Below are 555,513 nucleotides of genomic sequence, written 5' to 3'. Positions count from 1 at the left end.
AAATGCTAGTACTGACATCTAAGAAGGACTATGAAGCTGGTTCAGAGGAATGTTAACGTCCTTATTTAAGAAATTAAAGATAGTTTTCTATTTTAAAAATTAATTATTAGTATGTGGCAATTACTAGTTTATTACCTTTCAGCTCCAAGTCAACCCATCTTTGCCCTGCTTTGATACTAGAGACACCACAGCCTCCTCTCCTTTGCCAGGGAGCTTGAGGTTAGGCTTCCCAAATGAGGGCACTGGAGAGACACCGCAAGGCCAGAGTGGGAAGAAGGGGCCTTTCTTTCCTCTACTGAGGTGCTTTTTTCCTGGCTGTGTGAGGGCCATCCTCAGTTACCAAAGCACCGCCACAGTTTACTCTTGGCTCACGCCCTTGGGCTTTGCAAACGTAAATATAGCCTTCATGGTTCAGCACCATCCAGCACCCTCTGGCAAGTTTCTTTGCCACAAGTTGGTTGCCTGTTCCTATAGCAGCCAGACCTCTACTCAAAGGTTTAAATCTCAGCCTAGTGGGAAGGCAATTTTTAAGTTTCTAAGTTCCTTCCTTGTTCACTCTCCTTTATCCCTGGGGGTAGTATCTGCTTTCTGAAGTCGCTACTGCATACCCCTTAGAGTCTCCTTTTCTCCCCTTTTAGTAGGTAACTACCATCACTAGTTAGCCATTCTTGTTTTAAATTTTTCCTGTTAGGCTACCTGTGCAATGTAGTTTCTATCTCCTGACCTTGACTAAGTGTATATTAAAAATTTTAAGATAACCAATAAAATAGAGTAACAATAGAAAAATCAACAGAGCTGAAATATAAAACTTCCAAATCAGTAGTGAAGAAGAAAAAAAAAATAAAGAGAAATTCAATACCCCCAAAAAAATAGGAAAGAAAAAAGTAGCATAGAAAAATATGATAAATAGAAAATACAAAAGAAGATAGGCAAAAGACTTCTAAATATATTTGTAATCACAATAAACCCACTATTAAAACCTGCAAGGGGGTCAAATTCCATGAAAATAAAAAGTACAGCTATATGCTATTTACAAGAGGTTCACTTCAAACACATAGAAGTGTTGAAAATAAAAGGATGAAAAAGATATACTCAAGGGTAGTTTAGATTTGTTTATAGTAATGGTAGCAAACATCATATTTAATGGTGAAACATTAAATGCTTTCCTTTTGAAATCTGGAATAAGAAAGGGCTGCTTGCTATCACCACTTCTACTCAGCCCTGTATTGTGGCATATGTAGTTGGGCAAGAAAAAATAGGTATATCTGACCAAAACTGTTGTTATATGCAGATGATATGATCATGAGCATAAAAATCCAAAATAATCTAAAGGTATACTGCTAGAGTTAATCAGAGAGTTTCTAGCAAGATTGCTAACTGCAAAGTTAATATTTAAAAATCAACTGTAGTTCTCTGTTCCTGAAATAGTTGGAAAATGAAATTTTAAAAAGATAATTTATAAATGTATAAAAGATCAAATACTATGAATACATCCAACAATAATCCCTATGGGAAAATTATGAAACTTTATTAGAAATGTTAAAGGGAATCTAACCAGATGGAGAACTATGCTGTATTTGGAGTTTGAAGACCCAACATTACAGATGCTGATTTTCCTCACTGATCCTATCCTTAATGAAAAAAAAATCTCAATATGTAGTGTGTGTGTGTGTGTAACTTGATAATCTGATTCAATACACATGGAAACATAAAGGGTGGGAGGCCATCAACTGGATACCAAAGTTTATTTTAAAGTTAAAATAATGAAAACAGTGGGGTACTAGTGCAGGGAGAGACAACTGGACCAAAAGAATAGAAAAGAGAGTCCAGTAACAGACCCATTCACACACAGATATTCAATTCATGACAGAGGTAGCACTACGAGCAGAGGGGAAATAGATTTTTCAATAAATGGTGCTGAGATAACTGGGTATCTATGATGGAAAATGTAAAAATGGTCCTTTACTTATACCACATTTAAAAAATCAAACAACTGCAGGTATATTAGACTAAGTGTGAAAGGCAAAAGTGTACAGCTATAAGAGAATAACTTTACAACTTGTGACTAGAGAAAGGTTTCATAAGACACTTAGAGCACTAACTATAAATCTCTACATCTTTAACTATACTCTCTATATTAAAATTAAGTTTGTCAGTTCATAAAAAGAAACTAGAGGAAAATGGAAAGAGGACATAGAATGGAAGAAGACATTTGCAACACATATCACTGTCAAATGGCTCATGACCAGAATATATAAATAACTCCTACAAGTCAATAGGAAAAGACCGACTGTCCAATAGAAAAGTGAACCAAAGATACATACAAGCACTTCAAAAATAAATACAAATGGCCAATAAACAAAGGAAAAGATGTTTAACTTCATTAGTAATCAGGAAAATGAACATTAAAACCACACTAAGAGCTCTATACACTATACTGGCAAAAATAAAAAATCTGACTTACCCAAAATTGGTCAAGATATGGAAAAATGGGAACTCTCATACATTAATGGTGGGAGTATAAACTGGTACAACCACTTTGGAAAAGAGTTTGGCATTTTCTTCTAAAGTTGAAATATACATTCTCCATCAAAGTTGCACACTATACAACCCCAGAGGCTCCATTCACATGGTTAGATGTGTTTTACTCTAGGACCCAGCAATTTTATTTCTTGGATATTGCTTCTAGAAAACCTGCACACAAGTGAACAAGGATGCACATACAAGAATGTTCACAGCAGTAGCTCACAACAGCCAAGAACTAGAAACAACCCAAATGCCAATCTCTAGTAGAACAGACAAATGGATTATGGAACATTCATAGGGGAATACTAGACACCAATGAAAACAAATGACCTAGACCTACACACAACAACATAGATGAACAGTACAAACAATGTTGAACAAAAGAAGAATTAAAAAGAACATATACAATATGATTCCATTTTTATAAAGTTCAAAAATAGGCAAAACTAAACTATCTTGGTCTAGGTGTACACACAAAACTGGCAAAACTATTTAAAAAACCAAGTAAGTGATTAACATAAGTCAGGCTAATGGGGGAAGACACATATGGTATGTGGGGGAGGCCTTTGGGAGTGCTGGTGAATGTTCTGTTTCTTGATTGTTGCATGGGTGTGCACTTTATAATCATTCATTATACTTGACATTTATGGTTTTTATCATACTTAGCATATGTGTTATATTTATAACACACAAAACAGATTAGTGAAATAGGACTTCCCTGGTGGCACAGTGGCTAAGAATCCTCCTGCCAATGCAGGGGACACGGGTTTGAGCCCTGGTCTGGGAGGATCCCACATGCCGCAGAGCAACTATACATGTATGTCAACTATACATCAATAAAACTGTAAATAATCAAGAGCTAAACAATGGTTGCAGTACTTATATTTTAAATAATTAAAACTGGATAAAAGTAGACCTGATAGAGAGGGCCTAATGTTCTTCCTACTAGCAGCACTGTCCCTTCTCAGTGGCCCTCCAAAAAAACTCCTAGGCCTCTGAGGAAGAGTTTGAAAACCTCTGTTTTAAACTAAGAGTTAACCACAGGCTCTTAAACTAGCTGACAAAATTTAGATTAACATAATTTTAAAATTATATTTCTTCCATGCAAATCAAAACTATAATGAGGTACCACCTCACACCAGTCAGAATGGCCATCATTAAAAAGTCTACAGGGCTTCCCTGGTGGCGCAGTGGCTGAGAGTCCGCCTGCCGATGCAGGGGACGCGGGTTCGTGCCCCGGTCCAGGAAGATCCCGCATGCCGCGGAGCGGCTGGGCCCGTTAGCCATGGCCACTGAGCCTACGCGTCCGGAGCCTGTGCTCCACAACGGGAGAGGCCACATCAGTGAGAGGCCCACGTACCACAAAAAAAAAAGTCTACAAATAACATGCTGGAGAGGGTGTGGAGAAAAGGGAACCCTCCAACACCGTTGGTGGGAATGTAAATTGGTGCAGCCACTATGAAGAACAGTATGGAGAGTCCTTAAAAAACTAAAATTTTGCCATACGATCCAGCAATCCCACTCCTAGGCATATATACAGAGAAAATGATAATTCTAAAAGATACATGCACCCTAATGTTCATAGCGGCACTATCTACAATAGCCAAGACATGGAAGCAACCTAAACGTCCACTGACAGATGAATGGGTAAAGAAGATGTTACATACACACACACACACACACACACACACACACACACAATGGAATACTACTCAGCCATAAAAAGAATGAAATAATGCCATTTGCAGCAACATGGATAGACTTAGAGATTATCATATTAAGTGAAGTAAGTCAGACAAAGATAAATATGACATCACTTATATGTGGAATCTAAAATATGACACAAATGAACTTATTAATGAACAGACTCATAGACATAGAAAACAAACTTACAGTTACCAGAGGGGAAAGGGGGTAGGGGAGGGATAAGTTAAGAGTTTGAGATTAGCAGATACAGACTACTATATATAAAATAGATAAACAACAAGGTCTTACTGTATAGCACAAGGAACTATATTCAATGTCATATAATAAACCATAATGGAAAAGAATATGAAAAAGAATATGTGTGTGTATATGTGTATATATATATATATACACACACACATATATATCTATAACTGAATCATTTTGCTGTACACCAGAAACTAACAAAACACTGTAAATTAACTATACTTCTATTAACTATACTTGACATTTACCCTCTGCATTCCACTATGCTGCTTCCTGGAAATTCTTTCCAATATTCTACATGGCAATGAACAAGAATAACTGAGAAGTCCCCCAGGCCCGTTACTTATAAAAGTGGGGGGCTTCCCTGGTGGCGCAGTGGTTGAGAGTTCGCCTGCCGATGCAGGGGACACAGGTTCGTGCCCCGGTCCGGGAAGATCCCACATGCCGCGGAGCGGCCGGGCCCGTGAGCCATGGCCACTGAGCCTGCGCGTCCGGAGCCTGTGCTCCGCAATGGGAGAGGCCGCAACAGTGAGAGGCCCGCGTACCGCAAAAAAAAAAAAAAAAAAAGTGGGGGTAGGGGGTGAGGGAGCAGCAGTAACCAAAAGTGGCCCGTACTCACAGATGTGAAGCCAAACACCTGTCCTTTAAGAAAATCAGAATGAATATGGAGAACAGAGGGTAAGTAGAAAGCATCAAGAAAGCTACTCTTACGTAAAACGCAGCAAAGGTGAACCAGGAAGGGTGCCCAAGGAAGGCTCAGCCTAGTAAGAGAATACGACTCATTATCGGTGAGGAATACAAGTAAGTCACTGAGAACATTTACGTTTGGAAATTCATTACAAAAATTTTATTTAAGATTTCATGCCCTTATAAAAAGTACATCACATCAAGATAGCAAAAAGGACACTTTGAGAGACTCACATCCACTCATCTATTTTACCTCATAATTCATTTCCTACCCTAACACGATAAAAACTTTTTTCCTTCTTCCTTTTGTTCCTTCTGCTCTGAAAGGGCAAGTGTCATGAGGGATATCTTAATAGTATGTGCCATTTCCTTGCCAGGAAAGCAACAGCTTCCTGCTGGCTGGACTAAAGAGAGCCACTGGCATTCCTTGTTCCCAGGCCAAAAAACTCTGAACTTAAATGCAACCTTTCTATTACTTGCACTCTCTCCCTGAGTGTCTCTCTTACACGCTGTACTTTAAAACAATCTTACATTTTAAGCACTCAAGAATTGCTTAAGAAATGATTAAAGGATCTAAAGTTAATTTAGTAATTAAACTTAGCAATGTTTTCTATAAAAGAATCTCAAAGTTAATAAAAATTATATGGATGGAGAAGGACCCAACAGAAAGAAGGGGGTGAATTCTGAGAGTATATACATTTTATAACCCTTGTCTCAGAGTAAGATCAATCCTACAAAATATTTAGAATGTTAAGAATGCAATTTACACAGTAAAAATGATTTGTTTTCAGCATGAAAGTATTTTTAATTTCCTTACTGCAGGTACAATGGCATCCAAGTCATCAATTTCTGTAATAGAAAAACAACAATAATAAAAGAATAGCTTTATCCACTGTTAGGCTCAGATGAAATGAGAATCTCTATTCAGAGGCAAACTTCAGACACAAAGGCAACATCACTAGTGCTTTCATGCACATGAAACTTTTCTCCAATAGTGGTGATGAGTGTATCACTGATTCAGACACAGATGCTTCACAGGGCAAAAAAAAGGGTAAAAGCTACCACACACCCACAAAAGCACCCTCTGACTCTGATATTAATCTCATTAGCAGTGTGCTCTTATTAACAGATCCTACTAGCAACATTTATGATATTATGTTACTGCCTCTTTAACTACATGGGTGAGCCTACATGGTGAAATCCCCAGTAGAGGCACTCTCTCTCATGGGCCCCCATCTAAGGACTTCTTCTCTTGGAACATAGTCCTGTCCTAAATCTATGATAAAGATTTCTCATTAGTAGGATGGTTCTTAGGTCTACCTTTTAGGATGAAGCCTATCTACCTAACAAAAGGTGTGAGGTGTCTCAGAGTAAAATCTCAGATGCGATGTATTATAGCGCTTAGCCTGGTCCAGCCTACAAGATAGTTCAGGTTCTTCTCTGCCAGATTCTTTCTGAATTTGACTTCTCTTCCTAAGAATATCTTCTTCCAACCAGCCTAAGTTAGAATTCACCATCTGGAAGCTCCTAGCCACTAAGGAAGGTCCTTCCTCTGATTATGTAGACTCCAGCCCTACTTAAGGTAAGCCCCAGTGGCAGGTTCTCTAAATTCTCACCACTTTTTTCTAGATTATTCTGCTAGTTCACTGTTCATAAACTCACTTCCTTTACATAAAACATGATTCCTTGGATTCCATCTCTTTCCTTCCATGTTTAGCTGGATTTTGATTGTTCTTCCTTTAGCCAAAACACATGACCCATGCTGTTTAAGCTCCTGACTTCAGTCAGAATCCTTATCTGAATCCACTTATCAAAATATAGGAAAGGAAAAAAATATGAGCAAATCTACAGCAGAGAATTTGGTTCACATCTTACATTGTGGTAAGGTACAAAGATCAAGTTATTCCCTGACCCGCATTCTAAAATCACATCTGTTGAACTGAAGCAAATGATCCTACATGAACCATGCTGAGTATCCTATCTGAGGGGAAGTTTCTATAGAAGGATTCTGAAATAAGTGTTGCTAGCACACCTATTAAAATGTTTATTAATGACAAGAAATTCATTGTTTAATTGCTACGCCAAAGCAAGTAAAATCATATCATTGCAGGAAACATGGCTCTTTGAGATACAAGGCAACACATTTATACAATTCCACATCTCAAGTTAAACTTTCAAATTACATTTTCCCAAACAACAACAAAAAAAAACAAAAAAACACTTTCAATTTCAAATGAGCTATATGGGAAAAAAAAGAATTCATTAATAAATAAATCACTTTAAACTTTTTAAAAAGTGGGGTTTTTTTTGACCACGCTGCGCAGCTTGTGGGATTTTAGTTCCCCTGCCAGGGATTGAACTTGCACCCTCGGCAGTGAAAGCCCAGAGTCCTAATGACCACTGGACCGCCAGGGAATTCCCTAAACAGTGTTCTTAACAGTAAGATAAATTATTTTTATAGCCACATATAATCACACTTAAAGAGAACTGGGTCTCTATTTTGCCTATGATTCCTAAGCTAATTACATTTTTTTTTTCCCTTTAAGAGATATTACTACTGACGAATCCCTCAATCTGACCAAGAGTGTAAAATGTAACTCTTCCCTTCAACAGATTTATAAATTTATCTCCTTTCTACAGATGTTTACTTTATATTACTTCTCATCACCTTAGAAGGAAATTTAATTTGTATATCTAAAAAGCACAATAAGTAGGAACTATCTTTAAAAAAAAAAGAGAGAGAAGAAAAAGAAGGAGAAGGAGGAAGAAGAAAAAAAAAGACACCTTCCAAGATCATAAATTCTAAGAACATTTCTCATTAGCCAATGACAGAGTCAAGGTTACACTGGGCCTAGCCAGAGTAATGTCATTTCTCATTTTAAGGTCCTAAAACAAAGGCAGCCCCCACCTCCTTAAAGGATATATGTTTCTCTGTTCTGCAGACTAATCCCAACCAACTTTAACTGCAAGTTAGAAGTTTGTTTCCAGAACTGTTAGTGGTTTCCAGACACTTTCTACAACTCTGGGTAAAAACACTAATACAGTGACTAAGGAGCAACTGTTTCCTCAAACCCACTGACATCTTGAGACTCAAAATTTAACCACCACCAACAAAGATCTTACCTAAGATTTCAAGTAGATCATTAGTAAATGCCTGAAATGCTGGGAAAAATTCCTCATGTTCTTCCAATTTGTTGATAATGCTTTAAAAAAAATGCAGTTTACACTGAATTTCCAACTTGCATCTCACTGGACATAGAACATTTCAAAATGAAAAGAAACTGTCCTGCTAATTTAAATATAAGTTTAATGATCATTTACTGCAATCCATTCTTTTTCAGCTCTTTGTTCATCTAGTAACACTTTTCTAAAAAAAAAGTCTATTATCAGTGTAATCATCTGTTCTAAAGTTAAATCTGTATAACATTCCTAATATAGGAATTTTCTATTTAGCTTGAGGATTCTTAAGAGACCATGCTTTTATAACATTTTCTAAAAAGAATTGGCTTTTATATCCTGTATTCTATTAAACATTAAGAATAAGTATCAGTAATCAGTAAAACTGTGGGAAGGAGAAAAAGACCAATAGTGAGACATACGTTCCTTTTAAAAGCATTAAGTATCAGAAAACTCAAGGGTCAGGTAAGGGTTCTTGGAAAACTTGCAGAACATATGTTGAAGTATAAAATCTGGGGAAGGAGGGAGGAAGAGTATAGCTATAACATTTTGATATTTTAAACAAACATTAGGTTTTATGTCAGAGATGCCTAGCTTTTTAAAAAAATCCTTAACATCTTCCTATCAAATAATACACATACTCTTAGTGATTATTTAGTGATCAGTGATTGATGGTAATGTACTAAAAATTGGACTTATATATTCTGAATTCACATAAAGTTGCTAATAAAGTATGAATTTCTCCATATATAATTTGGAAACAAGCTTATAGCAATAATGCTGGAGTCCTGACCCACCCTATGTAAACCTATAGGCCCTAGAGTCTACTTTTATCTTGAAAATACTTGACATTCTCTCCATCCCTAAGGTGTGACATTATTTTAGATTGTCAAGTTATTTTAAAAAATGCTATTCCAAACAGGAAAGGTAAATAACTTATGAAGTTTTGGAAGTCTTTAATTTTACCACTCCAAACATTCTGGATGGTACTTTGCAACCTTTTCAAAATAAATACCTTTGGAGGTCTTCAGGTCCCAATACCTGCATAACCTGTTCATTCACATCTTCATTAACCAGCCTACACAATTTTCCAACTGTGCTCACCAGCACACACAATGAGGATGAACTATCTGCAAAAGAGAAATAAAAGGATAGGATATTTTAAAAGAGAGTTTTCAAAATCATTAAATCAAACACTTTATGCTTCAGTTAGCCTTGATTTTTTTAACTACTTTTTGTTGATTTATTAAAAATAATTCTTAAATGGGGGGCCAAAAAAACAAAGGGTCATCACCTAGTTCTAAGAGTTCCTGGAGGTTTCTCACAGCATTGTTCACTTCTCCAAGCCTAGTATAAACTTCATTCATTCGGGGATAGACTCCAGTTAAAGAAGGCACATCAAATAATTTTTGGAAGTGAGAAACAATAGCTTGCAAAATTTGAAAGTCTGGCATATTGCTGTCCTGCCCAAAAGAGAGAAAGAAAAAGATAGTTTACATCTTAAAATTATTCCAAATCTTTAATAAAAACTTTCAAAAGAGAAATAGAGTTCTAGTAGAATATCTATATCCATATCATTATTAGTTTCTAAGATAAAGAGTACATTAAAATGTGAACATTTATGTAAGTATTAGGTCGTATTACCTTTTCCTTATTTTCCACTTCTTCTAACATGGTATCTACTATAAACAACAGATCTTCAACTTTGACACCTTCATTTTCATCCTGCTTCTTTAAATTATGCCAAGGCACCAGTTCTGCAGATAGTATTTTCAAGGACTTATACAAATCCTTTATGAAAGAAACAATATGCTATTACTGATTTTTAAAGTTTTCATAATAATGCTAATAAAATATAATTATCCAAGCAGATTTAATATATATATTAACCATCATTATTTTTTAAAAAAAATACCATTATCAGTTTAGAAAAAGTCTGTTAAATTAGTTTTCTCCAGGCCTTACATATATATATATTGATTATCTGGAATCTGGATGTTTAAAGTAATTATATGTTATTTATTAGTAGCATATGTTATTCAAGTAATTATTTTGAAATATTGATGAATAAAAAATAAGCTTGTCCTTAACATTTTGCCCTTGATTTTTTAAATAAGATATACTGAGATGTAATTCACATACCATAAAATTCATCCTCTTTAAATGTGCAATTCAGTAGTTTTGACTTATTTACAGAGATGTGCAATCATCACCATTATCCAACTCTAGAACATTGTCATGACTCCAAAAAGAAACCCTGTATCCATTTACAGTCATTCCCCATTCTCTCCTGCTCTCAGCCCTTGGGTAACTACTAATCTACTTTCTGTTTCTATGGATTTGCCTATTCTGAGCATTTCATTAAAAAAAATGGAATCATACAATAAGCGGCCTTTTGTGACAGGCTTCTTTCACTTAGGATATTTTCAAGATTCATCCATGTTATAGTATGTATCTCCAGGAAAGTTTTTAATTCAAAAGGATGCCTGAAGTAATTCGACTTGATTTTCATGACAGCCTACTTAGTTTTCCTGGCCTAGATATGTTGTCCTAATCTATTTAAAACTGTGCACAAGAGGCCGGGCTCCTGGAATTTTAGAAGTCTAAGACTGGTCAATCTATAAACAAATATTTACTGAGCATCTACTATGTGCACGGCACAGTGCTTGGCCCTTTAGAACAATGCCATCCAGAAGGAATGTAATGTGTGTCACAGTAATATTGTCTAGTAGCCACATTTTAAAAAGTAAAAAGAAGTAGGTGACAATTTTAATAATATATTTAACCCAATATATCCAAAATATTATCATTTAACAGATAATCAATATTTTAACTATTTTCCTCCATAATAACTCTTCTAAATCCAGTGTGTATTTTTATACTTGCAGCACATCTCAGTTGGGACTAGTCACATTTCAAGAGATCAAAAGCTACTTGTGGCTTAGTGGTTATTGTATTAGACAGTGCAACTCTAGAATACAGAAAGAAATACAGGAAATTCTTACTTTTCTCAACTTCTTATTTTAGTCCTCCACTTATTTAACACTCTCCAATTAATACCCAGACCTCACATATTAATATCTTTAATCTTTCATTTGGTAAGAAGGCAGTTATCTATTTTAGCAATTCAAGGCAACACAATTCAGTGCCAAATAAATGTATTAAACAATACGTGCCACCAGAATTTGAAAAAAAGTCAGGAAGTCAGAGCATAACGATACTTTCATTAACCAACATTTTTCATCAGTAAGGTGCAATTATAAAGAAAAAGTCTATAGTAAAAGCACACCAAATATAAAACTTTGCTTGAGAATAAAAGTATATAAAGCCCATGGACTCCTACAGATTTGCAAAGCCTGTAAAGAATATTCAACCCCTTACCTTTAAGGAAGCCAGCTGATCCGCCCACATTTCTATTATAGGAACAAGATGCTCAAATCCACAATCTTGAACAAGATCTTTATTAAAATGTTGGGCTCCTCCTTTGCTCTGTTTATAAATTATTACTGGAGCTCTTGGATTGTGAATAATTGAATTGATGCTCCTTAATACCTTTAAAAAAGACAGTGTTTTTAGTTGAAATGTTTACCACAGTCCTATCAAAGTGATATATGTTAAAGGAGTGCTTTACATATCAATGTAACATCATTACCGAGTTAGAGATTCATTGGACAGGATTCACCAAAACAAGTGTCTTTCAAAGGACTGTACAGAACAAGTGAGTGAAAAATGCTGTGTTATTTTTCTTTTTTTCCCATAGAAAGCTACAGGTCTCCTGAGAATTTGATTTCTGATGCTTATTAACAAGCAGTTTTGTTGTTGCTGTTGTTTGGTTTAGAACATGCATTTCAATGTTTTGCTTCTATTATATTTAAACTCTACTTTGAATTCCATTTTAATGGAAAAAAATAATTAATTCGTCTTCATTAAATTATTAATGAGCACAGGAACATAGTATTTCTTCTCCCTCTGCCTCACACCAAAGATTAAGGAGGCAGCAGAACTCCTAAAAGAAATCAGGGAGCTGATAGTAGCTGAGTGCCAGAGGTCATAGCACAATTCCCTTCCATGAGGGTGGCAGTGAACTAAGGGGGATTACATACATGTCTAGCAGTATGTATCCATACCTCTTAGTAGATTGTTAGCAAAAATTACTGCAATTATTACTCTTCCTTACATCCTCTCCCCTTGGCAGTATGACACTGCAGGTTCTCCCATCAAGAGGTAGAGTATTTCCTGCTCCTTGAATCTGGGGTAATCTTGGGCCTTGCTTTGGCATACAGAAAAGGCATACAGAAAAGCCCAAGACTCAAGGGGCCTTGATTACTTCTGCTCTCTCCCGTTGAGATCTGCTGCCACATGGACCAGCCCAGGCTAGATGGTGAATGATGAAAGACACATAACCCAGTCAACCCAATCACTCTAATACAACTCCAGAGCCACTTAGCTGACTTGTACCAGATTGCAGATGCATGAGGGAGCCCAGCTGCAATCAACAGAACTGCCCAGCTGTCCAAGCACCGTAATATTAAAGGGGTGTTATTTTAAGTCACTAAGTTTTAGAAAGGTTTGTTACACAGCAAAAATAAACTGATACGTATATAAAGTCAAAGATAGAATAGAGCAAGGAGAGGAGGCAGCAACAAGAGAAGTCTGCCCTTTTACTTCTTCTGGTATGGTAAGAATATACCCTGTGACCAAGTGGACACTTTGGAAGACAGTCAAGCTTTGCTTTCATGGAAAAAAAAAAAAAGCTACCTATAGCTGGAGGACCCTAAGGGAGTGTCACTTGAACAAGAGGAAGAGAGGGATTCATAAGAGATCAGCTGGAAAATGCATTGCCCACAGAATGAATGGTACGATGCCAAGGTCCCTAGTTGGTAGGGAGGAAATAACTGCACATACACACACACACACACACACACACACACACACACACATATTCTGTGATAGAGAAAAACAGGCAGTATTTGGTCATTAGCCACACAAAGGGCACCAGTGCTAGATTATACCAGCACCAGTCGAGAAAGATTCTACCCTTTTGCTTTGTGTTCTCACTCAACATTCACCCTCACTGACAACCTGGAAGAAGCTAGATATAGCAGAGGACTAGGAGTGAAGGGGAGCAATGAGAATAAAGAAACAGATCACACCCGCTTGCCACACTGCTTATTTGGAGAAGCATAGGTCAGACATGAGATAAAGTAAGCATAAGGTAGAAGCCTTGAACTGGATGAGAGACTGAAGTTTTGACTGAGATTTGAATGACTTTTTCTCCCAGTTTTTCAACAAGGAAACTTTGAAACATACAGAAAATAAAAAGAATATAAACAATAAATACTATATTATATAGTCAGTGTTCACCAGAAACAGAACCAATAGGATGTGTATGTGTGTGTGCAAATGTCTGTGTATTTATTTATTATAAGGAATTGGCTCACACAATTATAGGAGCTGACAAGTCCTGAGATCTGCAGTCAGCAATGCAGCAATGCTGCAGTTAGCCAATGGCATAGTTCTAGTCTGAATTCCCACAAGCTTGAGACCAAGGAAGAGCCAATGTTTCAGTTCAACATTTGAAAGCTGGAAAAAAAATTGATGTCCCAGCTCAAAGGCAGTCAGGCAGGCAGAAAGTTCCTTCTTCCTCAGCCTTTTTGGTCTACTCAGGCCTTCAGGTGACGTGATGAGACCCAGCCACCACGAGGAGGGCTTTACCCAGTCCACCATTTCAAATGTTACTCTCCTCCAGAAACACCCTCACAGACACACCCAGAACAAGGCTTGACCAAATTATCTGGGCACCCTCTGGCCTAGTCAAGCTGACACATAAAATTAACCATCACAAGTCCACCCCTTGTCAACTTGGCACCCATACACTTTGCCTCAAACCATACTTAATCTCCAAATAAAGACAATAACAAGATCATGGATCACCTAACATGATACAACTGTGCTGTGTACAACCAAAAATGTACTAACCCCTTTGCCAGAAGAGGAGGTAAAGTCCTAAAGTGAGGATTACTCTTCTCCTTGATACGCTGTAACTTAAAAACTATGATATAAAAATAACAATACTCAAATATGATGACATAGTCATTATATGATAAGAGAATAAGAGCAGGAAAAGAACAAAGATATTTGCTATATATATATATATATATGTATTTACAAATATATACATACACCCATGTGAACATATTCATAACCAAATAAGGAGGAAATACACATGACAATTATAATCCTCATTTCTATAAGTCATCATATGGTCACAGCTGGTATTTATCACTACTTTCTTCCATTACCTTTTTTTTATTATGTTTGCCTTCAGCAAGCACCTCAGCTGGTCCTGGTCCTTTACTTGCTGGTGTAATCCAAATCTTCATTCCTGAAGGGTCTGGGCCATTAGTAGTTCTGCCTAGACCAGGTTGTTGGAGTTTTCCATTGACCTTTATCACAAGGCATGGCAATACTAAGAGATGCCCTAAGGGATGGCCTGTATTCTAGACATTCTCTTCCTTTCCTTCCTTGTGGAGTGGTAGTACACTGCTCAAAGTTCTGCCCAGTGGGAGGATTTCCCTTCACTACTTTCCTTCAGGGATGTCCCAGACAGAAGCTGTAGTGTTGCAGTTGTCTACTTTAATGTGGTCCCTACAGATTATGCACAGCCACCTGTAAATCAGGCCTAAGTCTCCCCTTCTTATGTCAATTGATCATAGGGAACTCCCCATGAGGCCACAGGTGCAGGCTGGGGGAGAGAAGGTAGTGCGGCAAGAGTGGGAAACCGCAGGCATTTGGCCACTGCTTCATGTAATTTATTGTGCCTTCAGGGCCTGCTCAGGCCCAATTTCGCATGTACCACCTTCATTTGATGACAGAGTGCTGCTGTGCTCACCCAATTTTATTGGCTTCGTGGGTCAGATGACACCCAGCTCATGACGGGTAATTCAAGTCACATGGTAACTTTGTGGCCCACCCACATGGTAACTTTGTGGCCCACCGTTAAGCCTTTTATTCAGGCCCCGCAGCAGGCCAAGAGTTATTACTTAAAAGGAAAGTAGTTATTTGCAGAGGATGACAGGATCTTTCTCCAAAATCCTAAGAGCCTGACTTATGATTCACCTACAGGGGCCGCCAAAGGCTGCAAGCAGCATCCCTACCTGCCATGAGAGTCTAAGCCCCATCGGATCTGCTGGATCCTGTGGCCTGAATGGCAGAGCAGCTTGCATGGCAGCCTGGACCGATGCAGAGCCTTCTCTTGTTCTGGGCCCCACTCAAAACTAGTGCCTTTTCAGATCACTCAGTAAATGGGTTGGAGTAACACATCACATGAGGAATATGTTACCTCCAAAATCCAAAGAGGCCTACTAGGTGCTGTGCCAGGTTTTTGGCTGTAAGAGGTGCCAGAGCAATAACTTGTCCTTTACCTTAAAGGGAGATCTTGACATGCCCACACCACTTGAGCCCTACAAGTTTCACTGAAGTAGAAGGCCCCTGAATTTTTGTTACATTTCTTTCCCATCCTTTAACATGCAAATGTTTTACCAATAAGTTGCTACTTCTTGCTCCGTAGGTCCAATCAGCATAACGTCATCAATGTAATTGGCCAGTGTGATATCTTATAGCAGGGAAAGGTGATCAAGATCCTTGTCAACTAAGTTATGATATAGGGCTGGAGAGCTGATATACCCCTAAGGCATGACAGTGAAGGTATATTATTGGCTTTGCCAGTTTAAGCAAACCACTAGTGGTGGTCCTTATTGACAGGTATGGAGAAAAAAGATTTTCTCATCTCATTCAGAAACATTCTCAGAAAAACCCAGAAAAATGTTTGACCAAATATCTGGGCACCCTGTAGCCCAGTCAAGTTGATAAATAAAATGAACCATCACAAACACCCATATAATCACTACCTAGATTCAATAATTGTTAACATTTTGCCATATTTGCTCACTCTATCTATATTTTGAGCTGAACCATTTGAAGAAACTGCAGACATGATTAACACTTCACTCTCATACATACTTAAGCATGCATCTCTTAAAAGTAGGCATATTCTTCTACAAAGTCATAATGCCATTATTATAAATAAGAAAATTAACAATAATTTCCCCACACACACACCTACAGTCAGTATTTGACAAAGAAGGCAAAATACACAATGGAGGAAAAAAAGTCTCTTCAGCAAGTGGTGCTGGGAAAGCTGGACAGCTGCATGTAAATCAATGAAGTTAGAACACTCCATCACACCAGAAACAAAAAATAAACTCAAAGTGGCTTAAAGACTTAAATATAAGACAGGACACCATAAGACTCCTAGAAGAGAACATAGGCAAAACATTCTCTGACATAAATTGTATCAATGTTTTCTTAGGTCAGTCTCCCAAGGCAATAGAAATAAAAGCAAAAATAAACAAATGGGACCTAATCAACTTATAAGATTTTGCACAGCAAAAGAAACCATAAACAAAATGGACAACCTATGTACTGAGGGAAAATATTTGCCAATGATGTGACCGACAAGGGCTTAATTTCCAAAATATACAAACAGCTCGTACAACTGAATAACAAAAAAGCAAACAACCCAATCAAAAAATGGGCAGAAGACCTAAATAAACATTTTTCCAAAGAAGACATACAGATAGCCAACAGGCACATGAAAAGGTGCTCAATACTGCTAATTGTTAGAGAAATGCAAATCAAAACTACAATGAGTGCTCGCTTCGGCAGCACATATACTAAAACTGGAACAGCACAGAGAAGATTAGCATGGACCCTGTGCAAGGATGACAAGCAAATTCGTGAAGCGTTCCATATTTTTTTGTTATAAAGCAGAAACTAACACACCATTGTAAAGCAATTATACTCCAATAAAGATGTTAAAAAAAAAAGAACTACAATAAGGTACCACCTCATGCTGGTCAGAATGGCCATCATTAAAATCTACAAATAACAAATGTTGGAGAGGGTATGGAGGAAAGGGAACCTTCCTACACTGTTGGTGGGAATGTAAGGTGGTGCAGCTACTGTGGAAAACAGTATGAAGGTTCCACAGAAAACTAAAAATAGAGTTACCACATGATCCAGCAATCCCACTCTTGGGCATATATCCTGAGAAAACTATAATTCAAAAAGACGCATGCACCCCAATGTTCACAGCAGCACTATTTACAATAGCCAAGACATGGAAACGACCTAAATGTCCATCAACAGGTGAATAGATAAAGAAGACATGGTACATATATATACACAATGGAATACTACTCAGCCATAAAAAAGAATGAAATAATACCATTCGCAGCAACATGGATGGACCTAGAGATTATCATACTAAGTGAAGTAAGTCAGACAGAAAAGACAAATATCATATGATATCACTTACATGTGGAAGATAAAATATGATATAAATAAATGTGTTTACAAAACAGAAACAGACTCACAAACATACAAAACAAACTTATGGTTATCAAAGGGGAAAGTTGGGGGAAGGATAAACAAGGAGTTTCAGATTACCAGATACAAATTACTACATATAAAAAAGATAAACAACAAGGCTGTACCGTATAGTACAGGGTACGGTACTATATTCAATATCTTGTAATAATAACCTATAATAAAAAAGAATATATATGGATATATACATAACTGAATAACTTTGCGGTACAACAGAAACTTAACACATTATAATCAACTATACTTCAAGAAAAAATAATAAAAATAAAATAAAAACCCATTAATTCCCTAACATCATCAGTGCTTGGACTGAAGTTTAAATATACTGACATGTGTAATATGTGACTATAACCCCCTTGCCAAAAGCTATGAGTTCTACTTTATATATTATTCAAGAACGGGAAAGGGAGACTCAAAACAACCACTTTAAAGAGAGAAGAGTTGGGGCTTCCCTGGTGGTGCAGTGGTTGAGAATCTGCCTGCCGATGCAGGGGACACATGGTTCAATCCCTGGTCCGGGAAGATCCCACATGCTGCGGAGCAACTAAGCCCGTACGCTACAACTACTGAGCCGGTGCCCTAGAGCCCATGAGCCACAACTACTGAGCCCGCATGTCACAACTACTGAAGCCCACATGCTTAGAGCCTGTGCTCTGCAACAAAGAGAAGGCACCACAATGAGAAGCCTGCACACCGCAATGAAGAGTAGCCCCCACTCGCCACAACTAAAGAAAGCCCACGTGTAACAACGAAGACCCAACGCAGCCAAAAATAAATTAATAAATTTAAAAAATACTTCAAAAATAAACAGAGAGAAGAGTAAAGCCATTTCCTTTGTTTCCACCATCAAGCCCAGGCTATTTGATAAATAAAAATAATAAAAATAAATAAAAAACGAATAATTCCCTAATATCAGGGAATTATAAAGTATAAAGATAACATACCATTTTCATACTGAATTTTTGTCCCTACTCATACTTCAAGTTACAACTCACAGGTCTCCTGGTAAAATGATTTGAGATGTTTATTTTGGAGCTTTTTTATTATTTATTTATTTATTTAGTTCAACAGAGTGTATTCAACATTTCACTTCTATTTAAACACATTCCAGGGCTTCCCTGGTGGCGCAGTTGTTAAGAAGCCGCCTGCCAATGCAGGGGACACAGGTTTGAGCCCTGGTCCGGGAAGATCCCACATGCCGCAGAGCAACTAAGCCCGTGCGCCACAACTACTGAGCCCGCGCTCTACATTTACTGAAGCCCATGCACCTAGAGCCCATGCTCTGCAACAAGAGAAGCCACCGCAATGAGAAGCCTGTGCACCGCAACAAAGAGTAGCCCCCGCTAGTCACAACTAGAGAAAGCCTGCACACAGCAACAAAGACCCAACACAGCCAAAAAAAAAAGACCCTAAACACATCCCTTTAATGGAAAAATTAATTAATTCCCCTCCACGGAATTATTATTGACAACAGAGTATATTCTTCTTCTTTTATTTTTTTGGGGGGGCAGTGCTGAAGTATTAAAGGATAGCTTTATTACTTTGCCAGGCAATGGGGTCATACTGGACTTCTGCCTCGAAAACCTATGTGTCCTAATCCAGGAGGATTTTTTCTTTTTAATCTTTTTTTATTTTTTTAACACTGTTATTGGAGTATAATTGCTTTACAATGTTGTGTTAGTTTCTGTTGCATAACACAGTGAATCAGCTTTACATATAAATATATCCCCATGTCTCCTCCCTCTTGCATCTCCCTCCCACCCTCCCTATCCCAACCCTCTAGGTGGTCACAAAGCACAAAGCTGATCTCCCTGTGCTATGCAGCTGCTTTCCAGTACCTATCTATTTTACATTTGGTAGTGTATATATGTCAATGCTACTCTCTCACTTAGTCCCAGCTTACCCTTCCCCCTCCCCATGTCCTCAAGTCCATTCTCTACATCTCCATCTTTATTCCTGTCCTGCCCCTAGGTTCATGAGAACCATTCTTTTTTAGATTTCATATATATATGTTAGCATACGGTATTTATTTTTCTCTTTCTGACTTACTTCACTCTGTATAACAGACAGACTCTAGGTCCATCCACATCACTACAAATAACTCAATTTCATTTCTTTTTATGGCTGAATAATATTCCATTGTATATATGTGCCACATCTTCCTTATCCATTCATCTGTCGATGGACACTTAGGTTGCTTACACGTCCTGGCAACTGTAAACAGTGCTTCAATGAATAATGTGATACTTTTTTTTTTTTTTTTTTGCAGTACACGGGCCTCTCACTGTTGTGGCCTCTCCCGTTGCGAAGCGCAGGCTCCGGACGCGCAGGCTCAGCAGCCATGGCTCACAGGCCCAGCCGCTCCACGGCATGTGGGATCTTCCCGGACCGGGGCATGAACCCATGTCCCCCGCATCGGCAGGTGGACTCTCAACCACTGCGCCACCAGGGAAGCCCACATGTCTTTTTGAATTATGGTTTTCTCAGGGAATGTGCCCAGTAGTGGAATTGCTGGGTCATATGGTAGTTCTATTTTTATTTTGAGGAACCTCCATACTGTTCTCCATAGTGGCTGTATCAGTTTACATTCCCACCAACAGTGCAAGAGGGTTCCCTTTTCTCCACACCATCTCCAGCATTTATTGTTTGTAGGCTTTTTGATGATGGCCATTCTGACTGGTGTGAGGTGATAGGTCATTGTGGTTTTGATTTGCTTTTCTCTAATAATTAGTGATGTTGAGTATCCTTTCATTTGTTTGTTGGCAATCTGTGTATCTTCTCTGCAGAAATGTCTATTGAGGTCTTCCGCCCACATTTGGATTGGGCTGTTGTTTTGATACTGAGCTGCATGAGCTGCTTGTATATTTTGGAGATTAATCCTTTGTCAGTTGCTTCATTTGCAAATATTTTCTCCCATTCTGAGGGTTGTCTTTTCGTCTTGTTTATGGTTTCCTTTGCTGTGCAAAAGCTTTAAAGTTTCATTAGGTCCCATTTGTTTATTTTTGTTTTTATTTACATTTCTCTAGGAGGTGGGTCAGAAAGGATCTTGCTGTGATTTATCTCATAGACTGTTCGGCCAATGTTTTCCTCTAAGAGTTTAATAGTGTCTGGCCTTACATTTAGGTGTTTAAACCATTTTGAGTTTATTTTTGTGTATGGTGTTAGGAATTGTTCTAATTTCATTCTTTTACATGTAGCTGTCCAGTTTTCACAGCACCACTTATTGAAGAGGCTGTCTTTTCTCCATTGTATATTCTTGCCTCCTTTATCAAACATAAGCTGACCATATGTGCATAGGTTTATCTCTGGGCTTTCTATCCTGTTCCATTGATCTATCTTTCTGTTTTTGTGCCAGTACCATACTGTCTTGATTACTGTCACTTTGTAGTATAGTCTAAAGTCAGGGAGCCTGATTCCTCCAGCTCCGTTTTTCTTTCTCATGATTGCTTTGGGGGACTTCCCTGGTGACACAGTGGTTAAGAATCGGCCTCCCAATGCAGGGGACATGGGTTTGAGCCCCGGTGTGGGAAGATCCCACATGCTGCAGAGCAACTAAGCCCATGCTCCAAAACTACTGAGCCTGCACTCTAGCACCCACGAACCACAACTACTGAGCCCATGTGCCACAACTACCGAAGCCACATTGCACAACTTCTGAAGCCCGTGCACCTAGAGCCTGTGCTCCGCAACAAGAGAAGCCACAGCAATGAGAAGCCCACGCACCACAACAAAGAGTAGCCCTCGCTCACCACAACTAGAGAAAGCCCACACCCAGCAATGAAGACTCAATACTGCCATAAATAAATAAATTTATAAAGAAGAAGAAAAAGATTGCTTTGGCTACTCAGGGTCTTTTGTGTTTCCAAACAAACTAAAATTTTTTCTTCTAGTTCTGTGAAAAACGCCATTGGTAGTTTGATAGGGATTGCACTGAATCTGCAGATTGCTTTGGGTAGTATAGTCATTTTCACAATATTGATTCTTCTAATCCAAGAACACAGTATATCTCTCCATCTGTTTGTATCATCTTTAGTTTCTTTCATCAGTGTCTTACAGTTTTCTGCATACAGGCCTTTTGTTTCCTTAGGTAGGTTTATTCCTGGGTATTTTATCCTTTTTGTTGCAGTGGTAAATGGGAGTGTTTCCTCATTTTCTCCTTCAGATTTTTCGTCATTAGTTTATAGGAATGCAACAGATTTCTGTGCATTAATTTTGTATCTTGCTACTTTACCAAATTCATTGATAGCTCTAGTAGTTTTCTGGTAGCATCTTTAGGATTCTCTATGTATAGTATGTCATCTGTAAAGAGTGACAGTTTTACTTCTTTTCCGATTTCGATTCCTTTTATTTCTTTTTCTTCTCTGACTGCCATAGCTAAAACTGCCAAAACTATGTTGAATAATAGTGATGAGAGTGGGCAACCTTGTCTTGTTCCTGATCTTAGAGGAAATGGTTTCAGTTTCTCACCACTGAGAACGTTGGCTGTGGGTTTGTCATATATGGCCTTTATTATGTTGAGGTAGGTTCCCTCTATGCCCACTTTCTGGAGAGTTTTTATCATAAATCGGTGCTGAATTTTGTCAAAAGCTTTTTCTGCATCTATTGAGATTATCATATGGTTTTTATCCTTCAATTTGTTAATATGGTGTATCACATTGATTGATTTGCGTATATTGAAGAATCCTTGCATTCCTGGAATAAACCCCACTTGATCATGGTGTATGATCCTTTTAATGTGTTCTTGGATTCTGTTTGCTAGTATTCTGTTGTGGATTTTTGCATCTATGTTCATCAGTGATACTGGCCTGTAGTTTTCTTTCTTTGTGACATCCTTGTCTGGTTTTGGTATCAAGGTGATGGTGGCCTCGTAGAAGGAGTTTGGGAGTGGTCCTCCCTCTGCTATATTTTGGAAGAGTTTGAGAAGGATAGGTGTTAGCTCTTCTCTAAATGTTTGATAGAATTCGCCTGTGAAGCCATCTGGTCCTGGACTTGTTTGTTGGAAGATTTTTAATCACAGTTTCAATTTCAGTGCTTGTGATTGGTCTGTTTATATTTTCTACTTTTTCCTGGTTCAGTCTCGGAAGGTTGTACTTTTCTAAGAATTTGTCCATTTCTTCCAGGTTTTCTATTTTATTGGCATAGAGTTGCTTGTAGTAATTACTCATGATTCTTTTATTTCTGTAATGTCAGTTGTTACTTTTCCTTATTCATTTCAAATTCTGTTGATTTGAGTCTTCTCCCTTTTTTTCTTGATGAGTCTGGCTAATGGTTTGTCAATCTTGTATATCTTCTCAAAGAACCAGCTGTTAATTTTATTGATTTTGCTATTGTTTCCTTCATTTCTTTTTCATTGTTTTCTGATCTGAACTTCATGATTTCTTTCCTTCTGCTAACTCTGGGGTTTTTTTGTTCTTCTTTCTCTAATTGCTTTCAGTGTAAGGTTAGGTTGTTTGAGATTTTTCTTGTTTCTTGAGGTAGGACTGTATTGCTATAAACTTCCCTCTTAGAACTGCTTTCACTGCATCCCACAGGTTTTGGGTCATAGCATTTTCATTGTCATTTGTTTCTATGTATTTTTTTTTTTTTTTTTTTTTTGCGGTATGTGGGCCTCTCACTGTTGTGGCCTCTCCCATTGTGGAGCACAGGCTCTGGATGCGCAGGCTCAGCGGCCATGGCTCATGGGCCCAGCCGCTCCGCGGCATGTGGGATCTTCCCGGACCGGGGCACAAACCCGTGTCCCCTGCATCGGCTGGCGGACTCTCAACTACTGTGCCACCAGGGAAGCCCTGTTTCTATGTATTTTTTGATTTCCTTTTTGATTTATTCAGTGATCTCTTGGTTACTTAGTACTGTTTAGCCTCCATGTGTTTAAACTATTTTTTACAGGTTTTTTTTTCCTGTAATTGATATCTAGTCTCATAGCTTTGTGGTCAGAATAGATACTTGATACTATTTCAATATTCTTAAATTTACCAAGGCTTGATTTGTGACTCAAGATGTGATCTATCCTGGAGAATATTCTATGAGTACTTGAAAAGAAAGTGTATTCTGTTGTTTTTGGATGGAATGTCCTGTAAGTATCAATTAAGTCCATCTGGTCTATTGTGTCATTTAAAGCTTATGTTTCTGTATTAATTTTCTGTCTGGATGATCTGTCCATTGGTGTAAGTGAGGTGTTAAAGTCCCCCACTATGAATGTGTTACTGTTGATGTCCCCTTTTATGGCTGTTAGCACTTGGCTTATGTATTGAGATGCTCCTATGTTGGGTGCATAAATATTTACAATTGTTATATCTTCTTCTTGGATTGATCCCTTGATCATTATGTAGTGTCTTTCTTTGTCTCTTGTAATAATCTTTATTTTAAAGTCTATTTTGTCTCAGTATTGCTACTCCAGCTATTTTTTGATTTCCATTTACATGGAATATCTTTTTCCCTCCTCTCACTTTCAGTCTGTATGTGTCCCTAGGTCTGAAGTGGGTTTCTTGTAGACATCATATATACAGGTCTTGTTTTTGCATCCATTCAGCCAGTCTGTGTCTTTTGGTTGGAACATTTAATCCATTTACATTTAAGGTAATTATCAATATGTATGTTCCTATTACCATTTTCTTAATTGTTTTGGGTTTGTTTTTGTAGGTCTTTTCCTTCTCTTGTGTTTCCTGCCTAGAGAAGTTCCTTTAGCATTTGTTGTAAAGCTGGTTTGGTGGTGCTGAATTCTCTTAACTTTTGCTTGTCTGTAAAGCTTTTAACTTCTCCTTTGAATCTGAATGAGATCCTTGCTGGGTAGAGTAATTTTGGTTGTAGGTTTTTCCCTTTCATCACTTTAAATATGTCCTGCCACTGCCTTCTGGCTTGCAGAGTTCCTGCTGGAAGGTCAGCTGTTAACCTTATGGGGATTCCCTTGTATGTTATTTGTTTTTTATCCCTTGCTGCTTTTAATATTTTTTCTTTGTATTTAATTTTTGATAGTTTGATTAATATGTGTCTTGGAGTGTTTCTCCTTGGATTTATCCTGTATGGGACTCTCTGCCCTTCCTGTACTTGATTGACTATTTCCTTTCCCACGTTAGGGAAGTTTTCGATTATAATCTCTTCAAATATTTTCTTTTCTTTTTTGTTTTTTAAATATCTTTATTGGAGTATAATTGCTTTACAATGTTGTGTTAGTTTCTGCTGTATAACAAAGTGAATCAGCTATAGGTATACATGTATCCCCACATCCCTCCATCTTGCATCTCCCTGGAACCCTCCCTATCTAGGTGGTCACACAGCACCAAGCTGATCTCCCCATGCTATGCAGCTGCTTCCAACTAGCTATCTATTTTACATTCTTCAAATATTTTCTCAGACCCTTTCTTTTTCTCTTCTTCTTCTGGGGCCCCTATAATTCAAATGTTGGTGCATTTAATGTTGTCCTAGAGGTCCCTGAGACTGTCTTCAATTCTTTTCATTCTTTTTTCTTTATTCTGCTCTGTGGCAGTTATTTCCACTATTTTATCTTCCAGGTCAGTTATCCGTTCTTCTGCCTCAGTTATTCTGCTATTGATTCCTTCTAGAGAATTCTTAATTTCTCTATCTTCTCATTTTAACTTACTGTGTTTGGGGTCTCCTTTTCGCAGGCTGCAGGTTCATACAGTTCCTGTTATCTTTGGTGTCTGCCCCCAGTGGGTAAGGTTGGTTCAGTCACTTGTGTAGGCTTCCTGGTAGAGGGAACTGGTGCCTGTGCTCTGGTGGGTGGGGCTGGATCTTGTCCTTCAGGTGGGCAGAGCCACATCTGGTGGAACAACTGTGTATCTTTTTTTCTTTTCCTTTGTGTTTGTCTAGTTTCACTTGAATTGCACCCTGCTCTTCAGATGAGAGTTCCTAGTGTGAAACGGCTGTGCCCATCACCTCAGCTTGGCAGGCCATCTACTGGAGCACTACGCTCCACACCGCAATTGATCTGGGAGGATTTGATCAGGGGGTTTATAACAGTGTTCAAAGGTGGGGTCTCTGACAAGATTAGGGTGTGAGCCGGGCCTGCACTCCTTTAATCTCATCTCAGGTCTCCTAATCTTGATGATCTTCTCTGGCCCCTTCAATCCTGCCTCAGGTGGTTTGTTGGCTACTCCTCTCTTGATTAGCAACTGTTCGAATCTGTCCTTTGGAATTCAGGGAAGGTCATGGATGCTGGAGTCTTGCCTTGGTTTGTAGAAGCCAAACCTCTAGACGGACAGATTAAGGGAGTGAGCATTTTGGGAATATCCAGTCTCAGTCTTCTCACTTGCATATCCACATAAGAAAGACGAAGGATAAATAAAAGGAAGATCATTTAAAATCCAATTTAGTGTGAATTTTGTTTTAATCTTGTGTCTTGAAGAGATGCAAATTCAAAGGAAAAAAAAGATGGAATTCATAGGTAATCCAGGGTATGGAGAGCAGCTCACAATGAGGAATCCAGAGTGATTATTCCATTTGCATGTGAGGTTAGTGGCTGGACTTTTTTTTTTTAATGCTTCTTCTGGCAATTACGGTATTTGATTTCTGGAGCTTTAGTGGAGAGGGCTCTGTGTAGAGAAGCTGGGGGCCGGCTCTGTCCCTCCACGGAGCATGGTCATTCCCAAAAAGTGCCCTTCCGGCTTGGAGCACCTGGGCGATAGCAGGGCCTCTGGAGATGGGTGGCCAGTGGCCGAGAATGGAGAGCTCTCCTTTCCTGCAAAGCAGGATAACTAATCCATCTTGGAGGGTTTTGAAGTGCATGACTCTTCATTGCAAAGGAAAATGCATCTGGACACCAGCACTTCTGGATAGTGGTGCCCCAAAATCACCCAGTTGAGCACTTTCGATAGAGCAAAGCCCCAAGATTTCCTAGAGGTATATGTTCTTCTTTATAACTTAGCCACACTCTGATGATTGGCAGCAAAAGATGTATTAACAATGAATAAATGGCAAAATAAAAAATTCCCAGAGAGACTAGAATTTATGAAAGAAAAGTCACAATACAGGTCTCATCTTATTCAGAAAGGGTTTGCAGGTACTGACAAACTCTTGGTATGGGTAAAAAGAAAAAACATTTTTAAGGGTAATCATTAAAAGAATAGAAAATGATTAAGATGATGATTGTCCTACCTACTTGAAGAGAAAAAAAGAGCAAAGGAATCTCCACCTAGCAAATGTCAGGAAAGAAAAGAATGGAACAAGAAACCATGTAAATAGAAAACAGAAAGTAAGATATCAGGAATAAAAGCAGATATATAAGTTGGTCTCAGTGTCTATGAATGGTTTAATTCCCCTGATAAAAGAACAAATCCTCTCAAAGTAAATCTAAGAAACAAAATGAAATTTAGTTATATAGTGGATACAAGAGAGTTATCTAAAACAAAACAGTTTTCACAAAGGTGCCTGAACATAAAGTCAACACAGAGATGTACAAAGAACCAGCAACAATCAATTAGAAAATGTAATGGAAAAAGGATCCCATTCATAATAGCAATAAAAGTTATAAGATAACTAGATAACCTAGGAAATAAACAGAACAAAAAATATGCAAAAGCTAAATTTAAAAATATATAAAACTTTATTGAAAGCTAGAAAGGAAGACCCAAAGAAAATTAGAGACATATTTCTGAGTGAGATGATTCAAAACTGTAAATGTGGTGACTTCCCTGGTGGTCCAGTGGCTAAGACTCCACGCTCCCAATGCAGGGGGCCCAGGTTCAATCCCTGTTCAGGGAACTAGATCCCACATGCCGCAACTAAGAGTTCTCATGCTGCAATAAAGATCCCACATGCTGCAACTAAAGATCCCGCAGGCCGCAACTAAAGATCCCACATGCTGCAACTAAGACCTGGCACAGCCAAACAAATAAATAAAGTTTTTAAAAAAACTGTAAATGTATTATTTTTCCAAATATTAATCTAAAACATTAACTCAATTTCAGCTCATCTCAATGGGATCTATTTTTGAATTTGACAAATTATTCATACAGGAAAATAAATGTGCTAAAAATATATCCAAGGAAAAAATTTAAAAGAACAATAACAAGACACTTACCTTAAAAGGTATCAAAACCTACTATAAAGCTACAGAAATTAGTATAGAAATGGAAGAGACTAGAGAGTCTAGAAACAAACCTATGCATCTAAGGGCATATGGTATATGATATACGTTTCAATTCAGTAAAGTAGAGAAACAATAGTCAACTAGAAGCTGCAAACTCAAATGCCTATAGAAGCCAGGTAAGAGCATAAATGAGTGAAGCAAGGACGGGGTGGGACTGTGGCTAACTGAAGAGCACATGCCCATATGTGACAGGGGAAAGGCCTAATTCTGTGCTGATAACGACTATGCAAGAATTTGCTGCCAGATTCTTTGGTTTTTTAAGAGAAACTAGAAATAAGGACTTAAATAAAAATCCCTTAATTAAAAAAAATTAGTAATTAATTCAAAGTTTAAAAAAACCTGTATGGGCCCAATAAAATATGAGTGCAGGCCCAGTTCAGTCAGTAAACTACCAGGCTTACTTGCTCATTTATTCAATAATAAATGGTCTATAAATCAAGTAAAGTTAGATCTTTACATCATACCACATAGAAAATTAAATTTCAGATGGACTAAATATCTAAATTAAAAAAAAGCATACAAGGACCTTAAGAAATAGATTTACTTATGTAATAATATCAACAACAGCAAAAACAAAAACAATAAAAAGGGAAATGGCTTAAGTAGGTAGAAAAAAGGATTATAAAATCTGTTAAAATCTTATCAGCTTTTCACTACCCTACTTTGAACAGGCCAAAGTCTCTTTTCAAGGGTAAGACAAATTCTCAGTCAAGTTACCAACTTTTAGCCAAGTAGCATGTCATGGCAAGACAAGACAGGCTAAGCAACACAAATAAAGGATACAAGTATTCCTTACCAATTGATAATTTGTTATACTGTGATTGTAACCAAGGTTCACTATAAACCCCAGTCTTTCTGTCAACTGTTCAATACCTGAAAGTATCTCTGGTCAATTAGGGTCTGCTGCTGGTTATCTTTGCTGGGCTCATCTTTTCCGTCTTTGTCCTCAGCCTTTTTTTGACTGATAAGATCCTGTAATCTAAAGGGGAAAAAACCCAAGATAATACAAAATGCTTTACTAGACACTGGATTAAGATGACAAAAATAAGCCAATGATCCAGCTACCCTCCCAAAAGCTTTGTCATTTTCCATATATATGCGTGTTTATGTGCATGCACATACATGCATATATGCATACATTTTTTTAAAATTTTAAGCCATGTTGTCACTGGAAAACAAGAAGACCCTCTTAACAGACACAATATAGAAGGAATCCCTGCAAACTAAAGGGATCAGACTAATGAAGAAAGTTCTAACCAGTCCCCAGCACTTATAAAAAATAGAATAGGAAAGAACTACAGTAAAGGATGAAAGCAACTTCCAAGGTACTCCAAGCTTGATGCTGTAGGTAAGGGAATCAACAAACAGTGGGTAGGGAAAACAGTTTGGGCACTGCAGCAGCCAAGAGCTAGGCAGTTTGGTCCTTCCTTCTTCATAGTCCTCTGGTGCCGAAGAGAAGACAACAGTGACACCTGCCAGTCAAGAGGGCATGAAAACCCAAGAGACCATTGTCCCAGGTGGCTACCAGAACTCTGGGGGAAAGTCTCTTTGTCCAGAAACCTAAAAACACGAGTGTATCCACGTAGTAGCCCTTCTCCAAATATCTCTGAAGTCAAGGCTGTAGTAAATATTTCTCCCCCACCCACCATGCCTCAGAAAAAAGTCTCTTATTAACCCCACTTCAAATTAACCAGTATGCCTATCAGTTTCCTGTGGAACCCTGACCCATTAAAACTGATTCCATGACTCGTTAGTAAGCTTTACTTGCTGTTTGTAAAATAGAATAGCGACATTCTATCATGTCATTTGCCTACTAAAAAACAGTGGCTTCCCACTACTTTTAGAACTAAATCCAATCTCCTTGGGTTAGGTTTGAACTTCTCCATGCTGGTAGTCCTAACCCAATATTCCTCTGGACTCCTTTCTTACCTCATCTCTTACTACCACCTTACAATTATCTCCTTCACTCACATGTATTCCCCTTGATCTTCACTCAATTGCTTTTCTCTGCTCTCTGGTGAGCATATGCCAGAAACAAAATAAACAGAATTAGCTCTAATAAAAAGTCACCCTCCTTCCTCTACTAGACACAGAGACCTCACAATCTATTTTCCACTTGACTTCCCATCTATTTACCATATTCACATATTTGACAGTTTTGCCTAAAGGCAGTGCCAGGAGCATGCTGTCTAGAATACAAAAGTGACACAGAAAAGCCAACAGCTCTATAGTGGGACTACAAGTCAACTGACATATCTGAATTTAAATGTTAGTTAACCTTTCATTCAGGTGGAAAAGTTTAATTTATCAATGAACTGTTTGCAAGTATGATTAATAAATATTATACTATGGATATATAATATTTTAACTGTCAGTATAGTAACCTGAATATATATATCATTGCATGTACTAGCTTACAGTCACTCTGGGAAATGAAATGTGATTCAATTAATTAGGTGAATAAACAGATACCCTCAATGTAATAACGATAATAACTAACATATATTGGGAGCCTGGTGATGACAATAATTAGTATTTATTGAGAAACTTCTCTATGCAGGAACTCTTCTAAGCACTCACATGTATTAATTTATTTAATCCCATTGTTTTTCTAAATTTACAGGAGGTAAGGATTAGTAAAAGCTAGGGATTCATGGGGAATGGACCTTTGGTTCACCTAGTCTCACAGTAAATATTTGCCACAGCATAATACTCCTGAAAACTTTTGTATTCTGCAAAACCACACGTGAAAATAACAGGGTTCAGGAGAAAAGGAAGTGTTAGTAACCAGACTATTTAAAACTGATGCAGCTTTATAACTAGACAGCTAACAAAAACAATAATTGGTGCCTCAGGAGATAAGTTAGACAGCTCAAGTATGTCTGGAGGTTGCCTCAGGCGATATTACAAATGCACAGCCAACAGAGCAGAAACGTTGGCTTGAGGATGCCAAAACTATGAAGATGGAAGTGGAGCTCCTGGCCAAAGAAGCCGACGTTATAATAGGTGAGGAAAGAAGGGCAACCTGCTCCTGGCCAAAGAAGCTGAGGTTAAAATAGGTGAGGAAAGAAGCGCAACCTGCCTCCAGCCTATAGTCTGTCTAATGCTGAGGGTCAGGGAGGGAGCCCTGGGTGCAGTTTCTCATTTTAAATTTTCTTAAGATAGATCTGAAAGGGCAGGTGCCTATACTAGCAAAGCTTTCCCCTTTCTGAAGTCTATACTATACTGCTATTCTAACTCCTTGTACCTAGGAAAAAAGTGCATGTAAACAATTCAACTTCTATGTTATACTATTAATCATTCCCTTATTTTCCAATTGCATATGACTTAATTGGTGTTTTAGAAACCCGTGTTTGAACAGAATATGCTGTACTCAGAAATATTCCAGGGTTGTTTTATAGTCTCCAGAGTAGTGAGCAGAGCCTGAAGGCCATAAAAGTCTCCTAAAATGGCTAAGGAATTCTTTACATACTTAGCAGACACCCATTCCACATAGCTAGCAGCAACAGCTATGTTTCTTTGTGGAGTCTGGAAATCCAGAAAACTGTACTCCCAACTTAAAAACTATGTTGATAAGTTTCTATGTGCAGACACTTCATAGCTTTTAACTGTGTCTGTTGAAGCCTTTCCATAATCTCATGGTGACTCCTGTTCTGGAGTTCTCTTTGGGGGATGGATGGGGGAGCCTTAACTAAAACACTTTTTCCACTCTGACTCAGTATTTTTCCACTTCCTGCCCTTCCCCTAGGCCCATGAAAAAACAGGAGTCATCTGTGCAGCATGTCATTTATTGACCCTTACCTGATGCCATTCTATGGGGAAAAACGGAACACCAAGGAGCCAGTCCTGTTTTGGCCTCTTTCTTATATTACTGCAGTAAGTCAGTAAAGCCTTGATTGTTAATTTCAGTTTGGCTCATTTTCCTAACTGACCACCTCAACTCCTGTCAGCTCAACACTAGGGTGATGAAATTCTGATTTTATTTTCTTCTAGCAAAATATAAATACCACTGAAAAATTAAATGGAATTAGTGTAGTACCTTTGGTTATCTTGCACTGGCAGACCTATTTGATCACTTCCCAGCAACAGAATTTTATAACCAACTTGTTTGTAATATTAACTCAAACAAGAAGCTTTCCCATGTTAAATTAATTTGATATTTGAAGACTGGTTAGTTGAAAGATAACTACAGACTAAAGAAAAAAATTAATTTTCTCTAGTTATAAAAGGGAAAGAGGGACGTCCCTGGTGGCGCCATGGTAAAGAATCCGCCCGCCAATACAGGGGACACAGGTTCAAGCCCTGGTCCGGAAAGATCCCACATGCTGCGGAGCAACTAAGCCTGTACGCCACAACTACTGAGCCTGCGCTCTAGAGCCCGGATGCCACAACTCCTGAAGCCCACGCGCCTAGCCTAGAGCCTGTGCTCCGCAACAAGAGAAGCCAGTGCAATGAGAAGCCCGCGCACCGCAACGAAGAGTAGCTCCTGCTCGCCGCAGCTAGAAAAAGCCTGTGCACAGCAACGAAGACCCAATGCAGCCATAAATAAATAAATAAATTTCTAAAAATAAGGGTGGGGGGAGAGACTTTCCTCTCCTTTTCTTGTAGCATTTCCTTTGGAAAACCTGTAGTTATAAATCCTAAGAAGTATGTAGATCTTGTTAAAATTTACGTAAGCCTCCTGCCAATTTTATACCTAGCAATGTCTTTCTTGGGAACCTTAGAACCATCTCTTCAAAGGTGGACATCAGGGAAGAGGGTGCCTTGTCTCCTTTTCCCTGTTGGAGCTTAGCCTATGCTCCTGGCTCTAACTTGTAACTTCCTCCTTGTCATGAAGATACAATACGTTTCATTTTTCCTTTGGCTAAAGACAATTCCATGTATGTAATGGACTGCATATCTGCCTGGCTATATTAAAGGGTGAGATTTCTTTCGGTCTTTGAAATCTCTTTAGCAGATTGCCTCTAATGCACACTGCAGTCTGGCTGGATATTTATTCCAACTGTTATATAAAACTGTTTCTTTTTTTTCCTACATATGTGGAGAGGATTCACTGGGTTGACAGGAGATTTTATTTTAATTTTTTGAATAAGTCATACTTTTATTTTTCAGAAGCGAAAAGGACAAGTGGCAACTTGCCTTTGGAAAATACATTAATATCAGAGTAATAAGCTATCTATCTCATAGAGACAGTAGCCTAAGAAAGACTGTATTATCATATAAATCTCAAAGTTCTATTAAATAAATCGCAGAATAATATGTTTTTAACTGATACAACAAAACAAAAACATCAGCAACAAAAAATTAAACAGAATCCATAATGTGGTATGTGAAGACGGAAAAAGGAAAATCTGGAAATCTACACACAGAGAGCTCTCTATTAAAATCAAGGAGGCCCAAATCTGTTTCTTTTAAACAATATTCATGGATATAACTGCATTTTTCTAAATGTCTCATTGGTAATACTCAGTCTCGTAAGTCTGGTTCCATAATAATCTATAATGTAACTATTTCCATCTGAAGGTCCAACAATCTGCATTGAAATAAGAATGAAATCAATTAGGTTCCCAATTCCACAAAATCCTACAGTGTAAAACTTTAACAAACACATTTCGGTAATATATGGACTTGAGAAAACCAATTTCGTTTCCAGTAAAATGTGTTTCATTGCCACCAAAATCCTTACAAGTTATGTTGGGTGCTGGAAAACATGGAACATGAGCGGTGTAGTTTGTACAGTTAACTCGTTCTTGTGTAGCATCATTTATTTTTGGATCTTGATAAATATACTGTCCCACTTTGAGGTCCTCGCACTTAAGTGACTCCTTGCTGCCGCCGGCGGCAGCTCCCCAAGGTCCTATGGTTACTGACACAGCCCACAGGACAGCCAGGAGCCGAGCAGCAGCAGTCTTGGAAGCAACCAGCCCGGAGGGCCAAGCGGCCGCCATGCTGGGGACCAGCGCATCCCCCTGGAGATTTTTATTTTTGATTATTTCCCTAACATCACAGTAGTTCTTTGAAAAAAATATTCTACCTCTGCCCCAGCAGAAAATAAAAATTTGAAAATTTTTTACATTGAAAAAGTTTTTTTCATTGGGTGTTCTGTTTGGTTTTAGTTATCAGTGTGGTGGTTAAGAGTGTGAGCTTGAGAGTCCAAATGCTTGGGTATGGACCTGATTTCTTTCCAAGTTCTTCCACATACCACCTCCTGTGCAATATGGGCAAGTTATCTAACATTCCTAATTCTGTTTCACATCTAGATACTACAAAAGTTCCAAACTTAAAAACAAATTAATGACAGATTTTTTTAAATTCCAAATGTAAATTTCTAAAAAAAAACACAAATCCTTTATTCAAAATGCAAATCATTTCTTCAAAATTCAACAGGAATACATAGCAGGGATTGGTTCTGAATCACAATTTTAAAGTCTAATAGTGAAGTCACTCTAAAAACCAGTTCCCAAATGAATAACAAAAAACATATACACAATCAAATCTCATTATTCATGGTAGTTATACTCTATAAAGTCACCATGTACACTGAATTAGTGAAGACTGAACCACTGCTGCTAGCGGAAATACAGGATCAGGTTCCTGCATGCCTCTGGTCACATTTTCCTCAACTGATCAATATATATAACCTTGTTTTATGTGTGTTAATGTTTATAAAGACATCTTTTTAAATACTGTTGTTTCATTAACATTGGACTCATGGCTAACAGCACTATAACTCATGCCTAAATGAAGTTTCTCTAACACATGTATATTCTCTGCAAGGTACATCACAGCCTTCTTGTGTGTAGAACACTACACAGCACTTCAGTACCATGCTTGGGACCATCTTGGAGAAATCACCAACAAAAAGCAAAAAATGAAAAAATAAAAGTGGCATATGACAGCAAAAAGAATGACTGTTTACATTATGAAAGCTGAAACAAAAGGGCAGAGCATCACGTTGTTCCGCAGCTGAAAATGTGTATACTGGGCACATCCATGAATGATTGTGCAAGTGCCACCACTACTGATTTGGGGATTAAAAACAAATTTTAGCAGATAGGCAAATTCACAAATATGCAATCTGTGAATAATGAGGAAACGACTAGATATCTCTATGAATATATGTGCATGCCTTTGTGTGTGTGAGTATCTTCACTGATACATTTACATTGAAGTCCTAAGATTCCTTTGAAGGGGATCAGGATATGCCACTCCAAAATATGCCACTTTGAGGGATGGCCTAGTGCTTAGGATTCCGGGCTTCACTGCCGTGGCCCAGGTTCAATCCCTGGTTGGGGAACTAAGAGCCCACAATCCCCATGGTGTGGCCAAAAACAAAAACAAACAAAAAACCCAAAATATGCCACTTTGACATAAGAAATGTTTTAAGCTAAAGGAATTTGAGAAATGGCAGCAGCAGGAAGGACTCTGACCTCCCCCTTCTCCCCTGAAGCAGACCATAAGACCCTCATGCAACAGGTGCCCTCCCTGTACCCAGAGGAAAGGAGCATCTTTATCTCTGAAGACAAGGAATCTGAATTTCCCCCAGTTTATTACCCTTAGCTGATACCCTTTTGTACTATCACATTTTCCCACAACTTTCCACTCTTCATCAAACCTAGTAAATGCTCAAGCTTAACAATTTCTTCAAGTCTTCATTTCTTCTCAGGTCAGGTAAAACTTACATTAAATAAATTTACATACTTTTCTCATGTTAATCTGTCTTTGTCAGTTTAATTTTCAGGCCCAGCCAGAGACCCTAAGAAGGCTGAGAAGTTTTCCTCCCTTACACCTTCTCTGACTTTTTATCTCCCTTACATCCTCCTTTTCCCAGCTGCTCCTTGACCAATTTTCCTATCTCAGCTAATGCCCCAACAACTACCTAGTTATTCAGGACTAAAACTTAGTCTTGATTAGTGGATTTTTGGATTTTTTGACTCTTGATTTTTCTCCCCCCGTCAGCTGCCTATATCCCCAATCCATCACCAAGTCCTATCAGTTCTATCTCCACTACTGCCACCTTTGACCATGTCACTACCACTTCTTGTCCAAACTCATACAATAGCAACTCTCACACTATTTCACCTTTAGTACTTATACTATATCTAAATTGTCATTTATTTTTTCATTGCCCTTCCCCCTTCACATAACCTTCATGAGAGCAAGAACCTTTTCTACTTGATTTACCACTGTAATTTCAGTATGCAGAATGCCAAGCATATAGGAAGAGGTACTACAGGTACCTAAAATATCAAGCAATCGTAGGAAGGGAAAAAATATTAATTGAATGAATGAAGGCAACCTTTCCAAACCTTTCAATTCTCTTTTCTTTTTTAGTTTTCCTTCCTTAATTTAACTTAATATGTAATTCCTGGATGGCCAGAATACTATACTTCCCTTTCACTGTGGCATGTGCTGCCATGAGGAGGAAACAGCTGTCACTGAAAATTGAATCAACATATGCTAATACAACTGATTTAATACACCTAATGCATATTTTAACTCATGTCATTTTTAAAATATTTCATCTCAGTGCTCACTGCACTACTTCAAGTCCCATTCCCTTGAATCAAAGAGTACACATAGCTAATCTTCAGAAAATACTATCACTATTTGAAGACCAACTTTTTAAAACTCCTCTGAGTACATGCTTTTCAAAGTCATAAAAGAGAGGTGGTGGATATGAATGACACACTGCATTCATTCTGGGACCTTTAGTTGTTTTTTTTTTTTTGCCGTCGCAGACCTCTCACTGTTGTGGCCTCTCCCGTTGCGGAGCACAGGCTCCGGACGCGCAGGCTCAGCGGCCATTGCTCATGGGCCTAGCCGCTCCACGGCATGTGGGATCTTCCCACACCGGGGCACGACGGAAGGCAGGCAGACGCTCAATCACTGCACCACCAGGGAAGCCCCAACCTTTAGTTTTAAAATACAATGAGGGAGAAGGCGGAAGATGGCGGAAGAGTAAGACGCGGAGATCACCTTCCTCCCCACAGATACACCAGAAATACATCTACACGTGGAACAACTCCTACAGAACACCTACTGAAGGCTGGCAGAAGACCTCAGACCTCCCAAAAGGCAAGAAACTCCCCACGTACCTGGGTAGGGCAAAAGAAAAAACAGAGACAAAAGAATAGGGACGGCACCTGCACCAGTGGGAGGGAGCTGTGAAGGAGGAAAAGTTTCCACACACTAGGAAGCCCCTTCGCGGGCGGAGACTGCGGGAGGCGGAGGGGGGAGCTTCGAAGCTGCGGAGGAGTGCACAGCAACGGGTGCGGAGGGCAAAGCGGGGAGATTCCCGCACAGAGGATCGGTGCCGACCGGCACTCACCAGCCCGAGAGGCTTGTCTGCTCACCCGCCGGGGTGGGCGGGGCTGCGAGCTGAGGCCGGAGCGCAGGGAGAGGACTGGGGTTGGCGGCTTGAACATAGCCTGAAGGGGTTAGTGCACCACAGCTAGCCGGGAGGGAGTCCAGGGAAAAGCCTGCACCTGCCGAAGAGGCAGGAGACTTTTCCTTCCCTCTTTGTTTCCTGGGGCGTGAGGAGAGGGGTTTAAGAACGTTGCTTAAAGGAACTCCAGAGACGGGCGCGAGCCGCGGCTAAAAGCGCGAACCCCAGAGACGGGCGCGAGCCGCGGCTGAAAGCGCGGAATCCAGAGACGCGCGCGAGCCGCGGCTGAAAGCGCGGAATCCAGAGACGGGCGCGAGCCGCGGCTGAAAGCGCGGAATCCAGAGACGGGCGCAAGCCGCGGCTAAAAGCGCAGACCCCAGAGGCGGGCGGGAGACGTTAAGGCTGCTGCTGCCGCCACCGAGGGGCCTGTGTGCGAGCACAGGTCACTCTCCACACCCCTCTTCCGCGGAGCCTGTGCAGCCCGCCACTGCCAGGTTCCCGGGATCCAGGGACAACTTCCCCGGGAGAGCGCACAGCGCGCCTCAGGCTGGTGCAAAGTCACGCCGGCCTTTGCCACCGCAGGCCCGCCCCGCACTCTGTGCCCCTCCGTCCCCGCCGGCCTGAGTGCGCCAGAGCCCCCAATCAGCGGCTCTTTTAACCCCATCCTGTCTGGGCAAAAAACAGACGCCCTCCAGCGATCTACACGCAGTGGCAGGGCCAAATCCAAAGCTTAGCCCTGGGAGCTGTGAGAACAAAGAAGAGAAAGGGAAATCTCTCCCAGCAGCCTCAGAAGCAACGGATTAAAGCTCCACAATCAACTTGATATACCCTGCATCTGTGGAATACCTGAATAGACAACCAATCATCCCAAATTAAGGAAGTGGACTTTAGGAGCAAGATCTACGATTTTTTCCCCTTTCCTCTTTTTGTGAATGTGTATGTGTATGCTTCTGTGTGAGATCTTGTCTGTATAGTCTTGCTTCCACCATTTGTCCTAGGGTTCTATCCGTCCATGTTTTTTTTTAAATTTTTTTTCTTAATAATTAATTTTAATAACGTTATTATACTTTACCTTCATTCTTTCTTTCTTTCTTTCTTTCTTTCTTTCTTTCTTTCTTTCTTTCCGTCCTTCCTTCCCTCCTTTAGACAACAAATCATCCCAAATTGAGGAGGTGGTCTCTGACAGCAAGATTTAGGATTTTTCCCCATTTACCTCTTTTAGTGAGGGTGTATGTGTATGCTTCTATGTAAGATTTTGTCTGTATAGCTTTGCTTCCAACATTTGTCCTAAGGTTCTTTCCGTCCCTTTTTTTTTTTCTAAATAAGAAGTTTTTAATTCAATAACTTTATTATACTTTATTTTATTTTTACTGTATCTTCTTTCTTTCTGTCTTTTTTCCTTCTTTCCCTCCTTCCTTCCTTCCTCCCTCCCTCCCTCCTTTCTTTCCTTCTTGCCTTCTTTCCTTCTTTGCTTCTTTCTTTCTTTCTTCCTTCCTTCCTACCCTCCTTTCCTTCTTTCTTTCCTCATACTTCTACTAATTCAGTCTACTTTTTCTCCCTTTTATCCTGAGCCGTGTGGATGAAAAGCTTTTGGTGCTCCAGCCAGGAGGCAGGGCTCTGCCTCTGAGTAGGAGAGCCAACTTCAGGACACTGATCAACAAGAGACCTCCCAGCTCCACATAATATCAAACGGCGAAAATCTCCCAGAGACCTCCATCTTAACACCAGCACCCAGCTTCACTCAACGACCAGCAAGCCACAGTGCTGGAAAACCTATGCCAAACAACTAGCAAAACAGGAACACAACCCCACCCATTAGCAGAGAGGCTGCCTAAAATCATAATAAGGCCACAGACACCCCCAAACACACCACCAGACGTGAACCTGCTCACTAGAGAGACAAGATCCAGCCTCATCCACCACAACACAGGCACTAGTTCCCTCCACCAGGAAGCCTACACAACCCACTGAACCAACCTTAGCCACTGGAGACAGACATCAAAAACAGGAGGAACTATGAACCTGCAGCCTGCAAAAAGGAGACCCCAAACACAGTAAGATAAGCAAAATGAGAAGACAGAAAAACACACAGCAGATAAAGGAGCAAGATAAAAATGCACCAGACCTAACAAATGAAGAGGAAATAGGCAGTCTACCTGAAAGAGAATTCAGAATAATGATAGTAAGGTTGATCCGAAATCTTGGAGATAGAATGGACAATAGATTGGACAAAATGCAAGAATCAGTTAACAAGGACCTAGAAGAACTAAAGAGGAAACAAGCAACGATGAACAACACAATAAATGAAATTAAAAGTACTCTAGATGGGATCAATAGCAGAATAACTGAGGCAGAAGAACGGATAAGTGACCTGGAAGATAAAATAGTGGAAATAACTACTGCAGAGCAGAATAAAGAAAAAAGAATGAAAAGAACTGAGGACAGTCTCAGAGACCTCTGGGACAACATTAAACGCACCAACATTCGAATTATAGGGGTTCCAGAAGAAGAAGAGAAAAAGAAAGGGACTGAGAAAATATTTGAAGAGATTATAGTTGAAAACTTCCCTAATATGGGAAAGGAAAGAGTTAATCAAGTCCAGGAAGCACAGAGAGTCCCATACAGGATAAATCCAAGGAGAAATACGCCAAGACACATATTAATCAAACTGTCAAAAATTAAATACAAAGAAAGCATATTAAAAGCAGCAAGGGAAAAACAACAAATAACACACAAGGGAATCGCCATAAGGTTAACAGCTGATCTCTCAGCAGAAACCCTACAAGCCAGAAGGGAGTGGCAGGACATACTGAAAGTGATGAAGGAGAAAAACATGCAGCCAAGACTACTCTACCCAGCAAGGATCTCATTCAGATTTGATGGTGAAATTAAAACCTTTACAGACAAGCAAAAGCTGAGAGGGTTCAGCACCACCAAACCAGCTTTACAACAAATGCTAAAGGATCTTCTCTAGGCAAGAAACACAAGAGAAGGAAAAGACCTATAATAACGAACCCAAAACAATTAAGAAAATGGGAATAGGAACATACATATCGATAATTACCTTAAATGTAAATGGATTAAATGCTCCCACCAAAAGACACAGATTAGCTGAATGGATACAAAAACAAGACCCTTATATATGCTGTCTACAAGAGACCCACTTCAGACCTAGAGACACATACAGACTGAAAGTAAGGGGATGGAAAAAGATATTCCATGCAAATGGAAGCCAAAAGAAAGCTGGAGTAGCAATTCTCATATCAGACAAAATAGACTTTAAAATAAGGACTATTAAAAGAGACAAAGAAGGACACTACATAATGATCAAGGGATCGATCCAAGAAGAAGATATAACAATTGTAAATATTTATGCACCCAACATAGGAGCACCTCAATACATAAGGCAAATACTAACAGCCATAAAAGGGGAAATCGACAGTAACACATTCATAGTAGGGGACTTAAACACCCCACTTTCACCCATGGACAGATCATCCAAAATGAAAATAAATAAGGAAACACAAGCTTTAAATGATACATTAAACAAGATGGACTTAATTGATATTTATAGGACACTCCATCCAAAAACAACAGAATACACATTTTTCTCAAGTGCTCATGGAACATTCTCCAGGATAGATCATATCTTGGGGCACAAATCAAGCCTTGGTAAATTTAAGAAAATTGAAATTGTATCAAGTATCTTTTCTGACCACAACGCCATGAGACTAGATATCAATTACAGGAAAAGATCTGTAAAAAATACAAACACATGGAGGCTAAACAATACACTACTTAATAATGAAGAGATCACTGAAGAAATCAAAGAGGAAATCAAAAAATACCTAGAAACAAATGACAATGGAGACACAACGACCCAAAACCTGTGGGATGCAGCAAAAGCAGTTCTAAGGGGGAAGTTTATAGCAATACAAGCCCACCTTAAGAAGCAGGAAACATCTCGAATAAACAACCTAACCTTGCACCTCAAGCAATTAGAGAAAGAAGAACAAAAAAACCCCAAAGCTAGCAGAAGGAAAGAAATCATAAAAATCAGATCAGAAATAAATGAAAAAGAAATGAAGGAAACAATAGCAAAGATCAATAAAACTAAAAGCTGGTTCTTTGAGAAGATAAACAAAATAGATAAACCACTAGCCAGACTCATCAAGAAAAAAAGGGAGAAGACTCAAATCAATAGAATTAGAAATGAAAAAGGAGAGGTAACAACTGACACTGCAGAGATAAAAGAGATCATGACAGATTACTACAAGCAACTCTATGCCAATAAAATGGACAATCTGGAAGAAATGGACAAATTCTTAGAAATGCACAACCTGCCAAGACTGAATCAGGAAGAAATAGAAAATATGAACAGACCAATCACAAGCACTGAAATTGAAACTGTGATTAAAAATCTTCCAACAAAGAAAAGCCCAGGCCCAGATGGCTTCACAGGCGAATTCTATCAAACATTTAGAGAAGAGCTAACACCTATCCTTCTCAAACTCTTCCAAAATATAGCAGAGGGAGGACCACTCCCAAACTCCTTCTACGAGGCCACCATCACCTTGATACCAAAACCAGACAAGGATGTCACAAAGAAAGAAAACTACAGGCCAATATCACTGATGAACATAGATGCAAAAATCCTCAACAAAATACTAGCAAACAGAATCCAACAGCACATTAAAAGGATCATACACCATGATCAAGTGGGGTTTATTCCAGGAATGCAAGGATTCTTCAATATACGCAAATCTATCAATGTGATAAACCATATTAACAAATTGAAGGAGAAAAACCATATGATCATCTCAATAGATGCAGAGAAAGCTTTTGACAAAATTCAACACCCATTTATGATAAAAACCCTGCAGAAAGTAGGCATAGAGGGAACTTTCCTCAACATAATAAAGGCCATATATGACAAGCCCACAGCAAACATCATCCTCAATGGTGAAAAACTGAAAGCATTTCCACTAAGATCAGGAACAAGACAAGGTTGCCCACTCTCACCACTATTATTCAACATTGTTTTGGAAGTTTTAGCCACAGCAATCAGAGAAGAAAAGGAAATAAAAGGAATCCAAATCAGAAAAGAAGAAGTAAAGCTGGCACTGTTTGCAGATGACATCATACTATACATAGAGAATCCTAAAGATGCTACCAGAAAACTACTAGAGCTAATCAATGAATTTGGTAAAGTGGCAGGATACAAAATTAATGCACAGAAATCTCTGGCATTCCTATATACTAATGATGAAAAATCTGAAAGTGAAATCAAGAAAACACTCCCATTTACCATTGCAACAAAAAGAATAAAATATCTAGGAATAAACCTACCTAAGGAGACAAAAGACCTGTATGCAGAAAATTATAAGACACTGATGAAAGAAATTAAAGATGATACAAATAGATGGAGAGATATACCATGTTCTTGGATTGGAAGAATCAACATTGTGAAAATGACTCTACTACCCAAAGCAATCTATAGATTCAATGCAACCCCTATCAAACTACCACTGGCATTTTTCACAGAACTAGAACAAAAAATTTCACAATTTGTATGGAAACACAAAAGACCCCGAATAGCCAAAGCAATCTTGAGAACGAAAGAAGGAACTGGAGGAATCAGGCTCCCTGACTTCAGACTATACTACAAAGCTACAGTTATCAAGACGGTATGGTACTGGCACAAAAACAGAAAGATAGATCAATGGAACAGGATAGAAAGCCCAGAGATAAACCCATGCACATATGGACACCTTATCTTTGATAAAGGTGGCAGTAATGTACAATGGAGAAAGGACAGCCTCTTCAATAAGTAGTGCTGGGAAAACTGGACAGGTACATGTAAAAGTATGAGATTAGATCACTCCCTAACACCGTACACAAAAATAAGCTCAAAATGGATTAAAGACCTAAATGTAAGGCCAGAAACTATCAAACTCTTAGAGGAAAACATAGGCAGAACACTCTATGACATAAATCACAGCAAGATCCTTTCTGACCCACCTCCTAGAGTAATGGAAATAAAAACAAAAATAAACAAATGGGACCTAATGAAACTTCAAAGCTTTTGCACAGCAAAGGAAACCATAAACAAGACCAAAAGACAACCCTCAGGATGGGAGAAAATATTTGCAAATGAAGCAACCGACAAAGGATTAATCTCCAAAATTTACAAGCAGCTCATGCAGCTCAATAACAAGAAAACAAACAACCCAATCCAAAAATGGGCAGAAGACCTAAATAGACATTTCTCCAAAGAAGATATACAGACTGCCAACAAACACATGAAAGAATGCTCAACATCATTAATCATTAGAGAAATGCAAATCAAAACTACACTGAGATATCATCTCACACCAGTCAGAATGGCCATCATCAAAAAATCTAGAAACAATAAATGCTGGAGAGGGTGTGGAGAAAAGGGAACACTCTTGCACTGCTGGTGGGAATGTGAATTGGTTCAGCCACTATGGAGAACAGTATGGAGGTTCCTTAAACAACTACAAATAGAACTACCATATGACCCAGCAATCCCACTACTGGGCATATACCCTGAGAAAACCAAAATTCAAAAAGAGTCATGTACCAAAATGTTCATTGCAGCTCTATTTACAATAGCCCGGAGATGGAAACAACCTAAGTGCCCGTCATCGGATGAATGGATAAAGAAGATGTGGCACATATATACAATGGAATATTACTCAGCCATAAAAAGAAACGAAATTGAGCTATTGGTAATGAGGTGGATAGACCTAGAGTCTGTCATACAGAGTGAAGTAAGTCAGAAAGAAAAAGACAAATACCATATGCTAACACATATATATGGAATTTAAGAAAAAAAATGTCATGAAGAACCTAGGGGTAAAGCAGGAATAAAGACGCAGACCTCCTAGAGAACGGACTTGAGGTTATGGGGAGGGGGAAGGGTGAGCTGTGACAGGGCGAGAGAGAGTCATGGGCATATACACACTAACAAACGTAGTAAGGTAGATAGCTAGTGGGAAGCAGCCGCATGGCACAGGGATATTGGCTCGGTGCTTTGTGACAGCCTGGAGGGGTGGGATAGGGAGGGTGGGAGGGAGGGAGACGCAACAGGGAAGACATATGGGAACATATGTTTATGTATGACTGATTTGCTTTGTTATAAAGCAGAAGCTAACACACCATTGTAAAGCAATTATACCCCAATAAAGATGTTAAAAAAAAAAAATACAATGAGGCTATATATTATTCATGTCATAACTATCACCAACAAAAATTTCGGCCTTGTCACCTCTAATTTCAATGATTCTCTTGCAATTCCTCCATGACTTTCAAAGACAACTTTCTAATTAAAATCTTTGCCTTTTATTATATCAGACAATTACCTTTTCCTTGTTCTTATTTAAGATGCATATACAGCCAAATGCAGAAGTTTTAAAGTAGAAACCTTTAAAACTGTGGAACCAGAAATACCCATTTTTAATGTCATTTCCCCCCATCAGCCTGGTAATTTTGAGCCACGGTCACTATGGAGTAAGCTGACAGATAATAAAAATAAATAATAAGATACAAAATCTTAATAAATTTTTAACTTTGGTAAAATATAATTACTTGATGCTTTTCTTAAGGGCTTTCTCCAGCTTCTTCACCTGTTGTTGATAAAGTCTTAATTCATGCTGTGTGGGCCTGTAGAAGATAAATCATGTTGAACGCACTTATTTTTATTTAATAAAACTATACCGTAAAGATATTTAATAATAAACAATAGTGTATACCCTGTTACTTGTCACAAATATGCTTAAAAATTCTTAAAATATTTCATGATTGCTGGGCTTCCCTGGTGGCACAGTGGTTAAGAATCCGCCTGCCACTGCAGGGGACATGGGTTCCAGCTCTGGTCCAGGAAGATCCCACATGCCACGGAGCAACTAAGCCCGTGCACCACAACTACTGAGTCTGTGCTCTAGAGCCCGCAAGCCACAACTATTGAGCCCGCGTGCCACAACTACTTAAGTCCACATGCAGCAACTAAGACCCAACACAACCAAAATAAATTAATTAGTTAATTAAAAAAAAATTTCATGATTGCTAATGAGGTATTTATTGGCCATTGGGTTTCTTCTTCTGTGTATTCCCTGTTCAAAACTTTCTACCCATTTTTATTGTTATTAATCTATTACTTGTTTTTATAGTAAATTATCTCAAATGTACGGACAAGAATAGAGAATAGTAAGACAAATAGTACTGTGTCCACCCCTCAAGCTTTATCAAAGTGGAACAGTAATTTGTTTCAAATATTTTAACTAAAACATTATACATGTACTTAAAACTCCATGTGTGACCCTGATTACTGTCATTGCTCTCCTTCCCATACCACAGGTGACCCCTATCTGAAATTCATTCTTCATTCTTCCCATGCATGTTTTATAAATTTTTACCTCATATTCAAATAACCATAAATTTACACATCATTATGTGGCAGGCTTTTAAACTTTATAGAAATGGTTTTTACTGTAGGTATCAGTCTCCTCTCCATTAAAGTATAAGATTTACAAGAACAAGGTATTTGTTTTGCTTATTATATATTATCCCAGAACTTAAGGCCATGTCTAACTTACAATAGGTATTCAACAAATATTTGTTGAATAAAAAAGTCTCAGCAGTGTGCATTCCTTATTACTCTCTGTTAACAGGTAGAGTGCCATCCTTTTGTGGTTGTATGATGTACATAAATAAACCTTTCTGTTGTATGCCAGTTAAACTTTTTAATTCCCCCCCTTCCCACAACACAGGCATATGATGAGGTAATAAGACATTCTAAAGTAATTTGGAAAAAACAATTGAAATAAAAAATAAAGTTATTTGGGAAAGGGAAACCTGCTGGCATAAGACTGAATATATTCTGAGTTCCTACCCAGTTTTATCTTCTTCCTATTTTCTCACTTTCCTTGCCTATGTATGTATTTTTGCTCTTTCCATGATATGAGAGACAAATGACTAAAATAAGTATGAGTATGAGGTCCCCAACATTAGTTTTAGAGTAAAGGGGACAGAATGATTTATTTAATATTCAAAATTCCAGTTTATGCTTAAATGGAAGTTAAATAAAAATGACAAGTTTCTCTCACCTGGTTTCCAAATCTTTTTGGAGATTCAGCTTTTCAATTAAAAGTGCATCTATCTTAGATTTCGATTCCTTGAGTTGATTCTGTAATGACTGCAACACATTTCATAAAAATATAGTTAACTTTCCTGGGAGATTATTTAGATTATCATTTTGCTTTATAAAAAAAGTATTTATCAGTCATATAGTCCCCATACCATTAGAAGGCCTTTATAAGTGGGTGAAGCACTCAGACTCCTGTAGTCTTCTTCTGACTGACTTTCATCTTCTTCATATTGCCTATGAAAAGATACATGCAGTATATTTATGAAAAAAAAATCTAGCTAACAAAAATCAAATCAACACAATAAGCGTTTGATAACCTAAACATGAACTAAAATTTAAGCTAAATTTCCTACTTATTCTCACAGAAAATGGTATTAGAACATACTACTTACTACCTAGTGCTATAGTGTATATTTGTTCACTAATGCCTTAATTGGAAGGTAAGATCCATGAAGACCAGAACTTTGTCTTGTTCACCATTGTATCTCACTGCCCAGAAGAATATGGGGCATAAGAGGTGGTGAAAAAACACTTCTTGAATGAATAAACAAAGCATATTGTTTTTCCCTTCTAGTACTTTTAGGTCACAAAAATATCTATATCAAAAAATGCAGGGACTTCCCTGGTGGCACAGTGGTTGAGAATCTGCCTGCCAATGCAGGGGACACGGGTTTGAGCTCTGACCTGGGAAGATCCCACATGCTGCAGAGCAACTAAGCCTGTGTGCCACAACTATTGAGCCTGCGCTCTAGAGCCCACAAGCCAAAACTACTGAGCCCACGAGCCACAACTACTGAGCCCGCGTGCCACAACTACTGAAGCCTGTGCACCTAGAGCCCAAGCTCTACAACAAGAGAAGCCACCGCAATGAGAAGCCCACGCACCGCAATGAAGACTAGCCCCTGCTTGCCGCAACTAGAGAAAGCCCGCGTGCAGCAACTAAGACCCAGCAACGAAGACCCAATGCAGCCAAAAATAAATAAATTTATTTTTTAAAAAAATGCAGAGTATAAGTGGACAAGGCCACAGACTTAGTGTCCCTGATTCAAGTCTTGACATCACCATTAACCAGTTGTGTTATTTGGGTAGGTCAGTCTCTCAAAATTTGTTTTCTCATCTATAAAATAGATAATTTTATCTATTAATTAATTTTATCTATTAATTAATTGATTTTATCTATCAATTAATTAATAATCTGATAATTATCTGATAATTTCTGTCACATCTACCTCACAGAATTGGTGTTAAAAGTTAAAAAGATATCAAAGCATTCTGTGAGCTATAAAGTACTAGAAAATCAGTATTAATGTTTTTTAAAATCCTGATACACTTAACACAGGGCTGTCTGATACAGTAAACACTAGGTACACACGGGCAATGAGCACTTGAAATATAGCTAATGCAACTGAAGAGCTAGACTTTTGATTCTATTTCATTTTTTCTTTTTTAATAAATTTATTTATTTTTGGCTGTGTTGGGTCTTCGTTTCTGTGCGAGGGCTTTCTCTAGTTGCGGTGAGCGGGGGCCACTCTTCATCACGGCGCGCGGGCGTCTCACTGTCGTGGCCTCTCTTGTTGCGAAGCACAGGCTCCAGACACACAGGCTCAGTAGTTGTGGCTCACGGGCCCAGTCGTTCCGCGGCATGTGGGATCTTCCCAGACCAGGGCTCGAATCCGTGTCCCCTGAATTGGCAGGCAGATTCTCAACTACTGCGCCACCAGGGAAGCCCAATTCTATTTCATTTTAATTAAAATTTAAAAACTGAAGCAGTGTAAAATATTCTTCTGTTAAACACAACTTTATTGTTTAGGACTACATACCACTACCATGCATCATGTTAAGGTATTAATGTTGTGGCCTAGCTGTGCACTGGGTGCGTGGGTAGTTTGTAGTACTATATACAAACACACCACCAGTCTAGTCAGTATCAAAGGACTGATTCAGTTAGAATGTTTTTTTTCCATATACCAATATAACATTGTAAGGTGTTTGTTATGATACTATATTTATGGTGATGCCTATATAAATCATAATTGATAATTAATATAGTTATTATTTTAATTATAAGAACTAAACTTTTTTAGTTTAAAAAATAATTATGGGGCTTCCCTGGTGGCGCAGTGGTTGAGAGTCCGCCTGCCGATGCAGGGGACACGGGTTCTTGCCCCGATCCGGGAAGATCCCACATGCCGCGGAGCGGCTGGGCCCGTGAGCCATGGCCGCTGAGCCTGCGCGTCTGGAGCCTGTGCTCCGCAACGGGAGAGGCCACAACAGTGAGAGACCCGCGTACCGCAAAAAAAAAAAAAATAAAAAAATAATTATGGACAGATTTTTAACAGAATCAAGTGGAGATGATAACATCTGAGAGTACAATAATTGGAACAGTAAAGAAAAGAGACTGAAAGAACGTATGCCACAAATTTCCTAATGAATGCTACTATAATTTGCTATAAAGAACTCTTACAATTCAACAATAAAAGACAAAAAAGTCAATTTAAAAATGGGCAAAGGATGTGAGTAGGCATTTCTCCAAAACAGACATGCAAATGGACAATAAGCCTATAAAAAGACACTCATCATTAGTCCTTAGGGGAACACAAATCAAAACCACAATGAGATATCCCTTTAGGATATTCACAAAGTTGTGTCACCATCTCGACAATCAATTTTAGAACATGTTCATCACCCCACTGAGAAATACCATACCCATTATCAATCACTCCCCATATCTCCTCTCTGCCCTGAGTCCCTACTCCACTACAATCCAATTCCTAGGCAACCACTCATCTACTTTCTGTCTTTATGGACTTGCAGATTCTGGACATTCCATGTAAATGGAATTGTATATTTTGTGATGTTGTGTTGCAGCAGAGTAGGGTCTCAGGGCGGGGAGTGATTGCCAATGGGGTTTCTCAATGGGGTGATGAACATGTTCTAAAATTGACTGTGGAGATGATGACACACTCTGTGAATATCCTAAAAATCATTGAATTGTATGCTTTAAAATGGTGAATTTTATGGCATGTGAATTATATCTCAATAAAGCTGTTATTTTAAAAAGTTGTTATATAAAAAATCTTTTAGGATAATAAAGTAGATGACGATAGGACGCATTTTCAGCAAATACATAATGAACATATTAAGAAGTTTCCTTTCAACAGTCAAAAAAGAATTAAAGTCACCGAAACCAAAATTAACCATACAACAAAAACTTTTAAAATAATTTTTTAGCAAAATCTGAGCTTATAATTTTGGCCACCTATAAAACATTTTGAAGTGTTGCACAAAAACAGAAACTGTCCTTACATGAAATAAATTATTTGTTATGGAAATTTTGTTGGAAAATTATGAGAAAACAGAAGTTATTTTTATAAAAAAGTGAAAGATCTTCAATTAAGCCCATGAACAACTGCCTGGAGAATACAAGACCTTTCTTATAACATCAAAGATGAACTGATTTAATTTTAAAAACTGCAAATACGTTTCTTTATCTTTAGATGAATCATATCTCAATTAACACTTTGGGAATGTTCTGTCTCAGAGGACTTCCAGATTTACCAAGAAATGTTGACAATTTGAGGTCTTAAAATAAAAATATCACACTTATGGTGTGTCTTTGAATTTTACATATCTATCAAAGAAGAATTTCAGCTAGATATGAAAAAATCATTTTTTTCCACAATGGAAGGTGCTCTAGCTTTGTAACGTCAAAAATCCAGATTTACTGGAATGTTCAAAAGACTGATGTTTCTCATTGCTTTGTTATACTGTATAATACATATTAGAAATGTGCTCAGTTTTCTGAAGCAGACTATGACAGTGTCATGAATATAGTTGTTAAAATTATACAGCACCTTTGTAAATACTATACCAGTTTGCAGAACCACTGAAACAAAATGACTTTAACAATCTTGTGTTTTTTGCCAATGCTTATTGGTTGAGCCATGGAAGGGTTACAAAGACTAACTGTACTGTTAACCTGGATATTAAATAAAATATATTAAAATGTATTTCATTGGTTTCTTTTTACTTTTCAACTTGGCTACATGAAAATGCGAAATTATATATGTGGCTTGCATTACATTTCTATTCGAGACAGCTGTACTAATATACCCCTCAGACCTTCTTCTAAAACACATGCTAGCCTTGAACAAATGACCATTTTAGGAAAGATGACTAAAATAAGGAAGACTGAGTAGCCTCTATATAACAAGTACTAAAATAGATGTTTTATACAAACTATTTCACATTTAACAGGTGAGGAGTTTGAGTAGTTAGTTAACTTGCTCAAAGTCACGCAAATAGTTAGTAGTAGTAGTGAGATTCAAATTGAAATCTCTCTGGTTCCAAAGCCTATGCACTCACATCATTCCCTATATATACTCTAAAATACCTGCCACTATGGCTATACTTGTTCTCAAGAGCAACCTAATATATGAATATAGTAGAGGAGACCAATTTTAAATGTATGCAGACCTAAAGGGAAATGAGTTTCAGTAAAGAATCCTCACTTTCTTTTCCTGTAGTTCTTTATTTAGCATTGACAGATTTTGTGGTTTTCTTGAAGTAAAAACATAATTCTAAGCATCCACAAACTCTCATTTGGACATGGGATCCCCACAGCCAAATTCCTCCCACCCTTTCTCCAATGGCCTCCAGAAGCCTCAGGAGGGGCCCAGTGTTGAAGATCGTGCTCCTTAGGGGTAGAGAGAAAGAGCAAAACTAGAGAAATCCTGTGTTTTATTCTCTTCCCTAATCCAAACCATGTTCAGTCAGAGGTTAATCTCAAATCCACCTGCCTCCATTTCCCAAGACCAATTTAAAAATTTCTATCTAAAAAGAAGGACGGAATTAGACAAGGGGACTTCACTTTACTAATTCATTATAGAACTATTTTCCTTGGGGTAACTTTCCAAATGTCTCTGACATCTCAGAAGAAATTCAATCTGAGGCCTGTAGGTTTTATTCCTACGTTACTTTCCTTGGCTCTTTAATCTATCTACCAAGCCAGGGAAATACTAATAGAAAAAGCCAGCAATATATTCCATGTAATCTACAGTGATATATTAATCTATATTACCATATAGTGATATAGTAATCTACAGTGATATATATTTCTGGGTAAAGAAAAGTAGGTAGGGGCGTCCCTGGTGGTGCAGTGGTTAAGAATCCACCTGCCAATACAGGGGACAGGGGTTTGAGCCCTGGTCCGGGAAGATCCCACATGCTGCAGAGCAGCTAAGCCCGTGAGCCACAACTATTGAGCCTGCGCTCTAGAGCCCGCAAGCCACAACTACTGAAGCCCACACGCCTAGAGCCTGTGCTCCGCAACAAGAGAAGCCACCACAATGAGAAGTCTGCACACTGCAACGAAGAGTCGCCTCTGCTCGCCACAACTAGAGAAAGCCCACGTGCAGCAATGAAGACCCAATGCAGCCAAAAATAAATTCAATAAATTTTTTTTTAAAAAGTAGGTAAAGTAACAACATAGCTGAGAGCCTATCGTTTTAAAATTTACTTTTCCTCTATTTCAGAGGTTACACCATGTTTGCAGTCTTCTAAGATTTCCAACTGCTTAACACTTGTATTCAAATAATCTGCTGCCTTGATTGCAGCTTCCTTTGCTTTTCCTGAGTTTTCTCATGTATGGAGGCAGAAAGGAATACCAGTCCATAGTATTCAGAAACTGCCTTTCATGAGCTCTCTGGAGGCCTTCTCAAGCCTGCGCCCTAAAATGAGGGTCCAGATGGTGTGCCATAGGTGTGCTGTGCAAAGGGATTACAAAGGTGCCAAGATATTCATCTCTCTCAGCCCTCAGGACAACTGGACAGACCCCAGTGTGGTACACAAACATCACTTTCTGTGTTTCATGATGAGAAAAACTTTGGACAACACTGCCTTTAAAAAGTGGGTGTTTGGGCTTCCCTGGTGTCGCAGTGGTTGAGAGTCCGCCTGCCGATGCAGGGGACACGGGTTCGTCCCCTGGTCTGGGAAGATCCCACATGCCGCAGAGCAGCTGGGCCCGTGAGCCATGGCCGCTGAGCCTGTGCTCCGCAACAGGAGAGGCCACAACAGTGAGAGGCCCACGTACCGGAAAAAAAAAAAAAAAAAAGTGAGTGTTAAACAGAGGGCTTCTACCTCTGCAAGAGGCCCATGTCCCATCTGTCTTCCTCCTTTGGTCTTGCTCCCCTAGCTCTAAAGGTGTATACGTCCTCCTCCTGTGCTTCCTGTTTATCCCACTTAGGCCTCCAAATCACAGCCCATCTTCCTTCATTTTCCCTTCTCTTTCGCCTTCTGTTTTTAGTAATATAATACTTGTCAGTTAATTCTACACCCTCCTTTTAGAGTACTCCTGCTTCTTCAGGTGATACTAATATCCTATTTGCAGATCTCAAAATCCACCTTGAAGTTCCTACAATCTATCAAGTTAGTATTTACTCTTAGAAAAAAGACTGATAAACTTTGTTCAGTCAATGAACTATGAAAAACTCTCCTCAGGGCAGACTCTTCATTACTGCAAAGTATAAGTGACTTCTAATTTTCCACCTGTGAGAACATTATGTATAATGCAGCCCCTATTTTCTTCCTATATCCTTCTCCCTTAATGAGACATTCAGTCCAAGTATCTGACCTGAGCGTAGTTTGCACCGGCCAAAGTATTATATTTCACTTCAGCTAGACCAATGATGATAGGATTGCTAAGCAAAAAAGTAATTCCTTTCCTCCAAGGTCCTCATTCCTCAATCCCAGATTTTCACTACAAATTCATGACAACCAGATTCAACACCACCCCCCACCAATGGCCTCAATCCTTTTATTATTTTTAGTCAGAGAATGCCAGTTTGCACAACTTCAGAGGCAACCTCTCACACCACATTCTACACAAGACATTTCAATGATGGCTATACTAAATCTTCTCTACTCTTACTACAAATCCCAAATGTTCTCTCTTCATCATCTAGATTGGTGGTCAGCAAACTGTTGCCTGTGGGCTACATCTAGCAGGCTTTTTTAAATTAATGTTTTATGGAACACAGCCATGCCAATTCATTTACTTATTGTCTATGGCTCATTTCATGCTACAACAGCAGAGTTGAGCAGTGGTGAGAGACTATACAGACTAAAATGCCTAAATACATACAGTCTGGCCCTTTACAGAAAAAAAGTCAACCAAGTCCTGAATCCAGATTACAATTTATTAAAGATATAGAGCAAAGGTTTCAAATAATATTCAGCCTGGACTGTATAATATGTTGTAGAGCACTGAGTTTTAGTTGCAAACATTAAAAGTCTGATTTCATTTATAAACCTAACATTCTAACTTTTCAAAAAAGCAGATTTAGCTACAGTGGGCTCACATTCCTCACAGAGTGTACAGTTTAACTGCCCCCTTGAGACTGATGGTACACAGCTCTCCAATTTGCCACAGTTCCCACCTAACCTGCTTTACTCATTTTCATTATTTTCCTGATTCTGCAAGCTTAACAGTCTACAACCTCTCAAATGAAATTATTCATTTGCCTTCTCTTTACTCTTACATACTATGACTGTTCATTTTAGGCTAGGCTATGGTACCCTGCTACTTGGTCAAACACCAGTTTAGATATGGCCATAAGGTATTCTTTAGATGTGATATTTAAATCAAGAGACTTTGAATAAAACAGATTACCCTTCATAATGTGGGTGGGCCTTGTGCAATTAGTTAAAGACCTTAAGAGCAGAGACTGAAATCTTCAAGAAGGGAGGTATTCTGCCTTCAGGTTGCCTTCACCCTCAACACTGCAACATCAACTCTTCCCTGGGTCTCTGGCCTGCATGCCAGCCTCACAGATTTCAGACTTGCCAGCTTCACAATCGCATGAACCAACTCCTTTAAAATAAATATCTCTCTGCATATAAATGTACATTCTATTGGTTCTGTTTCTCTCTAGAACCCCACCTAATACACATACCTACAACCTCATCACCAGCTTTTCTGTATCAAAGGAAAAAGCGCCTTCCTTCTTTCCAAGGCAAATGATGTCTTTTTGTTCATTTATAGCTCACTCTTGGTCCTGTATGAAGCCCAGCCAAACTGGCTTATAGTACCATAAAAAAGTCTACTCTCTTACATCTATGAACTTTTGCTCAAAGCATACAAGCAGTGGGGTTTTTTTGCCTTTCTGCTTTCCCAAATTTTACTTATTCTTCAACCTCAAGCACAACCCCCATCTGCTTTGTAATGGCTTTCCTGGTTACTCCATCTAAAACAAATTTGCTCCTGTTATCGACTCCTGTATTACTTACTGTCTGTACAGTTTTTAGTAATTACTCTATTGTGACATTATGCCTTAGTGTCTTTTAAGTCTCATATAATTTTTAACTATTAATGTGTTTACATTTAATTTCCCTTACTAGATTGCAAACTCCTGGAAGCTAAGAATTGTGTTCAAAACGTTGTCCTAGGGACTTCCCTGGTGGTCCAGTGGTAAAGAATCCAATCAGCCTTCCAATGCAGGGGACGCAGGTTCGATCCCTAGTGGGGGAACTAAGATCCCACATGCCGCAGGGCAGCTAAGTCTGCGTGCCTCAACTAGAGAGCCCATGTACTCTGAAGCCCACGCGATACAACTGAAGAGAGAAAAAAACCCAGCACGCCACAACTAAAGAGAAGCCCACGCACCTCAATGAAGAGCCTGTGTGCCGCAAAAAAAAAAAAAAAATCCCGTATGCTGCAAGGAAGCAGGATGCAGCCAAGATAAACAAACAAACAAAACCTTGTCCTGTCTCTAGAATCTATCTAACACCATGCCTACCATCTAAAAGACACAGTTTTGAAAATCAGAAGGTCCCTGAAGTTAATTGGTGTAATACTACTTTCTGAATAGAACAAAGCAAGGAGTTGCTCTATCATTAGTTGTTCTCTTCTCATCTTCCCTTCCTTCCTTTTTCACTTCTTTCTTCCCTTCTTCCCTCCATCCCGCTCTTTTTTAAGAGTCCCCAAGGTGCTAGAAGGAATCAGCAACCAGCACAGCTCTGCCATCAGTCCTACTGAGTTTCTGGAGTCAGTACTCTTGGGGCAAGAATACTAGACAATGTACGCTTAATGAAAGCAGATATGCTTAATGAAAGCAGAGAACTTATCTGCTTTATTCTAGTTTATCTATTTTATCTGTTCAGTAACAAAAACAGAACTTGGCAGAAAGTAGGTGCTCAAATATTTGTTAAAAGAACTGTTCCATTTATAAACAATGAAACAGAATAGCCACTGTTTTAATGACTATATTAAAGCACTTTAGATTATTTGGGCTTAGATATCTTTCAGCTATTTTGGGTTAGTCAAAGACCATTATTTTTAAACTTTACCATTATTTCTTTAATCAGAGGTGACAACTGTGTTTTACTCTATATACTTGATTTTTCACTATGACATTTAATCTTTATCTTATATAAATCTGCATACTAATTAGGCTGTACTTTGGCAGGCAGCTAATCCAACCCTACACACTTTGTGGATATACTCAGTAACTATCTAGTGGTTAGATGACATCAGTAGAACAAATTATAATACTTCAACAAAAGAAAAATACTATTTCTTCTGTGACCGATACTTTGGTGATTATTAAATATACATATTTTAATATAAATGCAACAATATACTTTAACATAAGTGGTAAAGTACAGTCTTGAAAATCTTTATAAAAAAAGGTCAAAAAAAAAAAAAAAGAAATTTGTAGTTAAACATATTAGGTAAATTACACATATATCAGGTAGATTTCCAAAGTATATTTGTTTCAAAAGCCCATAGAAACTTTTGTTGTAATTCATGACTCGATAATAACTTTAAAAATTGTAATACAGGACTAGTCGTACCTTTGTTTATGAAATTTTCTAATTTTAGATTCATAGTAATCAATTAGGCAAAGCAACCTAGAAAACAGATAAGTTGAATTATTTTCAAAATGTGGTATTGGAACATTTACTATTCTCTCTATACAATTTCAAATTACAGTGATAAACATACATCTGCAAATTTATAAAAAATTTAAGTGATTTTTGCCAAAAGCAAGTATCACACTATGCCATATATTTTAATTTTAATGTATATATTTTTAAATAACCACAGACATTAAATCTCAACATATTAAACGCATATTGTCCAAACAGTTCTACCTCTAGCAATCACTCCCACAGAAATATGTGCCTAAGGCTGTAACTCAAGATGAACAAAGTTGCTTGATGCACCATTATTTATGAGTGAAAACTCAGATACAATCTAAATATTTGTCAACAAGGGAAAAGTTAAATAAATAATGGCACATCCATATTATAGAAAATGAAGAGGCATGAGAAGAGACAATGTAAATTTCTACATCCTAATGCGAACTGATAAGGTTTAAAAATGTTGCATAGCAGAATGTATAATATTACTCTATTTTTTTAGGAAAATAGTTATAAATGAATCTGTATATGTATTGAAAATGAACTCTATGGGTTCTTAGCTGAGGGATAATACCACAGCTAGGGGACAGTGTTGGTTGTCACACTGAATAGTTGGGGAGGGGGCGACGATGCTTAAAAGTTCATCAATGAACATGATGAATGCTCATCATGCCCTACACAGTGAAGAATGGTCCCACCCAAAAGCCAACAGCACTATTGCTGTGAAACACTAGGAAGGACAAAAACCAAACCGTTAAAAGTGGTTATCTCTGGGATGTGGAAATTAGGAGGGGTAAGCAGGTCTATAACATTTTACTTTACATACTTTTATATTGTTTGAATTTCTAAAAGCACATATTGCTTTTGTAATTCAAAAAATCCTCAAAGAAAAATAAAATAACACTATACTTTCACATATTATTCTTTTTAAAGCAAGAATGTATAGTATTTCACTCCTATCTTGGGAAACTTTTTTTTTCAGAGCTAATTCAACCAACTGTGCTTTTAATATCATAACTTTCCGGATTATCCTTCCTCTTCAACTTTCCCCATCCCAACACGTACCAGCTTTCATATTATCCTGCAAATGTGCTTTAATTTCCTTTATATACTTCACAAGCCCTCTCACTCCTTCCTTCCCCCATGCTACCATTCCATTTCTACCTTTTTCCTTCATAGCAAACTTCATTCATCCTGAATGACTGTTACCTCTACCTTCAATAAACTTTTAAAGAGGACTTACCAGGAATTCTGAGCAAATAAGACAGTGGGAAGGCAAACACAAACCAATGAGGTGGCATGTAACACTTCTTACCACCCTCTCCTTCTTCAAACACTCTTGTTCCTTGGTTAGCCTGACACCCAAACGTAACTCCTCTTCTGTCTCTTCTTTCTCTCTCTAAATTTTAAAGTTCTCTGGAGTTCAGCCTTTCTAACTGTAGGCCTGATATCTCTCTGTGGCTGACATAAAGTACCTAATGTTCGTAAATGAACCCATTATCCTCCTTCCCCATTCCCCAAACCTAGCTTGAAATCTGGCTATCTTTGACTGCTCTCCTTCTTTCAACATCTACAGTCAGTCAGTCTAGACAATTCCTGTCCATCTCTGCAGTATCTCTCTCCTTTCTTTTTTCTTTATAGACCTCTGTTATCTACCAACTAGACTATTAAAACCGATCACTAATTTTGTCTGTCTCTGGGTTTAATTTCTTTGCTCATAAATCCTGGGCTTTTTTAATCCTGCTACACAGAAAGTAGAACCTAAACTCTTCAGCCTGGAGTTGAAGCCCCTCAAAGTTTCAGCACACCTTTCCTTCCATACTGTCTCCTAAGATACCATCACCTTGTGCACCCTACGCTCCAGACCTCTAGGACTACCTGGACTACTTGCCACTCCCAAATACGTTTTGTTTCCCAGACACCATATTTCTCTAACTAGAATACCCTTTTCCTCATTAACGTCTATTAAAACTCTACAATTCATCTTGGACATGCACTAGAACACAGCAGGGAATGACACAGAGTCTTTGGCTTCATTGAGCTTACAGCATCATGGGGAATACAGATGCCAGAACAAATTAATACAAATGTAATGAGAATTACAAAACACAAAATTCAAACTACCATCAACTGCTCCCTTTAAGGAACATGATATGTCTTCCCGTCTGCAAATAAATTTTAAAGCATTCGTCTAGGACTTCAACACACCTCAGGAGAATTGTTCCTGGGTATTGCATATTTACTGTTATGACTGTGTATGGAATTTTCCTCCCATTACATTTTCTGCTAGGTTATTATTGGTGTAAAACAAAAGCTATTGATTTTTATAGATTTATTTTGTAAACTGGACACCTTATTAAACTCTTTTATTGTGTTTTAAAAAAAATTCTACAGTTCCTAATAATCTAGTTTACAAGTTACCTCCTTCATGAAGTCTTTCTGGTCATCCCCATCTTTCTCAGTGGAAACTAAGCTCTCCTTATGCCACGCCCAGTTAGTATCCTGTCTGCCTTACCATTACAGCACATACCAATGTGCCTTTTATTTTACTTACCTGAGTATGTGTCTATCTACCCAACAAGCTATCAGGTCCATAAATGCAGCAAACTCATGCATTTTTATATAAGGGTTAATTCACAATTTTTAAGTTCTGTGCTCAAACTGAAAATTTGTTTTATTAAAAACCAAATAAAGTGGAGAATCTCTAGGCCATCAGACAAATTCACACCTGAATTAGCTTGACTTCATCTGGTACTTGGTAAGTTTTCTCAATGCTTCTCTCCCTTTTTCTTGCCCTCTCACTCATTCAAAGTGCGTGTTATTTTGTTTTTGTTTTCATTCCTCTTCCTCTATCTCTCTTCTTACCTTATTCTCCCACTGTAATTATCTCTCTCCTTCTTTTTGTTCTTCCTTACTCCTATTTTCCTTTCTTTGCTTTTCTATTTATTCACACCTAGTTCCAACTACATTTTGTTATTTAAATTATTTATTATTTATATTTTTATCCTAGTTCATCCTTCAAAAGGATAAAAATTGTATATATATATTTGTGTACATGTATATGTGTGCATTATCTCTCAAATAATTATTGAAACAATCTATAGTTTCAACTTGTTTTTAACTTATATGTGACTTCATTTATTTTTATAGTATAAAACAGACATACCTAATTAGTAAAAATCCCCAATCCTACTATGTAAACACATAAGACTAGTTAAAATGTAACTAGTTTATACTATTAAGTGAAAAGAACAAGGTGCTATCTTTTATACAAAGAAATATCCATACTGTTTGTATTTGCTAAAAATAACACTAAAAAAATTATCTATAGGGAGAAGTAAGGAATAGGTTAAGGGGACGGGAATGAAAACCAAACCTCTCCAAATATAAATTATTACAGTTTTGACTTTATAATTGTATAAACATCTTACATATTCAAAAGTAAATAAATTTTAAAAGCCAGCCCTAAAAACTGAAAACAAACTGAAACAAGTAAACCTAACTGTATATTAATTTGGTGCCACAAACACACAGAAAAATATTTCAAGATATTTTAGAACACTATATTTTGACTGTACCCATAGTGGAATATATTATTAATGTCGAAGATAATTGCAAAGAAATTTAAATTTCATTCCGTTGGCTTATTGTTAGTAGCAATACTGGTATTATTATTTTGAAACTTTTTCTATATTATAGGATAAAGCAAATAAATAATTGTATTATTCTTAGGAATAAGGATTTTCAGTGTAAAAGAAAACCGTTACAAATGTAAAATCAGAGTTTAAATAAAAACCCAGTAGTGTTAACTTCAGTTAGAAATTTTTCTCAGAAATATATATAGTTCCTGGTACTTGCCACTAAAAAGCCCTAAAATCAATGACAACGTAAGATAAGCAACCTAAACACTCAAACTGTGGTCTCTAAAATCCATTCCTGACTAAAAGGAACAAGAGCTCTTTTGAGAAATGTCTAATTAATTCATTTTAAATGAGTTAATTTTAAATGTTCAGTGTTAGTTTTAACAAATACCTAACTCCATTCCTCAAAAGAGCTCCTAAGGCAAAACAATGTTCAGGATATATCTTCTGCCTAAAAGTAAGAAACCTAACAAAGATTAATGGAGTTGGGCCTAAGGGATATAATACCAACATGATAAAGATCCCACCGGCCAAAGACAAGATAATTCGATCATTAAAAGCCCACGAGTTAATAACAACCTTTGAAAAAAGAGAGATAGGCACAAACAAAAAATCTTATTGCTTATCATTGGAGATCATTAGGGCAACCACTGCTTACTCTAAAAAATTAGAATTAAAATGAAAGAACTGAGCATTGCACTTCCCTGTAACAAACCATATAGGGCAACCAAATAGCCCCTATTCAAAAGGAAAGGTTCTTTTTTTTAATGGAAGACTTCTGGGAAAAAAAGAAAAAGAAAAAAAAGGGATAGCAGAATTGAAAATAAGATCATCAATGGGGGAAACCATTAGATGAAAGGATGATGAGAAATTTTATAGTGGAAGGATCAGATTGTTATTATTTAAACCCCTGAACAATCTCATCATCCCTGAGAGTAGGTCAACTAGACATTATGTGCCTCCTGATATGTTATAATTAGAAGCATAAATTACCACCTATGAAGTATTTCGCCAAAAATACTTGCATCTGAATTTAGCTCTAACTTCCAGTTTAGAGGGAACATAGGAGATAGAAGAATAAATTAAATGACATAGTAAGGAAGCAAACAGACAAATCTATCATGTCCTTCTCTAGGACAACTGACCATTTTCTTCAAAAAGTTAATGACATTTAAAACAAACAAACAGCAGAGAAGAGGGAGAGGAATACTTCACCAGTTTAAAAGAGATATAACCACACCCAAGATGAAATCTGTTTTTAAAAAAGTGATGACTCTAGCTACATATCAATTTACGTAGCAAATATTACTGTCTATCCAAGATGGTATGAGGAACTCTCTTGCAGAGATAGGAGAACACTCTGTTTTGAGTGATGATGCGCTCTTCGTCCTCCTTTGTTAATCTACAGATATCCTTCTGCAAAGAAGCAATAGTCTCTTGTTGCTCCATTCGTTTTTTCTTATAATGCTCACATTTTGCCTGTAAGAAATTTTTCAAAAAATATAATTATGATATATACATCAAGGACATGCTGTCCTAACAATACTGTACACAAAGCTATCCTCACAATTTCTATCAGGCTGCTTCATTCAAGAATTTCAGTACTGAGCCTGTCTTTAAATGGGTGCAAGCTCCAGGAACACTGATATGTCAGAAATGCAAAAACTATAACAAGTAAAATCAGTGTAAAAAGGGGAAAATATAGCTTATAATTGCATGCATTCAAGGTTTCATAATAAGTAAAAGAACTCAATCTCCATAAAACTGATATAATTTTATATATATGTTTAGATGAAAATAATAATCAGAAAGAGACCAATATTAAGGATGTCAAAAAGAACCAAGAATTAAAATTAATATTCTTAAGTGATCAACGATAATTCAGGATTTCAGATGGTTTAATCACCTTAGGCATTCATGTAATGTGGTAGACTGCAAACTCAGAGAAACCAGGAATTTGTTCAGAAATAATATGTACCCCAAGATTTATACAAGGGAATGTAAATCTTGAATACTCTCTTGCCTTCAGTGAAATATCACCAGCCTGGTTTTCCTTTATTCGATAGTTTCCATCCCTCAGTGTCCTTAGAAAGCTCATAATCAACAGTACCATCATTGTTATTATTAATACACTTTTTATAAAGCTCAGTGAGAAACCCTATCCCCATCTGGCCTGCACAATACTAAGACACACCACTTTCAGAAGACAATGCCATATCTAAGCACATGTTCACCTGCCAATAGGGTCAAGTTTGCACAGACTTAAGAGACCCTCAGGGGAAAAAGGAGACTCAGCTCCTGGTACCATACCATCTGTCAGTAACCACCAGCTATACCCAGAACTTATCCTCTGCCTCAGCCCCACCTTGGAAGCCAGGCAGGAGCTCTACAGCCAAGTGACTTGGGTCCCAATTCCATCTCTATAAATTAGCCATGAAACTAGAATGATTGAATTTTTCAAGGTTGCAGGGTGTAAAAGCAAGATACAAGAATCAACTGTATCTCTCCTAAGACATTCTATGAGGTTAGTGTTACCCTAATACCAAAACCAGACAACATACAAAAAAGAGAACCACAAACCAATATCCCTTAAACAATGATGCAAAAACTCAACAAAATACTAGCAAACCAAACTCAGCAGCATATTAAAAGGATGATACACCATGACCAAATGGGATTTATTCCTGGAATGCAAGAAAGGGTTTTTCATACGTTGAACCAATGTAATAGACTACATTAACAGAATAAAAGGAAAAAAACATGATCATCTCAATTGATGGGGTCTGTGTGCTGCAACTACTGAAGCCCATGTGTCTAGAGCCCGTGCTCCACAACAAGAGAAGTCACTGCAATGAGAAGCCATGCACCGCAACGAAGAGTAGCCCCTGCTCGTCACAACTAGAGAAAGTCCAGGCACAGCCACAAAGACCCAACGCAGCTAATAAATAAATAAATAACAAAACGACACAAAAAACAAAAAAAAACAAATTGCCTAAAGGCTTGGGCCTCTGAGATAATACCCAAAGACCCACAGGAATAAAAGATTATCTCTGTTCCACTGATGTTATGTACATAGTTTCCAAAAGACAAAAGTGGGACTATAAATCTGCCACACAGCAGAGTCACTGAACTCCCAGTTCCCTGACAGATACAGATAAAGGCCTGACACACATTCCTAAGTTATTTTTGCAGGAAGCAGACCCCCACCAGAGGAAAACTGCTGACTGCAAGCATGTAGACACCAGACTGGTTGAAACTAGAAGGTTGATGATACTTGAAACTTCACCTTGATGCCAACCAGTGCAAGAATTGAGCACAAGCTTATCAGGCACTGTGCGGCCCCCTCCCTCACCCAGCCTTTAAAACCCTTTCCCTGAAAGTCCTCAAGGAGTCGGCACTCTTTTCCACCTTCTCCCTTGTACTCAAGCTATACTTTCAATAAAAAGCTTTGCTTGCCTAAGAATCTTGAGGAAGCAATATTCATTTCTATGGTATTACTGTCCAAGAATCTGGAGAGGACGCAGTAACAATTTTAACAGCCCATGCCATCCTTCCTATATCTCTTTCCTCCCTACCTAGATATCAGTTACTTATAAGGCAGTCATGTATTAGGAATATCTTGCTGACTTTAATATACATTAGATCTATTTTTTCATTTGGCCCTAAAAAACACTCAATTTCATGGCTCCCTGTGTATTTTAGAAAGCTAAAGTCAATAGAGGAATCCAACACAAAGTAAAAAAAAAAAATTGAAGCTAAAGAACTTGTGGAGAAGTGTAAAAAAGAGCTTGGTGGCTTTACACCAGATAGTTTGGATAATACATAATAATTAGGGCACAGAATATAGAGCTAAATTTTTTTCCTGCTTTTTAAAAGTTTAAATAATAACAGGAAGGAAGTATTTTGTGCTATTTCAACTGTCAGCAGTAAATACATGTATGGAGAGAAAATAAAAATAAATATGGAATTGAAATATACAACAATAATATAAGTTGGAGAATGTCAAAAATTGCTTTATGATTGTTACAATGTCATGGGATAAGGTAAAAAATACAAAGTAAAATTACATTTTGAGAAGTCAAGAGTGCATATTTTAATCTTTGAGGTAACCACTAAAAGAATAGTAAAAATCAGTTTCCTGATCCATATACTCTCTATGAAGAAAGAAGAGGGAGAACTACCTGATACTGTTCACGTTGACTTAAAACTGAAATTATCTGCTTAGATCTTTAGAGAACCCAAACGTTTATCAAACTTTATACACAGAAGCTAAGTACAGAAAAAGGGAAACTGTACTGAAGAACATAGAAACTGCAAATACAATGTTGTCTTTTAGTTTCTGCGTTTCCCGAGAAATCTCTCAACAGCAATCTCTCAAGAGCAATCTTTCAAAATATTATTGTCAAACATCTGTTAATTTCCTAGATGTCTTTGCCACATACACACAAAATCAATGTTTCCTTTCTCTCAACTGCAAAATATGCAGCACTAAACCATTCTAAAATTGTAAACAAGCATATGCCAAAAAAAGAAAAATGTGCCTCAAACTGTGAAATAATTGTTCTCCAGGAGCACTTCCATCTTCCCCAAGAAAGCACAGATTAACTAGTACAGTACAGAATATATGACTAGTCTGTAATAGAACTGGACAATCAGGCAACATTGAGGGGCAGCAGTTCCTTGGGTTTGCCAATTTCTGTTACATTCTATAAAAAGTACCCTTTAGAGGCTTCCCTGATGGCTCAGTGGTTGAGAGTCCGCCTGCCGATGCAGGGGACACGGGTTTGTGCCCCGGTGTGGGAAGATCCCACATGCCGCGGAGTGGCTGGGCCCGTGAGCCATGGCCGCTGAGCCTGTGCATCCGGAGCCTGTGCTCCGCGACGGGAGAGGCCACAGCGGTGAGAGGCCCGCGTACCGCAAAAAAAAAGTACCCTTTAGGTACTTAAAAAACAAACAAGCAAGCAACTAATTTCAGTTGAGCAAAATAGCATAGACACCCTACCCCAACACCAGGTTTTCACACCCCAATCCTAATTCTGTCTGTCCCCCACGGCAGACTGGAACATGAGACCTCCTCTGTACCAATTTATAAGCTACATAACAAATCTCTGGGACCTGAAACAAAAAGTTAATGGCCCATAATTCATCTAAAACAGATGAACTACTTGACAGAAAATACATGCCACTCCAAGTCACTTCTTACCAATGAATCCTCAAGCATCTATTCTTTCAACTGCCTAAAACCCTGGTACATTCATAAGTCTTATATTTTAATAATTTGACTTTGTGATTTTTTATAGATCAACCTCTCTGAAAAAAAAATAGGCATTGTCCTTAAAAAAAAAACAACACTGCTCTCCCCTGCCCTCATCTCCCTCTCTCAGTACCACCTGATGGCTGCTTTCTCACATCAGTAAGTTGATGAGTTAAAGAGCTTCAGGTTTCCGCATGGTCCTATATCTGAGAGCAAGGTCAAAATCAAATGCATACAGAAATATTTCCAAAATCCCCCTCCCTGTAGAGAGAGTTTGAATGTACCGTTGATGAGGAAAGCAACCTAACAAAGCAAACCTAAAAATGTAAAGTTCTGGGCTTCCTTGGTGGAGCAGCGGTTAAGAATCTGCCTGCCAATGCAGGGGACACGGGTTCGAGCCCTGGTCCAGGAAGATCCCACATGCCGCGGAGCAACTAAGCCCGTGCGCCACAACTACTGAGCCTGCACTCTAGAGCCCGTGAGCCACAACTACTGAGCCCAAGTGCCACAACTACTGAAGCCCGCGTGCCTAGGGCCCGTGCTCCACAACAGAAGCCACCACAATGAGAAGCCCATGCACCGCAATGGAGAGTAGCCCCCGTTCGCCGCAACTAGAGAAAGCCCGCGCCCAGCAACAAAGACCCAACACAGCCAAAAATAAATAAATAAAATAAATAAATTTATTAAAAAAAAAAAAAAGTAAAGTTCTAACAGTAAAAGATTTTGTTGACTGATGAATAACAAAAACAGACTTGGCCATCAAAGAATGACAGTGTCTTCTCCAGAACGATGATCAATACCAGCAGGTAGAGTACTGTCCACCCCAAGCTGGCAGCCTAAATGAGGGCAGAACACCAACTGTCTGAGGCCTCATACCAGAACTTCTTAGTATCTCTGGCTGATTCTCTCTGGCTCCTGAAATTTATATTAACTCATCAGATTCTTTCGATGCTGCCAATATAAACTGAGGGGACATCCAGACGCTGCCTTGAGGAGTAGTGGCCCCTTTTAGGCAGCCTGAGCTCTCTGTGTGCAATAGTGTTGTGCCGACAAAAAGCATTTATAATGATATAATGTTTCTAAGTATCTGTAATGTCTCATAAAACTAAATACTGGTTATCACTACAAAAATTTATTTCGTTTAATCATAATAAACACCAGAGATTTGAAATAAGAGGTTTTTTACATTAGGAAGTTAAGTATTCAATGTTATAACATTGTTATTTCAATAAAAAGTAATAAAACAACTTAAAATCACAAAGTATATTCCATATAAATATTATGTAAATTTAACTCAATAATTCAAGTATTTATTGAGCACCTACAACTAATAATAAAGCAGACACTTTCTTAGCCCTAACCAAAATAGACAAAAATATTTGCCCTCATGGAGCTTACATTCTAACACAGAGATATATAAACAAAACAAAGTGTATATAGTATATTAGCATGTTAGATGGTGCTAAGAACTATGGATAAAACAAAGCACAGAAGGCAATATGATATGTGGGGGATAGGACTGCCAACTGTAAGCAAAGTAGTTAAAAAACGAATCCCTGAGAGATTGTGATGTGACACTTGAGTAAGGAGACAGAAAACAAACCATGCAGCTATCCCTAAAAAAGCATGCATGGCAGAGGGAAAAAGAAGAACAAAATGTACAAAATCCCTGAGGTGAGAATGGTCAAGGAAAATTTCAAAGAAAAGCAAGAATGTCATCGTGGCTGGAGGAGAATATGCAAGAGGTATAGTAGATGAAGTCAGAAGGTAACACGGGGCCAGATCATGTAAGGCCATGGTAAGAGTTTTGGATTTTCCTCTTAAAAAACAAAAAGGAAAGTCATTGGAGTGTTTTGAGCTACTATGTTGAGAGCACATTGAAAAAGGCAAGGGTGGGAGTAGGGAAACCAAGAGAGAAGCAGGAAAGAAATGAAGGTGACTTGGACCAGAATGGAGACTAAAAGAAGAAAGTTTGGGAAGGAAATTCAGGAACTCAGTTTTAGACATGTAAAAAAGTTCTAGATGTCTATTAGACATCCAGTAGAGATATCAAGTAGGGTGCAGGATGTGAGTCTGAAATTAAGGGAAGAGGTGTGCGCTATGGATTTAAAAGTGCTGTGAATTGGACTGAGCATCACCAAGGGAGTTAGAATTTATAGGAAAGAGAAAGGTCTGGGGAATCCAACACTAAGAGGTTAGGAAGATGAGAAGAATCAGCAAAGGAGCTGAAAAATAACCAGTGGGGTTGAGGAAAACCAGAAGAGAGGATGTTCTGGAAACGAAACAAATAAAGTATTTCAAGGCAACAACGATAGGTCAAGTAAGATAAGGACCACTGAATTAAGCAACATGAAGTCACCTGTAACCCTGACAAGCTGTCTTAATACCATCGTGTAAGAAAATGTTTAGCTCAGTACCTGTAAAGCTTTATGCTCCTTTTGAAGTTCTTTTATTTTATTCTGTTGCTGGCAAACCCTATTTAGGGATTCATCCTCCATTTCACCAATTTTGGATTTCACACTCTCCATAATTTGTTCCAAGTCATTAGCTCGTTGTTCCTGATCTGCTGCTCGGCTGTGTTGTAGCTGAAGTTCATTTCTAATAACACATACACAATTCCTCCCTTAGTAATAAAAATAAAACATATCAACAAACATATCCATCTAACAACACAATGAGTTTCTAAAATTTCTTTGCATTCTTAAAATTTCTATCCTATAACACAAACCAACTGAAGAAATATAGGATACCATTACATATCTAAGCTAAGCTATTACCAAAAGATTTACCTACTAAAAACATTTTTAATTTAATATTTAATCACAATGGAAAATTAAATTTTAAGATTTTTTTCAAGGGAGTTATTTTTAGAATGCATACCACTTGTACACAAACAATTGAAAAGAGATCCTTTTTTTCCATTTTCTTACTTAAGCTGCTTATTAGTTTCTATGAGCTCCCGGATCATGTTCTGTTGACGTGATGTTTCTTCCATCAAAGTTTTTAAATTCTCCCTCATCCTTTGTGATGACTGTTTGTCAAAAATGATGAGATCTACATTTTTTGAAATGTAATACACATAGTAAAAATAAAGATAAGGAAAAAATTTAACATCAAAAATTTTTTAACAGAAAAAGAACATTTTTATCTTAAGAAGCAAGAATAGGACCTGATTACCTTTCGTATCTGTTCTTTTGTCTAGAGATAAAGGTTTTAAGCCATGCATCAGCAACAACACGTTTATGCTTTCCCATTCTGCTTCTTCCCGCTACAATTACGAGGGAGAAAAGGATCAACTTTAAGATATAAGGTGAAGAAATACCCTTGTATATAATTTCCTTTGTTTCCAAAATAACAGACTTTCTCCAAAAGTTTTAATAGGAATTTTTATACACATATAATGATTAAAATTAAAACAAATTTGTTTCTAACAAAATTAAGAGACTAAAAAGGATGCAAAGAAGCACAGATAATTACATTATATAATTCCAGAATACTCATATATAGGCCTTCATGGATAAATTAAATAAAAATTAAAAACCTTGTAATTTCAGTGAAACAAACAGAATTTAGGTTTTTGGTTTTTTGTTTTTTTTAAGTCTTTATTGAATTTGTTACAATATTGTTTCTGTTTTATGTTTTGGTTTTTTGGCCACGAGGCATGTGGGTTCTTAGCTCCCCAACCAGGGATCGAACCCACACCCCCTGCATTGGAAGGCCAAGTCTTAACCACTGGACCACAAGGGAAGTCCCACCCTTAGGTTTTTTATTTAACTGAACCAGACCAGGCCCCAATCAAAATAAAAAGCTGCAAATTAGGTTATATTAATTGAAGAGTAAAGGAAGGTTGAGTCACTAAGAAACAAGTGTCACTTTAATCCTGACTAGGGTCACAACAAAATCAAAACATATCTGACTTGACAGAGCCAGTAATTTAGATAGAACTTGTCCATCATACAAGGAACTATGAAAAGGAGTCTGCCCATCCAGGTAACTGATTCTAGTAGAATCATTCTGAAAGACACTCAAGTTTTGTATTGCTGATTCTAAATATGTATTTACACCATAAACCTGAGAGGGTAACTCTCACTCTCTAGATTAAAAAAGAATAAAAACTAAAATAAATAAAAACCTAACAATGGGAAGAAAAATAAGAACATAAAATATAGATAAGAACAGAAATGGAGATTTTTAAAAATGACACATTTAAATCCATGATCTTAACAGTTTTATAACAGGCTCTTAATTTAAGTACAATGATCAATTTTGAAATCACTGTGTGAGTACTTTGTGTTCTTTTTAAAAATACCTTAAGTATCTTATTTATTTGTGAAAACATAATTTGAGTGAATTTTCAATCTATTTAAATGCTTGAAAAAATATATTTTATACATTTTCATTAGAGTATGTAAATATCATAATAACTTCAAGATTAATAATTCAGACAACTTCTCCCCTCCCACCCACCTAGACAATTTTTAAAAGTATTCTCCACATCCAAATGCCCCTCAGACATTAAAATATCTACCAAGACAGATAAGCAACAAGGATACACCATATAGCTAGAGAATTATAACCATTATCTTATTATATATATATATATATTTTTTTTTGCGGTACACGGGCCTCTCACTGTTGTGGCCTCTCCCGTTGCGGAGCACAGGCTCCGGACACGCAGGCTCAGCGGCCATGGCTCACGGGCCCAGCCGCTCCGCGGCATGTGGGATCTTCCCAGACCGGGGCACGAACCCGTGTCCCCTGCATCAGCAGGCGGACTCCCAACCACTGTGCCACCAGGGAAGCCCTTATAATATTTTTTAATGGAGTAAAATTTGTAAAAATACTTATTCACTGTGTTGTACTGTGTTGTACACCTGAAGCTAATATAGTACTGTAAATCAACTATACTTCAACTATACTTCAATTTTTAAAAAATCTATCAAGACAAAAAACAAATTATTATGATGACTCTGATAGCACTATGACTCACAGTGCCAAACAAATCTTTCCTTTTGACTGCTGACTTTCTTCCCTTTCTTTATCCTTTCTATAATCCTCCTCCCTCCCACAACCTTTTCCCTTATTTATGTCTTCTGGTCACAAAGATTAATGACACAGAACTAAAATTATGCTGATAAGCCAAAAGCTCTGTGTGGGTATATAAGTGGATGCCTACTATGACTCATGAAAACAAAATGCTCTATAAATAACAATGTCACACATTTTGAATGACCCAATTACACATATCGTTCTTTGATAGCTCTTTTAAGAGAAAGAAAAACATAACTGTTTGCAAATTCTGAAAATAGGTGAGAATGGTATTTTCCAAAGTATGTGCTGCAGAACACCAGTCTAATGAAACATTCATCAGATTAGTGTTAAATAAGTAGGAAATACTGTATACTAAAGCCTCTTTTTGGAGATGGATAGTACAGTAAGTCCCCTACATACAAACGAGTTCTGTTCCGAGAGCGTGTTCATAAGTCCAATTTGTTCTTAAGTCCAACAAAGTTAGCCTAGGTACCCAACTAACACAATCGGCTATACAGCACTGTACTGTAATAAGTTTCTAATACTTTTCACACAAATAATACATAAAAAACAAACACAAAAAATAAACATTTTTAATCTTACAGTACAGTACCTTGAAAAGTACACTAGTACAGTACAACAGCTGGCATACAGGGGCTGGCATCGAGTGAACAGGCAGGAAGAGTTACTGACTGGAGGAGGGAGAGGAGGTGGGAGATGGTAGAGCTGAACAATCAGCAGCAGGAGACGGAGGGCGAGATGCAATTTCACTCACGCCTGACGTTGATGGCACAGGTTCTGGTTCCTTGCTGGCACCAGATGCACGTTCGCATCTTTGAAAGTTCGCAACTTGAAGGTTCGTATGTAGGGGACTTACTGTATTGTGAAGTCTTAGAATAATGGTATCACTTAATAGTCTTTAACTCATCATTTCCCAAAATGATTTTTACTAAAGCAGCCTTTGAAAGTAAGATTTTTCACATTTGTAGATGTGGTATTCTTTGACATATATTTTGACAAACACTGGCTTCAAATATTTTAGGTTTACCTGTTTTTCAGTCATGAGTCCGTCTGATGATTTGCTGGACTCCTGGGCTTTAGGGGCTGCTGTAGATACAATTTTCTTTGTAGAGTCAAAGGAAGTAGAGGTTGGCAATAAAAATTTGTGAGTTGCCTAAATTAAGAAAAAAGTGCAGCAGTTGTTAAAGGAAATTACATCTAAAAGAACCTACTACTCTTAGGCAATTTAAGTATTCCTGTGTCAAAACTTTTATGACCTCTAAGAAAACTGATTTCAAGAATTTTATAATGTTCTCCTCCAGAAATAGAGCATTATGGGATTTTACATACATACACACAAAGAAAACTATTTGTTTTAACTAGATAATATGAAAAGCAAGTGATGCTAATAAATAAATTGATGTTTTTTGGAAGCTGCTTCCCCAAAAAACTAAAAGAACTGTGTCTGACCCAAAGTTACAGGCCAGTCTAACAATTCACTGGACTAATTCGAAGGGTAAATGACGTGCCCCATTCTTAGGTGGTCTTTATTTATTAAGTAGCTAAGAAGCTAGCAACAAAGGATTCTGTATGGCACACACAAAGGTTTATATTAAGTTTACCCTCCCATCACTTGCTCTTGTTGTCTAAGACTGCCACTCTGTAGGAAAATATTTCCTTGGATTTTTTGATATCTAACTGCTCCTTTGCAGAGGCACAATCACACACACACATTCATTAGCATCATGCAATCTCAGAGCTTGAGAGAACCTCAGAAATTGTTTAATCCAAAATCTATAGCTGCCCAGAGCTGGCAAGAGAGAGTGCTGGGAGAATTGTACCAGTATATCAGATGCTAAAACCATCTGAGACCCAGAGAGGTAAAATGATCTTCCCAATATTCCTTAGAAGTAGGTCTCCCCGCTGCTAGTTCAGTATTTCTTGCAAAGCACCATTCTGTCCTTTTATATCTGCTTCAGGTAGTGAAATCCAACTAAACAATTTACTAGCCACCAATAATTCATTTTCAGCTAAACCTAGTAACATGTTACAAATTCTCAAATTCTGCCATTTTTGCTGCTTGACATCACAGAGTACTCTCTCCCCTTTAAATTCTGGTCTCCAACAACTAAGTCACCCACTATGTTACCCCTCCCACCTTTATTTTAAATAAAGATACTTCTCAAAAATATCAGCCAACTTCAACGGCTATCACCTTTCAGCTAGTTTTTAAACTTTTCATTAGAGAAATTTTCAAAAATACATAAAAGTAGAGAAAGAGTACAATGAACCCAAGTATCCATTAATTCAGGTTCAATGATAACCAACATTCTTCCATACTTGTTTCATTTCTTCCTTACCCACTTATATTTCAGTATTCATCTCTAATAAATAGACCCTTTTTAAACATAACTTCAATACCACTGTCATACTCAATTATAGTAATAATTCCTTACTATCACTTAATATCTAGCCCATGTTCAATTCTCCCCCAAATGTCTTAAAAATGTCTTTTGGGGTTTTTATTCAAGGAATGCATATAGCATTCCTAAATTTCTTTTAATCTGTAACAATCTCACTCATCTCCCCCACCCTCTTTTTTTTTAACCTGACATTTATTTGTTGAAGAAATAGGCCATTTGTCTTATAGAATTACTCACATTTCAGATTTGGCTTATTGTATTCTTATCATTTAACATATTTCTTCATCCCCTGTATTTCTTGTAAACTAGTTACATCTAAATTCAGGTTCAGTATTTTTTGGCAAGAATACTTCAGAGGTGATGCTGTGTTCTTCCTACTGCATCACCAACAGGAGTCAGCCAGTTTTAAAGTGGGAAGAATACGTCTGTAGCAGACATAAGGGGAGTAAATATCAATGTAAGAGAATCCCCCAAGAGTGTGGAGCCACATAGTCTAACAATCTCCCTAACAGCCACACCAGACTTCTTTCAGATCTTCAAAGTGTCATCTCCCTCCAGGTTCGAGGCCTAGGCACTCTTATCCTCTTCACTTAGTTAACTCATACTTGACCTCCAGCTCTCGACTCATATTTCCTTCTTCAGGGAAATCTCCCCTGATCCCATGACTAGATCAGGTCCTCTTTTTATATGCTCTTCTAGCACTACAAAGAGTAAAGTATAAAGGTTTAGAGGTTCAGAGTCAGGTGGCCTGAGTGACTAGCAGCTTAACCATTTATTAAACTGTGTAACATGGACAAACTCAACATCTTTGAGCCTTGATTTCTTCATCTGTAAAAGAGAAAACACAGTAATACCTATATCTCATAGGTTGAATTAAGTCAGACAACATATAGAAAGTATGTAGAACCTGAAACACAGAAACTTATAGATAATTGGTGTCATTGCCATATATTAGTATGCTGAATGAAACAGATCTTACCTAATCATACCACTGTATATTATCTTAGACTTTTTCTACAAATTACACAGCTTAATTATCTGTGTAATTTCTTTCTTTTTTTTTTTTTCCCGTACGCGGGCCCCTCACTGCCGTGGCCTCTCCCGTCGCAGAGCACAGGCTCCGGACGCGCAGGCCCAGCGGCCATGGCTCACGGGCCCAGCCGCTCCGCGGCACGTGGGATCTTCCCGGACCGGGGCACGAACCGGCGTCCCCAGCATCGGCAGGCGGACTCTCAACAACTGCGCCACCAGGGAAGCCCTGTGTAATTTGTTTTATATGAACACGTCTACATAAGACTAAATTCCATGAGGTGAGTAGCCTACTTTTTGGTAATAGTACAGCAGAAAACTCTGCCTCCAAAGACAATGAAAAAAGCTGAATAAACTATGTTAAAGAAATGTCTTCTTCTTAAAAGCATTAAAGAACTAATAAGATAATGACGAATTATCAAGGGAAAAATATCAAGAAGATTAAAATTCACTTTTTCCCTGAAGGCATTTGCCAAATCCAAAGAAAAATCTGTGAAAATGAATGCTAAAATCAAAGTCACTCCCCCATTTAAAATTGTTACCTAGATGGGCTATAACTCTCAGAATAAGGGTGAACCAGATGCAAACCACCTCTGAAACCTAGCTTCCTCTCCTCTGGGTCATTCTTATATGTCAAGAAGGTCCCACATTAATAGTGCTTCCATTGATTTACCAATTTTCAAGAAAATGAATTGGTTCCTTATCTTCTGAAGATAATCCTGTTTTAAAAATCTAATATTAGTATGAGGTTGTGAATTTAAACATATTTTATACATTTCAGTTCACTGCAATTATTATTATTAATAATAATATTAAAATGGATTATAGACCTAAATGTAAGACCAGATACCATAAAATTCTTAGAGGAAAACATAGGCATAACACTCTGACATAAATTACAGCAATATCTTTTTCGATCCATCTCCTAGAGTAATGGAAATAAAAATAAAAATAAACAAATGGGACCTAATTAAACTCAAAACCTTTTGCACAGCAAAGGAAGCCACAGACAAAATGAAAAGACAACCCACAGAATGGGAGAAAATATTCACAAACAATGCAACCGACAAGGAATCAGTCTCAAAAATTTACAAACAGCTCATGCGGCTCAACATCCAAAAAACAAACAACCCAGTAAAAAAATAGGCAGAAGACCTAAACAGACATTTCTCCAAAGAAGACATACAGGGACTTCCCTGATGATGCAGTGGTTGAGAGTCCGCCTGCCAACGCACGGGACACGGGTTCAAGCCCGATCTGGGAAGATCCCACATGCCACGGAGCAACTAAGCCCGTGTGCCACCACTACTGAGCCTGCGCGTCACAAATGCTGAGCCAACATGCCACAGCTACTGAAGCCTGCATACCTGAAGCCCGTGCTTCTGCAACAAGAGAGGCCACTGCAATGAGAAGTCCGCACACAGCAACAAAGACTAGCCCCAGCTTGCTGCAACTAGAGAAAGCCCACACGCAGCAACGAAGACCCAACGAAGCCAAAGATAGATAAATTTTTTTTACAAAAAGAAAACATACAGATGGGCAAGAGGTACCTGAAAAGATGTCCACCATTGCTAACTATTAGAGAAATGCAAATCAAAACTACGAGATATCGCCTCACACCAGTCAGAATGGCCATCATCAAAAAATCTACAAACAATAAATGCTGGAGAGGGTGTGGAGAAAAGGGAACCCTCCTACACTGTTGGTGGGAATGTAAATTGATACAGCCACTGTGGAGAACAGTATGGAGGTTCCTTAAAAAACTAAAATATAAAGCTATCATATGATCCAGCATTTCCACTCCTGGGCATATATCTGCAGAAAAACACAGTTCGAAAAGACACATACACCCCAGTGTTCATTGCAGCACTGTTTACAATGGCCAAGACATAGAAGAAAATCTAAATGTCCATCAATAAAGAAGATGTGGTATATATAAAATGGAATATTACTCAGCCATTAAAAAGAATGAAATAATGCCACTTGCAGCAACCTGGATGGACCTGGAAATTATCATACTAAGTGAAGTTAAGTCCAGCAGAGAAAGACAAATATCATATGATAACACTTATATGTGGAATCTAAAAAAAATGATACAAATGAACTTATTTGCAAAACAGAAAGAGACTCACAGACTTAGAGAATGAACTTATGGTTGGGGGAGCAGGGATAGATTGGGAGTTTGGGACTGACATAAACACACTGCTATATACATATATATATATTTCTTTTTTTTTTTTTTTGCGGTACGCGGGCCTCTCGCTGTTGTGGCCTCTCCCGTTGCGGAGCACAGGCTCCGGACGCGCAGTCTCAGCGGCCATGGCTCACAGGCCTAGCCACTCTGCGGCATGTGGGATCTTCCCAGACCGGGGCACGAACCCGTGTCCCCTGCATTGGCAGGCGGATTCTCAACCACTGCGCCACCAGGGAAGCCCCACACTGCTATATTTAAAATAGATAACCAACAAGGACCTACTGTAAAAAAAAATTTTTAATCTCAGTATGAGGTCATTAATTTAAACATATTTTATGGATTTCAGTTCACTATTATTATTATTATTATTGAAGCTTATGTGGTCTCATCTTTGGCTGGGGGAAGGCTATTCAAGCCTATCCTTTTGATATGACTCCACTAGTAGCTTCCTTGTTGTCTGATATCTTGAACCAGTTCTGCTCCAAATCTGAAATCATCCATTTCTTCAAGATCAGGAAGAGATGATTCTGGGAAGATGGCAGCGTAGGAAGCATAAGGAATGAGTCTCCCCAACTAGAAAAAAACTTCACTGGCAGAATCTGTCTCATGTTAACTATTTTGGAACTCTGAGTCTATTGAGGCTTGCAAATTCCACTTAAGTATTAAATGATGATTTGTGGTTAATTTCAGTCTATTTCACCTCTCAGCAGGGTAAAAGTTACCTATTCCCCACCCTCAGCTTTAAGGCAGGCAGCTGTGCACCATGTACCAGGAGCAGGTTATACCCAGTTTGTGTGAGTCAGGGTGGGCAAAAATGACCTTGTCCTCCAAATTCTGGGGTTCTGTGATCTGACTGATTGCTGCTTCTGATCTCAGAGGAGCAGAAAAAGAAGCAGGGGTCTTATTGTACTCCCTCCCATTGTTATAAGCTCCTCTCACGCTGGTTAAAGTGACGTACAGGGGATTTAAAGGACCATTGTCCTTTTCTTCTCTTTTCCCCTTTTGGAAACCGTACATTTAAAAACTAGGACATTTAAAAACAAATGCAGGGACTTCCCTGGTGGCGCAGTGGTTAAGAATCCGCCTGCCAATGCAGGGGACACGGGCTTGATCCCTGGCCTGGGGAGATCCCACATGCCGTGGAGCAACTAAGCCCATGCACCACAACTACTGAGCCTGCACTCTAGAGCCCACGAGCCACAACTACTGAGCCCATGCACCACAACAGAGCCACCACAAATGAGAAGCCTGCGCACCACAACGAAGAGTAGGCCCCACTTGCTGCAACTAGAGAAACCACACGTGCAGCAACAAAGACCCAATGCAGACAAAATTTTAAAAATAATAATTAAAAAAATAAAAGTAAATACACATGTGGGAAATTAGAAAGTCACTGCACATGACCAAGAAAGGTGTAGACTAAAAAAAGACCTTAAGTTTATACCTCAGGCTGATCCTCAGCATAGAGACAGCCATGACAATTTAAAACAAACAAAAACAAAACCCAGAAAACCTTGGTGAAGGAAGAGAATCTTACTTCCAGACATACCCAATTATTAGATTGAAATGTTCAGTTTTCAACAAAAAATAAGGGATACAAAGAATCGGGAAAGTATGGCCCATTCAAAGGAAAAATAACAAATCTACAAAAACTGTCCCTGAAAAAAAAGACCTGATGGCAGAACTACTAGACAAAGATTTTAAAACAACCATCTTAAAAATATTCAAAGAACTGGGCTTCCCTGGTGGCACAGTGGTTGAGAGTCCGCCTGCCGATTCAGGAGATACGGGTTCATGCCACAGTCCAGGAAGATCCCACATGCCGCGGAGCAGCTAGGCCTGTGAGCCATGGCTGCTGAGCCTGCGTGTCCGGAGCCTGTGCTCCGCAATGGGAGAGGCCACAACAGTGAGAGGCCCACGTACTGCAAAAATAAAATCAAAAAAAATTCAAAGAACTAAAGGAAGATGTGGAGAAAAATTAAGAGAAAATATATGAACAAAATGGAAATATCAATAAAGAGATGGGAAACCTGAAAAGAAATCAAAAAAATTCTGGAGTTGAAAAGTACAATAACTGAAATGAAAAATTCACTAGAGGCATTCAAAGGCAATTTGAACAGGCAAAAGAAAGAATGAGTAAAAGTGACAGTAAGACAATATAAAATATCGACTCTAAGGAACAGAAAAAAAAGACTGAATAAAAGTGAACAGTGTGGGACCTCCCTGATGGTCCAATGGCTAAGAATCCATCTTTCAGGGACTTCCCTGGTGGTACAGTGGTTAAGAATCTACCTTCTAATGCAGGGGACACAGGTTCAATCCCTGGTCTGGGAATATCCCATATACTATGGAGCAACTAAGCCTGTACACCACAGCTACTGAGCCCATGTGCTGCAACAACTGCAGCCCGCAAGCCTAGAGCCTGTGCTCTGCAACAAGAGAAGTCACCACAATGAGAAGTCCGTGCACCACAACAAAGAGTAGCCAGCACTTGCCGGAACTAGAGAAAGCCCGCGTGCAGCAACAAAGACCCAATGCAGCCAAAATATAAATAAATTTTTTAATTAAAAAAAAAAAAAAGAACCCATCTTGCAATGCAAGGGATGCTGTTTCTATCACTGGTCAGGGAACTAAGATCCCACATGCCGCAGGGCAACTAAGCCTGTGTGCTGCAACTAGAGAGCCAAAGTGCTGCAACTACAGAGCCCACGGGCTTTGGTGCCCACGCACCACAACTAGAGAGAAGCCCAAATGTCGCAAGCCTGCATACTGCAAAGAAGAGCCCGCACGCTGCAACAAAAGATCCCACATGCCGGGGCTTCCCTGGTGGCGCAGTGGCAGAGAATCTGCCTGCTAATGCAGGGGACACGGGTTCAGAGCCCTGGTCTGGGAGGATCCCACATGCTGCGGAGCAACTAAGCCCGTGAGCCACAACTACTGAGACTGCGCGTCTGGAGCCTGTGCTCTGCAACAAGAGAGGCCGCGATAGTGAGAGGCCTGCGCACCACGATGAAGAGTGGCCCCCGCTTGCCACAACTAGAGAAAGCCCTCGCACAGAAACGAAGACCCAGCACAGCCAAAATAAATTTTAAAATAATGATAATAAAATAAATAAATAAAATAAAAATTTAAAAAAAAAAGATCCCACATGCTGCAACTAAGACCCGACACAGCCAAATAAATAAATATTTCTTTTAAAAAGTGAACAGTGCCTAAAGGACTGTGAGACACCATCAAGCAGGCCAACATACAAACTGTGGGAGTCCTAGAAGGAGAAAAGGGAGAGAGAGTGGCAGAGAGAATATTTAAAGAAATGATGGCTGAAAACTTCCCAAATTTGTTGAAAGATACAAATATATATATTCAAGAAGCTCAACAAACTCCAAGAAATGTAAACTCAGAGAGACCTACACCAGGAAGTACTATAATCAACCTTTTGAAAGACACAAAGAGAGGATCTTGAAAGCAGCAAGGGAGAAGTGACATATCACATACAAGGAATCATCAATAAGATTACCAGCATATTTCTCAACAGAAACTTTGGAGTCCAGAAGGTAGTGAGATGATACATTCAAAGTGCTGAAAGAAAGAAACTGTCAATCAAAAATCCCATATCTGGCAAAACTGTCCTTCAAAAGAGAGAATAAAATTAAGACATTCTCAGATAAACAAAAGCTGAAGGAGTTCGTTACCATTAGACCTGCCCTACAAGAAATGGTAAAGGGAGTCCTGCAGGTTGAAATGAAAGGACACTAGACAGTAAATTGAAGCCATATGAAAAACTAAAGCTCTCAGTAAAAGTAAATGGCATGGTAAATATGGTAAATACATGGGCAATTATAAAAGCTACTATTATTATGACAAAGATGTGTAACTCCACTTTTTGTTTTCTATATGATTTAACACATTACTGACCAGGGGAGTTTTATAGAAACTAACGTCTGTGGCCATCAATTTGTTATGTAAGTGAATACTGAAACACCCGTGTTTGAGTAAATATCAACAACTTTTTTTGCACTTAATGTATTCATTTGAAACTAAAGCATCCTATTATTTCGTTAGAGTGTGACAGGGAGTATAGCAGGCACCTCTGTGCAGGGGAACAGAACATCTATTACAAATACACCATGTTTCACTGCACTTTCCCCTGGAAGAGCAGACTCTACACTATCTGGCAGCATTTTTTTTTTAGTCCTGTGGGGATTATTTCCTCTAGGATATGTTCTTTTATTTTACCTGAGAATTGACAAGGTGGATCTTTGTGTGGGGGCTCTTTTAGAAATGCCACAAAAAGGACCAGGTGCAGGACTACCACTACCTTCACCAGAATGGTGAATGAATGAACTACATTCACCAGTTACCCATTCTCTAGTTACTGCTAACAAAAACTGCTTGTAAGTAATTTTATTCTCTGCCTTACGGCTACAATAAATTTTAAATGCATTGAATAAACTGAAATTACTCAAATAGAAACCCACTTTCTTATACCATTTTCAAGTTTTCCAGAGGATATTGAAGTTTGCCACATATTGATTGGATCAATCAACTCCTTTCATACATTATACTCTAATACACAAGTAGGCTTACTTATCTGATGGCCAGTCCTCCTGTCTTCCCTTCCTGTAGATGCTATGGAGGCATCATGAATAGTTGTCACCATGCGGACTAGCTTATCTTTCCATATAAGAATCACGTCTCCCTTCTGTAAGAATGTCATTTCTCCCCACTGTAGATTTTTAGATTTCTCCTTTAATTCGTTTGGTAGACACGATTCTCTCCTATGGTCCCACAAACTCTGGTTTTATTTTTCAACAATATTTCAGATGTGGACACACTGTTGTAATAATTGTCTTAGTAAATATGGTGCCATAAATCAAGATAAGGTTGTAGGACCCATAATATTGTTTCTTGCAGTTTCTTTCCTTCACCTGTGTAAATCTCAAGGTTGCATAGATATCCGATTTCACTTTCACTAACCATCCTGACCAAAATTTCATATTTTGTAAGTTTTCTGGGATTATAGGTTTTGAATCTGAGCCGTCCTCTCCACTTTATGATTGCCTCATCAAGTGATAGTTCTTGTTTGGGTATTATAGATCGATTGAAATTTTGGTAGAAAATAATCCAAAAGAGGTTTAACTTTTGAAATTCTGTCTGCAGGAAGTGGAGTTTCTGAGTTATCATTAAAGTGAAGAAATGTCATTATTTGTTCAAAGCTTCTCGTCATAATCTTTGGAAAGATAGGTGTTTCAAGTAAGGGATCAACCAACCAATATTCTTTCCAGTGTGACTTTCTTATTTGTCCCACCAAAATTATTAATCCAAGAAACTTCTTCATGTCACTATCAGTTACATCAGTCCATTTTGAAGCCTTATCACACTTCTTATATGATTTTTCATTCTGTTGGTGATACAAGTTTGTCTGAGAAGTGACCAACTCGAAAAAGTAGTTACCAAAAATTAATTCTGTTGTTTCACTAACACTTTGTGGGTTATTACACTCAATAGTTACACCTGACACATCTGTAAGTCTTCTAATTTTCGTGAAATGTTGTCTTCAATCCACTCTTCTGTAGAAGCAAAGGAGCATTCTCCAGCACCATGAGCTTCATTTTCACTTTCTGTATCAGAATCAATCACTAAGGTTTTTTGTCTTTTTGTTGGCCTAATATTCACATCATCTAAATCAGAACTATATTCTGAAGAACTATCATCTTCTGAGACACTAGTATATACGTCACTTGGAAAATCAGAGAAAGTACCTGCATAAATTCATTGAAAAATTCTTCACTCAAAATTTCACAATGTGTCATTTTTGAAAATTTTACCGTAATAAAATTGCATTTATAATATACATAAGATTGGAACAAAAACTTAAAGGAGCAAAATGTGAATGATAATGACAATCATAAGTTGTATAAAGAACCTTTGATCAATTTTAAGTTCTAACAGCTTGGCACAGTGATGTTAATTGTATCACTCTCTAAAAACATATTGATACATCTCCAGTCAATAACATTTGGGTAATAAAAGACACATTAATAAGTCTCCAGTCAATAATGTGTTAAGAAACAGATAATTTTTAAAAAAACAATCACTAGTCTAAAAGCTAATATTATTATAACTTTGGTATGTAATGTCACATCTCATTTTCCACCTAATTTAGGAGACTAGGGTCTTCCCTGGTGGTGCAGCAGTTAAGAATCTGCCTGCCAATGCAGGGGACATGGGTTCGAGCCCTGGTCTGGGAAGATTTCACATGCCGCGGAGCAACTAAGCTTGTGCACCACAAATACTGAGCCTGCGCTCTAGAGCCTGTGAGCCACAACTACTGAAGCCCGCACACCTAGAGCCTGTGCTCCACAAGAGAAGCCACTGCAAGGAGAAGCCTGCACACTGCAATGATGAGTAGACCCTGCTCTTCACAACTAGAGAAAGCCCACGCACAGCAATGAAGATCCAATGCAGCCAAAAATAAAAATAAATAAAAAATAAATAAGAGACTAAATTAATTTAAAATAATTATTAATTTATGTTTTGGGGCATACGTGTATAAAGATGTAATTGTGCAACATTGACAACTAAAAGAGGTGGGGGAGTGTTATAATTTATAATGTTAAATGTAATCTTCATGGTAACTGCAAAGAAAACAGTGATAAAATATATAGAAAAGGAAATGAGAAAAGTGAAGAGAAAAACATTTCACTACAAAAAAATCAACTAAACACCAAAAGACAGTAATACAGGAAATGAGGGGAAAAAAAGGCCATAAGATATTACTAACAATAGCAAAATGAGAGAAATAATCCCTACCTATGAGTAATCACTTTAAATGTAAATGGGTTAAACTCCTGACAGATTGGCAGAATGAATTTAAGAAATCCAACTACATGTATCTAAAACAGGACCCACTTTAGATCCAGCAACACAAAGACGTTGAAAGTGAAAGGATGGTAAAAGATATTCCATGAAAATAATAACCAAGAGAAAGCAAGGGTAGCTATATTAGTATCAGACAAAATAGACTTTAAATCAAAAAAGGTTACTAGAGACAAAGAAGGACATTACATATTAATAAAAGATTCAATACAGCAAGAATATATAACAGTTACAAACACTTATGCACTTAATAACAGATCACCAAAACATATGAAGTAAAAATTGACAGAATTGAAGGAAGAAATAGTTCTACAATAGTAGTTGGAGACTTTAACACCCCATTCTCAATAACAGATATAACAACCAGATAGAAGAAAAGTAATGCAACAGGAAGAAAAGTAATGAAACAGGATGTGACACAGTAAACCAACCAGATCTAACAGATTTATAAAGAACACTCTGGGGAATTCCCTGGTGGTCCAGTGGTTAGGACTCTGAGCTTCCACTGCAGTGAGCACGGGTTTGATCCCTGGTCAGGGAACTAAGATCCCATAAGCTGTGTGGTGTGGCCAAAAAAAAAAAACAACAACAAAAACACTCTACCGAACAACTACAGAATACACAGTCTTCCAAGTGCACATGGAACATTTTCCAGGATAGACTATATGTTAGGCCACAAATTAAGTCACCACAAATGGATGAAGTTAGAAATCAATAACATAAATAAAAAATTCATAAATTTATGGAAATTAAATACAACACATTTGTAAATAACCAATGGATGAAAGAAGAAATCACAAGAGAAATTAGAAAATACTTAAGATATTAATGAAAATGAAAACACAAAACTTACAGGACACAGTGAAAGCAGTGCTAAGGGGGAAATTTATAGCTATAAAAGTTTACATTAAAAAATGTGAAAGGTCTCAAATTAACAACCTAACTTTACAACTTAAGAAACAAGAAAAAGAATAACAAACTAAACCTAAAGCTAGCAAAGGAAAGAAAATAATAAAGATTAATTAGAGCAGAAACAAAGGAAATAGAGAATAGGAAAGCAATAGAGGAAGTCAATGAAAGACAGCTGAAAAGATCAACAAAAACGACAAATGCTTAGCTAGATGAACAGAAAAAAAGAGAAGATTCAAATTATTAAAATCAGAAATGAAAGTGGGGACATTACTATCAATTATACAGAAATATAAACTATAAAACAATACTATGAACAATGGTATGCCAACAAATTAGATAACCAAAATGAAATGGATAAATTCCTAGAAATACAAAACTTACCAAGACTGAATCACAAAGAAACAGAAAATCTCAGTACACCTATAACTAGTAAGGAGATTGAATCAGTAACCAAAAAACTCCAAACAAAGAAAAGCCTTGGACATGGTGGCTTCACTGAGGAATTCTACCAAAACATCTCAAACTTTTCCAAAACATTAAAGAGGAGGGAACACTTCCTAACTCATTCCTGGAGGTTAGCATTACCCTAATATCAAAACCAGACAAAGACAATACAAGAAAAGAAAACTAAAGACTAATATTCCTTATAAGCATCAATGCAAAAATCCTCAACAAAATAACTAGTAAACCAAATTCAGCAGCGTATTAAAAGGATTACACACCACTTCCAAGTGGGAGTTATAGTTGGAATGTAGGAATAGTTCAACATATGAAAAGAAATCAACGTATTACACTACATTAATGGAATGAAGGAAAAAAAATATCATCTCAACTGATGCAGAAAAAGCATTTGACAAAACCCAACACCCTTTCATGATAAAAACACTCAACAAACTAGGAATAGAAGGAAACTAACTCAACAAAAGCCATATATAAAAAAAGCTACAGTAAACATCATACTCAATGGTGAAAGACTGAAAGCTTTCCAAGATGAGGAACAAGGCAAGGATGTCCACATTCACCACTTTTTTTTTTTTTGGAGTATAATTGCTTTACAATGTTGTGTTAGTTTCTGGTGTACAACATAGTGAATCAGCTATATGTATACATATATCCCCTCCCTCTTGGACCTCCCTCCCACTCCACCCCATTCTCACCCATCCAGGTCATCACAGAGCATGGAGCTGAGCTCCCTGGGCTATACAGCAGCTTCCCACTAGCTATTTTACACATGGAAGTGTATTTATGTCAATCCTAATCTTCCAATTCGTCCCACCCTGCCCTTCCCCCCACCATGTCCACATATCCATTCTCTACAACTACATCTCTATTTCTGCCCTGGAAATAGGTTCATTTGTACCATTTTTCTGGATTCCACATATATGAGTTAATATACAATATTTGTTTTTCTCTTTCTGACTTACTTCACTCTGTATGACACACTCTAGGTCCACCCACATCTCCAAAAATGACCCAATTTTGTTCCTTTTTATGGCTGAGTAATATTCCATTGTACATAAGTACTACATCTTCTATATCCATTCATCTGTCATTGGACACTTAGGTTGTTTCCATGTCCTAGCTATTGTAAGTAGTGCTGCAATGAACATTGGGGTACATGTGTCATTTTGAATTATGGTTTTCTCAGGCTATATGCCCAGTAGTGGGATTGCTAGATCATATGGTAGTCCTATATTTAGTTTTTTAAGCCACCTCCATACTGTTCTCCATAGTGGCTGTATCAATTTACATTCCCACCAACAGTGCAAGAGGGTTCCCTTTTCTCCACACCCTCTCCAGCATTTATTGTTTTTAGATTTTTTGATGATGGCCATTCTGACCGGTGTGAAGTGATACCTCATTGTAGTTTTGATTTGCATTTCTCTAATAATTTAGTGACGCTGACCATCTTTTCATGTGCCTCTTGGCCATCTGTATGTCTCCTTTGGAGAAATGTCTATTTAGGTCTTCTGCCCAATTTTTGATTGGGTTGTTTGGTTTTTTGATATTGAGCTCTATGAGCTGTTTGTATATTTCGGAGATTAATCCTTTGTCCGTTGCTTCGTTTGCAAATATTTTTTCCCATTCTGAGGGTTGTCTTTTCATCTTGTTTATGGTTTCCTTTGCTGTGTAAAAGCTTTTTAAGTTTAATTAGGTCACATTTGTTTATTTTTGTTTTTATATTCATTACTCTAGGACGTGGGTCAAAAAAGATCTTGCTGTGGTTTATGCCAGAGTGTTTTTCCTATGTTTTCCTCTAAGAGTTTTATAGTGTCTGGTCTATTTAGGTCTTTAATCCATTTTGAAAACTTTTGTGTATGGCATTAGGTATGGTGTTCTAATTTCATTCTTTTACATGTAGCTGTCCAGTTTTCCCAGCACCACTTATTGAAGAGGCTGTCTTTTCTCCATTGTATATTCTTGCCTCCTCTGTCATAGATTAGGTGACCATAGGTGCATGGGTTTATCTCTGGGCTTTCTATCCTGTACCATTGATCTATAGTTCTGTTTTTGTGCCACTACCATACTGTCTTGATTACTGTAGCTTTGTAGTATAGTCTGAAGTTGGAGAGCCTGATTCCTGCAGCTCTGTTTTTCTTTCTCAAGATTGCTTTGGCTCTTCAGGGTCTTTTTGTGTTTCCATACAAATTGTAAAATTTTTTGACCTAATTCTGTGAAGAAGGTCATTGGTAATGTGATAGGGATTGCACTGAATCTATAGATTGCTTTGGGTAGTACAGTCATTTTCACAATATTGATTATTCCAATCCAAGAACATAGTATATTTCCCCATCTGTCTGTGTCATCTTTCATTTCTTTCATCAGTGTTCTATAGTTTTCCGTGTAAAGGCCTTTTTATTCCATGTAGAATTGGAAGTTCTCACCAAGCAATTAAGCAAGAAATAGAAATAAAAGGCATCCAAATTGGAAAGGAAGAAGTAAAATTACCTCTATGTGCAGATGATATGATTTTATATGCAGAAAACCCTAAAGAATACACACACACACACACACACACACACAACTGTTAGAATAAATGAATTCAGCAAAGTAGCAGGATACAAAAATCAACATATAAAAATCAGTACATTTCTACACACTAACAATGAATAACCCAAAAAGGAAATTAACAACTCCATTTACAACAGCATAAAAATGAATAAAAACGGCAGTAAACTTAACCAAGGAAGTGAAAGCCTTGTACGATGAAAACTACAAAACATTGCTCAAAGAAATTAAACAGACATAAATAAATGGGACTATATCCTATGTTCATGGATCATAAGACTTAATATTAAGACATCAATACTAACTAAAGCAATCTACAGATTCAGTGTAATCCCCATCAAAATCCCAATGACATTTTTTGCAGAAATAGAGAACCCATCCTAAAATACATAGGGAATCTCAAGGGACCCTGAATAGCCAATACAATCTTGAAAAAGAAGAAAGAAGCTGGAGAAGTCACACTTCCTGATTTTAAAACTCACTGCAAAGCTATAAAAATCAAAACATAGTGGTATTGGCATATAGACAAATGGAGGAGAATAAAAAGCCCAGATATAATTCCCCACATTTATTGTCAAATGATTTTCAACAGGAGTGCCAAAAATCCAAAGGGGAATGGTCAGTCTCTTCCTCTTCTGGGAAAACTGTAAAAAGAATGAAGTTGGATCCTTACTTAAGACCATACACAAAAATTAACTCAAAATGGGGCTTCCCTGGTGGTGCAGTGGTTGAGAGTCCGCCTGCCGATGCGGGGGACACGGGTTCGTGCCCCAGTCCGGGAAGATCCCACATGCTGCGGAGCGGCTGGGCCCGTGAGCCATGGCCACTGAGCCTGCGCGTCTGGAGCCTGTGCTCCACAGCGGGAGAGGCCACAACAGTGAGAGGCCCACGCACCACAAAAAAAAAAAAAAAAAAAAAAAAAAATTAACTCAAAATGGATCAAAGATCTAAATGTAAGAGCCAAAACTATCAAACTCTTAGAAGAAAACATAGGGTAAAAGCTTCACAATCCTGGATTTGGCAATGCTTTCATGGATATGACAGGAAAGGCGCAGGCAACAAATGTAAAAACAGACAAATTGGACTTCACAAAAATTTAAAACTTTTGTGCATCAAAACATATTGTCAACAGAGTAAACACGCAATCCATGGAATGGGAGAAAATATTTGCAAATCATTTGTGATAAGGGATTAATACCCAGAATATATAGAGAATTCCTGAAACTCAACAACAAAAATTCTGATTAAAAAATGGGCAAGGAACTTGCACTTATCTAAAGAATATATAAAAATGCCCATAAACACATGAAAAGATTTCAATATCACTACCCATTAGGTAAATGCAAATCAAAACTACAATGAGATACCACCTCATACCCATTAGGATGGCTACTATCAAAAAAACAGATAGTGAGGATGTTGGTGAGCATGTGGAAAAATTGAAACCCTTGTGCACTGTTGGTAGGAATGTCAAATGGTACACCTGCTGTGAAAAATAGCATGGTGGTTCTTCAAAAATCTAAATGTAGAATTGCCCTTACAATTCAGCAATTCTACTTCTGGGTATATTCAAAAGAATTGAAAGCAGGGTCTTGAAGAGATATTTGTACATCCATGTTCACAGCAGCACTATTCACAATAGCTAAAATGTGGAAGCAACCCAAGTTCCATCAAGAGATGAATGGATAAGCAATATATGGTATATCCATACAGTGGAATATTATTCATCCTTAAACAGGAAGGAAATGTTTACATATGCTACAACATGGATGAACTTTAAGGACATTAGCTAATCTCAAAAAAACAAATGCTGTATGATTCCACTTATACAGAAAGTAGAATGGTGGTTGCCAGGGTCTTGGGGGGATGGTGAGTTATTGTTTAACGGGTATAACGTTTCAGCTTTACAAGATGAAAAGAGTTCTGTGTGCGTCTACAGATAGAGCTAGGATACTTATATCTGCCTGTCTACTGAAAGCCCTCAAACAGTGACTGACTCAGTATCCCTAGAATACAGATTATGATCTTGAAATCCTATTTCCTTCTTTAAAAAAACAGAGTTTCTTGAAGAAATGATGATTTCAGATTTGGGACAGAATTGATTTAAGATATCAGACAACAAGGAAGCTATTAAAGACTAGTAGGGTCATATCAAGAGGATAGGCTTGAATAGGCTCCCCCCAGCCAAAGATGAGACCACATGAGCTTTGATAATAATAATTGCAATGAACTGAAACATGTAAAATGTTTAAATTCATGACCTCATACTGATATTAGATTTTTAAAAAGAATTGTCTCAAAAACAAAACAAAAAAGAATTGTCTTCAGAAGATAAAAAATCGATTCACTTTCTCAAAAATTGGTAAATAAATGGAAAGAATCAAACACTTATGCTGCCTTTCCTAAAGGAATTGTACTGCTGCATATTCAAATGATAGATAAAGGACTAATATTCCAACTAATAAGTAAAAAAGCCACGATAGAATACCACTATTTTGCAACCTTCAATGAACAGATATAGGCATCAAGTACAAACAGGTGCTGAAAACACAAAGAGAAACAATGCGACATTCCACACCTCCTATGGTCTTGGCAAACACCACCTAGAGAATTACCAAAGGGATTGAATCTGAGTCTGATCCAGTCTTGGATCCAGCTACTAATATACAGGAATTACCCAGGGCAGAGAAACATAATTAACTGTACATGAGTGTGCAATCTGCAAAATCCAGACTGTAGGGTATACACATCAAATGACCCAAGTTCTTCATCAGATAAATTGTAAGAAAAGAAAGGAATAGGGAGAAAACCTACAGATTAAAAGAGATTTTTTTAAAAATGTAATGACAAGACTACATTATAGTGCTGAAGAATACAGATTTATGAAAAAACTTTTTTTAACACAAGGAAGCAATTACTATAAAAGTCAGGAAAATGGCTACTAATGGGAGTACACAAGTAGTTGTAATTGGGATGGAGCGAAGTTTTAACACAGCTAGCACGGTTCTTCACCCTGACCTAGGTGGTATCGTCTTTTAGTAATTCATTAAGCTACACATTTTTACGTATGTTCTTTTGTTTGACTTCATAATAAAAATTCATTTTTTAATAAAAAGATTTTGTTAAATAACAATAAAAGCAAAAGGAAAGGAAATACTAACTAAAAGAAGGCTGGTATAGCCAGAATGCCTAGGTTCGAATCATGGATTCTGCCACGCAACCAAGAAAGTACTAATCTCTGTGCCTCAATTTCCTTATCATAAAATGAAGATAATAAAAGTACTTAGCTCATAGGTTCTTGTGAAGATTAGGAAAGTTAATATAGAAAGGACAAATAGAACAGTGCCTGGCACACAGAAGTGGTGATCAGAGTTGGTGACCAGCTATCTGTGTTATCTTAAAAAGTTATTTAACCATTCTGGGCTTCAGTTTCCTTAATTGAGTTTAAAAAATCTGATAGGAGGGACTTCCCTGACAGTCCAGTGGTTAAGCCTCTGAACTTCCAATGCAGGGGCATAGGTTCGATCCCTGGTTGGGGAACTAAGATTCCCACATGCTGTGGTGGGGTGTGACCAAAAAAAAAAAAATACAGTATCTGATAGGATTATGAGGAGGTCAAAATATACATATAGTATTCCACAATTAGCAGATCGTTTCCAGTCTCTCAACATCCAGAGAGAGTTATCTGTCACATCAGACATACCTCAGTCATAGCACAGTCCTCTTGCACTTTTCACCTGGTCATTCAAGTTGATCTCAATGAAATGATCACTCAGTGACTCTCATATCTGAAACTGGATCTTCATCTAAGTTTCAAAAAGATAAAGAGACCCAAATCTTAAAAAGTTCATCTCCTAGTAAGAATGGTCATGTGTTATTCCCAGAACAGGCATCTGTCTTACTGGTGGTAACCACTAAACAGAAGCTGGAACAACTGAATTAGCTAATGGACTCCGATGCTCACCACCACATGCCTTCACCATTGTCTTCTTTCCCCTTATCTTTCCTGTCCCCGCTCTGTTGAAACATTTACCTGGGAGTCCAATTCTATCATCATCTAGCATCAATTCTGATTCTGGCTTCAAAGGTAGAATGTGGGAAGCAGTCAGCCTTGAGAGCAAGCTGCAGACATACCATGCATGCCGCCGCTGCTCGAAGGGACTGTGCCTACTTGTTCCCCTCCTTGTTCCATTCTATGGGAGATAAATCACCAAGGCCCAGAGATCAGAAAGAATGTAAAATAAGACAAGCAAAGCTGTCTCCCCCCTGCACGTGCAGGTTATTTTTGATGATTCTGGGTTTATGGGTTTTCTCCCAGGGAAGTTAACCTTGAGCCGAGACAGTCTGTAGATAATGTAAACCACCATCTGGCAACCTTCCTTTTTCTAGTCTATATAATCTGCCACTGTAGCATAATAAAATTTGCCTTGCAACCATCAGTTGTCTTGGTCCTTCTGACCCCATTCGTCGGTGCTACTTCAGTTCCTTACCCCTTCCCTTCTGACCGTGGGTGGTGAAATCCTCTTTCTCTGGCTGGTCTGCGGCAGTAGAATAATTCTCACAGGCAGGCGTACTCTCAGACGATACCACTGAACACAAAAAGCAAAGGCAGGGAGAACAACTTTCACAATTTCACCTGTGACCAAGCCCTCCTTTTCCGAAGTCCATACTGTGAAATTAATGTGCCAATAGTTTGCAGCTGCCTTTACCCCACTACAAGCTGTAACAGGACATAGGTCTGGAACTCTGAGTCAGAAGAGACCCAATGCTTCCCAAAGCCAAAGCAGAAGGTGCAGCTTGCTTTAATCAGTGTCATAACACACCTAAAGTAAGACTGTGAGAATAGGAGTTGCAGGGTTGGAGTTCATTTGTACACAGCATAGAAAGCCAAGTGCATAGAAGCAAAACACATTTCTATCTCCTTGCACTGAGATCTCCCCAGAGTCCTTTGGTAACTTGCCCTTTATAGGTCTGAAGCCCCTGTAACATGCACCATAAATTAAAATGTAATTATTTTTCACTACTTTGGGGGGGGGGAACTGTAAATAAAGCATGGCCAGTAGCTGTTCTTTCTCAAGTGAGTCACATCAAAATGTGCAATTAGCTTTCTCAAAAGTACGTATTTCACTTTACTGCAATAAATGGAACATCCAATGCTTTCAAAGTCTCTATTGTCTATTAAATGCAAAAGCTCTATTCCAAAAATATGCCAACATGCTGTTTAACGTTCCTAAAAAGAACTGAATCTACCGCAAATAAGGAAACGGAATTAGTACTGGATCTCATCTCAACCAAATCATTCTGCCCCGCGAGAGGTTACATAAAGGGTCAGAACACGCCTCCAAGCAGAAGCTGCGGGCAAAACCCTAGTCAGCCACCTCTTCCCCAAAGTGGGGCGGGGAAGGCCCGGGTCTACTTGGCAATACCAAAAGTAAAACAACACAACAAAACAAAACCTCATACTGAGGACTGAAACCAACAGAGGTAATGCGTGCCCAGTGTTTAACATTATCACGGTTAGAAAATAAAGTGGTACAAAAACCTGTTTGGTCTGCGTGTTACGGGTCTCTTAGCCTTGCAATATTTTCACCTCATTGATTTTCTTAATAAAATCAAATTAGGCTCCGCATAAAGAGGCCCCTCCGATTCTGAAATGGTCCTAATAAACCGGAGAAGGAGATACCTACTCTACCCGTCCGCGGAGCCCCCACCTTTTGCTACGGGCCTTCACTAGCCAAGCGACCTTCTCAGACACCTTGACAACTGCAAAGCGGAGCGGCTCGGCCCTAGTGGACGCTTGGGAACGGAGTAACTACAACCTATCCAGAATCCAGGCTGCGCCGGCAATCATTCCACGCTTCACACTCACTGCCTCATCTAACCTTCTCAACCACCATATAAGGCAAGAATTACCAGCTGTGTCCTACAAATGAAGAAACTGAGGCGCCGAGACGTTAAATGGGAAGCCAAAGATCACAAAGGGCGGGAAGCCAGACTTGAACCAGGTTTCTCAGGTCAGCCCGCTCCCCCCGGGCTTTACACTGGGATTTTCATTGCTCCTCTCTGGGAACCCCAGCAAGGGTCAGTCTGACCACTCGCAGGGCGCAGGTGTGGTCAGTTCCCGGGATTCCTCAGGCAGGGGCTCCAGCCGCCGCTTCTGTAAACCCCAAGAGCCGCTCACCTTACTCAGTCGCCGCCGCTCACCAGCAGCGCGCCCAGCCCCGCCGGCTCAGCGGCCTCCGGCCCCGCCTCTGCGACCGTTACCACGCCGTGGGAGGCCGGCCAATCGAGCCCGAGCGCGTCGAGAGGCCTACCTCTGCTCTGGCTTAAACGCCGGAGCGATTTTCTCGGACCGCCCGGGAAGGCTGGGCCTGCCCCGCGCCCTCTGGTTGGCTCCGCTTCTGCGGGTGGGGCCTAACTTTGACTTAGACCTGTGTGTGCCGGGCCGGCTTTGTCGTCTGCGCCTGCGCACTTCCATTGCAGCTGAAAATAGGCTCTGGCTCAAGTTGTCTCTCTCACTTACCTGGATCACACACGCACGCACACGCGCGCGCGCACACACACACGCACACGCGCGCGCGCACGCACACACGCACACACACACACACACACACACACACGCGCGCGTCGTGTCTGCTAGCTCCTGCGGGTCACGTCAGCGTGTTCTCTATGTTCAGGACCTGGCTGAGCGGTGCAGCGCCTGGCATTTGGAGGACGCAAATAAGTGTTTGTTGATGACGTTTTACCCTCCCATTAAACATTTTCCAAATCTCCACGAAGTGTCAGGCCATACATCGAGCTCCAAAAATGCAAAAGTGTCTGGCTGGAGATGTTCAAAATCTAGTTAGGGAGATAGGTATACACCCTGAAATTAAGGTGCAGTGTGATAGGCATGATCAGAGAAAGGTGTCTAGGGCACAGAAGGGAAAGAAAAGGAGGATTTACCTAGGTTCCTGAAGTCTTCCTCGACCAGTGCGTCTCAACCCTGGCTGCACATTAGAATCACCTGGGGAGCTTTGGAAACAATGTTCAGACCCCAAGTTAAGTATATCAGAATCTGCTGGGCAGGACCCAGGCATTGGTAGTTTGTAAAGCTCCCCAGGTGATTCCAATGTGCAGCCAAGGTAGAGAACTACAAACCTAGAGAGATGCATAAGAAGAATGATTCTGAACGGTGAAGAGTTCCCCAGCAATACAGATAGGAAAGGCAGAAATGCGTGGAGGGAGAGGGGGGTCAAGGACCTGCTGTTCTTTATGTCTCAGCACAGAAAGAATTCATTGAGAGGCAAAGTGATAGATCAGAAGTGTTTTATTAGAGTAGGACGCTTGTGAGGCTTACAAGCTGGTGGGCAAGGGAATGCCGCTCCGAGAACTTAGTGGGCTACAGTTTTATAATCAAAGAAAAAGAACACCACCTTCTTCCTCATTCTTGAGTAGATATCAAGCTTCCATCATCAGTTCCACCTCCACATCAGGTGGAGGAGTTTTCTTGTCCCCACATGGTCGAACTGGGACTGTCATGGTGCAATGGAAATGAGCAAAAAGGCAGTGACATATACTAAAATATGATAAATCATCTCAGGTTTCAGTATAATGTCACCTTTTCCTTATATATTTGTTTTTAGTGTGCACAGAGAAGCATGTCCTAGGAATCATTAATTTACTGACCTCACTGGGCAGGATGTGTGTCTCATGCCACCACTGTTTTGTTTTGGGGCAAGTCATGCTTCTGTTGCATGGTTTTGTTGCTAAGCAAGCCTGCTTTCTTGAGTGATCATTAACTTACAGGGTCTCCCATACTTTTTCCTTACAATCCCCTAGTGGAATTAACTATTTAATCACCTACTTTGGCCGTTTACTCTGTCCCTATCAGTATTTAGAGAAAACTTCATGTGCAAATTAAGATAATAACTCCAAAGCACGTTATTATAATGCCTAGCTCACAAGTGCTCAGTAAACCTTATTTTTTTTTCTTTCTGTAATTAAACCTAGACTTCTTTGGTACAGCTCATATCTGCCCTCCCCAAAAACCTAACTCCCAAAGCATTGGCCAATATAATGGGCTTCCTGAGGAAGCTGAGGAGCACGTTGAATCATTGGAGAATCAGAGAAGGAAGGCCTTTAGCAGGTGTGCTAAGGAGCTGGGACTTTGTACTGGAGGCGATGGGGAACCATAGATGAGTTTTCAAAAGGAGTACAAAATGGAAAGGCTTTTGTTTGGGTCTTTTCAAGCCTAACTTCCTTGCATCCTGATATATAAGTAAAAACTGTAAAAAAAAAAAAACAAAAAAAAGGCGGGGGGAGGGCTCCACAGTGTACAAATATGATCAGTGTTCTTTTTCTCCACAAAAGGAAATCATCTCAATCCTCTCTGTATCACCTTAATAAATTCAGAATCTACAAATAGGGCCCCTTCCCACCTTTTTCAAAAACTCATAGCAGGTTAAGCGATCCAAAAATTCCCAAAGGAAAATCTGTGACACACCTGAAGGGAAGGCCTGGTGGCCTTTGTCATTGCATCTTATAGCCACACGATGTCACTGTTCGCAACCTGTACTTTCCAATTGGTCAAATGATGCAAGTCTGTAGCACAGCAGGTCCCACAAAGGCCAACAGGGATCTCCCACGGAGGGCATGGTGTCTCTCACAAGGAGGTCTCAGGGTCACAGCTTTTCGGGTTCAACTTTCAGGCCCATACTCAGCCTTCTTCCAGGCAGCTGAAGCCACTATGAGTTTGATCCCTGTGTCTGTCTGCCCCATGCAAACACGTCCTCACCCCACCGCCACCCCCTGCCCTTTCCATACTTAGCTATTCACACTAGCCTGGTTGGCAGATTTTCATTTTCAACACTTGGAACACAAAGAGTCTCACTGCTTGACTTTTCCAGGGTAATATGGTGACTTACCCACTTTTCTGAGTGTAGCTGCCCTAATTATAGCTAGGAGGCCAAACATCATTGGTCAATTAGGATTATTTGCCTGCAAATAGAATACAAAATCTGATTTAAAAAAAAAATCTGATTCAAACTGTCTTCTTAAGCAATAAGGAAATTGATTATCTCACATAACAGGAAGTCCAGGGGCAAGATAGACTTTGGACTTGTTTGATGCAGTGGTTCAACAAGTTACCAAGACAAGTTATTGGAAAGTACAGGATATCAAGTTTATCAAGTTACCAAGGAAAAGTTTACCCTCTGGGGTGGGTGCTCCTTGAGTCACATGGATTACAAGAAGGAAACATGGCTACTTGGGTAAAATTGGAGTTCTGTAAGGATCAAGAGGAAAATGGACGCTAGACGGATGATCACCAGTATCCTTCACAATCTTCAAAGCAAAAAAGGCTGTTTATTCTCTAATTCCTAACAATAGAACCTCTCTCCCATCACTCCTGGATTTTGTATGTAGCAAGGGGAGGGGAGGAAGCTCTAGAGCACTGTCCTCCAAAGGAATCCCTTCTTCTGAACCCCTAAGGCTTTTCTAGCATCTCTCTGCCAGAAAAGGAAAGGGCCCTGCACACAAGTTCAGCCTTTAGGTCAGCATCCTGCTGCACTGGTCTCAAGAGTCTTCTGTGGAACTCATCTACCCACCAGGATTCTAATGGTTCTAACACTCATTTAACATTCGTTCATTTACAAAAACTTATTAAGCACCTGTTACGTACCACGGATTGAACTAGATACGTTCTACGGTGGTGAGTAAACCCACCCTCATGGAGCTTACAGTATAGTTGGCAAGAGAAATATGGAATACAAATAAGCATATAATTATAATAATTGTTATGAAGGAAGAGAATAGGGTTACATACAGGAGACCTCCCTGAGGAGGTGACATTTAAGCTGAGATCCAAAGCCTATCTTCATTTCGTCGTACTGCTTTCCTCTGTGTTTTGACTTCCCAGTATAATTTTTTTAAGGTTTTATGTATGTATGTATTTAATATGGCTGCATCGGGTCTTAGTTGCAACACGTGGGATCTTTGTTGCCGTGTGCATGATCTTTGTTGCAGCATGAGGGATATTTTAGTTGCGGCTTGTGAACTCTTAGTTGCGGCATGTGGGATCTAGTTCCCTGACCAGGGATCAAACCCGGGCTCCCTGACTGGGAGCGCAGAGTCTTAGCCACTGGACCATCAGGGAAGTCCCCGCAGTGTAATGTATAGCCTACATTAGCAATTAAAATAGATCTATTTTCTAAATTTCTAAACTGATTCTCAAATTTTCTCCTGAGTATAGAACTATCAGGTGCCTCCCCACAGTAAGAAGTATAGCAAATATGAATGGCATTTGGTGAAGAATTCTTGCAGATTCTTCGACTCACAAGTCTTTTAGACTTAGAATCCTTTATTACACTAATACATTTGCTCTGCCTCCCCTGGGGAGGTATGATCCATGGGGACATGGATCATACCTCACTAATCTTTTTCCAGTACCTAGCTTAGTCCCTGGCACATAGTAGGTGCTCAATACAGTGTTGAACTATATTGTTAAATCTGAGTCAGATTTATACAGCAGCATTCACCTTCAGTAGTCATTTTCCAGTATGAAAGACAATAAGCAAACAGCTCGGGTAAATATGTTAATAACAAATGCTTAAGAATCCATACAGCATAACAACAGTTAAATGAATTGAGCCCTTACAATGTGTCAGGCTCTGGGCTAAGCACTTTCATTTTCTAACTTGTTGATGCGTCACAACTTTAATGTAAGTACCGTTATTATCTTTGTTTTACAAATGATCAAATTAGAAAATAGAAGTTTAGAGAAATGACTTGCTAAGGTCACACTGCTAGTATGTGGCTGAGCCAGGATCCAGGATCTGAAACCAGCATTCAGCCTCCATGAACCAATGGGCATCTGCTCTACTGTAAGATTGGTGTAGGCACTTATTCCAACTTGCAATTATTTCACCTGTCTCTGTATTAGTTATCTATTGATGCATAACAAATTACCCCTACTCATAGCAGCTTAAGCCAAACATTTATTAGTTTCTGTGGGTCAGGAATACAGGAGTAGGCTAACAGCATGGTCTGGACAGACTCTTTCGTGATGGTGCACTCAACGGGTTGGCCTGGGGCTAGAGTCATCTCAAGGGTCAAGTGGACTGAAGGATCCATTTCCAAGCTCACTCACGTGGTTGCTGGCTGGCCTTAGTTCATTCCTTGTCAAGTGGACCTCTCCACAGGCTGCCTGAGTGTCCACATACATAGCAGCTTCCCACAGAGGAAGTGATGAAGAGAATGTGTGAGCACCTAAGACAGAAGCTGAAGTATTTTTTATAACCTGATCTTGGATGTGATATAGCATCACTTCTGCTGTATGCTACTGATTGCACAAACCAACCTTGCTAACACTTGGACAAGGGCTATACAAGGATGTGGATACTAGGAAGTAGGGAGTTCTGGGAGCCATCGTGGAGGCAACCTACCTCGTTGCATCCGTTTGCTAATTTTTGTGACTGTCTTCTCCACTAGAATGTAAACTTCACGGGTGGGGAAAAGCCATCAGTGATTCTCGTTGTCATATCCCCTCACACGCTGCCTGCCATATAAGAGATTGTCAATAAATAGTGAATAAATGTGATGATGGTGATACTGTTACTGAATTAAGTTGTATGGACCCTACTCAGGCCATAGCCCGGCCAAGGCTCTCTGCCTTGTCAGGGGAGGGTTCTTTTTCCGTTTGGGTTCGAGTGAATAATGAAACAGAAGCTGAGATGAACACAGCACAGGCTTTATTCAGTGGCCAAAGAATAGAGAAGCGGGGAACTAAGTTCACAGATCATCTTCTCACCCACCTGGCAAGAGGGATTTAATGTTAAAGAGTACTGTAGGGCTTCCCTGGTGGCACAGTGGTTGGGAGTCCGCCTGCCGATGCAGGGGACACGGGTTCGTGCCCCGGTCCGGGAAGATCCCACATGCCACAGAGCGGCTGGGCCCGTGAGCCGTGGTAGCCGCTGAGCCTGCGGGTCCAGAGCCTGTGCTCCGCAGCGGGAGAGGCCAAAAAAAAAAAAAAAAAGTACTGTAAAGACAAAGGGAGGAGGAGTGAGGCTAATGACAGAGAGGCATATGCATAAGTCTACCAGGGAAGGGGCAGGGCTTTTTCCAAAGGAGTGGCATACCACCCGTTTTGATCCTTTTTGTTCTATAATGTCCAGCCATGGTGGCTGGTAGGGTGTATCATTTAATATGCTAAGGTAGTTAAATCAACATATAATGAGACTCAGGGTCTGTTGTAGGTCAGATTCATCACCATCTTGGTCCCAGCTGGTTCCATCTGTTTTTTTGTTTATAGATTCCTTTCTTATCTCTGGACCCTTTAACTTAAAGATTTAGGTAAACTCGTGCTAAAGGTGGGGGGTTGAAGGGTTGTGAGCAGAGACCAGGATCAGCTCTGGCAACAACAGGAATTCCAAAGGGTGGCTTCCTATAATCCCGTCCCGCTCTCACACAAATTCCCAGTTGCCATGCATGGTACCATGTAAATACTTTTATAAGGCAGAACTATATCATGCCCTAAAACATGTACTCATGTATATAATTTCTATATAACTATAGAAGGTGGACTTGGAAGCAAACACACCACATCCATGAGAACGTTGGCCTTTGGGGAGGAGAAGAAAGTAATGGTGCTGTGGGTGAAAGTCAGATAGGGCTTTATCTTCTACTGGGATTTTTTTTATTGAGCCAATATTTAACGATGGTCAATTCTGGGTGGTGGGAATATGGGTATTTTTCTCTGTACCTTTCCATATTTTTAAAATTTCTCAAAATAAACTAGATATAGATTTTTAGTCTTAAGCAATTGGAACATGTGCCTTGGAATGATCCTTAGGCACTTAAAAAGTGCCTTCCTTTGGCTCTTTGCTCTAATTAAGGGTGTATCTACAAACCCCGCTCTCCAGATGGAGACCAAAACCTATTTTTCAGACCAAAACCTATTTCCTCCTGAAATTGTCAAACTTTTCTGGTTTGAAGTTCTACAAAATCACCTTGGTTCACTGCTTCTCCACTTTCTGTGTTTTGTGTAGATAGAGCCAGAGCCTCCATGGGCTGAAGGAGAGAGACCCAAGCAGCAGCAGCAGCCTGGCTGGCAACAGGAGGCTGTGGTTCCTGGCACTGGTGCTGACATACAATCCTCTGAGGCCAGAGTCCTGGACCCCGGGCTCGTTTGAAAAGCACTGGTGCCTCTTCCTTTTACACACAGACAACAGTCACGCTGGACCAACACTGGAAGGGTGCATGGAAAGTTTTAAACCTGTAGGTATCAGATTATGCAACTTTTCCCTTTTTTTGTTTTTGTTTTTTTGTGGTACGCGGGCCTCTCACCGCTGTGGCCTCTCCCGTTGCGGAGCACAGGCTCCGGACGCGCAGGCTCAGCGGCCATGGCTCACGGGCCCAGGTGCTCCGTGGCATGTGGGATCTTCCCAGACCGGGGCACGAACCCGTGTCCCAAACCCGTGTCCCCTGCATTGGCAGGCGGACTCTTAACCACTGCGCCACCAGGGAAGCCCCTACCCTTTTATTTTGATGTCCATTCATGCTGTTTAAGTAGTAAGTTCAGAAAATCAGTCAATCCATTAACAATTTCCTTTTCCAATGGAGGCCCGACGAAAACATGGACTATTGTGAATGAAAGCACTTTTAGCTGCTGTCTTAACATAAATCACTGACGTCCATGGGCACGTTGGTGAGAGGCAGCTTAAGAGGTTAGAGCAACATTTAGGTACTTCTTGGGTAACAAGAAGACACTCTGAGAGTGGAAATAAAGTCAAAAGCAGGATCAGCCAGATGAGTACGTTTCACACTCAGTTCAATACCTTCCACAGTATTTTGTTCAGACTTTATTTCTTTCCATGACAATCCTGTTTGATAACAAGCGACTATTCCTATCTCCAGTGTCCTAGAGCCAGGGAATGAGTAGGTAGAAAATGCAGCCCAAACTGGTGTGTTCCTTAATTCCAGGTATCCCAGAACCTATACCCAAGGAAGAAACAGTGGCACAGAAGAAGCCAGTGGAGAAATCCGACTGCCTCGCCTATTCTGGGGACAGACTTGGGTACACTTCACGAGTGGGCTGACCCCCCACTACATTCTGGGGCCCCTGGGAAGAGGGGCTCCCCAGGCCTCTAAGACAGGACCTATATTTCTGTTCGTGCACAATTAATACTTTTCTAATAACAGGTCTTGTTAATATGAACTTTTCAAATCCCACAGGCCTGGCTCCACAACTTCTGAAGGGCTTTGGGTCTCTCTGCAAAATGGGTGTAAGTATAATCACTGGACTGTTGTGAGAACGACAGGCAATGATACACAAGGCACAAAGCAAGCATTCGATAAATTACACATCATTGGTCTTGTAAAAGATATTCTGATTCCCAAAGTTTTACAAGAAAATATGATTCTTCATTAAAGAATACTTTTGAGCTGCTGCCCAACCAGGGTTTCCTGGTCCTAGCCCAACAACTCACAGCTGTTTCTCAGAAGAACTAAGGATTGGGAGAAAGGAATTAGGGAGGTATCTTCAGCTAGCCTTGTCTCATCTCTGGAAATCACCACTCTGAGGCCTTTTACCTTTGCCCCCTAATTCATTCTTTTAACAATAATTTATTGAAAACTCTCTTTTCAGGACACTAGTGCAGAAAAAAACACAAATATGAAAAGTCTTTGTCTTCAGGGAGCTTTCAATACAGGGTGGCAAACAAGAAATCAGTGCTCTCTGAGATCCAGTCTACTACTCTGCAGACAGGTTGACCTAATCAATAGATGGTTCTTTATTGTTTCTCAACTCCCCTTCTCTCACATACTTGCTCAGCACCCTCACTACCAATCCCAGAGGTGAAACAATCCTTTTTAACGTTAACATCAAGCTGCAGGAAGAAATTACACAATGGGGCCTAGATGTCCCTGTACCTCCAAATCTTCAGAGCCCCAGGACCCCCGGAGAATCCCTTCACATGTCTCTATTTTGTTGCTGGGGCCCACTCTCCACAGGGACCCCTCACTGGTCTTCTCAGATGGCCCACTCACCCACGGTCCTCCTTCCCTGCAGTGATGCTGTCTCTTCCTTAATGTGAAAAAAATCGAGGCCACCTAAAACATTACTCAGGCCTGCTCTTCATTCATTCATTTAACAAATATTTATCAGAGCCTAATACAAGCCTGCACTGTGCAGACGTGGGAGATGCTAGAGTGAGGACCCATCAGCCACCGTCCCGCCTTCTCGGACCTCGGTGTACAATTACACTGCACATTCTGCAAAGATTACAAAGAATACTTGCACACCCTGAATGGAGCTGAGAAGGAGAATTCCTGGTGTTGCAAGCCTTAGGGGCCAGCGTAGTTTTCCTTAAGAAATGATATTTGAAGAACAATCTCAACAGCAAAATGGAGGTTAACTAAGGGAAGAGGCAGGGAGGAGCGTCCAGGCAGAGGGAAGAGCACGTGCAGAGGCCCTGGGTGAGAAGGACTTTGCAACATTTGAGGATCTAAATGAAGCCAGAGGAGGCAGGGGCAACATCAAACACAGGGCCTTGCGCCAACCCTAAGGAGTTTTGATGTTTAAAGAAATAGCCAACAGCCTTACAGGGTTTCAAGGAGCGAATGCCACGATCGGATTTACCTGCCCCGCGGCTACAGAGCAGGTAGGGGGGTTTGGCCCACCTGGTTTTCCCCGGCGTCCGACCAACGCCGGCTATCCGCTGGTTCTTACCGAGGAGCCTAGGGAGGGGGTGAGAACGCAAAGCCGGCGGCGGGAGCAGCGGGCGGGGTCGGATCGCCGCGCGGGGAGGAGGAAGGCGGCCTGCGCGGGGCACCCCTGGGGACCTGAAGCGCGACAGAGAGTCGGCGCGCTCGGGACTTGCGCCTGCCGAGCTCTCGCTTCCGCGGAGGCTGCGCCTGGTTCTCGGCGACGGGACAAGGCCACGCTGCCTAAGTGGCCGAGTCGGCGGAACCCACCGGTCTCTGGGCCCAGAGCCCCGCTGCGGCCCACAGCGCCCAGGTGAGCCCCACACTTCAGGTGGGGAGGCCCGGCCGCCCCGGAAGCCCCTGCCCGCAGCCCCAGGCGACCCCGCCGCGGCGCTGGCGGCCGCCATCTCCGGGCGGCGGCGGCGGGCGCGCCGAGCGGTGGGCGGTGGGCGGTGTCTCCGTGGCCTGGCGACCCTGCGGTGAGGCCCGGGCCCGCACGGGGGGCGGGGAGGGGGCTCCTGGTGTCTCCCGGCGGCCGGGCCGCGGGCGGGGCAGGGACCGGGGTGGGCGGCGGGGCCCCCCTACCCGGCCAGACCCCGCGACCCGCGGCTCCGGCCTCTCCCCGAGTATAAATTCATACTTGTCGCCGTCGGAAAAGTGGAGCAGAAAAGCACAAGCAAGGAAGCGCAGGAGCCGAACCCCCTCTCCCAGGAGACACTCGGGTTAACATTAAGGTGTATTTCCTTCCAGTCCCCTTTTCCCTGCAAGCATGAGCGAGCTGCAGTTTTGCTGAACATGGATCGTAAAGTGCCGCAGCTCGGCTTCTTTGTCTTACTAATACATCCCACGCGTCTGCGCGCGGCTTTCGATGTTTTTCTCCATCCTTTTCATTGGCCGCGCTAGTCTGTGTTGGGGCCAGGTTGACCGCGCCTGGCCGGGGCTTGACGCTCGCTGAGTGACAGGACTGTGATTTACATAATGGATTATCTCTGATCGTGAGCATACAGGTGGTTTTCAGTTCTTAGCTATTACAAAAAGCAATTCGTTGAGCACTGTTCCGTCTGGTTTTTTGAGCACGATTATTTGTGTAGAGAGAATCCCTCGTAAGGCTTGTATACGTTGCAAAAATGCACCTCGGAAAAGTTATTTCCGTTTTTGTGCCTCGCATTTGGGAACACCTGGCTTAGGGAGCTTTCTGACAGACTTTGCTGGAGATCCCAGTGCTTCACAAGGGATCCGCCGGACGGTGTCAACACCTCTTTAAGTTTGACCTGCCTTGTAGCTGGCCTTACCTAGAGCTTTGCTGAAAAGGAACTGTGAGTACCTTAGTAATTTTTAAAACTGACTTAGGTTTAGCTTGGATAAACCATTACAGTCTCCAATACGACTAAACCTAAGTTAAAGCAAAATTCAAGCTGGGGTTAGTTAGATGAACAGTGGAAACTTTATATTTGTCATACTTTCTTATACATGGATGCTGGGTTGCTAGGGGAGGGATTTTAAAGGATTATGCTGATGGGTATGTCACCAGATACTCAGAAAGCTTCCTTTGAAGACATGTAAAGTTTCAAGTGAGTGAGTGACATTGTCCTTATCAGTGAAAATAAATGGAATTTGTTTCTCCATCCTTTTTATTTACATCCTTAAAACTTTGTGTTGAAACACAGGGGATTTTTCTTTGTAATAATCATTTTCCAGTTTGGTCACATGGTCGTGATAATTAAATGTATGTATGGTGGATAAATTTAGAATATGACGTGTTTATTAAGTCCAATTTGTAGCTTAGAGATCTGTGTGAGACAGATCTGTGTGAGACAGATACATGGACAGCTGTGATCATCTCTTGGTGATAGGTGTAATCATATTCCAAGAAACAATACTGGCAGGGCACCTGGGGTTTTTTTTTTTATATAGTAATCTTTTATTTATTTATTTATTTTTATATTTATTTTTGGCTGTGTTGGGCCTTCATTTCTGTGCGAGGGCTTTCTCTAGTTGCGGCAAGCGGGGGCCACTCTTCATCGCGGTGCGCGGGCCTCTTCACTATTGCGGCCTCTCTTGTTGCGAAGCACAGGCTCCAGACGCGCAGGCTCAGTAGTTGTGGCTCACGGGCCTAGTTGCTCCACGGCATGTGGGATCTTCCCAGACCAGGGCTCGAACCCCTGTCCCCTGCATTAGCAGTCAGATTCTCAACCACTGCACCACCTGGGAAGCCCTGGGTGTTTTTTTTTAAAACAGTTTTGTTGAGATATAATTAATATAGCATACAATTCCCCCATTTAAAGGGTATAATTCAACGGGTTTTTTGTGTATTACAGTATTAATTTTTTAAGTTGTGGTAAAATATATATGACATAAAATTTGCCATTTTAAAATGTACAGTTCAGTGGCATAAAGTACATTCATGATGTTGTGTAACCGTCACCACTATTTCCAAAACTTCTTCAACTGATACTGTATAAATAAATGTTGAATGTATAAGTGAATGTTGATAGTTGAGGGAAAAAGTTTTTTTCTGTGATCTTGATTTCTAACCTTTCTAATTTGCTGTGTTGTCTTTTATACTTTATATGAAATATAATTATAATTAATATGGTACGATGCCTTATGTTAGTGTGATAATATTTGAAGTTCCTTATAATGGAAAATTGGGCAGTTCTTTCAAGTTTGCTGAATTACTGAACTTTCTAGAGTCTCTAAAAGTTGTAGAGCAAATTTTGAATGATATCCCAAAATCTACTCTGATTTACAAAGGATGCTTATTTAAGTTTATATTATGCTGTTGGCTTACTCTATTGCTATGTATTCTCTTTGCTTTGATAGTTGCAGGATACCCTCCGCTTTCATAGGAGATATCCTAAGAATTTTTTTTAAAGATTTTTTTTGATGTGGACCATTTTTGAAGTCTTTATTGAATTTGTTACAGTATTGCTTCTGTTTCATGTTTTGGTTTTTTGGCCATGAAGCATGCGGGATCTTAGCTCCCCAATCAAGGATGGATCCCGCACCCCCTGCATTGGAAGGCAAAGCCTTAACCACTGGACCACCAGGGAAGTTCCCCTAAGAAATATTTCTAAGACTAGAAAAATCCACAAATATATAAGGTGCTAAAAAAACGAGGGATTTATTTTGGGTACAGTGTGTTTTGAATCTTTAGCTTTCATTCCAAAATGCTTAGCTTTCCTTTGCCTGCTGGATCGCTTTTATGGATGCTAAGGTCTTTAATATCTTTAAAAATTTTTAATTAATTTATTTATTTATGGCTACGTTGGGTCTTCGTTGCTGCGCGCGGGCTTTCTCTAGTTGCGGGGAGCGGGGGCTACTCTTCGTTGCGGTGCGCAGGCTTCTCATTGTGGTGGTTTCTCTTGTTGCGGAGCACGGGCTCTAGGCGCACGGGCTTCAGTAGTTGCAGCACTTGGGCTCAGTAGTTGTGGCTCACGGGCTCTAGAGCGCAGGCTCAGTAGTTGTGGCATACGGGCTTAGTTGCTCCGCGGCATGTGGGATCTTCCCGGACCAGGGCTCGAACCCGTGTCCCCTGCATCGGCAGGCGGATTCTTAACCACTGCGCCACTAGGGAAGCCCTTAATATCTTTTAAAAAACAATTTGTGGCTTCTGGCTGTTTCCAGACCAAAACGATTGTCAATCTCCCGTTTTTTACAAGGAGTGAGCACCCTTGGACATCTATACAGAAAAGGCTAGACTGGAGTAGATCTTGGGAGCAAAAAATAGTTGAAATTATTTTTCAGTAGGTTTGGCAGGGGTACAACTGTTAATCCCAAATATTCAAATGTGGGGGGTTTCCTATGTGTGTATTATGTGTGCTTCTGATTTTAGCATTACAGCCCAGATACTGTTTAGTTAATTACACAGGAGTTCTGGACTTTAGTTTTGGCTTGGGCTCTTCTAGTGACCTGAGCAAACTACGTAACTTTTATGGATTCATTATTGGCACTAGTAAATTAAGTGGGCTTGAGTAAGTGGGCAAATTACATTTGCTCTTAGAAAGCAAACTGGCATATCCCTGGATGCTTCTTGCAAGCTTAACACATATACCATACATTTCACCCATTTAAAGGGTATAATTCAATGGGCTTTTTATATATTACAGTATTAATTTTTTAAGTTGTGATAAAATATATATGACATAAAATTTGCCATTTTAAAATATACAGTTCAGGGGGCTTCCCTGGCTTCCCTAGTTCAGTGGCATAAACTAGAGTTTATTCTCTGGTTTTAGGAAATAATAAATCCATAACAGGTAAAAATATGATTGGCTAATTTGCGTGATTTAACTTCTTTCCCTGAAAATTAGATATTGCAATTCTATTGTATGTAAAGGCTGTTTCATCAGAAACTGCGTGCAATTTAAGAAATTGATTGCAGGGTTAGAAAAACTCTTTGCAGATGTCATCTTTGTTGCTCTCAGTCTTTCTTTGCTGCAATTCTCCTTTTCTCTTTCCTGGCTGCTAATTGGATTAAAGACTGTTTTGCCAACCATGGCATCTGGAGATGACAGTCCTATCTTTGAAGATGACGAAAGGTAAATGTCTTGCATTGCAATAAAACTAGCTTATGAAAATTTCAAGAAAGTTTTAATCATTCAGGAGAGGTATTTATCCAGGCTACTTTTTAAAGGACACATTTTGTAATATTGCAGAACACATAGTTTTGCTTTTCTGTGATTTCGAGCAAGGGTGGTAAACACCTGGCATGGAGGTAGCAAGCACTAATGTGGCATCCTTTCCCATAGGACCTGGAGGTAAGGTCTCCAAATCCATCTCAGCACAAAATTCTTGGCAGTCACTTCAAAATGATATAAAATCCATTTACTGTCTTTGATTTAGACCCTACAGAGGAGATTAGAGTGAATGAAGAGTAGGATGTAGTCAAGAGACAGACTCTGGAGCCAGAGTCCTAAGTTTACATCCCATCTGCCACTTACTGTCATTGTGACCTTAAACAAGCCCTTGGCCTCTCTGAGCCTCAGTTTCCTCATCTATAAATAGAGATAATGATAGTACCCACCTCATGGTGAGGATTCTTTGAGTTAATATATATAAAGCTCTTAGCGCAGTGATTGACACACAGTAAGTACTAAATAACTGTTAGCTATGATCATTATTGCTGTAATAAATGTTACTTCTCTCAAAGCTAAAGATCTATATCAGTATCAAAATAGTACTTACATGTTACATATTCATTATACATAACAGGTTATTCACATAGGACACACATATAATATATATTTTATATTAAATTGTGCCAGAAACTTGACAAAACAGAATCCTTTATATTTTTAATAAGATTTCCTATAATAATGACAAGATTACTATCTTCCATAACATTTTTATATCTATTATAGAACATTTCTTCCATGACTTCTTTTTTCCTCAGTCTTAGTATTATAAATTAGAACCTTTTTTGTTAAAATTAATCCCTAGTTATTGGTTTAAGTATAAAATGTTTTGAGAATTCTTGCTTTAGAGTGATTGGATCTGAAAAAGTAAAACCAAAATTAAATACTGTGCTTTTTAAGTGACGGGAGGGAGAAGTAGAAACTTTTTACTGACCTTTCCAAGCATTATTCTGTGGCCTAGCTTAGAATACTTTCGTGGATAAACTGACTGATTCTTAATCCTATTATATTAAGGTGACTTTGGAATTATCTGACTATATACCCATATATAGTAATTTCATCTTAAAAGAAGAATGCATAAGAGGGAGAAGATAGTTACATGTACTGTAAGTAGGCTTTCTTAGCTAATATCACTTTAATATTTTATAATTTCAGGGCTTTTTGAAATCTGATATTTTCACCTTGGAAGGATTAATTGGTTATTCTGTTACTGTTTTGGCCTATTATAATTGCTTAATTTTATTCCCTTAGCCCTCCTTACAGCCTGGAAAAAATGACAGATCTCGTAGCTGTTTGGGATATTGCTTTAAGTGATGGAGTCCATAAGATTGAATTCGAACATGGGACCACATCAGGAAAACGAGTGGTATATGTAGATGGGAAGGTAGGAAAAACTGTTACTTCGTAAATATGGTGTACAGGGAAGCTTGATTTTGCTAATGTAGATTCTTCATATGTGAATGCAAGGCTTTTCTCTTACAGTGGTTATCTTTATATATTGGCCTGTATCATTTTGCCATACAAAGTAAACTAATAATAGTTGTGCAATTCATAGACTATAACATCTAATATTTAAACTTAAAATGACTTTATTTTCTAAAACCTTTGTATCATGAAAATATTAAATTTTCTTCCATTTATGTGTTTTCAACTTTTATATTTTATTACTTAGGAAGAGATAAGAAAAGAATGGATGTTCAAATTAGTGGGCAAAGAAACATTCTGTGTTGGAGCTTCAAAGATGAAAGCAGCCATAAATATAGATGCTGTCAGTGGTTTTGCTTATGAATATACTCTGGAAATTAATGGGAAAAGTCTCAAGAAGTATATGGAGAACAGATCAAAAACCACCAATACTTGGTTATTACATTTGGATGGTGAGGACTTTAGAGTTGTGCTGGGTAAGTGAGAGCCGTTTCTGCAGAATTTGTTGGCTTTTTATGGTGGCCATTTAATTAGTTCCTCTAACTGTCCAGACCTTTTATGGCAGCTTTGAATAGGAGAGAATGTTAAGTGCAGTTATATTTCTCACGTGTCCTGTGGAAATGAAGTATTCATTGAATCGACTGATTTATATGGAAAATATGAGAGCCAGATTTTATAGTGATGGATTCGAGGATTATAAACTTGGGTTTAAAAAAAGAAATACTGATGTAGACATTTGTTATTATTTGATATTTCTCTTTAAAACCATGTCTAAAGGCAGTTGGAAATTAAAGATTCATCAGTAAAAAGGGAATTTTTCTCTAGATAGCAATAGGTTTAGGACTGCAGCAGATCAAAATCATCAGTCCAGATAAAGTAGATTAAAAAATAAAAAGTAAGCCATTGCTCTTTGAGCTAAGTTCTGCTATTACAGATTGCCATCTGTGTTCTCAGTTTCTATTGGGCCTACAAAACTTGCAAGACAAATATTTACTACCTTTTCACTCTTCTGGTTACTCTTAGTATTTCCTGCTTCTCATATCACTAAGTTAAGACTATGTAGATCATCTCATTAATTCATTGATTCATTTATTAGGTAATATTGAGAACCTCTTAAAGGGCAGTTTGTGTACCAGGCATTGAGGATCCATAAATGAAGAGACTTTGTCTGTGTCTTTTAAGAGTATATAGTCTAGGGCTTCCCTGGTGGTGCAGTGGTTAAGAATCCACCTGCCAAGGCAGGGGACACGGGTTTGAGCCCTGGTCTGGGAAGATCCCACATGCCACGGAGCAACTAAGCCCGTGAGCCACAACTACTGAGCCCACGTGCCACAACTACTGAAGCCCTTGCACTTAGAGCCCGTGCTCCTCAACAAGAGAAGCCACCGCAATGAGAAGCCCACACACCACAACAAAGAGTAGCCCCTGCTCGCCGCAGCTAGAGAAAGCCTGCATGCAGCAACGAAGACCCAACACGGCCAAAAATAAATACATTTATTAAAAAACATAGTATATAGTCTAGTTGAATGCTAGAAAATACCTTAAAAATTTTTTTTAAGAATGAAAAATGTTTATCAGGTAATAAATGCACATAGTTGGAAAAAAAGGAAACCAAAAAACTCCTGTATGGTTTATTTATTAAAGAAATTGGGTCAATTTTTCTTGAAGAGGATAGGAAACCACCAAATTGTCTTCCAAAATGGCTGTACCATTTTGTGTTCCTCCCAGCAATGAGTGAGAGTTCCTGTTACTACACATCTTTGCCAGCAGTGTTGGCAGTGTTTTGGATTTTGGTCATTCTAATAAGTGTGTAATGATATCTCACTTTTAATTTGCAAGTCCCTAATAATATGTGGTGTTGAGCATCTTTTCATATGCTTATTTGCCATCTGTGTATCTTCTTTGGGGAGCTGTTTCTATAGAGCTTTTGCCCATTTTTCAATTGGGTGGTTTGTTTTCCTACTGTTGAGTTTTAAGAGTTCGTAGTATATTTTAGATAAGGAGTTAAAAAAATTGGAACCATAATCTTTAGTGCATTATGAGATTTACGTATCATGAGAAAAAAGCAGATTAATTTTTTCAACCATTTTGGCTTCAGTTATATTTAAAAGATGATGTCTAGGTTGCCATTTAAATACTTCCTGTCAGTCAATAATTCTAAAAATGTAACAAAGATATTTAGATACACATTCTTTATCGGATATGTTTTGCAGTTATTTTCTTCCAGCCTGTGACTTGTACTGTCATCTTTATTTCTTTTTGATTTAAAAAATTTTCCTCCTCTTCATTTTCTGTTTCTATTAAGGAATTATTTATTGTGTTAGTTTTGTGTTCCTTTTAGTTGAGTCCTCATTTATGAAATTATTTTCATTTCTAATTTTTACTGAGTTCTACACTTCATTTCTCAGAGTTTCTCTAATCATTGTTTAGTCATTCTTTCATATCTTGTATGATTTTCTTAATTTCTTTCAGCTCGTTTTGAAATAGTATTTTACAGCTTTACCTTTCATGTAAGCATGTCTTTCTGATACTTCTATTATCTATAATGATGGTAGTCTGTTCTTTTTTCTTACAATTTTGTGTGGATCTAGAGCTCAGTACCTCTCTTTGATAATTCTTGTATGATCTTAGTTTTTCTGAACTTATAGAAGGGAGTGTGGTTTTATGTAGCTTTTTAAACTTCAGGTTCTTGAGTTCCCTTTTCTGTCGTTTTTGGATGATGTTAAAAATCATTGGGGCACACTTTCTGAGACGGCTGCTGTTTCCTTACCCCGTTTTTTCTAGATTTTCTCTTTTACTCTCGTTTCCCTGGGTGCTCAGTTTGGATTGTCTTCCCACCTTCTCAGTGTGGGGTTTGTACTGGAAGGGAGCTTCAGCGGGTTGGTTTGAGGGTTCCTGGGGCCCAGACTGCTGTAGCCCTTTCAGACCCCTCCCGCTGCTCCCACACCCCGTCCACTGTCAGGATGTAAAACCCCTTATAGTTCAGCTGCTCTTCACACATCCCCACTCCGAACGCTCCAGTTAGAACCGGGACTGCTGTCTGGGGATTCTTAGGTCCACCAGAGGCTCTGCTGCTTCCTCTGCTTCTTTCTGCATGGTTGCCGATACTACAGCTACGGTCTTGGAGTTGCCCGTGGTTCCCCCACCTATTGGTACTGTAGAGTTTGTGGTGTAGATACTGTCCATCGGGTCTTTGATTCTGTTCTGTTGCCCTGTCTGTTTTAGCAGGGGAAATTTGGAGACAGTAAAAAGCTCATGCCTCTGCTACCGCTACCACCATCTTCATCATCAGCTTTCAAATTTACTTCATCCCCTGTTGAGTTAGATGAGGCTGTGAACATATAGTTCCCCCGCCGCTCCTCTCCCACCTTTACCACCTTCAACTTCTGTCTTCTCTACCTTTTCTTTGACATCATCAGAGTAGTTAATATTTGTATTCTGTTCTGTAGCCATAACTGTGTTCTCCTGTGTTTTTTCTATAGGTTGATTCTAAAATTAAAAACCAATAAATAACATTTATATTACTGTGATTTTGTAAATATTTTTGGAGTGGGCCACGGTTACATTCTTTCTCTGTATTATTGTCACACCCCCTGTGCCATTCAAAGGAAGTTGTTTTTAGTGTCAAGGTCAAGTGAGTTTTCTGTTCTATAATCTACCAGTTTCTCAAAATTATACCTCATTTTTTGTTTACTTCACAATTGGACCTTGATTTTTTTTTTTTTTTTTTTTTAGTCATCTGTTTTTCTGGGCTCTTCTGGTGGCTTTTCTCTTTTCTTGTTGGAAATGGAAATATATCTTCTTTGCTCATGTTCCTAATGTCTGTTTGCATTTTTTACTCATATTATCTATTGCTTTGAAAACTTCTCATTCTTAATGACAGTATTCTTGGGCGTCTGTTGACTTCCTGTTCAAAACTAGATAGCTGCTTCCCAGGCCTGCTGCCCAGTGGCTGTCCTGGGCTTGCTTTCATGGAACCCTGGCTTTAGTTCCATCAGTTATTGAATCCCACAGCTGCCAGTTTTACCTTTGTTTACTGGAAAATATCCTTCAGTGATTTCCTAATAAAGGGTGTCTAGGAGCTAAATATTATATGAACCTTATACGAAGTTGATACTTTTGTGGAGTATAGAGTTCTAGCTTTAAAATGTGGAGTTTTTTTCCCCTGAGAAGTTTTGAAAGCCTTGTTCCATGTCTTCTGTTCTCCATTGTTTTGAATGAGAAGTTCTATGCCAGTCTGAATCCCATTAGTTTTTTCTTTCTGGAAGCTTTTGGGGGCTCATCTTTATGTTCCAGAATTTTACAGTGTTGTGTTTAGAAATGTAGTGGCTCACCAGCTACTTTACTTTTAGGTGAAAAATGGTATTTCAGCATGTTTTTTATTTGCCTCTTTCAGAATTGGGTGAGGTTGAGCCTCTTTTCATGTGTTCAAGGTCCTTTTGTGTTTCTTTTCTGATAATGCCTGTACGTGTCCTTTGACCTGTTTTCTCTTGGGTTGTTGGTCTTTTTCTCCTTGATTGCTAGGAGTCCTTCTGTTACTAAAATTAGCTCTTTGTATTGTGAGCTTCAAGTATTTTTCCCAGTCTGTCATTTATTATATGACTTTGCTTATACGTATGCATGTGTTTTTTTAATCATGCAGAAATCTTTTTTACTTTCATGTAGTCAGATTTACTTACCCCTTTTCTTTTATGGCTTCTGGATTAGCAATGTTCTTCAGAGGCATGTTAATAACAGCTGTTATAGAAAATCTGAGTACATGTACACATTCAGTTGGCCCACTAAATAAAATTCCGATTGTCACCACCGTCATGGTTTATTTGAGCACCCTGTGCTCTGATCCAGGTGGCTGAGCTGGGTTTCCCCACAACTGTGGCCGTAGATGCTCCCCACTCAGGCTGCCATTGGGCTTCCCCTCCCGTACCTCCTGGGCCCCTCTGCTCTTCTCTTTCCCTCTAGCCCAGTTCAAAGTCCTTTCTCCACTCTCTAAGTGAGGCTCACATCTCGAGGTGCAGGGAGAAGAGACCGTGTTCCTGGAGTAGACGGCTTGTCAGTGTCAAGGCATCCAGCCTTGACACCCAGGCAGGTTTGTTTTTGTTTTTTTTTTTAATATGAATAGTACTTTTTCTTTTTAAGAAGATGTTGGGGGTAGGAGTTTATTAATTTATTGTTTTTGCTGTGTTGGGTCTTCATTTCTGTGCAAGAGTGTTCTCTAGTTGTGGCAAGCGGGGGCCACTCTTCATGGCGGTGTGCGGGCCTCTCACTATCGCGGCCTCTCTTGTTGCAGAGCACAGGCTCCAGACGCGCAGGCTCAGTAGTTGTGGCTCACGGGCCTAGTTGCTCTGCAGCATGTGGGATCCTCCCAGACCAGGGCTCGAACCCATGTCCCCTGCATTAGGAGTCAGATTCTCAACCACTGCGCCACCAGGGAAGCCCGTGAATAGTACTTTTTAATGATTTGAAATTTAAATGCAAACAATTACCAGAAGAAAGCATGTAATTTTTTTTTGAATTGAATTTTTTAATTTATTTTTTATACAGCAGGTTCTTATTAGTTATCTATTTTATACATATTAGTGTATATGTGTCAATCCCAATCTCCCAATTCATCCCACCACCACCCCTCCTTTCTCCCCTTGGTGGCCGTAAGTTTGTTCTCTACATCTGTGTCTCTATTTCTGCCTTGCAAACCAGTTCATCTGTACCATTTTTCTAGATTCCACATATATGCGTTAAAATACGATACTTGTTTTTCTCTTTCTGACTTACTTCACTCTGTATGACAGTCTCTAGGTTCATCCACGTCTCTTCAAATGACCCAATTTCGTTCCTTTTTATGGCTGAGTAATATTCCATTGTATATATGCACCACATCTTCTTTATCCATTCATCTGTTGATGGGCATTTAGGTTGCTTCCATGACCTGGCAATTGTAAATAGTGCTGCAGCGAACGTTGGGGCCCAGGCAGGTTTTGACCCCTGGGCTCCGTATGCACACACAGGTCCCGCTTCTCTCTAGTCTGCGTTATAACACCCAAAGCTCGTCTTCTGGCTGCTTAATGAGTGCAGTCCTCCCACCTGCCACTCCCTGGGACATTGACATTCACAAGTGGCTCTAGGGAATCCTTCCCCAAAATGCATATGCGTTTGTGACACGCGCACACATGTACACACCTCCCTGGAGTGAGCTGCGGCCGCTTAGCTAATGCCCGAGTGTATCGTGGTAGCATTTTGCTCTATCATGTCAGCACTGTAATCTGAACAGTCTATCAAGTACTATGCCTAAATTTTTTTTTTATGATCCAGTAATTTTCCTCAAAGTGAAACCATAACAAAATGAATAGAGATTACTGTGCTATCCAGTATGAAATTTAAGGCTAAATTGCTATCTATCCTGTATGAACAGCAGGGTAGCCTTTTCTGGCGGTCTCTTTGTGCCATCATCCAGTCGGGTTAGTGAGAGGCAGGAGGAATCATCTAGTCACTGATGTTAGAGGACATTCTAGGAGGGATAAATTAGGAGTCTGGAATTAGCAAATACACACTACTATATATGAAATAGATAAATGACAAGGTCCTACTGTATAGCACAGGGAACTCTACTCGATATTCTGTAATAACCTATAAGGGAAAAGAATCTGAAAAAGTGTGTGTGTGTGTGTGTGTAAATGAGTCACTGAGCTGTACACCTGAAACTAACACAACATTGTAAATCAACTGTACTCCAATAAAAAAAAGAAAAGCAATGCTTGCTATAATCCAAAAAATAAAAATAAAAAAGGGATAAGGTCAAATATTGCATTACTTAAACTACGTATGTTTTTAAAAGGCCAAAAGCACTCTTTATTTTGCTAAAATATATTGGTATCCTAAATGGAAACACATTGTAATCCTGGGAGTGTGTAAACCCTTCTTTGATTCACAATGAGACCTTAAAATTTTATTAAAACATTTCAGATGATATGAAAAAAAGACATTCTGTGTGGAAAGGTCCCTCTTTGCATTCATTTGTCTGCATCCTCCTTTAAAGATTTTCTTTAACAAGTCTTCATTAATTTGTATTGGGATCAAGATTTTTTCTTAGAAGATTGCTTTCAATTTTATTTCGTCTGCGAACAAAAGATAAACACAGTTTCTTCAAATTTGGAAGAATTTCAAAGCCATGAATGGAATTAATGGAGTTTTCAAAATCCAGTGTAACAGACTCTTCTTAAAATAATAAAGTGTTAACTTTAAATCACAGATTATAATTTTTTTTTCATCTGTTACTTTTACAGAAAAAGACACTATGGATGTATGGTGCAATGGTAAAAAAATGGAGACAGCAGTAAGTTGACCTTTTGATTACCCTCACCATGTGCGTGAGTGACCATTGAAATGTTGCTGTGTTTCCTAACTGGAGATTTTATAAGTAATGAAGGTCCTCTTGGTTAAAAACAAAAAAGAGATGAAGTAATACTGACTCCAAAATCTGAAGAACTTTCCTGGGCAGTGCCTGGGGCAGTGAGAGTTTGGTAACAACTTATGTGTGGCACCAAGCTCATACTCTACCTTTCCTCTCCTGGACCAGCCTCTACCCTGAAAAGAGTTCCCACATTTACAAAATCCTCCCCGGCGCGGTGCAGCACAGCGCAACCTGCTGCACGTCGGGACCGGGGTCCGGTGCGGAGAATCCTTCGTCCTGGGACACGGGCGCGCGGCTAGAAAGGTGGCCGCCTCCTCGCCCATCACGCCCGTTTCATGAGGACCCTGGTGCTAAACCATTCGTAGACGATCTCCTTTTGGGTCTGGGTTTCGTACCTAGCAGAGCAGCTCCCTTGCTGCAAACTTATTGAAAGTCAGTCCTCGACACACCTCGACACAAGGGTTTGTAAAAAAAAAAAAAAAGAAAGAAAAAAAGGTCCTCCCCAAAGGTTGAGTCCTCCTGTGTTTATCCAGGTTAAAGGGGTGCTTTATACCATTGCTTCTCAAACTTGCATGCATAGAATCAGTTGGGATCTTGTTAAAGTGCATATTCTAACACGTCCTCAGGTGTTGCCAGAGCTGCTGGTCCACAGGTCACACTCTGAATAGGAAGGCTTTACACCATACACTCAAAAAGCAGATAGTACTTTTCTAAAAGCAAAGATTGTTAAAAAGAAATGATGCACACAAAGGCAGGTAGGAAAGGGCACTGTCACGAACCCCAGAAGACAAGTGGAATTTGTAGAGTAGCAGTGCTAAGAGGCTACCCCACCCATTGAAGCCAAGCACAATGAAATCCCCATCCAAACCCCAGTGTGTTGGGCTTTTGCTGCTTGCACTGTTAGGGCTGTGGTGGGATGAATATAGGAGTGCATCTCAAGTGGGAAGGAAATAATGGTATGTACAGCAGGGGAGGAAGTGAAGCAGGGGAGGTGGTCCTGGACAGCTGGGAGTGTGGAAGCAGGAGCTGAAATCTTTGGGTGGAAATTCCCATGTGTTCTGGGGTCAGCTGGCAAGCAGGCGGTATACCAGCCCTGGTGTCCCCTTTCATGGCTTCAGACGTGAACACCAGGGCTAGAGATCGTGAGAAGGTCTCTTCCCCGGCACAGTTTAGCTAGTCGCAAGTTGTGGTTGCTGCTGTTATCTCCCTTCTCTATTGTAGGTCTGGGAAGGTGAGGAGATGTGCTTGGAGGGAAGGTCTGGGATGAATGTATTCAGCAGACTAGCTGGGTCTTATAGCCAATCTGCTTCTAAGGAAGTGCCCAAGCCAGAAATCAGAGGTTACAAAGATTAATGCTTTTCTCTTTATTAATCCTAGTTTTAATTCTTGAAGGGAAATGTAACCAGGGCTCACTCAAAATTGATCCTCCAGAGTTTGATCCACCCTCTGGGTTAAACCTACCCATCGAGACTTTTATGCAGAGAGGCTTGGAGAGCTCTTCAGTATTTTATGTCTCCTTTTGGACCAGCTTAAGTTTCCATGCCTACTGTGTGCCCGATGCCACATCTACCAGTCCTTCCTATTCTCCCTTTCCTACCCTGGAATTCCCTAGATGGAGTCTGCAGTTTGGGATCACATTCCTTCCACCCTCCAGGAATTCTCCAGTGCAAATGTAAAGAGAGATTTAAGAATGTGGTTGTAAATAAGTAGGGAGTTGAAAATAATGTCCATCCACAATGTCTTTGTTCCTCAGTAATTGACAAGAAACCACAAGTGTTTGGACAATAGCTCTGTCTCACCCAGTTGCCTCCTCATTGTAACTACGACCTAGTTTGCCGGGCAGTCTTCCCCGGCACTATGCACACCTGCTCTTGCTGCCTGTGAGTTACGGCTTATTTTCTCCATTTCCTTTTCATCTCAAAGCACCGTGACCAAGACCATGTATCTGTCAAATTACCAAGAAGCTACTGACAAGGATTGTATTACTCAACCCTTCCTCTGCCCTCTAAATTGATTTTTACAGAAGTATGACCTGAGGGATTTTTTCAAAGCTCAATGTGAAAAGGGGTAAAAAGAACACACTAGACTCCAGGGCCAGCACCCCCAGTCCTTGTGGTCAGTACACCTCCGTGTTGGCCAGATTCTTCCCAGAGCTAAGAAAAAGCTTCCCTCTCTGATGCCTCCTGTGCTTTCTTTGGTTAGATAATGTTAGCTACGGGGCCTTGCTCTGTCTGCTTTGGCTGCCAGGAAGCTCATAGCCAAGTTGTGAGTCTGATGGTGCTTGCTTGCATAATCCACTTTTATCCTCTAAGCCTCCTGTTCTTCATTCCTTCTCTGTACCACTTGGCCCCTATCTTTTTACTCTAGATCAGTGCTGTTCAATAGAAATATGAGCCACAGATATGAGCTTCATATATAACTTTTCTAGTAGCCAGATTTCAGAAGTTTTACAGTGAAGTTCATCTTAATAAAAATTTGATTTAAATCAGTATATCAAAAATATTATCATTTAACATGTAATAAATATAAAAAGTTTCTACTGAGTCATTTTACATTCTTTCTTTCATACTAAGTCTTCCAAATCCAGTGTATATTTTACCCTTAACATAGTATCTCATTTTAGACCCACCTCATTACATGCTCAGTTGCCACATGTGGCCAGTGGCTACTGTACTGGACAGAGCAAGTCTAGACTCAGTAGTGTTTGGTTTTATGTTATTTTTAATGTATTTATTGTAAGCCACCTTATACACTGGGGAATCAGATGTTCAGAGTGGTTAAGAACACTCCATCCCTTACTGACTGGGGCCTTCAGCAAGTAATTTAACTACTCTGTGCCTCAGTTTCCTCACATATCAAATGTGGATAGTAATCGTACTCCAATCAGGTTATTGTGAGGATGCAATAAAATAATGCATGTAAACCATTCTTTGTATAGAATAAATCACTAATAAATGTTTGCTATCAGGTTTATTATTTTTACTTTTGAAAATGGTCTACATTGTCTACATAGTGTATGTTATAGACACATAGCCATTAGGTACACTTTTTTTTTTTCTCTGAAACTTAAGATTCTTAAAGATTGTAGGGGGTACAAATAAGAAACCTTCATAACAGAGACGTAACAGCATCTAAATACAAGCTTCTAACTTTAATCTTGCCAAGTTTAACATTGAACTAATATGTACTTCATTATACCTCCCTTTTTGGGTGATGTTAATGCTCTAGACAAAGACAAATGTTTCTGGAACACTAATTCCTCCTTCTTTTGTTTGCCCAGGGTGAGTTTGTAGATGACGGAACTGAAACTCACTTCAGTATTGGGAACCATGACTGTTACATAAAGGCTGTCAGTAGTGGGAAGCGGAAAGAAGGGATTATTCATACTCTCATTGTGGATAATAGAGAAATCCCAGAGATTCCTGAGTGACTTCATGTTAATGAATTTTAATCTTAAGAAGTAAAGATCAGGACTTTTAAATTACTGTGGTGATTAAATATGTTCAGTATATACTTTTCAGTACATCTAGTCGCCATGTTTTTATTTTTTAGTTACTTGAAACTGTAATAATGTTCCAAAGGTCAGGAAAAAAAATTATGTATCATAAATATTGCAATTTATTTTGTAAATAATGTAAAATGTTTTAACATCAAATGGAAAATAAGATATGGACCAAAAATCACTAGTGTTTTACAAGAGCAACTTTTACTATAATAAATGCTATAAAATAAAATTGGTGCTGCTTGATTTGTGTTTCTTAAAATGGATGTCTTTGTATATTTTTAACCTGTGCAGATAGATTGTCTAGTTTAAAGCAATTGGTATACAATGATATTATTAGTTTAACTGAAATGAGAAACATTTTCTATCTGGAAACAATGTTGAGATGTCAAAGAGTGTCACGTAAGAATTTAATTAAAAATAGGCTTCTGAAAAAAAAAAGTTTTCTGAAAATCCAATTGTTTAATCAGCATGATCAGGACAAAAAAAAAAAGGATGAAGCAAACTTCTTTACACCAGATAGCATCAGTTGCATTGTCAGGCAGTGTTTAGAAAGTCAGAGTTGCACACCTGTGTGGAGGTAGCTAGCACCAGTGTTAGCGCTTTGTGACTGAAGCAGACCCACCCAGGCAGATTCACAGAGATGCCGCCTCAGTACGGGAAGTGGTCCAGATTGTGTCAGTACTCGTTTCTGAAGGTCTTTCAGGGCAGGACCTGGTTTAATAGTAGAGCCTTTTATCGGGGTATTTCATGTCCATTATCACATGGGGATCCTCCATAAGAGGGAGAATTCTCCATTTTCTAGACTTGCTCTGTCCACTAGGGTAGCCATTAGTCATGTAGCTATTTAAGTTAAATTAACTAAAATGAAACAATTAAAAATTCCTCTATCACACCAGCCACATTTCAGGTCCTCAGCAGTCACATGAGGCTAGCAGTCACCACATTGGACAGTGCAGATACAGAACATTTCCATCATCATACCAAGTCTGATTGGACAGCACTGGCCTGGAGACATTGTCTCAAGCTTAGTGAGCTGTTCTGTACTGGAACAGGCAGGATTTAGACCCAGGTTTTTCTGACGCTAAAACCTATGTGCTGTACTACCTTCTCCCTGCCGCTCACGTATTTCTAAGAGATTTGGGGCAGAACAGAGGCACAACCACGCTCTAACATCAGGCACGAGGAACTGAGGGGCAGGACAGCAGCGAGGGAAAGTGGCTCAGACAGGCGGGGCCCCCGCAGGCAACATGCGTGGTGGCAGAGCATATTAAAATTAGCCTGTGAGTTACCTACTCTGACATTTGTTTTATTTGAAGTCTTACGACTGGAAGGTTAGCATACCACATGTATAGAAATCATCCCCCTGCTCTCCCCATGCCACCCCCCCCAGGCTTCCTTCACTGCCACTGGAAGATTAGGACATGAATGAACTAAGAGGGACTCTTCTGAGGCTTAAACTCATTTTGGGGTTTGCTTTCAAGTGTTTGGGTGTGGTCGTTTTCACTTCCCTTGAATAAAGGACGTTATTTATTTATTTTATTTATTTAATGGCTGTGTTGGGTCTTCGTTGCTGTGAGCGGGCTTTCTCTAGTTGCAGCAAACAGGGGCTACTCTTCGTTGCGGTGCGCGGGCTTCTCATTGCAGTGGCTTCTCATTGTGGAGCACAGGCTCTAGGCATGTGGTCTTCAGCAGTTGAGGCATACGGGCTCAGCTGTGGCTCGCGGGCTCTAGAGCACAGGCTCAGTAGTTGTGGCGCATGGGCTTAGTTGCTCCACGGCATGTGGGATCTTCCCGGACCAGGGCTCGAACCCATATCTCCTGCATTGGCAGGCGGATTCTTAACCGCTGCACCACCAGGGAAGCCCCTAAAGGGCGACTTTTAATGGCCATATTTTATCTGGTACAAAAAATGTTTTGTGCCATGTCCAAAAGCAAAGCAATTATTTTTAGGCACTTTGTTTTGAACTCTAGCTATTAGCAGTCAGAACTGTACTTTGCAGTGTGTTATTATGTTCCTCAGCAAACACATGGGGATACAGTTTGATTCAGTCTTTTGGAGACCAAACCTTGAGAATGTAGTTTGCCTTTGACTTGGTGAACCCATGTTTTTTGTTTTGTTAATTTAAAGCAGCTTGGGGGAATTCCCTGGCAGTCCAGTGGTTAAGACTCAGCGCTTTCACTGCCGAGGGCCCGGGTTCAATCCCTGGTCGGGGAATTAAGATCCCACAAGCCTTGCGGTGCAGCCAAACAAACAAACAAAAACCCCAGCAGGGTCACGAGGAAGGTGTACAGCCTGGGTTTGAAGTTCGGCACCAAATGTTAAGTTCTTGAGCCTCTGTTTCTCCGACCTAAAAAATAAGGCTATTTGTTTTGTTGTTTTGCTTAATGAGATATTTTAAATGTAGAAAAAATAGAAAATAATAAAACAAACACTTGTATTATTTAACTGGGTTTACCTATCATCCAGTTTAATAAGTAAAGCATTAAAATACAACCGAAGAGCCATACACCCTTGCTATTCCCATACCCCTCCCTTGCCAAAGTAATCACTATCGTGAACTTGACGTTTACCGTTCCCATGCAAGTCTATATTAACTGTGTAGGTACATATCCCTAAAACAATACAGTATTACTTAAAATTTTAAATGTTATATTCTATGAATCCTTCCTGCAACTTGCTTTTTTTCCATTCAGTATTGATTTTGAGATTGATCTAGGTTGGTACACGTAACTCCAGTTCCTTTTAACTCTTGCATTCAACCATATGAATTTAGCCATCCACTCGCCTCAGTAGTTTTCAGATGATCATTATACCATCAAAGCTCTAATGACCATCTTTGTGTCTCTGTGTGTCCCTTGAGAATATGCTCCAGTTTCTCTAGGGCTTTGCTGTTTAAAGTGTGTCCCTGGACCAGCAGCAATGACATCACCTAGGAGTTTGTTAGAAATTAAGAATCTCAGATCTTTCCAGCCTACCGAATCAGAATCTGGGTTTTAATAAGATCCCATGGTGATTTGTATGTACATCAAGGATTGAGAAGCACTGCTTTAGGTATGCTAAGAAGTAGAATTGCTGAATGAAAGAGTAGTGTAAATCATATTAAAGATTTGCCAAATTGCTCTCAAAGGTGGTTGTACCATTATAAACTTTGACCAGCAGCTTTTTTTTTTTTTTTTTTTTTTTTTTTTGCGGTACGCGGGCCTCTCACTGCTGTGGCCTCTCCCGTTGCCGGACGTGCAGGCTCAGCGGCCATGGCTCACGAGCCCAGCCGCTCCGCGGCATGTGGGATCTTCCCGGACCAGGGCACGAACCCACGTCCCCTGCATCGGCAGGCAGACTCTCAACCACTGCGCCACCAGGGAAGCCCTGACCAGCAGAATTCTTTACCTCGAATCTTCAAAGCTTGATACTGTCAGGATTTCAGAGTTTTGCCAATCCAATCGTTTTTTTAAAAATGGTATGTCATGGGAATTCCCTGGTGGTCCAGTGGTTAGGACTCCACACTTTCACTGCCAAGGGTGCGGGTTCAATCTCCGGTCAGGGAACTAAGATCCTGAAAGCTGTGGGATGCGGCCTAAATAAATAAATAAATAAAATGGTGTATCTTTTGAATTTTCGCTGATTACTAGTTGAGTGTCTTACATGTTTATTGGCCATTCAGGCTTCCTTTTCCAAGAATTACCTTTTCATTTCTTTTACTTATTTTTCTGTTGTCTTCATTCTCTAATAGATATGTAGTCCTTTGACTGTAGTCTTTCCCTCGAAGCAGTACAAAATGTGCAGTAGATCAGCAAGTATCCCAGTCATCCCTTCCATTTCACACAATATATCCTCTAACAAGCTCTGAGGGCAGGGACAGCATACTGCTGTATCCCCCAGGACCTAACACGCCCCTCACAGATGGCGGGCAGTGAGATTTGTATTACTGCAGCTCAGCGGAGAGGTCTGGGATGGAGATACACCTGTGAGCATCATTAACATATACAGGAGATTTCATACAATGGAAATGAATAACATCAACTAGGAAGGTTGTAGAGAGAGAAAAAAAGAAGGGACGGTTAAACCCTGAAGGGCTACAGCATTCAGGCAAGGGAGATCTTCATTAGGTAAGAAAATCCTGAAGCTATCAAACAACCACCTATTTGATTATCTAGAAGTTTAAAAGTTGTATAGTAAAAGATACCATAAGCAAAGTCAATAAACAAACAATAGATATGGGGAAGACACTTATAATGTAGATGACAAGGTCCAACATATATATAAAGAGCTTTTAAACATTGATAAGAAAAGTCAGGCTAATTGTAAAATGGATAAAGGATGTTAATAGCCTATTTACAGAAAACGAAATCCAAATAGCCAACAAATATATCTTTTAAATGCTCAAATTAATTTATAGCTGGGGTATTATTTTAACAATGAAAACAGCAAAAAATATTTAAAAGAGCAATGACATATTACTGACTGAGATATGGAAGAAAGGGTACCCCTTCACACTTTGGTGATGAAAATAAGTAAGTTCTTAGGAAAGCAATTTATTAAATTGAAAGTTCCATTTATATAAAACTCAAAAACAGGCAGAAACTAATATATAGTCTTAGAAGTCCACATAATGCTCACTTTAGGGTGTAGTTAGTAACTAGGAGCACGAGAGAAATTTCTGGGATAAAGGTAATTTTTGTTGTGAATGCCGTTTACAAAGATGTATTCACTTTGTGAAAATTAATGAAGCTATATACCAATATGATTTTTACCTTTCTGTCTGTTATGTTCTGTATGAATGCTTACATTTCAGTAAAGATTTTAAAGCGTACTTATAAAGTTTTTAAAAACACAACTCACACACACACATACACCTCTCACACACCCTTCTCTTTGAGAATCTATCCCATAAAAACAAAGCCTTCAGTATCAGCATAAGGATATTTTTACAAGGATGTTTACTGCAGCATTGTGCATAGTGGGGGGAAAAAACTGGAAATTGTGAATGCTTATCTACAGAGAAATGATTGAATAAATTATTATACACCATTAACTACAATTCAGCCATTTAGAAGAATGAACTGGAGAGCTTTCCTTAAAGTATTTTTGAATAAAAACACAGTAGGGCTTCCCTGGTGGCGCAGTGGTTGAGAGTCCGCCTGCCGATGCAGGGGACGCGGGTTCGTGCCCCGGTCTGGGAGGATCCCGCATGCTGCGGAGCGGCTGGGCCCTTGATCCATGGCCGCTGGGCCTGCGCGTCCGGAGCCTGTGCTCCGCAACGGGAGAGGCCACAGCGGTGAGAGGCCCGCGTACCGCAAAAAAAAAAAAAAAAAAAAAATACAGTAAACCAAAATAAAAGCAAGTTGCAGAAAAGTGGGCATAATATAGTCCAATTGTGTAAAAAAAAAGAAAAAGAAAAATAGACACCTTGTATAATGTGTGTGTGTGTATATATATCTTTTTCTGTATACGATTATACAAGCATGGAGAGAAATATGAAAGGTTAGAAACAGGTGACATGAGCTACCTAACGTGGATAGAGAATGAGGCTGACAGTGGGGTGGGGATAACCAAACAAAATTCAAGAAAAAAAAATAAGATTTCAATTTTAAAAAAGAAAGCATTTATGATCACATTTATGCATTTGTTAAAAAATTTTTGTAAGAAATGTACAAAGGAAAAACAGATTGTATAGAAGAGAAAGTGTTAGAAAAACAGACTGAGGAATGTTTTGAGACAGTGGAAAATCTTAAGGTGTACAAAGTATTACAAAACAGGAATAGTTAACTATGTCAAATTGCTGCTGAGAAGATGAGAAGCATGAGAACTGAAAAGTGTCCATTTGATTTGGCAACATCAAGGATGCTGGTGAAAAAATTAATAAACTCGGTCTCAGTGAAACGAGGAAGAAGCCATATGAAAGTGGATGAAGAGTTAGTAGAGAAAGGAGTAAAGGTGGACAAGGTAATGCTGACAAATCTCTTGCCAACAACTGAAAAATTGGTCAAAATATAAAACATATCTTCTTGAAGGCACCAGAAAGCAAAAGAGGCAGTGATGAATTTCTATGCCAAGGTGCAGGAGGAAACAGAAACCAGAGTAGTAATCCAGGCGTTTGGATTACTAGCAATCCTGGGAATGTTTACTGATTCCGCAACAGGAGGTCAGGCATCTAAACAGCACTTTGGACAGCCTTGCAGGGTTAGGGAGATGAATGTGGGGTCCAGGAATGCCAATGTTGGGGGACTCTAGCAAAACTCCCACATTCTGGGCTGGGACCCAAAAGACCATAACTTAAGAAATAAGAGGAACTTCCCTGGTGGTCCTGTGGTTAAGAATCCACCTTCCAGTGTGGGGGACACGGGTTTGATCCCTGGTCGGGGAACTGAGATCCCACATGCCGTGGGGCAACTAAGCCCATGCGCTGCAACTACTGAGCACACAGGCCACAACTAGATAGCCTGCATGTCACAGCGGAGGATCCTGCATGCTGCAACAAAGATCCTAATGAAGATCCCGCGTGCTGCAACTAAGACCTGATGCAGCCAAAAATAAATAAATAAATAAATATTTTTTAAAAAAGAATGAAGAGTTGATCTGTTCTTGAAAGAAGAGGTACCTTGGATGTGAGTATACAGCATAAATAAATAAATGAGCAAACAAGGCAGGGCAACATGAATGGGCATCAACAGAAATAACCAACAATAGAAAGAGGCCCACAGGGTCTGCAGATTAAGAATTCATTAGATGTAAAGCTTAACATAATTATGTTTAAAATGTTCAGGGTAATGAAAAGACAACTCTGAGAATTTCACAGAGAACAGAAAAATATAAAAAGACACAGCAGAATTTAAAAAGAACCAAATAGAAACTGTACAACTGAAAAACGCAATAATGAAATTAATAACTCAAAATCAGAGAAATAATAAACTGGGAAACAGGTGAAAAGAAAATAGGAGAAAAATACAAAGAGATTATAGAGAAAGGAGTAATTAAAGTATAGACTACATAATTAAAGGTCAAATACATGTAAATGGAGTTCCAAAAGGACAGAGAATTATGCAAAAGCAGATTTGAAGAGAATTTTCCAAATGATGAAAGGTAGCAAGCTATAGATTCAAGATCTGCAGACACCAAGCAGGAAGAATAGAAAGAAAACCAGCCCTCAGTATATCATAGGAAAACTGCTAATAACAAAAGACAAACAAAATCTTTAAAAGTGGCTAGTAGAAAATAAATACACATTAAAATACTGTTAACTTTTTTGTGTGTGAGTGTGGTATGCGGGCCTCTCACTGTTGTGGCCTCTCCCGTTGCGGAGCACAGGCTCCGGACGCGCAGGCTCAACGGCCATGGCTCACGGGCCCAGCCGCTCTGCGGCATGTGGGATTTTCCCGGACCGGGGCACGAACCCGTGTCCCCTGCATCGGCAGGCGGACTCTCAACCACTGCACCACCAGGGAAGCCCAATACTGTTAACTTTATAAAAGAAATGATATAAACAAGAGGACAATGGAAAAATCCCTTCAACGTGCTGAAATAAGCAACTGCCAACCTAAATTTCTGGGCCCAGACAAACAAAAGTTGAAGGAATTAACCAAGAGTAGAACAACTTAAAAAAATATGAAATGGTATTCCTTGGTCTAAGAAACAAATGATCCCAAATGAAAGCTTGAAAATGCAGGAAAAAAGATAAAAAGCAATGATAAAGAGTAAAAATGTATATACATTTGACCCTTGAAAAACATGGATTGGAACTGCACAGGTCCACTTATAATAAACTTTTTTCCCAATAAATACGTACTAAACAATTCACAGTTGACTGAATCCGTGGATATGGAACCACATACAGGGAGGGGTGACTGTAAAGTTATATTCAGATTTCTGACTGTGCAGGAGGTTGGCCCCCTCAACCCCCATGTTGTTCAAGGGTTAACTGTATATTTAATGACAGTGGCTGTATAAAACAATACTTTCTTGTGGGATTTAACACTGATATATCATTAAAATCCAACAACGATAGCATATAGGTTGGGTGAGAAATAAACAGATTTAAAGAGTTCTAAGGTTCTTGCATTGTCTGGGAAGATGATAAAAGTACCAATAAACATTAGACTCAGATAAGTCTAATACGCAAGTTGTCATCCAGTGTAATCAATAAAAGAATGGTAAAAGAGTGTATGATTTCCAAATTAATGGTAAAAGTTATTTCAGCATTCCATTAAAATGGGAAAGAAAATAACTCAAAAAAGAACACAAAGAAAGAAAATCTTGGAAAAATAAAACTACAGAGTAAGGTGGTTCACTTAACCCCAAATACATAGGCAATTACATTAAATATAAATAGACTAAATGTTTCAATTCACAGGTAAAGACTGTCAGAGTGGATTAAAACAAAACAAAACAAAACTACATCCTATTTACAAGAGAGACATTTATAATATAAGGATTCCAAAAGGTTGCAAGAACACACCATGCAAACACTAACCAAATGAAAGCTAATATAACTCTATTGATATCAGTTAAGCAGACATTGAGGCAAAACACATTATCAGAAACGGTTTAACACTTTAAAATAATTTTTTAAAATGGTTCAATTCACCAGGGATATAAATCGTCTCTAAATTTGGATGCACCTAATTATATTGCTTCAAACTCTATAAGATAAAAATTGACATAACTAGAATAAGCAAATCCAAAATCATAGTAGGGTATTTTAACATCGCTTTCATAAATGCTAGGCAAAAATTCAGTAAAAATATATAAATTTAAACAACATAGCAGAATTGAGCTAATGAACATATGTAAAACAGCTGATCAAAAGCTGCAAAATGTGGATTTTTTCATGTGCACACTGAACATTTATAAAACTTGACGATACTGTGAGTCATAAAAAAATAAGTCCCACAAATTTGAAAGAATTTAACTCATAGATAAGTTCTGTGAATGCCATCCAATCTAGAAATCAATTTAAAAAATAAGAAAATCCATCTGTATTGGGAAATTAATAAATACTTTGAAGTAACCAGCACGTCACAAAGAAACCAAAATGATAATCAGAAAATATTTTCTATTGAATGGTTTTGAAAAGACTTCGTATCAAAACTTACGGGATGCAGATAAAGACTGTTATTATAAAAGCTAAAATTGATCAGCTAAGCAACCATTTTATAAAGTTGTAGAAGAGGAATAACAGCAAAATAAACACAAATAAAGTAGAAGGAAGGAAATAATAAAGGTAAAAGCAGAGTAGAAAACAAACATACAACAGAGGATCAAAAAGGCCAAAAGCTTATTTTTGTAAAGACCAATACAATTAAAAAACCTCTAGTGAGACTAAAAAGAGAGAAGGCACTACTAACCAAAACCAAGAATGAAAAGAGGACATCACTATCAATCCTGCAACATTAATGAACTCTTAACACACGGATTACTTTATAAAAATAAATTTGAAAAGGTGTATGAAATGGACACATACCTAGAAAATCACAACTCTTCAGAACAAACACAGTAAGATATAAAAATCTGAATATTCCTCTAGCTATTAAAGAAATTAAATCCATACCTCAAAGAAACATCAGACATAAAGTCACTAGCAAAATTCTATCAAACTTTTAAGTAAGAAATAATGCCAATCTTACCTGGGTTATAAGGTCACCAAAACCTTGATAACAAAATCTGAAACAGACCTTAAAAGAAATTTATGGACCAATCCCACTGATGAAAATAGACATAAAAATCCCAAATGAATTATTGGCGAATCAAATCCAGCAATATATTTTTTAAAATATAATACATCACAATCAAGTTGGACTCATTCAAGGAATGTAAATATTTGGTTAAATATTTGAACATCAATCAACATAACTCACCAAATGAGTAAAACCATATGATCATCTTTGTAAAATGCAGAAAATAACTTGATAAAATTCAGCATCACTTCATGATTTTTGAAACAAATTCAGTGGGAATTGAAACATGCTTCCTTAACCTAGTAAAAGATCCAGATTCCAGAGCAAACACCATACCTAACATGGAAGACTTTCCCTTTGAGATCGGCAAAAGGTAGAATATTGCTTCTATTCAACCTTTTCTTGGAATTCCTAACCAGTGCAGAAGGTCAAGAAAAAGAAATAAAATGTTGAAGGGAATGGAAAGAAAGAAATAAAGCTACTAATCATTTGTAGATGATACAAGCAAAATCAAAATAATTTCTATAAATAGGATTAATTAGAATGTTTCATATGTCTGAGAAATAGAAATATTATTTGTATATCTATTGATTGCTCTGAAACTTTAGTTAAAACTATTAAAATACAGGTTGCTCTATTCCATCTCCCAAGTTTCTGATTTAGCAGGTCTGGGGTGGGGGTCAAGACTTTGCATTCTAATCAGTTCCCAGGTGATGCTAATACTCCTAAGTCAGAGGACCACACTTTGAGAACAATTGCTATATAACAGATCAACAAGGAAACTTAAAATCACTTACCCAGGCAGGACAGGAACAAAGACGCAGATGTAGAGAATGGACTTGAGGACACGGGGATGGGGAAGGGTAAGCTGGGAAGAAGTGAGAGTGGCATGGACATATATACACTACCAAATGTAAAACAGATAGCTAGTGGGAAGCAGCCACATAGCACAGGGAGATCAGCTTGGTGCTTTGTGACCACCTAGAGGGGAGGGAGGGTGGGAGGGAGACACAAGAGGGAGGAGGGGGCTTCCCTGGTGGCGCAGTGCTTGAGAGTTCGCCTACCGATGCAGGCGACACGGGTTCATGCCCCGGTCTGGGAAGATCCCACATGCCGCGAAGCGGTTGGGCCCGTGAGCCATGGCCACTGAGCCTGCGCGTCCGGAGCCTGTGCTCCGCAACGGGAGAGGCCACAATGGTGAGAGGCCCGCGTGTCGTAAAAAAAAAAAAAAAAGGAGGGAGGAGATATGGGGATATATGTTTACGTATAGCTAATTCACTTTGTTATACAGCAGAAACACACCATTGTAAAGCAATTATACTCCAATAAATATGTTAAAAAAAATCACTTACCCAGGAATCTAACAAAATATAGACAAGGCTCTCCATAGAAAACTATAAATCACAGTGGATATAAACTGAAGAGGATCTAAATAAAAGATACTCAACTGTCATGGATTTTAAGAGTCAATATTCTGAAGATGTCAATTTGACTCAACCTAATCTACAAGTTAGTGCAATTCCATTTAAAATTTCCATATTTTGGGCATCTCGACAAGCAGATTCTGAAATGTATATTGAGGCATCATTGATAACTGTGAATAAAGAGCATGGACACTTAAGACAGACTCCCTGAGTTTGAATACTGGCTCCTACGTTGTGGACAAAGTGCCTCCATTTTCTCATTTGCAAAGTGGGAAAGAACAACTGTACCTATCATACAACATTGTTAAAAGGGTTAAATATATATAGTTTAAATGCATGCCTAGCACACAATATGTACTATGCATGAGTTTAATAATTAAGTAAAATAAAATAGGGAGATGAAATCTACTGGATATCTTCTGGAGTCCAGAAGCAGACTCATGCATATATGGACAGATGGTTTATGACCAAGGGGGATATAGAACAGTGGAGAAAGAATGATTATCTTTCCAAATAAAAGATACTAGGAAAAAACACTTCATACTATATATAAAAAGCAATTCCAGGTAGACTACAGATCTAAATGGATTAGGAAAAAAATGAAGCTTTCATAAGGTATTCCAGGAGAATATCCTCATGACCTTGGAATAGGGAAAGATTTCTTAAATACCACATAAGGGATATTAACCACAAAGGAAAATAATAATAAGTTTGACATTAAAATTAAGATCTTGTGTTATTAGAAGATAAGGCTTGTAGACAAAATATATACAGAATTTCACATAACAAAAAACGAAAAAGCAAAATTAAAAAATCCTTCCTTAAAACAAAAAACCAAAATGACAGGTAGCCAAATTAATAAATGGATAAAGGATTTAAGAAGGCATTTCACAAAGCAGAAAATCCAAATGGCCAAAAACAAACATGAAAAAGCAATTCAATGTCATTACTAATCAATCAGGGAAATGCAAATTAGCTCACTATAAACACCAGAACAGCTAAAATTTTTTAAATGTTGGTTAACCGGGTGTTGGCGAGAGTGTGGAGCAACAAGAATTAAGTACCAGGAAAAAATAAATTGGTACAACTACTCATTTTAGCATTACTTGGTAAAAAAAAGATTACATAATTCTATGACCCATCAATTTTAATCTTAAGTATATACACCCAAAGAAATATATACATATGTGAAACAAGAGATAAATTATAATTATCACAGCAGCATCATTTGTAATAGCCTCAAACTAGAATCAACCTGTATGTGTCCCAACAGTAGAAAGGATATGTAAATTATAGGGTATCCATAACATGGAATACTGTACGGTGATGATAAATAATGAACTGGAGATACATGCAACTAAATGGCTGAATCTTAAAAACATGATGTTGAGGGGAAGAATCCTGATGATTGCCATAAAAGAAGAGGTGGTGATTACCTTGGCAGAGAGGGAGTCTTCACCAGGAAGGGGAATTTGTAGGGTTCTGAGGTGTTGTCAATGTTCTTTCTTGACCTGTGTGGTGGTTACCTGGATGTTTGCTCTATAATATGCTAATATTATTTATGTTATTGTTTTATGCACTTTTCTGTATGTGCCTTTTTCCACAATAAAAAAAGGTAGAAGAGAAGAAGGTGGAGAAGATCTAAAAGGCCAGACCTCTAAGTGTTAAAACTGGGCTTTGCTAAAAGTAGAAAGGTATTAAGAGCTCCAAAAATCTATTAGTTATACATTTTCATGTAGGAATAACCCAGAAAGTGTTGTCAGACAGACAGTTTTTCCATCATTGGAAAAGGGGACAAAACTGCTACTGCTACTGAAAGAGGAAGAGGCTCCAGGATGTCATGACTGGTGTTTAAATCCTACCTGGGAAGAGATGCAGCATTCTGATGTGGAGGAAGGGCAAGAGGCAGTAGAAATAAGCACTTGCTGATTCTGTTAATGCCCATGAATCATGCTTTATATATGCTGTACCTTCCTGCCTAATATGCTCTTCCCATTCCCTGTTCACCTATCTCCTATCTGTCCGTGAAGACTCAGCTCAGAGGCCCACTTCAGGAAACCACAGCCCCTGCTTCCTCCCTCCTAAGAGCTGCTTGTCCCCTATAGTAAGGGTCACATGGCATGGTACCTCTCTGCTTTCCACTTCATGGACCAATCTTTCACCTTCTGCAGACAAGTGAATCCTGCATTACAGGCTGCCTGGCTAAGATCTGGTGCTGACAGTCAGGGATATGGGCTGCACAAGGCAGAACTGAAAATGCACTGGAAGACAGGAGACAAGCATAGAGCTCTGGAAGGGGTTTCCCTTCCCTGAGATTCCTCCCTTCAGGAGGGGGAAGCAGGGAAAGAAATGAGATAGCCTCTGAGTTGGGACTCAGCACACATTCCAATCACAGTCTTAAACTAGCCTCTCCCACAGAAGTGAGTAGAGCAGTTATTACCAATCCCACTTTACAAATAGGAAGCTCAGATCCTGAGAAAGAAAGTAAATACCTTACTCCAAGGTCAGAGAGGCAGAGCTGGATTGCAAATACGAGCTTCTGCAGCCCAGGGTCTTGAATATAGACATGAGAAGAATACTCAGGAATTACTTGTTCAACAAAGTCATCCTTTGTCTTCCCAGTCCAGGGTAGACACAGATGCTGTCCTCAAGTATGGAAATATATAGAGCTTCCAAAATCTTGTTTTGGGAAATAACCAAAAGACAGGGAGCCAAGGCATTGGGTAACCAGCCCCCACACAAGGAACTGTTCCTACAGCCCAGACCCCTAATCTGCTCTGTTGGTTGGCTATCCTCTGCCTTCCACCTCCAACTGTCTGGCTCAGGCGGAGCCCCTGAGAATCAGGGACATGCAAGTCAGCAAGTGTGTAGGGAGCACCTGGTAGGAGTGCTCAGCAGCTACTGAGGGCTATCATGCTATCTATGGGGGGGTCTACGGCAGAGGTGGTTAAGAGCCATGCTGGCCTCAGGTCCAGCACTGTCTGGGGAGGTTCGTTTCCCTTTCTTACTCTTAAAGACATTCACATTCACCGATTTAGCATATATTTACCAAGGAACCTATGGGCTGAGGAGACCCCTCTGGAAACAATGGTGCCCACTTCTGCCTGGCAATGCTCACCACTCTTCAAACCCCTGATCCGTAACCTGGTACATGTAATGGTGGACTGCTATCAGACAAAGATCCCTGAACAAACCTGTCCTCCTACAGTCCTATTTCTGCAACTCTCATCAAGTCTAGAGCAGCCCTGGGAATGGTCAGTTCAGAGTTCAATCCCCACCATCAGCTGAGTTATTTCCAAGAAACTGTGCTCTGAGCACCTGCCCAATGGAAGAGAGCTACAAAGTGGCTAGTCTGGCCTTGGGTACCAAGTAACTGAAGGGACGTTCTTCCAGACCTCAGGATACCTTCCAAAGGCATGGAAACTCAGTGAAGACACCCTCTTGCCTCAGGCTCCCAACCAAAGTCCAAAAGCCCTCCCATACTGCTTGATGGGGTTGGGAAACAACGAGAGAAGTCATGGAAGAGACCATGAGCCTTAGCTTACCCTGAGGTTGGTTTGTCTATTGACTTGACCATTTCTTAAAGAGTCCCAGCGCCAAGGTCCTGTGCTGCCCATAAAGAAGAGGCCCACACATCCCAAGAGCAGCCAAAACCAGCTCACCCATTTATTTGACTGAGAACATTAAGGAAGACAACAAAATTAAACAATCTTTAATAAAATTCCTATAGAAAACTCAGTCGCAGGGCAAATACTCAGTTCTCTTTCCCATGTCGTTGAGGATTGAGAGCTCCCAATAGTCTTTGGAGAATAAGCAGTAGTTTTGCTGGATGTTGCCAGTGCTCAGGAAGAGCATCCATTTACACATTCAAACCAGTAGTTCCTATTGCACATATTAACATTTTCTGCCATCTAGCACCCTAAATATATGGTACCTCAACAAATAAATTAAAGAATTCCATGTGGCATGAAACATTTCAATTTGAACTAATATCCTTGAAAAATCACATTATTACAAGTTTTAATAAATACAGTAAGAACAGCTGGCATTTTACTAAAATACTGAATTTTAGGCCTGGAGTTTATTCCATAAATAGTTTCCTTTTCATTTGCTTTCTGTCTTGGATACATTTGCTCAAGTATTATGCTCTATGAAGTGAACTCTTTCATAGATACCATGTAAAAACTGTATTAATATGTGCCTCATTATAGAAGCAGCTGGAAGAACTGGATCACATAGTTAACTAAAAAGTAACTTAGGAAAAAGCTCTGCTTTTGTAAAACTTTAAAACACAGGCTGAAGAAAAGCAAAATAACATCCTTTTTATATAGAACTCCCACTAGAAATTTTATAAATATATATGCAGCATAAATTATATTTGCCTCACCAAGTAGATTTTCATCAAGTCTGGCTGGGATGATGCTATCACAGTAGATAAGTATCAACAAAAGAATTAATGTTTCCACAGGTTTAAAAGATTCTTGAAAAATCATAATTTCAAATTATATTATAATTTGTAGTTTCCACATTTAAAAAGGGAAGAAAGAAAGCTTTCTTTTAAGCCTCATTTGGAAAGTAAGAACAGCTACTAGTCCCCAGGTGTGGATAAGTTGGCTGAGTGATAACACTTGGTCACAATATGAAAAAGAAGTATTTACACCTTTCCAGAAAAGTACCAAATACTTAAAAAAAAAAAAAAAAAAGAAAGACAAAAAATAATCTCTAGTAGCATTCCTTGGCGTGCAAAGTCAGCAGGAAATGATTATCCATAATGTTGACAGTTTGCATGATGAATCTTGGAAGCATTCAAAAGCAGAGGGTGGTCATCAGGGATTGTTCAGATTAGGTTTCTGTGGGATGCCATTGTTTTTAATTTAACTCTGGGTTCCAGGATTTCATTCCCTTTATAACATCTCTGGCAGGGTCATGTTCAATTTAGTGCAAGTGCAAAATGAAAACTAAACGAAACCAACAAATACATTAGGAGCAAAGGCTGATCGTTAAGATCTGTAGTCTTTCCGAACTGTGTGGGCCATCCAGTTCACTTTAGTAGTCCAGCTTTCCCTGAGTGCCTCATCAAATTTTTGCTTAAATTGCTTGAGTGCTTCTTCTTCACTCTTCCCTAAGGCAAGAGAGTCCTGAAAATGAAGGGAAAAAATCTGATTTTATATATTCTCTGTAGTGAGGTGCGAATCTCAAAGTTTGCAGGAGGCCGACTTGGCCACACAGCATACCCCGTGTCCTTATTCAAATACCATTTATGGGAGAGAGAATGAACACCAAGGTATGGTGATAATATGACCTCTGCCAGAGGCTTTTTGAAGATGAAATGAATTTATGATTACTGCAAGACAACTACTGAGCTACTTGTCACTACCACTCCTGGGTAAAACTGTCTCACAGGAAATGACTTTGTTCCATTCCCTTTGAACATCTGAATGAAATAGGTAGGTACGGCTGAGCTCTATGCTCACAAAGTCCAATTTACAAAGAAAAGAGGTTTATACCTTAAGATACTGTATATCCTTGACTGATGTGAGCTCAGGAAGCCCTGCAGTCAACATCAGTGCAAAGAGAGTGATGAAGAGATTCCCATGCCGTCGTAAAATCAGATATGCATCCTCACAACACTGGCGGAACCTTTAGTTGATGCAGCAAATCACAAGAGTATGATGTTAGAACGGAAATAGCAAATTTCATAAAGGAAAATGAGAGATATAGCTAGACTTTCCATAAGAGCTGGAAAATTTCTACTGAACTAAAGGTTCGTTTCTGAGTTTTACCCTTTTGAAAATTGTCCCAGGACTAAAATTTACATAAAATAAATCAAGCTCTCTAAAACCACACATATCTTTTTCAAAAACAAAATTAAATAGAAATTATATGATAAAAGGCAATTTAACACTTAATCTAGGCTTTTTAATTCTATGTCACAAAAATTAATTATAAAAAAGTGGTGATTATAATCCATAAGGATTTCTAACCATAATTCTAGATTCTAGATTTGTGGTCTGACTCCAGAGACTTAATTTCTTTAATGTCCCCCAAACCAGTGTCAATGAATTTGCATTGTACCTTTCTATCATCTTGCCTTCCCTCTCTCTCCTCTTCAAGCTGGTCATTCAAGATGACCACCCAATCCTATCTCCCTAATTTTGCCAAAGAGGAAAATGGATCCAGAGTTACACTCTGCAGAAACCCATGCGGAACTGGAAATACTAGCAATCATTTGGTAAGCATATGGATGAGTTGATCACATCATGTAACATATCTCTCATTATCAAACTATCCCTGAAATATAATTATTTTTGTCCCCATTTAAAATGAAGAAGTAAAGACAAGATGACAAGTAATGTGCTTGGAAACCTACAAACAGCAAGGAATAGATCAGAGATTACTAAGTCTTTCCCTGAACCCTGACTCTCTTACTGCACTTCACATAGAATGACAGCAAAATGCCAGTCCCTCTCAGCATCTCACTATCAAATGTCTTAACAGTTTCAGAGAATTTTCTAATACAGATAAAAGGTGGTACACTATTGGAATAAAACAATAATTTATTTCAAATTTCTAGCTTTTTTTTTTTTTTGCGGTACACGGGCCTCTCACTGTTGTGGCCTCTCCCGTTGCGGAGCACAGGCTCCGGATGCGCAGGCTCGTTGGCCATGGCTCATGGGCCCAGCCGCTCCGCGGCATGTGGGATCTTCCCGAACCAGGGCACGAACCCGTGTCCCCTGCATCGGCAGGCGGACTCTCAACCACTGCGCCACCAGGGAAGCCCTCTAGCATTTTTTTTCTCTTCTTTGAACCAGAACAGGATCTGATAGGCAAGTTCCCCCAAAGCCTCCTGTTAACAGACTGACTATCTCCCCAATCTAAATATACCTCTCAGCTAAATGCTAGTCTAGCTGGTCAGCTGAGAAAACATTAGATGTGTTTACGCTGACACGAGGACAATACTCACCGGCCAAACTTTTCCGTGTTTCCTGTTTTTCCTTGTTGAATCACATGAATGAAATCATAGGTAAGAATAAAAGGCACTCTCTCCCTTTTAATGCCAAATTTAGACTTGAAATTTCCAAGAATATGTCCAAAGTCAATGTGGAAGAGCTGGAAAACAAATGGGATTTAATTTCCCCTTTTTTTCTGGTGGGTTCCAAATAAAAATGCAAGGCCTCAGCAGTCCTAGACGCCCATGCACTACATCAAATGGAGTAGTATTAGAGACACTACACGGCCTCCTGGATCATTTGGGAAAAGAGTGCTCTGACATTCGAAGGTCTTTTATATTCAATAATAACCCTGATATTAAACTGCATATACACAGTGGGAAAGATGAATCTTTAAAAAGAAAAATACATCCAAATAATAAACATGTTTGATTTTAAAAAATCAAATAGTTTTACACACAGAAATAAAACAAAGAGAGAGTACATCCTTGCCCCACCAGTCCCCTCACCATCTTAAGCACTACTACTTAGAGGTAACTTCTCCCCACCCGTCCACGTGTTTTTCCTGATATATGTCTCCATTTTTCTAAATAGTATGTTTATAATTATTTTTTACTTCCTAATTTTGGATTATTATGGAAGGTAAAGATTTAGTACTCCTGTGCTGATGTCATGCCTCATAATGCAACACATTATATCATAATTTCTGGTTAAATCAATATCCAGTGTTTACTGTTTGAAGTACATAAGCCATGTGGTAATAGTATACTATGATTACACTCCCTTTTCTTGCTCATCTTTTTTCTTGACAAAACTATTTTTTGTCTTAGTGTTCTATGATCTGGTCATTAATTCTTCACAAAATCTTAAAAATCATTTCACAACGGTTTTCCACATGGTCAGGTAATCTGTTAGCTCCTGTCTGGGCTGGCTGTTCTCTAAGCCTGCCAAAGAACCATCACCCCGTGCTCAACCTTCACTCTCCTCCCATTTGCAGTCCCTGTTTCCTGGGTTCCACATCATTTCTCTTTTGGTGTAGACCAGGCTTTCTCACTTTTGGCATTACTGACATTTAGGCCCTAAAATTCTTTGTTGTGAGGTTCTATCTTACATACACTATAAGATGTTTGGCAGCACCCCTAGCCTCTACCCACAGATGCCTGTAGAATACCCCCTCCCGCATCCTGGCAACCAAAATTGTCTTCAGGCATTGACAAATGTCCCCCAAGGGCAAAAGCACCCCAGTTGAGACCCTTATTTTCATGGATGCCCTTATTCTGGCATCCTCCTGAAAAAAGATGCAGAAGAGATACAGCTTTTGAAACCTTATGTTTGAAAATGTCTTTGTTCTACATTCATACTGAAAGTCTGGTATAGAATTCTAGGTTAGAAATCATTTTCACTCAAAATCATGAAGGCTAATTCCCACTGTCTTATACAGTTTCCAATGCTGCTATTTTAGAAGTCAAGTCTTTCTAACTCCTGAACCCTGGTAAGTGGCTTGCTGTATCTCTGGGAAGGTTTTAAGACCATCACTTTATGCCTGATGCACTGAAATGTCACGGTGAATGGCCTTAGTAAGGGTTTTTTCATCTACTGTAAGGGAACTTTCGTGCCCTTTTGACTGGATAGTCCCAAACATCAGCTTTGGGAAATGTTTTTGTATTATTTTTGGGTAAGTTCCTTCCCTTCCTCTTATGTGCTACTTCTTTAACTTTTATTAGGCTAGATGGTGAACCTCCCTGGACTGATCCTCTATCATTTCTGGATCCTCTTTCTTCTACTTATCAGATATCTTGGTCCTCTTCAGGATATTAAAGGGCAATACATTGCCTGGTGCCTAAAAAACAGAATCTGGGCCAAACTGCCAGGATTTAATGCTGGTATGTCCACTCTCTGTTGTGTCAACCTTCTCACCTGTAAATGGGGATAACACTACCACTTACTCTGTACGGTTATCATAAGGATTGAAGGAGTTAACGTATATAAAGAACTTAAAGAACTGTGCTTTCCACAAGTTAAAGAGTTCAAGAAATGTTAGTTGATCTTTAGTTTATACTTCTATTTTATTTGTTCCTCTTTTTAATTTCTAGGAATTCCATTTTCTAATTTTTTAAAATAGAATCTTACTACTTCATAGATGCAATATCTTTTCTGTTTTTACTTCTTAAATCATCCTCTGTTTACTGCAGGTACTGTTTTCCCAGAGTTCTTCTTTCCCCCTCCCCCCATTTTGCTTGATTTGGTCTCTTTCATGGTGGAGGCTTTCAACAAATGTCTGATAATCTTTGGCTGACCATTCATATTTAAGAATGAGTCACTAAAAAGATGAATGAAAAATCTACGGACATGGTAGGATTGTTGATCAGTGGGCTTCCTTGCAGAGTATCTGGGGAGAGACCTCAAAAGTCAGCATCTGTAAGCCTTTTCACTGGAACTGATCAGTTTCTCTTGAGAAGAACCATGTAGTCTATTGCGAGAGTGGGAATATATACCTGGTTGCTACTGTTCTTGGAGCAAAGCAAGCAGAAATGGCTGGGAATCATACCATTTATCATGCCAACTTTCACTCCATCCCTATTTTTAATATGGCATCTTACCCTTAGCTTCCATAGAAGCTGTTTGTCCTTGAGTCAGAAGAATTGGTTTCTTCAGAGAATAAATCCTCTAGCCCTTCTTGGAGTTGGGAAGGAGATATAAGCACCTAATTGCTCCATATATAAACTGCCAATCAATCCTGTTTTCAGCCTCTTCCCCTTTCCCCACCTTCAGCAGCACCTAGTGCCCCTGATTCCAGAGCTTTCCTCAGACTGACACACCCTTCCACAAGTAGCCATTTTCTCAGTTATGCCGAGTCACTGCTATTTTTCCATTTTGCTTTTGCTCATCCCCAAATCTGTTGATGTCTTTCACCCACTGTTGGCCTCTTTTTCTATTATTTTTGACTTCTTGGATTTACATATTTCTTATTCCTCAATATATTAGAAGGGCATCCAGAAAGAATGGAGAAAAACCTGTGTTTCAGCTTGATTAACCAGAAGTCAGAGGGAATCCTTTTAAGTGTGAACACAAGGTTCAACTCTCAAAAGCTCAAGCCAGAACTACCCAGATCTCCAAGGAGGTGTAAAACTCTGAGTCCCACCTAGGGCCAGAGTTCACAGAGTGACTCAGAGTCTTTACTCTGGAATGCCCCTAGTGTCAGGGAATTCTAAGGGTGGCTAAACTGAAAAAGTCTCAAATTATTTCATCTGTCTTTGCTTAATATTAAAGAATTTACAAACAAAAGTCACTCTGAAGAATAAGAAAATTTTCACTTCAAAACTAAGAGCTTCTTTATATTATATAACCTGGTCTAGCTCCCTAGCTACCCCAAAATGATATTAGTCATACTCCGTATCGCCTTACTCCCACAGATGATTATATTTGATATTCTAAAAGAAAAAATGCCTCAAGTGGGGTTTGTCTCAACTTTTTCTTTTTTTTAACACTTACCTTCTTTAAAGTTAATACATCCTGCACATTATCTGCTCCTTCTGCTCTTAGGCACATATGCGTCCCAAATACAATTTCTTATATTGAAGGAATAGGTCACTTGTAAATAACCTAAATAATTTTTTAAACATTTAAATAAATGCTTATCACCTAACTTCAAGCAAACAAACCAATATATGAAGCAGATGGCATATGAAACAAGGGGTGGGAAATAAAAGGAAAGACAAAGGCATGACTGAGACTCATAAAGAATCTGAGTTTCACAAGAGATTGTGCTGCACATAAGTACCAGCATCACTGAGGCCCTTGGCACTCTGGGAAGTTGCTTACCTGGCCAGTTTTTTTGACCATGATGTTATCACTATGTCTGTCACCAATCCCAAGGACATAAGAAGCTACACAGTAGCCGGCACAGGACAGGGTAAACTCCTCAATGGCTCGGTCCAGGTCATCCCTGAATAAGAGAAAAAAATAGGAGCAAGGAAGGTTTTCAGCCTCCAAATGTGTGGGACGGAGCCAATCCACACTTCTGTTTCCTTTTTAATGTGAGAACAACTGCAACACAGAGCTGCCAAACCATATAAGGAGAAGATGCTGGATCAGCCAAGAGTGAGGATGATGATCAGAGGAGCAGGGCAGGGAGGAGTCAGCAGGCTTGCTCAAAGACATCAGGTAACTGGACATCAACTATTCAAACTGCTGTGTCCTGGGGCTCACATTTCTGTGGGGGACGGGGGTAGGTTCATATGCATAGTAATGAGAGGAGACCATCAGCTTGGCTGAATGATGCTGGGCTTTGGAACATTTTTGTAGTTTTGACTGAAGACTAGAATTCCATATTTAAGAGTTAAGTATTACAGTGCCGACCATTAAAGTCACTGACTTACATCAGAAGTAACTAATATAGACCCTTTAGGGACAAGGCCCTAAAATCAAAATTTGAAAATTAATTCTCACATACAAGTTCTTGGATTTTATTTATTTATTTATTTACTTTTGGCAGCATTCGGTCTTCACTGCTGCATGCAGGCTCTCTCTAGTTGCGGCAAGCAGGGGCTACTCTTCGTTGCGGTGCACGGGTTTCTCATTGCGGTGGCTTCTCTAATTGTGGAGCACGGGCTCTAGAAGCGTGGGCTTCAGTAGTTGCAGCACACGGGCTTCAGTAGTTGCAGCATGCGAGCTCAGTAGTTGTGGCACACGGGCTTAGTTGCTTCACAGCATGTGGGATCTTCCCAGACCAGGGCTCGAACCCAAGTCCCCTGCATTGGCAGGCAGATTCTTAACAACTGCACCACCAGGGAAGTCCAAGTTCTTGGATTTTGCCAATGATAACATTTAAGTCCGACTTCAAAATCTTCAGCCAAAAATACTTGCAGTGTTTTCCCCTCAATGTGAAATTCCTTAATTTCCTATGTATTAGGGCTTTTCCAACACAATAATTGTAAGTAACACAATTCCTAGCACTGTATTTTTTAGTTTGGAAAGATCAACCTACAAACTCATTTACTTCTATTTTTAAAATCTATTGAAAATTTACTTATGTTCATACATTCACATAATTATGGAAGTTCATGCACTTAAAAAGTTATATGTTATTTGTTAAACACTTAAATTCTTAGATTTTTAAACTACTGCCCAGCTCTGAAATTTGATCTAGATGAAGCAGAATTCAATGCTGATCTTCTGTAAGATTTTAGGAAGGCCTATTTGTCATTTTGATCTAACCTGAAATGAAGCAATAAATAACACTAATATTTCCTCTAGGACACTGATGATTCTAACTGTGAGAACAGTTATTTGTTTGGCAGTTTGTTCAGAAGAATGATAATCAAACAAAATACACTAACCCAGAACACTAACCCAGAATTGTATTCTTTAAGCCAGTTCAGAAGGGCATCTTTGTTGAAGGCTGCTGCTGCAGCCACATTGCTACTGTTCAGCTGAATGTCAGCAATTGTTTCAGAGGTGCTCACAACTTCAATGAGGCCAGAGTGGTCTCCTGTTGCTAAACAGCCATAAGGCAGCATCCTGAAAAGAAAAAAAAGGGGCATAAAGAGTCACATGTGTATGCTATCCATAAAATGAAACACTGACAGAGTATGTTTTTTCTTTGATTTTTAAAAAAGTTTTATTACTATTGATAACCTTGCCATTACTGTATCAGTCATATAGACAAATATTAGTTCCACTTTCTATTAGAGTGTAAATACCTTAGTGAACAGATGGAGTAATTTACTAAACTCCAATGTGCTAGCTAAATGTATAATTTGTTATCTAATTATTCTGGTGAAATATTCTATTTGTTTGTGTAGGTGGACACAAGCACATCAGATAAAGGAAAAGTCTTTCATGTTTACCCTAAATTTTGGGGAAGGGAACCACCCTTTATGTAGCATCTAGTAGATGCCACACAGCAGGCTAAGCACTCTACACGTTACCTTGGTTAACAACAACTCCATCCTTCCAGTTGTTCAAGCCCAAGACCTTGTAATCTTTCACTTTTCCTCTCATGCCTAATATTTACGTACCTTGAAAATGTACAGAGTCTAAGTAGTTCTCTGTCTCCACCCTTTCTTAAGCTACCACCCTAGTCCAGGTCACCATCAACCCCTATTCAAAATTCAAGTTTCCTAATTAGTCTACCTGCTTCCACAGCATAGTCTGTTCTAAATGCAACAGCAACATAATCCATTTAAAATATATTCATATTATGTCATTCCCCTGATTGAAATTTCAGCCATGACTTCCCACCTAAGTGAAAGCCAACCCGCTTGTTGTAGTTCACAAGACCTTCAATCTCGTCCCCCTTCACCTCTCATAGTATCTTCCACTTGATCACTTGTTCTTACTATACTGGCTCCATTGCTATTCCCCAAACATATCAGGTACAGTATTCCCTCATTCCTTTATCTGTGTTATTTTCTCTACTTGGAACATTCTTCCCCAAGACATCTACATGGTTTACTCCCTTACCACTTTGAAATATTTGCTGAAATGTCACCGTCTCAGTAAGGGATTCCTGAATCATCCTATTTAAAATAGCAACACAGTGACATACTAACTGCCATCTCTTCCCTCCTTTATTTTCCTCTATAGCCCTCAACACTATCCAACATCCTGTACATTTTATTTATGTGTTTGTTTATTGTCTGTCTCTACCATTAGGATGTAAATTCCATCAGCCAGGGATAATTTGTTCACTGTGTATCCTCAGTACCTGAGAATGTGTTTGGGCACAAAGCAGGCACTAAATAAGTATTTCTGAATGAATTAAACAAACAATAACAAAATCCCTATAAATAGGTAAATTCCCCATTTTATAAATGAGACATAAAATTAATTTGCAAAAAAGTCATACATTTAACCAAGTGGAAGATCTAAGACTTAAAACTAGGTCTGAGTGGCTCTAAAACTATCTTTTTAACCTAACACAGTCTCCAGAGTCACTGTGTAAGAGGTCTCTCAGGCTGCTTCTTGTGCCAAATAATTTTTGCTAAATCTATAGGTAGGATTTTGCTTTGCTTTGCATTTATATGATCCCTAGTGCAAATAAGCATTTTCTCAGGTCTCTTTTAGCCATTTTATGTAGAATTTCTTTTGTGAATTAGCTAATCACATACTTGGTCTATTTATTAGAGTTTTAAACATTTTCCTTAGAGATTTATATGAGTTCTTCATATATTAATATTATCCTTTTCTCATTTTGGTTGTCAACATTTTCTTCAGTTTTCTAAAAATGCTATTATCACTAGAGCAAATACAAAGTGGAATAAAATACCTCGCAAAGTTCAAATAAAAGTCAGGTGACTACAGAAAATGCAATGGATGCAATTCACGGGTTCTATACATATATGAGTGCAGCTATGTGCCAAGCATTGTGTTAGCTGCTGCTGACACAGAAATGAGCCAAAAATGCAGTCCCTGCTCTCACTGATCAGACAAACCACAAATGCACAATGTGCATGTGATCAATGGATAAATGAGAAGTGCCAGTAGAACGTGTCAACAGTCAAGAAAGATTTCTGGGAGGAGGAAGGACATGAGGGACAGAGGGAAGTACAGGGGGAGCAGGTGAGGGGAAGAAAGTGTCAGTGTTGGAAAGACCATGCAGACCTCTATCTGCCACATAAGGACTTTACCAAAGAGAAAAAATGTGTGAGTGTGAGTGTGTGAGTGTGTGTGTGTGCGTGTGTGTGTGTTGGGGGAATGAGTGTGGTAGTGTGTGTAATAATCAGATAAAAGAGGAGAGTTTCATTTAATAGTTCCTAAATTTCCTTCCAACCAACAATTCAATTTTATGCCTCTTTAAGCACTTCCCTAGTTCTAGCAAAATACGGTTGGAAGCAAAATTGTGAAACTTCATGCTGACAGCCTGATATACCAATAGCCTGCTTTACATATGCATTATTAATTTATTTCTCTTTTTTTAAAGTTTATGCTTCACTAGAAAAGGTAGCTATGGAGCATGAAAGTTTTTAGCAATACCCCTATCCTTATCGTGACACAACACATGTGAAGTAAACACTGTCTGGTTAAAGTGCACTTTGGCTCACTTTCCTACATCTCCTCCTACCCCACTTGCAGTCAAACTGGGCAAAAGTCCAACAATTTCCTCTTCAAAAGCAGACAATGATGAAAGCATTTAGTGTCTTGAGGATGGAATGCTCACAATGGGAAGGAAAAAACATCCCTGTCATAGAGACAGTTTGACAGAAGTCAAGCTGGGGACAAACTCTTGGAGCCCTGACCACCTTACGGGGGCACCCTTTGCACTCAACTTCTTATAAAGGCCATGACAACGCTTAGTAATGTTTATCTTCCTTTCTCAGACTCTCTGACCCAAGGAGCAATTTGTTATCTTTCCATTAAAGCAAGAATTGTAAAATGAGATAAATTCTACAGCAGTGGGGATGGCAGCCCCATCACCCTACTCTGAATGAGTATGTAGAAAGTTTTCTCTGGCCTTGACTCCAAGTCTCAGTGGTACCTTAGCCCATTGCTTCAAAAGGAGGCAAGTATAATTCTTTTACCTAAGGCTTGCATTGCTTCCATCTTCTTCCTTCATCCTTCTACCTACTGAAACCAGTGTCATTAGAACTGCTGTGTAGCTCTCTTAAAAGGGAAGTAAACCCCATTAGTGCAACTCAAATATAAAGTCACAGTGAAGACAACTCTCCAAAATTCAATGTCATCTGTATGGTGGGGGGGGGGGGGAGGCACGAGATGGGACTGTCAAATCTACCAAAAATCCAGGTAGATTTACATGCAACCTATCAGACTTGACAGAAAAGTCTAATTACCTATTTGTTGACCAAAGGTCAGGGTGTTCTAACACATTGATGGCTTACAAATGTTCTAATTTGGCATGGAAGATACCAAAAGAATATTTTGAGACATCAGAGAAAAATGAAAATCAGAAATATGCACTTTCATTCATGCTAACATGGCACTTTTGCAGGTGCTAAAATATTCTGATCAAAATAGTAATTTGTAGAAGGTATCTGAAGATTTGACATTGAACCTAAAAGAGTGTGTGCTACATGAACAGGTTTAACCTAAACAGCTGGCCAAAAGAAAAACACGTACAACAGGAACACTGGGGCATGTATATTTATAGAAACAGTAAAAAATGTTTGGTGGGAAAAAAAAGCTATTGGTTTGAAAATGAACTCAAAAGAATTGAAGTCCTGCATATTTTTTTAAACATGGGGTCAGAGTACAAAAAGTCAGCAAAGATCTCACTGAACAGACAAGTTCCTTTTTCTTGTTAGACACATATTGCTTCCCCTCAGACAGATACCAGGTTTATTTCTAGCACTCCCACATGTGGCTGCCTCCCTTTGCCTGAGGTCACAATGAACTTTATTTGATGCTAAATGTGCTTTACAGTTAAATAGAATGGGTAAAACAAAAAACTAAGAGAAAAGAACTTAGTTGAGGCTTTCAATTAGTCTGACTGAACTGAAGACAAAGTCTTTAGCTCAGCCTTTCATAATTAACAAGACATCATATGGCCAGAATCTGCTCTTAGCAAAGGAGACCACTATGTAGCTTATGTGCTGACCTTGGAAAGAACCAACAAGTTGCGAGCCTATGCTTGAAAAGTTTTCCCCATTTTTTACGGACAAATGAAGTAAAATCATTTTCACTGCGGTTTACTTTATAAGAAGGGTCAATAAACGTTTACTGGACTGAACCAGATAATAAATATTTTAATTTTAGGTGCTATAGACTATAAGGTAACTAACTCAATTTTGCAGTTATAGCATAAAAGCAGCCATAGACAATATCTAAACAAACGGGTTGTGGCTGTGTGCCACTAAAACCAAAAGAAAAAAGAAAAAAGGTAGGCCAGAACCCTCTGGGTTTGTGTTCCCCAGGGAGAGTTTCTTAAAATCAACCATTCTCCTCTTATCTACATAGTATTTCTTATGAGTAAGTGACTGACCAGAAGTTTTGCTACCTATTCAAAACTACCTATTCTATTTTTACACAGCCGTATTAGAAATTACTGCTAATTTAAAAGCAAAGCTCTTTGTCATTTATGGTACTCAAAGGTCCTTTATATATGAACCAAATCTCACTTCTGTATTCCAATACTTCTGTATTCGGTATTCCTACAAGTCCCATTCAAGGAACAAAACCCACAGCAAATTGTTCTTTCTACCTCAATAGCACTAGAAAAGTGTATGTTGGAAAAAAAATCTAAAGACTAAAAACCTCTTAAAAAAAAAATCAACGGACAATTACATATTTGGGCCACCAGAATACTTTGATAAACAAATAGTTACTAGATAGGTCTTACCACAATTTTTCTCACTTACACTACCAAAATAACAGAACTGAAATCAAGTTTAGTGTCTGACAGACCCCAATTTGAATCTAGCTCCACCACTTATTATTTTTGTAAACTTTGACAAACTGTTTAAAGTCCCTTAAGGTTAAATTTCTCATCTGCTAAAAAGGAATAACACAACTTCAAAAAGTTGTAAATTACATGTCATTACACATGTGAAGAACCTAATACAAAACCTGTTTCAGTCAATAAATATCAACTGTTTTAAGTTTTTAAATAAATTAAACTCAAAATGAAATCAAGAAATACTTACAATCTTGCAGGGATAAAGTCAATCACAAGTGTAACTGTTTCCAGCAACCTTGTGGACAAAGTTGCTGTAGATACTAAAACATATTAAAAAATAACAGATAAAGTAAAAAAGTTTTTTAAAAGTTATGATTAATAAAGAAAAAAAGGAGACTTCTATATCTCAGAAATATAGATTATTCATAGTAATGGCTCAGGAAGTTACTGACTTGGTTAACATTTTAATGCCCATGAGAAAAGAGACATGGTCTTGAGTCTGAGAGGCAGGATCTGGACATGGCAGGAGCTGGGGCTCTAAAAGGGCTGTCAAATGTATAAAGGGAACTAGAAAAGGTCTGCTCATTGATGAGACGATATACCATGAAAGTCTGCCATCTAACCTGGGCCCTGGGTGGGCAATAAAAATGGCGGGGGGGGGGGTGTTCATGAAAGTGCAAAAACACCCAAGCCTTCCCATATTCTTATGAGATTCAAATATAATATAAATACTTATGAAGTATGAGAGCCTGAAGGCAAAGAATTAACATAAAAACTGATTGATCGTGCATAAAGAGCTTGGGCAAAAGCACAAACTAGACCAAAATTCATTTTGGGGGGCAAACTTTCACACCCTAGGGAGCAAAGGACCCTTACAGAAAACACAAAACTCACAAATAACGAATTCAAGACCAAATATTATTAACTACACAAGGAAATGAATAAGATTAAGCAGATAAATGAAAAGGTGACACCCTAAGAGATAAAACAGAACAATATGAAAGAGATGCTAAAATGATGAAAGACATGAAGAGGAATAGAAAGCATAAGGAGAGTACAGTATTAAAAAAAGAACAGGTATACAAAACAAAATCAAATACAATTCCTAAATAAAAACAGTCATTGAAATAAACATACTACACTGATACACAAGAGATGAGACAATACTGAAGAGATAATTAGTCAAATGGAAGACAGAATAAAAGAAACTACAAAAAATGCTGCATAAAGAAGGAGAGAAATAAGAAAGAGGTTAAGAGAAATGCAAGGCAGAACAAGGAAAACCAATATACATCTATTAAAGTTGCAGGAGAAGACTGTGAGAGTGAGAGAACTGCAGTGTTGAAGAATATGGATACATTCTGTAGAAACTAAAAGAGGTGATTTTCTTTGATTGAAAAGATACAATAAGAATGAGGAAGTAAAAATAAATAAAAAGAAATCCATACACAGACAAATTACAATAAAACTGCAGAAATGAAAGGCAAAGAGAAATTTTTTTCTGCAGTGTCAGTTTAGACTGACAGCAGGCTTTTAAAAATAACAACAGACGGCTTCCCTGGTGGCGCAGTGGTTGAGAGTCCGCCTGCTGATGCAGGGGACACGGGTTCGTGCCCCGGGCCGGGAAGATCCCACATGCCGCGGAGCGGCTAGGCCCGTGAGCCTTGGCCGCTGAGCCTGCGCCTCCGGAGCCTGTGCTCCACAATCGGAGAGGCCACAACAGTGAGAGGCCCGCGTACCTCAAAAAAAAAAAAAAAAACAGATGTCAGAATACCATGGAATAACATCTTCAAGGTTTCTTTGGAAAGCAGCTGTATAACCAGGTAATGTCAGCAAAAACAGGGGGTTAAGGACATTTGAAAATCCACTCTTCCATAAAAACAACAAAAAGATTGGCAAAAAATTGTCAAGGATCAACTATTTCAGTAATATGGAAATACAAAAATGGGTTGCAACAATCTGGGGAGTGTTTCTTGAAGAAAATGGCTGAATCTCAGTTGAGTTTTACTGTTACTTATTCCAATCTTACCTACTTCCCAGTTCTGCAGTAGACCTGGCAACAAATGGCACATAATCATTGTGACTACAGCAATCTGGTAGCCACTAGAGGGGGCAAAAATGGGGTTGGAGCTCCTTCAAAGCCTCATTTCTACGTAACTGTCATTCTTTGAACTCTCTAGTAGTTTCCAGGAAGATCCCACTCACACTGTTTCTTTGACCTGACTCAGACCTTGCCTACTGTGAACTGCCTTTTAGCTGGAGGTGTTTCTCAAAAATAATCTGAATCATTTAACACTGCAGCTGTCTTAGGGATAAATAGTAGTTGGGGTAAACAATAAGCTAACTAAAAAACTTAAAGAATAAACTGTGGAATGAGATGTTCACAGGGGACACTGAAAGACTACAACATTCCCATAGGAATCTAGAAGCCATGTGCATGGCGATGGTTGTATGCATTCCTGGGGCTGTGCAAATGGACAGGAAAGAAGCTAGAAGGCCCTAGCTCTCACCTCTTGATAACTCTGAGGCTTACACAAGTTAAGGCTAAGGCACAGCTCTGAACTACCTGGCTGACTCCTGACGGAATGCCCCAACATGCACACAGAACCCCTCAGTAAAGACTGAAAGACTTAAGAATTCCAGGCATTTAGGGAAATCTGTGGTCAATCATTAGCTGACCAATAAACTAACCAGGCAGAGAAATCAGTGACAACACATGACAAGAACAAAGCCTTACTAATTAAATGAGAAGTCACAAAACAAACAACAAACAGCAACAACAAAAAATCCTGAACAAGGGAGAGAATCTGATTTGCAGGGTTGTGAAATTTAAAACCCCTATTTTAAGTATGTTCAAAGAAGTAAAAGGAACCATGTCTAAAGAACAAAAGAGAAGTACAAGAATGATGAATTACCAAACAGAGACTATAAATAGATATCATTTAAATGAACCAAATACCATGACATTTTTCACAGAACTAGAACAAATAATCCTAAAATTTATATGGAACCACGGAAGACCCCAAATAGCAAAAGCAATCTTAAGGAAGAAAAGAACAAAGCTGGAGGTATCACACTCCTAGACTTCAGACTACTACAATGCTACAGTAATCAAAACAACATGGTACTGGCACAAAAAAAGACACATAGATCAATGGTGCAGAATAGAGAGCTCAGAAGTAAACCCATGCATGTATGGTCAATGAGCCTACGATAAAGGAAGCAAGAATATATAATGGAGAAAAGACGGTCGCTTCAATAAGTGGTGCTGGGAAAACTGGACGGCTACATATAAAAGAATGAAAACAGAACATTTTCTCACACCATATATGAAAACAAACTTAAAATGGATTAAAGACCTAAATGTAAGACCTGAAACCATAGAACTCCTATAAGAGAATGTAGGCAGACAATTCTCAATTTCAAAACTTACTACAAAGTAATCAAGACTGTGCACAGAGACAGACATGTAGGTCAATGAAACAGAATTTAGACTCCAGGAAAAAACCCTCACATTTACAGTCAATCCATGTTTGACACAAGTGCCAAGATAATTCAATGAAGAAAGAACAGTCTTTTAAACAATGGTGCTGAGACAACTGGATACCAATATAAAAAAAATGAAATTGGACTCCTACCACATACCATATAAAAATTAACTAAAAATGGATTAATGACCTCCTAGATAAGGGCTAAACTAAAATTTTCAGAAGAAAGGATAGGCATAAATCTTCATGACACTGGATTAGACAATGGTTTCTTAGACCTGACACCAAAAACACATGCAGCTAAAGAAAAAAATAGATAAATTGGACTTCATCAAAGTAAAAAATTTTGTATATCAAAGGACACTATCAAGAAAGTGGACAACCCACAGAATGGGATAAAGTATTTGCCAGTAATTTATTTACTAGAAGTCTAGAATTCAAAATATATAAAGAACTCACAACTCAAAAGACAAATAATCCAATTCAAAAATGAGCAAAGAACTTGAATAGATATTTCTCCAAAGAAGATATACAAATGACAAGCACATGAAAAGCTGGCCAACATTATTTGTCATTAGGAAAATACAAATTAAAACCACAATTAGAAAATTAACAAAATTGCAAGCAGAAATTGACAAATGCCACTTATAATGGTTGGTTTTAACATATCTCTGAAGTGACAAACAGGTAAAAGTTTGATGAGAATAAAGACTTGGGCATAATTAACAAATTTGATCTAATGGACCAATTTACAATCTTATGGTTAATAATTACAGCATCTGGAACCTTTTCAATCACAAATGTGACAGAAAAACTAGACATGTGGTAAGGCATAAATAATCTTAAGAAATATGACCCTGATCTTATACAGACCACATAATCTGACAATAGTCAGGTACAATAACAACAGGAACAACAACAAAAAAAGTCCAGTGCAATTTGGGAGTCAAAATAATTTAAACTAGTTCAGGAGTTGAAAAATACAAATGGAAATAAAACATTTAGAACTGAATTCCATATAGTATATTATGAAAATGCATAAATAAGTATATTTTTAAACTTATGGGATGCAGCTAAGGCAGTAGTTAGAGGAAACATGGTTTTAATTTGTATATATGAAAAAAGTGGAAATTAATGTTCTATGTGTTCATCTCAAAAAATCAGAACAACAGAATTAACACAAGTAAAAGGAAGGAAACTATAAAGATGTAATCAATGATAAAACAGAAAATGAAAACATAAAACTAGAAGGCCACTGTTTTAAAATACTAAGATGGAAACCTCTAATACAGCTAATAAGGAAAAAATATTGCATACAAAATAATTTTACAAATGCAAAAGGAGAAAAAAGTTAAACATAGCAGAGGTTTTTAAATTACAAGAGGATGTTATAAAAAAAAGTATGGTAATAAATTCAAAAACAATGATGAACTGGACAATTCTTAGCCTCAAAGTGACTCAAGAGGGAAAACAACCCAAAGAGTCCAATAACCATTAAGGAAAATCAGTAGTCAAAAAAACCTAGATTCCAAAAAATCAATACCAGGACCAAACTTTTGCAGAGACAGAAGAGAAGAAAGCATATCAAGTTTAAAATTTGGAAAATAAAATATAAGACAGCATCTTTAAGATAACTGTACAGGGAAGGATTTTTTAAAAATAATAAAACAAAAAGCATAAACCTTGAAGCAACCTAGGTAACTTATAGCAGAGAGAAAACACAATACTTATAAACATTGAAAAATTACTCAACCAAACAAATGCAAATTAAAATTCTATGAGATACTGTGTTGTATCCATTAGATTTGCAAAAAATTAACAAGTCTGATTGGCAAGGAGATATTTCTGGGTAGTAACGTAACACTGGTACAACCATTCTGGAAGCCAGTTGGGCAATGGTGGTAAGGTTGAAAATATGCATGCCTTATGACCTGGCAATTCCACTTCTGGCTATATAAACTGAAGAACTCTTCCAAACGTAAAAGAAGTGTGTAAACTTTAGGTTTAAAAAATAAATAAAAAACAAAAACAAATGAACACAAATAGCTTCTAATAGGGGAATGGATAAATTTTTGTATTTATTCAAAACATTAATAGAGAAGTGACAACAACAAATTAGAACTTCACATATTAATCTTGATATATCTCAAAAAATGTAATAAAAAAAGTAAACTTCAAAAAGTTACATGTGATACGACAGTATTTACTGGAAGTTCAAAGCATTCAATGGATACATAATATATAATTAAAGCACAAAAACATACATATTACAGTTTAGAATAATGGTAAATCCTGAGTTGTGAGAAAGTAGAAGAGGATAAGAATGCATTGATTTTATCTGAATATTTAATTCCTTTTTTAAAGAAATAAATATGGAAACATGTTAACATCTGTCATTTAATAGCTAAATGTATACTCAAGTCTGGGTTTAAGAACACAAAAAATGTTGTCAATTATCATCTACATTTCATGTTTGAAATATTCCACAATTAAAAAAAGAATTAGGTAAAAGATGAAGTTATTCATTAATAACTAGCATAGAAAAAAATTTTTTAATTGTATGGCCCTGTATTGTAACATGAAATATGCTTAATGTTTTTTCCCCCTTGATTAAAAAAGGAGTACACCATAGAAAACTAGCTAAACAGGTATACCAAAAGGGGGGACAGGGAGGAGAGATTGTATCACCTTTAATCCCACCACCCAGAAGTAATGTCTACTATACATTTTAGTTTCTGTCAACATTTTAGTGTGTCATTTTTCAGGGATTTTTAACTGGTTGAAATCATTCTATAAAAATATTTTTTTGCATCTCACTTATCTCATTTGACATTTGAAGATAGTACTTTCTCTAAATTGTTAGCAATTCTCCATAAACAATACTTTTAAATACCTGAGATGTTTGGTCATATGTGAAAGTTAATCATCTTTTAAACTGTTGTTCTATTGAGCAAATGTTCAAAAGAGTGTCCCAATGGTTTTTTTTACTGTAAATAAGTCAAGGATGAATATCTCTGTGCATAAGTCACTGTTCACATTTCTAATTTTAAATTAAATTCTGGAAATATTGGATATAGGGAATAAATAAACTTGATTCAGAGAGGTTTATATTCATTCAAAATGGTATATGACAATATTTGTGTTTTTGTTACTTCAACCGTGTTCCAGACTACATTTCACTTAACAGAATTTTTGCAAGGAAATCAATGCTATATAATTGTTCTTTTAATTCATACTTCTACATTAGAACTGACAGTCTTCGCATAATTATTATTTTTTATTTTATAACTTGAATGGCCTTTTCATATCTTCTCCCCATATGTTTATTTCTATGAACTCTTTAAATATTTAGAATTATTATCCCCCTGTCCTGTTCATTATGAATATAATGCCCGGAGGCTTGACTTTTGTTTGTTGACATTCAAATCTTATATTTTTATGTGGTCTTGTTTGCAATTATCTTCATCTGCTCTTTATCTTGAAAGATTTTATAATAATTAAACTTTAAAATCCGTTATGTTTCCTCTTTCTTTGTCTCCATAAACCTGTTCTACTCATTGTCTACCCCTAACAATGGTGGCCAGGAAAAAACCCTGAAAGCCCACCTAAACACTTCCCTTTCGGGAAGGTTAGAAGAATCAATGTTACTAAGTTAAGTAAGAAGAGAGGCAGGCCCTTCTCTGTCTTATCACTCCCATGACCACCAGTCATCCTTCCTGAGACCACCTTCAAAAACACAGATTGGGATATGACTCTTGCTGTCACATGTATAGTTTTACACTTGATGAGGTTTCAATAAGATAATGTATTTGAGAGCACACTGTAAACTATAAAGCGTTATATAAATATAATTATGAACGACCAATAATAATAGCAGGAAGAAATCAAAAAATCAGGTTTTTATAATTTTTAAATTCTATTGTAGAAGGACTACAACATGAGATAAAAATAAATTCACTAGAAATCTCACCTAAGATCCAGACCAGCTTCTTTCCAGAGTAAATCCATCAAGCGCAGCATTTGGAGTGTCAACATATCCTGCCGTAAATCTAAGGGGAAAGAACCCTGCTATGTTATAAGTGCTTTCCACTTTATGCTTAATAACATTTATTCAAGATTAGCTAATTCAACCAGAATTAACTGGCTGGGAAGAAACATTGACAAATAACTGCTCTGTTAATTTTTTTCCAGAATTTTAATGCTGCCCATATTCAATATGTTAAATACTAGGTTTGTTGGTTAGCATGCTCCAGTAACTACTTCAGAAATTAAGTTTAAAAATATTTTTAGTTGTTTACCATGTGCAAGCTATTATACTACTTGTACGGGTGCTGTAATACTGCTATAATACAGTAATGCTGTGTTACAGCATCCATACAATCCACATTGCTAACTTTTCTTCTTCTTGTTTGTCTTTTGGGATGCAGAAGAAATTCTTAAGAATCACATAAGTAACTGTATGATGGGTTCACAAAACTGTAATAGTTAATTTTATTTATTATCATGTCCAAGGGTAATTTTTAGGTAAGAGGTGAAAGTACAGACTTCCACATAATGACATTTATACTATCGAGTGGGGTTAAATGTCTACGAAATACTAAAACTTCTTTTAAAAACAGTTGTAAGCAGAGGAATGGATAAAGAAAATGTGGTAATATATACCATGGAATATTACTCAGCCATAAAAAGGGACGAAACAGTGCCATTTGCAGAGATGTGGATGGACCTAGAGATTATTGTACAGAATGAAGTCAGAAAGAGAAAAACAAACATCGTATAATATTGCCTATATGTGGAATCTAGAAAAATGGTACACATGAACTTATTTGCAAAGCAGAAATAGAGTCACAGATGTAGAGAACAAACTTATGGTTACAAAGCGGGGAAGGTGGGGTGGGATGAATTGGGAGACTGGGATTGACATATATACACTACTATGTATAAAACAGAAACTAATGAGAACCTACTGTATACCACAGGGAACTCTAGTCAGTGATGTGTGGTGACCTAACTGGGAAAGAATCTAAAAAAGAATGGATATGTGTATACGTATAACTGATTCACTTTTCTGTATACCAGAAACTAGCACTATAAAGCAACTATATTCAAAAAAAAAAGAGTTGCTAAACACATATACTTATGTTATCTCACTTAATTCCATTTAATAAACCCAACACAGAGATGCTATAATCCTCATGGACAAGAAGATCCTGAAGCTCAATGAATTTTATGTGATTTGTCTGAAATCACAAAACTAACAAGTGGTAGCAGTCATGACTGCCTTCTGGTTGGTGCGATTACTTCACAGGCATTTCCTTTATGAAGTATGGGTAAGATATTTTAATTAAAACACAAAACTATGAAACAGGATGTATGAATATATTATTGAAAATATTCTCTTGCATTTCAGAAGCTTTTTACCGAAGGAGTAAACAGCTTTGTATTTTGTAGGAAAAAAGGAAGGCTTATTAGAACAACGTAAGTAAGTAAGCTGTAGAAATCATTCTCCAAAGCGAAAAAAAAAAAGGGGGACTTATGACATGCCAAATTCAAATTTATGACCACTGATAGCTACCTCTTGGCTGCCATCTGTTTGTTATACATTTACACATCACCTTTCAGATAAAACAAATGGACAGCAAATGAAAAATACTAAGAAATTTGGCACTGTAAAAACCTCCGTACATACCATCACCATTTTTAAAAATCACTCCAACTGAATCCTCACCAAACACCTTGTTGTTGTACACCAGCCACAAAGGCTTCATTTTGGAATCCATGTATTTACACTTTTCAATACTGAAAGAAAGAAAGGGGAAAATTAGCCCACTTCAATTTAAAGATATGGCAAGACTGTAACGTTGCCATGATATACTAGGCTTGGGAAAACCCCTCACCTGTTCCAGGTATACAGAAGTCAGAACGAGAACATTTCCTCTTGGCAGAAAAGCAACCGCAATGCTAGGCTTGGCTGGCATGTAGTGACGCCAGGTGAGCTGGACTGAAAACCCAGATTTGCCCTTCTCATGGCTACATTTAAAATTCCTCCTTTCCTTCCCTTATTCTTCCTTAACTTTATGTTATTATACATAAACAATAAAAATCAGAATGTAACATTGGATTGTAACTCCATTCTTGATTTCTTAAAGAGGGATCAACTTTGCATACTGATATATTGAACATAATTATCACTTTCCCATTATTACTTTTGTAGGAGAAGTAAAAATGAGAAATAATTTTCTAAATTCATTCAAAAATCTCATTTTGAAATAGGAAAGTTTAATTAGTAAATAATCTATGATGGCTGCCAACATTTTGCTTACATAGGATTTTCAACTCTTAGAAACCAGTAATATAGAAAGCAAATTTAATTACATACAATTGAAAGGAAATGAACTTGCATTAACTTTCACTAATCCCACAGGTAAATTTAGCTAGAAGGCGTATGTCCTATTAACACAAGAATAACTTTTGAGAACTTTAACATTTTCCTTTTTTAATTATATTCCACTTACTGAGGCTAACAGCTGTCCCTACTGCTCCCCTAAGGCAGTCACTCAGAAATCCCTTCTGCATTGCTATTTAATGGGAGATTCACTAATCACAGTACAGAAGGTCACTTACTAGAGTTCTGAGAGGATAACACATGGGTTCAGAGGTGATTGCAGGTCAGAGAGGGCTTCCCGATAAGCATTCTGTTTTAAACAAGTGTGCATTGCTTCTTTCCCTTTGGCTCTATTTAGCTTCATTGCATTCAGTTTGATTAAACTATTTAAAGTTTTTAATTTATTGAGTGCTTCAACCTGAAAAATAAGTTTCCCCACCACCAAAATTCATTTATGTTAAAAATAATATCATGTGATAATATTAATCAATACCATTCCCTCACCACCCTCCTCCCCACAATACACAGGCAGGACAACCAGCTAACGTAAAAACAGTGCTTGCTTTATGACAAGAATATTAGATACAACGAAAAAAATTAATTGTTACCTCTTGTTACTTAAAGCAACATTTTTCAAATGTTCTTGAACCTTTTCTTAAATAAAATCTTATAAACTAGAGAAAAGTAAAGAGACATAGATTATAGGTAAGAAGATAAGTATGAAACTTTACTCAGAACTCTGCAACTAACTGAGTAATAGAATTTGAAATACTGTTAATCTGAACCACTGTAATTGGGCAACTCCATAGTACGAAAGGAAAATCTATGTACAAGTAACCCTGGGGTTGACATTCAACCTTACTACCCTTGTCATCACTCTTCTATAACATCTTCTCAGTATATTCTCTTTCCACTAAGAGTATAAAGTAAATTTTTGTACAATAAAATAGATACGAATATAGACAACAGTAGCTATTGTTCAAGTATAAATTAACTGGTTTTTATAATGAGGTAACCCTGGCTATCAAAACTTATGCAAAAAAAAAATCATGCAAGTAGTACAAGGAGAATCAACAATGGCCAACTGAATCAAAACCATGTGTCTGGGGCTTCCCTGGTGGCGCAGTGGTTAAGAATCCGCCTGCCAATGCAGGGGAAACGGGTTCGAGCCCTGGTCCGGGAAGATCCCACATGACGCGGAGCAACTAAGCCCATGCGCCGCAACTACTGAGCCTGGGCTCTAGAGCCCGCAAGCCACAACTACTGAGCCTGTGTGCCACAACTACTGAAGCCCGCGCGCCTAGAGCCCCGTGCTCCACAACAAGAGAAGCTACCGCAATGAGAAGCCTGCGCACCACAACAAAGAGTAGCCCCTGCTCGCCACAGCTACAGAAAGCCCATATGCAGCAACGAAGACCTAGTGTAGCCATAAATAAATAAATAAATAAATAAAACCATGTGTTTAAAAGTCAACTTTACTGGGCTTCCCTAGCGGTGCAGTGGTTAAGAATCTGCCTGCCAACGCAGGGGACACGGGTTCAAGCTCTGGTCTGGGAAGGTCCCACATGCCACGGAGCAACAAAGCTCATGCGCCACAACTACTGAGCCTCCGCTCTAGAGCCTGCGAGTCACAACTACTGAAGCCCACACACCTAGAGCCCATGCTCTGAAACAAGAAGCCACTGCAATGAGAAGCCCGTGCACCGCAACGAAGAGTAGCCCCAGCTTGCTGCAACTAGAGAAAGCCCGCACACAGCAACGAAGACCCGACACAGCCAAATATAATAAATAAAATAAATAAATTTATTTTAAAAAAAACAAGGAAAGAGAAGTCAACTTTATTGTTTAGTAACTCAAGGTCTTTCCATGTAATATTATGTCAAATTCTGTAAGACCCAGCCTCAGCCAGGTATAAAACATAAGAAGGAATATTTTATTTTATCATTATGTCATTAAAACTGGAAACAACGAATGATAAAAACAGAATACATATATCAACATGTGAATTGTGTATAACAAGCATATAAAATATGTAGGCAAAAAAAAATATGTAGGCACAAACATTATGAACACCATGGCTTGCATTTTGATGAACAGGAGATTTATTTTACACCATATTTTCATTTTTGAACTTTGCTTCTATGCAAGGAAACCACTAAGACTCTGTAGGGAGGTGAATTCGGCATGCAGTTTCTACAGACAGGCTGAGGGCTTGCTCACAGGAAACTGGGAAGGTTCTATGTAGCCTGGTGATAAAATTGAGATTGCTGAAGCTTGCCAAGTTAGCCATCTGTCAAAACCACAGACACCCCATTTCTCAACAATTTCAGGAGCTGTACAAACACTGGTGAAAAGGGAACTCGCTGAAAAATGGGCTATGCAAACAAGAATTTTTTTAAGTATTTCAAATCTGAATTTCTTGCATGTTTCTACAGTTGTGAATTTTCAGGGCCTAACCCTAATTATGTTGATATCCATTTCCTGGAACAGCGTTCGGAACACCCACATGGCCATAAGTCAAATACTTTAAGTGTTTCAACACCTAGTCACACTATAGGTTTACAGTGATAACAAGAACTGCCATGTAAAGGGTACAATCTTCCCCTGGCTGTTCATCAGTCAAGAAAAGAGTAAGAATAATGTGATAAGATATATGTCATATGTTTGCTGGTATAAAAGTCAAACTGAGGTTCCCAGAGAACCAAAATACATCCAGTGCTGTCTACTCATATGAATGAGGCCAAAGAAGTAGGGCCCTCATCAAGTGGGGTCTTAATAGACTTTGTTAAAATTTGGATTTTATTCCCTATGCAATGAATATTACTGCAGGGATTTTAAAAAGGGAATACATCTACATTTTAAAAAGATCATTTTATCTGCTGGGTAGAGAATAAAGGTACGTGTGTGTGTGTGTGTGTGTGTGTGTGTGTGTGTGCATGTGCACACATGCGTGCGTGCAGAAGAATGGAAACAAGGGGCACAATTTAGGAGGTTAATGAAGACATCCAGGTAAGAAAGGATAGTGGGTTGGACAAGGATGGTAGGCATGAACACAAGAGAAATTGATAGGTATGAGATATCTTTAAAAGGACTATAAAATTAAGGGGACAAATAGTATCTGACTATAAAATTAACGGGACTAATAGTATCTATCTCATATTCTTGTGAAGAATAAATGGCCCACAATAAGCGGTGAATAAATGTTAGCTATTATTACCATAATTAAAGGGCTTTCCAAAAAGGAGGGATCAGATACAGTTACTTTAACATGAATAAAAAAAGTAAATTTTTTTTTACATCTTTATTGGAGTATAATTGCTTTACAATGGTGTGTTAGTTTCTGCTTTATAACAAAGTGAATCAGTTATACATATACATATGTTCCCATATCTCTTCCCTCTTGCGTCTCCCTCCCTCCCACCCGCCCTATCCCAGCCCTCTAGGTGGTCACAAAGCACTGAGCTGATCTCCCTGTGCTATGCAGCTGATTTCCACTAGCTATCTACCTTACGTTTGGTAGTGTATATACGTCCATGACTCTCTCTCGCTTTGTCACAGCTTACCCTTCCCCTCCCCATATCCTCAAGTCCATGCTCTAGTAGGTCTGTGTCTTTATTCCTGTCTTACCCCTAGGTTCATCATGACATTTTTTTTCTTAAATTCCATATATATGTGTTAGCATACGGTATTTGTCTTTCTCTTTCTGACTTACTTCACTCTGTATGACACACTCTAGGTCCATCCACCTCATTACAAATAGCTCAATTTCGTTTCTTTTTATGGCGGAGTAATATTCCATTGTATATATGTGCCACATCTTCTTTATCCATTCATCCGATGACGGACACTTAGGTTGTTTCCATGTCCTGGGTATTGTAAATAGAACTGCAATGAACATTTTGGTACATGACTCTTTGAATTATGGTTTTCTCAGGGTATATGCCCAGTAGTGGGATTGCTGGGTCATATGGTAGTTCTATTTGTAGTTGTTTAAGGAACCTCCATACTGTTCTCCATAGTGGCTGTATCAATTCATATTCCCACCAACAGTGCAAGAGTGCTCCCTTTTCTCCACACCCTCTCCAGCATTTATTGTTTCTAGATTTTTTGATGATGGCCATTCTGACTGGTGTGAGATGATATCTCATTGTAGTTTTGATTTGCATTTCTCTAATGATTAATGATGCTGAGCATTCTTTCATGTGTTTGTTGGCAGTCTGTATATCTTCTTTGGAGAAATGTCTATTTAGGTCTTCTGCCCATTTTTGGATTGGGTTGTTTGTTTTTTTGTTATTGAGCTGCATGAGCTGCTTATAAATTTTGGAGATTAATCCTTTGTCAGTTGCTTCATTTGCAAATATTTTCTCCCATTCTGAAGGTTGTCTTTTGGTCTTGTTTATGGTTTCCTTTGCTGTGCAAAAGCTTTGAAGTTTCATTAGGTCCCATTTGTTTATTTTTATTTCCATTTCTCTAGGAGGTGGGTCAAAAAGGATCTTGCTGTGATTTATGTCATAGAGTGTTCTGCCTACGTTTTCCTCTAAGAGTTTGATAGTTTCTGGCCTTATATTTAGGTCTTTAATCCATTTTGAGCTTATTTTTGTGTATGGTGTTAGGGAGTGATCTAATTTCATACTTTACATGTACCTGTCCAGTTTTCCCAGCACCACTTATTGAAGAGGCTGTCCTTTCTCCACTGTACATTCCTGCCTCCTTTATCAAAGATAAGGTGACCATATGTACGTGGGTTTATCTCTGGGCTTTCTATCCTGTTCCATTGATCTATCTTTCTATCCTGTTCCATTGATCTATCTGCCAGTACCATACTGTCTTGATTACTGTAGCTTTGTAGTATAATCTGAAGTCAGGGAGCCTGATTCCTCCAGCTCCGTTTTTCATTCTCAAGATTGCTTTGGCTATTCGGGGTCTTTTGTGTTTCCATACAAATTGTGAAATTTTTTTGTTCTAGTTCTGTGAAAAATGCTAGTGCTACTTTGATATGGATTGCATTGAATCTGTAGATTGCTTTGGGTAGTAGAGTCATTTTCACAATGTTGATTCTTCCAATCTAAGAACATGGTATATCTCTCCATCTATTTGTATCATCTTTAATTTCTTTCATCAGTGTCTTATAATTTTCTGTATACAGGTCTTTTGTCTCCTTAGGTAGGTTTATTCCTAGATATTTTATTCTTTTTGTTGCAGTGGTAAATGTGAGTGTTTTCTTGATTTCACTTTCAGATTTTTCATCATTAGTGTATAGGAATGCCAGAGATTTCTGTGCATTAATTTTGTATCCTGCTACTTTACCAGATTCATTGATTAGCTCCAGTAGTTTTCTGGTTGCATCTTTAGATTCACTATGTATAGTATCATGTCATCTGCAAACAGTGACAGCTTTACTTCTTCTTTTCCGATTTGGATTCCTTTTATTTCCTCTTCTCTGATTGCTGTGGCTAAAACTTCCAAAACTATGTTGAATAAGAGTGGTGAGAGTGGGCAACCTTGACTTGTTCCTGATCTTAGTGGAAATGCTTTCAGTTTTTCACCATTGAGGACAATGTTGGCTGTGGGTTTGTCATATATGGCCTTTATTATGTTGAGGAAAGTTCTCTCTATGCCTACTTTCTAGAGGGTTTTTATCATAAATGGGTGTTGAATTCTGTCAAAAGCTTTCTCTGCATCTATTGAGATGATCATATGGTTTTTCTCCTTCAATTTGTTAATATGGTTTATCACATTGATTGATTTGCGTATATTGAAGAATCCTTGCATTCCTGGGATAAACCCCACTTGATCATGGTGTATGATCCTTTTAATGTGTTGTTGGATTCTGTTTGCTAGTATTTTGTTGAGGATTTTTGCATCTATGTTCATCAGTGATACTGGCCTGTACTTTTCTTTCTTTGTGACATCCTTATCTGGTTTTGGTATCAAGGTGATGGTGGCCTCGTAGAATGAGTTGGGGAGTGTTCCTCCCTCTGCTATATTTTGGAAGAGTTTGAGAAGGATAGGTGTTAGCTCTTCTCTAAATGTGTGATAGAATTCGTCTGTGAAGCCATCTGGTCCTGGGCTTTTGTTTGTTGGAAGATTTTTAATCACAGTTTCAATTTCAGTGCTTGTGATTGGTCTGTTCATATTTTCTATTTCTTCCTGATTCAGTCTTGGCAGGTTGTGCATTTCTAAGAATTTGTCCATTTCTTCCAGGTTGTCCATTTTACTGGCATAGAGTTGCTTGTAGTAATCTCTCATGATCTTTTGTATTTCTGCAGTGTCAGTTGTTACTTCTCCCTTTTCATTTCTAATTCTATTGATTTGAGTCTTCTCCCTTTTTTTCTTGATGAGTCTGGCTAATGGTTTATCAATTTTGTTTATCTTCTCAAAGAACCAGCTTTTAGTTTTATTGATCTTTGCTATCGTTTCCTTCATTTCTTTTTCATTTATTTCTGATCTGATCTTTATGATTTCCTTCCTTCTGCTAACTTTGGGGTTTTTTTGTTCTTCTTTCTCTAATTGCTTTAGGTGCAAGGTTAGGTTGTTTATTCGAGATGTTTCCTGTTTCTTAAGGTAGGAGTGTATTGCTATAAACTTTCCTCTTAGAACTGCTTTTGCTGCATCCCGTAGGTTTTGGGTTGTCGTGTCTCCATTGTCATTTGTTTCTAGGTATTTTTTGATTTCCTCTTTGATTTCTTCAGTGATCACTTCGTTATTAAGTAGTGTATTGTTTAGCCTCCATGTGTTTGTATTTTTTACAGATTTCTTCCTGTAATTGATACCTAGCCTCATAGTTTTGTGGTCAGAAAAGATACTTGATACAATTTCAATTTTCTTAAATTTACCAAGGCTTGATCTGTGACCCAAGATATGATATATCCTGGAGAATGTTCCATGAGCACTTGAGAAAAATGTGTATTCTGTTGAAAAACCGTAAATATTAAAATCATCTATGAAAACCTACGGTAGTTCCTCTGGCAATGCAAATGAGTTAAAAAACTGTAGTGGGGGCTTCCCTGGTGGTGCAGTGGTTGAGAGTCCACCTGCCAATGCAGCGGACACAGGTTCGTGCCCTGGTCCAGGAGGATCCCACATGCCGTGGAGCGGCTGGGCTCGTGAACCATGGCCGCTGAGCCTGCGCGTCCAGAGCCTGTGCTCCGCAATGGGAGAGGCCACAACAGTGAGAGGCCCGCGTACTGCAAAAAAAAAAAAAAAAAAAAAAAAAAAAAAAAGGTGTAGTGGAACTGGAAATTATAATACTACAGAGAGCTGATATAAAATTAGGGTGTGATACCACAGAGGCATAGGAATGAACAGCAGGTTAGGAGTGGTGAAACAAATGGCTTTCAAATGAGATAGAGAAGTTAGAAAAGGTAAAAAGGTAGGGGAGTCTTTGCCACAAGGAAAAAACAATGTAGTACCAAAAAGTAAAGTCTGGGAGAGAATATTTAATACTACAGAAAATTTCAGTTAGGTGGACTGAATATACTGATTTCAGTTTATATCAGCTAGATGAAACTACCCTGCTAATACTTACAGCTTACATACTGTAATACTTACAGTCACATACAGCTTATGGTCTACGTTTACACCATGACAATAATAAACACCTCACTTCTCTAACATGTACTCATAGGCTTAGACACACTAAAAAGTTAATAAATCCCCCAATACTTTCATCAACGCTGAATGATGCCTGTGAACTCTCCTATATCAACCAGACTGAAACTGACTTTCCCCTGGCTTCCCCAAAGGGACCCATGGCCTTTTACTATAGCAACTGCTCACTGGGGGAAAGGAAATAATCAGAACTTTCAGGGACTTCTGGACACTGGTTCTGAATTGACACTAATTCAAAGAGATCCAAAACATCAGAGGTCCACCGAAGTAGGGGCTTATGGAGGCCAAGTTAACAATGGAGTTTTAGCACAAATCTGTTCCATGGTGGGCCCAGTGGGTCCCAAGAACATCCTGTGGTTATTTCTCTAGTTCTGGAATGCATAGCTGAAATAGATATACTCAGGAGCTGGCAGAATCCCTATGTTGTTTCCCTGACCCGTGGAGTGAGAGCTATTATGATGGGAAAGGCCAGATGGAAGTTATTACAACTGTCTCTTCCCAAGAAAACAGTAAAAACATTCCTAGAGTAACTGTACATATTAGTATTATCATCAAGGACTTGAAAGATGCAAGGTGGTGATTCCCATCACATCCTCATTCATCTTGCCTATTTGGCCTGTACAAAAGATAGATGACTCTTAGAGAATTACAGTGGATTGTTACAGCATTAACCAAGTGGTATACCAGATGTAGTTTCACTGCATAAACACACCCCCTGATACATGGTATGCAACTACTGATCTGACAAGTGCTTTTTTTCTCCGTATGTGTCAATATGGACCCCCATAATTAATTTGCTTAAGTTAGCAAGGCCAACAATACACTTTCATTGTCCTAACTCAGGGGTACATCAATTCTCCAGCTCTATGTAATAGTTTAGCTTGCCGGAACCTTAATCGACTTTCCTTTCAACAAGATATCATGCTGATCCATTACAGTGATAACAATGTGCTGACTGAACCTAGTAACTAACATGTAGCAACTACTCTAGACTTAAAGAAATTTGTATGTTAGAAGGTGGGAAATAAATCCGACAAAAATTTGAGGCCTTCAGTCTCAGTGCATCTTCTAGGGTTAAAGTGGTATGGAGCATGTCAAGATATCCCTTCTAAGGTGAAGAATAATTTATTTGCTTACAACCAAAAATAAGGCACAACACCTAGTGGGTCTCTTTGGATTCTGGAGGCAACATATTCCTCATGCACTCTGGCCTATTTACTGAGTGACCCAGCACCTCAAAAGGTGCCAGTTTGGTTTTTTTGGTGTTTTGTTTTTTTTTTTGCGGTACGTGGGCCTCTCACTGTTGTGGCCTCTCCCGTTGCGGAGCACAGGCTCCGGACGCGCAGGCTCAGCGGCCATGACTCACGGGCCTAGCCGCTCCGCGGCATGTGGGATCTTCGCAGACCTGGGCATGAACCTGTGTCCCCTGCATCAGCAGGCGGACTCTCAACCACTGCGCCACCAGGGAAGCCCGAGGTGCTGGTTTTGAGTGAGGCCCAGAACAAGAGAATGCTCTGCAGCAGGCCCAAACTGCCATGCAAGTTGTGGCCACATGATCCAGCAGACCTAATGGCGCTAGATCTGTCAGTGACATATAGGGATGCTATTTGGAGCCTTTGGCAGACTCCTATAGGTGAATCACAGCACAGGTCCTTAGGATTTGGGGGAAAAACAAAATCTACCATGCCCTACTGATAACTACTCTCCTTTTGAGAAACAGCTCTTAGCTTGCTTCTGGGTTTCAGTAGAGACAACGCTTAACCACTGGCCATGAAGTAACCATGCAACCTGAGCTGCCTGTCATGAACCAGGTGTTATCTGACCCACCACACATAAAGATGGGCAAGCACAGTGGCACTCCATCATCAAGTGAACGTGGTTATATACGAGACTGGGCCCAATCGGGTCCTGAAGGCACAAGTGACATGAAGAAGTGGCCCAAATGTCCGTGGTTTCTCACTCCTGTTATACTACCTTCTCTATCCTATCCTGCAGCATGGCCTCATGGGGAGTTCCTTATGATCAGCTGACACAGGAAGAGAAGACTTAACCATGGTTTACAGATTATTGGATTACAATAGGTAGGCACCATACAAAAGTGGACAACTGTGGTACTAGAGCCCCCTTCTGGAACATTCCTGAAGGACAGTGGTGAAGGGAAATACTCCCAGTGTGAAGAACTTCAGAAAGTGCACCTGTTTGTTCACTTTGCTTGGAAGGAGAAATGGCCATATGTGCAATTATATACCAATTCACGAGCTGTGACCAACACTGGTCAGAGACTTAGAAGGAACATGATTGGAAAACTAGTGACAAGGAAATTTAAGGAAGAGGTATGTGATAGACCTCTCTGAATGGGCAAAAAAATAAAAGATATTTTTGTCCCACTGTATGCTCACCAAAGTTTAACCTTGGAAGATTTTTATAAAGTGGATAGGATGACCCATTCCATGTATACCAGCCAGCCTTTCCTCAGCCAACCCAGTCACCATCCAATGGAGAACAGTGGCAGGGATGGAGGTTATGTATGTGCTCAGCAACATGAACCTCCATTCACCAAAGCCCACCTGCTACGGCCACTGCTGAGTGCCTCATATGCCAGCACCAGAGACCAACACTGAGCGCCCAGTATGGCACCATTTCCTGGGGGTGATCAGCCAGCTATGGAATGACAGGTTGATAACATGGGACTGCTTCCCTTCTGGAAAGGGCAGTACCTTATTCTTACTGGAACAAACACTCTGGATATGAATTTGCCTACAATGTTTCTGCCAAAACTACCATCCATGGACTTATAAAACACCTTAGCCACCATCATGGCATTCCACATAGCATTGCTTCTGATCAAGGAACTCATTTCACAGCAAATAAAGTACAGCAATGGGCTCGTGCTCATAGAATTCACTAGTCTTACCATGTTCCCTACCATTTAGAAGTAGCTGCCTTGATAAAACAGTGGAATGGCCTTTTGAAGACAATTACAGTGCTGGCTAGATGTGAATACCTTGCAGGGCTGGGGCAAGGTTCTGTAGAAGGCTGTATATGCTCTGAATCAGCATCCAATATATGATGCTGTTTCTCCAACAGCCAGGATTCACAGGTCCATGAAGTGTGAAAATGGAAGTAGTACCCTCTCACTATTACCCCTAATGACCCACTAACAAAATTTTTGCCTCCTGTTCCTGAGATCTTATGCTCTGTTGGCACAGAGGTCTTAGTTACAGAGAGAAGAATGATTCTACTGGGAGACACAACAATTCCATTGAACTGGATGGTAAGACTCCTGCCCAGCCATTTTGGGCTCCTCATGCTTCTGGATCTACTGGGAGACACAACAATTCCATTGAACTGGATGGTAAGACTCCTGCCCAGCCATTTTGGGCTCCTCATGCTTCTGGATCAACAGGCAAAGAAGTACATTATGGTGCTGGCTAGGATGATTGATCCTGACTTCAAAGCAGAAATTAGGGAAGAGTATGTCTAGAATATAGGTGATCTCTTAGTATTACCATGTCCAGTGATTAAGATCAATGGGAAATTACAAGTCAATCCAGGTAGGACTACTAATGGCCTAGACTCTTCAAGAATGAAGCTTTAGGTCATCCCAGCATGTAAAGAACACAACCAACTGAGGTGCTTGCCGAAGACAAAGGGAATACAGGATGGGTTAGAAGATGGTAGTGATAAATACCAGATATAACCACGTGATCAGTTACAGAAATGAGGACTGTCATTAATATCTTATTTTGTTATGAATATGGGTATATGCACACATATATACACACATATAACAAGTATCTTTGTTTCCTTCTCACTCTTATTCCCTTAACATGTAACATAAGATACATTAACTTTATATCATTACTTAAATCTTAATATTTAAGTATTATTAATTTTACAACATACTATTTAATTTACAGGGAATTAAGGAGAAGAACAAACGCCACTCAAGGAGATTATCTCCTCCTCTGAGAAAGAAGTTAATGAGTAATTGGTGGTACTCAGCCTCGTTTTATCATGTTAGGTGGAATTTTGACCTTGTTATTGGCTTTATTTAGAGATTAAGTAAGGGTTTAAGGAGCTACATATGGATGCCAAGTTGACCTGTGATGGCTAATTTTACATATCAACTTGACAGGGCCACGGAGTGTTCAGATACTTGGACCAACATTATTCTAGGTGTTTCTGGATGAGATTAACATTTGAATAGGTAGACTGAATATAGCTGATTGCCCTCACTTATGTGGGTGGGCCTCATCCAAACATTTGAATAGAACAAAAGGCAGACCCTCCTGCAAGAAAGAAGGAATTCCACCTGCCTGACTGCCTAGAGCTGGGACATTGTTCTTTTCCTGCCTTCAGAGTTGAACTGAAACAATGGCTCTTCTTGGGTGTCAAGTCTGTCTGCTTTCAGACTGGTACTCATACTGTTGGCTCTCCAGGTTCTCAGGCCTTCAGACTCAGGCTGGAACTACACCAGCTCTCCTGGATTTCCAGCTTGCTTGACTGCAGATCTTGGGACTTCTTGGCCTCCATTATCACATGAGCCAATTCTTTACAATAAATCTCAATCTCACCCACCTGCCCCCTTCACTCTCTCTATATAGACACAAACACAATTGTCTCTCTGTAGAGCACTGACTACCACACTCTCCAACTAGCTAACCAGATCATCAAAACCCACAACAAGTGTCACCTGCACTGTAACCTCTTGCCTAATGCCCTAAGCTAGAATATGTGCCTCTTTTTTCTGCTACCATACATAATACTCCCATTAATAACACTGCCATCATAATATCACTAATTTGTGTACCTACTCTGTGGAATATAAAATCCTTGATGACAGCAACATAGCTAATATGACTTCACATCACCAACAGCAACACAAACCCTAGCATATAGCAGGTTCTGAGTAAATATATATTAAACCATTTTAAAAAATCTTCTTGAGTTATGTTAGATAATACTCAATTTAGGTAAAACTATTGCTAGAGAACAAGAGCATATCGTTGCTGTCTGTCAATGAAGGATTCCAGCATGAAGAAGCTAATACAGGGCTGCTTTACCTGACGGCAGAAACGCTCTCATCTCATCCTTCAGGGGACCAAGAAGACACCAACAAATCAAGCTTGGGCCAAGGTTATGTTTCTCATTTGCAAGAAAGCTCTTTAAAAACCATTACTATTTGTAATTACTTAGAGGTATAAGTCAGGATTATCTCCAAAATAAAATAAACAAATAACTGGATACTGAGACAACTGTCAACAATAACGCCCGATGAAATTCTGTGTTCAATAAAACAGCATCATGATTCTGTTTAATGGCTTATGTTTTATTTTAGCTTCAAAGATACATTTATACTGATAAAATGAAATTGTTGTCTATTTTGTAAAATGGATCTATCTTTGAGTTTTGATTTAAAAAAGAGAGGTTTTGCTTAAAAGGTTTGAAAACTCCCGGTATAATAAAAAGAGATTTAGTTTTATAGTTGGACAGAGAGCTAAGTCTGAAACTTACTCTTTTACTTAATAGTTGTGGGTTTTTAGGCAAGTTACTTAATCTCTTGGAGAGATTGTTTTTTCACCTTGTCAAATCCAGACAGTAACAGTAAATACTGTGGCACATTATTAGGAGAGTAAAATAGCATACTTTAAACACTTAGTATACTTCCTGGCATACAGTAAGCATTTAATATCTGACCTATTAGTATCACTAATAACTCATCACCTGAAATGATTAGAAAATGAAGGCCTAGGAAGAAAATGAGGGAATGTGGGAGAGCATCACAATTTCAGGCATGTATATATAGTTTGAAAAAGCAGCTTGAGGATTCTGAATTCTAGAAGCTGTAACACCTACAAACTTAGGTGTCAAAATATCTCAGTTTAAAACAAATGGCAGAACGTATGATTCATAAATACTATACTAACTGGAAAGAGTAACTCAGGGGTATGGAAAAACAGCATCTAAAGATTTCATAATCTTTGTTACCATCAAATCCATTGTTAAGCATGTCTAAATAGGTATTTCCTACTAAAATTTAAGGCATGGTGTTAATACTATAAGGAATCCTAATTTTCCGATAGCATTCAATTAATAATATTCTGCTGAATTTGTTGAAACTTCATTTCTTGGCTTACATTTTGATTAAAAAATGTATTAACTGGGTTCAGTTATTGAAACTTCTATGAAATACTGTGATAGGAGAACTAGCATATGACACAATTTATCAAATACCATGTGACAAAGTGAACATGAAGATTAAAATAAGCTGATACCTGCTTGGAAAGCGCTTTCATGTGACCTACACTTCCCCGGCAGTATGCTTCAAGGATGACACCAAATTGTACTGAAACAGCAGGAATGTGCACTTCTGACCTGCATAAAGTTAATATTATGAAGATTTATCAAACACTTCAGGTCACCAAAAAAAAATACTGACTTCTTTATTCTATTATGAAATTAACTTATTATGCTAATCAAAGAAAGGGAGAACACATCATCTTGTACACAATCACAGATGGGATGCTCAACTTTTAATTCTTTAAACACTACAGTTCAAAAAGATATGTGATTTTATCATTAGTTAATTGTTTACTCCAAGAAATCCAAAGTTACCACATCTTATTTGTTTTTTGGAGTGAAATGGTAATACTACCAATTTATAGACAACTCAGATGAAACACAGATCTGACTCAGATCACACAATTGACTAATCCCTCAATTAGCTTCTATGTGATTTTTTTTTCACTTAAAGAATGGTGTACACATTTGAAAAAGGAAGGAATACCTTATTTTGTTATTCCTTGAGGGATTTAAAAATAAGAAGATTGAAATGGATGAGAAAAGAAGACAAGTTAAAAACAAGAAAGGAAAAACTATGGATAATAAAGAAATCAAGATTCAGAAATATAACTCCTAAAATTAACATCAAAATACTATACAGCTTATTTTCCTTAAGAAGCTTAGCCAAAAAGGAGAAAAGTTATTTTTTTCTGTTAATGATTAGCTTCAGTACTCTGAAGTCCAGATGGAAAAAAATCACAAATGTCCAAGTATAGCGTGAGAAATGAGGAATTGACAACCTTCCTAGGCAACAGAAGAACTTTAGTTCTCTTTCCCTATTTTACTCCTATATAAACTTGGTTTAATAAGATTCATGTATTTCTGAAAATGACCTAGTTAATAAAGAAGCTAAAAATAAAGTTGCTGTTGTTATAGGAAAACTTTAAAATCTTTATTTATGCAATAGTAGCAATGATGATACCACTACCCAGTAAGTACGTTTTTAGTCCAAAAATATTAACACAATAAGTAAACTTTACTGGAAAATAGCAATACATTATAATAATAATAATTATTAATTATAATTATCATAATAAAAATTATTAATTTCAGTTATAAATCAAGGAGGCATAAAGGGACACTTATCTCAGTTACTTTGCCAAATCATGAAAATTGAGAGTCTGGGTATCAAGAAATAGGAGTAGATACCAAGAAAGCATAAATGTTATGGATGACTCAGAAACAACTAAAGCAGCTAGACTGTTTTACTACATGCCCTGTATTATGCTGGTTAATATTTACAAAAGCACGTGGTGGATTTGATTTGAAATATAAAAGACTTACCTAAGGTGCCAAAATAAAAACTGCCCTATCCTCCGATTAGCAAGTGCTCTTTCTAGTAGGAATCTAGAGAGGGCACAATCAAGAAAAGGCTCATATTTTAAAACTTGCACCAACTGTAAAAGATATTGAGAGAGTTCTTCATCACTGAAAAAAACAAAAGACACAGTAAGTCACTCAACAATCGGTGCTGGAAAAAGACCCACTCCTATCAAACTTATCAAATACTAACTTACTGAAACACAATGGTTCTTTTGGGTCAAGCTTGGGGCACACTTACATTCACTGTTTCACTGTTACAATAACATAAGAAAAGCTGAGAATTTCTGATGTGCAGAAGAGTGAAAAGGAGCAAAGAACAGATATATGGGGCATTTTTATTAAGTTAACTAGGTTTATACAACTGATGATTGTATTTATAATCAGCCGAGAGTTATAATAAAATTAGGTAATAGTTTTCTGATCATGCTGAAAAAGTTACGTGCTCAGTCAACCAACCAGCTTTTTAAAATACAAATTCCATCAGTACTTCAACTTATTTTCCTTTCATATCATTGGGATTAAGTAATTTTTGCTCCAGAAAATGAATGAACAATTAAAATCTTCAAATAGTTTGAAGGATAAAGAGTGTATTTGTAAGTGGGAATGGATTCATTGAACTGACATACTATTGTAATTAAATGAGCTGAATTAATTAATGTTCGGGCTCTCTATTTTGTATCCATCTCCAAACCATTCACATGTAAACACACTCCCATCAAAGGCAATTCCAGTAGTCAGGTAAGATATGCATCCCAAGTCCTCTACTTGGTGACTATAGTCTTGGACAATAAATGGTTAAGCAGTAGTCTAAAGCAGACCTGGGAATGAAACCTAGGATACTGACCTGGGACTGAAACCTAGGATACTATACACCAGAAAAAACCTCATACCAGAAAATTTAACATAGGAAGACACATTAGAATTACCTATATGGAACATGGGGATCACAGCAATCTCCTCCTAGGGATCAATATATTTAAGAAAAACACTTAGCTCAGTCCAAGGGGGGCCAGGTAGCCCCTCCCCTTCAGATCTCCAATGCAAACAGAGAGACTGAGGAACAACTGGGAGCCTCATTTTTTAAAACTATCTATAAAACCATCTTAAGTTTATTGCAAAATCCATGCCCACTATAAAATCTACAAGTAGTGTAAAAGATAGAAGTATAGAAAAGACGAGGCTTCCTCTTTCCTTACACTTCTTATTTCACTCCCCCAAAATAACCACTGTTAAAGAGTTTGTATAATTTGTTTTGGAGAGCACACAATTTAAAACATAAATGATTTATTTTAAAAAGAAGAAAAGGAAAAAAATGTATCACAGTATCCATAATTTTCTGAGAACTTTTGTTTTTCAAATGACCATATGGTATAACCCCTCATTTTGAGGCTAGTAAGAAAATGGATAAACCTGAAAATGCCCATTGTCTAAGACTGTCTCAATAATGACATTTCATCCAAGAAATCCCATAGATTCTCACACATGTACTACCCTAAAGAGATTGTACAAGCATGTTCACTGTAGCATTGTTTGTTAAGAGGGAAATTTTGAGAAAATTTAAAATGTTCCTCAATAGAGAAATGGAGTAAATACGATACATCTCTATGAAAGAATATTACACAGTAGTGAAAGGAATAAACTACATTTATATGTAACAGGAGAGACTGACCTCAAAAACCTAATGTTGAATAAAGGAAAAAAACTATGTAAAACAATATATATGGCAAGACACAGCTGTGTGATTTTTAAATGTACAATATTATCCCATATCTGTATTTTATAGATATATAAATGTGGTAAAAACAGAAAATTATGGTATAGAAGGATATACACCAAATTCGTGATAACAGTTGCCTCTGGGAAGTGAAAATAATCAGGATTGAGTAAGGAAACTATGAGGACTTTAGCTGTAACGTTAATTGCTTTAAAATACAAACTTAGGGCTTCCCTGGTGGCACAGTGGTTAAGAATCTGTCTGCCAATGTGGGCGACACAGGTTTCAGCCCTGGTCCGGGAAGATTGCACGTGCCGCGGAGCAACTAAGCCCGTGGGCAGCAACTACTGAGCCTGTGCTCTAGAGCCCGTGAGCCACAGCTACTGAGCCTGCATGCCACAACTACTGAAGCCTGCGTGCCTAGAGCCCGTTCTCTGCAACAAGAGAAGCCACCGTAATGAGAAGCCCGCGCACCGCAGTGAAGAGTAGCCCCCGCTTGCTGCAACTAGAGAAAGCCTGCACGCAGCAACGAAGACCCAATGCAGCCAAAGAATTAAAAAAAAAAAAATTTTTAAGTTTAAAAAAATAAATAAAATACAAACTTAAAAAAAGTCAAAAATATTAACATTTAAAAAAAGAAAAAATATTAACATTTCTTAATTGTGGGTAATGGACAGAAAAGAGTTAACAGAGGAGCAAGCCTGACTGCTATCCTTTGATAAAGCATGCTTACAAGGTTAGCCCTTGACCGGCATCTGGGAATGTAGATTTCGGAAGGCTTCCCACCACCTTAACAGATAAGAGTGGCTTACTATGCCTACACTGTTTTTGCAAACAGTATGTTTTATGCTCAACACGCATTTTTGTTCCGGGAGTCTAGAATTTGGGAATATGCTAGGCAGAGGGTGCTCATGTGACTAGCACTGCCCTCCCCGCAAAAAAAACCCTGGCCACCAAGTCTGTAACAAGCTTCCCTGGTAGACAGTATTCAGGTGTGCTGTCACAACGTGTTGCTGGGGGAATTAAGTGTATTCAGTGCGATTCCACTGGGAAAGAACTCTTAGAAGCATCTCCCTGGTTTCCTCCAGACTTTGCCCCATGAATTTTTTTCCTTTCCCAGTACTGCTCTGTATACTTTTTATGTAATAAATCTTAGCCAAGGGTGACTATATGCTGAGTCCTATGAGTCCTCCTAGTAAGTCATGGAACCTGAGGGTGTTCTTGGGGACCACCCCATGCAGTTTTTGCTTGCTTTTTTGTTTTATCATATAGAGTGGGGACTTCCCTGGTGGCCCAGTGGTTAAGACTCCACGCTTCCACTGCAGAGGGCATAGGTTCGATCCCTGGTCAGGAACTAAGATCCTGCATGCGAGGCAGCCACGCCAAAAAAAACAAAAAACAGAGAGAGAGAGAGAGAGAGCGAGAGTCGGGGAGGATCGGAGGAGATGGGGCGGGGTGGGGGGAGAAAACAGGAGAGACTGTGGGAGAGAGTGGGAGGAAGGAGGGAACAGATGCTTTGAACTCGGTCATTCCTATCCTTTTCCTTTCTTACAAGACATTCAAGCAGACATCAACTTCTCTTCCCACCCACAAGTTATTCCTTGACCCAAAAAAGCCTCCTGCAGGAGATACCTCATCTGTTGCAGACAGCCCACAGCATATTCTCGCACGTACTGATCTGGATAGTTGAAATCTAGAAGCTCCAGGGCCTCCCGGGGGGGCAGTTTAGGCCAAATCTGAAGTAGTGCCTGAAGCTGTTTAAAAATTGAAACTGGTTCAGAAATTATAGGAGAGAAAAGTAATCTACTTTTCCTTGGTACACAGGAGCAGAGATGGGTCAAAAGAAAGGAGAAGCATACTTGCAGTTACTAAGGCCTCAAAAATCCACTGTTGTTAATACAGATTAATAAAGATTGTCTCTGTTGAAAGATTCTATCGGTAAGCAAGTGAAAAAGCTATTATGTACTTACCTGGAGGTAGAATGATACACTGAATATATGAATTCTACAATCATTAAATAATTTTTTAAGGGAAAAAAAGATGGGGGCAGAAGGTAGGGGGAAAGGTGAGAGGAAGGGGAGAGGGGAAACAGCAGAGGGAAATAATCAAGAAATACTTAAAGGTCAAATTCAAAGTACAAATATAAGCTGCAAGGCTCAAACTAATGAAAGGCAATTTATATATAAAAAAGTGCATTATAACAACATAAAATTATCTTGAGGAAGTTTACTTTTAGTTCTTAATATTTTTAAGAGTATCACTTTACAAAACTTTATTGACTATAACATGTTTAAATCCATTAAATCACAGTACCTAGTTATTTTATATACACAAGATAAATACAGCCAGTTTCCCACTTACAGATGCCGCTTAGAAATGACCTAGATATAGGATAAAAAAGAATCCCATGGGGGAATGAGCTGGGAGTACTGGTGAAGGGTGGGTTCAGGTGGACATGGCCACATCTTTGGAAACCCTAGTTCCAGAAAACCCAAATCTCTAGAAAGGATTCTTACCTGCCTCCCATCAGAACACAGTGAGACTCATCAGGGTTGATTTTTTTTTAAGGGTCAATTTTGGGAAGAGTCCCTTCCTCCTCATGGTTTTGATATATTTATAGCTTACATTCTTATCAGGGATGTTAAGTGGGAAGAAAAGTGGTTATGGAGGAAAGCAAAACATTTTTTGATAATTACGATTTGTGGCCCTCCAAAGCTCAACCTTCTCGGACAAAATCTTATTCCTTAATATCTGATTTATATTGTTGGGTTTTCTTGGGTATCACTTATGTAGCACTGACATCAAGTCCAAGGAAGAAACACAAAATGTATGCAAGATGAGAGCTACAAGAATACGGCAAATAGATGGCAATGGTTGGAGGCTTTTCTCTCAGTTGCCTGCTCAATCTCAAAGTCATGTTGCAAGAGATGGCTTGCAGTACCTGCTGCCTGCCTTGTCGTTTGTCACTTGAGCATCTGCGAGAGACCTGGGCTTTGAAAATTACATAAAAATAATTTACATTTTATTATTTTAATTCTCCAAATTATTCAACCTCTCATTAACTTGTCAAGTGCTCAAAAGTCAATATCTAAATGAGTATCTAGCAGCTAAGTTAAAAGGTATCTTCTCATATGAAGCAAATTTAGAAGTTAAGTTCTCTAATGATATAATTTTTAAAAAATTAATTTTCAATTATTTTACATTAGCAGAAAAAATAACCCTTTTGAGTAATTTTTAAAAGTTGACTGCATTGCCTTTTTAATATATATTTACATAAATTACTAACATGGATATGAAATGTGATACATTACAATTTACATAATGAATTACATCAGTTATTCAACAAATACAACAAAATGTTAGTTTTTACATTTTAACCTTTACCTTAAATTTTGGTTCAATTATTCTTAAACTTGTACTGAATAAAAAGATTGTCTTATACTTGCTCTTTTAATATACAAAGTACATATATGCATACACTACATAGGCAAACATACACTTATCTGTGGTATCAAAATCCCATGGGGATGGGACTATTGGGGAAAATATGTAAAAAGGGTCCTAAGGAGTGTAATAATTGAACAAAAGTTTGAGCAATACTGCTTTAAAGATATGAAACACCTACATCACCCCACGTTTTATCACTGATGGGGCTCCCTGCCCACTTTCCCCAAGGCCCTAATGGACTAGTATTCCTCCTTATGGATAAAGGGGACTGTTTCTTGAGGGTCTGAAATGATAGCTAAAAAAAACCTCCTAGCATCCCCAGTTAACACGTGGAATATACACTGCTCCACAAAAACAATACTGTAAAGGATAGATAATGTTATGTAATACCAGAGGTTCAACTATGGTATAGGTTAAAAACAGCCCTACTATTGAAAAGTTATAACTTTTGCTAAGGTTATTAAATTATTAAATCAATAATATAAACATAAAATTAAATAAATTACCAAAACTCATCTCTTCAGTTTGGAGAAAGCTATGGAAGCAAACAGGGAAGGGAAATCTGACTCAGCCATATAAATAGTGAAAGCAGTGCTGACTAATTAATTACCTGTCTGCTGCAAGAGACTATTGAAATCCCTTCTGCAGTATGCCAACAGAATATTTTCCTGTGGATTAATGGGAGGCTACCCTTCTATAGAATTTTCACCAGTGGCATATGCCTGCAGAATATGTGCACCAGGTTCTGACTCTCCACTTCTCTTAGGTAGTCAATTCATTGAAAATACAGTTTATATTCTCTTATACCAGTTCAGTGTAACTGGCAATGGGATAGGGCTGGGGGAGAAGCCAAAACACATTACTTTTTATTCCGTTGATTTTCTTTTCTAGACTACTAAAGGGGGGGATTAGGATCGTGAAATTCATACCTTCCTATACTTCCTTACACACATTTAGGTTTTTCTATAAGAATATTAAGTTACACTACAGACTTTCTTCTACCACAATGGAGGAAGTTAAGTTATATCTGAAAACAATGCTTTAGATTTACTCATGGAAATGAGACAAGTATAGTAAACTAAACTCCTCAGTGTAAAAATTTCTGCCCCTGGGGTTCGAATAAAGAAATATTAAGCCTGAATTGTCTCATTCCATTTTCTGACAGTTGACATACAAAACCTCCCTCTCAGATATCTTAAGAGAACAGCAAGAAATTTTTTTCTATTCTAATTATATGCAAAATAATAATACGATGCATTTCTTGGATAGGCACTTAGAAATGAATGCTATTCATTGAGAAGTAGGCAAATGCGCCAGTTAAAAAATGCTTATATTCAACCATTAGGGGGGGTTCATAGAAAACTAACCTTGAATTTAAATAAATAAATGGTTAGAAGACAACTGTGTCAGAACAATTAAAATCTATCTAGATGACAAAAATAGTTCCTTTTCAGAGTAAGTAATTTTCATGTGGTCTGTGTAACCAGTTTAAACAAGGCACATCATATAATTTTGTAACATGATTCCAAAAAAATTGTTAGACCCTAGGAATAAACTCAAAAGAAATACTTTCTAAACTTAATTTACGAAGTAAAACAATAAAATCAAAGATTTAAAAAAAATATACCTGATTAAAAGAAATATACATTTCTTGACTAAATTTTTAAAGTCATTATAGATTTAATAAGACAAGAAAAATTTTTAAAAGATCAATTGAATTCAAGTAAGGTGAATAACATTATTTTAATATGCCAAATGTATTCATTCTGATTAAGAAATAATTTCAAGAATCTTTCTGTAGAGCACTGATAACCAAGTGAATTTAATAATGCCAGTGCTTTTTCACATAGTCTTGAAAATTAAATCAAGTAGCTAAAATTTGGTGGCTTTTTTGGATCAAACATTTGTTCCCCTTTTGCTTTTCTGCTTAAAGACAAATATTCATCAACACTGACCAACTTTAAATAAACAGTAAAATTGATCTGAATGGCTTATGATCTAAAATGTTAACTTTTACAAATACAGGTAATTTTCAAACAATACATATTCATTTTAGGACACTCACTGCAAAAGGTCTTAAGATTAAAACCTTGGAGTTCATTGATGAAACTGTTAGAAGTAGCCCAGAACCTACCACATGCTGGTAGTAATTCCAGATGATTACACCAAGACCTAAGTCTTAATTATCTTTAGTAAAAGACATAGAAAACCTACCCGGAATCTGGGATTTTGAAATCTTAAAACTTTCTGGTTTACCATTTAGACCAGAATATATAAGAGTTGAAAACCTCAAAATTTCTCCTGCAGAAAATTACCCAACCTTTGGAAACATACCTATATAGGAAAGGACAATTTACACGAAATCAACAAAGTAACATATACTGCTGAATGGAGTTACAGAAATGATCTTTTGTTACCTGAGCAACATCCTCAAGTTTATTCCACTTGATTGACAGCAGTAATTTTGGCAATGACTGTGGGAAATTCTCTCTGCAGTCTTGTCGCAAAGTCCAAATAAGATCCATTTCATTCTCACACAGCTGAGACAATGGATCCCTGTCCAAGATTTCTTTCAGTACAGCAAGAAACTTCTTTCCACCTCGACTCTAAGAAAGTAAAATTACTCATTACAGAACAAAACTGTGTAAACATCACGGGCAGACCTTGAACACAGGGGTTAGAGGCACCAACCCCCAAGCAGTAGAAAATCCCTAAATTCATAGATTCAACCAACCACGGTTCACGTAGTACTGCAGTACTTGTTTATTGAAAAAAATCCACTTGTAAGTGGATCTGCACAGTTCAAACCCATGTTGTTCAAGGGTTAACTACACAATGAATTTTTCAACAATTTATGAGCTTTAAAATTTGAGATATTAACAATCTAATTCCGTAAAAAGTTGGATACCCCTTTTAAAGTTTTTACTAAACTGAATATTAAATTAGTAAGCTAAGGATGAAGGAAAAAATTATTCTCAGTTTTTTAAAAGAAAAAAGAATACTGTTAAAAAATCCGTATGCAAACACTAGGTGGCAGAATTGTAATTTGGATTAAAAAGAAGTCATTATTTGAACTGAATTTCTCATCTTCCTTTTTTAATTTCTATAAAGAAAAAAGCAAAATCAAAGATGAACCAAATTTATAGTTTTAAAAAAAGTTAATAGGTGCCTTCTTGGCTCTGAGGCATTAAAGCATTTAGAGTAAGGACTGAAACTTGGCTAAAAGTAAACATAAAAAAAATACAGTTATCCCATTTTCTTTCCCAATCCTTATAAGAATATATTAAAATAAAGAAAATGGACCATACTATATTTTGGATCCAGACTCTGAATTACACTAACATTAAAAGAAAAAGGGGGGCTTCCCTGGTGGTGCAGTGGTGAAGAATCCGTCTAGCAACGCAGGGGACACTGGTTCGAACCCTGGTCTGGGAAGATCCCACATGCCGTGGAGCAACGAACCCGTGTGCCACAACTACTGAGCCTGCACTCTAGAGCCCACAAACCACAACTACTGAGCCTGTGTGCCACAACTACTGAAGCCTGCGTGCCTAGAGCCTGTGCTCCACAACAAGACAAGCCACTGCAATGAGAAGCCAGCGCACCGCAATGAAGAGAAGACCCTGCTTGCTGCAACTAGAGAAAGCCCGCGCGCAGCAATGAAGACCCAATGCAGCCAAAAATAATAAATAAAAGAAATTTATTAAATAAAGAAAAGGAAAAGAAAAAGGTACATTTCCCCATACTTAAAGAAAAACTAAACCATTTAGGCGAAAGCATATCCCTTCCTTATCCCCCATCCTCACAAAAAAATCTCCAGAATTATCTGACAAGATTCTGTAAGGATTTATGTTCCATTAGCATATTATTTTGTACTTGAAATTATTTTAACTGGGATTTCATATAAACATTAAAATAAATAAAAGTCATATCACTAATTTTCTAAAGTAGTGAGATTCAAAATAGTATATGCATATGTAAAAATAATTAGGATGACATGATTGTCTATGTAGAAAATATGAAAGAATCAACAAAACCACCATTGGAACTAATAAGCAATTACAGCAATTGTGGGATACAAGGTCAATATATAAAAGTAAATCCTTTTCTTATGTATTAGCAATAAATAAGCGGAATTTGAAATTAAAAATGCAATAATATTTACATTAGCACCCCAAAATAAGGAAACAGTAAGAAATTAACAACATACATACAAGATTTATATGAGAAAACTACAGAACTCTTATGAAAGTAATCAAGGAATTAAACAAATGGAGATATATTCCATGTTCACGGATAAGAATATTGTCAATATTCTTATCCATGAACTGACAATCACAATATTGTCAGTTCTTCCCAACTTAATATCAACAGATTCAATTTAAACCCAATTTAAATCCCAGTAAGTTATTATGTGGATATCAACAAACTGATTCTAAAATTATATGGAAAGGCAAAAGACCCAAAATAGTCAACACAGTATGGAAGAAGAAAGACCAAGGTTGAGGGACTTCCCTGGTGGCGGTTTCACATTTCCTTATTTTAAAACTTACTACAAGGACTTCCCTGGTGGTGCAGTGGTTAAGAATCCGCCTGCCAATGCAGGGGACATGGGTTCGAGCCCTGGTCCGGGAAGATCTCACATGCCGCGGAGCAAGTAACCCTGTGCGCCACAACTACTGAGCCTGCACCCTGGAGCCCATGAGCCACAACTACTGATGCCCGCACGCCTAGAGCCCATGCTCTGCAACAAGAGAAGCCACCGCAATGAGAAGCCTGCACACTACAAGGATGAGTAGCCCCCACTCGCCACAACTGGAGAAAGCCCGCACGCAGCAAAGAAGACCCAACGCAGCTGAGAGGCCCATGTACCGCAAAAAAAAAATAAATAAAACAAACAACGCTGAAGGACCGACACTACCGGACTTAGATAAAAATAAACGTGAAAAGCAAAACTATAAAACTCCCAGAAGAACACAGGAGAAAATCTAGATGACCTTGGGTTTGGCAATAACTTTTAACCTATAACACCAAATGCATAATCCGTCATTGAAAGAATTGATACCTTGGACTTCATTAAATTTAAAATTATCTGCTCTGCAAAAGACGCTGTCAAGAGAATGAAACAATAAGGCACAGACTGGGAGAAAATATTTGCAAAAAGACATACCTGATAAAGGACTGTTATCCAAAATATACAAAGAACTCTTACAACTCAACAACAAGAAAACAACCAGACAAAAAAATATGGATTAAAGACCTGAACAGACACCTCATCAAATAAGATATACGGTTGGCAAAAATATATATATAAAATGATGCTTAATATCATATGTCAGCAGGGAAATGCAAATTAAAACAAAAATGAAATATGACTGCATACCTATTAGAATGGCCCAAATCCAGAACACTGACAACATCAAATGCTACTAAGGATGTGGAGCAACTCTTATTCATTGCTGGCGGAAATGCAAAATACTACAATCCCTTAGGAAGACAATTTGGCGATTTCTTACAAAACTAAACATACTCTTACAATACAATCCAGTAATCATGCCCCTTGGCTATTTACCAAAAGGAGTTGAAAACTTATGCCCACACAAAAACCTGTAAACGGATGTTTATTTGGCTTTATTCAAAACTGCCAAAACTTGGAAGCAACCAAGATGTCCTTCAGTAGGTGAATGGATAAACTGTAATACAGACAGACAATGGAATATTATTTAGCACTAAAAGAAATGAGCTATCATCCCACAAAAAGACATGTAGGAAACCTTAAATGCATATGACTAAGTGAAAGAAGCCTATCTGAAAAGGCTACAGGTAAAATGATGCTGACTACAACATTCTGGAAAAAGGCAAAACTATGGAGACAATAAAAAGATCAGTGGTTGCCAGGGATAGAAGGTAGGGTGAGGGAATGAATAGGCAGAGCACAGATTTGCAAGGCAGAGAAACTACTTGGTATGATATTATAATGATGGATATATGTCATTATACATGTGCCCAAACCCATAGAATGCACAACAGCAAGAATGAAACCTAAGGTAAACTATGGACATTTGAGTGTTATGATGTATTAATGTAGATTCATCCTTAGTAATACACGTACCATTCTGGTAAGTGATGTTGATAATGAGGGAGGCTATACATGTGCAGGGGCACGGATATATGGCAAATCTTTGCACAGTCCTCCCAATTTTGTTGTGAGTCTAAAATGCTCTTAGCAAAAATAAAGTCTTACACACACACACACACACACACACACACACACACACACTCTCTCTCTCACACACACATACTCTCTCTCTCTATGTATGATTACAGTTTTATATTCAGAGCCTCAATCTAAAAAGGTATGCTTTATTTTACAAAATTGACTGAGTTTCTTTTTTCTTTGCAAAATGATCATAAGAAGTTATCAGAATTTGAAAATGTAACTCCTACACTTACATATAAAAGTGAAACCTGTTACTGCAAACAACAAAAAGTATAAATTGTTCATGCCGGAGAAAGGCAGACTGCTGTTAGGTTAAATAGCGCAAAACCTAGCAGACTACTGTAATTTCATGGATCAAAATTAGATGCTACAGACCTACTGTAAGTAAATATCCTGAAGACCTAGGAATAAATGAAGAGGGAAGAGCAGGGGGTTAGCTGTATAATTGTAGTGTGATTGTTTACTGAGCTATGAAAAGCACAGCACTGGATAAAGCCAAGGTAAACAACTACCAGAAATGTGGCAGTAAGCCAAAAAAACCCACAGAATCTTACATCCTTTTACAAAACTCAAAACAATCAGCAATGAAAAATTACACTGTAGTGTAACTGATGAACTTACACACATGTTAAAATGCTTGCATTAAAATAGTGGTAAAAAGCAATGAAAGTTAACACCTATATTCTCTGCTTTGTTTTTATGTTTAGATTTTTCATAATTATATACACATTATGATATAATAGTGATTACTAACCAAAATAAAACACAACATATATATCTTGCCATAAGCAAATGAAAAAAAAGACTATGGCTCTTTCCCATTCCTTACTGGGGTGGTGGGCCTGGAAAACTCATCTGTCATATTCAGAGGGGCTAGAAACTCAAAACAGCGTGTTAGCCATGTGCTTGTCAAGGATGGAATTAACTATGTGTTGGCCAGACTGACCAACACACAGCTGGGGATGAGACAGCCCATGTAGTCAGGGCTGGTGGGAAAGAGACTGAGAAGATGTTTATATGATTGGGAGATTGATTACAGAGGATTGAGCAAATAAGTAAATATGTTAAGGTTCACAGGAATCCAGACTTCTCACTGTCAGAAAAGGTAATTTAAAATATATTAAGGCAGAGGCTAGAAAAAAATCCTGTGGTGGTGAATCCAAATTGGATTCATAGTTTTTAACAGACAAAGAAATATATCTCTGTGCTTATATATGCTCAAATAGTATGCAGTCACACACATACTACCTAGTTCTGTTTCAGGAAAAGGCCTAGATGCAACTGCATGCCAAGGGTAATAAGCATACCCAGTGCCCAGAACTTGGATTCTAAATACTTTTAACAAGTAAAAGGAATCAGATCTTCTGGGGAAAATGACTGAATCCAAAGCTAGGGTAGAGAAAATACCAGATGAGCCTTGGAACACTTTGTTGTACCAGAAAGAAGGAAACGCTCAAAGAATGATAAAGACATGTCAAAAAGACTCAAGACGGAACATGAATGGGTTGCCACTGGCCAAATCTAGGTAAAATCTGAACATCAAAATTAATGACAGTTACTAATTATAAGTCATTAAATAAAACAGAAATCACAAATCCAATATTTTTTTTAAGTAAGTAAATAAATGGGGGAGAAGAAAAACCTCGACCCTATGGTATGTCAACTAACAAATCCAAAAGGAAAATAAATTTGAAAATCAGCACAGCAAACCACTGTAATAATACTGGTTCAGGCAAGATATATTAATATTAAAACAAGTGGGTGAAAGTTAGATGTGAAACAGTATGTTTACTTAGTCTCAAAATATGCCCACAAACTACTTACTTATTAACTTTACAGTAGAAAAACCTAGTAGACACTATCCTAACCAAGTGATAATAATTAACGTCAATAGTAATAGGACAGGTTGACATTGTTTGCCTTTGAGTGAAATGCAGTAAGAACAAACTACCACTTCAATCTATTTATGCTAAAAATGCGTAGCTGGAATCTGATCATGACAAAACATTAGGCAAATCCAAACTGAGTGACATTCTACAAAGTAACCGGCTGTATTCTTAAAAAACATCAGAGTCGTTAAAGATAAGGAAAGACTGAGGAACTATTCTAGAATGAAGAAAACTAAAGACACACGTTAAAGAAATGCAACAAGTAATCCTGAGTTGGATCCTGGACCTATAAAGGACATTATTGAGACAACTGGCTAAATATGAATGGAATGTGTGAATTAGACAACAGAACTCTATCAATATTATTTTCCTGATTTTAATGAATTGATTCTGGTTAGTTATGAGAATGTCCTTGTTTTTAGGAAATATACACTGAAGAATTAAAGGATAAAATGTCATGATGTATGCCACCTCATCTCAAATGATTCAGAAAGAACTGAATATACACACTCAAAACAATAAAACAAATGTGGTAAAATGTTAACTGTTGCGGAAGCTGGATGAAAGTTGTATGGGAATTCTTTGTACACTTCTCCCAAGTTTTCAGTGAGTTTGAAATTTTTAAAAAAATGTTTGCTCTTTCCTTCCCTAAAATTGAAGGCTGTAAAGACCCCAAATCATTCTACTAAGAAAATATTCTAGGTAGATCCCCAGAACCTCTGAACTAAAGGCTGAGTCATCATCTTCATTAACAAAAGCCAGCCATTAAGATTTGGTTTCTCAGCCCCCATGCTATCTTGTTGTAGGAGGATGGTCCTGTACATGGTAGACAGTTTAGCAGCCCCTGAACTCTACTCACTACGTGCCAGAAACAACCTCCCATGACTTGAGATAACTAAGAAAATTTTGAGACAATGCCAAATGCCCCACTGAAGGCAAAACAGCCTCAGGTTGAGAACCACTGGATAGGAAGATCAAAAGCTGCCAATTCAATAATCATAATTCACAAAGATCACATTTTTTTCTATTCTACAGACCCACGATCCTTGGCAACCACCTGTTTAAAAAAATGCCAACACTGGGACTTCCCTGCTGGTCCAGTGGTAAAGAATCCACCTTACAATGCAGGGGATGCAGGTTCGATCCCTGGTCAGGGAACTAAGATCCAACATGCCATGGGGGCAACTAAGCCCATGAGCCTCAACTAGAGAGACTGCGTGCCGCAAATTACAGAGCCCATGGGCTCTGGAACCCTCACGCCACAACTACAGAGCCCACGTGTCCTGGAGCCTCCATGTCACAACTAGAGAGAAGCCCGTGCACAGCAACAACGATCCCATGTGCTGCAACTAAGACTTGATGCAGACAAAAAAAAAAAAAAAAAAATTGCCAACACCTATTAGGCTTAACACCATCAAAAGAACAGAAGTAGTGGGAAGCATATGGAAAAACTGGAATCCTTTTGCAGTTGGTGGGAATGTAAAATGGTACAGCCACTGTGGAAAACACTGGCAGTTCCTCAAAAAATGAAAAATAGAATTACCATATGATCCAGCAATTCTACTTCTGGATATATATACCCAAAAGAATCGAAAGCAACATCTCAAAAATATATTGTACACTCATGTTCATAGCAGCGTTATTCACAATAGCTAAAACGTGGAAGCGAACCAAGGGTCCATTGATGAATGAATGGATAAACAAAATCTGGTACATACACGCAATGGAATATTATTCAGCCTTAAAAAGGAAGGAAATTTTGACATGCTATAACATGGATGAACCTTAAAGACATTACACTAAGTGAAATAAGCCAGTCACAGGAAGATAAAATAGTGTATGATTACATTTATATCAGGTTTCTAGAATGGTCAAATTCATAGAGACAGAAAGTAGAACAGTGGATGTCACAGTCTGAGGGGAAGGGAAAATGGGGAATTGTTTAGTGGATACAGAGTTTCAATTTTGCAAGATTAAAAAGTTCTGGATATCAATTGCATAACAATGTTTTAAGTATATTGTGAATATACTTAACACTTGTGAACTGTACACTTGAAAATGATTAAGACAGTAAATTTTATGTGTCCTTTCCCACAATTAAAAAAAAATTTTTTAATTCCAAGAGCAGGTTTAAGTTCCTTAGTAAGGTGTTGGTAAATTCAAAAATAAATTGTATGTGTGTACATATTATATGTATACATGTTGTATATATATATATACCTATAAATGTACACACAATTCAACAAGTCAACTTACCATGATCTTATTAAGGAATGTAACATGCTCTTGGCATATACATGAAAGTGGATTAAACAGTGGAATGAGAACTTAGTTCTCTTCATTCCTTTCATTCAAAAGACCATGAAGTGCCTTAAGTATTTAAAAATACTAATCAGTGGGACTTCCCTGGTGGTCCAGTGGTTAAGAATCCACCTTCCAATGCAGGGGACGCGGTTTCGATCTCTGGTTGGGGAACTAAGATCCCACATGCCGTGGGGCAACTAAGCCTGCATGCTGCAACTACTGAGCCCGCACACCACAACTAAAGAGAAGCCCGCACCACAACAAAAGATCTCGCATGTTGCAACGAAGATCCGTGGGCTGCAACTAAGACCTAACGCAGCCAAATAAATAAATAAATATATAAATATAAAAATATAAATCAGTAACAGTTCTAGGATACAAGGGAAAATGCATAACATAGGAATCCTTTAATGAGAGAAAGTAGATAGCATCAGGGATCAGATCTGCTGAGATTCAAGCGGTAGTGAAACACACAGTTCCAGGACGCATTCCGGCTCAGAATCAGAGGATACAAGGGATGAGAGGAGGCCAGGGGGAATCGTCAGGGGAGTTATCACAGGATCTGCATATGGAGCAGCTGCTTTGGTCAGGCATGCCCCTTGCTCTGTTTATGCTGAGCTGAAACAGCAATGGGATCAGCCCTAGACTGAGGTGAGGAGCATGGGTACTGAGTCATAAGGAGCCACCTGATCTCAGAAGGTATGGAAATCTTCATACAGGAGACCCATTTTCAGCACAGTCTACCCTAAGTCTTACAGATATTGAACACAGATTACAGCGAATAAGCAAACAACCAGGGAGTCACAAGTACAAAAGAGCTAAACTAAGAATCACCAAATATTGAGAAAAACCCATATGAAGATAGATAGATGTCAAAAGCAGAAGCAAGACCACTTCAAAAACAAGATTATTTAATTCCTCAGAGAGAACTAAGGTGACATTATAGCCATGAAAAAGGAATTAACAGAAATCTTTTAAAAGATAAATAAAATTTTAAAAAGAAAAAAGAAACAAACTCCAACCTGACTAATAAGAAAAGAATGCAAGTTAAAATAATGTGCCACCATTTTTATGTTCACAGTGTGGGTGTGTTGTAAATTTTAACTCTTTTAGGGTATGCAATTTGGCAGAATTCTTATTAAAAAGGGACATACCTTTCAATCTATAATTTCATTTCTAGGAATCCATCATACAAAATACAGACATGTATATAAAGATGTACAAAGTATTCACTGCAACACAGCTTCAGTGGAAAATAATTAGAAATAAGCAAAACATCCATCAGTAGAGGTATGAATATTTAATAACTAATGGCTACCAATAATTAATGCCATGAAATATAAACAAGGCTTTATAAACAGAGCAGTGGAGCTCTTCATACAGACATGACAAGATCCATAAAATTCGTTACATGAAAAAGGACGAAACTACATATATAAAGATCTCATATATTTTTAAAATATATAGATGTTTACACACAAAGCTAAACTGTTTATATAGTTATCTCTGGGCGAGAAAGGTAAGTGGCAGTTATTTTAAAAACTTTCATTTTTGGTTTCACACGATTTATTAATGTACCCACCAAAAAAAAAAAAAAAAAGTACATCAAACCTGGGCAAGAGGGACTTCCCTGGTGGTCCAGTGGCTAAGACTCCACACTCCCAATGCAGGGGGACTGGGTTTGATCCCTGCTCAGAGAACTAGATCCCACATGCCGCAACTAAGAGTTTGCGTGCCACAACTAAAGATCCCACATGCAGCAACTACAAGATCCCACATGTCACAACTAAAGATCCTGCATGCCGCAGCTAAAAAAGATCCCACATACCACAAAGAAGGTCTTGAACATGGGATTATTTAAAAAAAAAAAAAATCCGGGCAAGAATATTGCATTGTCAGTAAGGAGGGAACTCTCTGATTTAGGTAAGGTAGCAGTAGCACAGCAGAAATAATAAAAATTAATTTACGCTTCTGATGTTCAAGGAGCAATATTAAGACTAATAAAAGGTAACTAAAAATAGGCATGAGAATGAAGATAGGCCTATATAAGTGTTATTTCTTAAACTGTAATTATATGTTTCAGTAATTGCCAGACAAGCTGGTAAGTGTATACTTATAATAAACTTATTTCATTAAAGAGAGCTACGCTTGACCCTTGGACATGGGGATTAGGGATGCAGACCACCTGCACAGTCGAAAACCTATGTATAATTTTACAGTTGATACTCTGTACCCAAGGTTCTGCATCCATGAATTCAATCAAACTGCAGATCATGTGGTACTGTAGTACCTATTTAATGAAAAAAAATCTGTGTTTAAGAGGACCCACACAGTTCAAACCTGTGTTGTTCAAGGGTCAACTGTACTCTTAAAGTATTTGTAGTAGCAGATAATTTGCAATGAAAGGCTACTGAAATTTTTGAGAACTCTAATGGTAAAGCAGAAGACAGCCTGTGGAAAAGCCAAAACAATTCTTGAGAAAGAAGAATGGAACTGGAGCAATCACGCTCCCTGACTTCAGACTATGCTATAAAGCTACAGTAATCAAAACAGCAGGGTACTGGCACAAAAACAGACACATAGATCAATGGAACCGAACAGAAAGCTCAGGAATAAATCCGCACACTTATGGTCAATTAATCTACAACAAAGAAGGCAAGAGTACACAATGGAGATGACAGTCTCTTCAATAAGTTGCACTGGGAAAACTGGACAGCTACATGTAAAAGAATTAAATCAGAACATTCTCTAACACCACATACAAAAATAAACTCAAAATGGTACTATAAAAATCCTAGTGGAAAACATAGGCAAAACACTCTGACATGAATCTGAGCAATATTTTTTTGGATCTGTCTCCTAGAGTAACTGAAACAAAAGCAAAAATAAACAAATGGGACACAGTTAAACTTAAAAGCTTTTCCACAAAGGAAATCATAAACAAAATGAAAAGACAACCTACAGAATGGGAGAAAACATTTTCAAACGATGCAAGCAACAACGGATTAATTTCCAAAATATACAAACAGCTTATACAGCTCAATATCAAAAACAAACAACCAACCCAATAGAAAGATGGGCAGAACACCTAAATAGACATTTCTCCAAAGAAAACGTACAGATGGAAACAGGCACAAGAAAAGATGATCGACATCTCTAATTATTAGAGAAATGCAAATCAAAACAACAATGAGGTACTACCTCACATCAGTCAGAATGGTCATCAACAAAAAGTCTACAATTAATAAATGCTGGAAAGGGTGTAGAGAAAAGGGAACCTTACTACACTATTGGTGGGAATGTAAACTGGTGCAGCCACAATGGAAAACAGTATGGAGTTTCCTTAAAAAACTAAAAATAGAGTGGCCATATGATCCAACCATTCCACTCCTGAGCATATATCCAGAAAAGATGAAAACTCTAATTTGAAAATATCCATGCACACCGATGTTCATAGCAGCACTATTTACAACAGCCGAAACATGGAAGCAAACTAAATGTCCAATGATAGACGAACGGATAAAGATGTGGTATTTGCATGTACACACGCACACACACACACACACACACACACGCCACAATGGAATATTAGTCATAAAAGAATGAAATAATTCCTATTGTATAACACAGGGAACTACATTCAATATCCTGTGATAAACCATAATGGAAAAGAATATGTGTATATATATGTATAACTGAATCAGTTTGCTGTACAGTAGATATTAACCCAACATTGTGAATCAACTATACTTCAATAGATTTTTTAAAAAATGAAATAATGCCATTTGCAGCAACATGGATGAACTTAGAGATTATCATACTAAGTGAACATACAAATGAACTTATCTACAAAATAGAAATAGAAAGAGACATAGGAAACAAACATACAGTTACCAAAGGGGTAAGGTGGAGGGGATAAACTAGGAGTTTGGGATTATAGATACACACTACTATATATAAAATAGATAATCAACTATATTCAAACTATTGACTATAGTTTCCTGTGTATAGCACAGGAAACTATATTCAATATCTTGTAATAATCTATAATGGAATAGAATGTGAAAAAAATATATAAATATACATGAAACCGAATCAGTTTGCTGTACACCTGAAACACTGTAAATTAACTATACTTCAATTAAAAAAGAAAACAAGGGCTTCCCTGGTGGCGCAGTGGTTGAGAGTCTGCCTGCCGAAGCAGGGGACACGGGTTCGTGCCCCGGTCCGGGAGGATCCCACATGCCGCGGAGCGGCTTGGCCCGTGAGCCATGGCCGCTGAGCCTGCGCTGCTTAACGGGAGAGGCCACGACAGTGAGAGGCCCGCGTACCGCAAAAAAAAAAAAGAATAAAAGGGAAGCAAACAAAAAAAGAAGACAGCCTGGGCCAGATGTTTCTCCAACTAACCAACATTAAATAGTGCTTTCATTCTGTGCAAATAACAAAAGGATATACATTATCTCCATTTGCCTCCTGGCTTCTATCTAATTACCGTTCTATATAGAATGGCATTACTAAAGTCACTCGAAAGTTATAAACTGGTGACATGAAAAGAAAAAAACAGATGAAAACTCAGCCAAGTCTTAAAGTGAACGTCAAAAAATTAAATTAAAAAATATAGGTGGTAGAAATATTATATATATTGTAAACTAAATAAACAAAGTAATCTGTTTTGTAGTCTTTGGGCAGAAACTATGGGAATGGTGTATGTAGCAGAGCCTGCTATTTGTCTCTCAATATGCATTCTCCCCTACTTACTTTATTAACTACAATCTCTCACTCTTAGCCAAGCCCAGGACTGCCCAGCTAACGACTACATTTACAAGCCTCACTTATAGTCAGGTATGGCCATATGACTAAGTTATGGCTAATGAGACGTGAGCAGAAAGGAAGCATATTAATGATATCCTCAAAAAGAATGGGTACGGCCTCTAGTCTTGCTTTTCCTGTTCCTGTGGGCTGGAAAGTAGTAATGTAGGAAGCTGAAGCACCAATATTACATGAGACAAAAACTACATATTAACATGAAAGAGCGCCAAGATGCAAGAAACCTGGGTCCCCAGCATTGTGAAACCTGCCTTGAATATACCTGCTCTGTTATATCAGGGAAATAAAGAAAATTACAGCCTCCTCATTCAACTGAATAATATTTAAAAAGATGGTATTGTTAATCTATGAAGTGTCATAGCATCCCTTACAGACTACCTGCTGAACCTGTGCTTGTATCAGAAAAGGGCTTACCACCTGAACACAGACCAACCACAAACAGCTGCCATTTAACAAAATATTAGCATGTTCATACTCACGCACACTCAGACTGTTCTTGCATATGAGTATGGTCTCCTGTATGACATGAAGGTAACTAATAATGAACACAACTTTGTAATAAGGGCTATTTTAAAACCTTGATACTTACTGATACATTAGCACTATCACTGCTTGCAATCTCAGCTGCCTTTTCAATAATCTGTTTAAAAAAATTAAGAAAATTAAAATTTGGCTCTTGTATTCATAAAATTTTAAGTGTAAATTACTACACTTGTACATACACTATAAGGAGCTACATATGATCTGGCATTTCTATGGTTTATAACGTAAGCATGAATTTTAAATGCAAAATGGTATTATGCAGTGATTCCCAGTCTTCAAACTCTTGACAACCAGGAAGCAATGGTATTACTATAAAGGACTGTTAACTCCCAGGGTACACTAGGATTGTCTATAGATAAAATAAGCAGTGGCTTGTATATGTGAACAAAATTTTAATATAGGTAAATATTTTCTGGTTAAGAAAATGCAAAGTTATGTAAGAGTTACAAAACAAAGAATAAGTTTTTGTCATTTGTCATGTTTTCTTCTGAATTAACATATCAAAAGTAGAAGTAATGTCAAGGGAGAACCTAAAAATATTTTTTAAATTCATTAAGTTCAAAAGAGGCTCTGATTCTTGAAAAGATGGGGAACCCACTAGTCTATTGGGAAGACTCAGCAGGTAAAAAAATCTGAAGATCCATGTCCAGTTACTGAGTTGACTAATTCTCCACAAATAATTTAATTGAATCCTTATGTGTAAAATGTACTGGTAATTTCCATCCTATTTCATAAGGTTGTTATGTGATAAAATGAGATTATATTTAATAAAATTAAGCAATAACCATAAAAGTTGATTTGAAAAGCAAAATGTATACAAGTACAGCAAAAAACGTTAAATAAAAATACAAGTAACTTTCACTTTTTATATCTGCATTATATTTTTAATGATCATATATAAAATTGTACAATTAAAAGAAAACCAATAAATATAAATATATTATACATATTTAAAGACTAAAATCTCCATCCCAAGTAGCTCTTCAAAGACAGACTCTCCAAGGGATCAGAAAAGCAAAAGGAAAGTTTAGTGGCCAGTTGTAGACGACTCTGTTGACAACAATGCTGAAACAGAACATTTTAAAGAAACTGGACTTATCTTGAAATATTAAATTAAAAATACTTAAATTTGGCCAAGATGTTATATTTGTAAAAACACTTCAAAAAGCACCTCATTTGATCCAAAAGAAACTATAAATGACTGCTAAACACATACCATAATTGAACACAAAAAAAGTCAGAGCTTGGACTTTTAACTGTATCACAAGTAGCTATAGTTTATGGATAAATTCCTATTCTAAGGAATAAAGCCATAGCAGAAATGTAATGGATGCATCAAAATGTACCTTATTCTACTCTGTGTAACACTAACGTATATGGCTCTTGACATGTGAGATTTCTACTATTGTAATAATCACAAATTTTAATTTTGTTGTATATTACTGATCGGAAGAACATTTTTTAAAAAATGAAATGAAAAATTACTTCTAACGTGGATAAAATTCAACTAAATTGAAAGTAAAGAAACATTTGAGTTACATTAATTTAATTTACATACTATATTTAAAATCTACTCTGTATAGGTCTGATAGTGCTGAATGTTAAATACAATTAAGTGTATAAGTAGATTAGTTGAAATTTTAGTATAATACCAATTTTTAAAGGCAGCTTGGTCTCACATGGATTAAGTAAATCAAATAAAATTCCTGTTTATTATGTGAGAATTTGCTCAAAGATTTCCTCACGAAAATCAGCATCAATCATACCTGAATCAAAGAGGCCAAACCTGAAGGTACAACATATGACAGCTCAGCTCTCTTAACATATAAATGATCACAGCCCAGTTTTCAGCCCCACCAGACACTCTCCATATCCCCAAAACATGCAGCTTGTAGACTAAGGAAATGTGTTGAGAAATAGAAGCCCTTGCTATAGATTCTACAAAAATAACAGCACCTTAGGAAGTCTTATTATATTTTCAACATAAATAATCTGTTCTTTGAATACCAACTCTAACACAGTAGTGATTGTCTTTAATCTGAACCAACATGCTGGGCATGTTTCACATGTTTATTAGAGTTACATATGAATGCATTTATAGCCCCTGTAATTGAAAAGGACCTCAGAGAACAATTATGATTTCCTCATTTTATAAATGAGGAATCTGAACTCCAGAGGGGCCATGTCTCACTTGGTCAGTGATAAAGCCAGTACTAAATACAGTTGGCTTCCTGCTCAGTGGTCTTTCCACTGAACCAAGATGTAAATGTATTTGATGTCTTGAAAGAGAAAGACATATATCGCTTAAATGATAAACATATAGAGCCGAGAACTAATAATCCAATTATTTCATACACAGTGGACCTTTAAATAATTAGCTTACCTTATCAAAGGGAGGATAGTAATAAGGTTGTTTTTTATTCTCTGGGAATCTGATGTGCAAAGCTGTTGCATTTTCAGTATATGGATTTGTTTGAACAGTTCCCATTGGATTCAACATTTCTTCAAGTTCATCTAAAACATGCAAATAATTTTGATTCTTAGGAAATGTTTTTGAAACTAAAACAAAACTTTAATGGATTTCAATCCATTACTTTAAAAGTGTGTCACCTAAGGAAGTTTGGCAGACAGTATCAGTAAGCCTCTAATTTTCTTAATGCTTGGCACAAAATTTGAATATGAGTTTATATACATCTTTAAAATGAAAAAGTTAACAGAAATTAATAGCTATCTCACCTCTTTCTTCAAATGTGTTCAAGTATTCTCAATCTAGAAAAAAAAAAAATTGGAACTGCTCTCGTCCCCTCAAAATTAGGTGGTCCATAGGAATTTTTATTATTTCATCACTATATATCAATTTCTTAATCACATATGTTCTGATTTCCATGGTCATCACAGTACCCAAACTGATATTTTGAGAGTCATTAATAACATTCCTTTTGACAAACCTAATGTTGGTAATGTTCCTCTATGATCTCATAACTGGTGATGTAGTTAAACACCTTCTCTGGTAGTTTCTCAAACATTCCATCCAAGTGGTACTTCTTTAACCTCACCAACTGTAACATTCTTCAAAGCACTCCTTCCTCTTCTCTACCACCCTAAATATGTTCCATTCACAGACTGGGCATGTGAATCAGAATTTCAATGTTATCTTAAACCCTAGAGCTCATATAACTTTCTCATTTCACAGAGAAGTAAACTGTTGAAGAGACATTAAACTCTAAGAAAACAAGAGTTAGCAGTACAACTGAAGTCTCCCCTCTGCAAACTAATTTCTCTTTTCTTATAACTGATTTTTTGCACAGTTGTCCTTTTGTACTTCCTAAGGAAATAAAAGATAAAAGTACATTCTGTCCAGGCCTAATGTCCAGGTAGTACGCACACTGAGAATTATCTCCCAAAGCTAGAAAATCTTTACAAAGTACTGGGTGGTCCAAAAGGTTTGTTCAGTTTTTTCCGTAAGATGGCTCTAATAGCACTTAGTTGTCTTTAACTTCATTCGAAACAATTTTGTTAGACTGTATGTGACAGCTGTCATATCAGCGTGCATTTAAAAAAAGACATCAAAATTGGTGACTTTTTGTGTAGACATTTTAATACTGAAGATGGAAGAAAAAAAGCAACATTTTCAGCATATTATGCTTTATTATTTCAAGAAAGGTAAAAACGCAACTGAAACACAAAAAGATTTGTGCAGTGTATGGAGAAGGTGCTATTGACTGTTCGAATGTGTCAAAAGGGGTTTGCGAACTTTCGTGTCGGAGATTTCTCGCTGGACAATGCTCTGCGGTCGGGTGGAACAGTTGAAGTTGATAGCTATCATATTGAGACATCAATTGAGAACAATCAGCGTTATACCACACGAGAGAGAGACGACATACTCAAAATATCCAAATCAAGTGCTGAAAATCATTTGCACCAGCTTGGTTATGTGAATTGCTCTGAAGTTTGGGTTGCACGTAAGTTAAGCAAAAAAAAAACCTTCTTAACCATATTTCCGCATGCAATTCTCTACTGAAACGTAATGAAAGCATTCCGTTTTTAAAACAAATTGTGACGGGAAATGAAAAGTGGATGCTGTACAACAATGTGGAATGGGAAAAATCGTGGGGCAAGAGAAATGAACCACCACCAACCACACCAAAGGCCAGTCTTCATCCAAAGAAGGTGATGTTGTGCATATGGTGGGACTGGAAGGGAGTCATCCATTATGAGCTCCTTCCGGAAAACAAAACAATTAATTCCAACAAGTACTGCTCTCAATTAGATCAAGTGAAAGCGGCACTCGACAAAAAGCGTCTGGAATTAGTCAACAGACTGATCTAAAACGCATAATCTTCCATTAGGATAATACAAGACTGCATGTTTCTTTGATGACCAGGCAAAAACTGTTATAGCTTGGCTGGAAAGTTCTGATTCATCCAGCTGTATTCGCCAAATATTGCACTTTTGGATTTCCATTGATTTTGGTCTTTACAAAATTCTCTTAATGGAAAAAATTTCAATTCCCCAGAAGACTGTAAAAGGCACCTGGAACAGTTCTTTTCTCAAAAAGATAAAAAGTTTGGGGAAGATGGAATTATGAAGTTGCCTGGAAAATGGTAGAAGGTGGTGGAACAAAAAGGTGAATATGTTGTTCAATAAAGTTCTTGGTGAAAATGAAAAATGTATCTTTTATTTTTACTTAAAAAACCAAAGGCACTTTTTTGACCCGTCCAATATTTACAAGTTTCAGCTCCTTAATCAACCCTTTGCTTATCTTGTTTAATACTCTCACAACTCACAGATTCCATTTTGACCTGGACTGAAGGAATTCTCATAATTTATAACTTCTGAAGCTGATTTCTCAGCAAATTAATATCCTATATTTGTGCTATCTAGTAGCATTATATTTATTAGTCCTATCAAATGCAACCTATCTAAAGTCAAGTGTACCAATTTAGTATTATCTGCCCCAAACATATGGAGAACAGAACACTGCACAGAATATGCTATTTTATTTAAGAACAGGGAGAAAAGTAGAAATTTATATTTGTATTTTCTTCTATATACATGAAGAATTCTGGAAATACAAAAGCAACCAATAAATGTGATTATAAACCTTCTAATGATGACCTAGGTACTCTAGAAATTAGAGTATTTGTAGTTCCTGTGTTTCTGGCTTGCTCGTACTAGGATAAATGTGAATTCTAGAACCAAACATGCAGAACAAACATCTCTAACATTTTGTTAGAGATAAATTCAGGTCCATGATATGCCAAGTTAATTGCAAAAAATTGTCAATTTTTCTAAAAATATCAGTTAAGTTGCTTACTGATTTTGGAGAACATGTGTGAGTCTAAATTAAGATTTTCAAAAAAGTTTACTGCTGAAATGAATAATTTTTACTCTAACTGTGAAACTACAGTTCCTCTTAAGAAGAGCACACTGCTCTCCTATATTTGGGGAATAATGTGATTAGTGAAAATTACTGGAGGTATATGCAGGAAAGGGTAGGAATAAAAGAATATACACAAATAAAATGCTAGGATATGAGCAGTTTATAAATATGTTCATGGATAACTGATTATCCAAAAGCAATTTCTCAGGTAGCAGCTACTAAAATAGAACATTTTTAAATGTCTGTCACCCACAAAATAATTTTTAAATGCAAGTAAGGGCACAATTTTACTATATATATTAACCAACTATGAAGACCAAAAAAAAAACCCTCACTATTATAATGCAAAGATAACACTGAAAATTTCCCACATTTGGGAAAGCAGTAGGAACAATGGAAGGAGTCAGGCAATCTTTTGCACAAATCCTAGGTTTGAAGAACCAATTATGTAAGACTGACTTATGGCTGAACTTCACTTTTCTCATCTATAAAATGGGACAAAGCCATCTACCTCACAGGGATACTCTGAGTAGTATTTGAGAAATATAGGCTTATGAAAGGTGTTCCTCTTAGCTCAAATTTCAAGATAACGCCAACTAAAGAGGAAGTGTCTTTACTATCCTTCCCATGTTAGTTAATGTTCCTTCTAGTGCAGAAGCAGAAATTCAGTACAACTAGGAACCACAGAGATTGTTATAAAGAAGACATTGTTCCTTAGAAGAATGTCCCAAAAACCTGTAACAATAAAATAAAGTGAGAAAACAGTTATCAAAATAAATATATTCAGATACAAATCACTTTTAAGTATATTAAAATAATCTTGGGAAATCTGTTTTAGAATAAACAATAAAAATATGGTTTCTTAACTGGACTGAAAAAAGAGTGAGTCATAAAAAAATGTTAACTAGTCCACATGCCAAAAATTATTCTTTAACACTAAGGATTAGGATGTAAATCTTACCAGGAAATGAAGACCAGCTGTGCAATATTATATCTCCAGATCTCAACTGTCCTTTAAAGTCAAAAACCATCGTATTTACCCAGGCTACAGGATAATCCTGTTGAAAAGATACCATTGCGTAAATATACTAAGAATAAACTTTAAGGTGTGAACACGCACATACCCTTTGCTTCAATAATGTTAGTTCTAGAAGTTTCTAGCTTTCTAGATGATTTCCTCCAAAACCATCCAATATAAAAACAAGATGTACATGGAAAGATGTTCAACATCTTTATAATGGTTAAAAAAAATCCTAAAAGCCAATTAATGTCCCAGAATAAAATACAGTATCCAAAAAGTAGAATATTTATTGTGCAGCCATTGCAAATGGTGAGGAATTTTTAATGATTCAAGAAAATATGTGCGATGTTAGATTATATGTTTTAAGATCTTTCAGTCTATATAAATCTTCATTTAGCAGAAGGCAATGTCTCTAGGTATTGTAGAATTTATTTATATTTCTAAAAAGGAGGCACCAAGCTAATAGGACTTTTATGTAGACACTCAGACTAATTAATCTGGTCACAGTCTATGAAAAAACTATAAATACTTGAACACTCTGAGTAAAATTCTCTATCAGTGGAGGAAAAAAACTAAGGAAATAACTCTTATGTGACTTTTTAGACAATAAAATTCATTTTTTAAAAAACTATATGATAATAACCAGAGGAAAGGCTTATATTCTCATGTTAAGAATAAAAGGATACAAATTCATGTAGATAAATATAGTCACCAGACTTTTTAAAATGCATAAAATTCATGTCTCCATCCTCCAAAAAGAAACATTCCATAAAGAAGAAAATTAAAAAGACTTGAATAAAAATATGAAATGGAAGATGAGAACATAAGAACACGTTCACCATCCTTTATCCACAATTTCAAAGTCCAAGAAACTCTGACAACTAAAGGTTTGTTCATAACTCATTTAACAGTAAAACATGACCAGAAATAACATGAAGCTAAACGACAGCCTTCATTTGTCTCATTTAGTGTGAATATTCATATATTTCACTGCTAGAAACTGATGTGTTTGATTACAGAGTTGTGTCCCAGACCCTACAAGGTGTGTTGAGTGATCTATGATCTTTCTAAAATGCATAAAATTTTGAATTCTCAAACATATCTGGCACCTGAAACTTCAGTTAAAGGACTGTGGACCTGTAATATTTTAAATCTCTTCATTCTTTTTAAACTATTTTCTAAAAAGGATTACATTTATAATAGAACACTTACAGTATGACATATACTAAAATAAAGTTGCCAAAAGAAAAATGACAAGGACATAAAATGGAGACTTACTGTCTTTTTTAGAAATCAGTTCTTAGGGACAAAAGTTACATGACATAATTTCATTTATATTACTCTATTATTTCAAAGTTTTTAAATTATTCCATTATGTTATTATTAGTCCATTATAAAAAATTTTCAGAAGTTAGTATATAATTACCACTTTTCCAGATTTCCTGATGGTCTGATATTTAGAGGGATTAATAGCTTTAGTTGATTTCTTCGTTTTCACTTTATCCAAAACTGCATAAACAGCGAAACATAATCGAGCCATTCGTGGCAGATCACAAGTATTGATATCAAATTCCAGTGGTTCATTCCAAATATGATCGTTTTTCCCTGATATCTCTGAGCTTACGATGGTTTTACACAGGAGTTCGGTACCATGAAAAAGGCCAGCCCTGACATGAACCTGTAATGATGGAGACAAATACAGAATCATGAATACTGCACCACTAAAACACCTTTATTTGGGAGAATGAAGAAATGCATACTGGCAGAAGCAGACAAACTCTAGGAAAGCATATTCGTCCACAGAACCATTAGACTATAATTCATCAGCATATAATTCACCACACTGTTAGTATAACCTATTTTTCACTTACTAAGCAGACCAGCTAAAAAATGCAAAAGGTCTCAATGGTATAAATGGGTCTAAAGAAACCAAGACCATAAATATAAAAACTACTATCGGGCTTCCCTGGTGGCACAGTGGTTGAGAGTCCGCCTGCCGATGCAGGGGACACGGGTTCGTGTCCCGGTCCGAGAAGATCCCACATGCCGCGGAGCGGCTGGGCCCGTGAGCCATGGCCGCTGAGCCTGCGCATCCGGAGCCTGTGCTCCGCAATGGGAGAGGCCACAACAGTGAGAGGTCCGCGTACCGCAAAAAAAAAAAAAAAAGTGTATGTACCATGTGAAAATAGAGAATGGAACTGAATAGATATCTGGGCTGGAAGCAAAGGCTTGAGAACCATAAGCAAAGGTAGGACAGTTTTTTCAATTTTCTTACAAAGAAGGTATTAGTTATTGTTTTCCAAGATCTGAAGAATATGAGCAGGAGGTAAACCACTAAGAGGTATTGAGGTAGGGTCCACATGCCTGAAGCAAACAATCCATCTGACCTCTGAGGACCTTGCCATCAAGATCTCCACAGTACTTTCTCTCACTCCCTGAAGCCACACAATCCACGATCTCACCCTGAATTTGACTTTACCACACCCTAGCACCTCCAAATCAACAATTCCTACATCTTACTCTCTAACTATCTCACCTTCCAACTCACTCCAACACTCCCAAAGGAACACTTCCCTGCCCTGACTAAGGCCTCCATTTCAATAATCAACACCTCCCCATTTCTCCATTAGCTTTGTTTGCCTTCACCCTCACCGAAACCCTCTGCCAGTGCCTGTCTCTCCTTGGCCATACTCATCTGAGGCTCATGTCCTGGATAAACCTGATTACCTGCCTCTCCTCCATGCCAAATATTACTGGGCAGACCAGCACTATGACCGACCAAAGCCAAATGTAAAATTATTCTTTCATCACTACAAGAACTATTTCTTACCTTTCCTTCACTGCTGAGAACTTCCACAGAGTTACTCTCCTCTGAAAGCCCTATTTAAGCTACTTGTTTTGTCTGGTTGTCTATTACTTGAAGATGACATGTTCTGAAGGATATGTCCTATCTGTCAATCTACTCTATTCAGAAGTTATGAAACATTAGGGCAATAAAATACTAAACAACTATTATTTATAAGGAAAACAAGTAATGAGGAACACCAAATTATGTACCGACTATAAAAATCAGAATCCAATACTTACCAACTACAGACAGATCATTGTTACTAAATTCTGAAGTCATGTGGGTGGGGCAGATTGAGGATAGGGTGTATGTTACATGAAGTAGAAGGCTTAAAGTGTATTTTCTTCCTGAAAAATGCAGGTTAATTCATAGACACCTGACACTCCACAGATCTCCATGTAAAGGTGTATGGCTGATGGGATGGGGTTGTCATCTATTCATATGTAAAACCCACGTAGGAAATTCATGTCTATAAGACTACTTTAATTCCACTCTAGGCTTTGATCGTGTATATATATATATATATATATATATATATATATATATATATATATATATATATATATATATATATATATCTGAGCTTAAATGGCCACAACAAAGTCTCTGCTGCCCAATCTTTATCCAAACCCATTTTTGAGTAAAAATACATATATGGAACTTCCAGAAAGTCATGCAATATATTTATTTCTTTGGAAAGTCCAAATATTACCATTCAACTAAATACTCACATGGTTGAGTATAGCACTTAGACTGAATTACACAGAATGACTTTGGTATCACACAGAATGATTTTTTCTGAATTGCACTGTCAATATTACATTTTAAGTCTACCCAGTGAAAGACTGGGTAAGAGACGGATATGTGAAACATTATTTTACCTACTATAATGATGTTGGCAGGGATTTTGGTGCGCACTTTATCACCCACTGTGTCTCCTTCATAAGGAACTGCTAAACATCTCTCCATTTCCAACGTAAGGATGAACTACAACCATATGAATAACTAGATTATTTTTATCTCAAGAGATTCTAAATATTATAACTAATCATGTTTCCTTTGCTTTGGCTACTATCTATATTGCCAGCAGGGAGTGAAATCGGTAGTCCACATCAAGCAGTTATACAGGATCCTATTATATAACTACCTGCTGCAAATCTTGCTCTTGGCTTTTTCAACTAATAAATATCCTCGATTATTTTTTAAAAAGTCACACTTTGTATATTTTTGTGTGTATATATGAGAGACTGGGTGTGCGTGGGGGGGTGGGGGGACACGCAAGCGAGTTTACCTCAAACCATTTGTGAAATGAGATTGGATAAATCATAAATAAAACAAAACATACATAAAACTTTCGTATGATAGGATGGAAGATAGGCATTTCAGAATAAAAATGATATTCAATTCTTACTCTCAGTGACATTAAAGACTTACGAATTTATCACCTTTTGGATACAGAATATATAGTTTATTCAGAAAAATCACAAGTTTAAAAATAAATATTTTTCCATGTTTTTGTGATAAAAACAAGCTACTTAAATTGCTGAGCTTAAAAACATTTGCGTCTCTTGGTTTTTGACAGTTTTTAAGAAATAGAAACAAATGAGCCCACTACATTATAAGTACTCAATAAATGTTTATACTTAAAAACCAAAACAAAAAATGCTGGTTATAGTTCTATCAACCAAATTCTGGCAAAATTCAGATATATGGAACACAGTAAAATTATGAATCGGTTGGATACAAAGCTCAAAACAGAACTCAAGTATAATGACCTAGGAAAATCCTATACTAGCTGTAAACAGCAACAGCCAAGGGTGTGGTGTGGAAAAGAATAACAATAAAGAATGAATCTAACTTGGGTGGGGTAACAATAAACAAAAATGACCCTGCACATTCTGAAGAAAACTGTTGAAATATCATTCTCTAATAGTCAAAGTGTGATATATTTAAGACCAAGTCATCAGGACTATGTCTGATTGCGAAATCTCCTGGTAATTCACTAAAATGACTGAAGTTCATACATGGTTAAAAACAAACAAGAGAAGAAAAAACTATCTACATTTAAAATAAAGTGAAAAAATCTGTGTTTTCTGAGCTTAAAATTTCCTGTAGTAGAAGACATTAAAAAAAGGGTTTTGTTTTCAGAAAAAGCAGTAAGAAAAACCATTCTCTAAATTTATATCATGTGAAATTTTGTCAAAATTGTCACATTTCCTGATGCTTTGTCTCAATCACCTTCAGGCTCTGAAAAGTTGAGAATTTTAAAGGACCATCATGTTTAATTACAGTCACATGTTTCATTGTCCAACTTCAGTAAGCTTCCAAAGACACTTTTTCACAAGTCCCAGAATACTTGGAGATGAGAGAAGGCAGGCTTTGTTATGTAAAGGACGTTCAACTGTGCCACAGCAAGGGTGTGCCAAGCCTGCAGAGACCGCATTCCTGAACTCACCAATTAAAAATGTTATGTTGGCCAAGATGTGAAACTTTTTCCCAACATCAACACCTAATTTCCTTCTTGTTCGACGATATGGCCAAAATCCACTACATTTACCCTTCTGATATTAGACACCCAAAAAAAGATCAGTAACATGAATAGGCTGAAATTCCCAGGGTTTCATGAAGTATATTACAATCAAAAGGCAGGTTTGTTCTGGCTTAGTGGGAGGAGTCCTGTGCTACCTTTAACTAAGGATATAAAGATGTTAGAGACAGTTACATTAAAATGTATTCATTCATTGCACAAATATTTATTGAGTGTTCTAGGTACTGAAATAAGAAGATTAAAAGATTAAGATAGTTTTTTCTTTCCTAGGTTATATCTATTTTAACAGGTTAGGAGTGGCGAGAGCCATATAACTAGGCTTATGAGGTGTTATGATTTTTAACTAGGAAGAGTCAAGTTATGAGTTTTGATACGGAGTATATCTGAGCTTGGAATTCTCTGGGTTTATCACGCTTAGGGTTCGTTGGGCTTCTTAAACATGTTATATTTATGTCTTTTGCCAACTTTGGAAAGCTCCCAGTGATGATTTCTTTAGTTTAGTTTTTCTCAGCTTCATTCCTTCCCTTTTCCTTTTGAGATCCAGATTACACACGAGTTATACCTTCTGATATTGTCATACAGATATCTGAGACTCTGTGAAGTTTTTTCTCCTCCAACCATTTTTCTCTCCATTCAAACTAGAAAATTTTATTGATTAATCTTCAAGTTCACTACTCTTTCCTTTCACACTACTTCCATTATTGAGTCCATTGAGGGTTTGTTTGGGTTTTTTTTTTGCGGTACGCGGGTCTCTCACTGTTGTGGCCTCTCCTGTTGCGGAGCACAGGCGCCGGATGCGCAGGCTCAGCGGCCATGGCTCACGGGCCCAGCCGCTCCGCGGCATGTGGGATCTTCCCGGACCGGGGCACGAACCCGTGTCCCCTGCATCGGCAGGCAGACGCTCAACCACTGCGCCACCAGGGAAGCCCCATTGAGGGTTTTTTTTTTCCCCAGAGTTTTTTAATTAGCTGGCCCTCCTTATCCACAGGTTCTGCAACCACAGATTAAACCAACCACTGATCAAAAATATTTTGGAAAAAAACTTCCAGAAAGTGATAAAAAGAAAAACTTGAATTTGCTGCACTCCAGTAACTATTTACGTAGCATTTACATGGTATTGGGTATTATAAGTAATCTACAGATTATTTAAAGTACAGGATGTGGGGCTTCCCTGGTGGCTCAGTGGTTGGGAATCCACCTGCCAATGCAGGGCACATGGGTTCGAGCCCTGGCCTGGGAGGATCCCACATGCCACAGAGCAACTAAGCCTGTGCGCCACAACTATTGAGCCTGCGCTCTAGAGCCCACAAGCCACAACTACTGAGCCCGTGTGCCACAACTACTGAAGCCCGCACACCTAGAGCCCATGCTCCGCAACGAGAAGCCACCTCAATGAGAAGCACACGCACCGCAATGGAGAGTAGTCCCTGCTTGCCGCAACTAAAGAAAGCCCAAGTGCAGCAACAAAGACCCAATGCAGCAAAAAATAAAGTAAGTTTATTAATTTTAAAAATAATAATAAAGTACAGGATGTGCATAGGTTGTATAAGAATACTATGTCATTTAATATAAGGAACTTACTTGAAATTCTGAGGCTTTTGGTGTCCTCTGGGGGTCCTGGAACCAAACCCCTGCAGATACTGATGGACAACTGTATATGCTGGCTGAGACTTCCTATTTTTCCATTCCTTTTCATTGTTTGTGTTTCGCCCTTAGTTGTTAGAGCATTTTTATAATAACTACTTTAACAGCTTTGTGAATAATTCCAACATCTATGTCATCTCAGCACTGATGGCTGTTGATTCTCATGGTCCATACAACTTGAGATTTTCCTGGTTCTTTATATGCCAATTAATTTTGAAATATATCCTACACATTTTGACTATTATAAGACACTCGGTTTTGTTTATATTCTACAGAGAATGTTGATGTTTGTTTTAGGAGACAATGGTTAGGTTCAGGCTGCAAGTTCCAACAAACCTTCTGTGAGTTGTGGTTCCAATACCAGTTCAGTTTTCAAATCCTTTGCAGGGCTATCTGGATCTGTGCTGTATGTGCACCATACAGTGACTAGTCGGAGACTTGGGTGGTGGTTTAGGCCACAGTTCAGTTCTCAAAGTATACAGGCAGTTATGACTCTGATCCATATATGTACAGCTCAGGAATAAACCTAGAAGTTTCCTGAGCTCGTCCCACTCTGAAATCATCCAAGTATTTTTTGGTTGCCTGGGGCTCCCCCCCTCTTCTTGTCACCTAGCCAGAAAACTGAGGCGTTATTCACCCACATTTCCTACAACTATGCCAAAAAGAGAAGGACAGAAAGGGAAAGGGGGGAGGTCAATCAGGACATGTCCCATTCTCTTAGGGCTACAACTCCTCTAGTCAAAGAGGAAGGCTCAACTCTGCATTTTAGGCCTGTCCCCAATGCTGTTGCTTCTGCCACTGCCGCTCTGCTACTGCTGCCACAGGACTTCTTGGGATACTAGGGCAAATAACAACAGAGAAAAGAACAGAAAACAAAAAAGAGAGGGAAAAAATGGGGAGATCCCCACTCTCTCTGAGAGTTAGAAGAACCCATTCCAACTAGTGCTATAATTAGAGGGCTTTCTGAGTTCTACCTGCACTAATACCATCTTCTAGATTTTGAGCAACACTGATATAAGGCTTCTGCTGAATATTAAGATGCAGACCTGAAAAGGGAAATGCCACGAGGTGGGGAAAAGATCAACCAGGAAGCTGTATACTACAGAATTCTAAGCACTTTAACAGTGAAAGACATTCAAATGCCAGCCAGGCAGAGTAGTGAATCTTCACCGAACACCTAGGGTTTCATTACAGACTCCAGAGAATCATGTGCCCAGTAAGATCTCTGGGACTGCCATTACAATGGATTTCACTACCGTGATTACGTTTTACTATATGACATAGGTTACTTTAAGGAAGGGAGGGATTTCCCTGGCGGTCCAGCGGGTAAGACTGTGCTTCCACTGCAGGGAGCGCCAGTTTGATCCCTGGTCTGGGAACTAAGTTCCCACATGCTGAGCGCCATGGCCAAAACAAAATAAAACAAAGGAAGGGAGATTATCCTTCAAGGGCCTGACCCACTGGTGAGCCCTTAAAAGGGATCCGGATCTTCTGGCAAGAGATTCAAAGCAAGGAAAGGATTTAATGCTTAAGAGAGCCACACAGCTAGGACCTGAAAGGTGCTTCTAGTAACTTAGAGCAATCCCTAGCCAAAAGCCATCAAGCAAAGAAAACCTCAAGCCTACAACTGCAAGGAACTGAATGTGGCCAATAACTTGAATCATCCTGGAAGCAGATTCTTCCCTAGAGCTTCGGGAAGGAATGTAGCCCAACTAACACCTGGATTTCAACCCTGTAAGACCATAAGCAGAAAACCCAGCCACACCATGCTCAGACTTCTGAACAACAGAAATATGAGCTAATAAATAGGTGTTGTTTTAAGCTGCTAGGTTTGTGGTAATTTGTTACACAGCAACATAAAACTAATTTGAGGGGTTATTATGAACTTAATGCCAAAAAATTTATCAACTTAAATTCTTCAAAAGACAAAAATTATCAAAGCTGACACAAAAGAAACAGAAAATATGACTATCTATATATCTATTAAAGAAATTAAATTTCTAATTAAAAACCTTCCCATAAAAAAAACTCCAGGCTCAGGTGGCTTGGAGTAAATCCTACCAAATATTTAAGGAAGAAATAATACCAATCCTACATAAACTTGTTCAGAAAATTGAGGAGGGGAAGGTTTCTCAACTCAATTTATAAGGTCAACATTTTCCTGATTCCAAAACCAGAGGAAGACATTACACAAAAAGAAAAGTGCAGACCAATATTCCCTGTGAGCACAGACATAAAAATTTATAACATAATATTAATAAATCAAATCCAGCAATATATAAAAGGGCTACTACATCTTCAATGTGTAGTACATATTTCAGAAATGCAAGGTTGGTCTTAACTTCTGAAAATCAATCAAATTAACTGACCAAAATATAAAAACTACACAATCACCTCAATAAATACAGAAAAAGCAGTGGACAAAGTGCAACTTTTTCTATCCCTTTCAGGATAAAATCTCTTGGCTAAGTAGAAACAGAAGAGAACTTCTTGAATAAAGGGCACGTACGAAAAACCTACAGGTAATATTATACTTAAAGTTGAAAGACTAAATGCTTTTCTTTAAGAACAAAACAAAAATGTCTACTGTGATGGTTAATTTCATTTGCCTGTGTGACTGGGCCTTGGGGCATTCAGATATTCTGGTTGTTTTTGTCAGAGTGGTTTTTTTTTTCCCTGATAAGATTGACATTTAAATGGTGGCCTGACAAAAGCAGATTACCCTCCTTAGAGTAGGTGGTGGTAATCCAATCAGTGGAAGAAATGAATAGAACAAAAACACTTGTCCTACTTAGAGTAAGAAAGAACTTTTGCCTAACTATCTAACCTCAGCTCTTCCTGGGTCTTGAGCCTACAGAACTTCAACAGGAACTTCATGATAGGTGCCTCCTGGTTCTCAGGCCTTCAGACTCAGACTAAACTATCCGTTCTTCTGGATTTCCAGTTTGCCAACTATTTACATGAGCCAATTCCTTAAATAAATCTGTGTGTGTGTGTGTGTGTGTGTGTGTGTGTGTGTGTGTGTGAACACAAACATGCATGCACACACACACCCTATTATTTCCCCCCCCTTTGGAGAATCCTGACTAATACCATCTACTCTCAGCGGTTCTATTCAACATCATACTGAAAGTCCTAGCCAGTACATTAAGAAAAGGAAAAAGTTTGGAAAGAAAGTTCCCTGCTCCGCATCTACCCCTTGTCTTCTTTTTCCCCCCAGATTTCTCTTCAACTTTGTAAAGGAACTCCTAACCTGTGTAGGAATTAAAAAGAATGAGGTGTACCTACAAGAAAGTCATGCCATAATTGCATTAATTTACTTAAATTCAACTATGTAACCCCACTGGAAAGAGAAAAAGGTGGAGGAGGGGGAACTAGAGAATTAGCTGGAGTGGGGGGGAGGGTACTTTAAACTAAGCCTATTATTCCTATGAATATATGACCACAAACAATAGAATGAATCCAGCTTGAAATAGCTGATGGAAGTTGTTAAAACCTATGAAAATAAAATGTCACTCACAAATAATGTGTCAATGACAAAAATAAAGCATAATGCTCAAGAAAAATAAAGCATGTAGTAAATGCTTATTTGGTCCTCCTTCAGGAAGAAACTAAGTAACAACAAAAGGCTGTAGAGAAATAATAACTACAAAAGCATTAAATAAGTAATAAATACAATAACCTAAAAAATGGGAACAAGTAGGAATTTCCATTTTTAAAATGTAAATTATACATGTATACATACAAACTACTAAACAAAATCATACATATATGTTAAAAAAACACTCCATATGACTTGAGGTATATTTGCCTATACGTGATTTCTGCCTTTAGAAATATAATACCCGAGGGAGGAACCAAGATGGTGGAGTAGAAGGATGTGCTCTCACTCCCTCTTGTGAGAACACCAGAATCACAACTAGCTGCTGGACAATCATCAACAGGAAGACACTAGAACTCACCAAAAAAGATACCCCACATCCAAAGATAAAGGAGAAGCCACAATGAGATGGTAGGAGGGGTACAATCACAGTAAAATCAAATCCCATAACTGCTGGGTGGGTGACTCACAGACTGGAGAACACTTATACCACAGGAGTGCACCCACTGGAGTGAAGGTTCTGAGCCCCACGTCAGGCTTCCCAACCTGGGGGTCTAGCAACGGGAGGAGGAATTCCTAGAGAATCAGACTTTGAAGCCTAGTGGGAATTGACTGCAGGACTTTGACAGGACTGGGAGAAAGAGAGACTCCACTCTTGGAGGGCAGACACAAAGTAGTGTGCCCATCGGGACCCAGGGGAAGGAGCAGTGACCTCAGGGAAGACTGAACCAAAACTACCTGCTAGTGTTGGAGGGTATCCTGCAGAGGCGGGGGGTGGCTGTGGCTCACCGTGGGGACAAAGACACTGACAGAAGAAGTTCTGGGAAGTACTCCTTGGAGTGAACCCTCCCAGAGTCTGTCATTAGCCCCTCCAAAGAGGCCAGGTAGGCTCCAGTGTTGGGTTGCCACAGGCCAAACAACCAACAGGGAGAGAACCCAGCCCCACCCATCAAGAGTCAAGTGGATTAAAGTTTTACTGAGCTCTTCCCACCAGAGCAGCAGTCAGCTCTACCCACCACCAGTCCCTCTCATCAAGCCTCTTGATAGCCTCATCCACCAGAGGGCAGACAGCAGAGCAGAAGCAAGAAGAACTACAATCCTGCAGCCTGTGGAACAAAAACCACATGCACAGAAAGAGAGACAAAATGAAAAGGCAGAGGGCTATGTACCAGATGAAAGAACAAGATAAAACCCCAGAAAAACAACTAAATGAAGTGGAGATAGGCAACCTTCCAGAAAAAGAATTCAGAATAATGATAGTGAAGATGATCCAGGACCTCAGAAAAAGAATGGAGGCAAAGATCGAGAAGATGCAAGAAATGTTTAACAAAGACCTAGAAGCATTAAAGAACAAACAAACAGAGATGAAAAATACAATAACGGAAATGAAAACTACACTAGAAGGAATCAATAGCAGAATAAGTGAGGCAGAAGACAGATAAGTGACCTGGAAGACAGAATGATGGAATTCACTGATGCAGAACAGAATAAGGAAAAAAGAATGAAAAGAAATGAAGACAGCCTAGGAGACCTCTGGGACAACATTAAATGCAACAACATTCACATTATAGGGGTCCCAGAAGGAGAAGAGAGAGAGAGAAAGGACCAGAGAATATATCTGAAGAGATTGTAACTGAAAACTTCCCTAACATGGGAAAGGAAACAGCCACCCAAGTCCAGGAAGTGCAGCGAGTCTCATACAGGATAAACCCAAGGAGAAACACACCAAGACACACAATAATCAAATTGGCAAAAATTAAAGACAAAGAAAAATTATTGAAAGCAACAAGAGAAAAACGACAAATAACATACAAGGTAACTCCCATAAGGTTAACAGCTGATTTCTCAGCAGAAACTCTACAAGCCAGAAGGGAGTGGTGTGATATACTTAAAGTGATGAAAAGGAAGAAACTACAACCAAGATTACTCTACCCAGCAAGGATCTCATTCAGATTCGATAGAGAAATCAAAAGCTTTACAAACAAGCAAAACCTAAGAGAATTCAGCACCACCAAACCAGCCCTACAACAAATGCTAAAGGAACTTCTGTAAGTGGGAAACACAAAAGAAGAAAAGTATCTACAAAAACAAGCCCAAAATGATCAAGAAAATGGTCATAGGAAAATACATATCGATAATTACCTTAAACATGAACGGATTAAATGCTCCAACCAAAAGTCACAGGCTTGCTAAATGGATACAAAAACAAGACCCATATATATGCTGTCTACAAGAGACCCACTTCAGACCTAGCGACACATACAGACTGAAAGTGAGGGGATGGAAAAAGATATTCCATGCAAATGGAAATCAAAAGTAAGCTGGAGTAGCAATACTCATATCAGATAAAATAGACTTTAAAATAAAGAATGTTATAAGAGACAAGGAATGACACTACATAATGATCAAGGGATCAATCCAAGAAGAAGATATAACAATTATAAATATATATGCACCCAACATAGGAGCACCTCAATACATAAGGCAACTGCTAACAGCTATAAAAGAGGAAATCGACAGTAACACAATAATAGTGGGGGACTTTAACAGCTCACTTACACCAATGGACAGATCATACAAAATGAAAATAAATAAGGAAACAGAAGCTTTAAATGACACAATAGACCAGAGATATTTAATTGATATTTATAGGACATTCCATCCAAAAAGAGCAGATTATACTTTCTTCTCAAGTGCACAAGAAACACACTCCAGGATAGATTACATCTTGGATCACAAATCAAGCCTCAGTAAATTTAAGAAAACTGAAATCATATCAAGCACTTTTCTGACCATAATGCTATGAGATTAGAAATGAATTACAGGGGAAAAAAACGTAAAAAAAACAAACACATGGAGGCTAAACAATACGTTACTAAATAACCAAGAGATCACTGAAGAAATCAAAGAGGACATCAAAAAATACCTAGAGACAAATGACAATGAAAACACGACAATCCAAAACATATGGGATGCAGCAAAAGCAGTTCTAAGAGGGAAGTTTATAGCTATACAAGCCTACCTCAAGAAACAAGAAAAATCTCAAGTAAACAATCTAACCTTACACCTAAAGGAACTAGAGAAAGAAGAACAAACAAAACCCAAAATTAGTAGAAGGAAAGAAATCATAACGATCAGAGCAGAAATAAATGAAATAGAAACAAAACAAGAGCAAAGATCAATAAAACTAAAAGCTGGATCTTTGAGAAGATAAACAAAATTGATAAACCATTAGCCAGACTCATCAAGAAAAAGAGGAAGAGGACTCAAATCAATAAAATTAGAAATGAAAAAGGAGAAGTTACAACAGACAACGCAGAAATACAAAGCATCCTAAGAGACTACTACAAGCAACTCTGTGCCAATAAAATGGACAACCTGGAAGAAATGGACAAATTCTTAGAAAGGTATAACCTTCCAAGACTGAACCAGGAAGAAACAGAAAATATGAACAGACCAATCATCAGTAATGAAATTGAAACTGTGATTAAAAATCTTCCAACAAACAAAAGCCCAGGACCAGATGGCTTCACAGGTGAATTCAATCAAACATTTAGAGAAGAGCTAACACCCATCCTTCTAAAACTCTTCCAAAAAACTGCAGAGGAAGGAGCACTCCCAAACTCATTCTATGAGGCCACCATCACCCTCATACCAAAACCACATCGAGATACTACAAAAAAAGAAAATTACAGACCAATATCACTGATGAATATAGACGCAAAAATCCTCAACAAAATACCAGCAAACAGAATCCAACAACACATTAAAAGGATCATACACCAGGATCAAGTGGGATTTATCCCAGGGATGCAAGGATTCTTCAATATACGCAAATCAATTAATGTGATACACCATATTAACAAACTGAACAATAAAAACCATATGATCATCTCAGAAAAAGATGCAGAAAAAGCTTCTGACAAAATTCAACACCTATTTATGATAAAAACTCTCCAGAGAGTGGGCATAGAGGGAAACTACCTCAACATAATAAAGGCCATATATGACAAACCCACAGCAAACATCCTTCTCAATGGTGAAAAACTGAAAGCATTTCCTCTAAGATCAGGAATGAGACAAGGATGTTCACTCTAGCCACTATTATTCAACATAGTTTTGGAAGTCCTAGCCACGGCAATCACAGAAGAAAAAGAATTAAAAGGAATACAAATTGGAAAAGAAGAAGTAAAACTGTCAGTGTTTGCAAATGACATGATACTATACATAGAGAATCCTAAAGATGCCACCAGAAAACTACTAGAGCTAATCAATGAATTTGGTAAAGTTGCAGGATACAAAATTAATGCACAGAAATTTCTTGCATTCCTATACACTAATGATGAAAAATCTGAAAGAGAAATTATGGAAACACTCCCATTTACCACTGCAACAACAACAAAAAAATACCTAGGAATAAACCTACCTAGGGAAACAAAAGACCTGTATGTAGAAAACTATAAGACACTGATGAAAGAAATTAAAGATGATACCAACAGATGGAGAGATATACCATGTTCTTGGATTGTAAGAATCAATATTGTGAAAATGACTATACTACCCAAAGCAATCTGCAGATTCAATGCAATCCCCATCAAATTACCAGTGGCATTTTTTATGGAACTAGAACAAATCAACTTAAAATTTGTATGGAGACACAAAAGACCCCACCCCAAATAGCCAAAGCAGTCTTGAGAGAAAAAAACGGAGCTGGAGGAATCAGACTCCCTGACTTCAGACTATACTACAGAGCTACAGTAATCAAGACAATATGGTTCCGGCACAAAAAGAGAAACGTAGATCAGTGGAACAAGATAGAAAGCCCAGAGATAAACCCACGCACCTATGGTCAACTAATCTATGACAAAGGAGGCAAAGATATACAATGGAGAAAAGACAGTCTCTTCAATAAGTGGTGCTGGGAAAACTGGACAGCTACATGTAAAAGAATGAAATTAGAACACTCCCTAACACCATACACAAAAATAAACTCAAAATGGATTCAAGACCTAAATGTAAGACCAGACACTATAAAACTCTTAGAGGAAAACATAGGAAGAACACTCTTTGACATAAACCACAGCAAGATCTTTTTTGATCCACCTCCTTGAGTAATGGAAATAAAAACAAAAATAAACAAATGGGTCCCAATGAAACTTCAAAGCTTTTGCACAGCAAAGGAAACCATAAACAGACGAAATGACAACCCTCAGAATGGGAGAAAATATTCGCAAACGAATCAACGGACAAAGGATTAATCTCCAAAATATATTAACAGCTCATGCAACTCAATATTAAAGAAACAAACAACCCAATCCAAAAATGGGCAGAAGACCTAAATAGACATTTCTCCAAAGAAGACATACAGATGGCCAAGAAGCACATGAAAAGCTGCTCAACATCACTAATTATTAGAGAAAGCAAATCAAAACTACAATAAGGTATCACCTCACACCAGTTAGAATGGGCATCTTCAGAAAATATACAAACAACAAATGCTGGAGAGGGTGTGGAGAAAAGGGAACCCTCTTGCACTGTTGGTGGGAATGTAAATGGATACAGCCACTGTGGAGAACAGTATGGAGGTTCCTTAAAAAACTAAAGGATATGATCCAGCAATCCCACTACTGGGAATATACCCAGAGAAAACCATAATTCAAAAAGACACATGCACCTCAGTGTTCACTGCAGCACTACTTACAATAACCAGGTCATGGAAGCAACCTAAATGTCCACTGATAGACAAATGGATAAAGAAGTTGTGGTACATATATACGATGGAATATTACTCAGCCATAAAAAGGAACGAAATTGAGTCATTTGTTGAGACGTGGATGGATCTAGAGACTGTCATACAGAGTGAAGTAAGTCAGAAAGAGAAAAACAAATATTGTATATTAACGCATGTATGTGGAACCTAGAAAAATGGTATAGATGAACCAGTTTGCGGGGCAGAAGTTGAGACACAGATGTAGAGAACAAACGTATGGACACCAAGGGGGGAAAACCATGGTGGGGTGGGGATGGCGGTGTGCTGAACTGGACGATTGGGATTGACATGTATACACTGATGTGTATAAAATTGATGACTAATAAGAACCTGCAGTGTAAACAAACAAAAAACAACTAATATTAAACTTTCTTTGGGTTATCTGTATGGAAATATGTTAATATAAATGTTTCAGACATTACATGAAATGTCTAAAAATCTTATATGTTCTGGTATAATGTTATAAGTCGTAATTCTAGTTATTACTTTAAAATATATATCTCAGAAATAACTAAATTCCTTGTCAATTGCATTATTATGAACTTTCATCAAATCTTTAACCGTGGTCATTTTTAAGTCTTTTGTCATTTACAGACAGTTCTGGGTATAGTCTGATGCTTTCACAAAAATGTTCCTATAAAGGGGTTTCATCTTCAAGGAATTCATGGAAAAGACTCTGACAAGTACAGGTTTCGGGTAACTGACTATACTGCTGAACTGAATGAATAAGCATTTTCAGAACTCTAATGGAAAACTGATGAATTAATAAAAGTGCTAACAAAAGATCAAGATGAAAAAAAAATTAATTACATGGGACTGAGTGAACTGATGAGGATGATTATAATTTTTGTGACTTTCTGTTTGAATAATAAAAAAAAAAATCCCACAAGGACTCAGAGGCAAAAAATATACAAATCAATTTTCACTGCAAAGTAAAGGAGCTGTTACAGTGGAGGATTACTGGACTGAATGTCAATATTATGACATTGTATAAGTGTGTTTAGTGTTTGCTAACTGCAATCATTGTTGCTTTTGTGGTCATCCATTTACAATGCTTGGTGTCAGTTTATCTCTTGTAAAAATAAAATACAGTGTGTGTGCATGAAAAAAATAAAATAAAAAGTCAAAAAACCCCAAAAACCATAAAAAAAAAAGAAATATAATTCCCGAGGAACTCTACTAAATATTTAATAATCCAGAGGACCATCCAAGATATAAAGTGAAGAAATCAAATTATAGAATACATATATATAACATCATCCCTTTTCTTTAAGAAACCGACCAATCAACAAAATAAACACAACCATATGTTTATATATATTTGTATAAACCATATGTGTATATATATTTGTATAAACATGGAGGTCACTCAAGGCCTGTTGACCTTGAATCCCATATGATGGTAAAGAGATGGGGAGGAGAGATCAGCAATTTTTTTCTTAAATAATGTTTGGAATTTTTTTGCCTGTTTCAACAATCATGCTATACTTTTGCCACTGGAAAAAATTAATAAAGAAAATTTAAATTAAAGGGAAAAATTAAATTACCACTAAAATAGAAAACAAAGGCTAATTGGCCATAAGCATACTCATTAAGAATTAAAATCTAGCTAAGAATAAAAGTGAAAAAAATCCTTTATTTTAATGACAGCTACCCAAAGAATCTTTAATGTCCATTTATAAAAGCAAGCCACTGGTAATCTTTGGCAAGGTGCTCCTGAATATATCCTCATGCCAGCAAACATCTTAAACTAACTGAATCTCTTTCTTGGATCACAAAACTATTCATTTAATTTCCTGCCAAGCTAAATAGGGGAAAATGTATGCTTTACACTTTCAGACAAAATGCCTTGTTAAGTCTTAACTGTAGGGGTGGTGCAATAAATCCTCATGTGTTAACAAGTTGTGGTCTACAACAGAGTCATGTATTTTATTTCAGGAAAAAATATTACATTTTCTGTGTTTTCAGCAAGTTTAAATGGAAAAAAAAGGGGGAGGGGGTAAGAGAGGCTATTGTGCAGCTCTAAGCAAAGCTGAGAAAGGAGAGTAAGCCTGCCCAGAAATATGTGACCTATAGGTTTGGCTTAAATTTCACTTGCTGAATTCTTGATCTAAACCCATTTCTTTTCCATAATATATACTGGGAAAATGTCAATCTATCCAGTACATCTCAAACTATTCAAAGAATATTTTAAAACAAAAATTCTTAACTGTCCTATATACCATACTCTATCGCCTGTAGTTAACCAATATGGGTAAAATTCGTCTCCAATGTGACTTTCACTGAGCGTATCAGTGACTTATTCAAATAATGGAGCTGAAGATAAATTCAAATCTTAACAAGTACTCACTTTTACAGTTTCTTCTGTATTAAGTTTATTTCCCTTAACCAAGACAATTTGGAAAGGGTTGTTATTTTCCCAAACATGCTGTAAAAAAATGAAATAAACAGAGTATTTTAATGAAAGAAATGAATATTCTATGCTAGCAATGAAATCGTCTTATCAGTTCTCATTTCCATTGGTAAAAGAATGAAAATACACCTCTGAACTAACACCTGAAAATCATATATATTAAAATAACCATCACAACCACTAGCACTTAGTTCTCAAGGCAGAACAGGCAGCATTCCAGTATTGCTAAGAAATTCACTAAACACCATTAAAAAATAGTATTAAAAGTTTTGCATAAATTAAGAATTGACCAATAAATTAATATAAAGATAATAACTTAATCATCAAGGAATGGTTAAACATTCAATTTCTTAAGACTGAAGAACTATTTTAAAACTGTCGTGTTCTGATGAATACAAACTTAAGATTTGCTTTATACAAATATATTACATTCTAGAAAAAAATGATGGCTTTGTTACATTTAAAGTCTAAAAGTATTCAATAAGAAAGAAAGAAGAAAACAGACAAATTATACCAAAACACTATTACAGATAAACTGAAAGAAATGAGATATACCAGAAAATCAACTGTCTCTGCACATCTAACTTTTCTACTAGAATGCTCAACTTGCTCTTTGAAGTCCCATTTAGCTCTAATCTCAACATATCTCAAATTTGAGGGCATTTTTCTTTAGCACCAAAAGATAATCGAAAACATAAATGGCCTGTTTACAATCATATGTAGCCTGAGTAAGGAAAAAGAAGGGTAGCTAAAAAGATAATTACTAATAAATGGTGATGGATCTTTGGCAAATATGCATTAATATTCTGGGGAATATTAATTCATATTAATATTCTGTGGAAAATAGGCTTAAGCATACAACCTAACCAAAAAAATCGCGTGCCTTCTGGGGTTACCAAAGGTTCATACGTGAAACTTACAGAAATAATTCGAGTTTTCTTTGGTGGTAAAGGAAGAGGAAGGTTAGATGAATTTCGATTTATGGCAGCCTCTATGGCAATCATTTCCTGTTCATACAGCTTCTTGATCTTGCAACATTCCACAAGTATAAAATGGGGCAAGGTCCTATTCATTACACAGTTCCGGATATACTACAGTGGCAAGAAAGAATAAGGTAAGGATTTTCAAGCAAAACTTAAATCAACAGAAGAATAAAATTAAGCTGAACAACACTAGAACAAATGCACTGTGAAAGAGTATCTTACATAACAACTCAATGTCAAGAATATGAGAAATAAAAATCACAACATAAAATTGCTACAATTAATTGAACATCTACATACCTGAGAACTGAACTAGATACTTCTTATATGTTAGAGCTAACCTTCATAACTCTAAAAGACAGATTTTCCCCTTTTAATAGACTAAAGAACTGAAAATCAGAAAGCTAAATTACACAGCTAGTATCTTTAACACCTGGATTTAAATCCATTTGTCTGACTTCTTTTCTGTTTGCTAAACTTTGGAGAAATATGTGCCACAGTATAGATGTTTTATTTTCTCTTCTCTGCACTTAAGACCTGACAGTATGACCAACTGGCACACCTTTCCAGGGGCAGGACTTGATCGTCATAGACTGTGATGCCACACTGCCACCTCTGACCAGTAAGTCAGGAAAGGTGAATATGTAGTACACATGTGGCCATTTTTTATAAGTCTTGAGGTGGCCACATTTCCATGGATCCCTGAGGCAGACCTGGTACCTTTTCAGCACAGGGCTCCAGGCACCCATTACTGCCTTTCCATCAAAAACTTACTGGCCATTTGAGTTTGATGCTCTGTTTCATTTCCATGAAACCAGGATGATTCTCCAGAGGCATAAAAGAAGAGGGGTGGTTATTCACATTACCAAAGATTCCTAACATAATGAATAGAAATCCAATGTACTCCTCACTATAATAAATTTCCTATACAGATATAAAGTGTGACTCAGTATATTGTATTCAATTCAGAACCACTGAAAATACACTTCTGGAAAAAAGAAAATTTCCAGAATGGCCTATAAGTGGGAGTTAACATGATACTATGATAAATAAATTCATTCAAAAACTTTTCACTATGAAAGATGTATCATTTCATTTCCTTCAGGTTCCTTCACCTTCATTGTATATTTTCTTTCTCACATGACCTTGTACAAAAAACACACGTCTTTAGTTTTCTTTGTAATAACAAATTCCAGTTTGAGCAAAACAATGTACTTTCTTCCTATTAAGGTTTAAAAAAAGAGTGTTAAATTAAAGAAGCAGTAGGCTACTTAAAAGATGGCAGAGGGCTTCCCTGGTGGCGCAGTGGTTGAGAGTCCGCCTGCCGATGCAGGGGACACGGGTTTGTGCCCCGGTCCGGGAGGATCCCACATGCCGCGGAGCAGCTGGGCCCGTGAGCCATGGCCGCTGAGCCTGCGCGTCTGGAGCCTGTGCTCCGCAACGGGAGTGGCCACAACAGTGAGAGGCCCGCGTACCACAAAAAAAAAAAAAAGATGGCAGAACATGAAGGGAAGAAGTCAGTACTTAGATGTCACCACCAAGCACTTTTCATCTTCCTTCTTCCTCTCATGGGCTAGAGTTCAAGCACTTACTGTCAGAATGTCACAGATCCCAAAGCTGTGCACAGAGGTTATAACTGCTGCTAGACTTTCTACCTACTAAACCAAGGATTAAGGGCTACACTAAAAATCTGAAAAAAAAAAAAAAAAAAAAGAAGGGGAGGACACAAAATCCCCTGTTACCTGGTAATAAATCAGAGCTCCTTCTCAAACAGACATCACTTAATAACTGGCATGCCTGTATCCCTCTTGCTTAAAACAAACAACAAAAATCAGAAATAAGAGTAATCAGAGGTTTCCATGGTGGCACAGTGGTTAAGAATCCGCCTGCCAATGCAGGGGACACAGGTTCAAGCCCTGGTCAGGGAAGATCCCACATGCCGCAGAGCAACTAAGCCCATGCGCCACAACTACTGAAGTCCGGGAGCCTAGAGCCCACGAGCCACAACTACTGAGCCTGCATGCCACAACTACTGAAGCCCATGCGCCTAGAGCCCGTGCTCCACAACAAGAGAAGCCATGGCAATGAGAAGCCCGCACACCGCAACGAAGAGTAGCCCCCACTTGCTGCAACTAGAGAAAGCCTGAGCGCAGCAAGGAAGACCCAATGCAGCCAAAAATAAATTAATTAATTAAATTAATTTTTAAAGAAAGAGTAATCACATATTTTCCTAAAATTCTGTTACTATTTACCTCTAACTTGGCACTTAACCCAGTATTCTTTATGTAACAACCATTTTTTGGTCTCCAAATGTAATTTTAACAAAAATATCCTCAAGTTCCTTGAAGGCAAAGCTTCTTTAAATAGCATACCTTATGCTGGGGGAAGGGGTGTCGCAATGCACATATCTTATTTAAACTCCACTATACTCCAAAAATAACCTGAGGCACATCAATTCCCTGCATAAAACATCTACACAAAGAATTCATGACTAAATGTAAATAAATGGTAAATTGACAGTTAAAACACATACCTGGAACTGAATTAGTGGGTGATCACCAAACACATATTCTACTCTCCCACTGACTTGCAACACATAGTCATAGGGGCTAACTTCATCTTCTTTCCCATGAATAGTCAAACGTTTTTGGATTGCCAATTCATTTATTTTGATAGGATTCATATTAGGAGATACTTGAAAGCTAAACACATCCTAAAAAGGGGGGTAGAAAAAAGAAGCAATTTTGTATTTACACTGGAAAAAAAAATCACTCTTTACATTTGTACTTATTATTAAGTACTACAGTGTACACAACTATACATAATGTTTACACATGTACATCCTTTACATTTAATTTCCAGTAAATTTTCTTTCCCCCTACCAATCCTGGAAAATCATTTTTTAACCTAAATGAATACCTTGTTACAGTTCATCTCATTTTTAGTTTAGTGTTCCCACATGCTGCTTCCCAATGCTGGTTATCAGCAGTGATGGTGAAATGGCCAAATGAGAATTTAAAGAATTTGAAGGGGGGTGGGCGGGGTGATGCATGTATGATGGAGTCGGTTGCCAAACATCCTTTATTTTGAGATTCTGTCATTCCTATTTTTTGATGGTAAAATGTTTATTCACTTATGAAATAGTGCTGGCAATAAATTACGGTATGGGGTTTGGGTTTTTTTTTAAAGCAATAATAGCCTAAATAAAAATCTATAAACTCGGGCTTCCTTGGTGGTGCAGTGGTTAAGAATCCGCCTGCCAATGCAGGGGACACGGGTCCGAGCCCTGGTCCGGGAAGATCCCACATGCCGCGGAGCAACTAAGCCCGCGAGCCACAACTACTGAGCCCACGTGCCACAACTACTGAAGCCCGCGTGCCTAGAGGCCATGCTCCACAACACGAGAAGCTACCGCAATGAGAAATCCGTGCACCACAATGGAGAGTAGCCCCCGCTCGCCGCAACTAGAGAAAGCCCGCACCCAGCAACAAAGACCCAACACAGCCAAAAATAAATAAATAAATTTATTTTTTAAAAAAATCTATAAACTCTATGTGACTTTCTAAAATTATTTCATGACTTAAAAATTTACTATTCTGTATGATCAAAAACTCTAAGAATTTTTGGTTTAATCCCTGGGAAGTATTTAGCCGAAAGAAAAGGAGACTAAGGAGACATATGATAGCTATATTCCAATTATCTGAATATCTGGCATGTAGAATAAAGGGAGATTGAATGGATACATATTAAATAAGAAAGTATAACCAGATAAGCAGAAGTCACAGAAAGCTAGTTTGAATTTAATTTTTTAAATTCAAAATTTAAATGTGTGCTTGCTCACAGTGAAAACATGCTACTTCAGTAGGCAGAGGGCTCCCATAGCAACTGGGTGTATTTGGTTAGAGACACAGGATATAAAGGATGGTGAAAAGAATTATTATGTTATATAAAGAGTCTGCCTAGATGATGTCTGAACTCCTTTCACCGTTAAGTTCTATGACTGCTTGAATCCAATAAGATTTTACATCTATATTTCTCTTCTAACTTCAAAACACTTCTTTTCACATATACTTTGTTACAATGATGATCACATTAAAATTTGTATATCCAGGAGAGGTTTGACCCATATGTGATGAAATTCAAACTGACCTAGATGGACAAATTGCCCGGAGCAGGTATTTTCAAGTTGAATTCTAATCACCTTTTAACAGTAAAATTCCCTATTTCAACTCTTTCAACAATGCAGAATTCCTTAAACAGTATTTTAAATTTGATCTTTACACTTTATGATATCCAATTCTTGGCTTAAATTGAACTTGAGTCTCAACATATCTCAGTATAGAGTGGCAAATTGTTTTCTTTTTTTTTTTTTCTAGACAAACTTCCTTTGCAAAATGCCTGAATGTAGGATCCTTTTTTTACATCTGACCTAACAAATACTTAATAACATGTTTTTGGCAAGGAGGCCGACTTGATAAAATGAGAAACACCTGGAAAAAATCCTGACTCTACCACTGACCAGCTATGAAGCAGGGCACAAAAGAACTCAAACTTCTCTCCCTTTCAGTTTCTTCACTATAAAATGGGGTTAAAATAACAACACTTTATTGGGTTGTTGTGAGAAGTAGAGAATATATTTCAAAAATACCTTTCATAATTCCTGGCATAGTAAAGTGCTCAACATAGAAGGACTACTGATAAAGGTTTTCTTATTGTTATCACAGTAACTGAAGAACAAAACAAAATATCCCTGTACTCCTACCCTAATTCCAAGGCCAGAGACTAGATGATAAAATGAGCACACTTCATACAAAGGCAGTAGCATAATCTAGTTTGTAAAATTGCTGTGAACATTCAGATACAGATTAACTGTATATACACTCTATTATAATGCCCAATTCCAAACCGGCACTTAGTTCACGTACGCACAGAATGCAAATGTAAGAAAATGGAAAAAAAGAGCTCTTTGATCAAACCTTTCATTTTATAGACAAGAGAAAAATCACAAGAGAAAATAAAATTATATCCACATTAAACAACATTATCTATACCAGGGGTTGGCAAACTTTTTCTCTAAAGAACTAGGCTTTGCTAACAACATGAGTATCTGTCGCATATTCTTCTTTCTTTTCTTTTTAACATCCTTCAAAATTCTTGGAGTTTTTTACATCCCACAAAAAATATAAAAACCATTCAAAACCACTGCAGTTTGCAGATCCCGATCTAGACAAAAATGCATCAAAAAACCATATATGTGCAAAGGATGTGTCACTTTAGGTTGTCACATATAATCCTAAATATATTTCCATCTTAAATCTAAAAATGATCTATGTCAGTCTTTACTAGGTGAGGAACAGCCTCCTCTAACATTGGTGCTGCATTCTGGTAAAATTCACAAACTTATTGTAAAGTATTTCTTAAAATAATATAATACTACCTGACAATTTTCAAAATGAACAGCCACAATGAGCTTTCCTCCGTAAAGTTTATCTTCTAGATTTTCAGGGATGGATGGTTCATGCTCTGGTGGATAGGTTTGCTTTAGCCAATCCATCCAAGACAATCCCACAAGCGACTGAATCTTTTCCTCACTGAATCTGCGCATTTTTATTCGGAATTCATTCACCTCAGGATCCTTCAAGGCATCAAATTCATGCAAACCTAAACAAAAATTTTAAACGTGTCATTTTGAGTAGCTAAGAGAATACAAAATATACTCAAAAAAAGATAATTTGGATGCTTGGTTTTTATGAAGCCAACAAAACTGAACAGGAAAATATTATTAAAGATAAAGAGAATATTATGAAAGATAAAAAAATATTCAAGATAAAATAACGAACTTCATGTATAGAAGATGAACATACAATTAGATTTCTAAAGAATACAAACTTGAAACCTCTTAAAGAAATATAGCTGGTTACCAATTTTAAAAAGATAATCACTGAAATTCACAGTACTATTTTAAAACCACATATGAAAAAGCCAGTTTTTCTTTACAAATCAAGTAAATCACATTTAAAATATTTAAGAAAGGCTAAGAATCTGAAAACTTTACAAATAAGCCTAAAACTCAAGTTATTACTTAAAACTCAGTAAACTTCAATTTTATAAACTTTCAGTTTACTGTGATTTTTCAACAATGGTTATAGCATATCAGTTAGTCAAAAATCTCATAAACATAAAACTATTTTTTGTTGTACTGAATTATGAACCACTTCTGCCATGAAAATAACTATATAACAGCCTGTATAAGCTTATAATTATTCTAATAAATAATTCTAGATATCTAAACTAATAGAACATGTATAAATTTTTATATGTGCATTAATTTTTACCTATCAGATTGGCAAACATTTTAAAGTTGGACAAAACCTTAAGCTGGAAGGGACAGAAGAGAAATAGGCATATTTAATATTTATTAGCGCGCGCGCGCACACACACACACACACACACACACACACACACTTTTGACCCTGGTATTCCACCAAGAGGAAGTGCAACCTGAGCGACTCAGGACCAACTAGTGAAAGTCAAATATGTTCCCCAAACCAGTCACGTTAAGATGCCCAGCTTCTCGTGAGCCCACCTTGCGCTTCCTCCTGCCAGCAACTTCCATCAGGCATACATGAAAGCCATCCACTTTCTCTACCATAAAAGTTTATCACTCCCCTGCCTGACTCTGAGTCACTGCCAAACACAAAATTCCTTTATTATAGCAAGCTCTGAGTAAAAAGTCTGTTCTCATTTGCATGATTGTTTATTTCCACAAATCTATGGAAATAATTGTACAGATAACATGATATCAGTACAAGCATGTTCACTGTAGCTTTGTTTATAATAAACAAAAAACTGGAAACAACCTAAAGATAATCATTAAGACCTGGTTAAAAAAATTAAGATACATCCATATACCATGATAGAGTGGTGCAAGTGCTAAAATGAATGAAGTAGATCTGTGTTGTTAGGATAAAAGTCCCAGATATATTAAATATATAAAGCAGGAACACAATGGGTCTCGCAAGATTCCTTTTATGCAAATTCAAAAGAAAGAATATAGAATGCATATAAATTTTTGCCTTGAAAATTGAGATAATATTAACAGCATTTCATAGTGTTGGAGAGGGAAGCACAGTGTGGCAAGCTGTTACTTTTCATTCTGTAGGGCCAAATCAATACTATATCATTTGAATATATGCACGTCAATGAGTGTTATCTTGATAGTAGACTTACCTGCATTGTATATTTACGTCTATTAAAACAGTCATTATTTCTAAAATAAATATTAGCACTGATTTGACGTATTAAATATAGAAAATTTAAAATGTTTAAGTTCCATAATACAACAAAGGTAAAATCTTGAGGGTAAAATATGATTTCTTGGATAGTTTTAGATCTGGAATAAAATATATTACTCTAAATCAGCTATGTGAATGAACTGTAATTTAAGCGAACTATCTTAAGTATCTTAGAGCTTCTTCCTTTGCACTGTTCAAACTATTTCTATTCACAGATCATCGGTACTACAGATAAGGACATGGAAATGGATACCTAATAATAGATACATCTAACAAAAATCAAACTCTTTATCTCCCTTTATCTACTAAAAGTCATGTCTAATCCACTTTCTAAATGTCTCTCAACTCCGTCTAGTTCTCTTAGGTCCTATAGCCATTACCTTAATCCTAGCTACCATCATCTCTCCCATGGATTAATTATTACATCAGTTTTTCATTAATTTCTCTACTCACAATCTTAATCCCTCCAATCCATTTCCATTCCCCAACCTAAATAATTTTTCTAAAATGAAAATCTGATGATGTTACTCCCCTACTTAAATCCCTTCAATAGCTTCCCAATTGCTCTTACGAATTAAATCTCTACTTTTTACACGGCCTGGATGGCTCTGCATGCTCTGAAGCCGGTTGCCGCTCTGGACTTCCTGCTTATCCTAGCTGTCCCTTAAGCAAATTATAGTCAATTTCTTTTATTCCTTGAATAGGCCATCATTCCTATATGCCATTCCCACTTGGTTTTCCTTCTTCCATCTCCTTTCACCTACTCAACTCCTAATGAGCACTTAAGTCACAGTTTAGCTGTTTGTCTGCAAAGAGGAAGGCCCTGACTCACCCAGTTGATTTAAGTGACCCTCCTTGACTTATAACAGCTTATACATTGTATTGTAACTGTCGGTTTACTGATCCATTATTTCCCACTGGATTGTGAGCTCCAAGCAGACAAAGACCACATTACCCAAGTTCAGTGCTGTGGTTCACAAGTATAAACACTCAATATAAACTGTTGAATTGCAATTGCTATTGTTTTGGTGATTTTTTTTCAATAATATAAATAAGGGACTCTTTTCACATAACTATGAGAGACAACTGAAAAGTACAGATTTCTTTCATACATCCCAGACTCACTAAATACCAATCTCTGACAATCTGCTTTTTAAGAAACTGATGAATGGTTACCTAATCTATAACAAAGGAGGCAAGTGGACTTCCCTAGTGGTCCAGTGGGCAAGACTCCACGCTCCCAATGCAGGAAGCCCAGGATGTGATTCCTGGTCGGGGAACTAGTTCCTGCATGCATGCCACAACTAACACTCTGCATGCTGCAACTAAGAAGCCCGCATGCCACAACTAAGAAGTCTGCATACTGCAACTAAAGATCCCACATGCCACAACAAATATCCTGTGTGCCACAACTAACACACAGCACAGTCAAAATAAATAAATATTTTAGGGCTTCCCTGGTGGCACAGTGGTTGAGAGTCCACCTGCCAATGCAGGGGACACGGGTTCGTGCCCTGGTCTGGGAAGATCCCACATGCCGCGGAGCGGGTGGGCCCGTGAGCCACGGCTGCTGAGCCTGTGCGCCCAGAGCCTGTGCTCCGCAACAGGAGAGGCCACAACAGTGAGAGGCCCACATACCACAAAAAATAAATAAGTAAGTAAATAAATAAATATTTTAAACAACAACAAAACAAAGGAGGCAAGCATATACAATGTAGACAAGCCAGTCTCTTCAATAAGTGGTGCTGGGAAAACTGGACAGTTACATGTAAGAGAATGAAATTAGAACACTCCCTAACACCATACACAAAAATAAACTCAAAATGGATTGAAGACCTAAATGTAAGGGCAGATACTATAAAACTCTTAGAGGAAAACAGAGGCAGAACACTCTCTGACATAAATCGAAGCAAGATCTTTTCTGATCCACCTTCTAAAGTAATGACAATAAAAACAAAAATAAACAAATGGGATCTAATTAAACTTAAAAGCTTTTGCACAGAAGGAAACCATAAACAAAAGAAAAAGATAACCCTCAGAATGGGAGAAAATATTTGCAAACAAAGCAACCAACAATTAATGTCCAAAATATACAAATGGCTCATGCAGCTCAATAACAAAAAAACAAACAACCCAATCAAAAAATGAGAAGACCTAAACAGACATTTCTCCAAAGAAGACATACAGATGACCAAAAAGTACATGAAAAGATGCTCAACATCACTAATTATTAGAGCTATGCGATCAAAACTACAATGACATTATCACCTCACACCGGTCAGAATGGCCATCATCAAAAAATCTACAAACAATAAGTGCTGGAGAGGGTGCGGAGAAAAGGGAACCGTCCCACATTGTTGGTGGGAATGTAAACTGGTACAGCCACTGTGGAGAACAGTATGGAGGTTCCTTAAACAACTACAAATACATATGACCCAGCAATCCCACTACTGGGCATATACCCTGAGAAAACCAAAATTCAAAAAGAGTCATGTACCAAAATGTTCATTGCAGCTCTATTTACAATAGCCCAGAGATGGAAACAACCTAAGTGTCCATCATCGGATGAATGGATAAAGAAGATGTGGCACATATATACAATGGAATATTACTCAGCCATAAAAAGAGACGAAATTGAGCTATTTGTAATGAGGTGGATAGACCTAGAGTCTGTCATACAGAGTGAAGTAAGTCAGAAAGAGAGAGACAAATACCGTATGCTAGCACATATATATGCAATTTAAAAAAAAATGTCATGAAAAACCTAGGGGTGAAACAGGAATAAAGACACAGACTTACTAGAGAATGGACTTGAGGCTATGGGGAGGGGGAAGGGTAAACGGTGACAAAGCGATAAAGAGGCATGGACATATATACACTACCAAAAGTAAGGTAGTTAGCTAGTGGGAAGCAGCCGCATAGCACAGGGAGATCAGCTCGGTGCTTTGTGACCGCCTGGAGGGGTGGGATAGGGAGGGTGGGAGGGAGGGAGACGCAAGCGGGAAGAGATATGGGAATATATGTATATATATAACTGATTCATTTTGTTGTGAAGCTGAAACTAACATACCATTGTAAAGCAATTATACTCCAATAAAGATGTTAAAAAAAAAATACAACAATCTTCAGTACAAAAAAAAAAAAAAAAAAGAGTCATGTACCAAAGTGTTCATTGCAGCTCTATTTACAATAGCCCAGAGATGGAAACAACCTAAGTGCCCATCATTGGATGAATGGATAAAGAAGATGTGGCACATATATACAATGGAATATTACTCAGCCATAAAAAGAAACGAAATTGAGCTATTTGTAATGAGGTGGATAGACCTAGAGTCTGTCATACAGAGTGAAGTAAGTCAGAAAGAAAAAGACAAATACCATATGCTAACACATATATATGGAATTTAAGGGGAAAAAAAATGTCATGAAGAACCTAGGGGTAAGACAGGAATAAAGACACAGACCTACTGGAGAACGGACTTGTGGATATGGGGAGGGGGAAGGGTGAGCTGTGACAGGGCGAGAGAGAGGCATGGACATATATACACTAACAAACGTAAGGTAGATAGCTAGTGGGAAGCAGCCGCATGGCACAGGGATATCGGCTCGGTGCTTTGTGACCGCCTGGAGGGGTGGGATAGGGAGGGTGGGAGGGAGGGAGATGCAAGAGGGAAGAGATATGGGAACATATGTATATGTATAACTGATTCACTTTGCTATAAAGCAGAAACTAACACACACACACACAAAAAAAAAAAAAAAAAACTAAAAATAGAACTACCATATGACCCAGCAATCCCACTCCTGGGCATATATCCAGAGAAAACCATAATTTGAAAAGATACATGCACCCCAATGTTCATTGCAGCACTATTTACAATAGCCAAGACATGGAAGCAACCTAAATATCCATTGACAAAGGAATGGATAAAGAAGATGTGGAACATATGTACATTGAAATATTACTCAGCCATAAAAAAGAACGAAATAACGCCATTTGCAGCAACATGGATGGACCTAGAGATTGTCATACTGACTGAAGTAAGTCAGACACAGAAAGATAAATATCATACGATACTGTTTATATGTGGAATCTTAAAAAAAGGGGGGGTTACAAATGAACTTATTTACAAAACAGAAGTAGAGTCATGGATGTAGAAAACAGTTATCAGGGGATACGGCAGGGGGAGGGATAAATTGGGAGATTAGGATTGACATATACACACTACTATATATAAAATAGATAACTAATAAGAACATGCTGTATAGCACAGGGAACTCTACTCAATACTCAGAAATGGCCTATATGGGAAAAGAATCTAAAAAAAAAAAAAAAGGAGTGGATATATGTGTATGTATAACTGCTTCACTTTGCTGTACATCTGAAACTAATACAACATTGTAAATCAACTATACTCCAACAAAAATTAAAACAAAAAAAGAAAGGAAGGGAAAAAAAAAGAAAGAAAAAGGAAGAAATGGATGAAGCCTGAATTGGGGAACTACTATAAAGATCTCTTAAAAGTAGAAACTTTACCAAAAATAAAAAGTTAGGCTAAGGAATTTAATTTTAAGCCTAGTTAATTGCCTATATGTCTTGTGGTATGAAAATTTGATAGCAAAGCTTAAATTTTAAGATAAGAGTACTGTATAGTTTACAGTCAAATATAAATTTTTGATATTAAAAAAGTACTGAATGAACAATTTCTTCATATTAAAGATACTGTTAAAATCCTACAGACTATGTATTTCCTTCACTTCAAGGTATGCCACAGCTTTAGATAGGTGAGGAGAAAAAGGAAGTGTTCAAATACTTTTTTCAGGATGCTGACAAAATCCTCTGATCAAGATTTACTACTGGGTATTTGGAGAAATTAATGCAGGAGTAACAAGTACCTTCTCTACAGAGAATAATCAGAACCCCAGCAGTAGCTCTATAAATAATTATTGAGAATAAACAGAAAATGAAATAATTAGGCATATCATCTTTCAGGAAAAGGTATTTTTAGACCCGTCAGGGCAGTTATGTCTGTAAAGGTTCTATTGTTTTCGCTGGGGAGGAGGAGGCAGCAAACTTGTTCCTGAAGTTAAATTGAAATAATTGTTCATTGTTTTCCCAGGAGGCATGACCTCACAAAGTCCCGGTTGTAGTCATCACATACAAATCAGCAACTGCAAAAAATGACTTGTTAGGTATTTAAAGTAAAATTTCATTCTAAAACATCAGAACAGACTTACTCAACTTCCTAAATGACTGTTAACATTTGAATTTGTGTATATGATCATAAGGCCAGCTTTCCTAAACTGCTGAGGGTCTAAAGTACAATTTATAAATTTTAAGAGCTTATAAACTGTTTAATTCAATGCAATAAAACACTCGTGGCATTTTCTTAAGTCATTCAAATTGCAGGGCACATTGCATAAAAAAATTTTTGTACAATAAGCTTTATACACTAAATGAAATATGAAATATGGTACATTGTTTATAAAAAGAGAAATTCAATTCTAATATATATTAGATCTCTGTGCTGTTAGTAGGGTGAAGTTAGAGTTGTCAAATTTAAAAACAAAAAAACAAAAAAAACACAGTATGTCTAGTTCTATTTGAATTTTAGATAAACAGTGAATGACTTTTTGGCATTAAGAGTATCCCATGGATCTACTGTATTTTTATTTGGTAAATCTGACAAGCTTAGGTACAGATAATGGTGGCTAATGATTCCATATGCTTTGGAGATCAAGACCCAAAGAAAGCACAGTGATCTAAGTTTTGAAAAGATGGTAAATCTCAAAAAGACACCTATATTCTCATAAAAGTTAACTCTCTCTGTGATGCTAACCTTTTGAATTGTCAAATATTTCAGCTTCCCTAAATATCAGCAGAAAAATACAGAAAAACAATATTTTCATAAACATGCACACAAAACTGCTTAAAAAGAATTATATCAAAATATTATCAGTGGATATTCTTGTCCTGGATAAAACTAAGTGATTTTTTTATTCTTTCTACTTTTACATATACTCTAATTCAAAGGAAAAATTTTTACTAATGGAGAATAATTAAAAGTTTAAAAAAAATCTTAGGAGCTCTGAAAAACAGAAAGGCATGCTTTCTATTGAAGCTATTAATATAGTTTTGAAAAATCTGTATGTTATACAATTACAAGCCTATTTAATGGGGGGAAAAGTCATTGCCAAAGCAAACTAGGTAACATCTGAAATAATCAAACATTTTTAAATACCAGGGTGTCATTCAGTAAATAAACAAGCTTCTGTTCTAAGTACTCAAAGGGAAGAGTTTAGTCCCACTGTGTAATCATTAGCTAGTCTGAATTAACTATAGGTCAAGATCAAAGAATAGTATCTTAAAGGTACTTACTATCTTAAAGGGGATGGTACTATATTATCCTATAAGAGTGAATGTGATCAATACAGGTAGCCAATCCAGATCCAACACTCTTCAGATATTTTTGGTTTTGTACTTTAAGCCTCCTCTTCAGTAATCCCCCTTGCAGTATGCAAATTCAAGTTAATACCCTGTCTAAGGCAGGATACCACTGGCCCTTTAGACATCTAAGATTACTACAGCAAGAGAGACTGCTCCATGTTTACTGTGTTACTCACAATTCTCCCTGAAATTAATATGCAAAGAATAATGTGGGCATGATATATCTTGACTTGCTATAAAAGTAACTTCTACTTAAAACATAATTTTACTTATGGAGTAAAATTTATGGAAACATCAATCAGCTTAAAGTCTCGGTTAGCATAGAGTTGTGCATAAATTATGTTCATACTAGACGGGTAGTTCACAAGAAACTTAGGATGCATCTCTTAAAAAGGGCTTCTCAAAGTACCTGAGGCAAAGGAACAACTTTTTTATTTCAAATTTGCAAAAAAACAATACTTTTATAAAATAAAAGTAATTCACTAGACATATAGATTGCCAACAAGCACATGAAAGATGCTCAACATCGCTAACTATTAAAGAAATGCCAATCAAAACTACAATGAAATATCATCACTGGTCAGAATGGCCATCATTAAAAAGTCTACAGGGCTTCCCTGGTGGCGCAGTGGTTGAGAGTCCGCCTGCCAATGCAGGGGACACAGGTTCGTGCCCTGGTCCGGGAGGATCCCACATGCCGCAGAGCGGCTGGGCCCATGGGCCCGCTGAGCCTGCGCGTCCGGAGCCTGTGCTCCGCAACGGGAGAGGCCACAACAGTGAGAGGCCTGCGTACCGCAAAAAAAAAAAAAAAAAAAAAAAGTCTACAAATAACAAATGCTGGAGAGAGTGTGGAGAAAAGGGAACCCTCCTACACTGTTGGTGGGAATGTAACTTGGTTCAGCCACCGTGAAAAACAATATATGGAGGTTCCTCAGAACACTAAATATAGGGTTGCCACTTGATACAGCAATCCCACTCCTGGGCATATATCCAAACAAAACTATAATTCAAAAAGATACATGCACCCTTATGTTCATAGCTGCACTATTCACAATAGCCAAGACATGGAAAGAGCCTAGATCTCCGTCGACAGTTGAATGGATAAAAAAAATGTGGTATATATACACAATGGAATACTACTCAGCCATAAAAAATAATGCCATTTGCAGCAACATGGATGGACCAAGAGATTATCATACTAAGTGAAGTAAGTCAGAAAGAGAAAGACAAACACCATATGATATCACTTATATGTGGAATCTAAAATATGACACAAAAAAACTTATCTACAAAACAAAACAGACTCATAGCCATACAGAACAGACTTGTGGTTTTTCAAGGGGTAGGGGAGGGGGATGGATGGATTGGGAGTTTGGGACTAGCAGATGCAAACTATTATATATAGAATGGATAAACAACAAGTCCTACTGTATAGCACCGGGAACTATATACAATATCCTGTGATAAACCATAATGGAAAAGAATGTATATTTATGCATAATTGAATCACTTCTTTATACAGCAGAAATTAACACAACATTGTAAATCAACTATACTTCAATAAATAAATTAAAAAAATAAGTCACTGGAAAAGAAAAAGATAAAAAATACACACACCCTTGGATGTTGTGGCAATATCACATCGCTAGAGAAGTTTATTCTCGATTTCTATACTTACTTTATCTCAGACTGGTTAACAATGTACAGACCAGCACTGGCCCATGGACCACACCTTGCAAAGCAAGGTCTCAGATCATACTTACTACATGTTTATACAGATAGCAACAAACATGTTAAAAATTCAAAATAAGAATTTTTTTAATTACCTCTTCCTATAAGGACTCCAATTTTTGAGTCTAATTTTTCCCCTGGGTCACAACTTCTTGTCACTAATTTGAGAACTGGAAGAAAAGGTCTGACATCACAGAGTCTTCTTGTTTCATCTTCAAGCTCCTCATATACAGCAGTTTGATTCACACATGCAAACATATAGGAGTCAATTTCCATAAGGAGGTTAAACATTGGGTAATTATGAACTTGTTTCCATAACATCTGCAGGAAAAAGTAATAAGACATTTTCTGAAATGGAAATACTTGCTCAAGTGTACAAAGATATATCTACAAGGATGCTCACTGCAGCACTCTTTGGAAAACTCAAAAACTGAGGACAAGCAAACTGCTTAGCAATAAGGGATCAGTTAAGTGAACTACGGAATATTACAGAACTGTGAAAATAAAACAGAAAAACACAGTAACATGGAAAGCTATACAAGATATATTAAGGTTGGTTCCTTTTAAAAATAGCAATTGTAAGAGAATATTACAGAACTGTGAAAATAAAACAGAAAAACACGGTAACATGGAAAGCTACACGAGATATATTAAGGTTGGTTCCTTTTAAAAATAGCAATTGTAAGAGAATATGAACGGTATTTAACCCATTTTTGTAAAGTAATATAATGGTATAATGCAAAAAAATGCATTTATATAAACAAAAGTATTAAATGTGAAAATCTATGAAGAATAAGAATCACTGAAGACTTCCATATTTAGCATTCTGGTGGACATAAATAATTTCTAATTAAAAAGAAGAACATTTAAATTATGTATCATCTGTCACCTCCATACAAAATTTACATTATTTTTGTCCTGAATTCTTTTCTATTCACCAGAGTTATCTCCATTAACTAGCACTGTCCTGTTAGGATGAGCAGAATCAATTTCTCATGATCTCCCCTGAAGTCTCCTGGATGAGATCACATAAAAGGTCACCACACAAACACAAGGTGGATTATATATTTTAACTGCAACCAGGACAAAAGTCAACAGCTGAGGGATAAAAATCGTGGCCAATCCTCAGATTCAGTTATATGAAACAAACAAGAGAAACTGATGTTAGGCAAAAAAAAAATTAAAAAAATAGGTAAATTGGACTTCATCAAAGTTAGAAACTTTTCTGTATCAAAGCACACTATTATGAGAGTGAAAAGGCAGCTCACAGAATAGGAGAAATTATTTTCAAATTATATGTTTGATAAGAGATTACCATCCAGAATACATTAAAGAACTCCCATGACTCAACAACAAAAAACAATTGAATTAAAAAATAGGCAACGGTCTTGAACAGACAATTCTACAAATGGTCCATAAGAACATGAAGAGATGCCTGAAATCATTAGCCATTAGGGAAATGCAAATAAAAACTAAAATGAGAGGGCTTCCCTGGTGGCACAGTGGTTGAGAGTCCGTCTGCCAATGCAGGGGACACGGGTTCGTGCCCCGGTCCGGGAAGATCCCACATGCCGCAGAGCGGCTGGGCCCGTGAGCCATGGCTGCTGAGCCTGCGCGTCCGGAGCCTGTGCTCCGCAACGGGAGAGGCCACAACAGTGAGAGGCCCACGTACCACAAAAAAAAAAAAAAAAAAAAAAAACTAAAATGAGGTACCACTTCACAGCCATAAGAATGGTTATTACTTTAAAAAAAAACGAAAAAGGAAAACAAGTGTTGGCTAGCATTTTGAGAAACTGGAATCCTTTTGCATTGCTGGTGGGAAAGTAAAATGGTACAGTCATTGTAAAAAAAAAAAGTTTAGCAGTTTCTTAAAAAGTTAAAACAGAATTACCACATGATCCAACATATGGAGAGCAGGGATTCATACAGATACTTGTGCACCAATGTTCAGAGCAGCATTATTCACAAAAGACAAAAGATGGTTATAACCAAAATGTCCATCAAAAGATGAATGAATAAACAAAATGTGGTATATCCATACAATGAAATAATATTCAGTCTTAAAAAGGAATGAAATTTAGATACCTGTAACAACATGAATGAACTTTTAAAATATTATGCTAATTGAGAAAACCAGACACAAAAGGTCGACTACTGTGTGATTCCACTTACATGAGGTAGCTCGAATATACAAATTCATATAGACAGAAACTAGAATAGAGATTACCAGGGACTAGAAGAGGGGAAGTTTATTATTTACTAAGTACAGAGTCTGTGTTTAGGATGATGAAAAGTGCTGGAAATGGATAGTGGTGATGGATTGGGCAACACTGTGAATATACTTAATACCAAGAAACTGTGTGCCTAAAAATGACTCCTACGGTAAGTTTTATGTTATACGCATTTTACAACAATAAGTTTTTTTTAAAGGAGCATGGTTTCAATGGTTAATTCAGCTTCAGCTATAGCCACAGGCATCCATACCTGTCACTTGTGACTATAAAAATAAGTGTACTATCTGCCCCTGTAGGGTGCCCAAAACAATTAAAAAGTGATCCCTTTTCACTTAAGGGATTATGCAGTTCTAGAATTCTTATGTCTCCCTGATGAAGAAGCTTGGAAAAGAGTTATAAGGCTGTCAAAAGTCAAGCATTTTAAAAAGGTTTGTCATAAATACTTTTTCTTAAATATGTCATAAACTCCAATTTCCATATTGGGTTTAGCTATTTGAAAAACATTAAAGAGAAAGTTTAGGAAAATAATTTTACTTACAAGTCATAATCTTCACAAATCAATAGTACTCATCAATTCGCTTGAAAAAAATCATCCAACAAAACATGCAAGCCTTGTTATGTGAAAGAATTTGCTTTCAAATGAGGACACAGCATTGATTCCTGGGGGAAAAAAATCTACTGAACAGCAGAAAACCTTTTTTTCCCCCAGAGTGACCATGAAAAATAGTGGGGATGGGGACAGAAAATGGGGATTAGAAAGGGAAGGAAAAGGAGAGAAGAGACAACCAACGAAAAATCACTTGAGGAAAAATAAACGTGATAAGCTCAAAGACAATTCATACAAAGATCGTACCTCAAAATAAAACTTTCTAGAACAATGTCAAATTCCTTTTGATAACCTGAACAAGCCTTTCAAACTAGCTAACATAAGCTAATTTGTCTTCATTCAGGTATCACACGTGGATTTTTTAAAAATTAAAAGTGAGTGGGAGTGAGAATGAGAATGTTTTATATAGCCAATAAACAAGATCCAAGACACAGTATGGATCAAAATCTTTAAAATATAATGACTTATAAACTTCTCTCAAATTTACCATATGATTTACATTAATAACATTCTAAAATGGAGGAACATTTTCCCCTAAGTGATATAGTAAGTAAGCTATGTTTATAGAAATTCAGCCTGATAACATACCTGTTTAATATAGGAAATGGTAGCTTCCCGAGGTACCTCCAACTGGATATAAATCCCAGTGGGCAAAAGGAAATCCACGGGTATGGAGCCATCAGATGCTATCTGTGAATCCACTGCCCAGATGTCAAGGATGTCTGCCATAGCAGGAGGCATTATGAAGCGGAAGCACACTCATAACCATGGGGCTCTAGAAATCAGTAAGTAAAACTTAGTGAATTAATTAGCCAAATTTTATACTAAAACATGATAAAGCTCACCAATCCATAATTAGTCCTTGGATTTCAATATAGCCAACAATGTAACAGGAGGTCAATTAAGTTAAGCAAGAGTAAGCCACCATAACTTAAAAATACTTTTGGTTATCACTACATAAATTATGTATATATACCATACTGATTCAAATTCAGCATAATAAGTATATGACTTATTATGTGAAAGATGAAAGGTTTAAGGAGTACAGGCTCCTGAGAAATCCAGTTAACAACCACTCAACAGGGGATTCTCTCCAGACTTTACTTAGAGAATTGATATCCGCTTCTTCAACCAAATTTTTCTTGGCAAACTCCATGAAAAATGGCAATCAAGAGGGCCTTCCTTCAAAAATAATTTTCTATCAAGCTCACGAGAGAAACAAAATGTCATGAACTTAGTCCCATGACCCACCACCAAAGTATTAAAAAGACCAAATCCCCCAAACCAGCTGGCAAGGCGCTTTATGCTATGACTCTGGCCTGTTTTCCTTTGCTTCTCTGACTACTCCACAATCCAGGCTCTTGTGCCACAAGTGCTTTTTGCCTCCTGCTGCTAGACCTATGTTCACAGATATGTTGACATTGCCCGTACCAAACCACTATTGCAACAAATGCACCCTTCAACTGGACCATTTAAGTCTCATCTATTCCTTAAGGGCTTCCTTCAAGAAAGCACAACAATAATCCTGGGAAGAACATGGGCACTGAAGTTAAAAAAAACAAAACAAGGTTCAAATCCCATTTATTCAAAACATTCAAGTATCGTGTCAAAAGAGACAGACACCAACCTGAAGCATTTTGGGGCATCAAAAACAATAACGACATCCATGGATTGAAACACATGAAATATATACAAATGTGAGACAATGAAGATAGAGAAAAACCCTTTATTGGTCAACTTTGGAGACTGATTTGAAACAACCTGGGAAATTTAAATATGGATTAAATATCAGATAATTGTAAGGAAACTGTTCATTTTGTGAGGTATAATAATGGAATGTTATGTTTCTAAAAACCAGTCTTTATCAGTCAGAGACACATAATGAAGTATATATATATAGGGATAAAATGACACTATGCTTGGCATTTGCTTTAAATTATTCCATTTTTGAAAACGTGAATGGGCAGCTGATTTCAACAAAGATGTAAAGGTAATTCGATGAGAAAAAAAGTTTTTTCAACAAATGGTGCTGGAATTACTAGACATCCATATGCTAAGAAAATGAAGCTCAATCCATATCTCACATCAAAAATTATAAACTCAAAATGGATTGTAGGTCTAAATGTAAATGCTAAAACTGTAAATCCTCTAGAAGAAAACATAGGAGAAAAACTTGTGATCTTGCATTAGGCAAAGAATTCTTAGATACGACACCATAAGCACAATTCATAAAATAAAAAATTGATAAAATGAACATCACCAAAACTAAGAACTTCTGCTCTAAAGGAAGACACTGTCCATAATATAAAAAGACAAGCCACAGACAGGAGAAAATGCTTACAAATCATATAAAGAACTTGTATCCAGCATACATAAAGAACTCTCAACATACAATAATAAGAAAACAGCTCAGGGCTTCCCTGGTGGCGCACTGTTAAGAGTTGGCCTGCCAATGCAGGGGACATGGGTTCAAGCCCTGGTCCAGGAAGATTCCACATGCCGTGGAGCAACTAAGCCCATGTGCCACAACTACTGAGCCTACGTGCCGCAACTACTAAAGCCCATGTGCCTAGAGCCCGTGCTCCACAACAAGAGAAGCCACCGCAATGAGAAGCTGGCGCACTGCAACTAGAGAAAAGCCCACGCGCAGCAATGAAGATGCAACACAGCCGAAAATAAATAAATAAAAATTAAAAAAAAAGAAAATCCTGAATTCCTAAATTTGTTTATAAAAAAAGAAAAACAGCTCAGTTTTTTTAAAATGGCAAAAGATTTGAACAGAGGCTATCAAAGGAGATAGATGGATGATAAAAGGGCTCAATATCATTAGTCATATAAATTAAAACAACAGTAAGACACCACTACACACCTCTTACATGGCTAAAATTAAAAAGACCAACCATACTAAGTGTAGACAAGGAAGAAGAGGAACTGGAACTCTCATACACTGCTGATCGGAATGTTAAACACTAGAGCTGCTTTGGAAAACAGTTTGGCAGTTTCTTAACATACACCTACCATATGATCAAGTCATCCCACTTCTAAATATATACCCAAATGAAATGAAGGCATATATCCATGTAAAAACTTGTATATAACTGTTCATAGCAGCTTTATTTATACTAGCCAAAAATTGGGAAAAATTCAAATGTCCATCAACAAGTGAATGAATTTTTTAAAAAGTGGTACACTCATACAATAGAATACTACACACTCAAAAAAGCAAAAACAAACAAAAATCCACTACAGACACATTCAACAATGTGGATGAATCTCAAAATAATTACGCTGAGTGAAAGAAGCCTGACAAAAAGAGTACATACTGTATGACTCCATGTATATAAAAGTCTAGAAAAGGTAAACTCGTCTATAGTGACAGATCAGTGGTTGCCTTGTGTGGGAGAGGGCAGGGAAGCAGGAAAAGGTAAGAAGCAGGGATTACAAAGGGACACAAGGAAACTCTTGGGAGTGGTGGATATGTTTATTTACCTTGATTATGGTGATGATGGTTTCAGGGGTGTGTACATATGTCAAAATATATCAAATTATACACTTTAAATATGTGCAGTTTACTTTAAGTCAATCATCCCTCAATAAAACTGTTTTTAAAAGTGACAGAAATAGATGAAATGAGAGGCAAAATGTTGGTATTCACTGAATCTGGGTGATGAGGAGTACACTGTATTACTCCTCTGCTTTTGTATATGTTTGCTATTTTCGTAAAAAAGATTTTGTTAAATCCCATCTAAGGACGTCCCTGGTGGCGCAGCAGTTAATATGCCTGCCAATGCAGGGGACACAGGTTTGAGCCCTGGTCCGGGAAGATCCCACATGCCACGGAGCAAGTAAGTCCACGCACCACAACTACTGAGCCTGCGCTCTAGAGCCTGTGAGCCACAACTACTGAGCCCACGAGCCACAACTACTGAAGCCCGTGTGCCACAACTACTGAAGCCCACGCGCCTAGAGCCCATGCTCCACAACAAGAGAAGCCACTGCAATGAGAAGCCTGTGCACTGCAACGAAGATCCAATGCAGCCAAAAATAAATAAATAAAATAAATTAATTAAAAAAATAAAAGATTAAAAAAAATCCCATCTATACCATTTACCAGCTATGTGAATTTTGGTAAGTCACTTAAACTTCCTGAGCCTCCATTAACTAAAAAAGGGATTCATAATAAAATGCTCCTCCTGGGAACACGGTGACAAATGAAGGAGCTAATATGTGAGAGCCTGACACATTGCAAGTTCTGCTAAATGACAGCTTTCTCCCTTTACTGAACATCCTGGCCGTTACTGATTCCTCCCTCCTAAGTCTTACACCCCATAGCCTAGATCCACCACACTGACACTGTCATAAGGGTCCTGAATCTTTCAGATGTGCAAGCCTTGTTTCTGTAGGCAGAACAGAACAACGATTAAATATTTTGTTCTCAGAGTCTAACAGCTTAGTTGTAAAACCTGGCTCCATCACTCGCTAGCAGAGAGATCTTGGGCAAATCATATGCCTTCTTCCTACTTAAATTCCTTTATCTGTGAAATGGTGAAAACAACAGTAACTACCTCATAGCATACTTATTAACACTGAGTAAAGAATGCCTGGAATATAATAAGCTCCATGTTTGTTGCTATTTATTAATTTTTTTAATTCAAAAACTGTTAGTTCTTTTGAGCTGTGAGCCACATATATTCAACTACTTTTGTTTCCCCAAAAGTGATTAGCAGATAGTAGCCATTTGTAATTGTTTAATGAACTTAAGACCAAACAGTATTATCCCTACTCCAACAATTAAAAAAAAAGGAAAAAAAAAAGCTCACAGGATAATAGAATTTATAACACCTAAAGGTAAGTACTTACTATGTGTCAGCATTCTAATAAAGTCTTACATGTGTTACTATATTTTATCCTTACTACTACCCTGTGGTAATACTACTACTCCTCAAGAAGCATCTGAGACTTAGAAAATCTGAGATCTCATGAATAAAAAGCAGCAGTCCTAGGATTTGAAGTTGGGTCTAACTCTAGAGGGTGAGCCCAACATCACACTCTACATAATGACTACTAAAGCACCATAAAAAGAGTCCGAGACATTTAACCATAATAAACCACATTACGTTGACTGTAAGCTCCTTGAGGTCTTGTGCCATGCTTCTTAAAATACTGTCTCTCACCACAGTGTACAGAAAAATCATTATACGTTTATACGTAGAAATTCTAAACTGATAAACTTTCACAGACAAGAACAAAATTACACAAAGTTACTACAGATGTCATTAACTGTCGCTGATCCTAGAAACGCTTTAGGCAAATCACTGCAGAACAGCCTTTAGAGATTGTCTTCAGTGGAGGAGCTTCTCAACTTTCCAAGTATTAGGCATTCAAGAAATATTTGAGGAACGAAAACATGCTACATCTAATTTTAAAGACCATGCTTTGCTTACCTTAAAATACCACCATGCAAAGACAAACAGGGAAAAGCCATCTCCTGAACACCAAGTACTACATATGAGTTAGGAGTTGTCAACAAAAGCTGATAGGACAAACTAAAGTTAGCATTTAAAACTGAGATGAGTTTATGAAACATCAGCCAACTGTCACAGAATTACAATCAAGATAAACCTGTATACTCCCCTGGTTTCTTCAGCATAGATTTTTGGCAAGATTCTCACAACTGAAGCCAAATCACCTGATGAATATCCATAGTAATACAGGAGCACGAAACTATAAAAACAAAAACTCTGAGACCTCACCCTTACCAGACAACTGGAAATGATGAGACTTCCTGAGACTCTGGAGCCCAGAGCAGCAGCCTTTTCAAGGAGACATATTGCACCTCACTACCCAACAGCATCAACTCCCCAGATTCAAATTCTAAACTTCTTGGGTATTAGAGGCAAAACCACTATGGCAGATTTAAGAATTTCTTGATGAAGTAGTCATACCTAAAATGAATTACAAGAATGAATTAATGGGCCCCTACCTTTCTTACTTTCTAGATATGTCATTCAACACTCCCACACATACTATCCTTAATCCAGCCTTGCTGAACTGCTGATACTTGCCAGCATTTCCCATACTCTCTCCTGCCTCCTACCTTTAACCTATCATCCCTCTCCCTAGGTGGTCCTCAGCTACGTATGTCCTGACCAACTCTTAGTCTTCTAGACTCTTGGAATCCACCCCCAATACTCTTCTGTGCACTCAAGCACCAGGGCATATCTATGTCAAAGCAGGAGCACACTATATTGAAGCTTGTTGCTTAGTGAGAGCTTCCCAACCTCCTACTATTTCTGGCTCAATAAATATTTACTTCTGTCTGAATGAATGAATTCGAATTCTATGCAAATCACTAGAACAATTATATTGGATCATTAAAAAAGTGATTTTTTGGGTTTCCCTGGTGGCACAGTGGTTGAGTCTGCCTGCCGATGAAGGGGACGCAGGTTCGTGCCCCAGTCCAGGAAGATCCCACATGCCGCGGAGCAGCTAGGCCCATGAGCCATGGCCACTGAGGCTGTGTGTCCGGAGCCAGTGGTCCACAACGGGAGAGGCCACAACAGTGAGGAGTCCGCGTACCGCAAAAAAAAAAAAAAAGTGATTTTTGTTGTTGTTGTTCCTTTGGCCACACCGCGGCATGAGGGATCTTAGTTCCTGACCAGGAATCGAACCCATGTCCCCTGCTGTGGAAGCACAGAGCGTTAACCACTGGACCGCCAGGGAAGTCCCCCTTAAAAATGTGATTTAGGTACTTTCCAAGTGGTCCAGTGGTTAAGAATCCGCCTTCCAATGCAGGGGATGTGGGTTCAATCCCTGGTCAGGGAACTAAGATCCCACGTGCCACAACTACAGAGCCCACGTGCTCTGGAGACCACGTGCCACAACTACAGAGCCCACGTGCTCTGGAGCCCATGTGCCACAACTAGAGAGACACCTGCAGGCTGCAACAAAGACCCGACGCAGCTAAAAATAAATAAATAAATAGCATTAGGAACTGGCAAAGTAAATTGCAAGGGTCAAGTATTTCTCTCCTGCCATCTCAAAATGCATCGTAAAGTTTAATCCTTTAGCTTTACAGTTAACCATGCTCTTTGCTTACTAAAGCAACATCACACCAATCTCCAAAATCAATCCCCCTATCTTTAATTTTTTTAAGTTATTTTATTGAAGTATAGTTGATTTACAATGTTGTGTAAACTACTACTGTACAGCAAAGTGATTCAGTTACACATACAAGTACATTCTTTTTCATACTCTTTTCCTTTATGGTTTATCATAGGATATTGAATATAGTTCCCTGTGCTGTATAGTAGGACCCTGCTGTTTATCCCTCTATCTTCTATTTCAAGGACAAAATTCTCATATTGAAAATATCAACTTTTTGACATAAAATCATCAGAAAGATTCTAATGATTCATCAAAATATTGATGATGCTTGAAAAGCTATACTGTGTTTAAATGAGACCTAGAAATGTTTTTCTCAAAAAGGAGTGAATTATCAAAGGGAATACAGTAGTCCCTCTGTATCCATGGCTTTCACATCCGCAGATTCAACCAACCACGTATCAAAATTTCACAGACACAGTATGACTGTATCTATTCATTTATACTACACCATTTTATATGAGGGACTTGAGCATCAGCAGATTTTGGTATCTGTGAGGGCTCCTGGAATCAAACCTCTGTAGATACTGAAAGTGAACTGTAATGACAGGTTATGTCTAGGTACATAAATTTCTACCTTGATATTACCATATTAATAAGTTACTAATAACTGAGTTAGAATGGTTGTCAGACTTTATAAACACTACAGGTAGACATATACCATGTAATTACAGCCTAACATATAGGCTGTACTTGTGTGTCACTTTAATAAAAGCACTTTTATTAGACCACTTCTCAAGGTTTTCAAAGTACTTTAAGTTAAATACTACCTAAGCGACTGGTTGTCAATCTTCATATTCAATATTCTTTCTAAATAAGTATTTTATAAATACTTTAAAAATCTGAAATGAAATTATTCATATAATTTACATACATATATAGCCAATTTCAAAATATACTCATATAATGTCCTAATTATAATATAAAGGGAAAATAAAAGAAAATAAGACTGTATATTTCAGTATGTGAATACTTGGACATAACCATACCCCTACACAATGAAGTAGTCAGAGGTTTGAATCTATACATAGAATCACCATGGATGTGACAACTACAAATGCAGACTGATCAAATGCCATAAAAGCCACTGGTGCCATTGATTTTACAAATCTTTATCTTCCAAGTTTATATCTTCCAAAATTAATGTATTAAAATCATGTAGGGCTTCCCTGGTGGCACAGTGGCTGGGAGTCCGCCTGCTGATGCAGGGGACACGGGTTCGTGCCCCGGTCCGGGAAGATCCCACATGCCGCGGAGCAGCTGGGCCCGTGAGCCACGGCCGCTGAGTCTGCGCGTCCGGAGCCTGTGCTCCGCCACGGGAAAGGCCACAACGGTGAGAGGCCCGCGTACCACAAAAAAAAAAAAAAAAAATGTAAAAAATGCTGTGTATTATATTTTTATGTAAATAAATAAAGTTCAGATCTAGGCTCAGATAATAGTAAGACTTTTAACCATTACATAATAGTAGCACCTCCCCCAGTCACTGTATCAGCAACAGGTACAACAATATCACCCCCTACAAATTTCAAAAGCATCTTATAGGGGGGGATTTCACACTGTCGTTTCAGAACCCCTGCTCTAGGACAATTCCTGCTATTTCTCAAAGGATTAATGGGGTCTCCACAATTCAACTAGACCTAACTGTAGTCTGTATTTAAAACAATAATGAACATAATTTCCCATACATTTCTACTTGACAATCAATAGTGTTTCCTGTATTTGGCTATGTTATCTTTGGCTAATTCTTGAAGGGTAAAAGAAGCTCTAAGTCAAGAAAACTTTAGCCCCCTAACCAATCAGAGGAATGTAAGGCCAGTATAATTGGCTCTTAGTTTTCAAGACCCTTACTAAACATACTGATGGGGTAGTCTAACTAAAACTACAGAGGAGTGTATGGCTGATTCATTTTGTTATGAAGTGGAGGCTAACACAACAGTGTAAAGCAACCATACTCCAATAAAAAATTAAAAAAATAAAAAAAAGAACATAAGCCATCTATTACCTGGCAGAAGAGTTAAAGAAGGATCTTTTTTCTCCTGTATTTCCCAGCTTAGAGTGTGCATAAAGGAACTGATGGCTACAATTCACTTTTATTTCTGTCTGATACAGGAGAATAATGGTTCTCTTCTCAATTCCTCCTAGTTCCTTTCTAATCAGTAAAGAAAGAGAGGTGCACCAGTTCTAACATTTTAGAAAGAAAAAATGGCCCCCCAAGTTAAGAGATGCCTCATTCCTCTATGTCTTGATGATTTACAGTTTTTAAAAAATAATTCATAGAATTGTTTTTAGAGCAGTTTTAGGTTTCTGGAAAAACTGAGCAGAAAGTCTCCCCCACAGCTTCCCCTATTATTACCTCATATTAGTGCAACACATTTGATACAACTGATGAACCAATGTACTATTATTAAATGAAGTCCATAGTTTTAAAAAAAAACAAAACAAAACAGGGCTTCCCTAGTGGCACAGTGGTTAAGAATCCGCCTGCCAATGCAGGGGACATGGGTTCGAGCCCTGCTCTGGGAAGATTCCACATGCCGCGGAGCAACTAAGGCCATGCGCCACAACTACTGAAGTCTGCGTGCCTAGAGCACATGCTCTGCAACAAGAGAAGCCACTGCAATGAGGAGCCTGCGCACCGCAACGAAGAGTAGCCCCCACTCGCCGCAACTAGAGAAAGCCCGCGCGCAGCAACGATGACCCAACTCAGGCAAAAATTACTTAATTTTAAAATTCCTTTAAAAAACAAAACAAAACAAAAAACTACAGGGTAACTTGTAGCACTTCAGAGCTTCTTGCATAACACTTTTAAAAAAAAAATTTTATTGGAGTATAGTTGCTTTACAATGTTGTGTTAGTTTCTACTGTACAGCAAAGTGAATCAGCTATATGTATACATATACATTTTTTTCTTTTTTTAACCTTTTATTTTATTTTTTTAAATTGATGTATAGTTTATTTACAATATAATGTTTCAGGTGTGCAACATAGTGATTCAATGTTTTTATATATTATACTCAATTACACTCCATTTGAAGTTATTACCAAATAATGGCTGTATTTCTCTGTACTGTACAATATTTTTTAATAGATCTTTATTGGAGTATAATTGCCTCACAATACTGTTAGTTTCTGTTGTACACCAAAATGAATCAGCCATATGTATACATATGTTCCCATATCCCCTCCCTCTTGAGCCTCCCTCCTGAGCCTCGCTCCCATCCTCCCTATCCCACCCCTATACACATAACTTTTAAGGTAAGTATTGAGAGAGGGGGTATACTTACAAAATGTGCTGTGCTGTAATTAAAAATAGTATGTCCTTTATCTGATCTAGAACTGACACTGTTGCTAAACAAATAAGGTAACAAACCACGTGGTAACAGATAAATCTTTTATAAAGATATTCTGAAGAAAATGAAATTACTGCTACATAATTGAAAATAAATATATTCTAGTTCTGGTTCCTATTTCCCTTAGTCACCCTTATTTTATAGGAGCATCACACACAAGAGTCCAGCCTGAGAAGTAACTCAGAGTTTCAGGTTGGAAGGTACCTTAGGAGTGACAGACCCTTCCTATTTTAAAGATAAGGAAACTAAGGCCCAGATGAATCAAGTAAATTAGCCAGGTAACACAAAGAGCCAGGACAGAAGTAAGTTTTATTTCCAAGCAATTAACATACTCTATAATTATTTTTTCTTTACTTTTTTTTTTCCCCCTTCTTTTAAAGGAAATGTTCTTCACAGGGTTGCCTTAGCACAACAATCCTTCACAGGGTGACTCTAGCACAGGGTTAACCTAGTACAGCAAGCACAAGACTACAAGACGGTACCTCAGTCTGGTATCACTCTTTTGTTTGAGCATTAAGCAAATGATCAAAGGCTGAGGACAAGCATGAAACTACTTATGAAAACAACTTTTCAAGGAAGCTATCAGAGGGCACAGGAACTTCAGTAGTGACAATTAGCTCAACTAAACACTTAGACTGTAATTACAAACCCATATCCTGTCAATTGTTCACTAGCAGAAAGAGAGGAAAGGGTTTAGATATTCTCAACTTCCCTAGCAATGTGCCAGCAGAACTACAGGATTTTACTTCTTTCAATCAAGTGATAAGTAGAAACCAACATAAACCTGTTAGACAGATGAACAAGTAGTTCACACAAAAACTTCTTTGGAAAATCATGGAAGAAAAATTTAAGAGAGATTGAAAGTGAATATTTTAAAAATATTAAATGCAACAGTATTTACCTAGTATTTATTTCTTTACTATTATAAGATATAGCTAGAAGACAGGTTAATGTTCATAAAAGAACTGGAAGGGGCAGTGCACTTATCATGAACACCACATTTATTATCTCAACCCTCAGGTTTCAGTAACAGACAATTTAAGTGACGGGATTTTGATTTATCTGGGTTTCCGTCCTTCCCCTCCCCCCACTTCTACTGTTCAAAGACAAGAAATCAGCCTTGTTTGCTGATTTGTTTACAATGAAGTATGCATTATACTGAAAAACTGAATATAGAACTCCATTTGTTAAAGATGGTTATTTTATCTGAATTACTGTAATTCCATGTAAAAGGTCTCTCTAAAGTAATTCTACAAATTATTAAAGAATAACTGCTAAAACAGTACTGTATACCTTATCATTTATATTGAAATAACATTCAAATTTATCCTCTTAAAATAGAAGGTGGGGGCTTCCCTGGCAATCCAGTAGTTACAAATCCACGCTTCCACTGCAGAGGGCATAGTTTTGATCCCTGGTAGGGGAACTAAGATCCTGCATGCCGCGTGGTGGGGGGGGGGGGGGAGAAGGAGTGTGGTGTGGCAAAAAAGGGGGGAGGGGAGGGGGAGGGGGAGGAGAGGGGAGGAGGAGGGGGAGGAGGGGAGGAGGAGGGGAGGAGAGGGGAGGAGGAGGGGGAGGAGGAGGGGAGGAGGGGGGAAGCGAGGGAGAGGAGGAGGAGGAGGAGGAGGAGGCACTCTAAATAGCCTTTAGAAAATATTTGCAAATATGCACTGAGCCTTGAAAACTTTTTAAACTTACTAACCCAGTAATTTACCTATTTAAAAACTTGAATTCAGGAAATTCAAACTTGAATTCAGGAATTTTCATACACAAAGCAAAAACATGCAAACGTGACAAACTTGCAAATAACCTAACGGTCCAAATATCAAGAAATAGTTAAACAAACAATGATATACCCATTTGATGGCATATTAAGCAGCTATTTATACTGAAGTCTGTCATACGTGTACAATACTATGGACATGTTTATAGATGATATGGATAGAGTAAAAAGTAAAGCAGTACAAAAAGTATAATTAGAATTCTGTTAACTGTAAAAAAGGGAAAAATCATACGTACAATCTAATGCATGGAAATTTAGGCTGGAAAACCAGAGGCTGGGAGGGGGAAAGGGAGGAAGGGGGAATTAGATGAAGTTAGTCCAAAGTATAACCTCCCAGTTATAAGATGAATAAGTACTAGAGATGTAATGTACACATAATGAAAATAACTAACACTACTATACATTATACATGAAAGTTGTTAAGAGAGTAAATCCTAAGAGTTCTCATAAGGAAAAAAATGTATATTTTTTCTATTTCTTTAATATTGTGTCAATATGAGATAACAAATTTTCATTAAATCTACTGTGGTGATCATTCCATGATGTATGTAAGTCAAATCATTATGCTGTATGACTTATACAGTGCTGGATGTCAATTATATCTCAACAAAACTGAAAGAACAAAAGAAAGAAAGAAATTAAAGATGGAAGGAAATATACTAATATAGTTCAAAAGTAACTATAGGGGCTTCCCTGGTGGCACAGTCGTTGAGGGTCCACCTGCCAATGCAGGGGACATGGGTTCGTGCCCGGTCCGGGAGGATCCCACGTGCCGCGGAGCGGCTGGGCCTGTGAGCCATGGCCGCTGAGCCTGCGCGTCCGGAGCCTGTGCTCCACAACGGGAGAGGCCACAATGGTGAGAGGCCCACGTACAGCAAACAAACAAAAAAAAGTAACTATAAATAAATGTTTTTTCAATGTTTCATTAATGAGAGCATACAGATTACATACTTTTTTTAAAAGTTCTATTATTCAAGACACTTAGAATAGTCCAAAGAACTCAGGTTAGAGCTAGGCTAGCTATTCTTAAAATGTCAGTGTTCATCAGTATTTCCAAAGTCAGATTTTCATTCTTCGTAGTTAACGTTAATATAAACAGAATACATTTATAAATACTTAACATGCCTCTGTAAAACAAGTATATTTCTTATAAGCCAGATTTATGTCAATCTCTATGAATGCAGAGCAATTTTTTAAAACCACAACACAATATACCAAGACAGCTTCTGTGTCTAACCTAGACACTGACAAGACTAACTCCTGTATTGCTTAAGCAATTCCTCTCTTTTAAAACTTTTCCCAACAAGCAACCTATAACGCACAAACAGCTGGTAATCACAGTAAATATCCTGAAGAGGTAAGTATATATCTAAAACTGAAATAGTACAGGGAATTCCCTGTCAGTCCAGTGGTTAGGACACCAAACTTCCACTGCAGGGGGCCCGGGTTTGATCAGTGGCTGGGGAACAAAGATCCCACAAGCCACATGGCATGGCAAAAATAAAAATTTTTTTTTAAATTTCAAAATCATACAAATTTAAATGAAATATATAATATTACTAAATTCCCCTCCAAAAACCAGATTACTATCCTAAGATCTTAAAAGACACAGCTCCAAAGCATAAACTTCAAATTCAATAAAGGAATCATTTCATAAAATTATCTAGTATGTAAATGTTACATTTTCTATTTTGAATATTTAAAATAAACTCTAATCTTAAGTCACTGAACCCGTCATTCTGTCATTCTCTTTAATCTAGTATAAAGTTCATTAATATCCAGATCCACGAAGATTTATTAATGAAACACTAAGTAGTCCTTTTTGTAATATTGTTTCACCAACATATTGTTTTGTATAGCTTGGATTTCATAACCTTAGATAACTGATTTATGAATAAGAACTTTCCACCCTGCAAAGCTAAAGGATTAAATAAAACAGCACATACAGAAAAGAACTTTGCATAGCACTTCACATAAAAAAGCACTCAAGGGATTTCCCTGGTGGTCCAGTGGTCAAGACGTTGCACTTCCTCCACTGCAGGGGACGTGGGTTTGATCTCTGCTTGGGGAACTAGAATCCCGCATGCCGTGTGGCAAAAAACAAAAACAAACAACAACAAAACACAAAATCTCAATAACTGATGACATATTAATTTACAGTGAGACCAGTTTCTTTCCAACAAAAGGAACAGCCATGCCTCCTATTCACAGCATAAATCATCAGTCTTGTTTGCTTGATGTGAAAGAAATTAAAACAGTAATTCTTAAAAGGTGGTCTCTAGTGATCTACAGGTGGTTTGCTCACATGCATTTCCCAAAATTAATAAAATTTTCTACAAAAATCCCACAACACAACTCTATGCTAGCAGAGCTGTGCTGTTCAATTTCCCTTGGGTAACAGTTAATGGGATGCTTCCAAATCTTAGCAAATATACTGTTACTTCACTTCTGCTACAGCATTTACTTTTGTTCAGTATTTATTGTTAGTATCATGTTGTATCATTCACCTTAGGATCAGTGGCTCAAAACTAATTCAAAGAGACCAAAATCAGAGAGGCAAAAATTAAAGTTACATTCCTTGTAACAAGACAAACGCAATTTCACAACTGCAAAAAAAAAAAAAAAAAGGTTCCAATGATAACGTTAATGATAATACTCACAGAGAAAGCAGAACAAGCTATTGCAAAATTCCTTCACCAAGAGGGGAGAGAGCAGAAGCAAGAAGAACTACAGTCCTAACAGTCTGTGGAACAAAAACCACATTCACAGAAAGATAGACAAGATGAAAAGGCAGAGGGCTATGTACCAGATAAAGGAACAAGATAAAACCCCTGAAAAACATCTAAATGAAGCAGAGATAGGAAACCTTCCACAAAAAGAAATCAGAATAATGATAGTGAAGATGATCCAGGACCTCGGAAAAAGAATGGAGGCAAAGATCAAGAAGATGCAAGAAATGTTTAACAAAGACCTAGAAGAATTAAAGAAAAACAGAGTTGAACAATACAATAACTGAAATGAAAAATACACTAGAAGGAATCAATAGCAGAATAAGTGAGGCAGAAGAACGGATGAGTGACCTGGAAGACAGAATGGGGGAATTCACTGCCACGGAACAGAATAAAGAAAAAAGAATGAAAAGAAATGAAGACAGCCTTAGAGAACTCTGGGACAACATAAAATGCACCAATATTCACATTATACAGGTCCCAGAAGGAGAAGAGAGAGAGAAAGGACCCGAGAAAATATCTTCAAAAGAAAGCTGGAGTAGCAATACTCATATCAGATAAAACAGACTTTAAAATAAAGAACATTACAAGAGACAAAGAAGGACACTACATAAGGATCAAGGGATCAATCCAAGAAGAAGATATAACAATTATAAATATATATACACCCAACATAGGAGCACCTCAATACATAAGGCAACTGCTAACAGCTATAAAAGAGGAAATCGACAGTGACACAATAACAGTGGGAGACGTTAACAGCTCACTTATACCAATGGACAGATCATCCAAACAGAAAATTAATATGGAAACACAAGCTTTAAATGACACAACAGACCAGACATTTTAAATTGATATTATACAACATTCCATCCAAAAACAGCAGATTACACTTTCTCCTCAAGTGCACACAGAACATTATCCAGGATTAATCACATCTTGGGTCACAAATCAAGCCTCAGTAAATTTAAGAAAATTGAAATCATATCAAGCATCTTGTCTGACCACAATGCTATGAGATTAGAAATCAATTACAGGGAAAAAAACGGAAAAAACAAAGACACATGGAGGATAAACAATATGTTACTAAATAACCAAGAGATCACTGAAGAAATCAAAGAGGACATCAAAAAATATCTAGGGACAAATTACAACGAAAACACAATCCAAAACCTATGGGATGCAGCAAAAGCAGTTCTAAGAGGGAAGTTTATAGCAATACAAGCCTACCTCAAGAAATAAGAAAAATTTCAAATAAACAATTTAACCTTACACCTAAAGGAACTAGAGAAAGAAGAACAAACAAAACACAAAGTTAGCAGATGGAAAGAAATCATAAAGATCAGAGCAGAAATAACTGAAATAGAAACAAAGAAAACAATAGCAAAGATCAATAAAACTAAAAGCTGGTTCTTGGAGAAGACAAACAAAATTGATAAACATTTAGCCAGACTCATCAAGAAAAAGAAGGAGGGCCTCCCTCGTGGTGCAGTGGTTACGAATCTGCCTGCCAATGCAGGGGACATGGGTTCAAGCCATGGTCCGGAAAGATCCCACATGTTGCACAGCAGCTAAGCCCATGCGCCACAGCTACTGAACCTGCACTCTAGAGCTGGCAAGCCACAACTACTGAGCGCCAGTGCCACAACTGCTGAAGCCTACGTGCCTAGAGCCGGTGCTCCACAACAAAGAGAAGCCACCACAAGGAGAAGCCCACGTACCACAACGAAGAGTAGCCCTTGCTCACCACAACTAGAGAAAGTCCGTGCACAGCAACAAAGACCCAATGCAGCCATAAAAAATAAATAAATAAATAAATAAAATTTTTAAAAAAAGAAAAAGAGGGAGAGGACTTAAATCAATAAAATGAGAAATGAAAAAGGAGAAATTACAACAGACACTGCAGAAATATAAAGCAACATAAGAGACTACTATAAGCAACCCTATACCAATAAAATGGACAGCCTGGAAGAAATGGACAAATTCTTAGAAAGGTATAACCTTCCAAGACTGAACCAGGAAGAAACAGAAAATAAGAACAGACCAATCATAAGTAATGAAATTGAAACTGTGATTAAAAATCTTCCAACAAACAAAAGTCCAGGACCAGATGGCTTCACACGTGAATTCTATCAAACATTTAAAGAAGAGCTAACACCCATCCTTCTAAAACTCTTCCAAAAAATTGCAGAGGAAGGAACACTCCCAAACTCATTCTATGAGGCCACCATCACCCTCATACCAAAACCACATCGAGATACTACAAAAAAAGAAAATTACAGACCAATATCACTGATGAATATAGATGCAAATATCCTCAACAAAATGCCAGCAAACAGAATCCAACAGCACATTAAAAGGATCATACACCAGGATCAAGTGGGATTTATCCCAGGGATGCAAGGATTCTTTAATATACACAAATCAATCAATGTGATACACCATATTAACAAACTGAAGAATAAAAACCATATGATCATCTCAGAAAAAGATGCAGAAAACGCTTTTGACAAAATTCAACACCCATTTATGATAAAAACTCTCCAGAGAGTGGGCATAGAGGGAACCTACCTCAACATAATAAAGGCCATATATGACAAACTCACAGCAAACTTCATTCTCAATAGTGAAAAACTGAAAGCATTTCCTCTAAGATCAGGAATGAGACAAGGATGTTCACTCTAGCCACTATTATTCAACATAGTTTTGGAAGTCCTAGCCACGGCAATCACAGAAGAAAAAGAATTAAAAGGAATACAAATTGGAAAAGAAGAAGTAAAACTGCACTGTCTGCAGATAACATGATACTATACACAGAGAATCCTAAAGATGCCACCAGAAAACTACTAGAGCTAATCAATGAATTTGGAAAAACTGCAGGATACAAAATTAATGCACAGAAAACTCTTGCATTCCTATGCACTAATGATGAAAAATCTGAAAGAGAAATTAAGGAAACACTCCCATTTACCATTGCAACAAAAGAATGAAATACCTAGGATAAACCTACCTAGGAAGACAAAAGACCTGTATGCAGAAAACTATAAGACACTGATGAAAGAAATTAAAGATGATACCAACAGATGGAGAGATATACCATGTTCTTGGATTAGAAGAATCAATATTGTGAAAATGACTACACTCCCAAAGCAATCTACAGATTCAATGCAATCCCTATCAAATTACCAATGGCATTTTTTACAGAACTAGAACAAAAAGTCTTAAAATTTTTATGGAGACACAAAAGACCCCAAATAGCCTAAACAGTCTTGAGGGAAAAAAAACAAAGTTGGAGGAATCAGACTCCCTGACTTCAGACTATACTACAAAGCTACAGTAATCAAGACAATATGGTTCCGGCACAAAAACAGAAATATAGATCAATGGAACAGGACAGAAAGCCCAGAGATAAACCCACACACCTTTGGTCAACTTATCTATGACAAAAGAGGCAAGGATATACAATGGAGAAAAGACAGTCTCTTCAATAAGTGGTGCTGGGAAAACTGGACAGCTACATGTAAAAGAATGAAATTAGAAAACTCCCTAACACCACACACAAAAATAAACTCAAAATGGGTTCGAGGGCTTCCCTGGTGGTGCAGTGGTTGAGAGTCTGCCTGCCGATGCAGGGGACACATGTTTGTGCCCTGGTCCAGGAGGATCCCACATGCCACGGAGCGGCTGGGCCCATGAGCCATGGCCGCTGAGCCTGTGCGTCTGGAGCCTGTGCTCCACAACGGGAGAGGCCACAGCAGTGAGAGGCCCGTGTACTGCAAAAAAAAAAAAAAAAAAAAAAAAAAAAAAAAAAAAAGGGTTCGAGACCTACATGTAAGACCAGACACTATAAAACTCTTAGAGGAAAACATAGGAAGAACACTCTGACATAAATCACAGCAAGATCTTTTTTGATCCACCTACTAGAGTAATGGAAATAAAAACAAAAATAAACAAATGGGACCTAATGAAACTTAAAAAAGCCTCTGCAAAGCAAAGTACACACAAAACAAAAAGACAACCCGCAGAATGGGAGAAAATATTTGCAAACGAATCAACAGACAAATGATTAATTTCCAAACTATATAAACAGCTCATACAGCTCAATATTAAAAAAAAAAAACCCCAATCAAAAAATGGGCAGAAGACATAAACAGACATTTCTCCGAAGACATACAGATAGCCAAGAAGCACATGAAAAGCTGCTCAACATCATTATTAGGAAATGCAAATCAAAACTACAATGAGGTATCACCTCACCCCAGTTAGAATGGGCATCATCAGAAAATCTACAAACAACAAATGCTGGAAAGGGTGTGGAGAAAAGGGAACCCTCTTGCACTGTTGGTAGGAATGTAAATGGATACAGCCACTATGGAGAACAGTACGGAGGTTCCTTAAAAAACTAAAAATAGAATTACCATATGACCCAGCAATCCCACTACTGGGCACATACCCAGAGAAAAACCATAATTCAAAAAGACACATGCACCCCAACATTCAATGCGGCACTATTTACAATAGGCAGGTCATGGAAGCGACCTAAATGCCCATCGACAGACGAATGGTAAAAGAAGATGTGGTACATATATGCAATGGAATATTACTCAGCCATAAAAAGGAACGAAATTGGGTCATTTGTAGAGATGTGGATGGATCTATAGACTATCATACAGAGTGAGGTAAGTCAGAAAGAACAAAACAAATATCATGTATTAACGCGTGTATGTGCAACCTAGAAAAATGGTACAGATGAACCGGTTTGCAGGGCAGAAATAGCGACACAGATGTAGAGAAGAAACGTATGGAAACCAAGGGGGGAAGTGGCGGGGCCGGGTGTGGTGGGATGAACTGGGAGATTGGGATTGACATATGTATACTAATATGTATAAAATGGATAACTAATAAGAACCTGCTGTATAAAAAAATAAAATTCTAAAATTCAAAACGAAAAAAAAGAAAATTCCTTCACCAAACTACACACTAGGCGCTGCATAATATCAATGGCATAGAACATGACAGAGCAATTACTACCTCGTGTGTACTTTAGTAGACATTTTGCTTTATGAAGGCCAAAACCCCTGGAGTATCTATCACAGCTCCTGAGAGAGAAGTGTTCAGTGACTTTTTGTTCTGTTTGTGAATGAAAAGCCATGCAACCAGAGCAAGGATTTTTCATTTGGTTTGTTATTTTGTGAGCCATGATGTAGAATCAGAAATAGCAGCTGCATGTACTTCTCATGGAATTTAAGTTACCAACACAACATCCCTGTGTCAGTCTTTACTTGTAGTCAATGCATTCACAAGTGATCTAACTACAGATACAAGCATCTGACTACGGTCTACTACAGTTGTATCTGAGGGTTTACATATTTTTTAGCATGTAAATATCAAGCTATTTTTTATCACAAATGAACTTCCTTTATATTATAGTTAAAGCATATTTTTCTTATGTGTGTAAGTAGATTATGTTACCTATAAATTTCTTTTCAGTATAGTAAAACAAGTATTACAAAACATACTACAAAAAGGGGGTTGGGTCTAACAGGGTTTAGAATCTTTATTATAAACTTCTTTAAGATTCTTTATACATATTGCAAAACTTCTTAGAAAGGTACTTTCAAGAAAGGTTTTACCAATTTGTATCCCCACTACATTAATGGGTGTACACAGTATCCATCAACAGAATTGTAATAAAGCTTTTTAATCTTAGTCAATTATTTGAAGTTATCTGAGTTAATCTGCATTTCTGATTACTTGCAAAATCAAAATTTTTTTAAAGACTACAAGAACTCCACGGGGAGGGAGAGAACAGGCGGAGTGTAGGAGGGTAAGACACCATTCCCAAAGAACTGTTTTACAACAGATTTTTGAGTTCAGGCCTTGCTCTTTGCCTTGCTGCTGCTGATGTATTCCAGTATACAATAACACAGCAGGGCTTCCCTGGTGGCGCAGTGATTAAAGAATCTGCCTGCCACTGCAGGGGACATGGGTTCCATCCCTGGTCCCGGAAGATCCCACATGCCGCGGAACAACAAAGCCCGGGCGCCACAACTACTGAGCCCGCGTGCTGCAACTACTTATGCCTGAGTGCCTAGAGCCCATGCTCCGCAACAAGAGAAGCCACCACGATGAGAAGCTCGCACACTGCAACGAAGAGTAGCCCCTGCTCACCACAACGAAGAGTAGCCCTGCTCGCCACAAGTAGAGAAAGCCCTCAGACAGCAAGGAAGTCCCAACGCGGCCAAAAATTTAAAAAAATAATAATAATAACACAGTAGACTGAGCCCAGTACTATAGGGGTGAGTGGACAGATAACATGAAGGCTGCCCCAGAGCTCTTCTGGAGAAAGAAGGAGACCCAACAAAAGCATTACTTGGGACCACCCACAACATCGTGACTCCCTCTCCCTCTCCCAAATCCTTATACACTCAAAGCAGTGGGCAACTGCTGAAAAGAGAAGAGGGTTATTTTCAATCTCTCCATATTTTGGTTTTAGGCATGTGGCTTATCAATAAAATTTGTCTGAGATGTTAAAAAATCAAAAATTTTTTATATTTACTAGAATTTGTATTTCTGTATATGTTTGATCACAATGATGTAATTTATGTTAGAGGTCATTTCACTTCAACATTGTCTTCTTGCATTTCATAGTGAATGATAATGCATGAAAATGTTAGAACTGAGTTGTGATTTTATTGACTTGTTGCTTGCTTACCTTAGGCTTTGAAACTTTTAATATATTAAAGTCTACTATCCAAATAAACTGAATACTTCAGTATCTTAGAGATTATTTGCTTTGAAAATAATTCTTATTGTGATAAAATAGAGCACCCCACAATAAAATCCTGTTTTCCAAGAGAAAAAAAATTCCAAATACACTCCAGTTCCAAATATTCATCTGCAGTAAATTTAAATTAAACTACAGTTTATCAGATAATGTAATGCCCTAAGTGGACTTCACAGAATGCTGACATATCTATTTGTCATTCGTGTTATATTAAAAAATTATTAGGAACTACGTTTTTTCCATTTTAATTGTATTGCTGCTGCTATTTTTTCCTTAAAAAATTCCATTCTCAGCATACTCTGTGTACTAACATAATGTATTCAGTATTCAAATAAAAGACATTCTGTTTTTAAAATAAATTAAATCAAATTAAACCAACTGTTGTCACCCATGGCCCATTTTGGAGTGTCAGTGTTTTTCATTTCTAACTGGTATGATATCTTTCTCTACTGAGGATTTTTATGTGGTAAGAATTTAGGCCTCTCCAAAATCAGTCAAGGCTAATCCCAGAAGCCTATCATCTGAGAACTTACAATCTTGAAGGTCACACAGAGCAGCAGAGTCTGAGCAGTAGTCTATGCTTTAAGACAGGTTTAGAAATGCAGTGAATCTCAAAATGCATGTGGAACGTCAAACCACAGCGTGCTCTACAATTCATACTTTTTACCCTACCTTTTTCTTGCTCCTTCCACTGATAATCTCTGAACAAATAATAAGGTTTGAAACAAGCCATATAAATTAGAATTAGTTAAAAGATACTAAAGAATTTTAAATAACTACCACATTCCCAACAACTTTTTAAGTCATTATTGTCAGATAAAAGTATAAATAGAAATTTAGATACATAATCCATAACAATGACACCAATGGGGAGTGGAGACATGACATTATTGGTGGTATTATTTCTTCAGACCAAATGGGCTAATGAAAAAATTTAATTCAGCAGATTCCCAGGTCTAAAGAATGTTAACAATCTTCCTACAAAGATTATAAAAAAAAAAGTCACATCACCCCACTATTCCAATAGATTGTATACTGCTAACCTCTTTAAGATACTCAATTTAAAATTATTTAAGTGGTTTTGATTCAAATATTTAATTTTTATTAAATAATGCTAATTAATTTTTTTCAGTGTTCCTAGTTTTCAGTCTGCTCTCCTGTATTCTAATCTAAATGTTCAATCATACTTACCAACAAGAAAGAAATAATAAATTATTCTAATTGGATATATATTACCAAGAAAGATATATTTCATCCCTACAATGTTCTCCCTTCACCCTGTCCCTTCTCTTCCACTTCCAAATGAATAGTATTTGGGGCATGGGAACTGTTAAACCTACTTCAATCACTGGTAGACCGTTACCATGTTTTAGGGTGATTATTTTCCTAAATATAGCATATTAATAGGACAAAGACTTACTACTAATATCTACTATAAAATATGGTGACCTTCTGTAGCCATTGAAGATACAGCTGAGGGAATTCTCCTAAATGATGAGCAAGTACTTTCTTTCTATTTTAAAATATTTTTCTTGTTTAAAATAATATATAAACAGAAAAGTAGCAAACGAATTCCTGTAAAACAAACCACAAGCCAGGTCAAGAATTAGAACACTGCCAGCACCTCAGAGACTCCTTGGATGTTTGTTCCAGATACCAACCCCCTCCCTCATCTCTCAGGAATTCTGACTTCTGTGTAGCCCATTTTTGCATTTTAATCATTTTAGGCAATAGCACTAAAGTGAAGCAAATAATTCTGGCTTACTGGATACAATTTTGTACCTATCATGGGATACATATTTTAGACAAAAGTTTCATAGTTTGGACAACTGCTTCTGTTTTTCAATCCAGTAGCAATGGAACCAACAGACTAACTAGGGTGGGGTTTTTTTGGTTGTTTTTTTTTTTTTAATGACAGCAAACCTTCATTCAAGACATGGTATTCAATCAATCCTGGTACTTGTTTATAACAAGTGACATCAAATAATCAGCAATGACTGTATAGCAAAGGATACCCACATATAAGTGCTGTGAGAGTGAGTCATGAGCCAGACTGTACAAGTGTGTAGTGATGCTGGTGAGTAACTAACCAACATCCAGGAACTGATCCAGTGCCAGAAAGCCATCTGAATGGCAAACAGTAACATGAGAAGAATGTTAAATAGCTTACAGCTGTAGAAAAAGCACTATCCCAAGCTCTGAACCTTTTAGTTATTTCCGTCTGCTGTCATTTTGAACATAAGTTGTAGGATGTAAAAATGAGAGTCCTAAAATACTAGCATTTCTCCCAAGCCATTTCAGGATTATTCTTCTGCACACTGGTGTAAGTTTGGTCTATGCAGGTACTTGTTTGTCTGTTTTAAAACTCTTCTTTGGAGACCAATTTTCCTCATAAACTATCCAGCCATGAATGACAAAATGCTTCTGTGTGTAGTTTTCACAGCCCCTTTACTACCGACACTAAACAGGGAATACAAAAAAAAAACCTAGGAAAAATTGAAGAGATATCTGTCCCTGGTACCAACTTTTCTTTCACTGCCTATTCTCTCTACAGAACACATCAGGAGAGGCAGGCTGATAGTGTCATCTCAGTGCTAGGCCTCAATCAAGAGAGAGAAAAATGATTGGAATGCAAGTTAACAAATATTTACTAAGTACTCGTTCTGTTTAAGATGCCATATCACACACTTGACTGGGGGAGGAGGGGATCAAAAAAATAAAACGGAGAAGTTTGCAACCCAGTGTGTACCAGAGCACTGAGGTCTGCTGAAAGAGACTAGTGGGAGGAGGTATGTGTTCTGTTTCATTCACAAGGTGCTCCTTCTCAGACTGCTGGGGAATATAAAATAAAGACAGATACTGAAGCTTACATGACTGCTTGCAGTGTTTTCCACCTCAACCCACACAGAATCTCAACCACAAGGGATGAGGATGGAATATTGAAAAGGGGAAGTATGGAGTACCTGTTTAAACTTCACAAAGTGGGACAGAAAGTAGTATTAGCTGGGGATCAGGAGACCTCACCTGAAATGGTGAGGTAGCACCACAGTATCACTGTCACGAAACCCCTTCATTGCCTTACTGGGAGTTACGCGGCTTGGAGGATAATAATTCACCATAGGTCACTATTTCTAGGTTCCAAAGAAATCCGAAATCTTCATCTATTTATGCTTCAAACTCGGCTTTTGGATACTGTGCTGTATTTAATTTACAAGACTACATTGTAGGTAATCTAATAAATCACATTTTGTTTCAAAAACGTCAAACAGCATTATTTCTAAAATGGCATTATTTTTTTTCTTGTGATGAGAACTTTTAAGATCTACTCTCTTAACTTTCAAATGTACAACAGTATTATTACTATAGTCACCATGCTATACATTACATCCCCATAACTTATTTATTTTATAACGAGAAGTTTGTACTTTTTGATCCCCTTCACCCATTCTGCCCTTCCCCCACCACTCCCCTGCCTCTAGAAACCAACAACCAACCTGTTCTCCGTATCTATGAGTTTGGGGTTTTTTGATTGTTTGCTTATTTTATATTTCACATATAAGTGAGATCAAACAGTACTTCTCTTTCTCTGTCTGAATTATTTCACATAGCACAATGCCTTCAAGGGCCGTCCAGGTTGTCACAAAAGGCAAGATTTCCTTTGTTTATGGCTGAATAATTTTCCTTTCTGTGTGTATCTATATCTATCTATAGATAGATATAGATACACCACAATTTCTTTATCTATTTATCCATCAATGGACACTTCGGTTGTTTCCATGTATTGGCTATTGTAAATGATGCTACAATGAACATGGGGACGCATATATCTTTTAGTGTTTTTGTTTCCTTCAAACAAATACACAGAAGAAGAAATGCTGAATCATATGATAGATCTGTTTTTAATTTTTTGAGGAACTTCCGATGATTTTCATAGCGACTACAACAATTTACATTCCCACCACTGCAAAAGGGTTCCTTTTTCTCCACATACAACACTCATTCTGCATTTAGGATTTTCTCCCATTTGCTAAGTTGCCTTTTCTTTTTGTTGACGGTTTCCTTTGTTGTGCAGAAGCTTTTTTTAAATTTTATTATTATTATCATTATTATTGGCCACACCATGTGGCTTGTGGGATCTCAGTTCCCCAACCAGGGACGGAACCTGGGTCGCGGCAGTAAAGTGTCGAATCCTAACCACTAGACCACCAGGGAACTCCCTGCAGAAGGTTTTTAATTTGATGTGGTCCCACTTGTTTATTTTTGCTTTTGTTCCCTTTGCTTTTGATGTCAAATATAAAAAATCATCACCAAGACCAACAACAATGAGATTAAAGCCTATGTTTTCTTCTAGGAGTTTATAGTTCCAGGTCTCAAACATTTAAGTCCTCAATCCATTTTCAGTTTATTTTGTGTATGGTGTAAGATAGTGGTCCAGTTTCGTTCTCTTGCATGGGGCTGTCCAGTTTTCCCAACACCTTTTATTGAAGAGGTTGCCATGTTCCATTGTATATTTTCTTGGCTCCTCTGTTATGGTCATAAATTAATTGACCATACATGCATGGATTTATTTCTGGGCTCTCTATTATTTTCCATTGGTCTATATGTCTGTTTTTAATGTCAATGTCATACTATTATGATATCTATAACCTTGTGACATAGTTTGAAATCAGGAAGTATAGTGTCTCCAGCTTTGTTCTTTCTCAAGAATGCTTTGGCTATTTGCGGCCTTTTGTGGTTCCACAGAAATCTTAGGGTTCTTTGTTCTATTTCTGTGAAAAATGTCATTTGAATTTTGGTAAGGATTGCATTGAATCTGTAGATTGCTTTGGACAGAATGGATATTTTAACAACATTAATTCTTCCAAATCATGAGCATGTAGTATCTTTCCATTTGTGTCTTCTTCACTTTCTTTCATCAATGTCTTAAAGTTTTCAGTCTTTAACCTCCTTGGTTAAATTTATTCCTAGATATTTTACTCTATTTCTTGCAATTGTAAATGGGATTGTTTTCTTATTTTTTCTTTCTAATAGTTCATTGTTAGCATACAGAAATGCAACAGATATTTGTATATTGGTTTTTGTATCTGCCAACTTTACTAGATTCATTTATCAGTTCTAACATATTTTTGGTGAAGTCTTTAGGGTTTTCTATATACAATACAGAATATCATGTCATCTGTAAATAGGGACAGTTTTACTTCTTTTCCAATTTGGATGCCTTTTTTTTTCCCTTGCCTAATTACTCTGGCTAGGACTTCCAGACTATGTTGAATAAAAATGGCAAGAGTGGGCATCTTCGGTCCCTGATCTTGAAGGAAAAGCTTTCAGCTTTTTCTTTTCACCAGTGAGTATGATGTTAGCTGTGGGCTTGTCCTATATGGTCCTTATTATGTTGAGGTACGTTCCCAAAATACACAGTTTGTTGAGTTTTTATCATAAATGGATGTTAAATTTTGTCAAATTTCTCCACCTATTAAGATGATCACATGATTTCCATCCTTCATTTTGTCTGTGTGGTGTTATCACATTGACTGATTTACAAATGTGGACCATCTTGCATACCTGAAATACATCCCACTTGATCATGGTGTATGATTCTTTTAACATACTGCTGAATTTGATTTGTTAATATTTTGTTGAGGACTTCTGCATCTATGTTCATCAGGGATACTGGCCTGTAATTTTCCTTTGTTGTGGTGTCCTTGTCTGGTTTTGGTATCAGGGTAATGCTGACCTCATAATATGAGTTTGGAAGTGTTCTTCCTCTTCTATTTTTTGGAAGAATTTGAGAAAGACTGGTAATTCTTCTTTATATGTTTGGTAGAATTCACCAGTGAAGCTACCTGGTCCTGAACTTTTGTTTGTTGAGAGGTTTTTGTTACAGATCAATCTCTTTACCAGTAATCAGTCTGTTTAGATTTTCTATTTCTTCATCATTCAGTCTTGGAAGGTTGTATGTTTCTGAAAATTTATCCATTTATTTTAGGCTGTCTAATTTTTAAGTAAAAGCTACCATTAGAGGTCCATTTGACTTCACGTCTCAGCTTCAAAACTGACATCATGTGGAAACTGAGGGAATACTCTCAAGGAATTTAAAAATGTATTGGTTAAAACATTCGCAATGAAAGAGAGCTTTAAGAATCCAAATTATCTAACAGAACATGGAAAACTAACTCAAAAAGACTTATAATTACATGATAAAGAGTTCTGCCTAATGACCTGCGATGAATTTAAAACAAGCCCCCCAATTCTTTTACCTTCCTCCTGTTAAGAAGTGAGGGCTATGTTCCCTCCCCTTGAATCTGAATTTGGTGACTGCTTGACCAATTAAATAAAGTAGAGGTAATACACTAGTAGACCCAGGTTTAAGAAACTGGCAGCTTCCACTTGTTATCTATTCCAACACTTGTTTGTGAGATGCTCATTTTAAGAGCCATATATAGGTGTTTTGACCAACCCCAAATGACTGCCAGCACCAACAGCCAGACTTCTTAGTGACTAGGCCTTTACAACTCTGACCCTCAGACTTTGAGTTTCTCCATCTGAGGCCCAGACATCATGAACCAGAGACAAGCTTACCCTGCTGTGCCCTGTTCAAGTTCTTGACCACAGTGCAAAGGCATAACAAAATGGATGTTTTACATCACTAAGTTTTGTGATAGTTTGTTACAGCAATAGATAATTGGATATACTAGGTTAAGAGAATAAATTATACTACAGCCAAGAATTGATTCATTTCTTTTTTTTAAAATAAATTTATTTATTTATTTATTTATTTTTTTTTGTCTGTGTTGCTGCCTGCAGGCATTCTCTAGTTGCTGTGCGCGGGCTTCTCATTGCGGTGGCTTCTCTTGTTGCAGAGCACGGGTTCTAGGCGCACGGGCTTCAGTAGTTGTGCCTCATGGGCTCTAGAGCGCAGGCTCAGTAGTTGTGGTGCACGAGCTTAGTTGCTCCGTGGCATGTGGGATCTTCCCAGACCAGGGCTCAAACCCGTGTCCCCTGCATTGGCAGGTGGATTCTTAACCACTGCACCACCAGGGAAGCCTTCATTTGTTTCTTTAAACACACACACACACACACACACACACACACACACACACACACACACACACACTTCCTTAAATACATATTTTTCTCAACGGCATTTCTCATAAGAAATCTTTTCTACTTATATACAAATAGCTTTATTATATTAGCAAATAAGTTAACCTCTGAAATTATAATCACTCAGACCGAAATCCTATTGATATTTAAATGGAACTGAGAAATAAAAGCTAAAATTAAATTACCAGTTATAATCTTGTCTAGTAATCTAGTGTCATTTCCCTCAAAAAAGGAGGTATATTTCCATTACTCAACTTTGATCTATCAAACTTCAGTTACAAAAACTATGAAGACAATTTTCTTGAAATCATAACTACTGAAAAGTAGAATCCAAATTTATGAACAAACTGATACAAACTCTAGTCAGCTTCCTTAATTAGATGTTTGTATGTAAAATTCTTATGTTTTCCAAAGAAAATATAGAATACTTAAACAAGTTCTTAATTTAATATTTCAAAACCAACTAATATATTTGTCTACAACCTGGCACGAACACATAACCTCAGAATTATTTCATCTCCCATAATAAGCTTCCATTCACTACAGGACCGTGATGAGGTTTGTACCCAGGACCTGGATAAAGTTACAAAACTATAAGCAGCCTGGCTGTGATAACAAGGAACGAACAGTGATGAAAAGCAGCTTTATCACCTCATATTCCTTAAAATTTGCATTAGAAGAAGGTGAATGTAGGGACTTCCCTGATGGCACAGTGGACAAGACTCCACGCTCCCAATGCAGGGGGCCTGGGTTCAACCTCTGGTCAGGGAACTAACTAGATCCCACACGCGTGCTGCAACCAGGGGTTTGAATGCCGCAACTAAGGAGCCAACGAGCCGCTTAAACTAAGGAGCCTGCCTGCCACAACTAAGGAGCTGGTGAGCCACAACTAAGAGGCCCTGGAGCCGCAACTAAGGAGCTCGCCTGCCACAACTAAGACCCAGTGCAACCAAATAAATAAGGAAGGTGAATGGAGACACAATGGAAACACTTTCCTTGTGCCTTTTAATGTGACTCACTAAAGAAGTAGGATGTGTGTGTTATAAATCTTCTGAGTACAGATCTTTTATTTTATACATTAAGAACTAAGACCTACAGAAATAAGATGACTTTCTGAAGACTACTGTGGTAGAGACTGCTTATCTCCTTCCACAGTTATGGGACTGTGGCGGTGCACTTGGCACACTAGATATTCCAACCTCCTGTTCAGTAAGAATGATCATATACTAAGTTCTCTCCAGTGGAATGTTGAGTGGAAATGACCTGTGTCACTTCAGGTTAGAGCATTTAAGAAAGTTTGTATGCCACCTACACCTTCTCTTTCCTCTTTCACTGGTCACAAAGGAAGAAAGAGTCATGAGATGAAAGAAACCACCTGGAATAGAACCACCTACTAAAGAGGACCGTCCACTTTGGACTGTTCCATGAGTAAGAAATAAACATCTATTATGTTTGAGATATTATTCATTTTCAGTCTGTTACAGCAATTTGGACTTCACTAGTTTAGTCAAACACATAGTTTAGGTAGCTGCAAGGACGTGATTAAAAATCACATATGAACACAAAAGACCGCAAATAACCAAAACAATCTTGAGGAAGAACAAAGCTGGAGGTATCATGCCCCCTGAAATAAAACTACATATACTATAAAGCTACAGTAATCAAAACAGTATGGGGGGGGGGAACCTCCCTGGTGGTCCAGTGGCTAAGGCTCCACACTCCCAATGCAGGGGGCCCAGGTCTAATCCCTGGTCAGGGAACTAGATACCACATGCCACAACTAAGAGTTTGCGTGCTGCAACTAAAGATCCCGCATGCCGCAGCAAAGATCCCACATGCCACAACAAAGATCAGGCATGTCACAGCAAAGATCCAGTGCAGCCAAATAAATAAATAAATATTTTTATGAAAGAAAAAACCAGTATGGGGGAATTCGTGGCCGTCCAGTGGTTAGAACTCCACACTTTCACTGCCAAGGGCCCAAGTTTGATCCCTGGATGGGGAACTAAGATCCCACTAGCCATGCAGCATGGCCAAAACAAAACAAAACAAAACAAAAAAACAGTATGGTACTAGCACAGAAACAGACACACAGATCAAGGAACAGAATAGAGAATCCAAAAATGAACCCACACTTATACATCAATTAATCTACAACAAAGGAGGTAAGGATATACAATGGGGAAAAGAGAGCCTCTTCAATAAATGTTGTTCAGAAAACTGGACAGCTACATGAAAAAGAATCAAACTAAACTACTTTCTTACATAGTATACAAAAAAAAACTCAAAACGGATTAAAGACTTAAATGTCTGAAACCATAAAACTCATACAAGAAATCACATGCTGCATGCTCTTTGACATTGGTCTTGGCAATATTTGGGGGGATATGTCTCCTCGGACAAGGGAAACAAAACCAAAAATAAGTGGGACTACGTCAAACTAAAAAGCTTTTGCACAGCAAAGGAAACTATCAACAAAATGAAAAGGCAGCCCACTGAATGGGAGAAGATATCTAGAAACAAGATATCCAATAAGGGGTTAACACCCAAAATATAAACTCATACAACTCAACATCAAAAAACAAACAATCCAATTACAAAATGGGCAGAGAACCTGAACAGATGTTTTTCCAAAGAAGACATACTGATGGCCAACAGACACATTAAAAAGATGCTCAGGGCTTCCCTGGTGGCGCAGTGGTTGACGGTCCGCCTGCCGATGCAGGGGACACGGGTTCGTGCCCTGGTCCAGGAAGATCCCACATGCTGCGGAGCAGCTAGGCCCATGAGCCATGGCCGTTGAGCCTGCACGTCCGGAGCCTGTGCTCCGCAACGGGAGAGGCCACAACAGTGAGAGGCCCGCGTACCACAAAAAAAAAAAGATGCTCAACATCACTAATCATCAGGGAAATGTAATCCAAAACTACAATGAGATACCACCTCCACCTGTCAGAATGGCTATCATCAAACAAAAAACCAAGTAACAAGTGTTGGCGAGGATGTGGAGAAAAGGGAACACTGTGCATTGTTGGTGGGATTGTAAACTGGTGCAGCCATTATTGGAAAATAGTATGGAGACTCCTCAAAAAATTAAAAATAGAACTGCCATATGAGCCAGCAATTTCACTTCTGGGTAATCTGTCCAAAAATAATCAAAATATTAATTCAAAAAGATATATGCACTCCAATGTCTACTGCAGTATTATTTACAACAGTCAAGATACGGAAGCAACCTAAGTGTCCATCAATAGACAAACTGATAAAGAAGATGTAATATCTGTATCTATAGTGGAATATTACTCAGCTATAAAGGGGGGAGGGGATCTTGCCATTTTTGACAACATGACTGGATCTAGAGGGCATTATGCTAAGTAAAATAAGTCAGACGAAACAACAAATGCTGCATGATCTCAGTCACAAGTGGAATCTAAAAACCAAACAAATAAAACAAAATGAAAACAAACTCATAGATACAGAGAGCAAACAGGTGTTTGCCAGAAGAAAGGGGGGTGAGGAATGGGCAAAATAAGTGAAGGGGATTAAAAGGTACAAACCTGCAGTTATATAATAAATAAGTCACAGGTATATAATATACAGCATAAGAAATAGGGTCAATAATAACTTTGTATAGGGACAGACGCTTATTAGACTTATCTTGGTGATCATTTCATAATGTACGCATATTTCAAATCACTATGTGGTACACCTGAAACTAACATAATATTGTACATACTGTTTCAATTAAAAAAAAGAAAAACCTCATATATGCTCCCTCAGTTACATTCAGTCCAATGCTCTGTGTACTCTACCACTGTGTTTTCCTTATCACCCTTCTCCAACCAAACAGAAAACGGAATTATGAAGAGGAGTGGGCAACAACATTGATGAGGCTAACATTATGATGTCCCCAAACCATTCACTATTTAAACTCAACAGCTTTAATCCTTGTTTATCACTTTACACATACATTTTTTAATCCCCTGGTAGAAAAGAACATGTTGACAGCTCTCTTTCTCCTCCTGACTAGTCATCTGACTAAAATTACTGTATTTTTCATAAGTAAGTGTAGAGACACAAAGTATGTTGAATTTGAGGCAAGTAGAGCCAAGAGCATTTTCCAAGAGAAGGGGATATTTTAACACAGACTTGAAGAGGAAATTGGCTAGGCAAAGGGAAAAAGAACATACGCAAAGACCTAAGAAACCTTAAGTATTTGAGAAATTCAAAGATTACCCTTTGGAACAGAGCGAGATGGAAAACAGAGGCAGAATGGTAGTGGAGGGGCTGGCCAAATCTCCATTCTGGTAGGCCACATTAAGGTATTGCTCTTCATGCAAAAAACAAGAGGAGACTCAATGAAGAATGTTAAACAAGTGAATAAAAACTGATAGAATAAATTAATTTTAATACACTTCAGTGAGAAAATGAATAGGCAAAGAACATAAACCCAACAGAAAAATGGGCAAAATAATTAAATAGAAATTTCACAGGAGCCAAAAGTCCCATAAGCATATGAGGCAGGGGTAGAATATTCAAACTCATTAGTCACCAAAGAAATGTAAATTAAAACCACAATGAGATACCATTTCATAGATCACTGCTGGAGGGAGAATGAATTGATTCAACCTCTTCCAAGAAGTTTGGCATCAAAAATTCCATTAGAGGGGGCTTCCCTGGTGGCGCAGTGGTTGAGCATCCACCTGCCAATGCAGGGGACACAGGTTCGTGCCCCGGTCCGGGAAGATCCCACATGCCGTGGAGTGGCTGGGCCCATGAGCCATGGTCGCTGAGCCTCTGCGTCCAGAGCCTGTGCTCCCCAACGGGAGAGGCCACAGCGGTGAGAGGCCCGCGTACCGCAAAAAAAAAAAAAAAAAAAAAAAAAAAATTCCATTAGTGGACTTCCCTGGTGGCAGAGTGGTTAAGAATCCTCCTGCCAATGCAGGGGACACAGGTTCCATCCCTCGTCCGGGAAGATCCTACATGTCGTGGAGCAACTAAGCCCGGTGCCACAACTACTGAGCCGCACACCTAGAGCCCGCGCTCCACAACAAGAGAAGCCACAGCAATGAGAAGCCTACGCACAGCAACGAAGAGTAGCCCCTGCTCACTGCAACTAGAGAAAGCCCGCACACAGCAACGAAGACACAATGCAGCCAAAAATAAATAAAATTAGAAAAAAAAAAAAAATTCCATTACTAGGTATACATCCTAGGAAAACTCTTATCCAAGGTTGTCACACGTACATGGGTATTCAATGTGAAATTTTTCAGTCTCCAAAAACTAGACACAACCTAAATGTGCATTAATAGAATGGATCAATAAATTATATAAAATTAATACAGCTATACACATCACCATGAATGAACCGTCCTAACAATGTAAAATCAAAAAAAGAATATTTGATTCCATTTACTTAAACATAAACATAAAGTCAAATATTGTTCAGAGATGCAAACAGAGATGGTAAAGTTATAAAGAAAAGCTTAAGAAAATAACAAAAAATTCAGCAAAGTATAGCTTGGGGAGAGGGAGGGAGATACGATCGAAGAAGGCACTTATTACTGATCTGGCTGTTATGCAGAGTTTTTCATTTTTCATCATTCTTTAAACTATAAATTTAAGTTTTCACGTGCTCTTCTGTATAGATGCTAAATTTCACACTTTTTTAAAATGGATTAACAGCAATAACAGATGTAAAGCCCCTCGGCAGCATCTGGCATGGAGAATCCATTTGATGGGAACCCACTCCCCATTTTACTGTGACTATGACCTCAGTGTTACTGATAAACCTAAGTTCTAGATTTTTGCTATCATCCACAGTTGCTTCTTCTCCTCTATTCCTACCTAAGAATCCTGACCGTCCTCATGCCCCTAACTACTTCTCCTTATCACCTTTGTCTTTAACTCTGGATTCTAGGAGGGAAGTGACATTAGCATCTACAGCAAGGAATTGTGATCCTGTTCATCTCCATTCCTGCCACCCTTGCTGAAACCTAGAGAGTGAGTTCCTGAATGACAGTTACAGGCTCTTTCATCTTTGCAGTTCTTTCTGCACAGTGCTTGATACAAGACTTCAGTAACTATCTGCTGATTGATGAATAAATAAATACATTATAGAGCTAAGCTACTAGTGAAAATAAGATTAAAGTTTAAAATCAGGCTGGTGCTTCCTCATGTTCTCTAAGCCCTTTCACAGTTTTAAAGACTCTCTTGGCTGCTCAGGAACAACAGAAAGACAATTCCAAAGTTGCTTTAAAATCTCTGCCCACAAAAACAGTAGATGTGTAGTCATCAACTGTATATAATAATCTCCATTCATTAATAATTCTTAAAACTCTGAATAAAAAATTTAGATCCTTCTTCAAAGTAACAAAAATGATTTTCAATTTTTACAATTATAATTTACTTTTATTTTAAAAATTACATTTAAAATGTACTCTATGTATAATGCATAAAACTAGTTCATCCTCTACATAAACAAAACGATGATATTTGATAACATGTGACTGTTTAGCAAGCTCTTATATTGGAAAATTGTACTGAGATCAACAAGGCAGCCATTTATATTGCCTTTTATACACTACTTCCCCTGTCATGTGGCAGTCAAAAGGCTAAGTGAGATGCTTACAGCAAAGAAAACAGTTTTGAAAGGTCATGCTACACAGATAGCCAGAATTTCTTTCACAATATCCTTACTGTCTGTGGTAGACTATATGACAATCTAACCACAGTTATTTTCTGAGTAAAAGCAAAAAGCATGTTATCAAAGAACCAGAAACAGTAGGCACTCAACAATATAATCTTTATGAACATTTTTCTAATGCAGAAACATCCAGTGCATATTAAAGAAAAAGAATCCTGAGTCAAAGACAAAGAACTGGGGGAAGAGGAACTAGTAAAAACTGGAAGGCAAGTTTAAACCACTCAGTTTATTCATAATATTCATATAACATGATAAGAAGCTTCTAAAGTAAACTTTTTCAAATTAAAACATGTGATTTACCAAGGAAAAGCATAACTATAACAATATTGAAGCATGAATATGATCTATTTCAAAATTTCCAAATCTTAATGACAGTTGCAAACAAGGTACAAAGCTTCAAAATCCTCTCTGCAGGAGCTGTAATCCCATCAGCACTTTTTTTTTCCCTTAATAACTTTTATCAGTCTATTATCCATCTGAACAAGGAATGTCTTTTCCCAACTGTTACACAGACAATGTGTCAGCCAACAGCATGATGAAAATTTCTCCACCTCCTTATAAAATTTCCAATTTTCAAGTGTATCCTAACTCATTTAATCATCTTGTCCTATCCTGGGAGATCATAGTTATTCCTGCCCCGTAATCAAAACACATAGCTTTCTCCTAAGCCAAGTGAAGGTACTTGGTACATTAAACACCACAGCCAGGTTACATAGACAGAATAACCATAAGTTTTTGGCAATGAATTCTTTTCAAGGGTCCATAATTTTAATTCCTGTGAGGATCTCTCACTAAAATTTAACCAGGTGACAACTTTCTTTACCAGTTCTGACCTTATAGCAGAGAATGAGGATGTGTTAATTCTAAACCTACTAGAAAATGATCTAAGATAAACCTTCTTTTAAGGAAATAAATATACTTAAAACATTCCGCTGTTCAAAAACAAACTATAAACCAAATCCAGGCAAAGATGTGGAGAAATTATAACCCTTGTATGTTACTGGTGGGAATGTAAAATGGTGCAACCACTGTGGAAGAAAATACAGCAGTTCTTAAAATATTTAAACAAAATTACCAAATGATCCAGCAATTCTACTTCTGGGTATATATCCAAAAGAATTAAAAGCAGGGAGGAAGTCACACAGGTATTTGTACACCCACGTGCATAGCAGTATTATTAACAATAGCCATAAGGTGGAAACAACCCAAATTTCCCTCAATAGATGGGCGGATAAACAAAATATGGTATGTACATACAATGGAATATTATTCAGCCTTAAAAAGGACACTGTGATGCATGCTACAACACAGATGAACCTTGAGGACATTATGCTAAGTGAAATAAACCAGCCATGAAAGAACAAACATTGTATGATTCCATTTATACGAGCTACTCAGAATAGGCAAATTCACAGAAACAGAAAGTAGAATAATGGTTATCAGGGATTGGGCTGATAAAAAAGTTGTGGAGAGGGACAGTGGCGATGGTTGCACAACACTGTGAATATATTTATGCCAGGGAATTGTACATTTAAAAACCGTTAGGGACTTCCCTGGTGGCACAGTGGTTAAACAGTCCGCCTGTCAATGCAGGGGACATGGGTTTGATCCCTGGTCCAAGAAGATCCCACATGCTGCAGAGCAATTAAGCCCATGCACCACAACTACTGAGCCTGTGCTCTAGAGCCTGCGAACCACAACTACTAAGCCCGCGTGCTGCAACTACTGAAGCCCGCGTGCCTAGAGCCCATGCTCTGCAGCAAGAGAAGCCACCGCAATGAGAAGCCCGCATACTACAACAAAGAGTAGCCCCCACTCACCACAACTAGAGAAAGCCCGTGCGCAGCAACAAAGACCCAATGCAGCCAAAAAATAAAAATAAAAATAAAAAATAAGTAAAAAAAATAAAAACAGTTAAAATGGTCAATGTTCAGGAAGAACACATTGAGCTCTTTCCAAATGTCCACATTTGTACATATCCCAAATTTAATGATTCCTTCATTTATGAAATTTATAAAATTCCTTCATTACTTATTTCAGAGGGAAGTTACTGATAGGATGAAATATGATGATAAAATAAGAATAATAAGGTCACACAGAGTTGTAGATGCTTAACATTTATTTAAGCTCACTCATGCTGAGTACTTGTCATGATGCACTCGTAATAAATGCCATTTTACTGGGACACAATTTGGAATCATGTGTTTTGGAGGATCTTTGAATATGTTAAATCTGAAAATGTCAAGGGTGAGGCTAATGTATTTTTACTTCACTAGCTTTAGGCAGCTAAGGAACACTGGATTTAGAGACAATTTGGAGTTCTATAGCTGTGGGTTTTTTTTCTTAGTATTCAATGTCAATGAGCAAAGTAACCAGACCTCTTCCTTCAATTTAGAGGGAAAAGTCTTTATTTTATTTTCTGGCTGCACTACGTGGCTTGCGGGATCTTAGTTCCCTCACCAGGGATTGAACCTGGGCCCTCGGCAGTGAAAGCTCGGAGTCCTAACCACTGGACTGCCGGGGAATTCCCAGGGAAAGGTCTTTAACTGATCATGAGTGTTGCTTCTATACTCCTGACACCATCTCTCAATCAATCATGATGTGATTTGGAAATCCCCTTTTTATTAAAGTTTTTTAAAAGGGAGTACTCTTGGGTATTTCATTTCTCAATTTACAGATAGAAGCAACAGCAAGAGAAGGCCCCCTTGACAATGTGAAATGAGTCAACTTATTCTTTCAATCCATCTCAGTCCTGTATCTGCTTTGAGAAAAGAAAAGTGAGCAATACTGTGCAGATGAAACTGAACATTCAGATGCTTTGTACGCATGAAGAAGCTTACCTAATTCATGTATAGCAAGCGTTAACTTATCATAAAAAAATAAAGTCTAACTGGTCAATTTTGTTATGCACACTTTACAATTTTAAAAAGCCCGGGGCTTCCCTGGTGGCGCAGTGGTTGAGAGTCTGCCTGCCGATGCACGGGACACGGGTTCATGCCCCGGTCTGGGAAGATTCCACATGCTGAGGAGCGGCTAGGCCCGTGAGCCATGGCTGCTGAGCCTGCGTGTCCGGAACCTGTGCTCCGCAACGGGAGAGGCCACAACAGTGAGAGGCCCGCGTACCGCAAAAAAAAAAAAGCCCAAATCCAGGGACTTCCCTGATGGTCCAGTGGTTAAGACTCCACGCTCCAAATGCAGGGGGCCAGGGTTCGATCCCTGATCGGGGAACTAGATCCCGCATGCTGCAAGTAAAAGATCCCGCATGCTGCAACTAAGACCCGGCGCAGCCAGATAGCCAGATAGATAGATAGATAGATAGATAGATAGATATTTTAAAAAATTAATTAAAAAAAACCCAAATCAAAATAAACTTAATTATCAGGAACTACAAGGCCTTCATGCATCCAATCCACCTTTTTCTCTCTACTCTTCCTACTTCCTTGTGGGATTAAAAAATCTGTTTTATTGTACATCCCCTTCTCTTATCATTGCCTCAGACACTTCAAACATCTGGCCTCACGGTTAGCCACAAGCTACACTGCTCAGCCATAGCCTTGCCTTTCACCCCTCCTGTATCCTCATCCCTGGATCTGCACCTCCATCATCAAAAAGAAGAAAACCCAAAGTCTACAACCTGACTCTAGCTCTTCTACCTTCACAATGTCAGCTTCTACTTCCTCCTGCCTCACTTACTCCATTCCAGTCACACTGGCCCTCTTACTGCTCCTAGAACACATCAAGTACAGTCCACCCTCAGCTCCCCCACCCCTAAGTCAAATATCTACCTGGTCTGCTCCCTTAACTTCACTTAGAGCTGTGAGCCCAAATGTCACCTAATTAGAGAGAGTTTTCCTAATCACACCTTATAAAACAGTAAGCCTACCCTTCCCCCGTCAATATCTACCTTTCCCTAATACATTTCCCTAATATATTTTTAATGGTACTGATTACCATCCAACACAGTATATATTTACTTACTGTTTATCTTCCCCACCCTCATTAGAACATCAATTCCATGAGAAAGGAGCCTCTGTTTTTGTTGACTGTTATAACCCCAGCAGCTAGCACAGTTCTTGGTATATTAGGAGGTGAATATATTATTCAATAAATATGCGTTGAACCAATCATGGCCTCCAATCCCTTGTGCATTACCTTTTACCAAGCCTATATCTCCATAGACAGTTATTCCAACCACCAATGCCAAATTTCTCATTTCCATCTTAAAGGTTATGCTAGCTAAATTCACACTGCCTGCCATGTCAAGTTGTTTATGTTGAACTAGCCTTTATGATTGGTCAACAATCCTTTCTATCCTATCCTGGTGATCATATTAAGTTCCTCCACCATGGTCTCTGACCTGGTCAATTCTAACAGTCTCTTAACTGACCTCCTTGCTTTTCCTGTACTCCTATAGTCCATCTTTAATAAAGCGGCCAGAGGAATCTTTAAAACATGTATCATATCATGACACTTTTCTGTGTAAAACCTTTCCTTAAAAGGTTTCCTTGAGTCTAAACTCTTTACCATGGCCATAAGAACCAACATGGCCTGGCCCTGCCTACTTCTTTAACTTCATCTCATGACTCTATGGTTCTCATCCACTCTGTTCCAGAACACTGGCTTTCTTTCCATTCTTCAAATACATCAAGCTCATTTCTACCTTGAGATTTTCATGCTAGCTTTATTTTCAAGTGACTGAATCCTTGTCCTTCATACCTTACCTTAAAGTCACCTCCTCAGAAGTAGCCAATAAGTCACTTTATCAACTGCCCTCCTCAGATCACATTACAATTTGGTATTTTTATTGTTCGTTTCAACGATCGGCTGCATGAGAAAACTTATCAGGACTTCCCTGGTGGCGCAGTGGTTAAGACTCCACGCTCCCAATGCAGGCAGCCCGGCTTCAATTCCTGGTCCGGGAACTAGATCCCACATGCATGCCGCAACTAAGAGTTCACATGCCACAACTAAGGAGCCAGCGAGCTGCAACTAAGACCCAACTCAACAAAATAAATAAATAAAAACACACCTGGCACAAAGCAGGTGTTCAATGAATATCTGCTGAAGTTGGAAATTACCCTATAACATTTTTCCTAAATGTTTTCTCCTTCCAGAATCCCAACCCCACCACTGATTAACGATTTGCCTTGTAGATAACCTCAATCCCCATCTTATTTTGAAAAGCAGGATAAGAAATAATACAGTTTTCTTCCTCTTTGCCTAAAAACTCCTTGATTCATCCTCTCTTCCCTTCCTCTGGTTTCTAAGCAGAATGGCTGCTACTCTTTCGTAAGAGTTAAGCCCTTTGCCCAGGTCCTTGATCTCAAACCTTCTTACCTCCTTCAGGCAATTAATCACTCTAATATTTAAACTATTCTACATATTTAAACTACTCTGATGGATCATTCCCTTTCACGTAAAATATACCAAGTGCTAATGCTAAAATATCTTCTATGTGGCTAACTCTTCAAAATGATCACTGTCTCATTTCCTGCACAAACTTCTTGAAAAACATTCTATTTTATACTTCATGCTTTTTTGTATTTTGTAAAACCACTTACTTAACCTCTTATAATTCATCCTGGTCTACTCAATCTGTTCTCTCAGTTATCAAGAAACTCTTAATAATTATTATCTTATTTTACTACATAATGAACCTAATAATTATTATTAGGTTATATTAATGCCCTAGAGGGGTTCTTGAATTTAATTAAATTTAATGCACTTCTAGGGTATTAAAATCCTTAATCTTTCTAAGCATCTCATCCCTCTCAAGAACCTCTCCTTGAAATTCTTTATTATGCTTCAAAGAAAGACACAATACCTTCATACCTTTCCTCTTATTTTTCCTCTACTGATTCTTTTTAACAATATTTAAAGTTCTGTGCTTTACCTTTTTCTCTCTGCTAGGATACTGGAAATGTTATCTACTTCCACAGCTTAAACTCTATGTGAATTGCTCCAAAATCTGTATCTTCGGGCCCTAAATTATCTTTTTTCTAAATTTTAGTCTCATATTTCCACATTTAAGGAGATATTCTGAAAGTTCTACCTGTACCTCCAAAATCAAAATGTGTCTCACAGAATTCATATGTTATAGTCCCATCTACTTGCCCCCTAATAACCAGTCTTTCCTTGTGGTTTCCTTACTTATGTTATGGTACCATCATACTTCTAGCCACTCAAAATCTTGGATTCATATATATGATTTCTTTCTTCCATATTCCCTGCCAAATCTACCTTTGAAATCTATCCTGCCAAATGAACTCACAGACAACCAGCTTCCACTCCCACCACTCATTCAGGTAGTCATTATTTCACTTTTGCATCACTTATCACAGTGACAAGTGCCGCTAAGCACCTAACTTGCCTGCTAGACTATCAGCCCAGTCTAACACACAAGTTAACATTCCCCTGGCAGGGAATATCTGCCCTCGTTAACAGTATAACTAGGGTAGACCATGTAATTTATCATACAGAAGACAAGAGTAAAAAATGGCAAAAGATAGTTCAGCAATTACACAATGTTTTACGTCAATTATATCTAAATAAAGTTGGAGAAAAAATATTTGGGCATTAAATTATCTACAAGAGGTTTAAACAAAGATATATATTGTCACACTATAACTCCAGTGCTTGGGGAAATGACTGCTGCATCCTAAGTACATACCATATATTGGTTTAATAAATCACTTTAGAGCTAAAATATTCACTTTATCACCTTCTCTTCACTCTTTACTCTACTGCAAACTTATTTTCAGCCACAAACATTGTCCTGAAATGGCCTCTGCTGGGGTCAGCAATGACCTCCTAACTGCCAAATCCAAAAGGCTCTCAGTTTTCAACCTCTCTAAAAAGCTTTAAACACTACTGACCTCTCCTCTCTCCTTCATGAAGTTGGGTTTAATCTGTGGTAAACATAATCCTAAGTACCTGAGTATCTTAAAACAAGGCCTAGGACTTCCTTCCCATCCCCACCCCAGAATAACTAAAAGATTTAGGATCTAAGCAAGATTCACATCTTCCTTCTATACTTAACTTCTGAAAAAATGATGTAAGTAATTAAAGATACGAAATTGGATACTTACCTTGAAATGATAGCCCCCATTTCAGTCTTTTAGGAAAACAGATGGCATTACTTATTTTTTAAAAGTGAAGTTTTCATGGAAGACTTTTTCAGATTAGAAGATACGCTGCCAAAAAGGGTGAAGATAAAAGATATTAACACCTAAATGGACTAAATTAAAAATAATTTTACTACTTCTATGACATAATTGCTTATAACTGTATTTTTAAATATGGGGAAAATATAGAAAACACATGAACCACAATATTTAAGTTACAGAACATTACAGCTGAAAGGGAGTTAAGTGGACGTCCTGTGCAACTATCTGGATTCTCTTATGTAGATTACCTCCTCTTTCTTGAAAACTTTTCTGTAATATGCTAGTTTTCTTTCTATTTCCCAACCCATTCCTCCAACTGGATCATAAGCTGCTAACCATGAGCAGCTTATTTCATTTTTCCCCTTTTCTTCTTTAATGTAATATTTGACACACACAAAATATATGGAAAGATGAATGTAAGCAAGCATTAAGATGAACACTGTAAATTGTAAATCACCACGCCACGTAAGAACATCAGTAACATTACCTACATGCTCCTCTCCTCCCAACCTTTATCCTAAATATTTATTATTCCACTACTTTTTAAAACATACTTTGTCACATATATATTATGTCATTAAACAATATTTTGTTTAGTTCTGTATCCCCTGCTCCCTTTTTCAGCTTGATAACTTGGTATGCTAAGTTATCACAGCATACCAAGTCTTCGGGGACTTGAATTTTTTCACTCAATATTTTTCTAAGCTTTATCCATGTTACATTTTCATTGCTCTATATGGTATTTCACTATATAAATATGCCACAGTGTATTTATCTACTCTGTTGACAAACATTTGGATGGTTTAGTTTTTTGCTTTTATCAACATTACTATACAAGTCTCCAGGTACACTTACAGAAGAATTTCTTAAGGGTTAGGCTTCAAACCCAGAAGTGGAGAATTGGTGAGTTATACATAGGACATCCAAATTCCCAAGTTTACCAAAAATGCCAACATGTCTTCAACTGAATCACCTTACCAATTCTCCAGCAGTATATGAATCACTAACACACCTTCTCCAATACCTGGTAGAGTCAGATTTCTTAATTTGTAGCAATACAGAACACATAAAATGGCATCACACTGTAATCTGTTTGTACTTGATTAGGTTGAAGATCTAATAAGGTTGAAGACCTTTTCACAAGTTTATTAATGATCCATGTTTGTTTCTGCATTCCTTTGTTCACAGTTTTTAGGCAATTTTATTGGATTGTCTTTTTCTTATGAAATAATATGCTTTGTATATTCAGGACCAGGACAGGCTACATAATTTGCAGTGCCCAGTACAAAATAAAAAAGCAGGGCCACTTATTCAAAAATTAATTTCAAGACAGTAACAGCTTAGCGTTAAAATACGTGTGGGGCCCTGTATGACTGCACAGGTTGTACATCCATAAAGGTGGCCCTGTTCAGGACACTAATTCTCTATTACATATATTACAATTTTCCTCCCAAGTTTGTGGTTTATCTTTTCATCTTCCTTACGGTGTTTTTAGATGGACATTAATTTTAATGTAGTTAAAAATATCAATCATTTTTTGAGTCAGTTTTCTGGTTCACTGAGAAAATCCTATAGCCTTCATAAAACTTTATGGCTTTGCCTTTTCATCTGAGCCCTAATTCATGAGTGCTTTCCAAGGATCAGTGAGCTCACAGCTCTCTCCTCTCAGCCATTATGCCCCATTCTTCACAAACAACATTTCAGGACTTTATGACCTTTGTGATAGTAGCATCCTAATCATTATCATTGAATTCATTTCTGGGCAAGCCCACTCAGATTGGATTGGAGGGACTTCCCTGGTGGTCCAGTGGTTAAGAATCCGCCTTTCCAATGCAGGGGACGCAGATTGGATCCCTGGTCAGGGAACTAAGATCCCACATGCCGCAGGGCAACTAAGCCGGCGCGCTGCAACTACTGAGCCCGCATGCTCTGCTGCCCGTTCACCACAACAAAGAGCCCACACACCTCCCACGTGCCGCAACTAAGACCAACGCAGCCAAACTAATTAATTAATTTTAAAAAACCAAATTGGACTGGAACTTGTGCCACATGCCAAGTCTGGAATTGTTTACATTTGTCAGTAATACTCCAAGTCAGAAATTTTAATAAAAAATTTCAACCATCTGGTTAGAACATTTTACGTTTAAAAAAAAGGGAGAAAAGGCTGAAAAATCTTCAAGTTTCATTAAATTAGCAGGAATCAAAGGAGAGCATGATTGTTGTTATTAAAGTTGAAAATCTTTTTCATTTGGAACCTTCAAAATAAAATTTGGCTAGGAAGCAAATAATTTAATTCTAGTCTTGGCTTCTTTTCTTTTGAAATAAGGTCAATAATATGCTTTTAAAGTGAAAGGAATGTTATAAAACAAATTTTAGAATGATGTCAAAGTGTATCAGACTGTTTACTTTTCCAAAAGTAAGGTAATTAGTCAACTCAAAAATAACCAATTTGCTGGTACAGGATGTTGACAGCTGAGGAGGCTGGGGTGGGGGGGGCTGGGATAAATGGGAACTCTATGTGCTTCCTGCTCCATTATACTGTAAAACTAAAACTGCTCTAAAAAAAATAATATCTATTTAAAAGGGAAAAGAGAAAAGGAAAGCAAAAAATAATAACCAATTTGACACAATATAGGGCAAAAACTAATGGGCAAAACTAATTCTAGGGTGTTAGCTGTCAGAATAGTGACTACCCCTGGGAAGGAAGCAAGCAGAAGTGAGTGGGGCGGGAGGTGGTACACAAAAGCAGAGTTTCTGGTCTCCTGGCAGTGTTCTACTTCTTGGTGATGGTTACATACATGGATCTGTTTACTTTGTGATAAATCATGATACTATATATTGATGATTTTTTGCCATTTACTGTATGTGTTATACTTCACTGAAAAAAGTTAAAAGAAAAAACACACAGTGAACCACTATATCGCATTTGTTAGACTGACAAAAAGATCTGACAGTATCAACTGTTTGAGATTATGTGGAATAACCAAAACATTTTACCTTCCTGGTGACAGTGTAAATTAGTATGACCTCTAAGGAAAAATCAATCTGGCATTATCTAACATATTTCATTATTTTTAAGATGAAGTGTTTTCCACATTTTAACACCTTTGATATAGAAATGCATCTTACAGTCACTATCAGGTAGCAGGAATGCCTCATGTGAACTTGATTCTTTTTCCTGATGTCCTAATAAGACAACTACAACCTTTAATATTTTAGTACACAAACCATGTAAGGACCATTTGAAAAAAGAATATATATCCTGGCTGTAGTCTGAAATCTTTGTTGACATCTTTTGGTAAAAATCACCAAAAAACATCCAGAATGAGTGTCAGAGGCTTATAAAAAAATCCACCTCACTACACCCTTAAGATTTATACACTCTGCTGTACATATGTTACACTTGAATTAGAAAAAAAAAAGTATAAATAAGGATAACAATTTCTGCTTCAAAAACCCCATGAAATAGTTAAGTTCACAGAACACGGCGGGGGGGGGGAGTCTTAAAAATATGGACAGACTCCCGACCTCACGCATTAGAAAAATGCAAATTAAAACTACACGATTTTCAACCTGTTTACCATGGTACATTGTTGGCAAGGCTGTGAAGAAATACACGTCATCCAGCATAACAACAACATAATGGTAAGTATGTGAATTATGTAACCTTATTGTGGTAAATATTTTGCAATATATACCTGTATCAAATCATTACACTGTACACCTTAAATTTACATGATCTTATATGTCAATTAAATCTCAATAAAGCTGGGGAAGGGGGAGAGAAACACACATTATCTCTTTTCATTGGTGGGAGAGTCAGGGTCCAAACATAAGGGCAATTTAGCAATATCTATCAAAATTACAAAGATATATGGCCTTTTATTAGTAATACCACATCTGAATTTATTCCATAATTATATACTTGCATATGGGCAAAATGCCATATGTACAAGGTAGTTCACTGCAATACTGTTACAATAATAAAAAAACAGAAACAAGCCAAACGTCTACCAACAGGGAATTGGTTAAATAAATTATCCAAAGGGAAATCATACAAGTTAAAAAACAAAACAAAACTATATACTCTATGGAAAGATCTTTGGTAAAGATCTCCACTGTTAAGTAAAAAACACAATGTACAAAGGGGAGGGTAAGAAGACCAATCTGCAGAACAACGGGTATAATACGCTACCTTTGGAGTTGGTGAGTTTTTTGGATAGAAAAAAGTGTCTGTACTTTTATTGCCTTTATTTATGTAAAGAAACTCTAGAAGAATCCCTAAGAGGATAATAAATAGTTTCCGGGACAGAGTGGAGTGTTGGAGGAATGCAGTAAATAGGAACAGGGTGGCTGAGGGCTAGAGGTGGGAAAGTTTCTACTGTTTAACTTTCTTATATTGAAAAGGTTTTTAATCCCATGGGAATCTATTACTATTATACATAGATTAGTAAATTAATAAACCAAAATAGGGTCCAAATACTATCAACATACACACACGATGACAAAAACTATTCTTTTACTGTCTCTGTAACTGAGGCAACAACATTATCCATCTCACTGAAGTCTGTAGTGTGAACACATCTATCTGGCCTAAGTCATCAGCCCAAGATCTCTAATACTACTTTCCTTGAGAAAGTATGTTTCCTCCAAAATTCCATTTTGCTTCTCTCAGAGTCAGGGTCAACCTCCTCTCCCCTAACAGTTATATAAAGCCTCATGTCTCTTCTGAACAAAAGCCTCACCTAAGGATTCTCACACTCTCACCTGGTAAGTCCAGGGATTAGTCTTTTCTACTCACCAGTAATTCACCCTAATAACTAAATCATGGTCTAATAAATAAGGGAATGTACAAAAGGGAGGCATCTAGTGTTTGCCGCCAATAGTATCTCCTCCTTAAACTAAAACAATAAGATAATCCCTATACTGAATTGTCCTCCATACTGAATTATATCATTCATCTCTCATTTACCTAAAATGCAAGACACTATTTGACTAAATTCTGGTAACGACAAGCTTAAGTATGAGAGAGTTTGGGGTGCAAGCCTCTGTGCAGATGCTGCTGTCTGTCCATCAGGCCAGCTCCTACGCACCTACACCAGTTCAGGTGGCATTTTCTCTAGAGCCCTTTCTGATCCCCCAAGGCTTACTCCCATGGGATCCTGCTATGACTTGTATGTAACTCATTTATTATAGTGCATTACAAATATTAGTTTGCTTATCTCCCCTGCAGGACTGTGGATCCCTCAGAGCAAGTAGAGAGTCATATTCATATTTACAATCCAAGTACCTGCAAAATGCCTTCGATTAGGGCAGGTAATCAAAAATGTTCACTGAATGAATTAAAGAAACTACACGCGTAGCTAAAATCCCACTCAATGTTCTGCTTAACCCCAAAGGCATTTTACTTCATTCAGTCCCTGTTTTGAAGAAAACAGCAACTCCAATAACACTTTTCCTTACTGAAATATATCAGTATCTTAGATGTAAAGCTTTCATACATATAGAATCACTGAAAATACTAAGAAAACATCTCAATCACTTTAGAAGTGTTACATAAACCTATGTAAAAAGTTAAGTATGTCTACTAGGGCTTCCCTGGTGGCACAGTGGTTGAGAGTCCGCCTGCTGATGCAGGGGACACGGGTTCGTGCCCCGGTCCGGGAAGATCCCACATGCCACGGAGCGGCTGGGCCCGTGAGCCATGGCCACTGAGCCTGTGCATCCGGAGCCTGTGCTCCGCAACGGGAGAGGCCACAATGGTGAGAGGCCTGCGTACCACAATCAATCAATCAATCAATAAAAAGTTAAGTATGTCTACTAAAAGTTAATAAAGGGACTTCCCCAGCAGTCCAGTGGTTAAGAATCCATGCTTCCATAGCAGGGAGCACAGGTTGGATCCCCGGTCGGGGAACTAGGATCCTACATGCCACATGGCATTCCCCCCCGACAAAAAAAATGGTAATAAAGTAGAAAAACAGCTGCTGTTGGAATGCTAAATTTTTATGAACTTTTGTTCATTTTTTGTTTTAAAGAAATTATGAGATATAATGATAACAAGAAATAAGTATATATAACATTTTCTAAGAAGGTAGACAGCGTTATAGGGACCAAGCATTTCTCCCAGAGTCTCAAACACTAACTGATACAGACATTCCAATAAGGGCTGTCCCATGTGGCTTGAGGAAAAGGAAGCAGAGAACAGAATAATCAACTATTCAAATACACCTAAGAATTGTGCGACAGACAGGTGTTTACAATTCAAAATGGGTTTTCAAATTTTATCAAATACTGGCAAAAGCTGGGAAACAAGGAGAAAAGCAAACTTTAAGGATGCCTTTTAAATACATCCTAGTTAACCTAGTTAACATAAAAGATAGTTATTCTTTTGTACTCTGCTTTTTTTCTTTAACAATCCTGGAAATTACTTTGTATCAGTTCACAGAGATCTTCCTGATTCTTTTTTTACATCTGGACTGTACTTCACTGTGTAGATATACCACTGTTTATGGGTATTTAGATTGTTTCCAATATTTTAACAGTGTAAACTATTGATATCCTCCTGTTCTGCTTCCCCTCAAACAACATCTCAGACAAAAAAACAAAAAAAAACTGGCTCTACCAGCCAAAACATATCAAACTCAACCAACACTCCCACTGTCCCTGACACAGCCTCAGTCTAAGCCAGGGGTCCCCAACCCCCAGGCCATGGACCAGTACCACTCCATGCTCTGTCAGGAATCGGGCTGCACAGTGGCAGGCGGGCAAGCAAGCAAAGCTTCATCTGTATTTAGAGCTGCTCCCCATCGCTCGCATTACCACATGAGCTCCACCTCCTGTCAGATCAGCAGCAGCATTAGATTCTCATGGGAGAGTGAACCCTACCATGAACTGCGCAAGCGACGGATCTAGGCTGCGTGCTCCTTATGAGAATCTAATGCCTGATGATCTGAGGTGGGGCTGAGGCAGTGATGCTAGTGCTGGGGAGTGGCTGCAAATACAGACTATCATTAGAGAGAGGTCTGACTGCACAGAGACCATAATAAATCAATTGCTTTGCAGATTCATATCAAAACCCTATCAGTGAGTGGTAAGTGAAAACAAGCTCAAGGCCCCACTGATTCTGCATTATGGTGAGTTGTATAATTACTTCATTATATATTACAATGTAATAATAATAGAAATAAAGTGCACAATAAATGTAATGTGCTTGAATCATCCTGAAACCACCCCCTTCCCCAACCCTCTGTGGAAAAATTGTCTTCCATGTAACCGGTCCCTGGTGCCAAAAAGGTTGGGGACCGTTGGTCAAAGCCACTATCAGCATTGCTGGGCTGTTCTGCTTCAGCACCCTCCTAATCAGTCTCTCTGTCTCCACTCTAGCTGCTCTACAGTTTATCTGTGTCAGAGTAACTACAATGTACCTCACAGAGCAAAAATCAGATTACTCCGATTGTTTGCTTAAAAACCTTACAAAACTTCCCACTGTAACCCTACCTGAGTTGCAACGATGCACTACAAAGACCTTTTATGATCTGGTACTTGTCTACCTCTGACCTCATCTTCCATTCTTCCTCACTGACTTCTTTCTAGTCATAATGATTTGCTTTTTGTTCCTCTCACACTTACTTTGTTCCTAACTTAGTGCTTTTGTACTTGCTATTCTTTCAGTTTAGAATGTTCTGCCCCACATCATCTACCACCTTCTAACATCCATGTCTCAATTCAAAAGTTACCTCTTCTAAGAAGTTTCCTGTGTACCACCACAATTAAGATTGTAACCTGGTTCATTCCCTACCACTTTACTACCTTCATAATACTTAACAGTACTTGCAATTCTCATTTATTATTTACATGTTTTTTTCTTCCACAGGAAAATACGAAAAGTCTTGAGGATAGCTTGTAATCCATGTAACTTTAACTCTCTATTATTTTTTAAACTTTTCTATTAAGTCTGAAATTGTTTCAAATATTTCTCCATGGAATTGCCTATTCTGGACATTTTATATAAATGGAATCATACAATACATAGTCTTCTGTGACTGGCTTCTTTGACTTAGCATAATGTTTTCAAGGAACATCGATACTGCAGCATGTATAAGAATTGCATTCCTTTTTAAGACTGAATACTATTCCACTGTATGGATAAAATGCATTTTGCTTATCCATTCATTAGCTGTGGACATTTGGGTTGTTTCCACTTTTTGGCTATTATGAATAAGACTGCTTTGAACACTCATGTACAAGTTTTTGTATGAACATGTTTCAATTCTCTTGGCTATAAACCTAGCAGTGGAATTGCCGTGTCATATGGTAATTCTGTTTAACATTTTAAGGAACTGACAAACTGCTTTACCAAAACAGATGCGCTACTTTACAATCCAACCAGCAATGTATGAGGATTCCAAATCCACGTGCAACATTTGTTACTGCCCATCTTTTGATTATAGCCATACTTGTAATGTGAAGCACATCTCATTATGGTTTCAATTTACATTTCCCTAATGACTGATAATGTTGAGCAATTGTTCATGTGCTTATTAGCCATTTTTATATATCTTCCTTGGAAAAACATTTATTCAAACCAGTTTGCCTATTTTTAAGTTGGATTATTTAAATTTTTATTATTGAGTTGTAAATGTTCTTTATATTATTATATATATTCCTTATCAGATATATGCTTTTCTAATATTTTCTCATTGGCCCTCTATTTGAACATTCGGCTCTGAGTTTTCTTATTAACTTAATCTCTAGGTTCAAAAGAAAGTCTGTCAGAACTTACAACCATAATTGACATATTAAGAACAGTTTAAAAGAATTTGGTATCACTGACAAATGGTTACCTGAAACCCACATTTTATAGGAAATACAATAATTTCTTTAAGGACTTGAAGTCACAGATTATTCATCTGTTGTCAATGTTAAATAGTATTGTAAGCAAAGAACACCCTTGATATACAAAATGCTGACAGCCAATTTAGCAAATAAAATCAAAAACACAATCTTCTAACCTCCTTATATTTAAAAATACATATATAGTAAAATAGCTTCCAAGAGCACTTCATATGTAAGGTTAGAAATTAACATATTTTAGAAACTATTATTTCTGACTATGGGAGAAGAAACAAACTTCTCAGTCTGGCATACAAGGCCTTCTGTGATCCACCTCTTCCTACCTATTTTCTGAAACTCCCTCCCTCTTTACATTACAGCTGGCAGATTTTTAAACACCTGTGACTAAGCCCTGGTATCACCTCCCACAGGAATATTTCCTTGCCCACCTCTCTCCTGAAGACCAGTTTAGAAATTTCTATTCCAGTGGTTCTTAAACTTTTTGGTTTCAGCTTCCCTTCACACTCTTAAAAATTACTGAGAGGCTTCCCTGGTGGCGCAGTGGTTGAGAGTCCGCCTGCCGATGCAGGGGACACGGGTTCGTGCCCCGGTCCGAGAAGATCCCACATGCCGCGGAGCGGCTGGGCCCGTGAGCCATGGCCGCTGAGCCTATGAGCCATGGCCGCTGAGCCTGTGCGTCCGGAGCCTGTGCTCCGCAACGGGAGAGGCCACAGCAGTGAGAGGCCCGCATACCGCAAAAAAAAAAAAAAAAATTACTGAGGACTCAAAAGCTCTTGTCTATGTAGGTTATATCTATCAATATTTACTGAATTTGAAATTAAAACCAAGGATTTTAAATTTTTATTCATGTAAAAGATAGTAAACCTATTAAATGTTTACTTAAAAACATTTTATTTTTAAACATATTTTAGTTTTAAAAACCACTTTTTTCAAAGAAAACCTTTCGTGAGAAGAGTGATACAATTTTACACTTATGCAAATCTCCTTAACGTCTGCCTTAATAGAAGACAGCTAGATTCTCATCTCTGCTTTGCACCCAGTCCATTGAGATAACACAATTTATATTGCCTCTGGCAATCTCTATCGTATACCGGTAAACAAATAAGGGCAAAAGAAAAGCAAATAATGTCTTAAGTTATGAAAATAGCTTTGACCTTGCAGATCTCTGAGAAAGAGCTCGGGGACCTCCAGAGGTCCCCAGACTGTACTTTGAGAACCACTGCTCCATTCTTTTTGTTTGTTTGTTTGTTTGTTTATTGGAAATCATCACTGCTCCATTCTATGCCTCCCATAATACCGTGAAGAGGCTCTATTTGCATGTAACACACAGTATTAGAATTATCTGTTCATTTGTCTGTCTCTCTTAAAGTTCCTTCAAGCCATGAGCTTTCTTCAACTTTGCATCCCCAGTGCCTCATAGAGCATAGAGCATATATCTTCTCAATAAACATTCCATGAATAAATGGTAAATATAGGAAAATATTCACACACTCTAATAGATAAAGGTATATGTGAATGAAGCAGATTTTCCATGGCCAACTCTTCAGCTAACAGAAATGTATAAAAGAAAAATCTTATGATAAATTGACAACAATGCTAGAAGTAGAATAAAGGATACATTCAGACCTGGCATAATCATACTAGATTAGACTTTACAAAGTTCAGCCCTGAGGGAAAAAGAAAAGAACATCCTAAAAAGCATCTTAGACTATAAACAAACACCCACTGCTCCAGCCTTCTGACAAAATAAAAGTATCACCTCTGCAACAACACAATTAAACCACTGTTTTAAAAAAAAAATAGGGGAGGGGGGGTTGCTGTCAAGGTAGGGAGAGTGCCAGTGATGGATGACTAAGGATCAAACAGGCATTCCCAGCTTATGAATTTCTTAAAATTTTGTCAACCAAATTAGAATATGAAAAACATATTTTCCTGTCTTTATTTGCATTGTTTGATTTCAAATCAATGCCTCCTTACATTTCTATGAATGAACATCACCCTCCCAATCCAATTAAACAACATCATAACATCATTGAAGATAGGACACATATTTGCCTCTCTCACTTATACCTAGCCCAATACCTCAATGCTCAACCAATATCTCTAGGTTTGTTCATTAACTGGGTATCTGAAGAAGTACCTGTACCAGGGAAAAAGAAATCCTTTTAAAGTAAGGCCTGGGATGGGGTTAGGGTGGGATGTCACACTAACCAAGTCGATGAGAAAAGCTCTTGGAACAATTCTCAAGCATGAAGGGTAAATTCAATGCAGAGCTAAAGGAGCCTGTGGCCCTAGGGAAGCCACTGCAGCCTGCACACCCTAGAGGTGGCGGCCTCCTTCTCTAGGTCTCCATTCTCAACTGTAAAATAAAGCTCTAAAATGCAGAGTCTCTCTGCCATAATTTTCAGGAAGTCTCTACCTTGCATGCCTAGGAAAGCCCCAACCTCTTGGAATAACAAATCTGACATTCCAAAGGTCTGAATTTTGACCAGAGTCAGCTCACTAGTATTCCACATCATATTAGCAAAGCATTCAATTACTGTTAAATCACTTACAACACAGGTTAATACTGTTACCACATTTTCTAGACAAATTACTTGACCTCTTAAAGAGAAAAAGCCATTTGAATATTTTAGAAAATAGTCATTAAAATAATTTCCCAGTTCCTATTATGTTTTATAAAAGCAGATCACTTAAACTTTTAGTAGTTAAAATCACAACATATTTTTCACTGGAACCACAACCCGTAAATATGGTACCACACAAAGACATTCACTTTGGCATACTCTTAGAACAAGGTTCACAGAACAATAATAATGGCATAGTTTAGAAAACAGACTTTTCCGGGAGTCCCCTGGTGGTCCAGTGGTTAGGACTCAGCACTTTCACTGCCATGGCCTGGGTTCAATCGCTGGCTGGGGAACTAAGATCCTGCAAGCCACATGGCATGGCCAAAAAAAAAAAAAGGGAAAAAAAACAGGCTTTTTTTCTGAAGGGGAGAGAAACTATTATCCATTATGTTCACTACAATTTCACTACATTCTCATTTTTATTTATTTATTACGTGACCTATTCAAAAAGCCTCAGGGACTTCCCTGGCGGTTCAGTGGTTAAGACTCCAAGTTCCCAATGCAGGGCGCATGGGTTCAATCCCTGATCGGGGAACTAAGATCCTGCTTGCCACCTGACGCGCCCCCCCCCCAAAAACAGAAAAGCCTCATACGGCCTTTAAATTAAGTGGATACAACAATGATTATTATTCTCATTTGATATTCTCACCAACTGTTAAGAACATCTCTCTAAAATTAGCTAAAATCTGGTCATTAAATGCATGACACACAATTCCTTAAGAATTCTTAATTTCTGCAATTTCTTTCCTAGCATACTTTGAGCACCAGCCTTTAGAAAACTCAGTAAGGGGACTTCCCTGGTAGTCCAGTGGTAAAGAATACGTCTTACAATGCAAGTGAAGGGGGTTCAATCCCTGGTCAAGGAACTAAGATCCCACATGCCGCGGGGCAACTAAGCCCGCGCACCACACTGCTGAGCTCATGCACCTCAACTACAGAACCTGTGTACCGCAAACTACAGACACGCTCTGGAGCCCGCGCGCCACAACTAGAGAGAAGCCCGCCCACCACCACAAAAGATCCTGAGTGCTGCAACTAAGACCCAATGCAGCCAAAAAAATATTAATTTAATAAATTTTTTTAAAAAAAGCTTGGGGCTTCCCTGGTGGCGCAGTGGTTGAGAGTCCGCCTGCCGATGCGGGGGACGTGGGTTCGTGCCCCGGTCCGGGAAGACCCCGCATGCCGCGGAGCGGCTGGGCCCGTGGGCCATGGCCGCTCAGCCTGCATGTCTGGAGCCTGTGCTGCGCAACGGGAGAGACCACAGCAGTGAGGGGCCCACGTACCGTAAAAAAAATAAAAATAAAAATAAAAAAAGCTTGGCAGTTTGACTCCAGAGCCAGTTCTTTTTTTTTTTTAATAAATTTATTTATTTTTGGCTGCCTTGGGTCTTTGTTGCTGTGTGCGGGGCTTTCTCTAGTTGTGGCAAGTGGGGGCTACTCTTTGTTATGGTGCGCGGGCTTACTGCGGTGGCTTCTCTTGTTGTGGAGCACAGGCTCTAGGCGTGCGGGCTTCAGTAGTTGTGGCTCGCGGGCTCTAGAGCGCAGGCTCAGCAGTTGTGGCGCACGGGCCCAGCCACTCTGCGGCATGTGGGATCTTCCCTGACCAGGGCTTGAACCCGTGTCCCCTGCACCAGCAGGCGGACTCTCAACCACTGTGCTACCAGGGAAGCCCCCAGAGCCAGTTCTTAAAAAAAAAAAAAAAAAAGAGGGGCTTCCCTGGTGGCGTAGTTGTTGAGAGTCCGCCTGCCGATGCAGGAGACACGGGTTCGTGCCCCGGTCCTGGAGGATCCCACATGCTGCGGAGCGGCTAGGCCCGTGAGCTATGGCTGCTGAGCCCGCGCATCCGGAGCCTGTGCTCTGCAACGGGAGAGGCCACAACAGTGAGAGGCCCGCATACCGCAAAAAAAAACAACAACAAAAAAAATAAAACTCAGCAAGTATTAAAATCAGCATTAGGAAGTCCATTTCCCATTTCAAAAGGATTCTTCCCCTTACAAAAAGAATCAGGATTTCCTTAATTCAATCAGCAGGGCAACAGTTTCTATATAGACTAAGAGATAGAAATGTTAACACACAATTATAAGCACATCAGTGGTTTGTTTATAAAATCTTCAGTGATTTTCAGACTTGAAAAGAAACATTCAGAGGACTATCACTGTTTCATTCATTCAGCCACATGATAACTATACATGCTCAGCAGAAAGAGGCACCCCAGGAATGAATGAGTTGACACATTACATTAAGTAGAGGTACATTAAGAGTGGGGGAGGAAGCAATGTGCAGAACAACATTTAGAGAATGCTATGTTTTTGTTTCTTTAAAAAAAAAGAAGGGGGATATATAAATACGAATATATTTGCTTATACAGCACTTAGGAAAAATGCATTTGTAATCACTGGTTGCTTCAAGGAATGCAAATTGGGTAGCTGGGAGACAGGCAGAAAGGAGACTTCACTGTACACTCTTTGTTTCCTTTTGAATTTTGAATCATAGGAGTGTACTACTTGTTCAAAAACAATAAATTTGTTTAAAAACCCACAAAATCCAGCATCTTGAGGCATCTAATTCCTGTACTTGAGGCATCTGATTCCTGCCAAGTACAGGAAAGGGCATTTTCAATCCCCTCTACCAATCGGATCTTTCACGTCTGAATGCAAAAACACACACCTCACATGTGTCTCCTTGCTTTCTTTCCATCCTTTTTCTCCTTTCCTCATCAGCCAAGATTATCTCCATCTGTCTTTCCCCACTAGCTCCCTTACTGCCTACAATCTATATTTTGTCCCACCCCTCAATTAAGAAAGTTTTATTGCCAAGTCCTTCAAGACCAAATTCAAGTCTGGCTTCCAGGATGCCTTCCCTTACTAGTCTAGCTCACATTGACCTTGGTCTCCTCAGAATTTTAGGGTTTTTTAAAACACAATTAAACATTACCCTATATGTTGTCTCTTTTTTTATTTTTAATAAATTTATTTATTTATTTTTGGCTGCATTTGGTCTTCATTGCTGCACGTGGGCTTTCTCTACTTGCGGCAAGCAGGGGCTACTCTTCGTTGCAGTGTGTGGGCTTCTCATTGCGGTGGCTTCTCTTGTGGAGCACGGGCTCTAGGCACGCAGGCTTCAGTAGTTGTGGTGCGTGGGCTCAGTAGTTGTGGCTCGCGGGCTCCAGAGTGCAGGCTCAGTAGCTGTGGCCACGGGCTTAGTTGCTCCACGGCATGTGGGATCTTCCTGGACCAGGGATCGAACCCATGTCCTCTGCATTGGCAGGAGGATTCCTAATCACTGCGCCACCAGGGAAGGCCCTATATGTTGTCTCTTAATGTTGATTTTTACTGTATATGTCTTGTACCCTCAATCAGAGTAACGGCTGGGAAAAGATGGATTCATTTTCTCCATATGACATATGGTAATTCAATTCTGAAATTATTAGAACTTTTTATTCACCTCTAAAGAAGTTCTAAAATTTCATTTCACCATTTCTAACCATGAAACTTAAGATTGACATCTATATCCCATCCAAAAAATTAAAGGGAGAAAAAAAAGCCAAAATATATTACTTATTCAACTACTAAAACTCTCTCACTTAAAGAAGCTCAAAAAGCTATTTCTGATGTAAAATGCAAAACTATGAAACTTCCAGGAGAAAATCTACGTGACCCTGGGTTTCACTATGAGTTTTCCAGCCAACATCAAAAGCAGGATCCAGGGACTTCCTTGGCAGTACAGTGGTTAGAACTCCGTGCTTCCAATACAGGGGGCACAGGTTCGATCCCGGGTTGGGGAACTAGGATCCCACGTGCTGCATGGCATGGCCAAAAAATTTTTTAAAAGGAGAAAAAGAAAAACGAAGTACGATCCATTGGGGGGAAAATGGTAAGTTGGACTAAGTAAAATTAAAAACTTCTGTTCTGTGAAAGACACTGTTAAGAAAACCAAAAGCCAGGTTACTTACCATTGCAGTGGCACAGTTAAGCAACAAGAAGCTGGGATGATTTAGAGTTGGAAACATTAGTAGAAACTCATGTTTAGTTTAACATGGAATGAGATGGTTAAAAATATTTATTTAAAATTTTAAAAACAAGGGACTTCCCTGGTGGTCAAGTGGTTAAGATTCCACTCTTCCACTGCACGGGGCATGGGTTTGATCCCTGATTGAGGAACTAAGACCCCGCATGCCACGCAGCATGGCAAAAAAATTAAAAGTTAAAAACTAATAAACACAATAAAAGAAATATCCATAGAAATTATATATTCACAGGTTCAGATATTCACATATTTCCTTGCTCTGTCAGCCAAGAAGGCCTTGAAGCAACGATACCCTAGTAGTAATAAGCACACAGTGCTCAGATCTTAAGTTTCTAAATACCATCCTCCAATGAAAGGAACCAGGGCCCCTTGGAGAAATGACTGATCCTAGGAGTGAAGAAGGAAATAAACAAGATAAGCCCTGAACATCTTGTGGTACAAGAAAGTGCTAAAACAACAACAACAACGTCAAAAGGACACAGAAGCCAACTGAAAAAGTTCCCAGTGGCCAAGCTGTAACATTTTGAACAACAGAATTAAGTAGTATTGAATTATAACCTAAAGTATAAAAATCCACAAGTCCACACTAATATAAATGACTAAACAAACAAATAAATGGGAGTTGGGAAGGAGATGTATATCCCATGCAGAAGAATTTCAAGTAATTTATGTAGATACACACCCCCCTCAAAGAGATGGAGCACCACTCCCCTCTCCTTAAGTGTGGGCTGCACATAGTGCCTTTCATTCAAAGAGCATAAGATGAAAAGGGGAAGAAAACAATAACTTTACAATGGAGAAACCTGACAAACACCATATCAGCCAGGTGATCACCCTCAACATCAACAATGTAAGTCATGTTGATAGTATATGATGAAAATGCACTTTATCTCTGTAGTCTTCCTCCCAAAAAGTCATAACTACAGTCTAATCATTTTTTAAAAATCATCAAGAGAGATCCAATTGAAGGATACTGTGCAAAAACACCTGATCAGTATTCCTCAGAACTGTCAAGGTCTTCAAAAATAAAGAACATCTGGAAACTGTCAGCTAAGAGGACCTTTAAGGAAATACAGCAACTCAATGCAATGTGGTATCCTGGACGAAATGCGAAAACAGAAAAAACACATTAGGTAAAAACCAAAGAAATATGAATAAAATATGGACTTCAGTTAATAGCAATTTATCAACACTGGTTTGTTAAATGTAACAAATGTACCACAGTAATGTTGATAATAGGAGAAACTGGATGCAGAGTATATGGGAACTCTGGACAATCTTCGTAATTTTTCTGTAAACCTAACATTGTCCTAAAAAAATTTTTTTTAACTACCTCTGCCTTCAGATTCTCAAACATGCTTTTATCATTCCGTAATTCACAATCCAATCTTAACTTCTCAAGAATTACCCCTTGGGCTTCCCTGGTGGCACAGTGGTTAAGAATCCGCCTGGCAATGCAGGGGACACAGGTTTGAGCCCTGGTCCAGGAAGATCCCACATGCCGTGGAGCAGGTAAGCCCGTGTGCCACAACTACTGAGCCTGCGCTCTAGAGGCCACGAGCCACAACTACTGAAGCCCGCGTGCTACAACTACTGAAGCCCACGCACCTAGAGCCCATGCTCCACAACAAGAAAAGCCATCACAATGGGAAGCCCACGCACTGCAACGAAGAGTAGCCCCCACTTGCTGCAACTAGGGAAAGCCTGCATGCAGCAACAAAGATCCAACGCAGCCAAAAATAAATAAATAAAATTTTAAAATTAAAAAATAAAAGAATTACCCCTTACTGTAACATTTTTCTCTTAAAAATTATACTCTTGGGGAGGGTCTAAATTTATTATCCTTTTCTATACAATTTACCCCTTGCCTTTTTAGGCTTGCTTTTATATTATTAGCATATATATAAGAAAGAATTGTTTTTTCTACTTTGTCAACTGGATGCTCAAGTGGAAGTCAGCTTTGCCTTTTTGCTGGCCTTTAAAAGTTTATCACCATTTTGCAACCATGATAATAATAATTCAGGTACAAAAAAAACCCTCAAGGGATGCTAACACTGGTGAAAGTTTGATGAGAAACAGGGTCTTTACTTGGACTCAAAGTATCCTCCCACGAAAATACTTATCAATGACAAAAGCAAAAATTAATAACTTTAAATGGAGAAATCAGGCTGACATCACTTTAATCAAGTAATCAAAGTTAAAACGACCAACAATGGAATGAACTGCCATCATGCATATGCTAAGGGATATACAATATCATTTTCATGGTTCTCCTGACAAAAATGAATAATCTGGATCTAACCATGAAGAACAACAAACCCAAAAAAGGGACATTCTACAACATAAACTGATCTGTATTTTCCAAATATATCAAAGTTATTACAGACAAGAAAAAAGGAATTGTTCCATGTTAAAGAAAATTACAGAGACCTGACAATCATACTCATAATGTGATACTGGACTGGGCAATGGTGGCAATAGTGTAGAGTATAATTAATACAACTGGTATAACTGGAATATGGATTATAGATAATAATATTTTATCAGTGTTATATTTCCTAAATTTGAGAACTATAATATGGCTATGTAAGAGAATGTCTACTGATAATGCACAGTAACTTGGGTGGATCTTCAGGGCATTATGCTGAATGAAAAAAAGCCGATCTCAAAGGTCTCAAAGGTCACATACCAGAGAATTTACACAGCATTCTTTTTTTTTTTTTTTTTTGGCCACGCCACTCGGCTTACAGGATCTTACTTCCACAAACAGCGAGATTGAACCTGGCGGTGAAAGTGCCGGGTCCTAACCACTGGACCGCCAGGGAATTCCTTACATAGCATTCTTAAAAATGACAAAATCATAGAGATGGAGAACAGATTATTGGTTGCCAGAGGTTAAAAAGGGTGGGAGGGATGGAAGTAGCATGGGAGAGGCTTGTGATATAACTGTTGTATCTTGACTGTGGTGGTGATCGCACAAATCTATACATGTGATGAAAATGCACAGAACTAAATACACACATAAATAAGTACATGTAAAACTGGTGAGTTTTGAATAAGGTGGATGGATTGTATCAAAGTCAATTTCCTGGCTTTGATTTTTTCTATAGTTATGCAAGATGTTACCACTGGGGAAATATGAGTAAAAGGTAACCAGGATTCTTCCATATTATTTCTTACAACATGTGAATCTACAGTTATCTCAAAATTTAAAAAAAATTAAATGGTACCTACCTTTTTTTTTCAAAATGTTAAAATTTTATTTACAAAGCTTCTTTGTTGTGCAGGAAAAAATGCTGTTACAATCTCACTGTAACTGATAGATGGTAGACTCACCAATCACACCTATCCACGCTCCAGCAAGAGTCTTACACAAAAACCTAACAATGCTTACAATTTCATTTGGGTGAAGTTCCCACAGAATTGAACTTCATTCCTTTTTGGGATGATTACAATGTACATAACAATGTTTAGAGTATGCTACTGTTTTACTTTTAAAGAGGGGAGATATATAAATATGTGTGGGGGTGTATATATGTGTGTGTGTATATATATATATATATATTTGTTTATATAAACCGAGGAAAAACGGTTGCCTCAGGGAATGAAAATTAGGCGGTGGGGGAAAGGGTGGAAAGATTAGCATTTCTCTAGGTTCAATGTTCCTAAGGCCCAAGGCTTTCTTCAGTTTAGGTCAAACATTATCAAGTGCCTACTATATGCCAGGCACTGTGCTAAGTATTTTAGTGGTGGTTGCAGGGTGAAACTAAATTATACAAGACACTACAACAGATGGTTCCCCACCCTCAGACAGGGGTAAATAATTAGATATGGGAATTTCAAAGGAATGAGGTGAAATCTAAGACAAAGGTACAGGATACAGAAGTGGGGCTCCTGGTGCAACCTAGATGGTTTTGTAGAGGAGTACACTTGAGCTATAAAAGGCTGAATAAGAGCAAAGCTGGGGGTGGAGGGTGCAGAAAGCTTTCTCAATGTGGATGGATGCTGTACCTATAGCTGTATGTGTTATTAACATATGATGAGGTGTTATTATCCCATTTTGCAAATGAGGAAATGGAGGCACAGAGAGAACAGATAACTTGCCCAAGATCACATGGCTAATAACTTGGAACCATCTGGTTCCAAGACTGTAATACAAAGCTTGAGGCTGGTTTTAGTATCTGCCTTGGAAAGACCTGGGCTATTTCACTCCTATCCTTTACTCCTCTCTCCTTCACTTTTTCTCTTCCTTCATTCTCCTAGCTCTCCAGATTTTCTCCTACTCATCCTCCTCCCTTGTCTCAATCATTATAATGGCCCTTCTCTCTCTCTGTGCCCACACATACCTTGCAAACCTTGATTTCAAATCTGGCCACTTCAAAACTAGTCAAAAACTATAGCAAAAGATTAGAAACAATTTCAATGTCAATTCATATACAAATAGAGAAAATTTATGTTATATTGATACAACAGAATACTAAGAAACCATGGAAAAGAATAAAGCCGTTCTGAAACTACAGATCCATAATATCAAATATCTTTTTAAGTAATAAGAAAAGACACAAAGAACAATGAGTATGCCACTCTACCATTTGTGAGGGTGGGGGTTTACGCGTATGTATATTCATAAAGGCATAGGTTATCTAAGGAACAACACACAAAAACTTAAAAGAGTGATTTCCTCCTGAGAATGAGGAGAGGCAGAAGACTTACATTTCACTGTATTTGTTTTAAATTTTATATGATATGCATGTATCAACTATTAAAAATAAATATGTATCTAAATAAAATAGTTAAACAGAAATAGAACTACCACACAATCCAGAAATTCCAATCCTGGCTATATATCAGAACAAAAACAAAAACATTAATTTGAAAAGATAGACACACCCAATGTTCATAGCAGCATTATTTACAATTGCCAAGATACGGAAGCAACCTAACACACACAATGGAATACTATTCAGCCATGAAAAAGAATGAAATCTTGATATTTGCAACAACATGGGTGGACTTGGAGGGCATTATGTTAAGTGAAATAAGTCAGACAGAGAAAGACAAATATTGTATGATATCACCTATAAGTGGAATCTAAAAAATACAACAAACTAATGAATGTAATGAAAAAGAAACAGACTCATATATACAGAACAAACTAGTGGGGAGATGGAAGTAGGGAGGGGCAAGATAGGGGTAGGGGATTAAAAGGTACAAACTACCATGTATAAAATAAGCTACAAGGATACATTGTACAACAAGGGAATATGGCCAATATTTTATAATAACTATAAATGGAATATAATCTTTAAAAATTATGAATCACTATATTGTACACCTGTAACATATAATATTGTATACTGACTATACTTCAAAAAATTTTTTTTAATTTTTTAAAAAAATTTAAAAAAATAGGGGGCTTCCCTGGTTGCGCAGTGGTTGAGAGTCCGCCTGCCGATGCAGGGGACGTGGGTTCATGCCCCAGTCTGGGAGGATCCCACATGCCGCGGAGCGGCTGGGCCCATGAGCCATGGCCGCTGGGCCTGCACGTCTGGAGACTGTGCTCCGCAACGGGAGAGGCCACAGCAGTGAGAGGCCCGCGTACCGCAAAAAAAAAAAAAAAAAAAAAATAGGGACTTCCCTGGTGGCACAGTGATCAAGAATCAGCCTGCCAATGCAGGGGACATGGGTTCGATCCCTGATCTGGGAAGAGCCCATGTGCCACGGGGCAACTAAGCCCGTGCGCCACAACTACAGAGCCTGCACTCTAGAGCCTGCAAGCCACAACTACTGAGCCCACCTGCCACAATTACTGAAGGCTGCATACCTAGAACCCATGCTCTGCAACAAGAGAAGCCACCGCAATGACAAGCCCACACACTGCAACGAAGAGTAGCCCCTGCTCACCACAACTAGAGAAAGTCCACGCACAGCAACAAAGACCCAACACAGATGAAAATAAAAAATAAATAAATAAATTTTTAATTAAAAAATAAATAAAAGTTAAAGGCCGGAAGGTGGTTGTCTCCTTGGAGACTATTACTTACTTGCTTAGTAACAATGGGCCTGCATTCACTCTGAGTCACGAAATAGTACCAGGGATTCTTGAGAGCCTATTCACCTAACCTGGGTGAGTACATAATGCCACCAGTGTAGGACCAAAACATGGCTAATAATACAGAGAATTAAGTACACATAAACTCTTTTTTTTTAATAGTAATCTTTTATTTTTTTATTTTTTATTTTTATTTTTTTGGCGGTGTTGGGTCTTCGTTTCTGTGCAAGAGCTTTCTCTAGTTGTGGCAAGCAGGGGCCACTCTTCATCGCGGTGCACAGGCCTCTCACTGTCGCGGCCTCTCTTGTTGCGGAGCGCAGGCTCCAGACGCGCAGGCTCAGTAGTTGTGGCTCACGGGCCTAGTTGCTCCGCAGCATGTGGGATCTTCCCAGACCAGGGCTCGAACCCGTGTCCCCTGCATTAGCAGGCAGATTCTCAACCACTGCGCCACGAGGGAAGCCCTAAACTCTTTTTTAAAAATAATCTTCTGGGGAATTCCCTGGCAGTCCAGGGGTCAGGACTCCAAGCTTTCACTGCCAACGGCCCGGGTTCAATCCCTGGTCAGGGAACTATGATCCCACAAGCCATGCGGTGCAGCCAAATAAATAAATTCATAAAAATAATCTTCTGGGGCTTCCCTGGTGGTGCAGTGGTTGGGAGTCCGCCTGCCGATGCAGGGGACACGGGTTCGTGCCCCGGTCCGGGAAGATCCCACATGCCGCGGAGCGGCTGGGCTCGTGAGCCATGGCCGCTGAGCCTGTGCTCCACAACGGGAGAGGCCACAACAGTGAGAGGCCTGCGTAACGAAAAAAAAAAAATCTTCTGAACAAGATCTCAACCACAGAGTTCCTATTTCCTGATTTTCAGTATTATTCTAAAGTACAGTTGCTAGAGAAGAGCTTTGCTATAGAGAATATGAACTAATCTTTGCAGGTAACCATTTATTCTATTGAACTAAAATATATAACTAGGTAAAAAGTCAATGCAGGAAGAAGAAATGAAGATTCTAGTAAGCTGGTGGCCCAATTTATATCCTGATGCTGGGGGAACATACGTGTAAAACTCATTACTTAAAAATAAATTATTGAGCCAGCATGTATGGGAAGTAAAAGTAGAGGGCATACTATCTAGAAGGGGAGACAAGCACACTAACACACAAAACTATTAAATAACTGAGCATAAGTCAAGAACGAACTCGTACTTAGTGATTCTGTTTAACCAAAGGATAAAATCACGGGCCTGACTTTGCAGATGACCATTCCCCACTACCTCCAGCCTGCACACAGCCATCCAGCCATCTCCTCCATCTTGGAATTCTCTTGCTCAAAACCTGAAATGCTCCCAAACTAATGAACTAACACCATCAATTTCAAGCTCCCGCTCATCTGTTAATTGTTTTACCTTGGGAAGGTTCCCTTAACTTTCATTTTCTTATTTGTAAAATGGGATGGTTAAATTACATGATCTTTAAAGTCCATTTCAGATATAATTTCGCTTGGTCAAACAACTCCATACCTCACAACACCCCAGCTTTTGTTCTAGTCAAACAAATCTCCAAGCTTCTTCCTACAAGGTCCAACACAGACTCTACCTCCCTCTTGAACTCATCCTATATATCCCTTATTCTACACATCTCTCCCTTTCCCTCTCCTCTCAAGCTATATATGGCCTCCTTTTTCATTTCTCCAAGATGCCAGGCTCCCTGTCACCAAAGTTTTCCCCTGTGCTGCACACCACCACATCCCACCTACCCTCGGGTTTGCAGTCACGTCAGACCCAGTGCTCCCTTTTTTTAAAATAACAATTATTTCATAATATCCCTTTAACATTCTGAAACATAATTTACAAATAATGCAAATTAAACATAATTTTAAATATGTATAGGTTAGGAACAGTCCTAAGTATTATAAAGTAGAAATAAAAGGAACATAATTCAGTACCAAATAATATATATATGTTAATGGTAAATGCTCTGGTACAATTACTTTAGATGGGAGTGGAGCAGCAGAATGCTATTTTTTGTTTGTTTTTGTCTTTTGTGAAGTTATACTTTTATTAATGCTGTTGCTTGCAATGTGCCATTGATGACAATTTAGACACAAGTTTTTTTTTTTTTTTTTTTTTTGCGGTACGCGGGCCTCTCACCGTTGTGGCCTCTCCCGTTGCGGAGCACAGGCTCCGGACGCGCAGGCTCAGCGGCCATGGCTCACGGGCCCAGCCGCTCCGCGGCACGTGGGATCCTCCCGGACCCGGGCACGAACCCGCGTCCCCTGCATCGGCAGGCGGACTCTCAACCACTGCGCCACCGGGGAAGCCCCTAGACACAAGTTTTTTGTTTGTTTTAAAATAAATCTACAGCTTGGCTTGGGTTGTTATTCTTTTTATATTTATTTATTTATTTGTTTGTTTATGGCTGTGTTGGGTCTTCGTTTCTGTGCGAGGGCTTTCTCTAGTTGAGGCAAGCGGGGGCCACTCTTCATCGCGGTGCGCGGGCCTCTCACTATCGCGGCCTCTCTTGTTGCGGAGAACAGGCTCCAGACGCGCAGGCTCAGCAGTTATGGCTCACGGGCCTAGTTGCTCTGTGGCATGTGGGATCCTCCCAGACCAGGGCTCGAACCCGTGTCCCCTGCATTAGCAGGCAGATTCTCAACCACTGTGCCACCAGGGAAGCCCTAGACACAAGTTTTAAACCAACTGGACAGGACTGTATCATTACTTTCAAACACTGTTTGGATACTATATAGACCCTCAAAAAATGCTATTAGTTTTTTTTTGTTTGTTTGTTTGTTTATTTATTTTTGGCTGTGTTGGGTCTTCGTTTCTGTGTGAGGGCTTTCTCTAGCTGTGGCAAGCAGGGGCCACTCTTCATCGTGGTGCACGGGCCTCTCACTATCGCAGCCTCTCTTGTTGCGGAGCACAGGCTCCAGACGCACAGGCTCAGTAGTTGTAGCTCACAGGCCTAGTTGCTCCGCGGCATGTGGGATCTTCCCAGACCAGGGCTCGAACCCGTGTCCCCTGCATTAGCAGGCAGATTCTCAACCACCGCACCACCAGGGACGCCCAATGCTATTGTTTTTGATAACAAACCTTGGAGGACTATTTGATCCTTCAAACCATACATATGAAAGTATAACTGATTTATAAAGACAACAAAAACTAGGTATCAAGAATCCTGAGTTCCAGGGACTTCCCTGGTGGCCTAGTAGGTAAGACTCCACTCTCCCAATGTAGGGGGCCCAAGTTCAATCCCTCATCAGGGAACTAAATCCCACACGCATGCTGCAACTAAAGATACCGCATGCGGCAACTAAGACGCGGTGCAGCCAAAATAAATAAATACGTATTCTAAAAATAATAAAAATAAAACTTTAAAAAAAAAAGAAAGAAACCTGAGTTCCAATACCAGTTTTGCCAGTAACAAGCCTAAAATCACTTCTGATTTTTTTTTTAATTCTTTAAAGTGACTTCACCTGTCCAGCTCTGCGTTCCAGCCTGGGTAAAGAGAGCAGACAAGGCTGGCACAGTCCCTGGGTGGTGATCAAGCAGGTGGAACTCTAAGCTTACTTCAACCAGAACAGCAGCTCAGCTAGGATTTGTTTATATATTGCAGCTAGCATCTGTTTAGAGAAGGCTTCTCAGTTAGTTCTTGTATGATAAAAGGGACTGTGGCGGTTTCTTATAAAAAGCTAAACATGCATTTACGATACAATTCAGCAACTGCACTCTTGGGCATTTATCCCAAAGAAATGAAAACTTATGTTCGCACAAAAAACAAATGTTCATACTCGCTTTATTTTTAACAGCCAAAAACTGGAAACAATCCAAATCTTTCAACAGGTGAATGGTTAAACAAACTGTGGTTCATCCATATCATGGACTTCTACTCAGCAATAAAAAGGAACAAACTACTAATACATGCAACATTTGGATGAATCTTCAGGGAATTATGCCAGTGAAAAAAGCCAATCTCAAAAGGTTACATACTGAATGATTTCATTTACATAAAGAACCACAGTGGGGAATGGAGGTGGGCAGGGTGGGTGCTAGAGGTAGATGTGGTTATAAACATGCAACACAAGGGATCCTTACGGCGTTGGAACTGTTAGGTTCCTTGACTGTGGTGGTGCACACAAAAACCTACACAGGTGATAAAATTGTGTAGAACTTATTACACACACATACGAGTAAAACTGGAGAAATCTGAATAATGTTAGTAGATTGTATAAATGTCAATATTCTGGTTATGATACTATACTATAGTTCTACAAATGTCACCACTGGGGGAAACCTGGTCAAGTATACAAAGACCTCTATTACTTCTTACAACTGCATATGAATCTACAATTATCTCAATTAAAATTTCAATTAAAAATAAAATCCTGGGCTTCCCTGGTGGCGCAGTGGTTGAGAGTCCGCCTGCCAATGCAGGGGACACGGGTTCGTGCCCCGGTCTGGGAAGATCCCACATGCCACAGAGTGGCTGGGCCCATGAGCCATGGCCGCTAAGCCTGCGCGTCCACAGCCTGTGCTCCGCAACGGGAGAGGCCACAACAGTGAGAGGCCTGCGTACCGCAAAAAATAAAATAAAATAAAATAAAATCCTGAAAAAAATAAAATAAAATCCTGAAAACCTAAATCCACGTAACCAGAGACTCCCTGAAAGCTGGAGCCTAGACATTTGACAATTCCTTGTGCTTTTCAAACTGTCAGTAGTAATGAACTAGTGGGGTTCCCCCACAATTGAAGCAATCCAGTACTTTCCTAAAATACAATAAAAAGAACTAATAGAAAAATGAAGACAAAATACAAACCCATATTTTCTTATTATTAACTTTTGATTTCTGAAGGCTATAACAGTGGGCATGGCAATGGGCACTGGGATCACACTTTTGAGCAGTGATGCATCAAGACAACTAAGCCTACTCATGAGTTCTTACCACACCAGTTCCATCTCCTGAAAATTCAACAGAGACACCATCTGGCTAAAGAGATACTTCTCATGTTCTTGAAAAAGATCTTAAAATACTTATGTGGGGGGAAAAAAAACCTCCTATCTATTCATGAAAAAGCCCATCAGAGCCAAAAAAACAAAAACAAAAACAAAACTCTTCAGGAACCAATCTCTTTATAAAAAACAACATATGTTAAATGTTCTTTGATGCCTGATAGATTAACTCAGAAATCACTATTTAAAATACTGGGAATTCCCTGGCGGCCCAATGGTTAGGACTTCCAGCTTTCACTGCTGAGGGCGCAGGTTCAATCCCTGGACGGGAAACTAAGATCCCACAAGCCATGTGGGGGTGGGGGTGGGGGTGGGGGGGACACCACAAAATACCTGAGATTAAATTAAGGCAACTCAAGGTGTTCTGTGAAACTCTTTACAGGAGACTAGTCTGTACTGGGTTTCACAATAAGAGTGCTCCAGATATGAAACTGTCTCTTTTCCAACACTATAATTCTACATCTGACTATCTTCCACCTTAATTTAAGTTCAAGTGGAGATATTATAGAAAGTATTTATTAGCTCAAATAAATAATAAATTTATTAAATAATAAATAATAGAAGAGACACTGCTTTGGAAAAGATCCCCAGTGTTCTCCTTACTTGTGCAAGTAATAAATCCTTCTCCCGGGAAAAATAAACAAATACTAGGGGTTGTGGGAAAAAAACATGAAAAATTAAATCCAAGAGTAATTCCCAAGTTTCACACTCCTTTTAAAATAAAACACTTGCCAATGATATTAACAAACAGCTCACTTTTTTCCCTCTCTTTGCCAATACTATTAGAGATTTATCAATACACAGCAAAATGTTAACAACTAGGTGATACACAGAAGGAAAACCTAGGGCATGGATACCCCTGATTAACAGCCCTAATACATAGCAAAACACATTTATTAGTGAAATTGAAAAAGGAAACAGAATTATTCAGCAATTAAAAGGAAGTACTGATACCACAATATGGATGAACCTTGAAAACATGATAAAGAAGCCATTCACAATGACCTCATATTATGATTCCATTTATATGACATATCCAGAACAGGCAAATCTATACAGACATAAATTATTCATTGCATAGAGCTGGGAGCAAGGATGGGATTGAAAATGACAGCTAAAAGGTTCCTTTTTGAGGTGATAACATTTTTCTAAAATTGATTTTGGTAGGTTTGCACAACTCTGAATATACAAAAAAAATTGAAATGTACAATTGAAATGGATGAACTGTATTATACGCAAATTATATATCAATAAAGCTGCTGCCAGAAAAAATGGGGGAGGGGAGGAAACAGCAGCAGGCTCCACAGATAGTAGACAGTAACTGCTTACTAAATATATAACAAAAAATAAAGAAATGGCTCTTTCCCGGCTGGAACCATGGAAGGTGCTGAGGAGAAGAAAAAGAAGGTTCCTGCTGTGCCAGAAACCCTTAAGAAAAAGCGAAAGAATTTTGCAGAGCTTAAGATCAAGCGCCTGAGAAAGAAATTTGCCCAGAAGATGCTTCGAAAGGCAAGGAGAAGCTTATCTATGAAAAAGCTAACTAAGCGCTATCACAAGGAATACTGGCAGATGTAGAGAACTGAAATTCGAATGGCTAGGATGGCAAGAAAAGCTGGCAACTTCTACGTACCCGCGGAACCCAAACTGGCATTTGTCATCAGGATCAGAGGTAGCAATGGTATGAGCCCAAAGGTTCGAAAGGTGTTGCAGCTTCTTTGCCTCCGTCAGATTTTCAACGGCACCTTTGTGAAGCTCAACAAGGCTTCAATTAACATGCTGAGAATTGTGGAACCATACATTGCATGGAGGTACCCAAACCTGAAGTCAGTAAATGAATTGATCTACAAGCGCGGTTATGGCAAAATCAACAAGAAGCACACTGCCCTGACGGATAACGTGTTGATTGCTCGATCTCTTGGCAAATACGGTATTATCTGCATGGAGGATCTGATTCATGAGATCTATACTGTTGGAAAACGTTTCAAAGAAAAAAACTTCCTGTGGCCCTTCAAATTGTCTTCTCCACGAGGTGGAATGAAGAAAAAGACTACCCATTTTGTAGAAGGTGGAGATGCTGGCAACAGGGAAGACCAGATCAACAGACTTATAAGAAGGATGAACTAAGGTATCTACCATGATTATTTTTGTAATCTGGTCAGTTAATAAATAAACAGTGACTGCTTTCAAATTGAAAAATAAAATAAATTTAAAAAATAAAGAAATGAAGTGAGGGGATTTCCCTGGCAGTCCAGCACTTAACAGACTCTTGAGATTCCACTGCAGGGGGCACAGGTTCCATCCTGGTCAGGGAACTAAGACCCCGCATGCTGCATGGTACAGTCAAAAAGTAAAATAAAAATTTTTAAAAAACGAAGTGAAAGGATTAAGTGCTTATATAGAAAAAAGAAAAAAGTACAGAATTCTTTCACATATACCTAGTGACAGAAATGCAGAAGCAAAACTGAATCAAGTCTACTGAGTACAGAAATGGATGAAGGAAGTAATAACTGGTCTTAGAATACCTTATACAGATCAACTAAAGAGCTATGCATATTATCTCTGTAGGTCAAGGCTAGCTATCATTCATGGTACAATATACATCAGTTTCCCTTTCCATCCATAATTCCAACCTCTACTAATTATTTATGTAATTTAAAAGAAGGGAATATGATATTTACATAAACAGTGTGTGGAAGAGTAGAATACATACACATGTATATACTGGAAAAAGCAAAATCTCTCTGAAGGGCGTATGAGAAACTGATGGCTTTGGTTGCCTGTACAGAAGAGAGGAAGGGTGTTTCAAATTTTGAAAGTAGTATCTATCATGTAACCAAAAAAGTTAAGAATTTGAATAAAAAATATCTTTCAGTGAGTCTGAAAGCCCTCCAGCTTGACACAGATCCATTAAGCAACTACTCTATAGCTGCTTGGTTAAAAAAACATGTCTAAAGCCATGCAATGGTACTATATCATCCATTCTTCTATCTCCATCTTCTCACCAGAGTTCCAGAGAGTGAAACTCTATGTAAGTGGAAACACAGAACACTGGAGATATTCCTCCTGAACAGTAAACACAAGAGACCCAGTTTCCTAGTCTAGCAACTAAGTGATCCCTAAGTCTTCTCTTAAATTCTGAGGACCTATGAGATTAAATGATATTTCGCCAACCACATTTGTGTATGGTGTGAGGCAGTGTTCTCATTTCATTCTTTTACACGTAGCTGTCCAGTTTTCCCAGCACCACTTACTGAAGAGGCTGTCTTTTCTCCGCAGTATATTCTTGCCTCCTTTATCAAAGATAAGGTGACCATATGTGCGTGGGTTTGTCTCTGGGCTTTCTATCCTGTTCCTTTGATCTATATTTCTGTTTTTGTGCCAGTACCACACTGTCTTGATTACTGTAGCTTTGTAGTATAGTCTGAAGTCAGGGAGCCTGATTCCTCCAGCTCTGTTTTTCTTTCTCAAGATTGCTTTGGCTATTCGGGGTCTTTTATGTTTCCGTACAAATTGTAACATTTTTTGTTCTAGTTCTGTGTAAAATGCCACTGGTAGTTTGATAGGGATTGCACTGAATCTGCAGAGTGCTTTGGATAGTATAGTCATTTCACAATGTTGATTCTTCCAATCCAAGAGCCAATCACATTTGTGTCTCCAGGTTTCCCCTGTTCACATATCCCCTCCCCAACTTGAACAGATTTCAAAGAATCTCTTTAAGGAAAAAGCCTGTGTAGCACAAATCTGAAAACATAAATAGGTGTTAGAAAAATATGTGGGGACTTCCCTGGTGGCACAGTGGTTAAGGATCCGCCTGCCAATGCAGGGGGACACAGGTTCAATCTCTGGTCCAGGAAGATCCCACATGCCGCGGAGCAACTAAGCCCATTTGCCACGACTACTGAGCCTGCACTCTAGAGCCCACGAACTACAACTACTGAGCCCACGAGTCACAACTACTGAAACCCACGTGCCTAGAGCCCATGCTCTGCAACAAGAGAAGCCACCGCAATGAGAAGCCCGCACACCACAACGAAGAGTAGGCCCCTCTCGCCACAACTAGAGAAAGCCTGCGTGCAGCAAAGAAGACCCAACACAGCCAAAAAAATAATTTTGAAAAATAATAAACTGGGGGCTTCCCTGGTGGCGCAGTGGTTGAGAGTCCGCCTGCCGATGCAGGGGACACGGGTTCGTGCCCTGGTCCAGGAAGATCCCACATTGCCGCGGAGCAGCTGGGCCCGTGAGCCATGGCCGCTGAGCCTGCGCGTCTGGAGCCTGTGCTCCGCAACGGGAGAGGCCACAACAGTGAGAGGCCCGCGTACCGCAAAAAATAATAATAATAATAAACTGGAAAAATATGTGTTAAAGTCAAAAACGATAACTGTCTTGGTAAACTTCAATCAAATATAAAAGAGATACTTATAGAAAATGTAAAATGATCCTATTTAAAATAAATTATATATCTGTAATATGTTACCTTTGTAAAGAGGAATTAAGAAAATATACATGTACCTACTACTTTCTGCCAAAGAAATAAAGGAAAGATAACCCAGGAAAACAGATAGATACATAGATACATAGATAGATATGAAAATGTACAGAGAAAGGAATGCAGGCTATATGCCTGAGTATAACAATAATTATCTCTTATCATCTCACACCAGTCAGACTGGCCATCATCAAAAAATCTACAAACAATAAATGCTGAAGAGGGTGTGGAGAAAAGGGAACCCCCTTGCACTGCTGGTAGGAATGTAAATTGATACAGCCACTATGAAGAACAGTATGGAGGTTCCTTAAAAAACTAAAAAGTAGAACTACCATACGACCCAGCAATCCCACTACTGGGCATATACCCTCAGAAAACCATAATTCAAAAAGAGTCATGTACCAAAACGTTCATTGCAACTCTATTTACAATACCCAGGACATGGAAGCAACCTAAGTGTCCACTGACAGATGAATGGATAAAGAAGATGTGGCACATATATACAATGGAATATTACTCAGCCATAAAAAGAAACGAAACTGAGTTATTTGTAGTGAGGTGGATGGACCTAGAGACTGTCATACAGAGTGAAGTAAGTCAGAAAGAGAAAAATACCGTATGCTAACACATATATATATGGAATCTAAAAAAAAAAAAAAAGGAAAAAGAAAGAAAATGGTCAGAAGAACCTAGGGGCAAGACGGGAATAAAGATGCAGACCTACTAGAGAATGGACTTGAGGATACAGGGTGGGGGAGGGTAAGCTGGGACAAAGTGGAAGAGTGGCATGGACATATATACACTACCAAACGTAAAATAGCTAGTAGTGGGAAGCAGCCGCACAGCACAGGGAGATCAGCTCCGTGCTCTGTGACCACCTAGAGGGGTGGGATAGGGAGGGTGGGAGGGAGGGAGACGCAAGAGGGAAGAGATATGGGGACATATGTATATGTATAACTGATTCACTTTGTTATAAAGCAGAAAGTAACACACCATTGTAAAGCAATTATACTCCAATAAAGATGTTAAAAAAATAATAATAATTATCTCTGAGGAGGGCAATGGGAATGGGGAGAACAGAGGAGGTTGGAGTAGAAAGGTCTGAAAGGGGATTTTCACTTTCTCTTGTACTTTCGTTCTTTATTTGAATTTTTTACAACTAGCATATGGTTACTGAATAACCAAGGACATTTCAGGGAAGGTGAAATGTACCTAAAAGCTAATTCCCATTAACTTTATTTTTTTAATAAAACCTGAAAGTAGCAGGAGTGTTATCTTTTTCTAAAAGCATTACTTTTCCTAACAGAAGAAATTACCCAAAATGTGAATCTCTTGCACACCACACACATATATGTACCTAAACACAGTCCTGTTAAACAAAATTTAAGAAACTTTCCTGCTCCTCCTGATGTTTCTATTCCTTCTAGAAACCCAGTAACTTGCAAAGTGTTCAATATCGGGACTTCCCTGGTGGTCCAGTGGTGGAGAATCTGCCTTACAATGAATGCAGAGGACGCGGGTTCAATCCCTAGTCAGTGAACTAAGATCCCACATGTCGCCAAGCAACTAATCCCACATGCCACAAGTACTGAGCTCACGCACCTCAACTAGAGCCCACGTGCTGCAAACTACAGAGCCCACGTGCTCTGGAACCCACGCGTCACAACTACAGAGCCTGCGCCCTGGAGCCTGCGCGCCACAACTAGAGAAGCAAAAACCTGCATGCCACAACTAAAGAGAAGCCCACGCAACACAACGAAGATCCCTCATGCCGCGGCTAAGACCCGATGCAGCCAAAAATACATTAAATAAATATATAATAAATAAATAAATCTTTAAAAAAAAATGTTCACTATCTCTCTAATGCAAATTTCCCCTTCTCAAACCCACTGTCATAGTTAAGCATCCCTCACTGCTCTTATGGACTGCATATATTGTAATACTTCCCCTCCCTGTCTCCCTACCTTTGAAGGGAATCCTTCCAAGTCTGCCCTCAGATCACAGAAGTATATTTTATAATTCTACTCCAAGGATCTTGGGCTACTTGTACAAATGCAATCAAGGGACAGTTGAGCAATTCTCCAAATAATCTGATGATTAGAGGCAACCAAATTAATCTATTTTTTAAATTTCAGACAAATTTTAATAGCTACTAAAGCAGTCTGATAAAAAGATTGAAGCGTATGGAGTAGAAACTATTGACTAAAATAATATCCTGCTCATTCTGGATCGGTTTGATATCTCCTTCAAAGAGACAGTAATAGATTTGAATCCTGGTGTGTAGCAAAATGTGAATAAATCTGAGAACTGCCACCAGTGAGGATTTGATATTAAAATTACTTTTCTTTTAAATTAATTAATTTATTTATTTATGACTGCATTGGGTCTTCGTTGCTGCATGCGGGCTTTCTCTAGTTGTGGCGAGCGGGGGCTACTCTTCGATGCGGTGTGCAGGCTTCTCACTGTGGTAGCTTCTCGGTGCGGAGCACAGGCTCTAGGCGCGTGGGCTTCAGTAGTTGTGGGACGTGGGCTCAGCAGTTGTGGCTCACAGGCTCTCGAGTGCAGGCTCAGTAGTGTGGCACACGGGCTTAATTGCTCCACGGCATGTGGGGTCTTCCCGGAAGGCTCAAACCCGTGTCCCCTGCATTGGCAGGCAGATTCTTAACCACTGCCCCACAGGGAAGCCCTAAAATTGCTTTTGACAACTCAATACAGGAAAGAGGTAACAACTAAAATGAAAAATTAATATTCCTTTTTTTTTTTCTTTTTTTTTTTGCGGTACGCGAGCCTCTCACTGTTGTGGCCTCTCCCGTTGCTAAGCACAGGCTCCGGACGCGCAGGCTCAGCGGCCATGGCTCATGGGCCCAGCCGCTCGGCGGCACGTGGGATCTTCCAGGACCGGGGCACAAACCCGTATCCCCTGCAGCGGCAGGCGAACTCTCAACCACTGCACCACCAGGGAAGCCCCAAAAATTAATATTCTTGATAGTAGCCCTTCCTTCAGAGGGAAAGCAGCAAACAAGCAATGCCACCATAAAGGATTTAGCAAAGTGCCTGCTATATTGTAAGCATTCCATAAACCTTGGCTATCATTATTAATATGCCTAACACAGGGTTAGACCTCCATCTTACCCACCTATGCATTAATTGTACAGGTATAATACAAGTCAATGTAGAAGACAGAATAAATACAATTTTCTTAAGCTTTAATGACACTTAAACTAAACATTAGAGTGTCCACTGTGTTTAATTTTGTAATACCTTACAAAATTACCTTTTTAATCATCAAAATAGCTGAATTTCTTTACTTTGTAGTTACATGCATTGATTACATAAATTCAAAATCACAAAAGGAAATTCAAAGGCACATAATTCAAAAGCACAAACGGATATACAATAAAGTCTCCCTACCACAAATGTCTCTCAGCATCCGAGGTTACACTCCCCAGAGGCAACCAACGTATAGCAGTTTTGGGGTATCCTTTCAGAAAGCCTGAATCTAGGGAGTTCCCTTGTGGCTTAGTAGTTAGGATTACGGGCTTTCACTACCGTGGCCTGGGTTCAACCCCTGGTTGGGGAACCGAGATCCTGCAAGCCACACGGCATGGCCAAAATAAAAATAAATAAATAATAAAAAGGATTAAATTATATGTGTATGTACCAATTATCTTCAGAAAAGTAAGCCAGAAAAAGTTGATGTTATTCATTAGGTTTTAACTGAATGGAGCACTTCCTTATAATATCAACTGCATAGTTGGGAAATAAAACACTAACTTAACATGTATTCAGTTTAAATTGGTATGTATTTTTAAATTCCTGAAAAAAATAAACAATTTTGTACATTAAAAAATAAAGAATTTTTCCATTTTAAATAATAATGCAGGGAATTCCCTGGTGGTCCAGTTAGGACTCTACACTTTTCACTGCCGAGGGCGCAGGTTTGATCCCTGGTCCTGAAACTAAGATCCCGCAACCTGCGTGGCACGGCCAAAAATTTAAAAAAAATTTTTTAGGGATTCCTGGTGGTGCAGTGTTTTAAGAATCTGCCTGCCAATGCAGGAGACACAGGTTCAAGCCCTGGTCCGGGAAGATCCCACATGTCACGGAGCAACTAATCCCATGTGCCATGACTACTGAGCCTGCACTCTAGAGCCCGTGGGCCACAACTACTGAGCCCACGGGCCACAACTACTGAAGCCCACGTGCCTAGAGCCTGTGCTCCACAACAAGAGAAGCCACTGCAATGAGAAACCCGCACACCACAACAAAGAGTAGCCCCCACTTGCCACAACTAGAGAAAGCCCGCTCACCACACCTAGAGAAAGCCCGCGTGCAGCAACAAAGACCCAATGCAGCCAAAAATAAGATCAATTAATTTTAAAAATAAAATAAAATGACCTTAGCAATTTTCTAAAAAAAAAAAAATTGCTACCTTTTAAGATTACATTTTAAGGCAAACATTATTGACACTGTCAATATACGAAGACTTCAAGAAGGATTGTATTCCTTAAAAATATTTTCCTTTTCTAAAATCAGATCCCAACCTCAGCATACAACTAACTAGATGTAGTCAGTCCAAAACTTCTCTTAAGTTATTAAATAGTTCATTTTCAAAATGGATAATACATCGGTGGCTTTAGGTCTCCACACCCACTCAGGAATGACGAAAGAATACCTGTAATTTTGTAACTACACAGTTCTCATCTATAGAAACCATTGCTTATAAATGAATTTAAAATAGTGATTAGCTCAAAACAATTATTATGGAATTTATAAGACAGGATTTTCCTGTTCTAAGTGCTTGCATTTTATTTTGTAAAATAATACACAATTTGGGAAATAATGTTAAAGGCGAACTGGGCAACTAAAATAACATTTGTGAGTCACTGAGATTACTGTCAACAGAAAAAAGTTCAGACTTCTAAGAGGGAAAAGTGACCCACCTGCCCCAATTTGAGCCCACTCACGGCTTGTCTATGGGAAGAGGCATACTCAGTAAGAGCTCAACTCTTCAGCTGTAAAGAAAATAATCACAAATCCCCCATTTGCAGATTGGACGTGCTGTCATAATGGCTTATAATGGCATCACAACCAGAAACTTGCCTGAAACAAGTTAACTGGGCTCCAGAGTTAGAAAGAAAACCTCCATTGTGTCCTATGCATCTCCTTCTATGTGTCTGAGTACTACTAATGGTAGATGTAATGTTAATGCTCACATTCCTTTCTCCTGTGAATATGAAAAAAAAGGCCAAATAGTATTAATGCTTCTCAATTCACTTTTTTTTAAGTTAAGGGATTAACAACTGTAGTCTATTGGTTCATTTATTCAAAGTAAATTTATGAAAAAAAAAGTAAATTTATGTTTAACTTCCTCTATTCCCAATAATTTAGGATCAAGCTTAGCAACATGTTTTAATATACCACCCAAACAAATTTCCTAAGCAGAAGAGGAAAAAAAAACTGTGTTTTCTTATTTTAAAACTCTGTAGGGCTTCCCTGGTGGCGCAGTGGTTGAGAGTCCGCCTGCTGATGCAGGGGACACGGGTTCGTGCCCCGGTCCGGGAAGATTCCACATGCCGCGGAGCGGCTGGGCCCGTGAACCATGGCCGCTGAGCCTGCGCATCCGGAGCCTGTGCTTAGCAACGGGAGAGGCCACAACAGTGAGAGGCCCGCGTACCGCAAAAAAAAAAAAAAAAAAAATCTGTAGAGATGATCTACACAAGCGGACTAGGACCTCTAACTATACAAAGTCATACATTAAGTATTTTTGTTACTTACACATATATGACAAACCACAAAACCACAGTCCAATTGTAAAGCCAAGGGAAAAGAAAAAGCTCATCTTACATTCAAGACAAAGGTATGGGACTTCCCTGGTGGTCCAGTGGGTAAGACTCCGCAATCCCAATGCAGCGGGCCGGGGTTTGATCCCTGGTCAGGGAACTAGATCCCGCATGCCTGCCACAACTAAGAGTTCACATGCCCCAACTAAGAAGCCCACATGCCCCAACTAAAGATCCCGCATGCCGCAACTAAGACCCGGTGCAACCTAAATAAATAAATAAATAAATTTTTTTAAAGGTACACTATATCACATAACTAATTCATTGTTTAACTCTTAACTCTAATCCATAAAACAGGACTATACACATAAAAACTTGTTTAAGAGTAGTGAGTGAAAGTTAATGCTTAAATGATTAGAAAATTGCTTTCTGTTTTCAAATACCCAGGTACTGTAATGAAGGTGGTGATTATTACACTAAAAAGCAACACTTTAAACTTATATAGTCTCGGGCTTCCCTGGTGGCACAGTGGTTAAGAATCTGCCTGCCAATGCAGGGGACACAGGTTTGAGCCCTGGTCTGGGAAGATCTCACATGCCGCGGAGCAACTAAGCCCATGCGCCACAACTACTGAGCCTGCACTCTAGAGCCCACGAGCCACAACTACGGAAGCCCACACGCCTAGAGCCCATGCTCCGCAACAAGAGAAGCCACCACAATGAGAAGCCCACGCATCACAATGAAAAGTAGCCCCTGCTCACCACAACTAGAGAAAGCCCGCGCACAGCAACAAAGACCCAACACAGCCAAAAATAAATTAATTAATTAAAAAAATAAGAAAGGAAAGAGCCCTCTTCAAAAAAAAGAAATATATATATATATATATATATAGTCTCTTTCAACCTTCCTCTGAAGGACCTAACAAATAAAAAAACTATTGAGGCAATCAGCTATAAGCATAAATTCTACCCCAGTGTTCACAGCAACATTATTTACAATAGCCAAGATATGGAAGCAACCTAAGTGTCCATCAACAAATGAGTGGATACAGAAGAGTGGTGTATATATATATATACACAATGGATTACTACTCCGTTATAAATAAAAAGAACAAAATTTTGCCATTTGTAACAACATGGATGGATATCGAGGATATTATGTTAAGTGAAATAAGTCAGAAAGAGAAAGACATACTGTATGATAACACTTATATGTGGAATATAAAAATTAAAACAAACTAGTGAATATAAGAAAAAAGACTTACAGATATAGAGAACAAACTAGTGGTTACTAGTATGGAGAGGAAAGGGGGGAGGAGCAAGATGGGGTAGGGCAGCGGCCCCCAAACTTTTTGGCACCAGGGACCAGTTTCGTGGAAGACAATTTTTCCACGGCCAGGGCAGGGACAGGGGTGGGGGGCAGGAGGGGGTTCAGGTCATAATGCAAAAGATGCTTTAGGCAGTAATGCAAGCCACGGGGAGCGGCAGATGAAGCTTTGCTCGCTCACCTGCCACTCATCTCCTGCGGTGCGGCCCAGTTCCTAACAGGCCTTGGACCACTACCGGTCTGTGGCCTGGGGGTTGGGGACTCCTGGGGTAGGGTATTAAGAGGTACAAACTACTATGTATAAAATAAATAAGCTACAAGAGAACATTGTACAAGACAGGGAATATTTTATAATAACTATAAATGGAGTGTAACCTTTAAAAATTGTGAATCACTACGTTGTACACCTGAAACTTATATAATATTGTAAATCACCTATTCCTCAAAAAAAATAAATTTAAGAATAAATAAATAAGCAAAAGCATAAATTCTAGAGTCATACAGACCGGAGTTCAAAACCTGACTCTCCCACTTAAAAGCTGTGTGCCACCTGGCATGTTAACTTCCCAAAGCTTCAGTTCACTCATCTCTTTTTTTTTTTTAATAAATTTATTTATTTATGGCTGCATTGGGTCTTCGTTACTGTGTGCAGGTTTTCTCTAGTTGCGGCGAGCGGGGACTACTTTTTGTTGCGCTGCGTGGGCTTCTCATTGCAGTGGCCTCTCTTGTTGTGGAGCACGGGCTCTAGGCACAGGCTTCAGTAATTGTGGCACGTGGGCCCAGCAGCCGTGGTTCGCGAGCTCAGTAGTTGTGGCACACGGGCTTACCTGCTACGTGGCATGTGGGATCTTCCCAGACCAGGGCTCGAACCCGGAACCCCTGCGTTGGCAGGCGGACTCTCAACCACTGCGCCACCAGGGGAGCCCTCCTCATCTCTTAAATGAGGATATCATTAGCACCTTCATTACAAGTTTGTTATGAAGATAAAATGAATAATGCACAAAGAGGAGTTAGCATAATCTGACACATAGGTGAGCATTCAATAATGCTAACTTTGGTTATAGTTTAATCCTATATAGTAAATCACACAGAGTTTTTCTAATAGGCTATACTGACAGTCACAGCTTTAAATGACAAAAGAACATATTGATAAAAGGAAGCAGGTAACAATAGAATACATAGAATTAAAGAAGTCACTGATTAAAAAATAATTGCCTGGCTCTCAAGGAGAAGATAGTAAATTCTTCATAAGTTAAAGGTAAAACAATTGTTACTGGTTGGTACAGCAATATATAGTTCTCTATAACACACACACACACACACACACACACACACACACACACACACACACACAGAGTAGACATTCCTTGTAGGCAGAATGAGAATCTAAAACCCAGAAGCCTCTCAGTTAGGGAAAATTTTAATAATTTAATAATGGAATGTTGAGTAAAGTACATCAAGAGTTAAGAACTAATGATTTCCAATGAAAATGTGAAATTTCCACAGCCATCAAAAGAACAAAAATAAAATAATTATAATTGATCATAACATTGTCCAAAATCAACAACCATCTTCTATGGATGTTTCCTTAGGCTCACAGTGCAAAAAACAAGTGTGTTAAGAGAATTCCAGTTGGTTTTCCCCAGGACATGCCTCTAATAATTAACTACAATGAATCTCATTGGAGGAATGATGTCCATGTAGCTGATAAACATGGAACCTAACTTTTGAAAATATACAACTGCAGAAATAAGTTTTAAATAAATTTGTGTTCAGATAACATAAGGGCAGCAATTTGTATTGATTTATAAAGTCAGAGGAAAACACTGATTTTAATAGTATGATATCTAAATACAAGATCTACACTAAATCAGTAGTTCAAGAATAAGCAATTTTAAATGACCATATTTCAACTATTTAATAGAAATTAGTTACTGTGTAACTACATGTAAGTAACATGTCAGAGGTAGTAAATAGCGGCCTGGCTACAAGAAATGAGCACCTCTATTTCAAATAGGTCTTCATTTTAACTCCTATGAAAATGTTTTAACAGGTTAAGTGATTAAATAAACATTAAAGAGAACTTCAAATTGCAGTAAATTTATAATTCTGACAATCTGCAATACTCATTTAAATCACAAAAGCTCAATCATTTAAGCTAGCAAAGTACAAATGTCTCAAAATGGAGTTTGGCCTCTTGTTGACAGTCACCTCAAATTTCTTCCAGTGGCTCAGCAGGTAAGGAATTCATGGAATTCAGGGCTTCAAGGTCTAGTAAGCATTACTAAACCTTACTGGTTAAACCATCCAGTCAACACCAAGTTATGTGGGGCAATGCCTGTAGATTATCTAACTCCTTTGTCCCTTCCCACATATTCTCTACTTCATAACTACCATTACTTCTAAACGGTACAAAGAGGTAAACATGAAATTGGTAAATATTATAAATTAGTTATTAGAAATGCAAAGAAAAACTATGGTCAGGAATGTGGTTAAACTGCAGTTTAAATAAAGCTTCTGGATTACCCATGGATTTCTTTTAATCCACATAATCCTCCTCCTGAAGGCATGGATAATCAGGTTCGCATTTCCATTGAACGCAAATGAGCATTTGCCCGGTGGTCTCCCAAGTAGCCAGAGCAGCAGGAGACAAGCTACAGGGTCAGGGATGCAGCAGTCCCTCCAGGGTTTGCAGTTGGGGATTGTGAGCTGCTGACCTGTGCTCTAACAATACCACAACACAGGGGATTGCCAGATTAACTTTATTTTGGCGGTAAATTCCCCCTATTAAAGGCTCAACCGATAATAACCTCAGGTGACCTACTTTAAATAATCAAGAAAATAAGGAAATATACATTCTTGGTGAAGAAGCGGGGGAAAGATAGATCATGGAGCCAGGACTTAGGGGAAGGATGTGTAAATTTTTTGAGGAATTGAGGGAATTTCTAAATTATTGACTGCTTTAGGCTGGAAAAAAGTTAAACGAATAATGGAAAGCTACCTTTGCAATACACCATAGCTATAAAGATAGCACATCTTTCCCTCAAACCCTAGGAGAGTTGAATACCTGAAACAACTAAGTGCTGGAATAAAATGGATAGTCTAGCAGAGGTGACAATGCTAGAGAGAGAGAAGAGAGAAAAGCTGAGACTTCATAACATAATCCTTGGCAAAATTAATCTCCAGTTTACCCTAGCTTACCCTGCGATTGCAGTAAATGGGATTCTGGGTTTATCAAAGACACATGAGAAGATATGTTATGCCATCCTTTATGATTTTATCACAGACTTCGCCTCCAAATTTCTTTGTTAGATGCTCCCTATTGTAACTTGACATCATGGGATTTGCCTCACTTGACAGGTTCCAGAAGTTATACAATAATTTTTTTTTAATTTAAAGCCTTTTAAACATTCCTCCATCTACAAAGTTTATTGCTTTATTGCATGTAAACCCGTTATGTTGAAGACTGGAATTCTTTCATTTATATTTCTAAAAGAAAACCAACAATTAGGTTGATCAATTATCCACTTATTCCAAGTTCTAACATACTCTATGCATGAGAGACTTTCCCTTTAAAAAAAACAAATAAATCCAGGGAATTCGCTGGCGGTCCAGTGGTTAGGACTCTGCGCTTTCACTGCCAAGGGCCTGGGTTCAACCCTTGGTCAGGGAACTAAGACCCTACAAGCCGCGTGGTGGCCAAAAAATAAAAAAATAATTCCAAGTGTTAAAAATGAAGGGGAGGCTGACCGCAAAGGGGTAACATGAGGGAATTCTTTGGGGTGTTGGAATTATTCTGTACATTGTTAATGGTGGTGATAGTTACAAGAATCTAGGCATGTGTTAAAACTCATAGGACTGTACATGAAAAAGTTTTTGTAAAATTTTAATATTCAAGGTCACTCTCCTTTTAGAAATGTCTTTTTTATTTAAAAAAAAAAAAACTATCAACTCAGAAAAAGAAAGGTCTAAATTAGAGATACGCAATCTGCATTATCAGAGCAACTGGTAGGTAACACACTATACACACCCAACCATACATCTAATACCTTTCATTTTTCCTCTCTCAACTGGAAGCCTGTGACTCAGGATTATTTAACCTGGAGATGATAACATAAAGGTTACCATGGAATATATGAGAGAACAACTTAAAAAGGAAGTACACCAGTTTAGAATCACTCCAAAGGGTAAAGCTGGACCCAGTGGCTGGAAAATACAGGAAGCCAGACTTTGATTATGAGAAAGCAGAAAGGCCTCTTCAAGAAAGGATAGTATCCTTTCACACAAGGTGTCCCAGCAGACATCAAACTACCAAAAGCACACAGGCACTCCTTAGAAAAATAGCCCATACAAATCAGGCAGTGGAGAGAAGGCAGAGGGAAAAAAAAAGTGTCAAAATTTGGAGAGGGAGATGAGAAGGTAAAAGGAGTGAGAAGCAAAGTTGCCCCACACAAGCCTGAAAATCTATAATATTCTCCTTTATCTTCCTTTTCTTCTTCTCTTCTACTAAATTTCCAGTATTGTTCTTCTAGTCTAGGATTTCCTTCTCCAACGTATCTTTTTCCTATTTTCTACTCTGACAATGGAATTCTACACCTTGATTTTTCCATACCCTTCTTTCTTCACAAACCTACTAGATAGTCTTTGGGGCTTCAGTCTCAGGCAGGGGGAAAATCCTAAATTATTTGCCTCTTTCTACAACATGACAAGGCTTGCAAGTGAGCAGTTAGCAGAAGCCAAATGATAGGCACTTATCTCTCCAAGATATGGTTAAGATATGATAACTGAATCAAATGGTTCAGAGGATATTTACATAAATGCACACAAGGGGGGCTCAGATTTTTAAAAAATAATGTAACTGAAATAAATAAACACACCTGTTCTCTGTAAAAATTGCAACTGCTACCCTGTAGGATTTGGTATGCAATACTGGATTAAACTACCACATTCTATAGAACCAGTCCCCTCCAGTCAAGACCAAAATTCAACGCTTCTAAAGAACAAAACAAGGCTGGAAAACTTGTATGGCTTCTTATTCACAAAAATACTAATGATCCAGTATACAATGAACAAAATCCACATTTGTTTTTGTTATTAACGGCTTGACGTCTAAATGCTTAGCCTTTTCAGGAGGTACAGTACCTTAATGAAGACTGAGAAAGTAAGGAATAGAATAACTAATAGAATAACTCTAGGCCCTGTGATCACTTCCTCATTTGCACAAATCTGGGACCAAAAAAGGGTCAACTGTGTTCAGTACATGTTATACTTGGAATCGGAAGATTTTATAATGTATTTCATTCACACATTCATTCATTCAACATTAGTTAAATTTTCCAGACACTGTTCTGGTTACTGAGAATACCCCAGGGAAGACCAAGTCCCTTCCATCAGAGAGTTTATAATATGTTGGAGGGAAAAGACCATAAACAAACAAGAAAATAAGGAAGACAATTAGCTGATAATGCAGGTAGAGTTTGGACTTACTTTTTAGTACTTTTTAGCCCCTGGAGCAGGAGAGTAAGTAAAGATCACTCTGACTGCTGTCTGAAAATGGACTGTAGGAGAGCAAGGCCAGAGGCAAGGAGACTAGTTAGGAAGCTACTACCTAGGAAAAACTGGGGTGGTGACAATAAAAAATAAAGTGAAGTAGGGACTTCCCTGGTGGTCCAGTGGTTAAGAATCCATCTTGCAATGCAGGGGACGCTGGTTCAATCCGTGGTCAGGGGAACTAAGATCCCACATGCCACGGGGCAGCTAAGCCCACACTCTGCAGCTACTGAGCCCATGTGCCACAACTAAGACCTGATACAGCCAAAAAGTAAATAAATATTTTTTAAAAATAAAAAATAAAGTGAAGTAAATATATTCGGGATACATTTTGGAGGCAAAATCAACAGGGTTTGCTGAAGGACTGGTTGTGTGGGGAAGTGGGGGAGGAGTGAGGCAAAGCGTTGAATTAAGGATGACCACCAGATTTTTCACTTAAGTAGGTGGAACAGGGGGGTAGAGGGGTGCTCTTATGAAATGCAGACTGCTGGGGAAGGAACAGGTTGAAGAACGGAAATCAAGAGCTCCACTTTGAACACGTCAAGTTTAAGATAGACAAATGAAGTGAAGATATGTAGGCAGGTAGAAGAAATGTAAAGTTCAGAACTGGAGAGAAAAATCTGAGAGTCAACAGCACGGTGACAGTATTTAAACCACAGGACTTGATGAGATCACTCAGAGAGAATACAGGTAGAAAAAAGTAGAGGGATGGGCTTGGACACCCTTAGGCATTAGGATGTTCTGAATTCACAAAGAGAAGGAAAAGTCAACAAAAGAGATAGAGAAACAGAGTGAAGAGAAGGAAAACCATAAAAGTGGAGTATCCTGGAAGGTTCCTTTATATAATATGATACTCTAATCCACCACCACCCTCCCATCCTGCTGGCCACACACTCTCAAATTCTATTAAAAAAAAAAAAAAACTGAGGCCCAGAAAGACTGGGTGACATCCCCAAAGTCTCAGCTACCTGGGACCCAGGACCAGGCCTAAGAGCCAAGGTGTGACTTCTGACCCCTAGCCTTTTCACAGTGGCTAGCAGCGCTTCTACTGTTGGGTTCACCAGTGAGACAACAGGGAAGGTTATAATCTAGGAAGAACACAATGAGACTACAAGGAAGAAGATAATTTAGATTACAAGGTTAATTTTTAATTTTTTTCTATGTATTTTGTTTACATTCACAAAGCAAGTTGGATCAAAAGTCTTTATGGATGAGTCTCTAAGAAAAGTAAGAAATACAGACAAGAGGTGAAAAAAGGCAATAAATCAAAACCCAACTCGATTTTCTCCACTTCTAAAAAACACTGTGGGTCTTCCCCAGTGGCGCAGTGGTTAAGAATCCACCTGCCAATGCAGGCAACATGGGTTCGAGCCCTGGTCCGGGAAGATCCCACATGCTGCGGAGCAACTAAGCCCGTGGGCCACAACTACTGAGCCTGCACTCCAGAGCCCGAGAGCCACAACTACTGAGCCCGCCAGCCACAACTGCTGAAGCCCACGCGCCTAGAGCCCGTGCTCCACAACAAGAGAAGCCACCACAATGAGAAGCCCGCACACCGCAACGAAGACCCAACGTAGCCAAAAATAAAATTAAATTAAAAAAAAAAAAACACTCTGAAGGTAGAAGACCCTCATTAGGATGTGAATCAGGGGTTGTACAAAAAAGTTTTTTGATTTCAGTCATTTTTGCTTTAGCGAATACAATCCCAGTTTTAAAGCTTAAGATTTTTACTTTGTTCCACACTTGCCTCTGGAACTAGGTTAAGATCTTTATCCGGACCACCCTTTCCTATGCTACTTTATCATGACTTAAGCAGTTCTGCTTTTACCATAAAAATCTTACAGTGTAACCTAAAAATCCCCAAATGATTAATGAACTGCTGAGAATTCTGACTCGTTGGAGATGATTTTATTAGGAATCATATTTCCAAACACCCATTCAGTGCTTCAAAATAAGTACTCATCTAATTTAACTATGATGACTTCACCAGAAATAACATTGCCCACGATGATGTTTACAAAAGCACTTGTCACTCCCTTCGTATGTAGCAATGCAAAAAAAGGAGTCTGTTTCCATATTCTTCTCTGTTTATACTCTGTAACAAGTGACAGTTTAAGTGTCACTTAAGATTATTTAAACAGCAAAGCACTTCAAGTCTGATATGTCCCACCACCTTGCATCTGAAGCGAATTCTAAAACTCGCTGTTTTATTTAAACAGCAATTCCCACTCGGTACCTGAGACAGAGTATTCCAAGGCAGCCTTAGGAAAAAAAAAGAGACTCCAGCATTCTAGGATGAGGCTATAGGATTCGTATTTTGGCCACTGTTAAGATAACAGGCTCCTGTATTAAACAACTCCAGTGGAGGTTACTGCAACATCAAAGCGCTTCGGAAATAAATGCCCCCGAAAAGTACACCCGCAGCCAAGAATCGGCAATAGCTAACAAGGGAAGATGCTGCAGCAGAGTTACTCTTAACAGCCTACCACTGACCAAGCACTCGTTTTTCGGTCATGTACATCATCCTGTCCTAGCTACACAACAACCCTGTGAAGTACGTATAATTATTCCCACTAACAAATTCGGATACTCTGGCCCAAGGCCCCAGGGCTGCTCAGTGGCGGCGCCGGGATTTGAAAACACGACCCTATCCCAACAGTCCAGGATCCCCGCCCCTAAAATACACCCTGCGCAAAAAGGTACCTGAGGATCAGGAGCTCGCGGGTGTCCGCAAAGACACAAGGGGCGAGGACGCCGCCTCTCCCCAGACGCCCCTCAGGAACGCAACCCAAAGGGCCGCGTCCCTGCCGCCCGGAGGCCGGGGAGAGCCGCTCACCTTGGAGAGCCCCGGGAGGGCCGCAGGCTAGCGAGGCACCCCGCGGGCCGGCGTCCTCCGCGTCGGCAGGAAGCGCGGAGCGGCCACTCAGTCGCCGGCGCCGCAGGCTGTGGCGGGCAAGAGCGCGCCGCCGGCCCGCGCGGGGGCACCTCAGAGGCCCGCCGCGACCGCGCCGCCCCTCAGCCGCGCCGCATCCGGGTCCCGCTCCACTGCACTCACCTGCCCGGCGCTCCGCCGCCGCCGCCGCCGCCGCTGCCGCCGGCTCTCGGCTCCAGGGGCGCAGTTAGCAGCCCAGGCCACCGCGACCGTCCAGCTGCGGCGCTCCCATGCCCGTCTCTCTCAGTCGCCACCCGCCTGCCCCGCGCGGCGCTACACCAGCCCCTCGCCCACCGCCATGGCCAGCTCCGACGCCGCCGCCGCCGCACCGACCGACGGAGCACGCGCGCGCTGCCGACGGAGCGCGCGCGCGCGCGCCCGCCCGCCTCAAGGGCCCGCCTCCCAGCAGCCCTCGCCCCGCCCCGCGAGCCGCTCCGGCCAATACCAGGTCTGCGGGCTGGGCGGGGCAGAGTTGGTCGCGGCTGGGAGGGGAACCGCCGCCTAGTCCTCTCCGGTTGGTGCCTGCTGGGAGGCTGAACCGCCGCCTAGATTTCTCCGGCTGCCCGCCCAGCAGCGGCGCTGCTGTGCGGCAGCTCCTCTTTGAGGCTCCCGGAGGACTCGGAATCGGGAATCCCCAGCAAGCCGCTTTCAGGAGAGACCCACCACCTGCCCCGGCCTTCGTAGCCGCCTCCGAGAGATTTCTCTGTTCCTGGTTTCCTTGCCGGCCTTCTCTTCACAGCCACTCTCCCCAGTTCTGCGACTCTGAACTGATATCTCGGATCCTGGGCCCTACACTTTGCTTTTCCCTCTCCCCCTGTGTCACTCCTCTTCTGGGGGTGGGGCCGCTAGGTCGGCTGACCCACAGCTGGCCCTTCAATGCCTGCACTGGTTATAAAGCAAAAGTCCAGCATTCCAAGCCCAAGATTCTTTTTCTGTGTGTTCATTTTTGCGATAATTAACATTTATCTGCAGAGGCTTACAGTTTACCCAGCCCTGTTCGCATACCTTATCTCCTGTTATCTTTTGACCTCAACCGGGAAATCTCATGGTCCTCTTAATGGCACACTTCAATTACACTTACTGAAAACCAAAAATTTAACTTATTGTAAAGCTACTATATTGTAAGGTTATTGTAATTTATTGCTACTGTAATAGCTCAGGCAAATAGTTGAGTAGTCTAGGATGGAATCTCAAGTAAACCTAATATAAAGCAAAGGTGGCAAACAAGCCTGTGATGAAAGAATAGTTTATTTGATCAAGGATCCTGATTTAATTGACTATTCATAATAAATCTAGAGCCATACCATATTCAAAAATATGTTCCAGAAGAGTTAGACTTAAAAATATACAAAACAAAGACTTAGAGGAAATTTTTTTAAAGAATAGTAATATAACTTTAGCGAGGGGAAACTTTAAGCAAGACAGGAAGCTCAGAATCATCAAAGAAAAAAAATTTTCTACCTAAATATTTTGAAAGTTTTGCATAACATCACAGTAAGACAAGTTAAAACAAAAAACAATAGACGGAATAGAACTGCACAAAACATATGGCAAACACATTATATCTCTAACAGAAAAGAGTCTCTATTGAGAAAGCCAATTAAAACAGTAATCCATTTTTCACTCATTAGACTGGCAAACATTAACAAGACCAATCGATACATAGGAAACAAGCTCTGATGGGAGTGTAAATGCCGCAAACTTTCTAGGAGTAATCTGAGAATACCTATTTAAATTTAAAATACATATACCTATCCATTGACCCAAAAATGCATTAACTCTGCCCTATAGAAAAACTAAAGAAAATACTAATTGTAAGGATGGATCCAAGGATGCTGTGGTGGGTTGAATGTTGGCCCTCCAAAAGAAGCCCACCTGGAACCTGTGAGCATAGCCTTATTTGGGAAAAGGATCTTTACAGATGTAATTAAGTTAAGGATCTTGAAATGAGATCATCCTAGATTTGGGGTGGGCCCTAAATCCAATAACAGTCATCCTTTCAAGAGAAAGGCAGAGAAAGATTTGAGATAGAGACACAGAGATAAAGGGGATGTGAAGAATGAGGCAGTTGGGAATGATGCATGTACAAGCTAAAGAATGCCGAGGATTGCTGGCAGCTACCAGAAGCTAGGAGGGGGCCACAGAACAGGTTTGCAGAGCCTGCTAACATATTGATTTCAGACTTGGAACTCCAAATCCGGGAAAGAATCAATTTCTGTTATTTTAAGCCCCTCAGTTTGTGGTTACCACAGGAAACTAACACAGATGCTTATTGTGTTACATGAAGTGCAAAACAAACACAAACAAACTAGGAACAATGTGATTGTCCATAGGTAATGGAATATATGAACCAATTGTACTCCCTCCATACTCTGCAATATTATACACTGATCAATGATGAAAATTAGTTAGACCTATCTGTATTGACCTAGAGGGATGTCCTTGATATATTGCTAAAGTGGAAAATGCAAACTGAAGAGGGATAAAGAGTGGTATGATCCTGTTAGTATATTGCTGACCATTTATAGATATATCCATGGGGGCATAGAGAAAGGGATTGAAGAATTTACACTAGGCTGATCACATTGTATAGCTCAGAGGGCTGAAATGTCTTTATAGATATTTGATATCTTACTGTTAAAACCATTGTTTGGGGGATATCAGGATATATGTATACATATAGCTGATTCACTTTGTTGTACAGCAGAAAGTAACACAACATTGTAAAGCAATTATACTCCAATAAAGATGTGAAAAAAAATTCTATGTATTATGCATTTAATAAATACAGCTTTAAAGAAAAAAAATACTTGTGACTAGTTTTTAAATCATGATTAAAGTGGTGAACATAAAGAAAAGGTTCTATCTGTTCAATTTTAGAAGATTCAAATGTTCTCTACTTCCCCACTACTGAGTTCTGAGTTATACATTCAATGCATAATCTTTTGGTGTTTTTTAGGGGGTGTTTTCCCCCTTTTTTCCTTCTCTTACTTATGAGTACTTCCTTACTTCTGGGAATTTCCTAGGCTCACAAACATTTTTTATTTTTCCTTTTTAGAATTTGAGTGCTTCCTCTTCATTTTATAAGTAGTAAATATGCATGATTTGAAATCCAAAATGTACAACTGAACGTTCAGTAAAAGTCTCTCTCTCAGCTATTACTGGCTCTTCACAACCAAAGTTGTCAGCTTCTTGAGCATCTTTCCAGACGTATTGTATACATTTATAAGCAAGTACAGGTATATTTCTCCTTTTTTTTTTTTTTTTTTTTTTTGCGATACGCGGGCCTCTCACTGTTGTGGCCTCTCCTGTCGCGGAGCACAGGATCCGGACGCGCAGGCTCAGCGGCCATGGCTCACGAGCCCAGCCGCTCCGCGGCATGTGGGATCTTCCCGGACTGGGGCACGAACCCGTGTCCCCTGCATCGGCAGGCGGACTCTCAACCACTGCGCCACCAGGGAAGCCCTATTTCTCCATTTTTAACACATATGGAAGTGTTTGATTCATGCTTGGTTTTTTTTCCACATAATATCTATCAGGTTGTTTGATATCAGTGCTTATGGAGTTTATCTATTCTTTTACATTGTTACTGCTATACAGAATAGAAAAAACTGCCCACGTCATAAATTTTCACAAACGGAACACACCTGTGTAATTACTTCTCAAATCAATAGAGAACATGACAAATATCTCAGAACCCACTTGTGATCCCTTTCAGTCACTGCCCTACCCCCAGGGGTTACCACAATCTCTATCACTAGAGATTCCTTCTTCCTGTTTTTGAACTTTAATTAAACAGATTCATACAGTGTGTGCTCTTTTTGAGTTTGGCTTCTTTTGCCCTACATTTCGTCTACATTGTTTTGATATTCATACACTACTGCATATAACTGTATTTTGCTCATTCTCATTGTGATACAGTATTTCATTGTATCTGCATTTATTTTCAGGCTATATAATGTTCCATTGTAAGGATATATCAATACTATATTCATCTGGTCCCTTATTGATGAATATTTTTAGACTATTTCCAATTTTTTGATATACAAACAATGCTGCAATGAACAACCTTGAATTTATAACATTTTGTGCATATGCAAGTGTAACCACAGAATAAATCCTTAGAAGTAGAATTATTTGGTCAATAGGCATAGGTATTTGTAATTTGAAGGATATTGCCAAATTGCCCTCTCTCTGGGAGGTACCCTTTACACTCCCATCAGCAGAATACTTGAGAGCTTATTTTCTTAGAATTTTAGAGCTTGGAGCTTGGAGACTTAGAAATTACATTGTATAGCCTACTCACCTTACACAGGGAGAAATCTAAGCCCTTAAAGATGAAAAGAGTTGCACAGAGTCCTAGAACAAGTTACTTACCATCCCCAAATTCTGAAGGAGGAGGCCTGGATGCTCGTCTCCATATCAGAGAGAGCCAACAAAGCCTCAAACATCCTGTCCTGCCATAGCTATTGGCATGCTGCCTCTCTCTCCTCCTCTTCCCCAACTGCCTTCAAAGACCACTTCAAAAAGGCGCACACACACACACACACACACACACATCAAGGCCAGGAACCTTAGGAGAAAGGAGACAGAAAGTGAAAGGCAGTGGAGGACAGAGGGGACTCAGGGGGAACAAGACACATTCTCCTGGAAAGCAAAGTAAGATATATATAAGGCTTTGAAGGGAAATTCAATAAAACAATTACACACACAGGTGAGCACACACATACATACACACGGGTCATAACTGAATTATGTGACTGTATACAACTGTAAAAATAATGAGGCAGGGGCTTCCCTGGTGGCGCACTGGTTAAGAATCTGCCTGCCAATGCAGGGGACACAGGTTCGAGCCCTGGCCCAGAAAGATCCCCCATGCCACGGAGCAACAAAGCCCGTGCACCACAACTACTGAGCCTGCGCTCTGGAGCCTGTGAGCCACAACTGCTGAAGCCTGCACACTGCAACAAGAGAAGCCACCGCAATGAGAAACTCACGCACCGCAACAAAGAGTAGCCCCCACTCACTGCAACTAGAGAAAGCCTGCGCACAGCAACAAAGACCCAACGCAGCCAAATATAAATAAATAAAATTAATAAATTTATTTTTTAAAAAAATAATAATGAGGTGTTTCTATATGAACTGATCTGGAACAATCTCCAAAATATTATTTAATGAAATAGGCAAGATGCAGAACAGTAAAGTCAGCTACGATTTGTATATGCATAGATTATTATCAGAAAGACAGAAGAAACTATCAGTGGTTGCCTGGGAAAAGGAGAACTAGAGGTTGGGAAACAAGAGTGGAAGGGAGAATTAATTTTTATGGTTATTGTCTTTTATGCTATTTGAAATTTTATCATGCTCACATATTGCCTATTATATAAATATAGATAGATAAATATATGTATAGAGAAAGCATATAAAAGAGTTGTAATTTAGCCAGAAGTTTGACCACCATTGAGTAAGGAGAGGCAAAAAACAAGAAAGGAAGGGGTGGAGCCCTAGTAAGGGAGCCAGTGAGGCAATGGGTGCACTAGAAGGACAGGAAGGACACTCAAGGACTAGCCTCGCAAATTGAGAATGCTTATCACACTGCATGTTAAGCGCAATTTGTCTTCAGCCTTATTAACTTGCAAGTCTAGAATGGTGTCATTCACTAAAGAAATATAAGTTGAATGTTGAAAAATAATAAATCAGGCACTTTTAAAACCAATTAGCTCTGGTATGCAGTGTTAGCTGGATCAAAGATTGTACCCCTGGTTCCCAAGAGGTTTGGGTGTGACTCTGCCTTGTGGAATGTGAGCTCTTTATCAACAAAGGCTCTGCCCTGTTTTTTGTTGTGGACAAGCCACCTGAAACTGCAGTTTAACCTGTTTCTATAAAAAAGGATGCAATGTAATTAAATTAACATTTTAAATAACCTGCTACCTTGAAGAGCTGGAACCCAGAAATTTCTGGCCCATTAAGAAGGCATCAGAGGCAGAAATGTCTCAAACTGGCCAGTGGCCTATTTGCAGTTTCACCCTGATTCACCCACTACTGAAATTTTATTGGAGAGCCTATACTCATCTCCTGTGGTAGCTCACAGAGCCTTATATTTGCAAAATAAAGCCCTAACTTCAAAGGGAATTCCTTTAGTTAAAAAATGAGCTTCATTAGAGCCTTTTTTCCTTTAAGCAAACACCAAACCAAAGAGTTGACTTTACTTCTGCTTTTTTTTTTTTTTTTTTTTTGCGGTACGCGGGCCTCTCACTGCTGTGGCCTCTCCCCTTGCGGAGCACAGGCTCCGGACGCGCAGACTCAGCGGCCACGGCTCACGGGCCCAGCCGCTCCGCGGCATGTGGGATCTTCCCGGACCGGGGCACGAACCCGTGTCCCCTACATCGGCAGGCGGATTCTCAACCACTGCGCCACCAGGGAAGCCCTACTTCTGCTTTTTAATCAAGTCAATATTTCAAAATGTAAGTAGAAGAGACAGTTTGACTTTTTGTAGCAACTTTAAAAAATATATTTAATTATTTATTTACTTATTTTGGCTGCTCTGGGTCTTAGCTGTGGCACGTGGGATCTTTGTTGCAGCATGGGGGATCTAGTTCCCCTGACCAGGAATGGAACCCGGGCCCCCTACATTGGGAGCACAGAGTGTTACCCACTGGACCACCAGGGAAATCCCTGTAGCAAATTTTGATACTTCAGTCAAGCCGAGCTCACATGTCTAGAGCAGGATTGAAATACATATGCAAATGAATGGGGAAAATAGCAGGTACAGGATGGCTCTGGAAAACAGAAACCTGGATCGCCCAATTTGAAAGACTGGGGACAAGAGCAAAATGTGAAATGACTCCTAGTCCTCAATCCCCCAGATTGGTCAAGGGGTGGATAAATGTTTCTCTTACAAGGATCAAGATTTACACATTCTGGGGACTTCCCTGGTGGCACAGTGGTTAAGAATCCACCTGCCAAAGCAGGGGACACGGGTTCGAGCCCTGTCTGGAAAGATCCCACATGCCACAGAGCAACTAAGCCAGCAAGCCACAACTACTGAGCCTGTATGCCACAACTACTGAAGCCCATGCTCCGCAACAAGAGAAGCCACTGCAATGAGAAGCCCACGCACCGCAACAAAGAGTAGCCCACAACTCGCCACAACTAGAGTAAGCCCGCGCACAGCAATGAAGACCCAACGCAGCCAAAACTAAATAAATTTATTTTTAAAAAAAAAGATTTACATATTCAGAGGGTTCAGGGATGTTCCATCTGGACAGAACTTCCACAATGAAATCAGCAAGTTTTTGTCAAGTGTCTCCTTAATAGATACCGAGAGAAATTCATAGAAGACAGTGTTTTTAAATTCCAATAATACACAGACTGTTTAGAGGGTTAAAAAAAAAAAAATTGTCCCAGACTCTTGAGAATATTCTCTTCTTCATTCACCAGCAACAGTCCCAGGCACTGGTAAATGGTGGTGATATGGGGGTGAGCAAAACAACATGATTCATACAGCATCTGCTGCAAAGGAAGAAACAGTCATTAATGAAGTCAGCTCATGATTAACTGCAAATTACACCTACGTGCCATAAGGTGGGGGGGGGCTGCCTGACACTTTGAAAGTAAGTAATAACGGAGGAATTTACTGAGAGGAGAAAGCAAGTTTCTCTAAGGAAGGGAAAACTTGCCTCAGTCTGAAGGAAGATGAGACCAGGCAAAGAGTGGAGGCCCAGAGTATCGCAATCAGAAAAAACAGCCAAGGCAAGGGTCCTTTGCATGGCCACTTGAAAAACCAAAAAGACGAGCTAGAGTGCAGGAAGCATGGTATTCTTGCCAAGTTGGTCCACTGAACCTGCGCTGGGATCCTAACCCAGGCCAAGACGCCTTGTCTCAGACAGGGAGGTTCTTTTTCCAACCAGATTCCCACAACCAATAACGAAACCTATACTGAGACTAGAAGAGCACAAACTTTATTCAATAGCCAGAAAATGGAGAAGCAGGAACCTACTTCACAAATCAACTTCTCATTCCAATTCTGGTGGAGACACCAAATATATTGGAGGGTCAAAGTAAAAGGGAGGGACTTCCCTGGTGGCGCAGTGGTTAGGAATCCGCCTGCCAATGCGGGGGACACAGGTTCGAGCCCTGGTCCGGGAGGATCCCACATGCCGCGGAGCAACTGGGCCCGTGTGCCACAACTACTGAGCCTGTGCTTTAGAGCCCGCTTGCCACAACTGCTGAGGCGCACGCGCCTAGAGCCTGTGCTCCACAACAAGTGAGGCCACTGCAATGAGGGGCCAGGGCACTGCAACGATGAGTGGCCCCCGCTCAATACAGCTAGAGAAAGCCTGCGTACAGCAACGAAAACCCAATGCAGCCAATAAATAAATAAATTAATTAAAAAAAAAAAAGTCCACAGAATAGGCCTTAAAAAAAAAAAGTAAAAGGGAGGGATTTGGAAAGAGTAGGAGGAATATTCATGCGTTATCCTAGAACAGGGGTGTGGTTTGGACCTGGAACTGATGCAGATCTCCTTTTCAGTCCTTGTGTGGGCTTTTCTGGTTGTGGTCATGGCAATTGTCAACTGTCATGGCCTGGTGGCTGTGTCATTGAGCATGCTACTGCATCACAATGAGCATATAATGAAGCTGAAGATCTACTGGAAGTCGAATCTTACACCATCTTAGGCCTGACCAGTTCTTGTTTTTTTCTCTTTGCATCTCCCTCCCGAAACTTAGATAAGAATAATTGGCTTGCATTTGAGGGAGGGGCAGGAGTATGATTCTGGGGCAACAGCCTTGGTAATAGTATGAGACCCTCAGGAGAGATTACCACCACTTGCTAATACTTCCAGTTCTCTTCCCCTGCAGAGCACTTGGGAGGACTGTACTTCCCTGCTCCCTTGAAGTTAGATGGAATCCTTACAGTTGAGCAGAGCCATAAGGCTTGCCTTGGCCAAGGAAATGTGAGCAGAAGTGGCATCTGCTACCTCTCAATGGAAGCATTTAAGAGATGGAGTGTGAGGGAATTCCCTGGCAGTCCAGTGGTTATGACTCTACACTCTCACTGATGAAGGCCTGAGTTCAATCCCTGGTCAGGGAACTAAAATTCCATAAGCTGCAGCATGGTCAGGAAAAAAAAAAAAAAAGAAGAGAGAGCAATGGAGTGTGTTTTTCTCCAGATCCTCTTTCCCACATGCTGATGTAAAGGTACCACAAGAAAGGATCAGTGCTGTGGATGTTGGAGACAACACATGAAGGATGGCTACCTGGAGAGCTGACAGGAGCCAACTGAGTGTGAACTAGAAATAAACCTTCGCCATATCCAACCACTGAGATTTAGGAGTTGTTTGTAACTGCAGCAAACCTATATCTTACTGATATAGACCCAAATTTGAGAAACTCCACAAAGGAAACACATAACCCAAAGGAAGACCATTAAAATAATTCAAAATTTACACACTTTCTTTCATCTACAACTATATCTACATCTCATCTGCTTTCACGGACCTTTATTCAGTTATGAATTTCCATATCTAGCTTTTCAAAACTGCACCTGATTTGTACCATCTGATTTTCTGTATGATGTCATAAACATTGAAGACTGTGTTTTTCATTTTATAAAGCTGAATAGAAAACATTTATCATGTGCCTCTCTACTGTCTATTAACACCAAGCTAAGTATCTGAATTTGTTCATTTCACGTTCCTAATAGACTGAATGAAGGTCTATTATATGCATTTTCCAGATGAGAACACTGAGGCTCAGTTGTACTTGTATCTCCTACCAGATTGTATATTCCTTGGAGACAGTGGATGGTAGAGTGTTTATTTCTATACTTCCCACAGTTGACACAGGGCCTAGCTCTGAATGAGTCTTTAGCAAATGCATATTAGATCCCTTCACCCAAATCTACATAGCAAGTCCTGAAATAGGAATTCAAGCCCAATCTGTTCAGGACAATAGCCCCAGTTTCTTCCACACCACACTCACACCACCCAGTCTCCCTGAGTTCTATTCCTCCAGGATCTTAATTAATTCAGTGATTTCTAGGAATATGCAGTTTATGGCCCAACCATATGTGGCAGCAAGAAAAAGGTTTTTTTAATTTTGTATTCAACTTTGAAAACCATTAAGTCAACTGTTTTTTTGCGGTACGCAGGCCTCTCACTGTTGTGGCCTGTCCCATTGCGGAGCACAGGCTCTGGATGCGCAGGCTCAGCGGCCATGGCTCATGGGCCCAGCCGCTCTGCGACATGTGGGATCTTCCCGGACTGGGGCACGAACCCATGTCCCTTGCATTGGCAGGCGGACTCTCAACTGCTGCACCACCAGGGAAGCCCAAGTCATCTGTTATTTGAAAAAGAAAGAATAGAGAAAACACACTTAACTGTACATATGATTAAATGGCCTTGAGGATGTAACACAAGCCAACCAAAGCACAGAAACCCAGAGTTCACCCTACAAGAGCATCTTGAAATTGTGTCTCTACTTCCACTCTGGGTTTTTGAATGAGAATGAGCTTCCCATGTGTTATTTTCCAGTGATGACATGACAACATCTGGAGCTCTGGATTGATCTGAACAGGAAAGATACTATCTTATCACACTTCAGTCCAAGCAGCTTCATGCAAGTCTCCCAAAACTTTCTGACCCACCCTCTAGTAAAAGAAGCAATTTACTGCAACCCAGTAAGTAATACATAAGGAGGTGTGTGTATGTGTGTGTGTATTTATATTATATGCTGAAATAAAACTGTGATGGAATAACACCCTTATCATGTGTGATGCACTCTGATGTTTTCTAGGTCATTTCTATTTTCTATGCTATACTGTTTAAAAATTGTTTTAAATATGTTTTAAAAATTGTAGTTGCAATCCACCAAGTTAATTTCACCATCCATTTAGTCTTGCAATTTGAAAAACACTGGTCTAAGTTAGAGTGGGCATCATCAGAAAATCTACAAACAACAAATGCTGGAGAGGGTGTGGAGAAAGGGGACCCCTCTTGCACTGTTGGTGGGAATGTAAACTGATACAGTCACTATGGAGAACAGTATGGAGTTTCCTTAAAAAACCAAAAATAGAGCTACCATACGACCCAGCAATCCCACTACTGGGCATATACCCAGAGAAAAACCATAATTCAAAAAGACACATGCACCCCAATGTTCATTGCGGCACTATTTACAATAGCCAGGTCATGGAAGCAACCTAAATGCCCATCAACAGATGAATGCATAAAGAAGATGTGGCACATATATACAATGGAATATTAGCCATAAAAAAGAATGAAATTGGGTCATTTGTAGAGACGTGGATGTATTAGAGACTGTCATACAGAGTGAAGTAAGTCAGAAAAAGAAAAACAAATATCGTATATTAACACATATATGTGGAACCTAGAAAAATAGTACAGATGAACCGGTTTGCAGGGCAGAAATAGAGACACAGATGTAGAGAACAAACATATGGACACCAAGGGGGGAAAGTGGCGGGGGGCTGGGGTGGGATGAACTGGGAGATTGGGATTGACATATATACACTAATATGTATAAAATAGATAACTAATAAGAACTGGCCATAAAAAAAATAAATAAATTTAAAAAAAAAAGAAAAACACTGGTCTAATGGGGATATAGAAGTTGCTACTCCTTTAGTCAGGGATACATATATCTTATTTACCTGAATCTTTAGCACGTATCACACACCCCCTTTTATTTATTTATTTATTTCTGAATAAATGAAGGAGTGAATACCTACCATGTGCATCTGAACCAGGAGCTAGGAATGCAATCATGAGCAAAACTAAGAGGCAAAGCTGAGGGAGTCCTTGCCCTGGTGGAGCTTACTGAGGGAGACAGACTTTCAACCAAAATGAAATTAAATTAAAAATAATCTTTTAGGGACTTCCCTGGTGGTCCAGTGGTAAAGAATCTGCCTTCCAATGCAGGCGACGCAGGTTCGATGCTTGGCCAGGGAACTAAGATCCTACATGCCGTGGGGCAACTAAGCCCACGCACCACACTTACAGAGCCCATGTGCCCTGGAGCCTGCGCGCCACAACTAGAGAAGAGAAAACCCGCACTCCATAACTAGAGAGAGGCCCGTGCGCCGCAGAGAAGAGCCTGTGCACTGCAACAAAAAACGATCCCGCGTGCCTCAACGAAGATCTCGCATGCTGCAACTAAGACCCAATGCAGCCAAAAATAAATAAAATAAATAAATAATAAAATTTAAAAAAAAAAGCCAACATCAGGTATAGTGCCTTCCATGATGTGGGTGTTCAATACTCAGAGTCAGAGTCTTACAGATAAAAAGGACCTTTAATAATAATTTTTTTAAAAAATTGCTATGAGAATGTCAGTCAGATATAGGTGACAATGTATGGGGTCAGGGGCGGCATCTTTTGGAGTGACATTTAAGCTGAGACCTAAAGTCCATGTAGAAGTTAGGTACATAGGGGCTTCCCTGGTGGTGCAGTGGTTAAGAATATGCCTGCCAATGCAGGGGACACGGGCTCGAGCTCTGGTCCAGGAAGATCCCACATGTCGCGGAGCAACTAAGTCTGTGCACCACAACTACTGAGCCTGCGCTCTAGAGCCCGTGAGCCACAACTACTGAGCCTGCGTGCCACAACTACTGAGCCCGCGTGCCACAACTACTGAGCCTGCACGCCTAGAGCCCATGCTCCGCAACAAGAGAAGCCACCACAACGAGAAGCCCGCACACCGCAACGAAGAGTAGCCCCCGCTCGCTGCAACTAGAGATAGTCCGCGTGCAGCGACGAAGACCCAACGCCTCCAAGAAACAAACAAACAAATAAATAAATAAATCTCTTTAAAAAAAAAAAAAGGTACATAGAATGTGAGTGGAAAGAGCATTCCAGGCAGAGGAAAGAGCACTCATGTCAATGAAGAGAGGCAAGAAAGAGTTGGGCACATGTAAAATCCCTCCCCATACCCACTCTGCAAAAAGGGGCCTGGACCTGTGTTTTTTGTGTCCCAACTTTTCCTTTGGAAGCCCTGACCGATTATTCTACATGGGCCTGGTAGGACTGCTTTGTGGGAGCTTTGCGCTTATCCCACACGCATGAATTGGGGCCCAGCCAATCAGAGCTCTGAACCTTCCTGACAACAGTGATGAATGTGATTAGTTCAGGGAGGAGCAGGTGACTTTATTTTACTTTTAATTTTTTTTTTTTTTTTTTTTCCCGATACGCGGGCCTCTCACTGTTGTGGCCTCTCCCGTTGCGGAGCACAGGCTCCGGACGCACAGGCTCAGCGGCCATGGCTCACAGGCCCAGCCGCTCCACGGCATGTGGGATCCTCCCGGACCGGGGCATGAATCCGTGTCCCCTGCATCGGCAGGCGGACTCTCAACCACTGCGCCACCAGGGAAGCCCTATTTTTAATTTTTTAATAAGTTATTTATTTATGGCTGCATTGGGTCTTCGTTGCTGCGTGCGGGCTTTCTCTAGTTGCAGCGAGTGGGGGCTACTCTTCGTTGCGGTGTGTGGGCTTATTGCAGTGGCTTCTCTTGTTGCAGAGCATGGGGTCTAGGCACGTGGGCTTCAGTAGTTGCAGCACATGGGCTCAGTAGTTGTGGCGCACGGGCTTAGTTGCTCTGCGGCATGTGGGATCTTCCCGGACCAGGGCTCGAACCCGTGTCACCTGCATTGGCAGGCAGATTCTTAACCACTGTGCCACCAGGGAAGTCTGAGCAGGTGACTCTAACTGGACCAATCGAGGTCACCTTTATAACTGGCATGTGGAAAGGGTCTCTTTTTCTCTGTAAGATCAAGTAAAGCCAGACCTCTATGTCATTGTGTGAAGAGAGTGGGTTAAAAAGATGAAACCGACATACAGAAGAAGAGAGTGCTAAAAGCAGGAGCATTAGAAGGAGAAAGAACATCAAGTGAAACTCTGGGTCCAGACTGGCCTCAAGCCAGCAGACCAGCAACACTTCAAATTGTTTGAGCTATTAACTCCATTCTTTCCTATTGCTGGTTTTAGTTGGTTCTCCGCTATTTGCAACTGACTGCAAGTGTGAAAGGAAGGGTAGAAAGCCAATTAATTTCTTTTTTAAAAGAAGAACAGAAATGTTTGTGGGGTCACAGACACAATACTTCCACGAATGGGAAATTTGCCTGGAATATGCCAGATTTCAAGAGTTCCAGATTTATGAGGTTGGTCATTTTCTCCCCTCCCTCCCTCCCTCTCTTCCTTCCTTCCTTCCTTCCTTCCTTCCTTCTCTCTCTCTCTCTCTCAAACTCCATCTCTCTCTCTCTATCATTACTGTATCAGCTGAGTGAAGAAATGTTACGGAGTTTTTAGAGAAAGCTGGGAAGCTATGATATATTCCCAGCTACAAAAATATCTAGCTACAGTGGCTTAGACGAAGGTGTGGTACCAGTAATAGAGATCAAGAGAAGCAAATTTACGAACAGTTTTGGTAGAGCTGCTAGTACTTGGTCATGGATTAGATATAAGGGACTGAACTGTCAAGACAAATGAATAAAATGGATAAATTAACACATGCTGAGTTAAACAGTCACAGAGCAGCTGGAATGTCTTAGACCCTGTGGTAGAAGCTAGGAGAGCAGAGATGAAAACAGTCCCTGCCTTCAAGGAGTTTACAGCAGAGGGGCCCTTAACATTCAGAAAAGAAACGAAAAACGAACGACAACAGCAGCAAAACCAGAGGGCTTCCCTGGTGGCGCAGTGCTTAAGAATCCACCTGCCGGGCTTCCCTGGTGGCGCAGTGGTTGAGAGTCTGCCTGCCGATGCAGGAGACGCGGGTTCGAGACCCGGTCCGGGAAGATCCCACATGCCGCGAAGCGGCTGGGCCCGTGAGCCATGGCCGCTGAGCCTGCGCGTCCGGAGCCTGTGCTCCGCAGCGGGAGAGGCCACAACAGTGAGAGGCCCGCGTACCGCAAAAAAAAAAAAAAAAAAGAATCCACCTGACGATGCAGGGGACGCGGGCTCGAGCCCTGGTCCGGGAAGATCCCACATGCCCACAGCCACGGAGCAACTAAGCCCGTGCGCCAGAACTACTGAGCCCGCACTCTAGAGCCCGTGCTCCGCAACAAGAGAAGCCACCGCTATGAGAAGCCCGTGAACCACAACGAAGAGAAGCCCCCGTTCGCCACAGCTAGAGAAAGACCGCACGCAGCAACGAAGACCCAACACAGCCTAAAATAGATAAATAAATATATTTTAAAAAACCAAAACAAAACCAAGGAGGAAAGGGACTTTCTCCCTCAGGAGTCAAGAGCTGAAACCAGGAAGGGAAGAGGGGCAGCCAGAGCCTTCCAATGGGTGCTCTGGGGCTCCAGTAGCCAAAGGTGTGATAGGGAAGCAGCTGGAATAAGTGGAGTAGTTTAGCATCCAACCCAGACAGGCAGAATGGTTGACACACAAACTTGTATCAAGTGTCTTTTTCCTGGTACTCTAAGAAGGGAGAAGAGGTGAGAGGAAGCAGGGCCAGGTCCAGCCTAGCCCAGCCCAGCCCAGCCTTCCATTAAGTGAATAAAGACCAGCTCATACCAAGACTCCCCAGGTTCCTTGCAAATCTGTAACTTCCTTAAAGTTAGTTATTTTTGTTATTCCTTGTTTCCATGCAGCTTAACTAGTTAAATGAATAGGGTTTAAGCAACGAAAGGAGGAAGTGCAATGGGGGGTTGGCTACTTATTTAAAAGCTGGCCTGGGGAGCTGAGAACAGCCCCAGATGGGGTAGCCGGGGGTGGGCTGGCTGTGAATGGACAGCACCCAGGGAGCCTGTGGGGAGAGAGGAAAACGGGTCCATCCCAGTGGAGGTGTGAACGCTGGCTGGGGCGTGGGTGGGGCGTGAGAGCTCAGACCCGGACCTCTCAGCTAGCCCCTCAGGGCATACTTGGGCTTTCTCAAACCACTTTGCTTTGTAGTCAGAGGTGCAGCACTGACTGCTGGGGGAAGGGGGAAGGGCGAAGGGCGAAGGGGGAAGGGTGGGAAGCAGTTCTGCCCCCTCCCTCCAGGCTCCCACCATTCGCTCGGGTGCCTCTTCCATCACTGTTACTCTCATTGTGTGCTCTCTGTAGGTCTCCCCACCAGACCGTGAGCGTCCCGGGAGCAGGCACTGTGTCCGATTCACCTCTTTCTGCCTCACAATGTGGCCCAGCGTGGGGCCTGACACTTGGAAGTTTCTCAAAGAGTTACTTGTTGAATGAATGAACAAATGAATGCTTTCTACAAACCACACTGAGCTTCTAGATGGGGTTACAAAGAAGGAAATTACCCACTTACCCTGTGCCGCCAGGATTCAAGGAGGTAGTGAGCCCCTAATGTTTGGTTTCTGTGTTTACATGTATTTTCCTGGGGATATGATCCTGTATCGTTCATCTCAAAGGGGTGTGTGTCCCCCCAGAAGGATAAGAAGAATCACTTGAGAATGTAGTCCAAGACGGAGATTTTATATAAATTTTCTCTGCATCGATTTCCCTGAACCAAATTACTTTTTCTTCCCAACACTACTGTTTTCTTCCTGTATATAGTCTCTTGGCGTTTATTTTGTAATGTCACAATCTCCCGTTCATCTGAGGAAATCGTAATAAGATGTTGACAGGGTTCAGGACACGCAACCCCAAAATATGGCACCTTGGCATATTAAATATTTTAAGCTGAAGGAATTTTAAAAAGTGGCAGGAAGGATTCCCTGGTGGCGCAGCGGTTGAGAGTCCACCTGTCGATGCAGGGGACGCGGGTTCGTGTCCCGGTCCGGGAAGATCCCACATGCCGCGGAGCGGCTGGGCCCGTGAGCCATGGCCGCTGAGCCTGCGCGCCCCGGAGCCTGTGCTCCTCAACGGGAGAGGCCGCAGCAGTGACAGGCCCGCGTACCGCAAAAAAAAAAAAAAATATAGTGGCAGGAGTAGGAGGGTCACTCTGTGCCCTTCTTCCCTGAAACAGGTCATAAAACTCCCATGTGAAAAGTACCCTCCCTGTACTAGAAGGAAGGAGGACTTTCTTGTCACAAGGACAGGGAATTTGGGACCGAGGCTGTATAAACAAACTACGTTAAACAAACCCGTATCTTCCTAGTTACTTCTTCACCATTTACTACTCCTAGCCCAAACCCCTTTGTGTTGTTAATTCTTCACACATTTATTATTTGTCTAAGAGATATAAAATCTTCCTGCTCTGGTCACTTCTTCAGGTCTTCATTCTCTTGTGAAGAATTTAATAAAAATTTAATAAAAGTTGTATGCAGTTCTCTTGTTAATCTGTCTTTGTCAGTTTAATTTTCATACCCAGCCAGGAGCCCTAAGAGGGAAACGTTTTCCTCCTCTCCAGTGCCTCAGCTGAGGCCCGCTTATTCATTTCTCCCACACTCCTGGCTCCTTTGTTCCTGGTTTTGCAGGTGGGAAGACAGCGTGGAGCGGGTGTGGGGCTCGTTGGAAGCAGGGGCAGAGGCAGAACCCCCAAGAGACCTGCTGAGTTACCCTGTTACCTAATCCAATTCTCCGCGCACGTTCAGCCACCTCCCCGCCCTCTGCATAACAATAGAAGGAAAGAGGAAGTGGGAAAGAATAAGGTCATCTAATTGAGTTAGAAGGGTAATTACCAGGACCCTGGAGCAGAGGTAAAGTAGCTCCCAGAAAGAAGAGCTAAAGACAGCCCACAAAGATGAAGCGTGGGGAAATTAGTAACAAATATTCACTAGTGCAGGGAAGCAAAAAAGTAAAAAACCTCAGCGCTGAATTGCACAGGCACTGGGAAAAGCTGAGGTAGGCAGCCAGGTCTGAGCCGAGGCAGGATCGGGAGAGGAAGAGAGAAAACTACAAGCCAGGCCGGTATTTCACAGCGGCTGCCGTGGCCTAGTATTGAGTATTGGTGTCGCAAGGAAAGGATGAGTCAGTGCCACCAGATTCAGGGCAAAAGCCACTGGGAAGGCACTGGGCAAACACCTTTCCTGTGAGAGGGCTCGCTGACTATCGAGTGAGGAACCTCAGCCAGATGAGGGAAACTAGAGGGGCCCTGGACCCTGCGGAAGAGCTCCTTCTCGGGGAGGGCGAGAGCGAGGTGCCCTGTTAATCCCCCTTCGCTTCCTCTGCAGGGGGTTTCAGCCAGGAATGCCGCCCGTCGGTTTCACAGAGCTGTCTAAAGCCAGGGTTGGCATAGCGCAGAGGGCAAAGTGGTGAGTAACAGATGATGTGGTGACTGTCACATCTTGCTCGCTGCAGGAGGCAAGCAAGCACGCTCTGAAACTAAAGAACATTCTTGGTCATGGGCATGGCTGTAAGTGCAGTGTGTGCCTCACGGGAGAGAGTGAGGAACGGTGGGTGTGGGGATCGGCCAACTGGCATCTGGCTCCTTTGAGGAAGGTAAGTTCCACCACCCCACCCTGACATTCAGAGCTGTTGAAAGGATGGCAGGACCAGCTTGCATCACTCAGCCGAGGTCTGCAGGGAAAGATAGAAAGTTATCCTGGGCGGATATTGGCCCACTGTAAGAGCTGTTCACAGTGGCTGAGGAACCAATTGTATTGCGTGTTAGGGAAAGACTGCCATCTTTGGAGGAAGTTTGTGATCGGTGACTTTGCTTGTATGGTTTTGGGGCAGGCGGTTGTTTTGTTTCTTTGTGGGGTTTTTTTTTTTGTCCATGCCTTGCGGTTTGTGGAATCTTAGTTCTCCCACCAGGGATCGAACCCGTGCCCCCTGCAGTGGAAGCTCAGAATCCTAACCACTGGACAGCCAGGGAATTCCACTAAATGTGCCATTTTAACTAACCATTTAAAAAATATATATATTTATTTTGTTTATTTATTTTCCTTAATTTTTTTGGCTGCATCGGGTCTTAGCTGCAGCACACAGGATCTTCGCTGAGGCATGTGGGATCTTTTGTTACGGTGCGTGGTCTCTTCGTTGCAGCACTCGGGCTTCTCTCTAGTTGCTGCACTCTGGCTTCTCTCTAGTTGTGGCACACGGGCCCCAGGGCGGTGGGCTCTGTAGTTTGTGGCATGCGGGCTCTCTATTTGAGGCGTGTGAGTTCAGTAGTTGTGGTGCACACGGGCTAAGTTGCCCCGAGGCATGTGGGATCTTGGTTCCCTGACGAGGGATCAAACCGCAGTCCCCTGCATTGGAAGGCGGATTCTTTACCACGGACCACCAGGGAAATCCCTTAACTAACCATTTTTAAATTGTACAATTCAATGATATTAATTACATTAACAATGCTGTACAACCGTCACCACTGTCTATCTCCAAAACTTTTTCATCACTCTAAACAGAACCTCTGTACTCATTTCTGTGCTTGTTTTTCCTCTAGAATATATTGGTCCCTGTGCTGACAGAGTCATGCCTGGTAAGTCATGCCTAGTCAAGAGGTCTCCTCACCTGAGTTTCTTTCATCACAGGATTGTTGTGAGTTCTTTCTGCACTGTACTTTTTTCCTCCCTATGTACACCTATTTCAACAAAGCAGATATTATATCAAACCACCCCAAAACTTGCTGCTTATTACTACAACCCTTTCACTTGCTCACAATTCTGTGAGTCATCAATTTGAGCAGAGCTTAGCTGGGCTTTTCTTCTGCTATTATCAACTAGGGTCATTCATGCCACTGCAGTCTTCTGTTGGCTCAACTAGAGCTGGATGCTGTATAATATGGCCTCTTTCTATGAATGAGACATTCAGTGTCTGGCGCTGGCTACGGGCTGGGTGGTATATTTCTAGCATGCTACCTGGGCAGCTGGGTTCCAAAAGCAGCAAGGGAGAGAGGTCAAGACCCACTGTGCAAGCATCTTTCAAGCTGCTGCCAGAATCATCTTTGCTCACGTCCCATCATCCACAAGTCACATGGCGAAGCCCAGAGTCAGTGTGAGAGGGGACTTAAAGAAAATACAGATGCAGGTAGGCATGGTTCATTGTGGCTGTAATCAGCCACACCTACATACTATTTTGCATTTTTAAAAAATTTATTTATTTATTTGGCTGTGCCAGGTCTTAGTTGCAGCACGCGGGATCTTTTAGTTGCGGCATGTGGGATCTAGTTCCCCGACCAGGAATCAAACCCGGGCCCCTTGCATTGGGATTGCGGAGTCTTAACCACTGTACCATCAGGGAAGTCCCCTGTTTTGCATTTTGATTTCTCACTTAACAGTATATTTATTTTCCAAGTTGATATAGTTCTTATAATTACATTTGTAATGACTACACAATAGCCAATCAAAGGATTGCCAAAATGTACTTAATCATTATTACTTAATCATTATTTATATATTTATTTATTTTGCGGTACGCGGGCCTCTCACCGTTGTGGCCTCTCCCGTTGCGGAGCACAGGCTCCGGAAGTGCAGGCTCAGCGGCCATGGCTCACGGGCCCAGCTGCTCTGCGGCATGTGGGATCTTCCCGGACCGGGGCACGAACCCATGTCCCCTGCATCGGCAGGCGGACTCTCAACCACTGCGCCACCAGGGAAGCCCAACTTAATCATTATTACTCTATTTTTACATTTGTTTTAATTTTCACTATTATAAATAATTCATTCATTAAACAGATATTTATGAGTACCTACTATGTGTAAGGAGTTATTCAAGGGCGCTGGACACAGTTTGCTTTGATTCTTTGGGAGGGGTGGGGAGGAAACACAGACAAACACATGAATATATAATATGTACTATGAAGAGAAGCAGGGAAAGGAGATTAGAGCCTGGCGGATGGGGGTGGAGGGCTGGGGTTTGCTATTTTAAGTCTTTAAAAAAATGCTTTGGGATTATGTTCTAAGAATAAAGAATTATTTCTCTTGCATCACATCCCTGTTGTGAGAAGTGAGATCACTAGGACATAGGGTAGGAATATTGTTAAAGCTTTCAAGATGGATGGCCCAATGCTCTCCCAAGACTTTTCCCAGTTTATATCACCACCAGCAGGAGTTTGCCAAATGCGCTGCTTTGACCATAGTAACACCGAGCTTCTTATTAAAAAAAAAAACCTTTGCTAATTTAATAGGTGAGTCTGGATACCTTTCATCAAGGTAGAATGTTATATCGTCATTTATCTTGACCACCTTTTGGACTTTGTAAACTTTTGAGCTGTAGTTGCCATTTTCTGTTGCTCTGGTGTGTGTGTGTGTGTGTGTGTGTGTGTGTGTGTGTGTGTGTGTGAGAGAGAGAGAGAGAGAGAGAGAGAGAGAGAGAGAGAGGAGGGAGGGAGGGAGAGAGAGGTTAAGTGGCAAAAAAAATTTTTTTTTGATATGACCACACTTTGACATATACATGTTTCCTGTTGTGAGAAAAACTGGGGATACAATATCTGGAATCATAAACAGCCAAATACAGAGGAAACCAAATATTTTTAATCAGAGGGCTTAGGTAGGTATTTCTTGAAGTGGCAGCCTAATCTTGGCCCTTAGGAGGGATAAAATGTTCCTTGGTGGGAGCCCACCTGCGCATGTATGGCTCTGACCCTGTGCTATGTACTCTGCTTGGCTGGGTACACTCTTAGGCACTGACCAGGAGATGGGGCCACTTGTGGTCCTCACAGGAAGGGCTCCAGTCTTGGGCTCAATGTGCTTGTTGTGTCTATCTCTGCCTTCTTTCTTCTTCTTCTTCTTTTTTTTTTTTAGTGATAAGAAGTCTATTCTGTACTTCTCGAAGCATCAGGTAGGGGGTAAAACTGGAGAGGGCCTGGTTTGGAGGTGTAAGGACTCTCCTGTGCCGGGGAGGGCACCAGGGACGGCTGTAGGCTCTTGCCCTGGGAGGGCTACCGAGGGGCTTGACTGGGCTGGGGGTGCTGGGGCGGTGGCACTTGTAGTAGGGGGCCCTCGGGTGAAACAGGTTAGGAAGGGCCCCAGACAGGGATTCTAATGAGGGGTGAGGTAGAGTGCTTCCTTCAGCCAGCCCGGGTGGAGAAGAAGGGCGGAGAGTGGCCACAGGAGTCCAGTCGGGAGCGGAAGAGCTCATTCTGCACAGTTTGGCCCAGCGAGCACAGGGGATTCTTCACCACCAGCTCCACGTACAGCTCACCGTGGATGTGGTGCAGCACATCTCGGATGGGTCCCACGGCCAAGTCAGTATTCATGACAGCGCTGATCCCAGCGGGCATCTCGTACTAATGGAGTTTGTAACGTCTAGTTTGGAAGGCCAGGAAGCCGTCCGTAATGTCTAGTGGGGACATTTTGCTGACAAAGGAAAGGATAGAGAAGAGCATCCCGTACATCAGCTTGTACTCCTCCTACTTGGGGATCTCTCTTGCTTCTTGCGGGGCCACTCGCGGAAATGCAGACACACTCCATTCCGGTCAAACAGGTACAGGTTGTGGACAGTCGTGGGGACTTGCTCCGAGTGCCTGTCACTCCATAGTTCCTATCTCTACTTTCTAGGTCTGTCAGTGTCCATGACCCATACATAGTATGTCTGTTTGCCCCATGAGAAAGTGTTTCATTCATTAATTAATGCATGCATTTATGCACTGATTTACCCAATAATTGATCCATCTATTCATTTGGGCATGTATTCGTACGTTAGCACAGTCGTTTATTTAGTACACATTGACTATAAGAGTTGTGACTTTAAAAAAAAGAGTTATGGGCTTCCCTGGTGGCGCAGTGGTTGAGAGTCCGCCTGCCGATGCAGGGGAAACGGGTTCGTGCCCCGGTCCGGGAGGATCCCACAAGCCGCGGAGCGGCTGGGCCCGTGAGCCATGGCTGCTGAGCCTGCGCGTCCGGACCCTGTGCTCCGCAGCGGGAGAGGCCACAACAGTGAGAGGCCCGAGTACCGCAAAAAAAAAAAAAAAAAAAAAAAAGAGTTATGACTCTTTACTTTGATGCCAGAAGGATTGATGATAATTAGAGACCCAAGTGGGTGCCCAGGGAAAAGTCCCAGGCTCCAGACCTACAGTCCTGTTGCTGGCATTGTGTAAATCGAGATCACGACGGTGCACTGGCCAGCCGTTCTTGGCCCACTAACTTTGACCAAATAAATTCTTGTTTTACTAAACCCAAAGCAAAATGTGCTGACTAAGCCTTCTTTACCAGTAAAATTGTATTACATTTCTTTGTGATAGGAAAGGTTAGAACAACAATATGTCACCTTAACAACTCTGGGCACTGAATCTGCACTATGTCACCTGTGAAAAAAAGAGATGTTCCTTCGTTCAAGTCACAGAATTTATTTGGCAAGTTATGTACCTTTGTGCTAAGAGGTGACAGACATTTTTTTTTTTAAGCAAAATTGACACTCCCCATCCTTAAATAGCTTATAATCCAGTTGGAGAAATAAGACCAGTCCACCTAGAATTATAGATCATAGAACTAAGGAATGTTTTATGTTGAAAGCTGCTTAAAGACCCATCTGGTCTGAAATTCCCTACCAAGGTGGAACTCCCCATACAAAGTACTCTGCACTAGAGTCTGTCATACAGCGTGAAGTAAGTCAGAAAGAGAAAGACAAATACCGTATGCTAACACATATATATGGAATCTAAGAAAAAAAAATGTCATGAAGAACCTCGGGGTAAGATAGGAATAAAGACACAGACCTACTAGAGAATGGACTTGAGGATGTGGGGAGGGGGAATGGTAAGCTGTGACAAAGTGAGAGTGGCATGGACATATATACACTACCAAACGTAAAATAGATAGCTAGTGGGAAGCAGCCGCATAGCACAGGGAGATCAGCTCCGTGCTTTGTGACCACCTAGAGGGGTGGGATAGGGAGGGTGGGAGGGAGGGAGATGCAAGAGGGAAGAGATATGGGAACATATGTATATGTATAACTGATTCGCTTTGTTATAAAGCAGAAATTAACACACCATTGTAAAGCAATTATACTCCAATAAAGATGTAAAAAAATAAAATAAAATAATAAAGTCAAAAACAAAACAACAGAATAAAACAAAAAAACAAAGTACTTTGCAAATAGTCTTTTCAGCTTTGTACCAACACTCCTCTGGTGAGGAAACTACTATTAATTTTTTTAATTAGAAAAGCTGTATTTGCTTAATGTAACACATTGAAAAACTATGGCAGAGTATCAAAGTAAAAAGTCAAGCCTCACCTCAAATCCCTCACCTCCCTACCATTTGTTACAGGATGCTAAGAATGGCTATTTTCTGTACTTGTACAAACACATATATGGACATTTCCACCCCATACTTTCAATTGTAATCTGTTTTTTAAATTAGATAACATATACAATATAAAAATCAAAGGGTATGAAAGAATATACAATGAAAAGAAAGTCTCTTCTATCCCTCTCCCTCTAGCACCTCAGTTCTGCTCTCCAGAGGCAGCCACTGTTACTACTTTTATATGTATCCTTCCAGGGATAGTCTGTGCGTTTTACAAGCATATATATTATTATTATTTTTTTTTTTTTTTGACCACACTGCATGGCATATGGGTTCCCAGTTCCCTGACCAGGGATCAAACCCACACCCCCTGCAGTAGAAGCATGGAGTTTTAACGACTGGACCACCAGGGAAGTCCCTCTTTTTTTTTTTTAACACAAGTGTTAGCAGATTAAATACAATATTTCCCCCTTAATTACATATCTTAGAAATTATTCCATACTTAGAGCAAGCTGCTTTATTCCTTTGAACAGGTGCATAGCATTTCATTGTATGGGTATGTCATAATTTAATAAATCAATCTATTTATGACTATTTTGGGGTTCCTGCCCTTTTGCTATTACAGACAAGGCTGCAATGGATAACTTTGACTATACTACCTGTTTTTCATGCGCACGCAAGGTTGTGGGATAAATATCTAAAAGTAGAATTGTTGGATCAAAGGGCAGATACATTTGTTATTTTGATAGATATTGCCAGTTGCTCTCAGTAGATGTTGTATCAATTTGTATTCCATTCATCAACTATGAGAGTACTTTTTCCCCATGCTATTACTAGGATATTAATTACTTTTTTTTTAACTTATGCCAACCTGGTAGGTTAAAAATAGTTACCTTTAGCTGTTTTCATTTGCACTTCTCTTATGAATGAAGTTGAGCATCCTTTCATATATGTGAGAGTCATCGTGTTTATTTTCTGTGTGCCGTCTGTTCATATCCTTTACCTGTTTTTCTATTTTTTTTCTCCTTGTTGCTTTTCTTGTAAATATTAGGCTTTATATATACATACGTTTTTGAAAATAAGAACAACTTAAATTGAAAATTTTTTCCAGTTTGTTATTTCTCTTATGACTTTTTTTTTCCATGCAGGAATTTAAAAAAATTTTTTTAAATTTTTTAATTGTTCAATTCAGTGAATGTAAATGAAGTAAACCAGACAAAGAAAGACCAATATTATATGATCTCACTTATATGTGGAATCTAAAAGAATGGACCTCATAGTAACAGAGTAGGATGCTCATTACTAGCAGCTGGGGGTGGGGGAAATGGAGAGATGTTGGTCAAAGGATACAACTTTTCAGTTATAAGATGAATAACTTTTGGGCTTCCCTGGTGGCTCAGTGGTTGAGAGTCCGCCTGCCAATGCAGGGGACACGGGTTCGTGCCCCGGTCCGGGAAGATCCCACATGCTGCAGAGCGGCTAGGCCCGTGAGCCATGGCCGCTGAGCCTGCGCGTCCGGAGCCTGTGCTCTGCAACAGGAGAGGCCACAACAGTGAGAGGCCCACGTACCGCAAAAAAAAAAAAAAAAGATGAATAACTTTTGGAGACCTAATGTATAGCATGGTGACTAGAGTTAATAATAATGTATTGTATTGAAGTCAACTAACATTGTAGATCAACTAACTAAACTAACTATCAAGTAAATTATCTATCAACTAACTATCAACTAAATCAACTAACATTGTAGATCTCAAGGGTTCTTACCACCATCACCAAAAAAAAAAAAGGTAACTTGGTGAGGTGATGGATTTGTTAATTAGCTTGATTTTGGTAATGATTTCACAATGTATATCCAAACATCATGTTGTATACCTTAGATATATACAATTTCACTTTCCAATCATATTTCAGTAAAACTGGGGGAAAAAAAAGCTGAAACTTATTAGTATTTTCTTTTACAGCATCTTGTTTTATCTATTTATTTTAGTGTTTGTTTTACCATACTGAGCAAAGTTTGTCTATAGCAAGATACAAAACTTCTACCACCTTCTCTTCTAGTACATTTGTTCTTTCACTTTTCACATTCCAACCTTTCCTCCATCTGCAATTTATTTTGCTTTAAACTATAAAGTAGTGATCCAATTGTATTTTTTTTTTCCAGATTGCTCTTCAGTTTCCTAACACCTTTTATTGAATAACACATTTTTGGGAATTCCCTGGCAGTCCAGTGGTTCGACTCTGTGCTTCCACCACAGGGGGCATGTGTTCAACCCCTGGTTGCAGAACAAATATCCCACAAACCACCCGGCACAGCCAAAAAAAAAAAAAATCAATTTTTATTTAATTTATTTTTTTGGCCACGCTGCATGGCTTGCAGGATCTTAATTCACTGACCAGGGATTGAACCCGGGCCAAGGCAGCAAAAGCGCCAAGTCCTAACCACTGGACAGACAGGGAATTCCCTGAATAATCTATTTTTAGAATACTATCTTTATAATAAACTAAATTTATATATATAAGTTATATATAAAATTTTACACATATATATGTTTTTGGGCTTTTAATTTTGTTTCATTGATCTATCTGCCTAGTGTTTTTTTTTGTTTGTTTGTTTTTTGTTCTGGCTGCATTGGATCATCGTTGCTGGGCGCAGGCTTTCTCTAGTTGTGCTGACCGGGGGCTACTCTTCGTTGCAGTGCGCGGGCTTCAGTAGTTGTGGAGCATGGGCTTAGTTGCTCCGTGGCATGTGGGATCTTCCCGGAGCAGGGCTGGAACCCGTGTCCCCTGCATTGGCAGGCGGATTCCTAACCACTGCACCACCAGGGAAGTCCCCTGCCTAGTGTTTTTTTTTTTTTCCCTGCCTAGTGTTTAAAAAACAAAATTCAACCAAGTAAATTTGAAGATCTAATTGACTTTATTTGGGTGGAATCTCATCTAGCAACTAGAAGAGCCTCCAAGGAGTTGTACAATATGGAAGGTTTTTATGGGAAGAAGGGTGGGGAAGGGCAGCTATTAGCAAAAGAAAAGAAAAGATTATTTTTAGGCTAGGGCATCTTTTTTTAGAGGAAGGGAGCAGCAAAGGTTTTATCATGCAGATTGGCTCTTCTTGGTTGGGGGAGGCGGGGTGGAAAGGGAGAGGGCCCATGTGACAGATTACCTTACTGGTGCTTGATTGGAAAATTCCAGACTGGTTGGTTAAGATTACATTTCTGGGAGAGGTTGAAACTGCAATTAGATCAGGTATTAAATCTAGGTTTGGCGTCATGGGCTTTTAACATGAGTGATGCCATTTTGGGACTGTGGTTTTCCTTTTAACTTTCCTCATGTCCCTTACCACACTGTTTTTATTATTCTGTATTTAATATGTTTAATACCTAGAAGAGATGGTCATCTTTTTTTTTCCAGAATTTTCCCAGATATTCTTAGAATATAAATTTTAAAATTGTGTAGTTAAAAAAACTCGATGTTTTAATCCTGGTTATGTTAAATGTGTAGATTAATTTATTGTGAATTGACATCTTTATAATACTGAGTCTTCCTACCCAATATATGTATTTCCCTCCTCCTATCAGACTATTTTTTGAGGCAACCCATTCTATCATTGGATGATTCTGATAGTTTTTCAATTTCCCGTTGTTTTGAGGTATATCTCTTTATATTTTCTAAGCAATAGTTCTAATTTTGTCATTTGAAACTATACAGGAGTTAACATTTAAAGTGTTAAACATGATCTACAAAAAGCTACATCAGCGCTTCTCAACCTTCTACATCATGGAACACAAAGGAAATCATAAATGTGCAGTGAACACTGGGGTAAGTAGATGAACTTTTTGCAATCCAAGGTGATGGTGTTGGTAAGGAGAGAAGCAAGCCCTAGTTCTGCTGACTTGCTGAGGGAGCTACAGCTGGGACCCTGTGAAACCCCCCTAGGGCACATCATCTGGGAGGCTCTTCACTAGCAGTTCCACTCCTTGCCCCTCTCCACCTCATTTCTGCTCCCCAGACCTGCTTTTCTTTCTAGACCTTAATATACCAAGCACATTCTCTCTCTCTTTTATTTAAAATTTATTTATTTCATTTATTTTTGGCTATGTTGAGTCTTCGTTGCTGCGCGCGGGCTTTCTCTAGTTGCAGTTGCAGTGAGCGGGGGCTACACTTTGTTGCGGTGCGCGGACTTCTCGTTGCGGTGCGCGGGCTTCTTATTGTGTTGGCTTCTCTTGTTGCGGAGCACGGGCTCTAGGCGTGCGGGCTTCAGTAGTTGTGGTTCATGGGTGCAGTAATTGTGGCTCACAGGCTCTAGGGCTCAGGCTCAGTAGTTGTGGTGCACGGGCTTACTTGCTCCATGGCATGTGGGATCTTCCTGGACCAGGGCTCGGACCCTTGTCCCCTGCATTGGCAGGCGGATTCTTAACCACTGCGCCACCAGGGAAGCCCCGCATGTTCTCTTTTCGGGATCTTTGCCTTTGCTCTTCCCTCTGCCTAGCTGGCTACGGCCCCAGAAGTTCGCACAGCTGGCTACTCATTCTCTAGCTCACTGGGCAAACATACCTAAAGGAGCACCCCTCTCCTGCCCCAAGTCATGCTACTTTCTTGGTATCACATCAGTTTTAGAAATTTCCAGATGATTTGTGTGTTTGTTGTCTCTCTCCCCACCACTAGAATATAAGCTCCAAAAAGGCAGAAGTCATGTCTGTTTTGTTCTCTTCTGTCCCCAGAGCCTTACACAGTGCCCTGCCCATGCACTCAGTTTGCTCTGTGAATGAGCGAAAGGGCTTCCTACTCTGGATTTTGAAGGATCTTTTTCATGACCACTTCAGTTCTTATTCCCAGCTTGACCTCTCTGTACCTACCTACCTACTTCCCACAACCAAACTTCTTGGTCTGATCAAAGGGCTGCTGGAGGAACTGTCCAGCCAGTTATGACTCCTGCTATCTACACTGTCTCCCCACTGCTTTGGCCATCCTGGCCACAGAGACACCACAGGACCTTATCATCCCCCTGGCAGAACCCAGATAATACTGTCTGCAGTATTCTCAGGATCCGTTCAGTTTAGTAACCTTATCAAAAACGGAAATGAGGTTAACTTGGCAGGAAATGAGGTCAGTTTGGCAACTGTTGGTGAAACATTGTACGATGTAAGAGTTAACAGTCTGAGTTAACAATGCAAGCCATGTCATACAGCAGTGCAATAGGAAGATCAAATGGACCATGAGCCGTGCAGGGCAATTTGGGCTCAGAGAGGGAATATCCCAGTAAACTGATGATTGATCGCTTTCTGTGTACCTTGGACAGGTGAGTGAGTGTATAGTTGAGCACTGCTGAGTCATCCCAACCTGGGATAAAGATCTCTCAGGGCGTTGTAGGAGAATGGCTTTGGTTAAAATCAATAAGCACCATTTTTTAAGCCTCCCATACCCTGTGCTAAGCATCTGTTATCTCTACTCCTCCCAATATCCCTAAGTTGGTGATGTTAACCATTTCAGAGAGAATGAAAAGGAAATTTAAATGACTAAAGGACCTACCCAAGGTCTCAGGGTGTGTGATAAGGCAGGGAGTCAGTCCAGCCCACACACCCACCCCAATTGCTCCCCCTTTTTTTTTCCTACGCTAAATGAGGAGGAAAATGCAAATATAGGGCTCTAATCTATTTGTTTTACTTTTTTTTTTTTTTTTTTTGTGGTACGCCGGCCTCTCCCGGTTGTGGCCTCTACCGTTGCAGAGCACAGGCTCCGGACGCGCAGGCTCAGCGGCCATGGCTCAGGGGCCCAGCCGCTCCGTGGCATGTGAGATCTTCCCAGACCTGGGCACGAACCCGTGTCCCCTGCATCGGCAGGCGGACTCTCAACCACTGCGCCACCAGGGAAGCCCCAATCTATTTTTTTAAATTGAAGTATAGTTGATTTACAATGTTGTGCTTCATTTCTGCTATAGAGCAACGTGACTCAGTTATACACATATATACATTTTTTAAAATATTCTTTTCCATAATGGTTTATCCCAGGAGATTGGATATAGTTCCCTTTGCTATACAGTCTAATGAATTCTTTTGCAAGCAAACATCGGTTTGAATCTATCTACTGGGATATAACATGCTTAATCAATTCTGAAATGTTACATTTAAGCCTTTGGAATTATTCTTGTTAATGGGCCACATACAGAAATAGAAGTTGAGTCAATATAGAAAGAAAATTTACAGAAAAGTCTAGGATGGTTATCAGAGATGATCAGCACACTCAAATTTCCATATGTTACAGTCCATCAAAGCTAATAGATATAAAAGCTAATCAACAGAATAGACCCATAAATGAAAATAATGATGCTATTAATGTAGATGAGGGGGCTTCCCTGGTGGCTCAGTGGTTGAGAATCTGCCTGCCAATGCAGGGGACATGGGTTCGAACTCTGGTCTGGGAAGATCCCACATGCCGTGGAGCAACTAAGCCCGTGCGCCACAACTACTGAGCCTGCGCTCTAGAGCCCGCGAGCCACAACTACTGAGCCCGTGTGCCACAACTACTGAAGCCCGCGCGCCTAGAGCCCGTGCTGTGCAACAAAAGAAGCCACCGCAATGAGAAGCCCGCACACCGCAACAAAGAGTAGCCCCTGCTCGTCACAGCTAGAGAAAGCCCGTGCGCAGCAATGAAGACCCAACACAGCCAAAAATAAATAAATTAAATAAATAAATTAAAAAAAAATGTAGATGAGGGATACAGTTGAGCTGATTAACCTCCTGTTTCAGCCACATCTTTCCTGAACTTGTGGAGACCATGCTGCAATTATAACCAGAAAGAACAGAGGCTAACTAGAATGATAACTCCATGTGGAGGACATTTAAAGTTTTCATTGCAGGCTCATATCTCCCCATTTCTCCTGGATAATTATCACCACTGGCTGCCTCCCCCTCCCTCACTGCTAATGACACACACACACGCACACACTCTGGCAGTACACCAGGTTGTTTGAACTGGCACTAGGGAAAGGAGTAAAGTTCTTCTTGGCTGGGAGGTGCAGTCTGAAAACTGCCAACAGCTATTGTTCCATTCACTTGTAGAAACTTGACTGAGACAAAGTGGTTGACCTACAGAGAGATGCACAGACAAGAAAAGGAAGGGGAGAAAGAGAGAGTCAGTCTTACTTGCCATTGCCCTTGAGGCTGTTTCTGTGATCGTCTAAGCTAGTAGAGCTGGGTTTCTTTCACTTGGCAGGCTAACTGTTTACCGTTTTCATTCCAAGCACCTCAACCATCAGCTTTCTATTGGCTGTTTGAGGTTCATCCCTTCTGATGGGGGAGAATTCTGTTTTGTGTGTATTGGTGTGTGTGCGTGTGGCCTCACCCATTCTTTCCTGGGAAATCTCCCTTCCAGTCTCCGCCCCTACCAGCCATGTGTTCTCAGGGACTGTACATAAGTTTTAATACTCACTTGAAATAAAGTTAATTCTACTTTTTAGGTCAGCCTCATCTGTTTAAAAAGAATCTGTTTGGTGTTTTTCTTTCATTTTACCCCTAAAACTAGATGTGGGCAAGCCTCGGTGTAAACTGTGGAATAGAAGATAAAGCACTAGAATGGACTCAGGGGCCCGGATCCTCGCCTGGCTGTGTGACCTGGTGCAAGTTTCTTGAAAGTTTTTGAATCTGTCTTCGTCTGTTAAATGAAATGAGTATGTGCAAACATCTAGTACAATGCCTGGCACACATTGCATGCTCAGTAAATGTTTGTGAAATGAAATGAATAATTTAATGAGGGAATTGAATCCTAGTGTCCCTTTTTGAGTTTACTATATGGACAGTAAATTCCTTTTGCTCTTTAGAGTTCTACCCCACTCTTAGTCCCCTGAGACCAAAGGTTATATCCCTCCTCTCCTGTTTGTTGAAATATCAAAGCCCTGGAAGACAGCATTTGATTGGCAGAGCTTCTGTCACATGCCCCAAGGGGGCAGTGAGAGGAACTTCCTATTGAAAGAATCTTCTAGGGACACTTGCAGCTTCCTAGTAATTAATTTATGCTCAGGAACTACTAGTAAAGTGAATACCAAGGCAAACTTATCATAAAATGATCACACTATACTTCAAAATCAAATATATTCATGGAGTCAATTATTTGTGCCTTTTCCCCACTCCTTTGGGAGAATAATCGGATTTGTCTACTGAAACTCAACAGCTTTGCCATCAACCAAAAACATTTATGAAGCTTCAGACTATGGTAGAAGAGCAGGGGATGTAAAGAGGTGGCAGGTCCAAACCTTAATCATGAAGACCTTGGCCATTGCAAAGACAATATTACTGCCATAGTGTTTATTTATAAATCAGCAAGTATGTTTGCTATAGGAACTTCTAAAATATTCTAGGGTCTAGATTGTGACAGCAGAGGACCAGAGGATTCTTTTGGGAGGGGGCCGTGTTGGCCGGCTGGCGGATTTTAGTTCCCGGACCAGGGATTGAACCCACATCCTCGTCAGTGAAAGTGCGGAGTCCTAACCACTGGACCACCAGGGAATTCCCAAAGAGGATTTTATTTTTTATTGTTTCCCAGTTTTACTGAGCTATAACTGACATAACATTGCATTATATTAAGGTATACAACATAATGATTTGATATATGAAGCTTGCAAAATGATTACTGTTAAGGGATTTTGAAACGCTCTCGGTAACTTTCATTTTGGGTTCTGTAATGGATTTTCATCTCCTTATTGACTCTTGTATACTAAATGTTTATTTCCTCTGATTATAAATGTATCCATGGATTCTTATCCCATAGTGTATAAGATCACTATTATATAAAGTTCAGATGCTAGCGTAACTGGTGGCTCCTTCTCCAGACGTCAGGGCCCGCTCACTGAGGAGCAGGTCCTGCGCACCCCGGCAGATGCAGTCCTGCGCAGGCGCAGCTGGAACCCCTACGGAGTAGTTTTCTGACTAAGACTGACCGAAGGTTGGCTTGCTCCTCCCGCGGTTAAGTTTAAAGGAGCATTTTCCAAGGGTCTTTTCTAAACCAGAAATGTAGATTTGCCCTTGTGGTCTAGGTAAACACTTTCCCTCCTGAATTAGGCTCAAGTGTTAAGGAATCTCATGGTGCAGTAAATGCCCTTATTCAGGTTCACACCACCTTGCAACCCGATTAAAGGGAGCAAAGTTTAGACTCTGTGGCGTCCTGATCCTGGCAGAAGCAGTGACCAGTCTCACCTGGGGAGACTTCTTTTACTAACTGTTGTCTTTTGAGTAGTTGTTTTCAATAATCAGCGTCAGCCACAGCCAGGGGATCCTCAGTCCCCTTTTCTGACCCTCAAGCCCAATCAGTCCTGCACCTTGGAATGCCTTTTCTTCCTGCTTACCCCAGAGCAGCCTGAAGATAGTGGATCCTGCTGGGCCATTCCTGTGCCCTGGGGCTAGGACCTGGAGTTTCAAGTCATCAGCAAGGGAGAGTCCTTCCTGAGCTAGTGGCCTTGTCTTTCACCCAAAGGCAGAGCTTGAAAGAAGATAGTGACTTCAAAGGAAGAGGGAGAATTCCAGACTAGAGATAAGCTCCAGAGAAAGTTAAAGAAAGAAGGATAAACAGAATTTGAATACCATTCAGTCTGTCAACTAGGTTAAAAAATTAGTCATACATAGAAAAGGAGCTGAAAAGATTAACATTAAAATGTTGACAGATTTTTCTTTTCTTAAAATTGATTTATTTAATTTATTTTTGGCTGCGTTGGTGCGCAGGCTTTCTCTAGTTGCGGTGATGGGGGGTGGGGGGTGGGGGGTGGGCGGCTACTCTTCATTGCAGTGCGCTGGCTTCTCATCGCAGTGGCTTCTCTTGTTGCGGAGCACGGGCTCTCGGCGCACGGGCTCAGTAGTTGTGTCTTGCGGGCTCTAGAGCGCAGGCTCAGTAGTTGTGGCACACAGGCTTAGTTGCTCCACGGCATGTGGGATCTTCCCCGACCAGGGCTCGAACCTGTGTCCCCTGCATTGGCAGGCGGATTCTTAAGAACTGCCACCAGGGAAGCCCCAGATTTTTCTTTTAATATGAGATTACAGCTGATTTTTCTTCTTTTTAAAAAATAATTATTCTTTTTTATTGACATATCATTGATTTACAATGTTGTGTTAATTTCTGCTGAACAGGGCAAAGTGATTCAGTTTTCTTTATATCCTTTCTACCAGTAGGTGTTACCTTTTCCATTTATTTATTTATTTATTTTTAGCACTGGCTTTAGGCGCGGGGGCTCAGTAGTTGTGGAGCATGGGCTTTGTTGTTCTGTGGCATGTGAGATCTTCCCGGACCAGGGCTTGAACCCATGTCTCCCGTAATGGCAGGCAGATTCTTAACCACTGCGCCACCAGGGAAGTCCCTACCTTTTCCTTTTTTAAGTTGGGTTTTTTTTGTTTGTTTTTTTTTGTTTGTTTGTTTGTTTGTTTTTGTGGTACGCGGGTCTCTCACTCTTGTGGCCTCTCCCGTCGTGGAGCACAGGCTCCGGACGCGCAGGCTCAGCGGCCATGGCTCACGGGTCCAGCTGCTCCGCGGCATGTGGGATCTTCCCGGACCAGGGCACGAACCCGTGTCCGCTGCATCGGCAGGCGGACTCTCAACCACTGCGCCACCAGGGAAGCCCTAATGACTGGTTCTTATGCAGTACAAATGCATATCTTCTTTGCTTCAGCTTGGGACAGTTATGAAGGGCAATCATAGCTTCAGAGCTCCCCCAAGGATTGCTGCAGCCTCTGTTGCAACCTGCTACTACTTGGCAACCTAACTTCTCTCTTGGCCGCGTCTCACTTCTCTCATTCCCTCACAGATGTTTCTGAAAGTACTTCCCAATAACCCACGCGCACACAAGTTTGTCTGACGGTCTATTTCCTGGGGTACCTAGCCTACTGCCATAGGCAATAAATTATTGAGTGATGGAGTGTAGGTGGGTGGGTTTTTCACATTTTGCTCCCTTACATAAACTGGAATAATTTATTTATAAGACTTGTATAATTTTTAATTTGTGTTTAAATATTACCATTAAATAGAAACTATAATAACAAGGTTGAGCTAACTTTTAAAAAAGAAACTCTCATGCCCCCATAACTCTCCCCCTTCCCACCCAGTAGTCTCACTACTGTAGCACAAGTCATTTCATTTCTATGTACTTCCCTGAGCAGGGATCACACATGGTCATATTTTTGCCTGGCTTGCTGTGGTGGAAGGAACCACATAGTAATGAAGATTTCTCATAAAGGTGGACTTTTCACTGCTCTATATGAATGCTGAAAGAGCAAGGCACACTTGAACCAGAACAGGCATTCAGAGCATTCTGAGAGCCATTGTCTCCCGCTTGGGTCCAGAGCGGGTGAGTGAGTTGTATTCCATGAAAAAGGAAATTCCTGGAGGAACTTCACTTCATATCACACAGCCTCTGAGCCAAAGGAGCAGAACTGAAATCCAGGGTTCTGAGCTGCAGATTCTCAGTGCAGCTTTCTTTCCACCAAAGAAAGTCTCCATTTTCTTTTTCTTTCTTTTGTGGGGTGGGGGGTGGGGGTCACGCCATGCAGCTTGTGGGATGACCTGGGATTGAACCCCTGCCACCTGCAGTGGAAGTGGATTCCTAACCACGGGGCCACAAGGGAGTTCATTCCATTTTCTAAAGGCTGAATATTCTCTGATTAGGATCCTCCTCTAGATGAACAGAGCAGGTGTCTGTTCTCTGACAAGGGCAGAGGAACTCTTTTCCTTGGAATGGAAGAGAATAGAGAAACCTGTTCAAAGGACCTGCTAATCTCTGGTCACCCTGAGGAAGTATCTGTGGTCCTCAGCTGCACAGGAGTCACTTCCTCCCCCAACTTTTCTCCAGAGTTGTATTCTCAGGTTGCCCTGGGGACTGATCTTCAGAAGCTGTGGGGAAACACTCTCCCACTAGTTATTGTCACACATCCATGAAACTCCCCATTTAGGAGTCAATAGCTCAGGTTGGGCAATGAACAATTAACCACAAATGGGGTGGTTGGAGACTTCCCTCAAAACTGAGGAATTTCAAAATTGTCTATGTTTGTTGATCCAGGACAGTTGTGCTTTATAACAAGTGTTGATGAGGACATGGAGAAATTGGAAGCTTTGTGCATCGTTGGCAGGAACGTAAAATGTTACAGCCTCTGTGGAAAACATTATGGCAGTTCCTCAAAAAATTAAAACTGAAATTACCATACGATCCAGCAAACTCACTTCTGGAAGTATGTATGTATCTGGGAGAATTGAAAGCAAGGTCTCAAAGAGATATTCTCACACCCACGTTTACGGTGGCATTATTCGCAATAGGTAAAATGTGTAAGCAAGCCAAGTGTCAGCTAATTAATGAATGGATAAACAAAGTACTATATACATACAATGGAGGATTATTCAGCCTTAAAGAGGAAGAAATCCTGATACATGCTACAACATGGATGAATTTTGAGTATATCATGCTATGTGAAATTAGCCAGTCACAAAAAGACAAATGCTGCATGTATGATTTCACCTACGTGAGGTATCTAAATTAGTTAAATTAATAGAGACGGAAAGTTGAATGGTGGTTGCCAGGGGGAGGGGAATGCGGGGAGTTGTTTAATGGGCATAAAGTTTCAGTTTTGCAAGATGGAAAAGTTCTGGTGATTGGTTGCAAAACAATGTGAACACAGTTAACATTACTGAAGTGTACGCTAACAAATGGTTAAGATGATAAATTTTAAGTTATGTGTTTTTACAATTAAAAAACATAAAACACCAAATGAACAGGTCAAAAAGCAAATTAGATATAACTGAAGAGGGAATTAATAAACTAGAAGATATAGCTGCAGAAATTATTCAGAATGCAAAACAGAGAAACAAAGAGATGTTAGGAAACATGAATGATGCAATGAGAGGTCTAACACACAGACAACTGGGCTCTGGAAGAAAAGAATATAGAAAATAGAAAATAGATATTATTCAAACACAAAATGCCTGAGAAATTTTCCAGAATTGGTGAAAAATATGAACTCTCTGGTTCGGAAATCAGAATGAATCTCAAGAATAAAAATAAATAAAAATAAATCCAAACTTATAGACTTTTTTTTTTTTTTTTTTTTTTTGCTGTGCTGCATGGCTTGTAGGATCTTAGTTCCCCAACCAGGGGTTGAACTCAGGCCACTGCAGTGAAAGCTCCAAGTCCTAACCACTGGACCGCCAGGGAATTCCCCAAACCTACAGTCTTTATAGGGAAACTGCAGAAGATTGAAGACAGGGAGACTATATTAATAGCATCTTGAGAGCAACACAGATGCATGATCAACTACTGAAGGCTGTAGGTAAATGGGTAAGTAGGCAATGGTACGTCACACAATGTGTACATTGTACATTAATACATGGAATAGTCAGTGCTAAAAGAAATAAGCTATCAAGTTGTAAAAAGATATGGAGGAAACTTAAATGCATATTACTAAGTGAAAAAAGCCAATCCGAAAAGGCTACATACTGTATGATTCCAAGTATATGACATTCCAGAAGAATGCAAAAAAGTTTTGCAAAAACATTGAGATGGTAAAGAGATGAGTGGTTGGCAGGGGTTATTGGGGAGGGAGGGATGAATAGGTGAAGCACAGGATTTTTAGGGCAGTGAAACTATTCTGTATGATAATATAATGGTGGATACATAGCATTATACATTTGTCCAAACTCATAGAATGTATAACACCGAGAGTGAAACCTGATGTAAACTATAAACTTGGAGTGATAATGATGTGTTAATGGAAGTTCATCGATTGTAACAAATGTACCTACCACTCTGGTGACTGATGTTGATAGTAAAGACAGTCTGTGTGTGTGTAGAGGTCTGGGGTAAATAGGAACTCCTTGTACTTTCCACTCAATTTTTTCTGTGAGTCTAAAACTGAAAAATAAAGTCTATTAAAAAAATCCAAGAGGGCTTCCCTGGTGGCGCAGTGGTTGAGAATCTGCCTGCCAATGAAGGGGACACGGGTTCGAGACCTGGTCTGGGAAGATCCCACATGCCATGGGGCAACTGGGCCCATGAGCCACAACTACTGAGCCTGCGCATCTGGAGCCTGTGCTCCTCAACAAGAGAGGCTGCGACAGTGAGAGGCCCACGCACCGTAATGAAGAGTGGTCCCCCGCTCGGCGTAACTAGAGAAAGCCCTCGCACAGAAACGAAGACCCAACACAGCCAAAAATAAATAAATAAAAATAAATTTAAAAAAAAATCCAAGAGGATGAAAGACCACCCAAGCATCCAGAAAGAAAAACAAATAACCAACAATAAAAGGACAATTACACTGACAGCAAATATCCTAAAACAAAACAATAATTAAAAAAAAACTTTTAATGAACAGACTTGTGGTTGCCAAGGGGGAGGGGGAGTTGAGGAAAGGTTGAATTGGGAGTTTAGGATTAGAAGATGCAAACTATTATACATAGAATAAACAAAATGGCCCTATTGTATAGCACTGGGAACTATATTCAATATCTTATGATAAACCATAATGGAAAAGAATATGAAAAAGAATGTACATATATGTATAACTAAATCACTTTGCTGTACAGCACAAATTAACACAACATTGTCAATCAACTATACTTCAATAAAATACATTTAAAAAAAAAAAGCAAATCCAAATAAATTCGAGAAGATGCAAAAAAAAAATTTTTTTTTAAATACACATACCAGGGACTTCCCTGGAGACACATTGGTTAAGAGTCCGCTTGCCAACTCAGGGTACATGGGTTCGATCCCCGGCCCGGGAGGCTCCCACATGCAGCAGAGCAGCTGGGCCTGTGTGTCACAACTACTGAGCCTGTGCTCTGGAGCCCGTGAGCCACAACTACTGGCCCCGTGCGCTTGGAGCCTGTGCTCTGCAACAGGAGAGACCACTGCAGTGAGGAGCCTGGGCAACGCGATGAAGAGTAGCCTCCACTCGCTGCAACTAGAGAAAGCCCGTGTGCAGCAAAGAAGACCCAATCCAGACAAAAATAAAAAATTAGGGCTTCCCTGGTGGCGCAGTGGTTGAGAGTCTGCCTGCCGATGCAGGGGACACGGGTTCGTGCCCCGGTCCAGGAAGGTCCCACATGCAGCAGAGCGACTAGGCCCGTGAGCCATGGCCGCTGAGCGTGTGCGTCCGGAGCCTGTGCTCCGCAACGATGAGAGGCCCGCATACCGCAAAAAAAAAACCAACAAAATACAAACAAAAAAATTAAAATAAAATAAAATACACATAACAAGAATTTAAGGTTGGTTATTGCTAGGTATGGTCATGCCCTATTCCCCTACTCCCTTATCCCTACCCTCTGTTTGTCCTCATTAATGTGGATGGTAGCTTTTATTTTCTAAGTAGGAGAAGGGATAGGCCAAGGTGAAGGAAGAGAGGAGAAAGTTTATTGAGGGAGGAAAGGGTGTTTGGTTTTAAATAGTGATATTGACCTTGGGAGAGAAGAGATCTAGAAAGGCCATTGGTCCATTTCCATTTTAGGGGGGTAAGATTATTCCTACATCAGTCTCTATGGGCAAGGGACCACTGCAGACACTTTCAGTGATGGTGCCCATTGTATAGGAGCTTAGAACTCTAGATACATGATCTCATTCGGTCTCGGAGAGAAGTTGCTCACCAGCTCCGTTAGACGATGCCAACCACAACATTTCTAGATATCTTGGTTGGTGTTATGCTTCCTGCTCTTTGTTGGTTGAAATTCTGCAGTTTCCCTCTGATTCCAGCATTTCTTTTTGCTTATGAGCCGAGTAAGGCAGGATAAGGTTTTGAAAATTTTGATCTCCAGCCTGAACCTTTCTCAGGAACTCCAGGCTGCTAACTGAATATTGCCACTGGGATGTCTAAATAAGCATCTCAAATTTAATATGTCCAAAAATCAAGCTCTTGATTTAGTCCTTTCAACTTGCTTGTCTTGCTCTTTTTCCTCTCTCAGAAAATGGCAACACCACCCTTTGAGATGCTTAGGCCCGAAACCTGGAAGCATCTTTCTCTTCTTTTGTCTCTCGTACCTCATGTCCAATCCATCAGGGAATCCTGTTGGCTCTATCTTTCAAAATATATCCAGAATTCAACCACCTCTCATCACCTCCACTACTACCATACTGGTCCAAGTCTCCATCATCTCTTAGTTGGATTACTGCAATAACCTCCTTAACAGTCACCCATGGTAGGACCTCAATAAATAATTGTTGAATGAATAAACGAAGCAATTCTCAGGTATGAGTTATCTTTGGCTGTTTGATGGGTCATGGTTAATCTTGAGACCCTTTACCATATTTTGGAGAGAGAGTGGGAAGAAGTAGTATTTGGGCAGCAAGTACTGTGGGTCCATGGAGGAGACAATGGAGTGGAAAGCTGAAGCAAACTTGAAAAATACAGGAGAGAGGAATCAGTAGAATTGGGACTCTGAGTGGGAATCAGCAAAGACAATCCAGGTCCCTGAGTGTCCTTGTCCCTGCTGTTGTGATTGCCTATCCTTTGCCTGTATAGAGAGCCTGACTGGATACCCTGCTTCCCTCTGTTGACCCATCCAACCTGGGGTCCTGTGAGGTGATTTCCATGAAGCCTGGAGGTGAATGACCCTCACTGAAGACCAGGTGAAGAGCAGTTTCCTTCTGAGCTTCAGAGATGCCTCAAATGAGGGAGGGAATTGAGTGGATCAGGCAAGCTCCTGGAACTCGGGCTGAAGAGGAAAGTAAAGGAAGGCATCTAGGTGTGGCTTGGCCTGAGATTGCTTCCTCTGCTGCTGGGCAGCCCCATGTCCCCTTCTCCTCCCTCTCCCCATGGGAGACCCAGCAGCTGCTTCCAACAGTCTGGGTCTTCTGCCTATATTAAGAGCCCTTCCAGAAGTTCATCCTTCTTTCCCCTGACTCTTCTTAGCCATTCTTCCAGTAGGCACCTAAGGCCTGGTCCCCTTCTCTTGGTCACTCAGGGACTCTTCTCCAGACCAGCTAATGGAATCCGGTTTGGAGAAAGTGCTTGGCTGGGTCCCCTACATGTTGAGTTCAATTTCTTCCTCTGGGTGTGTTTTAGCTTCCAACTGGGATCTTTGCCATAGTAATTATAATAACCACACTCTGCATGGAGGATCTTAAAGCTATATAGGCAAACAAACAGAAAGGAGTTCTTAAGGAAAGTCAAGTAGTTATCAGAATCTCCAACCCCACCAGACCCGGAAGCTCTATACTCGCCTCCCCATAACTTAGTGAACATTGTTTAAGCAGCTTGAAATTCTTTCTACAACCACATTGAAATTGGACATCCTGAGGGAAAGGGAAGTTTCCCCACCCCAACCCTGCTCCTCCCCAAGCCCTCCCCTTCCAGCCAGTAGCAGTGTTATTCACCTGACTGCTTGAGAGAAAAACCTAGAAGTTCACCTTCATTTTTCCTTATCCCTCACCTCTCATCCTGTGTATCAACAAGGTGTACTGTATATGCAACTAGAGATGATCATACTAAGTGAAGTAAGTCAGAAAGAGAAAGACAAATACCATATGACATCACTTATATGTGGAATCTAAAATATGACACAAATGAACCTGTCTATGAAACAGAAACAGAATCACGGACCAGAACAGACTGGTGGTTGCCAAAGGGGAGGGGGTTGGGGGAGGGATGGAGTGGGAGGTTGGGGTTAGCAGAGGTGGGCTGTTATATACAGAATGGATGAGCAACAAGGTCCTTTTATAGCACAGAGAACTATATTCAATATCCTATGATAAACCATAATGGAAAAGAATGTTTTAAAAAAGAAGGTATAGGGACTTCCCTGGTGGTGCAGTGGTTAAGAATCTGCCTGCTGGATGTGGGCCCAGTGCGACTGCATTGTCTGATTTTTCAAGAGAGGCCAGAAAGTGGGTTTTCATATAAAATCTCCTGAATCTGAAGTGTTGACAACAAATTCACCTGAAATATAATTATAACTGGGGGTGCTTCTGGACTGCTGGCCATGTTCTTACCTTGACCTGGGTGATAGTGGCAAGGGTGTTTATTTTATACCTAGTTGTTAAGTTGAACATGTAGGTTTTAAATAATTATCTGTGTGTATGATATGTTTCATAATAAAAAAATATGTTTTTAAAAGGAAAAAAAAAAAAGAATCTGCCTGCCAATGCAGGGACATGGGTTTGATCCCCGGTTCGGGAAGATCCCACATGCCACAGAGCAGCTAAGCCCGTGCACCACAACTACTGAGCCTGCGCTCTAGAGCTCGTGAGCCACAACTACTGAGCCCATGCACCACAACTACTGAAGCCCGTGTGCCTAGAGCCCGTGCTCCACAACAAAGACAAGCTACCGCAATGAGAAGCCCACGCACCGCAATAAGGAGTAGCCCCCACTCACTGCAACTAGAGAGAGCCCATGCGCAGCAACGAAGACCCAACGCAGCCAAAAATAAATAAATAAATAAATTAATTAATTAATCAAAAATTTAAAACTAAAAAAATAAAATAGAAGGTATATGTGTGTGTGTGTATATATATAACTGAATCACTTTGCTGTATAGCAGATACTAACACTACTTTGTAAATCAACTATACTTAAAAAAAAAATTCAGGGCCTCCCTGGTGGCGCAGTGGTTGAGAGTCCGCCTGCCGATGCAGGGGACACAGGTTCGTGCCCTGGTCCGGGAAGATCCCACATGCCGCGGAGCGGCTGGGCCTGTGAGCCATGGCCGCTGAGCCTGTGCGTCCAGAGCCTGTGCTCCGCAACGGGAGAGGCCACAACGGTGAGAGGTCCGCGTAATGCAAAAAAAAAAAAAAAAAAAAAGTTCATTAAAAACAAAAGAACAAACACAACACAACAAAACAAGACAAAGAAAGAACAAGGCCTGCTGTATCTACAGAATATGCCCAGAATCTATTTTCTTCTCCTCACCGCTCAGGGACCGTTGTGTTTGTGTTGAACAACTGCCGTGATGTGCTAACTGGTCTTCCTGCTTCTACTCTTGTCCTGCTGTAGATCACTCCCCCCAGAGCAGCCAGAGCCATCTTTCAGGGACAAGCCCATCCCACTATTATTCTGCTCATAACCCTCCAAAGGCTCCCACAGAACTTCTGATACACTTCAAACTTCTTACCACAGTGCGCGAGGCTCTGCACGATACGGCTCCAGCCTTCCTCCCACCACACGTCTTATTACCCTCCCCCTCAGCCACGTGGCCTTACCTGCTCCTTCAGGGTGCCGAGTTTGTTCCTGCCTTAGAGCCATGGGAGTTGTTAGCAATGCTTAAAATGCTTCGTGAAGATTTCTTCGTGGCTGGCTCCTTAGTATTTAGGACTTAACTCAGTACTATCGCTCCCTAATGAAACACCCCCAAACTCAGTGTCTTCAGAACAGCAGTTCTCTATTTCGCTTATTATCTATCTGTAATACGGGTAGGGCTTGATGAGGAAGATGCATTTTTGTTCCACACGGCGACAGCTGGGGCAAATCAACCGAGATCCGAGGATCTGCTTCAGAGATGGCTCACTTTCATGGCTGGCACACTGGGGCTGGCAGTCGTCTGTTAGTTAAACCAGGGTTGAAGGCGAGGGACCTTGGTTGTTCAAGGGGTCCCAAGAGAGACAGGTGGAAGCTGTGATGTCTTTTATGACCCAGCCTAAGAAGTCACATAGCATCACTTCTATTGTACTTTATTAATTTTGCAAGTCGAAACACCTGTCCAGGGACTTCCCTGGCGGTCCAGCAGTTAAGACTCCGGGCTTCCACTGCAGGGAGCGCAGGTTCCATCCCTGGTCAGGGAACTAAGATCCCACACGCTGCGCGGCCAAAAAGTAAATAAATAAATAAATATTAAAACAAACAAACAAACAAAAAGAAACACCTGTGCAAGTTCAAGTGGAGGAAACACAGGCTCTACCACTTGAAGGGGGAGCGGCAGGGTTCTGCAACAGCACACAGAAATAGGAATACTGCTTTTCCGGATGACTCTCTCTGCCACGGCTACCTCCTCAGTGCAGCCTTCCCTGACAGCCCGATATAAATTCGCTTCTCCTCCTCACCCCGCAGAGTCATTCTTTACCATTTCAGTCTCTGGCTTATTCACAGCAAGTTGTCTTGCCCATTTATTTGCTCACTTGCCGCCTGTTACAAGAATATAGTCCCACCTCCCACCTGCTCCTCCAAGAGCAGGATCCTTGCATGAAGGGAGGCCAGACCACAGGCTGTTGCACTAGGTTCTGGCAGTTGCAGTGGGAGAGGGGAAGGCTATTTAGAGATATGTAAAGCCAGTCAGATTTGTGACCGACTGGCTGTGTGGGGGGAAGGGGGAAGGGAGGACCCTGGATTGCTGGTCCATCTCAGAGCGAGGAATACCATGACACTGAAGGTGTGCATGGCTTAGGACTACCTGACAGGGGCCACGCTGAGCGCTGCATTACTGGGGGTAAGTGGTGTTAACGTGTGTGGAGAGTCTGGTTGGATGGTCACCATACCCCTTTCTTGACCTTTCCAAGAGTCCAGGCACATCTCCCAGCTCTCTTCCAGTTAGGTACGGGCCAGGTGAAGTTATGGCCAAAGAAATGTAAGTGGCAGCTGAAGGATGTCACTTTAAGGCATGGTATTAAAAGCCATCCCGCAACATCCTGCCCCCTTCTCCTTCCTTATAGGAGGAGTGTGAACCATGGCAGCATCACAGATGGGAGAGGCCTGGGTTCCTGAATGACGGGTAGAGTCGAGAACCACCTTTTCACAACCTTTTTTTTGGTTCATGACACAACAGTTTTGAAGAGAAAAGGACAGTTGTAGAGCATCCCCATGTACAGGATTTATCTCAATGTTTCTTCATGTTGTTATTTAACTTCCTCCTCTATTCCTTGCATTTGCTGCAAATGGAAAGTCAGCTCTGTAGCTTGATTCGATTCAGATTAACATTTTTTAGTAAGTATTTCAAAGTTAATGTTGTACTTTATATTGCATCCTATCAGGAGGGACATCAATGTCTGGGGTCCCACCTTCGGTGATGTTATGTTTGAAGACTGAGCTTAGGTGGTGGTTGCAGATTTCTCCATCATAAAGTCACTTGCCCCTTTTGCAATGAGTATGTAAACTATGGGGTAACCTTTGGTCACCATTGTGACATCCTGTTCCTGACCAATATTTCACTTAATATTTTTAGCATCCACTGTGGTTCCTTCCCTCAACTGTTTATATTAAGTAGTTTTCTAGCATTTCTTGAGCAACTTACTATGTACTGTGCCCTCTTCCAAGGGTTTTACCTGTATTTTCTTTAATCATCACCATAACCCTATGAGATAATTTTATTTTCTCCGTTTTATAAGTGAGGAAACTGAGGCATAGAGAGGTGTATTTGTTTCCTATTGCTGCTGTAACAAAAGTCCACAAACTCAGTGGCTTAAAACAACACATTTATTATCTTAGCTTTCTGGAGGTCAGAAGTTTGAAGTGGGTCTCACTGGACTAAAATCAAGGTGTAGGCAGGGCTGCTTTACTTCTGGAGGATCTAGGGAAACATCTGTTTCCCGACCTTCTCCAGCTTTTAGTGGCTGCCTGCATTGCTTGGCTTATGGTCCCCTTCCAGCTTCAAAGCCAGCAATGGTGGGTCGAGTTCTTCTCATATAGCATTGCTCCGATCTTGTTTCTATCGTCACAACTCTTCTGACTCTGACTGACTCTCACTTCAGTCTCCCTCATCCATTTTTAAGGACCCTTGTGATCACACTGGACCTACCTGCATAACCCAGAACAACCTCCGTATTTTAAGGCCAGCTGATTAGTCCACCTTAATTCCACCTGCAACCTTAATTCTCCTTTGCTATATAACCTAATGTATTCACAGTTTCTGGGCATTAGGACATGGACATCTTTGGAGGGGCCGTTATTCTGGCTACCACAGAAGGTAACTTGCTTTGTTCACACAGCAAGTAAGTAGCAGAGCTGGGATTTAGGCTCTGGAAGTCTGGTTCCAGGGCCCACAGTTTTGATCCCTATGTTTTGCTTTTTTAAAAAATTTTTTATTGAAGTACACTTTATTTGATCCCTATGTTATGCTTCCTATACAAATGTACTAAGCAACAGGTTTGGAATAGTTTATTATGACTTGCATAATCCCTCCAGCCACACTTTTCCCATGATTTCATAAGTTATCATGAAATTCTCTATTACATTTTGGCTTCCCACGGTATGCTATAATGTCTAGATCCAGAGTCTGGGACTAGCTGGCTTGGGTTCAAATCCCAGCTAGGTTATTTACTTGCTATATGATTTGGGCATGTTATTAAAGTTCTCTGTGCCCTAGTTTCCATAATGTAACATGGGGAATTAATGATATTTATTCTATAAGGATATTGTGAGGATAAAAAGAGTCATTATAGGGCTTCCCTGGTGGTGCAGTGGTTGAGAGTCTGCCTGCCGATGCAGGGGACACGGGTTCGTGCCCCGGTCCGGGAGGATCCCACATGCCGCGGAGCGGCTGGGCCCGTGAGCCATGGCCGCTGAGCCTGCGCGTCCGGAGCCTGTGCTCTGCAATGGGAGAGGCCACAACAGTGAGAGGCCCGCATACCGCAAAAAAAAAAAAAAAAAAAGAGTCATTATAATTAAAATGCTTACATAGCAAGTTCTATGTGTTACCTAGAATTGTTTATTACTTCTGCATATTCCTAAGAGATCACCTGGTCAGATTGGTTTTCTGGCCCTTATCTTTCATCTACAGTCATCAAGTGACACAGGGAACACTCCTGTCACAAAAAACACAAAGCTTCAGTAGAAGACAAATGGCCCTGTTACAGCGACCACCAGCACCGGTATAAAGAGCCAATGACAAATTTTCTTTGAGTGAGCACCAGAGAAAATTTGATCTCTTTTCTAAACAAAATCTGTCAACTTTTATAGTTTGGAGAATACTGACATATTTGCAGCATTGGCTTTTCTTATCATTAAAAATTTTTTTTATTTTAATACACTTTATTTTTTAGAGCAGTTGTAGACTTACATACAAATTGAGGAGCTAGTACAGAGAGTTCCCATATACCCAACTTCCTCTACTATTAACATCTTATGTTAATATGGTACACTTGTTCCAATTAATGAACCAATATTGATAAATAATCATTAATCATTAACCATGCTTTATTCAGATTTCCTTAATTTTTACCTAATGTCCTTTTTCTGATCCAAGATCCCATTACACTGAGTTACACTGAGTTATCATGTCTAAGGCTCTTGTTGGCTGTGAGAATTTCTCCTTGGTTTTGATGACCTTGATTTTGAGAAGCATGAGTCCCTTTTGTACAATGTTTTTCTGTTGGAATTTGTCTGGTGTTTTTCTCATGGTTAGACTGGAGTTACGGGTTCTTGCGAGGAAGACCACAAAGATAACGTCCAATATTCATTGTATCATATGAAGGTGCGCACTACCAACATGAGTTATCTCTATTGATACTGACCTTGATCACCTGGCTGAGGTCGTGACTGTCAGGTTTCTCCATTGGAAAGTTACTCTTTTCCCCCTTTCCACACTGTGCTCCTTGGAAGGAAATCACTATGCCCAACACACACTTAAGGACTGGGGAATTATGCTCTAGCTCCTTCACGAATGACTTAGTTTCCTAGGGTTTTGTAATGAAGTACCACAAATGGGTGACTTTAAGTGACAGAAATATATTCTCCCACATGTTCTCACTGAAGCCTCTAGGGGAGAATTTGCTCCATGCCTCTCTCCTGGCATCAGGTGCTGCTGGTGACCCTTGGCATTGCCAGGCTTGTAGATGCATCACTCCAGTCTGCCTCCAGTGGCACACAGTGTTCTCCCCCTGTTGTCTTTGTGGCCGTCTCTTCTTCTGATACGAACACCAGTTACATTGGATTGGGGCCCACCCTAATGACGTCATCTTAACTTGATTCCACCCGCAACACTCTTTCCGAAGAAGGTCACAGTCAGAAATTCTGGGGTTTAGGACTTTAAAATATCTTTTTGAGGGACACAATTCAACCCATAACACAGGAGAATATCTATATAAATTATCTGGAATTCTTTTGCAAAGGAGATTTATCATGTCTTTCCTATTTGTGTATTTTCAATTTTATTTATTTTATTTTTATTTTTAATTGAAGTATAGTTGATTTACAATGTTTTGTTAGTTTTAGGTGCACAGCAAAGTGATTCAGTTATACACATACATATAGCCATTCTTTCTCAGATTCTTTTCCCATATAGTTCATTACAGAGTATTAAGAAGATTTCCCTGTTCTATACAGTAGGTCCTTGTTGATTTTCTATTTTATAGTAGTGTGTATATGTTAATCCCAAACTCCTAATTTATCCCTCCCCCCCACTTTTCCCCTTTGGTAACCATAAATTTGTTTTCTAAATCTGTGAGTCTGTTTCTGTTTTGTAAATAAGTTCATTTGTATCAATTTTCTAGATTCCACACGTAAGTGATATCATATGTTATTTGTCTTTGTCTGATTTACTTCACTTAATATGATAATCTCTAGGTCCATCCATGTTGCTTCAAATGGCATTATTTCATTCTTTTTTATGGCTGAATAATATTCCACTGTTTATACACCACATCTTCTTTACCAATTCATCTGTTGATAGACATTTAGGTTGCTTCCATGTCCTGGCTATTGCAAATAGTGCTGCTATGAACATTGGGGTGCATATATATTTTCAAATTATGGTTTACTCTAGATATATGCCCAGGAGTGGGATTCCTGGATCATACGGTAGTTCTATTTTTAGTTTTTTAAGGAACCTCCATACTGTTCTCCGTAGTGGAGAATATTTACATTCCCACCAACAGTATGGGAGGGTTCCCTTTTCTCCACACCCTCTCCAGCATTTATTATTTGTATTCTTTTTGATGATGGGCATTCCAACCCGTGTGAGGTGATACCTCATTGTAGTTTTGATTTGCATTTTTCTAATAATTAGTGATGTTGAGCATCTTTTCATGTGCCTCTTGGCCATCTGTATGTCTTCTTTTGAGAAATGTCTATTTAGGTCTTCTGCCCATTTTTTGATTGGGTTTTTTATTTTTTTGATATTGAGCTGCATGAGCTGTTTGTGTAACCGAGCAGGACCCTATGGGGGCTTCCTGGGACAGGCCTTCCCCCGTATCCTCTGCTTTAGCTCCTCTCTGAAGTACCTAGATAACAGTATTTGATGCACATTTCCTGAGTTGTTTTACAGAAGTGAAAACCCCCCATTAAACGGAAGATGTTAACTACCTGATGACCATGAGCACATAGCCTCCTGGAGCCTAAGGACTGATAAGGTTAACCCCTGTGACACTGCCTGGTTACCTCACCATCAGCCAGTCAGAGAAGTGTGTACCAGTTGATCACTTACCCTGTGACCCCCACTCCCTCACCTGGCTTTTACAAATGCTTTGCTGAAACTCTTCAGAGAGCTCAGGGCTTTTTAGGGCATGAGCCACCCGTCTCCTTTCATGGCCCTGCAATAAGCCTTTCTCTGCTCCAAACTCTGACGTTTGGTTTGTTTGGCCTCACTGTGCATCGGGTACATGAACTTGCGCTAACATTTGTATATTTTGGAGACTTATCCCTTGCTAATCACTTTGTTTGCAAATATTTTCTCCCATTCTGTGGGTTTTCTTTTTGTTTTGTTGATGGTTTCCTTTGCTGTGCAGAAGGGTTTTTTTTGCAGACGCGGGCCTCTCACTGTTGTGGCCTCTCCCGTTGCGGAGTACAGGCTCCGGACGCGCAGGCCCAGTGGCCATGGCTCACGGGCCCAGCCGCTCTGCGGCATGTGGGATCTTCCGGGTCCGGGGCACGAACTCGTGTCCCCTGCATCGGCAGGCGGACGCTCAACCACTGTGCCACCAGGGAAGCCCAATCTCTGTCTTTTAATCTGTGTATTTAGCCCACTTACATTTTTAAACTATTTAAAAAATATACTTTATTTTTTAGGGCAGTCTTATGCTTACAGCAAAAACTGAGCAGAAAGCAAAGAGTTCCCAGATATTTTCCCCAGTTTGTGGCTTGCCTTCTCATTCGCTTAAGACAATTCACATTTAAAGTGATTATTGGGGGGAAATTCCCTGGCTGTGCAGTGGTTAGGATTCCACGCTCCCACTACAGGGGTCACGGATTCGATCCCTGGTTGGGGAACTAAGATCCACAAGCCTCACAGCTCAGTCAAAATAGAAAAATAAAGTAAAGTGATTATTGGTATCATCAGATTAATATCCACCATGCTGGTAACTGTTTTTTCTTTGTTGTACTTGTTCTTTATTTCTTTCCTCTTCTCTTCTTTCTACTGTCTTTTTTTACATATATATATAAATTTATTTATTTTATTATTTTTGGCTGCATTGGGCCTTCATTGCTGTGTGCGGGCTTTCTCTAGTTGCGGCGAGCAGGGACTACTCTTTGTTGCAGTGTGCTCGGTGGCTTCTCTTGTTGTGGAGCACGGGCTCTAGGCACGATGGCTTCAGTACTTGTGGCACATCGGCTCAGTAGTTGTGGCTCACGGGCTCTAGAGCGCAGGCTCAGTAGATGTGGCACACAGGCTTAGTTGCTCCGTGGCATGTGGGATCTTCCTGGATCAGGGCTCGAACCAGTGTCCCCTGCATTGGTAGGCGGATTCTTAACCACTGCACCACCAGGGAAGTCCCTACCGTCTGGTTTTAATTGAGCATTTATATAATTCCATTTTAAACTTTATCTCTTTTTGAAGAAAAGTTTTGCTGCTATTAGTTACATCAGTGATTCTGAACTGACAGTGATTTTGTTCCCTAGGTGACATCTGCCAGCGTCTGGAGATATTTTTGGTTGTCACAACTGTGGGAGGGCTACTGGTATCTAGTCAGTGGAGGCCAGTGATGCTGTTAAACATCCTACAATGCAAAGTTCTGTCTCCCACAGCAAAGAATAGTCTGATCCAAAATGGCAGTAGCGTGGCTATTGGCAAACAATGAAATAGATAAAAGAAACCAATGTATATTAGTCAGGGAAGGCTGGGTTAAGGTTGTAAAAAGGATCCCAAGAACCTTAGTGACTTGGAGCAACTTATTTCAAGGAAGCAATCTTACCAATGTGCCTGGAAGTGGGGGAACCGGAATTATTTGATGAAGAGCACTAATGGTTATCGCACAATAATACAGGCTTTTTCCTTTGGTTGCCGAGAAGCTCAGAACTATGTTTTAAACACAATAGCAATAACGTTTGTGTTTGTTCAGGTCTTCCAAGAAGTAGATGCCAAGATGAGGTTAGGCCCCAAGAGATTCACTGGGAAAAGACCTGAGAGGGGACCAGTTAGGAAGCTGGAGGAAGAGGTTGGGAGAGCATCAGGCTGTGTGGAGGAGAGGGGAGGAGGGAGAAGGGTAGACACGAAGTCTCAGAGAGCAGTGTACTTCTAAAAAAGTTCTGGCTCTGCTGATGAGGGGTCCTTGAGCTGAAGTTGCCTGTCAGCAGAGTCCCATGTCTCCAGGGTACAGGCCCACCTTGGGGCCCCTGTTGTGCTCAGTCACTGACTGTGGGTGGCCTGAGGGAAGTCGTGATGGTCAAACACACTCCCGCAGTTGGAGATATGAGAGGCACAGTCTCATGGCCACTTCACTGTACAAATTCTCTTCTCCACAGGTCCAGGGAGCAGCTCCTGCTTGGCTCCTGGAGGTCTCTCTTTCTGAGGGGACACAGAAGGAGCTTATTGGACAACGACAGTCCCCGTTCATGCAGCTGATCTCTCGGTTACAACTGGCACTTATCCTCTCTCTGCTCCACTACTTACTCTAAATTTCACTCACGCTCATTGGTCACCTCTGCAGGCTGTAGCTTACCTGGTGGTATGACTCTTGTTACTTGTGGACTAAGAATGCTGCTTGCCATATGAGCAAACAAAGGATGTTGGCCATGGAGCCATCAGCCACTACAGCTGCCCCCAGCGGCACACCCTGAGGGGACTGGGGATGGGAAGTACAGGACACATGCCCTACATAGCTAAGGTGCATATCAAAGGAATGATTTCAAAGAGCCCTGACCCTTGCATCTTCCCATACATAGAAAAACACTAAATTAACTTGGTGTCTGGTTTTCTTTATCTGATTTTTGTTGCAAAACTCCTCTATATCCTGGTTCCTCCTCTCCCTCTTCGGAACAGACCCTAGAGCTATTTGAGAGGCTGCCTGGTGGGCTTGGAAGCCCTCATAACGTCTGCCAAATAAAACATAACTCTCAGCTTTTAGGTTGAGAATTTTTGCATTTTTTTCAGTCAATATAATCATAACCATCTGAGGCCGGGGTTGCTACACGTGTCCATTCACAGGGAGCACCAAGGGGCACTGATGTGGATCACGTGGGTTCCCACCCCTTCACCCCTGTCACGGTGTCAAAGCAGTTCTACCTGCCATCTGCTCAGCAGGGTCAATTTCTCTTGCCAGTGTGGTGACTCCTCGCATCGGCAGGACCCTGAGGAGGAGCTGTGGCTCGTAGTTCAGTGAGACCCTGCTTGTGTTCCCCTGGCGAGAACACAACCCCTTTGGGGGCCAGAACCTTCAACCACGCAGAGCTGAGTTGCAGGCATGGGAAGCACAAAAGTGGGTCCTGGGAGTGATGGTTAATGGGGCCACTGCTGCTCCCCCGCTTTGGCTCCCAGACCCAGGAGGACTTCCTGGTCCACTGCAGATCACCTTTTCAGGCTTAGCTGGCCTGGTGTCTCTTGGCAGTCTGCTCCCCAGTCTCACTTTGCAGCTTTCCTACCTTGTCTCTGAACTCAGTCTCCAGCTTGGATTAGTTTTGACTCCTCAGGTTGCCTCTAAGCTCCTGCCATCAGGTCCCTGGCTTCCTGCCTCATTGATTCCTCAAGGGCCAGGGCCAGCCCAGCAGGAGCTCAGGAAGCTCAGACTAGCATCTGCTTAAGACCTTAAGTCTAGCGTTACCAAATGGCTCCACAGACCTTTGCCCAGTCAGAATGTCCCGGGACAATACACAAAACAAGAATAGAGCAGACTTTTGGAGGAGGGACCCTGAATTGCTGAGATTATCTATCTTTCTACTTCTTGTTATGCTAATGCCTTGGTTAGAGCGAGGTATTTGATAGGATATACTGAGAGCCCTGCCAGGGCTGGTTGTTTTGTTTGTTGTTTGTTTTGAATGGGTAATTATTCACAGGGTTCAAAATCCAAGAGGCACAAAACAATATTTCGTGAAATGTTTCCCTACTACCTCTGTTTTTCATTCACCCTAGGGTCCCCTTTCTAGGCAAAACAGACGTCTTCAGTTTTTCCAGATACCATAACGCACACATTTATATTTGTTTACCCAGATGGTAACACATTGTTCTGAGCCTTGTGTGTATGGTTTTAAAAAATCTATCAGTGTATCTTAGAGATCATTTCATTCTATTTTTACTGTTGTTTTGTTGTATGTGGGTGTGTGTGAATGTACCATAATTTATTTAACCAGTCTACCAACTGACGAGCATTTATTTTTTTCCTAATCATTTGAGATGGCAAACAATGTGGCAAATAACTGTGTACATTTCAAGTATGTAAGTCGATCTGTAGAATCATTTCCTAGTGGAGGAATAGCTGGGTCGAAGGGTATTTACATTTGTCATTTGAGAGAAAACTGCTGAATCACCTTCCATAGAGATTGTATGCCTTAGCCTTCTGCCCTCAGGGTCTGTGTTACTTTACAGTTTTGCCAACATGAACCTTTGTCAATACGAAAGGATGACATTAGTACCTCAATGTTGTTTTAATTTGTATTAATATTAGCCATAGGAAATTGCCGTGAATTTTAGGTAAAAATAATTGTTGACTATCACCAACTTTACGTAGTTTTATTTCTCTCATTGTAAGACTGAGAATATTTTAATCTTTTTTTTTTTTGATGTGGACAATTTTTAAAGTCTTTATTGAATTTGTTACAATATTGCTTCTGTTTTGTGATTTGGTTTATTGGCTGAGAGGCACGTGGGATCTTAGCTCCTGGACCAGGGATTGAACCCGCACCCCCTGCATTGCAAGGCGAGGTCTTAACCACTGGACCGCCAGGAAAGTCCTGAGAATATTTTAATTTTTAAGAGTCGTTTACCTAGAATTTTCTTCTCGGAACTTTTACCATTTTAAAATTTAGGGGTTGCTCTTTACCTATTTAGAGGATCTCTTTTTATATTAGAGAAATTAAGCTCTTCTTCTGTTATATGAATTTAAAAATATTTTCCCAGTTTGCTACTTGTCTTCTGAATTTGTTTACACAGGTTTTACAGTCAAGAATTAAATTTTTTAGGGAACTCCCTGGTGGTCCGGTGGTTAGGACTCAGCACTTTCACTACTGAGGGCCTGGGTTCAATCGCTGTTCTGTTCGGGGAACTAAGATGCCACAAGCCACATGGCTCGACCAAAGAGAAATTAAAAAAAAAAAACACTTTAAAAATTAAAATTTTAGGGCTTTCCTGGTGGTGCAGTGGTTAAGAATCCACCTGCCAATACAGGAGACATGGGTTCGAGCCCTGGTCCAGGATGATCCCACATGCCGAGGAGCAACTAAGCCCGTGAGCCACAACTACTGAAGCCCGCGTGCCTAGAGCCCATGCTCTGCAACAAGAGAAGCCACTGCAATGAGAATCCCGTGCACTGCAATGAAGAGTAGTCCCCGTTCGCCGCAACTAGGGAAAGCCCGCACACAGCAACAAAGACCCAAGGCAGCCAAAAATAAATAAATAATTAAAAAAATTTTTTTTAATTTAGTTGAATTTATCAGTCTTTTGTTTTATGGAATGTGATTGAGGTCATAGTTAAAAATGCCTTTTTTTTCCCTCCAAGATTATATGAGAATTTTGTTGTGATTTCTTCTCATACTGGAGCACGTGTACTAGGTGAAATCAGTCATTTCAGGAATCGCTGCTCTGGGACTGAAAACTGCAGCAGCAAGGGATCTGCCTTGCTTCATTGAAAGTTTATGGACTTCAGGTTATCGAGGGGAGAGGTTCTGGGTGTTTGGGATTGAGGTGACCCTCTGCCAGGAGATGGGCTGGAGGCCAAGACTTACAGGAACCAGATAAGAAGCCTCAGAGGGTATGTATGGTGAGGAAGCCAGGGAGTCCTTGGGCTCGGCTAGCCATGAGAGGATCAGTATGTCTCACTAGGCCACCTCCAAGCTCTCGTGTTTGTTCCAAATCTACCAGAACAAGCTGCTGCAGCCCAGCCCCGAGCACCAGCAGGGACAAGGGATGGGAGCCCTGGGGTCTGCACATTCAGCCTTCTCGCAGGCCCACAGAACTCGCCCTCCTGAGCTCTGACTTGGCATCTCTCCAAGGGCCGCCCCATCACATTCTGTCTTTTCTGCTTTTTGTGAGGCTCAGAGGACCTTGTGCCCATCTCATGGTCTCCCCCTTCCCTGGGGTGCTCTGTGAATACTTGTCCTGCCCTGTCCTGTACTGGGCACTGAGGGTGGAGAGAAGAACAGTGCAGAATCCGATGGGGTTCTGCCCCCAGGAGCTCACCACTATGAGAACGCACCTCTCCCTGGGGTCCCCAGGGCAGCCCCCTCTCTCTCAAATTCTTAATGGCTCCTGTCGTGAGGGCCTAGCCTTTTCTTTCTTTTCTTTTCTTTTTTCCAAGTTAAGGAATATTTTACTTTCAATAAAATGCACAAATCTTAAGAGTTTTCTGACTTTTTGGCCATGGCTCACGAGCCCAGCCGCTCCGCGGCACGTGGGATCTTCCCGGACCGGGACACGAACCCGCGTCCCCTGCATCGGCAGGCGGACTCTCAACCACTGCGCCACCAGGGAAGCCCGTATTTTCTCACTTTTGACAATGTGTACCCCCTTATAACCCAAATCCCAATCAAGACATGGAAACTTTCAGTCACCACAGCAAGTTCCCAGTTGACACTTCCAGTTAAACCTCCCCAACCCTAACCCGTTTGTCAGATTTCTATCGCCTTAGCTTAGTTTTGCCGTTATAGTACTTCAAAAAATGGAACTCTTTATGTTCTAGCTTCTTTCACTCAGAATAATAATTTTGAGTTTCATTCATGTTGTTGCATATGAGCAGTTCATTCCTTTTTATTGTTGACTGGGAGATGTAAGTTCATAGTGGTGAACTCCTAGAGGAAGAATACCATTTTTTTAAAGATTTTTTTTGATGTGGACCATTTTAAGGTCTTTATTGAATTTGCTACAATAGTGCTTCTGTTTGATGTTTTGTGTTTTTTTTTTTTTGGCCTCGAGGCATGTGGGATCTTAGCTCCCCGACCAGGGCTCAAACCTGCACCCTCTGCATTGGAAGGAGAAGTCTTAACCACTGGACCGCCAGGGAAGTCCCAAGAACACCATTTTTATAGTTGAATAGTTATACAACAATCCATTTATTCACTTATCTGCTGATGGACATTTGAGTTTTTTCTAGTTTGGAGCTATTACAAATAAAGTTGCTATCAACGTCTGTGTACAACATATGAGGACATATATTTTTATTTCTCTTGAGTAATACTTAGGAGTGGATTTGCTAGGTCTCTGCTTATGTGCATGTTTAACTTTATTAAAAACAAACAAACAGGGCTTCCTTGGTGGCACAGTGGTTAAGAGTCCGCCTGCCAACGCAGGATCCACGGGTTTGAGCCCTGGTCATCCAGGAAGATCTCACATGCCGCGGAGCAACTAAGCCCGTGCACCACAACTACTGAGCTTGCGCTCTAGAGCCTGCAAGTCACAACTACTGAAGCCTGCGCGCCACAACTACTGAGCCTGCTCACCTAGAGCCCATGCTCCACAATAAGAGAATCCACCACAATGAGAAGCCCGCGCACTGCAACAAAGAGTAGCCCCCGCTCACTGCAACTAGACAAAGCCTGCGCACCTCAACGATGACCCAACACAGCCAAATATAAATATATAAATAAATGAAAACAAACAGACAAACAAACACAACCCTCCAAACTGTTTTCCAAAATGGTTGTGCCATTTTATACAACCACTGGCAGAGTGTATAAGTTCCAGTTGTACCAAATTTTTACAAATGTTTGGTGTTGTCAGTCTTTTTAATTTTAGCCATTTTAATGGGTATAAAGTGGTATCTCATTGTTGTCATGTTGTGTTTTTAACTTTGCATCTTGGAGATTTTTCCACATCAGCACATATAGATCTGCTTCTTTAACTTTAATGGCTGCTCAATCTTTCATGGGATGGATGTATCATAATTTATTTAACTAATCCTCTGTTGATGGACAATAATGTTCTTTCTATCTTTGACAATGCTGTCACAAACCTTCTTGTTAATGAGTCTTTGGGCAAATGTGCAAGTATGTCTTTTGGATAAGCTCCTAGAAGTAGAATTTCTGGGTCAAAAGATATGTACATTTAAAAATTTTGATTGATATTGACTGACTATTGAAGTAACATGTCCAAATAGCTCTTATCAGAGGAACAGAGACCCCCAAAGACAAGTCTTCCCCAGTCCTCCATGACACACATTCCTGCATACCATGAGACTCACCACTTTCTGACATTTGGTCTGACTTGCTGATGTGATGTCTCTCGTTGGCACAATCTTTCTTTTCTTAAAGAAAATTTTGTTTATTTATTTATTTGGCTGAGTTGCAGCATGCGGGATCTTTAGTTGCAGCATGCGGGATCTTTAGTTGCAGCATGCGGGATCTAGTTCCCTGACCAGGGATCTAACCCAGGCCCCCTGCATTGGGAGCGCAGAGTCTTAACCGCTGGACCACCAAAGAAATCCCAGCACAATCTTTCTAAAATTACATTTTCTTCTATAGAATGGATGCACTATAATCTGCTTAGTCATCTCCCTATTGTTGGATATTTACTGAGGTTGCTCTAATCTGGAGCTATGGGGATAATCCTGCAGAGAGCATTTTGGTGAACAGGTCAATTTGCACTTCTGTGCAAACAGTTGCCTAAGCAAATAATAATAGCTAACATGTATCAAACACTGGCAATCAGCCAGGCACTGCTATAAACCATTTGAGATGTATTTTCTCAAAAATCTTATGAGTTAGGTCATATTATTATTAGCTTAATGTTACTGACGTGAAAGCTCAGGCACAGATGAATAATATTTTCGGGGTCCTAGACCTGGTAAGAGTTGCTGCTGGAGTTAAAACCCAGTCAGTCTAGTTCCAACCAGTGGTCCTGACCACCGTGCTGAGATGCCTGGCCTGGAGTCCCAGACTGAGAATTGGTTCAAAGGGTGCTCACATTCAAGAGTGAGATGCTGTCAAATTACTTTCCAAGAAGGCTGTTTCATTCTCTGATCCTACCAGAGCGCCCATGAAGGCCTCTTTTTCCTCCAAGGACTATGTCTTCTTCATTTCCATATCCTGGGTTTTGGGGATATAGAAATGAAATACACCCAGCATAAGGTCTACTATAAAGAAGGTAGGGTGCCTGAGGACTGCTCAGAAATGGTCGGATGGATGGATGGATGAAGTGGGGCAGACAGGTGTGACCTAGGTCACATCAGAGGGGCCATTGCCCAGTGTGGGCTCCTGCCTTGAGAACTCATTCATTTAACACGAGTGTGAAGTGTTCCTTATTACCTCAGACAGCTGCTTGGCTGCCCTCGGCCCCTCCATTAGGTATCTGCTGAAGTGTCTCCCTCAGATAAGAGAGGCCTTCTGTAATCATCCTGTATAAAATAAGAAACCCCACCTCACCCTAGGTCTCCGTCTCCATATCCCGCTTTTTCTCCATAGCACCTATCCCCTTCTGACACCTATTTACTAGTTTTTAACGCTTCTATTTTGTTTATTGCCTAGCTTCCTTGTCTCCCCTCCCCGCTTCCACAACAGAATATTAACCTCACAAGGGTAGTGGCTTTGTCTGTTTTGATCACTCATTTATCATCAGTGCCGAGGACATTTCCTGACCTTAGCAGGCTTTCAATCAATTTTTGGTGAATATGGCACTTATTCTTCTCTGTTCGAGGAGCTGGAGCTGCAGCAGCCAGTGAGACAGAGGACCTGCCCTCAGGGCCCGACAGGAATCCTGCCCCGGGCTAGGAGGCCGGGGAGGGTCTCCACCGCTGGGCTCAAGATCACTGGGCGCGTTTCTAAGGAAATCTGAAAAGGGCAGCAAGTGCTCTCAAGGGGCGCGGCCTGCCTGCCCCACAGCGCCCTCTGGCGGCCTCCCTGAGGCCGGAGCGGGCGCCGCGCTGGGCTGCGGAGGGACCTCCCTACCGCCGGCGCATCGGAAAGCCCTGGAGCTCCCGGGCCCGCTTCCTCCGGCCTTTGAGACGCTTCTGCTTTTGCCCAGCGCGGGAAGAGGAAGGAGGACTGGGGAAGGGAGAAGCGCGGAGCCGGCGGGGAGGCGGGAGGGAGGTCGGGGTCCTGCGCCTTTTTCCACCACGTCATCCGCAAGACGGGTTTTTTTTCAGGATTCTTTAGTGGCGCAGTGGTTACGACTCCGCCTGCTCATGCAAGGGACATGGGTTCGAGCCCTGGCTCGGGAAGATCCCACATGCTATGGAGCAACTAAGCTCCTGCGCCACAACTACTGAGCCTCAGCTCTAGAGCCCGCGAGCCACAACTACTGAAACCTGTACGCCTAGAGCCCGTGCTCCACAACAAGAGAAGCTACGATAATGAGAAGCCCGCGCACCGCGAGGAAGACCCAACACAGCCAAAAATAAATAAATAAATACATTTGGAAAAAAAGAAGTGTTTTTTCAAGTGCGAGGTCTCCTCATTTTGGGGCAGCCTTGCTTTTCCCTCGGCCCCCCCCTCCGGTCTTATCTTCCGCTCCCTCCCCCGCCCTCAACCCCGGGAGGCGAGGGGCTTTGAGGTCAGAAGGCGGAGGCAAGGGCCGTGCCAGTGTCCTCCCTGGGACCTGACGTCCCTCGGCCCTGTCCAAGGGCTTTGAGGTCAAGGGAGGCGGTGCCTCTGTGTTTGGGATCGAGCTCCACGGTCTGCGGGCACTAGGCGCGTCCCCTCGGGCACGATTTGGTGGAAGCCCTGCCTCACGAACTATTGGGAGGGAAGAGCCGGCGGCCACCCCAGCCGAGTTCAGGACGCCACCTGGCGGTCGCAGCCCGCATCCCGCAGCCCAGGTGCGCCTTAGGGGCTATTTGGTCAGAGGGATCCTTGGTTGGGGCGTCTCTTCCCAGGCCCTGCCCTTAACGCAGGATCCCCGGGTCCATTTCACTTAGTGGTTGGGGTCCTGGATCATTGGAACTGGGTACGTTAAGGTGGGATCAGGTTTTGGATTGCCGAGGAATGGCAAAAACAGGATGGTTCCTGTTGGTGTTGGCACTCTAGTTTCCTGCCTTCGTGGATGACGTGAGGGCTCCAGGTGAGGCTCCCTCCCCTCTACACTGTCTCCTGTCCCCCATATGTATTGTTCTTTTCTTGTTTTTAATAGTTACTTTTATTTACCTACATGTTTCTAGTATTTTGTACTCTTCTTTCCTTTGGTATCTCTGATTCTCCCCCGCTTGCCACCAGCCTGTGGAATCTTAGTTCCGCGACCGGGGGTGGAACCCGTGCCCCCTGCAGTGGAAGCGTGGAGCCCTAACCACTGGACCGCCAGGCAAGTCCTTATATTGTTCTTCTTATTCTAGTTTGGACAAGGCATGTATGATTATAAAAGGAATGCATAATCATTGTTAACAGAAAAAAAAAAACGGAGAAAATATCTTATGGTTTCTGTTAGAAGTCCTCCCCTTCACTGGAATGTAGGTCTGTGCTCCCTGGAAGTGCAAGTTTGCTGGTTCTCTTTCCTAGATCCTGGCAGGACTGTTAACTCAGGGTCAGCATTCCCTTCCTCATTTTGGTAGGGCTGGAAACGACATTGGAGGCAGCTCTAGAACTGGAGGCGTCTGGGGGCAGTCAGAGGGGAAGGCAAGGGGCCTCCCTCAAGGTTTCTCACTGTTCTCTTTTTCTTTTTGCATAACTTGATTGTTGTTTTTTTTTTTTTTTGTCCTTGTCAGGTTCTTGCCTACTCAAAGACAATTTTATTTTATTGAAGTAGGTTTACCTTGACATATTAGTAGCCACTCATACCATGGGTGAGCCCTTTTCTCAGTTGATCTGAGTTGCTCACAAAGGGCCACATCAATGATGGGCCAGTATCCCAGATCTGGGGTGTCAGAGGCCAAGTTTGTGGCCCACTCTCCCGGTTTAGTCAGGGGTGTCCAGTCCGGAAGTCCAGGTTCCAATAGTACCAAAGTTATGCTCATTTTCTACCTTACATAGTACAAAATTGTATTTATTTGTTCCTAATAAACACCTGAAAATACCAGTTCAACAATCCTGCCCAGAAAATGCTCCAAAACACAGGTGTCCTCTTTCAAAGAGCTGACAACCTATATGTGTCATGTGATTTATTCAGGAGCCCGTGGGTGGACAGGATCGGGACAAGACTGGGTGCAGAAGGCAATGTTTCCAGAGATTTCTGCTCATATGAGGCCTCAGGTCATTGTCTAGTCTGGCGGTTCCCAGGTTTTGGAAACCAGTGAAGTATCCCCTGTGGTTATTGGGGAAACAACATAGACTTGTCCACTGTTGCTTCGGCACACCAGGACATTTGCAAAAACAAATTCTATGATGGGTTCAGAAAAGGGATATTTTAACCCCAAGAGTTTTAAGAAAACTCAAAAAATGAGGTTTTTCTCGTTTCACCAAGGACTGGCGTAACAGGGCTCCCACATGCTTCTTGGGCATCTGGGAGCCCTGGCTGACTTCCTTCATAGGAGGCTGGCTGCCCTGAGCATTTGAGGTCTTGCTGACCTAGAAGGGACATCCATTTAGGGTGTAAGTCTCTGAAAACACAGACTCCACTGTATCAAAGTTCCACCTGCCAGGTCTGCGGCAGGTCACCATCTCTGGAATCTGGGAACTTGGGGACAGGTGTCTGTCATTGCCCTCCCCACATTATTCTGTGGTTCTGACTGCCCCACTCAAAGGCTTGCTGGCTAAAGACAGGAACTGCGTTAGATCTAGCTGCTGGCTGCCCGGCACCGTGCCCAGCACTCAGCAGGTGCTCACCAAATGCTTATTGCCCGAATGAATTATACTCCATTTCACTCTTTTCTATTTCCAATTGAATAATTAAGGAAGTCCTCATTGTAAGCTACTTCAGAATGAGAGGGGAAGTAGCTAATTTCATGCTGAGAGAGGAAATGTATTTGCTAGTTTTTCCCACAGGCTATTTTATAGCTATTTGATTTCCTTTTAGGATGTATATTTTCTGTTGGGCAACGTACACTCCACAAAAGAGAGGAACTCATGCCTTTCACTGCTCCGTCTTCTAGAACAGGGGTTCTCAGCCTCGCTGCACATTAGAATCAATTGGGAGAGGTTAAAATACTGATGCTCTGGGCTCCACCTCTGACCAATGGAATAAGAATCTCTGGGGATGGGGTCTGAGCTTTGTTTTTTTGTTTGTTTTCTGGTCTTGTTTTTTTTTTTTTTTTCGGTACATGGACCTCTCACTGCTGTGGCCTCTCCCACTGTGGAGCACAGGCTCCAGGCGCGCAGGCTCAGCGGCCATGGCTCGCTCCGTGGCATGTGAGATCTTCCCGGACCGGGGAACGAACCCGTGTCCCCTGCATCGGCAGGCGGACTCTCAACCACTGTGCCACTGCGACGAAGAGTGGCCCCCGCTTGCCACAACTAGAGAAAGCCCTCGCACTGAAACGAAGACCCAACACAGCAAAAATAAATTAATTAATTAATAAACTCCTAACCCCAACATCTTCTTTAAAAGAAAAAAAAAAAGATAGGGGGATTCTCTGGCGGTCCAGTGGTTAGGACCCCATGCTTTCACAGCCAAGGGCGTGGATTCCATCCTAGTTAGGGAACTAAGAGCCAACAAGCGGTGGGCCATGGCCTAAATAAATAAATAAAACTACATAAACTTCAAAAAAAATTTTTAAAAACAAAGACACACTATTATATATAAAATAAACAACAAGGACCTACTGTATAGCACAGGGAACTATATTCAATATCTTGTAATAACTATCGCGGCCTCTCTTGTTGCGGAGCACAGGCTCCAGACGCGCAGGCTCACTAGTTGTGGCGCACGGGCTTAGTTGCTCCGCGGCATGTGGGATCCTCCCATACCAGGGCTTGAACCCGTGTCCCCTGCATTAGCAGGCAGATTCTCAACCACTGCACCACCAGGGAAGCCCCCCATCTTTGTTTTTTAAAGTAGTTTTCCCCAGTGATTCTAATTTGCATCAGTGACTGAGAGCCTGTAGACTAGAAGCATCTTTTTGTGCTCTAGCAACTGAGTGAAAGGAAACGGTGGGGTAGGGGGAAGTTCTGAACAAGGAAGGGAGACTGGGGTTCCAGGCCTGGTCCACAACTTCCTGTGGGCTTAAGCCCTCGGTTTTCCTTCTGTGAGGTGGGGATGATGCTGGCCACCTCATAGCATTCTTTTTTTTTTTAAATTTATTTATTTAATTTATTTATTTTTGGCTGAGTTGGATCTTCACTGCTGCACGCGGGCTTTCTCTAGTTGCAGTGAGCAGGGGCTACTCTTCGTTGTGGCGCACGGGCTTTGTTGCTCCACGGCATGTGGGGTCTTCCTGGACCAGGGATCAAACCCGTGTCCCCTGCATTGGCAGGCAGATTCTTAACCACTGTGCCACCAGGGAAGCCCCCTCATAGCGTCTTGTCAAGATAATCTGAGTACCCGGCACAGAGTAAGTACTTGTGATGGTTGGTTTTACGTGTCACTGCCTAGGTGATGGTTCCCAGTTATTTGGTCCAACACTGGTCTAGATTCTTTTTTTTTTTTGGCTGCGTTTGGTCTTCGTTGCTGCGCGCGGGCTTTCTCTAGTTGCGGCGAGCGGGGGCTATTCTTCTTTGCGGTGCGCGGTCTTCTCATCGTGGTGGCTTCTCTTGTTGCGGAGCACGGGCTCTAGGCGTGTGGGCTTGAGTAGTTACAGCACGCGGCCTCAGTAGTTGTGGCTCATGGGCTCCAGAGCGCAGGCTCAGTAGTCATGGTGCACAGGCTTAGTTGCTCCACGGCATGTGGAATCTTCCCGGACCAGGAATCGAACCCCTGTCCCCTACATTGGCAGGTGGATTCTTAACCACTGCACCACCAAGGAAGTCCCCCAATCTAGATGTTGATATGAAGTTACTTTTTAGATGTGGTTAACACTTAAATCAGCAGAGTCTGAGTAAAGCACATTACCTTCCAGAGTGTGAGTGGCCTTGAAACAGTTGAAGGCCTTAGGGGAAAAGACTGAGGTCCCCTCACGGGGAAGCAATTCTGCCTTTAGACTGCCTTTCGACTCAAGACTGCAATGTGGATTCCTGCTGGAATTTCCAGCCTGCTGGCATCCTTGCAGATTTGAGGATTTCAGATTTGCCGGCCCCCAATTCCTTAAAATCAATCCCACTCTTTTTCTCTCTCCCTATTGGTTCTGTTTATCTGGAGAACCCTAATACAGTGTTCAGTCAGTGGTGACTACTGTTGTTACCATATAACTGAATTCTGGCTAAGGCTGGTTTGAGGCAGTAAATAAGGCTGCAGCTTCATAAGTCAGGGCAATGGGCATTATCCCAAGGAAGTGATAGCTATGAGCTCCCACTATAAAATTCCAGAGGGTGAAGCCCAAGTGCAAAGATAAACACATGGCATAGAAATCCTTGTCCCGGGCTTCCCTGGTGGCGCAGTGGTTGTGAGTCTGCCTGCCGATGCAGGGGACATGGGTTCGTGCCCCGGTCCGGGAAGATCCCACATGCCGCGGAGCGGCTGGGCCCATGAGCCATGGCCACTGAGCCTGCGCGTCTGGAGCCTGTGCTCCGCAACGGGAGAGGCCACAACAGTGAGAGGCCAGCGTACCGCAAAAAAAAAAAAAAAAAAAAAAAAAATCCTTGTCCCTTTCTTCCTCCGAAACGTGGAGATTCCCTGGGGTGGGGAGGGGGTGTCTGAAGCCCAGGGCACAGAGCCCCAGACCTGGGGTGGGGAGGCCTGGTTTTGGCTCCTGGCTGTGCCACCAACTCATTGTGTGACCTTAGGCAAGTCCCCTGCCTTCGTTGGTTTCTAGCTTCCTGAGCAGGTTGGGCTGGGTGATGTGTGTGAGGAGGTTTCCATCTCAGAGCCTCTGAATCTATAATTTCCTCTGATGCTTCCACTTGCAGAGCAGGTTTCCCGCCAGTCTGTTTATTTATTGCTGGAGTTTGGTTTCTGCTTCCTAAGTGGTTGCAGGTTGGGGCACTTGTATTTATGCTCAGGAGAGAGGCTGCGTGGCTGAATCATGGCTGCCCTTTCCCGACTGGAAAGGATGCTTCAGACCTCACACCCAGGCTCCTAGGGTCAGGGGCCCTGGGATACGGGAAAGCTGGGCTCCTACGGGTCTCTGCTGCTGGGATACCCTTCCTAAGTCTGCTCAGGCGCTCAGGGACCTTCCCTTCCCTGACAGCTTGCCCTGGGCAGGGCAGAGACTACACACAGAGGACTGAATGCTGTTCTACAAACTCAGGTATGAAACAAACAGCACAAGCTGTGGTCCTCTTCAAATGATCCTAATTTTTTCTAATCACCCACCCTGTCTGATATCAGGGGCCTTGGGACATCAGTCCTCAGACGTTACTGCCAAGTTATTTGCTGTCCCAAACTGTGCGGTCCCTTTGGGCCTGGCATCTCTGCTGTTTCAGTGCCATGCTGGTGGAGCTGGGAACACCAGTGCCCAGGTCACAGGGAGCCCGTGGTCATCCCCTCTGAGTATCTGCCACCTCCCCAGGGCATCTTCGGGAAAACTTATTGAAACTTAGAGCTATGGAGCCTTTTCTGTGTATGGCTGCTAAGGGTACCTACTTCTAACCCCGACGTGGGTGGCTTTGATCTCCATCTGCGGGATGCAAGACCTCAACTTGCTGCAAAACTGCCGGCCTTCCGTGCTTCTGGGGCTGCCTGGCGATGTTTCAGGAGAGCTCAGACATGTCTCTCACCTTCTTCTACTCTGGTCTGCCCCGCCCCCTGGTGGAATGTGGCTGCCTGTGACGCCACTTGAGGGTGGTGACTCCTCACTGCCATAGCTGTCCAGGCCTCTGATGGCTGGGAGGCTCTTCTCCTGTCCAGGGGGCATCAGCCAGCCTCTCAAAGCTGCAGTCCTTGAGGATCCAGGGGGCCACAAGGTTGTGGTCTCCCTGCAACCAGGCAGTGACCTCAGCGGAAGTGGGAGGATGCCCCCTCCCTTGCTCAGGGTTGCACCTGGTGACCTGAGCACAGATGTAGTGCTGCCTGTTGTCCTGGGGCTCTGAGGACCCTCCTGATGAGGACACTTCTGCCTCAGCCTGTGGTTCCATAGGACCCTGCCATACATCCATGACGACCTAACTCCTCAGAAAGGCCCTGCATATCAGTCATGAGTCTGCTGTCTGCAGTTGATGCGAACTCAACTCAAGCTGCTTACAATTTTTTTTGTACAATTTTTTTAAAAAAAGAAAATTATTGGTTTATATCACTGAAAACTCATGGCAAGTTTTCAGGTATGGCTGGAGCCAGGAGCTCAAACAATGTGGTTGGAACTCAGTCTCTCCTGTCTATTCTGCTTTCCTTTGTGTTTGCTTCACTGTCAGGCAGCCTTTCTCCACTTGGGTGCCCTAAAAAGTTCCAGGCTTGGGCTTCCCTGGTGGCGCAGTGGTTGAGAGTCCGCCTGCCGATGCAGGGGACGCAGGTTCGTGCCCCGGTCCGGGAAGATCCCACGTGCCGCGGAGCGGCTGGGTCCGTGAGCCATGGCCGCTGAGCCTGCGTGTCTGGAGCCTGTGCTCCACAACGGGAGAGGCCACAACAGTGAGAGGCCCGCGTGCCGCAAAAAAAAAAAAAAAAAAAAAGTTCCAGGCTTACGTCTTCTCTAGAGCTATCAGTCTTGGTGGAAAGAGAGCTTCTCTTTGCCTTCAGTCCATACAAAAGTTCTGGAATTGGGTCTTCTTGGCTTAAATCACTTGCCTGCCATTGGGGCAATCCGTGTGGAAGAGGGGGTGAAATATACATCCCCTCCCATGAGAGGAGTGTGTGTGGCTCCATCTGAACAACTGGAATGAGAGTGAGGGAGAGGTAGTTCCCCTAGAAAATCAAGGTTCTCTTAGAAGACGAGAGGAGGACAGATGTCAGGTAGGACCAAAATCTCAGGTGTGTGCTACATCCAGGCCCATCTGCATCCTGCTAAATACCGGTACAGAAGAGGTGCGAGGACCCATCAGACGTGAGGCACAGAGAGCAAGGGCTGTGAGAGCTCAGAGGAGGGAGTGAATGTTCGGACTGGAGCTGTGTCATAGAGCGGTGCTTCTCAAATTTTAATATGCATGTGAATCACTTGGGGCCCTGTTAAAATGTAGATTCTGATTCAAGGTCTTAGAGCAGTAGCTCTCAACCAGGAACAATTTTGCCTCCATCCAGCCCCCCCGCCCCCCCCAGGAGACTTTTGGCAGTGTGTGGAGACATTTTGGGTTGTCACACCTGAGGAAGGGGGCTCCTGGCATCTAATAGGTGGAGACCAGGGTTGCTGCTAAACATCCTCGAGCAAACGGGACAGCCCTTCACAGCCAAGTCCTGGTTCAAAATGTCAGTAGTAACGTGGCAGTCTGGAGAGCATGGAACCAAGGGAGGGCATTCTAAGCAGAGGAACTGAAGGAGGAAGAAGTGTCTGGTTGATGGGGGCAGGTCATAGGCAGCCTGGCAGGAGGGGAGCGTGCATGCTGATAGAATCTTAAAACCACAGATGTCCTGGGTTGGAAGAAGGTCCCAAGGTCACCTACAACCTTGCCCCACATGTGCTGCAACTGCTCCCATGAGCCTGATGCAGAGCCTGTTAGAAATGCAGAGCTCAGGCCCCACCCCATCCCTTCTGAATTAAAATCTGCATTTTTAATAAGACCCAGGTCATTTGCATGCATGTTAAAGTTGGATAAACACTGGCCTATAACAGCCCCTTAGGATGACTAGACCAACCAGCTTGCATTTATGGAGCCCATACTGTGTGCTCAGATTTGAACGAGATAAGGAGCAGACTCCTCTGGAGTGGAAGTTCAGCCATAGAAAAGCAAAATGAACTCCAAGTGTCAGACCTTCTAATGGGAGGTGCCCAGCCTCACCACCCCGCCGCCAGCGCCAGCGCCTTCCCAAAGGGGCCGATCTCAGCAGTCAGTTTCTGTGACAAGTGAACCTGCTCCCTTCCTTGGTCAGCCAGTTGGACCTGGGGTAGCTCATGACCCCAGGGCAGCCACTCCAGATGCTGGCCGGGTCAGCAGCCTCTGAAGTGGCTGTACTGACAGGATGAGCAGCCCCAAACAGAGCCACCTCTCTTGGAGACTGGAATTAGGAGTTTCCAAGAGAGGCTGTTAATTTGCAGTTGGAGTGGTGGTTGGAAGGGCCTCGGTGGCCACCAAATCCAGGAGGGGGCCAGTGGCCTGAGGGAGCACTTGATAAAACAGGGGAAGCAGGGGGATGTGCAAGGGAAGCAGGGCGGCCCTGGGAGAGACCAGGCAGTTGAGGAGAAAGACAGGGCCAGACAGCAGAGCAATCTCGGATCCCAACAGCAGTTCAGTCTCAAAGCCATACAGTTGAACCCCTTTTCTTTCCCCAACGTCACTTCATGGTTTAACTAAAACACAATCATTTGACAGTTTACATTTAACTGATTTACTTAAAACTATAGACAGATTTAAAGACAAATAATAGTATTTCAAGTTGGGGGAGGAAATTTTCAAATTGCTTTCACTTTAGCTCACACGCATTAATTTTTTGGTACATTGCCCTTTAAGATTATCGAGTTAGCTGCCTCTCTAACTGCCCTTTCCCCCTCTCTTCCTTCTTCAGAGAACCCCAATTTTCTTCAGTGATGCAGGTAACTCAAATGCTTCAGAGATCCTGGCCCCTCTCCTGGGCAGACCACAGTTAGTCTGAGCCAGCTATGGTGCTCTCATCTTTTTGTCAGCAAATAGGAACAAGCATGTGGCTCAGTCCTGGCCCATGAGATGAGTGGGGAGGTGTGCTGAGGGCTTCTGGGAAAGTGGTCCAGATTCCTAAGAAAGGGCCTGGAAGAAATGGTTCCTTTTCCCATCGGACATTTAAAAATCTGAATGTGATGCTTGGACTGGCTACAGTCTACAAAGGAGAAAGATGATGAGGGCTCATACCCAAATCTTTGAATGACTAACCAAAGCCAGGAGCCATTAATCTCTGAGTCTTCTCTTTTGTGAGATAATGAAGACCTCATCGTTAACATTTTTCTTTAAAAAAATCCAAAAGCATTGTAATTGATGCAAAGATACAGCAGGTTATTAATTACAACTAGATTAATATAATTCTGAACCAGTAAAGATTTTAGAAGTCATCTATCAATGCGATTCTACTCTAAGTTCATACAGGGGAAAGGGCATGAATGTGAAGTCAGTTTCTGTCCCCTGGCTGCTACTTACAAGCTGGGTGACCCCACACAGGTTATCTAATCTTGCTCAGCCTCACTTTCCTCATATAGTAAAAGGAAATAAAATACAGCCTGTGGGAATTCAGTGAGATAATGTTGTATTATGTCTGGCACAGACTAGGCACCCAATAAAAACTAGCTCTTATGATTATTATAGAGATGAAAAGGGTATGGTCTTTGCTTCAATAATGTTAAGCAATAATGTTAATCAAAGAGTATGGAAAAGACAAACCACCATTAAATACAAAGCAAAACCTGACGGATGAAAGGGAGTAAAGTCGTAAGAGTATAGAGACACGTGCTATAGGAGTACAGAGGTGAGGAAAGCCTGATGGACAAAAGGGGAGTTGGGATTATAGTTAATTTTTTTTTTTTTTTTTTTTTTTTGCGGTACGCGGGCCTCTCACTGTTGTGGCCTCTCCCGTTGCGGAGCACAGGCTCCAGATGTGCAGGCTCAGCGGCCGTGGCTCACGGGCCCAGCCGCTCCGCGGCATGTGGGATCTTCCCAGACTGGGGCATGAACCTGCGTCCCCTGCATCGGCAGGTGGACTTTCAACCACTGAGCCACCAGGAAAGCCCTATAGTTAATTTTTATAATGTTATGAATTTTTCAAATTCCCTGCAAAAAAATCTATTGCCTAATCCCATAAAAGTGATTAAGATACAGTACACACGCCTCAACAAATGTTTCCATTTTATAACGGTGAAAAACTTGCGAGCATCCTAAACGGCAGAGTCAAATAAATTAGGCCACATCCACATGGCTGAACCTCACACACTCGTTAAATATTGTGAACTGTGTAGCAAAATGGAAAAATGAAAATAATTGCTTTGTTAGTGATCAGACTTAGGATGATTATTGGATTTCCATCCTAATTTAAAGTTGTCGTGATTATTAGAGTATTGTTTGTGCAATAAAAAAATAAATGAAATCAAAGAAAATAAGTGTGAAGTTTGACGGGAACCCGAGGGCCACTTGTTACACTTTGCTCTGGGGGTTGCTGGGATACCTGGCTGTGTTCCCAAGCCCCGGCAGGTCCCCAGCACAGACGTTTCGCCATCCTGGGGAAGCCAGGATGTGGCAGGCACAGCTCCTTGATTTGGCTGGCGTGTGTGGAGACCCCTCCTCCAGTAGGTGGTGGAGAGCCTTCAGCGTCCCCCTTATCTGCAGGGGGCATTAAGTCAGGGGGACTGGGTGTGGCTTTTCTTTCTTAATCTTCTCTTCCTTGATGTTCTATACTGTTTGTAAAATGGATACCAAAGTAGGAGAAAACCAGGTCGGCCTGATTTCCCTGAGCAGCTGTAAAGGGTCTGGGCTCAGGTACTGGGTAAACAGGTAAACTGGAAACATTTTCTTCTCCGGCTAGAAAATCCCTGTGATGCCTTCCTCTTTAGGGGCCGTTTTTGGTAGGCCCAAGTCCTAAATCTGAGCGCTCTTTGAACTTACTTCCACTGAAGAGCTAGGGGCCTGTAAGTGCCCTTTTGGAGGGCGGTGCCTGACCCCAAGGAGCGCCCTGATGGTGTATTGGCAGGCACGGGACAGCCAAGCAGCGGAGGCCAGCTCTTGGGACGGCCAGGGCCGCTCCAGCTTCTCTCTGGGGCCAACTGTAACTGTGGGGGGGAGGGGTGGGTCTCTGGATATCGCGGCGCAGAGGCGGGTCAGCTGCAGTCCCGTCGGCGGGACGGGCTCAGCACGTAATGGGGACCATGCCCGTCCTAATGGGAAGCAGCCGCCGCGCCCCGGCCGGAGAGCCTCCGAGATAAAACGGAAGCGCCGCGAGAGGCGCTTTGATTCCAATACGAAACAAATTATTCCTCCCGGAATGGAACAAAACAAGTCAGAGTGGAGTCTCACGGCCGTCATTCCAATCCGCAAGGCCACTGCCGGCGGCCCCGGGACCTGCCGACCCCGCGAAGCTTCGCAGGGACCGAGCACTGGGGGGCTGCTCGCCCACTGCACTACAGCGGGGAGAGGCGATCCCTGACCCTCGGGGGTCCGAATCCTTTAAGTCATTTGAACACCCTGCTTCTGGGCTGGTTCCCGGTTGAGCCGAAATCACCCCCAGGCCAGTGGTCCTCAGACCTGGTCTAGGGAGTCTCAGAATCTCCTGGAGGCCTTGTTGAAGTGCGCATTGCTGAGCCCCACCCCCAGAATTTCGGATTTGTAGGTGAGGTAGGGTGGGGTCTGAGAATTTGCACGTCCCAGGTACTGCTGGTACTGCTGGTCTACGGACAGCACTTTGAGAACCATCTGACAAACATGGCCCTGGCATTCAGAGGGCTGAGTCTCGCAGCAGTCTACAGGGGGTCAACTCTCCAGTAACTGCTTAAAAGACCTCTGTCCAAAAGTGAACCAATCAAGTCCCACTCCAAAGCTCAAGGACTGGAATTTCGCAGCAGCCTGTGCAGGTAAGCTGGCGACTGCCAAAGGCCTTTGGAAAAGAACTGGTAACAGCTCTAAGACTCCAGGCAACGCATCTGGGTGATGTTTCTGTTCCAACTTCCCTGGCTCTAGAGAGTCTCCTGGCTCTGTGTCACCCTGCCTGTGCCAGAAGTTCCTGGCAGGGAGTGAGTGGGTGATTGTGTGTGTGTGCGCGTGTGTGTGTTGGGTGGGTGAGTGGTTTGGTACTAGGGAAGACAGGGGCAGTAATTCTTGCTGGGGTGACATCTCTGAGGTCCTGCTTGGCTTCGTGGAACCCATTTAGAGATCTAAGAACCTGGAAGAGTTAGACTTACCACGTCTGGAAAGAGTGCCTCCTCTCCCTGCACTCTCTAGAGTAGACCATTGGTTCTCCAACTTGAGGACTTGAATTGCAGTCCCCACCCCCAGAGTTGCTAATTCAGTGGGCTTGAATCATTTGAGAATTTGCATTTCAATAAGGTCCCAGATGACGCTGATGATCTGGATTCCACACTTTGAAAACCACTACCCTAGGCTTTTTTTGGCATCTCTAAGCGCTTACTGTAGCTGCAAAGTGGTCATGGTGTGTCTGCCCAGCCCCACCCTCTGTACATCCTCCATCAGTCACTGGCCTTTGTGTTGACTGCCTTTCCCAGCTTTCAGAGGCAATTTGGTCTTGCTGTCTGTGCTGTCTGGTTCTTGGGGCAGGGAACAGCTCTCTGCTGATAGCTACCTTCTCCTTCCTGCCATCCCTCACCCTCTAGGTGTGCTTGAGACCTAGCCCTGGGCCAGGCTGGAAAGGGCCTGAGGAAGGGATCCCTTTAATGTGCTCCTTTAGATTCATGCAAGGCCAGGCCTAGAGGGGTCGCTGTTGCACTTCTGCCAGTGACAGGATGTCCTGGGCGTGATGCTTTTTTTTTTTTTCCCCTTCTTTGCACATCATAGCTATTTATGAGATACTTGCTGATCGGCTGATTAACTGTTTGGGGAAACTTACCAGGAGGGGAAATAGAATAAAATGAAGATTCTCCTCAAGCCTGCCATGGACTAGGACAAAGTTTTGATAGGCGTTTGCCAGCTTGGCTAAGGAGGCAGGGTCTCTCCTCTTCGGTCTCCTGTGTCAGAGGCCCCTGGGTGGGAACCTTGAAGCACCAGCCTGGAGTGGGAGCCAGCAAGGTCAGCGTGCTTCAGTGCTGGGAGCTTTGGGACTGTCTCAGCAAGCTGGAGACCGAGGAAAAGAAGGGGCAGGTGGTCCTTCGTGGGCTGGGGTCAACCAAAGCCACAGGGAGGCATCCTTTGTTTTTAGTAGCTCAGGGTCTCCAGAAAAGGCAAGTTTCTTTAGGAATGTAAATGAACATTTACACCAGGAGGTTTAGAAAACGTCAAATGTGAAAAATCATGGCATTTAACATTGGGATTAGGATGTCAGTCTCCAATTAAGATGAAGATAAGCCATGTGCAACCCATTAGGTTTTCAAACTTTTTCTTTTAATTGGTTGTACTTTGACACTGCATGTTTAGGAAATGGCTAAATTTGCTCTAGGTTCCCTATTTAGTTATTGCTATTGTATGTTGGGATCACCAGCGTTGCTTTGAAAAATCCTGATGCCCTGGTTATACCCCATATATGGAACCTGGACACAACAGTTTTTGAGGATCCCTGGGTGATTTTTGGAGTGCAGCTAGTATCATGAACCCCTGAGCTACTGACTGAGTGGTTGAAGGGGCCATTCTGAAGCAAATCAGACTTTTGGGGTGTCTGCTTAGCCTTCAATGAGTGCCACGACTGCTCTCTCCCCGCAGGAAGGAACCGTCAGAAACTACTACAAGACCCTCCCCATCACCGACAGCTCCAGTTGACAAGACCCAACCCAGGTGGGTCAGTTTCTCTCTCACAGGAAAATTGAATTGGGACTCAGAGATTTGAGCTATAACTGGGCTCTTCCCTGGAACAGAGCAGAGGAGAGGCCTGGTCAGAGCAGCAAGAAAAGTTGATCTGGGGCTTCCTTGGTGGTGCAGTGGTTAAGAATCAGCCTGCCAGTGCAGGGGTCACAGGTTTCAGCCCTGGTCCGGGAAGATCCCACATGCCATGGAGCAACTAAGCCCGTGCACCACAACTACTGAGCCTGTGCTCTAGAGCCCGTGAGCCACAACTACTGAGCCCGTGAGCCACAACTACTGAGCCTACATGCCACAACTACTGAAGCCCATGCACCTAGAGCCCGTGCTCTGCAACAAGAGAAGCCACTGCAATGAGAAACCCGCACACTGCACTGAAGAGTAGCCCCCGCTCGCCGCAACTAGAGAAAGCCTGCCCGCAGCAACAAAGACCCAACACAGCCAAAAATAAATTTAAAAAAGATTGACAAAGTAAAAAAAATATATATATTAAAAAGAAAAAAGTTGGTCTGCAGAGAGAAGCTACCTCTGTTCCTGCCATCACCTCAGCCCCTGTTGTCCCAGTCCTTCAGGAAGTGTGGCTGCCACCCTGCCAGGAGTGCCAGAGGTCACCCGCAAATCCTTATAACAATCTCCCCCTGCCCCTACTGTTTGGCTTAAGCCAGCTCTAGTGGGTTTACGTTACTTGTGACCGAAGAGGCCTGACACATGCAAAGGCAACAGTACAACAAAAGCACACAAAAACAAGCGTGTATTCACCACCCCACACAGTCACACATACACTCATACACACATCCGGTGTTTGAACCAGGCTTTTTGTAACTCCGTGTGGTCCCAATGGAAGACTCTTTGGAATCTGTATTTTCCGGAGTCCACTTGGAGAAACCTCAGCTTTCAATTCAATTGGGAACAGCAGTGGTTCCCTAATGTGCCTCCATGAGCTTCATCAGAATCACCTGGAGGAACTGACTTACAGATACACATACAAGGATCGCCAAGCACTAGCCCCAGAGAGGCAAAAGCTATCCAGTATGAAGAGGATCATGAAATCCACACTTTAAAAACTTTCTTTGTGAGACTTTTTTTTGGGGGGCCACACCATGTTAACTCCCTGACCAGGGATCAAACCTGTGCCCCCTGCATTGGGAGCATGGAATCTTAACCACTGGACCACCAGGGAAGTCCTCTCTCTGAGATTTTGATGTGCATTTGAGTCTACTGGGATCAGGCTGGCTGAATTAGTGTAACTTATGAAATTCCCCTTTAGCCTCTTTTCTAGTTGGAGGTGGTGTCCCCCCATCATGTCTGGGAGATGGATTCTTTTTTTTTTTGGCTGCCCCGTGTAGCATGTAGGATCTTAGTTCCCACGCCCCCTGCATTGGAAGCGTGGAGTCTCAACCACTGGACCATCAGGGAAGTCCCTGGGAGATGGATTTTGAAGGCAGTTTGTTTGAGAGATGGATAAGAGCCTAGTCTGTGGACATATACAGAAGAGCCCCGTGAAGTTCAGGCTTGTTGAACTGGTCAAATGAATTAGATCATTTACTTTGCCTATAGACTCAACTCCTCCCCATCCAACCCCCACCCCCAAAACAGTGTTTGTATGTGTATGTGAGTAAAGCAGCAAATGTACTTTTTATTTTAGAAACAAAAATATCATTTCTGACCCAACAATAGCCGGATCCCTGTGAATGAAGGGTTTGCATATTTTCCTGTTTTAACGGTTCTAGTATAAACAACCCAAGCCCACGCCTGATTGTCAGTAGGTCCTGAGCAGCCCAACCAGAGTGCTGGAAATGACTCCTTCAGCCCTGAGAACCTGGACCCGGCATAGTGCCAGGATTCAGGCTTGTGTTTAACAGTAGCAATGGGGTCAGGAGTTGAGGGAGAGGGCAACTGCAGTGATCCCCAAGACCATAGCTAATGCCAGAAGCAATAGCAATAGCAGCTGCAGAGGCAGTAGGAGCAGTAGTTACCATGTATTGAGAATTTCTTTGTTCAGGCACTAGGCTAAGTGATGTAATAATTTAGCTGAATACTTTAAAAAGGCTCAGTGTGATAAAAGCTGAATACTTTAAAAAGGCTCAGTGTGATAGCATTATTATTCCAAGTTTTAGAATGAGGTTCAGAGACGTTGAGCAGCTTTTCTGAGGTCACACAGCCTCTGAGGGAAGCTCCAGGATCCAAATAAATGCATGTTTGACTCCTATTACAAGATACTGCATGCAGAAACCCAGGCTGCAGATACCGTCTTGAGTGCCAGCTGGGGATACAGGGCTTGGCCCTAGAGGCAGGCCAGGGCAGCTCTTCAGGCACGTTGCTGGTCCCTGCTCTCTTTCAGGACATTTCTTCCAGCACGCCAGCTCCACTGGTCTCCAGCAAAGAGAAATAATAGCTGTCAGCAGAGTCTGGAAGGCCCTCTCGCAGCTCAAGGCAATTCCCAATTTCTGGGTGGATCCTTTGTGCCCTGAGAGTGGGACCACAACACTCCTTTTTGGGCCAGCAAGGGACTCAAGATTTTTTGATCAACTACTGATTCCATATTTAATGACCAGGAGAGTGTGATTCCTAGACCTGAAACAAAGCTGATTAGTGGGCTCCCCTGGTGGCGCAGTGGTTGAGAGTCCGCCTGCCGATGCAGGGGACACGGGTTCGTGCCCCGGTCCGGGAAGATCCCACATGCCGTGGAGCGGCTGGGCCCGTGAGCCATGGCCGCTGAGCCTGCACGTCCGGAGCCTGTGCTCCGCAACGGGAGAGGCCACAACAGGGAGAGGCCCGCATACCGCAAAAAAAAAAAAAAAATATGATTAGTGCTTTTATATTAAAAAATTATGGCTCACCTATATGATGAATTATTAAGCAGTCATTCCAAATCATCTTTCAAAGAATCAGATATGGAGAAACCCCCATAGTGAGAGGTTAAAAGAAGCAGGATACAAAATGGCAAATTCTGTATAAAATATATTCTTGTAATTATGGAAATTAGACTTATTAAAATAGATAAATAAAAGATCAGAGGAAAGTCACCAAAATGTTCACCGTGGTTACCTCATGGAGGAGGGGTGGGATCACCTGTAATTTTTGTTTTCTTTTCTCAATTTTCTATTTTCTCAATTTTCTTCAATTTGAATTATCTTTGTAAATAAGAGGAAAAGGGAAAACGTGCAAAGTCCTAATATGTAGCACTGGAAGGGCACAGGTATGATTACTGAATAATTTTTATCCCACCTTGGATTCCAGCAGGCGGAAGCATCTTCTCCCCTCATGGCCCAAGATTTGTTTCAAGAGTGACGACGGAGGCGCGGTCACCACTAGGCCGACTCTGAGCGAGTGTGCCGTGCGGGTCGGAAACTGTGCGGGTCGGGAACCGGTCCTTTCGGATCCTTGGGGCTCCCTTAATTTGGTTGAGGAGACAAGTGCTCTGCAAGAAATAGAGGCAGCCAAGCGACAAGGAGACTATGTAGTGGAGTTGTAAGTCGAACGGAGTGGGAGGGCAGGGTTTTCTGGGTCTTGACCCAGGGGTGCTAGTGCCATGGTGCTGAAAATAAAGGGGCCTGAGCACAGACTGGGGTTCTCCTCGGGCTCCCCAGAGTCCGCCAAATGGCCTGCCGTGACGTGACCGGTGGACGCCAGCGGGTTGCGGCTTCCCACCCTTCCCCCGCTTCCCCCGAGGGACGGTGATCCGGGCGGAAGCCCCAGAGCAGCTGGACTGCCAGAGCAGAGCTTCGGCTCTCTGAGCAGCCCCTGGTTGGAGCACCCGGAGTCCGGGGCCGGCGGGGAGCAGGGATCAGAAACTGAGAGATATCAGAGAGTATCGGCAGTGGTTGAAGGCGCGTCGACCACTCCCGGGATCCAGCAACAGTGGTGTCAGCCACTCTGCGCTGTGGGGTAGCCTTGCCTTGCGCGAGCCCCTCTCGTGGGCTCAGCTCCCGGGCCGCTGAGGGAGTCTGCGATGATGTCGCTTAATGCCAGCAGAGGGCAGCCTGGAGGCAGCGAGGCCGCAAAGCGACCTCGCCGTGCCGCGGGCTCCCTTCCAGTGCCCTTGCTCGGCGGGATGGGGGCGGCCTTGGAGCCCGGGGACCAGCGACCTCAGTCTGCGGGAGCCGGGCGCCGAGACCCAAGGGCACCCGGCGAGATGTGGTCAGGCTGCAGCCCTCGGGCAACCTTAGTCTCCGAGTGCGAAGGCTTGGGGCGGGGAAGCGGCGGGGGGATTGGCGGGGGGGAAACCAAATGCCCCAGGAGAAAAAGCACGAAGCAAAGCCCAACACACAGGGAATATATATATAAGAAACAGGTTCCAAGCGTGTAGGACCCTTTTTAAATTATGTTGGTGAGAGCTAGAATAGTTTTCGCGTCCTTGGCGAGGGAAGTCGGAGGCTAAGAGCCGGATGTCTCGAGCCGCGCGCAGGAGACGTGGCGCAAGGAAGGACGATCCCGGCTGGGGGCATCGGAGCCGCGGTCTAGGGATCCAGACTCAGCTAATTGGGGATTCCAGCCCCGACCCTGGTCACTTCCCGGCTGTTGAATTTGGGGCAACTTACTGTATCTCTCTTGCCTCCGACTAATCACTTGTGTAAAATGGGCATGGTGAGCTCCGGCTCTTGCAGGGTCATTAGAGATTCAAGACAGCAGAATTCGTTCGTCACTGCTTCTGCTCTGGCACAACTCAGGGCTCCTGGTTTTGCGGCTGGGGTGAAAGGATCGCGCATTTGCCTGTCGTGGCTGCCTTGGGGATGCAGGCCAGCCAGACTTTTGGGACCCAGCTGCGCGTGGGCGGTCACGGCCCTGGACTCTTAGGGTTCTCTTTCGCGGCAGTCCGGCGAGCCCCGAGCTCCCCTGCTCTGGGCACCAGGGTCACCGAGCTCTAGCAGTGCGCACTTTATCAGCGAACGAATTGAGACTAGACACCCAGTGCGGTGGGTTTCCCGGGAAGCCTGGCGAAAGGCCAAGGCCCGCCGGGCCTGGAGGTAGCTTAGGGCGGTAAACGGGCCAACCTCGGAGCGCGTCTAGCAAACACATCCCCGTTCAACAGCGGGCGAGGTCTTTGGCTGGCCCCGCTCTCTCACAGTCTGCATGCAAACGGGCACCCATTAACTTGTCTTGGCTTGTTTCCCCACTTAAAATTCGAAAGGACGGTATCTCCAGGGTAGCTGTAAAAATCGTGATTAGAAACTGTACAGGCCTATGTAAATATGAGGCATAATTACTACTCACGAGCAGCCGGCTCCATCAGCGTCTGCGCAGCGCGCGAACAGGGCAGATGCAAGAACAGAGTTCAAACGTGTGCACAGGTGTATCACGCGTGTGTAAATGTGTCTGCCTGTCTTTCTAGACTGATAACAGATGCACACACGTGTGCGTGTACACGCACACGGATACGGGCTACCCTCGTGCAGAGGTGTCTAGGCACACTGCGCACGCGGACGCGACTGTTGGTGCCTGGAGGCAGAATGTGCACACTGCTCAGCCGACCCGTTTCTCTCCAACTGAGTCAGTGCCACCTGGGGAAGTAGGATCTCAGGTGCCGCTCCAGGGTGCGGCAAAGCCCGGATCCGGTCAGCGCCTCGGCGCCGCCAGGCTCCTTTATCTCTCATCTGATGGCCGGTGGGCAGCTCCAGTTTCAGTGGGGACCAAGATCCCCGAGTCAGCGGGTGGGGGCCAGGGGCGAGAGAGGAAGAGGTGTAGGGCGCTCCCGGCACGCGAGGCTGCAGGGCCTCACTTCCCTGGTCTGTCGCCTTTCCTTTTCCTCCCCAGGTCGCGTCCCCATGGAAGATAAAAGAGGGGCCCGGATCTTCCAGTAGGCTCAGGGAGAACGGCCCGGGCCCCTACCCCCACAAGCCATCATGAAGGGAAGGGAACCGAGGATTCGCCCTCAGCTTGGGAAAATGTGCGGCTGCAGCGCCGGCTGGGGGCCCCAGCGCACAACCTTGTTGGTGTACGCGGGAGGCGCGCAGCCTGACTGCTGAAGATCCCTCCATCTCCGCACGCGCAGGTCGCCGGGCTCGTCTTCCCCTTCTTTCTTCGGAAGAAGTCTGAGCTGCGCAGCACTCGCATCACCTGCGTGTGTCTGCGGAGAAACGGACCCTACGCGTACCCTGGGGTCTCCACACCGCCGTGCAAAGGCAACAGCACGGAGGCTTGAGCTCCGCGGCGACGCGCGTTTCTAAATCACAAAAAGCGGTAGGATAGGGTCACAAACGCTCTCCTGCCACCTCCGCAGACCCGTTCGGCCGACAGGAGGGCGTTACGCCGAAAATTTGAGGCCAAGAGCTGGAGGGGTCTCCAGGGCCGCGAGAAGGCGCAGAGGCGCAGCGGCGAAGTCACGGCGCGGGTTCGGATCCTGTTGGCCAACCGAGCCCAGCGGCCGCAAACGCCAGAGACGCATCAGAAGTTGCTCACGATTCCACTCTAGAGGACCAAATCAGGCGACGTCCGTCCCGGGGGTGGGAGGTGGGGGGAGACGGCGGGCATGGCCCCTCACCCCTCCTGGAGCCTTTAAATAGGAAAACGTAACGCTGGTGGGGACTGGGTCCAGGGAACTTAGTGGCAGAAGACTCAGGGCAAGTCGAGAAACGCGGATCCGTGCCTCAGTTGGGCCTGGGGCTGGGGGAGCAGCCTCTGGCTGGGTAGCCCCGTTCCGGCAAGGCCGGCCTGTTGGAAGCGGCCAATGGACAGCCCCGCTGCCCCCTCCCTCGGGATTCCACAGGGCTCTGACCCGGCCTTTATCTTGGCGCGGTCAGCAGTCATGGGGGCTTCAGGAAAGAAGACAAAGGCCCGATGTCACTGCGGGCGGGGGCTCGGTTTCCTGACTCTGCTCACACTCACAGCCTTTGGGACTTGTTGGGGGTAGATTTTTAAAAATATGTGTCGAATTTCCTTCTTTCTCCCTAGAAACAAACAAAAAAAAGCAAAAAGCACATTCACCTTCCCTCCTCATCCATAGGGATTGAAGTTTCCCGGGATCCTGTCCTTTTCTCTGCTTCGCCTGCCTAAAGAAAACTTTCCGTGGAGAATCCAGAAAAGGTTTTATTTTATTCGGCTTGATAGTGCTATTACTAAGGACAACGAGGTCAGGTTGAGCTCCCAACGCGGAGAAGCGGAGTCAGTCTCCCGGCGTGGGGGGGGGGGGCTCGGGCGGCCAATGCTCGGTGCGCTCCGCCACCTCCGGGGACGGTCAGGGTCTCCTGCGCTTCCCCTGCTCGCCCTGCTGTCCGGAGCACCCTGAGCTCAGACGGGCCCAGTCGTTCTCACCGAAGTTTTAGAGCCGCCAGGAGGCACCGGGTCCGCGCCTGGGGATCCGCGCTTGCAGCGCCGTCACCAGGCCCGCGGACTGGAGGCTCTGGCGCCCGGGCCCGGCTGTGCGGAGCCACGGCCCCATGCGGTCTCCGCTGTCACCCGCGGGCTGCGCCTCTGCCCGCCGCAGCTCGGCCAACCCGTTTCCTGCGTTTACCCCTCAGGTTTCCCGTTTCTCCACAAAGACCGGGGAGAGCCTCTCCCACAAGCTGACCTCCGCCACCTCCCACCTCGGGGCTACCTACTGCTTTTCTGAAAAAGGGGGAAAAAGTTCTAACAGCCCCGCGTTCCAGAGGGAGGCACCTGAGGGCGTGGGGGCGTCGGCCCAAGAGCTTGAGAGTGGCGGCTGCTGCTGGTCCCAAGCGCCTGAGTCGGTGTCACTTCGCAGGTCAGTGGGCCTTTCTCAGGGAAAACCTCATGTATCGGTGAAGACTGGCTTAGGAGAAGCGAGAGGGCCGTTGGAGGAGCCCCGGACCAGGCTCTCCGTCTGTGCCCCCACGAATCGGGTATTCCCAGCAACAGAACGCGCCTCACCCCCAGGGTCAAGAGGCTGAGGCAGGGTGGATGCAATCGCCCGAGCCCGGACGGCCAAGGTGATCAGTGGCCTGGGCTCTTGGGCCGTGCAGGGGTGGCCACAGCCGCTGCATTTGGATGTCATACCCTACGGAGTTACTGCCAAAGGCTTTTCCTTTCTTCCTCTTTCCCTCCTTTCCCCATTCTCCCCCTTCCCTTCCTCCCTCCCTCCCTTCCTCCCTTCTTTCTTACTTTCCTCTTTCAATAGGGGAAGGAAAACCATATTGACTATCTATTATAAACTGGGCATTTTGACATGAGAACATTTAATTATTTTAATAACCCTGGCAAGGTATAGGTAATTCTATTTTACAGATGAGAAAACTGAAATTCAGAAGGGTTTTTTTTCCCCCCAAGTTCCCACAGTTATTAAAGGAGGTCACCAGCCTCCACACTAGTCCTTCCAGGCTGAACAGTCCCTGTCCTTGCCCCCTCCTGCACAAACCATCTCCCTGGGGTGACATGGTCCCAGAACAAGTTTGTGAGAGCTTACCACCGAGGAGGGAGCAGCAAACAGCTGGCATAGCAGACGTTTCCAGAGTAAAATCCGCCCACAGCTCAGACCCAGCCCTGTGCTTCCTTCTCCTCTGGATGGCTCCCCCTTCACCCACTGAGCTCCCCAACATCGAACATCGGTTGGCAGGTGGGCAGCTGGGCTCGGTACTCTCAGGTCTCTCCTTAAAATTTCTGAGGCTGTTTGCCCGACAGACAGCTGGGTGACCTCTGTCTGGCTCCTTCTCTTCTCAGGACCCCAAACAAGATTTGGGGTTCCTGGGGTCCAGACACTCTTGTGACAGATGGAGCCCTCTCTCCAGAAAGCAGAAAGCCAATCAGATCACTTGGTTTCAAGAATCCTTCAGAAGTGAAGTGAAGAATCTTTCACTTCTGGTTGTGGTTCTGGGGCATGAAGGTCGCTCCCAACCACTCCAGGCCTCCGGTCCCCACCACAGAGGAGAGGTGTGGGCTCCTGGGCCCATCCCTTCATACAGGTTCCATAGGCTACTCCCAGAAGCAGGGGCTGCCCTCCAGAGGCAGCGGGACTGACAAGGCATAGTCACCGCTGGCTTATCTCCATAGAGTGGGAGCATCGCAGGAAACCTCAGCCTGACCAAGCCGCTCTTCCTGGAGCCTGACCCACTCCTGGAGACCAGGAGCCTGGCTCAGCGGTTCTGGTGCACCAGACCTCCATTAAGGGAAGAGTTTATTCATGGGCCGATTGTCTTGGGTCTGACCCAGTTTCCTGGCCCATCCTCTCCTGCCCATCTGGCTGCAAGAAGCCCTGGTCCACCCCTGGTTTCCACCCACCACCAGGGGGCTCTTCCCAGCCTGGAGCTCCAGCCTTGGCTAGCGAGAGGCCCAGGCAAGGGCAGAAGGACACCTAACCTCAGGCGAAAGGTCTTGGGCTTCCTGCCTGCCCAAAGCCAGGAGGGAGAGCAGTGAACGCTTTACTTAGGCAAGGGGGAAACAGGCCCAGAACACCCTCTGGAGTAGGGTGCAGAGCCATCCCAGAGAACCTCCTAGGTCCCCATTTTACAGTCCCTTGGTGCATGTACTGCACTGGCAAAGATTTCTCCCAGGTCCCCCTGCGAACTGGACACTCTCCCCCACCAGAACCCAAGTACTCTGGCTGGGCAGTTCTAGGGGGTGGGGATGACCAAGAATTTGTGTGTAAACGTGAGGAGAGGGGCTCATCTTGTCAGTGCTGAGTGTGAGGATGTTTACATGCATCCAAGTGCGCACATACTCCTCATTCAACGCCATGTGTAGCAACTCATTACCCAGGACATGCAGAAATTGGCAACGTATTTATATCAAGCTATTTACGTTGTATTTACAATACACTCTGGCAAACATATATACATATACCCACATGGTCTGGCCATCTAGACCAGACTGTATATGCTAAGGCATAATTGCTACATATCAGGAACTCTCTTAAATACTTTTGTCCTTGCTTAGGGAATTCCTTAAATCATCTTCTCTAACAGAAACTCAAAAGTGCAAAGAGGGAGAGGAAAGAAAGGAAATGAAAGATGAAGAAAATCAACCATTGCCCCGAACTTGTAACACTGGGGGGAAATGACCAAACTGTAGAGATTTGGAGAACCTCCTGGGGCTGGAATTAGAGACAGATGTCTTTCTGCGGGCATCCATGGGGAAGTGGGGTATGACTTGGCTCCCTTCTCTCAACTCCTCTAATCCCTGTGTAGACCAGGAATCCCTCCCCGATTCCTCCATCTCATCCTCCGAACTGGGTGAGGCTACTGCTCTTTCCCCAGTCGTGGGTGCCTCTCGCCTTTTAGTTCTTGGGGGACAGAGAAAGGCTCTGTCCTTCAGCGCTGGCCTAGGCCAACTTCCCCACCTCACCGGAGGCTCTGCCCAGAAGACTTCCCTTCTCTTCTTTCTCTGCTTGGAATAGCAGTTGTGGGGTGCTGAGAGCCAGCCTTGGAACAGAGAGCCTCGACCAGCTGAAGCAAAGGCTCTGTATGTATTCTCTGTTTTCATTCAACAAACCAAAATTATATACCCAGAACATAACTGCATATGTTACCAATGACTTATGAATGCAACACACGCTGTGGTCCCAGTAACCATTCCCTGAATATTAGCCATATGATTATTACAATGCCTAAAATATATGCCCTCTCTGAGGGTGAATGACAGATATACACACCTCTCTCCCTGTCACCAGGACATGACTTACACTGTACACACACATTTGCAGCAGGCATAGACTACACAACTACCAATGAGATACACGTTCACATCACAGAAAGCACGGGCAAGCACGCAGCCATCTACTTTCTTTTCCCCACCTCACCTTAGCCAGACAAAGGTGCGACAGGTTGCCAGAAGCACCCAGACACCAAGCCTGACCAGCCTCTTGGGTTTCTCGCCTGCCGGGGCTGAAGCTCATCTGCAGCCTGCTCTGGTGCCCCCGGCCCTGGCAGGCTCCAGTCCCGGTCTCGGGGTGATGCTCCTCAGAACCCGCACGGCTTCCTCCTCCACCTTCCAGCCTCCCCGGGATGCCCGAGGAAGAAGTGGGATTTCTGAGCCTGAGCCACTTCCCCTTGGGGCCAACCACACATAACAGGGCTCCCACTCTAACACTGCCGAGGCGTAACCACCAGTATAGGCTGAAGTGGGAGGCCTGCAGGCTCATTCCTTGCCGCGGGCAGCTCCTCCCGGCTTACTGGTCGGCCTGGACCTGTGGCCGCTGCTGTACAGGCTGGGTGGGGGGCAGTGAGCAACACGTGGCTGGGAGCGGGGTCCAGCTCAAGCTGCGCTGCTGCAGTGGCAGCAAGAGTTGGTTGATACTTGTCATCCCACCGAACGACTGAAAGCTGACCACCTCTAATCCTCCTCTCAGCCCCGGCCTGTAATCCGGTCGAACTCCCGTGTGCCTGCGCGGAAGCACCGGTCTGAATTCGTTATTCGAAGAGTCTCATTAAAGAAAAAGAGAGAGAAAAGATTACATTTCTACAGCCAGGCCGTATGTTCACCTATCTCTGATACTGCCAAATCTCTTACACGTATCTCAAGGTAAATGAATTCTGACCATTAAAAATAAGGCAATCAGTCACTCGTTACGTTTGTACAGAGGTTTTCAGCTTACAGAGCATTTCCGCAACCAGGATTTTATCTATTTGGAATAAACTCTTCTGGCTGTTAGATTTAACTGGAAAAATTGAAAAGCATGAAGACAATATAATAAAAACACAGCCCATACACCTAGCACGGCTGTGGAGGAGGTAAAGTTCAAACTTGCATGGATGCAAAAATAGAACAAATCCTACGTACAGTCACGCCTTGTGAAAGAACCACGGCAAATAATGTCTCTGCGATGACGTGAAACAGCCTCAACAGACCAGCGATGACACAGAAAACAAACAATCCCCGGGAAAACAGAGCAGCAGCGACAACCACAAAGGCCCCCCACTCCGGCTGCCCTCAACCCTTGTTTATCTGAAAAAGGGTAACTTTTTGCTGAAAATCTCCCTCTTTTAACTAGCTGCTGAACAAACTTAGACGCGACGTAAATAATATAAGTCCGTGTGAAAAGAAAGAACAAAAAAATTTATTCGGGAATCGACAAGACAAAACAACAACAAACGAACAACAAAAGTGCTCTAGTTCTTTCTAGAAAAATTTGGTCCTCCAAACGACACACTACAGAACAACCAGGTCTAGAGTTTTGGGCCAGCAGGCTCGGGGCCACAAGCCCGCCTGGTCCGACTGCTGCCGGGTTTCACATTTCTCCTGCCCAAGGTGGGAGAAGCAAGACGTTTGAAAAACAAAAATCAGGGAGGGGATGAGTTGTCCCTGCAGCTTCCGCCAGGCAGGCAGTGATCTCCCGGCGCTCGGGGGTTTGCATCGGAAGATAGGGGAAATTTTTTGATATTTTTTTAAAAGATAGGTTGAGGGGGGAAATCCTCTAATTTGCAGAGGAAACCGTCTGTTACTGGGCATATTCTCCTACCTCTGTGAACACAGCTTTTTGAAGGGCCGACAGGAATTCTACTTCAAATCTCCTGTAGAGAAGATTTTCATGTTTTGCTTTAGCAAACTCCAAGGCCACAATACTTCGCCGGTTTTCCGGTGAGATTTTTCTTTTAAAAAATATATTTTTTGATATCATCTAAAATAGCCCTCCCCATCTTTTTAGCAAAACATTAGCCAGCCGCCCGGGCCTGAAGGGGCCCGAAGCGCCGGGATGGAGAGCAGGGGAAACGCAGCCTCTCTCCGAGCCCGGATGCGGTGTAAACCCGGGCGCAGGCGGCCGAGCGAGGCGGCCCCGGCTCCCTGCTCCGGCCCAACCCCCGCCCGGCCCAGTGGGCCCCAGCAAGGGGCTTCTGAACAGCTCCAAGAGGGTACGCGGAGCAAATACACTTTCGTCCCTTTCTCGGTCGGCACGGGTCTCGTTGCCCGCCCAGGCCGGCGCTTCTAGCCAAGGATGGCGCGGCAGCCGGACGGAGAGAGCCGAGCGCGAGCGCACCGACCTGTGAGAGAAGGCCAGGAGGTCTGCGCCGCCGACGCCCGGCTGCACCTCGGCCCCGGGCACTTCCTCTCCGCCGTGAATTTTGGCAACCGGTGTCCAGCTTGGACGCTGGGGCGCCCGGAGAAGACTAGGCCTGTAGAAAACGCGTGGAGAGGCGGCCTGTAGGCCGGAGGAGCGAAAGGGCATAGAGGGCAGGGAGGCGAGCACAGGAGGAGAAGCGGAGACAAAGAGGAGCGAGGGGAGCCGAGGGGAGCGCGGAGGCGCAGAGGGGCCGTGGGCGCTGGCTCAGGGGGCGGCCCCAGCGGGCGCGCGGTCTGGCTGGCGGCGGTGGCTGCGTCCAAGGCCGGCGTCGCGCGTTCCTGCATCCTCGCAGCCGGCGGGCCCTGGCCTTTCAGAGATCGAGGCGCGAGTGCAGCGCGCCGGTCTTGCTGTCGTGGTCCCAGTAAGAGCAATGCATCATGGCGAGCTCGGGCTGCCGGGCGCAGGCGAACTGCAGGCCGGGTGCGTTGGTGGGCGCGGGCGCCGGGGGCGCGGCAGTAGCCGGGCTGGCGGGGCTGAGCTGGCCGGGGGGCGGTGCGGCGGCCCCGTGGTGCGGCGGGGCCGGCGGGGGTGCGGCAGCCGCGTGCAGATGGTGTGCGTGCGGGTGTGAGTGGGGGTGAGGCGGCGGCGGCGGCGGGGGCGCGGCGGGCGGGCCTCCCAGGCCGTTGTACGAGTTCACTACGCCGGGAGGCAGCGCCATGCTCTGCACGCGTGAGTACGGCCCGTACGAGGCAGCCGGGCCCGCCAGCCCCTTGACCACAGCGGCCGCGCCTGGGCTGCCCGGGCCTGCGGCCGCCGCTGCTGCGGCCGCCGCCGCCGCGGCCGCCGCCATCTGGCACGAGGCGTAGGGCATGGGCGAGGGCGGCTGCGGCAGCGGCCACGAGTTGTTGAGGAAGCCGGACTGCAGGTACTTGGGGGGCGCCAGGTAGCCGTAGCCGTCGGTCCCCGCGCCTGCCACGCCGCAGCCACCCGCGGCACCTCCGGCCCCAAAGAGCCCCTTGCCCGGCTGGAAATGCGCGGGCGGCGGCCTGAAGGGTCGTTTCATGCGGCGGCGGCGCCGGTAGTTGCCCTTCTCGAACATGTCCTCGCAGGCCGGGTCCAGCGTCCAGTAGTTGCCCTTGCGCTCGCCGCCGCCCTCGCGCGGCACCTTGATGAAGCACTCGTTGAGGCTGAGGTTGTGGCGGATGCTATTCTGCCAGCCCTTCTTGTTCTTCTCGTAGAACGGGAACTTGGCGATAATGTACTGGTAGATGCCGGACAGCGTGAGCCTCTTCTCGGCGCTCTCACGGATCGCCATGGCGATGAGCGCCACGTACGAGTATGGGGGCTTCTGCGCCGGGTCCGGTTTCTCTGGGGCTGTCCCGGCGCCGCCGCCGCCACCCTTGCCCGGGCTCGGCGGCGGCGGCGCCTCGGGCTCCTTGGCTGCGCGGCCGGTCTCCGGGGCCAGCAGGGCCCCCGCGGCGTCCTCGGGCTCGGGATAGCTAGCCATCATGACAAAGCCGGCACGCCGCGGCCGGGTAGTCCCTGCTCTTTTCCGCTGGCGCTGGCGCGGCAAAGAGTCCCGGCGCACAAGTCCGCTCACGGCCGAGTCTCAAACTTCTGGAGACTGCGGATGCCGCCCGCGCTCTCGCTGGCGGCCTCTCGCGCCTCTCTCTTCTTTCCCTTCCCCTAGGGAGAGGTCGGCGGGAGTGGAACTCAGCCTCTGGCCATGGGCAGTCCGCCCAACAGAGAGGGGCTCCGGCTCCGCCGCCCCTCCCCGCCCAGGCCAGTCCCCGCCTCGGTGGGTTTTCTTTTCTGCGCTCTTCCCCTCCCCCCACCCTCCGGTTTCCCGAGGCAAGACCCGCGTCTCTGGCGGAGCTGCCTCCTGGAGTCCCTAGTGCGCCAGGAGCCTCGCTCTGTTCTGATTCGTATGGGCTCCGCCGAGTTCCGCTTGCGTCAGGCGCCTTCGCCCCTATAGCGGGGCGGCCAGCAGCGCATGGGAGAGTTCATCTCCAAGTCACTTTTTGTAAACGCCCCGCACAGCCCGGACCAGCCTGCCCCCTCCCAGCGAGCTTAGGGGGCCCGGCGGACAGCCGCGCTCACGCTCTCACAAGCCCTTGAATCTGCCGGTGCTCGCTCTGCGGACTGGGCCGGGAGATGCCGAGGGCCTCGGCGGAGTCCGTCCGCATTTGGCCCGTGCCCTGGGAGCTCGGGCCCTAGCGGGGAGAGGCGCGCCAAGCCTCCTCGCAGCTTCCAGGTGAAAGAAAACGACTCCTTTGCTCTGCCCTTCGCTGCTGGCTGGGGGCTAAACTTCTAGCTCCGGTCCGGGGGAGGGGCGGGACGGCGAGGGGGCCGGACGAGGGTGGGGTGCAGAGAGCTGCGCGTTGGCTTTGGGAAATTCAGCCCAGAAACGCGTGTCACTGAACGAAGAAACCTCGGCCTGTCCTGTCCCTTGCGCTCTCAGAGTGACTGGGCCGGGACGGAGCCGGGAAAGAAGATCGCTGGGAAGAGGGGCCCGGGGGCTCCGCCTGAAGCCCCTGCACCCTTCCTTGCGCCGCTCCTGGACCTAGGGACCAGACCCCTACTTAGTAACCGCGTCGTAATCCTACGGGTTGGATGTGTGCTTTAACACACAGAGACTCCCTTTAACCAAGTAGACCCCACTGTGCTCCCTGCGCCGACACAGGCGCAGATGTTGCCGTGGGGCTTTGGGGGACTGTATATGTATGTGCACCGCATCACAAATAGAAGTCATGGGGAGGGTCTGTCCTTGTGACACGTGAGATACCAGCTGTCCGGGTGTGCGTGTGCTGGTGCAGAAACACAGGTATGCACATATACAAGGTGTGATATTTATATTTATGGGGTAAAACACATTTATACTTATAGATATGTAATGGTATGTGTGTATCATGTAGCAGAGTAAATGTGGCTCATGAATATCGCATCTTCTTTCTTTTTCCTCTTTTCTCTGTCCTCTCTCTCCTTTATTTATTCTTTCCTTCCCTTCCCCATTTCCCCTTTTCTTTCTTTCTCAATTCTTCCTGCCTCTCTCGCTGCTGGTGTATATAATCTATCACAGCCTAGGAAGAAAAACAACAGGCTGTAAGGGAGGTACTTGTTCAAATCTCTCTCCTGACAAGACATTTGTTCAATCTTTCTCCAGGGCTGAGGGGTGAATTCTCACCTACTTTCAGCAGAAGTCTGATTGGGACCCAGTTGCATGCAGGGAGGTTGTCTCAGGGAAAATCAGTGTTGGCAAAATAGGTGTGTCTTTTAACAGTTAACTCAGCCTTAACAAAAAGTCTGCAATCATAAAGTGTGAGAGAGATGGCCGGTGTTTTGAGTCTTCGTGCCCCACACCCCTTGTCGCTGATGGGGCCAGGGTACTTTGTGGAAGAAGGTGAACTGAATGGATGTCACGCGGGTGTGTGTAGTGGTTGGCATGTCTGGAGTGGCTGGCCCAATGCCTGTCACTACCTCTTCCTCCCAAGCTGCCCAGTCTCTGAGGAAGCCTGAAGGGCCACTGGTGGCCTATGGGCCTTTTCCCCAGCATCCACAGGCCGCACCCTCATGTGCGGCCTCTTCCCACTCAGGCCCCTGATCTGCATTCTGAGATTAAAGGAAAGGAGGACAGGGTGATCAGGCTCTTTGGAATTCAGCATCTTGAAGATGACTCCAGAGAGCTCAGCAGGGCAGCCTGGCCTGAGCACCACAGTAAGAGGGAAAAGGTCCCAAGTGGCTTGATTGTTTTCTTTCACTGCTTCCAACATACACTGGGGCAAGCAGCTCTTCTTCAAAACTTCTGTGGTTGCTTCCTGAGCAAGAGCGAAGGTGTTTTCTTCTTCCTCACCCCGCTTAGTGCCCAGGCTATGGGTGGGAGTGGTGTGAGTTGGGTTTGGGGCTGCTGCAGATTGACCTCACTGTCCATCCTCCCCCAGGGCCTTGGCAGGGGAAAATACAGCTGGGGGGTGGGGGGCTGCTCTCTCCTCTGTTTTTTTCTGACCACCCAGGCTGGCGCCCCCTCTCTCTCCCTCTCCCTCTCTCCCCCTTGCAGGCATTTCCGCTGCTGGCCTGCAGCAGCCAGGTGTGACAGCATTGTTGTGTGTGTCATCACTTCCCTGAATTCCAAACTTGGCTCCCTTTTCAGCCTTTAAGGACTCTGTGTGTGTGTGTGTGTGTGTGTGTGTGTGTGTGTGTGTGTGTGTGTCTGTGTCTGTGTGTGTGTGTCTGTGTCTGTGTGTGTGTAGGGGTTGGGGGTAAAGGAAGGGGTTGCTCTCAAGGATTTTCTGAGTAGGAAGGAAGAGGAGTTCCTGCTCCCAGGTATCGATCTCTCCAGGAAACGGTGGGGCGCGCCTTGGTTTACTTCTCAGCCCTCTTGGGCAGGCTGGGTAGGGCCCTGCTTCTGGGCGAGGTCGGGATCCCGCCGGCAAGACAGACCGCGCCGAGGCTTGTGTGGGGCCCCAGGGCGTTGCGGCGCGCAGGGCTCCGGCTCAGTGACCTTGGGGCGGTGCCCACGTCCAAGGGCCGGGCGGAGCTCCCAGCCTCTCCGGCCCGGCTTTCCCGGCGGCCCGCAGCTGCGGCTCCGGTCTTCCAGCCCGAGCACCGCTGGCCGACGCCGTGGAGACCCTACGACCTAGCGCGGCCGCCGGCCCCGCGTCCGCCCCGCGCGGCGGAGGCCCCGACAGCCGGAGCGAGCTGTGCTCTCCGCTCTGATGGAGCGAGGCGCTCCTCTTCGCACGGCCGGGAATCCTGCAACAGCGCTGGAGCGGCCCGCGCCTTGGGAGCCTGGAGGCCGGGCCCCGCCAGGTGAGCCGCCCGGCGGCCCCGAGGCAGGCAGAGGAGCTTCCCTGGCCCCGCTCAGCTGGCCCCGAGCCGCCGGCGGCGGAGGCCCCCGAACACCCACCGCTCCCCGCTCCTGCGGGGCGAGAGGGAACTCTGCGGCGCCACGGCAGGAAAAGGGAAGCTTGAATACGCGTGGTGATTAGTACATACCCGCGCGACTCCACACCTCAACAGCTGTCAGCACCGTCCCGGCCCACCTCACCCTACGGACTCCAGGTCTCTCTACCCAGGTCACATTCCTCCATCCATCCATCTCTCTCTTAGTCAACCCCCGTTATCCCCTCCAGTTCTCCTTTCCCCCACTACTCTCTCACACTCACCTGTCACATATACTAGTTCAGATCCTGCACATTTTGGTGGAAAACCTGTCAGTCTGATGCTGGGACTCTAAGCCTCTTCACACACTCCCACACCCAGCTATCTCAAGACTGATCTCTTGGCTCCATGTCTGCAAGTCTGACTCCCAGAAGCCTGCTGATGATTCTCTGATGTCCTTGGCCTGCGGTTAGGGTGACTGGGCTGCCACGTGGACGTCACCATGGCGAGGTTGCTGTTCAGAGTTCTTTTGAGAAGCTCAGGTACAGAACATATACCTGATGCACTTGAACACACACAGGCCACTCACACAGGCTTCATCTCTGTCTTGTAGCTGTGCTTGCTGCCCGAACTGACAGGCTGCAGAGAAGTTTGCACGGTTCTCTCCCATGCACACACCCACACGGCGCCAGGCCCCAGGCCAGCCGGTATTATTCTGCCTGGTTAGGATTAGCAGAGTCACTTACCCAAATATGTGCTTGGGAGAGAGAGTGAGAAAGAGTAGGGAAGTGGTGAGAGAGAGAGAGAGAGAGAGAGAGAGAGAGAGAGAGAGAGAGGAGAGATTAAGGGAGAGAGGGAGAGAGGACGCTATTACCCATTCTGGGGAAGAACTCACAGACCAGAGCTGAGAGCTGTTTCCAGTTGGTAAGTATCTTGCTGAATTCCCCCCCCCCCTCGCCCCCACACACCAGGCCTGCGGGTGGCTGGGCTGGGAGGCAGCAGGCCAGAGTTCTGGGTTCCTCCTTACCTTACTGGTGTTGGGCTTCAAGTCCATCAGCACCTCTTTGCCCCAAGGAGTGTACGCCCTACCCTGTAGCAGGCAGACTGCAGTGCAGTTGCAGACCTTTTTCCTGGTTGAGCCTAATTCAGAAAGAAAAGGCAGAGGGAGTGGTTCCTGGGCCATGTCAGGACCTCTCCCTTCCAAAGACCTCTGGAATGCTCTCAGAGAGAGAAGCCTAGGGTGGCAGGAGTTGCTGGCCAGCTTCCTCTGGTATCCTATGGCTCTGACTCCCATGGCCCAAAGCCATTTTCTTCAGCTCTGAACAGTGAGTACCCTGACAGTAGGCCCAAACACATGCTTGAGAGCGTGATGTATTCTTGTTTAAAGTTGCCTTTTTCCCCATCCAAACTGTAAGCCTTGATGGGCAGAGACTGTGTCCTCCACTTCTCTCACTCACTGCTTTGCACCAGGGTGGGCTTAATGCATTGTAGTGGAATGGGAACATGGCTGTGCTCCACAGAGAATTGAGAGATGCCACTTTCCTTATTATGAAGCTGGAATTTCTAAGAAAGGGACTGCAGGTGGGGAAGAGTGGCTGGACCATAGAGGGCCAGCTCAGGATCTGAGAGTCCTCTGTCGTCTGGGGCTATCTGCTCATTATGGTGGTACAGCGGTGCTGCTGAACCTTAGGCAGGGACACAGGACATCTTTCTGGTTCCCCCACCCCTCCCCCACCCCCTGATCATGGCGAGGATGTGTCTGAAACAGTCAGACTTTACTAGAAAGAGAGAGGCCTCTGCATCTGTGGCAGCTAGCTTGCAAGGTAAGGCCTGCTGTCTGGAGCCTAAGCAGGCCCATGAGGCGATGCCTGAAAGAGCTCTTCCTCGTGGTTCTCATTCATATTTCTCTCCAAAAATGGGCACCATCTAAAGAGCGTCCATGTAGGAGGGCAGTTTTAGATGCCTAGCTTAGATGAAGTCCAGAGGAAGGGAGAAGGGCTGAGTTTTATGTTCCCTATTACTGGGCTTCCGAAGAAGATTTCCATCACGCCAAAATGGTGTGTGTATGTGTGTGTGCCGTTTAACTTACATATGGTAAATGATATGCACCTCAAGTGTACAGCTTGATGTATTTTTACATATAATATAACATGTAACCGCCACTCTGATCAAGATACAGAGCTTTAACGTTTCTGTCACGTCAGAAGTTTCCCTCCTATCATTTCCTCATCCATACTTACTCCCAAAGGTAACAGGTATTCTGATTTCTGTCACCATAGATGAACTTGGCGTGCTTTGAGCTTCATATAAATGGGGCATACCACATGTACTCTTTTTACTGTGGTTCCTTCTGCGTAATATGTTTTTGATATCCATGCATCTTGTTGCATGTATCAGATATTATTGCCGTGTAATATTCCACAATTTGCTTATCCATTCACCTAGTGATGGACATTTGTGTTGTTTCCGGTTTTGGGATATCATAAATAAAGCTACTGTCAACGTTTTCTACATGTCTTTTTGTGAAGGGCATTTCATTACTCGTGAATGACTACGTAGGAGAGTAGGCATCTGTTTAGTTTTAGTAGAAATTGCCAGTTTTCCAAAGTGGAAGAACAAATTACAGTGTTATACAGACAGACAGACATGCTGTAACAGGCCTTTTCCTTCTAGAAAGCATTCTCTAAAGACCGCTGTGTACCTCCAGCTATTATTATTATTGTCATCATTATAAAGGGTTAAGATAGCTATCCTTTATTAAATGCTTATTTTGAACCAGGGATTTTACATGCATTTTCTCATTTCATTTTTTTTTTTCAAGAGAAGGAAGGATTTATTACTTGCAGCAAGTAAGGAGAACACTAGGGACCTTTCCCAAAGCTGTGTCTCATTTCAATTTTTTTTTTTTTTTTTTTGCGGTACGCGGGCCTCTCACTGCTGTGGCCTCTCCCTTCGCGGAGCACAGGCTCCGGATGCGCAGGCTCAGCGGCCATGGCTCACGGGCCCAGCCGCTCCGCGGCATGTGGGATCTTCCCGGACCAGGACACGAACCCGTGTCCCCTGCATCGGCAGGCGGACTCTCAACCACCGCGCCACCAGGGAAGCCCTCTCATTTCGTTTTTATGACAACTGAATTCCCTGGTGGTCCAGTGGTAAGCTGAGGGGTTGGTGCTATTCCCATTTGATAAAGAAACTGAGGCTCACAGACGTTAAGTAACTTGCTGAAGGCCCCCAGCCACTAAGTGGCAGTTTGACTTTGGAACCCCGAGTTTCACCTCTGAGTGTGTGCCTCTGTTGCTTCCAGGTCAGGAACTCCTTCCTTCCGTCTGACCAAATCTAAGCTATTATTTATGAGGCCCATTTCCTATAACCTCTGGTCCTCCCCGCATACATGGTCACACCCACTTGAGATCTCTGTACACACACATATGCACACAGTCTTTGTCACAGCCATGCGCACCCACTGTGAAGAAGACGGGCATGGGGGCCAATTCATGAAAACCTCAAAGCTTGCCAAACCCAGGACTCTGCAACCTGACGGTGTTCCTCTCAGGGAATTTGCAGGAGAAGATTAGACCTGCAGAGAAGATTAGGCCTGCAAAGAAGATTAGGGACAAGTCTGCTTTTGGATGCTTCTGAGAAGAATTCAGAGACCATCCTTTCCTGGGAAGAGGTGAGCATTTGGTCCTCCTCCCAACACGTTGAGCCAAGTCCATAACAGTGGTGATTTAAAGGCATCAGCCTGGGGCATCCCTCTCTCTGCAGGTTCGCCCAGGGATGCTTTCATCTGGGGTTGATGGGGATGATAGCCTGGAAATGTCACACCTTGCCTGGGAAAGTGGTAAGTGGGAAGGGTGTGTGTGGTGTGTGCAGGGAGAGAGCTGCATTTCAGGACATAGCACTTGACTGAGCCTTGCAGGGAATGGTCACTCTGGGAAGGAGAGCCAACAGCCTTCTCCTCAGGACCATATCCTGAGGACATGGTCCCCAGGTATCCAAGGCCCTGGGCTTCACTGAGAGGAGTGTGCTACCCTGTGGGTGGAGACAATACGTGGGCACTATACTGCGTACCGGGCCCCTCCTCAGGCTCCTTTTCAGACTAATTGAGGCCTTGCTGGGCTCTGGGTTTGTAATTGGGGGTAATTGCTGGCAGGCTGCTGTGGTGGTACAAGCAGGCTTTTGTTGGGGGAAACTGTGGTCAGGATTTTGGAGCTTTGGGTGGGAATGCTTTCCAGGATTCCTGTGTGTTCTGTTCCAGGTACCTCCTGGCCCTAGTCTTTTGCTCGGAGGCAGCACTTCTGAGGAATGGGAACTAGTAGCACGTCTGAACAGGAAGGGCCCCCTCACGTGGATGATGGGAACTCAGGTCGAGAAATATACAAGGCCTGCTCTAGGCCACAGAGGTAGTGCAGGTGGAATGGAGGTGCTGGTGCCCGGTACTGTCACCGATGCACACCCACCACAGTCTGGGAGGCACCGTGGGGGAGTGGTTAACACAGACCTCTGTCCCAGTTCTTACATCAGCCTTGGAGATCATGGAACCTTCCTGAGCTTCAGAGTTTTAACATTTTGTCATTCTTTGAACAGGCAATATACTTGCGTATACCAAAATTTTAAAAAATATAGAAGGTGCTCGCTTCGGCAGCACATTTACTAAAATTGGAACGATACAGAGGAGATTAGCATGGCCCCTGCGCAAGGATGACACGCAAATTCGTGAAGTGTTCCATATTTTTGTATAGCTGATTCACTTCGACATAAAGCAGAAAATAACACACCATTGTAAAGTGATTATACTCCAATAAAGGTGTTTAAAAAAATATACAGAAGGCTTACAATGAAAAGTCTCCCACTTCTGTCCCCAAGTCACCCTTCTCACAGGCAGCCAGAGACCCTAGTCTCTTCTATATCTTCCTGGACATAGTTTATGCATATGCAAGCATACCACATATGTTTCCCTGCCCTCCCTCACTTTTTGCACATGGCAGCATCTAATGCACAGTGTTCTGCACCTTAGAAATCTTTCCATATCAATGCCTTCACTTTTTAGAGCTGCATGGCATTAGCTTGTTTCCAATCCTTTGCTTTTATAACTAATACTGTAATGTAAAATCTTGTATACACCTAATTTTGTAGGCGTGTGCATATATCTATACAAAAATTTCTAGAAGTATAGAGATGGGTCAAAGGGTATATGCATTTGTAACTTTGATAGATGTTACCAAATCACCCTCCTTATAGATTGAACAGTGTACACTCCCACCAAAAGTGTATGGGATTCCTGTTTCTCCACAGTCTCACTAACACACATATTTCTTTTTATGAAATAAATCTTGCAGATATAGTCAAGGACCCCTCTGTATCCTTCCTTGATCCCTCTCTGTCCCTCTCACCTGAGGTGATTACCATGGTAAATATTCCCATAGGTGTTTTAATACTTGTGTGACAGGTATCCATTCCTAGGCGATACTTAGTATTGCTTTGTGTTTCATAACTTTATATAAATGGTATCCTGCTGTGGCAGAAAGACATGTGCTTGCTTTTTCATTCAACCTTATGTTTGAGAAAAGCTCCTGGTTGATACACAAAGACAAACTCCATTCATTTTCACTTGGTTGCACCATTCCATTGTATGGACACAGCACGGTTTATTTATTCATGTTCCTGTTGAGGGATGTTGGGTTATTTCCTATTCTTTAAGGTTACCAACTGGCCTGCTATGGACGTTCCTGTATATGTCTGCTAGTGCACATGTGCCTACAGTTTACCAAGAAGTGAGACTGCTGTATCAAAGGATTCAGATATCTTCAACTTTACTAGTTATTGCTGAACACAGCCTCAGCTTCTTCATCTGTCAAACAGAGAGAGTGATCCCTGTGCCCTGGGAAGTCAGTATCAGTGAGTGAGATGGTACAGTGGGAGAGAACGTGGGCTTGAATTTCAATAGATCTATACTTAAATCCTGGCTCTTTGATCTACTTGCTGTGTGACTTTGGGCCATTATCCAGCCTCTCTGTGCCTCAGTTCCTACATCTGCAAACAGTGATAATAGTATCTAGGTTACAGAATTCTGGAGAAGACTAAATAAGATACTGTGTGAAAAGTATTTAGCACTGGGTCCGGTACATAGGAAGCACTAAAAAATCCCAGTGGTAATGATGATGATGATAATAATACCAACAATAATAATGTCTTTGATCCCTTTGTTTTTAGCCTGTTATTGTGGCATATTTCAGGCCTATAAACTAAGAGAGAGAATAGTACAATGAACCTCCATCTGGTTTCCTCTCTATCCCCACCCATTTCTTCACCCTTTCTCCACCAGATTCTTCTGAAGTCAATTCCAGGCATCATATCTGTTACTTCATTTGTATATATGTCAGTTCATATTCCTAAAATATAAGCACTTAAAAAACATAGCTACAATACCATCATCATATCTAAAAATTGAGGGTGATTTAAAAAAATTATTTATTTATTTTATTTATTTTTGTCTGCGTTGGGTCTTTGTTGCTGCGCACGGGCTTTCTCTAGTTGCGGCAAGCGGAGGTTATTCTTCATCGTGGTGCGCGGGCTTCTCATTGCAGTGGCTTCTCTCGTTGCAGAGCATGGGCTCTAGGCACATGGGCTTCAGTAGTTGTGGCTCGCGGGCTCTAGAGTGCAGGTTCAGTAGTTGTGGCGCACGGGCTTAGTTGCTCCACGGCATGTGGGATCTTCCTGGACCAGGGATCAAACCCATGTCCCCTGCATTGGCAGGCGGATTCTTTTTTTTTTTAAACATCTTTATTGGAGTATAATTGCTTTACAGTGGTGTGTTAGTTTCTGCTTTATAGCAAAGTGAATCAGTTATACATATACCTATATCCCCATATCTCCTCCCTCTTGCATCTCCCTCCCACCCTCCCTATCTCACCCCTGTAGGTGGTCACAAAGCACCGAGATGATCTCCCTGTGCTGTGCGGCTGCTTCCCACTAGCTATCTATTTTACGTTTGGTAGTGTATATATGTCCATGCCACTCTTTCACTTTGTCCCAGCTTATCCTTCCCCCTCCCCGTGTCCTCAAGTCCATTCTGTACATCTGCGTCTTTATTCCTGTCCTGGCAGGCAGATTCTTAACCACTGCACCACCAGGGAAGCCCGAGGGTGATTATTTTTTGGTATATCAAATACACAGTTAATGTTGAAAATTTCTCAATAATCTCAAAAGGACTTTACAGTTGGTTTGAGCCACGATCCAAACAAGATCCATACATTACATTTGGTTTAGATGTCTCTTAAGTCTCTTAACCTATAAATATTGCTCCTCTTTTTTTCCCTTCTTGCATTATATCTGTAAGATAGTGGGCCACTCATCCTCTAGGACAAGGCTTCTCACAGCCTGGATTTTGCTGATGGCATCCTTTAACATGCTCCTCTGTCCTCTGTATTTCCTGTGTGCTGGTAGATCTAGAGGCTTGGTTAGATCAGGTTTGATATTTTGGCAAGAACACTTTACCAATAGTGTTGCATAGTTCAATCAGGACACACTAATGTTTAGTTTTTCCTCTTTTGGATTTTAGCAGCCATTGATTATCACTGTCCAGAGCCATTATTCATTAGGGTTCATTAGCAAAATGGTTTTATTCTAATCCTGTCATTCCTTCTTCAATAATTAATGAGATTCTTCCATAAAAGAAACTCCTCCTTATCAACCATTTGATTGCCCGGAGGTAATGTCTGTGAAGGATAGGCAGGATGAATGATGGATTTTTCTTATGTTTAAAGACAGTGACAATGGGGCTGTAAGTGGTCATTTAGGAAATAGCTGATTTTGTGGGTCCTGAAAGATATTAGGAGTGTCTTCCACCCAAAAGAAGAAAGGAAGAAAAGAATGAATGAACAAATTCACAAACCCCCCAATCACATAATTTGTTTCTTCACACAGGTGTTGAACCCCTTTTCTGTGCATTGGCTGTTCCAGGTGTGGGGATGCAGTGAGGAGCAATGTGTGATTTCTGCTCACAGGGAGCCCCAGGTGACAAGTACACAGCCTGTACACATCTCCCCAGCCCAAGATGCAGGTGCCATAGGAGGCAAGAGGAAGAGAGGAGAGATTTCTGGCTGGGTAATCTGGGAAGGCCTGGCAGGTAAAGGTCTCGTCCCCCAGGAGAGGCTGAGCTGCCCTTCTCACCCCCACCCCCCGCCCCCCGCCATGCCATTGCATGGGCCAGAAGACAGCATGTTACTGCCTTAATCAAGGAGTGCTTTCACCTTTGTACCTGTCAGGTGCCAAGGTATGTGCCAAGTGTTATGGTGGACATAAGAAAAGACCTACTTTCTACCCACGAAGAGTTCTCTTCAGTCTGATTGGGAAGAAAAACAACACACACTCGATCCACAACAGATCAGCAAGCGTTGGTTGTAATTCAACAAAGTTTTCTGAAGTGTTTACGGTATGCCAGAAGGAGGGCCTCCTGCCTTCAGCAGGCTGTATGGCCTTCTCGGCATGTCCGTGTTTTGGGTGCTCTGTGTTCCTGTCCACCCCTCCTCTCACCCCAAACTCGGGGTGCATCCTTGGTCATGTGGGCCTTGGTAAAGTTGACTTACCTATCAGTGTCTTCTCAGTTACTTGCTGGTCATCCTTTAAGTCTACTCAAGGATCATCTCCTCTTGGAGGTATTCCCTGGCCCAATAATCTGTTGATACATCAGCAGGCTGGGCTGGGTGTTTGGGGTCCTACGGCACGTTGTCTGTGCTTTCTTCTATCTCAGCAATTATTACCCTCTGCTGTAAATTATTTGTTAATTTGTTTATCTCCTTCTCCTAGACTGTGAACCCCCTGAGAACAGGGGCTGTTTTCTCATCATCTTTGTATTCTTAGTGCCTGACGTATCTGTAGTGCAGAAAATGTTCGTTGAATGAATGTCTGAGACTCCACATTTAGCGCTTCTTTCTCTTAGGCGCAGATTCAGTCTGGGAAGAGATGAGGCATTCAAATGTTATTAGTCACTGACACTTTAGTATGAATCATTCCAGTGTTTCATTATAGTTCTGTGAGAGGTAGAAACTGGGAATGGGAGGAACTCTAGGACAAGAGTTAGGGGTCCGCACGTGTTATGTTCTCGGATAGTGAGGTGCCAGGGTGAAGAGGAGGGAATTCAGGATGGGAGAGGGTCCCGGAGGGCTCGAAGGCAAAGGCTGCCGGCGGTATCGTCAGACGCTCAAGCGGAGGAAAGAAAGGGCAGCTTCCGGGTGTGCCAGGCCCGCCGCGTGCCTTGGGTGTAGGACGTTGACGGTGCACGGTGCGTCCAACGGGCCGGAAGTCGGAAGTCGGGCTGGCCCGACGTGGGGGTCTTCCTCGCTTTGTAGCGCCGGAAGCGGCAGCCGGCTGTGGGGCTCAGAGCCGTGCCGGGCCGTACCGTGTTATCCTACCCCGCGGCGGTGCAGGAAGCCCCTGGGGAGCGCACCCGAGCCCCCGGCGCCGGGCCTCCGCCCGGGCGTGGTACGTGGCCCTCGGCTCTCAGCGCAGACGCGCTCGCCCAGGGAGGCGGGGTCGGCCGGGGTCCTGCACTGCGGCCGCCTCGCCATCTTCATGTCTCTTTGACGTCCTCAGAGATGCTGGCCTCGCCACCTCCCGCCTCTGCTAAGCCCTGCCTCGGAGGCCCCGTCCCGGGAGAGGAATAAAAGATACGCCCCGAGACGGCGGGACCGACTGCAGCTTCCTGTGGCCGCAAGAAGGCGTAGCTAAGACATTCTCTAGGTAGGGGCGACCCTGGAGACAAGGTAAAGTCCAGATGGAGGGAACACCTGTGTGGGGAGGCTGGCGTTTCGTTCGGGACAGCCAGGACTGCCTTGGCTCTAATGTTCTGTGAGAAACGGGTGCCCACAGGTTCTGGGACATTATTTATTTGTCACGGGGTGGTCCTTCCTTCATCCGAAGAGTGTAAATCGAGAACAAATCACAGAGGCTGAGTGTGCCCTCACAGTTCCACAAACATTCTGCACTTTGTGTGTCCACACATTACACATAGTTGTTCACCTGTGTCCTCACTGGTGTGTGTGTGCGTGGCCGCGCACACCCCCGCACCCACACAGTGCCCCACCCCACCCCTTTTCTCTCCAGTTTGTGTCTTAAAAAAACTGTCCGTATCGAATGCCTATTATATATGGCAGGCTGCTTTCTCCATTTTTCAGGTCTGGGAAGGGCATTTCTGTTAAGATCCCACCAGATTTTCTTTGGCTTCTGGGACTGTGGGGCAAATTGTTTGCAAACTTTAAATTACGTGAGCCATCAGGGAGGAGCAAGCTTCTATTGCATATGTGGGTTTGCTTGCGACTGGCTGCCCCCCTAAGGACTACCTTTAGGTGGCACTCCCTGGTTGGCAGAATTTGTCATTCATTCATTCTTGCATTCAGATGAACACATCCAGACACTGGGTCTATACTGGCCCTGTGCTGGGCCTGGGGATCTGGGGAGGAAGGCCTTGTTCTTGACCTTGGGGAAGTGCAGTTTAGTGGTGAGTTGAGTAGGTAAACAGACAAATGCAATATAATATGATAAGTACGGTGATGGGGGGAGGTGGAGGAAGTCTTCTCGCTGGGGCTAAGTCTTGAGGGGAGATGTAGGGAAGGCATTCCAGTAAGAATAAGCATGTGTGTAAAGGCCAGAGCTGAGGGAGGCAATGGTGCTCTCAGGGGACCACCAGTGTCTGGGTTTGGCAGTGTCCAGTGTGGGGGAGGGGTGGCGGGTAGTGGGCCATGAAGCCGCACAGGTTGACAAAGTCACATCACTGAGGGCCAAGGATGCCTCCCTGAGGGACGTGGACTTTATCCTGAGGCCGTTTGGCTGTCAAATGGGAGTGAAAGGGAAGGTTTGCATGTTAGGAAGCTGATCCTGGCTGCAGAGTGGAGGATGGCCGGAGGTGCGAAGGGTGAAGCACACAGGTGAGGGGTGATGGGCCTGCGCCAAGGAAGGAGCAGGAGGATGGCCGGAAGGGCCCACAGGTGGGTGAGATGATTATCTGTGAGGCACATGCTGCATTTGAGGTGCCCGACGGGCGTTCAGGTGGAGGTGTCTGGGAGGCAGTTGGATGTGCGAATCTGGCCTCCTGAGAGAGGTTTGGGAGTCACTAACCTATAGATGGGACAGGATGAATTCACCCAAGGAGGGTGTGGAGAGAGAGAGATTGAGAGAGAGAGATTGAGAGAGAGAGAGAAGGGTGTTAAAGAAAAGAGATGGGTAGAGTTGGGGAGCCAGTAAAATGACTGAGCGGGAGTAGACAGAGAAGTGGGGGTGACGAAGAGTGTGTGGTGTCATGGGAGCCTTGGGAAGGCCCTGGTGAGGACCCTCCCTCAAACCCACCTTCTCTGGCTTCCTACGCCTGGGGTGCCTTGCCCCTTATGGGGTGATTGGTATTTTAGTGGTGACACAGTCTCTCTGATGATGAAAATTTAGATGCTACAGTAGACTGGTTGTGGGACAAAGGTTGGGGAGGGGGCCTCTTATGTGCTTTAAATACTCGTGGATACTGTTTATGCAGCTCTTACAGGTGTTGGTAACTTTACACAAATTATCGCATTTAATCTGCAAACAACTCTTTTCAGGCAGATATTATTCCCCCACCCCTTGACAAGTGAGGAAACTGTGGCTCAGAGAGGTTAAGTGTCTTGCCCAAGGTCACACAGCTGTTAGAACTGTAGCTGGGATGTGGAGTCAGGTCTTTTTGCTTTCCATATTCCAAGTTTTTTTTTTTTTTTTAATTGCTTTCCTTAGCGCATGTTTCAGAGGTGGCTGCCTCCTAGATTGGCATCTGAGCCTGGCCTGGCTTGCCCACACCCTCCAAGCCTCCAGGCCACGGGGACTTCAGAGGAGGCTTGTATCCTAGATTAGCCCTAAAGACAACATGCTCCTGAAGAAGAAAGAGGAGGTCTAGGCACAGCCGAGGCCTGGGATGGGAAGGGCTTCCCGAGAATCAGTGGGGAACTTCCTCCTGGGAAAGCCATGAGAGGGGCAGTTCCTCTCCTGGGCCAGGCGTCAGGGAGTCAGGGCCCCAGCTGTTCCTGCCCGGCCGCCCGCAGCCCTGAGCGCCCACCGGAGACAGGAGGCCCTGCCTGCTCACTGCCCATTGTCCCTGCACCACAGTGCCGCTTCCCATGCGCCTCCTGTTTATACAGGAAGCCCCTGCTCTGGGGTGCCACCTCCCTCCCCTGATGGCTGGCTCCAAGCTCAAATTCCTCACAGGCAGCCTCAGTGAGGGAGGACTAGAGTACGTTATCCCTGCTCAGTCACTTTGAGAATTAGTACAGCAGAGTGGGTAGAAGCATGGCCTTGTGGTGTGGCTACCCTGGACTTGAATCTGGCCACTCTTTAGCTGTATGGCCTTGGGCATTCACGCTGACCCTGTGAGGGCAGCTTCCTCCTCTGTAAGATGGGGAGTAGCAGTCCTATTTATCTCACAGTTTCTGTGTAAAGGTAAGTGAAATATGGAAGTGTCTGGAACACACTATGTGCCCAGTAACTTACAGATCCCGTCGTTACTTGTTCTTTACTTCCCACTTTTAGTTGCCCTGAATTTCAGCTGTGTTGCAGCTGCAGGTGACGGTTTTAGAATATGGCCTCCAAATTTTGTGGCATTCCTCTTTTTAAGGGGTAGGGTCTATGTCTCCTCCCCTTGAGTCTGGGTGTTCGTGTGACTACCTTGGCCAGTATGGTATGGCGGAAGTGACACTGTGTGACTTCACAGGCGTTGTTTTGGCTGACGGAACACATACAGGTGGTCCCTGACTTCTGATTTTTTGACTTTATGATGGTGTGAAAGTGATGCAAATTCAGTACAAACTGAATTTTGAATTTTGATCTTTTCCTGGTGATACAATACTCTTATGATGCTGGGCAGTGGCAGCAAGCTGTAGCTCCCAGTTAGCTACCATGAGATTAAACAACTGATACACTTACAACCATTCTGTACCCATACAGCCATTCTAGTTTTCACTTTCAGTACAGTATTCAATAAATTACATGAGATGTTCAACCCTTTTTTATAAAATAGGCTTTGTGTTAGATGATTTTGCCCAACTGTAGGCTAATTTAAGTCTTCTGAGTGTGTTTAAGGTAGACTAGGCTAAGCTGTGATGTTTGGTAGATTAGGTATATTAAATGCATTTTCGGCTTATGAAAATTTCAACTTACGATGGGTTTATTGGGAGGTAACCCCATTGTAAGTCGATAAAGATCTGTACTTGGAGCCCTGAGTCGCCAGGTAAGAATCTAACTACTCTGGAGTTTGGCAGGCAGTGAGGATTGTTCTTGTTGGGTGAACTACCAGAGGGGTGGGAATAGTTTTTCCAGTTCAATAAATACTTATTGAGTGGAGTTTCAAAATGGTATACTGAAATCAAACTGGAATTCCCTCCCTCACCAACAAAATATGGAAAAAATTAAAAAGATAAAATAATAAATACAGAGTTGCACTTAAATTATGAAGGGATAAAACATTCCTGGAATGAGGAAGTGAATAGGATATGACAGCCATAAGCTGAAGTGCTTCTGAGTTTGTGCCCAAAACATATGCAGAATTATGTCTCAGAAGAGGTGCATGCAATCAAGACTCACCAACCAATAAACATTAGTTAAGCACTTATGTGCTAAGGCTTTGTCACTTATCTGTGTATTTTTACAGTTAATGCTTGTTTAGAGTCACTTACATGTTTACGTTTTCTTTGCTCACCCATTTCTTCCTTTTGAGTTTAATTTCCTTCTTCCTGAAGCATATAGTTTCTTTCTTTTTTAAAAAATAAATTTATTTATGCATTTATTTATTTTTGGCTGCCTTGGGTCTTCGTTGGTGCGCGTGGGCATTCTCTAATTCCGGCAAGCGGGGGTTACTCTTCGTTGCTGTGCACGGGCTTCTCATTGCGGTGGCTTCTCTTTATTCCAGAGCATGGGCTCTAAGCACACGGGCCTCAGTAGTTATGGCATGTGGGTTCAGTAGTTGTGGCTCATGGGCTATAGAGCACAGGCTCAGTAGTTGCGGCGCACAGGCTTAGTTGCTCCGTGGCATGTGGGATCCTCCTGGACCAGGGTTCGAACCCATGTTCTCTGCATTGGCAGGAGGATTTCTAACCACTGTACCACCAGGGAAGTCCAGCATATGGTTTCATAGTGCTTTCACCGAAAGTTTGTGTGTAGTAAGTCTTGATGAAATTTAAGAATTTCATTTTCCCTCTTAAATGTTAATATCATTGGATATAGAACATCAAAGGTGACAGTTATTTTTCCTCGGCACATGGGAGATACTTGGAATATTCTATTACTTTCTGGCATCTGTGGTGTCTGTTGAGAAGTCTGAGGTGAGCCTAATTGTTCCTTTGTAGGTAATGTGTCTAGTCTCTCTAGTTGCTTTTAAGATTTTACTTTGATGTTTTGCAATTTTAATATGATATGTCTTGGCGTGGAATTAGTTTTATATATTCTGCTTGGGGACTGGAGTGATTCTTCCTTATGAAGATTCATATTTTTCATCAATTTTGAGAATTCCTGGCTGTTACATCTTTTTAAAAAAAAATTTATTTAAGTTTTTGGCTGCGTTGGGTCTTTGTTGCTGCACATGGGCTTTCTCTAGTTGTGGCGAGCAGGGGCTACTCTTCGTTGTGGTGCATAGGCTTCTCTTTGAGGTGGCTTCTCTTGTTGCAGAGCACGGGCTCTAGGTGCGTGGGCTTCAGTAGTTGTGGCGCATGGGCTTAGTTGCTCTGCAGCATGTGGCGTCTTCCCGGGCCAGGGAGTGAACCCATGTCCCCTGCATTGGCAGGCAGATTCTTAACCACTGCACCACCAGGGAAGTCCCTGTTATATCTTTTAATATTACCTTTTCCCTATTCTTTTTATTCTTTCCCATTACAAATTTGTTGGACCTTCTCATTCTGTTTTCTTTTTCCCTTAATTATCATTCATGCTTTCTGTTGCTTTATCTCTCTGTACAATATTATGGGTGATCTCCTCATAGCTATTTTCCAATTCAGTAATTTTCTTTTCAGCTCCTGAAAAGAGATTTTACTCATCCATTAAAATTTTAGGTTTTTTTTTTTTCAAATTTAATTTTGATGACTATATTTTTTCATTTCTAAAAGTTTTGTTTGGTTCTTTAAAAAAATGCCTGGTATTTCATTATGGTTTCTGTTATCTTTTTCTCTTTTATTATTTCAAACATACTTATTTTATAGTCTTTCAGAATGTTTGTCTATCGGAAGCTCTTGGGATGCCATTTATCCTGTTTGTTGTGTCTGAAAACTTGCTCATGGTAAACTTTTCTTTGTATGGTCTGCCATTTTCACTGGTGATTTCCTTCCCAGTGGGAATCGTGTACTGCCTGAGTTGTAGGAATGACCCCACAGAGAGGTTTTATTTTGGTTTTGCCAGGTGCCCTGGAGGCATCAGCAGCTTGGGATCTATGTTTTATTTATTTGTTAATATTTTGACTTGGGATTGCTGTACAATGTGGGTGGTATAAGTTCAACTCTAAACCATCACGTGGAGAGATCAGGAAGAGACAAGCTTTATTGCTACGTCTCTGGGTTGGTGGGGAAGATTTTCTAACCTTCTTTTTGCTTAGGGTGCAGCTCTTCAAAAGTCCTGACCTTCTGTAGGATTCTAACTCCTAATTTAACTTGAGTGATCTCAAAGCTCTGTCTCTTGTACCTGTAAGAAGGTTAGAACTGAAGCACTCCACCTTCAGAGATATTTTGTAGTCTGTAAGCCCACCGCCCCTTATCTAGGACTTCTTCAATGTTTTCTCATGTGCTACTCTTCTGGCTTTCAGTTCCCTCTATATTTCTGGTGTCTAGGGATTTTTCTTTCTTGAGAGCAAGAAGTTGAAAAAAATGGATCTTTTTTTATTAGTTATTTTAAAATCTAGAGTTTCTGTGAGTTTGTAATGGAAGACTCTTCTTTTTAAATAGCTTCAGGTCACAATGAACCTTTCCAGGCCCTTTGTGTATGTTCTCTCATATCATTCTCACAAGAACTGTGTGACACAGACGTTATTTATCAACTTCTATTTATGCATTACGATATTGAAACTTGGCAAGTTTAAGTCTTGTCCTAGATCAGACAGGTAGGAAATGGCTTTGTTAAGATTTGAACCCAGCTTTCTCTGGTTCCATTTAGTGTAGCCTTTAGGAAGTTATTGATAAAGATCTCCTACCCCCATCACTTCATTATGAAAATCTTCAAACATAATGCATATACATCCTATCCACCCAGATTCTACAATTGTCATTTTGCTATATTTGCTTTATTCTGTATCTATCCATTACCCATCCTTCTAGTCATCCATCTATTCATCTTGTATTTTGATACGTTTCAAAATAAGTTGCAGACATCAGTATACTTCATCCCTAAACAGTTCAGCATGCATATTATTAGCTAGAGTTAAATATTTATTTATGGTTCTTTTTCCCCCCTAGATACAAATGAGCCAGTATTAACTCTACCATCCATGAGTTTTGACTAATGTGCACACCTGTGTAATGCAAATCCATATCAACATATAGAGCATCATCATCTCTGCAGGAAGTTCCCTCCTGCCCCTTCCCAGTCAGTCCCTGTACCTGCCCAGAGGCAACTCTTTTTTTTTTTTTTTTATTTTTGCGGTACGCGGGCCTCTCACTGTTGTGGCCTCTCCCGTTGCGGAGCACAGGCTCTGGACGCACAGGCTCAGCAGCCATGGCTCACAGGCCCAGCCGCTCCGCGGCATGTGGGATCTTCCTGGACCGGGGCACGAACCTGTGTCCCCTGCATCGGCAGGCGGACTCTCAACCACTGCGCCACCAGGGAAGCCCCGAGGCAACTCTTTTGATGTTTTCCCCCATGAACTAGTTTTGCCTGTTCTAGAAATTCTTTCCAGGTGTATTCCTTTGGGTAATTATTCTTTCATTCAGCAAAATGATCTTGAGATTCATTCATGTTTTGTGGGTATGTGTATCAGTAGTTTGTTCATTTTTATTGCTGAGTAGTATTTCATTGTTTGGCTGTAACACAGTTTATCCATTCTCCTATTGTTAGAAACCTGAGCTGTATACAGTTTTTAGAGATCACAATGAAGCTGATATGAACATTTAAAAATTATTGTTATTTTAATGTTTATTTATTTATATTATTATTTTAATTGAAGTGTAGTTGATGTACACTACTATATAAGTTACAGGTGTACAGTAAAGTGATTCACAATTTTTAAATTTGTACTCCACTTATAGTTATTATAAAATACTGGTTATATTCTGTGTGTTGTACAATACATCCTTGTAGCTTATTTTGTACATAATAGTTTGTACCTCTGAATCCCCTACGTTTGTATTGCCCCACTATGAACATTTTTACAAATATTGTTATTTTATGACATGGGGGTGAGAGAGCAGTGTAGCAGCTAGATTGCAGTTAGTTGAGGGAGATGAGGGAGTGCAGAGAATGAGCACAATTTTCTTTTTCTTTTTTGTGGCTGTGCTGCGCTGCTTGCGGGATCTTAGTTCCCTGACCAGGAATTGAGCCTGAGCCATGGCAGTGAAAGCTCTGAGTCCTAACCACTGGACCACTGGGGAAATCCCCAGATAATTTTCTTAAGGTGAGTAGATGAAAAGTCGGGAGAGAAAGCAGTAGCTAGAGGGATGTTCATGGGTCAGGGATGGTATATCTATATCTATCTATCTATACACCATATATTTGAGTTAAATACATGGTTAATATATATAACACATTAAAATATAAATACATAATAATTAGTATAAAGTAAATATAATAATATATTTATATATAATATATACATATATAAATTAAACATACATATGTATATACAAGTATATGTATTTCTATTAGTGGGAATAATACATGTTTTCACAGGGGGAGAGGAACGGGATGGGAGGGAAGGGATGGGAATCTTGGCTTCTGGGGACAGCCCGTGGCTGCCCTCATTTCGGCCCTGGGTCTCAGATTCTGGGCAGAGCCCATGGTCCTTATGGTTGTTCCCTGGCTTCCCTTGGTGGAGTCTTGGGTCCTGATGGCATCAGCAGTTCTGACCATTGAAGGGACAGCAGAACTCTGTCTTGGCCATTTGCTCAGGCTCTTCATGCTCTGGGGGGGACAGCAAGTGCCAGTGAGAGGTGGGATGTGGCTTTGGGCAGTGGGGAAGAATCTGCTCAGAATAATTGGGCCACTTCTTGTGGTGATGCCTGCATGGACCTTGCCATGGGAGAACCGCTAAGATTCCTTCCAGGCCTGAGGAACTGTGACTTGGGGGGAAGGGTGACCCCTCCCTTGTGAGCAGTTGCTGATTCAAGCTGCTGGGCCAGAGATCGCCTGCTGACAGACGTGCAGCAGTCACCCGCGGGGGCCAACTCACAGATTCGCTTCTGTCCGTGTTTGGTTATCAAGATTATTGTTTGGACTGATAGAAGAAAGTCTAACTCGGGCTTAATTGAGTGCAGGCAGGCAGATTGGACCGGGGGTTCTTACAGTTATTCTTCTAACCCCTTTCTGGGTGTGCCCAGGCTTGTTATGAAGTGCTTTCACCATTAGGTTCTCAATACTAGCTTTTTGTTGCTTTCAAAACTCTTTATTTATTTATATCACACGCATGTATTTTCTTTTTTTAAAAAATATTTGTTTATTTATCTTTGGCTGCGTCGGGTTTTAGTTGCAGCAGGCAGGCTCTTTGTGGCGGTGTGTGGGCTTCTCTCCAGTTGTGGCTTGCGGGCTCCAGAGCGCGTGGGCTCTCTAGTTGTGGCACGCGGGCTAAGTTGCCCTGCGGCATGTGGGATCTTAGTTTCCCGACCAAGGATCGAACCGGTATCCCCTGCACTGCAAGACCAATTCTTAACCCACTGGACCACCAGGGAAGTCCCCACGTGCATGTATTTTCCTCTTTGAAAAATCAACTCCGCTGAGGTATAATTTTCATACAATAAAATGCACCCATTTTAAATGTATATTTTGAGGAATTTTGACACATTTAAACACCCATGTAATGAACACCTCAGTCAAGATATAGAACACTTACATCACCTTAAAAAGTTCCTTTGCGTCCCCGTTTAGTCGATCCCCCACCCCACTCCCAGCCCCAGCAAACCACTGATTTTCTTTCTGTCACTAGAGGTTAGATTTGTCCTTCTGGAGTTTCATATAAGTGGAATTATACTGTGTGTGGTCTTTTGTATCTGGCTTCTGTATACACAGCATAATATTTGGTAGATTCATCCATGTTGTTGAGTGAATCCATAGTTCACTCCTGATTATTTCTGAGTAGTGTTCCATTGTGCATATATATCCTAATTCACTGAACAGGTATTATAGACACACGGTTCAAAATTTAACAAGTACACAAGTCTTTCGCGCTCCACTGTGTAACCAGTCAGTTCCTTTTCATAGGCATCCAATAATACCAGCTTCTTGTATATCTTTTTGAGCCATTTTATGCATTTAGAAACAGATGTGTATACGGCAGGCAGTGGCATCTTCCTCTGGTCCTTCAAAAAAATATATATCTAATTTTGCGTGTGTGAGTATAGCCTTTGAAGTGGAATTGCCAGATTAGAGGGTTCATGCACATGTAATTTTGACAGATATTGCCAAGTTGCTCTCCACAGAGGTAATACAAGTCTCCCCAACTTAAAAAAGGTTTCTGAAAGATTTAAACACAGAGAAAAGTGAAAAGAATAGGATAATGAGCACTCGTTTAGTACAGACGTTGGATGGTGATGAAAGTTGATTGATTTGAAGAAGATAGAGACATTTATTTCAGTCTGTGGAAAAAAGTAAACCAGTAACCAAGATTGTTACTTTGCTGACACTGTGGGTTTTCAGCTTCACACTTTGTGAATCTCTAGTGAGCCTGCTTTCAATCACAGTGTCTTTGGGACCTGCTGCACTCCCTTGCTGGGACGTGATAGTCTTGGCTCCACCTAGGTGGGACTTGGCGTTTAGGACGTTTCTGCTCGGAGAAGTTTGCTGGGCTCCTGACCTGAGATGCGACAAGGGCCCTGTCCTGGATTGGGTCTGATGATGAGCTTGGCCCACAGGAGCCTTGACTCTAGAAGGGAGGATGATTGGATTGGATGGGCAGGAGGCGTGTGTGTGTGTGTGTGTGTGTGTGTGTGTGTGTGTGTGAACAATCCATACCCACGCTGCAGCCCTGGTGGGTCTTGAATTATGCCAACCAGATTCTCTTGCTCCCACCATGACTTCTTGGGGGAATTCTTGGGAGCAGCAGTAAATCCTTACCTTCACCTATAAAGTCCAGAGTGGTCTGGCCCTGCCGGCCACCCAGCCTCCTCTGAGGAGCTCTCCCTGGGCTACCTGCACTCCAGCCACCTGGTGTTTCTCCTTCCCAGCTCATGCTGTTCTCTGCATCTGGAAGACTCCCTCCGCCCACCTGCCACTCAGCACCCTGGTTTCTCCTAGTTAACACTGATTCATCATTCAGGACTGATCCCCACACAGTTCTCCTACAGCATTTATCATTATTTATGCTTATATATTTCTCCGATTTGATCCTTAGTGCCTATTTCTCCTCTTACTCTATGTGTCATGCAAGCAGGGAGCATGTCTGTTTTGTGCAACCTTATATTCTCTGTGCTCTGAGATTGGCACATAGTAGGTGCTCAATAAAAGGTTGTGAAGTGAACACGTGTGGCATTTTGATAGCACAAGCATGTAGCTTGTTGTCAGAAATTGGGGTGAATTTTATTTCTGCACCTTGGCAGGTTACCTAATCTCTATGAGCTGAAGTTTTCCCATCTGAAAAATGGGTACAATAACACTGCCTCTTGGAGCTGTTGGAAGGACTTTGAAAGTGCTGGGCAAATAGCTGATGCTTGAGCCCTGGTAACTATCATAGTAGCATCTTCGATGCAAAGCCAGGAGCATACTTGTTCACGAGCAGCTTGTGCCCCTGGTGACCAGCGACAGCTGGCCTCAGTGTCTGGGGTCAGGCTGGGCCACAGGTTGGGGCTCAGTCCCCCCGCCTCAGGAGGTGAGTGACGCTGGAACTGGGGTTGAGGAGGTCACTGTGCTGTTTGGCAGCTGCCACCGAGACCTTGGAGTGAAGACTGCTATGGGGCATCTCCAGTCGCTGGCCTCTGCCAGGGCAGTGGAGGGGAGCAGCATGGAGCCATGGGGACAGGGACAGGCGGGAAGCCAGGTGGCCCCAGGAAGCTGCAGCCCTGGCTGGTGGGCGGGAAAGGAGCTGATGAGAATGTCAGGGCTCTGGAGGGGATAGGGTTTCTGCCGCCTCCAGCTGCCCTAAGCCGCCTCTGCTGTTTTCCAGAGGGACCCAATTACCACCCCCTTGTGGAGCCAGGGCCGCCAGAGATCCTGGGGAGATAGGAGGCGGCTCCCAGCAGGGCAGCAGGGGCCTTTTAAGCTCCCCTAACCATACACCTGTTCCTGATCATCTGAGATTTGGGGCCTGGTCTGGGGAAAACGTTAGGACTTCTAAACATGGTCCCTCAGGTCGCCACAGGGCCTCAGGCTTTCAAAGTGTTCTCAGAAGCACCAACTCATTTGATCTTTTTCACGGCTTAGGAACTGCCTGAAAGAGTTTATTGGCCTCTTTGGACAGACAATGTCCCTGTGGTCCAGAGAGGGGGAAGCCACTAGGCTTACAGTCACCTGGCAACCAAGGGATCTAGGACTGTCTCTAAAGAGCCTCTTCCCTGTGCAGCTTGATCGACCGCTCAGCACCCAGCAAGGCTCTCCAGCTTGCCACACGCCCCGCCATGCCCTGCTGTACGTCACCATGCTTGTGTCTCTCACTTATGTCACCTTCCTGGTCCTTGAAGATATTTGAGTGGCAGCCCCTGCGCAGCATGCAGCCTGTCCCCAGCTTTGTCCTGGGTGCTGTGGTGAGAAGGTGGACTGTCCTCTGCCCCCAAGGAGCGGGTGGCCAGATCTGCCCTCTGAGAGAATAGTGAATAATGCTAGTATACCATTAGGAGGCCATGTGGTGGCAGGCCTGAGGATGCTGAGCTGAGCCTTGAGCTGGGCCTCCACGTGGGATCGGGTTAGGCTGAGAGAAGGGAAAGCGTTCCAGTGGGGAGCCTACACCAGCAAGTGTGGGGAGGAAAGAAGGGATTAGGGTTTCACAGCATGGAGAGAAGGCCTTTCTTTGTAGAGTGGAGGAAGGTTTGCAGGTTCCATGGCTTTGAATCTGTTCATACCACAAATGTTTACTGAGAACCTCCTCACCGTGTGTCAGACACCTACTAGGCACTCTACATACCTTATCGAATTTCATCTCAGTATAGCCACAGAGGTAGATACTTTTCCCATTTCACACATAAGCAGGTGTGAGTATAAAGAGGAGGTCTGTTGAAGTTAAGTGCCTTGCTCCAGCCCAGTCTGACTCCCAAACCTATACAGAAGGCTTCTTGGGGAGGGCAAGTTTTGGGTATGTATGAGGGCAGATGGGAGGGTAAGCCTAGGAGGCATGAGAGGTGGTGGAACTTCGTGAGTAGAGGCAAGGGGGAGGGACCAGGCTGGCCCTGTGTGGCAGCCAGTGAGGTGAAACTTGCAGAACTTCCTTCTCGGGCCCCATGCCTCCATCAAGGGCCTTGTTTGACCACTCGAGGCCCAGCTGTCTGCTCTGACAAGCTAACCTCCTCTCCCGCTGGCCCCCTGCAGACATTCTGCTTCTGCTGGGCTCCTTTCTGGTTTCCCACATTGGCATTTGCTGTTCCCCCACCTGAATGTCATCCCCTCTCTTCTCCACCTACCCAAATCCTGCCTGTCCCTTCATGGCCTGCTGGGAATTTCAGCTCCTCTGGGAAAGCCTTCTTTGACCTTTGCTGTAGTTGCTCTCTATCCTCTGAACTCAGTTCTCCTGGCTTTTAGCTGAGGGGTCTTGGGCCCCTTTCTAATGTCTGTCTCATTAAGCTCCCCACGTTCAGGCAGGAGCCCCAGCTCCAACCCACTCCTTGCCCCACAAGCCTCACGGACAGTGGTAGACCGCTGATAAAGCATTTGCTATAGGCTGGGCAAGGGGCCAAGCCCTTCGCACAAATTTCCAGATTTAGTCCTCACGGTGAGCCCTGGATTTTGACTATCCCTAAGGTGACTTGGAGAGGTGACTTGAACAAGGTCCCTGCTCACAGGCACTCACAAAAGAGATGTGAATGCAAAATAGTATGGGCCTGGTGGGGTGGCTGGCCCCTTTGCAGATGCCTTATAACACACCCCCTTTTATTTTTCTGCTTTTTCTTTTGTGTGCTGGTGGTGTGTGTGCGTGTGAACGTGTGCGTGTGTGTGTGAGGGGGGGTTCCCCATAAACCCATCTCTGCCTTTAATCGATTTCCACTTGGAAAGTGAGCCTGGGTGGCCACAGCTTGAATGGTACCCGCCTCTTGAGGTCGCAGTAAGCCCATCTGGGGTGACGATGAGGGGATTGTGGGGCGCCTTCAGCAACCCCAGCTGCCCACAGCTCAGGTGTGCAGCCCCAGGGACACCCTCAGCCTGGGCCCTGGCCCCACTGAGACCCTGAGGCCCCCGTGCTCCTGCCCGAGGGGGATGAACCAGGCTGGAGGCAGCCAGCAGAACAAGAATGCAGCCTTCTGGCCGGCTCCTGACAGGGCATCTCTGGGAGGCCCCCCAGCTCTTCCAGGCCATGGCTCTGCTGGGGAAGCCAGGGATTAGGAGCCTAAGTCTGCCGAGAATCCTGTTTTTCTTAGCCTCACACAGATTGCTCTTTAGGAAAGGCCCCTCATCTAATTAGCCTGAGTCAACAGCTCCATTTATTTGGACACGTGATGTTATGGAATAGGCCGCTGCTGGGGTGTTTTTGTACTGCATATCTGGGCTGCCCCTCCAGGATGGCATTGGGAGGGAGGCTGCCTGGGCCGGGCGGGAGCACAGCCCAAGAGGGGCTCCAGCTGAGGCCGGAAGAGAGGCCATAGGCTTGCTAGCCAGGCGGGAACTGCTCACACTTGGATTTCATAACAAGAAAGTGACCCACGGAGTGTCCACACATCTAGCTTCCTCTCCTGTTGGTCGTTCTGAACCAAAATAAAGAAAGGATTAGGGGCCCTTTGACTGACACTCCTTCCTCTGTCCTAGATCAGAATCAAAAGGGACTTCGACAAGGGACTTTTGATGGTCACAGGTCCTTAAGTATCCATAAGTATCTAAGACTTTTGAGAAAAAAATGAGTAACAGTAGTTACTATTTATTAAATATTTACTGTGTGCAATGTGCTAAGCATATTATAAAATAAATCACACACATAGTTTTTCTTCTCTCTCTCTCTCTTCCCTCACAGTTATCTTTATCTGCCTGGTGAAAGTGGAAGCCCCTCCCTCTCTCTCCCACCTTCAATCCCCTTCCCACTGTCTAACCCATCTCCCAACTTTGAGTTTTATCCTTCCAGATTCTTTTCTATGCGTTTATATACGTATACATCATATATTATTTTCTAACCATAAAAACAACCCTTCAAGGAAAGTACTGTGATCCCCATTTCACAGAGAAGAAAACTGAAGCCAAGAGAGGCTAAGCAACTTGCCCCAGGGCACACAGCTGGGAAGGAGCAGAGCTGGGTTTTAAACCCACTGTTTGTAGTGTGTGACTCCAGAGACTGACAGGAAACCCTTTTCCTTGGCACCGCCCTGACCCCCAGCAGGTCACAGACTTTGGTCTTTGTCAACTGTAGTGTGCTTCTTACCTGGTCTCTTTCTTGCTGCCCCTCCTCCATGCTGTTATTATTTTTGCCAGTTGGGTCAGTCAGGGTGGGTATTTGTTACATGGTGGGAGGTCACCCTGAATAAATGGGGCAGGAGCTTGGCCCTGCTGCTTCCTTCCTGTCCCCTGACCTGGAATTACTGCACCAACCTACTTGTCTCACCTGGACCGTTTTCTGCTTTGTGCACACCAGAGGCAAACAGGAATAAGAAGTACCAGCAAGGGTGGCATTGCCACGCTTTCTCCAGACGGTTGACCAATGTGCATGTATCTCAGACCACAGAGCACCTAGGGCTGAATGCTCATCCCTTTCTGGCCAAATAGAACAGGTCAGCACAGCGTTTCAGGGCACTTACCACATGTGGGGAGCCTGGGAAAGCAGCTGGTCACTGCCTACTCCTGCCTAGGAGATAAACCCAGTGGGAGGAACAGGCCCCTAAATGTTTTCCTCTTTCTAGTGAGGGTTCTTGGCCAGGAACTGCTGTGTGTGTAAGCTACTGAAACTAATTCTCACAATTGATGTAGGCTGGAAAAGCAGGGGACTGAGAGAGGCAGGAGGCAGAGAGACATTACTTGATGGATTAAAAAAACAAATTCCAGTGCTGAGTCTGGAAGCTCCTTAGAAAAGGTGATGGGACCTTTTTTCCTGTTGAACTTTCAAACCTTTCTGACCCTGCACTTTGAGCTCTGGAGTTTATCAGGGACACCAGGGGCCAGGAGTGTAGCACGACTAAAGTTACTGGGACAAAGCCGGAGGCAGGTCACCCCTCCACAGGGGAGTCCCAAGGGCCTGCAGGCAGCCACTGCCACCAAGAACTTCTAAGGCCAAGAAAGGGAAGCCTCGAAACCAAACATCCCTGCCCGGTCCCAGGCAAATGTGTTCCTCATCAAGGCAGATACAAACAAAGTTTATTAAAAAGCCTTCTGAAGGACATTCCAAATCACCAGCAGGCCTCTGTGAGGTGACTGTCCATTCTCCTGTGGACTCTCATTCCAGCCTCATTGGAGCTTTTCAAACACTGAGTCACCAATGTGTTCATGAAGGAAAATAAACAGGGGGCTCCAGCGGGCGGCCCTGCAGCTCAGGGTGACCCGGCTCTCAGTGCAGGCCTGCACTTTCTGACAACACAGCCAGCGGGGTTGATAGGGATGACCCGGGAACCGAGTACAAGCAGGGCAGTGAGGCCTCATGGCCTGTGGGGTGGGCCCCACCCCCCATGTCCTAATGGCAGCCCACCAGGCGGAGGAAGGGCCCTGCAGTTGCAAAGATGGTGGCGTAGGCCGGGGGAGTGAGCCCTGGACTAGGGAAGTCATGTGCCTTCTGGGGGCAGTGGGGCCTCGGCCCGAGTAACTGGGAGTTTCCTCATCTGTAAAACTGGTGATTTCCCTCTTAGATGGGAGAGGGGTTACACACGTGAAAGTGGGGACTGGAGGTCTCAGAGCTGGTCCCCGTGATTCCCAAAGCATGGCACGATACCCCATGGAACTCTAAGGCCCTGTGGAGCACACTTTAACATTTAAACTAACATTCCATGATTTTAAAGATTGCAGGTATTTATTTATTTTTTTTTTAGAATTTATTTTTATTTATTTATTATTTTTGGCTGCATTGGGTCTTCATTGCTGAGCGCGGGCTTTCTCTAGTTGCGGTGAGCGGGGGCTACTCTTGGTTGCGGTGCGCGGGCTTCTCATTGCGGTGGCTTCTCTTGTTGCGGAGCACAGGCTCTAGAGCACAGGGGCTTCAGTAGATGCGGCGCGTGGGCTCAGTAGTTGTGGCACACAGGCTCAGTAGTTGTGGCTCACGGGCTCTAGAGCACAGGCTCAGTAGTTGTGGCACATGGGCTTAGCTGCTCCGCGGCATGTGGGATCTTCCCGGACCAGGGCTTGAACCCGTGTCCCCTGCATTGGCAGGCGGATTCCTAACCACTGCACCCCCAGGGAAGCCCTAGGTTGCAGGTATTTAAATTAAGATTCTATGATTTTAAAATAATCTGAATATACAAGTGGACCAATAAGGAAGTTGTGAAGCACAGTATGTCGCAGTTCTAGGACAGGGACAGGAGAGAACTGTGTCTCTATAGTCAGACAGGCCTGTACTGCCACCGCCTGCCTGTCACTGTGGGCAGCTTCATTGCCTAAATTCCCAGAACCTCATGGAGAGGGGGTAGAGCAGTTGCCTCGTGCTGTTGACGTGAGCATCTGTGCTAAAGTCTGAGCTAGTAAAGAGGTCAACACAGAGTTGATATTTAATAAGTGGTAACTATTGTTATTTATTGGATGTGTCCTATGTCCCTGGCTCTGTTTGACATTTTGGGGAAACAAGGAGGTATCCAGAGAATAAAGGAGGGGAGAAGGAAGAGAGAGAGCCCACGGAAGGTAGGAGGAACTTTGCTGCTGATAAAAGTTCCATCTGTAGCAATGTACTGAGAGCTTTCTGTGAGTGGGTACTGTGTGTAGAGGTTATAGTCCTGCTGTGACAGCCCCACACTGCACATAACTATGTTCCTTGTCTTACAGGGGAGGAAACTGAAGCTCAGAAAGCTTTGCTGATTGCCCAGTCCCAAGGTCTGTGCTATACGTTGAATCTTCGTGTCCCCTCAAAATTCATATGTTGAAAACATAATGCCCAATGTGACGATATTAGGAGGGGCCTTTGGGAGGTGGTTAGGTCATGAGGGCAGAGCTTTCATGAGTGGAATTAGTGCTCTTGTAAAAGTGCCCCGAGAAAGCTCCCTTGCCCATCCCACCATGTGAAGACACAGCGAGAGGGCACAGGCTGTATACCAGGAAGTCGGCTCTCATCAGACACCAGATCTGCCGGCACCTTGATCTTCCCAGCCTCCAGAACTGTGAGAAAGAAATGTTTGTTGTTTATAAACCACCCAGTCTATGGTACTATGTTATAGCCTGAATGGACTGAAACAGCCTGTAAGAGAAGGAGCTGGGGCTCAGGCTGTCTGATGCCCAAGTCTGGGCTCTTAGTCCCTAAGGGTCACAGATCACTGATGCTGAGGTGAGGAGTGCCCGCCTCCTAAGTCAAAGATGGTCGTGGTCTTGAAACACAGGAGCCCAACCAGAGCTGCCAATTGCGATGCTTGAGAAACCCTTGCTGTCATGTGTTGTGTACAAGGCAAGGGGATGATTTCGCAAGTGCTGGCAGTCCGGCTTTCTTGGTTCTAAACTAGTGATTCTCAACCCTGGCTGCACATTAATACCACCTGGGGAGCTTTGAAAAGTCCACACTGCGCAGACCACCCAGATCAATGACATCAGCGTCTCTGGGTTCGACTGGGCATTGGTATCCTGTGAAGTTCCCCAGTGACTCCAAAGAACATCCAGGCCTGAGAACCTCTCCAAAGGGAAACAGCTAGTCTTGTAGCTCTCGTTCCCTTCCACTGAGGGGCTGGGGCCGAGGGCTGGGAGTGGAGGAGGTTTTGAGGCAGGGATGGGGCATAGGTGGGGAAGCAGTAAAAGGGGAGTGATTAAAGACTGACACAGAATGTGTGGGGTGTGGGACACGGAGGCTCAGACAGGTTAAGTAACTGGATTCAGGGTGCACACGAGGTACCTGGCAGAGCTGGAAGTCATGCCACTGAAGTGGTGGCAATGTGATTGGAATCTCTTGTTACTGCGGAGGCCCCAAGGGTAGCTCAGTGGTAGAGCTCCTCAAGACCTAATTCTGCATCCGATTCTCTTCTCAATCCATCCTTTCTACCCAGTCAGCCTTATCCACGCCCAGGGCTTCCATCATCACCTGACTTGCGAATTTCTATTTTCAGACCAGACTGTTTCTTGGAGCCTCAAACCTATACTGCAGTGAGTCATCTGACATCTGCCTTGGATGACTCCATGGCATTCAGGGTTTCACATGCCCAAGACTAAACTCACAACCACCTCTACCCGCAGCCTGGTCCTTCTGCAGGGGCCCAAGCCCAGCGAATGGCAGCGGCAGTCATGCTGGACTCCTCCCTCCCCCACTGGCCCTGTGCAGTAGCAACATTCTTGGTCGAACCTTCTTAGTACCCATCCATCCTGTCCTCTCCTTTCCATCTCCATTGCCACCCCTTTAGGCAAGCTCCCATCATCTATGGTAATTTATTCTTTTAATTTTTAACTTATTGGTAATTTATTTTTGCTTACGCAATTATTTGTTTTATGTCTGCCTCCTTCACTAGCTTATACAGAGGTGGGGACTAGCTTTTTTTTTTAACATCTTTATTGGAGTATAATTGCTTTACAATGGTGTGTTAGTTTCTGCTTTTAACAAAGTGAATCAGTTATACATATACGTGTGTTCCCATATCTCTTCCCTCTTGGGTCTCCCTCCCTCCCACCCTCCCTATCCCACCCCTCTAGGTGGTCACAAAGCACTGAGCTGATCTCCCTGTGCTATGCGGCTGGGGGACTAGCTTTTTTGATGACTTTTGTGTGCCCAGCACCTTGGCCTCAGTGAATATTTGTTGAATACTTAAGTAAGTGAATAACTTTTATTTTAAACTTTTAATTCATTCTGGAGGCTGTTGATATAATGGCTGCTCCATTAGAGCTTGCTACTTTTCAGGCTGAAATCAGGGATGATGTGCTTGGATGACTTTGTATTCTATGAGGTCTGGGGGCAAAGAGGTCTTGTCTATGGAGACTAAACAGAGGGTCTGAGGGGATCACATGCTCTGAGATGAGACACAGCCATACAATAGGACAGGCGAATACACACACACACACACACACACACACACACACACACACACACACACACACACACACACACACACACTGTATCCATCCTTGGTCAGCTCTTGCCTGTTACTCCACAGACATTATCTTTATTTGGAGAATCAATTATGTAATCAATCCCTCACTATTTCTCCAATAATGTAGCTAATAAAAAGAAAAGCTATTTTGATGGTGTCTGGTTTTCAGCTAAAAGGAGGGTCAAACCAGCAATTTTATCAGCTGCCCTTTGAAAGTGCTTCTCTTGGTCACAGCAGTTCACACGGGGAAACACGATGATTTCAACCCCATTCTTGATATTGGCTCCTGCCTAAGGTGACAGATTGTGTTACCTCTGGACCAGGACATCCGTGGGTAGACAGCAAGGTCAAGTCAAGGTTACACCATGCCGGCTCTGTCATCAGAGCATGGCCCAGCCCTCCCCCATTGCCTGTTCCAGTGAAATACTAGTCAAATTGGTGAGTTTGGGGGATACTGGTGGAAGTGGGCCGTGGGAAGAAGCCCCAGGACCTGGGCTTTTGGTGCAGGCTTTGGTTTCAGAACCTCCTCTTCTAAGATTCTTCTCCAAGAAAACTATCCCAGCCACATGGTGACAACTCTGTTGTTCCTGCCCCAAATAGATGGAAGGCCCTTAAGAGCAGAGACCATAGTTTTTCCACTCCCCACCTTCATTGTCTGGGCCTTTATGGGTGCTTACGAATTCTTTGAGCAGCAGGAGAGGTCTGGCCTTGGAGGTGTTAGAAATTAAGTACTGGAGTAGGAGAGACTAAGTCTGCCTCCTGGACCTACCACTTTCTGGCTGAGAACTTCGGGCATGTCACTTAACATCACTGAGCCTCAGTTTTCTCACCTATAACATGGGGACCATAATAGTAGTTATCTTACTTACGTAAGGTTTTGTGAGGAGGACTCAATCAGATAATGCATATAAAGCCAACAAATGCCAGTGTGTGGAATGAATGAAGCTGGGGGTGCTCCTGCTCCTTGGATGAGGGAGTCAGAGGAGATGCTGGCACATACTGGGACCCATTGCAGGGGCTCCAGGCCCTCTAAGTCCACCACTCCTTTGGATCTGACCTCCAAACATAGAAAATAGAAACCAATGCCTTTTAGTAACATATTTATTTAGATATATTGTTTGGAGCCCTTAATTTAAAAAAGGCATTTCTTTCTTTCTTTTTTTAAACATATATTTTAAAATTTATTTTATTTATATTTATTTTTGGCTGTGTTGGGTCTTCATTGCTGTGTGCGGGCTTTCTCTAGTTGTGGCGAGCGGGGGCTTCTCTTCGTGGTGGTGTGCGGGCTTCTCATTGTAGTGCTTCTCTTGTTGCAGAGCATGGGCTCTAGGTGCGCAGGCTTCAGTAGTTGTGGCATGCAGGCTCAGTAGTTGTAGCACACAGGCTTAGTTGCTCCGTGGCATGTGGGATCTTCCTGGACCAGGAACCCATGTCCCCTCTGTTGGAAGGCAGCTTCTTAACCACCAAGGAAGCCCATATTTCTTTCTTTCTTTCTTTATATCTTAAAAAAAGTTTTAATTGGAGTATACAATAGTTGATTTACAAGGCTGTGTTAGTTTCAGGTGTACAGCAAAGTGAATCAGTTATACATATATCCACTCTTTTTCAGATTCTTTTCCCATATAGGTCATTACAGAGTATTGAGAAGAGTTCCCTGTGCTGTACAGTAGGTCCTTATTAGTAATCTATTTTATATATAGCAGTGCGTATATATCAATCCCAATCTCCCAATTTAGTCCCCCCCCTCCCGCTTTCCTCCCTGGTGACCATAAGTTTGTCAAAAAAAGGCATTTGAAAGAAACTCGGGGCTTCCCTGGTGGCGCAGTGGTTAAAAATCTGCCTGCCAACGCAGGGGACACAGGTTCGAGCCCTGCTCCGGGAAGATCCCATGTTCCACGGAGCAACTAAGCCCATGTACCACAACTACTGAGGCTGTGCGCCACAACTACTGAAGCCCGCGCGCCAGAGCCCATGCTCCGAAACAAGAGAAGCCACCGCAATGAGAAGTCCGTGCACCACAATGAAGAATAGCCCACACACGCCGCAGCTAGAGAAAGCCTGTGTGTAGCAATGAAGACCCAACACAGTCAAAAAAATAAAAAAGCTTAAAAGAAACTCATCACTTGTTCTTGGGCACCTAAGAGTAAATAAAAGCACGCCTCACTTTCTTAGGTTAAAACTCCAACCACCCTTCTTTGGTGTGCTAACAGTCCCTAATGAGGTCAGGAAAGCAGTGACCACCTCAGGAAGTGCCCTAAGGAGGTTCTTGCGCACAGCCAGGCCCTCTGGTCACTGTGAACACAGCTGGGGAGACCCCATCTGACAGGCTGTGGCCTGGCTTAGAAGAGCTCTGCTGATTTGTGGCTACTTCTTAGGCTGCCATCTTGTGGCAGTTGTTCTGAGGTGAGTCTGTCTGTGGGTAACAGGCTTCCTAACTTCTCCAAAGATCTGCTTCCCTGTGATTTATATAGTACTTGCATATACTTGCAAATGGGGCTCTGGGGTCCTAACTCCAGCTGTAGGAAAAATGAACATGATGATCTCAGGATGGAACCTTGTCCAAGAGGGATGTCCAGGCCAGCACTGGGTGGCAGGTGTCCAGGTGATATGCCCAGGGCAGCGGAGAGGGCAACAGTAAGAGCTGCCATTTATTGAGCATTTACTATATACTATGGCTTAGTGCTTCCCATATATTATTTCTTTTAATACTATAACAACAACTCTCTGAGCTAAGCCCTGCTATCTCCATTTTACAGATGAAAAAACTAAGGCATGGAGAGGTTAAGGCACTTGCCCAAGGTTACAGAGCCAGCGTGTGGTAAATTTGGGACTCAAAATAAGGTCTTTCTGACCCAAAGCATGTGCTCTAAGCCCCGCTGTGTGATCATGGGTGGGCTGTAGAGCCACAACGACCTGGGAGCCTGTCCTGGCTCAGCCACTTGGGTTATGTGAGCTTGGCCCAGTCACTTAACCTCTCCCACTCTGTTTCCTCCTCTGCGTGAAGCTTCCTCATGGGGTGATTGAAAGGATTAAATGGGGTAATTGATGTAATTAGCACAGTGGCTGGCACAGATGAGGGCTCAGTAATGTGGGTTTCTTCCTTACACCATTGGGAGGGGAGAAATGGGAGGGGCCGTCTCCCTAGTCAGTCCTCCTACCGTTTCAGCCTCCTTTCCTTCCCTTGGGCTCCACAGGACCCTTTGTACCAACACCAGAAAGTCTTTGATTCCTGACACTTTGGTCCATTTCTCAGTTTAGTCATCTTGGCTGCATGGGAAAGGCAGCACTAGATAAGGTAAAGAGCCCTTGACTAGAATTTTAGAGACCTTGGTTCTAGTCTAGTACCAGGTCTGAGACTTGGATGACCTTTGTCTCTCTGGACCTCAATTTCCCCATCAATAAAATGGAGGATTTGTCCATATACAGGACCAATGTGCATATGTAGTCCGTGTGCAGCCACTCCCTGGTTCTTTACCCACTGTAGACGTGATAGACGTGATTAGTCAATTGCAGCATCTTTGTCACTGATCCTGGATGTAGCCTCAGAGCGCTCCCTTACAAGTAGAGGCAATCACTGTCAACTGGTTAGAGTTGAAATGACAAAACCTCTTGGATATTCCTGGAACAGTTAGTTATCTCCTAAGGGTCCTTCCAGCTTTCACTCTACCAACGGAGCCTTTAACGTTCTGAGGGGCAGTGCAAAGAATGTGGGTCTGAAACGAGGGGAGTGGATTCTAGCTCTAGAAATATCACCTAGCAGTTGTGTGACCTTGGGTAAGTTGTTTACTCTCTCTGAGTCCTGCTTTCTCATTTGTGAAAAAAGAGTCCTAATGTGCTGTGGCTCTTGGTATGCTGTGAGACCGAAATCACTGCAGCCTCCCTGAAGGCAGGGTCTGGGTCCCTGTCAGTGCTGCACCTTCTGTACCTGGAACAGGATCTGGTTAGCAGGCTCTCCGTGAATTTTTGTTGAATTGAAGCACAGTAAAATATGAAACCTGTAGAAATGGAAGAAACTACAACCCGGTGAAATACGTCTCTAAAGAAGTGGTTCCCAGTCTTTATGGAGCATAAGGCTGATTAGGGAGCCCTTTCAACATGCAGATTCCTGAATCCTAGTGCCGGGAGCTGGTCCAGGATGCCTGGGGTGGGACCTAGGAATCCACGGGTTCAACAAGCTTTCCTGGGAATTCTGCTGCAGGTGGTCCAGCGTTCACTCTGTGGGAAATGTACCTCCAGAATTGAGAGGCTCAGAGTAGAATTTGTAAATAGAGAGGCCTCAGTTTGTTGCCAGTTGTTCTCTGGGATTTGAGTTCCCACTTTGGAGTTCCCAGAGCCACTGCATCTGGGAGGGGGTCACCTGGAAGGATGGCTCCCTCCTCTCCTCATTGATTGCCTCCGTGCGAGGCCCAGTCCCCAGCTGGATGATGCTTTTAGGTTTCTACGCTCTGACCTGCGAGGCCCACGTAGAAAGCAGCCAGGTCAGGGGCACTTCTCCTTTTATCTCAAGTACAGTGGGAATGTTGGGGGTCTAGGTTGCCAAGGCTGCTCATCACCAGGTATCCCGTTCAGATCATGTGTCGCTTTACCCAGCTCTGTCCACAAGCCTCAGGCCAGGATCCTTGAGGAAGGGCAGCCAGGAGGCAGGTTGGCTGGGGCTCAGCCAGGGTGCCCCGGTTGTGGTGGTGGTGGTGGTGGGGTGTGTGTGTGTGTGTGTGTGTGTGTTTGTGTGTGAGTGAGAGAGGGAGAGAGAGGGAAGCGGGAGGGAGGTGTGTGTGGGGAGAGAGAGAGAGAGAGAGAGAGAGAGAGAGAGAGACACTACATGGTTCCCAAAACAACTGAGTGGAAAGTGAAAAACTATCAGATATTTGGTATTTTTTCCTCCATGTTAGTAAACATAGAGATCTTTGCAAACACCCATGTATTAGATGGAAATTGAAATGTTTCATCCTGATGTTTCCGGGTGTGATAAGTTCGCTTGCAAGTAGGTGACTGGTTACAGCGTATCTTTGGATGATACTACTTTACTTCACAGTCACATTCATCCCCGTCATCATGATCATTCAGGCCAGATTCATGAATTATAAAGAGATAGTTGGATTTTGGAGCCCTTGTTAAACATTCAAAATAAATCCAGTTAAAAAAAAATAATGATCCTTTGCTTTTCCTCCCAGGGTCTTCTTCCCACAGCTAACAAGTTCTGTTAACTTCATGTGCTTCTTATAAGGCTTAAACAAGTTAACACATGAAATGGGCTTACAACTGTGCCATAAATTCTCAAAAAATGATGCCCATTTTTCTTTACTACTACTACTACTACTACAGATATATCCTGTTAACATAAATCCTTCAGGAGCAACCCCTTAATTATTTCAAGCCAGTGGGGAATTCTCTGTCCTACAGTCATTAAATTCTCAGCTAACTGAACTCTTATACTTTAAAAGAGGAGATCTTTGTACCTTTAGTCACTGGGACATGGAGGCCATGCTGGACTCCCTTGCTTTTATAAATAAAGCTCGACGGACACAGCCTGGTTTTCCTCTGGTCTCCTGGGCTCAGAATTCAGAACACCAGCTGGTGATTGTCAGGCCACAGCATGGTACAGGGCAAGTGCTTCTTGAGTTGCTCTCTTTCTCTCTTTCTTTTTTTTGTGGTGCACCCTCCCCATTCAGATATTCATCTGTCTCTGCTTCCAGGCATCTTCTCTACTCTCCCTTCTAACTTGCTGCACCAAATCTGTCAGGCCCTGAAGAGAAACAAGCAAGACAGAAAAGAGTAAGGATATCCAATGCCTGAGGGCCGCTTTTGCTTAATCTTAAGTTGTTAGTGATGTTCTAGAGAGTTATGGTTGTCATGCAGAATATCTTCCAGAGAAGCCAAGTGTTACCTGGACGTTATACTCCAGTGGGACCAGGAAGACTCCAAATCCAGCATAAGGGCCAGTTATGCTCAGCCATTCCTAATTCCACACCCAGCCCGGGCAGGGGCTCTGATCAGCCTCCTTGCTTGGGCTTCCTGCTGCCCTAGCTGCCTCAGCCTGTCTCAGAAGTGAAACCAGATGGCTAGGATGGGTAGTGAGGGAGATCCACAAAAAAACCCCAGGGAAAACTGAGCTCCAGGTCCCACCCACTGCCCCAAACTGCTTCTGAATCGGTTCATCCATGAACAAACCCCGAAATTCCTTTTATCTCCCAATCACTAAGAATCTGATCCTTTATTTAGTCCCGAAACTCGGAAACTAATCTTTTATTTATCTCTACTGTAATCCCACTTCAGGCTATGTATGGAATACACCACTTGGGAACAAACCTCTAGGATTTCAGAAGGACCCTCAGTCAGGGAAGCACAAGGGCTTACGAGGGAAAGTAAAACCAGGGCCAGGATGTTTTGGTTCCATGCGTGAACTAGAGGAAGACATGCCTGATTTGGGCTTGTGTGATGGAGAATGGGCGACAGGCAAGCTCCCTAATCACCAAACCACAGTAGAGGGCCGCATGATGTCAGGCCGCATGATGTCAGGCCCCAGAGAGGCAAGCTGGTTGAAACAATTTCCTGAGCTTCCTTTAACGCGGCCCTCAAGCCAGGGTAAGGAATCAGTGACACACTGAATGGTTGCAGACAGCTGTCTGTCAGCCTGGTTTCACCCTCTCTCAGTGGATGTGAGGCCAAACTACACGGCCAGTGTGGCAGTGAGTGCCAGCCTGTGCGCCCCTCCTCACCCATCCGTCCCGAGCAGGCTGGCTGCCACCGGGGCCCCGAGAGGACTGTCTAGTCTCTCGAGGCCTTCCAGACCCCCCCCCCCCGAGCCCCTGCTCTCTTTCACTCATCCTTGCATTCAACACGTACTTCCTGAGTACCTCTCACGAGTACCTCGGGGCTGGGGCCGGCCATTTAGTGGTGAACAGGGCACTGTCCGTGCCCTTACAGAGCTAATAGACCCTGCGGAGAGATCAGTCAGATGCTGAATAGTCATTTAGGTAAAGCTGTGATGGAAGGAAGGCGAGGGCCACGTTGCAGGTTGGGAGTGTTTAATGGGAGGATGCGGTTTGTGCTGGCAGGCAGAGGCTAGGAAGCTGACCGCTGGAGGCTGGCAGTCAGAGGCTAGGAAGCTGGCCGCTGGAGGCTGAGCGGAGTTATTAGCAAGGTGCAGAGCTGGGGAATCAAGGGGTGTCTTCACGAATTCCTCCACTCGCTTTGGCTGTTCACCTTCTTCATGCCTCCCTCCAAAACTGAGCTCCTGACTCAGGCCCCAGGGGCGTTTAGCATGTGTTTAAAACTCCATTTCTGCAAACTGCCTCTGGGCCTCAGTCCCTGGTATCATGCTCAGAACCAGCCAGCTGGTCCGTCCCTTCCCAAGCCCCCTTCTGGGGAGGCAGCTGCCCAGTCTTGGTCCTTCTTTCACCAACTCACTCTCTGATGTACTCACACGTCTTTGGTTCAAATCCCATGTCAGCTCAGTTCTGCGGGGCTTTCCTGCACCTGCTGGCCCCACAGGGGAGACGGCTCACCTTGTTCACATATTCTCTCTCTCAGGAGTTTGCTTCTTCAGTTCGCCAACCTGCCCTCAGTCAGGGCCGGGCCTTGCTTTAGGTCCAGGCTGAGGGCTAAAGGGGAGTCTGGAAGAAGGCCACGGGGGTGGGGTTTGGGGAAGGCTTCCTGGGAGAGTCAGGTTGAGAAGGAGTTTGTCAGGGCGCATTGCTTTTCTTTCCACTTCTCCTACCCCTTTTGCTCTTTCCCATGCATTCTTCACCCTCTACTCTGGCGTGTCATGGATGTTTCCCAGCTTCAGCCTCAAGGGATAGAGCTGGGAGGGCCCTTGGAGATCTAGTCTGACACCTGCCCATTTGACAGATGGGGATAGTGAGGTCCATAGAGGGGGATGGATTTGCACAGAGTCATGCAGCTCAAGGAAATATGATGGCTAGTTTCTTGTATTGTTCCAGAGTCTGTGTGCCTATGACTTACTCCTTCCCAGCCATAAAAGCTTTCTGCAAAGTGTACACCAGTTCTCTCCTCTGAGTGCTGCCCTTCACTGCCCCTCATCATTGCCTGATGCTCTCCAGGGAGGGATTTGCAGGAGTCTCAGTGCCTTCCTGCTTTGGGCAGAGGATCCTGGCAAGGATGTATCCTGGGATCCTCATGGGGCTGTCTCCAAGGAGGGTCCCTCTGGGCTGCTGTCCTTCTAGACTTCGCCTGAGACAGTGAAGTTCACTGTTAAGAGCTGTAAGACTTTGGTCACCTGATTTTAACAATCTGTGAACCCCAGTTTTCTCATCTGCAAAATGAGGATAACGATAGGGCTAATAGCTTGAATGAGATCATGTTTGAGAAGTCCCTGTTATATAGCAAGTGCCTATCGTCAGTGGCTGCTATTGCAGTTCTCTGTTCAATCCTGACCCAGATAGTCATGGTCAGTGGTCAGGGAAGGCATGGTAGCTTCTGGAATGCTGTGTCCAGAGGTCTGTAGGGAGGGAAAGGAGAGGCAGGTGGACCAGGCCTTTGACAAGGCCTCTGGGAAAGTGAGTCTTCTTCCTCCTACCTGATTTTGATGGATAAGTTGGTGGAAGGATGGGAGTGGAATTAGTGGACCACAGGTTAATAAGCAGTAATCTCCTGGAGTCTTTGCCAGTTTGATGGGAAAAGGAAGAAAACTCCAGGAAATGCCCAAAGGCCCTTTCTGATGATTCAGTCGTTGGGTCCTGGCTGTGTTTTCAGTGGTCTCCATGCAGGCTTAGCTTGCAGGGCTTTGAGCCCATGACAGCCTCAGCTTGATGAGTGGATTTAAAAGGAACCCAGCTCAGAACAGAGTTCATGTTAGAGCCAGGTGTCGGGGGAACAGAGTGACAAATGACTCCCTGGCTGTATTCTCTGAATGCACACACCCACTAGCTGATGAACCCGTCCAGGGAAGCACATACCCATAAAATGTCCCTTAGAGCAGGGGAAACTGAGGCACAGAGACCTTGAGTGACACTCAATCTGTTAGTTGAGCAGCTTGGACTAGAATCTGAGTTTGTGGATTCATCTTTTCTCCCCTCCTCCTTTTTTTTTTTTTTTGGTAAGGAATTTGATTTTTATTCTAAACACTGAGAAACTATTATTTGTAAGCTGGAGAATGAGATGATACAATTTACATTAAAAAATAGCTTTACTGAAATATAGTTCACATAACATAAAATACCCTTTATTTTTTTCCTTGACTGAATTATAATTCTCTAAAGCTGCCTTTTTTTTTTTACATCTTTCCTACAAAATGGAGTTTGCTTCCTGAAACAGTGAACTTCTTGTGAAGCTTACCACATTCCTCTAAGACTATTTGCTTGGTAAGAAGATAGTTAAAAGATTTTAAGACAGAAAACTTACAGCAACCTTGCAGGGAACTCTACTCAGTGCTGTGTGGTGACCTAAATGGGAAGGAAATCCAAAAATAGGGGATATATGTATACATATAGCTGATTGACTTTGCTGTACAGTAGAAACTAACACAGTATTGTAAAGCAACTATACTCCAATAAAGATTAAAAAAAAGAAACCTTGCTTTGCATTCCTATTCCCATCTTCTTGCATTTCATCAGAAGAACCTATACTTCGTCCTCCCTGAAGCAAATTATCCTTAAAGAAAAACAAAAGTAAGTAAGGTAAAGGGAACAGCTATTTAAAAGAGTTATATTCCTTTTAACTTTGTTGTATGCTCTATTGTCACACATTTTAAAATGAGATTTTAAAAACTAAACTAATTTGAAGAAAGCCATAAAATAGATTATTGAGTCCTTATAAAAATATAGTATTTTAATAGTGGTGTGTGTGTGTGTGTGTGTGTGTGTATGTATGTGTGTTTGTAATTGTCATGCTTAGAAAGCATTCTTTGTGGAAACAAAGTACTGTAAGTTCTTGGTACATAGAGTTTTGAAGAGAAGATACTTAGGACTGACGTCAGAACTACAAGTCCCAACAGGATTGTCCATCCAGCACAATTTTCTTTCTTCACTGTTAACACTGACCAGTGTGCTACTGTGGTCCTGATTGTCAGCTTCTCCATAGCGTGGTTATCCTGTCCTACAAGATCTCCATTTCCTGCCTCTGCCCAATCCCATCATCCTTGCTGCTCTGTCACTCTGACCAAGGGAAAACAAGTCAGAAAATAATCCTTTTTTAAAAGAACAAATTTGAAAATTCTGTTTTTCTTTCTCAACAACTAGTACAAATGGATGCAGTACCTTCAAACTACATTATATATTCACCAATAGAGTGAAGAAACTAAATCATAATCTGGTGTTTCAAAAGAACTATTTTTTAAAAATTTACTTTTTTAACGGGGTACACTTGCTTTACAATGTTGTGCTAGCTCCTGCTGCACAGCAAAGTGAATCAGCCATGTGTATACGCGTATCCCCTCCTTTTGGATTTTCCTCCCATCCAGGTCACCACAGAGCACTGAGTAGAGTTCCCCATGCTATACAGCAGATCCTCACTAGTTAATCTATGTCGTACCCAGTGGCATTTATATGTCAGTCCCAATCTCCCAATTCATCCCACCCCCTTCCCCCCCTACAAAAGAACTATTTTTAGATTGTGATTTAACATGGAGAGAAACAAATTTCCCCCCCCAAAGGGTTAAAATTGTTGGATTAAAAAGTAAAACATCAAAGAGGAAATAAAAAACTATCTGGAGACAAATGAAAAGATGAAAATGGAAACACAAGGATCCAAAAGGTATGGGACACAGGGACTTCCCTGGTTGTCCAGTGGTTAAGACTCTGCTCCGAATGCAGGGGGCCCAGGTTTGATCCCTGGTCAGGGAACTAGATCCCGCATGCCGCAACTAAAGATCCCACATGCCACAATGAAGATCCTGCGTGCTGCAACTAAGACCTGGTGCAGCCAAATAAATAAATATTTAAAAAAACCCCAGCAAAATCTGTGGGACACAGCAAAAGCAGTTCTAATAGGGAAGTTTATAGTGATACAAGCCTACCTCAGGGAACAGGAAATTCTCAAATAATAACCCAACCTCATACCTAGAGGAACTAGGAAAAGAAGAACAAACAAAACCCAAAGGTAGTAGAAAAAAAGAAATAATACAGTAGGAGAGATAAACAAAATTGATAAACCTATAGCTGGACACATCAAGAAAAGAAGAGAGGGTTTCCCTGGTGGCACAGTGGTTGAGAGTCCGCCTGCTGATGCAGGGGACACGGGTTCGTGCCCCGGTCCGGGAAGATCCCACATGCCGCAGAGTGGCTGGGCCCATGAGCCATGGCCACTGAGCCTGCGCGTCCAGAGCCTGTGCTGCACAACGGGAGAGGCCACAACAGTGAGAGGCCCGCATACTGCCAAAAAAAAAAGGAGAGAGGGCCCAAATAAAATCGGAAATGAAAAAGGAGAAGATACAGTTGACACCATAGAAATGCAAAGTATCATAAGAGATGACTATGAATAATTATATGCCAATAAAATGGACAACCAAGAAGAAACAGATAAATTCCTAGAAATGTACAATCTCCCAAGACTGAATCAGGAAGAAATGGAAAATATGAATGGACCAATTATCAGTAATGAAATTGAATTAGTAATAAAAGAAAAAAAAAACTCCCAACAAACAAAAGTCCAGGATTAGATGGCTTCACTGGTGAATTCTGCCAAACATTTAAAGAAGAATTAAATGCTCATCCTTCTCAAACTATTCCAAAAAATTGAAAAGGAAAGGACCACTTCTCAACTCATTCTATGAGACCAGTATTACCCTGATACCAAAACCAGACAAAGACACTACAAAGAAAAAAAAAAAAAGGAAAATTGTAGGCCAATATCCCTGATGAACATAGATGCAGAAATCCTTAGCAAAGTATTAACAAACCGAATTCAACCATACTTTAAAAGAATTGTATACCATGATCAAGTGGGAATTATCCAAGGGAAACAAGGATGGTTCAACATCTGCAAATCATCAATGTGATACACCCCATTAAGAAACTGAAGGATAAAAATCATATGATCATCTTAATAGATGTATAAAAAGCCTTTGACAAAATCCAACATTCATTTATGATAAAAATTCTTAACAATGTGGGTATGGAGGCAACACACCTCAACACAATAAAGGCCATATGGCAAACTAACAGCCAAAATCATACTCAACTGTGAAAATCTGAAAGCATTTCCTCTAAGATCAGGAATAAGACAAGGATGCCCACTCTTGCCACTTTTATTCAACATAGTATGGGAAGTCCTAGCCACAGCAATCAGACAAGAAAAAGAAATAAAAGGAATCCAAGTAGGAAAGTAAGAAGTAAAACTGTCACTGTTTGCAGATGACATGACACAGCATATAGAGAATTCTAAAGGTGCCAGCAAAAAACTATTAAAACTAATAAATGAATTCATTAAAATTGTAGGATACAAAATTAATATACAGAAATCTGTTGCATTTCAAATTTTATATATAGAATGGATAAACAAAAAGGTCCTACTGTATAGCACAGAGAACTATATTCAATATCCTGTGATAAACTGTAGTGGAAAAGAATATGAAAAAGAATGTATATATGTGTATAACTGAATCACTGTGCTGTACAGCAGAAGTTAACAAAACATTGTAAGTCAACCATACTTCAATAAAATAAATAAAAAAAAGAAATTGGTTGCATTTCTGTACACTAACAGTGAACTATCAGAAAGAGAAATTAAAAGTATCCCATTTACAATTACATCAAAAAATACCTAAGAATAAATCTAATCAAGGAGGTGAAAGAGTTGTACTCAGAAAACTATGAGACATTGATGAAAGAAATTGAAGATGACACAAACAAATGGAAAGATATAATATGTCATGGATTAGAAGAATTAATGTTGTTAAAATGTCTGTACTAGCCAAGGCAATCTACAGATTTAATGCAATCCTTATCATCATACCCATGGCAATTTTAACAGAACTAGAACAAATAATTCTAAAATTTGTATGGTAACACAAAAGACCCTGAAAAGCCAAAACAATCTTGAAAAAGAAGAACAAAGCTGGAGGTATCACACGCCCTGATTTCAAACTATACCACAAAGCAACAGTAATCAAAACAGTGTGGTACTGGCATAAAAACAGACATGAAGATCAATGGTGAGGATATGGAGTAAAGGGAATCTTCATGCACTGTTGGTGGGAATGAAACTTGGTGCATCTACCATGGAAAACAGTATGGCAGTTCCTCAAAAAATTAAAAATGGAACTGTCATATGATCCAGCAATTTCACTTCTGGTTTTTTTCCGAAGTAAATATAAACACTAATTTGAAAAGATATATGCACCCATATATTCATTGCAGCATTATTCACAATAGCCAAGGTATGGAAACAACCTAAGTGTCCATCAATAGATGAATTGAAAAAGAGGTGATATATGTATTACTCAGCCATAAAAAGAATTAAATCTTGTCGTTTGCTACAACATGGATAGACCTAGTGGGTATTTTGCTAAGTGAAATAAGACAAAGACAAATATTGTATGATCTCACTTATGTGTAGAATCAAAAATCAAATAAGAGTAACAAAGCAGAGTCATAGATACAGAGAACAAAGAAGTGGTTGTTAGAGGGGAGGATGGTGGGAGATGAGTGAAATGGGTGAGGGAAATTAAGAGGTACAAACTTCCAGTTAAAAAATAAATGAGTCACGGGGATGAAATGTACAGTGTGCAGAATATAGTCAATAATAATGGAATATCTTTGTATGGTGACAGATGGTAACTAGATTTAACATGGTGATCATTTTGAAAAGTATAGAAATATCCAATCACTGTTTTGTGCACCAGGAACTAACATAGTGTTGTAGATCAATAATACTTCAAAAACAAACAAACAAACTCATAGAAAAAGATCAGATTTGTGGTTACCAGAGGTAAGGGGTGTAAGGAGGGAGATTTGGATGAAGGTGGTCAAAAGGTACAAACTTTCAGTTGTAAGACAAATCAGTACTAGAAATGTAATGTACAACATGATGAATATAACGAACACTGCTGTGTGTTGTATGTGAACGTTGTTAAGAGAGGAAATTTTGAGTTCTCATCACAACAGAAAATGTTTTTTCTTTTTCTCTAATTTTGTTCATGAGATGATGGATGTTCACTAAACCTACTGTGCTAATCATTTCATGATGTATGTAAGTCAGATCATGCTGTATACCTTAGATTTATACAGTTGCTGTATGTCATTATATCTCAATAAAACTGGAAGAAAAAATATAAATAAAACAAATACTTTCCATTGTTCATTTCCTATCCTTTTCTGTGTATGTGTGCAACATAATTATATCTATCTATCTATACTGCAAAATGATCACCACAGTAAGTCTAGTTAACATCCATCACCACACAGAGTTACACATATTTTTTCTTGTGCTGAGAACTTTTAAGATCTACTTCTTAGCAACTTTCAAATATATAATACAGTATTGTTAATAGTCACCATGCTGTACACCACATCCCCAGGACTTATTTATTATATAACTAGAAATTTGTACCTTTTGATGTCCTTTACCAAAAACCCTCCCCCTTGCCTGCCTCTGGCAACCACCAACCTGTTATGTGTATCTATGAGTTTCTTTACTTTTTCTTAGATTCCGCATATAAGTAGGATCATACAGTATTTGTCTTTCTCTGACTTATTTCAATTAGCATAATGCCCTCAAAGTCCGTCCGTGTCACAAATGGAAGAATTTCTTCCTTTTTTAAATGGCTGAATAATATTCCATATATATGTGTGTATATATCACATTTTCTTTTTCTTTTTTTTTTTTTTTTTTGCGGTACGCGGACCTTTCACTGTTGTGGCCTCTCCCATTGCGGAGCACAGACTCTGGACGCGCAGGCTCAGTGGCCACGACTCACGGGCCTAGCCACTCCGCGGCATGTGGGATCCTCCCAGACTGGGGCGCGAACCCGTGTCCCCTGCATCGGCAGGCGGACTCAACCACTGTGCCACCAGGGAAGCCCTTTCTTTTTTTTTTAAACTGAAGTATAGTTGATTTACAATATAGTGTTAGTTTTGGGTATACAGCACAGTGATTTAGTTGTGTGTGTGTGTGTGTGTGTGTGTGTGTGTGTGTGTGTGTATTCCTTTTCAGATTCTTTTCCCTTATAGGTTATTACAAAATACTGAGTATAGTTCCCTGTGCTATACAGTAGGTCTTTGTTGGTTATCTATTTTATATATAGTAGTTTGTATCTGTTAATTCCAGACTCCCAATTTATCCCTCCTCCCATCCCCTTTCCCCTTTGGTAACCATAAATTTGTTTTCAACATCTGTGCATCTCTGCACAGATGTTGAAAACAAATTTTGTAAATAAGTTCATTAGTATTTTTTTTTGGCCATGCTGCATGGCTCGTGGGATCTTAGTTCCCTGACCAGGGATCAAACCCCTGCCCCCTGCAGTGGAAGCACAGAGTGCTAACCACTGGATGACCAGGGAATCCCCATCATTTGTATCATTTTAAAATTAATTAAATTAAATTTACTTTTATTTTTTTGGCTGTGCTGCGTGGCTTGCAGGATCTTAGTTCCCTGACCAGGGATTGAACCTGGGCCCTGGCAGTGAAAGTGTCAAGTCCTGACCACTGGACTGCCAGGGAATTCCCAATGTATCATTTTTTTTAGATTCCACATATAAGCGATATCATATGATATTTGTCTGGTTTACTTCACTTAGTATGATAATCTGTGTTGCTACAAATGGCATTATTTCATTCTTTTTGATGGCTGAGTAATATTCCATTGTATACAGGTACCACATCTTCCTTATCCGTTCATCTGTTGATGGACATTTAGGTTGCATCCACGTCTTCGCTTTTGTAAATAGCGCTGCTATGAACATTGGGGTGCATGTATTTTTTCGAATTATGGTTTTCTCTGGATATATGCCCAGGAGTGGGATTGCAGGAGCATATGGTAGCTCTATTTTTAGTTTTTAAAGGAACCGCCATACTTTTCTCCATGGTGGCTGTACCATTTTACATTCCCACCAACAGTGTAGAAGGGTTCCTTTTTCTCCATGCTCTCTCCAGCATTTATTATTTGTAAACTTTTTGATGATGGCCATTCTGACTGGTGTGAGGTGACACCTCGTAGTTTTCATTTGCATTTCTCTAATAATTAGTGATGTTGAGCATCTCTTCATGTGCCTTTGGCCATCTGTATGTCTTCTTTGGAGAAGTGTGTATTTACCTTTTTTTTTTTTTTTTTTTGCGGTACGCAAGCCTCTCACTGTTGTGGCCTCTCCCGTTGCGGAGCACAGGCTCCGGACGCGCAGGCTCAGCGGCCATGGCTCATGGGCCTAGCTGCTCCGCGGCATGTGGGATCTTCCTGGACTGGGGCACGAACCCGTGTCCCCTGCATCGGCAGGTGGACTCTCAACCACTGCGCCACCAGGAAGCCCTGAGAAGTGTGTATTTAGATCTGCTGCCCTTTTTTTTTCTGAACAGAGACCAGGAGAAACAGGTTTATTTGGACTGAGAGTTGGAGAGTGAGAGGAGGACCTGAGATAGCATACTGAGCTAAGGGGTAGAGATCAGTTTCCAAAATGGCAGTCAGAGCTCATCAGACAAATGGACTCCACTTCCCAGCAGCCTTGCAGTGAGTGCAATCAATAAAAGGCCTGCTGGGAAATGTTTATTTGCCACTAAATCACCCAAGCATGCCACAATTACAAGAAAGGTACAGGTTGTCTTTTCCTTTCCATAATTAAATTTCCACAGCATCTCCCCAATCATGAGTATTACAAAAGAAAGTAAAAAAATCACATTTTACAGATCTTAGACTTGTCTTCAGCATTTAGCTCAAATCTCACCATCTTCAAAAAATAGTTGCTCCTGCAAAATTCACCAGCTAAAAGTTCTATCCAAGCAGTTGGAGGACGGCCTTTGCTAGCCCATAGCAATTCTTTTCACAGCAGAGTGAGGCTTGGATTGCAGGGGTGGCGGGGGGGAGGGACACAAGGGCTAATTTCCCCCAGTACAAGATGGCCTCTGAAGCTTGATGGGAGAGCAGAACTGGAGAGACTTGAGGGAAGGGTCCAGGCCTTGTATTCAGTCAGAGTCACTGCTGGAAGAGCAGGAGGAGGAGGAGGAATGCTTGCCATGTTTGTGGTGTTTCTGCTTCTTTTTATGAGCTTTTTTCATTTTCTTTTGCATCTTCTTGTCAATCACCATTCCTGGTCCAACCATGCCAGGAGCCAATGTTCACAGGACACATACCAGGGGCAGGTGGTGGGTATGGAGGGGGGTAGGGACCTGAGGGTTGGCATCCTGGATACCCTGGTTGTGGCACAGGATGACAGGGCCCACCAGGGGGAAAGGCTGGATTCCCCTGGGGTGCTCCTGGGGGAGTGGGAAAGGGGCCTGGAGGAAAGGTAGGGGTGGCAGGTGGTGGATGGGCAGGATTGCAACCTCCAGGGTACCCGACGTTGGGGGTGTGTGGATATGGCCCTGGCTGCCCGGCATTGGGATTCCATATGTTCAGGTATTTCCTCCAGCCCAGGAATGGAAAAGGAAGGAAACTGAGGAATCCAGGCGTCCCGTCACCTCTACACCACTGCTTGGGCGGACTCCTGCTGCCCATTTTTTGATTGGGCTGTTTGTTTTTTGATGTTGAGCTGTATGAGCTGTTTGTATATTTTGGAGATTAACCCCTTGTTGGTCGCTTCATTTGCAAATATTTTCTCCCATTCTGTAGGTTCTCTTTTCATTTTGTTTATGGTTTCTTTGCTGTGCAAAAGCTTTTAAGTTTAATTAGGTCCCATTTGTTTATTTTTGTTCTTATTTCCATTACTCTAGGAGACGGATCAAAAAAGATCTTACTATGATTTATGTCAAAGAGTGTTCTGCCTATGTTTTCCTCTAGGAATTTTATAATATCTAGTTTTACATTTAGGTCTTTAATCCATTTTGAGTTTTTGTGCATGGTGTTAGACAGTGTTCTAATTTCATTCTTTTGCATGTACTGTTCAGTTTTCCCAGCACCACTTATTGAAGAGGCTCTTTTCTCCATTGTATTTTCTTGCCTCCTTTGTCATAGACTAGTTGACCATAGATGAATAGGTTTATTTCTGGGCTTTCTGTCCTGCTCCATTGATTTGTATTTCTGTTTTTGTGCCAGTACCATACTGTTTGGATTACTGTAGCTTTGTATTGTAGTCTGAAGTTAGGTAGTGTGATTCCTCCAGCTTCATTTTTCTTTCTCAAGATTGCCTTGGCTATTTGGGGTCTTTTGTGTTTCCATACAAATTAAAACTTTTTTTTGTTCTAGTTCTGTGAAAAATGCCATTGGTAATTTGATAGAGATTGCATTGACTGTAGATTGTCTTCTGTGGTATAGTCATCTTGACAACATTGATTCTTCTAATCCAAAACATGGTATATCTTTCCATCTGTTTGTGTCATATCACATTTTATTTATCCATTCCTTATTTTTTTTGAATTTTTACCTTTTTTTAAACATCTTTATTGGAGTATAATTGCTTTACAATGGTGTGTTAGTTTCTGCTTTGTAACAAAGTGAATCAGTTATACATATACATATGTTCCCATATCTCTTCCCTCTTGCATCTCCCTCCCTCCCACCCTCCCTATCCCACCCCTCTAGGTGGTCACAAACCATTGAGCTGATCTCCCTGTGCTATGTGGCTGCTTCCCACTAGCTATCTATTTTACGTTTGGTAGTGTATATATGTCCATGTCACTCTCTCACTTTGTCACAGCTTACCCTTCCCCCTCCCCATATCCTCAAGTCCATTCTCTAGTAGGTCTGTGTCTTTATTCTCGTCTTACTCCTAGGTTCTTCATAACATTTTTTTTCTTAGATTCCATATATATGTGTTAGCATATGGTATTTGTTTTTCTCTTTCTGACTTACTTCACTCTGTATGACAGACTCCAGGTCCATCCACCTCACTACAAATATCTCAATTTCGTTTCTTTTTATGGCTGAGTAATATTCCATTGTATATATGTGCCACATCTTCTTTATCCATTCATCCAATGATGGACACTTAGGTTGCTTCCATGTCCTGGGAATTGTAAGTAGAGCTGCAATGAACATTGTGGTACATGACTCTTTTTGAATTATGGTTTTCTCAGGGTATATGTCCAGTAGTGGGATTGCTGGGTCATATGGTAGTTTTAGTTTCAGTTTTTTAAGGAACCTCCATACTGTTTTCCATAGTGGCTGTATCAATTTACATTCCCATCAAAGCCCAGAGATAAATCCATGTACATATGGTCACCTTATCTTTGATAAAGGAGGCAAGAATATACAGTGGAGAAAAGACAGCCTCTTCAATAAGTGGTGCTGGGAAAACTGGACAGATACATGTAGAAGTATGAAATTAGAACACTCCCTAACATCATACACAAAAATAAACTCAAAATGGATTAAAGACCTAAATGTAAGGCCAAACACTATCAAACTCTTAGAGGAAAACATAGCCAGAACACTGTATGGCATAAATCACAGCAGGATCCTTTTTGACCCACCTCCTAGAGAAATGGAAATAAAGATAAACAAATGGGACCTAATGAAACTTAAAAGCTTTTGCACAGCAAAGGAAACCATAAACAAGACCAAAAGACAACCCTCAGAATGGGAGAAAATATTTGCAAATGAAGCAACTGACAAAGGATTAATCTCCAAAATTTACAAGCAGCTTATGCAGCTCAATAACAAAAAACAAACAACCCAATCCAAAAATGGGCAGAAGACCTAAATAGACATTTCTCCAAAGAAGATATACAGATTGCCAACAAACCCATGAAAGAATGCTCAACATCATTAATCATTAGAGAAATGCAAATCAAAACTACAATGAGATATCATCTCACACCGGTCAGAATGGCCATCATCAAAAAATCTAGAAACAATAAATGCTGGAGAGGGTGTGGAGAAAAGGGAACCCTCTTGCACTATCCATTCATTATTGACAGACATTAAGGTTGTTTTAATATTTTGCCTATTCTAAATAACGTTGCAATGAACATGGGGTGCATATATCTTTTTGAGTTAATGTTTTTATTTCCTTTGGATAAATACCCAGAAGTGGAATTGCTGGATCATATGATAGTTCTGTTTTTAAGTTTTTGAGGAACCCCATACTGTTTTCCACAGTGGCCGCATCAATTTACATTCCCACCATGCATGAAGGTTCTCTTTACTCCACATCTTCACCAACAATTGTTATTTGTTGTCTTTCTGATTATAGCCATTCTGACAGATGTGTGTGGTTTTGATTTGCATTTCCCTGATGTCTAGTTGATGTTGAACACCTTTTCACACACCTGTTGGCCATCTGTGTGCCTTCTTTGCAGAAATGTCTTTTCAGATCCTCTGCTCATTTTTTTTTTTTTCCTGCGGTACGCAGGCCTCTCACTGTTGTGGCCTCTCCCGTTGGAGAGCACAGGCTCCAGACGCGCAGGCCCAGTGGCCATGGCTCACGGACCCAGTCGCTCCATGGCATGTGGGATCCTCCCGGACCGGGGCACGAACCTGTGTCCCCTGCATCGGCAGGCGGACTCTCAACCACTGTGCCACCAGGGAAGCCCCTCTGCTCATTTTTTAATTGAAAACAATCTTTTGCTATTGAGTTGTATGAGTTCTTTATATATTTTGGATATTAGCCCCTTATCAGATACATGACTTGCAAATATTTTCTCCCACTCTGTAGGTTGTGTTATCATTTTGTATATGGTTTCCTTTGCTGTGCACAAGCTTTTTAGTTTGATTAGGTCACATTTGCTTATTTTTTTTTTTTTTTTTTTTTGCGGTACGCGGGCCTCTCACTGTTGTGGCCTCTCCCATTGCGGAACACAGGCTCCGGACGCGCAGGCTCAGCGGCCATGGCTCACGGGCCTAGCCGCTCCGCGCCATGTGGGATCTTCCTGGACCGGGCAAGAACCCGCGTCCCCTGCATAGGCAAGCGGACTCTCAACCACTGCGCCACCAGGGAAGCCCACATTTGCTTATTTTTGCTTTTATTTTCCTTGCCTGAGGAGACCGATTCAAAAAATATTGCTAAGAATGATGTCAAAGAGCAAACTGCCTATGTTTTCTTCCAGGAGTTTTATGATTTCAGGCAGGTCTTACACTTAAGTCTTTAATCAGTTTTGAGTTTATTATTGTATATGGTGTGAGAAAGTAGTCCAGTTTGAATCTGTAGCTGTCCTGTTTCTTCAACACTATTTATTGAAGAGGCTGTCATTTCCTCATTGTATATTAACTGACCATATAAGTGTGGATTCATTTCTGGGCTCTCTATTCTGTTCTATTGATCTACACGTCTGTTTTTTGCTAGTACCACAGTGTCTTGATTTCTGTTTGCTTTGCAGTATAGTTTGAAATCAGGGAGCATACTTCTAGCTGTGTTCTTCTTTTTCAAGATTGTTTTAGCTTTCTAGTTTCTTTTGTATTTCCATACAAATTTTAGAATTATTTGTTCTAGTTCTGTGAAAGTTGACATTGGAATTTTTATAGGGATTGCATTGAATCTTTATTTTATTTTTAAAGAATAACTTTCAATTACAGCAGCTTTTATTATCTTTTAAAATTTTTAATATTTATTTATTTTATTTCTGGCTGTATCGGGTCTTAGTTGCGGCATGCTGGATCTTCGTTGTGGCATGTGGGATCTTTTCGATGGGGCACGTGGGCTTCTCACTAGTTGTGGTGTAGGGGCTTCTTTCTAGTTGCAGCACATGGGCTTAGTTGCCCCGTGGCATGTGGGATCTTAGTTCCCTGACCAGGGATCGAACCTGCGTCTGCTGTACTGGAAGGCAGATTCTTTACCACTGGACTACCAGGGAAGTCCCAGCAATGTCTTCCGATATGAAAAAATTTCATCCCTACTTCAAAATATATACAAAAATGAAATCCTAAGAAATTAGGTATCTAAATTGGAAAAAAATTTAAACCATTAGCAGAGAGTGTAGGAAATATCTTTTTGAGCTTTCTTGGGAAACATTTTTAAAACTGACCCAAAAAGTAGAGACCATAAGAGACTGTGAAATTTCACCATATGAGAATTATAAGGGCATGTACAATTAGACAAGTTAAAAAACAAGCAGCACACTGGAAGAAAATATTTATAAGCTATAAAACATAAAGGATTAGTAGCTTGAATATATAAAAATTTTCAAATGAATAAAGAATAGTCTCATAGGTCTAATAGAAAAAAAGACTTAAGGATATAAACTGACAATAAGCAGACATGAATATATCAATGAACAGATTTCTACTCAGTTGTATAAAGGAAGTATAACTTCTTCATTTACATAATTGACTTCATCTTCCTCCTGAGCCTCCACCTCATTGGTATGGGGGATTTGGAGTTGGGGGTTGGGGAATAGGTACACTGTAAACTTTCCAGATAAGTGAATCTCAGACATTTTTGGTTCTCATTCATCTTCAGATAACACAGCACCTTTTTGTAAATGTTTCCCGTTTGGATTCTCTCCTCCTTTCCTTGCTTCTCCTTAGGATGGTGGCTGGGAACATGGTAGGTGGCGATTAGCCAATCTGAGTACCATCCTCCATCTTATTTTCCCCAGATTCTTAAATGGGAAGCAAGGAAAAAACCTCCTTTTCTTGGCCTTTGCTTCAGCTAATGCTAAGGATTTTTACTCATAGAAGCTGAAAGTCATGATACATGTGAGTGATGAATGCTTACATTCTCTATTCTGTCCCTCTTTTATTTTCCACATCCTACTCTTTGGTAAGAGTGGCCTTTTCCTCTTTCCATTCTCATCTAGTTAGGACTCTTCAGTCCTCTCTGCATGATGATTTCTATTAAAATTCTATGTTCAGTCTTCCAAACATTGCTGTTGATATTTAAAGGTTGCTTAAGAAATTAAATGTAACTTTTCTGTCTGGAGAAAGATTGATTCTCATGACACTTGCCTAATAACTCCAGGCTGAAAGCTAACCTCTTTAATCTGGGTTGTATCTGTCCTCCCCACCGAAAAGATTAAAGCCATTAGACTTGATGGGTGATAAGTTGAAAGACAGTAAGACGTACAATGTATGAAAATATATCTGATGAATGGATAAAGAAGATGTGGTACATATATATAATGGAATACTACTCAGCCATAAAAAGGAATGAAATAATGCCATTTGCAGCAACATGGATGCAACTAGAGATTATCATACTAAGTGAAGTCAGAAAGAGAAAGACAAATATCATATATCACTTATATGAGGAATCTAAAACATGACACAAATGAACCTAAGTGTGAAACAGAAACAGAATCACAGACATACAGAACAGACGGGTGGTTGCCAAGGGGGAAGGGGTTGGGGGAGGGATGGAGTGGGAGGTTGGGGTTTAGCAGATGTAAGCTTTTATATATAGAATGGATAAACAACAGGTCCTACTGTAAAGCACAGAGAACTATATTCAAGATCCTATGATAAACCATAATGGAAAAGAATATTAAAAAAAGAAGGTATACATATGTATAGTTAAAAAAATTATTTGGTTGTGCCGGGTCTTAGTTGCCACAGGTGGGCTCCTTAGTTGCAGCACATGGGTTCCTTAGTTGCAGCACATGGGTTCCTTAGTTGTGGCATGCATGTGGGGTCTGGTTCCCTGACCAGGGATCGAACCCGGGCCCCCTGCATTGGGAGTGTGGAGTCTTAACCACTGCGCCAGCAGGAAAGTCTCTATATATGTATAATTGAATCACTTTGCTGTACAGCAAAAATTAACACAGCATTGTAAATCAACTATACTTCAGTTAAAAAAGAGAAAATATAAATGAAATTGCTTTAAAAATATTATTCTCATTACATGTGAAAAATTGCACTATCTTACCAGTAGCTAGGAAATTGCAAATTTGAAAAATGAGATACCACTGGCAAACAGTTTAAAGTTTGGTGAAAGACTGCTAGAGGCTGTTTAAACCGTTGCAACCACCCAAGAGAACAATTGGCACTATGAAGAAAACTGTAAATGTATATATTATGCCACCCGTCAATACAACTTCTAAGTATACTTCCTAGAGGAACTCTTCCTCAGTTGCATAAGATGACAAGTGTGAGGATATTCACTGCAGTTTCGTTTGTAATACTAAAAACTACGCAAATATCCATTAATAAATTAACAAATAAAATATAGTATATTCATATGATGGAAACAAAAACCTTTAGGAGAAATGGACCATATATATATCTATAAGTGATGATTTCAAAAATAACTGAGGAAAAATGTAAACTGAAGAATATAATGCCAGTTATAAAAATTTAATTCTTCACAAAGCAACATAAACATTGATTATTTATATCTCCATACATGTAGCATTCATGTATTGACTAGAATGATACCCCCGAAATTCATGATGTTATGAGAAGCCTCTGGGAATGGGCAGCAGGAAATGGGGATCAAAGGATATGACTACATTATCTTTAATAATTTCTTTACAGTAAAAAAGACTTTAAAGAAATAGTACTAAGAAGTAACAGCTGCCAAGTCTGGGTGATGGGCTCATGAGCATGAAAAAGTGCTCAGTAATAAATTAGACCAGGGAATTCCCTGGTGGTCCAGTGATTAGGACTCTGCACTGCTGAGGGCCTGGGTTTGATCCCTGGTTGGGCAAGTAAGATCCCACAAGCTGGAATGTCCATGATGTGAAGCTGAGTGTGTCCTCGCGTGTAGCAGTTCTTCTTATCACCCCCATGGGGAAATCAAGGCAAAGCCTAGACTGCCATGAAATTAAAAATTAGCCATTTGATTGTTAAAGTACAGGGGAATATGGCATTGTACAAACTGTTTCTTTAAGGAAAAAAATCATAGCTTCCCCTTTCCTCCTTCCATTAAATATTGCTTTCACTCATTTTTTCGTTGTATTTTTAGAAATATTTCCAAGAAGTCCAGTGTATTACATTTGTGCCATTTATTCATTTATTTATTCAATGTGCATTTATCTTGACTGACCAGCTCCGGGGAAAAGTGTTAGGAAAGCAAGAAGAAAGGAAAAATGAAAGTCGGTGATCAGACTTCATTTAAATATTCAAGACCTATATGAAGAAAATTATAATTTCTTTACTGCTAGTTAAAGACCAGAATAAATGGAGATGAACATCAAGATAAAAAGAACCATATCTGTGGTGGACAGTGTGATGCACCAACCAGAATCTTCTTCAGTGAGAGTTGTTTCCATAACTGGCTTCAGCTATTATCCCCTTTATAAACTGTCTCCAGTGAGGAAAGCTGCCTTGCCCAGAGCCATGGCCCTTCCCTGGTTTCTCACACCGAAAGACTGATGGATGAGGGAATTGGGCTATTTCAACCTAACCTGGGACAGCTCTGACCAGCCATTCTAACTCCAGAGCTCCCAGTGAGGTTGGCTGAGGCTGTCGCTGGACCTCCTATACCTCGTCTTCTCTCTCTGACCCTACTGTTTACTTTGCTTCTCTTTCACAAGGATCTTCTTAATAATATTGTGCATGCTAAAAAAAAATGATCAGAAGCATTTCAGAGGACACTGCGGAGGTCATACAGGTAAAACTACAATTACAAAAGGAAGGAAAAAACCTGGAATGGAGAGAAAGAAGAGATGCATGGGAAGGTGATGAAAAAGGGGATAAACTGGAAAAAAATTGAGGTGAGTTTGAGGCAAGAGTAGCGGTGAAACAAGAAAAATGGAGTTGGCCGAAGGTGACAGAGGTGGAAGAAGCAGCTCATGCAGCAGTGGCAAGGGATCTAAACATCTATGGTTGGCTATATGTGGTCTACCCTTGTGAAAAGTCCTTACCAGAATCTACTTTTGTAAAAAAATCTTTTTGCTGCTGTCGATCAAGGCATTTTGCTTAAAAAAAAAAACAAAACCCGAAAACTAACAAAACCAAAATAAAAAACGCAGCTGCCCACTGTCCATGAATGAAGATGCTGCATCTCTGAGCGGTGGCATGGGCTCAAAGTGAGTGTAGGTAGATCACTAAGTGCCGGAAGCTGGGTGCAAGGAATTGTGGGAGGCAGTTCATTCCGGGATCAGGCATTTTCCGCCCTTGAGCAGAGGACCATGAGAGGGCGTTGGGGGCGCTCGTGAGGACCCGGACAAGGAGAGGGAGGTAGAGGTTGGAGTGGTGGGTCGGGGAAGGGCTCCGGAAGGTGCAAGTACAGGTTGTCGTCATGGTGAGGAGAGCCTCTCTCTGGACTGGGGTTGGGCGCCCGAGGCCAGGGCTCTGGGACAAAGCCCTGCGCGCTGGGGCCTGACACCCTTGCCGCGGGGCTGCGGAGCCCTGTGACGTAGCCGGCTTCAGCATCCATCCCAGGCGGCAGGAACTCGGCGTCCGCGTCCTCCTTGTTGGCCTCTTCTTGGCAGGCGATCTCTGGGACACCTGCGCAGAAGAATCCCGGCGCCAGGGCCATGTACTCCCCGGGAGGGCTCAGGAAAGCGCCCCGTCCCAGGCCCTGTCCCCACGGGCCTTCCACACCCGAGCCCAGGAGGGCCTCGGGGACCAGCATGAGGATGTGATCTCCGAGAGACACTTGCAGCACGGACGTGGGCTCGGGCTCCAGCAGCAGGTCGACGTCGTCCAGGGGCAGGTGCAGGCCACAGCCGGCGGGCAGAACCACCATGGAGGTTAGCGCGCCCTTGGCCAGGGGCTCAGGCACGTTGTCCATGCTGGGCACCGCCTCAGCTTCGGGTTCCTCCATTCGATGGCGCTTACCAGGGCCAGGTCCTCCGGGCTGCGGCCCCCACCAGTCCGCAAGGTAGGCGATGGGGCTGCGGGGCCGGCTGCCCATCACCTTGACCGACGGACCTGCGGGCGGCGGTCCCAGAGCCTGGCAGAGGGCGAGGAGGCGCTCGGTCCTGCACGCTGTGACGGGTCTCGATGACAGGTGAGGCAAGCCGGGACGGGCCGAATGGGGCGCAGGACAGCGCGATGCGGGTCGAGTCCTCGGAGCTCTGGGGTCACCTCCCGAGAGTACCGCAGTCCAGGTTTCTAGCGGAGCTGCGTCTGCAGCTGGGTTGGGCCTCGGGCGTTGGAATCTTCAGCTCTTCACGCTGACCCCTATGCGCGCTGGATGATTAACAACATGGGATGTCATGTGACCTGCGGCTGCCGGGAAGTCTCAGTGTAAGCCCCACCTTCTGCCAGAGATAGGATTGGATCAGCGTTAGTGCAATGCAGTAGAGGGAGAGTTTTGTTTTTTTTTAAACGAAAGTGTAGCATAATACTCCTTGGGTGCCCGTATGCGGCCCAGTGGTCTTTATTACTTTTATTCTTGGGAAAATATCCAAAATACAATCTCATCAACTGCTTGCTTACTTTTAGAAGTAGCTTATGTCTAATGTCTTCTAAGATTTTCCATGAGGCTATGAAAAGCCTTTATCCCATCACCAGTCACTCCTTCCCAACCCTACCCACATGGTTCTTGAAATTCTTTTCACCCAGGAGACAAATTAGAAATGCAATTTTTCTTCGGTAAAAAAACTTGAAAATATTCAAGTGAAATGGACTGATTGCAGTTTTTGTTGTTGTTTCTGGAGACCAGTATGTGGTAATTATTAATAACAGTACGGAAATTTTATCATGAAGTTAGCCTTTGTCTTTAAACTTGCTGTCTGACGTGTTATAATGAGTGTTTAAAAAGTTAGTTTATTCACTTCTCATTAGTGAAGGTCAGAGGAGAGAAGGAAATTTTACAAAATTAAACACCAGGGTTGTGTTGGACTTGGGAATTAAATACACACATGTTTAACTTTAAAACAGAGATCTTTGACATTTTACCTATACGCTTATGGCAAAAAACCTAGATGTGGAATTGCTGGGTAGTAGTGTGTGGCACCGGAACAATAGGAGAGATAAAGCCAGACTGCTTTCTTAAATAGTTGTCCTAATTTATATTTCTGTGAGCAGTGGGTAAGTGTTCCCTTTCCACCACATCCTTGCCAACACTTAGTATGGTTAGATTTCTAAGCATTTTCCAATCTGATGGTATTTCATCATTTATTTATACTGTATTTCTCTGATTACTTATAAGGTTCATCATGTTTTCATATGTATTGGCCACTTGTGTAACATCTGTGTAGTATGTGTTTATGTCTTTTGCCCATTTTTGGATGTTACTGAATTTTGGAACTTCTTTTATATTTATGTGTGTTGAAATTATCTTTTCCCATTTTATGGCTTGTTTGTATTCACATTCTTTATAGTGCCTTTTGATAAACAGAATTTCTTAACTTTAATATAGTTTCAGATGTATTAGTGTTGTTCTCTATGCTTTGTAATTTTTGTGTATTGTTTAAGAAATACTCCCTATTCCAAGATAATTTTTATATCTTCCGAATATTTAAATCTTCGCTTTTCAAAATTTAAACTCTTTATCCAAATCCAGATTTAAAAATGATTGTTTTCTATGGATGAGACAGTGATTCAGTTTCATTTTTTTCCTCATTGTGCATGTTGACCCAATTCTTTTATTGAAAAGTGCTTTCCTGGGACTTGCCTGACAGTCTGTTGGTTAAGACTCTGTGCTTCCACCGCAGGGGACATGGGTTTGATCCCTGGTCGGGGAACTAAGATCCCACAAGCTGCGCAGCATGGCCAAAAAAAAAAAATCTTTTCTCTTTGAACTGCATCATTTCCTGGGTTACATACTTTTTGGTTTACGTGTGGATATGTTTTTCATCTATTATGATGCACTGATTTAATTGTCTAACCAGAAGCAATTTCACGCAATTAATACTTTTAATACATTGTTTGCAAAATATTTAACATATAATAATTAATACAATACTAATTAAATTAGTATACTTTCATAATAAGTTTTTTAGTCGACAAAATCTTTGTTTATGACCATTTTTGAAAAATGGATTTATTAAGCAAAGAATTCCTGGTCAAAACACTTGTTTTCTAGCAGTACTGCTATTATTCCACTGTTTACTGTCTTCCATTGCTGTTTCTGAGAAGTCAGTTGTCTGACTGAATTGCCTTTTTATTGTAGTTGTCTTTTCTTTCTGCTTATAAAAAATATTCTCTTTGGATTTGGTGTTTTGTGGGCTTATAGTAGTCTGTCTAAATGTGTATTTTTAAAAATTTATCAATCTTGAAAGTTGTTGTGCTTCCTGAATGAGAACACTATACTATGTCCCAGAACTATGTATATTCTTGCAAATAGGCTTCTTTTCCCTTTCTTCCATGCTGAAAGTCTTGCCACCTCTACCTGCCATAGGATCATGAAGACTAATTTCATCATGCCTTTTACTCCTGTTCATTGTAGGAAACTGTTCATCCCTAATATCTCAGATTAAAAATCTTCAAATACTCAGTACCTGGCCTTTTCTCACTACCTCATATCCTTCTCCTTTTCATTCTGCCTTCTGGAACTCATAGTCAATCACAGAACTAAAAACTCTTCAACTTCCATGATATTCCCTTTAACTTTCTTTTTATAACTGAAACCTGCTTCTTCTGAGTTCCCTTTTTTCCCTGGAGGCTTCTCAAGTGGAGACTATTTTCTCTCACATACCCCTAGTACCCATGGCTGGAGGTACAGTGTATGTTATTCTTGCTCCTCATTGATGTTTCCCATTCATATCTCCATTATTCCTGAATTTCACATCATCAGAGTATAACCACTGTCTAATCTGTCTTGGTGCAATCCTCTACCCTCTTTCCAACTGTAGGACGCCTCTCCCTCACTCCTTAAATGTTTTTTACTCTTGGCTTTCTGTCACTCTCTATTGTTATTTGGTTGTACCAGGTCTTAGTTGCTGCTTGTGGGCTCCTTAGTTGTGGCATGCAAACTCTTAGTTGTGGCATGCATGTGGGATCTGGTTCCCTGACCAGGGATCGAACCCAGGCCCGCTGCATTGGGAGCATGGAGTCTTAACCACCGCACCACCAGGGAAGTCCCTCTGTCACTCTCTCTTGATGCTGTCATAATTCTTGGTGATTTCAAAATGCACATTAGGTAGTTTTTACAGAACACTGGTGTATCTCTATCTTATACCACTCCCCTGCATTCTAGACTCCCATCTCTCACTTCCTACTAAACATCTCCACTGAATATGTAACAGGCACTTCACATGACATATGTCCAAAATTGAACATTTTTTTCTATATGTATTACCCTTAGGTCTTTCCAATTTCAGAAAATAACAATTGCATTTTTTTTGCCCTTGTCCCAAACCCTAAAGTTATCCTAGCATCTCTCTCACCTCTTGCATGAGGAAATTCTGTTTTCTCTGTCTTCAGAATGTATCCAACTACATGCCACTTCATATCACTCCTCTTCCTATTACTTTAATGTAAGGCACCGTTACTTCTTGTGTGAATTATTGTACTCCATGAAGGCAGTAATTTTTAACTATTTTGTTCTTGGCTGTACTCCTGGAGCTTGGAAAGGTGCCTGGTACATAGTAGGCACTTAATGCATGTTTGTTGAATGAATGAGTGACTGATTTTTTTCTGTCATCACATCTGGAGAATTTCTCATTCATTATTTCTGTGAATAAAGCTACTTCCTGTGCTTTCAGTGTTCCCCCTCTCTATCTACAACAGTCATGTAGTAGAACTACTCCCTCTCTGATAATGTCTCTTAGTCTCCCTTTCATATTTTATGTTTTTACCCTCCTTAGCTTTATGGATGATTTCTCTAGCTCAGTGTTTCCATTTTCTTTTTTTAATTTTTATTTTATGTTGGGATATAGTTGATTTACAACGTTGTGTTAGTTTCCAGTGTAACAGCAATGTGGTTCAGTTATACATATACATATATCCATTCTTTTTCAGATTCTTTTCCCATATAGGTTATTGCAGAATATTGAGTAGACTTCCCTGTGCTATACAGTAGGTCCTTGTTGATCATCTATTTTATATATAGTAATGTGTATATGTTAATCCCAAACTCCTAATTTATCCCTCCCCCCACCTTTCCCTTTGGTAACCATAAGTTTGTTTTCGAAGTCTGTGAGTCTGTTTCTGTTTTGTAAATAAATATCATCTTTTTAGATTCCACTTTTAAGTGATATCATACGATATTTGTCTTTCTCTGTCTGACTTACTTCACTTAGTATGATATTCTCTGGGGCCATCCACGTTGCTGCAAATGACATTATTTCTTTTTTATGGCTGAGTAGTATTCCATTTTATATATGTATCACATCTTCTTTATCCACCCCTCTGTCGATGGATATTTAGGTTGCTTCTGTGTCTTGCTATTGTAACTAGTGCTGCAATGAACACTGGGGTGCATGTATCTTTTTGAATTAGAGTTTTATCCAGATATATGCCCAGGAGTGGGATTGCTCGATCATGTGGTAGTTCTATTTTTAGTTTTTTAAGGAACCTCCATACTGTTTTCCATAGTGGCTGCACCAACTTACATTCCCACCAGCAGTGTAGGAGGGTTCCCTTTTCACCACACCCTCTCCAGCAATTATTATTTGTAGACTTTTAAATGATGGCCATTCTGACCAGTGTGAGGTGATACCTCACTGAAGTTTTGATTTGCATTTCTCTAACATTTAGTGATGTTGAGCATCTTTTCATGTGTTTTTTTTTAAATATAGATTTATTTATTTATTTATGGCTGTGTTGGGTCTTCCTTGTTGCTCACGGGCTTTCTCTAGTTGAGGCGTGCGGGGGCTACTCTTCACTGCAGTGCGTGGGCTTCTCATTGCAGTGGCTTCTCTTGCTGGCGGAGCATGGGCTCTAGGCACGCAGGCTTCAGTAGTTGTGGCATGTGGGCTCAGTAGTTGTGGCTCACGTGCTCTAGAGTGCAGGCTCAGTAGTTGTGGCGAACGGGCTTAGTTGCTCCGCAGCATGTGGGATCTTCCTGAACCAGGGATCGAACCCGTGTCCCCTGCATTGGCAGGTGATTCTTAACCACTGCTCCACCAGGGAAGTCCCTCATGTGCTTTTTGGACATATTTTTTTCTTCTTTGGAGAAATGTTTATTTAGGTCTTCTGCCCAATTTTTGATTGGGTTGTTTGTTTTATTGAGCTGCATGAGCTGTTTGTATGTTTTGCAGATTAGTCCCTTGTCAGTCGCATCGTTTGCAGATATTTTCTCACATTTTGTGGGTTGTCTTTTCATTTTATTTATGATTTCCTTTACTGTGCAAAAGCTTTATGGGTGACTTCTCTAGTTCAGTGTTCCCATCCATTTTTAATTCTGTCTAAACTGTTGTTTAACCCATTCATTGTATTTCTCACTTCCATGTTTACAAATTTAATTCCCAGAAATTTTCTTTAGTTCCCTTTTAAAGTTGCCATATCTTTTGATATTTTTTCTTAGCTACACTTATGTTGCCTTCTTTTGTGTCCTCAAATCATATTAATTTTATTTTAAGATAGTTTATATATGATAATTCATCAATTTCAATCATTTGAGGGACTGATTTACCTTTTCCTTGTTTTGAATATTTCTCGTTTTTTCTTACTTATGGTGGTTTCTTCCCTTATATGTTCTCTGATTTTGGATTATAAGTTTAGAATCACAGGAAGGTCATCTCTGAGAAGGTACTTAGCCCTGAGTATAAGCTGTATTCTCAGAGAAAATTTGTTTTACTTTTGCCAGGTTAACCGTCTACCAGAGAATATCTTGAACTAAACTGTCACCTACCCCCTATTCTGTTCAATTCTACCTGGAGCCAAGGCTGAGACAGATACATTTATGTCCCATCTCCTTTTGTTTTATGAGGTGTTTTTTTTCTTTTTCTTGTTAGATTAGCTATTGGAGGTATTTTCTGGAAGCCTGGGATTTTTTTCAGGGCTGTGTGACCCGGACTTTTATTCGCTCCCCCATAAATGGGCCATTAAAACCAAAGCTCTAGGTCATCATAGAATGTTAGGTATCCCCATGTACCTTCTTGTTTTAGCATACACTTTCCTGTCTGGGTTTGTGATATGTCATCATTTTTGACCTTGGAAGATTTCTCTTACATTTTTACTAGCTGTGATATGCCTTTAAAATATTAAAATAATTTTTATCCATCAGTTTCATGAGTGTTCCTCTTGAGGATATTTTGTACTGTTTGGTTCACATGTTGCTAAAAATGGGTACCCTCAGTTATTTCTAATGTAGATTATGAGGCTCTTGCAATAGAAGGTATAATTTTGCAAACAGGGCCATCTTCCCTCTTCATAATAATCAGATAATTAGGCTGGGACTTGTGTCTGATTGATTGCTATGTTTTGGGGGTAAGGAGGAGAGATTGTGGAATTGTGGTGGGAATTGTGGATGAGATGGTAGTACAGGGGATTCCTTCTACTGGAGGCAGAGAGCAATGATAGGAAATATTAAAGCATATTAAATATAGACATCTACTTTGAAAAGAAAGACACAAGCTTGCAGGGACCAGAGACAGAGTAGAAAATCCAATCTCTGAATGGACAGCTGATATTTTGATGTATTTGGGGCACTGAGACTAAAATATATAATGGCAGCTGGGATTTCTGTTCTTTTGAGGGGGCTCAAAATCAGCCCATTGCCAATCATCAGAGGTTGAAGAGGCAGTGACCACTATTTCAAGGTTGTACCTGTGGTTGATCAGGAAAGACAGGTGGAAACTGCAAATGACCAGTTGTGATTTGTGACATGTACTTGCTTGGGGATTAGACCTGTGACATTCTAGAGTTCCAAAAGCCATGGCTCTGAGTTGTTTTCCACTAGGAAGTGGAAATTATAAAAAATTATAACTGTGAATGAAGAAGATGAATTCTCACTCAAAAGGCACCCACCAATGAAATGACCAAGCACATGCGGCAATCCAAAGTGATGAAAGAACAAAGAATAGGAGATTTTACTTGTGAGGAAATTGAATTAAGGGAGCCATTAATTAATGTTTAAATAATTTCAAAACATAAAGGATGGAATACCATCCATGAAACAAAAATAGGAGTTTATAATACTAAGTGGGGAAGTTTTGAAACAAGAATAAGGAAGTAAAATCTTGAAAAAAATTCTTTGAAATAAATACATTCTTGTAGAAGTATAAACAGAAGAAACTTGATTAAAGTATTAATTGGATTAAAAAATAGAAAGCTGGAGTTGATAAAGCATACAGCACATGATATTAAGATGTTAAGAGTCATGGGAGATTGAGCAGTGCCACTATTTATCTGATTGGATTTCCAGACATGAGGATGTGTTTTTTTTAAAATTAATTTATTATTTTTGGCTGTGTTGGGTCTTCGTTTCTGTGCGAGGGCTTTCTCTAGTTGCGGCGAGTGGGGGCCACTCTTAATCGCGATGCGCGGGCCTCTCACTATCGTGGCTCTCTTGTTGCGGAACAGGCTCCAGACGCGCAGGCTCAGTAGTTGTGGCTCACGGGCCCAGGTGCTCCGCGGCATGTGGGATCTTCCCAGACCAGGGCTCGAACCCTTGTCCCCTGCATTGGCAGGCAGATTCTCAACCACTGCGCCGCCAGGGAAGCCCGAGGATGTGTGTTATTACAAGAGATAGAGCCTAAGATTTTGTGGGATTTCAGGCAAGAGATAATTTCCCATATTGATAGTTAACCAAATCCATCGAGCCAAATAAAAATAGAATCTACCCCTAGAGATGTTACAGTAAAACTGTAGGATGCCAAAGGAAAAGAAAAATTTTAAAATATGCCAAAATGTCAAAAAATACTTAGGAATAAGCCTGACCAAGGGGGTTAAAGACTTATATGCTGAGAACTATAGAACACTGATAAAGGACATTGAAGATGATTCAAAGAAATGGAAAGATATCCCATGCTCTTGGATTGGAAGAATCAATATTGTAAAATGGCCATACTCCCCAAGGCAATGTACAGATTTAATGCGAGCCCTATCAAATTACCCATGACATTTTTCACAGAACTAGAACAAATAATCCTAAAATTTATATGGAACCATAAAAAACCCAGAGTTGCCAAAGCAATCCTGAGGAAAAAGAACAAAGTTGGAGGCATAACCTCCTTCTTCAGACAATACTACAAAGCTACAGTAATCATAATAGTGTGGTATTGGCACAAAAACAGACATATGGATCAATGGAACAGAATAGAGAGCCCAGAAGTAAACCCACACACCTACAGTCAGTCTTTGACAAAGGAGGCAAGCATATACAACATAGAAAGACAGTCTCTGCAGCAAGTGATGTTGGGAAAGCTGGACTGCTGCATGTAAATCAGTGATATTAGAACAGTCCCTCGCCATTCTCTCATACACTACCAAACGTAAAATAGATAGCTAGTGCGAAGCAGCCGCATAGCACAGGGAGATCAGCTTGGTGGTTTGTGATCACCTAGAGCGGTGGGATAGGGAGGGTGGGAGGGAGGGAGACGCAGGAGGGAAGAGATATGGGGACATATGTATGTGTATAACTGATTCACTTTGTTATAAAGCAGAAACTAACACACCACTGTAAAGCAATTATACTCCAATAAAGATGTTAAAAAAACAGTCCCTCACACCATACACAAAAATAAACCCAAAATGGCTTAAAGATTTAAATATAAGACATGACACCATAAAACTCCTAGAAGAGAACATAGACAAAATATTCTCTGACAAAAATCGTAGCAGTGTTTCCATAGGTCAGTCTCCCAAGGCAATAGAAATAAAAGCAAAAATAAACAAATGGGACCTAATCAAACTTACAAGCTTTTACACAGCAAAAGAAACCGTAAACAAAATGAAAAGACAGCCTATGGATGGGGGAAAAAATTTGCAACTGATATCACTGACAAGGGCTTAATTTCCAAAATATACAAACAGGTTATATAACTCTATAACAAAAAACCCAAAGAATCCAATCAAAAAATGGGCAGGGCTTCCCTGGTGGCGCAGTGGTTGAGAGTCCGCCTGCCGATTCAGGGGACACGGGTTCGTGCCTGGTCCGGGAAGATCCCACATGCCATGGAGCGGCTGGGCTCCTGAGCCATGTCCGCTGAGCCTGCGCATCCGGAGCTTGTGCTCCACAACGGGAGAGGCTGCAACAGTGAGAGGCCTGTGTACTGCAAAAAAAAAAAAAAAAAAAAGGGCAGAAGACCTAAATAGACATTTCTCCAAAGAAGACATACAGAAGGCCAAAAAGCACATGAAAAGATGCTCAACATCACTAATTACTAGACAAATGCAAATCAAAACTACAATGAGGTTATCACCTCACACTGGTCAGCATGACCATCATTAAAAAGTCCACATATAATAAATGCTGGAGAGGGTGTGGAGAAAAGGGAACTCTCCTACAGTGTTGAAGGGAATGTAAATTGGTGCAGCCATTATGGAGAACAGTATGGAGATTCCTTAAAAAACTAAAAACAGTTGCTATGTGGTCCAGCAGTCCCACTCCTGGGCAAATATCCAGAGAAAACTCTAATTTGAAAAGATACATGCACCCCAGTGTTCATAGTATCACTGTTTAAAATAGCCAACTGGCTACTTCCTTGGTGCGCAGTGGTTAAGAATCTGCCTGCCAGTGCAGGGGACACGGGTTTGAGCCCTGGGCTGGGAAGACCCCACATGCCACCAAGCAACTAAGCCCGTGTGCCACAACTACTGAAGCCCACTAGGCTAGAGCCCACGAGCCACAGCTACTGAGCCCACATGCCATTACTGAAGCCTGCGTGCCTAGACCCCGTGCTCTGCAACAAGAGAAGCCACCGCAATGAGAAGCCTGCGCACTGCCACGAAGAGTAGCCCCCACTCGCTGCAACTAGAGAAAGCCCACATGCAGCAACAAAACCCAACACAGCCAAAAATTAAATAAATAAATAAATAAATGAAAAAAAAATAGCCATACATGGAAGCAACCTAAATGCCTATCTACAGATGAATGGATAAAAAGATGTGGCATACCTATACACTGGAATACTACTCAGCCATAAAAGAGAATGAAATGATGCCATTTGCAGCAACATGGATGGACCTAGAGATTATCGTACTAAGTGAAGTAAGTCAAAGAAAGACAGATATCATAAGTTATCACTTATATGTGGAATCTAAAATATAATACAAATGAACTTATTTACAAAACAGAAATAGACTCACAGACATAGAAAACAATCTTATGCTTACCAAAGGGGAAAGAGGGTGGGGGAGAGATAAATTAGGAGTTTGGGATTAGCAGATACAAAACTATTATGTATTCAATGTAAAACAGATAAACAAGGTCCTACTGTATAGCACAGGGAATTATATGCAATATCCTGTAATAAACCATAACCATGTAAAAGAATATGGAAAAAAATATATAACTTTGCTGTACACCAGAAACTAACACAACAATGTAAATCAACTATACTTCAATAAAAAATAAAACTAAATTAAAAAATGTGCTAATGAACAGCTGAATCAAATATAATAGGAATAACAACTTGATTGGCGGAGACCTCTTGCCTGCAACAACAATAAAAAATGGCAGAACAATGGAGTAATGTCTTTAAAGTACTTAAATAAAACTTTAGAATTAGGAATGAATATATAATAAAACATTTTCAGATATACAAGACTAAGAGAGTGTACTACGCAAAACATGCTGAGATTTACAAAACAAAGATAATTTACTACACATAGGGTACAGTGGAAAGAACTATTAACGTATATTCTTCAGCAAGAAGAAAATTGAGGCTAGACTTTGAGAGTGGAATATAAGAATAAAGAGGTAGAGAGGAAATGGTAAAGCATGTTGGTGAATATAAATACTATTGATGTTTAAGAAAACTGAAACCATCTTGTTTTCAGCTTTACCTGTAGATTTTATTTCTTTTATAAATATGTGAAACAAATATGGTAATTAATGTTTTATTTTTTAAAAATTTTATTTATTTATTTTTGGCTGCATTGGGTCTTCGTTGCTGCGCACCGGCTTTCTCTAGTTGCAGTGAGCGGGGGCTACTCTTTGTTGAGATGCACTGGCTTCTCTCTGGTTGCGAAGCATGGGCTCTAGGTGCACGGGCTTCAGTCGTGCCTAATGGGCTTAGTTGCTCCGAGGCATGTGGGATCTTCCCGGACCAGGGCTCAAACCCGTGTCCCCTGCATTAGCAGGCAGATTCTTAACCACTGCGCCACCAGGGAGGCCCCTAAATTAATGTTTTAAAAGTTAGAGGTTTGATTTACAAAAGAAAAAACTCAGGGTAGAATTTAAAAGGTATGAATAATGTGGAATAGCAGGAATGCAGACATTTCACATCAGTCTGTGAGTGAAAATAACCAGAGGAACAGATTTAAAAACGAAATGCGTATCCTAATACGTGCTGAAAACATCTGATAAAATCCAGCATTTATTCATAATGAAAAGTGAACTTGACTGGAAGAGAACTTCCTCAGGTTAAGAGGAAGCTATGAACAAACATCATACAATTATGTATAGTAACCATCATACTATTTTGCAGTTTTCCAGGAGAGAAGCTCAAAACACCAAGAAAGAGAAAAGCCATGGCTAAAAATCTTTATAAATTCACGGGAAAACACATAACATGAGAAATCCATTTATTTTTTGGTTTGGGGAGAAATAGGGTAGCAACGGTATGGTGCTGGAGAGAGTGGAATTTGAGAGAAAATAACTGATGCAAACGAGCGGGAATGGATGGGTCTGAGAATGATCTTGTAAAGAAGTCCAGATGTCTGAAAACACATTGTCCGGTATCCCTGGGCAGATTTTCCATTACAAAGATGAGGTCTAGAGTCTGCTTTCTTTTCCTGACGTCTTCTCCTGCTACTATAGCCAGTCTGGAGGGGAAAAGGAGTTGTTGGCACACGAAATGCTTAATTTCCAGGTTGTAGGACATTCAGTGTAAAAGACGCTGGGAAATCCATTGGGCCTCCAGGATGGTAGCCAGAATTTGTGTGTGTGTGTACCGGGGTGCAGTTCATTCCGGGAACAGACATCTCTGGGCCTTGCGCTTAGGACCATGGGGGTGTTGGGGGCGCTCGTGAGGACCTGGAGGACTCGGAGAGGGAGGTAGAGGTTGGAGTGGTGAGTCGGGGAAGGGCTCCAGAAGGTGGAAGCCCAGGTTGTCGTCGTGGTGAGGAGAGCCTTTCTCTGGACTAGGGGTGGGCGCCCGAGGCCAGGGCTCTGGGACAAAGCCCTGCGCGCTGGGGCCCGACACCCTTGCGGTGGGGCTGCGGAGCCCAGCGACGGAGCCGGCCTCAGCATCCATCCCAGGCGGCAGGAACTCGGCGTCTGCTTCCTCCTTGTTGGCCTCTTCTTGGCAGGCGATCTCTGGGACAGCTGCGCAGAAGAATCCCGGCGCCAGGGCCATGTACTCCCCGGGAGGGCTCAGGAAAGCGCCCCGTCCCAGGCCCTGTCCCCACGGGCCTTCCACACCCGAGCCCAGGAGGGCCTCGGGGACCAGCATGAGGATGTGATCTCCGAGAGACACTTGCAGCACGGACGTGGGCTCGGGCTCAAGGAGCACGTCGACGTCGTCTAGGGACAGGTGCAGGCCACAGCCGGCGGGCAGGACCACTACGGAAGTGAGCGCGTCCGCGGTCGGAGGTTCCGTCAGGTTGTCCAGGCTGGGCGTCGCCTCGGACTCGGACTCGGGGCCCTCGGGCTCCTCCGTGCGGCGGCGCTTGGCGGGGCCGGGTCCTTCGGCCTGCGGTCCCCACCAGTCCGCAGGGTAGGCACTGGGGCTGCGGGGCCGGCTGCCCATGACCTCGACCGACGGACAGCGCTCCCGGGGCCTGGCAGAGGGCGAGGGGGCGGAGCGCTCGATCCTGCACGCTGTGACGGGTTCCGACGACGGCTGAGGCAAGCCGGGGCGGGGCGGCGCGATGCGGGGACGGCAGGACTGCGCGATACGGGACGAGTCCTCGGAGCTCCGGGGCCGCGTCCCCGGGGTCCTGCAGTTCAGGTTTCTAGGGGATCGGCGTCTGTCGCTAGGCTGGGCCTGGCGCCTTCGAATCTTCAGCTCCTCTCGCCGATTCGTCTACGCAACAGACAGCGAAAGATGTTGCAGGTGAAGCCAGTGGAATCCTAGTCGCAAAATGTCACGCTAAGCTCCGCCCCTTCCAAGGCTCCGCCCCGTAGAACTCGCGGTGTCTGTGCTGCCCAATAGCCGGGGCTGTGGTTGGTAGGAAGCTACTGTTGCAGTCCTACAGGGGGCAGAATACTCGTGTACTTCATTTTTACAGGAAAAAAGATACACCGGAAATGGAACTTTAAATATTAGTCACCTTTAAGGTTAATATTTTCCTTTGATTTCAGGCATTCTAGAGAAAAAAACCACTCAAATAGACCACCCCCTTGGCAACATAAAACGGACCTATCTAAATGTCCCATGAAATTCCTTTAATGCTTGGTCTTTCATTTCAGGAGTAAATGGAAAATACTCATATATGTTTAGGTAAAGTTCTGTCTTAATAGTAAAATATTTGTGGCAGTTCCTTCCTGAAGATAAAAGCTGTTATAAAATTAAAACAATCTTAGTATAATTGTTTTATTCAGTATTTATTATGTCAGCCATTCTACTGAGGTTTAAAAAATGATCTTTTTAAAAAAATTTTTTAATTTTTATTTATTTTTGGCTGCGTTGGGTCTTTGTTGCTGCGTGCGGGCTTTCTCTAGTTGCGGCGAGCGGGGGCTACTGTTCGCTGCGGTGCACAGGCTTCTCGTTGCGGTGGCTTCTCTTTGTTGCAGAGCACAGGCTCTAGGCACACGGGCTTCTGTAGTTGTGGCACGCAGGCTCAGTAGTCGTGGGTCTTGGGCTCTAGAGTGCAGGCTCAGTAGTTGCGGCACACGGGTTTAGTTGCTCCACGGCATGTGGGATCTTCCCGGACCAGGGCTCGAACCCGTGTCCCCTGCATTGGCAGGCGGATTCTTAACTACTGCGCCACCAGGGAAGTCCAGAAAATGATCTTTTTCTTAAAAGATAGCCCAACACTTTGTTGAGGTATGACTGACATACAAAAAGCTGTACACATTTAATATAAACAACTTGAGTTTGTAGATAAGCGTACACTCGTGAAACTACCACCACAATCAAAACCATAAAAGTATCTATGACCTGCAAAAGTTTCTTCCTGCCATCTTTGAAAAGAAAATGATCTTTTTTACTTTTCACTACACCTAAGCTCAGAGTGGTCAAGTGAGGTTTCAAAACTTAAATATGTACCAAGTTTGTGTTAGATATAGGCATCCAATGCAGACTTATCTGGTTTTAAATCATGAACTCTTAACTCATACATTTATTGCATACACCTGAGAGTGAATTACTAATTGGTCCTATGTGTGTCTTTTGAAGTTAATAGGTAGGAACTTCCCTGGTGACGCAGTGGTTAAGAATCTGCCTGCCAATGCAGGGGACACGGGTTTGATCCCTGATCTGGGAAGATCCCACATGCTGCAGAGCAGCAAAACCCGTGCGCCACAACTACTGAAGCCTGTGTGCGTAGAGCCTGTGCTCCGCAACAAGAGAAGCCACGGCGATGAGAAGCCCGCGCACTGCAACCAAGAGTAGCCTCTCCTGGCCTCAACTAGAGAAAAGCCAGCATGCAGCACCGAAGACCAGACACAGCCAAAAATAAATAAATTTAAAAATTATAAAAAAAATAAAATTAAAAAAAGTGTTAATAGGTAATGCGTTCCTCTTTTTTTTTTCCAAAATATTTTTCACAGTTTAAACTCCTGTGAGCGGAGTATGTTTCCATTTCATTACATCCTTGTAAACATTTCTTGATAGACTCTTAACTGTTTTCCAACCTGGTGTAGTAAAATGCTATATCATTGTGTTCTCATTTTGCACTTCTGATTGCCAGTCAAGGTGGATCATTTTTTTCATACGCTTATTAGCCAATATTATATTTAATTCTTTGAAATATTCTGATCTTCTTTTTTCTTTTACTTAAAAAAATTAGGTTTCAACTTTTCCTCCAACTTTTTGCAGTGTTGGTTCCTTCTTCAAAGACCAACTCCGAGAGCACTTTCTTGAAAAGGGCATTTCTGACCATTTTGTTTGGAATGGTTTCTTCACTTATTCTCTATCTCATCCCTCTCTCTGTGGCCTTCATAGTATTACCACATTCTGTAAATAAACAAAATATTGTTTAAAGAAATTGGGGTTCAGTCATACTAGTACCAGTCACTTATCAAATGTATGTGTAGCAAATGTCTCTATCACAGTCTTTGAAGACTTTAGCACGTGATTCACTGTAATTCTCACTCATTCCACATCTGCTATAATTTGTGGTGAGTTTAATATTGTCATGGATCCCTCCTCCCCCCACATCTTGGCTTCTTAGTTCTCTTCCTCTTCAGTAATTTTGTCCTCCCTCCTACCTCGACTCATACTCTTTACCTTGTCATTATGAAACTTATATGATAGTCATCAGTTATATCCATTAGACTATAACTTAATTAGTAAATAGTAAACTGTAAACTGCCTTCACTGGTCAAGCTCACTTTAACTGTTTGTACAAAAACTTGCATATCCTCCAAGCATCATGAAGCCTAAACGATAAGCTACAAGACCTCTTCACGACCCCTATAGATAAGTACCTCTGATGTAAGAGTCTTAAGATGTTTGCCCGAGTCGTTTTCTTGGAACTTGGAGTCAGTTGTCCAGTTTGAACGTCAGCTGGTTAAGACTGGTTGGGACAACCGACTCTCCCCTCGGGCATGAGAGAGTGTCTGATCGGTGGCCGTTTGATGTCAGAGGGCCAAAACCTCCACCCTAAGGATATGCTAATGCCGCCATTTTCTGAACATGCATCCTCTGAAGAAGCATGTAGCTTAGTTGCACCTGCCGAGAATAATGGTACCTCATCTTTTTTTAAAAAAAATTAATTAATTAATTAAATTTATTTATTTTTGGCTGTGTTGGGTCTTCGTTGCTGCATGCGGGCTTTCTCTATTTGCAGTGAACAGGGGCTTCTCTTTGTTGCAGCGTGCAGGCCTCTCATTGCGGTGGCTTATCTTGTTGTGGAACACGGACACTAGGCGTGTGGGCTTCAGCAGTTGTGGCACACGGGCTCAGTAGTTGTGGCACGCAGGCTCTAGAGTGCAGGCTCAGTACTTGTGGCTCATGGGCTTAGTTGCTCCGAGGCATGTGGGATCTTCCCGGACCAGGGCTCAAACCCGTGTCCCCTGCATTAGCAGGCAGATTCTTAACCACTGCGCCACCAGGGAGGCCCCTAAATTAATGTTTTAAAAGTTAGAGGTTTGATTTACAAAAGAAAAAACTCAGGGTAGAATTTAAAAGGTATGAATAATGTGGAATAGCAGGAATGCAGACATTTCACATCAGTCTGTGAGTGAAAATAACCAGAGGAACAGATTTAAAAACGAAATGCGTATCCTAATACGTGCTGAAAACATCTGATAAAATCCAACATTTATTCATAATGAAAAGTGAACTTGACTGGAAGAGAACTTCCTCAGGTTAAGAGGAAGCTATGAACAAACATCATACAATTATGTATAGTAACCATCATACTATTTTGCAGTTTTCCAGGAGAGAAGCTCAAAACACCAAGAAAGAGAAAAGCCATGGCTAAAAATCTTTATAAATTCACGGGAAAACACATAACATGAGAAATCCATTTATTTTTTGGTTTGGGGAGAAATAGGGTAGCAACGGTATGGTGCTGGAGAGAGTGGAATTTGAGAGAAAATAACTGATGCAAACGAGCGGGAATGGATGGGTCTGAGAATGATCTTGTAAAGAAGTCCAGATGTCTGAAAACACATTGTCCGGTATCCCTGGGCAGATTTTCCATTACAAAGATGAGGTCTAGAGTCTGCTTTCTTTTCCTGATGTCTTCTCCTGCTACTATAGCCAGTCTGGAGGGGAAAAGGAGTTGTTGGCACACGAAATGCTTAATTTCCAGGTTGTAGGACATTCAGTGTAAAAGACGCTGGGAAATCCATTGGGCCTCCAGGATGGTAGCCAGAATTTGTGTGTGTGTGTACCGGGGTGCAGTTCATTCCGGGAACAGACATCTCTGGGCCTTGCGCTTAGGACCATGGGGGTGTTGGGGGCGCTCGTGAGGACCTGGAGGACTCGGAGAGGGAGGTAGAGGTTGGAGTGGTGAGTCGGGGAAGGGCTCCAGAAGGTGGAAGCCCAGGTTGTCGTCGTGGTGAGGAGAGCCTTTCTCTGGACTAGGGGTGGGCGCCCGAGGCCAGGGCTCTGGGACAAAGCCCTGCGCGCTGGGGCCCGACACCCTTGCGGTGGGGCTGCGGAGCCCAGCGACGGAGCCGGCCTCAGCATCCATCCCAGGCGGCAGGAACTCGGCGTCTGCTTCCTCCTTGTTGGCCTCTTCTTGGCAGGCGATCTCTGGGACAGCTGCGCAGAAGAATCCCGGCGCCAGGGCCATGTACTCCCCGGGAGGGCTCAGGAAAGCGCCCCGTCCCAGGCCCTGTCCCCACGGGCCTTCCACACCCGAGCCCAGGAGGGCCTCGGGGACCAGCATGAGGATGTGATCTCCGAGAGACACTTGCAGCACGGACGTGGGCTCGGGCTCAAGGAGCACGTCGACGTCGTCTAGGGACAGGTGCAGGCCACAGCCGGCGGGCAGGACCACTACGGAAGTGAGCGCGTCCGCGGTCGGAGGTTCCGTCAGGTTGTCCAGGCTGGGCGTCGCCTCGGACTCGGACTCGGGGCCCTCGGGCTCCTCCGTGCGGCGGCGCTTGGCGGGGCCGGGTCCTTCGGCCTGCGGTCCCCACCAGTCCGCAGGGTAGGCACTGGGGCTGCGGGGCCGGCTGCCCATGACCTCGACCGACGGACAGCGCTCCCGGGGCCTGGCAGAGGGCGAGGGGGCGGAGCGCTCGATCCTGCACGCTGTGACGGGTTCCGACGACGGCTGAGGCAAGCCGGGGCGGGGCGGCGCGATGCGGGGACGGCAGGACTGCGCGATACGGGACGAGTCCTCGGAGCTCCGGGGCCGCGTCCCCGGGGTCCTGCAGTTCAGGTTTCTAGGGGATCGGCGTCTGTCGCTAGGCTGGGCCTGGCGCCTTCGAATCTTCAGCTCCTCTCGCCGATTCGTCTACGCAACAGACAGCGAAAGATGTTGCAGGTGAAGCCAGTGGAATCCTAGTCGCAAAATGTCACGCTAAGCTCCGCCCCTTCCAAGGCTCCGCCCCGTAGAACTCGCGGTGTCTGTGCTGCCCAATAGCCGGGGCTGTGGTTGGTAGGAAGCTACTGTTGCAGTCCTACAGGGGGCAGAATACTCGTGTACTTCATTTTTACAGGAAAAAAGATACACCGGAAATGGAACTTTAAATATTAGTCACCTTTAAGGTTAATATTTTCCTTTGATTTCAGGCATTCTAGAGAAAAAAACCACTCAAATAGACCACCCCCTTGGCAACATAAAACGGACCTATCTAAATGTCCCATGAAATTCCTTTAATGCTTGGTCTTTCATTTCAGGAGTAAATGGAAAATACTCATATATGTTTAGGTGAAGTTCTGTCTTAATAGTAAAATATTTGTGGCAGTTCCTTCCTGATGATAAAAGCTGTTATAAAATTAAAACAATCTTAGTATAATTGTTTTATTCAGTATTTATTATGTCAGCCATTCTACTGAGGTTTAAAAAATGATCTTTTTTAAAAAAATTTTTTAATTTTTATTTATTTTTGGCTGCGTTGGGTCTTTGTTGCTGCGTGCGGGCTTTCTCTAGTTGCGGCGAGCGGGGGCTACTGTTCGCTGCGGTGCACAGGCTTCTCGTTGCGGTGGCTTCTCTTTGTTGCAGAGCACAGGCTCTAGGCACACGGGCTTCTGTAGTTGTGGCACGCAGGCTCAGTAGTCGTGGGTCTTGGGCTCTAGAGTGCAGGCTCAGTAGTTGCGGCACACGGGTTTAGTTGCTCCACGGCATGTGGGATCTTCCCGGACCAGGGCTCGAACCCGTGTCCCCTGCATTGGCAGGCGGATTCTTAACTACTGCGCCACCAGGGAAGTCCAGAAAATGATCTTTTTCTTAAAAGATAGCCCAACACTTTGTTGAGGTATGACTGACATACAAAAAGCTGTACACATTTAATATAAACAACTTGAGTTTGTAGATAAGCGTACACTCGTGAAACTACCACCACAATCAAAACCATAAAAGTATCTATGACCTGCAAAAGTTTCTTCCTGCCATCTTTGAAAAGAAAATGATCTTTTTTACTTTTCACTACACCTAAGCTCAGAGTGGTCAAGTGAGGTTTCAAAACTTAAATATGTACCAAGTTTGTGTTAGATATAGGCATCCAATGCAGACTTATCTGGTTTTAAATCATGAACTCTTAACTCATACATTTATTGCATACACCTGAGAGTGAATTACTAATTGGTCCTATGTGTGTCTTTTGAAGTTAATAGGTAGGAACTTCCCTGGTGACGCAGTGGTTAAGAATCTGCCTGCCAATGCAGGGGACACGGGTTTGATCCCTGATCTGGGAAGATCCCACATGCTGCAGAGCAGCAAAACCCGTGCGCCACAACTACTGAAGCCTGTGTGCGTAGAGCCTGTGCTCCGCAACAAGAGAAGCCACGGCGATGAGAAGCCCGCGCACTGCAACCAAGAGTAGCCTCTCCTGGCCTCAACTAGAGAAAAGCCAGCATGCAGCACCGAAGACCAGACACAGCCAAAAATAAATAAATTTAAAAATTATAAAAAAAATAAAATTAAAAAAAGTGTTAATAGGTAATGCGTTCCTCTTTTTTTTTTCCAAAATATTTTTCACAGTTTAAACTCCTGTGAGCGGAGTATGTTTCCATTTCATTACATCCTTGTAAACATTTCTTGATAGACTCTTAACTGTTTTCCAACCTGGTGTAGTAAAATGCTATATCATTGTGTTCTCATTTTGCACTTCTGATTGCCAGTCAAGGTGGATCATTTTTTTCATACGCTTATTAGCCAATATTATATTTAATTCTTTGAAATATTCTGATCTTCTTTTTTCTTTTACTTAAAAAAATTAGGTTTCAACTTTTCCTCCAACTTTTTGCAGTGTTGGTTCCTTCTTCAAAGACCAACTCCGAGAGCACTTTCTTGAAAAGGGCATTTCTGACCATTTTGTTTGGAATGGTTTCTTCACTTATTCTCTATCTCATCCCTCTCTCTGTGGCCTTCATAGTATTACCACATTCTGTAAATAAACAAAATATTGTTTAAAGAAATTGGGGTTCAGTCATACTAGTACCAGTCACTTATCAAATGTATGTGTAGCAAATGTCTCTATCACAGTCTTTGAAGACTTTAGCACGTGATTCACTGTAATTCTCACTCATTCCACATCTGCTATAATTTGTGGTGAGTTTAATATTGTCATGGATCCCTCCTCCCCCCACATCTTGGCTTCTTAGTTCTCTTCCTCTTCAGTAATTTTGTCCTCCCTCCTACCTCGACTCATACTCTTTACCTTGTCATTATGAAACTTATATGATAGTCATCAGTTATATCCATTAGACTATAACTTAATTAGTAAATAGTAAACTGTAAACTGCCTTCACTGGTCAAGCTCACTTTAACTGTTTGTACAAAAACTTGCATATCCTCCAAGCATCATGAAGCCTAAACGATAAGCTACAAGACCTCTTCACGACCCCTATAGATAAGTACCTCTGATGTAAGAGTCTTAAGATGTTTGCCCGAGTCGTTTTCTTGGAACTTGGAGTCAGTTGTCCAGTTTGAACGTCAGCTGGTTAAGACTGGTTGGGACAACCGACTCTCCCCTCGGGCATGAGAGAGTGTCTGATCGGTGGCCGTTTGATGTCAGAGGGCCAAAACCTCCACCCTAAGGATATGCTAATGCCGCCATTTTCTGAACATGCATCCTCTGAAGAAGCATGTAGCTTAGTTGCACCTGCCGAGAATAATGGTACCTCATCTTTTTTTAAAAAAAATTAATTAATTAATTAAATTTATTTATTTTTGGCTGTGTTGGGTCTTCGTTGCTGCATGCGGGCTTTCTCTATTTGCAGTGAACAGGGGCTTCTCTTTGTTGCAGCGTGCAGGCCTCTCATTGCGGTGGCTTATCTTGTTGTGGAACACGGACACTAGGCGTGTGGGCTTCAGCAGTTGTGGCACACGGGCTCAGTAGTTGTGGCACGCAGGCTCTAGAGTGCAGGCTCAGTACTTGTGGCTCATGGGCTTAGTTGCTCCGAGGCATGTGGGATCTTCCCGGACCAGGGCTCAAACCCGTGTCCCCTGCATTAGCAGGCAGATTCTTAACCACTGCGCCACCAGGGAGGCCCCTAAATTAATGTTTTAAAAGTTAGAGGTTTGATTTACAAAAGAAAAAACTCAGGGTAGAATTTAAAAGGTATGAATAATGTGGAATAGCAGGAATGCAGACATTTCACATCAGTCTGTGAGTGAAAATAACCAGAGGAACAGATTTAAAAACGAAATGCGTATCCTAATACGTGCTGAAAACATCTGATAAAATCCAACATTTATTCATAATGAAAAGTGAACTTGACTGGAAGAGAACTTCCTCAGGTTAAGAGGAAGCTATGAACAAACATCATACAATTATGTATAGTAACCATCATACTATTTTGCAGTTTTCCAGGAGAGAAGCTCAAAACACCAAGAAAGAGAAAAGCCATGGCTAAAAATCTTTATAAATTCACGGGAAAACACATAACATGAGAAATCCATTTATTTTTTGGTTTGGGGAGAAATAGGGTAGCAACGGTATGGTGCTGGAGAGAGTGGAATTTGAGAGAAAATAACTGATGCAAACGAGCGGGAATGGATGGGTCTGAGAATGATCTTGTAAAGAAGTCCAGATGTCTGAAAACACATTGTCCGGTATCCCTGGGCAGATTTTCCATTACAAAGATGAGGTCTAGAGTCTGCTTTCTTTTCCTGATGTCTTCTCCTGCTACTATAGCCAGTCTGGAGGGGAAAAGGAGTTGTTGGCACACGAAATGCTTAATTTCCAGGTTGTAGGACATTCAGTGTAAAAGACGCTGGGAAATCCATTGGGCCTCCAGGATGGTAGCCAGAATTTGTGTGTGTGTGTACCGGGGTGCAGTTCATTCCGGGAACAGACATCTCTGGGCCTTGCGCTTAGGACCATGGGGGTGTTGGGGGCGCTCGTGAGGACCTGGAGGACTCGGAGAGGGAGGTAGAGGTTGGAGTGGTGAGTCGGGGAAGGGCTCCAGAAGGTGGAAGCCCAGGTTGTCGTCGTGGTGAGGAGAGCCTTTCTCTGGACTAGGGGTGGGCGCCCGAGGCCAGGGCTCTGGGACAAAGCCCTGCGCGCTGGGGCCCGACACCCTTGCGGTGGGGCTGCGGAGCCCAGCGACGGAGCCGGCCTCAGCATCCATCCCAGGCGGCAGGAACTCGGCGTCTGCTTCCTCCTTGTTGGCCTCTTCTTGGCAGGCGATCTCTGGGACAGCTGCGCAGAAGAATCCCGGCGCCAGGGCCATGTACTCCCCGGGAGGGCTCAGGAAAGCGCCCCGTCCCAGGCCCTGTCCCCACGGGCCTTCCACACCCGAGCCCAGGAGGGCCTCGGGGACCAGCATGAGGATGTGATCTCCGAGAGACACTTGCAGCACGGACGTGGGCTCGGGCTCAAGGAGCACGTCGACGTCGTCTAGGGACAGGTGCAGGCCACAGCCGGCGGGCAGGACCACTACGGAAGTGAGCGCGTCCGCGGTCGGAGGTTCCGTCAGGTTGTCCAGGCTGGGCGTCGCCTCGGACTCGGACTCGGGGCCCTCGGGCTCCTCCGTGCGGCGGCGCTTGGCGGGGCCGGGTCCTTCGGCCTGCGGTCCCCACCAGTCCGCAGGGTAGGCACTGGGGCTGCGGGGCCGGCTGCCCATGACCTCGACCGACGGACAGCGCTCCCGGGGCCTGGCAGAGGGCGAGGGGGCGGAGCGCTCGATCCTGCACGCTGTGACGGGTTCCGACGACGGCTGAGGCAAGCCGGGGCGGGGCGGCGCGATGCGGGGACGGCAGGACTGCGCGATACGGGACGAGTCCTCGGAGCTCCGGGGCCGCGTCCCCGGGGTCCTGCAGTTCAGGTTTCTAGGGGATCGGCGTCTGTCGCTAGGCTGGGCCTGGCGCCTTCGAATCTTCAGCTCCTCTCGCCGATTCGTCTACGCAACAGACAGCGAAAGATGTTGCAGGTGAAGCCAGTGGAATCCTAGTCGCAAAATGTCACGCTAAGCTCCGCCCCTTCCAAGGCTCCGCCCCGTAGAACTCGCGGTGTCTGTGCTGCCCAATAGCCGGGGCTGTGGTTGGTAGGAAGCTACTGTTGCAGTCCTACAGGGGGCAGAATACTCGTGTACTTCATTTTTACAGGAAAAAAGATACACCGGAAATGGAACTTTAAATATTAGTCACCTTTAAGGTTAATATTTTCCTTTGATTTCAGGCATTCTAGAGAAAAAAACCACTCAAATAGACCACCCCCTTGGCAACATAAAACGGACCTATCTAAATGTCCCATGAAATTCCTTTAATGCTTGGTCTTTCATTTCAGGAGTAAATGGAAAATACTCATATATGTTTAGGTGAAGTTCTGTCTTAATAGTAAAATATTTGTGGCAGTTCCTTCCTGATGATAAAAGCTGTTATAAAATTAAAACAATCTTAGTATAATTGTTTTATTCAGTATTTATTATGTCAGCCATTCTACTGAGGTTTAAAAAATGATCTTTTTTAAAAAAATTTTTTAATTTTTATTTATTTTTGGCTGCGTTGGGTCTTTGTTGCTGCGTGCGGGCTTTCTCTAGTTGCGGCGAGCGGGGGCTACTGTTCGCTGCGGTGCACAGGCTTCTCGTTGCGGTGGCTTCTCTTTGTTGCAGAGCACAGGCTCTAGGCACACGGGCTTCTGTAGTTGTGGCACGCAGGCTCAGTAGTCGTGGGTCTTGGGCTCTAGAGTGCAGGCTCAGTAGTTGCGGCACACGGGTTTAGTTGCTCCACGGCATGTGGGATCTTCCCGGACCAGGGCTCGAACCCGTGTCCCCTGCATTGGCAGGCGGATTCTTAACTACTGCGCCACCAGGGAAGTCCAGAAAATGATCTTTTTCTTAAAAGATAGCCCAACACTTTGTTGAGGTATGACTGACATACAAAAAGCTGTACACATTTAATATAAACAACTTGAGTTTGTAGATAAGCGTACACTCGTGAAACTACCACCACAATCAAAACCATAAAAGTATCTATGACCTGCAAAAGTTTCTTCCTGCCATCTTTGAAAAGAAAATGATCTTTTTTACTTTTCACTACACCTAAGCTCAGAGTGGTCAAGTGAGGTTTCAAAACTTAAATATGTACCAAGTTTGTGTTAGATATAGGCATCCAATGCAGACTTATCTGGTTTTAAATCATGAACTCTTAACTCATACATTTATTGCATACACCTGAGAGTGAATTACTAATTGGTCCTATGTGTGTCTTTTGAAGTTAATAGGTAGGAACTTCCCTGGTGACGCAGTGGTTAAGAATCTGCCTGCCAATGCAGGGGACACGGGTTTGATCCCTGATCTGGGAAGATCCCACATGCTGCAGAGCAGCAAAACCCGTGCGCCACAACTACTGAAGCCTGTGTGCGTAGAGCCTGTGCTCCGCAACAAGAGAAGCCACGGCGATGAGAAGCCCGCGCACTGCAACCAAGAGTAGCCTCTCCTGGCCTCAACTAGAGAAAAGCCAGCATGCAGCACCGAAGACCAGACACAGCCAAAAATAAATAAATTTAAAAATTATATAAAAAAATGTTAATAGGTAATGCGTTCCTCTTTTTTTTTTCCAAAATATTTTTCACAGTTTAAACTCCTGTGAGCGGAGTATGTTTCCATTTCATTACATCCTTGTAAACATTTCTTGATAGACTCTTAACTGTTTTCCAACCTGGTGTAGTAAAATGCTATATCATTGTGTTCTCATTTTGCACTTCTGATTGCCAGTCAAGGTGGATCATTTTTTTCATACGCTTATTAGCCAATATTATATTTAATTCTTTGAAATATTCTGATCTTCTTTTTTCTTTTACTTAAAAAAATTAGGTTTCAACTTTTCCTCCAACTTTTTGCAGTGTTGGTTCCTTCTTCAAAGACCAACTCCGAGAGCACTTTCTTGAAAAGGGCATTTCTGACCATTTTGTTTGGAATGGTTTCTTCACTTATTCTCTATCTCATCCCTCTCTCTGTGGCCTTCATAGTATTACCACATTCTGTAAATAAACAAAATATTGTTTAAAGAAATTGGGGTTCAGTCATACTAGTACCAGTCACTTATCAAATGTATGTGTAGCAAATGTCTCTATCACAGTCTTTGAAGACTTTAGCACGTGATTCACTGTAATTCTCACTCATTCCACATCTGCTATAATTTGTGGTGAGTTTAATATTGTCATGGATCCCTCCTCCCCCCACATCTTGGCTTCTTAGTTCTCTTCCTCTTCAGTAATTTTGTCCTCCCTCCTACCTCGACTCATACTCTTTACCTTGTCATTATGAAACTTATATGATAGTCATCAGTTATATCCATTAGACTATAACTTAATTAGTAAATAGTAAACTGTAAACTGCCTTCACTGGTCAAGCTCACTTTAACTGTTTGTACAAAAACTTGCATATCCTCCAAGCATCATGAAGCCTAAACGATAAGCTACAAGACCTCTTCACGACCCCTATAGATAAGTACCTCTGATGTAAGAGTCTTAAGATGTTTGCCCGAGTCGTTTTCTTGGAACTTGGAGTCAGTTGTCCAGTTTGAACGTCAGCTGGTTAAGACTGGTTGGGACAACCGACTCTCCCCTCGGGCATGAGAGAGTGTCTGATCGGTGGCCGTTTGATGTCAGAGGGCCAAAACCTCCACCCTAAGGATATGCTAATGCCGCCATTTTCTGAACATGCATCCTCTGAAGAAGCATGTAGCTTAGTTGCACCTGCCGAGAATAATGGTACCTCATCTTTTTTTAAAAAAAATTAATTAATTAATTAAATTTATTTATTTTTGGCTGTGTTGGGTCTTCGTTGCTGCATGCGGGCTTTCTCTATTTGCAGTGAACAGGGGCTTCTCTTTGTTGCAGCGTGCAGGCCTCTCATTGCGGTGGCTTATCTTGTTGTGGAACACGGACACTAGGCGTGTGGGCTTCAGCAGTTGTGGCACACGGGCTCAGTAGTTGTGGCACGCAGGCTCTAGAGTGCAGGCTCAGTACTTGTGGCTCATGGGCTTAGTTGCTCCGAGGCATGTGGGATCTTCCCGGACCAGGGCTCAAACCCGTGTCCCCTGCATTAGCAGGCAGATTCTTAACCACTGCGCCACCAGGGAGGCCCCTAAATTAATGTTTTAAAAGTTAGAGGTTTGATTTACAAAAGAAAAAACTCAGGGTAGAATTTAAAAGGTATGAATAATGTGGAATAGCAGGAATGCAGACATTTCACATCAGTCTGTGAGTGAAAATAACCAGAGGAACAGATTTAAAAACGAAATGCGTATCCTAATACGTGCTGAAAACATCTGATAAAATCCAACATTTATTCATAATGAAAAGTGAACTTGACTGGAAGAGAACTTCCTCAGGTTAAGAGGAAGCTATGAACAAACATCATACAATTATGTATAGTAACCATCATACTATTTTGCAGTTTTCCAGGAGAGAAGCTCAAAACACCAAGAAAGAGAAAAGCCATGGCTAAAAATCTTTATAAATTCACGGGAAAACACATAACATGAGAAATCCATTTATTTTTTGGTTTGGGGAGAAATAGGGTAGCAACGGTATGGTGCTGGAGAGAGTGGAATTTGAGAGAAAATAACTGATGCAAACGAGCGGGAATGGATGGGTCTGAGAATGATCTTGTAAAGAAGTCCAGATGTCTGAAAACACATTGTCCGGTATCCCTGGGCAGATTTTCCATTACAAAGATGAGGTCTAGAGTCTGCTTTCTTTTCCTGATGTCTTCTCCTGCTACTATAGCCAGTCTGGAGGGGAAAAGGAGTTGTTGGCACACGAAATGCTTAATTTCCAGGTTGTAGGACATTCAGTGTAAAAGACGCTGGGAAATCCATTGGGCCTCCAGGATGGTAGCCAGAATTTGTGTGTGTGTGTACCGGGGTGCAGTTCATTCCGGGAACAGACATCTCTGGGCCTTGCGCTTAGGACCATGGGGGTGTTGGGGGCGCTCGTGAGGACCTGGAGGACTCGGAGAGGGAGGTAGAGGTTGGAGTGGTGAGTCGGGGAAGGGCTCCAGAAGGTGGAAGCCCAGGTTGTCGTCGTGGTGAGGAGAGCCTTTCTCTGGACTAGGGGTGGGCGCCCGAGGCCAGGGCTCTGGGACAAAGCCCTGCGTGCTGGGGCCCGACACCCTTGCGGTGGGGCTGCGGAGCCCAGCGACGGAGCCGGCCTCAGCATCCATCCCAGGCGGCAGGAACTCGGCGTCTGCTTCCTCCTTGTTGGCCTCTTCTTGGCAGGCGATCTCTGGGACAGCTGCGCAGAAGAATCCCGGCGCCAGGGCCATGTACTCCCCGGGAGGGCTCAGGAAAGCGCCCCGTCCCAGGCCCTGTCCCCACGGGCCTTCCACACCCGAGCCCAGGAGGGCCTCGGGGACCAGCATGAGGATGTGATCTCCGAGAGACACTTGCAGCACGGACGTGGGCTCGGGCTCAAGGAGCACGTCGACGTCGTCTAGGGACAGGTGCAGGCCACAGCCGGCGGGCAGGACCACTACGGAAGTGAGCGCGTCCGCGGTCGGAGGTTCCGTCAGGTTGTCCAGGCTGGGCGTCGCCTCGGACTCGGACTCGGGGCCCTCGGGCTCCTCCGTGCGGCGGCGCTTGGCGGGGCCGGGTCCTTCGGCCTGCGGTCCCCACCAGTCCGCAGGGTAGGCACTGGGGCTGCGGGGCCGGCTGCCCATGACCTCGACCGACGGACAGCGCTCCCGGGGCCTGGCAGAGGGCGAGGGGGCGGAGCGCTCGATCCTGCACGCTGTGACGGGTTCCGACGACGGCTGAGGCAAGCCGGGGCGGGGCGGCGCGATGCGGGGACGGCAGGACTGCGCGATACGGGACGAGTCCTCGGAGCTCCGGGGCCGCGTCCCCGGGGTCCTGCAGTTCAGGTTTCTAGGGGATCGGCGTCTGTCGCTAGGCTGGGCCTGGCGCCTTCGAATCTTCAGCTCCTCTCGCCGATTCGTCTACGCAACAGACAGCGAAAGATGTTGCAGGTGAAGCCAGTGGAATCCTAGTCGCAAAATGTCACGCTAAGCTCCGCCCCTTCCAAGGCTCCGCCCCGTAGAACTCGCGGTGTCTGTGCTGCCCAATAGCCGGGGCTGTGGTTGGTAGGAAGCTACTGTTGCAGTCCTACAGGGGGCAGAATACTCGTGTACTTCATTTTTACAGGAAAAAAGATACACCGGAAATGGAACTTTAAATATTAGTCACCTTTAAGGTTAATATTTTCCTTTGATTTCAGGCATTCTAGAGAAAAAAACCACTCAAATAGACCACCCCCTTGGCAACATAAAACGGACCTATCTAAATGTCCCATGAAATTCCTTTAATGCTTGGTCTTTCATTTCAGGAGTAAATGGAAAATACTCATATATGTTTAGGTGAAGTTCTGTCTTAATAGTAAAATATTTGTGGCAGTTCCTTCCTGATGATAAAAGCTGTTATAAAATTAAAACAATCTTAGTATAATTGTTTTATTCAGTATTTATTATGTCAGCCATTCTACTGAGGTTTAAAAAATGATCTTTTTTAAAAAAATTTTTTAATTTTTATTTATTTTTGGCTGCGTTGGGTCTTTGTTGCTGCGTGCGGGCTTTCTCTAGTTGCGGCGAGCGGGGGCTACTGTTCGCTGCGGTGCACAGGCTTCTCGTTGCGGTGGCTTCTCTTTGTTGCAGAGCACAGGCTCTAGGCACACGGGCTTCTGTAGTTGTGGCACGCAGGCTCAGTAGTCGTGGGTCTTGGGCTCTAGAGTGCAGGCTCAGTAGTTGCGGCACACGGGTTTAGTTGCTCCACGGCATGTGGGATCTTCCCGGACCAGGGCTCGAACCCGTGTCCCCTGCATTGGCAGGCGGATTCTTAACTACTGCGCCACCAGGGAAGTCCAGAAAATGATCTTTTTCTTAAAAGATAGCCCAACACTTTGTTGAGGTATGACTGACATACAAAAAGCTGTACACATTTAATATAAACAACTTGAGTTTGTAGATAAGCGTACACTCGTGAAACTACCACCACAATCAAAACCATAAAAGTATCTATGACCTGCAAAAGTTTCTTCCTGCCATCTTTGAAAAGAAAATGATCTTTTTTACTTTTCACTACACCTAAGCTCAGAGTGGTCAAGTGAGGTTTCAAAACTTAAATATGTACCAAGTTTGTGTTAGATATAGGCATCCAATGCAGACTTATCTGGTTTTAAATCATGAACTCTTAACTCATACATTTATTGCATACACCTGAGAGTGAATTACTAATTGGTCCTATGTGTGTCTTTTGAAGTTAATAGGTAGGAACTTCCCTGGTGACGCAGTGGTTAAGAATCTGCCTGCCAATGCAGGGGACACGGGTTTGATCCCTGATCTGGGAAGATCCCACATGCTGCAGAGCAGCAAAACCCGTGCGCCACAACTACTGAAGCCTGTGTGCGTAGAGCCTGTGCTCCGCAACAAGAGAAGCCACGGCGATGAGAAGCCCGCGCACTGCAACCAAGAGTAGCCTCTCCTGGCCTCAACTAGAGAAAAGCCAGCATGCAGCACCGAAGACCAGACACAGCCAAAAATAAATAAATTTAAAAATTATAAAAAAAATAAAATTAAAAAAAGTGTTAATAGGTAATGCGTTCCTCTTTTTTTTTTCCAAAATATTTTTCACAGTTTAAACTCCTGTGAGCGGAGTATGTTTCCATTTCATTACATCCTTGTAAACATTTCTTGATAGACTCTTAACTGTTTTCCAACCTGGTGTAGTAAAATGCTATATCATTGTGTTCTCATTTTGCACTTCTGATTGCCAGTCAAGGTGGATCATTTTTTTCATACGCTTATTAGCCAATATTATATTTAATTCTTTGAAATATTCTGATCTTCTTTTTTCTTTTACTTAAAAAAATTAGGTTTCAACTTTTCCTCCAACTTTTTGCAGTGTTGGTTCCTTCTTCAAAGACCAACTCCGAGAGCACTTTCTTGAAAAGGGCATTTCTGACCATTTTGTTTGGAATGGTTTCTTCACTTATTCTCTATCTCATCCCTCTCTCTGTGGCCTTCATAGTATTACCACATTCTGTAAATAAACAAAATATTGTTTAAAGAAATTGGGGTTCAGTCATACTAGTACCAGTCACTTATCAAATGTATGTGTAGCAAATGTCTCTATCACAGTCTTTGAAGACTTTAGCACGTGATTCACTGTAATTCTCACTCATTCCACATCTGCTATAATTTGTGGTGAGTTTAATATTGTCATGGATCCCTCCTCCCCCCACATCTTGGCTTCTTAGTTCTCTTCCTCTTCAGTAATTTTGTCCTCCCTCCTACCTCGACTCATACTCTTTACCTTGTCATTATGAAACTTATATGATAGTCATCAGTTATATCCATTAGACTATAACTTAATTAGTAAATAGTAAACTGTAAACTGCCTTCACTGGTCAAGCTCACTTTAACTGTTTGTACAAAAACTTGCATATCCTCCAAGCATCATGAAGCCTAAACGATAAGCTACAAGACCTCTTCACGACCCCTATAGATAAGTACCTCTGATGTAAGAGTCTTAAGATGTTTGCCCGAGTCGTTTTCTTGGAACTTGGAGTCAGTTGTCCAGTTTGAACGTCAGCTGGTTAAGACTGGTTGGGACAACCGACTCTCCCCTCGGGCATGAGAGAGTGTCTGATCGGTGGCCGTTTGATGTCAGAGGGCCAAAACCTCCACCCTAAGGATATGCTAATGCCGCCATTTTCTGAACATGCATCCTCTGAAGAAGCATGTAGCTTAGTTGCACCTGCCGAGAATAATGGTACCTCATCTTTTTTTAAAAAAAATTAATTAATTAATTAAATTTATTTATTTTTGGCTGTGTTGGGTCTTCGTTGCTGCATGCGGGCTTTCTCTATTTGCAGTGAACAGGGGCTTCTCTTTGTTGCAGCGTGCAGGCCTCTCATTGCGGTGGCTTATCTTGTTGTGGAACACGGACACTAGGCGTGTGGGCTTCAGCAGTTGTGGCACACGGGCTCAGTAGTTGTGGCACGCAGGCTCTAGAGTGCAGGCTCAGTACTTGTGGCTCATGGGCTTAGTTGCTCCGAGGCATGTGGGATCTTCCCGGACCAGGGCTCAAACCCGTGTCCCCTGCATTAGCAGGCAGATTCTTAACCACTGCGCCACCAGGGAGGCCCCTAAATTAATGTTTTAAAAGTTAGAGGTTTGATTTACAAAAGAAAAAACTCAGGGTAGAATTTAAAAGGTATGAATAATGTGGAATAGCAGGAATGCAGACATTTCACATCAGTCTGTGAGTGAAAATAACCAGAGGAACAGATTTAAAAACGAAATGCGTATCCTAATACGTGCTGAAAACATCTGATAAAATCCAACATTTATTCATAATGAAAAGTGAACTTGACTGGAAGAGAACTTCCTCAGGTTAAGAGGAAGCTATGAACAAACATCATACAATTATGTATAGTAACCATCATACTATTTTGCAGTTTTCCAGGAGAGAAGCTCAAAACACCAAGAAAGAGAAAAGCCATGGCTAAAAATCTTTATAAATTCACGGGAAAACACATAACATGAGAAATCCATTTATTTTTTGGTTTGGGGAGAAATAGGGTAGCAACGGTATGGTGCTGGAGAGAGTGGAATTTGAGAGAAAATAACTGATGCAAACGAGCGGGAATGGATGGGTCTGAGAATGATCTTGTAAAGAAGTCCAGATGTCTGAAAACACATTGTCCGGTATCCCTGGGCAGATTTTCCATTACAAAGATGAGGTCTAGAGTCTGCTTTCTTTTCCTGATGTCTTCTCCTGCTACTATAGCCAGTCTGGAGGGGAAAAGGAGTTGTTGGCACACGAAATGCTTAATTTCCAGGTTGTAGGACATTCAGTGTAAAAGACGCTGGGAAATCCATTGGGCCTCCAGGATGGTAGCCAGAATTTGTGTGTGTGTGTACCGGGGTGCAGTTCATTCCGGGAACAGACATCTCTGGGCCTTGCGCTTAGGACCATGGGGGTGTTGGGGGCGCTCGTGAGGACCTGGAGGACTCGGAGAGGGAGGTAGAGGTTGGAGTGGTGAGTCGGGGAAGGGCTCCAGAAGGTGGAAGCCCAGGTTGTCGTCGTGGTGAGGAGAGCCTTTCTCTGGACTAGGGGTGGGCGCCCGAGGCCAGGGCTCTGGGACAAAGCCCTGCGCGCTGGGGCCCGACACCCTTGCGGTGGGGCTGCGGAGCCCAGCGACGGAGCCGGCCTCAGCATCCATCCCAGGCGGCAGGAACTCGGCGTCTGCTTCCTCCTTGTTGGCCTCTTCTTGGCAGGCGATCTCTGGGACAGCTGCGCAGAAGAATCCCGGCGCCAGGGCCATGTACTCCCCGGGAGGGCTCAGGAAAGCGCCCCGTCCCAGGCCCTGTCCCCACGGGCCTTCCACACCCGAGCCCAGGAGGGCCTCGGGGACCAGCATGAGGATGTGATCTCCGAGAGACACTTGCAGCACGGACGTGGGCTCGGGCTCAAGGAGCACGTCGACGTCGTCTAGGGACAGGTGCAGGCCACAGCCGGCGGGCAGGACCACTACGGAAGTGAGCGCGTCCGCGGTCGGAGGTTCCGTCAGGTTGTCCAGGCTGGGCGTCGCCTCGGACTCGGACTCGGGGCCCTCGGGCTCCTCCGTGCGGCGGCGCTTGGCGGGGCCGGGTCCTTCGGCCTGCGGTCCCCACCAGTCCGCAGGGTAGGCACTGGGGCTGCGGGGCCGGCTGCCCATGACCTCGACCGACGGACAGCGCTCCCGGGGCCTGGCAGAGGGCGAGGGGGCGGAGCGCTCGATCCTGCACGCTGTGACGGGTTCCGACGACGGCTGAGGCAAGCCGGGGCGGGGCGGCGCGATGCGGGGACGGCAGGACTGCGCGATACGGGACGAGTCCTCGGAGCTCCGGGGCCGCGTCCCCGGGGTCCTGCAGTTCAGGTTTCTAGGGGATCGGCGTCTGTCGCTAGGCTGGGCCTGGCGCCTTCGAATCTTCAGCTCCTCTCGCCGATTCGTCTACGCAACAGACAGCGAAAGATGTTGCAGGTGAAGCCAGTGGAATCCTAGTCGCAAAATGTCACGCTAAGCTCCGCCCCTTCCAAGGCTCCGCCCCGTAGAACTCGCGGTGTCTGTGCTGCCCAATAGCCGGGGCTGTGGTTGGTAGGAAGCTACTGTTGCAGTCCTACAGGGGGCAGAATACTCGTGTACTTCATTTTTACAGGAAAAAAGATACACCGGAAATGGAACTTTAAATATTAGTCACCTTTAAGGTTAATATTTTCCTTTGATTTCAGGCATTCTAGAGAAAAAAACCACTCAAATAGACCACCCCCTTGGCAACATAAAACGGACCTATCTAAATGTCCCATGAAATTCCTTTAATGCTTGGTCTTTCATTTCAGGAGTAAATGGAAAATACTCATATATGTTTAGGTGAAGTTCTGTCTTAATAGTAAAATATTTGTGGCAGTTCCTTCCTGATGATAAAAGCTGTTATAAAATTAAAACAATCTTAGTATAATTGTTTTATTCAGTATTTATTATGTCAGCCATTCTACTGAGGTTTAAAAAATGATCTTTTTTAAAAAAATTTTTTAATTTTTATTTATTTTTGGCTGCGTTGGGTCTTTGTTGCTGCGTGCGGGCTTTCTCTAGTTGCGGCGAGCGGGGGCTACTGTTCGCTGCGGTGCACAGGCTTCTCGTTGCGGTGGCTTCTCTTTGTTGCAGAGCACAGGCTCTAGGCACACGGGCTTCTGTAGTTGTGGCACGCAGGCTCAGTAGTCGTGGGTCTTGGGCTCTAGAGTGCAGGCTCAGTAGTTGCGGCACACGGGTTTAGTTGCTCCACGGCATGTGGGATCTTCCCGGACCAGGGCTCGAACCCGTGTCCCCTGCATTGGCAGGCGGATTCTTAACTACTGCGCCACCAGGGAAGTCCAGAAAATGATCTTTTTCTTAAAAGATAGCCCAACACTTTGTTGAGGTATGACTGACATACAAAAAGCTGTACACATTTAATATAAACAACTTGAGTTTGTAGATAAGCGTACACTCGTGAAACTACCACCACAATCAAAACCATAAAAGTATCTATGACCTGCAAAAGTTTCTTCCTGCCATCTTTGAAAAGAAAATGATCTTTTTTACTTTTCACTACACCTAAGCTCAGAGTGGTCAAGTGAGGTTTCAAAACTTAAATATGTACCAAGTTTGTGTTAGATATAGGCATCCAATGCAGACTTATCTGGTTTTAAATCATGAACTCTTAACTCATACATTTATTGCATACACCTGAGAGTGAATTACTAATTGGTCCTATGTGTGTCTTTTGAAGTTAATAGGTAGGAACTTCCCTGGTGACGCAGTGGTTAAGAATCTGCCTGCCAATGCAGGGGACACGGGTTTGATCCCTGATCTGGGAAGATCCCACATGCTGCAGAGCAGCAAAACCCGTGCGCCACAACTACTGAAGCCTGTGTGCGTAGAGCCTGTGCTCCGCAACAAGAGAAGCCACGGCGATGAGAAGCCCGCGCACTGCAACCAAGAGTAGCCTCTCCTGGCCTCAACTAGAGAAAAGCCAGCATGCAGCACCGAAGACCAGACACAGCCAAAAATAAATAAATTTAAAAATTATAAAAAAAATAAAATTAAAAAAAGTGTTAATAGGTAATGCGTTCCTCTTTTTTTTTTCCAAAATATTTTTCACAGTTTAAACTCCTGTGAGCGGAGTATGTTTCCATTTCATTACATCCTTGTAAACATTTCTTGATAGACTCTTAACTGTTTTCCAACCTGGTGTAGTAAAATGCTATATCATTGTGTTCTCATTTTGCACTTCTGATTGCCAGTCAAGGTGGATCATTTTTTTCATACGCTTATTAGCCAATATTATATTTAATTCTTTGAAATATTCTGATCTTCTTTTTTCTTTTACTTAAAAAAATTAGGTTTCAACTTTTCCTCCAACTTTTTGCAGTGTTGGTTCCTTCTTCAAAGACCAACTCCGAGAGCACTTTCTTGAAAAGGGCATTTCTGACCATTTTGTTTGGAATGGTTTCTTCACTTATTCTCTATCTCATCCCTCTCTCTGTGGCCTTCATAGTATTACCACATTCTGTAAATAAACAAAATATTGTTTAAAGAAATTGGGGTTCAGTCATACTAGTACCAGTCACTTATCAAATGTATGTGTAGCAAATGTCTCTATCACAGTCTTTGAAGACTTTAGCACGTGATTCACTGTAATTCTCACTCATTCCACATCTGCTATAATTTGTGGTGAGTTTAATATTGTCATGGATCCCTCCTCCCCCCACATCTTGGCTTCTTAGTTCTCTTCCTCTTCAGTAATTTTGTCCTCCCTCCTACCTCGACTCATACTCTTTACCTTGTCATTATGAAACTTATATGATAGTCATCAGTTATATCCATTAGACTATAACTTAATTAGTAAATAGTAAACTGTAAACTGCCTTCACTGGTCAAGCTCACTTTAACTGTTTGTACAAAAACTTGCATATCCTCCAAGCATCATGAAGCCTAAACGATAAGCTACAAGACCTCTTCACGACCCCTATAGATAAGTACCTCTGATGTAAGAGTCTTAAGATGTTTGCCCGAGTCGTTTTCTTGGAACTTGGAGTCAGTTGTCCAGTTTGAACGTCAGCTGGTTAAGACTGGTTGGGACAACCGACTCTCCCCTCGGGCATGAGAGAGTGTCTGATCGGTGGCCGTTTGATGTCAGAGGGCCAAAACCTCCACCCTAAGGATATGCTAATGCCGCCATTTTCTGAACATGCATCCTCTGAAGAAGCATGTAGCTTAGTTGCACCTGCCGAGAATAATGGTACCTCATCTTTTTTTAAAAAAAATTAATTAATTAATTAAATTTATTTATTTTTGGCTGTGTTGGGTCTTCGTTGCTGCATGCGGGCTTTCTCTATTTGCAGTGAACAGGGGCTTCTCTTTGTTGCAGCGTGCAGGCCTCTCATTGCGGTGGCTTATCTTGTTGTGGAACACGGACACTAGGCGTGTGGGCTTCAGCAGTTGTGGCACACGGGCTCAGTAGTTGTGGCACGCAGGCTCTAGAGTGCAGGCTCAGTACTTGTGGCTCATGGGCTTAGTTGCTCCGAGGCATGTGGGATCTTCCCGGACCAGGGCTCAAACCCGTGTCCCCTGCATTAGCAGGCAGATTCTTAACCACTGCGCCACCAGGGAGGCCCCTAAATTAATGTTTTAAAAGTTAGAGGTTTGATTTACAAAAGAAAAAACTCAGGGTAGAATTTAAAAGGTATGAATAATGTGGAATAGCAGGAATGCAGACATTTCACATCAGTCTGTGAGTGAAAATAACCAGAGGAACAGATTTAAAAACGAAATGCGTATCCTAATACGTGCTGAAAACATCTGATAAAATCCAACATTTATTCATAATGAAAAGTGAACTTGACTGGAAGAGAACTTCCTCAGGTTAAGAGGAAGCTATGAACAAACATCATACAATTATGTATAGTAACCATCATACTATTTTGCAGTTTTCCAGGAGAGAAGCTCAAAACACCAAGAAAGAGAAAAGCCATGGCTAAAAATCTTTATAAATTCACGGGAAAACACATAACATGAGAAATCCATTTATTTTTTGGTTTGGGGAGAAATAGGGTAGCAACGGTATGGTGCTGGAGAGAGTGGAATTTGAGAGAAAATAACTGATGCAAACGAGCGGGAATGGATGGGTCTGAGAATGATCTTGTAAAGAAGTCCAGATGTCTGAAAACACATTGTCCGGTATCCCTGGGCAGATTTTCCATTACAAAGATGAGGTCTAGAGTCTGCTTTCTTTTCCTGATGTCTTCTCCTGCTACTATAGCCAGTCTGGAGGGGAAAAGGAGTTGTTGGCACACGAAATGCTTAATTTCCAGGTTGTAGGACATTCAGTGTAAAAGACGCTGGGAAATCCATTGGGCCTCCAGGATGGTAGCCAGAATTTGTGTGTGTGTGTACCGGGGTGCAGTTCATTCCGGGAACAGACATCTCTGGGCCTTGCGCTTAGGACCATGGGGGTGTTGGGGGCGCTCGTGAGGACCTGGAGGACTCGGAGAGGGAGGTAGAGGTTGGAGTGGTGAGTCGGGGAAGGGCTCCAGAAGGTGGAAGCCCAGGTTGTCGTCGTGGTGAGGAGAGCCTTTCTCTGGACTAGGGGTGGGCGCCCGAGGCCAGGGCTCTGGGACAAAGCCCTGCGCGCTGGGGCCCGACACCCTTGCGGTGGGGCTGCGGAGCCCAGCGACGGAGCCGGCCTCAGCATCCATCCCAGGCGGCAGGAACTCGGCGTCTGCTTCCTCCTTGTTGGCCTCTTCTTGGCAGGCGATCTCTGGGACAGCTGCGCAGAAGAATCCCGGCGCCAGGGCCATGTACTCCCCGGGAGGGCTCAGGAAAGCGCCCCGTCCCAGGCCCTGTCCCCACGGGCCTTCCACACCCGAGCCCAGGAGGGCCTCGGGGACCAGCATGAGGATGTGATCTCCGAGAGACACTTGCAGCACGGACGTGGGCTCGGGCTCAAGGAGCACGTCGACGTCGTCTAGGGACAGGTGCAGGCCACAGCCGGCGGGCAGGACCACTACGGAAGTGAGCGCGTCCGCGGTCGGAGGTTCCGTCAGGTTGTCCAGGCTGGGCGTCGCCTCGGACTCGGACTCGGGGCCCTCGGGCTCCTCCGTGCGGCGGCGCTTGGCGGGGCCGGGTCCTTCGGCCTGCGGTCCCCACCAGTCCGCAGGGTAGGCACTGGGGCTGCGGGGCCGGCTGCCCATGACCTCGACCGACGGACAGCGCTCCCGGGGCCTGGCAGAGGGCGAGGGGGCGGAGCGCTCGATCCTGCACGCTGTGACGGGTTCCGACGACGGCTGAGGCAAGCCGGGGCGGGGCGGCGCGATGCGGGGACGGCAGGACTGCGCGATACGGGACGAGTCCTCGGAGCTCCGGGGCCGCGTCCCCGGGGTCCTGCAGTTCAGGTTTCTAGGGGATCGGCGTCTGTCGCTAGGCTGGGCCTGGCGCCTTCGAATCTTCAGCTCCTCTCGCCGATTCGTCTACGCAACAGACAGCGAAAGATGTTGCAGGTGAAGCCAGTGGAATCCTAGTCGCAAAATGTCACGCTAAGCTCCGCCCCTTCCAAGGCTCCGCCCCGTAGAACTCGCGGTGTCTGTGCTGCCCAATAGCCGGGGCTGTGGTTGGTAGGAAGCTACTGTTGCAGTCCTACGGGGGCAGAATACTCGTGTACTTCATTCTTACAGGAAAAAAGATACACCGGAAATGGAACTTTAAATATTAGTCACCTTTAAGGTTAATATTTTCCTTTGATTTCAGGCATTCTAGAGAAAAAAACCACTCAAATAGACCACCCCCTTGGCAACATAAAACGGACCTATCTAAATGTCCCATGAAATTCCTTTAATGCTTGGTCTTTCATTTCAGGAGTAAATGGAAAATACTCATATATGTTTAGGTGAAGTTCTGTCTTAATAGTAAAATATTTGTGGCAGTTCCTTCCTGATGATAAAAGCTGTTATAAAATTAAAACAATCTTAGTATAATTGTTTTATTCAGTATTTATTATGTCAGCCATTCTACTGAGGTTTAAAAAATGATCTTTTTTAAAAAAATTTTTTAATTTTTATTTATTTTTGGCTGCGTTGGGTCTTTGTTGCTGCGTGCGGGCTTTCTCTAGTTGCGGCGAACGGGGGCTACTGTTCGCTGCGGTGCACAGGCTTCTCGTTGCGGTGGCTTCTCTTTGTTGCAGAGCACAGGCTCTAGGCACACGGGCTTCTGTAGTTGTGGCACGCAGGCTCAGTAGTCGTGGGTCTTGGGCTCTAGAGTGCAGGCTCAGTAGTTGCGGCACACGGGTTTAGTTGCTCCACGGCATGTGGGATCTTCCCGGACCAGGGCTCGAACCCGTGTCCCCTGCATTGGCAGGCGGATTCTTAACTACTGCGCCACCAGGGAAGTCCAGAAAATGATCTTTTTCTTAAAAGATAGCCCAACACTTTGTTGAGGTATGACTGACATACAAAAAGCTGTACACATTTAATATAAACAACTTGAGTTTGTAGATAAGCGTACACTCGTGAAACTACCACCACAATCAAAACCATAAAAGTATCTATGACCTGCAAAAGTTTCTTCCTGCCATCTTTGAAAAGAAAATGATCTTTTTTACTTTTCACTACACCTAAGCTCAGAGTGGTCAAGTGAGGTTTCAAAACTTAAATATGTACCAAGTTTGTGTTAGATATAGGCATCCAATGCAGACTTATCTGGTTTTAAATCATGAACTCTTAACTCATACATTTATTGCATACACCTGAGAGTGAATTACTAATTGGTCCTATGTGTGTCTTTTGAAGTTAATAGGTAGGAACTTCCCTGGTGACGCAGTGGTTAAGAATCTGCCTGCCAATGCAGGGGACACGGGTTTGATCCCTGATCTGGGAAGATCCCACATGCTGCAGAGCAGCAAAACCCGTGCGCCACAACTACTGAAGCCTGTGTGCGTAGAGCCTGTGCTCCGCAACAAGAGAAGCCACGGCGATGAGAAGCCCGCGCACTGCAACCAAGAGTAGCCTCTCCTGGCCTCAACTAGAGAAAAGCCAGCATGCAGCACCGAAGACCAGACACAGCCAAAAATAAATAAATTTAAAAATTATATAAAAAAATGTTAATAGGTAATGCGTTCCTCTTTTTTTTTTCCAAAATATTTTTCACAGTTTAAACTCCTGTGAGCGGAGTATGTTTCCATTTCATTACATCCTTGTAAACATTTCTTGATAGACTCTTAACTGTTTTCCAACCTGGTGTAGTAAAATGCTATATCATTGTGTTCTCATTTTGCACTTCTGATTGCCAGTCAAGGTGGATCATTTTTTTCATACGCTTATTAGCCAATATTATATTTAATTCTTTGAAATATTCTGATCTTCTTTTTTCTTTTACTTAAAAAAATTAGGTTTCAACTTTTCCTCCAACTTTTTGCAGTGTTGGTTCCTTCTTCAAAGACCAACTCCGAGAGCACTTTCTTGAAAAGGGCATTTCTGACCATTTTGTTTGGAATGGTTTCTTCACTTATTCTCTATCTCATCCCTCTCTCTGTGGCCTTCATAGTATTACCACATTCTGTAAATAAACAAAATATTGTTTAAAGAAATTGGGGTTCAGTCATACTAGTACCAGTCACTTATCAAATGTATGTGTAGCAAATGTCTCTGTCACAGTCTTTGAAGACTTTAGCACGTGATTCACTGTAATTCTCACTCATTCCACATCTGCTATAATTTGTGGTGAGTTTAATATTGTCATGGATCCCTCCTCCCCCCACATCTTGGCTTCTTAGTTCTCTTCCTCTTCAGTAATTTTGTCCTCCCTCCTACCTCGACTCATACTCTTTACCTTGTCATTATGAAACTTATATGATAGTCATCAGTTATATCCATTAGACTATAACTTAATTAGTAAATAGTAAACTGTAAACTGCCTTCACTGGTCAAGCTCACTTTAACTGTTTGTACAAAAACTTGCATATCCTCCAAGCATCATGAAGCCTAAACGATAAGCTACAAGACCTCTTCACGACCCCTATAGATAAGTACCTCTGATGTAAGAGTCTTAAGATGTTTGCCCGAGTCGTTTTCTTGGAACTTGGAGTCAGTTGTCCAGTTTGAACGTCAGCTGGTTAAGACTGGTTGGGACAACCGACTCTCCCCTCGGGCATGAGAGAGTGTCTGATCGGTGGCCGTTTGATGTCAGAGGGCCAAAACCTCCACCCTAAGGATATGCTAATGCCGCCATTTTCTGAACATGCATCCTCTGAAGAAGCATGTAGCTTAGTTGCACCTGCCGAGAATAATGGTACCTCATCTTTTTTTAAAAAAAATTAATTAATTAATTAAATTTATTTATTTTTGGCTGTGTTGGGTCTTCGTTGCTGCATGCGGGCTTTCTCTATTTGCAGTGAACAGGGGCTTCTCTTTGTTGCAGCGTGCAGGCCTCTCATTGCGGTGGCTTATCTTGTTGTGGAACACGGACACTAGGCGTGTGGGCTTCAGCAGTTGTGGCACACGGGCTCAGTAGTTGTGGCACGCAGGCTCTAGAGTGCAGGCTCAGTACTTGTGGCTCATGGGCTTAGTTGCTCCGAGGCATGTGGGATCTTCCCGGACCAGGGCTCAAACCCGTGTCCCCTGCATTAGCAGGCAGATTCTTAACCACTGCGCCACCAGGGAGGCCCCTAAATTAATGTTTTAAAAGTTAGAGGTTTGATTTACAAAAGAAAAAACTCAGGGTAGAATTTAAAAGGTATGAATAATGTGGAATAGCAGGAATGCAGACATTTCACATCAGTCTGTGAGTGAAAATAACCAGAGGAACAGATTTAAAAACGAAATGCGTATCCTAATACGTGCTGAAAACATCTGATAAAATCCAACATTTATTCATAATGAAAAGTGAACTTGACTGGAAGAGAACTTCCTCAGGTTAAGAGGAAGCTATGAACAAACATCATACAATTATGTATAGTAACCATCATACTATTTTGCAGTTTTCCAGGAGAGAAGCTCAAAACACCAAGAAAGAGAAAAGCCATGGCTAAAAATCTTTATAAATTCACGGGAAAACACATAACATGAGAAATCCATTTATTTTTTGGTTTGGGGAGAAATAGGGTAGCAACGGTATGGTGCTGGAGAGAGTGGAATTTGAGAGAAAATAACTGATGCAAACGAGCGGGAATGGATGGGTCTGAGAATGATCTTGTAAAGAAGTCCAGATGTCTGAAAACACATTGTCCGGTATCCCTGGGCAGATTTTCCATTACAAAGATGAGGTCTAGAGTCTGCTTTCTTTTCCTGATGTCTTCTCCTGCTACTATAGCCAGTCTGGAGGGGAAAAGGAGTTGTTGGCACACGAAATGCTTAATTTCCAGGTTGTAGGACATTCAGTGTAAAAGACGCTGGGAAATCCATTGGGCCTCCAGGATGGTAGCCAGAATTTGTGTGTGTGTGTACCGGGGTGCAGTTCATTCCGGGAACAGACATCTCTGGGCCTTGCGCTTAGGACCATGGGGGTGTTGGGGGCGCTCGTGAGGACCTGGAGGACTCGGAGAGGGAGGTAGAGGTTGGAGTGGTGAGTCGGGGAAGGGCTCCAGAAGGTGGAAGCCCAGGTTGTCGTCGTGGTGAGGAGAGCCTTTCTCTGGACTAGGGGTGGGCGCCCGAGGCCAGGGCTCTGGGACAAAGCCCTGCGCGCTGGGGCCCGACACCCTTGCGGTGGGGCTGCGGAGCCCAGCGACGGAGCCGGCCTCAGCATCCATCCCAGGCGGCAGGAACTCGGCGTCTGCTTCCTCCTTGTTGGCCTCTTCTTGGCAGGCGATCTCTGGGACAGCTGCGCAGAAGAATCCCGGCGCCAGGGCCATGTACTCCCCGGGAGGGCTCAGGAAAGCGCCCCGTCCCAGGCCCTGTCCCCACGGGCCTTCCACACCCGAGCCCAGGAGGGCCTCGGGGACCAGCATGAGGATGTGATCTCCGAGAGACACTTGCAGCACGGACGTGGGCTCGGGCTCAAGGAGCACGTCGACGTCGTCTAGGGACAGGTGCAGGCCACAGCCGGCGGGCAGGACCACTACGGAAGTGAGCGCGTCCGCGGTCGGAGGTTCCGTCAGGTTGTCCAGGCTGGGCGTCGCCTCGGACTCGGACTCGGGGCCCTCGGGCTCCTCCGTGCGGCGGCGCTTGGCGGGGCCGGGTCCTTCGGCCTGCGGTCCCCACCAGTCCGCAGGGTAGGCACTGGGGCTGCGGGGCCGGCTGCCCATGACCTCGACCGACGGACAGCGCTCCCGGGGCCTGGCAGAGGGCGAGGGGGCGGAGCGCTCGATCCTGCACGCTGTGACGGGTTCCGACGACGGCTGAGGCAAGCCGGGGCGGGGCGGCGCGATGCGGGGACGGCAGGACTGCGCGATACGGGACGAGTCCTCGGAGCTCCGGGGCCGCGTCCCCGGGGTCCTGCAGTTCAGGTTTCTAGGGGATCGGCGTCTGTCGCTAGGCTGGGCCTGGCGCCTTCGAATCTTCAGCTCCTCTCGCCGATTCGTCTACGCAACAGACAGCGAAAGATGTTGCAGGTGAAGCCAGTGGAATCCTAGTCGCAAAATGTCACGCTAAGCTCCGCCCCTTCCAAGGCTCCGCCCCGTAGAACTCGCGGTGTCTGTGCTGCCCAATAGCCGGGGCTGTGGTTGGTAGGAAGCTACTGTTGCAGTCCTACAGGGGGCAGAATACTCGTGTACTTCATTCTTACAGGAAAAAAGATACACCGGAAATGGAACTTTAAATATTAGTCACCTTTAAGGTTAATATTTTCCTTTGATTTCAGGCATTCTAGAGAAAAAAACCACTCAAATAGACCACCCCCTTGGCAACATAAAACGGACCTATCTAAATGTCCCATGAAATTCCTTTAATGCTTGGTCTTTCATTTCAGGAGTAAATGGAAAATACTCATATATGTTTAGGTGAAGTTCTGTCTTAATAGTAAAATATTTGTGGCAGTTCCTTCCTGATGATAAAAGCTGTTATAAAATTAAAACAATCTTAGTATAATTGTTTTATTCAGTATTTATTATGTCAGCCATTCTACTGAGGTTTAAAAAATGATCTTTTTTAAAAAAATTTTTTAATTTTTATTTATTTTTGGCTGCGTTGGGTCTTTGTTGCTGCGTGCGGGCTTTCTCTAGTTGCGGCGAGCGGGGGCTACTGTTCGCTGCGGTGCACAGGCTTCTCGTTGCGGTGGCTTCTCTTTGTTGCAGAGCACAGGCTCTAGGCACACGGGCTTCTGTAGTTGTGGCACGCAGGCTCAGTAGTCGTGGGTCTTGGGCTCTAGAGTGCAGGCTCAGTAGTTGCGGCACACGGGTTTAGTTGCTCCACGGCATGTGGGATCTTCCCGGACCAGGGCTCGAACCCGTGTCCCCTGCATTGGCAGGCGGATTCTTAACTACTGCGCCACCAGGGAAGTCCAGAAAATGATCTTTTTCTTAAAAGATAGCCCAACACTTTGTTGAGGTATGACTGACATACAAAAAGCTGTACACATTTAATATAAACAACTTGAGTTTGTAGATAAGCGTACACTCGTGAAACTACCACCACAATCAAAACCATAAAAGTATCTATGACCTGCAAAAGTTTCTTCCTGCCATCTTTGAAAAGAAAATGATCTTTTTTACTTTTCACTACACCTAAGCTCAGAGTGGTCAAGTGAGGTTTCAAAACTTAAATATGTACCAAGTTTGTGTTAGATATAGGCATCCAATGCAGACTTATCTGGTTTTAAATCATGAACTCTTAACTCATACATTTATTGCATACACCTGAGAGTGAATTACTAATTGGTCCTATGTGTGTCTTTTGAAGTTAATAGGTAGGAACTTCCCTGGTGACGCAGTGGTTAAGAATCTGCCTGCCAATGCAGGGGACACGGGTTTGATCCCTGATCTGGGAAGATCCCACATGCTGCAGAGCAGCAAAACCCGTGCGCCACAACTACTGAAGCCTGTGTGCGTAGAGCCTGTGCTCCGCAACAAGAGAAGCCACGGCGATGAGAAGCCCGCGCACTGCAACCAAGAGTAGCCTCTCCTGGCCTCAACTAGAGAAAAGCCAGCATGCAGCACCGAAGACCAGACACAGCCAAAAATAAATAAATTTAAAAATTATATAAAAAAATGTTAATAGGTAATGCGTTCCTCTTTTTTTTTTCCAAAATATTTTTCACAGTTTAAACTCCTGTGAGCGGAGTATGTTTCCATTTCATTACATCCTTGTAAACATTTCTTGATAGACTCTTAACTGTTTTCCAACCTGGTGTAGTAAAATGCTATATCATTGTGTTCTCATTTTGCACTTCTGATTGCCAGTCAAGGTGGATCATTTTTTTCATACGCTTATTAGCCAATATTATATTTAATTCTTTGAAATATTCTGATCTTCTTTTTTCTTTTACTTAAAAAAATTAGGTTTCAACTTTTCCTCCAACTTTTTGCAGTGTTGGTTCCTTCTTCAAAGACCAACTCCGAGAGCACTTTCTTGAAAAGGGCATTTCTGACCATTTTGTTTGGAATGGTTTCTTCACTTATTCTCTATCTCATCCCTCTCTCTGTGGCCTTCATAGTATTACCACATTCTGTAAATAAACAAAATATTGTTTAAAGAAATTGGGGTTCAGTCATACTAGTACCAGTCACTTATCAAATGTATGTGTAGCAAATGTCTCTGTCACAGTCTTTGAAGACTTTAGCACGTGATTCACTGTAATTCTCACTCATTCCACATCTGCTATAATTTGTGGTGAGTTTAATATTGTCATGGATCCCTCCTCCCCCCACATCTTGGCTTCTTAGTTCTCTTCCTCTTCAGTAATTTTGTCCTCCCTCCTACCTCGACTCATACTCTTTACCTTGTCATTATGAAACTTATATGATAGTCATCAGTTATATCCATTAGACTATAACTTAATTAGTAAATAGTAAACTGTAAACTGCCTTCACTGGTCAAGCTCACTTTAACTGTTTGTACAAAAACTTGCATATCCTCCAAGCATCATGAAGCCTAAACGATAAGCTACAAGACCTCTTCACGACCCCTATAGATAAGTACCTCTGATGTAAGAGTCTTAAGATGTTTGCCCGAGTCGTTTTCTTGGAACTTGGAGTCAGTTGTCCAGTTTGAACGTCAGCTGGTTAAGACTGGTTGGGACAACCGACTCTCCCCTCGGGCATGAGAGAGTGTCTGATCGGTGGCCGTTTGATGTCAGAGGGCCAAAACCTCCACCCTAAGGATATGCTAATGCCGCCATTTTCTGAACATGCATCCTCTGAAGAAGCATGTAGCTTAGTTGCACCTGCCGAGAATAACGGTACCTCATCTTTTTTTAAAAAATTAATTAATTTAATTTATTTATTTTTGGCTGTGTTGGGTCTTCGTTGCTGCATGCGGGCTTTCTCTATTTGCAGTGAACAGGGGCTTCTCTTCGTTGCAGCGTGCAGGCCTCTCATTGCGGTGGCTTCTCTTGTTGTGGAACACGGACACTAGGCGTGTGGGCTTCAGCAGTTGTGGCACACGGGCTCAGTAGTTGTGGCACGCAGGCTCTAGAGTGCAGGCTCAGTACTTGTGGCTCATGGGCTTAGTTGCTCCGAGGCATGTGGGATCTTCCCTGACCAGGTCTCCAACCCATGTCCCCTGCATTGGTAGGCGGATCCTTAACCACTGTGCCACCAGGGAAGTCCCGACCTCATCTTTTTCTAATTTTCAGCCACCTTTCACCACTCTCCCTGCACCTCAGGCCACCCTAATTCTTTATCCAGTATATATCCCTATCCCCTGGCCTTTGGGGAGATAGATTTGAGATTTGTTCTCCTTTCTCTTTGCTTGACTGCCTTGTGAGTAAACCCTTTCTCTGCTGCAAACCTCTCTATCTCAGAGTTTGGCTTTCTGTGTGTTAGGCAAATGAACGTGGCTTAGTAACAATTACTCCAAATTGTGACCCCTCTATAAGCACAACTTAAAACATTTATTCTCAGAGTACTGGCTACCTCCTAACTTTATAGCTTAGCCCTTTAAATATCCAAACTCCATCCATCCTTATGCCCTTCTGGAAAAATTTATCTTTTCAGTGAAACTTAAACTATCAGTTCTTCACTTCCCTTCGTAACTGGAACCTAAATTCCAGAGATAGTCACTTTAATCATTGCTGTATTTTTATCTTTTTTGAAAATTTTTTTTATTGAGGTAACATGTGTTTATAACATTATATAAGTTTCATATGGAAAATATTATATTTCTACTTCTGTACACACTACAGCATGCTCACCAACAAAGATTTAGTTCGTATAGTCACCACGGAGTTGATCCTCTTTATCCATTTAATCCTTTCCCCTCTGGTAGCCACTACTCTGTTCTCTGTATCTACATGTTTGTTTTTGTTTGGTGTGGTTTTTTCATTTACTTTGTATGTTTTTTTAATATTCCATATTTATGTGAAATCATATGGTATTTGGCTTTCTCTAGCTGACTTATTTCACTTAGCATAATACTCTCAGTGTCCATCCATGCTGTCGCAAATGGCAAGATTTTATTTTCTTCTATGGCTGTATCTATATTGTATATATTGTGTTTCACATCTTCTTTATTCATTTATTGGTTGATGGGCACTTCAGTTGTTGCTATATCTTGACTATTGTAAATAATGCTGCAATGAACATGGGGGTGCATAAGTGTTTTCAAGTTAGTGTTTTCATATACTTTGGATAAATACTCAGAAGTGGGACAGCTGGATCATATAGTAGTTCTATTCCTGAATTTCTAAGGAATCTTCATACTGTTCTCCATAGTGGCTGTGCCAGTTTACATTCCCACCGACACCGCATGAGGGCTCACTTTTCTCCACATACTCGCCAACACTTTTAATTTCTTGCCTTTTGATAAAAGCCATTCTAACAGGTATGAAGCGATATTTCATTGTCGGTTTTTTTTTTTTTAGTTTTTTAAAAAATTGAGGTATAATGGAGTTACAGTATTATGTTTCAGGTGTACAAGATAATGATGAACAATTCCTAAAGATTATACTCCATTTATAGTTATTATAAAATATTGGCTATGGTCCCTTGTCTGGCGGTCCAGTGGTTAAGACTCCATGCTTCCAGTGCAGGGGGCCTGGGTTCAGTCCCTGTTCAGGGAACTAAGATCCCCGTGTGCTGTGGGGTATGGCCAAAAAATAAATATTGGCTGTATTCCCTGTGTTGTACAATATATCCTTGTAGCTTAATTACTTTATACATAGTAGTTTGTACGTCTTAATCTCTTACCCCTATCTTGCCTCTCCCCACTTGTAACCACTAGTTTGTTCTCTATATCTGTGAATCTGTTTCTGTTTTGTTATATTCACTAGTTTGTTTTATTTTCTGGATTGCATGTTTAAGTGATAACATAACAGTATTTGTCTTTCTCTGTCTGACTTATTTCACTATGCATAATACCCTACAAGTCTATCCATGTTGTTGTAAATGACAAAATTTCACTCTTTTTTTTATGGCTGAGTATATACATACACACACACACACATGCATATATATATCACATCACATCTTCTTTAGCTGTTCATCTGTTGATGGACACTTAGTTGTTTCCATATTTTGGCTGTCATAAATAATGCTGCCATGAACATTCAGCTGCATGTATCTTTTCAAAATAGTGTTTTTGTTTTCTTTAGATATATACCCAGGAGTGGAATTGCTGTATCATATGGTAATTCTATTTAGGTTTTTGAGGAACCTCCACACTGTTTTCCACAGTGGCTGCACCAATTCACATTCCCACCAACAGTGTACATATGGGTGTTCCCTTTATTTCACAACCTAGCCAACATTTGTTATTTGTGGTCGTTTTGATGTTAGGTGTTCTTACAGGTGTGAGGTGGTATCTCATGGTGGTTTGATTTGTATTTCTCTGACGGTTAGTGATGTTGAGCATCTTTTCATGTGCCTGTGGGCCAACTGTTATGTCTTCTTTGGAAAAATGTCTGTTCACCTCTTCTGCCCATTTTTTAATCAAGTTGTTTTCTTTTTGATATTGAGTTGTATGAGCTGTTTATATATTTTGGATATTAACTCCTTATTGGTCATCTCATTCCCAAATATTTTCCCCCATTCAGTAGGTTGTCTTTTCATTTTGTTGATGGTTTCCTTTGCTGTGTAAAAACTTTTAGGTTTAATTAGGTCCCATTTGTTTATTTTGGCTTTTGTTTCCTTTGCCTGAGGAGACAGATTAAAAAAAATATACAGTAAAGATAGAAAATCAACCATGTACAAAGCTAGTAGGAAGGTTAAAAGCCAAAAGTAGTAATATCATCTATATCTACAATAAGCAGTTTGGGGATACACAAAATAATTAGATGTAAAATATGATGTCAAAAACAGTAATCATAAGGAGAGGAGAGTGCAATTGTAGGGTTGTTAAAATGCATTTGAAATTTGAGATCAGCAACTTAAAGCAATCACATATAACAGTATATTGCTGTATATAAACTTCATGATAGACAAAACAAAAAAATCTATAATAGATGCACACAGAAAAAAGAGGAAAGAATTTAAACATGACATTAAAGATAGTCATCAAATCACAAGACAAAAGAATGAAAGAAGAAGAAAGGAAGAAAACACTACAAAACAACCCCAAAACAATTAATAAAATGGCAATAAGAACATACACATCAATAATTATTAAAAGTAAATGGACTAAATGCTCCAATCAAAAGACGTAGGGTGATAGATAAATAAGGACGTACTGTATGGCACAGGGAACTATATTCAATATCTCGTATATAATAACTTATAATGGAAAAGAATCTGAAAAAGAATATATACATATATAGATCGCTTTGCTGTACACCTGAAACTAATACAACATTGTAAATCAACTATACTTCAATAAAAAGTTGTTTGTTTTGAAAAAAAAAAGAGTGGCTGAATGGATACAAAAACAAGACCCATATATATGCTGCCTACGAGAGACTCACTTCAGATCTAAAGACACACATAGACTGAAAGTGAGGGGATGGAAAAAGATACTCCATGCAAATGGAAATAAAAAGAAAGCTGGGGAGCAATACTTATATCAGACATAGAAATTTAAGAGAAATAGACTTTTGTGGTTTTGATTTGCATTTCTCTAATAATTTATGATGTTGAACATCTTTTCATGTGTCTGTTGGCCATCTATGTCTTCTTTGGAAAATGTCCTATACCCATTTTGGGGTTGTTTTCTTCTTTTTGTTGTTGTGAGTTTTTTCTATATTTTGGATGTTAACCCCTTATCGGATATATGATTTGCAAGTATCTTCTTCCATTAGGTAGGTTCCCTTTTCATTTTGTTGCTGGTTTCCTTTACTGTGAAGAAACTTCTTAGTTTGAGGTAGTCCTATTTGTTTACTTTTGCTTGTGTTTCCCTTGCCTGAGGAGACAAATAAGTGGAAAAGTATTCTGTGCTCATGGATTGGAAGAAATAACATTGTTCAAATGTCTATGTTACCTAAAGCAATCTTCAGATTCAATACAATCTCTATCAAAGTCCCAAGGATATTTTTTTGCAAAAACAGAATAAAAAATTCTTAGATTTACATGAAACCATAAGAGAACCTGAACAGCCAAAGCAATCCTGCTAAAAAGAACAAAGTTGGAGGTATCACACTCTCTGATTTAAAACTATATTATAAAGCTACAATAATCAAAACAGCATTATATTTGCAGAAAAGCAGATACATAGGTCAATGGAACATAATTGAGAACCTGGGAGTAAACCCATACATATATGGATAATTAATTCATGGCAAGGGAGCAAAGAGCGTACAATGGAAAAGGACAGTCTCTTCAATGAATGGTGATGGGGGAACTTCCCTGGTGGTGCAGTGGTTAAAAATCCACCTGCCAATGCAGGGGGACACGGGTTTGATTCCTGGTCTGGCAAGATCCCACATGCCACGGAGCAACTAAGCCCATGCGCCACAACTACTGAGCCTGTGCTCTAGAGCTCGCGAGCCACAACTACTGAGCCCCTGTGCCACAACTACCGAAGCCCGTGTGCCTAGAGCCTGTGCTCCGCAACAAGAGAAGCCACTGCAACAAGAAGCCCATGCACTGCAATGAAGACCCAACACGGCCAAAAATAAATAAATAAATAAATTTATATTAAAAAATGGTGCTGGGAAAACTGGACAGCCACATGCTAAAAAAAAAAACTAGACCACTATCTCACACCACACACAAAAGTCATCTCAAAATGCATTAAAGACTTCAGTGTAGGGCTTCCCTGGTGGCGCAGTGGTTGAGAGTCTGCCTGCCGATGCAGGGGACACGGGTTCGTGCCCCGGTCCGGGAAGATCCCACATGCCGCAGAGCGGCTAGGCCCGTGAGCCATGGCTGCTGAGCCTGCGCATCCGGAGCCTGTGCTCCGCAACGGGAGAGGCCACAGCAGTGAGATGCCCGCGTAGTGCAAAAAAAAAAAAAAAAAAAAAAAAAAAAGACTTCAGTGTAGGGCTTCCCTGGTGACGCAGTGGTTGAGAGTCTGCCTGCCGATGCAGGGGACGCGGGTTTGTGCCTGCTCCAGGAAGATCCCACATGCCACGGAGTGGCTGGGCTTGTGAGCCATGGCCGCTGAGCCTGTGCTCTGCAACGGCAGAGGCCACAACAGTGAGAGGGCCGCATACCGCAAAAAAAAAAAAAAAAGACTTCAGTGTAAGACTTTAAACCATAGAACTCCTAGAGAAAATATAGGCAGTACTCTCTTTGACATCAGTCTTAGCCATTTTATATCTTCACTTCTTTTTCCTGTCTCCTGCTTTGCTGGTCGATATATCTGCTACCCTGTGCCTGCACTTTCCAAGCTGAAGGGGGTTGGAGAAGAACACTCAACCCCATTGACTGGTCTCAATTTATATTCATGGTCACATACATCAGATGGGCTCCTACTGCTGCCCATTGAACTTACTATGTTGCTGTACCCCATTCGCTCACTCTTTTAGATGAACATTGCATGCTTTCTCTTCTCTCTGCAAACCTCCAATACCTCATCCCTTATTTTATCTCCTAGGTGGTCACCTTGCTGCTTTTTCACTTTATGAATGAAGCAATCAGAAAATATTTTCCAAAATTCCCTAAGTCACATCTCACCAGGCTCCACTGAGACTATATATTGTGCTTTTTCTCCTGTTCCCGTAGATGAAATATCTTGCTCCTAGCAAAGGCCATACTCTCTGCATTGGTGCAAGTGATCTCATCTCATTTTGCCTCTTCAAGAACATCACTCTAGCAATTTTCCCATCTTTGTCCATCATCATCACATTTTAGCTACCTCTACTGAATCAATATCTTCAATACAGGGACTTCCCTGGTCATCCAGTGGTTAAGACACCACGCTTCCACAGCAGGGGATGGAGGTTCGATCCCTGGTTCGGGAACTAAGATCCCACATGCTGTGCAACACGGCCAAAAAGACTTCAGTACATAATTGAGAGGTAAACTCTTTCATCTTTTTTTTTTTTTGTGGTATGCGGGCCTCTCACTGTTGTGGCCTCTCCCATTGCGGAGCACAGGCTCTGGACGCGCAGGCTCAGTGGCCATGGCTCACGGCCCAGCCACTCTGCGGCATGTGGGATCTTCCTGGACCGGGGCACAAACCCGCGTCCCCTGTATCGGCAGGCAGACTCTCAACCACTGCGCCACCAGGGAAGCCCAAACTCTTTCATCTTAAAGTAAAAACTCTCTTGACATGAATTTCTCCTCCAGTTTCTACATCAGTTTTCTCCTTCCTTATACACCAGAACTGTTGTATTAGTCAACTATACCTGCATTCTCTAATTTCCCTCCTCCCACACTCTCTTGCACCCACTCCAATCTTGTGTCCATGCCAGTCATCTATAAGCACTCTCATTAAGGTCACCAGTGACCCCCACATTATGAAATCCGGGGGTTAATTCTCAGTCCTCATGGACATCATATGACACAGCCAATCTCTCTCTCTCTCTTTAAACATTTTCCCCCCACGGCATCCAAGATCTCACACTCTCCCCATCTGTCTGTTGCTTCTCTTTCTTAGTTTCTTTATCTGTTTGCTCTTTTTTCTGAAGGCTGGACTATCCCAGGACCTTGTTGTTGACCTTATTTTTTCCCATCAACCTTCTGTCTTCTTTTAAGTGCCATCTGTATGTTGGTGACTCCCAGATATGAAAGCTACTCTCTCCTGTAGCTTTCCCAAGAACATCCAACTACATTGTCAGTATTTTCTCCTGGATATCTGTTAAGTTGAACCATATACAGTTTTCATTTTTGTAGGTCAGAATGGTTGAATATTATCGATTTTATATAAGTCAATCTAATAGGTCACCATGTCCTGCCTGCTGTGGGCTGCACATGGTAGGTAGGATGTCACCCCAGGACCTTGCTTCAGATGTAAATATTTAAATGTTCAGTAAATTGGAGGAAAAAAACATGGATTTTTAGAAACTGAAGAGCAAATTAAGCAGCATCAGCAGCATTTGGGGGCTTGTCAGGAATGCAGAATCTCAGGTCCCATTCCAAACCTCCTGAATCATGACCTGCCTTTTAACTAGATCCCTAATGATGTCCTTGGCTTCTCTCCATGAAGATTCCTGACTCATAGCCCTTGCAATCTTGGGAAAACCTCATCCAATTTCTTAGATCCAGATCCTGGGGCCTCCCTTTCCTCAGCATCACCCCCACCCAGCCTGGATGCATTGACCCAACCATATCCTAGGACATGAACTCCAGTGCTGGACACCTCATGCCAAAAAACCAGCAAGACAGGAACATGGCCCCACGCATCAGCAGACAGGCTGCCTAAAGTCATACTAAGCTCACAGACACCCCAAAACACACCACCTAATGCAGCCCTTCCCTTCAGAGGGAAAAGGCTCAGCTCCACCCTCCAGAGTGCAGGCACAAGTCCCTCCCGCCAGTGAGCCTACACAAACCCCTGGACCAACCTCACTCACGAGGGGGCAGACAACAGAAGCAAGAGGAACAACAACAGCAGCCTGTGGAAATGAGGCCATAAACACAGTAGGTTAGACAAAATGAGACGACAGAGAAATATGTTGCAGATGAAGGACCGAGATAAAATCCGACAAGACCAAATAAATGAAGAGGAAATAGGAAATCTACATGAAAACTAATTCAGAGTAATGATAGTATAGATGATCCAAGATCTCGGAAATAGAATGCAGGCATGGATCCAGAAAATACAAGAAATGTTTAACAAGGACCTAGAAGAACTAAAGAACAAACAATCAGTGATGAACAACACAATAACTTACATGAAAAATACACTGGAAGGAATCAATAGCAGAACAATTGAGGCAGAAAATCAGATAAGTGAGCCAGAAGATAGAATGGTGGAAATAACTGCCACAGAGCAGAATAAAGACAAAAGAATGAAAAAAAATGAGGACAGGCTCAGAGACATCTGGGTCAACATTAAACACACCAGCATTCGAATTATAGGGGTCCCAGAAGAAGAAAAGGGAAAGGGCCAGAGAAAATATTTGAAGAGATTATAGTTGAAAACTTCCCTAATATGGGAAAGGAAATAGTCAAGTCCAGGAAGCACAGAGGGTCCCATACAGGATAAACCCAAGGAGAAATATTCCGAGAAACATACTAATCAAACTAACAAAAATTAAATATAAGAAAAAATATTAAAAGCAGCAAGGGAAAATCAACAAATAACCTACGAGGGATTACCTATGAGGTTATGAACTGATTGTTCAGAAGAAACTGCAGGCCAGAAGGGAGTGGCAGGACATATTTAAAGTGATAAAAGGGAAAAACCTACAACCAAGATTACTCTACCCAGCACGAATCTCATTCAGATTCGACAGAGAAATCAAAAGCTTTAAAGACAAGCAAGAGCTAAGAGAATTCAGCACCACCAAACAAGCTTTACAACAAATGCTAGAGGAACTTCTCTAGGTGGGAAGCACAAGAGAAGAAAGAGACCTACAAGAACAAACCCAAAACAGTTAAGAAAATGGTAATAAGAACGTACATATCGATAATTACCTTAAATGTAAATAGATTAAATGCTCCAACAAAAAGACACAGACTAGCTGAATGGATAAAAAACAAGACCTGTATACATGCTGTCTAAAGAGACCCACTACAGCCCTAGGGACACATACAGACTGAAAGGGTATGGAAAAAGGCATTCCATGCAAATGTGAATCAAAAGAAAGCTGGAGTAGCAGTACTCATATCAGACAAGATAGATTTTAAAATAAAGACTATTACAAGAGACAAGGAAGGACACTATATAATGATCAAGGGGTCAATCCAGGAAGTAGATATAATAATTGTAAATATTTATGCACCCAACATAGGAACACCTCAATACATAAGCCAAATGCTAACAGCCATAAAAGGGGAAATTGACAGTAACACAATAATAGTGGAGGACGTTAACACCCCATTTACCCCAATGGACAGATCATCCAGACAGAAAATAAATAAGGAAACAGGCTTTAAATGACAAAATAGACCAAATTGACTTAATTGATATTTATAGGACATTCCATCTGAAAGCAGGAGAATACACTTTCTTCCCAGGTGCACATGGAACATTCTACAGGATAGATCACATCTTGGGTCACAGATCAAGCCTTGGTAAATTTTAGAAAATTGAAATTTTATCAAGCATGTTTTCTGACCACAACACTGTGAGATTAGAAATCAATTATAGGAAAAAAATGTAAAAAATACAAACGCATATAGGCTAAACAATACACTACTAGATAACCAAGAGGTCACTGAAGAAATCAAAGAGGACATCAAAAAATACCTAGAGACAAATGACAATGAAAACACGACGATCCAAAACCTATGGGATGCAACAAAAGCAGTTCTAAGAGGGAAGTTTATAGCAATACAATCCCACCTCAAGAAACAAGAAAAATCTCAAACAACTTAACCTTACACCTGAAGCAAGTAGAGAAAGAAGAACAAACAAAACCCAAAGTTAGTAGAAGGAAAGAAATCATAAAGATCAGATCACAAATAAATGAAATAGAAACAAGGAAAACAATAGTAAAGAACAATAAAACTAAAAGCTGGTACCTTGAGAAGATAAATGAATTGTTAAGCCTTTAGCCAGACTCATCAAGAAAAAAAGGGAGAGGACACAAATCAATAAAATTAGAAATGAAAAAGGAGCAATTACAACTGATGCTGAAGAAATACAAAGGATCATAAAAGACCACTCAAGCAACTTTATGCCAATAGAATGGACAACCTGGAAGAAACGGACAAATTCTTAGAAAAGTACAACCTTCCAAGACTGAACTAGGAAGAAATAGAAGATATGAACAGACCAATCACAAGCACTGAAATTGAAACTGTGATTTAAAATCTTCCAACAAAGAAAAGTCCAGGACCAGATGGCTTCACAGGCGTATTCTATCAAACATTTAGAGAGGAGCTAACACCTATACTTTTCAAACCATTCCAAAAATTTCAGAGGGAGGAACATTCCCAAACTCATTCTACGAGGCCACCATCACCCTGATACCAAAATAACACAAAGGTATCACAGAAAAAGAAAAGTACAAGCCAATATCACTGATGAACATAGATGCAAAAACCCTCAACAAGATACTAGCAAACCAAATCCAACAATGCATTAAAAGGATCATACACCATGATCAAGTGGGACTTATCCCAGGGATACAAGGATTCTTCAATATATGCAAATCAATCAATGTGACACGCCATATTAACAAACTGAAGAATAAAAGCTATATGATCATATCAATAGATGCAGAAAACGCTTTTGACAAAATTCAGCACCCATTTATGATAAAAAAAAACTCTCCAGAAAGTGGGCATAGAGGGAACTTACCTCAATATAATACAGCCCATATATGAGAAACCCGCAACAAACATTATTCTCAGTGGTGAAAAACTGAAAGCATTTCCACTAAGTTCAGGAACAAGACAAGGGTGTCCACTCTCACCACTTTTATTCAACATAGTTTTGGAAGTCCTAGCCATGGCAATCAGAGAAGAAAAAGAAATAAAAGGAATCCAAATTGGAAAAGAAAAAGTAAAACTGTCACAGTTTGCAGATGACATGATACTATTCATAGAAAATCCTAAAGATGCCACCAGAAAACTACCAGAGCTAATAAATCAATTTAATAAAGTCACAGGATACAAATTTAATACACAGAAATCTCTTGCATTCCTATACGCTAACAATGAAAGATCAGAAAGAGAAATTAAGGAAACAATCCCATTTACCATTGCAGCAACAACAACAAAATACCTAGGAATAAACCTACCTAAGGAGGCAAAAGACCTGTACTCAGAAAACTATAAGACACTGATTAAAGAAATCAAAGATGACACAAACAGAGAGAGATATATACCATGTTCTTGGATTGGAAGAATCAATATTGTGAAAATGACTGTACTACCCAAAGCAATCTACAGATTCAATGCAATCCCTATCAAATTACCAATGGCATTTTTCACAGGAATAGAACAAAATTTTACAGTTTCTATGGAAACACAAAAGACCACAAATAGCCAAAGCAATCTTGAGAAAGAAAAACGGAGCTGGAGAAATCAGTCTCCCTGGCTTCATACTATACTACAAAGCTACAGTAATCAAGACAGTATGGTACTGGTACAAAAACAGAAATAGAGATCTATGGAACAGGATAGAAAGCACAGAAATAAACCCACACAGCTCTGGTCACCTAATCTATGAAAAAGGAGACAAAAATATACAATGGAGAAAAACAGACTCTTCAATAAGTGGTGCTGTGAAAACTGGACAGCTACATGTAAAAGAATGAAATTAGAACACCCCCTAACACCGTACACAAAAATAAACTCAAAATGGATTAAATACCTAAATGGAAGGCCAGACACTGTAAAAATGTTAGAAGAAAACATAGGCAGAACATTCTTTTACATAAATCGCAGCAAGATCTTTTTTGGCCCACCTCTTAGTGTAATGAAAACAAAACCAAAAATAAACAAATGGGGCCCAGTTAAACTTAAAAGCTTTTGCACAGCAAAGGAAACCATAAATGAGACCAAAAGACAACCCTCAGAATGGGACAAAATATTTGCAAATGAAGCAACTGACAAAGGATTAATCTCCAAAATATACAAGCAGCTCATGCAGCTCAATATCAAAAAAACAAACAACCCAATCAAAAAATGGGCAGAAGACCTAAGTAGTCATTTCTCCAAAGAAGAAATAAATATGGCCAAAAAGCACATGAAAAGATGCTCATCATCGCTAATTATTAGAGAAATGCAAATGAAAACTTCAATTAGGTATTACCTCACACCAGTCCGAATGGCCATCATCAAAAAATCTACAAACAAATGCTGGAGTGGGTGTGGAGAAAAGGGAACCCTCTTGCACTGTTGGTGGGAATGTAAATTGATACAGCCACTATGGAGAACAGTATGGAGGTTCCTTAAAAAACTACAAATAGAACTACCATATGACCCAGCAATCCCACTACTGGGCATATACCCAGAGAAAACAATAATTCAAAAAGACACATGCACCCCAGTGTTCACTGCAGCAATATTTACAATAGCCAGCACGTGGAAGCAACCTAAGTGTCCATCAACAGAGGAGTGGATAAAGAAGATGTGGTACATATATACAATGGAATATTACTTAGCCATAAAAAGGAACAAAATTGTATCATTTGCATTTGTATCATTTGCAAAATTGTATCATTGCATCCATTTGGATGGATGTGGATGTACTGTCATACAGGGTGAAGTAAGTCAGAAACAGAAAAATAGATATTGTATATTAACGCATATATGTGGTATCTAGAAAAATGGTATAGATGATTTTATTTGAAAAGTAGAAATAGAGACACAGCTTAGGGAATAAATGTATAGATACCGAGGGGGAAAGGGGGGTGGGAGGAATTGGGAGACTGGGATTGGCACATATACAGTATTGACACTATGTATAAAATAGATAACTAATGAGAATATACTGTATAGCATAGGGAACTCTACTTAATACCCTGTGGTGACCTAAAAGGGAAGGAGATCCAAAAAAGAGGGGTATATGTATATGTATAGATGAATCATTTTGCTCCAATACAATTAATTTAAAAATCTAATAATAGGCAACCCAAACTTCAGGTCCAAATTTGAACTCATATTTCCCCAAACCTGATATTTTCAGTGTTTCCCATCACAGTAATGGTACTTTCTTCCTTTTGCTCAAGCCAGAAACTTGGAATTGTCCTTGAAAGTCTGTCTTTCACATACATTCCATCTAGATATCCTGGACCACAGCACTTCTTACCATCCCTCCTGCTTCCACCCTGCTGCCATTTTCATCCCTTTAGTGAATTACCATAGAAACCTCCGAAGTGGTCTCCTCCCCTCTCTTCTTTGTCTCTTTTCAGGCTAGTCTCCACTCAATAGCTAGAGTGGTTCTGTTAAACCATAAGTCAGATCATGTCAGTCCTCTGCTCAAACATATCCAGTTTCACTCAGGGTCAAAGCCCATGTTTGTATTTTATTTATTTATTTATTTTAAAAATAAATTTATTTATTTTTGGCTGCATTGGATCTTCATTGCTGCGTGCAGGCTTTCTCTAGTTGCAGCGAGCGGGGGTTACTCTTCGTTGCAGTACATGGACTTCTCTTGCAGTGGCTTCTCTTGTTGTGGAGCACAGCTCTAGGCACGTGGGCTTCAGTAGTTGTGGCTTGCAGGCTGTAGAGCGCAGGCTCAGTAGTTGTGGCACATGGGCTTAGTTGCTCCGCAGCATGTGGGATCTTTCCGGATCAGGGCTCGAACCCATGTCCCCTGTGTTGGCAGGCAGGTTCTTAACCACTGCGCCACCAGGGAAGCCCCAAACCCATGTTTTTATATAGGCCTACAGGGCTCTATATGATCTGGACATCCCACATTCATTACGTCAGACTGCACCTCCTATCACTCTCCCCCCTTGCTCCTTCTGTTACAGCTGCCTGGCCTCTGCGCTTTTCCTAGAAATTGACAGACATACTTACAGATTTTGCAATTGTTCCTCTTATATCCATCTATCTGCATGGTTCCTCACTCCTTTCAGGTTGTTACTCAAAAAGCCTCATCTAAGGCTTTCCCTGATAGTCTCTGACCCTCTACCTCCTCTTAATTTTTAGCACTTTCGAGTGTTTAACATGCTGTGCATTTTTATTATGTCTTGTTTATCCTCTGTATTCTCTTCAACAAGTATAAGCTCACGATCACAGTGATTTTTAACTGTTTTTCTCTTTGCTGTATTTCCAGTTTTGGAACACTCTCAGCTATATGCTGGACACACAAAAACATATATTGAATAAATGAATGCTTTTTTTTTCTTTTATCAGTTGCGACCATTCTCATTCATCATGAATCTCTTCAAATATTGCCCTTTATTTCATTTTCTGTATTTCTACTCTGAAACTTCACCAGTCATATGTTAGAACTTACTTTCCTCTGATAACACTTATTCTCTTTTTGTTATTTTTGTGTCTGTGCCCTTTTATGATAAATTATAGGTAGTTTCCATAACTCTTCTGCTGTTTCTAAGCGTTTAAATGCATAAATTTTATTCCTATTTAAATGTTTGTATAGCATAGCTCTGGAAGTTCATTTTAACCAATTAAAAAACCAGTTATGTAATTTTTGATAGTTTCTTGTTTCTTAGCCTCATTTTGTCCTTTTATTTTGCTGAAAAAAATTATATATACCTTTAAAATAGCATGGATCTGGCGAATATCTTCCTTGTTTGAGGAGCTGACTTTACTATTTCTTCTTTAAGCTGTCTCTCATTTACGGTGACTTGTTACCTAAGTCCCTGCTTTGGATTGTGAGGTTATGCTCGCTGGAACTTTATTTTTTTGAGAGAACTTTGAGGCCTAGGGATAAGGTGTATTCTCTCAGAGAGGACTTGGGCTGCTTTGGGAAGTTCCCAGAAGCATCAAGGAGGGAAGCCTTTGCACTCAGTTCTTAGTCTGTCTCTCTCTTTTGTCCCTCCCGACTATTGCCTTCCTTTCCTTCCTGTCACTTTTCCTTCTTCCCTTTCTCCTTCCTCTCTTACTTCCTTGTTTCTTTTTCCATACAGACAGACTGAGTTCTAGACCAATGTCCTATGAGGGCCAACCTTGGTTTGTACCTCTGTTGGTCTAAGTGGCTTACCTGGTCAGGTGACCAAGACCCTCATTCTTGAGGGGAATGAGCTCCTGGTAAACAATGGATTATTTGGGTACCAAACGTATACTTCCCTGCCCTCACTGTGAAATTCGCAGAGGAACCTTAATTTCCCCCTTCCTTCAGAGATGAGGTTGGGATAGGCAAAATTTCCTAGAATTTCCCTTTGAAGATTGAGTTCTTTTACTTCACCTACTGGTAGAGTCATATTTGGGGGGTCTGAAATCTATTCAGAAGTTCACCAATGCAAGAGTGTTCCCATCCTGTGTATATACTTAGGTTTGCTTCCTGATCCCCATGTTTGGTTCATAAAACCAAAGTTCTAGGCCACCGTGGACTTCTAGTCATTTTGGTCTCTCAGTATTGCTTTATTTGCCAGAAATTTGGTGATTTTAAAGGATATTTAAAAAATTTGTCTACATGTTTTGTTCATGAGGCTTTTCTTTGGAAATTCTAGTCCAAAATGCAAGTCTTCAATTATTTATTTAGGTATAGAGTGTGATGCTCTGGAGAAATGAAAGTCACTGTTTGCAGAAATAGAATCATTATTGTAGGCTGGGACTTGAGACTAATCAATTGCTGATTCTTTATTCTGAGCCATATGGGAGGGAACATGGTATAGTGTGAGTGTGTGTGTGTGTGTGTGTGTGTGTGTTTGAGTGTGAATTCTGGTCAAGCTGTTAATCATTATGGGGAGGGAGTATTCTCTCTTCTGAAGACGGTTAATATTGACAGGAATAATATTAAACATAGATGTCAGCTCTCAAAATAACTAAAAAACTTTACAAGGTCCAAATGCTGTGGAAGTGCAGGTGCACAGGTGACACTGGAGTTCACTGGAGGAACTGAATCTCAAAACATGTGCTGGCAGCTGGGATTTCAGTTCCTTTGAGAGGGCTGAAATTCTGCCCCTCTGACTGTCCGTCATTGACCAAGTACTGACCCTTTGGAGCTGACTGCTGTAGAGGTTGTGGTTAGGCTTCCAGGCCAGGTTGCTACAGAAGCTGTGGGTCAGTGTTGTATTGTCGTATATGATCTGGTCATTGTTTGTTTGTGTATTCAGTTTCTCAGCCTCCCCCCTCCTTTTGATCATTCTCATGCTTGCAAGAGGTGGATCACTTCAGGGAAGGGTAGAGATCTTTTTGTTGTTGTTGTTGTTTTTAACATCTTTATTGGAGTATAATTGCTTTACAATGGTGTGTTAGTTTCTGATTTATAACAAAGTGAATCAGTTATACATATACATATGTCCCTATATCTCTTCCCTCTTGTGTCTCCCTCCCTCCCACCCTCCCTATCCCACCCCTCTAGATGGTCACAAAGCACCGAGCTGATCTCCCTGTGCTATGCGGCTGCTTCCCACTAGCTATCTGTTTTACGTTTGGTAGTGTATAATATGTCCGTGTCACTCTCTCACTTTGTCCCAGCTTAAAGGGTAGAGATCTTGATCTTCACTGCTTAGGGATTGTTCCTTCATCTCCATGATCAATAGTATTGCAAGATCTTCTTGATCTTTTTATACCATCCTGGCTATCATCAGATGAGGGAATGGCTGTGCAGAAGCACTGAAGACTGGATAGAACTCAACAGACCAGCGTTATGACCACTGTGAAAAAAACAAGAACAACTAACAGTCCTTTTTTTAGTTGTTTTAGAACCAGGGACCCCAATTGCCCTACTCAATCCAAGAAAACAAACCCCATAGGCCATAAGGATCAGCCTTATAGAGCCAACTAGCTTTTTCTTTGGGGTGACGTATAGTCTGTTCCAACTTGTCTCTTGCATTGATCCAAGTCCAGCAAAAATATTAGCAATGGTACAAATGCCTTAATGACCAACTAATAAGAAATCTACAGTAATGAATTTTTCATCACTAGCTGTGCCAATAAGTTGAAATTGATCTGTATTCCATCTACAATAGAGGAGATATCATTAATAATTTTGCCAGCATTAGTGATAAGTTTCTCGTAAGATTTTCTATTTGTCTGTTTCTCACCGGTGAGAACACTGCTCGAATTGTTTGCATAAACTATGAGTCAGTAATTCTTCCAAGTTGAATGTCTCATAATCAAGAGTGGCCTCATTTTGGAGCTTACATCTGGGTCACAATTTCCAGCCATAGTGGTTTATAGAATTGGGGGCTCAGTGTACAGACAAGTGTCGGAATATGTTCCTAAAGCATGTGATGATTAGCTTGAGACAAACAGGATCAGGCATCCTGGTCACACAGGAGTAATATCCAGTGGGGTCACATGGTAAGCTAAGAAAAAAGGAGTTGTTCACAGCACAAGGTCAGAACAAAGGCTTTACATTAGCCTGGGTTAAATATGTATTTTCTTTTTAAAAATATTTAAATATTTAGACTGCGCCGGGTCTTAGTTGCGGCATGTGGGATCTTTTTAGTTGTGGCATGCAGACTTCTTAGTTGCGGCGTGTGAACTCTTAGTTACTGCATGCGTGCGCGATCTAGTTCCCCAATCAAGGATCAAACCCAGGTCCCCTGCACTGGGAGCGCAGAGTCTTACCCACTGGACCACCAAGGAAGTCCCTCATTGTGGTTTTGATTTGCATTTCCTTGATATTAATGTTGTTGAGTAGTTTTTCATGTATCTGTTGGCCTTTTGTATGTCTTCTTTTAAAAAATGCCTTTTCTCCACAGGGGTAAGACAGGAATAAAGACACAGACCTACTAGAGAATGGACTTGAGGATATGGGGAGTGGGAAGGGTAAGCTGTGACAAAGCGAGAGAGAGGCATGGACATATATACACTACCAAACGTAAGGTAGATAGCTAGTGGGAAGCAGCCGCATAGCACAGGGAGATCAGCTCAGTGCTTTGTGACCGCCTGGAGGGGTGGGATAGGAAGGGTGGGAGGGAGGGAGACGCAAGAGGGAAGAGATATGGGAACATATGTATATGTATAACTGATTCACTTTGTTATAAAGCAGAAACTAACACACCATTGTAAAAAAAATGCCTACTCAGAACTTTTGCTCATTTTTAAATGGGCTTAAATTTTTTTTTTTACTATCATTTGAGTCCCTTGTATATTTTGAATATTAATCGCATGTCAGACGTATGGTTTGCAAATATCTTCTCTAATTCCGTGTGCTACCTTTTCTTTCTGTTGTTTCATTTTCTGTGCAAAAGCTTTTTAGTTTGATGGAAACTCACTTGACAATTTTTGCTTTAATACCTGTGCTTTTGATGTCATATCCAGCAAATCAATGCCCAGACCAATGTCAAGAAGCTTTTTCTCTATGCTTCCCTGTAGTAGTTTTAATGTTTCAGTTCTTATGTTTAAATCAATCCATTTGAGTTGATTTTTGTATATGGTATCAGATAAGAGTCCAACTTCATTGTTCTACTTGTGGATATGCAGTTTTCCAACACCATTTGTTGAAGAGACTATCATTTGCCTATTTTATATTCTTGCCACCCTTGTTGAACATCAGTTGACTGAAAACGTGTGGATTTATTCTGGGCTCTCTATTCTATTGCATTAGCCTGTTTTTATGCTGGTACTACATTGTTTACAAACTGTAGATTTATAATATACTTTGAAATCAGAAAGTGTTATATACACACACACACACATATATAGTTGAGAGATTTTATCATGAATGGACATTGAATTTTTTTCAATTGCTTTTCTGCATCTATTGAGATGGTCATGTGGTATCACACTGATTGATTTCGAAGTGTTGAACTGCCTTTGCATCCCAAGGATAAATTCCACTTGGTCATGGAATGTAATCCTTTGAACGTGCTGTTTAATTTGGTTTGCTGGTACTGTATTGAGCATCTTTGCATCTGTGTTCATCAAGGATATTGGAATGCAGTTTTCTTTTCTTGTGGGGTCTTTGTCTGGCTTTGGTATCAGAGTGATGCTGTCCTCATAAAATGAGCTTGAAAGTGTTCCTGCATCTTTTATTTTTTGGAAGAGTTTAAGAAGGTTTAGTGTTAATTCTTCTTTGAGTGTTTGGTAGAATTCACAAGTGGAGCCATCTAGTCCTGGGCTTTTCTCAATTAGGAGGGTTTTGATTCAATCTCCTTATTTGTTATTGCTTTGCTCAGGCATTCTATTTCTTCTTGATTCAGTTTTGGTAGGTTGTATGTTTTTAGGAATTTGTTCTTTTCTTCTAGGTTATGCAATTTGTTGGTGTATAATTGTTCATAATTGTCCCTTAAGGTTCTTTTTTATTTCTAAGGTATCTATTGTAATGCCTCCTCTTTCACTTGTGATTTTATTTATTTGAATCTTCTCTCTTCTTTTCTTAGTCAAGCTCAGGGTTTGTTGATTTTGTTTATTTTAAAAAAATCTCAGTTTTGTTGACTTTTCTATTTCTTTTCTATTCTCTAACTTACTTTTGTTCTAATTTTTATTATTTTCTTCCTTCTTCTAACTTAGGACTTTGTTCTTCTTTTCTAGTTCTTTTAGTGTAAAGTTAGGTTGATTTACTGAGATCTTTTTTGATGTCAGTGTTTATTGCTGTAAAGTCCCGTTAGTACTGCTTTTGCTGCATTCCATAAGTTTCGTTATGTTGTGTCTTTGTCTTGAGATATTTTAAAATTCCACTTTGATTTCCTTTTGACCCAATGATTGTTTGAGTATTTAGTTTTGTTTCCATGCATTTGTGAAATTTCGCTTTTTATTATTATTCTTGATTTCTACTTTCATTCCATTGTGGCTTCCATTTAGTCTCCTTAAACTTTTTAAGACTTGTTTGTGACCTAACATATGATTATCCTGGAGAATCTTCCATGTGTGCTTGAGAAGGGTATGTATTCTTCTCTTGTTGAGTGGCAAGTTCTATATATGTCTGTTAGGTCCATTTGGTCTATAGTGTTCTTCATTTCTCCTGTTTCCTTATTAATTTTCAGACTGTATGATCTACCCATTATAGAGTGATGTATTTAAGTCTTTTACTATTATTGTAGTACTACATATTTATCCTCTCAGATCTGTCATTGTCTGCATTATGTATTTAGGTGCTTTGATGTTGGGTACATATATATTTGTAATTGTTATATCTTCCTGTTCAATTGACCTTTTTATCATTCTGTAGTGACCTTCTTTGTCTTTTATGACAATTTTTGAATTAAAGTCTATTTTTTTCTGACATAGGTATAGCTACCCCAGCTGTCTTTTGGTTATCACTTACATGGAATATCTTTCTTACCTCTTCACTTTCAACCTTTGTGTTTTCTTAAATCTACCCAAGTCTCTTGTAGACAGCATATAATTGGGTTTTGTTCATTTATTCAGCCACTCTATTTTTTTTAAACTGGGGAGTTTAGTGCATTTATATTTATATAATTATTGATAGGTAAGAACTTACTGTTGACATTTTGTTAATTGTGTTTTGTCTTTTTTGTAGTTCTCTTGTTCTTCTCTTTTTGCCTTCTTGTTATCTTTCTTTGAGGTTTGATGGTTTTTTGTAGCAGTGTGCTTTGATTATTTTCTCTTTATCTTTCATGTATCTACAGTATGTTTTTTGTGTGTGAGGTTACCATGGGGTTTCCACTGAACATTTTATAGTTATAGTAGTCTGTTTTAAGCTGATAACAAGTTAACTACAATCATTGCAAACATTGTATACTTTACTCCCCCTTCACTTTATGTAATTGTTTTCAGATATTACTTTTTTCTATATTGTGTTTCCAGTAACAACTTTCTGTGGCTATATATGTTCTTACTGTTATTGCCTTCTAATTTATATACTAGTGTTAAAAGTGATTTATGTGCCATCATTACAGTATTGAAATTTTCTGTTTGTCTTTATATTTACTTTAGCTGTGAGATTTATACTTCATGTGCTTTTGTGTTGCTGTTCAGTATTTTTCATCTCAACTCAAAGAACTTCCTTTAGAATTTCTTGTAAGACAGGTCTAGTGGTGACGAACTCCCTCAGTTTTTGTTTATGAAAGTATTTATCTGTTCTTTATTTATTTTTGATGTGGACCATTTTTAAAGTCTTTATTGAATTTGTTACAATATTGCTTCTTTTTTCTTTTTTTTTTCTTTTGGCCATGAAGCATGTGGGATCTTAGCTCCCTGACCAGGGATTGAATCCACACCCCCTGCATTGGAAGGCGAAGTGTTAACCACTGGACAGCCAGGGAAGTTCCTGTCCTTCATTTTTTTAAAAAAATAAATAAGTAAAGTTTTGGCTGTGTTGGCTCTTTGTTGCTGCACATGGGCTTTCACTAGTTGTGGCAAGCGGGGACTACTCTTTGTTGTAGTGCGTGGGCTTCTCATTGTGGTGGCTTCTTTTGTTGTGGAGCACGGGCTCTAGGCACGTGGGATTCAGTAGTTGTGGTGCACAGGCTCAGTAGTTGTGGCTCACGGGCTCTAGAGTGCAGGCTCAGTAGTTGTGGTGCACGGGCTTAGTTGCTCCCTGGCGTGTGGGATCTTCCCAGACCAGGGATCGAACCCATATCCCCTGCATTGGTAGGCGGATTCTTAACCACTGCACCACCGGGGAAGTCCCCCTGTCCTTCATTCTTAAAGGGCAGTTTTTCCAGGAAAAATATTCTTGGTTGTAAGTTTTATTCTTTAAGAATTTTGAATATATCATCACACTGTTTCCTGGCCTTTAAAGTTTCTGCTGATAAAACCTCTGATAGGCTTCCTTGTACATGATAATTTGCTTTCAAAATTCTCTCTTTGCTTTTTGATAATTTAATTAAAACGTGTCTCTTTGGGGACTTATGGGCTTCATGAATCAAGATGCCCATTTCCCTTTTTAGGTTTGGGAGTTATCAGATATTATTTCTTTATATAAGCTTTCTGCCCCTTTCTCCCTTCTTTTTCTGGAACTCTCATGATGTGTATCTTCTTTCGTTTGATGATTTCACATAAGCCTCATATACTTTCTTCATTCTTTTTAATTCTTTTTTCTCTTAGTCACTCTAACTGGATAATTTCAAATGACTTCTTTCTGAGTTTTCTGATTATTTCTTCTACATGTTTGAATCTTCTGTTAAGCTCTAGATTGAAAATTTCAATTCAGTTATCATATGCTTTAGCTCCAGGATTTCTCTTTGGTTCTTTCTCATGGCTTCTATTTCTTTATTAAAACTTCTCATTTTGTTTATGTATTTTTCTTGATCTCATTTAGTTGTTTACCTATGTTCTCTGGTAGCTTATTAAGTTTCCTTAAGCTTATTACTTTGAATTCTTTGTCAAGTAGTTCATGGGTCACCTTTTCTTTGGGTTAGTTACTGTCGTTGTATTGATTTCCCTTTGCTGACGCAGTGTTTGCCTGTTTCTTTATAATCCTTATAACTGCATTGACGTCTGTGTATTTGAAGAGGCAGAAGCCTCTTACAATGTTTACAAACTGGTTTTGTCAGGTAAAGACTTTCTCTTATTGGGTTCCCAGAATGATGGGACTGCTCTGGGACTGTGGACAAGCAGGACTAGAACTGGATTATAGGGCTGCTTTTAGGGTCTGCATTTGGGTCCATAGTTGGTGGGCCTGTTACTGGGGGCACTGATGGAGTGGCTCCTTCTATATCCATTGATCGATAGGGTTAGTAGGAGGGCTGCTGACAAGTGGGACTGGAGCCATGTCCGTAGGGGGATGGGGCAGCTGTTGCATCTACAGCTGGTACCACACCACTGTTAGTGGGCCTGCCACTGAGGCCTGCCTTGTAAAAGCATCCTTCCTTGATATTGGGCTCTATTGGGGTTTCACAACCTCCTACCTGGTCCTAAGGCTCCCACAAAGGATCTTTTGTCTATGCATGGGAGTCACATCATTGTTTCAGTGAGGGAAGTGTGCTGAGGACTTTCTATTATACTCTCTTGCTGACATCACTCCTTAACTATCTGGTTTTAAAGATTGTCTGCTTCCAATGGGACTAATTAAACTTAAAATCTTTTGCACAGCAAAGGAAACCATAAACAAGACAAAAAGAAAACCCCAAGAATGGGAGAAAATATTTGCAAAAGAAGCAACTGACAAGGGATTAATCTCCAAAATATATAAACAGCTCATGCAGCTAAATATCAAAAAGACAAACAAACAAAAAACAAAAAAAACCCCAAACCCAAACAACCCAATCAAAAAAATGGCTGGAAGACCTAAATAGACATTTCTCCAAAGAAGACATACAGATGGCCAGCAAACACATGAAAAGATGCTCAACATCACTAATTATTAGAGAAATGCAATTCGAAACTATAATGAGGTATCACCTCACACTGTTTAGAGTGGCCATCATCAAAAAAACCTGCAAACATTAAATGCTGAAGAAGGTGTGGAGAAAAGGGAACCCTCCTACATTGGGAACCTTCCACATTGGTGGGAATGTAAATTGATACAGCCACTATGGAGAACAGTATGGAGGCTCCTTAAAAAACTGAAAAAAGAACTACCATATGACCCATAATCCCACTCCTGGGGATATACTCAGAGAAAGCCATAATTCAAAAAGTTACATACACCCCAATGTTCATTGCAGCAGTATTTACAATAGCCAGGACATGGAAGCAACCTAAATGTTCATCAACAGAGGAATGGATAAAGAAGATGTGGTACATATATACAGTGGAATATTACTCAGCCATAAAAGGAACAAAATTGAGTCGTTTGTAGAGACATGGATGGACCTAGAGACTGTCATACAGAGTGAAGTAAGCAGAAAGAGAAAAACCAATATCTTATATTAACGCATATATGTGGACTCTAGAAAAATGGTACAGATGAACTGGTTTGCAAGGCAGAAACAGACACAGATGTAGACAGCAAGCATATGGACACCAAGGGGGGAAAGCAGGGGTTGGGAGTTATTGTTGGTAGTGTGATGAATTGGGAGATTGGGATTGACATATATACACTAATATGTATAAAATAGATAACTAGTAAGAACCTGCTATATAAAAAAATAAAATTAAAAAAAAAGATAACACGCACCCAATGTTCATTGCAGCAATATTTACAATAGCCAGGACATGGAAGCAACCTAAATGTTCATCTACAGAGGAATGGATAAAGAAGATGTGGTACATATATACAATGGAATATTACTCAGCCATAAAAGGGAATGAAATTGTGTCATTTACAGAGATGTAGATGGACCTAGAGACTGTCATACAGAGTGACGTTAAGTCAGAGAGTGAAAAACAAATATCATATATTAACGCATATATGTGGAATCTAGAAAAATGGTATGGATGATTTTATTTGCAAAGCAAAAATAGAGTCACAGACGTGGAGAACAAATGTATGGATACCAAGGGGGAAAGGCAGGGGTGGGATGAAATGGGAGATTAGAACTGACATATATACACTACTATGTATAAAATACTAGATAACTAATAAGAACCTATTGTATAGCACAGGGAACTCTCCTCAATGCTCTGTGGTGTCCTAAATGGGAAGGAAATGCAAAAAAGAGGGGATATATGTAGACGTATGGTTGATTCACTTTGCTGTACAGCAGAAACTGACACAGCAGTGTAAAGCAACTATACTCCAATCAAAAAAAAGATTGGCTGCTTCTAAAACTGAGAATCCTTAATTGATGTCCCCTGTTAGGATGGACTTAAAATTTTATGGAATTCTGAATTGTTTCTTTAGTTGTGAAATGTTAACATAAGGATTAACTTCCTGTAGTTTCATGGCTCTATTTATTGTTAGTAGTACCTGATAAGGTCCCTTGCAATGAAGTTTAAGAGCAGTTTTTTCCCCTGATACCTCGTCTAGTAGGTGAAATCTCCTGACTAAGGATCATAAAGTGGCTTTTTAGGAAGATGTGATTGGAAAATGGACTTAACCTGTTGGTGATCGGACTGGGTATGTATGTGAGTCTCTAGCAATATTTTGCCATGTATGCATACAATAGGACAGAATCTAGAATTGGAGATGAAATCCCTAAATTCATGGACTTTCCAGTTACCAATTCATAGAGGGCTAAGAAATGTGTCCCCAAGAGAGTGGAAAGTGTGGCCTCATAAAATCCAGCAGGAGTACAGTTGGCCAAGGGAGCACAAGGGTTTCTTGAAGTTTTACTAATTTTAATTTAAGGATGCTATTTGTGCTATTAACCTCTCTAGGAAATTGAGGGTGGTATGGGCAGTGTAGTTTTTGAGTAAGGGGAAATGCCTTAGAGAGTTCTTTTATAAATGGTTCCCATAAAGTATGTGTCTTGGCCACTGGTATTTTCCAGGTTGGATATACAACATTAAGCAGCTTTTTAGCAACTAGAAGGACTGTAGTTTTTCAGCCTGGAAATGATGGAAACCATGCTGAAAAAAGAGGTACAAAACTCAAAGCATATTCAAATCTCATGAAATGTGGAAGCTGGAAAAAACCTATCTGAAGATGTTCAAAGTGCCCTTGAAACTTTGATTCCTGGCTCTGTCTCATTTTCACAATTTTTCAAGGATTATGTGTTGACAGGTGACAAGCGACATGGAAATAGCCTCTGTTGTCTTTTTTAAAATTAATTTTTATTGGAGTATAGTTGCTGTACAATGTTGTGTTAGTTTCTGCTGTACCACAAAGTGAATCAGCTATATGTATACATATATCCTCTCTTTTTTGGATTCCCTTCCCATTTAGGTTACCACAGAGCATTGAGGAGAGTTCCCTGTGCTATACAGTAGGTTCTCATTAGTTATCTGTTCTGTACATAGTAGTGTATGTATGTCAATCCCAATCTCTCATTTCATCCCACCCTCCTTCCCCCCTTGGTATCCCTTCATTTGTTCTCTATGTCTGTTGCTATTTCTGCTTTGCAAATGAGTTCATCTGTATCATTTTTCTAGATTCCACATATAAGAGATATTATATGATACTTGTTTTTCTCTTTCTGACTTACGTCACTCTGTATGACAGTCTCTAGGTCTGTTCATATCTCTGCAAATGGCAAAATTCCATTCCTTTTTAGGGCTGAGTAATATTCCATTGTATATATGTACCACATCTTTGCCGTTCCTCTGTGATGGTCATTTAGGTTGCTTTCATGTCCTGGCTATTGTAAATATTGCTGCAGTGAACACTGGTGTGCATGTATCTTTCTGAATTATGGTTTTCCCCGGGTATATGCCCGGGAGTGGGATTGTTGGGTTGTATGGTAATTCTGTTTTTAGTTTTTTAAGGAACCTCCGTACTGTTTTCCATAGTGGCTGTATAAATTTACGTGCTCACCAACAGTGTAAGAAGGTTCCCTTTTCTCCACACCCTCTCCAGCATTTATTGTTTGTAGATTTTTTGATGATGGCCATTCTGACTGGTGTGAGGTGATACCTAATTGAAGTTTTCATTTGCATTTCTCTAATAATTAGCGACGTTGAACATCTTTTCATGTGCTTTTTGACTATATTTATTTCTTCTTTGGAGAAATAACTATTTAGGTCTTCTGCCCATTTTTTGATTGGGTTGTTTGTTTTTTTGATATTGAGCTGCATGAGCTGCTTGTATATTTTGGAGATTAATCCTTTGTCAGTTGCTTCATTTGCAAATATTTTGTCCCATTCTGAGGGTTGTCTTTTTGTCTTGCTTATGGTTTCCTTTGCTGTGCAAAAGCTTTTAAATTTAATTAGGTCCCATTTGTTTATTTTTGCTTCTATTTTCATTACTCTAGGAGGTGGGTCAAAAAAGATCTTGCTGCAATTTATGTGAAAGAGTTTTCTGCGTATGTTTTCCTCTAAGAGTTTTACAGTGTCCGGCCTTACATTTAGGTCTTTAATCGATTTTGAGTTTATTTTTGTGTATGGTGTTAGAGAGTGTTCTAATTTCATTCTTTTACATGTAGCTGTCGAGTTTTCACAGCACCACTTGTTAAGGAGACTGTCTTTTCTCCATTGTATAGTCTTGCCTCCTTTGTCGTAGATGAGGTGACCAGATCTGTGTGGGTTTATCTCTGTGCTTTCTATCCTGTTCCATTGATTGGTATTTCTGTTTTTGTGCCAGTACCATACTGTTTTTTTTTTTAAATATTTATTTTTGGCTGCGTTGGGTCTTTGTTGCTGCACTTGGGCTTCCTCTAGTTGCAGCTAGCAGGGGCTACTCTTCATTGCGGTGCTTAGGCTTCTTACTGTGGAGACTTCTCTTGTTACAGAGCATGGGCTCTAGGCGCCTGGACTTCAGTAGTTGTGGCACACCGGCTCAATAGTTGTGGCTTGTGGGCTCTAGAGCACCGGCTCAGTAGTGTGGCGCACAGTCTTGGCTGCTCATACTGTCTTGATTACTGTAGCTTTGTAGTATAGTGTGAAGTCAGGAAGCCTGATTCCTCCAAATCCGTTTTTCTTTTTCAAGATTGCTTTGGCTATTCACGGTCTTTGGTTTTTCCATACAAATTGTAAAATCTTTTGTTCTAGTTTTGTGAAAAATGCCATTGGTAATTTGATAGAGATTGCCTTGAATCTGTAGATTGCTTTGGGTAGTATAGTCATTTTCACAATATTGATTCTTCCAATCTAAGAACATGGTATATCTCTCCATCTGTTTGTGTCATCTTTGATTTCTTTAAGCAGTGTCTTATAGTTTTCCGAGTACAGGTTTTTGCCTTCTTAGGTACGTTTATTCCTAGGAATTTATTCTTTTTGTTGCAATGGTAAATGGGATCTCTTTCGGATCTTTCATTGTTAGTGTATAGGAATGCAAGAGATTTCTGTGTATTAAGTTTGTATCCTGAAACTTTACCAAATTCATTGATTAGCTCTAGTAGTATTCTTTTTTAAAAATAAATTTATTTATTTTATTTTTGGCTGTGTTGGGTCTTCGTTGCTGCGTGCGGGCTTTCTCTAGTTGTGGAGAGCAGGGGCTACTCTTCATTGCAGTGTGCAGGCGTCTCATCATGGTGGCTTCTATTGTTGTGGAGCACAGGCTCTAGGAGCATAGGCTTCAGTAGTTGTGATGCGTGGGCTTCAGTAGTTGTGGCTTGCGGGCTCTAGAGTGCAGGCTCAGTAATTGTGGCACACAGGCTTAGTTGCTCTGCGGCATCTTCCTGGACCAAGGCTCAAACCCATATCCCCTGTGTTGGCAGAAGGATTCTTAACCACTGTGCCACCAGGGAAGTTCTCTAGTAGTATTCTGGTGGCATCTTTAGGATTTTCTATGTACAGTATCATGTCATCTGCAAGCAGTGGCAGTTTTACTTCTTTTCCAATTTGGATTCCTTTTATTTCTTCTCTGATTGCTGTGGCTAGGACTTCCAAAACTATGTTGAATAAAAGTGGTGAGAGTGGACATCCTTGCCTTGTTCCTGATCTTAGAGGAAGTGCTTTCAGTTTTCCACCATTGAGAATAATGTTTTCTGTGTGTTTGTCTTATATAGTCTTTATTATGTTGAGGTAGGTTCCCTCTATGCCCACTTTCTGGAGAGTTTTTATCGTAAATGGGTGTTGAATTTTGTCAGATTTTGTCTATTGAGATGATCATATGGTTTTTATTCTTCAGTGTGTCACATTGTTTGTGTGTGTGTCACATTGTTTGATTTGTGTATGTTGAAGAATTCTTGCATCCGTGGGACAAAGCCCACTTGATCTTGGTGTATGATCCTTTTAATGTGTTGTTGGATTCTGTTTGCTAGTCTTTTGTTGAGGATTTTTACATCTATGTTCATCAGTGATATTGGCCCGTAATTTTCTTTTTGTGTGTGTGACATCTTTGTCTGGTTTTGGTATCAGGGTGATGGAGGCCTTGTAGAATGAGCTTGGGAGTGTTCCTCCCTCTGAAATTTTTTGGGTGAGTTTGAGAAGGATAGGTGTTAGCTCTTCTCTGAATGTTTGATAGAATTCGCCTGTGAAGCCACCCGATCCTGGACTTTCATTTGTGGGAAGATTTTTAATCACAATTTCAATTTCATTCCTTGTGATTGGTCTTTTCATGTTTTACATTTCCTCCTGGTTAGTCTTGGAAGGTTGTACCTTTCGAAGAATTTGTCCATTTCTTCTGGCTTATCCATTTTGGGGCCATAGTTTCTTTCAGTAATCTGTCATGATCCTTTGTATTTCTGCAATGTCAGTTGTTACATCTCCTTTTTCATTTCTAATTTTATTGATTTGAATCCTCACCCGTTTTTTCTTGATGAGTCTGGCTAAAGGTTTATCCATTTTGTTTATCTTGTCAGAGTACCACCTTTTAGTTTCATTGATCTTTGCTATTGTTTTCTTCATTTCTAGTTCATTTATTTCTGCTCTGATCTTTATGATTTCTTTCCTTCTATTAACTTTGCGGTTTGTTTGTTTTCCTTTCTTTAGTTTTTTTAACTTAAGGTTAAGTTGTTTACTTGAGATTTTTCTTGTTTCCTGAGGTGGGATTGTATTGCTATAAACTTCCCTCTTAGAACTGCTTTAGCTGTATCCCATAGATTTTGGGTCACTGTGTTTTCCTTGTCATTTGTTTCTAGGTGTTTTTTCATTTACTCTTTGACTTCTTCAGTGATCCATTGGTCATGTAATGACATATTGTTTGGCCTCCATGTGTTTGTGTTTTTTACAGTTTTTCCTGTAATTGATTTCTAATCTCATAGCATTGTGGTTGAAAAGATGCTTGATACGATTTCAATTTTCTAAAATTTACCGTGGCTTGATTTGTGGCCCAAGATGTGATCTATCCTGGAGAAAGTTCCTTGTGCACTTGAGAAGAAAGTGTATTCTGCTTTTTTCAGATGGAATGTCCTATAAATATCAAATAAGTCTATCTGTTATAATGTGTCATTAATGGCTTGTGTTTCCTTATTAATTTTCCATGTTGATGATCTATTGATGTAAGTGGAGTGTTAATGAACCCCACTCTTATTGTGTTACTGTTCATTTCCCATTTTATGGCTGTTAGCATTTGCTTTATGTATTGAGGTGCTCCTATGTTGGGTGCATAAATATTTACAATTGTTATATCTTCTTCTTGGATTGATCCCTTGATCATTACATAGTGTCCTTCCTTTTCTCTTGTAATAGTCTTTATTTTAAAGTCTGTCTTCTCTGATATGAGTATTGCTACTCCAGCTTTCTTTTTATTTCCATTTGCATGGAGTATCTTTTTCCATCCCCTCACTTTCAGTCTGTATGTGTCTCTAGGTCTGAAATGGATCTCTTTATTTTTTTAAAAAATTATTTATTTATATATTTTTGGCTTCATTGGGTCTTCATTGCTGTGCGTGGGCTTTCTCTAGTTGTAGTGAGTGGGGGCTACTCTTCGTTGCGGTGTGGGGGGTTCTCATTGCAATGGATTCTCTTGTTGTGGAGCGTGGGCTCTAGGTGCACAGGCTTCAGTAGTTGTGGCACGCAGGCTCAGTAGTTGTGGCTCATGGGCTGAGGAGTGCAGGCTCAGTAATTGTGGCACATGGTCTTAGTTGTTCCACGGCATGTGGGATCTTCCCGGACCAGGGATTGAACCCATGTCCCCTGCACTGGCAGGTGTATTCTAAACCACTGTGTCACCAGGGAAGTCCCTGAAGTGGGTGTCTTTATACAGGATATATACTGGTCTTGTTTTTGTATCCGTTCAGCCAGTCTACGTCTTTTGGTTGGAGCACTTAATACATTTACATTTAAGGTCACTATCAATATGTATGTTCTTATTACCATTTTTTAAATTGTTCTGGGTTTGTTTTTGTGGGTCTTTTTCTTCTGTTGTGTTCCCACCTAGGGAAGTTCTTTTAGCATTTGTTGTAAAGCTGTTTTTGTGGTGCTGCATTCTCTTAGCTTTTGCTTGTCTTTAAAGCTTTTGATTTTGCTGTCGAACCTGAATGAGATCTTTTCTGGGCAGAGTAATTTTGGTTGTAGCTTATTCCCTTTCACCACTTTAAATATATCATCCCATTCCCTTCTGACCTGCAGAGTTTCTGCTAAAAAATCAGTTGATAACCTTGTGGGGATTCCCTTGTATGTTATTTGTTGATATTCCCTTGCTGCTTTTAATATTTTTCTTTGCATTTAATTTTTGTTAGTTTGATTAATATGTGTCTCAGTATGTTTCTCCTTGAGTTTATCCTGTGTGGGATGCTCTGTGCTTCCTGGACTTGGGTGATTATTTCCTTTCCCATGTTAGGGAAGTTTTTGACTATAATCTCTTCAAATATTTTCTCTGGCCCTTTGCCTTTTCTTCTTCTGGGACCCCTATAATTCGAATGCTGGTGTGTTTAATGTTGTCCCAGAGGTGTCTGAGACTGTCCTCATTTCTTTTCATTATTTTGTCTTTATTCTGCTCTGTGGCAGTTATTTCCACCACTCTATCTTGCAGCTCACTTATCTGTTCTTCTGCTTCAGTTTTTCTGCTATCGATTCCTTCCGGTGTATTTTTCATGTCAGTTATTGTGTTGTTCATCACTGTTCATTTGTTCTTTAGTTCTTCTGGTCCTTGTTAAACATTTTTTGTATCTTCTCGATCCATGCCTCTATTTTATTTTCAAGATCTTGGATCATGTTTACTATCATTACTCTGAATTCTTTTTCATGTAGGTTTCCTATTTCCTCTTCATTTATTTGGTCTTGTGGATTTTTACCTTGCTCCTTCATCCGCAACATATTTCTGTGTCATCTCATTTTGTCTAACTTACTGTTCGTGGTCTTCTTTCTGCAGGCAGCTGGGTCATAGTTCCTCTTGCTTCTGCTGTCTGCCTCCTGGTTATGGAGGCAGAGAAGTCCCATAGTCTGCCATCTGCAAGCTGGAGAACCAGTAAAGCCAGTGGTGTAACTCAGTTCAAGTCAAAATGCCTCTCGGACTTCCTTCACGGAGTCTGGAGTTAGTACAAGTTTTGTCTCTTCCTGCTTTCTCAACTCCACTCACCTCTCAATCTACTTCAGTCAGCTTTTGCTCACATCACTACCAAAACAGCTCTTTTAAAAGTTGCCAGTGATGGGCTGAGAGAGGATTGGCTGGGATGGGCTGGCATGCTCAGAGCACCAGGGACCCCTCAGAGAAAGGCAGAATCACCTCAGGCGCTATGGCCAAGACTACACTTCCTGGGAAGACAGATCTCACAGGCTCTCAGGACATGCTGGTGCCCGGCAGGGGAGTCCTGTGGTGAGAAACAGGTGGGTGCCCTGGTGTGAAGGCCCCTCCTTCCAGGCTCATCCTAAGGGGTTTCACTCACACTGCCTGTCCTTTAATGCCCAGAGCTCATGGACTTTTCATTGCCCTAATCAGAGTCACAGTGTAGGGGCGCCTTGCCCCACAGCTCCTGCAGGTGCTGGGGAGTTGCTCTGGCCCTAATTCCCCAGTTGTCTTTTTTTTTAATTTATTTTTTTGTCCGCATTGGGTTTTTGTTGCTGCACACGGGCTTTCTCTAGTTGTGGCGAGCGGGGGCTACTCTTCGTTTTGTTGCATGGGCTTCTTCTCATTGTGGTGGCTTCTCTTGTTGCAGAGCACGGGCTCTACGCACATGGGCTTCAGTAGTTGTGGCACGTGGGCTCAGTAGTTGTGGTTTGCGGGGTCTAGAGTGCAGGCTCAGTAGTTGTGGTGCATGGGCTTAGTTGCTCCACGGCATGTGGGATCTTCCTGGACCAGGGCTCTAACCCGTGTCTGCTGCATTGGCAGGTGGATTCTTAACCACTGCACCACAAGGGAAGTCCTTTCCTTAGTTGTCTTTTAAACAAAATTGTTTTCGATACACATAACGTAAAAGACACCTTAAAATTTATCACACTAAAGTGTACAGTTCAGTAGTGTTAAGTATATTTGCATTGTTGTGTAACCAGTCTCCCTAACTTTTTCATCTTGCAAAACTAAAAGTCTATAGACTCTTAGCAACAACTACTTTTCAGCAAACCTTTAAGCAATGACTCCACATTGCCTCCTCTTTCCAACCACTGGAAACCACCATTCTATTTTCTGTCTCTGTCAGTTTGACTACACTAGATACCTAATATAAGTAAAATCATAAGTATTTATCTTTTGTGGCTGGCTTATTTCACTTAACATAATGTTCTCCGTATTATTCCATGTTGTGGGATTTATCAGATTTTCCTTCCTTTTTAAAGTGGAATAATATTCCATTGTATACATCTACCAAATTTTGTTTATCTGTTCATTCCTTTATGGACATTTGGTTTGCTTCTACCTTTTGGCTATTGTGAATAATGTTGCTATCAATGTGACTGTACAAATATCTCTTTGAGATCCTGTTTTCAATTCTTTTTGATATATACTGGAAGTGGAATCAATGCATTATATAGTAGTTCTATTTTCAATTTTTTGATGAACTGTCATTTTATTTTCCATAATGGCTGCACCATTTTACATTCTGACCAACAGTGCACAATGGTTTTAATTTTTCCACATCTTTGCCAACACTTGTTTTGTTTTGTTTTGTTTTGTTTTGGCCACTCATTGCAGCATGCAGGATATTAGTTCCCTGAACAGGGATCAAACATGTGCCCCTGCACTGGGAGCACAGAGTCCTAACCATTGGACTGCCAGGGAAGTCCTTTTTTTGTTTTTTATAGCAACTACTCTAATAGGTATGAAGTGACATCTCATTGCAGTTTGGTTTGCGTTTCTCTAATTATTAGTGAGGTTGCATATCTTTTCATATGCTTGACTGCCATTTGTATATTTTCTTTGCAGAAATGTCTATTCAAGTTCTTTACCCTTTTAAACATCAGTTTATTTATTTTTTGCCACTGAGTTGTAGTTCTTTATATATTCTGGATATTAACCACATGTCAGATATTCAGATATTTTGCAAATATTTTTCCCATTCCATAGGTTGCCATTTCACTCTATATATTGTGTCCTTTGATGCACAGGAGTTTTAAATTTTGATGTATCCCAGTTTACATATTTTACCTTTGTTGCCTATGTATTTGGTGTAATATCCAAGAAATCATTGCCAGATTCAATGTTATGAAGCTTTTCCCTTATGTTTTCATCTAAGAGTTTTACTATTTTAGGTCTTTGATCCATTTTGAGTTTATTTTTGTATGTGGTTTAAGGTAAGGGTTCAACTTCATTTATTGTTTTGCATG

At 41.2% G+C, this 555,513-nt stretch overlaps 5 protein-coding genes, 1 long non-coding RNA gene, 2 other non-coding genes and 3 pseudogenes across 23 annotated transcripts; 5 read left to right on the top strand and 6 right to left on the bottom strand.

Moving 5' to 3' along the window:
* Window positions 1-5,303: 5,303 nt before the first annotated feature.
* On the bottom strand, window positions 5,304-93,057 carry CEP70 (centrosomal protein 70). 5 transcript variants are annotated; one of them, XM_060149754.1, is made up of 19 exons: window positions 92,930-93,057; window positions 91,239-91,337; window positions 90,452-90,554; window positions 71,351-71,476; window positions 68,449-68,539; window positions 68,202-68,325; window positions 67,689-67,869; window positions 61,327-61,496; window positions 56,308-56,364; window positions 46,608-46,689; window positions 46,415-46,503; window positions 44,898-44,972; window positions 28,772-28,877; window positions 11,725-11,895; window positions 9,988-10,134; window positions 9,638-9,806; window positions 9,359-9,473; window positions 8,290-8,369; window positions 5,304-6,015 (listed from the first exon to the last, which is right to left on the bottom strand). In XM_060149754.1, exons 3-19 carry the CDS (start codon window positions 90,458-90,460, stop codon window positions 5,954-5,956), a joined length of 1,854 nt encoding a protein of 617 aa, XP_060005737.1. In that variant the 5' UTR covers window positions 90,461-90,554; window positions 91,239-91,337; window positions 92,930-93,057; the 3' UTR covers window positions 5,304-5,953. The 5 variants fall into 5 exon arrangements, with proteins under 5 accessions (XP_060005737.1, XP_060005740.1, XP_060005739.1 ...); XM_060149757.1 differs by lacking the exon at window positions 8,290-8,369; XM_060149756.1 differs by lacking the exon at window positions 44,898-44,972.
* On the top strand, window positions 17,055-17,161 carry LOC132521446 (U6 spliceosomal RNA). Its single transcript, XR_009540893.1, has one exon. It is a non-coding gene; the product is annotated as a U6 spliceosomal RNA (small nuclear RNA).
* LOC132520425 (TM2 domain-containing protein 1-like) lies at window positions 33,296-33,861 on the bottom strand (annotated as a pseudogene).
* A 9,302-nt stretch (window positions 93,058-102,359) lies between the features above and the next one.
* FAIM (Fas apoptotic inhibitory molecule) lies at window positions 102,360-119,587 on the top strand. Of its 8 annotated transcripts, none has more exons than XM_060149746.1 (6): window positions 102,680-102,742; window positions 108,081-108,172; window positions 108,318-108,450; window positions 108,739-108,967; window positions 115,769-115,818; window positions 119,177-119,587. In XM_060149746.1, the coding sequence occupies exons 3-6, from the start codon at window positions 108,340-108,342 to the stop codon at window positions 119,324-119,326; spliced, it is 540 nt and encodes a 179-aa protein (XP_060005729.1). In that variant the 5' UTR covers window positions 102,680-102,742; window positions 108,081-108,172; window positions 108,318-108,339; the 3' UTR covers window positions 119,327-119,587. The 8 variants fall into 8 exon arrangements, with proteins under 8 accessions (XP_060005728.1, XP_060005736.1, XP_060005734.1 ...); XM_060149747.1 differs by lacking the exon at window positions 102,680-102,742 and adding an exon at window positions 102,855-102,908; XM_060149748.1 differs by lacking the exon at window positions 102,680-102,742 and adding an exon at window positions 106,921-106,970.
* Window positions 119,588-134,130: 14,543 nt separating this feature from the next.
* PIK3CB (phosphatidylinositol-4,5-bisphosphate 3-kinase catalytic subunit beta) lies at window positions 134,131-328,166 on the bottom strand. Of its 5 annotated transcripts, none has more exons than XM_060149740.1 (24): window positions 327,975-328,166; window positions 281,132-281,236; window positions 239,012-239,198; window positions 235,678-235,903; window positions 225,546-225,769; window positions 222,642-222,821; window positions 220,046-220,216; window positions 219,063-219,140; window positions 201,728-201,979; window positions 200,242-200,338; window positions 196,281-196,411; window positions 193,944-193,994; window positions 180,532-180,720; window positions 176,300-176,421; window positions 172,915-173,058; window positions 171,564-171,663; window positions 157,914-158,092; window positions 156,979-157,088; window positions 155,260-155,338; window positions 142,800-142,967; window positions 141,270-141,393; window positions 137,462-137,607; window positions 136,005-136,137; window positions 134,131-135,635 (listed from the first exon to the last, which is right to left on the bottom strand). In XM_060149740.1, the coding sequence occupies exons 3-24, from the start codon at window positions 239,162-239,164 to the stop codon at window positions 135,498-135,500; spliced, it is 3,195 nt and encodes a 1,064-aa protein (XP_060005723.1). In that variant the 5' UTR covers window positions 239,165-239,198; window positions 281,132-281,236; window positions 327,975-328,166; the 3' UTR covers window positions 134,131-135,497. The 5 variants fall into 5 exon arrangements, with proteins under 5 accessions (XP_060005723.1, XP_060005724.1, XP_060005725.1 ...); XM_060149741.1 differs by lacking the exon at window positions 327,975-328,166 and adding an exon at window positions 327,756-327,844; XM_060149742.1 differs by lacking the exon at window positions 222,642-222,821.
* On the top strand, window positions 309,147-309,935 carry LOC132520424 (large ribosomal subunit protein uL30-like; annotated as a pseudogene).
* A 21,521-nt stretch (window positions 328,167-349,687) lies between the features above and the next one.
* On the bottom strand, window positions 349,688-352,554 carry LOC132520759 (trafficking protein particle complex subunit 1-like; annotated as a pseudogene).
* A 62,208-nt stretch (window positions 352,555-414,762) lies between these two features.
* Window positions 414,763-415,902, bottom strand: FOXL2 (forkhead box L2). The gene has a single exon (XM_060149171.1). It carries the CDS (start codon window positions 415,900-415,902, stop codon window positions 414,763-414,765), a length of 1,140 nt encoding a protein of 379 aa, XP_060005154.1.
* Window positions 415,903-419,144: 3,242 nt separating this feature from the next.
* On the top strand, window positions 419,145-427,943 carry LOC132520422 (uncharacterized). Its single transcript, XR_009540545.1, has 3 exons — window positions 419,145-420,194; window positions 423,036-423,111; window positions 427,197-427,943. It is a non-coding gene; the product is annotated as an uncharacterized LOC132520422 (long non-coding RNA).
* Window positions 423,900-424,006, top strand: LOC132521437 (U6 spliceosomal RNA). Its single transcript, XR_009540884.1, has one exon. It is a non-coding gene; the product is annotated as a U6 spliceosomal RNA (small nuclear RNA).
* Window positions 427,944-465,730: 37,787 nt separating the features above from the next.
* On the bottom strand, window positions 465,731-466,315 carry LOC132520421 (proline-rich protein 13-like). Its single transcript, XM_060149169.1, is given in 2 exon segments — window positions 465,731-465,934; window positions 465,936-466,315. Coding segments are annotated over 2 exon segments (531 nt in total). The 3' UTR covers window positions 465,731-465,783.
* Window positions 466,316-555,513: the final 89,198 nt, after the last annotated feature.

The sequence above is a fragment of the Lagenorhynchus albirostris genome, chromosome 5 (assembly GCF_949774975.1).
Source record: "Lagenorhynchus albirostris chromosome 5, mLagAlb1.1, whole genome shotgun sequence".
NCBI lineage: Eukaryota > Metazoa > Chordata > Mammalia > Artiodactyla > Delphinidae > Lagenorhynchus > Lagenorhynchus albirostris.
The sequence above is the reverse complement of the archived record's forward strand: the minus strand, read 5'-3'. Positions and strand labels throughout refer to the sequence as shown.

Excerpts from the sequence above, each read along its gene's own strand:
- CEP70 (XM_060149754.1), bottom strand. Across the intron at positions 68,540-71,350 it reads GACTCATGACTGAAAAACAG|CGGGAAGAAGCAGAATGGGA; the intron begins GTAAACCTAAAA and ends TCGTAATTGTAG. Across the intron at positions 11,896-28,771 it reads TTGACCAGAGATACTTTCAG|GTATTAAGGAGCATCAATTC; the intron begins GTATTGAACAGT and ends TCTTTTTTAAAG.
- FAIM (XM_060149745.1), top strand. The coding sequence starts at position 108,340 with ATGACAGATCTCGTAGCTGTTTGGGATATTGCTTTAAGTGATGGAGTC. Across the intron at positions 108,968-115,768 it reads GGACTTTAGAGTTGTGCTGG|AAAAAGACACTATGGATGTA; the intron begins GTAAGTGAGAGC and ends TTACTTTTACAG. Across the intron at positions 115,819-119,176 it reads GTAAAAAAATGGAGACAGCA|GGTGAGTTTGTAGATGACGG; the intron begins GTAAGTTGACCT and ends TTGTTTGCCCAG.
- PIK3CB (XM_060149740.1), bottom strand. The coding sequence starts at position 239,164 with ATGCCTCCTGCTATGGCAGACATCCTTGACATCTGGGCAGTGGATTCA. Across the intron at positions 200,339-201,727 it reads TCAGGAAATCTGGAAAAGTG|GATTATCCTGTAGCCTGGGT; the intron begins GTAATTATATAC and ends TCTTTTCAACAG. Across the intron at positions 176,422-180,531 it reads AACTTGAGGATGTTGCTCAG|CTTCAGGCACTACTTCAGAT; the intron begins GTAACAAAAGAT and ends ATTTTTAAACAG.
- FOXL2 (XM_060149171.1), bottom strand. The coding sequence starts at position 415,902 with ATGATGGCTAGCTATCCCGAGCCCGAGGACGCCGCGGGGGCCCTGCTG.